Genomic DNA, 479,341 nt, shown 5'->3' on the forward strand with positions numbered 1-479,341 from the left:
ATTCTCTCTCCCTCTCTAAATAAATAAATAATTTTTAAAAGTTTAATTGTGCTTCTAATTATTGAGAGATCAAAGTAGAGGCACCTGGGTGGCTCATTCAGGTAAGCGTCTGCCTTCGGCTCAGGTTATGATCCCAGGGTCTGGGGATCAAGCCCTGTGTCAGGCTCCCTGCTCCGTGGGAGACTGCTTCTCCCTCTGCCTCTCACCCTGCTTGTGTACTCTCTCTCTCTCTGTCAAATAAATAAAGATTTTTTAAAAATTTAAAAAAGGAAGATAAGGGGCTGCTGGGTGGCTCAGTCAGTTAAGCATCTGCCTTTGGCTCAGGTCATGATCTCGGTCCTGGGATCGAGTTCTGCATCGGGCTCCCTGCTCTGCGGGGAGCCTGCTTCTCCCTCTGCCTCTCTATTCTCTCTGTCTCTCCTGAATAAATAAATAAAATCTTTTTAAAAAAATAAATAAAAAATAAAAAAGGAAGATAAAAGTAAAACAAAAGGCTATTACAAGAGAGGAATTTTTAGGGGCGCCTGTGTGGCTCAGTCATTAAGCATCTGCCTTCGGCTCAGGTCATGATCCCAGGGTCCTGGGATCGAGCCCCGCATCAGGCTCCCTGTTCAGCAGGAAACCTGCTTCTCCCTCTCCCACTCCCCCTGCTTGTGTTACCTCTCTGGCTGTCTCTCTCTCTCTCTCTCTGTCAAATAAATAAATAACATCTTAAAAAAAAAAAGGGGAAAGGAAGAGAGGGATTTTTATTAGTCAATTCATAAAGTAGGAGAGTTCTTAGACCCAAGATTTCAGAGCAGGAAAAAAATGATAGCACTAGACCTTCTGCTTTCAGCTGTGATAGAGTAACAGGAACCAGATTTACTCTCCCACCTAACTAATAGCTAAACAACTAAGCAGCTTAAAAAGCAGAGAAAATTATGAAGAGACAATTTTCAAGAAGTTGGATATCAGGCATAAAGGACAGTTATCTATGAGAAATGGCCAACGATGGATATGGATGACCTAGGATTGCTCCAGTTTACTGCCTTAGAGTTTCCAGGCCATGGCAAAGGAAAGGGGGAGTCATGGCAGAGCCAGATGGATACCCTAAGTTAAAGAGACAGAATAATCAGAGAGACCAATGCAGCTAGTGCTGGAGAGGAGAGAGTTGCATAGGAAAAAAAAAAAAAAGAAGAAAGAATTCTCTAGATCCACAGGGAGGTGCCCTACATGTAAGGAAACTACCTGAGGCCAGGCTAAGAACTACTGGAAGATAAGAAGGAATGGTTGTCACACAGAGCCAGGAATAGTGCCTTTTCCCTCCAGCCAGATTAGAAGATGGCCTAGTGGATAGGATACTGGGTAGTACTCAGAAATGTCTTGTCTCACTAGCGGGGAATAGTTATTAGCCCTAGACCGAACACTACTCTTAGTTTATTTAATAATTCTTAAAGCAACATGTAAAAGGATCAAATTATTTCCAAGTAACTTAACTGCCTCCTAAAACAAAGCTCAAGAATACTTATATCAATACCAAAATATACAGCACCATGAATTGGGGTTATTTTTTCCTAATTTTTCTCAGTTTCTGTTCTGAAAATATGGAGGTTGCACAGTATAATGAAAAAAATATTAGATTGAAAGTCAGGAGAGCTGAGTTCTTGTCTAGTTCTGCCACTAACTTGTCATGTGACCTTTGTCAAATCTCTTCCTTTTTCCTGGCAGTTACCTCAGGGGTAAACTGAGGGATTTGGATCAAACTCTAAAGTCCCTTAAATGCTTAAATTCTGTTGTCTTCAGGCCTTCTGTATTTGTTCAAAGGAATCAAGAACATTAAATGCAGAAAACATTGCTTTATTCTACTTAGTTTAACAGTTTGTTTTACTGTCTGTTCTTATCAGACATGAGGGATTTTCTAATTTTATTTATTATAAAAAATGTAAATAAAGTCAATTTGAAATTTTATATTTTAATTCAAATTTATGTTATTTAATGGACAAATCAAATTATGCATAAATGTTTTAACATCTTTATTGAGGCATATTTTATAGATCATATAATTTACCCGTTTCAAAGGTACAATTCAATGATTTTTGGTAAATTTACCAACTTGTGTGTCCATCACTATATATCAGCTTTCAACTACTTCATAATCCTAATAAAATCCTTCATATTTATTGTTAATCCCCATTCCCCCACCCCAGGCAGCCACTAATCTCCTCTTTATCTCTATATATTTACCTTTTCTGGACATTTAATATAAACAGAATCGTATATGTAGTCTCTTGTATTTGGCTTCTTCCATTTAGTATAATGTTTTTGAGGTTCGCCTGTGCCATAGCATATATCAATAGTTGGTTCTTTTTTATTGCTGGATAATATTCCATTGTGTGCATATATCATATTTTGTCCATTCATCAGTTAATGGACATTCAAGTTGTTTCCCGTTTTTGGCTGTTGTCAGTAGTGCTGCTAATAAGAACAGTCATGCGGGGGCGCCTGGGTGGCACAGCGGTTAAGCGTCTGCCTTCGGCTCAGGGCGTGATCCCGGCGATCTGGGATCGAGCCCCACATCGGGCTCCTCTGCTATGAGCCTGCTTCTTCCTCTCCCACTCCCCCTGCTTGTTCCCTCTCTCGCTGGCTGTCTCTATCTCTGTCAAATAAATAAAATCTTTAAAAAAAAAAAAAAAAAAAAAAAAAAAGAACAGTCATGCGAAGGTCTTTGTATGGATGCGTGTTTTCATTTCTCCTGGATAGATATCTAGGGATGGGATTGCTGGGCCATGTGGTAGACTTATGCTTAATTTTTTTCCAGCTTTACTGAGATACAATTGACATATAACATTGCATATTTAAGGTGTACCATGTGATAATTTGATACACATATATGTTGTGGAATAGCTACAATAAGGTTAGTTAACACCTCCATCACCTCACATAATTACCCGTTTTTTTTGTGTGTGGTGAGAACATTTAAGATCTACTTTCTTAGTTGGGGCGCCTGGGTGGCACAGTCATTAGGCGTCTGCCTTCGGTTCAGGGCGTGATCCTAGCGTTCTGGGATCGAGCCCCGCATCGGGCTCCTCGGCTGGGAGCCTGCTTCTTCCTCTCCCACTCCCCCTGCTTGTGTTCCCTCTCTCGCTGGCTGTCTCTCTCTCTGTCAAATAAATAAAAACAAAATCTTTAAAAAAAAAAAAAGATCTACTTTCTTAGCAACTTTCAAGTCTATAATGTAGGATTGTTAACTACAGTCACATTACTGAGCATTAGATCTCCAGAACTTCTTCATCTTATAACTGGAGTTTGTACCCTCTGACCCACATCTCCCCATCTACCCACTCCACTCCTCAGCTTCTGGCAATGACCATTATACTCTCTTTCTATGAATTAGGCTTTTTTAGATTCTATATATAAGTGAAATCATATACCATTTGTCTTTGTCTAACTTATTTCACTTAGTATAATGCCCTCAAGATCCATCTGTTTTGCCACAAATGACAGGACCATGCGTAACTTTTTAAGAAACTGCTCAACTGTTTTCCCAAATAAGGCTTCCTGTTACTCTACTTTCTTGCCAGTACTTATTGTCTATCTTTTTTATTTATTATTTTAGTGGGTGTGAAATGCTATTTCATTGTGGTTTTAATTTACATTTCCTTTTTTTTTTTTTTTTAATTTTTTAATTTATTTGACAGAGAGAGAAAGAGAGAGCACAAGCTGCGAGAGCAGGAGAGGGAGAAGCAGTCTCCCCGCTGAGCAGGGAGCCTGACACGGGGCTCGATCCCAGGACCTCAGTATCATGACCTGAGCCGAAGGCAGACACTTAACCCACTAAGCCACCCAGGCACCCCTAATTTACATTTCCCGATGGTTAATAGACGTAATACATTGTGTGTTCCTAAATCGAGAGTGGCTGTTTGTTTTACCTCATTCAGATTGCTTTCTTATGATAATTTTTATGATTATCGGCAATAGAGCCTAATTGTCAGTCTCATATATGACTTGCTATCCCCTTCTCTCTTTTTTTTTTTTAAAGATTTTATTTATTTATTCGACAGAGATAGAGACAGCCAGCAAGAGAGGGAACACAAGCAGGGGGAGTGGGAGAGGAAGAAGCAGGCTCCCAGCGGAGGAGCCTGATGTGGGGCTCGATCCCACAACGCCGGGATCACACCCTGAGCCGAAGGCAGACGCTTAACCGCTGTGCCACCCAAGCGCCCCTCCCCTTCTCTTTTTAATAGTCTGTACCTCATTCTTAGAAAAAAAGTTTCCTTTTTTTTTTTTTAACTTCCATCTCTACAGAATATGATTCTTCTAACTGTAGGATCTCATCATCACTGTCCCTGTCCCCTCATATCTTAAACCTGCCTTGCCACTTTTGCTTTCAAACATACTAGATTCAGTTCAGTCCCTATTAAAATTCCAATGGCATTTTCCACAGAAATAGAAAAAATAATCCTAAACTTTATATGGCACCATAAAAGACCTCAAATAATCAAAGCAGTCCTGAGAAAAAAAGAACAAAAGCAGAGTCCCTGCACCTCCTGATTTCAACTTGCGTTACAAAGCTACTGTAATTAAAGCAATGTAGTGCTGGCATAAAGGCAAACATATAGGCCAGTGGAATAGAATAGAGAGCGCAGAAACTCATGCATATACAGTCAGCTAATTTTTGACAAGAGTGTCAAGAATACACAATGAGGAAAGGATAGTCTCTAATAAACGGTGCTGGGAAAAATGGGTATCCACATGCAAGAGAATGAAAGTGGACCCCTGTCTTAAAGCACTCACAAAAATGAACTCAAAATAGATTGAAGACTTAAATATAAGTCCCTAAATCATAAAACTCCTAGAAGAAAACATAGGGGAAAAGCTTCTTGACATTGGTCTTGGCAGTGATTTCTTTGATAAGGCACTAAGAGCACAGGCAACAAAAGCAAAGCTTCTGCACAGTAAAGGAAATAACAGATTGAGAAGGCAATCTAAATAATAGAAAATATTTGCAAACTCAGTAGCCCCCCCCCCAAAAAAAATCTTTAATGGGCAAAGGACCTGAAAGGACATTTCTCTAAAGAAGACACACAAATGAGCCAGTAGGTATATGAAAAGATCCTTGATGTAAGTCATCAGAGAAATGCAAATTAAACCACAATTAGATATTACCTCATACCTGTTAATATGGCTATTATTAAAAAAAATAGTAACTCAGGATGTGGAGAAAAGGGGACCCTGGTACACTGTTGACTACCCATATGACCCAGCAATCCCACCTCAAGGAATTGAAAATCAGGAATTGGAAGAGGTACCTGCACTCCTCTGTTCACTGATACATTATTCCCAATAGCTCAGATATGGAAACAACCTCATCAGCAGATACAGGCAAAGAAAATGCAGTAAATACACACAATGGAATATTATTCAGCCTTAAAAAAAAGTCTGCCATTTGCGGTAATGTAGACGGACCTGGAGCAAATTATGTTTAGTGAAATAAGCCAGACACAAAAAGACAAATGCTGTGTGGTCTCACTTAGATGTGTAATCTAAAATAGACTCCATAGAAGCGGGGTGTAGAATGGTTACCAAGGACTGAGTGGGGGGCAGGGAAATAGGGAGTTGTCAGTCAAGGGGTACAAAGTTTCAGTTATGTAAGATGAGTAATTTCTAGAGATCTGTCATGGCATAGTGACTATAGATAACCATAATGTACTATATTACTTACTTGAAATTCTTTTTTTTTTTTTTAAGATTTTATTTATTTATTTGACAGAGATAGGGACAGCCAGCGAGAGAGGGAACACAAGCAGGGGGAGTGGGAGAGGAAGAAGCAGGCTCCCAGCGGAAGAGCCTGACGTGGGGCTCGATCCCAGAACTCCGGGATCACGCCCTGAGCCAAAGGCAGACGCTTAACGACTGAGCCACCCAGGCGCCCCACTTACTTGAAATTCTTAACACACATGCACACACACATATTATGTGAAGTGATGCATATGTAAATTGGCTTAATTATAACAATTATTTCACAGTGTATCTGTATATCAAATGAAATCATCAAATTGTATACCTTTATACAGAATTTTAAAAATACTTCTAGAAGTGTTCTATTGTTTTCTACATCTTCTACAAATTACCATTCCATTCTCTTGATCCATTATCCAATTTTTAAAAACACTTTTCAGGTGTGCCTGGGTAGCGCAGTCATTAAGCGTCTGCCTTCGGCTCAGGGCATGATCCCAGAGTTCCAGGATCGAGCCCCACATCAGGCTCCTCTGCTGGGAGCCTGCTTCTTCCTCTCCCACTCCCCCTGCTTGTGTTCCCTCTCTCACTGGCTGTCTCTCTCTGTCAAATAAATAAATAAAATCTTTAAAAAAAATAAAAAATAAATAAAAACACTTTTCACTGCCTTCTTGTTATTTCTTTACCTTCTTATTCTCTGCTTAAATGTGTTGCGTTTGTTTCTACCACTTAATTAAAATTTCCTTCTCAGAGATCAGCAACAGCCTAGCCACGTCCTACAGCTTTTCTTTGCACGGCATCATTAACCACTCTCTACATATACTTTAAATTTTTTATTTTGGACACAATACTATCCAAGTTTGCCCCTTAATATTCTCATAGCTCCATTCACCTTAGTTGTCTCCTCTTTTTCCTTCCTGTTGTAGATGTTTGATTAGACTGGCTTTTATTCCTGTACTCCATTTTCTTGTCACTTCAGCTTTTATTTTTACCATATGACCCACAAATCTTTCTCACACCTGAACTTCATACAAAGTCTCACACTTACGTAGGGAACATTTTCTTTTCAAATCATAGGTGTTTGGGAAAGTTTATATAATAGCTCATAAAAAGAATGACTGTTTTATATTTGTTTTTAAAAGACCACATTGTTTTATAGTGCACTAAAGCATTATCGTCTTTCAGAGTTTAAGGGGCTAAATAAAATTTAACCAAAAACTGAATTTGGCCTGTACACTAGGGATTTCCTTCTTAGTATTTATTCAAGTACTCTGGGAGGAAAATGTATTGGTTACTCATTTCTTATTTCTTATAGGAGCTGTTCAATTAAATTTTCTCTCTCATGTTTTTCTCTTCCGTTTGAAACCTTTTCCTTGTGCTTGTTTATAGCCTTTACCTGAGGAAATGTTATTCCCAATAGATAGCATATGTACCAGAACAACACTAGCATCCTTTTTACTAGAATTTAGAAAAATAATTTTTGAACTCAATATTAATATTAATATTCTCCTAAGGTAGTGATTGTATTCATAGACACTAAGATATAATCCTTCCTGCCTTCTCTGGCCTTTATCCCTGAGAAGATTGCCTTTATAGCATGTTCAGATGTTATTTTTCTACTTTTTGAAACTAAACATTGTAACAGTACAAAAATCTTTTTTTTTTTTTTTAAGATTTTATTTATTTATTTGACAGAGAGACAGCCAGCGAGAGAGGGAACACAGGCAGGGGGAGTGGGAGAGGAAGAAGCAGGCTCCCAGCGAGGAGCCTGATGTGGGGCTCGATTCCAGGACCCTGGGATCATGCCCTGAGCCGAAGGCAGACGCTTAACGACTGAGCCACCCAGGTGCCCCAACAGTACAAAAATCTTAAGTGTCTTTTAGCATAAATTCAGTGAGGCATTCCTAAAGAATATCTTCCATTTAATTTTATCTTCTCCAATAAAAGATACAGTATTCATTCAACATCTCTGATGTACTGCTCAGGAATTCTGTGAAGCATTTCTATATGCCAGGCATAGTGCTAAATAGCTATAGAGGCTAGGAAGAGCCCTTGTCCCCAAGGACACAGGTGAGTAAAACCAGCAGATATAACAAAGGATTAAGTGTTATGATACAGAACACACTACCTGTCCTTTTTCATTCCACAAGTATTTATGGAGTACCTACTGTGTCCTGGCACTCTGCTTGGCTCTGAGAATTCAGCAGTGAATAAGACAGACCATGTCCCTTTCCTCATGAAGCTTTTAAGTCTCTGTGCAGTTCTCACGAGGCCATATATGAGGGAATTTTGCACTGCTATTTTCTGTACTTGGAATGCTCTATCTTTGCATGACTGACTTCTTTGTTCAAATGTCACCACCTTGGAGAGTTAGCCTTCCTGTCTTATTTCATATTATCCCTCTCTCCCAGTCACTGTCTGGTATACTACCTTGGAGTTCCTGCAAAGCACTTACTATCAGAAACGATATCATTTATGTACTTGCTTATGATCTGTCTCTCCTTTGAGAGCAGGGACTTGCCTGATTTGATCATTACCATATCTCCATGTGTTTGAACAGTGCCTGGCACATTTGGGTACCTAACAAATATTTGCTGAATGGAAGAGTCAGTGACTGGATGCATGGTGCTGGAGAAAGGCATTAGCAAATAAGGTAATTTCAGATAGTGGAAGTCTAGGTAATCAGAGGAGGTATACGGAAGAGGAGAGTTAGGGAAGTCTGATGTCTAGTACTTTAGTACTCCTGACCTTATTCCCACTCCCACTTTATCTCTTCCATTAACCCTTCCTCACAGTGCCTATGCCTGAAGCCCTTAATTTTTGTGATCTCTTGGCCACAGGAGATACTGTTTACATCCTCAAAGTTGAAACTCCTAATATCCTAAAATCTTGCTCAACTGATGACCTCTACTCATGGTTCTTAAGCTTTATTCTTTTCACTAAGGCAAAATGGCAAAATATCCACAGATTTTTCCAAGATGCAAATGGTGTGCAGATATTTTTCTTCCTTATTTTGTGCTCAGCTTGTGTGTCTAAAAACATATGACCTTGTTTCTGATAGAATTTTAAATTTTTTTATTGATATTTTCCGTCTAGTAATCTTGGAATGGATGTCTGGGATTCTGATGAAGATGCAAATCCCCCATCTAATTCTATGGAAGAATCTGGAGATTGGTCACCAAATGAAGACTTTCATGGGTAAAAGTAACATAATTGTAGATGAATATTTTATGAAAGTTTAGATACATGTTAATAATGGTTGAGCAGGGAGAAAAATCCACAGGATTGGCAATCAGGAAGTCTGCATTCAAATCTTGATTCTGCCACTTATAAATTGTAGGTAACATAGAGCCAGTGACATAACCTTTTCAGGCCAGTGCTGTTTAATTTGTAACATAAATCAGTGGACAAGATCAGTTAGCTTTTCTTAAGTCGTATTCTAAGGACATATGAAACTAATATTTTATGAGGTATTAGTAGTTTTACAGGAATAAAAAGTGTTAAGTCAAATAAATTTTGGAAATGCAAGCTGTCGTCACCACGAACACCAGCTTATTAAAAGCCCTTAGAATTCCCGAAGTAAAGAAATTTATTAAATTTTATCAAACCCAGCATTTTCCTAACTTAGTCAAGCACAAAACTGCTTTTCCCCCCTGACAGAACAAGCATTAACATGGTATGGGAGACTAATGTTCTCCAAGCTGTTTGGCAAATATTGAACTAGGTAATCTCTATGATCCCTTCAAAATTTAAAATGCTATGATTCTAAGTAATAATTTGTATTTATTCTACCAATATGTCAGAAAGTGGATTAAGGTTATCAAATGGTACTAGAATATCTTCTGTGACTTACGAATCTACATATGTGTGTGTGTGGGGGGGTATAAATGGAATTAGCATACAACGCAGCATTTGCACTCTTGAGCATTTATCCCAGAGAACTGAAAACTTGTTCACACAGAAATGACATGAATGCTCATAGCAGCTTTATTTATAAAAGTAAAAAACTGGAAATAACCAAAATGTATTATTTATATTGTAAGCTCCATTAATAGTTCTTAGGACTAATTATACAAAAATCAATATATGTCTTTTACTTCTTCTGACATGAAGTCAGTACAATAATCCAGCATGTCATCAGCCATATTTGTAAGATTACTTCTTTAACCTGTCACATAGGTTATGATAAAAGTGATCTGGTTATGACATTCCTCCAAATGAAAAGATGCTGTGGAATGTGTTGTGCTCTAGTTTTTAGGGGAAAAAATTAAAATTTAACACCAACACTTTTGTATGGAAATTTACAAGTTAGTTGCAGGAGAGAGTTTGGGGCTCATCAGCACAAAGGAGAAAAATGAAAATTTGGCACAATTCAGTTCAGAGTACATCACAACGATTTATGTCCTGTTGAGATGAACAAAGGGAAATTTTGCTAATGGCATAGGATTTATCCTTTATTTTTCAAATACTTTGGATTTATAGTGTATTTTCCCCCCAGCAGGACTGGGAAAAGGGCAAGGTTTCTTAATGACCAGCACCCTCGAAATGATGTAGAGATAAAGGATTATGATTATGTCAGCAATGGACCTGCCCAGAGACATGGGGATTTTTATAAACACCAGTGCAACGACAGCATGACAGAAGAGAGACATCTGAGAAATTGGGATTTGGGTAACAAAGGACCAGGACCAAGATGTTCATTCTTTGCTAATCACCAGTGTTTTGATGTCTCCCAAGAGGAGACAGATTTCAATAACAAGATACATGGAACCAGACCGAGACCATTTCATGATCACCAGCCTCACAGTGACTGCCATGAACCAGATGCTGGAGATGATTCTGATTTTGTTAGCAAAGTTGCTAGACAAAGGAGACATTCCATTCAGAATCATCAGGCCTATAGTAACTGCTGGGAACAATTTCCAAAAAAAGATTTTGGTTTTATTAACAGAAGCTGGGGACAAAAACGACGACTTTTCTATAACCACCATGAGTACCCACTTCATGGTGATTTTCAGGACCGGTTACTTGTACAAAGTTCTCATTTTTTCAATAGAGGTGGTGGTTTTCAAAGGCAAAAACGTTTCCACCAGGACTGTTTTCATGACGAAATGAACTGTGAAGATGTAGAATACAGCGATGGAGTATCAGAGCACACGCAAGGGTCTCTACATGACCACTCCAACGGTGACTTCTCAGAGAAAATGTTATCTAAAAAATACGTTAAAAGAGGTCATGGACAAAGACTACCACCTTTCCCAAAGTTTCAAAAACAAATGCAGTTAAGAAATTTTGATTTCAACAGTGGAACAGGACCATGGCAAATACCTTCCTGTAACCACCCACCTAACGATCCACAAGAACAGATTCTATCGGAAGACTTGGATTTTGAACAGGAAACATCCTTACAAAGACCACGATCTTTTCGGGACTCCCCACTTCCTGATAACATAAATCCTGATTGGCATTTAGATAAGTGAGTCATTTTGTTTTGCACAGTAAGGAGTAGTACTTGACTCCAACAAAACACACAGACTTCTTTCAAATTAGGTATTTGTAAAAAAGTGGTATAAATTATCACCCAAAGCAAAAATTCAGATTTATTCTTGTATGGATTCAATTTATAATCAAGGTTTATTTCTCATGCTGTGAATTATAAATTTACCTTTATTTCCCAAGATTACAGTAAGTATACAAATTAGATTTAAATGGTTTAACCCTTCACTGTAAGCTAATAGTAAAAAAAAAAAAAAATCAGATACAGATTTTTCACGGAAATACCATGACTTTTAGATAAGGATTTTTAAAGATATAGTCGATCCTTGAACAACATGGATTTAAGCTGTGTGGGTTCACTTACGTGTGGATGTTTTACAATACGGTACTTTAAGTGTATTTTCTCTAATTTTTGAATAACATTTTCTTTTCTCCAGCTTATTGTAAGAATACAGTATATAACACATATAGCATAGGACCACATGTTAATCAACTGTTTATGTTACCAGTAAGGCTTCTGGTAAACAACAGGCTGTTAGTAGTTAAGTTTTGGGGGAATCAAAAGTTATACAGGCATTTTCAACTACCCAGGAATCGGCACCCCTAACCTCCAAATTGTTCATGGGTCAACTGTATTCCTTTTAGATGTGCTACAAATTTTTTCTTTAATTTTAATGCCAGTATGGTTAACATACAGTGTTAAATTAGTTTCAGGTGTACAACAAAGTGATTCAGCAATTCTATATATTACTCAGTGCTCATCAGGGTAAGTTTAGTACTTTTAATCCCCATCACCGATTTCACTCATCCCCCACCCACCTCCTCTCTGGTAACATCAGTTTGTTTTGTTTTTTTTTGCTTTGTCTTTTTTTTCTTTCTTCGCTACAAATTATTATTTTTTTTTTAAGATTTTATTTATTTATTTGACAGAGACAGCAAGAGAGGGAACACAAGCAAGGGGAGTGTGAGCACTCCCGCTGAGCAGGGAGCTCCATGCGGGGCTCAATCCCAGGACCCTGGGATTATGACCTGAGCCGAAGGCAGACGCTTAACAGCTAAGCCACCCAGGCGCCCCTACAAATTATTTTTTGATATACACACGCCAGTAGTCCTTTCTCTGCCATGCAGTAATTGTCTCTCGGTGCCGTCAGGAGAGCAGGGTCTACAGTGAAACTGAAGTGCAAGACAGGAAGGAGAGAGGGGAACCCTGACATCCGAAAGGGAAAGAACAAGATAAGAAAGGATAGAAAAAGGTATAGAAATAAAAAGCCAAGGGGCGCCTGGGTGGCGCAGTCGTTAAGCATCTGCCTCCGGCTTAGGGTGTGATCCCAGCATTCTGGGATCGAGTCCCACATCAGGCTTCTCTGCTAGGAGCCTGCTTCTTCCTCTCCCACTCCCCCTGCTTGTGTTCCCTCTCTCGCTGGCTGTCTCTCTCTGTCAAATAAATAAATAAAATCTTTAAAAAAATAAATAAATAAATAAAAAGCCAAGCCAGGAAAAGAGAGCAGTGTGCTGGGATAGAGAATAAGACCATAGAAGAGGGAAAATTTTGAGAAAGGAGATGGAGTAGAAAGTTATTATGTGCCTTCCTTTTTAATTCAGAATGTTTCCTCCAGTTGTACAACATTATTCTATACATACCTGGAGAGATGTGAATTTTTACCTGTGGGCTATGGGCTATCCTGGTTTTCTTTAGAAGCTTTCTTTTTTTCTCTTCTACCTTTTCTCCCAACATCTCACCTGCCTTTTTTTCTCACATCACAGGGCCTGTGGCACTGAGAGCTGCAGAGGCAGCAGTCAGAGGCAAATACTGATTTAGCCGCGAAACCATCCTTTTCAGTCCTATCCCTGATTGTTACCAGTGACATATCAACACGTTAGAAAACACGCATGTCATGAATCCACGTGTATGCAGGGTTTATATACCACCTCTGCAGATCCCGGCCACTGCCTCTGGAAATGACTGTCACTTCTCCCTTGTGGTTTGGGGATTGCAAGACCAATTAATTAGTTCATCTGCACCTGGGTTACGAGTGGCTACTAGTTGGTACCAGTTAAGCTAGAAATTTGTTTCATTTCCTTTATAATAACTTCACTCTATTCCATGGTTATAAGTCTACACCTAACCCCAGCCCACTGTTTTCCGTTGGACAAGATAAAAGACAAGATTGGTCAATAAAAATCTCTTATTCCCCTTAGGACAGCTTCTCTATTACTGATGATGCTCTGGGTTAGGAGAGTTATAGTATTCAAGAGAGGCCATGTAAAAGAAAAGGTCTTTGTTTGGCTTGCTTTTTCTCCTGTCTTGTCACTCAGGACCAAATTTGGGGTCAGGATTATAAGCATCTTAAGTGAAAGAACAGAAGCTTCAGTATAAAAGGATATTTCATACTGATTTATATTGAACTACTCAATAGAAATCAGATTGGAGTTTTTGTTTTAAATTACCTTGTTTTTCTTAATTTACTAACTTCTTCAGCTATTGACAGGATTAAATTGGCTCAAAGGTATTCTGATCTAATGGAGATACCTATAAGAAAAATTGAGATAGACCAAAAGTGGCCTTGGTTTGAGGGGAAAAAAGGGCAGATGACAGCCAAGACAGGATTCCTCCTGCCCTCTTCCTTTCAACTTACCCACTACTGACAGGCCCAAGTATAATACAGCATATTAGCAACTTGGAGAAGAAGGGACTGTAGTAGGAGAAAAAATAAAGGGTTCTTTACAGACACTATCAAATATTTACATGAAAAATCTGCAATTATCCCACAATTGTATATTTTAGTAGAGGTTAGTTGAAAGATTTTAGGTTTAAACATATATGAAAAGCAAAAATTACAATTTAAAACAGGTGAGTCATTAGCCTTCAGCTTCTCGGTGCCAAATACTCTTAACAGAGACCATCTATAAGTTACATAACCCACTGATTTGCTGCTATACCAAATGATTCTGCTAATCTAACGTCATAATATAAAAAGGAACAGACAAATATAGCTGCTGTGGCCCTAATTCTCTCTGCAGGGTGAAGAGGGGCCTACCTCCTTTCATGTGAGATGCATTCTTCCATGCAGTTAAGGACCCGAGCCCTCTGTTTACTTTTACTGCATTGCAGTAAAAAAAAGGGGATTCTGTCCCCCTTCACCATTTGACTGTTGGTAAAAGGGTACACTCACTTTTTTTTTTAGCACAGTGCCCCCCGTAAAGTTTGAATCCTGCTTTATGATTAGAATTAACACTTGTTTCTGCAACACTGGCAAAATGATGACAAGTGTCGAATGAAGTTCTATAATGGGCACATAGATGTGTATTATCCTACTGTTGTTTATGTTTGAAAACTATAATAATAAAAAATTAAAAATAACTGTTTCTGTTACATTATTAGACTGGTGTATGCAGAAGATAATCGAAGAATACATTCTTCACATGGATTTAACTTCAGGAGACAGAGCAGACTGGCAGCATATTCTTCACAAGAACTTCCATCTTCGTGTGTATTCCAACAAGATGGTTCAGTTGACTATTATGGAGGCAGAAATCCAAGAGATACGGAACAGCACAAAAGGTCATATTTTTGAGCTACTGATTATAATTATAGTATGCCTGTCAGTTGCAGAGCTAGAGAGAGACCATTACGACTTACACTAGAAAAAACTGCAATTACTGCTGAGTAGTTCACTTTAAAAACTGCCCACTACTTATCTATATTTGCCCCCTTTGCATTATTACTGGGCCAAAAATCATCTCAAAATAAAATAAGTTGTATGTCAAAAGGCAACCTATGTTATTATAAAATTAGCCATCTACAGCTTTCAATTTTTCATGAGTTTATAAATATAAGGAAACTATAATGTGGAATATATATAATTATTGCTTTTTCAGAATGGGAAGTTTGATTTATTGAGACTCTATTTTTAGTTATATATGCTAATGAATTGCATTTCTGGTAGCAAACTTTATAAAAAATAATTTCCTTATGGTTTTTTTATTCCTTTTACAAGTAATTATTGTGTGCATATAGCAAGAGATTATAGCTTCCACCTAGTTGGTTAAGCTACAAAATTATAGAGTTCAAAAACCCATCAGAACTAAATTTTTAAGTCAATAACTCTTTATCCCTGGTAGTGACAGGAAAAATCCATCATATATGGACTACAGGAAACAAACTGAGGGTTTCAGAGGGAAGGGGGGTTGGGGGATGGGCTAGCCGGGTAATAGGTATTAAGGAGGGCGTGTATTGCAATGAGCGCTGGGTGTTATATGCAAAAAATGAAGCATGGAACACTACATCAAAAACTAATGAAGTACCATATGGACTAACATAACATAATAAAAAATAAAAAAATAAAATTTGAATTCCCATGCCAAAAAAAAAGAAAAATTCATCATAGACAGGAATAAGAAAAGACCTGAACTTCATAGCATTTTTAAAGTTTCCACGTAGGCCTGCATTGTGGATCACCTACCAGCTCTTTCCCATGCGTTTCTGCCAGAAGCACAGGGGTAATACACTGGCAGAAGAGCTGGGAGAAATCCCTCTGAGGCACACTGGGTCTTCGCTGAGTGCTAGGCAGTGGCTCCCCAAAGGCAGAAGGGAAGGCAGACAGAAATCTGCCGAGGCACAGAAAACTGACAAGAACAGAAACCCTTGAAGAATGTTGTATAAGAGAAAGAGGAAGCTTTGTAAATTGCCCTTGAGCTGGCCACTGGAACAGGCTGCCAAATGACGGATGGCAGTCAGGCAGATGACCACTTACCTGAGGGCCCCCGAAAGGAAGTCCATGGGATGCGGAAGTAGTCTAGGTGTTTGATACTCAAAGTTTGGACAGCAGCACCGGCATTACCAGGCAGCCTGTTGGAAATGTAGAGCCTCAGCCTCACCCCAGACCTACTGAATCATCTTTTATTAATTAAAATTAATTTCTATTTCAACAAGATTCCTGGGTCAGTTATATACACATTAAATTTTGGTAAGCATGACCTTTTAAGAATATTTTATTTATTTGAGAGAGAGCACACGAGCGGGGTGGGGGGAGGAGCAGTGGGAGAGGGAGAAGCAGACTCCCCGCTGAGCAGGTGGCCCCAATGTGGGGCTCGATCCCAGGACCCTGAGATCATGGCCTGAGCCAAAGGCAGATGCTTAACCCACTGAGCCACCCAGGGGCTCCGATAAGCATGACCTTTCAAGGTATATTCTGATCCCTAAAATTCTCCTTAAATAATATGTGTAATCAAGTGCTATGTGGTGAGCCATACAGAAACTAAATGCGTGGTCCAAGAAGGAAACGTTCTATGTAGGTAATGCAAGGAGGTGTCATTGAAGAACCAGGAGTTGAGCTAGTCCTGAAAAGCTGGAGGAAGATACAGTCACGTCAAAAGATAATGAAAATAAGTATACGGAAGCAGAAATTATGGTATGGATGAGCCTTCCTGCAGTGGAGAGGGAGATTAAGTAGGACTATTACCTTGGTTCCTGCTAAAACACCCCTGAGGCCAATTTTTCAGAAAGAAATAAGTCACTTAGCTTTCTCTGAGGAGCTTAAGCCAGACACAGAATAGAGAGGTCTGAGGTCTAATGCAGGCCTAGGCAAAGGGCGGCAGTAGCACAGGGAAACAGCAGTTTATTCTGACTTGGAGATGTGAACAAGGCTTCACTGCAGGCATTTGAGCTGAGCTTTGAAGGTAGAGTGGGGCAAAGGTATTCTAAGTTGAGCAAATAACCTGAACAGTGTTGGGTGAAGCAGCAGTCTACCCTGTCTGGAGTGTGGGTGACATCAGAGGGGCGGAGTGGGATGTAAGCCTGGAGAGAGCTTATAGGCACGGTTCAAAAAACTTGAATGTCTGTTGGAGAGTTTGACCTTATTTTGTAGGCAATGGAAAGCCACTGGCAATTTTAGCTAGGGAGCAATGTGATAAAGCCTTTTTATTTTTTTAAGATTTTATTTATTTATCTATTTGAGAGAGAGAGAGAGAGAGGGAGGGAGGGAAAGAAAGGGAGCAGAGGAAGAGGGACAAGCAGACATTATAGTATCTATAGCTGTTTTTAAAAAAATTTCCCTGCTCAGCAGGGAGGCTGCTTCTCCCTCTCCCTCTGCTGCTTCCCCTGCTTGTGCTCTCTCTCTCCCTCTCTGTCAAAAAAATAAAATCTTAAAAAATAAATCAGAACAGCACGTCCTTGTGATTTTAGACAATTATATAGTTTCACTCATTTGTGGAACATAAGGAATAGCAGGGAGATCAGTAGGAGAAGGAAGGGAAGAATGAAGGGGGCGGTAAACAGAAGGGGGAATGAACCACGAGAGACTGTGGACTCTGGGAAACAAACGGAGGGTTTTAGAGGGGAGGGAGGTGGGGGAATGGGATAGGCCGGTGATGGGTAGTAAGGAGGGCACATATTGCATGGAGCACTGGGTGTTATATGCAAACAATGAATCATGGAACACTACATCAAAAACTAAGGATGTACTGTATGGTGACTAACATAGCATAATAAAAAAAATTAAAATTAAAAAAAAATTCCCCTCAATAGAAAGACAAAGTATTGCCTGTGTCTTTTTAGCTTTGAATGTATTTTTAGACATGTGCTGTCCGATGTAGCAGTGACTAGTCATACACAGCTCTCCATCACTTGAAATGTAGCTAGTCCTGATTAAGATGTGCTGCAACTGCAGTACATACAACAGGTTTCAAAACTGAATATGAGAAAATATTAATAGTTTTTATGTAAACGACATGTTAAAATGATAATACCTTGGATACAGTCCCTTTCTTAAACTCTTCTTAGCTCTCTGTTTTGATTGCACCCTCTCTTACTTGTTGACTGATACAACATTAGAATGAAGTATACTTTTTTTAAAAAAGATTTTATTTACTTGAGAGAGAGTAAGCGAGAGAAAGGGAGCATGAGCAGGGTGAGGAGGGGCAGAGGGAGAGGGAGAAGCAGACTCAGCCTGATGCAGAGCTTGATCGCAGGACCCTGAGATCATGACCTGAGCTGTAGGCAGATGCTTAACTGACTGAGCCACCCAGGCATCCCAGAATGAAGTATACTTTTAAAAACTTTTATTTATATTGCATTTCGTATTTCTTATTAATTTAGGAATTGAGTAAGGTGAAAATTTTATATCTGTCTCTCATACACACACACACACACACACACACACACACACACATACACACACACACAGCCTACTTAGGTAACTTCATTCTTTTGTCTATAGAAGTAACTATTTCTGATATTTTCCCCTTACAAGTTCATAGAAAAAAGTTTCCCACCTTCTAAAGGAATGGTGGAACCAAGTTTAGTTGGATGGCCAGGAAGGAATGGTAATCATTTATAACCAGTGGCCAATTCAATATTAAAGTCAGTTGACAGTGACCCATTTCATTTGGCCCTTCTCATCTAGAATGGCCCAAAGCAGGTTCCTGAATCTGCCACAAAACCATGTTTCCCTCCAGTGGAAATGAGATTGAGTTGTATCAGCTGATCATTTCCATGAGCCGAGACTTAAGTGACTCCCAAATACCTTAATGGATTTTTTTTTTTTTTGAACCCAGGCTGCAAGACAGAAATGGAATAAGAAAAGAGTTCAGTTTGTTGAAGGAAACTGGTGAATTCTAATTCCAGCTTGCTGAGGGGCAGTGTTCAGAAAAGACAAAACAATAAACTTGGGGCAGAAGACATGAATTTGCATATCCGCTCTCCCATCTACTAGTTTGTGTGACCCTTATTTATAAAATGGAAATAGTACTTACACCTCATGGGTTTTTTTTAGAATCAGAATAGAGAATGTCCATGACAGTGCTTCGTGTATGTAGACATAAGGAAGAAAGGAGCTGCTGCTGGCTCTCTTTTATGACCTTTTATTTTCATTTTTATTTGATGCAGAATTGCTGTGCAGGGAGCAAGCACTGTAATAAGGAAGCCAGGAATATGGGGAATCCTTGATTAGCATCATACGCCATGTATGTTACCATGCAAAGTACGTGAACAGAAGATCAGTGTTGCCATGACAGCCTTTGTGGACTTAGAGCAATACTAAATCACAAGTCCATCAGGGCACAGGTCATCTGTCTCCTTCCCTCTCTCCCATGCCCATCAGCCCTGTATTCATACAGAGTTAAGTGTGTGCTTAGAAGTTACAAGGAGACAGTCTAGTATATTTGGGAAAGAAAATTATGGCTAAGTGCATTGCAGGCTTTTAGGTCAGCCACTTGGGCAAGTGACTTAACCTCTCTGAGCCTCAGTTTCTGGTTCTGTGAAGTGGGAGTGGTGGTAGCTCCCTTCAGACTGTTGCAAGGATTAAGTGAGAAAATGAATGTAACGCACTTGAGCAGAGCATGGGACACAACAGATGCTCAATAAATACTAAGTGTAACAATATAACCACTAGCACTAGTAGAGTTTAAACATGTTCAAACTTGGCTTCTCATTCCTACTCGAAGTACAACAAGTTCAATTATGAGTAGCAGAAGAGAAGTTCCTGTCCACAGCTTTATAAGCTTGTATTCACCTGGATGTTGTAAAAAGAGATATAAAGACATTTGGCTTCCAGTTTGTGGGAGAGCTTTTCCTTCCTCACGCCAGCCCCACCCTGCATCAGTCAGCTCAGCAGTCAGTCCCCAGATCCAGAGGTGGGGAGCTCGGGACAACTTCAGAGTAACACACCACTGTACCTGCCCACAGCAGTCATTAAAGGAAGAACGTATGGGGTCTCTTCATGTTTCTGTGACAAGGTCCATAGCTGCTGCTTCTCCCACAAAATAGTCCATGGAATAAGTAAATAGAGCCCATACTTGTGTGACAGGGGTGGCAACCACACTTGCAGATCTGGTTCCTGGCACACTTTGATGAGCAAATACCATGACAGTGGAAAGGTGTGTTGCAGCTCTCTTACTGTATTAAACCCTGGGACAAAAAGGTACGGCATGGCTTTAAAACTCAATGGCATCTTTGTGGTACAACTGATTAGCATATTTGGCTGTTAACTGAAAGGTTGGTGGTTTGAACCTACCCAGGGATGGTCTTGTCTCCAGCTAATTTCTTGGTGGGGAAAATATTCTGGAATTAGTGGTGATGGTTGCACAACATTACGAATATGCGAAATGCCACCGAATTGTACACATTAAAATGGTGGACTTTATGTTATATGTATTACTACAATAAAAATAAAACCCCAGTAGATGCATTGAAGGATGCATTTTCCAAACTCTTCATTGTAATTGTATTTTTCTTCCTGACATGTATACCTACCATGTTGTATGTCCTAATAGCTGAATGCCTATATGTTATATCAGCTTTTTAAAAAATCTCTGTTCTGGGGGGGGGTCCCACTCTTTAGCATTTTGGCATCACTGAGGAATATTTTGGATTGGATTGAGTATTGTATTAACTATTCAAGCTCATAAATTCTCTTGCAAGACTCTTTGGCCCTAGCACATATTTGCCTAGTCTAGAAAATTCTCCTGTGCAAACGGCAGGATGGGAATGAGACGTGTGTCTGCCCTCTCCGAAGGCATTTTATGGCATTCTTAATAAATGGGCATCAGGAGAAAGAAAGGGTCTGTATGAGAACAACTGAACCAGTTCCTGAGATCTTCTTTTAGCCGGTGCAACTTGCCAGTGCAGGACTCAGGACTATGAGTTCTTTGGAACAAAGTCATGATTGTTTTTTTTGTAAAGCAGAGATTATGAAAGGTAAAAGGTCTTTAAGACCTACACAAGCACAGAGTACAAAAGAGAAAAGGGGAGTTGGGAAGGACTCACAAAACAGACGATGTCTGCCGAGTAGTCCTTGAGGCAGGAGGTGATGAATACCTTCCATGGAAAGGCTTCAGCAAAAGCCAAGGAAGCTTCGTGCTGGTCAAGACTGGCCTTGGTGAGCAAGGAAGGATGACCTTGTACACCACTGTGGAGGAAAGTGCTCCCTGGGCAAGCGTTTTTTCTCACTCCAGCCAGCAGATTTCAGCTGCTCCTGCTATACCACGTCTTTCCAGAAATACGAAGGCTTGTAAAAGAAACACAGGCCTACGATGACCCCTGCAACCAGGATCAGGGAGAAGAGGACCATGAGGAAGACATAGGTGGAATGGGAGAGAGGTGCGGACAGCGGCTCCTCAGCGGGGATCATGTTGGTCAGGTTCAGCATGTAGCCCAGAGTCCACCCGACATTGCTGCTCTGGATCTGCAAACAGTGGGGAAAGGCTGTTGTTTCTGGTTTGAAGATGAAAAGAGTTTCATGCAATCCTGTCCGTAACACGAGCGCCAGGAGATTCAGTTCTCTAACTGGATTACTTTTACATTCTAAACTGGGAATACGGTTGTGGGGAAAACGGAGCCCAAGCAAGTGATGAAGGAGAGTTTGGAGTCTCACTGCTCTGTTTCTGAAATTCAGAGGAATTTGGTGAATAACTGCCCAATTCTCCTGCCTCTGCCTAGAACTTACTTGAAACAGCCTTTGGAGATTTGCATTCCTCTGGTTGTTTGAGTGAATGTGGAGGGAAGGGTGTGGAAGGTGACAGAAAGCAGGCAAAGGATAAGAGAATAACGATTGATTGTCCCTGCTCTCTTACATCTACGTCAGGCCCAGCAGTCTCATCCTTATGTAACCAGGACGTCCTTACGATTCAATGAGGGAAGACTGGGAAATAACCCCAGCAAGTCAGTGTTACTTTAAGGAAGTTGGCAGACTGTACACATGTTGAGAAAGGATTCTTCCTAAATGATAAGACATGCGCTGGCCCTGCCATCTTCCTAGAAGTATTTTCCAGTCACCTCAAAACATACTGGAATGTAGATAGTCTGTGAATAATAAATAATTTTGAAAATGTTTTTATTACATGAGTTGTGCATAATCACGGTAGAAAAATTAGGAGATACAGATAATCCTAAAAAAGAAAATAAAAACCAGCTATATTTCACCACTTAGAAGTCACTGCTATTATCTTTTTGTGACACATCCTTCCAGTCTTCTCTGTGCATGTTTTTTCCCTTACAAAATATGGAATAAAGGTTTTTTTTTTTTTAAAGATTTTATTTATTTGACAGAGAGACACAGCGAGAGAGGGAACACAAGCAGGGGGAGTGGGAGAGGGAGAAGCAGGCTTCCAGCAGAGGAGCCTGATGTGGGGCTCGATCCCAGGACCCTGGGATCATGACCTGAGCCGAAGGCAGACGCTTAGTTTAACGGCTGAGCCACCCAGGCGCCCCGGAATAAAGTTATATGTAGAATTATTCACTTAACAATACCTTTCTTCTTTTTTTTTTTTTAACAATACCTTTCTAAACATCAACTCATGTCTCAAAGGATCATCACTGGCATGAACTGCCAATGTTTTTTTTTTACTCACTTTATCCAATTATTTATAAATCCTAGAAATGAAGTAGTTGGATAAAATGACATGCATATTTTAAGGCTTTTGACACATATTGCCAAAACAGTCTCCCCAAAGGTGCCAATTTACATTCCAACCAGTTTCCGTGTGGAAATGCTCTTCTCCCCTAAACCCTTACCAGTACTGGGAATTAATAATTTGGGAAAGGTCCAGAGTTAGAGAAGTTACCACCTATGGTTTAGAAATACTAGATCATTCCCTGAAGTCCAAAGACTATAAATTACTCTCAAATTTGACATAGACATATCCTTCAGACAAAAAGATGTGATGAAATGAAAGGAAGACTAGGAATTAAATCAAGGAAAAGATTTGCATTTGAATTAGCAAGGTCAATATGTGTAATGAAAGTGTAATGACAAGAGTGTAATGAAAATAGTATCCTGTAGGTACAGCCCTCTGCCTCAATGTATTGCTTTGCTTGATATTTATTCATATTTAATCAATGGAGTTAATTGTTTTTGCCGTTAGTGGGTATACGTTTAAAAGGCAGAGAAGCACCACTCTTGTTACTTTTCAAACAGCAGTTGCCCATCAGTCAATGTAAACGTTTCTCTATGCCTGGATACCTGCAGGTGGCGCTATGGTAAAGCACAGCACTGAGGTGGCCTGTGGAAGGCGCCCGCTATGCCTGACTTCTTAAGCAAAGACCCCCACTCACAGTCACTCATCTCCTTTATGCTAAGCTTTCAGATTAGTAAGCCTTGAAGCTACAACCAACAAGGCCCTCAGCCCTTATGAGAAGCCATAATAATCATTTCCAGATTCAAGGAAGGGGACTTCAGGATGGATGTTGAAGTCAGCAAACAGAATCACTGAGGCTACTGAAATACTGTTACATTTAATATCTCACTGTTTGTTTTATAAGGAATTAGTCACTGTGATATCAGCAGAAAGGAGAGGCTGAGAATGCAGATAGCTCTCCTTAGATAGGATATCCTCAGTCGGCTGGTTGGCATAGGAGGGCTTGACACAAAATGTCAGGTTGGGTAAGAGGTGAAATGGTAGAACTGGACATCAGGCTGACTCCTCCCTCTTTCAAGCCCAAAGCTGCCTCAGTCACCCAATCTCCCCACAACCCAAGAAGTACCCAAATTACCTTGCCCATGAAATGAATATTCTTCCAGGAATCAGCTGTGAAATGATAGCCACTCAGAAGGAGAGAGAGGATGTAGGCTCCAGAGAAGCAGTATTCACTCAGGTACTTCTCCTTCACGTCACCAAAATATGTCTTCAGCTGGAAGGGAAGGAAATAGCACATGTGTACAACAGGCACCTCCCCACGGCTCTCTTCACCCTTAGAGCTGATCAAGACAGGAGAAAGGCCCAGCTCAGCCAGGCCCGAGAGCCGGCTTCTCCAGAGAGCCCTGGGAGTGGTGCCGCACTCCTTCAGTGGGTGCAGGGCTATAGTTTAGGGTCTCAAGGAAATTTTTCCTCCCCTGGGTTCTGTGGGATAGTAACAAGTGCTCCAGGAAAACAGTGGTTTCCGTGATCTAGTAGGTTCCGAAACACAGACTTTCAGCATACTTCTTCACCCCTTCTGAAACTTGTTTCACAGTTACATCAGCATTTTAAACTGAAAAATCTTGCATGAAAGAAATCCATCAGTCTGTTTAATCAGACTTTTCTATGCTCTTGACCAGAGTCTGAGTTCAGAGTCTCTGAAGGAACTAGTGCATCAAATAAATAAAATCTTAAGCATGTTAAGGAAAGTGTGTCATAAAAAGCCTTGCCACTCGTGTGGGGCCTGGGTGGCTCAGTCGGTTAAGTGGCTGCCTTCAGCTCACGTCATGATCCCAGGGTCCTGGGATCAAGTGCTCAGGGGAGTCTGCTTCTCCCTCTCCCTCTGCTCCTCCTCCCACTCATGCTCTTTCTGTCTCTCTCAAATAAATAAATAAAATCTTAAAAGAAAAAAAAAAAAAAGCCTTGCCTCTCGGTTTAATACCTGGCCTAGCAGTGTCGGTGCCTCCCAGGGGCTTGTTAGTCCTCACTCCAGAACTACCAATGCAGGATGTGCTGTTTAATGTGATCCCCAGGTAATCACATGCACAGTAAAGTTGGAGAAACTCTACAACACAGTTTAGGATGAATTTTGCTCAGGGCTGCTAACAGTGCCAACATCTCACCTTCTGTCCTCAGCCCTTACCTGACCTCTTTTTTTGTTTATGAGTCATGCAAAGGGGTCTTCTTGAGTCCTTTGTGTGTTTGCTCACCCTACTCGCAATTGAAGGGCTGCCTGCTGACCCCCACCCTTACCTCCCCTCCTGTTGTAAACATATGCCCAGATGCCCACAGCTTGCTCTGCTCCTCTCTGGCCCTCAGTTAGAGAACAACAGGCCAGCTCAGCTCAGAGTTGTCTGCTGCCCTATTCCTCAGCCCTTGAAACAGCAATTCCCTTCTGGACACCCTCGGCAGACAGAGAACTAACATTTATTAAGCAGATATCAAATACTAGGAATCAAGCCAAATGTTTTATATGCAGGACCTTCTGGTTACCTGTCTACCCACCACCACCACCCCACTTTTGCCCAGATTTCTCTCTCTTCCCAAGCAACACCCCATCTCTAAACCCCCTAATTGCTAGCTGGGGTCTGTTTCTCACTTGGTTTCTGCCAGCCCCCAGTCTCTGGAAGGCTAAGTCCATACCTAGCCTGCCTTGGCCTGCTCTGATGGAATTCTCTGAATGACCCAACCTGGAACTTGTCTTTCTCTCACAGTCCTAGAAACTACTCTTTGATCAACTCCTCTGCATGGGACATCCTCCCAAGACCTTGGTGTAACATCAGTGCCTATCCGGATCCTACCCCCTTCTTACAGTAACTGCACTCTTTCTTTCCTTCGTAGAAAGACTTCTCCTCCCATTTAATGTAGTCTCAGCAGGCCCGTCAAACAAAAAACTGCTATGGAAATCCAAGAATCCACCTGGGCCAGACTTGAAACTGCTGCAACCCACAGGTCCTTATAAGCTGGCCTATCCCTTGTGGGAATGCCATTGTGGTTTAATTTTCCTGAATTCTACAAGTCCTAACCCCTCCTCTTCCTGGAAAAATGTACATTGCCATGCAGTCTAATCTGTTGAGGATTAATTATGATAGTAGCCAAAAAATATGGAAGCCAAAGGCATCCATCTGGTTCCTAAGTCCAGATCTGATTGTGTTAATGCTTGTGGACTCAACACTATGTTCTCTCCAAATGGGGGGATGGTTTGCATTTCTCATTCCTCTCTCTGCCTCTCTCTCCTTTCTCCCTTCTATTCCTAGGGCCTATTGCTCCTTACCACTCTACCCATATGAAGGGGCACAGCAAGTCTTCAAGAATGGGATGCATTTCTCTAGAAAGGATAAAAGTCCATGAGGTTGAATGTCAGGACCCAGAATATATGGAGAAATCCTAGTTAGTAGTATACACAGAATCTTACATTGTTGTTCTCGTGGGCTGTCCAGAGATCTTGAGTGAACATATTTTCTGAGTGGATAATTGATTATTCTGGTTGTCAAAATTAGAGGGTTACCAAGCCCTCTAATTAACCTATCAGAAGACAAGCATGAAATGTCCCTTTCACTCACTTTCCTAACCTCTCCTCCTCAGGGATCCAAGGATTGGGGGCACCTCCAAGAATTTGGAGGACATCAGTAAGTGTAGTTTGCATTTTTTTTCTCCTGCCAAAGCAGGGGCAGGCAGCATGATATAATATATATAAAGCATCTAGCTCACTTTTCAGCACATAATATATGTCTAACAATTGTCAGTTCTCTTTTGGCCAAAGGTATCTAAAAGGGACATTCTCAAACTCCAGTCACACAGGAGTAGCAGGAAAAGAGTTGCCCTATGAGAGCACACTTGATACCTAAGCATTCCATATGGACAGACAATGCAGTTGGGAAAAATCAACCCTGAGTCATAACACCTACCTCAACACCAAGGCCCTGGGTGAGGGTCTAGGTCTCACCCTGCAACTCCCCCCCACCCCCTGCCAAAGATTTCAGATTTAAGGTGCAGGCCTTAATGAATCTACTTCTAGGACCTCTGAGCAGCAACTCATGTGGCTTCTCCGAGCAGACCTACAGGTCTGCCCATAGGCATTGCCAACCTAATGTAACCTGATGAAATTAAAAAACAACAACAACAACAACACGAGGTTAAGAAGAAAAAATGTGATAGCTTTCACTCTGAACAAAAAGTAATTTTTTTTCCCCAGGGGCACCTGGGTGGCTCAGTCAGTGAAGTGTCCGACTCTTGATTTCAGTTCAGGTCTTGATCTCAGGGTCATGGGTTTGGACCCTGCATTGGGCTCCACACTGGGCATGAAGCCTACAAAAAAAAAAAAAAAAAAAAGAGAGAGAGAAAGAGAGAGTGACAGAGGAAGGGAGGGAGGGAAGGAGGAAGGAAGGAAGGAAGGGAGGAAGGAAGGAAGGCTTTTTTTCCAAAAAGCAGCTTAAATCTACCTCCTTCACAGGCACACACTGGGGTTGTTTCAAGTTGCCTCGGCTCCACGATGCTCACCTTGCTCAACAGATCACTACCAGCTGCAAAAAGCCTCCCCCACGTGTTTTGCAAACTGTCAAGTGCTGAGGCATTTCGAGGGGCTCTTCTGGAAAGCCCTGAATCCTCTTCCTTCCTGTTCTAACTCAGACAAATATGAATCCCTTCCTGTTCTAACTCAGACAAAATATGGAGGGAGAAGTCCAGGCCTCCAGTGCTTGCACAACCTTCCTTCCTCTGTCAGCGCCAAGGAGACGAGCATCCATTTCTAGTTAATTACACCTCCTCGGAATGAAAGTACCACTCACCTGTGCAACCCTGTCAACTTAAAACAGCTGCCGTTGGGAGCTACCCCTAGCTGATCCTTTTTGATTAGAGCAGACCCGTACCTCTCTCCTCCCTGGAAACTTGCATCAGGTAGTACTAGATCTTGAATGACTCAGTGCCTCAGACAAGAAAACATTTGTGCTTCAACTTTATGAATAAGTAGGAGGCACCTGGGACCCAGGCAGGGAGAAAGCGTCTTGCCACAATGGTGTTTATAGCAGATTGTGTGAGTTGCCTGTCTTCCTTGCTAATAAAACTCGAATTTGGGGCTTGGGGAGAGGAGCGTGCGACAACGTACCCAGCTCCAGAGAGTAGCCCAGGCCGGATCTAAGGCTCGAAGCCAGCCCTAAAATCCCGCACCCTGCTTTCCCAGCCAGTCCCATCTAATGAGACGTAAGAGAGAGACTGCTAAGGAGCTTCTGGGGCAGCTTATGCTTCCTTGTAAAATGGAACGGATGGATCTGGCTCTTCCCTTCTTCTGACCCTGAACATAAGTGATCTCTGAAGCCACATCTTGTGTCCATGAAGAAAATAGGCCTAACAACAGAATTGAAGAAGTAACGGCCGAGATAGAGTCAAATGCTGAGCTCCCAGCCGCAGCCGCAGACTGCCAGACTCGGTAGCAGGTGAGAAAAGTTAAGACCGTGTTTGCTTCAGCCATTGTATGCCCAGTTATCAAGAAATGCCGACGCGCTCACTCCAGACTGAGCGCGCCCTCTGGGCTCCTCTAACGTGTCTGCTGGATCTCAGTCTGGGTAGCAGGACTTGAAGAGCAGACTCACCTCCTCCATGCCGTCAGGGGCGCTGGACAATACCAAACAGCTGCTGTTTCTCATCACTTACCTCCTCCCAAGGCTGAGAGCAGAACTTTTCCATAGTGTCCGTCATCTCTTCCTGAGAGGGGGTTTCCTCTGAGGTAAAGTTTAAAAATTCCATCACATAGTAATAAGCCGAAAATGCCTGCAAGAGAAAATGCAGTTTTGCACTGTGTCCAACACAGATGGACGCTGACTCACTCTCCAGAAGGTTGAACCCCTGGTGGAGGTGCCTGGAAATCTCTGTCGAGTAAATTAATGAACCAAGTAATATTCCAGACCCAAAAGTTGTTTCTTTTCTGGAAGAGGTGTCACTTCGTTGCTCTCTTTACTGCTGACATGCACTTCTGAGCCACCTGGTAACTGTTTCTGTAATTTTAATGGAAGAGTTGAGGAGAAAGAAAAAGAGGGGGGAGAAAAAAGAGAGGGAAAGAGGTTGGGGCGCCTGGGTGGCACAGCGGTTAAGCGTCTGCCTTTGGCTCAGGGCGTGATCCCGGCGTTATGGGATCGAGTCCCACATCAGGCTCCTCCGCTATGAGCCTGCTTCTTCCTCTCCCATTCCCCCTGCTTGTGTTCCCTCTCTCGCTGGCTGTCTCTATCTCTGTCGAATAAATAAATAAAATCTTTAAAAAAAAAAAGAGAGAGAGGGAAAGAGGTTAAAAAAAATCCCGTCTTTTAAAAACTGTGTATTATATATGAGCTTTTAATAAATAAAAACTGGGAACTTTTATACCAAGATATTAAGAGTTATCTCTGAATGGCAATCGTAAGGCATTTTTTCCTTTTTATTTCTGCTTTTTGGGGTCTATTTCTAGAATGTCTATGTACAGCTTTCTTTAGTCAATCTTTAACAAATATTTATTGAAGTCTATCATGAACTAAGCACAACTGAAACGTTTTAAAAAATCATTATTATGATCATCGTGAGAACTACGGAAAAGGTTACAAATGAGTAAAAAGGAAAATATTCAACTAAGGAAAAGGAAAATATTCAACTAAAATTCACAGGATGGGTGCTTGGAAGCATTTTCTACAATACTGAGTTCCATGTCTTCACTTTCCACTGCTTTTTCTCACCCTTCAGTTGAACTTTTGTGCCCCTCCTCCACTAACCTACCCACTCCCATGGCCACTTAAAAACAAAATGGATCAGATTACTCCTCCACTTAAAGCCTTCAATGACTCCTAATTATACGTAGAATAAAATCCAAACTCTACCAGGTCTTTCAAAGCCAGGCATGCTCCAACCCTTCCCACCTTGCAAATACCACCTCCTACCCCCACCACCTGCACACGCCACCCCCCAGCATTCCTTGCCCAGCTTTGCCTCCCTGGGGTGGCACATCTGCTCTCCCCCTGTTGCGATTCCCTTCACCTTGACTCAGAGAGGATTTCTAATCTTCCCCCTGGACTAGGGCACTGTCTTTTTTTTTTTTTTAATAATTTTTTATTGTTATGTTAGTGACCATACAGTATATCCTTAGTTTTTGATGTAGTGTTCCATGATTCATTATTTGTGTATAACACCCAGTGCTCCATGCAATATGTGCCCTCCTTAATACCCATCTTATTCCGTTTCACGGGACTCTCTGCTGCTTTCTTCCCTCTGGTTGCCACCGTCTAATTTGCTTTTGTCTGTGTCTCCAGCCTTCCGTCTGCCTGCCCTCTAGAAGGCCAGCTCCCCGATGGCAGGGACCACAGCTGCCTTGTTCTCGGTGGAATCTGCCGCACGCATGGCACTTGGCACACAGGGGAGCGCTACAGACATGTAAGTGGCAGAAAACTGCTCTTTTTCGAATTCCTAGAGCACAGCCTTAAATGTGAGAGACACTGGGTGGATCTCTGTTGACTGAGAAACTGGATAAATCCAGAGACTGGAGAGCTCCGGTATGCATAGCTAATGCCCTGAAATATTCCCCCCTATTAATTAAAACTATTCAGAGTATTTTCCTCTAGTGAATGGACTGTGGGGCAGGAGGGAGGGGAGGATTTTTAGGATGTACTTTCAAATTTTTTATTTTTGTTGTGTAAGAGCATTTAACATGAGATCTACCCTCTTAACAAATTTTTATACGTACGATACAGTATGTTAACTCTAAGGACAGTGTGTACAGCAGCTCTCTAGAACTGAATCATCTTGAATAACTGACACTTCATACCTGTTAACTAGCAACTGCTCATTCCCCCTCTCCTTAGCCACCACTCTATTCACTGAGCACATGGGATGTCTTTGCATTTGTTCTTAATTACTTTCCTCGGTGTTTTGTAGTTTTCAGTGTACAAGTCTTACTTCTCCTTAGTTAAGGTTACTACTAAGTATTTTATTCCTTTTGAGGTTATTGTAAATGGGATTGTCTTCCTAGTTTCCTTTTCAGACAGCTCATTGTTAACGTATAGAAATGCAGCTGGGTTTTGGATGTTGATTTTGTACCCTGCAAGTTTACTAAATTCATGTATTAGTTCTAACAGGTTTCTTATCTGTCTTTTTTTTTAATTGAAGTATAGCTGACACACAATTTTACATCAGTTGCCGGCGTACGACACAGTCATTGAGCATGTCTGTACATTATGTCAGGCCCGCCACAAGGCTAGCTCCCACCCATCACCGTACAACACTGTCACAATACCTTTGACTATATTCCCTATGCTGTGCCTTTTGTCCCTGTGACTTACTCATTCCGTAATCGAAGCCTGTATCTCCCATTCTCCTTCATCCGTTCTGCCCATTCCCCACCTCCCTCCCCTCTGGCAACCACCAGTTTGTTTTCTCTATTTATGAGCCTAACAGGTTTCTTTGCTGTGTGTGTAGACTTTAGGGTTTTCTTTATGTACAATCTTGTCATCTGTAAACAGAGACAATTTTACTTCTTTCTTTCTGATGGGGATGCCTTTCATTTCTTCTTGCCTAATTGCTCTGGTGAGTTCTTTCAGTGCTATGCTGAACAGAAGTGGTGAGAGGGGGCATCCCTGCCTGGTTCTTGATCGCAGAGGAAAAGTTTACAGTTCTCACCCCTGAGTCTGATGTTAGCTCTGTGGTTTTTAGATATGGCTTTTATTGTGCTGGTGCAATTTCTTTCTATTTCTACTTTGTTGAAACTTTTTATCATAAATGAGTGTTCAATTTTATCAAATGCTTTTTCTTTTCTTTTTTTTTTTTTTTTAAAGATTTTATTTATTTATTTGACAGAGATAGAGACAGCCAGTGAGAGAGGGAACACAAGCAGGGGGAGTGGGAGAGGAAGAAGCAGGCTCATAGCGGAGGAGCCCGATGTGGGACTCGATCCCAGAACGCCGGGATCACGCCCTGAGCTGAAGGCAGACGCTTAACCGCTGTGCCACCCAGGCGCCCTATCAAATGCTTTTTCTGCATCTATTAAGATGTGTGGTTTTCATCCTTCATTCTGTTAATATGCTGTATCACACTAACTGATTTTTGCATAGGGAGTCATCATTGCACCCCAGGGATAAATCCTACTTAGGCATGCTATATTACTCTTTTAATAGACTGATGAATTCAGCTTGCCAGTGTTTTGTTGAAGATTTTGGTTGTTCCAAAGTGTGTTCTTTCATTTCCACATACAATTCCACTTGTGAATTTTCCAGTTTCCTTCTGCTATTGATTTCTAGTTTCATTCTACTGGTATAATTTCAGTCTTCTTAAATTTGTTGAGACTTGTTTTATGACCTAAGGTGTGATCTGTCTTAGAGATCCATGTGCACTTGAGCATATATTCTGCTGCTCTTGGGTGGAATGTTCTGTATGTGTCTGTTAGGTCTATTTGGCCCATAATGTGGTTCGAATCTGCAATTGTTCTAGCCAGTATTGACAGGCACTGAAGTCTCCTACCATTATGGCATTGCTGTCTCTTCCTCCCTTCAGTTCTGTCAATGTTTGCTTCAGAGATTCAGGTGCTCTGATTTGGGGTACATATATACTTATAATTAATGTATCTTCTTGGTGAATTAACCCTTTATCATTATGTAATGTCCTTCTTGGTCTCTTACGACAATTTATGACTTAAAGTATATTTTGTATGATATACATGTGACCACCCTTGTCTTCTTTTGGTTGGCGCTTGCATGGAATATCTTTTCCATCACTTCACTTTTGGCCTACGTGAGTTCCTTAGATCTAAAGTGAGTTTCTCTAGAACGTATGGTTGGATCTTTAAACTTTTTGTACAGTATGATTTTTTTTTTACAATGAGCATGTCTTAATTTTTATAATAAATATTTCCTTAAATTGTTACATTTCAAATTTTTTTCCGATATTACTTCTAGAGCTCATTCTACCAGCAAACGGCTTAATGAATTAAGAACCTAGAAATTCTCTTGTTTTTGCTAAAGTGTGACATGTGCTTTTTAAAGAAATAAAAATTATTTTTAAAAACATTAGCAAACAGGGGCACCTGGGTGACTCAGTCAGTTAAGCATCTGCCTTTAGCTCAGGTCATGATCTCAGGGTCCTGCAATCGAGCCTCACATCAGGCTCTCCGCTTAGCGGCAAATCTGCTTCTCCTTCTTTCTCTGTAATCTCTCTCTCTCAAATAAATAAATAAATAAATAAATAAATAAATAAAATATTTTGAAAAAATATTAACAAACAGAAAATTTGTGTAGGACGATATAGCAAAATATTGAGCCTTCAGTGGGATACATAGCTCGTCAGCAGGAACTCCTGGTCTATGCCACTGCCTACCCCCAAAGTTCTGCATGCCATGGACTCTTGAAAAATTTTCCCTGACTTACAGATGTTTCCCTTTAGCATCTCAGAATCCTGCTCTTATTTATTTTCCAACATATAAAAGTTGCCCTCTTCTTTTCCTTCAAAATACATATGTCTTAAAAATTCTGCCTTATTCAAAGGTAACACGCTTATTGTATAGAATTTAATTATTACAAATTAAAAATAAAGTTTCCTCCTCATCTTAACCATCCCCTAGAGAAAAATACTTTTAATAATTTATTGCTTAATCCCTGTAGCAACTATATATGTAAAATATTAAAATATATGTATATATTTTTATCTAAATGTGATCATACTAGACACATTGTTTTATAATCCTGCTTTATTTCACTTGATAATAATACATTATGGGAAAGTTTCCCTGTAGATTTTACCTTACCCATTAAAATGTCTATAAAAGGTTATTATGTATGGGGGCGCCTGGGTGGCACAGCGGTTAAGCGTCTGCCTTCAGCTCAGGGCGTGATCCTGGCGTTATGGGATCGAGCCCCACATCAGGCTCCTCCGCTATGAGACTGCTTCTTCCTCTCCCACTCCCCCTGCTTGTGTTCCCTCTCTTGCTGGCTGTCTCTATCTCTGTCGAATAAATAAATAAAATCTTTAAAAAAAAAAGGTTATTATGTATGGATATATCATAATTTACTTAATCTCCTATTCGTGAGTATTTAGGCTTTCTAATATTTCACTTTTATAAGTAATGCTACAAGGTACTTGCATCTTTGTACCTTTGCCTTGAGATGATTTCCTTGGGGTAAAATTTTGGTCAGAAGGTAAATATATTTTGCAAGTAGAAATATGCACTAAAAGACATGAACAAGAGTGTTCATAAAGGAGTACATAATATCCCCAAACTGCAAACAACTGAACTGTCCATTAACTAGAGAATGGATAGATAAATTTTAGTGTATTCATGCAAAGGAATACTCCATTGCAATGAAAGAAAGAGCTACTGTTACATACGACAACATAGATAAATCTCAGACAATACTGAGTGAAAGAAGGCAGACAAAAAATAATATACGCTATGAATCCAAAAACTGGCAACACTAATCTATCATGATAGAAGTCGGAGTAGTGGTTATCTTTGGAGGGGGCTTATCAACTGGGAGAGTGGATAAGGGAACCTTTTAGGATGTTGGGAATGTCCTGTATCTTCATCCAGATGATGGACTCACAGGCGTATTCCTTATAAACTATCACGCTGTGGCCTTAAAATGTACACATTTTACTATAAGTGTATGAGACCTAAATTTTAAAAATATCTATACATATCTCACGAGATTTTTTAAAGATGTATTTATTTTAGTGAGAGCAAGGGTAGGGGGAGGAGCAGAGGGACAGAATCCTCAAGCAGACTCCCCGCTGAGTGCGGAGCCCGAAGTGGGGTTCGATCTCATGAACCATGAGATAATGGCCTGAGCTGGAACTAAGAGTCAGACGCTTAACCAACTGAGCCACCCAGGTGCCCCCTCATGAGATCATCTTTCAGAAAGGTTGGATCACTTTATAACTGTAGGAGATAATTTCTCCCTAAAGCTTAAAATATGCTCTATTTTCTGTGAGTCCCACAAATGGTCCTTTATATGCTCCTCAAACTGTTATTCATTTCTTCCAAAACCTGGGATCATTTCTTTCTAAACCCCTGAACCATATCTTCATCTTCAATCTTCCTAATATTACCACCATTTTCCTGTACTATGGAAATCTCTAGACTTATAGATCATAACCCTCGAACAAAGGCATCTAATGACCACAAAGGTGATTTTTAAGCTTGGGAGGAAAAGCTTCTAAACTATCAGAAGCAAGTCACCGGCCTGCCCACATGGAAAAACCCACTGAACTACTTTCAGGTCTCTGAACGTGCTTCATGCTTTCCCGCCTCCAGGCTTCTGTGGATGCTGGACATCTCACTAGAATATTCCAAACACTGAAGTTCTCTTACTGAGAATATTCAATATTCCAGGCACTCCAGCAGTAATATATCTAGCAGGCCTAAAAATGAAAAGGTGATATGTACACCATCCTGCCTTCCAGGGCCTCAGGACACAGCTGGGAAGACAGACATAGCAACCTATAAAGACAATACCCATTCTTGCCAGCCAAATTTTGTGCGAAGTGTAACCTACACAGAATGCAATACATGCGTTCCTGTTCAATTTAACTGAGCTGATTTCAGTGCAGCATCTACCCTCTCTCAAAGTTTTTCTTGTTTTTGTGGTATCAATTACCCACTCTCCTCCCTGCTCCGCCAACTTTAGAGCATCTTCCAGGGAGCTGTTTACTTTGACCTGGCTTCTAAATCTATGCTCATTAAAATTACCAGTAACCTCCTAACTGGCAAAATCAATAGCCATTTTTTTCATTCTACCTCTTCCTTGACTTTTGGCTGCATATCATGCATGCGTTCATTCATTCAACAACTATTGACTGAATAACAACTATGTTCCAAGCAGTCACAGAAACAGATGAAAATCCCTGCCGTCTAGTGGAAGACCACGCAACTCAAACAAGTAACAGATGGTATGATGGTCAGGTAAACAAGTCCTATAAAAATAAAGCCTTTTGTTACATACTCTACACATATAGAGCCTTTATTCAGATTGGAGAAGCCCACAGAGCAGGCATAGTTCATTAATTTCTTCCAATCCAGATACAATTTATTTCAGGGGTCATTTTTTTTCATAAGAACCATTGCCTAGTAATACAACTGACACTCGCATCTTTATCACATTTCCAGGGAAACAAAACCAGAAAAGTAACCCAAAGCCAAAATTGTCTGTAAGGGAAGAAAGGGGGTTTGTCAAATCATTTTCCAAAGATCCAATCAAAAACACATTGCTAGCACTTTGGAATAAAGATTAAATGAAGCACTCATAGTCACAGAAGGGACAAGTATTACAGTCTAGTTGCAAGTTCTGTCCCAAACTGACCCCTTGACCTGTTCCCCTCGCCTCCCCCACCTAACTTCATTACTCATGCTAACTTGCTTCTCTAGCACAGGCTGCCTGCTTTTATTACTAGATATTAGGTTTGCCCTGCCCTGGCAGGAAGCAACTTAGAGGCAGGCGTAGCATCAGTTTCAGAGTCATCTGTCTCTGGCACATAGGTCTGCGTTTGCTTTCATACTTCTAAAGAAACCGACCTCTGACATTTGTGTGGCGTTCAGTCCCAGCCATTGCCCTGCTTGGGCTCATGCTTCTACTTTAATCTCTACTTTCTACATACCTTTTGTTCTAGATTAAGGGCTTTTAATATGGGGCTCACAGGTCCATCTCAAGGGATCATGATGTCTTTTAAATTGTATGCAAAAATTTCAGCACACCTTTACATGTCTATTTTTCTGTTTAGAGGATCCTTAGCTGTCAACACATTCTCCAAAGAGTCTTGTGATCCCTTGAAGAGCTAAGAAGGACTGGTCTATTGAAGACATTATGCTAAATGAAATAAACCAGTCATAAAAAGACAAATATATGATTCCACTTATATGAGATACTTGGAATAGTCAAATTCATAGCGACTGAAAGTAGAAGGTGATTGCCAGGGGCTGAGGGGAAAGAGGAGTGGAGAATTGGCGTTTTGTTTAATGGGTGGAGTTTCTGTTTGGGAAGACAAAAGAGTCTTGGAGGTAGATGGTGGTGATGGATGCACAACAGTGTAAATGTACGTAATGCCACAAAACTGTACTCTTAAAAGTAGGTAAATGGTTAATTTTCTATTATGTATATTTTAACACACACACACACACACACACACACACACACACACACATGAATGGCTGGTCCAGACAACCTTGATATTTTTCTAGCTGTTGTCTTGACTGTGCAGGGTATGGTTTAGAGTCCTCTCTCAAAGTAGAATCAAATAAGCAATATGGTACTGTAGAATAATGCCATTATACAAGGAATAGAAAACAAAATAAATACAAATAGCCCTTCTAACTATTACAAACACCTGAATCAAATTTGAAGTAATATTTTAAAACTCTCTCCTTTATAGATTTTTAAAAAATTTCTCAGATAATAATGTTACTTTTATATTCCATATATAAATAGACTCTAGAAATGACTATTTCTCCGTAGCCGCAGTAGAGATCAAGTCTTAGAATCAAGGGCCAATCCTGCTTGCTGTCTGAGCTGGGAGTGTGTCTATTCATCTTTCTTTCTTGGACAGCTGTGCTCCAGAATAAGGTCATCTGTGTCTCTCCCTTGCTCCAGAACCAGTCCATTCATACTCTATTGACATTTATTTTTTCATTTTATCTGTCAGTCTTTTCTGAAAGTCTTCCATGTGTTGAGGCCTGATAATTTTCCTGTCTATATATGCTCTTCAGAAACCCACTCAGTTGAGTTTAATATCTAATCTGGCCTCTTAAGTCCCTTGGAAAGGTCTCTTCTAGGGTGGAATATTGCTTATACTAACATGCATTAGAATTGAACCCAGAAAAATTAAGTGTTAATGGGATAGGATGATGAGGTTTAGGATGAATATTTTTTCCTTGATTTATTTATATTACGTAATGAAAAAGAAATCTTAACCCTATCAGAATGCTTCTATTTTTAATCCCAAGAATTATACTGAATGACAAAACCCACCTTCTTCTTTTAATACTCATGAGGATACACTGATCAAAGTCAGATGGTTCAAGGACACATCATCAAGTTTCTTCCTACGGCTGTGGTAGATGACTCTTTGAAAGTCTTGAAGGAAAAACGATCATCCTGATTCTGTTCTTGGGGTATGACTTGGGAGACTCAATACATCAGATAGATGTTCTGTTGCCAGAATGGACCCAAAGGTGATTCTTGAGGGAAATGCTGACTCAGCTCTAAGAATTCCTGACCTTGCCTTTAGGTACTGGAGAGATGCCCTATACTACTGAGTTCAAAATCTGATCAGCTTCTTAATTTCCATATTAGGGATTAACCTTACTATATAAATCTTTACTTGATTGGTGTCTATAACCTGTGGGCCAATATTTAAGCAGCAACTGAGAATAATAATACTCTAGGCCATCTTTAGAGAACATATAGCCTCAAAAGTTCAGCTCTTCATCTTCCAATTTCCAGCTTAAATAATTAACATTGATGGAAGATGACTTGAAAAATATATGTCTCCCCCTTTTCCAACCATTCTAAATCCTTTTTTTCTATCAAGTTGAGTATCTATCAAAGACCTACACTGCCTCAGTCCATCACAGAATTGCTATGACTGAGTTGGCTTTTTAATATCATGCCTCTACGTTACAGTTGCTATAAGAAATTGATTTTTAAGAAATATGGTCAAAGACATTGTCTAATAAAATCTCCTTTATAAAATATCCTTGAGAATCAATTTTGGAATAGCTCTGCTTTGCCCTGGGACCTGGTATGCTACACTTAATGAAAACTGTATCTGATTATGTCTTATTTTTTCCCCTTGGCTACTAGGAAGCTCAGAGCTAAATATATATACACACACAGACACACAAGTATATGTAGACATATGGAAACAAACAAGTTTTTAATGTTCTTTAATTCCAGTTCCCTCTTGTATTTGTTTTACATTCTTTCTTGTTTATATAAGTGATACGATGTGATCTTTTAAAAATTTCCTAAATTACCTCATAAATAATTCCCTGCAGATGTTCCCTCTTCCTTTTGGGTGTTTCTAATTTGCCTACAAATTGGATTCTGTCTAGCAACCAGTGTAGCCAAACTGAGAAAAAAAAATTGACAGCTTTTAATACTCTATTTACAGAGTAAGAATTAAATCACCAGTGCTGAATGCAATTGTGGTAAACATTCCCTCCCTGCAAATTCTCTGTGGCTTGAGAATACCCAGGCTAACTGGTCCTGGAAATAACTGGAATACAACTGGATTTTTGAGTTGCAAATAGTTTTGCTTCCAGATGTAGAACTGGGCAGTGGGAACTTCTGCAGGTATAACAGCCTAGAAAAAGGATTGTTAGGAGAAAGAACTAACCTTACTAAGGGCCCACCTGGTGCTAGGGTATGTTCGCTTTCTGCTACTGGCAGTGATATGCTGGAGGTGGATCTTACCCACTCATAAGAGCTAACTGTTAAAATTTCAAGAGTTGTGTGAGCCAGTCACAAACCAGCCCCTACGGCCCCAGAGAGCTGTTGGTAGACACTTACCAGGCCACCACCATTGTCTGGCTTATCACTCACAACTAGCAAGAAGATAGGCATTTCTGTCTTCATTTTATAAAAGGAAACAGACCCCCCAAAATCTTTAGGCTTTAGCGAAAAATTACAGAGGGAAAAACAAATTCTGTAACAGAAATGGCCAAAGCAGGAATAGGTACAGGTACAGTGCTGACCCTAAGGGCTATATTCAGAGGAAGAAGATCCTACTCGGAGGAAAGCAATGAGCTAACCGAAGGAGACTGCCAAGCTGAGGTTCAGAAGGCTGTGAGGAGAACAATTTCAGTGAGGAACTAAGAGACCAAACAAAAAGGCATCCAAGGGGAGCACAAGTCTCCTTCACCCCTTTCAATTCCACTTCTCCCTACCTAGGTTGGAGGAATCACTTTCAAAGACAAGAAATTCCACTACCACCACCCTCAAGTAGAAAGGGTTTGCTTAAGCCTGAAGACAAGAATTGGGCTATGTTTCCCAGGAGGTGAAGCTTTCAGCAAAGTTAAAAAGTCAATGCACAACAGTATATTTCTTTTCCTTTGGAGGAACTTCCTATCAGGGACTGGAATGAAAAGGGCCCTTGGCTGTTCCCAGCACCCCTAGCCACCTTCCTCCCTTTTGTGGCCCCCTCTTTTATCTTCCAGCAGTTAGATCCAAGGCAAGGGCGTTGGCCCAAAAAGTCCAATATGGGCTGCCAGTGCCAGCTCTGCTACAGGACATCCAGGTGAGGTTCTAGTTTGTTCTGAATTTAGCTTTGGAGCTAAATAATCACAAAGTATTACTCTGCCAGGCATTGTCCTGACATGTTATTTCCCTCAGGAATCTTAAGGGGAGGAGTAACTGTGGTCTGGGCCACAGTAAAGGTAAGCCTGGGTCCACAGTACCGCCCATTGTTTTCCTAGAGACGATAAGAATGAAGAGCTTATATAGTTCACAAGTGGCAAAGCCAGATTTTAAACCAGTTGCAATTACTACAGGGCCTGAGCTCTAACCAGGGAGCTCTTTCTGTGACATCGGGCTGAGCCAGGAGACTTGGGAGAAACTCTGCTGCTGGGGTCCCATACGAGAGTTGAACCTCTCTTCTCACATGCTGATTTGTTTTCTGAAAAAGGGAGAAAGAGTGTGAAGGCACACAAAAGCCCTTGTTTCTATGCATGATGTCTTAAGTAATTAATGACATCATGCATCTATGTTATTTAGTCAATAACTGGCTCTTTAGTGGTGGTAGCTAATTTTGCAATATACTACTAAACTATGATTACAATAATGCTTCATCTCCAGGACCAAAATACGAAGTTGGAATTATGAGTAGATCAAGGGGCACCTCTTCTACCTCTGCTCAAATATTTTATCTTACTCTACAGTAATTAAGAAGAAACTGGAGCTGGGATTTAAATAGTCCCCCAGCTGTTTAAAATGTAATGTAAATGATGCTATCTTCAATACTGCCTTGGGATTTCTTGAGTTTCTAACTTTAGTTTATAGAGGAAAGCCTTTAACAGAGACATCTAACTGCTGCCTCTCCTTCTTCTGACGTTAAGAAGCCAACTATGGCAGATCCTAATGGGTGTGCCTACCCAACAGTCAGCTCCTTCTTCTGGCTTACAGATTCCTGATTTCACCCATGCAGAGGAAAGCAATATGTGTAGGAAAGACTCCCCAGTTCCAGGGATGAACAGTTATTAGTCTAAACCAAACATAGTCACCCATTCCCTTTGATCACAGATTGGTTTAGAAGTGTGATTTCACCAATTCTGGCCAATGGCATCTGAAAAAGACATTTGTTGGCATTTCTGCAAAACTGGACAGAAATGTATGCAAGAGAAACTTCCTTCTTTCTTTTGTTGTGTGTGAAACAGTAGGTGCCATCGTAGCACCCCCAAAAAAGGCCAAGAAGATAATGGAAAAGCTGATCCCAAGTCTTGACATTGTTAAACCAAAGAACTAACCCTGAATTATCTACCTCAAGGCTTATTATCATATGAGAGAAAAATAAATCCTATTATTTAAACCCTTTGTAGTCACCTACTCTACAACTTGCAATCCAAATCATCCTAACCAACATACCTTATTATTTTGCACACTTACCCCAAAATCCCCATGAAGTGGTGGCAAGAAAACCCCATTGAAGGAACAGTGGGAGTAAGGGCAGGAACTGGTGTTGAAGAGTTGAAGGATGCTTTGCCGGCATTGTTGATAGTTTCCAGTGCCCTGGATTTGAAACTGATCGAATGGAAGAGTCCTCTCAAATTTCTTAGTGCAGGGGCTACTGTAGAGGTCACTTACGTTCATCACCGTCTCGTATCCAGGGTGAAAGCATGGGTCCCTGAGGATTCCGTTTGTACCCTGAATGGAGAAATCACTTGAAGACATCATGTGCAAACGTGCTGGGTACAAAAAGCACCACTCTGACATCCTTAATGTGTAGGAATTTTATAATATCTTAGCTTTGGCATCAATATACCCCTGCCATGCCTTTTTCACCCTTGGGAACAGTCAGATTTGTATAGTAGGCACCAGAAATGCTATCAGATGTGAATGAACTTTTGCTATTCATAGAAAGTTAATACAGAGCTGGCAGAAATGCCATTAGTTTGGAATGTCCACTAGTGCTTAATACAAATGAAATACATAGGTCAGAAGCAGATTCACAAGGAAAACTCTAAGGCTCTCAGAAGTCTGAGCCTGGGGTAGTTCTCCAGGAGGAGTCTGCACGTACCCCAACCCCACCTCCAAACAAAAAATCAGAAGCAACATGCCTGAAAAGTACCTTAGATCATTTAAGCAAGGAGTATCAAGGTGATTTTTGACCCACAACCCAATATGTTCAAGAGAAGAAAGGGGGCTGCTGTGGATAAAAGGCTTAGTGGAGACTTGGGGCTCAGTAGGCATGTCCCAGCATCCCCTACTCCAGTGGGAGTCACCTATTGCCAGTGCTTCTGAGAACCAGAGCAAGAGCTTTGGAGGAGAGCAGGGAACTTGTTGTCCTTTCGGTGGAGACAGGGAACAGCTGGATGTGACACCCTTGCTCTGTGTGTGTTTGTTAGGGTGTGCCTGGTACTCACATGATTTTGAGTATGTTTAACTTTTCTTGTCTTCAGAAGACAAAAAGCATCTCAGGACAAGATATGAAGTGTTGATGGATAAACTGTGTGTTTTCCCTGAGAGTTTTCCTCCTCCCCCCTCAGGTTGTTTCTAACAACCCTGTTTTCTGCAGTTGTAGGAAATGGAGACTAAAAAGTGCTAAAATCTTATAAATTACACACCCCTCCCAACAATATTCGAGCATGTAATTTTCACTGTCAAGCCCAAAGAGGTGAGTAGTTATTTGCAAGAAAGGATCTGAGTTGTGTCCTTGGAGACAGTGTAGTAAACAAACACAGGAGGTGATGTCTGGATGCGACGATTCACAGGGGTCGACCAGATGTACTTAGATATCCTGCTTGAAAAGGTTTGGAAAGTACAGTAACCAAGTTCAGACCAATTACTGAAGTAGAAAGAGACAACAACAGGATGTGGGGGCTGGTGGCCCAGATGTGGGGAGGGTGGGTCTGGATTCAGTTATACTTGCCTGAATGTCCTTGGCCAGTTTCTGCCTGAGTGCTTGATCCTTCCCATAGCACAAGAAGCTGTGCGTATACACGCTGTAGTCCCTGCCATAGAGGCGAAAGTGCAGAGCGTTGCTTGGAGACTCAATTTTCTTGTTTTGGGGCACAAAAGTGATTTGTGTAGAGGCTCCCCCAAGGTCTAAAGCCCCGTAGGTTTCAAGAGCACTGCCTTCATTTGGCTTCAGGTTGAGCCAGTTCAATTTCTGAAAAAGAGTACAGTCACCAGTGATAGCAGTCTCTGGACACCCGCTTCACACCGTATCTTGGACTCCGGGACTTGCTAAGGTAAAGGAAAGGGGCATAAGGTGACACAAAGCTTGCTGGACGCTCCTGAGTCTGCATCAGATCAACAAGAAACATCAGATCAGCAAGAAAAGAGGGGCTTCAAAGACAGAGCTCAGACTGCAGCAACACAGAAGTGGCATAGCCAGTGTTTACAAACAAGGGGTCTGGACCTAAAAGACTCAAGTTCAAATCTCCACTCATTTGCTCATTAGCCATGTGACCCCGAGCAGATAACTACCTTCTCTAGGCCTCCATTTGAGACTTGAAAATGAGAGAGTTCCTCATGTAGTTGTTCTGAAGATGAAATCAGACAGTACAGGAAAAGTGCTTATTAGCACAGCACAAGACACATAGCGCTAGGCAAATATTAGCTATTTTTATTTTTAATGATAGATTTCTAATTTCCTCTGTGTCTTCCTAAGGTGATGATATGATTTCCTTATTCTCTACTAGGAAAAGTTCTTGTAATAAAATTCCCCAGAATACCCCTGGTGACTCATGCAAATGTGGGGATAAATTAATTTGTCCATTCTTCCAGCATTCATTCTGGCTACAGATCCAAATACTGCCTGAGACAGCACTGGCCTTGACGCCCAGGGAGCCACCTCCCTGGGAACTGGGAGATAATCACCTGACTGAATTTGCCCAGCAGATAGTTGATAGTGATCCAGCCGTAGGCACCTTCCTCTTGGCCAGTGATGATTCTGGCGCCCTGGAAATCAAAGTGGTATTTGCTGAGGCTCCTCGCCACCGCAATCAGGACCGTGTTGGCCAACCGTTCATTTTCGATCCTGCACAAAGGAAGAGATGCATTTACCGGTTTCATTTGAATAACTACAAGTACTCGTTTCAGTCACGGCTTCCAGCAGTTCTCCTAGGAAGCGAATCACAACTCCCTGGAATAAACAGAGACACGGAGATCCCCACACATGACTGTCTGAGGAGCCCTCCTTTTGGGTGAGGCAGAACTAGTCTTTTGGCTCTCCTCTCCAAATCCAAATCCTTCCAGTCCCTACGTAGGCTGCTCTTCCTAAAATGCCATTTTTGTTGCTGCTCCCTGGCTCCAAAATATTATCAAAGCAATTTTGATTTTTGTGGTGGTCATGGTGCATGTTGTTTAATCACACACCTAGAGATGACGAAAGCTACATTAGCCATCACTGGTGGCTTGCAGCTGGTTCCAGAGTCAGGCTCTGCTGAGATTTTTAATTATGGCTATAGCAGATACAAGGTGGCAATGTCCTGGGGCAGATACCCAGTCGCCACTGGGGGGCCAGACCGGGAAAAAATCTTCCTCATATTGTACCTCAGTTCTTGGGTCTGTCTGAGATGTTGAGACCTAAAGAAGGAATCTTCCAGAGTTCTCCTAGTGAAAATGGGTTGCAATTATTTCCAACATTGAGAGCCTCTGGGTCAGAGGATGCTGTCTTCCAACCAGCGTTGAACCCTCTCACCACTCATCTGAATAGCTTCACACCCTACCTCTGGCTTCCCTATCCCTAGTCTTCTTCCCTTCCCCCACCCCCAATCCACCTCTCTCCCAGTGTGACCATTTATGTACCATCCTGTAACAGCTTCCCATTATCTCTCAGACGAACACCAAATTCCCAGCGTGGTCCACAAAGCACTTTGTGAGCTGGACCCTGCCTCTTTGGAATTCCACTCAGAATCCTGGCTCTACCACTTACCAGGCATGTGACTGACCTTGGGGTGATTTACTCAACATTTGTAAGCCACAGCTTCCTTAACTGGTTTAATAATAGTTAATAATACCTCTTCGTAGAGTTATGATGACTAAATTAAAGCACAGTGCTAACAACATAGTAAGGGCTCAACAAATACAAGCTGCCTTATTATTATTATCATCATCATTATTATTTTACTATATGTTGCCTATGTTCTATCTATGCAGAACTATTTATAGTCCTCTGAATATGCTCTGGTCTCTCACTCATCCCTACCTTTGCAAATTTATTAGAACACAAGCTTCAGGAAGGCAGGGACTTTGTCCTCTTCACTCCTGTATTCCCAGCACTTGGAACAGTGGCTGCCACATAATAGATGTGGAAGAAACATAGGTAAGGGAATGCATGACGTCTTCTCTGCCTCCAATATGCCCTTCCCCCACCATCCAACTCATCCTTTGTGATTCAGCTCATGTGTTCTCTCCTCCCATTCTGGGCAGGGCCAAGTATGCTCCCATAGCATCTCTAAGCACTCCTCTGTTAAAGAACTGATGACCTGTATCAAAACTCTGATCTCCTTAAGAGCCGAGTCGCCTACTTTCATGTCCTAGGACAGAGTAGGCAGTCAATAAAAGCTGAATGAATGAATGAATGAATGAATGAATGAACAAATAACGCACACAGGTAGTAACCAGTGACAATGAAGATGTGCTAGTTTTGATTATTTGTGTCTTGGGACATCTGTGGGTCTCCTCTGGTCTTTCTACTCCCAGATACTGGATGGCTAAATTGGTAGCCTCAAATCCCAGAGTACATAGACTCAACATTTCTCTTTGTGTCCCTGCCCCCTTGAATTCTCTGTGGAGAGATGGGCAAGAGGACTTTTTTTTTACATACTTTAACTCCCACCATTACACATTCTAAGAGTTTGGGAGTTTTACCCACTCACTGAGATTTTCTTTCTGAAGTGTGGACATTTAGGATGTTTAGAATGTGGGGTGTTAGGGACGCGTGGCGCTTCCCATAACTTCATAGGCTCTTGCATGACCCAACCTCACCCCCAGACACTCTGTCCCCACGTGCTGCTATACCTGAGCAAGCGCATGCCTGCCGTAGCTCCCAGGTAAACAGGGGTCTCTTGGTGCTGGGACTGCGGAACCACTTGTGTGGCTCTTACCATGCATGGAGTCAGATAAATGTCTATTTCGCTTAATTTTTGAGCATATCTTGAGATTCCAGGACCTAAGGAAAGATGTACAAGCAGATGACAATCTTTTTAAAAAATATAGGACACACCTGGACAATATTAGAGCAAAATACTGGTGTTTTCTGAGAAAAATCAAAGAAGATGATTTCTTGATGTGATATATATTGGGTTGCTGTACTTAGAGGGTAACTCTGAACCTGTTCTGGCCACTGTTCAATAATTTTGCCGCTGGATGGCGCAATTTTCACATTCAATGATATAACCTCCCGAACAGGTTCTCCCACATTTTAAGGGGGATAACTAGAATTTAAATAAAAAATTGAATTTAAAAAATGAAATGGGGATCTTATAATTACCCTATATATCTGCTTTTTGATGTTTCTTCTACAAAACTGTAACTAACACCACTAATTCCTAGAAGACCTAAAAGGAGAAATAAGAAATTTAGAACAAAAATTAAAATAAGCACCAGGCACACTGGCTTTTACTGAAAAGACAGTAACTGCTGCTAACTAGCTATGTGATCATGGCCAGTCCCCCGAAATTTCTGAAGTGGAGTTTCTTCCTTTGTTAGAATAAACAGGCATAGAATCTGTGTCTCCTTAGCAATTTTCCACTCTGAAAACCCGGTTTCCTAGTAAAACTGGGTTTCCAGTTCCAGAGCAAAACTAACTGTGGCTAAGAAGAGGATTAGAGCTAAGATTCCTTAACTTTTTTGAAGTTATGCTTAACAATGTCAGCTCACTTTAAAATAAATCCTCTACACTTCAGTGAAGATGTGCATTAAAGATAATTGCCCAGATATGTGATCCATATCTTTTACAGGTTTTTAAAAAGCCGTTTATTTAACAGTAACGAAAAGATCAGCTCTAAGTTATCAGGTAACTGTTTTGATTCAAAACTTCTGGCCTTCAAGAATTTGTGGCTTTCCACTCACCTTTCATCTAAATATTTGATTAGAGAACTCTCTCTCTTTTGAGAGGGGAAAAGTCCTGCGCTTCTTAGGCCAGACATACCTGGGATGAGTCTCAGAAAAAAAAGATAGCTGTTCAATTTTTAAAATACCAATACTTTCTTTAAAAAGGGAAGGTAATAAATTAAATAGAAGCCAATAAAATGAGGGATTTGGGCTTTAAGAAATGCTCAACATACTGTCTCAGAACAGACGGGGCCAATGTCTGAGGATATCAGGCTACTGGGTAAAATGACTTGCTCTCTTGGAAACATCTCCTCTCTACTGCTTTCTTGGCAAATTTTGAAAACTGGGGGAACTTACAGGCCATCAAAGTAAAAGTCAATCTTCTAGGAGCTAGGTTACCTGTCTGACTGAAAATAAATAGTGGGACCCTGCCTCAAAAGGCCCAGAGAGATAAAGGTCAGAGAGAGGATGGTGCAGTGTGGTAACATTCAGTGCATGCTGGGGTACTGAGTGGAGGGAGTGGAAAGGGCTGAACTGACAACTCTAACCCCTGTGTTCTGTGACCTTAGAAGAAAACTAGGGGGAAAAAATCAATCTGTAATGCGGTGATTCAGAGTAGAAGGAAGCCTGGAGTGCAGTGAAGAGACCTAGACTCTTGTCCTGGGTCTATTCCTACTTGTAGGGCACTAGTCTCCCAGGTTTTTGCTTCCTTCTCTGAAAACAAGATTTAAATGATCCACAAGGTCCTTTTCCCAGACCTAGGAATCATAGATTTGGCCTCCCCTGCCTATATGAAAGCTAAAGGCTTTTGAAAATTTCTTCCAAGCTGTAGCTTAAAGGACAAAGACTGAGAACAACAATTCTTTGGACCAACAGCATCAACATCACCTGGGAGCCTGTCACCTCTGGGGGTGGGGCCCAGCATCTGTGTTCTAACAAACCCTCCAGGTGGCTCTGCTGCAGATTCAAATTTGAGAATCACTGGAGAAGTCACGGGTTCAAAGTTGGGAAGATCTCTATTTGAACCTCCGTTCCATCACTTACTAGTTCAAGCAACCTTAACAAGCGGCATAACCTCTATGTCAGTGCCCTCATTAAAAAAAAAAAAAATGGGAATAGTAAGACATACCTCCCAGGGAGACTGTGAAGATGAAATCATGCATTTTCAGTGCTTGGTGCATGGCACACAGATCTGTCCTGTTGACAGGAGCCATTATGATTTGACGATTTTTTTTTCTTTTTTAAAAAGTTTAACTAACATAACATAACTCGATGATTTTTACATTTGTTTCTTCCTCAAGGGTTCCATCATTCAGGACTGATTTCAATACTCTTTGTATAATGACAATAAAATAACACCAGTAGCTGGTCCACTATGTTCTTCACTGAACTTCCTTTTTCTCACGGGTCCCCCCCACTTGCCATACATGTTCCTCTCAGCCCCACTGTCTCCTTCTCCTTTTCCTTCATCTTACCTTTCAGCTTGCACTCTGTTATCTGATGCACCACCCCTGTGTCATTCTCCTTTTCTGCTGGCCATTTATAGATGTACAAACTTGTGTGAGAAGAGCCTGCGTCCAGCACAATCCCATACTGAGGGTAAAACAAATCAAGAACTTATCAGGATTACATTATGCTTTTCCATACTCAGCTTGCAACAGAAAGGAAACAAAGACAAGAGTCTTCAAAAATGTGAGGAGACGTATTTTAATTCAAGAGGAACATGTGGAGGGGAGAGGGGTTGCCTGGTGTCACCCTGATCACAAGAACTACCAGGACACAAATCCCTCTAGAATAGTGGCTCTTAATGCTGGTGGCACTTCAGAAATATCCAGGCCTTACCCAGGATGGGGCCTGAGCCTCAGTACAGATTAGAAGCTTCTCACGTGATTCTGGTGGGCAGCTGGGAATCAGAACCAGATGCTGAAGCAGCTCAGACAACATGGAAGGACTAGAAAGCCTTGAATCCAGTAGTTCCCAAACTTGTGTGCACACTGGAATTGTCAGAATCACCTGGAGAGCCTCAAAAGCTAGTGATGCCCGTGTTCTGCCCCCAAATATGGGACTGGGCTTTAGAAGACGGACATGGAAAATATTAAGCATGCTTGCTTTTTCATTATGATTATAACTATACGTTGTATTCAATAAATTTTAAAAGATATATATTTTTCATGTTTTGGGCTCTTACGACTGAGGGGAGATGAAAGGAAGAATAAAGGAAAAAAGAAGGTGGGAAGAAAGAGGGGGAAAGACAGTATGAGAAAGAACTCACTGCTCAGAGAAGAAAGGGGAAAGAGCCAAGTTCCCACATCACATTTCACGAGAACATTAAATGTCCCGGGCAGGTGCTGCATGAAGCTTTTTATGAGAGTTATCTGATTTAGCTGTCAGAGCAGTGCTGTAGGGTAGGTACTCTATTTATCCCTGCTATATAGGTGAGAAATTAAAGTACAAAGAGGTTAAGTAGTTTACTCAAGATACCCAGCTAATAGGCGACAGAGCCTGGATTTGGATCAGAGTCAGACCAAAGACCGTATGCTCTGTATACAGAGAAACAGAGGAGAAAGGGCAGAACAACAGTTCTTAAAGACTTTTAATGAGGGGTAACTACAGCAAAGTGCATCCCAGTGGATTTCCCCATATGTGCACATCCATATACACCACACCACCAAGATCACGATTAAGATTCAGAATGTTTTCTACTCCCCGGAAGGCTTCCTGGTGCCCCTCTCGGTTAGTTCCTCCCGAGGGTAACCATTGTCTTGATTTCTATCACCACAGATGAGTTTTGCCCATCTTTGAGCTGCAGTAGAGGGACTCGCACAGTGTGCCTCCTTTATATCCAGCTTCTTTTGCTCTACACGATCTCTTACATGCGTCCACACTGTGTGCAGCCATGGTTCATCCCTTTTCGTTGCTGGAGAATAGTTCCTGTTTCTTTATATGCACTATATTTTTATCCATTCTCCTGTTGATGGACATTTGAGTTGTTTCCAGTTTGGGACTATTGGGAATATAGCTGCCAGGAACATCCTTGCATACGTCATTCCGTGGATATAAGCTCTCATTTATTTTCGGTATTTACCTAGGAGTAGACTGCTGAACGCCCTTTGTGATCATTTAATGCTCATCTTTGGTTACGTCTCTAAGTTTAATCAGGAAAAATGCCATGGTTGAGTACCAGTGTCTGCCATGGGCTTGTGGAGAGAGCGTGGCGGTATCTGTACTTTTATTTACCGTCCCTCTACTAGAGAGAAACATGGAGGGAAGTAAATGGGGAAGCAGAAGGAAGAGAAAAAGGAGGCATGTCTAAAATGTGAGCCAACCACTCTTACCCCACTTTGCTGCTGTGGACCTCAAAGTGCTATCTGCCTCTTGATAATGCTGAACTCGGCAGTTGTTTGATACATATCCTCCCATACTGTCTTATCACCTGGTAAGAACCTAAGAACTTCCAGGGAGGAAAGAAGACAAGAATGAGGATTCAGGAGACCTCCCTGGACCACTGGCAATAGCTAAAAGCTGAGTCTGCTAAGGTGTCAAGCTTTATTCTGTTTTGCCAGATTAGGGAGTATCAGTGTGCAGCAGAGGGCAGATCCTCGACCCTCCGAACCTCCAGTGTCCTTGGCCTAGTTACGCACAGCAGGACTCCCTACGGCAATGAGCATTATGCCCTTAAAGAGAAAAAGGCCTGTATACTTGGCGAGAAAGCAAGCGGGACAGACTTCTCTGGAAGCAGGCTTGCAGTGAGAGGAAGCCAAGAACTGACTTGTAGTGACTGTCGCAGGCCCATTGGGGAATGCCTGGGGCCTTTGGAACCAAGGGCAGCCTCCTGGGGTGGAGAGAGAGGCTCAGGGGTTACACAGCAGAAAATTCTGTTTTTCACTAGCAGGGTCCGTGAATTCTTCCTGCCAGAAAATGCTCCAACCACAGCGGCCTATGATAAAATCTGAGGAGGCAGCAGCAAGCAGCCTTTATCTGGAATCAGGACATTCTCTTCTGTCTTTGTTGACATGAAAGTCACTCTTCCAGTGGAGCGAAGGAATCAGCCTTGCTTCTATCAGCCTGTTTCTGGAAGGCCTTACACAGTGAGGTGGTGGAGAAATGAAAGTTTTTGCTACATTTGGTTTGTCAAGTGTTTGAGGGGGAGGTGATGTACACTGGAACACAGGGACTGAGGGCATTTCACCTTGTGTGTGCAGCACACTGGAATGCTAACCTGATGAATCGTGCCAGATCTTTTTTCTCTTCGGAAATGGTTTGCAGCTTGAGAGACAGATAAAAGCCTGATTGTGTGAAAACTCTGTTGAGCATTTTGGAAGTTTGCCTTTCTTTGTTACAAAATTGTCAGCATATTTACTCATTTTCATTGCTGGCCCATCTTAGAGCTATAAGTTCATTCCATGCAATCTTATTTGAGAGCTGAGAGACTGTGTCCAGTACAGTTCAAGGATCTACCCAACAAGTACAGACGGTGAAAGCCTTCAAAGACCCATCTAGAGCCCGGGTAGCCACCATCTTTTGTTCCTTTTCACCATACCAGCATTTTCCAGTACATGTTCCAAAGAACACAAAACCTGCAAGGATCTAGGCAAAGAAGACTTCCCAGGAGTTTGGGGAATGCTGAGTGCTCTCTCTCTCCTGGGCTCACAAACTCACTAGGTAGTGAGTGCTTCAGAGAGTCTGGCAGTGGAGAAACTTGCCTAACTTTGTTTGAGCCAGCATTCCCCAGACTCCATGATGACAGAATTCTGTTTGAAATAAAAATCTCTACCCAACAGAAATGCTTGACCAACACTGTGCCTTGCACCATGCTATCACTCCTAGGCAGTGTTTCTCTGTAGCTCATATTAAAAACACTTCTAAAAGCCCCTGTGAGTACGTTCTTCACATTAAAGAAAAATCAAAAATATGTGTGGTGATGAAGAGATCTGACATTCCTCTAATATTATTTCAATATTACATTCTAATTTAGGAATAATAAAAGCTTACTAAATAGCATCTATAAAATGAAGGGGAAAGGGGAAAAAAGACATTTAAGATCCTACCAACCAGACATCAGTTATTTTATCTCCTTCTAGTCTTTCCTAAATACATAAATTTTTATATGGCTGCAGCCTCACTGTGTATACAACTTTATCCTAAGCTAGTTTTTGATCATGCACATGATTTTAGCAATCCTAACTGATCTTCATAAACTCTGCTGAGTGAACAGAAGCAGTGTTCCAGGAAAAAGAACAATAAAAATGACCTTGCTTGGTTCACGGAGACACCAATGGAGGGCTTTTGGTGTAGACCTGGAGATGTGGGTGGCCACAGACCCTGAGCTCACAGAAACTGGAGGCCATGGGGTGGTGGGCCAAGACTCTCCTTAAGATGGAAGTAATTCTACGTGCACAAATGTCATAGGTCCAGGGATCTGAGTAAATCTCCCTAGATGTGGAAAGAAATAGAAAACGTGAGCATCAGATGATCTACTTCTATTCCTGGCTCTGCAGAAGTGGGATGTTCAACCCTCTGAGTCTTCTCATTCAGAAAATACCTGCCATGACATTGGCCAGCTCTCAGTTCCCTATAAGCCATGTAGCTTCTGTTCCAGAGCCTTAGTCCAGAATGCCCTTCACCTGAGACCCCAGCCTTCTCTGACCTTTTCAGATTTGATTCTACCTTTCTAATCCATGCTCAGAGTACCTGTATTTTTGCTCTAAAGACAGCACTTACCATGATGCATAAGTACCTGTCTATGTAGCTATTTGATTAAAGTATGTCTTCCTCATAAGGATGTGAGCTACATTATCAGGGCAGGTCTGTACACCCAGCATCCATCACGGTATATCCTACCACATGTTAGGCACAAAGAAGGAATTCAACAGACAATTGTTGAATCAAATGAATGAATGAGGGGGGTTAGAATTGTATGATTCCTGAACTCCTTCCAGTCCCCAAAGAATTTAATACTCACAGTCTAATATAAAGTAGTACCATCGGGGTCGAGTTCCACCATCACCACTACCACCACCCAAAAAAAACCCCATAAGCCAGGGAAGATGGGCAACAGTAAGATAATTAACTTCTTTCAGTCACTTCAGACATTTTTGTTCTTCAGAGTCTTTCTTAAAAGTCCCTGTAGCTTTAACTGTACTTTTAGCAACGTCATCAGTTTGTCTCAGTGAGTCCTTTTGAATAAACAAAGCTAATCCTTTCGAATTTGACTCTAGTACTCTATAAACAAATCAGGTCTCCATTAGTGACGGCAATGTTGGCAGGGCCTATAAACAATTGGAGACCATTTATTTTCTGCTTTTCTTTTTTCTTTAATTGCAATTACTAGACCTTCAGTACAAACCACAGTTTTATTGCTGTTTGTTAATTGTGGGAAAATACACTGAACATAAATTTACCATTTTAAGTATACAGTTAAGTGTGCGGTTCAGTAGCATTAAAAACATTCACACTTTGTGCAACCATCACCACCATCCAGCTCTAGGTATTGTTGTTGTTGGTGGTGGTTTTAAGATTTATTTATTTCAGAGAGAGAGAGAGAGAGAGAGAGAGCACAAGCAGGAAGAGCAGAGGGAGAGGGAGAGAGAATCTCAAGCAGGTTCTGCGCTGAGCACAGAGCCCCACTCAGGGCTCGATCCTACAAACATGAGATCATGACCTGAGCCGAAACCAAGAGTCGGCCACTTAACCAACTGTGCCACAAAGGCACCTCTCCAGGTATTGTTTTTTAAACAAGACAACATTAAAATCCAGTGAAATAAAAATAATATAGATATTTTCTAGGAGAATTTGAGGTTCAAAATTGGAGCAAATCCTTCCAAATTCTCCATAAAAAGATATAATCACAAATGCTTAATGAAGAATAGCACTTTAGTTCCTTGTGAAAAAGCAGATGTATGGAGACAGGTCACTACCCTTGAGCAGCAGCTGGAAATCCTGGGAGCACCAGCTCAGTGACATTAACACATTAGCAGCAAAGAGACTTCCCTAGAACTCATCTCCCTCAAAGCAGTGTGGACAGCTGGTTTCCACTGAGGGCTTCTGATGTGCTGGATACTCTGATAAGTGAGTCACTGGTATCATTCCACGTAATCCTCACAACCACCTCCATTTGACATATGAGGAAGCTGAGGAATAGAGAGACTTATTTGCTCAAGTCTCATAGCAGAAAGTAGCAGATCTAGGATTGAAATCAAAAGCATCTGGTCCCTGAGCCAAGAGGCATTCCACAGAAGTGGCAGCTGTTAATGAAGGTATGTGGTCTGGTATTGGGTCAGTCTGGTGCCTTCGAGAGAACTTTGTGGGGATCTGTGTGTGCCAGAATGTAGAATGTTTGTGCTAAGAGGAATATCTAAAAACTCGCTAAATGTCAGTGTTCACTAATGAGCAGAAAATTAAGGCAGTGATGAACTGAACAGATCTGAAAGCTACCTCCCCACCCAGGTCCACCAGGACAAAGGCACTTTCCCAGAGGATACCTAGGTACAGCTAAATGACTCTTCAGTTCATTAAGCCCCTCCCCCCTTTTTAAAGTGTTCATTGCATATCTGTAGGATAGTGGTTCCCAGACTTCAGTGGCACGAGAATGTCCCAGGATGCCTGTTCAATGTGTAGATTCTCAGACCCTGCAACTTGGAGGTTCAAACTAAGTAGGGTCTCACCAGGGTGAGAATAGGGAACCCTGGTCTCCAGGGGATTTAGAGGCAGGGGCCTTCTTCCCACACTGACAAATTTCTGCCATCAGGCTGGTCCTTCACATGCTCTTCACATCCAAGGAGGAAGCAGTTTTACCTGTTCAAGATATTACTCTATTCATTGAGTCAGCAAACTTCTATTTTGGCAACCAGTTGGACTCCTTGTTGCCCCATAGAAGCCAAGTCTGACTGCTGGTTGTAATTTAACATTTATTTTGTGATTATTTGATTAATGATTATCTCTTCCACTAGACCATAAGTTCCATGAAGGTAAGGACTTTGCCAGTTTTGCTCATTGCTATATACCTAGGGCCTAAAATAAGAGTAGATGATCATTGAGTATTTGTTAAGTGAGTAAGTTGAGTGAATGAATAATAAAATGCATACAAAGACCAATGAAACCCAGGCCCTATCCTTAATGCCCTTACCACCTCAGTAGCTGGGCAAGTAAACAACACAGCAGTGCAATAAGGAGTTCTTGTGTTTTGCTAGATTTGGTCTGGGCATGGGTCTACCACCGCCACAGCAAGGCTGAACCCAAACTGGATCATCAGGATGGGAGGGCTGACCCGGGCTGGGTTGGACAAGGGTGAGTTAGATGGGAAGAAGGGGGGATAAAATGGCAATTTGCAACCAGGCAGACAGGCTGCAAAGATGATAAAATATGAGCTATCAATCACTGAGTGTCCACAGTGGGCCAGAATGCCTGCTCATCACTCACATTTACATTTATTTATCTTACCTAATTCTTGCAGTAATCTATGAGATATTGAGCCTTGAGCAAGAGAACCTCAAAGGCCCTCATTTTGCTTATCTATAAGATGAGGATAATCTTTCATTCCTCACAGCATTTCTGGAAAGAAAAAATGTAAATGATTTATAAACTACGAGCACTATATTTGAATGTTAGAATTCCTCAGGACTTGATCCTTGCCTTCTTCTTGCCTTTTACCCCCTTCCTATAATCTCATCCACATCTAGGGCTTCAATACATCAAAGGCATCAGAGACATATCTTTAGTCTAGACCTTTACTGTCCAATAAGGCAGCCACTAGCTACATGTGGTTATTGAGCATTTGAAATGTTAATGGCAGCTGACCCTTGAACAACACAGGTTTGAACTGTGCAGGCCCATTTATATGTGGATTCTTTTTGATAAATGCAATAGAGTCCTATAAATGTATTTTCTTATGATTTTCTTCACATTTTCTTTTCTGCAGCTCATATTGTTGTAAGTATACAGTATATAATACATATAATACACAAAATATGTGTGAATCAACTGTTTGTGTTATTGGTAAGGCTTCTGGTCGATAGTAGACAATTAAGTTTTGAGGGAGTCAAAAGTTATACATGGATTTTTGACTGTGTGTGGCGGGGGGTGGCACTCCTAACCCCCACGTTGTTCAAGGGCCAACTGTAGTCTCCACTGAGATGTGATTTAAGTTAAAAATCACCCTGGAATTTGAAGATAGCATGAAAAATATAATGGAAAATATTTCATTAATAATTCTTTATTTTGATGAAATATTGAAATAATATTTTGGATGCAATGAATTACATTAATATTATTAAAATTAATTTCATCTCTTTCTACTTTTTAAAAATGTGGCTCCTAGAAAAATTAAAATGTGGCTTGCATTATATTTCTAACAAGCACTGTGGGTCTATACCTCTTCTGTGAGGTCCAGATCTGATTATCCAACTGCTGCTTTGACATTTCTCCTTGGATGTCCAATACTTCAAAAACAAAAAAAATTTCTTCAAAAATTTAACTATAAATCTCCTCCTTCCAAACTACTGTAATACCTAGTCTCCTATACCTGCTCTTATCACCCTACCCTCTACTTCACTGCAGCCAGACTGATATTTTCAAAACACAAATCTGATCAAGTTACTATCTTCTCATTGATTTTAGGATTGAAATTAAAATCCTCAGCCTGACTTGCTAGACTCTGACTGAACCACCTCCCTCACCATCTTTATCTGTGAGATTCTTGGACTTGCTTTCCTTTGGCCTGGAATACACTCTATCCTCTATCTCAGCTAATTTCTAATCATACTTCAAATTTTACTGTAAATGTCATTTCTTTCAGGGAAGACCGCCCTGGCTCCCAAAACTTTCACTTGGTGGCACTCATCACAACTATAATTAATAATTTGTATCATCTATTAAATGTGTTTCCTTCCCCAGATAGCTCAGTCATATCTATACTGGCCTCCCAATTCTGTAGCTAATATAGTACCTAATACAGATACTTAATACATAATTGCTGATACATGAATTTGTAAACAAATGAAGAGCTGCTGAATGGGGTATGGTCATGAGGAGATGATAGGTTTTTATTTAATTCCAGTACAGTTACATACAATGTTATCTTAGTTTCAGGTGTACAGCAGAGTGATTCCACAATTCTATATAATACTCAGTTCTCATCATGTAAGTATACGCCACCTATTTCACCCATCCCCCCCACCCACCTGCCCTCTGGTAACCATCAACTTGTTCTCTATAGTTGATTCTGTTTTTAGGTTTGTCTTTTTTACTTGTTTTGTTTCTTAAATTCCATATGTGAATGACAACATATGGTATTTGTCTTTCTCTGACTTATTTCACTTAGCATTATATTCTCTAGTTCTATCCATCTTGTTGCAAATGGCAAGGTTTCATTCTTTTTATAGCTGAATGATATTCCATTGTGTATATATACCACATCTTCTTTATCCATTCATCTATCAGTGGACTCTTGCACTGCATCCACAATTTGGTTATTGTAAATAATGCTGCAATAAACGGAGGGGTGCACATATCTTTTCAAATTAATGTTTTCATATTCTTTGGGTAAATATCCAGGAGTAGAATTACTGGATCATATGGTAGTTCTATTTTGAACTTTTTGAGGAAGCTCCATACTGTTTTCCACAGTGGCCGCATCAGTTTGCATTCCCACCAACAGTGCACAACAGTTCCCTTTTTTCCACATCCTCATCAACACTCATTGTTTCTTGTGGTTTTGATTTTAGCCATTCTGACAGGTGTGAGGTAATATCTCATTGTGGTTTTGATTTGTATTTCCCTGATGATGAGGGATGTTGAGCATCTTTTCACATGTCTGTTGGCCATCTGTATGTCTTCTTTAGAGAAACGTCCGTTCATGTCTTCTGTCCATTTTTTATTTGGATTATTTGTTTTTTTGTGTTGTGCTGCATAAGTTCTTTATATATTTTGAATACTAACCCTTTATTGGGTATGTCATTTGAAAATATCATCTTCCACTCAGTAGGTTGTCTTTTAGTTTTGTTGGTCATTTCCTCTGCTGTGCAGAAGCTAATGCATTATTTTTGCTTTTGTTTCCCTTGCCTCAGGGGACATATCTAGAAAAATGTTGCTACAGCTGACATCAAAGAAATTACTGCCTGTGCTCTTCTAGGATTTTTATGGTTTCAGGTCTCACATTTAGGTCCTTAATCCATTTTGAGTTTATTTTTGTGTATGGTGTAAAAAAGTAGTCAAGTTTCATTCTTCTGCATACAGCTCTCCAGTTTTCCCAACACCATTTGTTGAAGAGACTATCTTTTTCCCATTGCACATTCTTGCCACCTTTGTCAAAGATTAACTGACCGTATAATTGTGTTCTATTGATCTGTGCATTTATTTTTGTGCCAGTACCATACTGTTTATAGTACTACAGCTTTGTAGTATATCTTGAAATCTGGTATCTCCAGTTTTGTTCTTCTTTTTCAAGACTGCTCTGGCTATTCAGGGTCTTTTTGGATCCATATACATTTTAGGATGGTTTGTTCTAGTTCTGTGAAAAATACTCTTGGTATTTTGATAGGGATTGCATTAAATCCATAGATTGCTTTGGGTAGTATGGATATATTTTTTTAAAGATTTTATTTATTTATTTAACAGAGATAGAGACAGCCAGCGAGAGAGGGAACACAAGCAGGGGGAGTGGGAGAGGAAGAAGCAGGCTCACAGCAGAGGAGCCTGATGTGGGGCTCGACCCCACAACACCGGGATCACGCCCTGAGCTGAAGGCAGACGCTTAACCGCTGTGCCACCCAGGCGCCCCTGGGTAGTATGGATATTTTAACAATATTGGTTCTCCCAATCCATGAGCATGGAATATCTTTCATTTGTTTATGTCATCTTCAATTTCTTTCATCAGTGTTTTATAGTTTTCAGGGTACAAGGCTTTCACCTCCTTGGTTAAGTTTACTCCTAGGCATTTTATTCTTTTTGGTACAATTGTGAATGGAATTGTTTTCTTTCTTTTTTTTTAATTTAAGATTTTATTTATTTATTTGAAAGAGAGAGACCGAGAGAGAGAGAGAGAGAGAGAGAGAGAGATAAAGCACACACAGTGAGGGCAGGGTGTGGGGCAGAGAGAAAGAAGGAGAAGCAGACTCCCCGCTGAGCAGGAAGCCCGACACAGGGCTTGGTCCCAGGACACCAGTATCATGACCTGAGCTGAAGGCAGATGCTTAACTGACTGAGCCACCCTGGTACCCCACGGGATTGTTTCTTACATTCTTTTTCTGTTATTTCATTATAGATGTATAGTGTATAGATATGCAATGGATTTCTATATATTGTTTGTATCCTCTGACCTTACTAAATTCATTTATCAGTTTTGGCAGTTTTTTGGAGGAGTCTTTAGGGTTTTCTACATATAGTATGATGTCATCTGCAAATAGTGAAAGTTTTCCTTCTTCCTTACCAATTTGGATGCCTTTTATTTCTATTTCTTGTCTGATTGCTGTGGCCAGGACTTCCAGTACTATGTTGACTAAAAGTGGTAAGAGTGGGCATTTTTGTCTTGTTCCTGATCTTAGAGGAAAAGCTTTCAGTTTTTCACCATTATGACATTAGCTGTAGGTTTGTTTGTGTTTTTATATATGTCCTTTGTTATGCTGAGGTATATTTCCTCTAAACCTACTTTGTTGAGAGTCTTTATCATGAATAGATTTTGTACTTTGTCAAATGCTTTTTCTTCATCTATTGGGATGAACATATGATTTTTATCCTTTCTCTTGTTAATGTGATGTATCATGTTGATTGATTTGCAAATATTGAACCATCCTTGCATCTCAGGAATAAATCTTACTTGATCATGGTGAATGATTTTTTTTAATGTATTGTTGGATTTGGTTTGCTAATACGTTGTTGAGGATTTTTGCATCTATGTTCATCAGAGTTTTTGGCCTGTAGTTCTCTTTTTTTGTAGTGTCTTTATCTGGTTTTGGTATCAGGGTAATGCTGGCCTCATAGAATGAAATTGGAAGTTTTCCTTCCTCTTCTATTTTTTGGAATAGTTTAAGAAGACTAGGTATTAGTTCTTCTTTAAATGTTTGGTAGAATTCACCGAGGAAATAGTCTAGTCCTGGATTTCTGTTTTTTGGGAGTTTTTTGATTACTGATTCAATTTCATTGCTGATAATAGGTCTACTCAATGTTTCTATTTCTTCCTGATTCAGATTTGGGGGGTTATATATTTCTAGGAATTTATCCATGTCTTCTGGGTTGTCCAGTTTGTTGGCATATAATTTTTCAGAAAAATCTCTTATAATCCTTTGTATTTCTGTCATATTGGTTGTTTTTTCTCCTCTTTCATTTCTAATTTTGTTTATTTGAGTCACCTCTCTATCTCTCTCTCTTTTTTTTTTTTTTTTTGATGAGTCTGGCCAAAGATTTATCAATTTTGTTTATCTTTTCAAAGAACCAGCTCCTGGTTTCATTGATCTGTTCTACTGTCTATTTAGTTTCTACTTCATTTATTTTTATTTTTATTTTTTTAAGATTTTATTTATTTGACAGAGACAGCCAGCGAGAGAGGGAACACAAGCAGGGGGAGTGGGAGAGGAAGAAGCAGGCTCCCAACGGAGAAGCCCGATGTGGGGCTTGATCCCGGAATGCCGGGATCATGCCCTGAGCCAAAGGTAGACGCCCAACGACTGCGCCACCCAGGCGCCCCTCTACTTCATTTATTTCTGCTCTAATCTTTATGATTTCCTTCCTTCTAGTGGTTTTGGGTTTTGTTTATTCTTCTTCTAGCTCCTTTAGGTGTAAAGTTAGGTTGTTTAAGATTTTTCTTGCTTCTTGAGGTAGGCCGGCATTGCTATGAACTTCCCTCTTAAAACAGCTTTTCTTCATCCCAAAGATTTTGGACCATTATGTTTTCATTTGCATTTGTCTACATGTATTTTTTTTTATTTCTTCTTTGATTTCTTGGTTGACCTGTTCATTGTTTAGTAGCATGTTATTTAATCTCCATGCTCTTTCCAGATTTTTGCTTGTGGTTGATTTCTAGTTTCACAGTGTTGTAGTTGGAAAAGACGCATAGTATACTTCAATCTTTTTGAATTTGTTGAGACTTGTTTTGTGGCCAATATGCGATCTATTCTGGACAATGTTTCATTTGCACTTGAAAAGAATATGTATTCTGCTGTTTTAGGATAGAATGTTGTGAATATATCTGTTAGATTATTCTAGTCCAATACATCATTCAAAGTCACTGTTTCCTTGTTGATTTTCGGTTTGGATGATCTATCCATTGATGTAAGTGGAGTGTTAAAATCCCCTACTATTATTATGTCACTATTGATTACTTCCTTTATGTTTGTTATTAGCTGCTTTATGTATTTGGGTGCTGCCATGTTGGGTGCATATTTACAATTGTTATATCTTCTTGTTGGATTGTTCCCTTTATGATTATATAATGTCCTTCTTTGTCTCTTGTTATAGTCTTTTTTTAAAGTCCATTTTGTACAATATAAGTATTGCTACCCCAGCTTTCTTTTCACTTTGATTTACATGATAAATGCTTTTCCATCCCCTCACTTTCAATCTGCATATGTCTTTAGGTATGAAATGAGTTTCTTGTAGGCAGCATATAGATGGGTCTTGTTTTTTTATCCATTCTGTCACCGTATGTATTTGATTACAGCATTTAGTCCTTTACATTCAAACTAATTATTGATAGATATGTACTATTACCATTTTGGTACTTGCTTTATGGTTGTTTTTGTAGTTCTTCTCTGTTCTTTTCTTCTCTTGCTGTTTTCTCTCATGGTTTCCTGGCTTTCTTAAGTGATATACTTGGATTCTTTTCTCTTTATTTTCTGCGTATCTATTACTGGCTTTTGATTTGCGGTTACCATTACCTTTATATATAACATTTATGCATCTAGCAGTCTATGTTAAATTGATTGTTGCTTAAGTCTGAATCCATTCTTTATTCCTTTCTCCCCACGTTTTAAGTATATGGTGTAATACTTTACATCCTTTTATTTTGTGAATCCCTTGACTGATTTTTATAGATATACTTATTTACACTGCCTTTGTGCTTCCTATTTTTCTTACTCCTGTGCTTACGGTGTTTCCTTTCCTTTCAAGAGTCCCCTTTAACATTTCTGGTAGTGGTCATGAATTCCTTTAACTTATGTTTGTCTGGGAAACTATCTCTCCTTCTATTTTGAATGACAGCCTTGCTGGATAGAGTATTCTTGGCTGCAGTTTTTTTTTCTTTTAGCACTTTGAATGTATCATGTCATTCCCTTTTGGCCTGCAAAGTTTTTGCTAAAAAATTAGCTACAGCCTTTTGGGATTTCCCTTATAAGTACTTATTTTCTCTTGCTGCTTTTAAAATTCTCTTTATCCCTACTTTGTGCCATCACTATTAATTGCCGTTTTACATGTGTTGGTGTGGACCTCCTTGGGTTGATTTTGTTGGGGGGCTCTCTGTGCCTCCTAGATCTGGATTTCTGTTTCCCCTGATTCAGGAAGTTTTCAGCTATTATTTCTTCAAATAAATTTTCTGCCCCCCTTCTCTCTCTTCTCCTTCTGGGATCCCCATAATGCAAATATTTTTACACTTGATGGTGTCACTGAGTTCCCTGCTTTTATTTTTTTTATTATTTCTTTCTTTGCTCCTGTTCAGCTTGATTGCTTTCCATTACTCCATCCTCCAGTCACTGATCCATTCTTCTTCTTCCTCCAGTCTACTAGTTATTCCATCTAGTGTAGTTTTAATTTGAGCTATTGAGTATTTCATCTCTGATTGGTTCATTTTTGTTTTCCTTTTTTTCCCAAAGATTGTTTATTTATTGAAAGAAAGAGAGAGAGAAAGAAAAAGAGAGAGAGAAAGGGGGGAGGGGCAGAGGGAGAACACGAGAGAGAATCCCAAGCAGATTCTGAGCTGAATGCAGAGCCTGACACAGGGCTTGATCTCACAACCCTGACATCATAACTTGAGTCAAAACCAAGAGCTGGTTGCTCAAGCAATTGAGCTACCCAGGTGCCCCTCTTTTTTGTTTTCTATCTCTTTGGTAAGAGTGTCACTCTCTTCTCAAGTCCAGTGATTATCTTTGTGACCATTACTTCAAATTCTCTACAAGCATATTACTTATCTCCATTTGTTAGCTCTCTTGCTGTGATTTTGTCCTGTCCTTTCATTTGGGATATATTCCTCTGTCTCCTCATTTTGTCTATCTCTCTGAATCTGTTTCTGTGTGTTAAGAAAGACAGCTATGTCTCATGTACTTGACAGTAATAGGCCTTATAAAGAAGAGGTCCCCTAGTGCCCTGCCATGCAGTGTCCCCTCTTCACCAGAACCTGGCACTTCGGGGGTATCTCCTATGTGTGATGCATGTGTCCTGCTGTTGCAGCTGAGCTGCTTTTGCCTTCAGTCCAATTGTCTGTGATGGCTCTATTTGCCTGTTATGGGCAGAGTTTGGTCCCTGTGTTGTTAGTGGGCCAGTCTAGGGTCATTTTCAGCTTGAGTTGAGTCAGACCAGGAGTTTGCCCGAGATGCAGTAACACCAAACTGTAGGGCACTTTCCTTGTGTTGTCTTCTGAGAGGCTTTCATAGGTGCAGGATCTGCAGTCAGACCAGACATCTGCTGCCAGCCCACTGTTGGGGCTGCAAGCAGACTGGTATGTGTGATTATCTTCCGCTCTCCCCAGGGCAGGAGTCACTTTGGAATGGTGCTAGCCTATTAGGGCTGCTCATACACTGCCAGGCTTGTGGCATCACTTTGGATGGGCTTTGGCCAAGGGCATACTGGAGGGGGCAGGTACACAGGAGAATGCAGAGATGGGGGGTGGGGCACACAGTGTTAGCAAGGTTTGCTTAGGTCTGTTGTGAAAGGGGACCTGTAGCCACCAGAACCAAGGCTGGCTGGATTGGAGGAGGTGGATCCCAAGAAGCACTTGGGGGCAGGGTGGGTGGTATTAGTAAGGCCTGTTGTGATAGGAGACCTGGAATGAGGCCTGGCTGGAGCCAGCATGTCCACAGGAGAACACAAGGGCGGGGCAGGCTGTTAGCAATTTCGGTAGTGTTGGAGAAGTGCTGGTTCACAGGGTGGAGGGTGGGGGAAGGAAATGGCATCCACCAACTCCTTTGTTCCTGGAGAAGTCTCCCAATGATTCCTGCCCCTCCAAGCACATGCTCTGAGATTAGTAAACAAATCTCCCTCCCGCATGCCCCAGGTGCTTTTCAGACTGCTGCTTCTATGCTGTATCTCCACAGGGCTGCTTGTTTAAGGTGCTCTCTCTTTAATGGTGGGGACTCAGTTTCCTCTCACCCTCCTGGCTCTTCCAGAACTGAGCCCACTAATTTTCAAATTTCCAGGCATTAATCCCTGCTGATTATAAGAACCTCGGAAATTAGGCCCCTCTGGTTTCACGCAGGATCCCTGTGCACCTGGAGTGCTTGGTGTGACGGTCTGGTCCTCTCCCCTTTCCATGCCTGTATTGTTCCTCCCTCCTACAGACAGGTCTATTTAGCTTCCAAATGTGTCTCCACCCTTCCTACCCTCTTTGATATGGCCTCTTCTCTACATTTAGCTGTGAAAAGTCTGTCCTGTCAATCTTCAGATCATTTTCTAGGTTATTTACACTGATGTGGGTGTTATCTTGTTCCATGGGACCAGGTGAGCTTAGGTCCTCCTATTCCACCATCTTCCCTGGAAGTTTGATATTATATGTTTTTAAAACAAATGTACCAGGTAAAGATATTGAAATAATGTTTTCCTTTAAACCATCATTTTTGAAAGGAAATAAATTTATTCCAACAAACTACTCAAAGCACTTTAGCTCATGATATCTGGGATGATCCTGGTATTAGGTTACAAACCACAGAAGAAAAAGTTTCATTTCTTGTTCCTTATTTTAGATTTTATAATGGTTTATCATATACCTTATTCCTCAAACTTAGTTTTAAATGATTCCAGAGATATTATCAAAGAGTATGCTCTAAAGCAGCAATGTCCAATTGAACTTTCTGCAGTGGACATGTTCTATGTCTGCACTGTCCAATTTAGTATCCACCAGCCACATGAGGTTCTTGAGTGCTTGGAATATGGCTAGTGCAATTAAGGAACAAAATTATTTTATTTTACTTTATCTAAATTAACTTAAGTTGAAATAGCTACATATGGCTAGTGACTATCAAATTGGGCAGCATATATAGCTTAAAGCCATCACCAAAGACAAGTTCCTAAAATATTTTTTCCCTCAATATATGCCAGCAATTTTATTAAAATTAGCGTATGACCTTAATAAATGACTAGTTTGCATACATAAAATGATCTTTGTGTAAAATAAACCAGTGATATTGCTATAAAGATTCATTTCATATGCCACTGTCTACTATTCAAATACTCATACCTCTTATTTAAAGGCCTGTTCCATTTTGTGGGGCCAACACAACGCAGAACCACAACAGAGTCAATGATGACCACTGCGAATGCAGGAAGGTCATCCATGACCAGAAGTATACACTGGGAACACAGAGCTCAAGTCTGTCATGGATTTTGCCTCCTAGGCAGTCCCCCTCTCCAGTGATGCAATAATGAACATAGAACAAGGTCAAATCAGGAACGCAATCATGTACTTTTGGAGCTGGTAAACAAACCGCAGAACCAAGATGTCACGAGCTTTAACTGTGAGTGGAGTTTTGCCAAGAGAGCCAACATCACTCAACATTAAAAGGCAAGAGACCATTGAAAACGAGATAATATCAGCCTTCTGAACTGACAAAGGGGTTGCTGTGCACAGCAACACTGAGTTGAGCGCATGTCGCAAAGGAATGCCAATGTAACATCCAGGCCTCCACTATACAGCAACTGATTTGGGTGGGTGGCAAAAGTTTTAGAAGCCTGGCATATGCATCCATCTTTCCAGCTCACAGTTTAGTATCTTCAAATACAATAAAATAAACTCGTGCCCATGTATTCCAGAGCCTCCATGGTCAAGTTAACTTCTGGACATGTCATCGCCTATGTGTACATATGTGCCAATATGCACAACATTAGCATGTTGGTATATTCTGGGCCCTTTTAGATTTATTTACTTATACATTTATTTAACTTCAGTGAAAGTTTAAAATGGTTATTTACAACATAAATTTAAATTTTCCACATGCTTTTTAATTAACAGATTAAATAAAATGACATTACAAGCTACTTATATTTATGTCTCTGAAATTTTACTTTGATGAATTTGAAAGGAAACAGAAATAAATCACAGCAGAGTTAATGACCCTAATTATTTTTAATGATTTAACTACCTCTTCAAATGTGGAAATTTTCAAGAAATCTGTTCATCTATGAATTCATTTCAATTCACTATATTTGATACATGTATGTGTTCTCTGTGGTTTTTTTTTCATTGATTTTGCTTCTTTCTTTAATATTTTGAAGATGAGGAATAAGTCTTCTCCACAATCTTTGACTTTCAAAGTGCTTTATAGAATGCTCTCTAATAAATTTTATTATTTTGATGATAGCAATAATGATTGAGTAAGAAGATCAGAGAGTACATGCACAGTGAAACAATGAATAAGAAGTAGAGATAGTACTAGATCATAGAATGTCAGCACAAAATAGCACCACAAAATATCAGCACATATCTGGATATAGTGAATAAAGTATTTGTTTCTCTTAAAGTATTAACAATAATTATTGCTGAACAAGCATAAAGACAATTATCTTCCTACCACTAATTGATTCAAGACATTCCCTCTTCCAGAATGAGCATCATTCCATTTTACCTCACTAATCCAGTGGATATTGACTTGCTCATGGGCTGCCAGAACCTCCACCCCTCCCGTATGCTCTGTTTTACCATAACCTCCTTCCCCTCCCCCCACCGCACCCCAGCCAGACCCCTCAGATTTGTTACCTTAACATTTTCTGGCAATGGTTTGTTCTGGGTCAGCCCCACAGCAATCAAAGCAATCACAGCCACGATAGAGGAGAAGCCAAGGATGATCAGTATATTTCTGGAACAAAAATTCTTCAGTTCAGACTCTAAAACCAAAAGCAGAAAAGAAAATACCAGAAATCAACAAACATTGATTTTCCTCCACTTTTGGTAAGGTCTTCTGCTAGCTATCTGGAGACATCAAAGATAGATAAAAGTTTTTCTTTATCCCTACAACACTTGTGAAGTAATAGGGAAATAATTCAAGAACAAAAGGATTTGTCTGTCCCGTGATAAGGGCCAAGACTGAGTTAGTGGCTGTGGTAAGGAAAATGGACAGAATTAGGTCAATGACCAGATAAAGAATGAGGACAGGGAAGAGTCCCAAATTGTCAGTTTAATAGGTCATACTGGTCTATGAGAGTACAGGCAATAACAAAAAGGCAAGGATTGCCCTCATTTTTCAAATCTACCACAAAATGTTTAAGATGTTGATAAGTATTCAGAATATATCATCAAACATCAAAGTCCCAACACTCCATGCCATTTTTTGGCTTGACAAACCCCTTGCATTTCAACCACACTTATATGTTGTAATTGGTAATGGTGTAGCGTCTGCGGAGTTTTGAACATTTCATCATTCACATTATCTCATCTATTCTTAGTCTCAACCTGTTGCGGGACATAATAAAGCTCCAAGCAGAGTATTATATAAAAGGCACAAGTTACTTTGATCATTGCAAACAGAGCATATAGCAGAAGTGAACAAGAAATGGAAAGCTGCCCCACTCCCTCCATTCTGACAACTCACTCTCTTCCTCTCTCAACTTTCCAAACTATCCCTAAACTTTTTTCTTAGGCTTTGGGGAGGAAGGATAGGATAAAGCAATAAAGAAACACATGGAATGAGATAGGCTCTGCAGAATAGATTGCACTTCTCTAAAGACAGGGCATGGGATTAAAACAGCTAGAAGAGGAGCCTGACTGACTCTCCCCCTCTGGATCTCCCTCTTGAACAGCAGCAGCCACCGCATGCTGAAACAGGAGCTCCTCCCCAAGATCTTGAGCAGAAGCTTGGACTTAATCCAAAGGACTGTAACCATATGGGTGTCCAGTCTGCTCAGCAACCTCTAGAATCTTGAACCAGTCTTGACTCATTAGACCAAACAGTAAAAAACTTAGGAGAAAAGTTTTAGCAACCCCATTAGCTACTGCTTCCAAACATAGGAACAATAGATGAAATATACAGCACTTCCCCTCCTTCTCCCTTCCCAAAAGAACCTCAGTTTTGTTCAGATGACTGCCACTCCCCAAGCAGTCCACATAACTCATGGGAAAATGATACCCTCCACCACCACCACCACCGCAGCCTCTGGCTCAGAGTCAGGCCTTATTGTTGTGCACAATCTCATTCCCTCACCAATGATTAGTTCAACAATGGATCTGTACCCAAAAATGGCCCATGAGACCCTGGAGGAAGTCTGCTGGAGCGAGTTTAGGAAAAGAAAGGCAGAATTCTCGTCTTCCTCAGACATTGCCCTGCCTGGATAAGATGACTTTCCATGGTGTCAGAACAGAGAGATGGACAGAACTTGAGTCTTTGATAGCATTTTGAACTGTTAAAAGAATAATCCCTGCTCCAATCTTCCCATGAGACTTATGCTTTGATCCAGTTAGAGTCAGGATTTTAATACTTTGAAGCCAAAATATCCTGATGTAACTGGTGTGGCAGAAGTATCCTGTTTGACGCCAGGGCTCTGGAATCTGGACAAGAACCCCCCTAGGTACTACTCGCCTCAGTTCCCAAAGTGTTGATACTGACAAACACAGCTCAAAACAAGCAGCACTTTGGATGAACAATTATAAATCTAATACCCAAGGGCAGCACATTGCAGCAGTTTCTATTTTAATTGAATTTTGAATGCTTTACTCCCTCAAGCTGTTCAAAAAAAATCTATTTAGTTATTTTGTTTCCATAAATATGACAATTTTGCTATCTCATTTTCCTTCCACATCTATTTGGGCACTAATCTTAGTAGTGACAAAGACCAACAAGGTCCCTGCTCTTTGGAGTTCACAATCTGGCTGGGGAGATAAATAAGCCAGAACAGAAGTCATAAATCAGCGACTCCAGGTCACGATACATACTAAGAAGAAATTAAAACCAAGGGATGTTATACAGTTTAATGGAAATTAGAAGGAAGGATTGGGATATGCAGCGGAGTTGGGGTGGGAGGATTCAACTGAGGGTCAGGAAAGCCTCTCCGAGAAGGTGACATTTGACTGAGACCTGGGTGATGAAAAAACACCAGCTATGAAAAGGAGTAAGAACATTCCAGAAAGAGGGAACAGCAGTTGCAAAAGCCCTGAGGTGGGAAACAGTTTGACATGACTCTGTCTCTTCCATTTCCTAATGAGATTATTTACTAACATTATTATTCCTGAACAGCTGGAAATATACTTTTCCATATTTGCCCAGCTGTTGCAATGACATCTGTATTATCAGAATATATTGAAGACTTTCATCATATTCTTTTTACAGATACGATAAGAAAAAGAACTTAGGTCACAGAGAAACTTTAGGAATTTTTCATACACAATTTTTAAAAGCTTTATTACAAAAAAGTAAAATAATAATGGCTAAGTTTGTGTATTTATTTATTTATTTATTTATTTATTTATTTATTTATTTTATTATGTTCAATGAGCCATCATAAAGTAAGTACATCATTAGTTTTTGATGTATCAAAGATTCATTCGTTGCATATAACACCCAATGCTCATCACCACATGTGCCCTCCTTAATACCTATCACCCGATTGCTCCATCCCCTCACTCCCCTCCCTTCTGTAACCCTCAGTTTGGTTCCCGGAGTCCAGAGTCTCTCATGGTTTGTCTCCCTCTCTGATTTCTTCCCATTCAGTTTTCCCTCCCTTTCCCTGTGGTCCTCCATGTTCTTCTTTATATTCCACATATGAGTGAAACCATATGATAATTGTCTTTCTCTGCTTGACTTATTTCACTTAGCATAATCCCCTCCAGTTCCATCCATGTTGATGCAAATTGTTGGTATTCATCCTTTCTGATGGCTGAGTAATATTCCACTGTATATATGAACCACATTTTTATCCATTCATCTGTTGAAGGGAATCTTGGTTCCTTCCACAGTTTGGCTATTGTGGACATTGCTGCTATGAGCATTGGGGTGCATGTGCCCCTTCTTTTCACTACATCTGTATCTTGAGGGACACTGGGCCAGATGGACTTCGTAAGTTTGTTTTTCATGTAACTGTCTAGATTACCAGGGAGGAGTACTTAAAATACTACCATGTTTCCTATGGCTTATGGCAGGTAGTTTTCAAAAGCTCTTATCACATGCTGGAAGCCAGACTCTTCTTAGGATGTGGTACTAGCCATACCACTAGACCTGGGAGTCTGGGGGGGGACTTAGCTGGGATGTGCTCATAAAAAGGGAACCATTTAGGTTACAGCCCCCTCTTCTCTGGCCCCTAGAGCTCTTTCAGATGCCATGACTGCTACAGTCAAATTCTGTTATGGAAAATTCACAGTGACTGTCTCTCCCCCACTTCCCTGAAAGCTCTTCATTTACCTTGAAGATAACAGAAATTCAGTTTCTATCACACCATGTGAAATGGCATTTCAAAAAACAATTTCAAGAAATACTTTTTATCAAAATATCTAATGGCAAAGTGTTTTGTTTGTTTTCCTTTGAATTGTCTTACTATAGTGGAGAATTCAAGACTGCCACTTCCCTCCCATTTTTTCCCTCTCATATGACAGGTGAGAAAATGTTTCTATTTAAGGTGAGAGTCAGGTAGAAAGTTCAGCTCTTCACCTGAGAGACAAAACTGAAGGAAACTCAAGCTTTGAGAAAACAGATTGATTTCAAGCCAATTAGCTATGTCAGAGGAAAAGAACAAAAAAGAAAAAATGACCATTTGATTCTTACACAAACAGTTATCCTGACATCAAATGCTAGCATCCTCTTCAAGTGAAGATGAAAATTCTGTGAGAGAAATCTCAGCCATCTCTACTTCATGATACCAAAGATGTAATACCTTAAAAATTTACTTCATTAATAAAAAGATTTGGAGTGTTTGAAGATGGGTAGGTTTCAGGCAAAAAACAACCAAAGTTTTACTCTGCAGATCCTGTGTAACTCACTAGTTTCAGACCATTTCCAGTTTGATGGGTTACATTCAGATTAAGTTTGGCTTGTCATATAGAGGAGAGCAAACACAGACAAGCTTAGAGGGTAAACAGCAATAAAGTACTGTGGTCCTTCCTGTGGGCCTTCACAAAGCCAAGTGATGGGACAGTCACTGAAGTTAGGGACTGGTCCTAATCTGGCCTAATTTGGTCCCAAATCCCGGCATCAAAGTCCCTGCACCATCTCTACTATCTTCTTTCCTTTCCATCAAGTAGTTGTTCTCGGTGACACACATTTAGATTGGTCTCACACTCCGGGGCTTTAAGATCCTTTCTCAATTTCTCAGTTCATTCCCGGCACTTTCGACACACTCTCTTCTACGGTGATTATCTACCCTCCTCCAGCCACTTCCACCTCTGTACAACAGCCCTTTCTCATACCTCCCACCCTTTCTAATGCCCTTCCCTATGAGAATCCATCCTTCCTGTTGCTTCAGAAATCTCCCATGACAGACATTCCCAGGGCTCTTCCAGTTCAAGAATTTAAGGTAGCTTCCTACAGTCTGCCAGATCTAGACCTCTCAACCCTGTGGAAATGTAAGCCCTTCCTATCTCACCATTTCAGTAAGCAGATGTTTTTCTCCAAGATCATACTGCCTGACATTATGACCACTAGAATGTAAGTACCCTGAGTTCTTCTGACTTGTTCATTGCTGTATTTCCAGTTGAATGAATAAATGAATTTTAGATTCTCACTTTTCCTGAGAAATCTGAGATTTCCATCACTTAGAATTCTATTCCCCTCTTTCTCCACCACATCCTTTTCCTTGTCTCCATCAAAATCAAGCTCAATAAGAGGCTATGTTCCCTCCATATGCTTCAAAGCTCAGTTGTTCCAGTAGTTCTCTCTTCGTGTGCTACTTCCAGATACTTCATGAATTAACCCATTTCAGTTCGGGAGTTCCATAGCTATTGTTGGGGAGGGGCTATACTTCATTCATTCTTTCAGTTAGTCACTCAACAATTATTTACGGAATGCATTATACTGTGCACTAGCCCTGTCCTAGGCTCTGAGCTATAGCAGTCAACAACACAGATAAGCATCCCCATCCTCATGGTACTTTTATCATAGTTTGGAAGAAAAGACAATAAACAAGATAAGTAAAATTTATGGCATGTTACATAATTATAAGTGCTAAGGAGGGCGAAAAAGCAGAAAAGGTGAAGAGGAAGGATAAGTTGATTAAGAAAGGCCTAAGATGGTGATATTGATGATAGTCAAGGGAGTAAAAAAGAAAGCATGCATACCTGTTGAGCAAGAGCATTAAAGGCAACCAGACTGCATGTGCAAAGGCCCTGAGGTGGGACAGTACTGGGCCATGAGGTCAGTGTGGCTGGAGAGTGATGCAGGGGAGAATAATAAAAGATGGTCAGGTAGGTAACTGGGTTACTTGCATGTGGACCTTGCAAGCAAGGGCTTTGCCTTACTCTAAGTGATCTGACTTATTTCTAATCATTTGTATAATCTACACTCAGCAGCATAGGGGTAAATAAGAAATCATCAGAGGTCTTTGAAGTCTCTGGAGAGGGAGCGTGTGGCCTTTTAGGCAGCACACACCTGTCTCTTGTGATGAGGTGCTGAGGCTACCCCAGTGAGGTCAGGTCATAGGATAATCAAACAACTAAGTGTAGACAGAGCCTGGCTCGGTTGGAACAGAGCCTGTGCCAAGACCAGGGCTGGTAAAATAAATCCAGGAGGAATAAACACCATTACATGGGAGGTCTTCTCTATACCTTCTGGTCTTGGTGGATCAGTACCAGAGAATCTTTGCTGAGAAAGCATCATCATGAGGGGTCACCGAGCCAACCAGGATCCATGAGCGGAAAGTTCAACTCCACAGACTTCTGAAGGGTGGCTCAAGCTAGAGCAGAGTCCAGACAAGCTCACCTTTGCTCAGCCTCTCTAAGCCTCCATTTCTCCATGTGCAAAATGGGAGTCATAATAGTACCTACTTCATAGGGTTGCTAGGTAAGATCCAATGAGCTAACAATACATAGTAGCCTCTACTTCAAGAGCCCTCACTGTATTCCAGATTCTGCTCTTAGCACTTTATTTTTTTTTAAGATTTTATTTATTTATTTGAGACAGAGCACAAGCAGGGGGAGCAGCAGCCAGAGGGAAAGGGAAAAGCATGTGGGGCTTGATCCCAGGACCCTGGGCTCCAGACCCAAGCTGAAGGCAGAGGCTCAACTGGCTAAGCCACCCAGGCGCCCTGTACTCTTAGCACTTTAAATGTAACCACTCATTTAACCCTCCCAATAACCCTGTGAGGTAGATGTACTGTTATCATCTGCATCAGCTTCCTAGGGCTACCACAACAAACTACCGCAAACTTGGTGACTTAAAACAACAGAAATTTATTCTCTCACAATTCTGGAAGACAGAAGCCCAGAATCAAGGTGTCAACAGGGCCAGAGTCTCTGGAGATGATTCCTTTCTTGCCTCTTCCAGCTTCTGCTGGCTGCTGGCATTCTTTGGCTTATGGCTGCATCTCTCTAATCACTGTCTGCACAAGGCCTTTCTCCCTGTGTCTGTGTATGTCACATTTCCCTCTTTTCTCTTATCAGGACCTTAGTCACTGAATTTAGGGCCCACCCAAAATCCAGAATGATCTCATCTCAAGATCCTTAATTACATTGGCAAAGACCCTTTTTCTAAATAAGGTCAGAATTACAGGTGCTATTATCATCATCATTATTGTCATTTTACAGATGAGGAAACTGAGTCACAGAGAGGTTAAGTAAATTGCTCAGAGTTATGCTGATGTAGGGGTAAGCTCAGGTATTCTGGACCCAGAGGCTAGGCTTTTAACCACTGCCCTATCCCGGACCACATGACTGAGGCTTATTACAGTGCCTGGCACACAGTAATAGTGCTGTATGTGGGAGCCAATCCCATCATCCAGAAGTGAAAAGTGACTGACTTTGAGGATTTGGCTGGTGGGGTTGTCGGAATTGTTGTCACAGATAACACCAGGCAATGCTGTACCTTTTAAAACAGAGTCTTCAGTCCATGACAGTCAGAAGCTTAGAGCTAAGTAACAGAGGCTGAGATTGTAATTCCCAAAGAGGTTAAGGGACTTGCTCAAAGTCATATATCTTGCAAACAGCAAAGAGGTACTCAATCCGAGTTTCTCAGGCCCACTCCAATGCCTCAGCCATTGTTCTGCCTTAGGGATGTGTAGAAATTACTCAGCTTTGTTCCTGGACTCAGTGCAAAAGAATTCACCCCAAGTTTTGTTCAAATGGAAAGATCTTCTTCCATCTCACCACCTCCCCATATTTTTTCAATTAATAAATCCCGGGTCAAGTTTGAGGACAAAGCAGTTTAATTTGGTGGGGTTTTTTTCCTGCCTGTGTTCTTAAGTCAAGGAAGTCAGTACAACGTCAATAAATACACAAATGCTAAAAATAAACTGCAAGGCCTCAGCGATGACCAGTTAGTTAAAGGGCAAAAGGCAAATGAGAGGGCGGGAAAACATGATTGACTCAGACTTGGGAGACACGTGCAAGAAGACAAAATAAGAGGGGAAGATAGAATGGAAAGAGAGGTAGAGATGGATAATTGATTAGATAACCAATGTCCTATCCCACTGATCTCTTGAACCACAGATTTCGGAGGAAACAATTTGCTTTTATTCATGATCTTTTATTCCTAGTCTTTGAAATGTTAATTAGCTGGTTAATCTCAGTTTGCAGCTCTTTAGAAAAGGAGTGCATTTATCTTAACAAAGTAGCCTGGTTGATCCTGAGTGAACCCCTTCAGAGACTCAGCTTTGGGTGGGAGGAGCCTGTCTAGGGACACCAGGCAGTGGAAATGGGAGTAGGGGTGCAGAACAAGTTCTTCCTGCAAATCAGATTCTGCCAACCCCATACTCCCGGCCCCACAGTTCTTGTTGTGAGCTGTGCTCTTTTAAAGATTAGCAGCAAGTAACTGACTTTGCACTTGGTGTGCCTGACTCTAAAAATGTTAATGACTGCAAAAATCAAATGCGGACAGGGGCTCTGTGTGTGGGAAATAAGGAAGCCAAGGAGTCCCCTTCCTCACTCTCTTTCTCCTTACTTCTTCCCACCATACCATCTACCTCCTCACGCATACCCCTTCCAGCCTCTCCTGCATTATTTTGCCCATAGACTGCATGGAGCACAGTAAGTCTTTGTGGTCATCATGGAATTCCATATTCAAGTATAGGGCTGGCAAGGAGGAGGGTTGTTTCCAACAAAATGATATCACTGAGACTGCAGACAGGAATTCCCTGTGTCCCAGCCAACAAGCTTAACAATCTCATGTATTGATGGTCTCTGCAGTAAGTACATTGCTTCCACTAAATGAATCCTCTGCCACATCTGAATTGAAGAATTGCACCCTCAAAACTCTACCCTTTCTCAAAGCAGCTGCGTTTGTCAATAAGCTTTGGTTCTTTGTAGCCAGTGAGACAGACTAAGAAAATCTGTACTGAGCATATATCACTAGTATGGGGGTTGCAGCCAAGGTGGGATAAACTGACTCACCCAGGTTGCCTAGCCTTACAGTCCCCTGTGTTCTATACCTTCCATTCATAAATTCTCCCATTTCTACCTCCACATCTTTACACTCAGGAGATATATTTAATATAAAACATAAAAATATTTCTGCAGCAAAATATGCCATCAACAAAGTAAAAAATTACAAACTAAGGAAAATGTTTGCAACAACTATGAATGAACCAGTTGGTTTCCTTAATATACAGTCATTAAAAATCATTAAGAATATGATTAACCTACCTAATAAAAAAATAAGCAAAAAACATGAATAGGCAATTTGAAGAAAAATATTCTTAACTTATTAAGTGTATTCTAAATGCCCTTAATTAAAGAAATGTAAATGAAAAAATGAGATAGCTTTTATCACTTTCCAGAATAGCAAAGGTTTTTTTTAATTTGATAAATGTATAACATTACTACATACTTATTAGAATGGCCAAAATTAAAAAAAATACTGACAATACCAAATGTTGGCAAGGATATGGTGCAACTGGAACTCTCAGATGTTGCTACTGGGGATGCAAAATGGCATAGCCACTTTGGAAAGAGTTTGGCAGTCTCTCCTGAAGTTAAGCATATACCTGCCATATGACCAGGCCATCCCACTCTTAGGCATTTATCCAAAGAAAGTTAAGACATATGCCTACACAAAACTCAAAATAACCCAAATGCCCATCAACTAGTGAATGTATCCAAATCGTGACACAACCATACAGTCGAATTCTACTTAGCAAAAAAAAAAGGAATAAACTACTGATAAAGGCAAGAATATCGATGAATCTCAAAAGCATTATGCTAAGTGAAAGAAGCCAGATTCAAAAGGCTACATACTGTATGATTTCTTTTATATGATATTCTGAAAAAGGCAAAACTAAAGATGGAAATCAGATCAGTGGGTAGAGGTTCAGAGACAGAGGACTGACTACCAAAGATCACAAGGGAACTTTTAAAGAGATGATGGAAATACTCTATATTTTGATTGTGATGGTAGTTAGATAACTCTATACATTTATTAAAATACATAGAACTGTACGTCTATGAAGCACGAATTTTCAGTAAGGAAATTCAGTAAAGAAATTCTATTTATCAACAATGATGTGGGGAAACAGGCATTTCTTACATGTTGGTGGGAGTAAAAAACCATACAACCTCTTTGGTGGGTGGCAATTTTGTAATACCTATGAAAGAGTAAAGTACATATATCCTTTGACCCAAGAATTCTTTTTTTTTTTTTTTACTATTTTTTATTATGTTCAGTTAGCCACTGTATAGTACATCATTAGTTTTTGATGTAGTTTTCAATGATTCGTTAGTTACATACAACACCCAGTGCTCATCACAACATGTGCCCTAAGAATTCTACTTCTAAAGATTTAACATGCTGATTATACTTATGAACATACAAAAGGATGCATGTATAGTGATGTTTCGTGCAGCATTATTTGTAATAGTGAGACTAAAGATGACTAAAGGTCCATTAATTGGGGCCTGGATATATAAATTCTAATATACTATAGATAATATTATGCAGGCAAAAAGAAGACTTTGATCTATGAATGTTGATGCAGACTGTCTTTGAAATATTTTATATGTGAAAAGCAAAATGTGAAACAACATGTACAGTGTGTTCTCATTGGATAAAAGCACAGACATCTCTGGAAGAATATGGATTCGCTAGGACTCAAGACTCATTATATGTTCATACTCACAACTAAGATTATTACAGTGAAAGGATATGAAGCCTCAGCAAAGGGGAAAAAAAGCATGGAACTAAGTCTGGGGGAACCTGGGCACAAGATTCCAAGGGTCTTCTCCCAGTGGAGACCACAATACATACTAAATCCCCCAGAAGTGAGCTGGGACAGCACATGTGAAATATTGTCTATCAGGGAAGCTCATCAGAGACCCAGTGCCCAGGGCTTTCACTGGGGGCCGGCCATATAGGCACCTTCCATTCAGCGCTCACCAATATTCCAGATTCCCAGAAGGAAAGTAGCTACCCAGCACAAACCACACTACCTGCACAGTCCAAAGCACAGTGAGCCATCCCCACCAATCCTCAGAATGGTGAGATCCCTTCTGAAATCCAGACATCCAAGGGCTAACCCAGCAAGCAGGTCCCCTCAAGGATAGCAGTCCCAGGCTTGCATGTTGATTCCCTTCTGCACTGAGCAATTCTTAAAACATTTTACCATGTGACCTTCCCTACTACCTCCCTCTTTCCCCTCTCTTCTTTCTCCTCCTTCCTTTCTCCTTTCCCTCCTTCCTTCCTTCCTGATTCTCTGAGTAATTTAAAATTCTTAATAGAAATTCCTAAAAACCCAAAGGCTTTGAGCTGAAGAAGAAAAATTTACAGAGGGTTTCCAGTTTGGAGTAAAGGGGCAATGACACTAGGGACCCAGAAGGTAGGGAATGGGTAAATAGGAAGTTGTGCAATGGTAGTTTGATGCTGACTTTGCTGATTTTTCTGCCCAGTCTACCACCCTGCTACTCACTCACCAACCTGATGAGGCCGAGCAGCCATCTCTGGGTCTCCACTCATTCATTCTTCCTAGGTCAGTGTAATCTCTTTTGCATTCTTTGGGGCAGAATCGTCAGGTGTCACTTAGCTAGACTTTGGGTGGATTTGGAGCTTTATTTTGAGGGTAATTTGTCATCTTCTCTCAGGCACCTCTGTTGTTATGTAACAACACAAGAGAGAACAACTCTCTGGATAAGTTACAGTCAAATTTCTAAATGCCCATGGTAACTTTGTCATAGATCATCAGTATCTAAGCAGCTAGGGCTCTCCCTTTAACCATTAACACAGAGTATTTGCACTTTAGATACTTACGTGAGAACTCAGTCTTAAGTTGATCAGTATCTAGTTCCTGTCAAGGGTGTAACAGACAAAATTGATATTTGCGAGGGACAATCTAAGAGTCCCCTAGATTTTTTTTAGCTTATTTTCTGTACTCATTTAGTGAGATGGAAGGAAGGAGGGGTTAAAGAAAGGTCTCTGGACCTTGGAGAAAGGCGTATCCTCCTAGAGCAAAACTAGTAAGACCAACACAGAACAGATGAGAGCAGCTCCTACCAACATTGCCCACACTTTTTAAAAAATGTATGTTCAGTCCTTTTGATGTGGGAAAGGCAGAAGAAAAATTATTAAATTTCCTTATTACCTACAGCCCATTGACAAGTCCTTGAAACAGGCAGAGTGACATTCCTCTAGGAACTCAGCTGACTCAATGTTAATACTTTGCTAACGGGCAAAAGGCTATCTTAATCCCCAGGATCCTGTAAGTCTACTTTAACATATAAAAATTCCTTTAGAAACTTCATCTCTACCCCCCAAGATATATGTTGGCTATCATCTTCCAAGCATATGACCCACGATATACATCTGAAGAATCTCATGACTGAGTTTTTACTAAACAGTAATAAATGAGCTTTTCCTAACAATAGCTAGCCCCCTCAGGATCCTGGAAACCTTGTTTCCAAAATACCTGGGAGGCTTCTGCTATCCCTGACTCCCTCCCAACTTGAAAGTATATAATGGGCCACTCCCCGTAACCCCAGGGCAGCTCATTCTGCCCACAGGTCCTGTCCCGTGCTTTCATAAAACCACCTTTTTATACCAAAGACCAGCTTCGAACCCAAACATCTTTCCTATAATCACTGTGACTTGAGTATTTCCTCAAATCCAGAATACAACTAAGAACATGGTGTCCTACTCAGTTTTGCAACCTAAGTGAAGAGAGAATATGTAAATATGGTGAGGTGGGGTCATCTGCATGGAGTGAAAAGGCAACTAAAAGAATTGGACAGTGTGGTGTGTGTCTCTAGCACAGTCTAGGGAAAAAGTGCCCTGGCCCATGGAATCAAGTATACCATTTTCCTGAAACTTCTTTCTCCATAGTAATGAAGGATGTCCTCTCTAAGATAACAAGACTAACTCCCCCAACTGTGATTTCATGTCCACCGAGCTATCTTGCCATGATTTTTCTAACAGGGTAAAAATGAGCTGATCATTGTTAAACAGTAAGTGGGTATTATGCTTTATCTACTCATCATTTGCATGTTTGGTTTCATAGGATTCTCATTCTTTTTATTCCACAAGATGAAACAGATTGTATTTCCCTTAAAGACATAGGCCACCTGTAGAATACAGATGCAATGTGGAGACCACAAGAGCGATGTGTGCAGCATATTCCATGTACTTCTTGCTCACACCCAGTCTGCTATCTTACTTGCTCAGACTCACAGAGGTAGGAGGGGTGCAGCCAGACAAGGGCAACAGACTTGGGGTGGGGGGGCAAAGCAGACAAGAGTGATTCCATATGCTTTCTCTTCTTTGGAATTATAATATTGTTCTGAGTGGAAGGGAAAGTGTCCCCACCTCAGCAAAAGCTCAGAATACCACACAAAAGGAAGCACACATTAGGGTCCTTGGAAATGATGGCTAAATCAAATTCTTGACAGAAATTCCTACAAACCCAAAGGCTCTGGGGAACACAGGAGCTGACGAAGAAAATTTTACTCCACCTTTTGGGAAAGTCTTTGTTGCCTAGAACTGACCTCTGGGAATGACACATTGGTAGAGCCATCTTTAGGGATGGGATAGTTAAGCTAGATAACAACGACACTATTAGGCCCACCCTCCACCTATTCTCTCAGGACTGGGTGGGGAAAGGCCACTTCCTCTCTTCTTAGAGCTTTGTATGAAACTGGTATGTTCATTCCTCTTCTCTTGCCTCCAGCTCTCCCCCTCCGGCATCTCCAGTGAGCTGACCCATGCCACAGCAGTTCTTAAGATTTGACTTCCTCTAACTTGTTTTTTTCCCTCCTTGTACGCTGTGTATTTCTAAATTCCACCTCCTCTCAACTCATCCCTCCTTGATCTACCACACCTGGCTTCTGTCCCACCAGTCCACTAAAGTCACTCACAGAAATATCCAGTGGATGCTTTTCGGTATTTGCGTTTCCTGTAGAATTTGACAGTTAGTTACTACATACAGTCTCTCCTTTCTTGGCTTCCATAACACCAGGCTCCTGTAATAGTCCTCCTATTTCTCTCACCCCTGCTTTGCTGGCTCCTTTTTCTCACTATACCCTTTAAATAGGAATGTTCCACAGTGCTCCATCTTGGAACCCTGGTTCATCTCATTTTATATACATATTTCCAACTCAATGGTGATGACTCCCCAATCTGTATGAAAATGACTCCCTAATCTCTATGGTGATGATGCTCTCATCTATATTTCCAGTCCAGAACTTTCTCTTGAGCTCCAAATCCCAGTCACCTACGGAACATATTTGCTTTGATGTTTTACAGCCAAAATCACCATGTCTAAAACTTAACTTTCTCTTTCCCAGTCTAATTTTTCTGCATAATCTGCTCAGTGAAGGTCACCACCATGCCACCAGTCTCCTTAAACTCCTCCTTCTCCCTCCAATCAAACTCAAAAAAAAAAAAACAAAAAACCCAAAAAACAAAAAACTGTAAGTTTTATTGATTCTATCTACTAAATAGCTCTCAAATCCTTTCATTTATCTCCTTATTCCTTGACCAGACTCCTCCCACAGCTTTCATAAAGGCTCCCACATCTGGGCTCTTCCCCTTCCAATTCATTCTCTACTTAGAGCTAGCATGATTATCTTAAAAATGCAAACCTGGGGGCGCCTGGGTGGCACAGCGGTTAAGCGTCTCCCTTCGGCTCAGGGAGTGATCCCGGTGTTACGGGATCGAGCCCCACATCAGGCTCCTCCGCTAAGAGCCTGCTTCTTCCTCTCCCACTCCCCCTGCTTGTGTTCCCTCTCTCGCTGGCTGTCTCTATCTCTGTCGAATAAATAAATAAAATCTTTAAAAAAGAATGCAAACCTGATCCTACAACCCTACCAGTGTGAACTTCTGATTCTCTGAGTAATATGTCTCAAAATAAAAGTAAAACTCTTTAACAACAATTTTGAGTCCATATCCCCAGGTACAGTTCAAGGTGATAATCTCTACTTTGGCCCTTTTTTTCATATACTCATGCCTTGCGCAATGTTTCTGCTTCTTTTTTCTGCCTAAAACACTCTTCCTTTCTCCCTTCTTGTAACTCTACCTTATGAGGAAATTGAGGCTGAGAATAAGCAGTTTATATATCACTGTTTCCAGAAAGCCTTTCAGACCGTCTCCTGCCCCTCCTCTTATGATGGATTAAATATAAATACCCTCCTTTGCATCTGTCTCATGGCAGTACCCACAGTGTTGCAATGGCCTTTACCCTGTGTCAGTCTCATCTATGAGAACAAGCACCTTGAGAACACAGTTTATCTTTTAGATCTCCAGAAACCAGCAAAGGGTCTGGCCTATGTCAGTACTCCATATGTCAGCTGAATAAATGAATGGATAAGATTGATTTGAATTTTTAGAATACAATGTTTTCCATCAAGAAAAGGGGTAGGGGATTTGATTATTTCAAATGTGTTTTAACTTCTCAACTCCATGGTTGACTATTTTTAGTGAGCTGCCAGGAAACCTCAACTTCAGTCTGCAAGTACTGGAAGCAAGAGGACAAATGTTTGGGTAGTAAATCCCAAATCTGGATCTCAGGGCTTAGTCATAAACTCCATGGAATATTTTTTCACTGAATTACAAAGAATAATAGCCCTGAATGATAGGTTTATAATAGAAGGAACTCCACATTTAGCTAGTCCTTTCTAAGCAAGCACGGTTAATTCTACTTTGTCTCTGGGAATGAGTCATTCTGATTAAAGAGAGGTTACAGTATGATTAAGTAGCAATGCATCTTCTTATTTATGATATGTAATAATCTCATAGGATGTACTCTCAACCCTGCCTCTTACTAGCTGTTTGACTTGGGCAAGTTACTTAACTTTCTAAATCTTCATTTTCTAGACTAAAATTTTTAAAACATCTGTCACTTACTTTGGGAAGCGGATGTGAAGATGTAGTGAGCTCTGTATGAAAAGAGCGATTAGAGTAATCCCAGCTTGCCCTGTGGCCTGTTACTACTGTCCATATGTGGGAAACAGTCTAACTTCTATTTAATCCAGACACATGTATTGTTGACTTTACAGCTGCCTCCTTGCCCTTTCAGCTTGGATGACTCACAGACATCTCAAACCTATTCTACCCAAACAGAATGCATGCTTCCCCCTTCCCCATAAACCTGGTCCTCCTCCAGCTTCCCATAGTTCAGCATCCACAGCTCAGTGAATATCTCTACGACTCATCCAGTTGTGATATCAAGAACAACAGCATCATCCTCAATTTCTTCTTCACTCTCGCCCATCACATCCAAGCAACCCACTCATTCAGGAAATGTTTCTGACACCTTGTGTGTCGTCCTGGGTCCTGCTTCCCAAAGATTCTGATGCCTACCCATCCCCCTCCATCACACTGCCGCCTCCCTAGTCCAACCACCACAACCTCCCACAGCAGGCTCCTAACCGATCTCCCTGCATCCACTCTTGCCGCTCAACAATTTACTGTCCACACTAAAGCCAGAGTGATCTTTTCAAAATGCCTGTATGATCACATCACCCACTAGTTATTTCAAACATTTAAGAGCTTCCCATTACTTTTGAATAAAAGCTAAAGCCCTTCTTGTAAGCCATAGGTCCGGAAGGCTCTACCCTCCTGGGTTTCCAGCCTCTCCTTTCAGCACCATCCCCTCACTCTGCCTCCCTTCAGCCTCACTGCACCACTCTGCCCCTGCCGCAGCACCCCAGCACAATTTTTTTTACTCTGCCTGGAACATTCTGCCCCCACCCCCTTTGTTTGGCTATTTTTTATTAAGCCTTCAGGTCCCAACTGAAAGTCACTTCCTCAAGGATGCCTCAGAGACCCCTTCTATGAACTTGACACTAGCTGGCACTCCGCATGGCCCTCCAAACTTTTTCTATCACTTAAAGCTTCGTAATTAATTATCTCCATGTTTGGGTCTTCTGCCACACCAGCCTCAATTCTGGTGGTGTATTAGATTCACCGGAGAATTCTGTGAAAATACCAACTCCTGAGTTCCACCCCAGACTAATTAAATCAGAATTGCGGGAGCTGGGGCCTGGACATTGCTGTTTTTTAATGGCTTCCTGGTGCATTCAACATGCAGCCAAGGTTGGGAACCACCGGTTCAGAGGGCAAGGACCGAGTCTGCTTATCCAACAACTTCATCCCTAGTGCCAAGCACACAGCATGTGTGCACACAGTAGGCACTCAATAAATGGTAGTTATAATTGTTGTTGTTATGGCTGATATGGTTACAATTAAGATCATAATTTTTTCACATTTTTGGCATCTGTGATTCTTGACCACATAACTCCAAAAATAAACCTGTAGCACCCAAACTGTCTTCTTAAAATTCAGCGAGTTTCTATTTTCCTGTCAACATAGGGCTTTAATTAAGGAACCTACTAGAATCTACTAGACATAATGTTCTCAAGCCACATCTCCAAGGTGAAACAAAATACAGCATATTTAAAAACTCAATTCATATTATACAATTCTTTTTTATGTAGTATGTATTAGTAATTATAGTCACTTGAATAATGACTTTATAATTTTGTAATGACATGAATTAATTGGATTGGCCACTGCTTTGTCACTCTGATTCTAGTTGATTTTACTCTTCCCTGTTAGTTTTTCTCTTCTATCGCATGACCTATTATACCAAACGTCAACCCCACTCCTCACCCAGGCTTAGTGGTTAGAACTGAAGTTCCTTCGATTTGCAGTCTTCCTGTTCAGCCCTGTGTCAAAGAGCAGGCTCTGGACACGTCCTTTAGAGAACCTTTTAAAGACACAGTTTCTGCAGTACAGTTCTTAACCATAAACCTGCTCAGAATCACCTAGGTAGCTTGTTAAAACAAAACTTCTGGACCCCATCCTCAGACTTTCTGATTCAGTACATCTGGGTTGAGGCCAGAGAATTTGCATTTCTAACAAGTTGCCACGTAATACTGCTGCTGCTGACCAGGGACCACACTTGGAGAACTACTGTTTAATTCATAATGCACTGTAACTGCCTCCTAGTTAATGACTAATATTAAAAAAAAAAAAAAAAGCAGAGCACTTGTAAGGCCTTCTAGGGGTACAGTGAGTGAAGACCATACAATTTATATTTAAAGCATGACCATGGGCATGTCTCCTATGATTTCAGAGGGATTTTCTCTGTGCTAATTTTGCAAACAACTCAACATATCTCACCCATACTTCTCTTTTTAGGAGAAAGATATGTGAAAGTATGTGGAGGCAGCATGCCCCTAGCCTATTCCTAATAGGCCATCCCTCAGCCACCTCTAGCCTAGGTTTTGTTTTTTTTTTTTTAATTTAAATTCAACTAATTAACGTATAATGTATTATTGGTTTTAGAGGTACAGGTCTGATTCATCAGTCTTATATAATACCCAGTGCTCATTACATCACATGTCCTCATTAATGCCCATCACCCAGTTACCCCAACCCTCCACCCTTCTCCCCTCCAGTAATCCTCAGCTTGTTTCCTATGATTAAGAGTCTCTTATGATTTGTCTCCCTTTCTGGTTTTGTCTTGTTTTATTTTTTCCTCTCTTACTCTATGATCCTCTGTTTTGTTTCTTAAATTCCACATATCAGTGAGAGCATATGATAATTTTCTTTCTCTGGCTGACTTATTCCACTTAGCATAATATCCTCTAGTTCCATCCACGTCATTGCAAATGGCAAGATTTCATTGTGTGTGTGTGTGTGTGTGTGTATAGTATATATATAGACCACATCTCCTTAATCCATTCATCTGCTGATGGACATCTGGGCTCTTTCCATAGTTTGGCTAGTGTGGACATTGGAACATTTATAGTAGATAAACATTGGGGTGCAGGTGCCCCTTCGGATCACTACATTTGTATCTTTTGGGTAAATACCCAAGTGTGCAATTGCTAGATCCTAGGGTAGTCTATTTCCAACTTTTTGAGGAACCTCCATACTGTTTTCCAGAGTGGTTGCACCAGCTTGCATTCCCACTAACTGTGTAGGAGGGTGTGCCTTTCTCCACATCCTTGCCAACATCTGTGGTTTCCTGACTTGTTAATTTTAGCCATTCTGACTGGTGTGAGGTGGTATCTCATTGTGGTTTTGATACATATTTCCCTGATGCCCAGTGATGCTGAGCACTTTTTCATGTGTCTGTTGGCCATTTGGATGTCTTCTTTGCAGAAATGTCTGCTCATGTCTTCTGCCCATTTCTTGATTGGATTATTTGTTCTTTGGATGTTGAGTTTAATAAGTTCTTTATAGATTTTGGATACTAGCCCTTTATATGATATGTCATTTGCAAATATTTTCTCCCACTCTGTGGTTGTCTTTCGGTTTTGTTGACTGTGTCCTTTGCTGTGCAAAAGCTTTTTATCTTGATGAAGTCCCAATAGTTCATTTTTGCTGTTGTTTCCCTTGCCTTTAGAGACGTGTGTAGCAAGAAGTTGCTGCGGCCAAGGTTGAAGAGATTTCTGCCTGTGTTCTCCTCTAGGATTTTGATGGATTCCTGTCTCACATTTAGGTCTTTCATCCATTTTGAGTCTATTTTTGTGTATGGTGTAAGGGAATGGTTCAGTTTCATTCTTCTGCATGTGTCTAGCCTAGTTTTTAAAGGTAGACCTTGTTCACTCTCGCTGAAGCCAGCTAGCTTTGTGAAGTCACCTTCAAGACTTTTTAACACCATGGTGGGAAGGGGATTGAAATAACAGTGAGAGAACTACTAGGAAGCTCTTCAAAGAAACAAGCTTCAAAATCTCTAAGACGTTTCAGCAGGGACTTCAGGGAGAGGTAGGGTAAGGGATTCCCAGGCACCCCAAAGGAAGTGAGCCCAACACCAGTACCCTGACAAGATGCCCAGTGAGCAAGCAAGGACACATCACTGGAACCAACAAATAGAGCGGCATGAATTGTAACGTATGCTGTTGCTCACTATGCCAATGTGAGGCACTCAGGTGTACACACAACACAGCTTCACTCTGCAGGGGGAGGGAGTACGATAAAAAAAGGTTTCCTGTACTGTCCTCATTTAGGGACCTGTGGAGCATTCTTAGGGTGACCAACCATCCCAGTTTGCCTGGAACTGTCCTGGATTTAGCATCTTTTTCAGACCATGTACTTCCATGCTCTTTTCCCCTCTACCATTCCCACTCAGTCTCATTCTTACCTTCTTCCTGAAGACACAGGCAGCCTCTCTTCTAAGATGCACTCTCTCCTGGTAACCTCTGGCACTTTTAGTCTCACTTAAACAATTCTCTTTTCTTTCCTGAGCTCAGTTTTGAACTTGATCACTGTCATCTTGAGGCTTTCCACCATTTTGACTTTTTAATATGCCATGAATGTAGTACATCTTTCAGATCAAAAAAATTTAAGTGGAAAGAATCCTTAGAGTCCATGCACTCCAAGGTTCCCAGCCCCAACTGCACAGATGAATCACCTCGGACTTTTTTCAGTCCCATCCAGAGCAACTGAATCAGAATCCCTGGGGTCAGAGCTCAGGCACTGGTCATTTTTAAAGCCCTTCAGGTGATTCTAATGTGGAGCCAGGGTTTCGAACTTCTTCTAAGCACCAAACCTACTTCTATGGAATTCTTGAAAGCTGGGTATTTAACCTTTGCAGTATCCTTCTCCACTGAAATAAGTGCATGTCGATGTAGTTCAGGCCATTGCCAGACATTGTAATTGTTAGGAAGCTCTTATCTAGATCCAGGTTTTGTTTCATTCTCCCACCCAACTTTAAGCCACAACACAATGCTGTATGTTTACTTCTACATTAACAAATTTCCTTCCAAATCCTCAAAGATAGCCAGTATACAAATCCCATCCTCCAGCTTCCCATTCTTGAGGATAAATAGCCCCAGTTCCACTAACCATTCTTTACTTATCATGATAGGCAGATCTCATGTTGCCCTAACTACCCACCACTAGAAGCCCTCCAGTTTGTTAATATCGTTCTCAAAACACACTGCTCTGAACTGAGGATAATACTGCAGAGAGAGTGAAGTTATTACAGCCTTGATCTGGAAAGTTAACTTTAACTGATGCCATCTAAGATGACTAGTTATTTTAGATACTCATATTGAGAATTGTGGTCCAGTAAAATCTACAGATCTTTTTCAAATAATCTCCAAGTCAGGATTCTCTCTATGTGTGTATCATTTAAACGTCAGCCTTATGGCTCCAAACCATCTTTCCAGTCTGATAATACTTAAATCTTTCATGTAATATATTGCACTCTCACTAAAAGCTATGTAATTTTGGCAAATTTGCTAACCATGCTTCCAATGGTTTCATCCAAATCATTGATAAAATGTACCAACCAAATAAGACAAGGAAAGAACCTTCTGGTATATTCCCCTATAACCTTGCCTCAAGGTGGATTTCAAACCATTTGTTGACATGATTTGGCCATGATTCATGTTAATGCCAATCCTCTAACAAAACACTTTGTTATATATCTTTCTCATCTTGTATGTTATACATTTGTCTCATAATGAAGTACTTACAAATGATATAATACCTGGGATTTGCTTTAAAGTATTCCAATACCAACAGTAAAAAGACATAGTAGAGGGGACAGTAATAGGGAAAACAAAAATCTCAGAATATTAATAGTTGTTAAAGATGGGTAATGGGTATATAGAGATATATTATTATTATTGGTTTTGCTTGAACTTTTCTATAAAAAGCATTATGAACCTCTTGCTGAAATAAAATACACTATTTCTATGAATTTGAGAGACTCTAGCACCCTCCTACACATTTTCCAAATTGGGGTAATTTGATATAGCTTGACTTAATAAATCCGTGCCAGTTTCAAGTGATAGCGGCTTTCTTTTCTAAGTGCTAACATATATTCCATATTTATTTTAAGATTTTACCAAGAATCAACCTCATGTGGAGTTTCCTGAATCCATCCTCTCCCGTATTCTATGACTTAGATTAACTCTTAGAACTTAAAGACCATCATGTCTATAAAGTTCTTTAACCTCATTTAGAAGAGTCATGGACTCTCTTAACAACTTCCTATCTGTTTCAATGACTTCTTAATGATGCATGTTTTACTTTGAATTGATTGAATTACATTTTTCTAGATTGACGCAAAATAGAAGTTCAGAGGTTCCAATTCCTTTGCATAATCCATTACCATTGTGAATCCCTCTTCCTATTCATGTCTTGCACTGAACCATAATCAAAATAATTTTTTTTGTTATCTTTAGCATTTTTTCCTGCACGCCTCATCTCCAAGTAATACTTAGCCCAAGGGATGCTACTTTTAAAAGAATCTCCTAGCTTCTAAACATTCTTCTCAATTACTTGCCATCTTTTTTCTCTGTTGTACAAATCCTTGAGGGGAAATTTTATTTTATAAAAGCCATAGTCATCATAGAAATTTTTAGAAAATAGAGAAATATATAAAATAGAATTAAACTCACCCATAATTTCTAAGCTCCTTCTCAAAGTTCCCTCTGGTCAAATAAGTATTTTAAATGTCTTTCACTTTTCTTACCCATTAAGATTACTATGGTCACATAATCAGATTTCTCATGTAGTTGGTTATGTCACTTTTAGACTCTTCTCCTTTTTGAGCCATATTCTTTGGTAAATCTGACAATGAGATCTCACCTATCATCTGTCTGATTTTTCTTTAATCTACCTTCTTAAAAGTAGAGGCCATGTGTCTGGTTGCATTATGTTTTCCTCTTTCAGGATTATTAATGCCTAAATGAACCAGTCATTTCTCCTACTTCTAAACCATATTTTTCTTTTGAACCAGAGTTAAATCAAGGAGGAAGGACACTAAAATCTTCCTCTAGCTTGCAAAAAGTATCTGCGAGGAATATCAAGAATTTTCCACATGTTCTATTTTTGGAAAAATCAGATTTCCAGTAAATGTTTCAGAATTTCATAATTGAAAAGGGTTGGGTGGGGGTAATGGAGGACAGTGTTGCCAACATCTGTTGTGACCTTCTTCACTCCAGGCACTGTACTAAGCACGTCATATAATTTTTTTCTCATTGAATACTCTTTTTTAAAATGTTATTTTATTTTATTTAAATTAAATTAATTAATATATAGTATATTATTAGTTTCAGAGGTAGAGTTCAGTGATTCATCAGTTGTATATAACACCCAGTCCTCATTACATCACTTGCCCTCCTTAATGCTCATGACCCACTTACTGCCCCCCCCTCCCAGCAACCCTCTGTTTCCTACAGTTAAGAGTTCTTATGGTTTGTCTCCCTCTCTGATTTCATCATATTTTATTTTTCCCTCCCTTCCCATATGATCCTCTGTTTTGTTGCTTTAATTCCACAAATGAGTGAAATCATATGGTAATTGTCTTTCTCTGATTGACTTATTTCTCTTAGCATAATAAATACCCTCTAGTTCCATCCACATCACAAATGGTAAGATTTCATTTTTTTTTTTGATGGCTAGTAATATTCCATTGTGTGTGTATATATATATATGCCACATCTTCTTTATCCATTCATTTGCTGATGGACATCTGGGCTCTTTCCATAGTTTGGCTAGTGTGGACACTGCTGCTATAAACATTCGGGTGCAGGTGCCCCTTCGGATCACTACATTTATATCTTTTGGGTAAATACCCAGTAGTGCAATTGCTGAGTCATAGGGTAGCTCTATTTTCAACTTTTTGAGGAACCTCCATACTGTTTGCCAGACTGGCGGTACCAGCTTGCATTTCCACCAGCAGTGTAAGAGGGTTCCCCTTTCTCCGCATCCTTGCCAACATTTGTTGTTTCCTGACTTGCTAATTTTAGCCATTCTGACTGGTGCGAGGTGGTATCTCATTGTGGTTTTGATTTGTATTTCCCTGATGCTGAGCCACGTTGAGCATTTTTTCAAGTGTCTGTTGGCCATTTGGATGTCTTCTCTCATTTAATACTCTCAAAGGAACTATAAGTTAAGTACTGTTTTAGTTCCGTTTTACAGATAAGGAAAATGTAAATGAGATAGGTTAAGCAACTTCCCCAAGACCAGGTGGTACAGTATCTTTCAAATGTTAATTAGGATAGAAAAACTCCATTCATAATTTATTTTGCTTCTGTCCTTGCTTTGTAATTTGTATTAGAAACAGTTCATCCAAAGCCTCCACTTGCCTGTGATGGTTTATCTTACACTCACACCTATGTCCTTTTCACTCTCCCTCTTTTGTATCTTCACCCAAAGCCGTGCATAGAGCTGCCAATCTCATGCTTCTGTATTTCATACAGACAAACGATATCTTAACATTTCTTCCCTCTCCTAAAATGTTTAACGTTGAATAAGAAATAGAATTCATTGCCTCCAATCAATTAGGAGATTCATCCTTGTGACATGTGGAGCTTCATGTATATGTACAGTAGAAGAGGCAATAATTTCAATAGGTTAAACTTTGATTTGAAAAAAAAAAAAAGATGACCAAGATAAAGCCTGGAATTCTAGGATCAAATTTCCTTAAAAGTTGTATCAATGAATCATAGATTTATTCTCCTTTTTTCTCTCTCAGCTCTTTTCCTGAAACTTAATGCAGCTTATTTTGCTTCACATTAGAAGAGGCAAAACCCATAGCCCAAGACCTTTCCATGCATCATTCTAATAATGGTAGCTCATTACCTAAATGGAAAAGCAACAGCAAAACAACCCCTAGAAGTTACTAGATCTGGGATCTTGAGTAAGCCACATTCTCATCCTCTGTTTCCTCAACTATAAAAGGAGGATTAACAGTAATACCTACTGCTAAAAGGACTGAATAATGTATACGAAACTGTCATATGAACTATAAATCCAATAATTATGTATGATGATGATTATAGTTTGTAAGGTCAAAACTTCATTTTTAATCATTGTATAAAATCAAATATGCAAATGTGCAATACCCAAGTAATAAGAGGCATTTTTTCTTTTTTTCTTTCTTTCTTTTTTTTAAGATTTTATTTATTTATTTGAGAGAAAGAGAGAGCATGCAGGAGGGAGGTAGGAAGAGGGGCAGAGGGTGAGGGAGAAGCAGACTCCCCACTGAGCAGGGAACCCAGTTGTTGTCATGGGGTTCAATCCCAGGACCCAGGATCATGACCTGAGCAGAAGGCAGATGCTTAACAAACTGAGCCACCGAGGTGCCCCCAGAGGCTTTTTTTTTTTAATAGCTGTAAATGGTGTTGTAAATTTTTTTAATAACCCAAATTTCCAGAGTTCTTCTTTTTCTCATGATAGAAAAGTCTAGGATGAAAAGATTCCTGTTATTCAGTATTTGCTGATACTTTTCCCCACTAGATTTGGTTTTTTAGGAGCCAGGTTTTGCTGCTGACAGTGCATACTGGGAGCTAGAATCTAGGACTGAACCCTAGCTTGGTGGCTCTCATTCCTGAGTTGCCCTATTCCTTGGGGAGCAACATCACCTTCAGGTTCTAGAATCAGGGTTCACCTTCTCAGGCAAAGAAGAGGGATGGTGTAGGGAGGTTGGGGAAACCCACACCTTTTTTTCCCCCTGCTGATCTTTCCTTTCCTCCAGACTTGTCTTTCAGGCTCCTTTCAGGGCAATATGGAAGTCCTTGGGCTCAAAGTACCCTCTCTACTTCACTGCTTCTCCCTCATTTCCCATTCAGGGGAGTAAAGAAGAAATACTTCTGGTGGCCTCAAAAGTAGAAGGGAGTTGTGAGGTTCTTCATTGAAAGTGAAATGTTCCCAAAACCTGGCTGCAGCAAAGCTGTACAGAAAGAATTGGGTTTGGAGGCAGTACAGGAAGGGAGCAGGGGGCATACTGTCCCTTGGGATGGGTGGGAGCAAAGGGCCTTAGGCAACACCCAGGTACTGGGCAGCAGTGTGGAAGGACAGAAGGTTCAGGAGGTAGAAGAGAGGCCCATAAATGAAACCCTCAGATACCACATCTACTTTACCAGCACCCAGTTTTACCAAGTACCCACGCTGTCTCCTTCCTGCCTCCTTGGATGGAAAGAGCAGCACCACAAGACTCTAGACCAGAAAAACCGTCATCCTCACAGTCATCATTTGTTATGTGCTTGCTGGGTACCAGGCACTGTGCTAAACACTACATGAAATCCTCATAACATTGTAGATATCATTAGCCCAATTTGCACTTGAGGAACCTGGGAGTCAGAACATTTAGTAATGTGCTCATGGTCACACAGTAAGTGCAGAGCTGAAATGTGAACACAAGCGTGTCTGAAGCTGGGAACTCTATGCTCTTAGTTATTAGGAGGAACTGACACTCATTTAACTCTTCCCTTTTCTACTTTCCCCTACCCTCCCCCACCTACCCACCTACCACTTCCTTCTGTCAAGTGTGGTCAGTTTACATAGCCATCTTCTAAGAAGATCGCCACAGGTGGTTTCTGCCTCATAAGTTTCTAGGTTGGGTTTTATGGCTGTCTTTCGTGTTCTGTGACCTCATGATCTTGACCACAATAGATTGTTAGATTGTTCCAGCAACTGCTGTTTGAGCCAAAGCCAGGGTTGGGCTCACATTACCTCATTTAAGCCTCTTAACAAACCAATACCATATTAATTGCATTGTACAGGTGGGAACACTGACACAGAGAAGTTAACTGCCTGAGGTGATACAGCTAGTAAGAGCAGAGCTAGGATTGGAAGGTTGGTTCATCCAAATGCTTGAACATTCTGCTCTACATCTTTTTCTTGGGAAGTCAGTGGAGTTGGCCTGGAGTAAGAGACTCTCTTGAATGCAATTTGTGACAACAGAAGGGAGTTGTCCAGCCACTGCAGCAGGAGATATAGACCGAGTACAGAATCAAAGAAGAGATGAGTTCTGGCAATGGAACAGTGATCAAAGGGGATGACTTCCACAGTGGCTGTCTAGTGATACAAGCTAGTCATGCAATAACCTCATCAAAGGGGCCCCACCAGCTCATAGGCGGCAATAGAAACTGTTAACCTGTGTTGTCTGACTTCTCTGAATGGGCCTGTCAACCCCTATCACCTCAAATAACTTAACCCAGTCCTGTCATCTGTGTCTCACACACACACTTCCTTAGGCTTCAACTCCCAGAATACACCCCATCACTATCTTGGCCTGTTGTAATGGAGTGGTGAGAGCGCTGAAGCCTTGTAGGCCCTGATGCTTTTAATCCTACCCCCACTATGATCTCCAGCTTTACTTCTTTCCCCAACAAGTAATTCTTCCCCTCCTTCATTGTCTGCCAGCTTCAGGGGAAGGAGTATTAGGCCTAAGGGTGCTTTCTAACAGGCCCTGAGTGTTTGGGGTATACATCAAATGTTTTCTGGGGGAACAGCAAGTCAAATGCAGTGTGCAACTCAGAAGGCCATAAAAGTACAGAACTTCCATGTCCTGGGTCCACCAAGGCCTTGGAGTGACTAGGGAATGAAGCCAGAATCTTTTTCCAGGTCCTCACACTCTTCAGTTAGCCCCACTGTCTACAAGAGACATCAGAGCTCACAGAAATCCCCTTGTCTCGAGGGTGGCCAGAGCAACAAGCTGCTGGAAAGTGTCCGTATTGGAAATGCCGGCAAGGAGCCACACAGGACATTTTTAGTGCTCCCATAAAGCCTGTGTATTCTGAGGAACTTACACCCATGAGCAGCTGATGCTACATCTGTAAATGTCACACGTGTGAAGCTGTTCCAAGAAAGATCCAGGAATATAAAAAGCTGGATTTCCTGGCTTCGCTGTCTTCCCTTTGAAATCCTGTCTTATGAGGACAATTTGGCAGAAGGTCAAATTGTTACCCTGATCTTTATACACACACACACACACACACACACACACGCACACGCACACGCACGCACGCACGCACACACACACAAAGAGAACAAGAAAACCATTTGGTTATATTAAGCATCCCATCATATTCCTCCCTCAGGAAGGCAGAATATAGTAGTCAGAAACAGACAAAAAGAAAAAAAGTGATGAGGCAGCCATACACAGATCTACTTCTTTCCACCTCTCTTTCAGGGCCTCCAGCTGTTCTATTACTTGGTCACCAATTGCCCCAGCTCCAAATCTGTTCCTCCTTTCCACAGTCAGTAATATCTAGAAGCTAAGTTCCCAAGGCAACCACAAATATTTGTTATTCTTTCTGTCATGTGATTTCCCCTAAAAATAAACTCAGATATTTTTCCTACCATCAAAATGCCATGAAGAATGTAAATGGATATTTTTTTTAATGCATACCTGTGAAATAGAGGTGTAATGCTACTTAGGCAAAATGTCCAGGAATGCTGTGAAAGTCCTAAAGTAGAAGATTATATAAAAGCTGGGGTGTTAGATTATTCTACCTTTAAAATGAACAAGCAAAGGAAGGCATGGGGGAAAAGGATTCGAACAAGCTGGTACATCTATGCTCACATGCACCCAAAAAAGTACAATTTGTTTTCATTTTTAGAAAGGGAATAGCAGAGTGCCTATTTGCTCTGAGGTTTTGTCAGGATTTAGCCTCTTTCCTTCAAAATGCCCCCTTGATGTGCCAGCCAAGGACTCCCAGAGACCTCCATTTAAAGCTGACAGAACTTGAAACCAATTAACAAACAAGCTTTGCTTTCTGTTCTCGTGTGACTCTGGAGTGGGTGACCTTTCGGAATCATGGATAAAGTCTCCATTTAAGACTCCAACATAGTAATGACCCCACTACACAAATCACTGTGGCTTAGGGGGCTTCTAATTTAAAGGAGATCCTGCAAATGGTAGTGTCACAATAGCAACAGTGATAGAAAACTTTTACATTTCAATGGTCTCGACAACAGTTTGCAAACAGATTTATGTCCCCTCTTTTTTTGATCCTCAGAGAAACTCCCTAGGACACAGAGGATACACACACACACAACATACACAATCCCGTTTTACAGGTATGTGAAAGCTGAGGCTAAAGAGCAAGGGAACTTGCCTAACCTGTCTGCAGCTAGGTGTCCAATTAAACCAAGTCTTCTACTTCCAGTCCCATGTCTTTTTATCCTAGATATTCTTTATGCCTCCACCTCACTGTCCACACTATCATCCAAGAATTCTGAAACCAGTAGAATTTGTGATACAGAAGACCAGGAGTCAAGAAAACAGACTCAGAGCTTTAGAGCATCAGTTCATAAATAGATAAAATAATGGAACGACTGTGGGGGAACAAAAGAGAAAACAGGAAGAGCTGAGATGAATTAATGCAGGATGCAGTCACTAAGGCAACTGGGAAAGTTCTCACTCCCTCCTTCACATCCTCACTGCACATGACTGTCTGTCCTAAGACCTAGGACTTCTCCCAAATGGCCCTTTAATAACCCTTTCCTCCAATATTAGATAGTCTCTTAAAATACTTTGGCTAACCTTCCTGATTGACCAGGACCAAGTTTCCATTTTTTTTAAAAACTACCATATTAGTACCAGTCACATTCATGTCACTACTTCCTTATACGACATGGTCTCTGAGTCCTTCCAACTGGACATACCCACTCGCCCAGTTTGTCAACATTTTACTTCCAATGTGATGCAGAAAGGGAATGTACCACCCATAGTGATTTCCAGTTCTTCATTCAATGAATCAACAAAAAAGTAAACAAATAAGTATGAATCATGAGAGAACTTTTTTGGATGGCAGTAATGCTCTATAGCTTGATGAGGACAAAAGGTATTGTAGGGATAGTGAAAATCAAGCACTTAGCATAGGGCCTACCACAATGTAAGTCCCTTTATGGACCACTGCAAATCAATGCCTTCATGGCACTCTCTCTTCAGTATTATCTTCAGTTCAGAGCAGTGTATTTTGAGAGAGACATTAACAAACTGGAGGGCAGAAGGTTGAAAGGAGAGAAACTCCTACTCACAGAACTTCCATCAGTAGTTTGTCCCTCTCTGTGCCTGTTCAGCTTTGCCCTGCTCTGGTGAAGACAGAATAGATTTATCTCCTAAGGATCAACTCTACCTAATTCCTGCAGTATATTAGGAACTTCTTCACCTGAATGGGAGAGCATCTGAAAATCTATGATTGCTTCCATGCTTGGGTCAAGTGTCCTGGAGGGAATTTATCCCCCCCTTCAGGAGAATCTGAGCAAACCTCCTTAGCTAAATCCATCCCAGAGTACCTAAGAGTCTATCTGGCTACCCAGGTCCTGGTCCTTGTTTCATCTCCACTCTAGGACTAGAGTCAAACCACAAATGTTGACCAAATTGGTAGGGGGTTGACTTCCTCTACTGGTTTCAGTCCACTCTTCTCATGTAGGATCTGAATTCAGTTTCCAATGACTCTCAGACAGACCTCCTGCCTAATGACTTGACAACAGGCCAGGAATGTACTTCCCAGATGCCCCTGCAGCTGGACCCACACCTTGGATTAAAGCCTTTGAATATAGCCAAGGCATGGATCAAACATGAGTTTATTTGTCTCCCTTGGACACAATGATCTGGACTACCTAGGGCAACTTCCTTTTACTCTCTCCCATCTATAAAGAGCTTCAGGCACATCTCATATCTATGGATATAACATTTACTACACTGACAATGCAGAATAAAAAAAGATTATAAAGGAGCAAATATATGAGCTCATAAAGCAAAGCAGTCTGTTGAAGATTTAGCATAGGGGCAAATAGGTCTAAAAAGTTTAATAGGCCTAAAAACTTTAATAGTCACTGCTGTTTTAGAATTTCATTCATTTATTCATTATGTACTCATTCATATTTTCATCATTGCACTAATTTGAGTAACAATTATCTGGAATGTGCTTGATACTGGATATATAAATATGAATAATACCTAATCCCTGCTCTTAAAGAACCATAAGAATTAATGTTCAGAATGTCAATGTCATCACCTGGACCTATGAAATAAAACTTTTTTATTTTATTTATTTATTTTTAAAGATTTTATTTATTTCAGACATAGAAAGAGTGCAAGAGAGAGCATGAAATGGGCTGGGGGGGGTGCAGAGGGAGAAGTAGACTCCTTGCTGAGCAGGGAACCCACCGTGGCTCTCAATCCCAGGACCCTGGGGTGATGACTTGAGAAGAAGGTAGATGCTTAACTGACTGAGCCACCCTGGCGGCCCTGAAATAAAACTTTTTATGCTTGGTATGTTCTGCTAAAAGAAAGTGAAAGATGGAATATACCTCAGTAGGTTATATAAAATAATTCCATTCAATAATATTAGCTATAATTAGTATACGATGTAATGTGTGCACTTCAATTCTCTAGGTAACAGCACTGTCAGCCTTTAGTCTGGTGTTTCTAGGACTGCATCACACCATTGGTCCTCCTAGTTATATGGCATTGGCCTCACTTCCTCAGCTTGAAAATGGGAAAATCGGTATTTCTCATACCATAAGATTATCGTAAAGGTCAAATGAGGTAATGTGTACAGAGTGCTTAACATGGTGCCTAGAAAACTCCTGTTTACATAATATCTTCCTTTTCCAATATGCCTGTTAGTTTTATTTATGTACTTTACATTAACAAGATCTTTCCATTTTTCAATATCACCTTAGCACCTCCATTTGGAGTTAATATCAAAGGCCAAGAGCAACTGGCCTTGTAAACGAGATCCTAAGAAGTAAAAGCAGTAACCAAGAAGAACAACATACCCATAACCCTAATCAAAAAATAAGGAGGGGTGCCTGGGTGGCTCAAACGGCTAAGCGTCCGACTCTTGATTTCAGCTCAGGTCATGATCTCAGGATCGTGAGATCGAGCCCCTCACTGGGCCTCACGCTCAGCATGGAGTCTGCTTGAGATTCTCTCTCTCCCTCTGTGCCCTCCACACCACACTGCACACGTGCTCTCTCTCTCTTTTAAAAAAATGGCAGTAAGTAGAAGTAAGCAGCCTAGAGTCCTAGAAATGAAAATTCGTGTGAAACTTACCAAAACTATCACCTACTAGGAAAAGATGTTAGAGCACAGGGAACTTTGTTGGTTGAACCTAAGCTGCAAGACACATTAATAAAGTGACAGTACTCCTATTCAAGGCTCAGGCTTTCAAAGCACATCTGGACTCTGTGTTAAGTTATAGACAACACACTTGAAGTGAGGCCTTCACAGCCAGAAGCTGATGCGAAGCCTTTTAAAAATGTTAGCCAATGGGAGCTTGACAAGACAGTGAAATACAGTAGGAAAGCCAAGGCCTCTTCAGTTGGGGAATGTCAGACATGGAGGAGTCATGATAATATCCTTTCAAATATCTGAGGGACTATCCTATGGAAAGGGATTCAGATCTGGTCCATCTCTATGGCTGAGAGGGAAGAACTATTGTGCATGGCAGAAGGAAGATGCAGGGAGGAAGAAATATTTCCATTAAACTTTAAAAAGAGCAAATCTTTCAAATGGAGCTGTCTAATATAGTAAGACAACTGTCTCTGGGGGTTGGAGAAGGTAAGGGATAGGAGGGTAAGAAGAGACTTTAGGACTCAACAGAGAATGCAACTTGATCAAGAAGCTGGACCGTGGAGGCGCCTGGGTGGCTCACTGGGCGCCTGGGTGGCTCAGTCGTTAAGCATCTGCCTTCGGCTCAGGGCATGATCCCAAAGTCCAGGGATCGAGCCCCACATCAGGCTCCTCTGCTGGGAGCCTGCTTCTTCCTCTCCCACTCCCCCTGCCTGTGTTCCCTCTCTCGCTGGCTGTCTCTCTCTCCGTCAAATAAATAAATAAAATCTTAAAAAAAAAAAAAAAAGGTGGACTGTGGATTTGGCTGATTTGTGATAACTTTTTCACACATCCATTGTAAGAAAAATAAAACAACGATATGCTTTCTAAGACACGTTAACCATAAAATGAAGATAATAATAATATCAACTTGACAGAATAGTGTAAAGATAAAAATAATATGTGGGAAAAATCTTCTTTCAACAGGAAAGACTGAAATGAAAACAAACAAACCCAGAGGAAACAGAAGAAAGCTTCAATTACTGTCCTCATAGAGATGAGAAAATATGGCACCTATCAGATCAAAAGTGTGTACAGTTTTGTTTAAATTAAGCATCAGAAAATAAAAACAAGTTTTTAGATATTTAAACATTTATTATAACTAAAAAAAGAAATTAACAAATTTCTTTGAGATTTGAAAGATAAAGTTGAGAAAATATCCTAGAAGACAGAGCCAACTATCAAAGAGTATGGGGAAAAAAACATAAGAAGTTAAAAATTATTAATACAATAGAGATAGCATCTGACTAATATACCTCCCAGAAAGAAAGATCAGAGAAAACCATGGAAAGGAAATTATTCTAGAAACCATATGAGAAAATTTCCCAGAACTGAAGGATCTGAGTTGCCAGATGGGAGGGGCTGAGTGCCCAACACAATAGATGAAAATAAACACACACCAAAGTATATCACCATACATGTTTACTACCTAAGAGATAAAGAAAGAATCCTAAATGCTTCGTAGAAAACAGAGGGTGGGGTGGGAGTAACAAGTGACATAAAAATAATTGGGAATAGAATAGCATCAGACTTCAAAAATCCAAAAGACACAAAGGCCTCAACATTCTTACTCCAGTGCACCTTTTCTCAGGAAGTTACTGAAGGATGTGCTCTACCCAAATGAGGTAGTGAACCAAGGAAAAGGAAGAGATGTAGTACAAATGGAGAATCAACACAAAAGAAAGGTCAAGGGAAGCCCAGGAAGACAGCTATGCAGCAGTCCAGGAGAGCAACCAGCTTAGACGGGGATGGGACAGCAGGTTCAAAAAGGAGGTTTTAAAAAAAGAACAGACAAGAAAAGAAGGACAAAAAGAAAAATTATTGACTATGAAGGAAATTATATCAAAGGGTTTGCAAAAAAGAATTACTAATATAGAGACATAGAAAACTAAGCTGATAAAGAAATGAGGACTTATTAATGCCAGTAAAAATAAAAATCATATCGGAAAGAAAATCGAAGGCACAAACAATATTTACCTAGTCATGCTAAAGGAAACATTGGATATTAATTTAACCAAAACTTTTGATATCATTATACAGGGATGGTGCAGAGAGGGCACCCTGGCAGGAATGTAAGAAAACAAAGTACTCAGCTACCAAAATAAGTAACAGAGAACATTTAAATTAGCAGTGTAAGCACAAATACCAGAAAAAATTCTCACTCTCTTTTCTTAAATCCTTTCTCTTCCCATACCTTTGTTAATGTTGGTGTTTCTTAGGTCCCATTCTTAATCATCTTCTGTTTTTATTCTCAACATTTTCCTGGGAGATTTAGTCATGCCCATACTTTCAACCACTGATACCATGCTCCAACTCCAACTTTCATTATCTCTGGATTTTAGCCAGACCTCTCCAAGCTCTAGATCAAAGTTTCCAGCAACCAACAGAATATGTCTGCCATGATGTCTTATAAACAGCTCATGTTTAGCACATGCCAGGATGAACTTGTTATCTCTCTCTTCCCCTGCCAAATCTACGCTCCTTCCCCCCTTCCCAGCCTTACTTTATATACATTTATTAATCCAATCATTCAAATCTAAACTTTAGGGTAAGTCTTGATATCTCCCTCTCCTCTTCTGCCAACAAACCACCTAGCCCTCTACTTCAGATTCTACCTCAGAAATATTGTCTAAATCCAGTTCCTCCCATCCTTCCCCTGCCCCCACACCATGCACCATCAATGCCTTAGTGTAAATCCCCATCATCTCTCACCTACCAAACTACTGCAGAAACCCAATACTAGTCTCCCCCCATTGCTCACCAACTTCTTGGTTCATTCCCTAGATTACTCTCAGGGTAATCTCACAAAGCCAAGTCTTATGACCACTGAGCATGATGGTAGCATTAAGTGAAAATATTTTGCCACACTCTCCCACATTCTTGTGAAAATCTCTAACTATTCCCTAAAAGAAATGGGTTTTTCCCCTAAATGATATGCGAATGCACTAGAATTAAGACATGATACTAATGGGGGCACCTGGGTGGCTCAGTCAGTTAAGCATCTGCCTCCAACACAGGTCATGATCCCAGGGTCCTGGGATCGAGCCCCGCAATGGGCTCCTTGCTCAGCAGGGAGCCTACTTCTCCCTCTCCTGCTCCCCCTGCCTGTGCTTACTCTCTCTGTCAAATAAATAAATAAAATCTTTAAAAAAAAAAAAAAAGACATGACACTAATGGCCAAGGTCATCCTTTCTGAGACATGGCAGCATAACCAGGGGCAAGTAAGCAGAGACCTTATTGGCCCTCCCAACACCCATTAACTTGGAAACGACAAATGAACATTAGAGAAGAACAGCAGAGTGTGATGGGAGAGGCAGGGGGGAGTTCTTTGGGAAGGCCCAGATCTGTTGTTTTGTCTTGCTTTGTTTCGTTTGTTTGAGTTTGCTTTTGCATTTGTGAGTTGGCAGCCATGTATCTATCACAAGTCTAAAGTGACCTTAGAATTGATCTCCGTAAAAAGGCATTACTCAGCTCACTCTCCAGTTCAACATAAATTTGCTCTCAGTGGGGAAGGGACAAAAGCAAGAAAATGGGTCCTGAGACGGGTCCTTCCTGGATGTCTTTATAGCTCTGGACAACAATATTGAGAGAATTCTGACAACTGTAGACTATCCTCTCAAACATGACTGACTATATGGCAGCAGGACTTTTGCCTTCTTCCCTGGATCTGAGTGAGCTTATTTTGGCTAGAGGATTGAAATGTCTTCCCACACAAAGAAGGGGATCTAGGACTTGGTGACTGCATCCTTCCAAGATCCAAAGGGAATCTGAGAGAGCCAAGGGTAGACCATGCATTCCAATCGTCTCTAACATTGGACTAGGATGAATTTCCCCCAACACTTCCTTAAATTCTTTTTAGAATAAAGTGAAAAATACACACATTCATTTGTACACATACAAAAGGAATCTCCCTTTTTTTTTTAAAGGGTAAGGCCTTAGGTTAAATAAATTTTGTAGTAAAGTAGAAAGAATAATGAAGGAAAAGTTTGTCTCTAAAATAGATGCAGGAAAGAGAAAGAGATCTTTGTTTATTTTTTAGTTAGATACAAGAAGATGTTGCTATGAGAAGAGAACGGACTAAGATAAAAGATTTAATGGTAACCAAAAACATTGCAGCTGAATGAAAGTTTATATTGGAGATAATTAAGGAAAATTGAATCAGTGAAGTAGAACACAGTTTTAGGAAAATACTCTCAGAATACTAAGAAAAACAAATGAAGGGGGGGGAAGGTAGATGGTATTCAGAAATTAGACATACAAATAATAGGTCCCTGAAGGAAAAAAATGAACAAAGCAGGAATGCTGATCAGAGTTATGACAAGAGAAATCTTTCTTGCTCCTCAAGAAGTCCTGAATTTGGATATCAAGAGGGTTTACCATATGCCCAGGCAAAATCTATGAAAGGAAGCCTATACTCAGTTGTCTTACTGTAAGAAGTATAACTATCAGGAATAGAGAACAGAAAAAAGTTTGGGCTGAAAAATAGCTGTCCTCAAACTTCTTTTCAGCATTAGACATCTCAAGACAATGGAAGAATATCTCCAATTACTTAAGGGGGATAAGATTTCTATATTTAGATAAGTTGTCACTCTCCTATCACAAGGATGCCCTTTCTAAAAAATCATTTCGTATAACTTCTAGATTGTGAAGGGAAGCAAAATTAAGAACTCAAAGATGGGATTTAAAGGCATAGTGAGAGAAGAACTATACAAACCAATTAAATTCTTAGAGGGATGAGTATAATCATTAATATCTAAATAAAAAGGAAAAACCTATGAAATAAATGACGAATAGAGTTTTCAATATTGGAATTTATAATATTATCAGATTAAATAATTAAAATAAGAAAGGAGGACCCAGGGAAGCAAAAGCTCTTAAATTCTTATCTTTCATGACACAGTCAAAATTACTCTTGTTTTTACTTTGATATGAAGATAAACTTAAGCTCAGGAATGTTTTTCTGTTAAGATAGCCACAGATAAAAATAAGATGCCTGTTGTCCACAGCTTTGTAGAAGAATAGATAAAAACAAATAAGTGAAAGTGCAGAGTCTGTATAGCAAAAAGCATTATATGAGAAAACATTAAACACCAGGGAGAATAAAACAAGAATGGCAAGTAAAATAAATGTGAACTAATATATTTAAATTCCTGCATGAAAACAGACTCAACTTGGATTTTAAAAGAGGATACATGGAAAATAAAATGAAATTCCAGCCGGCTTCTTTGCAGAAATTGATGAGCTGATCCTAAAATTCATATGGAAATTCAAGGGACCCAAAATATTAAAAACAATCTTGAAAATGAAACAGAATTGAAAGACTCACACTTTCTGATTTCAAAACTTACTACAAAGTTATAGTAATCAAGACAGTGTGAAATTGACACAGAGATAAACATACGGATCAATAAAATAAAGCTGAGAGTCCACACATTTATAGTCAATTGATTTTCAACAAGGATACCAAGAAAATTCACTGGGGAAAAGAACAGACTTTCCAACAAAGGGTGTGGGGACAACTGGATATTCACATGAGTTGGGCCCCTACTTCATACCACATACAAAAATTACTCAAAATGGATCAAAGTCCTGATTGTGAGGGCTAAAACTGCAAAATTGTTTGAAAAAAAAGTTAAGGGCACCTGGGTGGCTCAGTCGTTAAGCGTCTGCCTTCAGCTCAAGGCATGATTGTGGCGTTCTGGCATCAAGCCCCACATTGGGTTCCTCCGCTGGGAGCCTGCTTCTTCCTCTCCTACTCCCCCTGCTTGTATTCCCTCTCCCGCTGGCTGTCTCTCTCTCTATCAAATAAATAAATAAATAAAATCTTAAAAAAGAAAGTTAAGTGCAAATCTTCATGACTTTGGATTAGGCAAAGATTTATTCTCCGAAGAAGATACATAAATATCCATTAAACACATGAATAGATGTTCAAAACCATTAGCCACCAAGGAAATGCAAATCTAAGCCATGAGATACCACTTCACACTCAATGGATAAATATAACTAAAGATCAATTAAAAAACGTTTAGGTAAGGATGGTTATACACTGCTGGTGGGAATGTAAAATGATGCAGCTACTTTGAGAAACAGTCTGGCAGTTCCTCAAATGGTTAAGCATAGACATATGACCCAGCAATTCCACTTTTGGGTATATATCCAAGAGAAATTAAGAACATAGGTCCACACAAAAACTTGTACATGAATGCTCAGAGCAGCATTATTCATAATGTCAAACAGTAGAAACACCCCAAATATCCATCAACTGATGAATGGATAAAATGTAGTTTATCCATACAGTGCAATATGTGATATGAAACGTTCAAAACAGGCAGAAATATAGCAGAAAGTAGATTGGTGTTTGCCAAGGGCTGTGGAGAAGAAAGGGTGCATAAGGAGGGAATAGAAGTGACTGCTACTGGATGTAGGGTTTCTTTTTGGGGTGATAAAATGTGCTAAAATTGACTGTGGTGATAACTGCACCATTCTGTGAGTATCCTAAAAAAAAACACTGAAAAGTAGATTTTAAGTGGGTGAATTATGTGGTATGTGAATTATATCTCAAAGTAATAATGTGATCAACAAATATGGGCTCAAATCTCAACTTCAACACCTACTAATGGAGAGACTTTAGATAAGTCACTTAACTTTACTTATTCTTCAGTTTCTCATTTGTAAGATAGGGATAGTAAACAGTACCAATTTCAAACACTTGTTTGAGACCTGAGTTAATAGCTGTAAGAGCAGGAGGTGGCCCAATACACACTAAACCTGTAGGTTAACTAACGTTGCCACCACTTCCATTTATTAAAAACTTAATGCGTTAGTTTCCTATGGCTGCCATAACAAATTACCACAAACCTGGTGGCTTAAAGCAAAATACACATTTACTCTCTTACAGTGCCACAGGTCCAAAGTCTGAAATCAGTTTCGTTGGGCTGAAATCAAGGTGTTGGCAGGGCCGCTCTTTCTTTTCCATCTTTTTCTAAACTACATTCCATGCATTCCTTGGCTTGTGGTCCCCTTTCCCATGTTCAAAGCCAAGAGCAGCATCTTGCTTCAGTGGTTACATTGCCTTCTATGTCAAATCTCCCACTCCCTCCCTCTTACAAGGACATTTATAATTGCATTTAGGGCCCATCTGGATAATCCAGGATAATCTCCACAGTTCAAGATCCTTAATGTAATCACATCTGCAAAGACTCTTTTTTCAATATAAGATAACATACATGAATTCTAGGGATTAGGAGCTGTAATCTTTGCAGTTTACCTTAGTTACTATATTGACCAAAAAAGAAGAAAAAGAAAGTAAATCTATGAGAAAGCTCTATTTCTATGAAAAAAATTCTAAGCTCACCAAGATAAAGCAATAAAAAGAAGATATTAAGCAAAAAGATGGTATCAACATCTTTACATAGTTTAAATTAGAAAATGTGAGCACTGCACTATTAATTTCTGTTAACTAACACTATTTACTGGAAACAAGGGTTGTTCGAGTCCTCCCTACCCTGCCTTTTCAGCACAAAGCCTAAAAAAATTATTTTGCTGATGATACATTGCTTCAGATGTCTTTTTGTGATTGGAACTGAGTTTTTATCCACTTAAGCAATACTGTTTCAATTTTATGGTTCAGCGATTCTGATCCCACCTCTTAAATCCTGCCAACCAGACCCAGGGCCCGGTGCCGGCCTCCTGAGGCCTGCCATGCTTAGTTGGAAGGGAAAGGCTTGGTAATTCTCACTCACACCCATTCCATACTTCCTAAAGTTAGGTAGCCATGCAAGGCTCAGCTGCCTCAGACGCCATCTGAGAACTTAACCACACTTTCTTTTCTCTTTCCCAACACTGGACTACTCCTTCTCTGTATCTACTTTACTTTCCTTCAATATTCCCAACTTTCCATCCTGCCCCCACTTTTCTAATAAGCCACAATAAAAATGACTCACATCGCATTTTTCCCCCTTGAAACTGCAAATAATGGATATAGACTATAATTTCACATAGCAGAAAATTATGGTTGGGAAGGGATTAGCATATGATTGAAATGGCTGGATAGATTTGTAAATATCCACTTTTATATGTTAAAAATAGAATATATCTTCTTTATAAGCATTCACAGATTTATAAAAATTCACTACATACTTAAGCACAGAGAAACCTCTGAGATTATTCTCTAACCATTGTGAAATAAAACAAAAGATTAATTAAAATTAATGGTTTAAACAAAAATAACAATCACTTGGAGCTGAAAAAATATATATTATTCTGTGTTAAAGAGACAATAAAAATGCAGTATCAAACTACTTTGAAAACCACAGATAAAAGTGTATTGGATTTATAGCTATAAGTCTTTATATAAAAAACCCTAAAGGAAGATTCAGAAAAACTGCTGTGGATATGGCAGAAAAACTTGAATATCTTTATTTGATGAAGAGCTCACATAAATTAATTTGAAAACATAAAATCTAAATAAGTAATAAATGGGCAAAGAGGATAGAAACAGTATACAAAAAAGCACATATTATGTGAGGAATATTGAATTTACTGGTAACTAAAGAAATACAAATTAAAACAACATAAAAGTAGATAAGATTATTAAAAAAAGAAACACACGGAAGCTGTCAGGGATGCTTAACAGGAACTGCTTGCAGGAGCATGAAGGGCCCACCCTTAGGGAAATTAAATTGGCAACATGGAAGCATGTTACACAAACGCTCTGCCTTCTTTTCTCCACCAGCTACCTTTTCCTTCATATTCCCTAAAATTTTCAAACTAGAGAAATCCATTGGTCCTCTCTGCACCCACTTCCCCCCTCTTTGTACCTGGAATCATTCCGACCTCACTTCTGTAGAGTGGAGACAATGCCCCAGGCACACTGTTCCCAGTCTCAGAGCCCTGAGTCCTACTCCAGGTCCCTGGCATTCCAAACACCCAGCAAAGGGGTCTAGAGACAGCCACATGTTCTGCTCCAACACTTCTCAGGTTGAAGGTAAGGAATGAAAGAAGCTTAGGAAAACTTGGATCCATGGAGAAAAGGTGGGGAGATGTTTAGGAACTCCAACACAGGGCCTGTTTGTGTAATAATGGTTTGTGTGCAATAAAGATTCAGACTTCTTTTTTGTATGGCAAATGGAGGCCTCAACTTCCTCTTGGAGTACATATATTGAATGGATGAACGAATGAATTCGATTTCCCATGATCCTGCAATGACATAGCTGATCAGGGACGCAAAGTGGCAGCTTGGTGGGAGTGGGGTGGCACTGGGGGAGGAAGGGGATGGTCATTGGTACCAAAGTAAGCCCTGAGGCTAAGTCATGCAGTGATCCTATAATATGGCTAGTTGAAGTATGGCCTATGGAGGGCACAATTACCATCACCTGGGAGCTTGTTAGAAATGCAGAATCTCAGGCCCCACCTCAGGGCTAGTGGATCAGAATGTGCATTTTAACAAGATCCCCAATGTAGCACATGTACATTAGAGTTTGAGAAATACTTCCTTAGACCACACATACACTTATTAAAACAACATAAAGAGAGCTAGTGCATCTGCTCTTCGTATTTCCATCAAACAATCAAGAAGTTTGATGATTCTTTACCACAAGGGCTGCCCTCAATTCCAGCCTCCCTCCGAAGACTCACAAACAACAGACCCTATGTGAATTTCCTCAGGCCTCACCTTCACTCTGCACAGGCTTGAGCCCAGCACTGCTCAACGCCATAGCAGGTGGAGTTAAACGCTAATGCCCCTAAGCACAATCACTGGTTTTAAAGTGCAAAGGCAACCAAAAAGACAGCACAAAGAAGAAAATACTCTAAAAATATGGTATGGCCAAGTAAAAGTAGGACCAATCACCATCATTTGTAAAACCTCTTTATCACATGTGCCTGATGACCATGGAAGACAATCATGATTAAGGAAATAATTTAATATGCAGCTGATTACTTTGCAAAGGTTTAATCAGTTACATGTCAGGTAATCCCAACATCACAGTCAAGACCACACTTTGGACTTCTACCTTCAAATCTCCAGGATGGACATGAAAAGAGGTTCCCTGCTTGGAACTTAAAAAAGGTAAAAGAGCTTTTCCTCTTAAATATGGGCTGTAGTTTTTGTAAAAGAGGGAGAATAGGTCTTTAAGCACTGCTGGGACTTGAAAGGAACTTGTTGTGCACACCAGACTACTCATCTTTCTAGTTCCAACTGAAGTTCCCATCCTTTGAGAAGTTTTCCCAGAAATCATCACTCCCTATTGTGTTTCTCATGGCATTTTCTTTAGACTTCTATTACAACTCTTAGGGAGGTAAGAGAATTTATCCATTAGGAACCCAGGCTTTGCAGCATAAATATGTGGGTCTAGATTCCCTCTCTGCTGAAGGAAAGATTCTAAATGCATTCTATGGGGCCAGTATTACCCTAATACCAAAACCAGAAAAAGACACTACAAAAAAAGAGAACTACAGCCCAATATCTCTGATGAACATAGATGCAAAAATCCTCAACAAATATTAGCAAACCAAATCCAACAACACATTAAAAAAACATTCACCACAATCAAGTGGAATTTATTCTAGGGATGCAAGAGTGGTTCAATATTTGCAAATCAATCAACATGATATATCACATTAACAGAAGAAAGGATAAAAATCATATGATCATCTCGATAGATGCAGAAAATGCATTTGACAAAGTACAAAATCCATTCATGATAAAAACTCAACAAAGTAGGTTTAGAGAAAGCATACCTCAACATAACAAAGGCCATATATAAAAGAAACCAAAGCTAACATCATAATGGTGAAAAACTGAAAGCTTTTCCTCTAAGATCAGGAACAAGACAAAAATGCCCACTCTTACCACTTTTAGTCAACATAGTACTGGAAGTCCTGGTCACAGCAATCAGATAAGAAATAGAAATAAAAGGCATCCAAATTGGTAAGGAAGAAGGAAAACTTTCACTATTTGCAGATGACATCATACTATACATAGAAAGCCCTAAAGACTCTATCAAAAAACTACTACAACTGATAAATGAATTCAGTTTAGTTGCAGGATACAAAATTAATATACAGATATCTGTTGCATTTTTATACACTAATAATGAAATAGCAGAAAGAGAAATTAAGAAAACAATCCCATTTACAATTACACCAAAAAGAATAAGATACCTAGGAATAAACTTAACCAACCAAGGAGGCAAAAAACATGTACTCTGAAAACTATAAAACACTGATGGAAGAAATTGAAGATGACACAAACAAATGGAAAGGTATCCCATACTCATGGACTGGGAGAACCAATATTGTTAAAACATCCATACTACCCATATTTACAGATTTAATGCAATCCCCAGAAGTATTTTTCAAAGAACTATAACAAATAATTCTAAAATCTGTATGAAACCACAAAAGACCCCAAATACCCAAAGCAGTCTTGAAAAAGAAAAATAAAACTAAGGTATTACAATCACAGATTTCAGGATATACTACAAAGCTGTGGTACTATAAACAGTATGTTTGGCACAAAAATAGACACACAGATCAATAGAATAGAATAGCGAGCCCAGAAACAAGCCCACACTTTTATGGTCAATTGATCAAAGGAGGCAAGGATATTCAATGGAAAAAAGACAGTCTCTTTGACAAATGATGTTGGGAAAACTAGACAGCAACACGCAAAAGAATGAAACTGGACTACTTTCTTACACCATACACAAAAATAAACCCCAAATACGTGAAGACTTACATGTGATACTTGAAACCATAAAATTCCTGGAAAAAACACAAGCAGTAATTTCTTTGACAATGGCCTTAGAAATAGTTCTCTAGATATGTCTCCTCTGGCAAAGGAAACAAAAGCAATATTAAACTACTGATACTATACCAAAATAAAAAGCTTTTGCAAGCAAGGGAAACCATCAAGAAAACAAAAAGACAACCTACTGAATGGGAGAAGATATTTACAAATGACACATGTGACAAGGGGTTAATATCCAAAATATATAAAGAATTTATACAACTCAATACCAAAAAAAACGAAATAATCCAATTAAAAAATGGACAGAGGACATGAATAGGCATTTTTTTAAAGAAGACATAAGATGGCCAACAGATAAATGAAAAGATGCTCAACATCACTCATCATCAGGAAAATGAAAATAATGAGATATCACCTCTCACCTGTCAGACTAGCTAAAATAAAAAACACAAGAAATAATAAATGTTGGGGATGATGTAGAGAAAAAAAAATCCTCATGCACTGTTGGTGGGAATGCAAGCTAGTACAGCCACTGTGGAAAACAGTATGAGGCTTCCTCAAAAAAATAAAAATAAAAATACCATATGACCTAATAATTCCACCACTGAGTATTTACCCAAAGAAAACAAACAAACCAAAAAAACTAATTTAAAAATATATGCCCCTTGTATTTATTGCAGCATTATTTACAATAGCCAAGATATGGAAGCAACCCAAGTGTCCATTGATAGATGAATGGATAAAGAAGAGGTGGTAGGGGCGCCTGGCTGGCTCAGTCGGTAAAGCATGCAACTCTTGATCTCAGGGTTGTGAGTTCAAGCCCTACGTTGGGTGTGGAGTTTACTTTAAAAAAGAAAAGAAAGAAAGAAGAGGTGGTATATATATATATATATATATATATATATCCAATGGAATAATACTACTCAGCCATAAAAAAAAGAATAAATAAGATCTTGCTGTTCATAACAACATAGATGGATCCAGAGGGTATAATGCTAAGTGAAATAAATCAGAGAAAGACAAATACCATATGATTTCACTCATGTAGAATTTAAGAAATAAAACAAATAAACAAAGGAAAAGAGACAAACGAAAATAGACTCTTAAATACAAAGAACAAACTGGTAGTTGCCAGAGGGGAGGTGGGTGGGAAGATGGGTGAAATAGGTGAAGAGGATTAAGAATATACTTATCGTGATGAGCACTAAGTAATGTACAGAATTGTTGAATTGTCGCGGCACCTGGGTGGCTCAGTCTGTTAAGCATCTGACTCTTGATTTTGGTTCAGGTCATAATCTCAGAGTCATGAGATCGAGCCCCACATCAGGCTCCACACTTAGCACAGGGTCTGCTTGTCCCTCTGCCTCCCTCTCCACCCCTCCCCCCAAAAAATGAATAAATAAAACCTCTAAAAAAATAGAATTGTTGAATCATTATATTGTACACCTGATACTAATATAACACTATATGTTAATTACACTTGAATAAAATAAATTCCCCCTTCTTCCTATACTAGCTCTGTGACCTTGGCCAAGTCATTCTCTCCACAGCTATAAGATGCAGAAACCTGTATCACAGATTTGTTGTGAAGATTACATGAGGCAGCACCTGGCACATAATAATCAATGTTAGCTATTATTATTAGCACTTCACAGAGTCTGGTTTCAATTAGAGTTGGTTGTATATGTATCTGTCTTCCTCACTAGACTGTGAGCAAACTGTTTATATCCCACACATCTGGCATAGGGACATAATGGTAGACACACAATAATATTTGTCAAATTGCTTTGAAGGTATGCCAGGAAGAGGAAAGGGAGGGTGCTGGAAACAAATTTAATGTACTTTATGATTTTACCCAGGGCCAACCTCTGCAGTGTATGTTTTTCTTCTATTACCAGAGTACATTGTCTCAGACTATAAGGTTGCTATTTAATGGGGTTGGGGAGGCACTATTTCTGGAACCAGATGTTCTGTTAAGAGACAGCAAGGTTGAACTATGAGGCATCTGAAATCTCCAGTTTGGCCCCTGGCTGAACGGGGAGTGGGGGCTGAAGTTCTGCCAGAGCTGGACCCCCGAAGTGGGTACCCTGGCATGGGGCCACAGCAGCTCTGAAGCTCACCTACCTAGAAGGGATACATCTCGTTTCTCCAGTGTATTCACTTAGAGGGATGTCTTAATAAAGCGCATAAAAGAATAGTATGTACCAGCAGGATCTCTATTGCAAATTCATAGGTCCCCTTTTCGTTCTCATTTGTTTGTTTGTTTTAGTAGCACTAGCGTTTATTAAACTGTGCCTTACAACAGATGCTGGGAATTGCCAATGGTGCTTTTGATGTATAAAGCCCAGATATTCTGCCAGTTCTTCCTGAGCAATGACACCAGGATATTGACAGCTACGTAGATGTTGTATACAAGCTCATCATCTGTTATCTTCATGGGGCCAATGGCCACTGCCAGACACAGCACCTTCTTCATCTGGAATTTGATTGTGGACTTCACTCGATCCACTTTGGCCACCATGTTCTCATTGTGGGTCAGCAAGGAAGGGAACGTGCCAGCCTTATTCAGGCCTGGGCCCAGGATTTGTGGGATCTGCTTGATAAGAGATTCTGAAGCCAAAAAGGCATAATACTTCTTGGCTGGCTTCTTTATTAATTTTTATTCATGTTGAGTTTCTTCAGCACCTTAACGCCCATGTGGGGAATATCCACAGCCTTGGCCTCATCATAGTGCTGCCGGTCCCCCAAAACTCATATGGAGAACTTGGGCGGGGAGGAGACTTAAGCCTGATGGTATCTGAGAAGTGTTTGTCCTTCCGAAAGTCATAGTTCTTCCAGCTGATCTACAGCTCCACTGTCTCCAGAATCTTCCAGCGCTTTGCACTGATTCCTGTGCAGGACTTCCAACACCACCTCATACAAGGTGTCATGGGAGACTTTGCTGCTCATGGTGCCATGCACCACAATAACCAGAAGAGTCACAGGCCCCCTTTTAAACCAGCCTCCTGATTCTTGGATAAACATTAACTAAAATAATAATACTTAGTTTATTAAATATTTGTTGAGTTCCCATTATGTGCTAAAGATTGCACTAGACAATGCCAATCCAAAGGTGGATAAAGAAATTATTGTCAGGGTAAGGGGGAAGCAATTCAGAGGGCAGGAATGTGGATGAGTGTGCTGAGCAACAGTTTAGGCGTAAGCAGTGAGGTGTTGTAGAAACATCCAAGACGGGCTAATCTAAGGCTCAAAGGTTGGAGAAAGCTTCACACAGGGATTAACAACCAGGATGAAGCTTGAAGGAATGACTGCAACAACAGCTAACATTTATTGAGCACATACACTATGCATCAGACCCTGTTCTGAGAATTTTTGCATGAATCTCTCATTTAGTCCTTATAATAACGCTATAAGGTATATATTATTATTCTCTTCATTTTACGGATGAAGAAACTGAGGCACACAGGTAGTAAATAGTCGAGCTGGAATTCAAACCTGGGCAGCTTGGCTCCAGACTGAAAGGGAAGGAGAAGGCCAGACAGGCCTTCAGGGCAGAGGCAAGTGTCATGCAACAGTCTGAGGGGGAGGAAAGGAGCAAGGTCACTTGGGGAACTGAAAGTGGCTGGGGGTGGGGACAGAAGTTCAGAGATGACTGGGCTCACTCTGCAGGTTAGAAGAGAAACCAGAGGCAGGGGATTTCTGGTCTGTGTGATTACTATTACCCAACTCCTCCTAGTCAAAATCTCTTCCTTTTGTAAAAGGGTAAAAATAACAATACCTGGGTTCTACCATAGAAAATGGTCATGATCACCAAATGAGAGAAATGAATGTGAACCGACAGCAAAGCACAAATTCCTTCTCAGACTTGAGATTTCAGTAAGTATCATTTCCCCAGTAGCTTCAAGGATTTGAAACCCAGAATCAACCACGTCAGGGCAGTAGCCAGAGCCTTCAGGTAGAGTAACAGTGTGGGAGTACAGAAAGAAAGGCCCACAGACCCTGTGTCCAACCAAATTCACCACTCACTAACTGTGTGATCCCAAGGCAAGCCACTCTCTCATTATATCAACTCCACCATCTGGAAAGTGGGAATGATAATGATAGCACTCACCTCCGAAGTTGATGAGAGGAATAAATAATACGGGTCTTGTGCTTAGAATAGCTCCCGGCACAGACTGGAGACTTAGTAACATTAACAGCTACAACTGCTATCATTATTAAGAATCTGTTGGCTACTCATCCCATTGCTCTGCACTTTATGTGACAAAAACATGTGGGGATATCAGAAATTAGAGATGATGAAGAAGTGCAACCCTACATAACTACACTGCTGCAGAGCCTCTTCCTGGCTCCCATGGGCTGGCAAGCAGCTGGCTCTCTGCTGTGGCAGAAAATGCCCAAAAGAGGTAAAAGACAGAGACTGCACACCATCTGTAAAAACCAGGCTGCTCTTTACAGTTTTTAGACAAAATCTAAATATAGTCACTCAGATATGCCTTGCTTTTTTAAGATAAAGCTATTCATCCCTCCAACCCTTCACTCCTCTCCCCCCTCCCATACACATTCACATAATCCAAGAAACATTCAGTCTTTTGCAAGACATACTCCGGGGTCCTGTTGTGACAGCCTCTTGCCACATTAACTTCTCTATCTAACTCCTGGCAGAGAAGCTTTGCTAATTTCACAACAGGAAAGCACGCAGGAAATTCAAGAACAAAACAAATCTCCTACACACAGAGACCAGCATCTTCAAGCAAACTCACTGAGGTACAGACCCGAAGCAAGATGACTCTGGACTATAAATGAGCCAGCTACTTCTTAAACTGCAAAGGGACGGAAGAAGTCATTTGCCGCTAAAATACCAGATCTGAATGCAAATTGATCATGAATATTCATGAGCCCTTCCAGCTTGCTCAAGAGCCACCCCTGACTAAAACCCCCAGGCTTTGCTTCCTAAAAAGTTTCCCAAAGTTCTTTCTCTGCCTCCTCTCAGAAGGAGAGGGTGGGAAAGTTCATTTGGGGATTTATGCCTCTTGCTCTTTCAAGTACTTGCTTTTGGTCTGGGCTTTTCGGGACTTTTTTTTTTCCTCTCTTTTTTTGTTGTTGTTGTTGTTCTTAAGGATTCAAATCAAATCGATTTGTTCTTACCCTTTCTATCTTCCATAATTGGCAGCTTTTGTTTTCTTCCTCTTTGCTCTTTATTTTTTCAGCCTCTGCTTGCTGTGGTCGGGTCTCTGTGAGAGAGGTACTCAAGGAACCGAGATATAACAGACCCTCGGGCTCATGGGAGGGGCTAAATTAGCCGGCCCCGTTTCGGAAGGAACCTCAAACCCTATGTCTCTTTCATTGACTCGATTCGAAAGAAGAGATTGGCTGAGTCCAGCTGCTCATTTCCCTAAAGACCACGAAGAGTTGTCCGGATTGTAATTTTTTGTATTCTTAAAGCAATGTATGTTCAAGTATCTCTCTTTCCCTCTCTCTTTGCTACAGAAATCCATTTTTCTCCTTGAGATATGTATCTTGGCTGCAAGCAAAAAAGCTATTTACTTATTGCAGCTTTGAAACCAGATAACAAGAAGCTTGTTTCCTGATACCCACTGGAAAAACTGTGGGACTCAAGAAGTCCTTCCTGTCCCTTAAAGGGACCCTTTCTGGTCCTCTGATGAGCAATCCCTTTTCTGAGGCTCATTAGACCAGAAGAGCAACAGGTCCTGTCACGAATGAACGGATGGACAGAAGGACGCTGTGCCAGGAGGAGCCTCGTTACTGGTGGAAGGACAGAGGAGGCTGCTCGCTGGGAACAGCTATCCAGCTGTACCGATGCAAGTCAACCACCTTTTCCAAACTTTAACCTCCTACCTCTGAATTCTATTGAGCATGAATTGCCACACCCAGCCTTTGTCAAGATGACCCAAATGCAGATGAGGAGCCAAACAAAACGTTTCACACTGTGTGTATTCGATGTTATTTGAAATTAGGACAAGACCTAATCCTCGCAGAGGAAGGTAAGTACTCAAGGCCCAAGGCCTCTTGGGCAGATTCTCCCTCCACAACGCAATAACAAACCTTAGCATTTTTGATTTGGAAGGATACCGCAGACATCTAGTCTAACCCAGGTTAGAGGCAGGGAAAAGTTAAGCCATCTGCTCATGTTCACAGAGAGAGAGAGAGAGAGAGGGCACGAGCGAGCAGGGAGCACCATCATCTCTCTTATTTGCTACCATGCTCCCCTGCACCTAATACAGTTGCTCCACAGTGTGGGCTCTCAATAAATGTTTCATAAATAGTGAATTAATGAATAAATAGCAGCAAAGCAGGGATGTAGATGTGGTTTTCTGATTCCTACTTCATGCTTTTTCTACATTGCCTCTTTAACATGAGAATTTGTGTTTAAAGCCAATTATACCATAAGACATTTTTCTTCATATAAACCATTAAATTAGTGACTATTACAAATTGTTTTTGACTCTTTATAGAAAATATATTCTCCATGATACTTTAATAAAGGCAGGGGCTGACTTTTCAGTTCGGGCATCTCTGTGAACTTGCACGGTGGCCGGCACAGAGTATGTGCTCAGTAAATGTTTGTTGTTTTAATAAATCTAAGTCTGTACAACAAAACTCCTCTTTTATCTTACTAAGTGGTTCATAGTTACAGAATTTTGCATTTATACTAACAATTAATTATGCTAAATGAAAAATCCAATGGATGCCTTCTCCAGAGCCAGTTTAGATTCCATCTCTAATAAGAATATTGGTTGGGTATTTGTCCTATTGTGGTAAAACTATTTTTAAGTAAGATAATAAGATATTTGTAAAAATCAAAATTTTTATAATGGATTTATGATTATCTTGGCATCACTGTTTGGAGAAAAATTTGAAAAACAGCATGTCCCCAAAATACCCTGTGAACTACAGAATAGAAAACAGACCATCAAAGCTAGAAGGAGAAAAGAATGATCAAGTGGACGATTATAGCAAATGAGGGTTTAGGTGGGAGAAACAAACAACAAGCACCGAACATGTGAAAGACACCCCCACACTGGGCACTGTGGCAACAGTTCTCTATTCCAAACAAAAATAAAATTCAAAATAATAAAATAAAATTCAAAGCAACTCCTACCATGTTCTACTTGGACATCATATTGTTGACTAAAGGTTACTTTGACAATTGACTCATTTCTCTTTCAATGTCATCACAGAGAGAGAAGCTATCAAGAGTAAAGTACCCAACTTCTGGTTCAACCAGAAGAGAGAAAATCTCATTATGCTAACTAGCACCTCATAAAAATTTGAAGTTCACCTGAGTTGAATATACAGTAATAGAAACATGGTTTTAGCCTCCAACTCATGCTATGAGAACCTTTTGACTAAATGTCAAATGCTTCTTATGTAACATGTTCTGTGCTACAGTTAAAACATACTGTCTGATCGGGGCGCCTGGGTGGCACAGCGGTTGAGCGTCTGCCTTCGGCTCAGGGCGTGATCCCGGCGTTCTGGGATCGAGCCCCACATCAGGCTCCTCCGCTAGGAGCCTGCTTCTTCCTCTCCCACTCCCCCTGCTTGTGTTCCCTCTCTCACTGGCTGTCTCTGTCCTGTCGAATAAATAAATAAAATCTTTAAAAAAAAAAAAACAAAACATACTGTCTGGTGTTCACACCCTCCTTGGCATATGAAAACACTATATAGTTAAGTAAATATTGCCTCTCATTTATCCAAGAATAATTACAAAACAGATGGGGTTTATGTGTGTCTTTTTAAAGGCCTGAAAATTTATCTTAAAAAATAAACCCTATTTCTGAACAAAAAATTATCATCATCATTACTCATGTTATTGTTATTTGTAATAGGAAGTAGAAAATAAAAACTGCACTCAGAAGGACAGAGGGAGTTCTTAGAAAGGGGTGAAGATATTTACCTTTCTTTTAATGATAAAAGGATCTTTGATAAATTTTTAGAATGATTGAGTTTCATTTTTTTATACCTCCAATCTCTCTCACTGAGCTGCCCAGATTATCTTTCTGAAGTGTATACCTGATAACGTCATTCCCAGGCTTAAGAAGTTCTAGTCTCCTTATCATCCAAAAAGCAAAATGCAAATTCTTATCATGGAATACATAAGGTCCCCCTCTGCCTCTCTAGACTCATTTCCTGACAGATCCCTGTACTCCAAAAACAAATCATAATTCCAAACCCACAGTCTTTTCCGAGCTCTAGACTTAATACAAGTTGTACTGACACAAGACACCCTATTCCAAACTAACTTCCTACTTCCTCTGTTGCTCCCTCTGCTCAGAATGCTCTTTCCCCTCATGTTCACCTGGTCCTCCTACATATCCTTTATGACTCTGCTTAAGTATGTAATCCTCTGTGGGGCTTTGCCTGACCCCTCTTTTCTCCTTCCCCCAAACAGCACTGAACCACAGAAGAGATGCCACTCATATTATCATGATGTTTTATGATTTCATTTATAGCTCAGGCCATAAACCTTGGAGTCACATTGAATTCTGTCTTCTCACAATCCAAGTCCAATCCTTTAGCAAATTCCGTGGGTTCCATTTTCAAAATATATCCTGAACCGACTCCTTCTCATCACCCCCACTACCACACTGGCCTGAACCACATCACTTCTCACCTAGGTTACTGTGATAGCCTTCTCACTGGTCCCCCAGATTCCGGTTTTAACCCTGTTTAGTCCATTCTCAACCTAGCACCCATAGTGATTCAGTTAAAACAAAAGGTTATGTCATTCCTCTGCTTAAAATCCTCCAATGGCTCCCATATACTCCAAGCAAATCTTGGACAGCCTATGAGGCCCTACCTGACCTTCTCCCCACCACCTCTCTGACTTTCTTTTCCACTACTTCCCTCTTCTTCCTCCCTCTGTTCTAGGCTCATAGTCTTTGCACCTGCTGTTCCTTCTGCCTGGAATGCTGTTCTCCCAAATATCCACTCAACTTATTCCCTCATTCTCTGTAGTCTTTACTAAATTATCATCTTCTACCTCAGCACAAGATTGTGATCCCTAAATACTATTTTCCACTAAAATGAACCAAAGCTCTTTGTGAAAAATGGCCGATTCCAAGTCTGAGGCAGGAAGTATATGAGACTGGAATATTTTGTCATATCAGAAAGCAAAGACACTATCTAAAACTATGAGGGTTGTGTCAAATGGACTCAGGAGCCGACTTCAAGGAGCTCCTGATAGCCAAAGGAGTAAAAATTTGAACAGCAATAAGAAATAATAACTGCCATGGATGAAAACACATCAGATATGTTGATACACATGTCCATAATGATAATCTAAAGAAATCATTGTTTGTCTTTGGAACCAATTCATTATTTGGAAAGCAAATAAAAGGGGGAAATAACACTCAGCATGCCTTTGCTACACAGATTGTACCACCGGATGACCAAATAGTTGATGGGGGAAGGTTTCTCCTTGAAGTATTCCAGATAATGAAAGCATAAAATTGATAGCATTAGAGTATCACTGTCGTACAAACACCAAATAAAGTGTTGAAGCTGAGTAATAATCGTCAATGGCTGCTGACGTCACAAAAGGAGGTACAAGCATTTACTGCAGGCCTTCTGATGGAAACACACACACATCGGGGCGCCTGGATGGCACAGTCCTTAAACGTCTGCCTTGGGCTCAGGGTGTGATCCTGGCGTCGAGCCCCACATCAGGCTCCTCCACTAGGAGCCTGCTTCTTCCTCTCCCACTCCCTCTGCTTGTGTTCCCTCTCTCGCTGGCTGTCTCTCTCTGTCTAATAAATAAATAAATAAATCTTACAAAAAAAAAAAAAAAGAAAGAAAGAAAGAAAGAAAGAAACACACCTTCTGAAGTAGTCTTGCCAAAAAACTGATGCCTCTAAATCTAACTACCGGTTTACATAAAATATAGGACACAGAAAACCATGTTAGAAGACACTTCAGGAATACAATAAGTAAAATTTAGTCTGGAGGAAATACTACAAAACAATTCCAGTTCTTTAACAAATAAATGTCAGGGAAGACAAAAGAGGTTGGGGTACCTATAGGATAAAAGAGATTTAAAAGATAGATCAACTTGGGGCACCTGGGTGGCTGAGTCGTTGAGCATCTGCCTTCTGCTCACGGCGTGATCCCAGAGTCCTGGGATCCAGCCCCACATCAGGCTCCTCTGCTGGGAGCCTGCTTCTTCCTCTCCCACTCCCCCTGCCTGTGTTCCCTCTCTCTCTGGCTGTCTCTCTCTCTGTCAAATAAATAAATAAATAAATAAATAAATAAATAAATAAATAAATAAAATCTTAAAAAAAAAAAAAAGATAGACCAACCAAATGTACTATCTGGACCTTGAAATTCTGATTCAAACCAATTTAAAAGAAACTCCAAGACAACTGAAGAAATTTGAACACTATTTGGATAGTATTTTATAATGCTAAAGAACTATTCATTTTTATAAAAGGTGTTTAATAGTATTGTGTCTATAATTTTTCAGAAACCTGTACCTTTGAAGATATATAGTGAAATATGTCCAAAAAAATCTGGGATGAGCATCAAAAAGAAGAGAAGGTGGTAAGGCACAGCTAAAACAAGAGTTTTAGAACAAGAAATTGTATGATGGGTACATGGGGATTTGATTTACTATTTTCTCTACTTTGTGTTTTAAATTTTCTGATAAAAAAGAATCCCAGGCAAAAAGTGGGAGATTATCTGATAATATGCAATAGTTAGATGAGGGAATTGCTCCAGGAACTTAAAGAACACAGATGAATATTCACTGAGGCAATAAGCCAAATGCAAAACTGACTTGGGGCTGAAAGATGACAATGGTCAGTGAAAAAAATTGCTACAATCTGGCAAGATGATGATCACAAAATAGGCTAAGCATTTCATTTAAGGAGCAAATAGTCAGATGAAAGAGATCATCTGCAAGACAAATAAAAGTAATTAAACAACAAACTGGTCAAAACTAAAAAGCTGTTACAGCAGTGTAAGCCAGAAAAAATATATTCACTGCGTGGTTTGCAGTGTAATAATCGGGCACTCTCTCCAATGTGCAATATCCACAGTGTGGTTTGACAGCTTGAGGGACTCTCTATATACGCAACAATGACCAAGAAAGCAGGAATTACATAACTCGGACAGAGTAGTGATGGTAGCATCTGCATCACTGGTGGGTCATGATAGGGAAGGTAGCTGGTAGGATGGGGTGGAGGATGGGCATTCTGGTCTCTACACTGTTTCTAATTCTTTATTAAAACAGAAGTCCATTGATAAAACTAATGAAAGGAGGTACTCTGGTTTTACGTATCTTAAAATAAATGCCATGGGTAACTATTATAAAAAATGACATTTTTCCAACTCCAAGAATGTCTGTATTTATCCATTTCGCTTTTATTATATTTGAATATACTAAAATGTTCTTCATAATATTTAACATGTTGTTTTGATGTAATGTCCTTTTGATATTTTTAAAACAGTCCTTACTTGTGGTTGCTTTCAAGGCTAAAAGGAGACTGTAAAAGAATGGGTTTTTATAATTGATAGGGAGGCCAGAGGCATGGTAAATCATAATACTTTAAGAATCATGGGGTAAAATGTTACATCTTATATGGCAATTGACAGATCTAATCTCAGGAATTCATACATTTCTTTTTCTACCGGCAATAGACCAAAGCTCCATCTTCTTTCACCCCATATAAACCAAGATATTAAATCAGTACTATTTGGTGTTGGTGTATGAATATTCAGCAAACAAAATTTGCTAGCACATTTTGAAAATCATATGAAATTTTCGTGACACTATTTGACATCATGCTTTGACGATCTATCAGCACTATACATACATGGGTTATCAAAAGAGAGACACATGGGATGCCTGGGTGGCTTATTTGGTTAAGCATCTGCCTTTGGCTCAGGTCATGATCCCAGAGCTGTGGGATCGAGTCCCACATCGGGCTCCCTGCTAAGCAGAGAGACTGCTTCTCCCTCTGCCTGGCTCCCCCTACTTATGCTCTGTCTCTCTCTCTCTCTTTGACAAATAAATAAAATCTTTACAGAGAGAGAGAGAGAGAGAGAGAGAGAGAGAAACACAGATTAATTTAACCGGATTGAATTTCTACTTTTCTTCCATCAATAATAACCTCTGCCCTGACTCTGCTTGCTTACAGTTACAAGAACCCCTGTGAGGAATAGGAAATAGGGAACAAGGGTGGATCAAAAAGAGCTCTGAGAGTAGTTAGAATGCACATTGGTTCAGAAAATGCCCCTTCCCTTCTTTTAGGAGAAAGTAAGAGAGACACTGTCTCTCCAAGCAGAGCCAGGATTCTCAACCTTGGCTTCCACATTATAATCACTTGGGGTACTTAAGAATTGTTAATGCCCAGCCCTACCCTCTGAGATTGGGATTTAATTTGGTCTGGGATAGGACTCAGGCAAGGTTTGTTGTTTGTTTGCGTGTTTTGTTTTGTAAGGGCCAAGATGACTTTTTTTTTTTTTTTTTTTTTTTTTTAAGTAGGTTCCACACCCAGCTTGGGGATTGAACTCAGGAACCTGAGGTCAATACTCACATGCTCTACCAACTAAGCCAGCCAGGCACCCCAAGGGCCTAGAAGATTTTAACATGCTGCCAGGGCTTCATAGTTAAGGAGATCTAGGTTCAAATTCTTAATGCTCATGATCTTAAACAAGTTAATGAGCCTCTCTGAACCGCAGTTTCTTTATCTGTAAAATAAAGATTTTGTTTTTAATCTATCTCACAGAGTCACTGTAAGGGGAAAAGGAGAAAAAATATGTGAGAATTCCCAACAGAGACTCTAGTACATGGCTGGTACTCAACAAGTACGAGTTCCTTTCCTATTCACTTATATGCTAGGTCTGTGTTCAGTTTAAACAAAACATTATCTTCTTTTCTCTGTCTCTTACTTTTTCCCCTCCAACATCTTCCATTTGTTTTTCCAGAAGTATAACCCCAGGGCCCCTGAGGAGAATGAGAGCAGAAGTCCCTTCCATCCTATAGCACAAAGAATCTCCCCATTCTCCCCTTCCCCAAATTTAAAGCAATCCTATATATTCTACAGCAACAGACTCCCCATGTTGAGAGAGGGGAATGGGTAGTGAAGTATGACCTGAGATCACCCCTGTCTTTCCAGAATAAACTTTAGTAGTCAGGGAAGAATGCCCTGAACCCTGAGCTAAACAGTTCTGCACGATGCAGAATGTCCATCTCTTCCAAAAGGGAAGTGTGTGGCCAAACAGTAGCACCAGAAGAAGGCAGGCCTGGAGCACACATCACAGCAACTGCAAGCAGAGAAGACACACAAGAAGGAGTTTGCAGAATTGAAAGGAAGGTTCTAAACTACAGGTCAGTGTATAATCTGATCCCAGTGCTTGATGGAGCCCGGGTGGCACAGGGATCATCACAGTTTACATTAAGTATCTCACAACCAATTCATAACCACTCTTATCTGAGCTACAAGAACTTCCCCTGCATGAATTGAAATTTCTTATATTTTCTGTTGAAATAACCTCTTTACCTCCTTCGTCCTGTCCCCCCAACCCCAAGTGCCCCGATTCCTCTAAACATCTCAGAGGTCTGCAGAAACAATGAGTGAACTGTCACTTTATTACAATGATGAGATTTTATGGCTACTTTAAGGGGCAGCCCCCCAAATCAGTATGATAACTAATAACAGCTATAACTTCTTTTAGGTCAAAGATGTTCATTAAAAAAAAAAAAATACTCCTGGGGCGCCTGGGTGGCACAGCGGTTAAGCGTCTGCCTTCGGCTCAGGGCGTGATCCCGGCGTTCTGGGATCGAGCCCCACATCAGGCTCCTCCGCTATGAGCCTGCTTCTTCCTCTCCCACTCCCCCTGCTTGTGTTCCCTCTCTCGCTGGCTGTCTCTATTTCTGTCGAATAAATAAATAAAAATCTTTAAACAAAACAAAACAAAAACAACAAAAAAAACTCCTTATCTATGAAAATCTAATCAGTTTATAAAAGTTTCAACTTAAAATTTTGGTTTAATTTAAATATTTTTTAAACATTACATTTAAATAGAAATGGTAAATAGATTAGTGGTTGCCAGAGGTTCACTGGGGGTGGAAAAAGGGCTGACTACATGGGGGAAACACAGGGGATTTTTGGGGGGATGAAACTACTCAGTATGATATGTAGTGGTAGATACATGACTATGCATTTATCAAAGCTGATAGAACTTTAGAGTACAAAGAATAACCCTTAATGCATACAAAGAAACAAAATCATTCAGGAGGTTAAGAATCCCAGAATGGAATGTAGATTGTGACAAAGTTTCTGTTCTAAAACGTTCTCCTATAAAAGGAACCAGAACTCCCTGGAGAAATGGCTGATTCTAGGACGGCGGGGGGGAGGGGGGCAGAAAACATACAAGGCAAGCCTGGAGTATCTCCTGGTGCCAGAATGTAAGGGAGTGATTGGAAAACCACACAGCGATGTAGTAGATCAGACTGACACAGGAGCCGACAGCCAAAGCTGGAAGACTGGGAGCAACAGAATAAAATAGCATTCAGTTATAACCCACAGTACAAAACAAATATCCATGAGTTTATACTGACATAAATTATTAAATAAATAAATGAGGGAGAATAGACAGATCTCCTGACAAGAAGAATTCCAAATACTTTATGTAGATACTCTGCCCTCTAGGAGGTAGAGCCTAACACTCCTTAAGCCTGGGCTACACATAGTTACTGCCTTCCAAAGAATGGACTATGGAAAGGAAAGAAGAAAGAGTGACTTCACAGAGGAGAAACCTGACAAACACTACCTCAGCCAGGTGACCAAGAGAACATCAACAGCAATAGGTCATGCTGATGATAGTGCATGCCCTTGGGTGATGTATTAAAATGGCACTTTACGTCTGTGGTAAAACTGTATAACCCCAGTATAGTTATGAGAAAGGCATCAGACAAATCCCAGTTGAGGAACGTTGTATAAAATATCTGATCACTACTTATCAAAACTGTCAAGGTCATCAAAAACAAGGAAAGTCTGAGAAAATATCACAACCAAGAGGAGCCTAAGAAGACATGAGGATTAAATGAAATATGGGATCCTGGAACAGAAAAGGGATGTTGTATAAAAACTAAGGAAATCTGAATAAAGTATGAACTTTAGTAATAATAATGTATCAATATTGGTTCATTGATTGTAATAAAGGTACCACACTAATTTAAGATGTTAATAACGGGGAACTGGGTATGAAGTGTATGGAACTTTCTATATTATCTTCACAACTTCACTGTAAATCAAAAACTACTCTAAAATAAAAAGTTCATTTATAAAAATGTTAAGTTAAACACTGTATAGGAATTTAAAAACCCAGCTGTTGTACAAAAACCCCTTGCTGAAGCACATATTTATTAAAGTAACTGCTAAATGGACATGGTTTTGCAAAAGCATTTGTTACACATGATTTCTCGTTCAAACAAAATTCATTGTATCTACATCCAGCAAAGCAAAGTTAACTCAGGCTGTGTGCCAAGACAAGGAAACAGCCTTGTTATATAGACTCAATATGATAATCGTAGTACCCAAATCTTTCTATCCATGACACACAATATTCCCATTGGTCTAAAAGTAAAAAAGCCTTTAAGTTGATTCTCTACTGGCTCAAAAAGTTTCCAAAGAAGTGTCTCAAGGGAGAAGTCAGAAACTCTGGAACCGGGGAGGGCAGGAAGGAGTAGCGACAGCTGATTCCAGATTTGAAAAAATAATAATAATAAAAGGAAGGAAAATGCCTACGTTTCTCCAGAGGGCCACCCTTAAATGGGATCACTGCCAAAGAACTGAAAGTAGTTCTGAGAAGGAGGAAAGTTGAAGTTAAGAAAAATTTACCACACTTTACCAACCCTAAGTACCCAGGATTGTACTTGCTGGGCACTCAAGACTCCAAAGGGCATAAGTCTCTGTCTTTGAATTCTGGACATTACTGTTCCTAGGGGGCAGGGGAAATTTTTAAAGAACACATGGCCTCTAGAATTTTATGCTCAAGACTTTCACAACATGGCTCACACACCCAGTTTTTGAAGACAATAATAGCCCACAATACCAGGCCAGTCCATAGCAGGAAGCTTGCATATTGCCTCCGCCTTTGCAGAGATCAGCCAGGGGTGACAAACCCTGGAGACAAAGCCAAATCAGGCATCCTGCTCTCCTTTATATTAGGCCCCTCATCTACTGGGGGCCAGCAGAACCTGAATAAAGAGGAGAACAGGAAAAGATAATAGTGACTTTCAAACTTCTGACAGTACTACTTAGCCTAGGTGGTTCTGCCAGCTCATCCTTCAAGGTCTAGTTTAAACCTTAAATCTTTGGTCTTCCAGCTAAGCCTCCCTCTTCCAAATTCTGAGAGCATAATTCTCTTCTCACATATGCCAAGTTACTTGACACTTGCTTAATGCCTTGCATTGCTGGCTTTTTTTCATGTGTAATACATTTTGTATATATAGCCTAGAATTGACTTTAAATTCTTGAATCTGACTACAAATTCTTTTTCTCTCCTCCCCATCCATATCCTTTCATATCCCATAGCACCTAGTCCAGTGTTTTGCATATATGCTTAATAAATAGCTGATGTTGGGTGGCTATTCTGATCTCCCTCAAATTACCATTAAAAATATTAAATATAAATCAGATCCCTTTTACATCTTACCCTTCTGGCTAGCCACTCAAAATAGCCAGGAGGTTGTCATGATTATGTCCAGCCTACTTATGGTGAGACTTGGTTTGAGGTGACAAGAAATAGGTCTTCCGGCAGTCACCAACAGGGTTATGCATTTCCCTGCCCAAACTGGTCTTTCACAGCTCTGGTCACACAATACTCCCTGGTTCCCAGACAACTGACTGCTGCATCCGGTTTTGGTGCAGGAAAATGATGATATCTTAGCCTCCAGACAGTGACCCTTGGTCTGATCCAGCAAAATGAACCCAACCCTGGATGCTCCTTTTCATTTTCTTCAGATAAATACCTAGAAGTAGAATTGCTGGATCATATGGTAGGTCTATTTTTTATTTTTTGAGTAATCTCCTTACTATTTTCCACGGTGGCTGCACCAATTTACATTCCTACCAACCGCGTGAACAAGGCTTCCCTTTTCTCCACACCTTTTCCGACACGGCCCTGCCGGGGCCCTGGGTTTGCCAACTCTCCCCTATCTCATTCATATCTGATGCCTCCCCCATTTTGAGAAAGGATGGTATGTATTCTTAGCTGAGCCGCTAGCATTTGGAAACCCAGGCAGGCACAGGAATTACCAGAAGAAATTCTAACCATTAGATCATCATGCTAGAGAGTCCAGGGCCTGATGCAAAACAGCACCTTTCCTTCTCCTGTGAGGTTGCTGGTCAGTTCATGCACCATCTGCCCCAGTGAGCATCATCTGTGCATTCATTTATTGACTTTTCTTTATACATTTTTATATTATTTCTACTAAATATTAAACATTTTCATAGAAACTTTAAGGGAAAAGGTTAGCTAGAACTCTCCAACAGATGTACCATTCCCAAGTAAAACTCCTTAGCACAGGAACTGGTCACACAAATCTCTCCCAACTCTGAAAGTTTTCTGATCCAATCCAAAGTATGTAACAATCCCCTTTTTAAAATTCTGGTTTGACATATAACAGGCAATAGTCCACATTTTTTTTAAAAAATGAGTTTAGCTTTGCCTAATAATAATCTTTAGGAGCCAACTAGCAGTCTAGAATTAAATGAAAATTCACCCGATATTGTTGGTAAAACTGGACAGCCACATGCAAAAGAATGAAATTCAACCATTATTTTACAACATACACAAAAATTAACTCAAAATGAATGAAAGACTTAAATGTAAGACCTGAAACCATAAAAATCCTAGAAGAAAACATGGGCAATAAGTTCCTTGACATTGGCCTTGGTGATGATTTTTTTAATGTGCCACCAAAAGCAAAGGCAACAAAACCAAAAATAAACAAGTGGGATAACAGCAAACTAAAAAGGTTCTGCACAGCAAAGGAAATCATCAATGAAATGAAAAGGCAACCTACCAAATGAGAGAAATATTTGCAAATCATATATCTGAAAGGGGGCTGATACCCAAAATATATAAAGAACTCATACAACTCAATAGCAAAAAACAATGTGATTTTAAAATGGCAGAAGATCTGAACAGACATTTTTTCCCAAGAAGATATACAAATGGACAACAGGTACATGAAAAGAGCATCTTTTAATCACCAGGGAAATGCAAATCAAAATCACAGGCAGACATCACCTCATGCCTGTTGGATTGGCTCTTATCAAAAATGTAAGAAATGACAAATGTTGGAAAAGGTGTGGAGAAAAGGGAACCCTTGTTCACGCCATTGGTAGGAATGTAAATTGGTGCAGCCACCATGGTAAACAGTAGGGAGATTACTCAAAAATTAAAAAATAGAATTACCATATAATCCAGCAATTCTACTTCTAGGTATTTATCTGAAGAAAATGAAAAGCATATCCTCAAAAGGATATCTGCAACCCCATGTTCATTGCACCACTATTTACAATAGCCAAGATATGAAAGCAACTTAAGTATCCATCGATGGATGAATGGATGAAGAAGATGATAGAATATTATTCAGCCATAAAAAAAGAATGAGATATTGCCATTTGTGACAACATGGAGGGACCTCGAGGGCATTATGCTAAATGAAAAAAAGTTAGACAGAGAAAGACAAATACTGTATGATCTCTCTTGTATGTGGAATCTAAAATAAAACAAAAAAACCAAACTCATAAATACAGATAAGAGATTGGTGGTTGCCAGAGGCTAGGGATGGGAAGTAGGAGATAAGTGAAAAGATAAAATGAAAAAAAAAATGTGACTACCTATGGTAAAAAATAAAAATTATTTAATCAGATAAAATAAAATGTAAAAATAAAATTCACCTGCGTTAAGTACCATTACAAACATCTCATCTGAGTTGGCAATCAGACGAAAAGATAGCTTCCACACAACACTAAGCATGCTCGTGCACAGTGACAAACACAGCATAACTCACAGCTCTGCTTGGAAACAGACAGATTGCTTTTGACATTGATTGCAAGACACATTCTGAATTTCAAAACATAAAAATCTGTTTTTGTCTTAGAATCAAGGATATACAGATCATATATAGAAAATGTCTCTAAGCCTACCCACTCGACTGTTCGCCATAATTTCTTGAGGAAAAACAGAAATTGCATAGAGGTCTCTGCTCTGAAGCCTCTGGAATGACAAAGAGAAAGCTGCCAGTTAAATAAGGTGTCTGTGGGAGGAAGGGATGGGGGAGCAAAGGGATCTGTACTCTGTGTGTGCCATAATGCCTCGCAAACTAGTTTTTTTCTGCCTCTATAATCCAGAGGATAAATAACATGGACTTCACAGAATATGCTCAAATGACATATGATTAGGGGAAAGTAGAAGGAATTACCAGAAAATACTTCATTAATACTTGACTAATACATAAATTTTTACTACATGTACAATTATTTGTTATTATGCTTTGTAGTATGAAATGGGAGCAAGCTAGAACAGAATCAATAAGGAAAATAATCATTTCCCCCTCCTCTATTTAACTACCCTAGCCTGGAAAAAAAACAGTGAAAAAGAGACAGCAATGCTCCCAAACAGCTAATACTATGCCATGATTCATTATAGCTATGTTACATTGCTTGGGCTCCTGCAGAAATCTTGACACATTCTTCTTTTTGTCGCATTTATGTGTGGAACAGATTCAATCTTAAGCCATGACACTTAGGTGTCCAAATGTTTTTCTTACCTTTATTTTTTTTATATCAGTTTAAGGCCAATACTAGCTCCCTCTGAGCTGGCAAGAAAGTCCATCACAATCATAATTGTGGTTTACACCAGAATTTGGGAGAAGCGCATGTATCAGAAAATGGGGGAAGGACTTACCTGCCTTAATCACTCGTGATATTTTCACTGCCCAATTTGAAATGTGACAGGCTTTCTGTTCCAATGCTAAGCCTGACTAGGATAGGGCTGAAAGGGGGCTTTGCCTCAGCTAGAAGCCCTGGTACCTAGAGTGGAGCCTCCCCAAGGCACCCAACGACCACCCTTTCTGAGGTCTTACCTACTAGGACACAACCACAGAACAAGCAAGGGTCCCTCCTACCCATGGCCACCTAACCTGCAACCCCTTCCCAGTGCTCCAGAATTTCTGCTCTTTCCTGGCCCTCAAGGGTACCCCTTTATTTCTTCCTTATTACCCTATGCTTCAGAGAACCTTGGGTAGTTTCAACAAGCCAAGGTAAGATTGGGAACCTGTTATAGTTAACATCTTAACAAAGTATCCTGCCACTTACACTGGTGATCATTTCTTCCCACCCCAAATTTCCCTTCAGTCTTCACCCCAACCTCCCTCACTATTAGAGTTGGAGTTCTGGAGGGAAGGGAATGTTTGTTGCTCACTTCATTCCTCTAAAATACATGGGGATTTTCACCTACTGTGTTCAAGAAATCAAAGCCCTCAAATTTTTTTTGATGTGTAAAAAAATTTATTTTTGCCACAATTGAGTATAAATACTGTCACAGCAATGCCTGACATATGAAACTAAGCACCTCAGGCAGCTGGGTGTGGGAACAGCTTTGCTGTAACTAAGAGTATTAGGTTAGCACATTATCAGGTCAGCACCATAGAGACATTGCAAGAACTCTGCCCCTAAGAGGAAGAGCACAGCCGAAGCAGAACCAGATCTTCTCAAACAGCCATCATCCTGAAGAGCAACCTGATATAACCGTGATGCTTTTATTGACATTATGGTGGCCATTGCATTGTAATCATTGCTGGCCTGATTAGTGTTGCTTTCAATCATTTAATTTTCTCACACAATAGGTCTCAAAAATTTTTAGAATTTGAAGAGTGCCTCTGTGGCAGACTGCTGGATGTTTACTCTTCTTATTTAATTTTCTTCTTAAAAGAATACCTATTGTTTAGCTGCCCATCATAAAGACTACAGTGCCCAGCCTGTCTTGCATCTGTGTGTACTGGGGATGGTGAATCACCTTGGGGCTAGCAACAATGGGTGTCCATGACTAAGTCTGGCCTGAAGGGGCAAGGAGAGGAAGGAAGAGGTCCTTGGAACCCACAAAGTAAGCTGTGGTTGTAGGAGACAGCTGCCTGACAGGAACTATGGCTTCTTTATTGAGTTGGGGTCACCCAGAAGCCAACCTCGAAGCTAAGATTCCACCACAAGTAGTTTATTTAGGAGGCAATCCCAGGAGGCACTGGAAGGAACTGGGTAAGTGAGACAGGGTAGGGAAGGAGGCCAATACCAGGTGCACTGATCAGTAGATCATCACTGAGTGCAGTTGGGGCTCAGTCTTGATAGGAACCCCTGGGAGATGGTAAAGAACATGGCTCAGAGTTGCCCCAGCCTCGGGGAGAGGAAGCTGCAGTGTTTATCCACCAATTTCCAAACATCATTGGTTAAGAGCTGCTGCTTGGGGATCAACTGTCTCACACCAGTGACCTGCCCTGTGCCTGGGCTGGGCATCCTCCCATGGCCATAAAAAGGCCTCAGGCAGGGAGTGGCAGATGTTTACACAGGAAAAGGGCCACCACCATGTATAAGGAGTGGTGAGGACTGAAGGTACATGGGTGGGGGCCCCACAGGGTCTGTTACACCTTCAGTTAAAGAGGATAGCTACTGGCAATCAGGCCCAGCTGGGAAAGAAGCTGAGGAATAAATATCCAACCTTGCTTTCCCCACTCTCCCATCTCCTACTGAACCTAACCAGAAGCCCACTGATGTAGGCCACTCTCAGGACACAGAACAGGTTAGAGAAAAATGAACAGCAGATCTGTGGGCCACGAGTGTTCAAGACATTTGCCTTCCACTGTTTCTAAATTTCTATATTTAAAAGCACAGTTTGACTATAAAATATTACACTATTTGACTATAAGAGCACTATAAAAATATAAAAATAGAAATATTGTGATACATTTCTATATTTGCTAAAACCAGAGAGAAGACCTTGTAACTGGAAAGGACCTTGGAAAACTTCTCTGTGAGTTCAAATCGCAGAAATGAGTTCCAGCACTACCTAAATGAGACTCTAATAATTAGGAATGATGCCACTTTGAACAAGTCACTTAGTTCGGAGTGTTCCTTATTAGGTCATTGATCTAACAAAGCTATTATAAAAGTCAAAAGAATGTGAATGCTCCGTAATTGCAAAGGTTATTGTAATTACAAACGTGAGGTGTTAGTATGCCCCTACTGCTCCAGACAGATGAGAAACGATGCCACTTCTAAACACATTCAGGAAGGAAAGGCCACTATTTTGTTTCAGTGTATTTTTTCAATTTAGGAACACATTTACACAAGTATCTGCTACCACAATTTTTTTTTAAATGAGAAAGGGCATAAATAAATAACATGTATTTATACACTAGTATTTTCTTACCACTAATCCCTCACCAAAAAACTATATTCAATTAATTACATACCAGTTTCTAACAAAGAGTCATTTCTTTCCTAGTTATTTCCTTTTATTTTTGACAGTGTGCTTCACTCTTTTAACCACTTCCTCTTTTATCCTTATATGATTCAACATTTCTGATGATCCAGTAATTATGCCCAAGATCACGATTCTTTGTCCTTTCTCTTTTCACTTCCCTTCTAATGTAGAAAATAAGCCTAATGGCAGGATACCACTAGGTTATAGTGAGGAATACTGGGCAGAACATCTTTTGTGTGAAATAACCAAATCCAAGGAATTAATAAAATTATAGTAATTGTTCCTAAATGGGGATTTCAGAGCTTCTGCCTTGTTACAAATCAGCAATTAGGATATCCCTAACCCTAACAAAAGACAGTATTTTCTTAAAGGCTATCACACTGTTACTGCCTTAAGATCCCAGACAGTATAGCAGTGTAGTCCCTCATTTGGCCCAGCCTAAAGTTTTTAACAAAAGGAACTTTGGGGGAAAGGAGATGATTTGTTTTTAAATGTACACTACTAAGAAAATGCATTAGTCAGTTCTTACTCAAGGGAGAAGGTAGAGGAAGATGAAGACAAATGTTTCATTAAGGAAACAAAAGAAGATATTTCATAAGAGTTAACATAAAGGTGTCATTCTTACTGTTGACTCTATTGTTTCAAGTCTTTGTGTGGGTGGGAGCCAGAAGATTTTAAAGTGTAGGGAAGGAAAAGGCTTTGCCCTTTTCCTTAAAGCAAATCTACTCTTTTTAATTAACATTCTGGCTGTTATCTCTTTGCTTCACACCAGGAACTTTGTAATACCCCATTATCACACCATCTTGAGGAAACAGATACTGCCCTCCTGAACTCTGGTGAGAAGCTTAACAGCTCAGGACTGACTACTCAAAGAAAGTTTTTGCATAGACCCTCCTCCCAGTAAGGCTAACGGAAAAGAATTTTTAAAACTCTCCAGGATATGACAAGCCATTTTCCATGTAGGTAATTTTCATTGTCCATATTTGTGTTTCTCTGAAATATAATTGGTAGGAACTCCATTTAAAATGCTAGAATATCCAATATGTGTTTAGAAAGAGAGAGAAAGTTGGGGGGAAGGAGAGAGAAATCCTGGAGAAGAACTGAGAATTCAATTAAAATTAAATATATTCAGTGATTAGATAGCCTTAGTAATCTACTATTTTTATATTCCTAAACCTGCTAAAGATTGCTCTGGTTTGAAATATCTAAACAATAAACTTGCATTAGGATTTTTTTTAAAAAATGGGTGGTTGTGGAACGAAAACACAAACAATTTAATTTACACATAATGTTTTTGTGAATTCTCTTATATTTATACAACTGTCACCCCAATATGGAAATTTTCAGTTTGTTTGGGTTTTGGCATCAGACTTCTAAGAGTAATCAAATAGATAGATGATGTTATTTTGGTGTTATTTTTAGGGTACTGCTGTCAACACAAAATGAACAAACCTTTTAGAATCTCTAAAAGAAAAAAAGAGAGTTTTATTTGAGTTAGGACAGATGCCCAGGGAACACACTCTTCACAGGGAAGAAAGTGCTCCAAAGAATGAATAGGTTTTGCAGGCTTAGGTCCTTTTTTACAACTTGGTTTTTAGTTTTTTTGTGGGTTTTTTATTTGTGTTTGGTTTGGTGTTTTTTTTTTTTTTTTGAATTTACAATTGGTTTTATTTCTTTTTTAAAAAATTGACATACAATGTATTGTTTCAGGGGTACAGGTCTGTGATTCATCAGTCTTACCAACACCCAGAGCTCACCACAACACATACCCTCCCCAATGTCTATCACCCAGCCACCCCATGTCCCCACCACCCTCCCCTCCAGCAACCCTCAGTTTGTTTCCTATGATTAAGAGTCTCTTATGGTTTGTCTCCCTCTCTGGTTTCATCTTCTTTCATTTTTTTCCTCTCTTCCCCTATGATCCTCTGCCTTGTTTCTTAAATTCTACGTATCAGTGAGATCATATTATAACTGTCTTTCTCTGATTGACTTATTTCGCTTAGCATAATAAATACCCTCTAGTTCCATCCACATCATTGCAAATGACAAGATTTCAATTTTTGATGGCTGCATAATATTCCATTGTATATATATATACCACATCTTCTTTATCCATTCATCTGTCGATGGACATTTGGGCTCTTTCCATAGTTTGGCTAGTGTGGACACTGCTGTTATAAACATTCGGGTGCAGGTGCCCCTTCGGACCACTACATTTATATCTTTTGGGTAAATACCCAGTAGTGCAATTGCTGGGTCATAGGGTAGCTATATTTTCAACTCTTTGAGGAACCTCCATACTGTTTTCCAGAGTGGCTGCACCAGCTTGCATTCCCACCAACTGTGTAGGAGGGTTCCCCTTTCTCTGCATCCTCGCCAACATCTGTGGTTTCCTGACTTGTTAATTTTAGCCATTCTGACTGGTGTGAGGTGGTATCTCATTGTGGTTTTGATTTGTATTTCCCTGATGCCCAGTGATTTTGAGCACTTTTTCATGTGTCTGTTGGCTATCTGGATGTCTTCTTTGCAGAAATGTCTGCTCATGTCTTCTGCCCATTTCTTGATTGGATTATTTGTTCTTTGGGTGTTGAGTTTAGTAAGTTCTTTATAGATTTTGGATACTAGCCCTTTATGTGATATGTCATTTGCAAATATTTTCTCCCATTCTGTCAGTTGTCTTTGGTTTTGTTGATTGTTTCCTTTGCTGTGCAAAAGCTTTTTATTTTGGTGAAGTCCCAATAGTTCATTTTTGCCTTTGTTTTCCTTGCCTTTGGAGACATGTCTAGCAAGAAGTTGCTGGGGCCAAGGTCGAAGAGGTTGTTGCCTCTGTTCTCCTCAAGGATTTTGATGGATTCCTGTTGCACAATGAGGTCTTTCATCCATTTTGAGTCTATTTCTGTGTATGCTGTAAGGAAATGGTCCAGTTTCATTCTTCTGCATGTGGCTGTCCAATTTTCCCAACACCATTTGTTGAAGAGACTGTCTTTTTTCCATTGGATATTTTTTCCTGCTTCATTGAAGATGTATTGACCATAGCATTGAGGGTCCATTTCTGAGTTCTCTATTCTGTTCCATTGATCTGTGTGTCTGTTTTTGTGCCAGTACCATACTGTCTTGATGATCACAGCTCTGTAATAGAGCTTGAAGTCTGGAATTGTGATGTCACCAGCTTTGCTTTTCTTTTTCAACATTCCTTTGGCTATTCAGGGTCTTTTCTGGTTCCATACAAATTTTAGGATTATTTGTTCCATTTCTGTGAAAAAAAGTTGATGGTATTTTGATAGGGATTGCATTGAATGTGTAGATTGCTCTAGGTAGCATAGACATTTTAACAATGTTTGTTCTTGTGATCCATGAGCGTGGAACATTTTTCCATTTCTTTGTGTCTTCCTCAATTTATTTCATGAGTATTCTATTGTTTTCTGAGTACAGATCCTTTGCCTCTTTGGTTAGATTTATTCCTAGGTATCTTATGGTTTTGGGTGCAACTGTAAATGGGCTCGACTCCTTAATTTCTCTTTCTTCTGTCTCGTTGTTGGTGTATAGAAAACAAGTCCCCTTTCCCCCCTTAAATAAATAAGAGAATTCAATGTACCAAAACTGCTACTCAAATTTAAAGGCCAGGAAACATTATGAGTCAAGTGTGATGACATCTCCAGATGTTGGAACTCAACGTTTTGCCCAAACAAATCCCACCATTTGACTGGATTTGTTGGACTAAGCACTATAGGAGACAAATTGGCAGCCCATCAACTTCTGAACCTGAAATGGGCCATAATTTACTGTGAAAATACTGTTGAAGGAATTTCACATTCTTAGAACCTTCCTGGATTATAAACTCTGAACTGGAGCTAGCAGTGAGAGTGACCAGACAGACAAAATCTAAAAGGTCATGCTCCCAAAGAAGTGGCACCACCTTCCAACCCAGGTAAGGGGCCCCTGCCCTATTCCTAATCTTACAGGGACCCATAAACCAGAAACCCAAAATGATGAATTTAGTGAAAATCACACAGACACCTTTGTCACTCAGGAGACCAGTGCTCAGTGATGGCACTGGGCAACTCACAATGTTACCCATCTGCTGCTGTGATTCACATGGTTCAGTCCCCAGAAAAAAGCTCTGCCATATCTCTTGCCCTGTGTCCATGAAGAGAAGATGACTGTATCCAAGTGAAAAATTGAAGACTGAGGCACTGCTGATATCAGAGATGGGCATTGTTTCAGAGTGTGGGGAGAATTTAAGTTGGAGAAATAACTGGGGAAAAAATTGACCATCATATCTTTCCTCTCAAATCAAATGACTGCAATAGAGTTTTGGTTTTTTTTTTTTTTTTTTTTTTTTGAGAGCAAGAGCGAGAGCACGAGCACATGTAGAGGGGAGGGGCAGAGGGAGAAACAGACTCCCCACTGAGCAAGGAGCCCAATGCGCGGCTCAATCCCAGGACCCTGAGATCATGACCCGAGCTGAGGGCAGACGCCTAACCGACTGAGCCACCCAGGCACCCCTGCAATAGAGTTTTTTAATAGTGAAATATTTGCCAATAGAGCAAAGTGTTCATTTTCTTGAACTCCTTATATCCACTATTCAAAATTTAGCACAGTTTTTACAACAGTTGCATGTGGCAGCTGAGAAACAATTTGTGATATTAAACAATTATGTCCTACATTTGTATACATGTAAGCCTAGATATAACATATATGAGACATAGCACCTATTCTTCTCATTGACAACTACAATTGTAAAGGTTTCAGGTTTATAAAAATACTTAACAAGACCTAATTAAGTTTTTAAAAACTGAGTTAAAATTTTCAACTACATTTAAATAAATTTAAATTTTGATATTCATTATTATTTATCTTTTGCCTTGCCTTTAAATTTGGCAGGTAATTTTTAATACATTAGAAGAAAAAATTCTTGAGGACACTGAATTTCAAAGAATTTTACACTTACTTAAATTGATATACTTTTTATAACAAGATATTCAAATTTTATATATTTTTTGTGGAAATTGTAAAAGTTGGCCTCGAATTTTTTGACATATCTCCCATAGAGAAGTAGGGGGTCCATGTACTCTCTGGATCGGCTTATAATTGCTTCAACCAACAGAGTACAGTGGAAGTGACACTATGTGGCTTTTTTTTTTTTTTTAAGATTTACTTATTTATTTTAGAAAGAGAGAGAGAGGGGGCGCCTGGGTGGCACAGCGGTTAAGCATCTGCCTTCGGCTCAGGGTGTGATCCCTGGCGTTATGGGATCGAGCCCCTTATCAGGCTCCTCCGCTATGAGCCTGCTTCTTCCTCTCCCACTCCCCCTGCTTGTGTTCCCTCTCTTGCTGGCTGTCTCTATCTCTGTCGAATAAATAAAATCTTAAAAAAAAAAAAGAAAGAAAGAGAGAGAGAGTATGGGGGCGGGGGGGAGAGTAAGAGAGAATCCTGAAACAGATTCCCTGCTGAGTGCAGAACCTGACATGGGGCTCGATCCCAGGACCCTGAGATCTTGACCTGAGCTGAAATTGAGAGTCAGCCACTTAACCGACTGAGCCACCCACACATTCTAACTATATTTAAAGTAATCATGTAAATTGGTCTTTAAGAGTTCTTTTTTTTTTTTTTTAAGATTTTATTTATTTATTTGACAGAGATAGAGACAGCCAGCAAGAGAGGGAACACAAGCAGGGGAAGGGGAAGAGGAAGAAGCAGGCTCATAGCAGAGGAGCCTGATGTGGGGCTTGATCCCATAAGGCTGGGATCACGCCCTGAGCCGAAGGCAGACGCTTAACTGCTGTGCCACGCAGGCGCCCCTAAGAGTTCTAATTAGTGGGGCGCTTGGGTGGCTCAGACGGTTAAGCATCTGCCTTTGGCTCAGATCATGATCCCAGAGTGCTGGGTTGGAGCCCTGCTTTGGGCTCCTTGCTCAGCAGGGAGCCTGCTTCTTCCTCTGCCTCTGGCTGCCTCTCCCCCTGCTTGTGCGCGCTCTCTCTCTCTAGCTCTCTCTCTGTGTCAAATAAATAAATAAAATCTTAAAAAAAAGAGTTCTAATTAGTATGTAAGTATAAGTAAGCCACTAAAATATGTTATGATTTAAAAGCTGGTGTCTTTTGGTGGGGGGGAGGCCACGCTAATTTTATTAATCTATATAGGGCATAAAGTGTAAGTCTAGAATGTAAAACACAAACTTTTCTACAAATCAGTAAGAAAATACAAATAACCTATATTAATCAGGACAGGAACCCAATTCAATTATCTTAAACAAGAAAGGGACTTTATTGGCTCACAAAACTTTAAAGTTCAGAAGCAGGGCAGGATCACAGAGTTAAGATGGCGGAGGAGTAGGGGACCCCTTTTTCAGCCGGTCCCCTAAGTCGAGCTGGATAGGTACCAGACCATCCTGAACATCCACGGAATCAGCCTGAGACACAGGAAGATACATCTGGATCTCTACAAATGAACATCTCCAGCGCTGAGTATTGAGGTACAAAGCAGGGAGCCGTGAAACCGGGCACAGATATCGGAAGATAAACGGAAGGGGGAGGGAGCCGCCGCCTTCGGGCGCCGGGAAGCGGCAGCCACCTGCACGGGGGAGCGGGCGGGCTCGCGGACCAGCGCCCGCGAGAGAGCAGACTGAGACCGTGAGCCGGGGAACGCGCGCCACCAGGCATCTCACAGAACTCTGGAATCTCGGTGTGCTCACCGGACATAGACTGAGACCCGGAGATCCGGGAGCGCACCGGGGTGGCTGGTGGCTGGCGGCATTAGAAACACAAAGGACAGAGATGCACCGGCCCTGGAAGTGAGGGCTGGGACGCCGGGTGTGGGACGCACATCCCGGGACGCTGCAGGGTTGAGCAGCACCAACAGTAACAGAGTTAAAGTGGCCAGAACATCAGTGGAGAACGGGCCGTGATCCCTCTGTTCTGAGACAGAGGCTGAGATTCGGCCACTGCTACTCTGATTCTCAGAAGAGGCACAGCAGACCACCAGGGAAAGCCGCCAGAGAACAAAAGCCTGGAAATACCAGCTCACAGTGTGCCCACCCCCATACCCCCTCCCAGGGGACACGGAGACTCTACCCAAACAGGGTTGCCTGAGTATCAGCGCGGCAGGCCCCTCCCCCAGAACACAGAAGGCAGGCTGAAAAATCAAGAAGCCCACAACCCGGGGCACCTGGGTGGCGCAGTCATTGAGTGCCTGTCTTCGGCTTAGGGCGTGATCCCGGCGTTCAGGAAAAGAGTCCCTCATCGGGCTCCTCCGCTGGGAGCCTGCTTCTTCCTCTCCCACTCCCTGCTTGTGTTCCCTCTCTCGCTGGTTGGCTCTCTGCCACATATATAAATAAATAAAATCTTTAAAGAAGAAGCCCACATCCCTAAGATACCTATAAAACAAGGGGCATGGCCTGGGACCCAGTCAATAATTTGGGCTCTGGACAACCCCACAACCTCTCCTCATCAGAATGACAAGAAGGAGAAGCCCCCCCTAGCAAAGAAAAGACAGTGAGTCTGTGGCCTCTGCCAGAGAAATAATGGATATGGATGTAACCAAAGTATCAGAAATGGAATTCAGAGTAACGATGGTCAAAATGATGAGAAGAATTGAAAAAACTATTAACGAAAAGGTTACTGAGAATATAGAATCCCTAAGGACAGAAATGAGAGCGAATCTGACAGAAATTAAAAATTCTATGAGCCAAATGCAGTCAAAACTAGAGGCTCTGAAGGCCAGGGTCACAGAAGCAGAGGAACGTATTAGTGAATTGGAGGATGGGTTAATAGAGGAAAAAACGAAAATAGAAGCTGGTCTTAAAAAAATCCACGCCCACGAATATAGGTGACAGGAGATTACTGACTCAATGAAACGATCCAATGTTAGAATCATCGGCATCCCCGAGGGGGTGGAGAAAAACAGAGGTCTAGAAGAGATATTTGAACAAATTGTAGCTGAAAACTTCCCTAATCTAGCAAGGAAAACAAACATTCGTGTCCAAGAGGCAGAGAGGACCCCTCCCAAGCTCAACCACAACAAACCTACGCCACGTCATGTCATAGTGCAATTCGCAAATATTAGTTCCAAGGATACAGTATTGAAAGCGGCCAGGGCAAAGAAATTTCTCACGTACCAAGGCAAAGGCATCAGAATTACGTCAGACCTGTCTACACAGACCTGGAATGAGAGAAAGGGTTGGGGGAGCATTTTTAAAGCTCTTTCAGAGAAAAACATGCAGCCAAGGATCATTTATCCAGCAAGGCTGTCATTCAGAATTGATGGAGAAATAAAGACATTCCAGAATCGCCAGTCATTAACCAATTTCGTAACCACAAAACCAGCCCTACAGGAGATATTAAGGGGGGCTCTATAAAGGTAAAAAGGCCCCAAGAGTGATACAGAACAGAAAGTCACAACCGAAACAAAGACTTTACTGGCAACATGGCATCATTAAAATCATATCTCTCAGTTCTTAGTGTCAATGTAAATGGTTTAAACGCTCCCATAATGCCACAGGGTTGCAGATTGGATAAAAAGACATGACCCATCCATTTGCTGTCTACAAGAGACTCATTTCAAACCCAAAGATGCATTCAGACTGAGAGTAAGGGGATGGAGTACCATCTTTCACGCCAATGGACCTCAAAAGAAAGCTGGGGTAGCAATTCTCATATCAGATAGATTGGATTTTAAACTACAGACTATAGTTAGAGACGCAGAAGGGCACTATATTATTCTTAAGGGAAGTATTCAACAAGTGGATATGACAATTATAAATATATATGCCCCCAACAGGGGAGCAGCAAGATACACAAGCCAACTCTTAACCAGAATAAAGAGACATATAAATAAAAATACATTAATAGTAGGGGACCTCAACACTACACTATCAGAAATAGACAGAACACCCTGGCAAAAACTAAGCAAAGAATCAAAGGCTTTGAATGCCATACTCGACGAGTTGGACCTCATAGATATATATAGAACACTACACCCCAGAACCAAAGAATACTCATTCTATTCTAATGCCCATGGAACATTCTCAAGAATAGACCATGTTCTGGGACACAAAACAGGTCTCAACCAATACCAAAAGATTGAAATTATCCCCTGCATATTCTCAGACCACAACGCTCTGAAATCGGAACTCAACCACAAGGAAAAATTTGGAAGAAACTCAAACACTTGGAGACTAAGAACCATCCTGCTCAGGAATGACTCGATAAACCAGGAAATCAAAAATCAATTTAAACAATTTATGGAGACCAACGAGAATGAAAACACAACGGTCCAAAACCTATGGGATACTGCAAAGGCAGTCCTAAGGGGGAAATACATAGCCATCCAAGCCTCACTCAAAAGAATAGAAAAATCTAAAATGCAGTTTTTATATTCTCACCTCAAGAAGCTGGAACAGCAACAGAGGGACAGGGCTAATCCACGCACGAGGAAGCAGTTGACCAAAATGAGAGCAGAAATCAATGAATTAGAAACCAGACGTATAGTAGAGCAAATCAACAGGACTAGAAGCTGGTTCTTTGAGGGAATCAATAAAATTGACAGACCACTGGCAAGACTTATCCAAGAGAAAAGAGAAAGTACCCAAATTATTAAAATTATGAATGAAAAAGGAGAGGTCACAACCAACACCAATGAAATTGGAAGGATTATTAGGAACTATTATCAACAGCTATATGCCAAAAAACTAAGCAATCTGGAAGAGATGGAGGCCTTCCTGGAAACCTATAAACTACCAAGACTGAAACAGGAAGAAATTGATTTCTTAAACAGGCCAATTAATTATGAAGAGATTGAGTCAGTGATAAACAACCTTCCAAATAACAAAACTCCAGGCCCGGATGGTTTTCCTGGGGAATTCTACCAAACATTCAAAGAAGAAATAATACCTGTTCTCCTAAAACTATTTAAAAAAATAGAAACAGAAGGAAAGCTACCAAACTCATTCTATGAGGCCAATATTACCTTGATCCCCAAACCAGGCAAAGACCCCATCAAAAAGGAGAATTACTGACCAATTTCCCTAATGAATATGGACGCCAAAATCCTCAACAAGATCCTGGCTAATAGAATCCAACAGTACATTAAAAGGATTATCCATCATGACCAAGTGGGATTCATCCCTGGGATGCAAGGGTGGTTCAACATTCGCAAATCGATCAGCGTGATACATCATATCAGCAAGAAAAGACTCAGGAACCATATGATCCTCTCAATTGATGCAGAAAAAGCATTTGACAAAATACAGCATCCTTTCCTGATTAAAACCCTTCAGAGTGTAGGGATAGAGGGTACATTTCTCAATCTCATAAAAGCCATCTATGAAAAGCCTACAGCAAATATCATTCTCAATGGGGAAAAGCTGGAAGCCTTTCCCTTAAGATCAGGAACACGACAAGGATGCCCACTCTCGCCACTATTATTCAACATAGTACTAGAAGTCCTTGCAACAGCGATCAGACAACAAAAAGGGATCAAAGGTATCCAAATCGGCAGAGAAGAAGTAAAAATGTCTCTCTTCGCAGATGACATGATACTCTATATGGAAAACCCAAAAGAATCCACTCCCAAACTATTAGAAGTTATAGAGCAATTCAGTAATGTGGCGGGATACAAAATCAATGCTCAGAAATCAGTTGCATTTCTGTACACGAACAATGAGACTGAAGAAAGAGAAATTAGGGAATCCATCCCATTTACAATAGCACCAAAAACCATATGTTACCTTGGAATTAACTTAACCAAAGACGTAAAGGACCTATATTCTAGAAACTATAAATCACTCTTGAAAGACATTGAGGAAGACATAAAAAGATGGAAAAATATTCCATGCTCATGGATCGGAAGAATTAACATAGTTAAAATGTCCATGCTACCCAGAGCAATCTACACTTTCAATGCTATCCCCATATAAATACCGAGGACATTTTTCAAAGAACTGGAACAAATAGTCCTTAAATTTGTATGGAAACAGAAAAGGCCCCGAATCTCCAAGGAACTGTTGAAAAGGAAAAACAAAGCTGGGGGCATCACAATGCCGGATTTCAAGCTGTACTACAAAGCTGTGATCACAAAGACAGCATGGTACTGGCACAAAAACAGACACATAGACCAATGGAACAGAATAGAGAACCCAGAAATGGACCCTCGGCTTTTTGGGCAACTAATCTTTGATAAAGCAGGAAAAAACATCCGGTGGAAAAAAGACAGTCTCTTCAATAAATGGTGCTGGGAAAATTGGACAGCTACATGCAAAAGAATGAAACTTGACCACTCTCTCACACCATACACAAAAATAAACTCCAAATGGATGAAAGACCTCGATGTGAGACAGGAATCCATCAAAATTCTAGAGGAGAACATAGGCAGCAACCTCTACGACATTGACCAAAGCAACCTTTTTCATGACACATCTCCAAAGGCAAGAGAAACAAAAGATAAAATGAACTTATGGGACTTCATCAAGATAAAAAGCTTCTGCACAGCCAAGGAAACAGTCAAAAAAACTAAGAGGCAGCCCACGGAATGGGAGAATATATTTGCAAATGACACTAGAGATAAAGGACTGGTATCCAAGATCTACAAAGAACTTCTCAAACTCAATACACGAGAAACAAATAAACAAATCAAAAAATGGGCAGAAGATATGAACAGACACTTTTCCAATGAAGACATACAAATGGCTAACAGACACATGAAAAAATGTTCAAAATCATTAGCCATCAGGGAAATTCAAATCAAAACCACACTGAGATACCACCTTATGCCAGTTAGAATGGCAAAAATAGACAAGGCAAGAAACAACAATTGTTGGAGAGGATGTGGAGAAAGGGGATCCCTCCTACATTGTTGGTGGGAATGCAAGTTGGTACAGCCACTCTGGAAAACAGTGTGGAGGTCCCTTAAAAAGTTAAAAATTGAGCCATTGCACTACTGGGTGTTTACCCCAAAGATACAGACGTAGTGAAGAGAAGGGCCATATGAACCCCAATGTTCATAGCAGCAATGTCCACAATAGCTAAATCGTGGAAGGAGCCGAGATGCCCTTCAACAGATGATTGGATTAAGAAGTTGTGGTCCATATATACAATGGAATATTACTCAGCTATCAGAAAGAACGAATTCTCAACATTTGCTGCAACATGGACGGCACTGGAGGAGATAATGCTAAGTGAAATAAGTCAAGCAGAGAAAGACAACCATCATATGATTTCTCTCATCTATGGGAACATAAGAACTAGGATGATCGGTAGGGGAAGAAAGGGATAAAGAAAGGGGGGGGTAATCAGAAGGGGGAATGAAACATGAGAGACTATGGACTATGAGAAACAAACTGAGGGCTTCAGAGGGGAGGGGGGTGGGGGAATGGGATAGACCAGTGATGGGTAGTAAGGAGGGCACGTATTACATGGTGCACTGGGTGTTATATGCAACTAATTAATCATCGAGCTTTACATCGGAAACCGGGGATGTACTGTATGGTGACTAACATAATATAATAAAAAATCATTTAAAAAAATGAAGCAGGGCAGGCTTTAGGCACAGCTAGATCTAGGGCCTCCAGAAAAATAACAGAACTGAGTTCTCATTGCTTTCTGCTAGCCTCTGAGTTTCTCCTCAGACTCTGCACGTGGTACAAATTCAGGCTTACATAGTCTTTAGTTCATAGGATCTCTGCAGAAGCTTCTTTCCAATAGTCCCCGCAGAAGTTCTGTTGAAAGCTCTTTTTAGTCTGCCTTGAATTACATGCCTGTTCTTTCACCACTGTGGCTAAGGAGCTGCAGGACTCAGGAAGGCCAGACCTGGTCATGTACTCATCATCTAAGCCACAGGGAATAGATTCCCCATGATAAATAAGAATTCTGTTACCAGGGGATGGGGAAAGAGATGCTGAACAAAAAACAACATATATCCAAACATAACCCAATAGAAAAGCTATTGTAGGTAAAGGAGATGAACAAACAATCCTAATAAAACCATACAAGGCCAATAAACATGAAAATAACTTCAACCTCACCATTAATCGGGGAAATGCAAAATGATTCTTTTTTCTTTTTTGCCCATCAGATAAAAATTATCAAATGTAGGTGAGACTTTGGGGAAATGAGCACTCTCCATACACTTCGTGAAAGTAAAAAGTTATGCAGACCTTCGGGAAAGCTAAGATGGGTCTATCAGAAAGTATATCCTTTAACCCAACAATCTACCCTATACAACTCCATCCAAAGAAATTCACACACATGTCCACAAATATATGGAAAAGATGTTTACTTTGGCAATGTAATAGCAAGAGAAGAAATACAGGAATAGTTAAATATTGGGTTTTTCGTACTACTGAATCCTATTTAAAAAAAAAAAGCAAGGTGTGGAACAGTACATATATATGATCCTGTGTATATAAAATAGCATTTATGTGTGTATGTATATTCATATGGAAATGTATGGAAAGGGACTAGATGGATGTACATAAAACTATGGGCAGTAGAATGTGATAGGAAGCACTGGAGAAAAGTGTCTATCTTTGCTCTTATAATTGTGTATCATTTAAGTTTTGTACAATGAAATGGTAGTCATTTATAATTTCATAATTAAAAAAGAAAAATAGGCAAATGCAATTCACAATAGGAAATGCAAATGGCCAATAAACATACAAAAAGATGTTCCTCTTTACCAGTAATCAAAGAAAAGAAAGATGAACTTTGTCTATCTGAGTGGCAAAATTATTTAAGGATTCAGGATTGGTGGGAGGGTAGGCAAACAGCACTCTATTGATGGGGCTGTAAGTTAGTATCATCTTTTTGGTGGTATTTCTCAAAATGTTACATGTGCACATTCTGTCACCCAATAAATCTATTTCTAGCTATTTATACTATAGAAATACCCACACAGGCAGCAAAATGTATCTATAAGGATTTTAACTATACCTTTATGTATAATAAAAAATTGGAAAGAACCTAATTATCCATCAATAAGGGGTTGGTTAAATAAATTAACAGTATATTCATGCAATGGAATAGTACATAGTCATAACCAGCAATGTCTATCTACATCAAAGTGGAATAGAGGGAAGGCAAGTTTCAGTAGAGTGAAAATAGGTGGTGTCTTTATAAAATTATTTCTCCTACATATGAAGGAAGTTCAGAGGTAGGAAGTCCTAGGCAGGCTTGAAGTTTCCATGGCTGTCAGAAATCCAAGTTTCTTCCATTTTGCTGCTTACCTTTGTTTAGCATGTCTTCTCATGTTCTAAAATGACAGCTCAAGCTTCAGCCATCTCACTCAAAATTTAAGCAGCAGGAGGGAGAAGGGAGGAAAAAGAGGAATAGCCTTCATTTCTCAAGAGATTCCCCCCAAAGTCCCATCTGTTCTTTATAGCTCATTGGTCAGAACTATATGTATATCCCCACCTAGCTGCAAAGGAGGCTGGGAAATATCATCTTTTGGCTACATTGTGCTCAGTAAAAAATGGGCTCTGTGTATCTGAGAGAGAAGGAAGAATGGATAGTGGTCAGCAATTAGCAGCCTCTGCCTAGAGTAAAACTTAAACAGAGTCAGACTGGAGAAAAGATGGGACTACAGACAGTCTCTAGAGGATGAAATGAGGTAGAAAAGGAAATAAAAAGGAAAGAAGTAGATACCCCTCTTATATTAAAGAAAAAGAGCATCACAAACGAGTTTCTATTTAGGAATGGTAATCAATGTCTAATTAGTACAGTGCTTGCAATTAATACAAACAGTTAAAGAAGGTTTTTTCTTAAAGATTTCAAAGTGAAAACATATTTCTTCCCCTGTATAGTGTGTGCATTGTTTATTAATCTCTTAGTAAGCAAGGAAATTAATTCCTCCAGAGTTACTAAACTTTTGTTTTCTGTTAGGCATGCAGACACTATTTGATTTACTTGGATAAATGCTGTGAACCACTGTTTGAATTACATAGTTATTTTAATCATGGTTATAATAAAAATTAGTAATGGTTAAAAAAATGGATCCTGGGGAGAGAAAGTGGGAGGGAGGAGGAAATTGTTGTGAAAGGAAAACAGGAGGGATCTTTGAGGTGATAGGACTGCTCTGTGGTGGACACATGAAACACACATATGATAAAACTGCATAGAACTAAATACAGGCACACACATGTATGCTTAGAAGTAAAACTGGGAAAATGTGAAGATGGATGGAGTGTATCACTGCTAATATTCTGATGGTATGTACTGCAGTTTTACCAAGTTTTACCCTTAGAAAGCATACAGGATCTCTCTATATTATGTCCTGCAACTTCATGTGAATCTATACTTATCCCAAAATTAAAAATTTTAAAAAGTATCAGTTGATGAAAATGATATAACACATGTTCATAACTACATATTCATAGCTAATTTTTTTAAAAGGAAAAAATTTTAGAAACTTGCCTTTTCACTCTCTTGATGTCTTTTTATTAAGAGAAGTTCTTGGGGTGCCTGGGTGGCTCAGTCAGTTAAGTGCCCAACTCTTGATCTCAGCTCAGGTCTTGATCTCTGGGTCATGAGTTCAAGCAAGCCCCATGTTGGGCTCCATGCTGGGTGTGGAGCCTACCTAAAAAAAAGTTCTCAATTTTAATGAGATACTATTTAATCAATCTTTTTCTTTATGATCAGTTATTTTTCTGCCCAGCTTTAAAAAAAAAGATTGATTGATTTGAGAGAGAGAGAGAGGAAGCGTACACGAGCAGTGGGAGAAGCAAAGGGAGGGAGAGAATCTCAAGCAGACTCCCTACTGAGCAGGGAGCCAGAGGTGGGGCTCAATCCCAGGACCCTGAGATCACCACCTGAGCCGAAATCCAGGGTTGGCTGCTTAACCAACTGTGCCACCCAGGCGCCCCTTTTTCTGTCCAGTTTAAGAAATATTTGCCTACCCCAAAATCATAAGAATATTCTCCGATGTTATCTTGTAGCAGGTTTATTGTTTTGCCTATCTACAGTCCATGTGAAATTAATGTTTGGGTATGTATAGCTAGGAGTCAAGATCCACTGTTGTCTGTATGAATATCTAGTTGACCCAGCACAACTTACTGACAAGATCATCCTTCCCTCATTTGAACTGTAGTATCATTTTTGTCATAGATCAAGTGACTACATATGTGTAGGTCTGTCTCTGGACTCCCATTCTTTCCATTGGTATCTGTCTATCCTACAGTCAAAGCCATACCATTTTGTTCTAATAATTATTTAATCTTAATAACAAGAGGTAATATATAGTAGGAACAGACCCTCCAACTTTGTTCTTCTCAAGATTCTCTTGGCTATTCTTGGTGTTTTGCAATTACATATGACATTTGAAATCAGTTGTCAATTTTTACTAAAAAATGCTGGGATTTTTACTAGGACTGCAATGAATCTATACATCAGTTTGGGAAGAACTAACATGTTTTCATTCATAAGTCTTCCTGGCCATTAATTTCGTGTAGCTCTCCATTTATTTAGGTTTTATTTAATTCCTCTCAGAAATCATATACAGTTTGATAAGCAGATATCTTGCACTATCATAGATTTATTCCTAGGTATTTAATTTTTTATTATAAATTTTACCATCTAAAATTTTAGATGATATTTATAATACCACTGAGTTTATATATTGACCTTGTGTTTATCTTTCTCATTGCTCATATTCCTGCATTTCTGTGTTTCTATGTGGGATCATTTTTCCTTTAGCCTGAATAACTCCCTTTAGCAATTCTTTGTGTGGGTTTGTTGGTGGTGATCTTCTTTCTCAATGCTTGTTTTCTAAACACATTTTTATTGTATCTTCATTTCTGAAGGATATTTTGCTAGGTATAGAATTACAACGTAGCTTCTTCTAAGACATTACTCAACTTTTTATGGTTTTCCTCATTTCTCTTAAAAAGTCAGGTTCAATAGGGACCTGGGTGGCTCAGTTAGTTAAATGCCTGTCTTTGGCTCAGGTCATGATCTTGGGGTCCTGGGATCAAACCCTGCGTCGGGATCCCTGCTCAGTGAAGAGTCTGCTTCTCTCTCTTCTTCACCCTCTGCCCCTTCCCCCACTCATCCTCGCTCTGTCTCTCTCTCAAATAAATAAATAAAATCTTTTTTTTAAAAAAAAGTCAGGTTCAAGTCTTATTATTCTCTGTTGAAGGTAATAATGTCTTTCTTTTATTTATTTTTTTTTTATTTTTAAATATTTTATTTATGTATTTGACAGAGAAAGAGACAGCCAGCGAGAGAGGGAACACAAGCAGGGGGAGTGGGAGAGGAAGAAGCAGGCTTCCCGCAGAACAGGGAGCCTGATGCAGGGCTTGATCCCAGGACTCTGGGATTACGCCCTGAGCCAAAGGCAGACACTTAACGACTGAGCCACCCAGGCGCCCCGTAATAATGTCTTTCTAACCTATATTTTTTGTAGATTTTCTCTTTTTCATTCTGCCTTGAGGGTTTGTGAAGGAGGAATGCTGCATGTGCAGCTTCAAAAGGTGAGCCAGTATCAGACTCCAAGATGTGAAATCTCTCTCTTCCTCCCAGATATCAAAAGCCATCACAGCTTTTCAGCAAAAGTACCTACAGGGAGTGCCCCTGCCCCCTTTAGGAGCAAGTTCTTTTGCTACCCACTGCATGTGCAAGTGGGAGTAAGGTTAAGAGGCTGACCGTCTCTTCCTATAGCAGCACCTCAATCAATAGCTCACATGTTGTCCAAGGGCTCTACTGATGCCAATAATTTTTTTCTGTGTACCTAGAACATTCCCAAGAGCCACCTGCATTTCTGCATTAAGCCTCTGTTATGCAACTTTTGTTTGTCTACCTTCAATCCAACCCCATCTGCTTCCTATTTTTCAAGGATTCTCGTAATGCCTGGTCCATTGAGGGCACACCTTCATGTTTTTCAATATTAAGGTACATGCATGGATGCATATGAGTTTGTGTACCCATGTAACTTTTTTTGGTAATTTTTAGATTTGGGAAAGAGGGGAGGAGTTGGGAGAGGCTAGACGCTAGAACTTGCTCTCAGTTGGCCATCCTGATTCAATCTTGGTTAAATTTCTAAGTACATATTGAACTGTTTTAATACCAAACACAGCTGCTAGTATCGTATGATCTGATTCGGAAATCTCTGCTTTCTGAAGTGATGTCGTATTAAGCTATTTCAGTTTAAGACTTGGTTTCCATGTTAAAACTGGCATCTGCAGGACATGTGTGAATAAATTTCATTCTCTCTCATCAAAATTACCTTTTAGATTTTAATATTAGACCCCAAAAGAATTGAGAGTTCTGTATCACAGATTCCTACAAACACACAACAGCAACAACAGAAATAGTATTTTTGCTCAACCCTCAAAAATGAGGGAAGAGGTAACTATTTTTAAAAATTTGTTAAGTGCTAAAATTAAAAATAAGAAAAAGCAATTCAGAAAGATCCTGAGATTAAATAAAGATCCTGAGACATTATTTTCCTGTACTCAACCCTAAAATTACTTCAATCAACAGACTCTTGCCAACACTAATAAATTCAGTAATAATTTATTGATTTACCATTGATTGTTAAAGTGTAAATTCCAAATTTTTAAATCTGGAGGTGGTTGTACAATAGAAATTTTATATAAATAAATGCAATCCTGAAATAACATAAACTCTAAATATTCTTGAGTTAAACGCAAAGAGTTCAACAAAACAATCTTTTGAAAAATATTTAATGCACATCTAACATGTCCTAGGTACTGTTCTAGGCATAGGACATATCAGTGAACAAAACAGACAAAATTCCCTGGTTTGTGGAGTTTATATTCTAGTAAATATATATATATAAATTATATATATAATATAAATATATATATAAATATATATATAATAGTTTATATTCTAGTAAATATATACATAATTTTATATATATATAATTATATATATATATATATATAATTGGAATAATCTGAATTTGGTCCTTTCCTACAGAAAAATATACATATCTCAGCAGTCCATTATACAATCATATGAAAATATGTTTGACTTCCAGCTATAAAATAAATCTCACAGAGATGAAAAGTATAGCATAGGGAATATAGTCAATAATATCATATAAATGTTGCTGGGTGACAGATGGTGATTACATTTACCATGGTGAGCATGGGGTAATATATACAATTGTTGAATCAGTATGTTGTACACCTGCAACATTTATGTTAATCATGCTTCAATAAAAATTAAATAAATGAATAAATAAAATATTTGAGAACATTTATAACACAGAGATATATTTAGCTACCGACTTTAAAACATTAGAAGTCAATACCTTGTCAGAGAATGTGAGGAAAGGTCAGGGGTCCTAAAATTTATCTGCCTAAGTGATTCACTTGGAGAAGGAGGTATTGGCTAGATTTTGGGTAAGTATACCAGATTTTAGACAACTCTTAACAGATCTCAATTTATATCTCTGAACTAAGCAACTGAAATAATCCAAATGTCAGACCTGTGCAGACGGAGGAAAACACTGGGTCTAGTGGGAGCAAGATTTTGATCATCCAGATTTGTACTGTCCAACATGGTAGCTGCTAGTCACATGTAGTTATTTAACTCTGAATTAAGCAAAATCTTATATTCAGCTCCTTCGTCACAGGAATCACATTTCCAGGGCGCAATAGCCACATACAGCCCGTGGCTGCCATACTGCACAGTGCAGACGGAGAACATTTCCAACACTGAAGAAAATTTTATTGGACAGTGGTGCTCTAGAAAATCAGAAGAAAACGCCGCCACTCCTGGGAAAGACTAAAACTTCCCGAAAAGGGTTAAAACAAGGGGCGATTATAATGGCAAAAAGGTAGGTTTTCTTCTCTATCCCTTGGCTATTTCCATTCCTGCATCTTATTTTCCCTTCAGCTCCTAGAAAATCTGCCTCTCCTTTCCTTACTCTTTCTCTCCCTAGCTTCTCACATTCTTTTCCTACCCCACCTCTCACCCTTCTCTATTTTCTCTAAAAACAACTATGCAGTCCACAGTTAATGATTGCAGCATTTATTGAGGTTTACATTTTTTTAAATAATTCTCATCGTTAAAATTTAAGAAGCCTAATCTTTGTTTCCAAAAAATACAATATTTAGAGGGAAGTTTTTTGGGGTTTTTTTTTTTTTAGGTGTATGAGACCTGTGTATTTTCCTCCCCGAGATCATTATCCTTCCTTAGTGTTTCTCACCTTTAGAATCCGGGTGGAAAAGATATGCAATTCTCGTTCCAGCCTCTGGGGTTTCCTTCTGTGGAGGAAGAGCTCGGTCCTGTGGGCCGCGACGCCGGCGCGGACTCCGCTGCACCTGCGGTTCCGCTAACCTTCTACTGTCACCTAGCGGAGAGGAGAGGCAAGGGCTCCTCTCTGAGTTTGGCCGTTACCAAGCGACGGAGGCGGTGCGCGGCCTGGCCTAAGGAGGAGGGCGCACACTAAAAGAAAGAGCTGTAACAACGCCGCTTTCTATTGGCTGAAAAGCTCTCGGCCATTGTCTTGAGCCAATGAGCAGATCCATGTGGATGACGTCAGACTAGATGCGCCTCCTACCTTCCACCCGCGACGCGCCGGGCGACGGTGTAAACCCACTTCGAGCTCGCGGGGGTCTTGACTTCCCCATGTGCATCTCGCCCCATGTGCACCTTGCAGCTCGCACTACTGCAGGTGTTCTTCCTGATGGTCCCCGAGGGCGTCTGGCCTCAGTCCTCTTCCTCCCCGTCAGGGGCTGTGCCCACCCCTTCGGACGTAGGGCCAGGGTCGTCGGGCGGGACCCTTCAGTCCTCCTTGGAGGGGTCTGAAACTCCCTGGCCTGTGCCTGGGATCTCTACGGTGGGCCCTACGGTCGTGACTCACTCTGCACCTGGGAATGGGACCATAGACCTCTTCCCAGGTGAGGAGAGGAGATGGGATGGAAGCCATTGACTTAGATCTAAAATTCTGTAAACAAAGTGAATTGCGACAAAGTGGAGTATCGGAAGAGGGGAATTCGCGCTTGGAAGTTTGGGAATATTCATCCCGTTCGCTCTGCTTTATCTTCAGTCTTACCGATCTGTGTCTGTGACTTGACTCCTGGTACCTGCGACGTAAATTGCTGCTGCGACAAGGACTGCTATCTTCTCCATCCGAGGACGGTTTTCTCCTTCTGCCTTCCAGGCAGCGTGAGGTAAGTTGCCGTGTGCTGGATGAATCCTAAAGGAAATTGGGACCCTAGAATAGGTCATATTTGGAAGTAGGAAGAATTCTCTTTCCTGCCTTCCGCTCCTACTTCCATTTCTATAAGTGGAATTACCTTGGTTTTTCCCAGGAGTGAAGTTCCTCCTCAAATTCTCCAGAGCAGGGTAGTCCAATAGAATAGGACCTTTGTGTTGTCTTATGCCTGCCCAAGGAGGCCTCTCTTAGGCATTGACTGACATCCATGCAGCACCTTTTTGGACCTAGCCCTCTGCTTCTAAATGTGTCTGTTCTTCATCCTGTTTCTTCTCAGGTCTTCAAGTTGGATGTGTGTGGACGACTCTCTTATCTTCAGGAGTAATTCCCCATTTCCTTCCGGAGTTTTCATGGATTCAAATGGAATTAGGCAGTTTTGTGTCCATGTGAACAACTGTGAGTAGAAATGTTTTGGCTATTCTTGTTACCTAACATTTGTTGAAAATTGGCTTTGTGTCTGGACTTTTGTTTTTAAACTTTTCTTTTGTCTGTTTAATTTCTACCATCTGCCCTCTTCTACTTCTCCACCTGCCCCTTCTCTCTTATTAGTGAACTAATATACCCTATTGAAAACCCATACAGAACTTTAATTTCAATCATCCCTGTTAGCCATAACGAGATGACTGCAGGAACTTGAATAGATTTCTGTGTTGTTTTAATATAAATTATAGAATCATTACAGAATATACCTCTTTGAAGTGTCTGAAATTTTAAATGTAGAAATTATGAAGTGAAAGGAGGGAAACATAACAAATTCATATACTTGAAAGATGGAAACATTATTATTAGGACTGGTCAGTTGAAGTTTAGAAGAAACATGAAGGAGAGGACAAATTGAATGTTATCTCCGACTTTGCCATGTTCCGACTGAAACAGTACCATTTTGTTGTACTAGAGGCTCGTCTGGTATGGGGCAAATGTGAACATTATTGAACCTCCTGTTTTCATCACAGATTGCTAATCACTCACATTCCTGGCATCAGGGACTTGGAACTGCCTGGCATTCATTGGCCGTCTGCTTACCTTAGATCTTAATGATAAAACAGTAATTCTTTTAACAGAATACACATACAGTAGAAGGTGATAAAAATCATAATTGTTATCTTTGAAAGTGGAGTATTATTGATTGGGAGTTTTCTGGAAAAATGTTCTATAACTTAATCTGAGTAGTAGGGATAAAAGTATAGCAATGTGTAAAAAATTCTTTTGAGTTTACACTCAAGATGAGTACATTTACAGACTTTGCTGTGTATGTATTATGCTTCAATAAGAATACTTTTTAAAAGCAGTTATTTGGCATGCCAGGTATTTTTAAATAAATATTTTTCTTTTATCTAAACCCCTTTTCTTTTAAAAAACATTTTAGCAAAATTAAACTATTTCCAGAAGCTCCAAAAGGTCAATGCAACCCACTTCGAGGCTCTGGCTACAGAGTTTGGAGGCGGATCATTCACTTCAACATTCCAAACCCAGTCACCACCACCTCATTACAGGGTGAGCCTGGGGATAGGGATGGGATTGTTTGGTGTGGTTTGCCTTCATGGCTGACAGCTGACCAGGTATCTTTGAGGTACTCCCCTACAACTGGGTCAACCATTGTTAGCTCTTTTAGAAGACAGTATTATCCACATTCACAAGCCCTTGAGTTAATTTTTGTTTTTACTTTTTCTTTTCTGGTGGAGTTCAGTCCAGTCTCACTGTGAATAAATTTCTACTCTACTTTGTTCAGGCTGGGGACCCCATTTTGACTTACTTCCCCAAGTGGTCTGTAATCAGCCTGCTGAGGCAGCCTGCGGGAATTGGAGCTGGAGGGCTCTGTGCCGAGAGCAATCCTGCAGGTGAGTCCAAAACAGAAATGCCAATCTTTTTGTTCCATTTAAAATAGGCTTTCTTAGAAATAGTTTAAAAACAAAAACCTAAAAAAAAAATTGTTTTTCATAAAAATAAAATAAGCTTTCTCTTTGATCACTCCCTTAATTCTTTGTGTTCTAAGGTTTCCTGGAGAGTAAAAGTACAACCTGTGCTCGTTTCTTCAAGAACCTGACAAGTAGTTGCACTTTGGATCCAGCCCTCAATGCTGCCTCTTACTATAACTTCACAGTCTTGAAGGTGGTATTGCTTCCCTCCCCACTGTCACTGTTGTGGATATAAAGTCAGCATGCTTCCTGCTCTTGGGTTGTGGATAAAGCAATGAATTGAAAGTCAGAATGCCTAAGAACTACGTAAAAAACAGAGGGCCCAGAAGCCCTACCCTCTGAAGAAAGATGAAAAAGCTGGGGGATATACATCCAGGATAAGAGATTCTACCCTCCTGGATAATGGCATTGGCTTGGGAGGGTGGCAGGGGATGACATTTCACTATTTGACCAAAACCTCTTGCTTTTGTCCTTCAGTAGAGCTCTGCTCAGGGTAGAAGTGTCATAGCCCAACCTCCCCATAGCTTTACTCATAGGATGTTAGTATAAAGAACAGTCAGGTAGAAGAGAAGAATCATTCTAATATGTTGATTTTTTTCCTCCCCACACGTGAAACTACAAGCTCCTGGAGATTTTCTCTGAGATGTATGCACACTCACGGTTCTTGCTATTCTCTTATTCTAGGTTCCAAAAGGTGTGACTGATCTGCAGAATATGAAGGTATGACACTATTTATCAGGGAAAAGGAAGGAGACTATTTGTTCCCTTTGTATCTGAGGCAATTTCAGTCTAGACTGTAATTGTGAAAGGAGATCTATGTGTGATGTATCAAACTCTTAAGTGTGAATCTAAAACATTGTTTTCCCATGTATGTTCTATATGATTAATAAGCATCACATGAAATAGGAGTTCATAAGGTGTTAGACAAATTTGGGAAACATTGGGTTAAGTAAAGTTAAATACTATATTTAGAGTGGACTTCTTGGAGTCTTTAATGTGCTAAGGGACTTGGTACTCTAAGAGGGGAATATCGAATATAATATTTCTAAAATTTATTTGGGGGCACCTAGCTGGTTCAGTAGAGCTTGCAGCTCTTGATCTTGGGGTTCTGAGTTCAAGCCCCACACTGGGTGTAGAGATTACTTAAAGGAAATAAAAACTTAAAAAAATAAGAACACAGAAATTTGTAAAATTTATTTGATCACAGAACCTTTATTTTATATCTAGTGGAATTAATGTTCTGAGAAATATGTTTTGAGAAGTGCTGATTTAAAATTATTTGTGATCTTAAGTTGTAGGCTGGCAATGGAAGTAGAGTGGAAGGTGGTCAAAAATGAAAAGTACTTATTTCAGCCTAATATGTTGCTAGAAGAGAAAATACTGCTTTTGATTTCAGTTGATTTGCTTTCCCTTGCAAGTTCCAGGTTCCTGTGACCCTTGTCTCACAAGCTGGTTCTCCTCTCTTGTCTGGAAACACTTGTCAGAATGTGGTTTCCCAGGTGAGGATGCTGACCTCGGATTCTGGACTGATGTTTGTTGATCAACATTACCAGAGGTGCCTCGTCTTCCATTAAGTACCAGACCAACCCCACGTGAATTTTTGTGCATGGAACTTAACATATCAAATTGAGCCCATCACCTTCCTCCCTACCATATTTCAGTTTCCATTGCTACCATCCTCTGGTATTTCATATACAAAAGATTATGATTGCTTCTGACTCTTCTTTCTTTACCCATTTGCAGTTTATTATAGTTCTTACCACATTTTCTTCTGTTGACAAAATTAGTATCACCTGAAAGTCTGAAATAAAAGAGTCAACTTCTTTTCCTCCATTCTCTCTTTTGATCACCCTACAGAAGGAAGAATTCTCTTAAGCATCATTGTAAAGACTGGTCAGAAATCTAAGGTTACCTTCAATTGCTTATGATTTCCATCTCTAGCTATTGTCTTCATTCATCCTCAGACATTGGGAGAGCCAAGTAAACCGGGTGTCCATTCCATGCTCCCTCTCTACTCCCCTCCTCTGCACACAATCAAAACTCATTTTTTTCCCCTTTCAATCCTTACCATAAACTTCTCCCATGAACCCTTTCAAAGAGCTCTTTTTGCATGTGTAGATATAAAATGAAGTCTGTCTTTTCATGGTATTTGTGTTTGGCATTTTTAAGATTACTTGTTTAGTCTCTCTCATTCAGTTATTTTTTTATTGAGATATAATTGACTATAATTGATATATTATTATATATAATTATATAATAATATAATTAGTCTTAGGTGTACAACGTGATAATTTTAGATACACATATATGTATACACACATGTATATAGTGAAATGATTACCACAGTAAGTTTAGTTGATATTCATCACCACACAGTTAAACATTTTTTCTTGCAATGAGAACTTTTAAGATCTACTCTCTTAACAACTTTCAAATATATAATAAACTCTTATTAACTCTAGTCACTATGCTGTACCCTCATTCAGTTATAATAAAACTCTAAAAGACAGAAAATCTTCTGAATAATTGGCCCATTAAATAATTTATATTAATTGATTCTACTTTTGTATTTCAGGTCATCTATGAGATAGAGACCAATGGGACTTTTGGAATCCAGAAAGTCTCTGTCAGTTTTGGACAAACCAACCTGACTGTCGAGCCAGGCACTTCCTTACAGCAACACTTCCTCATTCGCTTCACGGTTAGGGCCCTTCCAAAGGGGATTGAGAGGGGAAGAAATACTGGATCAAAAATAGTTCCTGTGCTTCTGTGATGCATGCAAAATAGATTAAGACTATGAAGGCCTAGGGTTCCACACCCAGCCTAAAAAAAAAAGAACATGAAGGCCTAGTTTAATCTGTCAATTGAAGCCTCAACATTTAGTATTTCATAATTTAACTATAAATAATAGAGATTCAACAATGTTTATTCAGTAACATTTTCTCAGATTATCTGGCCCCCCAATGAAGCAGGATTTTAGTCTCAAATCCAAACTCTCAGCCTACCTCCCACAGAAATTCTTTAACTAGCTTTTTTCATGTTTCTGGGCATTCAGCAGTTTTTTGTTTTTCACTTTTAGTCTTTATATTTCTGCATTATTTGAGTTTTAAATACTTGTAACGAATTTTTGCTTGTATATGTTTATGAACGTGTCAAAATATAATGTGACAACATTCAGCATCTTACTCATTTCCCACTTAATCTAACTTTACAGTCTTGATCACCATCTTTTGGCTTTCTTCTACTTCTTTCTTCTTTTCGAACCTAGCAGAATCTGATTTCTTCTCAACTCTGCCCTCAAGTGATCAAACAAGTCTCATGTCTCTCAGTTTATCTCTGGAACATCTGTAGTTATTTAAGAGAGATTTCTAAATTATGTTTAAATTCCTCTCATTTCAGCCAGGCTAAACATAGCCCTCAATTGATAGTAATTTTTGAGAAACAGGGTTGGTCGATCCTTGGTTGTAATCCTTGGTAGAAGTATCATGTAGGGAATTTCAATTTTCAGATCACTCAGGACCTATTTGAGTGAATAAAAAGTAAAACACGGAAGTTTTGCAAGAGACTTCTGCAAAATGCTCCATTGTGGAAGGGAGCCAGGTCGTTCAGTGCAGCTAACTTACTGCATTGCCATAAAGGAGGGTATGAAGCCAGGCCATGAAAAGTGTGAGAGCATGCTTTTCTCTGAGAGTGACTTTCCCTCTACTCTTTCTGCAGGCTTTTCAACAGAGCACAGCTGCTTCTCTTACTGGTCCTAGAAGTGGGAATCCTGGCTATGTTTTTGGGAAGCCACTTTTGGCCCTAACTGGTGATATAAGTGATTCTGTATCCTTTTTTGGAGCTGGGTAGCCTGTTGCAGCCTCAGGAGAAAAGCTGAGGCTGCTGATCTTTTGGGATTTCCAATTCTGAGGTCCCCTGATTTTTTAGGTATTCAGGACTTTCTTTACTGAACCATTAATACGTTATGTTCTCAAAGTTGTTGCTACCAAAAGCTTTAAAATGTGTTAAACTGGCTGAAGGTAAGGATCATGACTCATTTCTGTTTGTTTTAATGAAATATTTTTATACTGCTATGTGGTTAGCTATTTTGGGGGAAATAGTTATTGTCTCTGTGTGTTTTTTAATTGCTAGAGGAAAAAAAAAACAAATTTGTGACTTGAACAATGTCATGACATTGGTAAAATATAGTGTTAAGGAAAAATTAAGAGCATAAATTTTCCAGTCTGCCTTCTTTTTATTGTTATATTCTCCTTGACCATTGGTTTCTGCCTCAGATGACCCTCTTGCAGAGCCAAGGTGATGGAATTTGCTCTGTTAAGAGACATGAAGTACAATTTGGAATGAATGCAGTATCTGGATGCAAGCTCAGGTAACTTTGCTTCCACATCATTTCCCACAATTTTGTCTCTGTAGGGAATATGTCGATGTGACAACTTTTATATTTTGAATGACGATGCTAGTTAGGAGTAGTCTTATAATCTAAATGATGTTAATACTGCTAAAAGTTTTCTGACAGTCTTTTATATCTAATAATAAGGATTATTTCCTCTAATTTATTTTATAATATCATTTTTAATATTTGGATTAATATGTTAGCATTGGACTCCCACCTCCGTGGTGTTTCCTTTCAGGCTGGAAAAGGTGGACTGCAGCCACTTACGGCAGGAGATTTATGAGACTCTTCATGGAAAGACCAGCCCAGAATATGTTGCCATCTTTGGTAATGCTGACCCAGCCCAGAAGAGCGAGTGGACGAGGATTCTCAGCAGGAACTGCAGTGTTTCAGTAAGGAGAGAAATACACGTTCTCACAAAAACTCACTTTCCTGTTTGTGTGTAAATTACGAATATCAAATTAAAACCATCCCTGTTTCTATAGATGATGGGACTCTCATAGAAGGAAGATAATGTAGTTGTCATAAAAGGAAGAATACAAGAAATCACACGAATTTAAAGTCATTATTTCAAGTTAGGTTTATATCTAACTTATTATCCTTACTTGGAAAAAAATTTGAAGGTAGAAAAATATTTGAAGGTAGAGATCGTTCTGTGGTTCAAAATCAACCTACTCATAGTAAGGGAAAAATAAATCTATTTATTTCATATATTTCAAATATTCTCTTACATTCTTGAATGTTTGGTTAACACAGATTCTTTCAGGTTGAAATTGGGTTTTTCTGTTACAATAGTTTACATGTTTACATTTAATAAAAATACATTAACAGGTTAAAAATTCAAACCATGTATAATGGTATTAAATACAGAGTAAAAACTGCAACACACCCTGCCCTGGAAGGAACCGCATTTAGCTGTTTCTGTTTTTACTTTTCCTAGATCAGTGCCAACAGGTATATCTCTTGACTCCAGCCCAGGTGAAAAACGTAAATCTGCTGTGCTAGTCTGTCTTCTTCCTCTTTTGCCTACCCCCTGTCTCCTCACTGTAGTCAGCCATACCTTTAATTTTCTTTTCTAATTTTAAATTGTTTTTTTTCTGTATAAGTAATGCATACACTTGGCTAAAAATTGAAAAAGTACAAAATAAAAATTTCTCAGACAGCTCTTCCTTTCCACACAGGCAACCAAAATTACTAGTTTCTTTCCTTCCACAGATCCTGCATTCTCACACAAGTAATTACTCTTGTACTTTTTTTATCCAAATGATATAATATTGTAAACATTGCCGTGCACCTTGCTTTTTTCACTTGATCTTAGAGTTTGTTTTTTATCAGTACATAGTATGCTTCCTCATTCTCGGATAATATAGCTGTATAGTATTCCATTACTTGGATGAACCAGAATTTATTTAGCCAGAGTTTTTGGTGGACATTCAGGTTGTTTTCAGTCTTCTGCTATTATACACAGCGCAGCATTTTATAACCTGGTTCAGGCACCATTTTGTACATGAGAGCATAAACCTACATGATAATTTCTAGAAGTAGAATTGCTAGATCAAAGGTATATACATTTAAAATTTTAATTTCAGTTTTTTCCCCAGATGTGCAATTTCCAGTCCCATCATTCATCTGTGAGCCTGCTTCCCCCCCTTCATCAACACTATGTTATGAAACTTTTTGGTCTTTTTTCATAAGTGAAAAATAGTATCCCAGTATCCAGTATAGTTTTATTTTTCTCTCACTGTAAGGTTGAGTATTTTGATATATGGTTGAACAATTTGTATTTTATTCACTATTGTCTATTTATATTCCTTGCCCATTTTTATTGAATTACTGGTCTTATGACTTACAGGAAATTTTTGCAGATTTGAGAAATGGACCTTTTTCTGTGGTATAATTTGCAGGGTTTTTTTTCCCAGTTTGTCATTTGTCTTTTGACTTTGTTTCTGGTTTGTTTGGGGTTTTTTTTGCCATATAGATACTGATTTTTATATTGTGAAAGACATCAATTTATTTTTTTTAACCTTTGAGTTTTGGTTCAGACTTTGAAAGGCCTTTCTCCTTAGCCATGATTTTGGAAGTGCCATTATTCCCTTCCTCAGCACTATTACAACTTTATTCCTTATATACTTTTTTCCTTTTAAGAAGACCTGGGGGGGATAAGTAAACACATGTACTTGATCCAGCCTTTGGGCAACTGATGTCAAATTGAATTCTCTTAAACTTCCAGTATAGCTCTACAGAGAAATTGTGGTTTGGGGTGATTGTGACTGAGAATAGGAATAGGATGGTTAGTGACAAGGTTGAGATTATACTGGAACTACTCTTTATTCTTTTTTTTCTCTTAAACCTATTTATATTTTTAAATCACAGTTTCAAAAAACATTTGTCAACATAGAAAAGTATTCCTAATGTAGAATAAATAAAAAGAAAGATGTTTTAAAATATTTGGAACAAACACATGAAAAGCTGAACACTGTTAGCCATTAAGAAAATGCAAGACCACAATGAGATACCACTTCACACCCACTAGGATGGCTATACTTAAAAAGGTAGACACCAACAAGTGTTGTCAAGAATGTGGAAAAACTGGAACCCTCAGACGTTGTTCATGGGACTGCAGATGGTGTGGCCGCTTTGGAAAACAGTTTGATAGTTCCTGAATAAAGTAAACTTAAATAGGGTCTGTCTCCCCCATTCCTAGTTTATATATGTTATTGCTAGTGTCTGAGCCTTACTATAAAAGATATGAAGCGGGAAAAGCACAAGGCATATTTGAGGATAATTTGTATTTGCTGTTATAGTAATTCACTTCCATCAGTCCTTCTTACCTTTTGGAATTAATCCTTCTGGAGTCAGACTGCTTGGTTGGACTTCGTAATCTAACGCTGAAATGTCTTCCTTAACCTTTCACTGCTTCTGTGTCCAAATCCTTTGCTTTACTCAAGTGGTCTGCTCAAGGCCAGTGCCTCCATCACACCTGGCACATAGAAGAGACTCAGTAGCTATTATTCAGATTAATCAGTGAATGTCCCTCCATGGTATCATGTGCTATTCTAGTTGCACACCTTTTTATATGCCATCTCTCCACCTGAATTTCCTTTACCATCACCATTCCTTCCAGTCACATATTACTCATCCCAGTCCCATGAAGCCATCCTCAACCAGAAGTGGCTGTTTCTGGCATTCTACAACAGTGACTATGCACCAGTCTTGGAGCACTTCTTATAAGCATTATACGTGAGCTCACATTTTATTAATCTCTGTATTAGTCATTTCCATTTTAGAATTTTAACTTTTTAAGATCCAAGACAATAGTATGATCTATTGAGAACTTTTGTGTTCTTTCTCTAAGTCATATTAGCTTCTCTGTTATATATAATGTTTAAGAAACAGTGGCTACTTAATGCATGGTAACTGACTATAGGCAACCATCAGCAATTCAAGCAGATGTTTCTTTACCCTTTTACAGGCTATGTATTGTATTTCCTGCTGTGTCATACCAGTTTCCCTGGAGATCCAGGTATTATGGGCATATGTAGGCCTCCAGTCCAACCCACAAGCACACGTGTCAGGAGCCCGGTTCCTATACCAGTGCCAGTCCATAAAGGTAAGTCATGGCTCATAAAGGACCACTAAGCCTTGGAATGCCTAGATTGTCTTATCAGCTATATGATAAGCAGATCACTTTTTGGCAGTGAGAGCCAATTTATGCTACCAGCCAACATTTGGTTTGAGTGAGCCGACACAGCTTTTAAGTCAGTCCTCCTTGCCTGGTTATTGAAATTTGCATGTTGTCATGATAAATACAACCTATATCCTTTTCCCCGGTTTGTTTTCTCTTTTAATTTCCTGAACCCAGACTATAGTATAGGTTAACTTCTTTTCAATTATCGTATCAGTGTTACTATACCAGCTGATTTAACTTACAGAAGACATTTTCCATAACTCTGCATTCAGCGTGACAGTCACACACTTATCTCTGAGCCTGTTGATTGCTTAAAGTTACTGCTGGGGCTAGTTTGTAGTCATCAATTCTTAATTGATTGCACTCCATTAAAATAAATAATTTTACTATGTAGTTAACATATACCTGTTGTTTATCAAAGAGGTCTTTAACACATCTGCCTTGATTTTAGTATCTAATCCTTAGCTTTAGAATTGCAAAAACAGAAATGATTAAGTCCCAGTGAACTGATTCACATATAAATTGCATGCCAGTTAATTAACTTCTAATGAAAATTAAAACTAATTGAAATTATTACCTATATGTCATTGCATTTATATCCCAGAAAAGAAATAAAACTAGAGACTACATATAGGTCAGAAATAAAATATCTTTAGCTTTTTCTTACAAGGTTGAGTACCTTAGCTCTCTTTGCCTACAAATGGGGTTAAAAACTCAGGTTCCCAGAGACTGTTAGTGAGAGCACTCCATTTTTCCTCTGTATTGGTTTACTGAATAAAATAGCACTATTTCTACAAGACTCTTTTAATCTGTTACAGATCCCACACTGAATATATTATTTTGTTTTTCTAAACTATATCTTTATTTGCAAGTACTTATGTAGTTTGGGAAGATATGCACAGGACTATTCTTTTTTTTCTGAATCTCTGGTTTTCTTAGGCATGAAAGTGACCCAGTGCCTCTCTCTTATGTATATATTTTAGTCATTATTTTATTCTAGTACTTAGTAGAGGTTAGCTTCTTGGGTTAGTTTTCCCCCTCTACAATATCACACTTTACAGTCATTCACATCTAACTAGCCTAAGTGACTGACAGTTGAGTATTTCAGCTGTGCTTCATTCATGCATCACTGAAGGCAGTATCTATTCCAATCATGGAGCAAATATTAACTGTGTTGAACTTACTGAGAAGTGGTATGAAATATACAAAATCATGTACCCTTACTTATGATGATTTAAAGGATGTACAAAGGTAATTTTGACTATACAAAAATTTTCACTTTAAGGGCTGACTAGAGGGGTGCCTGGGTGGCTCAGTCGTTAAGCGTCTGCCTTCGGCTCAGGGTGTGATCCCAGAATCCTGGGATCGAGCCCTGCATTGGGCTCCTCTGCTAGGAGCCTGCTTTTTCCTTTTCCACTCCCCCTGCTTGTGTTCCCTTGCTCACTGGCTGTCTCTCTCTGTCAAATAAATAAAATCTTAAAAAAAATAAATAAATAAGGGCTGACTAGAGAAACTTGCCCTTATGAAAGTTGCCATGCCCCTATAAACAAAAGGAGCTGTGAAACAATAGTGTCATATCAGAAAAAACTAAGCAAATACAAATATTTCTTTCTATAATAAAGAGACATTAATATCATCTGTATTGAAAGATGTTTTTACTTCTTCAGTCATGAGTGGAAGTTTTCTCCTGAAGTCCTATAAACATACTCACTTTATCTTTATGTGTTTATATTTTGATTATTTGTCCTTAACTTTAAACCCTTATCCACACAGGCTTGTCTCTCAGGACTTCCTGTGAAATTTTTTTCTTAGAATAGCAAAAGACTATTCAGAGAAAGCTAGTGTACATGTTCCCAAAGCTGCTAATGTAAAAAGAAGAGTTAAACTTTCAGAAGATATGTGTTCTGTGATTTTCTGCCTACCTACTGGCCACATAATTGATAGCAGTGTCACGTGAGCTATGACAGTCAACTTCGTGTATCTGAGTGATGGCATAAAAGTAAAGCTGGGTGGCAAACTGTAGGCTGTGGGCTAGAGTTAGCCTGTACAATTGTTTTGTTTTGCCCAGTGTTTTGTTTTGTTTTGTTTAAATTTGTGCCACATTTAAAAATCAGAAAATTTCATGCTGACATTCAGATTTCTCTTGAAAATCTAGCAGTAGTGATCCTGCACTCTGGCGTGGCATAAAATCTCTTGTCACTGAATGGTGGTTTCTACTTTTAAATAGAGTGCCCCTTTCACACAACATACGCCTGCCCACCCTTAGCCATCCCACACTCTCATTCAGGTTATCTGCTTAGAGTGGTAAGCATTTGTGTTTATGACCCTTGGAATGAAGCTGCTAGATGGTCAGTTAAATTTTGAACTGAACTGTATGAATGACTTCATTGTACAGATGTTGCTTTAGAAACACTTTAAATTCTTCTCACTATAAAAAGTGAAGTAGCAAAATTTTTGGAAAGTCCCCAAAGACAAACTACAAAGCAAGGAAGAATTCAAGCAAAACACTGTGTAGACTTCCCTGTCTTTTTGTATGATAATAATAGCTAAACATTTATTGTCATTTACTTTGTGATAGTTACTGGTAGTGTCTTTTATAAATTTTTTTTTAATAAATATTGCATCCTTACAACAAATCCATGAAGTAAATAGGATTTACCTACATGGTACTTTGCTGCTTATAATTTTGTACTAATTGAGCCTTTAAAGGGATCTTTAAGTTTGGGAATTAATAAAATACAATATGTCTGGGGCGCCTGGGTGGCTCAGTCGTTAAGCGTCTGCCTTCGGCTCAGGGCGTGATCCTGGCGTTATGGGATCGAGCCCCACATCAGGCTCTTCCACTGGGAGCCTGCTTCTTCCTCTTCCACTCCCCCTGCTTGTGTTCCCTCTCTCTCTGGCTGTCTCTCTCTCTGTCAAATAAATAAATAAAATCTTAAAAAAAAAACAAAAACAATATGTCTGCTATCTGAATAGAAACTTTTTTTAATTTTAAAAAGAAAATTATGTCTAGAAAGAAACAACTACTTTTGCAGAATATTCTGGATCACTCAAAACCAAAACAATAAGTGAGTGACAAGAACAATGTAGCAGCACAGGATCAAGGCTCTGAATCTTTATAGAATTATAATACTCAATTCATCTTTATCTTTAAATGGATTATCAAGCTTTTTAGATTATCTAGGAGGCCTATTTTTTGCAGTTTAGGGAACATGGGTGTTGAGTCAGTCAGACATAGGTCTAAATCAAGTTATTTTATTTCTCTAAATCTAAGTTTTCTCATCTATAAAATGGAGATTAATAATAATACTTCATTGGATTGTGCAGATTAAATGAGATCATAAAAGTAAAACAGCACATTTCTTGGCACATAGTGAATACTCAGTAAATATTGCTCATCATATCATCATTATTATTTTTATCATCATAACTCTTTTGGTTCCTAAATTTCCATAGAAGTAACATATCAAGAAGGTTTAAAGCAAAAAACCAAAGAAATAAGCAGGCATTAGAGCAGTATTTTTCAATCTTTGTTGGCTATCACCCATGGTAAGAAATATATTTTACAACACAACCCACATTATAGCACACACATGTAAAACTGAAACAAAAGTTTTAGGAAACAATATTTTTTGCAATGTACTGTGTGATATTGTCTATTCTGTTCTTTGTTTAATGCTAGACACTAATGGGTCACAATTTGCAATTTGAAAAACACTTTTAAAAAATACATCTCTGACTACATTTTAAAGCTAATTATATTATTTAATAATTCCTTTTATTTATTATAATTGAAAGTTGGCAGTGTTTTATATATCAATCATAGCATATGCTAGAATAATTGCCAGTCTAACTCCCAGTCTGTCACGGTGGTTTTTTTTTTTTTTAAATATTTTATTTATTTATTTGACAGAGATAGAGACAGCCAGCGAGAGAGGGAACACAAGCAGGGAGAGTGGGAGAGGAAGAAGCAGGCTCATAGCAGAGGAGCCTGATGTGGGGCTCGATCCCATAATGCCAGGATCACGCCCTGAGCTGAAGGCAGACGCTTAACCGCTGTGCCACCCAGGCGCCCCTGTCACGGTGGTTTTTAATCTTATGGACCCCACTGAGAATTTGTAGAAGCTATTCACCTACTAGGAAAATGCACAGACACACAACATTCTTTATATAGTTTCAAGATATTTATTGATTTCTTAAAGCTAGGCTAAGAACTATACTAGGAAAGATAAAGAACACTAAACAAGAGTGAAACTTCCTGATTTTAGAAATAATTGCTATAAGGGAAAGGGCTAGGAAGTGGCTGGATTGGTAAGAAGGAGTTCTATTTCTCTTCTTACCTGTTGATGTCTCAGAGAATATCACTATCTTTGGATCACTGTGACAGTCTGTAAAGTTTGTCCCTAAAGTCTTCCTTTTTCAAGGATCAATCAACCACTATTTGCTTCTATCTCTTAATGAATGATAAGACTATAGAAGTACTTGACTCCCTTCTGTAGTTTTTTTTTTTTTTTTTAAGATTTTATTTATTTATTTGATGGAGAGAGAGACAGCCAGTGAGAGAGGGAACACAAGCAGGGGGAATGGGAGAGGAAGAAGCAGGCTCTCAGCAGAGGAGCCCAATGCGGGGCTGGATCCCAGGATTCTGGGATCACGCCCTGAGCGGAAGGCAGACGCTTAATGACTGAGCCACCCAGGTGCCCCTCCCTTCTGTAGTTCTTAATAGCCTTTATAGAAGAACTTTACTTGGTTCACTGGGTTGTTTTCTTTTACCTTTTTTTTTTTTTTTTTTAAGAATTGTGAAAGTTATGCTCATTGTTCTATATGTTAAAATGTATAACTGCTTGAGATATCTCCCTGATACATGATGTTTAACCACGTTTATTCTTTAACATATTTGTTCTCTTTGACTCATTTGAAAATCTTGATAATTTCATTGACATCTTTAAAATACTGAGGGAATTTATAATTTTTCATTGTCTTCTCCCTCAAATATATGTTTGGCCCTAAGAAAATATGGAGAAATAATGTGTACATTATCTAGCAGACCACTGTACATAAAGGGTTTTTTTTTTTCCAGAAATTATCGTTCTCCTTAATTTCACTTTATTTAAATCATTAGTTCTTCTAAAGTCGTAGTGTCAGTATCAGGTATCAGCTAACTTCCTAAAGATTATGTACTTACATGAGGAAAAATTACTTTTACATGGGCCTTTACAATATGTTTTATAGTTAAATAAGTTCTAATCATCATAATAGAAATCATCATACCTGATTTTGTTAAAGAGTCTCATGAATAAAACAATCAGATGCAGTTCATTTTTTTGCATAGGATTCTGATTTGGACAAACATAAATCACATTTTGGGATAGTTGGAAAACTTGAATATGGACTATATTTTAGAAAGAAATATTATTAACAGGAAAAGTAGAGGTTCTTTTTTGTTTTAAGTAGGTTAGTAAATAGCCTGCACAGTGAGTTCACATTGATGTCTGTGTATATAGGTCAAGATATAAATGTTAATAATGGTATTCTTACAGGTGGAAATATGTTGTTTTTATTTCTCAGTTTTACTTACCAATAGTCTTAACTTTTTACATTATAATTTACTGCTTTTGTAATAAACTTTCTTAAGGTCACTAGAAATAACTAGATGTTACTTTAAAGATGAATTTATTCAGTTTCATTTACAATAGCATGAAAAAACATAAAATAGTTAGGAACCAATTTAGCAAAAGAGCAAAAGGCCTGTTCACTATAAAACATTACGGAGAGAAATTCCAGGAGACCTAAAGAAATGAAGCGATATACCATGTTCATGGAGAAGACTCAACATTAAGATATCTGTTCCCAAATGGATCTATAGAATGAATGCAAACCCCAGAAAATCCTAGCAGGCATTTTTGTGGAAATTGACAGCCTGATTCTAAGATTTACATGAAAATGCAAAGGACTTAGACTAACCAAAATAATTTTGAAAAAGAAGAACAAAATTAGAGGACTTACTCTGTTGATTTCAGGATATACTCTAAATCTCAGACAGTGTGGTACTGGTATAAGGGTAGACAAATAGACCAATGAGACAAAATAGAGTCCAAAGATAGATCCACAAATCAATTCAAGGAGAAAAAGGACTTTTTAAAAAACAGTTGGTGCTAAAACAACTGGATAAAACTGGAACTACTGGGTAAATATTGGGGAAGAAAATGAATTGACTCCATACACAGAAAGTACTTATGTTTGCATCATAAACCTATATATGAAACCCAGAGTCACAAGGCTTTTAAAAGAAACATAGGAGAATATCTGCAAATTTGAAGTAGGTAAATATTTCTTAGATAAACAAAAAAAACTAAAAATATGATAAATTGGTCTTTATTGAAATTTAAAATACCTGCTAATCAAGACACCTCTATGAAAATGAAACTGCAGTATATAGTTTGTGAGAAAATACTTTTCAATGCATTATGTGACAAAATATTAATATCCAAAATATAAAAAGAATGCCTACAAATAAATAATGCAAGGACCCAAAAATAAACAAACAAACTGAAAATGGAAAGATTTGAGCAGATAACTATACAAAAGGAGATAAACAAATGGCCAATAAATGTGAAAAGGTGCTCAGGGTCTTTAGTCATCAGGGATATGCAAATCAAAGCCATGAGATACCACTCACTAGGAAATTCAATAGAATATTTACTAGAATAAAATAAAAAGACTGATAACATGAAATCTCAATTTTCATACATTGCTAATGGGGAAGAAAAATGGTATAACCATTTAGTCTTTTACAATATTCATCTTCCCTGTGACCCAGCAATTTTACTCCTGAGTATTTACCCAAAGGAAATTGAAACATATATCCAAAACAAGACCTATAAAGAGTGTTCATAGCAGCCTTATTCATAATAGCACAAAACTGGAAACAACCCAAACATCCATCATCAGGAGAATGGGTAAATTGTGGTATATTCACATAATGGAATTCTCACAATATAACACTGAATTACTGATACACAAAACAGTATCGATGAATCTCAAAAACATTTTTCTTGAATGAAAGAATCTAAACACACACACACACACAAACAATACTTTAAGATTCCATTTGTACAAAGTTTAAGAACAGGCAAAAATTAATCTTTAGTGATAAGAAAGTGGTTGCTTCTGGGAGAGAGGGAATAGAATGGAAAGAAGCACAAAGGACCCTCTGAAATGATGATATATTCCAGATCTTGTTTTGGGTGTTGTCTATATAGTATATGCAATTGTCAAAACTCATTGAACTGAGCACTAAAGATGTATACATGTTAATGTATATGAATTATACCTCAATAAAAAGTTAAAAATACAGAGGGAAAATGAAAATGAAGGCCACTGATTGGGGGAAATATTTGCAATACCTGTATCTAACAAAGTTCTTATATGTAGAATAGAGCTCTCAGTGCTCAGTTATGAGTTATATACTTGAGCAAAGATGAATTGTTTTAGTTCATAGTTCTAGTTCATGAAATGTGCAGCTACAGAAACATAAATCTAAGAGATGGTATCCATGGATCTTCCTCTAATAATGATAGTTTTTTTCTTTTCATTTGTAACGATTTGACGTAGAGAATTATATAATGTTTTAAAATTTGTGATTATAAAGATGTAATATAGTAATATAGTAGGTGTATTTCTTATAACCAAAGTCAAACAAAACCTAATCCAGACTTTTCATGTTGTTACAAAATAAATCATATTTGGGGACAAAGGATTTTGATGCATGTAAGCTGGATTGAAACAAACCTCATGAAGTGTTAAAACAGAATTATTGGTAGTAATTTCGGAAGTAAACATCATAAAATATTATAGTTTAAGGTAGAAATAAATTAAATCAACCATACATCACAGAACTGGATCCACAGTAAAAGAAATGTGCTGACTTGGCTGTGTGTCTTTTGTTTGTCTTGATACAAGAAATGAGATGCCAGACTTTGAGGGTTGGGTTTTTTTTTTTTTTTTCTCTAGCGTTCTTGCTACACATTCACTGAAGAGTGAATTCTTTAATTTTGCTTATACATAACTTTTAAAATGCAAATAGAAAAACTTGAGTCTTAAAGACAGGGATGAACTTAAACTTAACTGAACTTAAGCACACTGAACTTAAAAACCTTGTTCTTCATGTGGTACTAAAGTACAAATTCTACAATGGGTCAGTAACATTCAGTATTATCCAGTGACCTGGCAAGCGCATTCAAGTTCCTTTTAATTATGGACTGTCTGCTAGACTGTATTTGTTTCAAACCTCTACACAGTTATGGAGGCAATATTCTTAATATATGAAGAAAAAGCATTTCATTCGAAATACTAATTTATAAATAAATATATGAAGGAAGGAAGGAAGCACAATCTTTAGGGATCCTAATTACAATGTTATGGGGAGAATAAGGGGTCAAAGTGAGCTGTAATTGCTGACTATTAAATAGCTATGGCAGGGTGCCTGGGTGGCCCAGTGGGTTAAGCATCTGCCTTAGGCTCAGGTCATGATCCTAGGCTCCCGGGAACAAGTCCCACATTGGGCTCCCCGCTCAACGGGGAGTCTGCTTCTCCCTCTGCCCCTCCCCTCTGCTCTTTCTCTCTCTCAAATAAGTAAAATATTTTTAAAAAAATAGCTGTGGCATACTTTCTTCCTTGTGTTTTATTATCTCTTGCCACTTTGTATTAGTGCCCTATCTCCAAAAATACCTCTACTCATTTGTCCAAAAAAAAAAATCTTTATTGAGTGCCTATTTTGTGCCAAGTACTATCGTGGGTGCTGTAGATACGATGCATGGTAAACAGGATAGACGTCATCCCTGTCTTTATGGAAGGTGTAGGGCAATATTGAAGTAAAATTTAGGACACTGTTACAGAAATCATCAGGAGATACTGATAGCCTGGGCCCAAGTGGGGGCTGTGAGGGCTGCAGGAAGTAGACAGAGTTCAGGAGATTTAGGGGTGTCACAGATAGGACTTGACTGCTAGGATATGGAAGTTGAGAGAGAATGAGTCAAGGATAATAGATAAGTTTTTAGTTTGGGCATTTCATTCATTTATTTTATATCTTACACATGATAGATACCCTGTTGACTGCCAACTGTAATTTCGCTTTCTGCAGTTACCTTTCTGTTTTTCACCTCCTTTTTTTTAATTTGTTGGGTGTGCCTGAAGTTTTCGTCCCCTTACTGTTTTGTTATGTCTGTTGTGGAAGACTGCCTTCACCCTGCTAGAACCCACTTGGCCTCTAAAGTGCCTGGAAATATACCTCTTCCCAAATGGCCCTTAACCAATGCCTGAAGGATGTGGGAATAGAAAAGCCCAGCCCCCTTGCTTTGGGTTGGGACAAAACAACTTATTGGGACTGTGAAACCTACCTTATATTTCAGAGTTCCCCTGCAGATGTGACTAATGCTAGATAATGGTATAATTTATCAAATTAATAATTGTATAATTTATCAAAATAATACATACGTATGTTTTTTAAAGTAAAAAAATACCGGAAAAGAGGATCTCTTAACAAAAAATAAAATGCTATATCTCCTATTGCCTTCATTCTAAGCAATATTGAACAGTTATCTCTTGAATCATGAATTTATAGGTTATTTATTGACTTCCTATTTTAGATGAGTTTAGCTCTGTTTTTCTCCTCCTACCACTCTCCCAATGTAGTTACATCAAAATATTTTATTAAATCAATATTCAGTGTTTCATTATTATGATTATATAAATATGCTGAGCCAGGTCATTAAATGTGAATTTTTTTATTTCTGAAATTAATAATTACCTCATATTTCATTTCTTTAGTTTTCTTTGAGCTAAAGGCTAAGATTTCTCACACTCTCCAACATCTCTAAAATTTCTCTCAATTCAGTTTTCTAAACAGTTGAACTTGCCATATGTGATATTATCAGTTCTACTTTTTCCTATGTATTTTCTCCATTAGCTGGTGTAGTATAAACTACATATTGCCCACCAGTTGTTCTGGAACTTTCCTGTCATCCTAGGAATTCCTCTTGCTTCTCATGTTAGATTCACTGTTTACTAGACACTACTTTTTCCTTCTTGGTTGACTCTCCTGTTTTGATGGAGCTCAAAATCTAATAACCTCTTTCAAAAGAAGGGACATGTAAAGTACATTTTTACTTTAGTTCACATGTCTAAGGATAGCTTTATTCAACCATCATCATTGTCATTATCATATCAATTATGATTGATCATTTGACCAGACATTCTAGATTGAATTCTAGATTGGAAATGATTTTCACTCACCATTTGAAAGCATTCTTCCACTGTCTTCTAGTTTTCATTACTGTCCAGATGCTATTTTAAGATCTTTTGCTCCTAGTAATCTGAAGCTGCTACAGTATTATGCCTTGGGTAGGTTTATTCTTCTTTCCTTTTCTCATTATACCAAACAATTTTGGGGATCTTTTGCTCTGAAAACTCTGAGAATTTTCTGTTATTATTTGTTTAATAATCATATATACACACAATTTTCTCTGTTCTTTTTGTAACTCTTGTTAATCTGTTACAGGGCCACTGATTGGTTCTCTATTTTTTTTTTCTTTTCTCTCATATTGTCTATCTCTTTACCTTTGTTCTTTCTAGAAGAGTTCCTCACCTTTCTTTTTTAACCTTTTTATTGATTTTTTTTCTGACTATCCATTTTTAAAATCTAAGAGCTCTTATTTTCTATTTCATTTCATAATATCCTTTTTTATATATATTTAAAGATCTGGAGCACCTGACTGGCTCAGTCAGAAGAGCTCATGACTCTAGATCTCAGGGTCATAAGTTCAAGCCCCACCTTGGGCATAGAGATTACTTAAATAAATATAAGTTTTAAAAAATAAAATAAAAAATAAAGATCTTAACTTTTCATCTTTATCTTTCCTTGTCTGTTACTTCTGGGCTTATTTATTCTGCTCACTTGGTACAGTTTTTCTCTTTAAATTGAGAAGCTTCCCCCATATATCTGGCAGTCCCTAGCTGTCTGTCCAACATAAGAGTAAGCTGTTAGGCTAATTGAAAGCTCTGTGCTCATGAATGAGACTTGCTGACTGGTGACCTTCACAGTAGGGCAGTTAGGTGCAGTTGCTTTTGGGGTTATGGAAATGCCAAATGTCAGAATCTTTTTGTCTTGTTGCTGAAACTGGTCATTTTCTCCAGAAAAGACCCTCCTGATTCCTGACTGACAGGTGTGGATATAAGACCATCTGTCAGCATTTGGAGCTAAATGAGGGAAGGGATTTCTTTATATAGAATAATTTTCCTATTTTTAGTTCCATACATCACTCTGCCCTTCTTTATGCCCAATGTCCCTAAATCCAGAATTCCTCTTATTTAAATTGTCCAATCTCTTGTTGAGGTGGGGAAGGGGGGTAGTTGCCTGATCATACTGAAGGGGTTATCATTCAGTAACCACTTTCTGTCCATACCTATGCCTGCCACCATATTATATCCTGTCCCCCCCATGTTCTTTGTCTGCTTAGTCTCAGCCAGTCTTCCATGCCTGGTTGGAGTCAAGGTTTCCTTTTCAGCTTTAGCCTAAGCTGGCTGTCCTGGAATGCATGTGGTTCTTTCAGTGCCTCAGAAGTTACATTACTTCTGTGCCAAGTCCCTCAGGAACATCACTGTTTTAAAAAAAGATTCCAGAGAGTTAATATGACATGCAGTATTATCATAGCACTGGCCCCATACCCATTTTTTTAGGTACCTAGAAAGGTTATTCCAGGCAAAGTTGTGTTCCCAGAGCCTGGTATTTATTATTGCCAAAGACCACAGCATATAAAATGTAGCATCAGGGTAAACAAAGGTGAGTGGAGAAATACTCATTTCTGGTTCAACAAGATAGTTATTTACTGCCAAATTATAATCAGAAGTCTGATTGGTAAGCACAGAGTCGGAACAAAAGGAATTCATTTTACATAAACTTGTTTCAGTCATCAGGCTACAACTGTATCTACCAAAAGCTATGCATATTATTAGATCAGATACTTGAGTCAGCTTGATGAGGTCCCTTCTTCCCCAAGCATCTGTTTCATTTGATTTGGTGGGTGGTTGAAAGTATCTTTTCTAACCCCAAGATTCTGTGAATCTGATGGGCTTTTTATCTACATGATGGAGTTCTTTGCTTTTCTGTGAAGTTTCACATTTTCTGCAATTGAAGATGGAATAGAATTGCCACTACTACTTGCACATGTGTACTGCTTCAGAGCCTGGAGCCTTCTGGGACTTGATAAGGTAAAGCTGCTAAGCATGTTAACAGCAGCAGTTTTCCCATCTGCCCTCTCTGATACTGGCCAACTCCCCAGTTGGGGGAAGCTAGAGTCCATTTTTCAGTCTTTAGGTAGTTGTAAGTGTTCACAATTCTAGTGTCGTGGACTGCTGCTGAGAAATTCATTTCCAATGTATCACAGAATGAGAACTACATAGGACCAATTGAGAAAAAGGCATATCCTGCTTAGAGCAATTTGGTTTTGGTCTTTTTTCAGGAAAAGTAAGAGTAAGAGTCAAGTTAGAGAGTTATGTGAATGGGTACCAAGCACTGACCTGTCATGGACTTTCTTCCTGCAGGATTACCAACAAGTAACAGAAGTAACTTTGACAACTGTTGTGACCTTTGTGGACATTACCCAGAAGCCAGAACCTCCAAGGGGCCAACCTAGAATAGACTGGAAACTGCCATTCGACTTCTTTTTTCCCTTCAAAGTGGTATTCAGCAGAGGAGTAGACTCTCAAAAAGGCCCAGCCTCTCCCATCCTTATCCTGTGTCTGATAGTACTTGGAGTTCTCAAGCTAGAAACCAAGTGAAACAAGAAGAATCAGATTTTAATTTTCCCTATGGGAAGTTCTGAGACAGCCTACTTATCTTGGCTACATAGGTCCATACCTGCTTGTGACCAGAGGAGAGTATTTAAGATAACACAAGACCTAACTGAAGTAATGTTGTATGTGAAAGAAGGGATTTTTGAAAAACAATAAAAATACCTTCTTTGTCATGGCTCTCTGCTTAGGACTCTGTAGACCACCAAGTACACGTTAGGTTCTCTACTTCTCAAGCTAGGAAGAACACAAAGAGCCCTTCCTCCAGCTCTTTAGGTTGTGTTACGCCTGTCTGAAGTTGTGCAAGATCTTATCCATCTGCTCACAGGCACACTTAGGCCCAGCATAAAAAGGAACGTGCTCCTGCTGTCCCCCAGATGAACTTGGGAATAGATGCCCTCTGGACTTGAGAGGAGCTGACCTTTGGAAACAGAAAACTGCTGGCTATAGATTTCATCTTGCCCCTCCCTACTCCCTTGGGCCACACTCTGCTTGGGCATGAGTGAGGAGAGCAGTTCTTTCTAGTCAGTTTCCAGAATGAATGTGGAATCCCAGTCCCCCTTTTTTACTAGCAAATGATCCTACCACTCATTTCTGTATTTTTCCTTCCTTCTATTGTGGTGAGGAGAAATAAAAACTGATTGAGAGCTTTGTTGTACTAATTCTAGCAGCGCACAGAAGCTGACATGTGATCACCTCATGATTATCTATGTGCATTAGGTTTAAAAAGAGGGGGAAAAAAAACTTCCATACATAGCACAATAGCATTCAAATCAAAGTACTTGGGTTCTTTTCCTGGGATTGGAGCTAAACATAGCAGGATAAGTAAGATTAGGAGGGAGCGTGGAAGGGTGAAGGTGATACTAGGAGCCAGAAGGTTGGGAACCTAAAGTGACTGTAGTAGAAACACTGAATGGGCAAAATAGGCACTACCAGGGGTAGTTACATGGAAGCTCATTGTATGGGGACTTGAAAGGCAGAGAGAAACTGGGAGATAGTCTGTTTTTTTTCTGCAACATATTAATGATCTGAATCTAGAATTGCCTTTTAATAAGGCATTTACTTAGTTATAATAAATCCTACTTCATGAGCAGAAAATGCTGATTACAAAAGCCATCTCTGATGGGTTTATCATTTTGCCCCACTCGAAAGTACCCTGAAAGTAACCTGCCTCCCTGGAGGAAAGTGGCAAGGTTCTCATAGCAGTTATTACCAAACCAGGGGAAAGTGCTTCTGTACAAGGGAGATTCTGCACAGCCGGAGTTGGGACCTGAGAAGCTGATGGCATGGTTCCCACTAGAGTCTGTTATGTAGATATTTATGGTAATTCAGCAACCCTGCCTCCGAAGAAGCCTGTTCCAAAACAGACCACAAAGCTAATAGAGTATTTAGGGTCTCCAGACTGGGCTTCTTAAAGGGGAATAAAGTTATGTGACAATTCACCCTATATCATGAGGTAGGAGACATCTAATCTACTCCCAACAGCCTACAAGTCCTCAGAAACTGGTCCCCCTATATCTTTATTCATCTGCTTATTCCCATGCCCAGGTGCTATGAAACCATTCCATGCCTCTACCAAAAAAATTTAAATATAACTCACATACCATAAAAGCCACCCTTTCAAAGTATACAATTCAGTGGTTTTTAGTATATTCAGAGTTACATAACCACCACCACTAATTCCAGAATGTTTTCATCATGCTAAAAAGAAAGCCCATCCTGATCAGCTTTCACTTCCCATCTCCCCTTTTCCCTGGGTTCCTAGCAGTCACTAATTTTTTTTCTCTCTCTATATATAGATTTGCCTGTTCTGGACGTCTTCGTATAAATGAAATCATACAATATGTGACCTTTTGTGCCTGGCTTCTTTCACTTAGCATAATATTTTCAAGGTTCCTGTTGTAGCATGGATGAATAATATTCCAGTGTGTGAATAACCACATTTTATTTATTCATCAGTTGATGGACATTTGGGTTGTTCCTACCTTTTGGAAGTTGTGATTAATGCTGCTTTGAACATTCATGTACAATTTTTTGTGTGGACTTAAGATTTTATTTATTTTGAGTATATATCTAGGAGTAAATTTCTGGGTAATGTGATAACTCTGTGTTTAAGTTGTTGAAAAACTGCCGAAGTACTTTCCAAAGAGGAAATCCCACCAGCAGTGTGTGAGTATTCCAGTTTCTCCACATCTTTGCCAACACCTGTTATTGTCTTTCTTATTTTAGCCATCCTAGGGGGTGTGCAGTGGCATTTCATGCTCTCCCATGCCCTTGTAAACTGTAGTACTTAGAGATCTGACACCAGAAATCAGCATACCTGTTCTTCTAAGACAGGAATACCTCAAGTGTTCTCTTCCTCGCTGCTAATTTAATTAGCTTGTAAACCCAGTTTCCAATTACAAGAGTACTTAATATACCTTAAATAAGATTTTATGGTTATCTCTATTCACTCTCCTTGTAATAGACCTTCAAAACATTTTTTAAACCATCTATAGAACAATGCAGTCATCTTAGTTCCCTCCCTTTTATCTACATAGGTTATCAGCTATTTGTCTTACTGCACAAAAGGTCTGTATTGTAACCATGAATTCAATTTAAGGAACAAGTTTTATTGTAAAGGGGTATGTACAATTTGGATAGAATGAAATTGAAATCCCAGGCAGACATTATAGGTGTGGAGAAACAAGTACTCTCAAAAACTTTTGGGAGAATTATAAACTGGTAGAAACTTGGAGAGAAGGGCAGATAACTATTTGATAATATGTATCGAAAGCCTTAAAAATGTTAATAAACTTTGGCCCAATAATTCCGCCTATTGGACATAATCAAGGAGGAAAAAATATCCAACAGTGGAGAATTAAATATAATATATCCATAGACTGCAATGTTGTACAACCACTCAAAATTGAGTAGACTTACCTTAATTACAATATGATCTATTTTTAAGTGAACAAAACAGACTACAAAGGAAGGCATATATTCTTGATCTCATTTTTTTTTTTAAACAAAAGCTATACATGTATACTTAGGCAAACAAAGTCTGGAAAGCTAACATGTCAAAATGGGGATTTAAAAAAAAATAAGCATTTCTGATTTTTATAATCAGAGAAAATAAAACTATATTTTGAAGAAAATATATGCTCTCCAAAAGGAAACTCTCTGTCTAGTGTATGTAATAATGTTCTATATTTATGAGTAACTTCCCTTTTCTATTGATGTGTTTATTTGGCATTCTGGGCCTGTCTTTGAATCAGGGGTTCTGAAATGCCAGTCACATCATAATCTTCTGGGGTAGTTCATAAAAATACTGATTTCTGGGCCCTACCCCTAGAGATTCTGATTTACTGGTGGGAAAAGGAGGTTCTGAGAATATGTATGCTTAAAAGGCTTTTCTGGTACTTCTGATGTGCAGCCTGGTTTACAAAACTATGAAGTGATGTTGTATAGTACTGCTGAAACGGATTTCATTTAAGCATCTGTCCTATCATTGCCAACTCATGTGATATGTCTACGAGCCTAGCCTACCGCCTTTTCTCTGAGAATTCCCATCACTCAGAGTTCTGCCACAGGTGGGCCCAGCTTCCAGGCTCATGTTACCTGCATGATCCTCCCTCTCCTAGCCACAGCTCACCAGTCCAAAAGTGGAGTCCTGGACCAAGTTAGGCCAGTAAGATTTTCTCTCCTAGGACTTTGGAACTGGGACCAAGACAGGAAGTCAGTCAGGAGCCGGCACTAACTAAGGATATTTGAGGGCTGAGGAAGCCATTTTCCACCAAGTGTTCATTGATGAAGAGCCTACCTTGAAAGGGGGAAAAAAGAAACAGATGTGCAGAGAGAAGTGTAAACAAGACACCCAGAGAGGAAGGGTAGTTTTCGTTCCCAACTTCCAGTGCCTTGTACCCACCTCTCATGAGATTTGGTTTTACCTCTTGCTCTTAGAGACTGTAAGTTACTCCTCCTAGTAAATTGCCTTATTTGAATATTTATCAATAATCAAAGAACCCAAGACTAATATAACTTAAACCAATACTCCGTAGCATGTAAAGAAGTAGTCTTCAATCCCGTATTCCTATAGTCCAGTTCTTTTTTTTTTTTTTAAGATTTTATTTATTTATGTGACAGAGAGACAGCCAGCGAGAGAGGGAACACAGCAGGGGAGTGGGAGAGGAAGAAGCAGGCTCCCAGCAGAGGAGCCCGATGTGGGACTCGATCCTGGAACGCCAGGATCACGCCCTGAGCCGAAGGCAGACGCTTAACGACTGCGCTACCCAGGCGCCCCCCTATAGTCCAGTTCTAAATAGTCCACTTCCTATGTGACTTTCTAGTCATGGCCAACTCTATTTCCATTTGCTGAGACAAAAATTAGATCCTTCCCATAAAAAAAATCATTTAAAAAATCATATGCAGGAAGGATACCATGGCTGAGTTATTTCCTCTATTTCTGCAGAGGCGCAAACTAGCTTATATTTCTGGATTTGGTTTCTCCCAATCCATAGTCACATATCCCACTCCTTTCTCCTCACTGGTGGGGTAGAATATTAATAGTAAAATAGTAATAAAAATCAAATAACAGTTACAAATAAAGTAGAAAATGTACAGTGTAAAGGATTTCTATATTTGTTCCTCTTAACAACCCTATGGAATAGACAATATCAGTGTTATTAGTCCATTTCTTATTTGAGAAAACTAAACCCAAAGGAATTCATTCATTTATCAAATATTTACTGAGTGTCTATTATGTGCCAGGAACATACTTTTCTATGCTCAAGAGCTTATATTCTAGCAGGAAAGACAGACAAGCAATTACCTAAGGCGATGAGTGGTTTAAGAGAAGAACTAGGAAAGCATTTCCCAAGTGGAGAAGGCCTGTCTCTAATGGCTTTGACTATCCCCACAGTTACCTAATTTGTTCTAAGTTCATGGTGAGAATTTTAAAAGCTGAAGTACCAGATGAAACTTACTGGAAAGCACTTTTATTACTTTTGTATCCTCAAGCTGACTTCAAAGCCAAAGAGCTGACAACTTAACCCCTGTTCAGTGTTCTCATTGTTCACCTCAAAGAACTCCCTTCATCTGTTTCCTAACCTACTATAGTGCAGCATAACCAGATTTGCAAGAATCCCTCCTCTTCTCTCACCACCATCCCCCCAACTTTAAAGTAGTAAGTGATGTCAGATCTCCCCACTTTATGCTCCCCATGCCCACTGCTGGAGCCTCCCTTCCAGTCATCATTTCTTAATTGGGCCTTTGTACTAAGCTAACCAGCCTCCCAGCTTCTACCCTTCTTTACTAATTTCAGACACAAATCTCATCATTGTGCCATTCCAGTACCTTAAAAGTCATGGTTCTCTACCTTTGAGGATGATAAAATTGAAGCTCTTTGGTGTGACACAGAAATCCTCTTGCAAGGTGCCCCCCCCCCAAACACCTCTCCTGTCATGTCCCACATGCAGCCTCTTCTCATAGGACATCTTATGCCTTTGCTTATTGCATCTCCTCTTTCTCATATGATCCTGCTTCCCATTTCTAGGCGAATGACTTATTTTTCGTCCTTCAAACCACAACTCAAATGTCTACTCTTTTTAAAGCCCTGCCTGAATCCCTGGGCACCCCTTCCTCTAGGGTTAATTGGGTTGTGTTGTAATCATTTGCTCACATATCTGTCTCTCCCATAAGGCTGTGAATTCATTTAGGAAAGGGATGATGTCTTCCTCCACACCTAGGGAATGCCTGGCACATAAAGTAGGCAATGTTAATGAATGAGGAAATGAATAAGTAGACCCAGCAATGTTCTCAAGAAGAGGAAGACGCTTTCCTCGTCACTGACCTCCAGTCAAGTGCTGTGCAGTTCCCACCCCGACACCTGTCCAGCTCTGCCTGTGCCTATACAAAATATGCCCTCTGAGGAAAACACTAGTAGGAAAGAGGAAGACTCTGAGCTCTAATTTTAAGGGTGGATCTGCATTCACCTTTGGAATAGTTCTAATTGTCAGGGATTAAATACAACTTTTTTAAAAAAATACAACTATTTTTAAATGCAATACTCTCACCAATGCCCTTGCAGAGTAAGAGTTGGGCTGGGACCTTTCGGGAAACCTCCAGACGACAAGGGGGCGAATCATTTTATCGCAGTGACAAAATTTTCTCATTTAAACAGCAGAAGTTTGCCGAAAGTGTGGATTCTGTAAATACAAGTATGTGCAAAATTGCACCAACCTATTTCTGAGGCGCGCCTGGGATATAATGCCCAACACTGACAGACACACCTTATAGGATCTACCAGCACCTACGGAAGCCAGGCATATTTCTCTCCTCCCTGCGAAGCCTGGTGGGGCCCCTGTTCCCCTAGCGGGACGTGGACGTGCACCCCGAGATGTCGAGCCCCGCCTCCCGGCGTCTGCCCGGGCCTGGGCGGGCGGGGCCCGCCACGTGGAGCGCAGACCCGATTCTCCAAGGCGCCTACGCTGTTGCCGCCGCGTAGCTCCGGCTCAGCCCTTCGCCCCACGTCAGCAGCGGAGGCTCCGCGGCCTGTGTTTAGTCCAACGTCGCTGACGTAACGTCATCTTGCGGGACGTGGACGGAAGAAAAAAGAGAGTAAGCCGGCGCCAGAATCTGCCCGGCGTGGAGTGCGGGCCAGGCGGCGGGGTCGGACGGCGGCGTGAAGCAGGTACGGAGCGGGCATGGCGGCGGGGATGGCTCGGCGCCGGCGCTTCCGCGGGGGCTGATGGGGCGCGCGGGCCGCGGCGGAGGAAGGGGTGCACGTCGGCCCGCGGGCGACCCAGGGGGCTGTGGGGGCGCCGGCCGGCGGGAGGCCGGGCCAGCGACTGGGTGTGGGATCGCAGAGGCAGATGGCGGCTGCCTGGGCAGCCCAGGGAGCGCTGGCCGCCGTTGTGGTCCCATATGCCCGGGCGGGGAGGCTCCAGGGTACGAGGGGCTTGGGGCACCTGACCTGCGCGGCCGCCCTTGGTTACTCCCACGTGGAGGAACTGGTCCAGGTGGAGGCCTGAGGGCTCAGCGGACCCCTTTCCGGGAGTCCGGAGTCAGCTTCCAGTGCACCTGCCTGGCAGCTGGTGAGCTGGTGATGTTCCCTGGTTTGTAACTGGCCACAGCGGCCTGTGGGCTTTCGTGACCCTCTCTTTCAAAATCAGGCCCCCAGCAGCGGGGGAGTTCGCTCACGACCGCCCTTTGCAGTGTGGCACACGCTCTGTGAGTAGTACCTCCGGGGCACACCGGGGCGCACCCAGACTCCCCCGCCCCCCATCATTATCCCCTGCTCTCTGAGGCGGCGGGCTTATTACACCGTCTTTGTCTTTGAGTGGTGAACCGTATACCAAACCTGTCTTTCTGAGTGAAGTTTGTTGGGACTAAAGTTCAGTTCTTTGTCCAAATCAGTAGGATAAAGGCATTCTGTTTAAAACGAGTGGGGGCGCCAGGGTGGCTTAGTCGGTTAAGCGGCTGCCTTCGGCTCAGGTCATGATCCCAGGGTCCTGGGTTGGAGCCCCACATCGTGCTCCTTGCTCAGTGGGGAGTCTGCTTCTCCCTCTCCCTCTGCCTCTTCCTGCTGCTTCCCTTTCTTGTGCTCTTTCTCTCCCTCTTTCTCTCTGTGGAATAAATAAAATCTTTTTACTGAGTAAAAATGGGGCTTCAGAAATGACATGAGTGAAAACATGGAAACTTTTTTTTAACTGATGATATTGAGTCTAGACACACACATACCCTTTGCTCCCTGGAATCAGCTGTCTGCTTTTTGAGAGCATAATAAACTCAGACAGGAGAACCATTCATTGCAGTCAGTCAGAGGTGTGTGGTACAGGGGAGAGGCCAGGAAGGCTTGGTTTCTAGGTCAGTCTTGAACCTAACAAGTTAGAGACCTTGAACACTCAGAGCTTTCAGTTATTCTTAGATAAGAGAGAGGTATGCAATCAATAAGTATAATTCGTGATTATGTCCATCAGAGAATATTTATTGAATGCCTGTGGCACATCCTGAAGGAAATAAAGATAAAGGAAATAAAGACATGATTAGTGCCTAAAAGAAGGAGCACAGCTGACATTTGTTGAGCATCTGTTATACCCAAGATTCCATGCATTGTCACATTTAATTCTCACAATAATCCCAAGAGCTCCTTACTTTTATAGTCCCTGATTTACAAAAGAGGAAACTGAGGCTTGGAAAGATTCAGTAACCTTCCAAAAGGCACATAGCTAGCATAGCAAGCTCAGGGCTGAAACCCAAATCTGTCCAACTCTACAATCCATGTTCCCTGTCCAATTTACCATGCTGTCAGTGGGAAGTTTATAATCCAGGCGGGAAAAGCAACAGTAACACATAAACCAGTTAAAAGCTAACCTGTAGGATTATATCCAACTTTGAATGCTAGAGCTGCTGAGAAAGTTTTCATGAAGGAGACAGAACTAGAATTTTAGTGTCACAATTTGATTATTTTATCCTTTGGCATTACTGTTGAAGAATTCCTATGTAAATAATTGCTTAGCAACAACTACTGAAGAAGGCACACCTGGGTGGTTTAGTGTCAGCCTTCGGCTCAGGTCATGATCTCGGGGTCCTGGGATCGAGTCCTGCATCCAGCCCCTTGCTCAGCAAGGAGCCTGCTTCTCCCTCTGCCTGCTGCTCTCCCTGCTTGTGCGCGCTCTCGCGCTCTCTGACAAATAAATAAAATTTTAAAAGAACAAAAAAAATTACGGAAGGAATTTATATAAGCGGCACACAGAGACCATGGGCTTATGTCCTCCTTAAATGTTACGCGGATAATTTTCTCTTGGGATCTTCCAGACTGTCACAAACTAAGTCAACAAGGACAGCACTTAACACTTTCTGTTGCCTGTTGGATGACATCTCTTTTACAGCAGATGTATCCTGCCAATCTCTTCTCTCCTCTCTCTGTCTGTGCCTTTGTGCAGTATAAATTGAAGAGCAGTACATGCCACTGCTTGTTTCTCTTCACTGTGGGGCTAACTGCTAGTCTCTTGAGACACGTTTAAGAGGGTTGGAATATATTCACCAATCCACAGAGCAAAAGTTAAAAAGAAGCCTACAAGCAAAGAGGGTGCAGTGTTTTTCTTATCGTGAAAACAGCAATTGTCCCTGTAGCATGAGAGCTGCAATAATGAATGGTTTCTTCTCCTGTGCATATATAGGAGGGAGCCCCCTACATTTTTGTGAAATAAACTATTCTTTATCTAAAGCCTCAAGTTTGCCTTAGGGCAGGAAAATGCCCATAACCACCATATTCCTAGCTCGGGTTTCTAGCCATGTACTCATCCTCTATGGGATGTGCCCATACTCATTTAAAATGCCAACCATTTGCAGGCATTGCGCTCCCTCCAGGCATGCAAGAGTGAGCTTTAGATTCCTGAGGACAGCAGGAAGAAAGATGACAGTAGCCTCTGGCTTTCCATCCTCTTCTTGTGTCAGCAGGGGTCAAGCTGACATTTCAAATACCAGGGTTTTCAGAGTTCTTTTGGGAGGTGATAGCAGGAAGGTGGAGATGGCCGCTTACTGAATTTGGATCTGTTTTTGATTTGTTTGAGACTTCCTAATGGTGTAGGAACTGTAGTGAAGATTTAGTATCAATACAGAAACATTGTACTTTAACTTTTTTTGTCACTCAGAGTATTTATAATCCTTAATTGTCATTTGCTTACATAAAAACTAAGGAGGTCCTAGGAAAGGAAGGATGGAGGTGGGACCTGGGAAGGAGCCATTTCGTGTCTTTCTCTTTTCTATATACAGAACAGGTGGGGTTGTCCTTAATACAGAGGAGTTTGGAGCAGAAGAATCAAGTTTTCATTGAGAGTATGAGGAAGTGGAAGAAATTAAAGTTAATTGCCTATCATTTTCATTTTCATCTTTTAAAAATGCGTTCTACAGATACTTTGATCAGTGACCACATCGCAGCATGTTGAGTCAAGTCTACTGCTCCGGGTTCCAGCCCTTCCGCCAGCATCTCCTGCCCTGGGTCCAATCCACAGCCCTCTCCAGATCTCGTAGGTACCATAGGAAACTTAGAAGGATGTGGGGAGTTTGGAAGTGTGTTTCAAGCAAGATTTTAAAGGAGAAAAAAACGTAATTTGGGAGAATTGGACAAAGACAGTAAGCAAGGAAGCAGCCTACTGGTGAAATGTTCTGAGTGTTTGTATTTATCAATAAAATGAAACTTTTGGAGGTGATAGCTTTATGGCATCAACTGTGGTGATGGTTTCACAGTTGTATACTTATCTACGGAATCATCAAATTGTACACATTAATTTTGTACAGCATTTTGTATGCCTAATTAATTAATTTAAAATTTTCAAATAAAGTGTTACCTATATTCATTCTCCCAAAGTTTTTTTTATAGGCTGTTTTTGTTCATTACCTTTTTTTGTAGTTAAGTTGTAATTTTGAGACCATTGTAGATTCATGTGCTATTGTAAGAACTAATACAGAGAGATCCCTTATGCCCTTTACATGTTCTTCCAGTATCTCAGTCCAGATACTGACATTGATAGAGTCAAGAACGTTTCCACCGCTACAGGTGGAAACTTTTCTGTTTTATGGCTATCCCCCTCCTCCCCATCCCTAACCCCTGGCAACCACTAATCCGTTCTCCATTTCTATAATTTTGTCATTTCAAAAAATGTTATATAAATGAAGTCAGACAGTATGTGATCTTTGGGGATGGGTTTTTTTACTCAGCATAATTCTGTGGAGATTCATCCAAGTTGTTGTGTGTATTTTTTTAGTTCCTTCTTATTACTCAGTGTAGTATTTAATGGTATGGGTATATCACAGTTAGTGTAACCATTCACCCATTGAAAGGCATCTGGTTGTTTCCAATCTTTTACTGGTATAAATAAGGCTGCTGTGAGCATTTGTGTATAGGATTTTGTGTGGACATAGTTTGCATTTCTCTGGGATAAATGCCCAAGAGTTCAATTGCTGGATCATATAGCAGTTGCATGTTTAGTTATATAAGAAACTACCAAACTGTTTTTGGAGAATGGCTGTACCATTTTACATACACCCCAGCAGTGTATGAGCAATCCGCTTTCTCTTCATCCTCATCAATATTCTTTGTTGTCACTCTTTGATTTTAGCCACTGTGATAGTGTGTAATGACACCTCAGTATGGTTTTAACTTGCTTTTCCCTAAGGATTAATAATGTTGAACATCTTTTCATGTACTATTTGGCCATCTTTATATCCTCTTTAGTGAAATGTTTCTTTCTTATCTTTAATTGGACTGTTTTTTTACCTTTGAATTTTTAGAGTTCTTTCTCTTCTAGGTACTAGTCCTTTACGGATACGTGGTTTGAAAGTATTTTCTCCCAATTTATAGCTTGTCATTTCATTCCTTTAACAGGATCTTTCACAGAGTAAAGTTTTTTTATTTTGATGACGTTCCACTTATCAATATTTTCTTTCATTTATTGTACATTTGGGGTCAAGTCTAAGAGCTTTGTGTAGATTTCCTGAAGATTTCCTCCTATGTTTTTTCTAAAAGTTTTATAGCTTTACATTTTACGTTAAAGTGTATGATCCATTTTGAGTTAATTTTTGTATAAGGTGTAAGGTTTAGGTCAAGGTTCTTGGTTTTGCCTCTGGACACTTAGTTATTCTAGCAGCATTTGTTGAAAGGCTGTTTATCGTGTTTTGAGTGGCTGTCTCCTTAATATCAATTAAATCTTACCAATAGTCTCCAGACCTTATTGTAAGAGAACTTGCTTATCAACTAAAAAGCTTATCATCCAGGAAAAAAATCCCTAGCTCCAAAATCTCTATTTCTCATTCACATAAAGAAAAATATAAGGGAGAAAAGATCAAGGTCTGGAGCCAGGTGCCCTGGGTTTTAAAACTAGCTGTACTAGTTACTCACTAAGTAACTTTAGTGACTTAAAACAACTATAGATTTAGGTCACAATTCTGTGTTGGACCCGGCTCAGCTGCATGGTGGTTCTATATCTGTGTCAGAACTCTTTGGCTCGGGGCTGATTGCTGAGGGCTGGGCAGTCTTTGCTGGGATGATGGATTGTCTCTGTTCCATACGGTCTCTCATCCTCCAGCAGGCTAAACACGGCTTTTTTTTTTTTTTTTTTATGATTTTTTATTATATTATGTTAGTCACCATACAGTACATCCCCGGTTTCCGATGTAAGGCTCGATGATTCATTAGTTGTGTATAACACCCAGTGCACCATGCAATACGTGCCCTCCTTACTACCCATCACCGGTCTATCCCATTCCCCCACCCCCCTCCCCTCTGAGGTCCTCAGTTTGTTTCTCATAGTCCATAGTCTCTCATGTTTCATTCTTTTCATTCCCCCTTCTGATTACCCCCCCTTTCTTTATCCCTTTCTTCCCCTACTGATCATCCTAGTTCTTATGTTCCATAGATGAGAGAAATCATATGATAGTTGTCTTTCTCTGCTTGACTTATTTCACTTAGCATTATCTCCTCCAGTGCCGTCCATTAAACACGGCTTTTCATATGATGCCTTCACGGTTCCCAAGTAGAGCACGTGTGGAAGCCACAAGGCCTCTTGAAGCCTAAGCTCAGAATTTATGCAGTGTTACTTGTGCTACGTTTTATTAATCAAAATAAGTCACAGGGCTAGCTCAGATTCAAGGCGGGGAGAGCAGATTCTACCTGTCGATGGAAGAAGCTTCAAAGTGTTGTGGCCATTTTTGCAGTCTGGTAATGTTATTAGCAAGTTACTCAGCTTCTCTGGACCTCAGTTTCCTTATTTATAAAATGAGTCTAATAATAACACCAACTAACTCATAATAATACTTAACTCATGAGGCTTAACTCATGAGAATTCAGTATGATGATAGGAATAGCAGACACTTTTTTTTTATAACACCAGCTAATATTTATTGAGTGTTTATTTTGTGCCAATTTTGTTCATGCATCAATTCGTTTTATCCCCTACAGCAACCTTATGAGATAGGTAAGGTAACAGCAAATGAGCAGAAGGATTGAGATTCCAACCCAGACAGTCTAGCTCCAGAACCTGTCCTTTTATATATCTTCTGCCTCTGTAAAAGGTGTGTGAATACCTAACACAGCTCTTAGTATATAGTAAGTATTCAGTATTTTTATTGTTATTATTGTTTATTCTCATTAGTGTAATTCGCAGAAAGAGGTACTTTCTGATCTTTTCCCTAGATTTTTCCATTTTTGTATCCAGATTTCTCTGGATTCTGGAGCCCTGTGTTTACTGATCATGATAAGCAGAAGAACAGAAAAGAAATAAGAAAGGCAAAGTGAGAAAGCGTATACATATAAACACAGAAGGAAATGGAAGGCCAGGAAGGGAGATAGAAATCCTATCAGGGTCCTCTCTTGTTCAGGCCTGGGACACAGGCTCATTGATTGCTGAGCATAAGGACTCTGATGCTGGAAAGGTAACAGACTTCTCCCTTGGAGTATGGTGCATAGCATTTTTGAAGAATATGGACAACTCGCTTTTCACCCCCACCCCCAGCACGGTACACACACATATCTCTCAGTATCCCCTCATACTAACCAGGAGGAGATGGCTTTTCTGTGGGACTTAGAGCCTAAAGGTTCCCTAGAAGATGGGAAGATGCCCCTCCAGAAGCCTTGGATTTTTCTTAACTAATCAAGACCTTCTCAATCCTCAGGATGGACTCTAAAAAGTATGAAATACTGTAGAACATAAAAAATGCCCTCAAGAAAGGTAGGATCAATATAGGAGTAATACAGTCCTCAGCATTGTTGAACAGGAAGCCCAAAAAGCCCTGGATCCCATAGAACTCTCCCTGGTGCTAGAATCCACTGGATATAACTGAGTCTTTACTTGCTCGAAAGCTTATTCATAGTTGTTTTCCTCTTGAATCTAGTCAGCGCTTATCTGCGGCAACCCAGTTGTCTGCAGCCAGAATGACCCTTGACTGCCTAGCACGCCCTTGTGCTGGTATCTTTGCTGATAAAGACTGTGGGTCAGGAGCCTGTTTCATGCTAACCTGGCCTGCTAGATTCTGATTGGTTTCTGCCATTTGATCGCCTGGACTACCCTGTGTCCTTAAGAGTGCTCTTACATTGCTCCACCCATGCTTAGCACTCTCCAGGACAGGACCAGGCCTGCAGGGACAGGAAGGAAAAATGGCTATCAGGCCTAGTCCTGACAGCTATCAAAGGGATACAGGATACTTGGGTGTAGCTCTGAGCTTTGCAAATAGCCACTGAGATCCCAGGTCCAAACCCCAGGGGAGTAAGTCTCTCCTTCTACCAGCCCTCTCTCTCTCAGGTCAATGAGGCCAGAATTATTATGTATACAACTTTTAAGCTTAGACTTAGGTATATATATAATTGCTTATGATAATATCACTGAAGACTGCGCCACAGTACCTATATTGATGAACTTAATGAAGAAAGGGAACTCTTCACAGAACTTAGCCCCAACAACAAATCAGCCTGGTAGTCCCTGGGACTCCCCCACCAGGAAGAGACAACCCATCTGTGGGTCCAGGAGGGTGCCAGGTCCCAGTTCCATCCCAGATGATGGATGGACTTACTGAGCAGCTTTGTGCCCGGAACTGGACTTCAAGCCGGTTGTGAAAAAAGACCATATCATCTTTCTTGTATCTCCGCAAACTTGAAACATAATCACTTATTATAGTGGTCATTTAAGAGGGGGAAGAAAGGACTCTTGACTGCTTCATTAAAAATACTCATTCTAAGATTTGTGTGTGAAGGCGGCAGAGAGGAAGGAGAATACACAGTGATCTTCTGGTCCATGAGAATAAGATTCTGCTCACTTTACCCTCCATTGTTACAGCATAGAGAAAACAATAGAAGCTACACTGTAGTTAGAGGAGTTAGGGGTCAGGAGTTAGAGGTAGTGGCTCTAGAGAAATCTGGGTAATCTGTCTGTAACTATAAAGGGAGGTGATAATGGTTGATTTCAGTGGAGGAAGTTACTGTACAATATTGTAGAATAGTGGCTTAGAATGATTACTCTAGTAATTCATTCAAATACTTATTAATTGCCTGTAATGACACATAGAGAACTCTTTGAGGATGAAGTACCTAAAGTTTAGTCCTGCTGAGGACCTGCACTACTCATCTTGACTTCTTGCAATCAGGGAATCCCACCAAGAGAAGGTCCGTTTGCTGTGAGTGAGACCATCCATCAGCAAGGCCTCACCTGTGCCTCTGCCTGTGCACTCATTCTTCTGTGTCAGTTACAATTAGGTCAGGTGTGTGTAATAGAAACTCCAAAATAATAATGGCTCAAACAGGATAAAAGTCTGTTTCTCTCTCTCTCTTTTTTTTTTAAAGATTTTTATTTTTAAGTAATCTCTATACCCAACGAGGGGCTCGAACCCACAACCCCAAGATCCGAAGTTGCATGCTCTACCCATGGAGCTAGCCAGGCAACCCTCTCTCTTTTGAAAGGAACCTGGGGTTCTCTAAGAAGGGAGGCAGTCCAGGGCTTTCAGAATAGCTCTGTGAAATCATTGGGCATCCATACTACTTCTTCCTTGTTACTCCAAAGTTCTTGATGTTTTCCTTGTAGTCTAAAATTATGTTTGAGTTCCTGCCTAATACCCATTTTCTAAGCAGCAGGATGGGTGAAGGGAAGAAGGAAGCACTTCTCTTTTGAACGAAATTCCTAGAAGTCCCACATAACATTTTCATGTATCTCGCTAACCAGAACTTAGTCACATGGCCATGTTTGGTTGCACAAAAAGTCTGGGAAATGTAGTCTTTTGACTGGTGGCAGTGTGCCTTGCTCAAAGTAGAGAAGTCTTTTCATTCGTGAGAGGAAGGGCTAATGCGTAATTAGGAAGTAGCCAGCAGGAGGAGTTGGGCCCATGAGAAGTGGTGAAGGTATTCAGTTCCTGACATTCAGCTTCTACTGTTCTACTTTTGGCTTTATGTAGATAAATCTTTAGTTTTTTAATCAAGATTATCTATATCTATACATGAGAGATTGTGTGTGTGTGCGTTCGTGTGTGTATATGCATATATAACATTTGCTTCCTTAGAAATCCTGTATAGCATTGCAAGAAAGAAGGATCAGGAAAGGATTGCTTAGAGGCAGATTTCCAAAGGGATTGAGAGTATCTGACTCCAACATTCCTTGCCCTTCAGAAAGCTATCCAGTGTTTTTAATCATTGTTAACAGACATCTGAAATCATGCTACCATGTCAGAGAGAAAATTTGTAGGTGGCTTAGTTATGATTTTTTACTACTCATAACCAATTACTTTGTTCTTTATTGTCCTTGCTAGTCAGGCTCACTCTCTTTTTATAGTGGTTTGGTTTCTTTAAAAGCACACATTTTTTTGATGATAAAAGCCATGTATTTTTATTGCTTAAATTTGGAAGACATAGACAATAAGGAAGAAAATTGAAATCACTTGTAATTCCATCAAAAATAAAAACATTTTTGATTTATTTTCATCTTTTTTTCTGTGCATTTAGACACATAGGAAACTAACATGTCAGGAGCATTTTCCTATGTTATTAAAAATTATGAAAAAGTTAATTGACCCTTCTTCCTTTTTTGGATGTTTACTCTGTTTGTGATTTTTCCTATTATGAATAACACTATGAACAGCCTTCTGATAAATCTCTGTTTCCATCTCTAATTAGTTTCTTAGAATAAATTTCCAAACACAGAATTACTGGATCAAAAGACGGGAACATTTTTAAGACTTTTGATATATTTTGCCAACTTATCTTCAGGAAAGATTGTTTTGTTTAAACTCTTCACAGTGTTTGAGTGTATCTGGGATCTGTGTACTTGGTGTAAACTCCACACAGTGCTAGAATAAGAACATGCTGGATATACTGGCTTTTGATTTACTGGTTTTACTTAGTTAAGAATAATAAAGTTATTTTTTTTTTTTTTGGCTAAACTGGTTAATATTGTATGTGTATCTTTTTAATGAGAAATTTATATTATATATTTTTCTTTTATCTTGCATTTGACTTTATTTGGGAGCTGCAGATTGTATCCAGCCTTCAGCCATCAGACATGTTCGTTCTTGGAGCAATATCCCCTTTATCACTGTACCCCTCAGTCGTGCACACGGCAAGTCTTTCGCCCACCGCAGTGAGCTGAAGCATGCCAAGAGAATCGTGGTGAAGCTCGGAAGTGCTGTAGTAACGCGCGGGGATGAGTGTGGCCTTGCCCTGGGGCGCCTGGCATCTATTGTTGAGCAGGTAATTGCCAAGATGGAAAGATTCGGGTGGACAAAAATAATATGGAGTTTTTAAGCTGTCAGTTCGGGTTTGTTTGGTTTTTCTCAACCCTAATTTTATCCTTAACCCATCCTAACCACCAGTTCAGGTTTATCAGCTCGTAAAAATAATTTGAGTACAATAGATGAACCAATATGAAAACTCCCTTTCCAATAAAGGTACCAGTGGACTCAGCATCCCAGGGCAAGCAAAGGGGAGGTCAAGGAGTAAAGTTGATTTCATGTAGTTTATCCCTCGGGCTTCTTAGTGATAAGGAGCTGTAGATGTCAGTGATTCTTAATCCTGGCTGCACATTAAAATTGTCTGAGGGGCCTAGAGATTCCTAGGCTTCACACTCAGGTCTCTGGGGTGGGGCTCAAGCACCTGGATTTTTAAAGTTCCCCAGGTGACTGATGGGTCCTCAAGGTTGAGTACCCTAATGGACGTTTGTGAATACTGAGCTTTTTTTGTTCCTGTTTTGCTAGGCTTTTTCTTTTTTAATTAGGTCAATAGTATTGAAATAAATATGAGCTATCATTGCAAAGATTTTCCAAGTTCACATATTTGAAAGGATTCAGCAGACTTCACAGAGAATACCCATATAAGACTTTCATTTAAAGGCAAAGGATACTAGGTGGCAAGAGAGAGAGTGCAAGCAGTCATTGGGGTCTGAGAGACATCTCTGCACAAGCCCTCCAATGTCTTTATTTGCAGGGATTGAATTACCAAGAGATCTGTGCAGGGACTCTTATCTTTGGAAGGGCTCAAAGCAGAAGTTTCCAGTTGGGATTTTATGTTCTACTGGCTATGCAGGCAAGCCAGGCTGACTGTAGACTATCAGTAAAGAAAGTGACCTTAAGGGTTGACATGGGAGTTTTAGACTTTAAACGTCATATTACAGATCCCACTACCTATCTTTGCCAAGAGCAGGTATCAGTAAATTTTTTTTTTTAAACAAAAGGACAAATAGTAAATATTTTAAGCTTTGTAGGCCAGATGGTCTCTGTCTCCACTACTTGTCTCTACCATGGAGCACAAAAGCAGCCATAGACAATATATATATGAATGGGCATAGCTGTGTTCTAGTAAAACTTTATTTACAAAACCAGGTGCAGGTGAGATTTGACTCTGCTGGTATTTATAAAAGGGCCACATTGTGAGAGACTTCTCTGACATGTAACTGCCTAATGGAATGACCCACTTTATTTCCCATTCTCCCTGGTGAGACCACCACCACTGTTTTCAAGCTTACTTCCTCCCTGGCCCACCAACATGGCATACTCATTCCTGTCCTTGTCCACCACCTGAAATCCACTCTTAGAGCCTCCTCTTCCTCAGAACCTCTTGGTTACACAACTCCAGGGGCACCGTTCATACTGTGCACTTAGCAGCAAGTGCAAATCCTCCCAGTCCTGGAGGCCCAGGCTGAGTCCCAGCTCTCCTAAGAGGCCTCAAGAATAACTACACCCTGATTTGACTTTCCCGTCTTTGGACCCCTCAGTCACTGTCATTTGGCAAGCTAAAAAAGTTGGAGCAGTGTTTTAACTGATTGGATCTTTTATGTTAAGGAGTTATTGAAATGTTTTAGGTGACACTGGTTTTTGGATGTATGCATATATATTCTGTCTTTTAGCAATTACTGCTGAAATATTTATAGATGAAATAATATGTCCGGGACCTGGCATTCGTATTAAAATAATAGCAGGACTAGCTGTAAAGGCAGTACTAGAGACTGGGAAATTGGCATGAGAGATAGTTGTTGAAGCTGGGTGATGGTACATGGGGATTTATAAAACTATTCTTACCACTGTGGTTAAGTATGAAATTTTCTTCTTCCTTTTTTTTTTTTTTTTTTTTGGTGGTATATTAGTTACTATTTTTTTTAAAGTTATTTATTTATTTATTCATTTTAAGTAATCTCTGTACCCAATTTGGGACTCAAACTCACAACCCCAAGATCAAGAGTCGCATGCTCCTCTGACTGAGCTAGCCAGGTGCCCCAAGTATGAAATTTTCTATGACTAAAAATTTTTTTTCAAAATCATGATTCATTACAGGTGTTTGTGAGTTCTTGAGCCAGCTTATAGGGCTCAAACATCAGGGAGAATGGGCATATTAGGAATATGGACTGTATTTGCAGCCTGAATCTTTGATTCTTTTAATGCAGATCTGTCCAAAGTAGGAAACAAAGTGACCACAGCTGGATCTGGGCAGACAGAGCAGAATAGGGTTAGCATCTGTCCTTGGTCTAGCCTAAGGTGACCCATAGGGATCAATATAGCTCAGAAAGAGCCTCAATCTTCCACGTTATGCCTTAGAACCTAAGAAGCCATCTGCTAAGTTTACATTGGAGTTCCTAGCTCCAGATTTCTTTTGCTGGAACAACTAGACCTTGTGCATTATAGACTCCCACAGATACCATCAAGTACTGTGGATGTCAAAGCTGCCTACATACCAGAATCCCCTTATTTAGAATTTCTGATCTCTGTCTGCTATGTACTTATCAGATTTGAGGTAGCACGTAGGAATCTGTATTTTTACCAAACAACCTGGGTGATTCTTCCAGAGCCAGCCCAATGCTGGTCCATAAACCAACATTTGGGATCCATTCAATCATCTGCCCTACCTGAGCCCTTGTGAAGAGAGGAAAGAGATGATACAGTGACTCCTGCTTTTTCCTTCCTCAATGTCAGGTGTCAGTGCTACAGAATCAAGGCCGAGAGATGATGCTGGTGACCAGTGGAGCTGTAGCCTTTGGCAAGCAACGCTTGCGCCATGAGATCCTTTTGTCTCAGAGCGTCCGGCAGGCCCTGCACTCGGGTCAGAACCAGCTGAAAGAGATGGTGAGTGCTGCTTCCCCAGCCTCTGTAACGGGTCTGCAGGCCCCTTTTCCTCACTCCCAACCACATCATATCTATTTGTGTGTTACAGGCAATTCCAGTCTTAGAAGCACGAGCCTGCGCAGCCGCCGGACAGAGTGGACTGATGGCCTTGTATGAGGCCATGTTTACCCAGTACAGCATCTGTGCTGCCCAGGTGAGAGGCTCACCTTTGCAGAGAGGTGTGGGACCTGTGGTGATTCCCATGGAACAAAGAGGTAATAAGCAAGGCTGTAAAGCTAGACTGCCGGGATACAGTCTTAACTTCACCACTTGCTAGTTGGAAAATCTGGAGAAAGTCTTCAGGTGTAACCTTTTTGTGCCTCAGTCTCCTCATCTGAAAAAAGAAGATAATACCAGTGCCAACTTGAGAGGGTTTTTGAAAGAAATCAATAAGAAAATATATGAAAAGCCTTTAATGTAGTGTCATTCCCAGTAATAATTAGCACTTGGTATTGTGCTAGTAACTGTTATGGCTGCTACTATAGGTGTTTATACTTCTCCCGAAGACAGGAAAGTTAGACGTCTTTTTTTCATTGGCTTCTTCGACTTCAGGCAGCTTGCTTCTCTTTGTACCTGGTTGCCTTATATGATAAATTTATATCAAGCATTAAAAAGAAAGAGGAATGCTTATGGTTGGTTTTCATTCATTCAGCAAATATTTATTGAGCACTTGTGGTATACCAAGAAGTATGTTAGGCATTGGGGATACTGTGGTAAACAAATCAACCATGGTTCCAGTCCTTATGAAACTCGTACATTTTTAGTGATTTGCATTTGAATGTTTCCACATTGTTTTTTACCTAAATTTCCAGAATTATTTTTTCAATTGTATCTTTAACACCAATACACCTATGCACTAGAAACATGTAAGTATCACAAAACAACAGTCACTTCACAAAACAGTTGAAAAAAATTGAACTCCCCAGTTGTCTTCAACTCCTTTGCTGCCCCTGATGCTACCATTCACACAGATATTATTTTACATATTTGACGTTGTTATGTATACATCCTTTAAGGTTTTGGTCTTTCATTTCCTACTGCTTTTTCTCTTTCTCCATAATTCTTACAGTGTTATCCACAGTGACATTGTGCTATTGTTCCAAAGAGTCCTTGACTAAGTGAGCTGAAGCAGAAAGGCATGGACTTGTCTTCCTGTTGTCTGTAGCTTGGGACCCCACTCTCTTAGATTTTTTTTCCTGTTAGCATAAATACAATAGAAATCTCAATTTCTGTCAGCTACTATTACCAGCTCTCGTCTTCCCACAATCCAATGACAATTTCAGTCTCTAATTTTTTAAAAAAAGTGTCTGGAGCCAGGTGAGGAAACATAGGTCCAGTAACTATACTTTTGTTTTTTCCCAGGTATGATGCTTTTTGAGGGTTTGGTTTTTTTGGGTTTTTGGGGATTTGGGGGGGGGTTTTTTTTTTGGTTCGTTGGTTGGTTTTAATGAAAGTAGCATTAAAAGTCACTGCACAACAGCCATGGCTTCTATTAATGTTGATGTGAAAGAGCTCTGTCCCCTTCAGTTTCCAACAAACATCCATCCATGGGCCCTTCTCTCTCAGACGTTTGCCTTCCCTAGAATCTTATCTGCAAGAAATCTTTGCCCTTTGTACCTTCTCCCGTGGTTTCTTGTCCTTAGTAATCCTGTTTTAAAGACCATTATCAGGGGCGCCTGGGTGCTCTGTTCTTTGAGCATCCGACTCCTCATTTTGGCTCAGGTCCTGATCTCGGGGTCACTCAGCAGAGTCTGCTTGGGATTCTGTCCCTCTTCCCCCGCCCCCGCCCTGGCTTGCGCGCATTTGCATGCTCCCTCTCTTTCAATCTCTCTCTCTCAAAACAAATTAATAAAATCTTTAAAAAAATAAAGACAGTTATCAGTGGCTTTTAGAAATCCCCACCAAGTTGTTTGTCAGGCTAAAGATTTAAACAAGTAGAGCAGCTTATTTTTTCTTCATAAAAATGAAATTGATTTGCATCCTAACAGACTGCCCTTCTCCACACACATACTTTTCTCTCTTAGGGCTCTTGTCTTTTACTCCTTCTTTGTTAAACTGAGCAACAGGTATTTTCACTGAACCTTTATACCTCCTGCTTGCCTATCCTACACACATGTTTATCATTTGACTTTTCACCCCCATGGCTAGAGTCTATATGTTCACCTTTGACCTGGTCCTGTTTCCTACAGGACTGACTTTCCTGAAAAAGAGCTCATGATCTATCCTTAAAAACATATGCCCTGTTCTACCTTCCCCAAATCATCCAGTTTTATTCTGTATGTCAGCAGCTCTTAAAGGGCCTGACATTTCTGAAGTACTGAATAATTTTTTTACCAAATGAGTGAGTAGATTATTTCCCTTAGTTGTGTTACTATGTTGTCTTCCTTACCTACATTTTATAAATCATTAAGGCTACTGTAATTTTCTCAGTTACCATAACCAGACCCTAGCTCAGGGCTTAACTATGCCTACTTTTACTATTTGGGTACCTTCTTTCTTGACCATCTGCCTGCCGCCTTTCCTACTTCAGCCTGTCCCACATTGCAAGAACTTTCTTCCTTAAACATTAGAGGGTTTTTATGGAAACATTTATTTATGAGCTTCAGGGCTTATTACCATTAGTTTCTTGCTATCCTCAGTTACCTTCTCCTGTTAACCATTGCCTAATACTCTGATTTAAACAAGGAAGTGGGAGCTATCTGCCCACCCCCACACCCAGCTCTCCACTGTACCTTTGAGTAGCTTATGCTCATCTCCTCCCCGGAACTAAGATATGTCTAGCCCTTCTTTCAGTTTCTGACTGAAGATTTGCCTTCATAAACCTCTCAGGGCAATCCCACAGGCTCAGACACAGTCTCTGCTAACCACAGCCGTGGTCAGCTGCAGAGCAACGGTAGTAGCATAGCCCTCTTCCGTTTTGTCTCCTACACTTCTCCCAGCAGGGCAGACCATTCTTTTGCTCACTCACCTAATGTTTCATTGCCTACTGTGGCCAGCCCCTGAGTCCAATGCTAGGATACAGAGTTATTTTAGAAATTAACAGATGACCATCACTTTCCCCAAAGTGTATCTCTTTAAAGTTCGTACATAATTTTCTTACTTCTGTAAATAGAAGAGATTTCGTAGCTCTTTGAGAATTAAAGTACGTTTACAAGAAGTCTTGAGCACCCTTAAATATTCCAAGTGATTAATTTTTTCCCATCTCTAAAAGAATTAGGTAAGTATTCAGAGATGTGTGTTCCATTTCGATCTGTGTGGGATCCAGAAGCCTATAGTTTAACTCCTCTCCTCTTAGCATCTTTTGTATGTTGTTGCTGGGATGTTCATAATTTTCCTCCCTTCTGCATTTTCAATCCTTTTAATTACTTTTAGATCTTGGTGACCAACTTGGATTTCCACGATGAGCAGAAGCGCCGGAACCTTAATGGGACACTGCATGAACTCCTCCGAATGAACATCGTCCCCATTGTCAACACAAATGATGCTGTTGTACCCCCAGCTGAGCCCAATAGTGATCTCCAGGGGGTAAATGTGGGTAAAGTATTCCTAAGGGTTGAGCATGCTGGAGACTAATGCTACGCTATGCTGCATGTACTAACACCAGAAGTTTGGCATAAACAAGATGGAGAAATTGGGACAGAAGCTGGCCTCATGGAGCATTGGCTGCATAAGCTCTTCTGAAGTCGGGGGGGGGGGGTCTCATTCAACAGGGTGAGGTGCTATAGTGATTTCAGATGGTGCTATGAGCATGGCTTGTGTGTGTCAATGGAGAGAAGAGTGCATGTTTGGAAATGGGCTTGCCAGTAGGCACAGTGTTTTGCAGACAGAAGGGGCCTGTAAGAGCTGTCATCCGTGCACTCAGTCATTAATTTTGCCTGTCAGAACCTAGCAGAGTGCTTCTGTGAACATCTTGAACTGCATAGTTCACTCACTTTTGACTTTTTACCTGCATTCCAGGTTATTAGTGTTAAAGATAATGATAGCTTGGCTGCGCGTCTGGCCGTGGAAATGAAAACTGACCTCCTGATTGTTCTTTCAGATGTAGAAGGTACAAAGTAATGCCCTTTCCTTTTATCCAACCTCTGTTTTAAATACTAAATGGGTGAGTACATGAATTCCTCTCTTTGAGTACTTCTGATTTTTTTTTTTTTTTTTTTTTTTTTTTTTACCATGGACCATTATTTCTGAGCCATATGGTCTAACAAAAGGATTTTATGGCTCAAAAGAAGGTGAGGGAATCTGGGAGATGGAGTTTGAATGCTGAAATGTTTTCATTTCCAGGCATTTCAGGTTTGTTTTTTTTAGAACAGCTTTTTACAGATATAATTCACGTACCACATAGCCCATCTCTTTAAGGTTTACAATTCAGTTTATTGATTTTTAGTATATTCATATAGTTGCTCAAACCTGACAACAATTTTAGAACATTTTTATCACCCCAGTAAGAAACTGCATACCCATTAGCGATCACTCCTCACTTCTTCCCACTCTCCAGCCCTAGGCAGCCACTTATCTACTTTCTGTCTCTATGGGTTTGCCTGTTCTGGACGAAGTGGAATCACACGATACGTGATCCTTTGTGACTGGTTTCTTTCATTTAGTATCATGTTTTCAAGGTTCATCAATGGACATTACAGCATCTGTCAGTACTCCTTTCCTTTTTATTGCCAACTACTGCTCCACTGTGCACACGTACCAAATTGTGTTTACCTGTCCAACAGAAGATGGACTTATGCTATTGTGAACATTCATGTCCAGATTTTTGTGTGAATATGTTTTTTGTTTTACCTAGGTGTAGAATTGCTAGATCATTTGGTAATTTTCTGTGTGTTTAGTCTTTTGAAGAAGTGCCATATTGCTTTCCAAAGCAGCTGCATCATTTTACATCCCTGTCAGCTCTATATGAGGGTTCTGGTTTCTCCACATCCTTGCCAGCACTTACCTCTTATGATCTGCCTTTTCACTGATAGCCATCTGAGTGGGTGTGAAGTGCTGTTTCACTGTGGTTTTGATCACTTCCAGTTTTTAATGTAAATCATGAGACAGATGATATTAAATTGGAGCCACTTCAAAAGTCCAGGCTATGTGGACACCATGGCCTTACACATTCTACCCTGCTTTCCCCTTCCTCAGAGGGGTCCCTCTTGGTTCCAGTTTGACTCTCCATTCACTCTTTTCAATCTCTTAAGCTGTTCCCATTTTATATTTTGACCCATAAGGAATATGGTAACTGTGTTTAAAACAGGCCAAACCTACAGGATCCCAAAAGTCCCCCGTTACATTCCCAGGGGATCAGAAAAACCTATTTTGTTCCTAGCCCACATGCGAGGCAGGCTCCTTTAGAAGGACCTATTTTCCATTTACACTCCAGTAGTGTAAGATTAAGAACAGGGAGCTACCTAGTGGAGGCAAGGGGAGATACAGATGGATTGATCTGTCTTCTACCCATGTGGGAAATCTGATATATCATACGTATATGTCAATTTCTTTACCTATAAGAAGTCTTGGTACCATGTTTATCCACTATAAATTTGAAATCTCAGGACAGGAATAGCTAGGTTGGGATAAGAGTGAGCCACTCTAGAGAAGAAGGCTTTTCAGTTAATCAACGGATTTTTATTAAATCTCTACGATGCACAAATACTGTGCTGGGTGCTTTATAAATCTCAGTTTATTGAATCCTTATAGCAATCCTGCAAAGTAGATAGGTTAACTCTACTATTCAGATGAAGAAATTAAAAATTAAGTTCACACCAGTTAAATGGTATATCTAAAGTCACATAGTCAGTACTTAGCAGAGGCTAGTTTTAAAAGTAAGTCTGTTCAGTTTGAAAATCCACACTCTCCTCTCTCCTATACTGCCTGCAGAGTAAAGGACATGAGTTTGAAAGATCAATATGTAAAGCCCAATTCGAACTAGACTCTAGTAAACATTTTTAATGCAGCCTCAAACACCAAAATTGGTCGTCGATGTGATAGCATACATCAGTACTTTTCTTGTTATTGCCAAATAATATTCCACTCTATAGATACACCACATTTTATTTGCCCATTCATCAGTTGGTAGACATTTGAGCTGTTACAACCAACGCTGCTGTGAATATTTGTGTACAAATGTACGTGAATGTACAAAGAACAGGCTTGGGCTATTAACCCTGATTAGTTATCCACTGAATGTTGATTTTTAGCACAGTATTAAAATTTTAAATATGCTCTTGATGGGTTTGAGAAGCTGCTATAAGGGAAAAAGAAGGGTTGGCAGAATATCAGAATGCTAGGCACTCCTCAGCATCTATGGAGAAGGTTTGGCATAGAATCGTACAACCTTGCCCAGGCCGTTTTTGTATGAAACCAAAACAGCCTCAGAATCCAAGCCTGTGATCTGATAGTATAGTGCCTTCTGGAAGACTCTAGCCCCGAATCCAGGAGCCGTGGAGGGCTGCACCGTGGTGGACAGAGGTGGTAAGAGGTGGCTTTTCTGGCCCTGTAATTGCTGCCCATGGTTAGCACTGTTTCATTCCATACCTGACACCGATTTCCTCACTCCTTTGACTCCTTTCTCCTAGAGAGGGCATGTAGAGCAGGGTCGTGTTAGGGATTTGGAATGATGAAGCAGAGAGGGCTGTGTTTTCACACAGGAAAAGCAGTAACTTAAACCAAAAACATCACTGCCCAGATGTCCTTGAGTCAGTCCCCAACCCTGGGCACTTCCTCTCTATATGTGTCCCACTAAGGCCTTAACATGATTCCATTTTCACAGGCCCATGATTTTTCTTTCCAAGATTCCATCTCGCTCTTTTTACAAGTGATATTGTGAAGATTTTTAATCATGGCTTGTACGCATATAATGTTTCATGTAACTCGTGATTTATGTTATTCTGTTCAGTCGTAAAAGGGACATAGGCTTTGACTCTGAATGCTGAGAGTCGTGTGCTCTTCCTGCTGACTCAGCCTAACTTCACAACAGCTTACCCATAACATGGGGAGTATAGTCAGTGGTTGTTTCAAAGGGTGCTGTGAGAGTTCATGAAAACCTGTCTCCCAATTCATCCCACTTGGAGATAGTCACATTATTGTATATGGCTGCTGCGTATCTCCTGCAATAGCCACTCATCCTTTTCGGTTACTTACTTAATTTGGCATCGTAAGTAGCAGTGGCAGAGGTGAGGACAGCTGCCCAGTAGACAGTGGGCAGAGCTGATAAGGCTATGCTCATGTCATGATGCTGGCAAGCATTCATTCATTAAGCCAGGTTATATAAGTATGTAAGGAGAGTCCTCCTATTGCTGATTCTCAGCGGGGGTAGACTAGACAGATCCCTTGTTCCCTTTTCTGGTTACAGCTGGTAGAACACAGAATTCATCTGGATCAGTCACATGCAGAGTGGTTGGCCAGTGCCCAGGGGGTCTATCTGAGGGGACACTCATTTCCATTACAGCAATATTACTACTCTTGTCTGCTTTTTAGGTCTCTTTGACAGTCCCCCAGGGTCAGATGATGCAAAGCTTATTGATATATTTTATCCTGGAGATCAGCAGTCTGTGACTTTCGGAACCAAGTCAAGAGTGGGAATGGGTGGCATGGAAGCCAAGGTATGGGTTTGATACTCTTACTGCCTGTAACAGATATAAAACCAAACAGTATTTTATCCTTTTTACTTTTGTGAGTGCTTGGGAGCTAATGGTTATGATCCTAAGCACATATACACTTAAATGTGCACGTCTAAATACGGGTTTAATGCATGTTGTGTACCTATGTTTAGTTGTGTCTGTGTATGTATTCTCTTTACTAATATTACATAGTGCATTCATGCTGTAAACTTGTCAAGGGCAGAGTCTATATGTTTTTCATAATTCATAAATCCTCTTTTATCAGCTCAAAAAAAATTTTTTTAAGATTTTTAATTTATTTTAAAGTAATCTCTACACGCAGCGTGGGGCTTAAACTCACAACCCTGAGATCAAGAGTCCCACACTCCACTGACTGAGGCAGTCAGACAAATATTTCTTATGAAATCTTTCAGAAATTCTTCCCTCCCATTATTATTCTAAGAAGTAATACTCTTAAGATACAGCATTATATGTGGCAATGGCAGAAACATACAAAAGAGATACATAAAGGCTAAAAGAACTCAGGATCAGACTCTGGCCAAACACCAGACTGGACACTAAGTCGAGGCACAGTAGGTCAAGCGTAGAAGTTATTAGTCCCAGTACTAGAGAGTCTTAGAGCACTGAGCATAAAGGGTAGATTGGCTCATTGTTAGGCAGCACATGCTGAAGTTGGGCTAGAAAGAGGGCACAGGCTGAGTGTGTTTTCAGAGCTTCTGAGCTGTTGGAAACATTCCTGCATATACTTTGATTGCTCAATATCACATTGTATTCTCTGTTTTTGTAAGTTTAAAGTGTGGATGACTAGACCCTGCAAAGGTCTGAACCTCATGTTGGGATCTAACCTCTCTTATTAGGTGAAAGCAGCCCTCTGGGCTTTGCAAGGTGGCACTTCTGTGGTTATTGCCAACGGAACCCACCCAAAGGTGTCTGGGCATGTCATCACAGACATCGTGGAGGGAAAGAAAGTTGGCACCTTCTTTTCCGAAGTAAAGCCTGCAGGTAGGTAGTTCTTGATGGAGTCCCATGGTCTGTGGATGATAGGTAGCCACACCATGGCCTAGATGAGACTAAAGACTGAGTTCTCCTCTAGGAATAGAAATCACAAAATTGATGTGTTGATATCATGAATTCTGATATTGTTTCAGACACTCTTTGCAAAATTGGATTTTGCTTTGTTTCTGTAAAATTTAACAAAACTGGATTTTGCTTTGTTTCTGTAAAATTTAACAAAATTGGATTTTGCTTTGTTTCTGTAAAATTTAGCTAACCTGCTCAACTAGGCTTCTCTTAAAGCACTAGGTTAAAGAATATAAGCATTCTTTTTTTTTTTTTTTTAAAGATTTTATTTATTTATTTGACAGAGAGAGAAATAGCCAGCGAGAGAGGGAACACAAGCAGGGGGAGTGGGAGAGGAAGAAGCTGGGAGCCCAGTGTGGGTCTCAATCCCAGAACCCTGGGATCACGCCCTGAGCCGAAGGCAGACGCATAACGACTGAGCCACCCAGGCACCCCAAGCATTCTTTTTCTTAAGAAACATTTGCTAGGCCCATGTTGGATGCCTAGAAACGCAAAGATGCATAAGACATGATATGTACTCTCAATTGTTCACAAAAATAGAATTTCCATATAATCTACGTTCAAAAATGCAAACATGTTAGAGAATATAAGCCAAAGTGGAATTGAAAGAACTCTACAAGACATAAATTATGTTGTCTGCTTTAGAAATATAGACAAGTTTCTTGTATTTATGCCTGAATTAATCTAGTATATTCTTTTGCCATTTTATTGGTCTGAGTGACCTCCGGGAAACAAGCACACCTAGACACTGAGTGTTCGTTCTGTGCACATGCTGGGGTAGCTGTCCGTGATCTGATGTTTGCAAATATTCTTGCAGGTCCTACCGTTGAGCAGCAGGGAGAAATGGCTCGATCAGGAGGAAGGATGTTGGCCACTTTGGAACCTGAGCAGGTAATAACCCTAGCTAATAGTTCTGTTGGTTTTCAGGGTAAGTCATGCTGTGAGGTTTAGTGCACAGTCAAGCCTGTCTCCCCTTTCGTTCCTCATGACCCCACACAGTTATTCTAGTTATAGGTGTGATTCAGATTTGTTCCGCCTGTTTTCTTTCTCCAAATTTTATTTTCCCTTTTGTCTTTTAAGCCTGAAGCCTAAGGTAGCTTTTCATCTCTATGATGTTCTGAGCAAAAACATCATGAAAATGATGAAACCAAGGAGGCTCCCCAAGCCTGCCACATACCAGGCATGGAAGTGGAGGAAAACTGCTTATCCTAACTCATCCGAATCACCTAACTTACTTTTTAGATGCAAGCTCAAGAGCTTGCTCTCTAGTCAGGGTCCTGCCCACAGTGAAGTGGCAGACACGAGCAGTCTGGAAATGCAAGACAGTCAGATGGAAGCTGGGGATTGGCTTCTCAAGGCTTGTGTTGTTAAGGATGGATTTGAAAGTGGTGTATTTAGGTTTCTTCAAGGGAGCGCTTTGGCCTGAGAAAGAAGAGAATTTAAAATAACTGCAAGTAGAGAAAGGAAAGCAAAGGAAGAGCTTAGCTTGTCTCTTAAACCACCACCCTCTTCTTCAGTAATCACACTGATTTGCCACACTTCTTAATCTAGGTGGGTAAGGACTTAATCAGGCGTCCAGGACTGGGTTTTCTCCCTTTGGCTGAATTCATTAAATAAATAATTGTGTAAAAAAAAAAAACTTACCTGGGAAATAAACTATACAGCCAGTGATATTGAGTTTGCGGAGATGGGTATATCATGCCGATTCAAAATGCTGGCCCCCTTCTTGGGGACAGATTGTGTCTGTCATTCATCGGAGAGATTAGTAGTGAGAGAGGAAGGAAAAAATGAGGACAGCCAAGCTGGGGAATGAATGATTAGAGGTAAGGAGATTTCAGTCAGTGGTGACCTTGGATTTAGGAGCAAGGCCTGGCTCATTCAAAGGAGTAGGTTTAAAGGTATGCTGTGCAATAAAAAAATAAAAAAAAATAAAAAAAAATAAATAAAAGTATGCTGTGCATTCTTCTTGGATTAATGTGTTTGCTTTTTTTTTCTTTTTTTTTTTTAATGTTTTACCTTTCTTCCTAGAGAGCAGAGATTATCCATCATCTGGCTGATCTTTTGACGGACCAACGTGATGAGATCCTGTTAGCCAACAAAAAAGACTTGGAGGAGGCAGAGGGTAAAGACCAAGTGATTCAGAGTCAATGTTATGGAGGATTTCATTTTGGTTTTTGTTCTTTGTTTTACTAATAATTCTTATCTCATAGTCTGCCTAAAGACAAGATTGTTATAGAGAAATTACATATCATACATCATTTTTATTAAGAGATACTTTCTAGCATTCATTGGGCTTTTTCAAATTATACATACCATCTCAAGCTCCAAAGGGCTTTTTCTGTACCCACAGGTCATGAGCCATGGATGCTATGGCAGTTTCAGGACAAAAAAGAAAAAGATTGAGGACCCCATCATTTTAGACATTTCACTAATAGCAGCTAACACTTACTGAGGACTTTCCATGTTGCCAGGCATTGTGCTAAAGGCTTTACAGACAGGATATCATTTTATCTGTAAGCATGGTACCTTCGAGTTAGTTACTGTTTATTATCCCTATTTTATAGAGGAGGAAACTGAAGCACAAACAAGTTGTCATATGCCTAAAAACCATATGGCCAGTGATAGATCCAGGATTCAAACCCATATGGACTGTGCATATAAAATAGTTGTGGAAGTAGTTTGTGGGTTCTATGATGAAAGATAGTGTATCTCGTAGTTAATTAATCAGTTTGTAGTCTGCCCAGAGCTAGCAACAGATGCCATCCACAAATGCCCTGAGATGCAGATGGTAGAGTGAGTGATATGTCCGAACTCACATTGCAGACAGCTAAATATATAGAGAGTCAAGTCAGCCCTCAGTCTTTCTATCCTTCCTAATTCTCTATCTCCACCCTAAAAAATGGGGGGTGATTTTATGGGGTTTTAAATTTCCTTTTCTCTTGAATAAATGTGTCTTGAATTAAACATCCAGATTAGTGGTGTTCCCTTCAAAGAAACCTTGCAAGGCTCATCAACATTACTTTGATTTCTTAAAACATTTGGAGCTATTGTGTTAGAACTAACTTCCTTTAGAGGTTACATCTGGTCTTTTAAATTTTTGCAGTATTGGAAAGTCATAAAATAGATTTTTCAGAAATGGAAGAAATCTTGGATGATAATCTTATCCAGTTGTTTAAAAGTAAAAGAATTAAGATCCACTATGGTTAAAGCTTTTGCTCAAGGTCACACAGTTAGTTGGCAGACTTCTGACTTTTGGTCCCAGTTCTGTCTCTCTGGAAATTCATAAAGACACGCAGCAGCTTAAGAAGAAAGTCCTGGGTATACATGAGCATGGTGGTCCCCTTTGACTTGGTAAGCCCATTTCAGGAAATGTATCCTAAGAAACTATTTCAAGAAGAGAGAACCTCTCTGTACGCAAAGATTCTTGGAGCAGGGTTATTTATCACCTTGAAAACTGCAAACAACTTCAGTGTTTAATAACATAGGTCTGGTTAAGTGCATTAAGCTATGTTAACTCAGTGGAGTTTTTAGCAGTAATTACAACAATTTTGGCAACATGGAAAACATACATGCATTGTGAGGTGGAACACTGGAATGTAACATTTAACACACTATGTTTAAAACTTGATGTTAACACATAGGGAGGGATGCCTGGGTGGCTCAGTCAGTTAGGTGTCTGCCTTTGGCTCGGGTCATGATCCCAGGGTCCTGGGATTGAGTCCCACATCGGGCTCCCTGCTCAGCGGGGAGCCTGCTCCCCCCTCTGCCTGCGGCTCCCCCTGCTTGTGGGTGTACACAAGCTCTCTCTCTGATAGATAAATTAATTAATTAATTAATTAATTAAAATCTTTAAGAAAACACATAGGGAAAAGTGAAAAAATGGATTGATGTATCAGTAAAATGATGATTTACCTTTTTTCTTTTTTTTTTTTTTAAGATTTTATTTATTTATTTGACAGAGATAGAGACAGCCAGCGAGAGAGGGAACACAAGCAGGGGGAGTGGGAGAGGAAGAAGCAGGCTCACAGCGAGCCTGATGTGGGGCTCGATCCCACAACGCCGGGATCACGCCCTGAGCCAAAGGCAGACGCTTAACCGCTGTGCCACCAGGCACCCCCCGCTGTGCCACCCAGGCGCCCCTACCTTTTTTCTTAATAGTGTTGGTTCCTCCCCTCCTAAGTAGAAAACTTTTTATTATTTTACCTTGGTGGGTGTGACTATAAAAAAGAAAGGGAAATTTTTCATCATCTCATCTCAACATTAACCATAGTAATGATTTGTGATGTGTTTCCAGGTGATTTTCCTGGTGTGTATGCATGTGTGTTAGGAATATGTGTGTCTTTGTATGTAGAGAGAATCACAGCATGCAAATGGTTGTATTTAAATTTAAAGAAAATGTCATATGTGAAATTATCAGAATTCTATTTAAGTTTTTATTTCAAAAGAAAACATCTTTATTGCTTCTGATTATAAAAATAAGTCATTACAAAAAAATAATGCAGAAAGAGAGATCATCAGCAGACATCTCCATGTGCACATGCATATATGCAAAATTTGATGAATAGGATCTTATGCATGCTTTTTTGTGGTTTTGCCTTTTTCACAAACTATATCCTGGACAGCTTTCCCTATCAGTACATATAGATATATTATTTGTAATAACTGCATTGTAGCTCATCGTCTAAATTTTTAAGTTGAATTTGATTCTTTCTATTGTAAAAATGCTGTGACAAGTATCCTCATTACATGCAAGTTTGCTAGTGCAAATGACAGATTTCAGGAGCTGAAGTTGCTGGCACAATGGCTATTGGTGTACGTGCTTTTCCATGACAAACTATCCTGCCAAAAGCCCCCTAAAGAAGCTGTATAAGTGGCATGTCACTGTCTTCTCAAGACCCCCTAAGTTCGTGTCTGTTCCTAACACAGTGCAGTGTGTTCAGTAAAGCAGCTGCAGCCTGCCCAGAGCTGCTCCTTTATCTTGTGCTCTTCACACCTCTTAGGGAGACTCGCAGCTCCCCTGCTGAAACGCCTGAGCCTCTCCACATCCAAATTGAATAGCCTGGCCATTGGTCTGCGACAAATTGCAGCCTCCTCACAGGATAGCGTGGGGCGTGTTCTGCGCCGAACCCGAATTGCCAAAAATTTGGAACTAGAACAAGTGACTGTCCCAATTGGAGTCCTGCTGGTCATCTTTGAGTCCCGCCCTGACTGTCTGCCTCAGGTATGTGCCTGTCATTGGGGTAGGGGAAGAATGTATTTTCAGGACTGGAAATAAGTCTCCCATGGATAGTTTTCTTTTTTGTCTTTTTTTTGGTGAGAAAATCTTACCTTTTTTTCTCCCCCAAAGATAATTTTTGCGACTTTTCAGGTTTTAAAGTAATTTATGTTACTGATTCTTCCAGCCATTCTAAAGTAGGTATTCATATGTACATTTTACAGTTGAAGAAACTGAAGCTTATAGAAGTTACTATTCCTGTCACTTGTAAAGCGTGGAGCTGTAACCTGAGCCCAGATGAAACTTCATGGCACAATGCAGAAGCACATTTCTGTGTCTTAGCTCACTGGGGTACTTTGTTCCCTGACCACTTCTAGCTTCCTGCAAGATCATTCATCTACTACCTGGTTTTGCCCATGTGAAAAAGACCCCTTTATTGTTAGTGTCACAGATGGTCTCCTGTAGGTAAATCTCTCAGGAAAAAGAACTTTCAGTAGTTCATGGGAACTAAAATGCAACCCACTTTAAGGAAATGGACATATCACTGTCTAATGTTGAGAAACTATGTGTTAAAAGATTCTTCTAAGCAGCCATGCCTTGATTTATAAGGTGGCATTAGAGGGTTGCCCCACTGGTTACCCACTCTCCCAGAAATCTGGGACCATTTTCCCACCATTCTGACCAGTAGGATGATACCGGCTCTTTCTTTGCACTAGCCTCAAAGTCTCAAAGAGAAGTTCTACTTAAAAACAACAAACAAAAAACCAGCACCTCTTTACTATAGGGCATAGAGTGTACATGGGAGTCTGACATGCTTTGTGGTAAATACTTCCTGACATGACCTAAAACCAGCTTGTTCATCAAGGACTCCCATTCCATCAGGGTCTGTCCTCAGGCCCTGGCTGGTGCTGGCACACTGCCCCCTTTGGCCACACACCTGTTTGCAGAGATACTCCAGTGAAAACTGTAGAACCCTAATCTGCTAGTAGGAATGGGTCCATGACATTTCTCTGCTACTTTTCTCCTATACTTGCTGATACTTCACATGGAGAAAGATTTCTTCTTTAGCCAACTACCGCTGAGGTTCCTCCCCTGGCATCTTATCTCTGGATGGCATCACAGAATCCATGTAATCTAAAAGTTGTATGCAGTCCGGTGTACTAGTGCATTTATGTAGAGAAGGTTTACATTAATTTTATAAGGGGTCCATTAGCAACAAGAACAAAAAGGGATTAAGAACTACTAATCAAAATTAACATGTTCAGGCAAGGTTTTTAGTTACGTTTCTTTTATTACATTATAAAAATGGGAAGATTTTCATTCATCCCAAAAACATTCAAAAAGTTAAGCTTCAGGCCTTGGATGATCAGGTCCATGTCACTAGCTCTTTGCTCTAAGAGGATAACCCTTCTTCTGGGTGGCCTGCTTTTCACTGAGTATCTCTGCAAACAGGTGTGTGGCCAAAGGGAGCAGTGTGCCAGCACCAGCCAGGACCTGAGGACAGACCCCAATGGTATGGGAGTCCTTGATGAACAAACTGGTTTTAGGTCATGTCAGAAAGTATTCACCACAAAGCATGTCAGACTCCCATGCTCACCCTGTGCTCCCTGCTTGAGCTCCTTTGCCAACAGCCTCTGCCACAGCTTGTCCAGGGACTGGTAGGAGCTCTAGTCTTCTCCAGGTTCTCAGCACCAGGCATTTAGAACTCTCAGAACAGTTACAGGGCCAGAGTAGGAAGTGGCTGGAGATGCCCCCCAGCCTCAGCCAAAGGCAGCTGAGCTGGCTATCTTCCACCATGGCCAAAGTGGGGAGAGAGCCATGTGACGCTGGCCACTTAGGTTACTTTGCTAATGATGCTGAGCAAGCCATATAGTTTAGTTCCTGAGATCGGGTGCTTTGGCTCTGGAGTCAAGGCTGCTAGCCCTGTCAGTTATAAGCTACGTGTCTTTGGCAAGTCTCTGGGCTTCAGGGTCTTATTTGTAAAGCAGGGAATAAAACAAGTATTTAATCCACTGGGATGTTGTGAATATTAAACAGATGAGGCTTCATAAAGTGATTAGCACAGTGCTTGGCACAGGAGGAGTGCTCACTCAGTGAGTGCTAATTGTTCTAATTATTGCTTTTTCCCTTTGGCTCACTGTTCCCCTCTTTGATCTGCAGGTGGCAGCCTTGGCTATTGCGAGTGGCAATGGCTTGTTACTCAAAGGAGGGAAGGAGGCCACACACAGCAATCGGATTCTTCACCTTTTGGCCCAAGAGGCCCTCTCAATCCATGGAGTCAAAGAGGCCATACAGCTGGTAGGTCCTTGGGAATGAGCCACATCAGGGCCAGAATGCCAGGTCGGGTGTTTGGGTGTTTGAAGCAAAGCTTATGTCACCTAAGGCCAAGCCATTTGTACAGGCAAGCTTGACTGGAAGAATGGCAGGTCCTGTGCACCTGCTCACACTGGATGATGCCAGAGGCTTTCTTGGCCCATATGGGTCTTCAGTGGCTTGGGAAGGCCACACTCATATAGCTGTGTCCTGGCACTATGATTTATAAGAATGTCTGTTAGTCCTTCATTCTTGGGGCACACTCCCCTAGAGTATGAGGTCAGGGTTCTGCTCACTAGCAGAGTGATTTAGAGCAGGTCAGATGAAACACATTTTATGAAGCCATCATGCACCATATGAATATGAGGTCATGCTATTATCACTATTGTTGTTATGCTCATTATTTTAACCATCATTTCACTCTCCTCAACCAGCAAGCGGAGTCATTGAACTAGACTGTAATAGCCAGAGTTTACTGAGCACCTGCTGTAGGCAAGACAGCCTCCATCTGTTGCCTCATTCAGTCTTCACAACAACCATAATGGGAAGATACCATCAGTATTAGGGAAAAAACAGGCTCAGTGCTAAAAGTTACTCACCTAAAAACACACAGTCTGTGGTAGAGTTTAGATTTGAACCTCGGCTGACTCCAGATCCTTCTTTCTCCGTGGAAGCCCACTTAACTCCAACATTCCAGGATTCTGCTGGCTGCTGGGACAGTCTATAAATCTGCTGCATTACATGCTCACTGACAAGAATTGGGTTTTTTCTTATGGCAACAAAGAAAGTGGAAAGGGCACAGATTTTAGGGCCTCAAATCCCAGCTCTACCACATCCTAGCTTAACTAGACAGGTTTCCTCCCAGCCCTCTCCCTACTGCCTACAAGTCTCATGTGAACAACTCGATGACTTTCCATGTATCCACATACACACATACATAACCACCAGCCGTATCCAGCTGTAGAATGTTTGCAGCACCCCAGAAGGTTCTTGTGCCCTTCCTGATCACTATGCCCCCTCATAGCCACTTCTTTATTTCCTTCACATTCAATCTGTTTTGCTTATTCTTGAACTTCATTATAAATGGAATCATACAAAATACACTCTTATATTTTTTAAATTTTATTTATTTGACAGAAAGCGAGTGTGCAGGGGGGAGGGGCAGAGGAAAAGGGAGAAGTGGGCTCCCTGCTTGATCCCTAAGATTATGCAGGGGCTCGATCCCTGAGATTATGACCTGAGCTGAAGGCAGATGCTTAACCGACTGAGCCACCCATGCGCCCCCACTCTTTTGTGTTGTATTTCTTTCGTTCATCTTTATGTCTGTGAGGGTCATCCACAGTGTTACTTACCTCCAGCCATTGTCTTCTCTTTTTTATCACCATGTCATGTTCTGTTTACATGTATATGCTACAGTTTCTCCTTTCTTCCGTTGGCCACCTTTTGGTTTGTTTCCAGTTTTGGGCTTCACAGAATAAAGTTGCTATGAACATTCTCGTACATATGTATTTGTGTTTCTGTTAAATAACATGACCATATGGGTGAAATTAAAAAATCAAGAGGAGGGAAAAAGGCCATAACCTCAGTGTCCTGACACAAGTGCTTCATCCCAGGGTAGAGCTGCTCAGCAGCACTGGTGGGTGCTGCTACTTTGTATTTCATGAGGTCAGATGTCATTTTGTTTTTACTCTGTACCTCTTCAGGTGAATACCAGAGAAGAAGTGGAAGATCTTTGTCGCCTGGACAAAATGATAGATCTGATCATTCCACGGGGCTCTTCCCAGCTGGTCAGAGATATCCAGAAAGCTGCTAAGGGAATCCCGGTGATGGGGCACAGTGAGGGGATCTGCCACATGTATGTGGATTCAGAGGCCAGCGTCGATAAAGTCACCAGACTGGGTGAGCCAGATGGGGCCCCTGCTGTACGCAGGCAAGACACTTCTCAGATCCTCTGTGGCTCCACAGCGTGTTACTAGAAACAGTTCTTTGTCTTCCTTCTTTCAGTCCGAGACTCTAAATGTGAATACCCAGCTGCCTGTAATGCTTTGGAGACTCTGTTAATCCACAGAGATCTGCTGAGAACACCATTATTTGACCAGATCATTGACATGCTGAGAGTGGAACAGGTATGACAAGTCCCAGGACTCACTCGTCACTTCCTGTCTTCCATTTTGAGATTTAGAAGCCTGTGGGATTAGACCAGGAGCAGCTGCCATACCTTTTAAGGCAATTTAAGAAGCGGTATTTGTGAGCATCTGTTGTGTACAGAGTTCTGTGCTAAGTACACAGAGAGTAAGACACATCCCTGTCTTCTCACAGTCTGGTAAATGGAAGAAACCCATACTCAGATAGCTGTATTACAAAGTGGAATGTGGTAAGTGCTAAAAGAGGTCAAAGATAAGACAGATCACGTGGCAGTTCTGTTTCTGGAAACCTTTTATTCAGGCAGCAGAGTTCAAAGGTTGTTTCTGAACACACATTCCTGTTTGGATTTGATTTTTTTTTTTTTTAAGATTTTATTTATTTATTTGACAGAGAGACAGTGAGAGAGGGAACACAAGCAGGGAGAGTGGGAGAGGGAGAAGCAGGCTTCCCTCTGAGCAGGGAACCCGATGGAGGGCTTGATCCCAGGACCCTGGGATCATGACCTGAGCCGAAGGCAGACACGCTTAATGACTCAGCCATCCAGGCGCCCCTGGATTTGATTTGAAAAGATTGTGCAGAAATGTTTTCAAAGCAGAGATTTATATGTGTCCACCCCTCCACCAGTGTCTTCAATTACCAGTATTAATGTACTTCATACAGTGATATTTGGGAGTCAACAATTTGCATAATGTTCTCTTTGGATTATTTTATTACCATTTCATTGAGGTTGTAAAAACCAGTGCTGTTAAGTTTCAGACAAATGTATGTTCCATCTTAAATTACTAATTGCCAAAAAAAAAGATGCTCTCCAGGCAAAAATGGACAATCTTAAGTTTTCTGGCAGAACACATTGTAAGCTTTAATATCTGATGTCATGGCCCCCTTTCATAATTACATAAACAAGCACAGCATTTAGAGAAAGTGGCTGCTGGCATTGGTTGCTTTGACCCCAAGTGTGTGTCTTTTCCATTTCATCCTTTAGCTGTAAAGGAAGGCTCCAGTCAGCTTATAAATGGGTGGGTAGTGAGAACCTGAAAGCATTGTTTCAAAATGAAAAGGCACCCCACAAATTAAAATGGAGTTAGATCACATGATCACTCATGTTTGGGGCCTTCCTTGACATTATTGGCCTGTTTGATGGGCCACCTATGCATGCCAAACACCACACTGGACTGGACTAGACAGGAGGAAAATTTTCCTCTAGCCGGGAATAAACCTCCCAGTCCTGATTCAGACAAACCCATGATATCCTTGCTCATTTTTAAGATTGCCTTGAAATTCTCTAAATTAAAATCAATCAATATGTATACTTCATGTAATACCTTTGTGTTGCAGGAAGTAAACCAGCAGGGTGACTTGCCCAGAGCTAGGGCTCAGGGATGGGTTTCTTATCCCTGAGGAACATGGTTGGACCCCAGGCCTGGAGGAAGCGGGTCCCAGGTAAAAGGGCCTCGGGAACGACAAGAACAGGATAAACACCGCTTGTTGTAACTTGAGTGAAAGCAAGACCTTGGTCCCAAAGAATCAAGGCATGAACGCTGCCCTGGAGAGGTGTCAGAGAATGAAGCCTAGGTGGGATCAGACTTGTGAGGGGGGCCCTCAGTGACCAGCCCCCGATTCTTTAATTCCTCCAGCCAAGAGCACGATTAGCCCCAGAGTCTGTTGCTGAGCTGAACCTAGAGGTGGGGCCTGACTGACAAAAGTTGGAAGTCTGACAGGTAACAACAGTTTGAGGTGGCTACCAACTAAATACTCTTTTCCTCTGAAGCACACCTAGGACTTCTGTGGAGGGAAGGGAGTAGAAATGTATACGAGTCATCTCCCCCTTTCCATGTGAGTCCATGTCTGGGTCCCATATGCAGGGGACAGGATTTTTGTAGTCAAGTGTTTGTTTCAGTAAGATGCCAGCAGTCAAGGGCTTATGTCGATAGCCTGTTAAATGCCTTGCACATTCTTAACATTCAAAGGCTTCCTGCTTAAATCCCTGCTCCAGTTTTACTGAGGGCCCCTTGCTGGCAAGTGGCCAGTTGGCATTTTCAAAAGCAGAGCATCCTGGAGGGTGTTGGGCTGCTTCTAAAAGTGAGACAGGGTTGGTTTAACCGTCTGCCCCAGCAGCCACAGGCTCCGTGCCTTCAGGCTCATCCGGCTGTTTGGTCCTAGCGGAAGAAGTGCGAGCTGGCTTCCTGCTGCTGTGTTTATGTTTTCACCCCTCGACTTCCTCTGTTCCAGGTGAAAATTCACGCAGGCCCCAAGTTCGCCTCCTACCTGACCTTCAGCCCCTCTGAAGTAAAGTCCCTCCGAACGGAGTATGGGGACCTGGAATTGTGCATTGAAGTGGTGGACAGCATCCAGGAGGCCATCGACCACATCCACAAGTACGGCAGCTCGCATACAGATGTCATCGTCACGGAGAATGGTCAGTGCGCACATACACACATGCCTCAGGCGTACGGTGCCTGCTTTTTCCGCCTTGGTCTCCATGGGGTCCTGCTCCTCTCAGCCCCTCTGGCTGCAGGAAAACATAGTCCGAATAGACTAACGATAATGCATGGCATCGGTTGTATTTGTGGGTTTGATGAGTGCTCTCCCATCTGCTGCCTCGTATTGTTACAGCGGCCCCGGGGGAGGGGGCAGGGAAGAGATGGTTAGCTATACTCTGGAGATGACTCACTCTGTGTCACAGGGATTACCATATAATCCAGACAGCAGTCTCTCCAGGCTACTGGAATAAGCCCGTTTACAGCTGAGGAAACCCAGGCTCAGGAGGTTGAGGGCAGAAGCAGCTCTCCACACACATTCATTCGTTGCACAGATATGTACCAAGAGACTGCCGAGGTGTCAGGCACTGGAGGCCCAGCAGGAAAGGCAGCCAGTAGGTCCCCTCAAGGGATCTACAGTCGGTTTATTGGGGAGTCCCAACACCACTAATAATAATAGCTGATGTGTTTATGGAGAACTTACATGTGCTGGGCTCTGGGGTAAGTGCTCTATGGATGTCAAGTCCTTTTATCCTCCATACAACCCTGTGAGCTAGATAAAATTGTCAGTCCCCAATTCGCTCAGGTACAGAGAGGTTCAGAAACCTGCCCAAGTTCACCCAGCTAGTGGGCATGGAATTGGAATTCAGACTTGGGCATTCTGGTTCCGGAGCCTTATAAAGAGATAGTATAGTCAGGCCATTGCAGCATTAAGGGTATGTTTACAGGGGGAGATCTGGATTCCAACCCAGTCTTTCCCAGACAACTACTCTTTTCATAACAGGGACTGATGAAGCTAGTTAGCCTTCTTTCTCTTCAGATTTTCACAAGTCTGCATGTTTAATGTGGAGAAGCTCTTCAGGGGCCTGGGCCAAGGCCTGATCAGTCCCAAGTGTGTGACTAGAAGGAGGGATATTTTCCATGGGTCACCCTAACTCGGTGTCTTCTGTTTATGCTGCAGAGAAAACAGCAGAGTTCTTTCTCCAGCACGTAGATAGTGCCTGTGTGTTCTGGAATGCCAGCACTCGTTTCTCTGATGGCTACCGCTTTGGACTGGGTAAGAAAGATTCTGGTCAGGAGAAAAAGAGGTCCCTTTGTGAATCACTGTGTGGTCCAAGGAGCATGGTGAGGGTGGAGGAGACTCCTGTCCTTTAAAGTCACATGCTTGATTAAGATAAAAGAGAAGAATTGTGGGAGGGTGGTTGATGAGAGAATCCTCAGAGCAACCATGGGCCGGGAGAAGTCCTGTGCCCTAAGCATTTTGTGTATGAAGAAGGTAGGTACTTGCTTTTCTTTTTCATAGATCTTTGAGATTCAGAGAAGTGAAGTAATTTGCCCAGAGCACCCCCCAGCTGTCTCTCAGACCCACACTTGTACAAATCCAGAGGCTGGGTTGCTCCCACGGTATAGGCAGAGCACAGCATTCCTATGTGCACGGGTCGTGACAGGAGTGCCAAGGTCCCTCGGGAGCTGTTGTAGACTCCTTCAAAGAGACAAAGCCAGGTTGCCTGAAAGGAGGGATTCCCCATGAGGACAGGACAAAAGAAGGCTTTAATACGTATGCTGGGCTTAAATAGGCAGCATCAAAAACAAACAGGTAAGCCCAGAGGTGCAAGGTTTATTTCTAAAGCACACCTTTGAATAAAAAGCTTCAGGAAAGTGCCCTTAAAAAAAAGAAAGGAAGAAAGACCCTCCTTCTCCCCTTCCATCATTAGAAATAAAATCTCCAGGGGCACCTGGCTGGCTCAGGTAGAGCATACAGCTCTCAATCTCAGGGTTATGAGTTCAAGCTCCATGTTGGGTATAGAGATTACTTAAAAATAAAATCTTAAAAAAAAAGAAAGAAAGAAAAATCTCCATTCCCCAGTTTGGAGTTTTTTAAGACAGTCTTTGGTTTTCAGGGGTACCATTATAAAGAGCACCAATAGGCATTTATGACACATCTGAGAATTATTTCAACCACTTAAGACATTTTAATCCCTCTGAACTTTTGAGTAGATCTGCCTAGAAAATAGTTCTCAGTGAATTACTAAAGGTTGTTAAGGAGAATTTTACTCAGTTATTCTTGGTCATTAGACTCTTCACTGATAGTCTACCTGTTTCTGTTCTGTTGGGGTTTTGATTTAATTGTCACATCCCTTGCACTGATTTTTGTCTTCCATGTTGTTGAACAAGAAATAGCAGCGTACTTTTAAGGGCTGAGGTGTGCCTAGCTTTCAAGCAAAAGTCCAGGATGGGGGAAGAGCAAAAGACCACTCCGTTGTCTTTCCATCACGTGCTCAGAGCAAATGCTCTAACGCTGGTTGAGTCAATTCCTATGAAGTGTGTTAATAATAGTGAGAGATGGTGTTTATTGAGCATTTACATATTCCCAGCACTGTGCTGCGTGTATCACATGCATTGTGGGTTCTATTCTTTTCCTCGTTTTCCAGATGAACTGAAGCACGGGAGATGGTTCGGCCACGTGCCCAAAGTCATGTGGTCCCTATGCTGTTTAACCAGAATTAGAATCTGGTGGTCACACTCTCCTTGCCAACCACTACTCCCCAGCACGTCCCCACTCAGGCCTCTGCCCCTGCAGGTCTCTGCCTGCAGCGCTTCTCCGCCTGCCCCTCCGCTGGCTGGCTCCTTGTCATTGTTCAAGGTTCAGAGGAAAGGGCCTTCCTCAGGGAGGCTCTCCCTAACCACTCTACCGGTGTGGTGGCCCCCGGACCCACGCGGTCTGTCCCAGCACCCTTCCCTGCACTCCCATCACCACATGAAATTATTTGCTGAGCTGTTCTTTGACTGCCTTGCCCACAGAAGCATGAGCTCCAAGGAAACACGACCTTGCATCGGTTATTCACCACTGCCTCCCCAGGGCCCAGAGTGGTGCCTCTTACACAGTACATGCTCAGGAAAGTTGACGGACAAGGGAGCCCTGCCTTGTTGTATACCATGCAGAGCACCCAGCCAGATGCAGGAAAACCCCTAACGCCCCGAGTCTAAGCTTAGAGCAAGAGGGAAGGAAAATGAACATGTATTCAATATTTCATGTATTCAGTAACTGTCTAGTGAATGCCTATGTGCTAAGAATTCTGGGGGATACTGAGAACACATCCCATCCCTTCCATTCCGGGACTTAGAGAGTATTTGAGGAGATGAAACCTCAATACTGGACATTGTTGTATACCTCAAAAAAATGCCTGCATGTCAAATTATGATACAGTCTAGACACTAAGCAGGTATCAGAGCCAGCACTCCTAGTAATGTCAAAATGCATTTGGGATAAAAGTGCTGAGGAGAGCCCACACATTGTGTTTCATTAGAAGTAGGGGATTTGTTGTGATTCATAATGACTGGAGGACACTTTGAGGGGACCGTGGAACTCAAGCTGATCTGAGGAGGATGGAGCAGAGTGGGTAGGGTGAGAGGGTGCCACGTGGGGAGACGGAAGAGCTGTGGGTCTGATGGGTGGACAGGAAGCAGGGGCTGGGAAAAGCCACATCCTCATCCATGCTTTTTCTCAGGAGCTGAAGTGGGCATCAGCACATCGAGGATCCACGCGCGGGGACCGGTAGGACTTGAGGGACTGCTCACTACTAAATGGCTGCTGCGAGGGCAGGACCACGTGGTCTCAGATTTCTCAGAGCATGGAAGTTTAAAATACCTTCACGAGAACCTCCCTGTGCCTCAGAGAAACACCAACTGAAAGCATTCCAAGAAGAGCCAGGAAAGATTCAAGAGGTCTTCATAGCTAAGCGTGTCTTAAGAATCTCAGGGGATGAGCCAGGTCTCATCTCCCACTTCCTGGAAGGGTCTGCCTGTTGGAAAGTGCAGCTAGATGCTTCTGGGCTCCATTTGGCTATGGCAGTCTTGGCTAATGTGCATAGTCCATTTCACCCTTCTCTTTTTTAGTTAGAGAATAATCGCTATGAATGGGGACTTTGCTTAATTGCTGCAGTTAGGGACTTTGCTTCACATGGTCCAGTTCCCTTTTTCCCCACAAAAAAAGGCAACGGGAAAATCACAGCCACTTTTACCTTTTTATCGCCTCAATGAGGTAACGTCTCCCCTGATGCTTTAGAGCCCATCGCACTTATGTCTTTCCACATTTCATCTCTTTACACTTACGCTCATCTTCAAAAAGGAAAGGTTTGGAATTTAGAAGAGGGGCAGCTCTTTTTTTTAGCATTCTTATCAGAAACAGTAGCAAAAATGGACTGAATCTTTTCCACTGGGAAGATTGACCTTTTATATTTATTGTGGAGTAAAGATAAAGCAGCATCCCAGATGCTTGTGCCTCTGCGGACCCAGAAGATTCGGCATGATCAGGGATGCAGTTGGAACCTGGAGCTGCGAGTCCCAGGATGAAGTATCTACAGCAATTATGCTTGAAATTTTTATATAAATTATTTTGTCATCCTACCCTTTCTTTTCCTCTAAAACAAAAATTAGGTTATTTTAATACTTTAGATTCTTCCCCCTTTTTGAGAAATAAAGTTCTTATGAAAAGCCTGTGTGCGTGGTTAAAGTCCGCACTCTCACTTGTCCTGGTCCTCTTCATCCTCTGCCCTCCCTGTGGCCTGTACACCCACTTTGACACACTGGCTCCTCTTGGGAAGCTGGTTGGAGAGAGCGTCTGTCTGCTGCATGTGTCCGTGGAGGCCACACAGGCAGATCCCAGGGGATGGACCTGGACTGAGAGAAGAGAGGAAAACAGGAGATTGGGTCCCAGGAGCATACGGACTGAAAACATGGTGATGGAATGAGGTCGGCGGGTATGGACAGCACAAGCGTGCCTCCACTTGGACGGCTGTGCCCCAGCCCCAACATCCTTCGGAAGACCCTTCCTTCCTCCCTCCAGCTCCTGTTTTAGGGTCCCTGGTGCCCAGCAGTCTGCAGTTGAAAGCTTTCTTGTCTCGTGGGGACCCTTCCAAAGAGAGAAGCGCTCACTGACATACCGCTTCTTATCCTCTGAGGATGTTTTATGAGCACACAAATCACGGTGTCATGTGGAACATGTTCTCAGGCCAGCTCCCATCTCTCCCTCTCCAGAACCTTACATGGTCTGGCAAGCCGCCCTGCCGGCCCTTTCCTCGGAATGGGGAATTCTGGCATAGCTTGCCTGAAAAGGCAATGAAGTCCTTCCGGAAACTGTATGGCAAATACCACAATCAGCTCCCAGGCAGACAACAAATACCCCGGAGTCGAAAATAGAAAGTGACCCAAGAAGGCAGGGACCCTTGGGGAAGACTGCACTGAGGAGGCAGGCCTGGATCCAGGCCCTAAAAAAGATGAGTCAGGAGCAGGGAGTGGGCTGAGCATTCATGCAGGGGACTGGCCCAAGCAGAAGTCCAGAGCTGGGGGTGAAATGCAAGTCTGTGGAACAGTGAACACACCAATGCGGGGCAGAAGTTCGTGTGGGTATACAGGAAGGTGTTCCATCCCAGACAGCTGAGAGTGGTAGAATCCCACAGGAGCCACCCTTCTTGGGGCAGGAGATGGGAATGGGGTTTGGGCTGGAAAACACAGCTACAGCTCACTCATCCAACAAGGCCATTTCCCCTATAGCAACCTCAGGCTTAGTACTTTTCTACAGAGGCCATGGGCCAATGGCATTCTTTATTTTTGCACCAAAAGTGAAGAGATCCCCAAAGGAGGGTCAGAAGGCAGCCATTGCCTCATAAGTATCCCCACGCAGGCAGTCTTCAGTACTTACTGGTTTGTCCTGTAGGAAGGGGGCTTTTTATTCTGAAATCCCTCCTGTGGTCCTGCCCTTTTCGTAGCTACCAACTCTGGACAACAGGCTGTTGAACCAGCTAATCCAGAAGCTCCCACCTCCCCCAACAAGGGGGGAAAAGCCCTCTGGGATATGTAAGATAACAAACATTCTTCAAGCCAAGTTTATTTGAGTTTAGGTTTTCTGGTGCAGCCAAAATATGTCAGTGATACAGTACATACATACATTATGGGGCCATTATGAAAGTATTCATATGGGGGCACCTGGGTGGCTCAGTCGGTTAAGCCTCTGCCTTCAACTCAGGTCGTGGGATCGTGCCTCACATCCGGCTTCCTGCTCAGTCGGGAGCCTGCTTGTCCCTCTCCCTCTGCCTCTCCCCCTGCTTGTGCGCTGTGCTGTCTCTCAAAAAAACAAATTCCTAAAAAAAAGAAAAGTACCCATATGAAAAGAAAGGTGGGCAGCCAAGGACTAGATTATAAGAGGTGTTATTTGCTCTATATCCCTTATGCTATGGAACCATCTCTCCTGTGTTTTGCAGTAATCCCACTCAGTCTCTGTGATTCAGGGGAGGTTATGCTGATCACCCCCCTACCTCACTATTTTTAGTGGTAGTCACATGACTCGGCTCTGATAGGTCAGAGCGCTCTGTTTCCCTGCTTACAGTGACTGCTTCAGGGCTGGGCATGTGATGATTTAAACTTGGCCAAATGGCATGCTAGTAGAACTAAATTTTTACTGCAGTTATTAGGAAAAACGAACTGCCCTCCTCTTTCTAGGTAGAGAGAAGTATTCAACACAGAGGAAGGGGAGCCAGGGGAAATATAAAGACTTTACCCGCCTGGCTCCATCAGTGCCTGAGCTGGACTGGAAGGCTGCACGCCATTGTTTTCCTTTTTTCGCTTGAGCTAGTTTTAATTTGGTTGAGTTTGAGTTTGAGTTCTATCCCTTCCATCATTGAAGACCGGATAACATACCTGTGTTCAAGTGTCTGCTCTGCCACTTACTAAACAAGTGACTTTGAGCAAGTTACTTAGGTTCTGGGAGCCTCAGTTTTCTCCTGGGAACATTAACATCTCCTTTGTCCTAAGTGGTAACGTAAATGCTTGGCACAACACGGGCATGTGGCAAGCACTCAGTGGGGCGGGATGGCTACTTGGTGTGATTTTTCAGGTGCCCAACTGTGTGCTTGGCTCTGTACTCCACAAGAAACCAGAGTTTTCTCCTGTTACTCATGAGGCAGTTTTCAGAAGCCAGATTTTCCCATCCCAGCTTCATCTGGTCACCAGAAGCCCAGCTTTGCCCACCGGATGAGTAAAGGAGAAACAGAGCACTGAGCCTGAGATCAAACATTTCAGCACCTAGAGCAGGTGGGCAGCTGCCACTGAGAAGGCAGTAAGCAGTACAGACCTTACTTGGGGTCTGGGAAAGAGAAGGTGGACCCAGGTGAACGTCATGCTCTGCCTGAAAGAAGAGCTGGTCCTGGTTTGGCTGAGGGGAGCAGGCCTGCTCTGTGCAGGGGGTGGGAGCAAAGCAAGAGACTTCGGGTCTCTAGATACTTAACACGTGAACACTGGAGAACAGCGCAGAATACATACGGTGTGTGTGCGCTTTTGAACCGGAAATTCATATCGGAACCTCCAAGAAAACACAAAGATTTTGCATATTTAGATGAATCCTCTGGCAGTCTTGTCTGGCTAAGGCTTTAAATCTAATCAAGTCTCTTTTTTGACTCGGAGCAGTTGTGTTGATGTGATTACTGCTCACTTCTGCCCCTCAAATGTACATGCAACAGAATATTTCTGGGTAGCATTTTGTGTCCTGTAACGATAGCGACCATGAGGCTGCAACTGTGGGAGTGTTTTCAGGTACAAGTTAACAGAACCCTCAGCTCAAACTAGTTTAGCAAAAGGAAGGGTATTTATTGGGTTACATAACTGAGGAAATCCAGACGTGTAGTTCAGGCATGATTTGATCGGGGCTTGGCTCTCTTTCTCTGCAGTTCTCTATAAAACAGTGGTTTTCAAACTTGAGAATCTCAGAATCACCTGCAGGGTTATTAGAATAGATATCCTGCTGATTCAGTAGGTTGGGGATAGGGGCTGAGAATTTGCATTTCTAATAAATTCTAATAAATTTCCAGCTGCTGCTGCTGCCACCAATCCAAGAAGCACACTTTGAGAACTAGATGTCTGCCAGCAGCAAAGCTGTCCACATTGTGGTAGGATGATGGGAGGGCGTCAAATAAAACTACCATCAGACAGAAGTTGTAAGCTCCACTCTTACTAAACTGGCCTGAACCAATCACTGTAGTAAATGTAGAAATTGAGTTGCCTTGTCCCAGGAAATACAAACTTAACTAGGGCTTGAACATGATAGAAATTCATTTTTGTCTCAGGTAAGAAGAGGTCTGGAGGTAGGCATCCCAGGGCTGAGGCCAAGGCTCCATGATGTCATCAGGCACTCGGGCTCCTTTCAGTTTCTGCTATCGCATCCTAGGGTAAGTCCCTCATCCACGTGATAGTGATATCCCTACCATCAGAACCATGTTCCAGACAGCAGGAAGGAGGAGGAACTGCAGACAAAGGAGTACGTGACAGCTGCCTCACCCAAGTGACTTTCCAGGAAGGCCCATCCAACTGCTTGTCCAGATCTGGCTCGTGACACCTCTCCTCACGTCTACAAGAGATCTGGGGAGTGTGACTTTTTTAATCTGGGCACATTGTAGCTCTAAGAAAGAGTCTATCCGTAAGGGAGAAGAGAAATTGGATAGGGGAAGAAAGTTATTCTGATTCAGGGCGATGGGAGGGGGATCCATTCACCTAAACAACATACTGTTTCGTGCAGCCACGTGGACAACTCTAGCTATGAGGGAGGGAGGTTGAGAAATACAGCTTTACAGTTGGGCACACTCCTCCCTGAACAAAAATCAGGATCCTCTTCATAAAGAAAAAGAATGAACATTGGGTAAGCTGCTAGCACTGTTAGCCACCATTACCCTAAACCCCCTCTAAAGAGTAGCTTTTTCTAGAAGCCTCCTTTGTTCTCTTGAGCTCATTGATGAGTGTTGTAAATCAGGTTTTGTGGTAGGATGTGGGAAAGCCGAATTGCTCTGTAGGAGATGGAGAAAAAGTGAAATTCCTGGGCACTTTGGAGGGGAGGGTGGGAATTTAGAGTTGCCCTAGGCAAGAGGGTACAGACTGAGAATCTGCAGGAAATTAGGCTGGAGAAAGCTAGACCACCAAAGTGTAAAAAAAGCCATCTGTCTGTAAACTGGTAGCTCCATGGGGCTAATTCTCTTGGAGGTTCTTGAATTTTAGAAAAAGGCAACAGTCACAGTAACAGTTATTCCAAAGAATTAGCCAGTGACGTATTGGAAAGAGCCTGCGTTTGAGAGTCATACTGCCCTGCATTGCCAACTATAAATTGTGTGAACTTAACAGAGTTACTTTTACCAAAATGGGCCTCAATGTCCTTAGTTGGAAAAAATAGAAGACGAACACCTACCAGTCAGGAGAGATTCAGGTAATGGATTGAACACCCAGCTCAGGGAAGAAGCTCCATCAGCATTAGCCACAATTAGCAATAGGGCCCCTCCTGGTATGTCCGTCTTTATATTCCCCAGTGGCCCAGCTGGGAGCAATGCCTACAGGTGCTCACTGACCACCTGGTGAAACAGACCACTTTGGCAGAGTTATGGATGCGGCAGGGGGCAGGGAAGGGGGGGGGGGTTCCTTCTCTGAGACCCTTGGACCATTAGGGACTTGGTGTGAGGGTGGCAGCCTAAAATGATCACACATCTTTGCTGACCCCAACTCATTTCTAAACAACTGAGGAGTGTCGTCATTCTCACCTAGTCATGAATGTAGTCTATCGGAATGGATGGTGGGTTTCATGTTACAGTGTCTTTTCTGCTAGTGCTTCTGGCAAAAATCAATGAATAATTTCATAACTGCTCCTACTGGCAGAACTCCCTCTTTAGTGAGAATGAAATTTAAAACTTGGTTTAGTCCTCACTGAGCACCTATGATATGTCATGTGCTGAGAATAGGAGACACTCCCTCCACCCAGTGGTTTGAAGCTTAACCTGTCTGAGAATTGCTGCTCTACCCCAAGATAGTCCTTCTCCTTAACTCCCAGTCTTTACTGCCTTTTTGGCCCCCATTCCCAGGAGAACCCGTTGACCAACAGGAAGGCACTAAACTAGACAGATACACTCCAGGATGGAAGGGAGGAATGTTCACTGCCACCTCAAAAGAAAAGCAACCCGCTCTTTATTCCATGTGGTCCTAAGATTCCTCTAACACTAGAGGGCAGTCTGGCCCCATGGACCTAAGGAGGCCTGCCCTATAGCCCACCGTCATCGCCATCCTCGCGTTCACCTGGAGACAATCACTGGCACAGTAAAATGACTTTCAGAAACCAATTTACCTAGGAGATAAGAACGCAGGCTTTTTTTAGACGAGAGACAGAACAGGGTTTGAACCTAGATTCCACCATCTTCTAGCTGTTTGCCCTGGGGTAAGTGTCTTAACTTCTCAGAACTTTGGTAATGGGTTTTGTGAGACTATATGTAAAACACTCAGCACAAAGTCCAGCCTATGATAAACCTTCAATAACTGTTAACTGTTATGTTTATTTTGTTCTAAGGAATATCTTTCTCTTATTTCTGGACATTGCTCTTTTATTTAAAGTGCAAACTTCTCTTCCTAGGAAATGTGGTTGGGGACACTCTGAGGAGATATCTATTATGTATCAGGCACTATAGTAGGAACCTTGCATGTGATGTCACAGCAATCTCAATGAGGGACTTGTTATCCCTAGTTTACAGGGACAGAAACTGAGGATAAAAGAGGTTGAGTAAGTTGCCCAAGGTCACACAGTTAGGAAGTAGTAGAACCTAGATTAGAGCCTAGACACCTGGGCTTCAGAGCTCTTCCCCACCACAGCGGGCTGTACCAGTAGTATTTCCGGAGAAGCTTCTTGTACCTTAACCCAAGGTAAGTTGTAAGGCTGAAGAAGGAGATTGCCATAGCTACTAACTGGACCCCTTTTCGAGTAATCAGATCCTAGGTCTGCTCCAGTTTTGCAAGAGGAGATGCTTGTCTGGAAACTCTCCTCAGCACCTGCCCCTGGAGGGAGCTGGCTGCAGCTGAATTATTTAGAGAGTCTGTAGACACTTGATATAACGAGCAGGTGTGGATGCTTCTCTGACTTTCTCTGACATGCCTTTACTTACCCCTTTTCCCTCCCCCTAGTTGCCTGTGAGGAAAATGAGGCATCAGTCGGTCTCCACAGCGTGTACGTGTCTATCTCCTCCTGAAAATTATTGTAAGTGGACCATTTTCCTTGCAAATTTCAAGATCATGTTGATTTGAGTGGAAATTGGTGTAACTAAGACCCCAACTAGTAAATGGATAAATTGTCTTTTCCTATTGATACACAGTTCCTTTTCCTCTATCCTAAGTTTATACAAATCAAACTTGAAGACTGAGTTTGTATAAATGAAAAAACCAGGTAACAAAAATGTTCATATGTAGATTTCATCAATGTAAAAAAACAACACAAAGCAATTACACTTAGGAAAAAAGACTAGAAGGAAATGTGAATATAAAGGTGGCACTTGGACTGTAGTTTTTAGGCCATAACAGCATAGGGAATAGCATAATAGCAATTATTAATAACTCCAGTGATAAGGGTCATGGGTTTTCTAGGATCTGCTCGCCATTCACGCATCCACCCCTCACCTTGACTGTCCATCTACCACGTCCTTTCTCTCACTTCCTGTTCATGGGCCACTGCGCAGCCTCAGTTGTCCTGGTGGGAAAGAATCATTTCCACATCTGCTCCTGATCTCTGTCCAGTCTGTGACTCCATATTGTTATCAGCATCCTCCGAAGTACCCCAATTAGATTTCAATGTAAAATCAAACTGAATCCATTGAATCCTAGTTGATAATATTTTAATCATGATCTCTTTACAGAAAACTATTTGAAAACAATTAGCCCCTAAAAATCTTATTTTTAAAGAATATTTATTGACATGGGGGAGAGGCTTACTACAAAATGTTGAATAGAAAAAACTAGGCTAGGGGCACCTTTTTCCCAGCTACTAATATTTATTCCTATGGGAAATTATTGGTATGATGGTGAAAATAAAGTTTGTCATAACAATTTTTAAATCTAAAGAGAGGCTTATTTTTTTTATCCCATCCCCTTTGGCAGTCTGTCTTTTGCAGACAAGAAATCAAGGCTCGGAGCGTTTAAGTCCAGACTGGCACCCTGGGGTCATGGCCCCAGAGGAGAGACTGTACTAGTTAGCTCTAGGGCGGCTCCAGCCTGTGGCTCTGTCTGGCTGCTGGTGCTCTGCCTCCCCCCCCCCCCCCCCCGGCCCCGGCCCCGTGGTCACAGCCCTTCCAAAGCAAGGGGACTTCAGCAAGCCATGAAGCTCTCCTGCTCCAGGTACTTTTGGACTCTCGTTTTCCTTCTCTAACTCACAAGTAAGGCTACATCTCTGACTCCGTGTTTCCAGATTCTGTTTCAATGCAGACAATTAGATGGTAAATAATTCAAGAGAACGGAAACTGGCAAAGTGGTGTGTGATGTCCAAATAGCTATCTTGTTTACCCTCTGGTGTAAACTTCAGGCTCATCTGCAAGTCAGGAGCCCCAGGAGTAGGTAAAATGTGCAAACACAGGAACCTTCCTGTTTTCATTCCCTCCCGTCTTTGAGTATTGTTGAGGGTAGGAAGCAGTTTCCCAGTTTGGTTAACATAAAACAGCATGGTTTTGGCAGGCAGATTTGGATAACTTCTTAGGCAAGTCTGAAGTTCCTCCCACGGTGGGCTGGGTGTCCGGAATCCAGAAGCATCCATCTGTCCTTGGGGTGAGGATTCACGATCCAAAGCTAAGGTCTCAGCACTAGTCACCATCCATGCCCCATTTCTTTCTCTGTGCAGTGAGGGAGATAGCTTTCACTAGGCCCTATGCCTTCCCATCATTAAAGAAGCAGTCTTAGTTAAGACTGTTTGAGTTACAGGTAACACAAACCACCTTTACCTTGCTTAAGAAGAAAAGAATAATGTATTATATGGACCTAGGACGTCTCATAAAGTCAAGGGCAAAAAACATAGAGCTGACCCAGCCTCTCAAGAGACTGGAACTCACTCTGGCAAAAAAGAAATTCGTGGCTCAGATAAGCAAACCACAAGCATGAGTGACTGGAATCAGGGACTCCAATGTTGTCTGGATGCTTCTATGCTTCTCCTTTCTGTGAGGGCTTCGTTTCCTCCTGTTGGAGGTTGGCTTCTTCCATGAGCATGGGACTGAGCCAATGGAAACTTCCAGTGAATAAGTGAAACTTATTTTCACAGCTTTGTCCTACCTTCCACCCACCGCAAAAATAGAAAGGCTCTGGCTCCCTGTTCCAGTGCAGGGGAACTTTGGTTGGTCTACTTGGGCCACCTGTCCTTGCTGTAGTGGAGATGCAGAGGAGGGGCTGTGGCATGATCTGGGTTGATTCAGCCACACATACCTGTGGGACCACACATGGCTAAATCTTGAAATAATTTCATAGGACTTCCTCTCTGGATTGGATGTAGCGTAGGTAGCAACGATTCAATGTTCCTGCTAAAACAACTAGAAAAAACTGGGTAAGTTACAGAAATCATATTTTAAAAGACATAAGAGTGTTGTAGCAGCAAGAAGGACTGATGAATTAAAATTCTGGAGAGGAAACTGATGAATTGTTAAACACTGCATCTGAAACTAATGATGCACTATATGTTGGCTAATTGAATTTAAATTAAAAAAAATAAAATTCTGGAGAGAAAGGAGCATTTTCTGAATGAGCTGATAATCTGTAACCATTTTCTTCCCTGGGGGTATTTGCCAAAACTGGATGCAGGCCAAGGATAGAGATTGGCCGAGGAGTAAGGTCTTTACTGGGACAAAATGAAACTGGCAGAACTTTTGTTGGTTGATGTGCTCTGGAGCAGCCTAACACTGGAATCTAGAGTGGCTCTAAGCACATGGCCAGTTTTGCCCCTGGGGGACACTGGCTGAATTCGGAGATGAAGCGGGAGATGCTGGGCGAGAAATATCACCTAGCAGAGGGAAATTTCCCAGACTTGCTGTACGTAGGAAGCAAAGTCCTATTAGAAGGAGGTGGGCTGCATTCAGCATACGATGGGTGTCTCCCTCAAGATATTTGCTAAATTTTGAAACTGTGTGGGGCAAGAGACTAAAGAGCCTGAGCTCCTAAGAACAGAACTGAATCTTCCACAGGCTTTGAGGATTAGAGAGACAGAGACCTTCCAGGCTGTCCATCAAAAGCTTGTGTGGGCTTCTTCCAAGGAACAAGAAAACCCAGGGTTGAAATGGACTAATAAAGCTGTAGTCCAGCCCCCAGGCAGCTGAACCCCTGACTAGATTGGGGTGATCTGTCCCTCACCCCATCTGCTAACAGAAGAAAAAGAGAATCACCCCTGGAGGAAAGTAATATCATCTACAGCATTTATGGTTCTTTTATATAATCATGAGACATGTGAAAAGCAAGGAAATATGGCTAATAATGAAGAGAAAAATCAGACTATGAAAGCAGACCTACAAACAATTCTGATACTGAGTTAGCAGACAAGGATTTTATAACAAGTATTATAAACATGTTAAGAAAATAAAGGAAAAAGACACAATATATGTAATGATAAAGGATTTCAACAGAGAATTAGAATCTATTAAAAAAAATCAAGTAGACATTCTAGAACTGATAAATGTAGTATCTGAAATTAAGAACACGTTAAATGAAATATTTCCATACCTGTTAATTAATACCTACTGGCCCCAGTCTCTTGAGTTTCCTATCCTCCCTGTCCATGGCCATGTGGCCCTCCCTGGGACAACCAGGATTTCCTCATGATCCAGCAACTCCAAAGAGTTCAGTGCTGACCCATCCAGGGGCCTCCAGGACCTGCTTTAACGCTGTTGGCAAATGTCCCTTCTGATTGGTTGGGGTCATACTTTCCCATTGTCAACTATTTTGATGTCATTTCTCAGCACTGCCATTGAAAGTCCCCACCAGAACCAATGATTAAAGTTTGGGAGAAGGAATTCCCCGAAGGAGGCAATACCAGAATAAGAGGAAAAATGGAAGGACATGAAAAGGGATGTTTGTTCACTTATGATACTCACTCAGAAAGCCAGAAGTCTGGAACTGAAGCCTGCTGTCGTTCTGTGTTTCCTCTCCACCATGGCCGAAGAGAATTGGGCAAGCCATGGGAGAAGAGATTGAATGAGGTGTTGAACTAGCTGGAGAAGTTTGCTCTGTTGCTTGGACCCTTGAAGTTGACTGACTGGAAGTTCCCACACCAGTTCTTCTCATATAACAGCCAGGATAGCCATAGTGAGTTGAGTTCCTCAAAGGCAAAAGAATCTCGTGAGGGGGCGTCTGGGTGGTGCAGTCGTTAAGCATCTGCCTTCGGCTCAGGGCGTGATCCTGGCATTGTGGGATCGAGCCCTGCATCGGGCTCCCTGCTTCGCTGGGAGAATGCTTCTTCCTCTCCCACTCCCCCTGTTTGTGTTCCCTCTCTCGCTGGCTGTCTCTCTCTCTGTCAAATAAATAAATAAAATCTTAAAAAAAAAAAAAAAAAAAGAATCTCATGAGGCCTAAAAAAAAACAAAAAAACAAAAACAAAATAGAACCCACAAAATGAAAAGCGCAGAACCTAGTGAGGACTAACTGACTCCCAGAACATAGGTTAAGAGAATAGTTTTTAGAGACAGTTCTAGGTTCAGATCCCACATCTGCCATTAACTGGTTATTTGACCTTGGGCAAGCCACTTTACCTTTCCGGTACATCTCACAAAATTTGTAGCAGACACTGTTGGTTAACTAGCAGTTTCCTCCCTTCTTTGCTGCGAAAGGTCTCATTCTTTTTTTCCAAAGTGTTTCACCTCTTCCCCTCTCAACTTAGGGTGAATCACATTTGGTCTAGGCCCATTGCGGTGATCTTACTCCTGGTCAATGGTTGGATGGCATGTGTGTATGGCCCAGTTCTGGCCATTGAGGTGGGAGGGGTGATCCAGGGGAAGCTTCTTGGAAAGCTTTTCTTGTACTTAAAAAAGAGCTACAAGGAAGAGACCATCCCTCTGCTAAGCCTTGTCATGTTCCACGTGACTCCTAGAAATTCGGCAGCTATTTTGTAGTCACGAGTGGTGCTAGCCTGGAGACCAGAGCCAACAGAGCAAAGAGACAGAAAGAACCTGGGTCCCTGATAAAATCATTGGGCCTCTAAGTTAACCAAGCCTGAAGCTGCCCTTACTAAGGACTTCTTGTTACAAATAAAATAAATAATTTCCTTATATTTAAGCTATTTTGAGCTTGGGGTTTCTCTTATGCAGAGTCAAAAGCATCTTAATGAACCTGATATTGTTTTTGAGGATTAGATTCATAAAATAATTTATGTAAAGCACTTAACACAGTTCCTGATATAAAAAGTGCTAAAAAAAAAAAGGTATTATTATTGCTATCATCATTATTTTTTATCATTATTATTTCTATTTCACCTTATTGCTTCAGCTCTGGCTATAAGAGGATAATAAGTCTGGCATTTAAAGATGTGATGATAGGGATGGGGGTGTCAGAGGTAAAGGAATGAATCCGGGTGCTTTGGCCCCTCACCCAATGCTCCTTCTAACAATGGTTTTAATTAAGGGTTTTGTGCATGTGTGTGTGCACACATGTGTTTATGCAGGCAATAGAAACTGACTTGGGCTAGCTCATACTAATAAAAAAAATAATCTTTTCTAAGGCTGTTGAGTGTGTTACCTATTTGAAGAAAGAAATTAACAAAGAAAATCTAGGCAGGAAGGAATTAGGACAACTCCAGACAGCTCAGCATCTAACAGCCATGGACCTCATGCCATTGACGTGACTGCTTCAGAAATGTTTGGCCTCTGCATCTCTCTGTCTGAAGTTCTCAAATGAGAGAGTTTGTGCGAGGAGGTGTCTGCGCCAAGAGTAGTCAGCCGTGGCCTAGGGGCAGGGTCATGCAGATGTGACCATTGAGGAGGGTTACCCTTAGTTATGAGGACCCTCCTAAAACAAGGCAGAACTATGGTGAGCCCAAAATATGCTTCGGGCTGCCACTATCTCTGCAGGTTTCCACCAACTTTAAATGAAAAGCAGCAGCCCCAAGCCAAATTATAAGCATGCTCAGAATTCAGTAATGCCAAAGAGAGTCTGTTTGTCGTGATGCCTTGGAAAGGAAGAGGAAGAACTGGGGCAAGGGACTAGACTGGACCATAGAGTGTAGAGCATCTTGCTATAGGGCATCCAAACACTGACTTGGAATGTCCAAGCCAGAAGGACCAGTACTGCCCTAACATTTGCAAAAGTGCAAATACTGCCCCGTATACCATTACGTCTAAATGTTTAAAAGCTGTAAATCAACCTAAGCCCACTTCCATCCTGTGCTCCAGCCAAGCTTTTCTCTCCCCCCATAGCCCACTCCACTTCTTTGAGATGTGGACGCTAAAGGAACAAGGTTCTCCCTGGGTTGTTCCTGCCATCTGGATGCCTGATTGGTAGTTACCATGGACATGCTGGGGCAGGGCAGGGCAGAAGCTGACCCCAGGACCCTGGGTGATAGCTGGATGCATCCAATCCCAGGATACAGTTAGGGCAGGCAGATTACCCTCCCCCACACCTTACTTTTCCAATTCAAGAGTGCCAGGCAGTTCTAAATACCTCCCAAATCTATGGCAACCCAGCCAAGGAGCAGGGAGTGGGGAAGGGGGAATGCACGGGAGGGTAGTTCCAGAGGAATAAGTTCTGTCTAGACACCCATTTGGGTTGATTTGAGGGGCCAACTTTAAACTGAGGGAGGCAGTCTTTCCTTGATTTCCCAGGGCAGAAGCTGTGATTTTTGTCTCGCATCCCTCCCCTTTGCCCACCCACCAACCCATTGTCAGCCTCGGCCCTCATCCTCTAGCCTGAGGGGACCAGTTGGAGCCACACATGACCTCTCCCCTCCCTGACTCATCGGCCACCTACCTTTCAGAAAACTTCCCTATGCAACCTGAAAAGAGGAAAAAATATTTTGTGTCTCAATGTATGCAATACGTGTGGCAGGGGCTCCTATTTCCCTGGTCCCAGGGCAATGCTAAGGAGGACCTTAGAAATTATCTCCAAAGTTGAGTCTACAGAAACTAAGAACCTACCAAACACCACCAGAGCTGGTCCACAGGGCTCTGGAGCAGACTAGAGGCCCCCACAAAGTCACTGGCCAATGATGGGATAATCAACAAGGACGATAACTGCATCGAACTCAAACTCCTCAAATATATTTAAACCCATGAGTTCATAGTAGTGCTTTAAAAAACCCTCTCATTTGTCCTCTTTTGAAGGATGCTAGAAAATCAGCCTATTATTTTGAAACTTGTAAATAAAGGGAAAGAAGTAGCATTTATTCTGCTATTCTTTTTCCAGCTGTGTGCCAGGATAACAAAACAGTTGATTAGGAGAAGTTTTTCTGTATAGAAATATGCCAGATATAAATACAAAGTTTTTCTTTATGGAAGTAATTGAAGAAGTGAAGCTAAGACATGAAGTTAGCATATCAGCATTTTGCAACTCTTAATGAAATAATGGATCTGTCTATGCGATGATCATCAACACCTGCTAATGTCAGACAAAGAAAATAACAGAGCATGGTGGAAATACAAAAAGCTGCCTATGGAGCATTCTTGACAAAGAAGAAGAAGGAAGAGAGGAAGAAGAACCTGAACTAGATTAAGCCTTTTTTTAAAAACATTTTATTTATTTTATTTGAGAGGGAGAGAGAGAGAGCACAAGCCAGGGGGAGAGGCAGAGGTGGAGCAGGGAGCCCAACGCGGAGCTCGACCTCAGGACCCTGGGATCACAACCCAAGTCAAAGGCAGACGCTTAACCGACTGAGCCACCCCAGGCACCCTTAGATTAAATCTTTGGACCTAACTACCAGTGTATAGGAAATACAAGGTAAATGTTAAATGACACTTGGAGAGGCAACTAGCAATATCCAGACTTTGGGAAAGTCTGGGACAAGAGACCTGGTCCCCTCAACAAGTAAATCACAAGGAATGTGTGTGTGTGGGTGTGTGGGTGGGTGTGTGTTGGGGGGGTGCATGTGGGGTGACTCTAGATTAAACAAAACTTAATATACATTTCACCCCATTACAATCCTTAGAGCTTAAACAAACCTTAAAAAAATATTTAGGACACAATCAGGGAAATTTGAACACTGAATTGACGTTAGATGGTATTTATTTTAGGCATGATGATACCGTATTTACAAAATACTTACCTTTTAGAGTGACACATCGAAATGTTTATGGGTGAAATTATATGATACCTGGCACTTGCATCAAAATAATCTTGTGAGAAGGTTTAGAAGTCACTTGGGTAGGAGCACAGAAAAGCTAGACTGGCCCTGAGGGATGATTCTTGAAGCTGAGTGATGGGTACACGGGAGTTTATCGGGTGTCTCTCTGCATTTGCGTATAATGGAAACTTAATGAGCACTTGAGGTGCTGTGCTGGCAGCTAAGGTCTCTAAGGCAAAGCCATTAAGGTCTCTCCTCTATAGTGTCTTACAGCGTGGTTCCCAGACTCTTACCACCGAGCCCCTCTCTTACTACTCTTTTTCCTGGTGAGCTTCACGTTTGAATGCTTCTGATCACTAAGTAAATGCATTTACTATGCAATAATGTAAAAGTCCTGTATTCTTGGAGTGGTTTGAAATGTTCAAACATTTTTCTTTTAGAGAACCTTAAAGGAAGCCTTGGCTGGGAACCCCAAAGTGGTCTAAGTTTTCAATTTGACAGAGGTGGAACCTGAGGTAGACAGGGAAACCACCAAAGTCCCCATTTGGCAGAGGTGCCATCGGAGCCTCCTTCTTCTAAGCTAAGGCCGTTGCTTTTTCCAGGGCACCACTGTCCGCTGAGCACAGAAGGTGTTTTTGGAGTGTGTCGATGGTCTAGTTAACTGTACTAGAAACAGTCACTACATTAGCCTGTCACCTTGTCTTTTTGAGGCTGAGGTATGTCAGTTCCTTCAACTTTTCCTCATACGTTTTTTACTTGCCACCTTCTGAGACTATTCCAAAACTGACACATTACCAGTTGGTTTAAATTTTCCCTTTATGACAGGTTTCTTAGCACTTACTTTCCACACCCCTTGTCAATTAAGAGTGGAACTAATTAAAAAAGTCAAGCACAAGCATCTCTTGGTGACCCAGCAGCAGATTGGCGAATTTTCCGTCAATCGTGGTAGAAACGACACAAAAACCTGCAGAGCCACCATATATAATAGGAGTAGAATAACTATCAATAGATGCCACATGGTGTAATTTTGCTTAGAATGTCCCCTCCTTTCACCAGTTCCACAGTATGTGCAGGTTGGTTTATTGAGAAATATCGATCAAAGAGTGTTTAGTACTTTATTCTGGATGTTTGTCACAGACGCTTTTACCTCAGCTTCCCAGTGTTAAAGTGTACCTCAGCAATGTTTCGATTGCAACCTCTTCTCTATCAAAAAGGATTTTCCTGTCAAAATGGCAGAACCACATCTCTGTCAAGCTGACAACGTAGAGAGAGCAACCAACCTCGGCTGCCAATGTTCTCACATGCAAGATTGAAATCTTTAAAAGCCCTTTTGGATGGTACTGTGGTCAACTCTTTTCTCTGTTGGGAATTATTTGGTTTCCTTCCTGAATTTCCATCAGGGAGAAAAAGAGGCTTGATCTGCCCACAGCGAAAACAAGCAGTGGCTTTCACAGCAACTGATTGGAATGGAAAACCAGGATCAGATCCACCTCCAAAAAGCTTTCACGTGAAAAGGGATGAAGTTTCTGTTATCGGCTCCAATTCAAGAAGGTCCAAAGGCTTCTTGAAAATCCAGAATTGGTTATTTAAATTAATAAAAGAAGAAACGAGAACTATAACAAGAGCCAAGTTTTGTCATTGCTACCCTCGAGGGTCCAGTGGCGTCTTCAAATCGCAGTATCACCCTTAGTTTGAGAGCAGAGTGTGAAGAATACTATCAGTGCCTCAGGACAGGATGCTGCATCATCCCCCAGCCTACCCACTTGGCCTCAGTTCTTTCTTCTGGTATTCCTGGGCTACCTCCCAAGCCAACCTACTTACCACCCTACTTCCCTGGTTTTCAGTGCCCCACTTCCAACCTAGACACTCAAGCCTAGTAAACACAATGACATATCACGTAAGCCTAGCAAACTAGATGTAGAAGAGAGCTCTCCCCCCCATTGGATAAAGGCTATTTAGCACAAAGCCTGGTGAGGGGATCATAATTAATAGCAGAATATTAGAGGCATTTCCGTTAAAGTCACAAACAAGACAAAAAACTATCACCGTAGTGTACTAAAGCAGTGGTCAAGAAAAGGAACGGGAAGCATATGCACAGGGGAGGGGAAAGAGAGCTTCCTATTTCTCCTCTGCCCTCACTGCTGCTGGCTCCTCATTCGACCTTGATTTCTACCACTCAGTCTGTGGCAAGGAGCAAATGGAAAATGCCTGTAGCTTCAGATGACTATGTGGTGAGAGAGGTAGCATGTACTGATCTTATTGCCACCAGGTTGATCATTTCTTCTTGGTTCTCTGGAGTCCAGGGAGGAGGCAGAATAGAAAATGGGAAAAGAGAGAGAGAGAAATTTCTGGTTAGAGTTTCCATGACATAAAGAAAGATGGTGGGGGGGAACCAGAAACAGCAAGAAAGAATTAAGTGAGCGAGAAGGACAAGTAAGGAGGAAAAGGAGGATGGACATGGGGTGGATGGATATGCACAAGCAGCAAGGAGCAGGAGTAGAGTCCAGAGGTGGGGAGCGAGGAGGAGGAAATAAGAGAAATAATAACCAGAAAAGCATCCGGATGCAGCACCTAGAAGCCTCATCGTGACTGAAGGGGTGCAGAGGTGTCCGAAATGGAGCTGGGTTCAGAAGAGGATTTGACCGGGAAATAGGAGAGCTCTTGGATCAGAGGTAAAATCTGAGGAAGCTTCCAGGCCTGAAAGATGTTCCAGGTGTTCTGCTAAGTGGTTTATATCTGTTGTCTTATTTAATTTAACCCTCACACCAACCCTGTTATGTAGGTGCTCTTATTCTTCCCATTGTACAGATGAAGAAACTGAGGTTTAGAAAAACTAAGTATTTTGCCCAAGATCAGTCATTTAACAATAAGTGGATCTGGAATTCAAACCTAGGTCTGCTGATTCTGGAGCCTTGGCTAGGTAATCTCTAGTTTCAAATTCTTCTCTGGCTTGACCCAGTTTGCCTTCCAAGATTGGGTATACACCCATTCAGCATGGTATGGGACAGATGGCTATGCATTGTCTAGCTAGGTAAAAAGAATTTTCTGACTAGTGAAATTATGGATGCCAATACTCTAAAATCCATGTCATCTGAGGAACTTTTGGAGGATCTCTGTTAATTAGTCTAGAGGTGAGAAAGGTGGGACGTTGGACATTTGAGGGACCGTCATGGCAGAGGCAATGATTTCCCAAGTTGTTCCAGAGAGGGGACCAGTTGGTGTGACAAGGAAGCAGATTACAGTTCCGTCTTGGGACAGGCTTTCCATTAAGGTTTTGGGATGGAAGTGGGATGAGCTCCTTTATGCTGTAAAAGATCCCCATTCCCCAAGGTCCCATCATTCATTCATCCATTTATAAAAATTTTTGTAGGGATCCACAACGTGTCATCTCTGTTCTAGGGATTGGTGTATAAAAAGCAACAAAACAAACGTACTCACTACACTCCTAGAGATTTCATTTTAGTGGGGAAAACAGACAACAAACAAGTAGAGAGAGACAAATAGTTATATAAACTACTTATAAAGCATGATGTGTGTTCTGAAGGAAATGAACAAGGGCCTGAGAGAGGAACTAGGGAGGGAACTGGAATGGACCCAGTCGGTGCTGTCAAGGGTCCCTGTCAGGCTTCCTTTGTGCCAGTCTCCCAGCTTCTATGCACTTTTGCTAAAATGACCAGTTCTTGCAACTTAGTTCCAAAGATAGCCCGTGGGTCCCTGGAGCTCTTGGTCCACATGCACAGAGAGCTCCTCCTAACCTTCCCTGGCCCAGGACTCAGCTAGCAGAGTATGAAAGCCTAGTCCTCATCTGCAGCAGGAACAAAGTTCTGGATGCAGTGCAGGCTTCTAGGCATCTCCTTTGCTTGGTGTCTTGTGCTTCCCTGTTCAGCTCCCTCCACTCCCTTACTGGCTCCTCCCGGAGCATTTTTTAATGAGAACATTTGCTCATGAGCCCTTGTCTCAGGGACTGCTTCTGGGGAACTCGACCTAAGGTGGGGAGAGAGTCACAATCGGATTTACACTTTTAAAAGGTCCCCTGTTTCCCGGGGGAGAAGAGACTGGGGAGTTGGAAGTGTGGGCAGAAGGGGGCCAGTGGGGCTGGTAGTCTAGGCAAGGACTGGAGGAGGCTTGCTCGAGGAGCATGGCAATGGTAATAGGGAAGAGGACAGATCCAAGATCAGTTTTGAAGATGCAAGCGACAAGGTTTGCTTGGAAATGACTGAGAGAAAGGGGGGAATCCAAAGTGTCTCCTAGGGACATGTAGGGATATTATGGCTAGAAATTCCCTCATCGAGTGGGAAGTAGAATCAGGTGACTCCAAAGGCCATGTGTCCATTTGAAAATATATCTGTAAAGGCCAGATTTAGCATCGAAAGATAGCAGCTGAGGATGGCTGCACCTGAAAGTAAACATAAAAACACAGGGGACGCACATAACTGGCAGGTAGCTTGCAAAAATCATCAAAGCCCCCCAAATTCCTTTTGAGTCATCTAGTAGGAGGTTTCCACTTCCCTGCTCCTGTGGTCCCCTAGCACTTGAATCCAGACCATACCTGGCCCTTATGAAGTGTGCTAGGCCTTTGTCTAGGAGGAAAGTGTTTGAGGGCCTTCTGGCTTGGCTCTCTCATGCTCTTTCTGACTGATCACCTTGCTTTTTAAAGAACAGATGCTAAGCTGTTATTGTCATTCCTCTGATTTACTGAGCACTTGCTAAGCGCCAGGCAGTTTGCTTAGTCCTTTGCATGTATCACCTCATCTCCCAGCTTTTCCAGGCCGGGCTCCTGAAGCTCCTTTGGAGGCTGAAGCCATCATGACTTAGCCACTTGTCCAGAACAGAATAGTCTGAAAGCGGCTAAGTTGGGGTTGGAACCAGAAGTCCCATACCGGACTCCAAGTTCTCAACCCATATGAATGAACCAACAGAAGAAAAGTTGGAGCCTGAGCACTCCCTCTGCCTACAGAAAACTGCAGTCACTCCCTGCCGTTGAGCCCCAGAGCGGCAGGGCTGGTTCTCACCCCCACCCACCAGAGCCTCTCTGCAGACAGACACACCCACTGCCCTCTGTTCCCACCCAAGCCCAGCCACCCAGTTCCTCTGGGCACCCGTCTAGCTCTGCTCTACAAAACAGGGCTCCCTGATCCCATTCTTAGGTTCCTAGTAAACAATGCAAGCTCTTGAAGAAGTTTGCCCCCTCTGTGGTTTAGGAATTTCCTTAGAGATGACCCCAGAATAACTTGATTAGGGGCACTTCAGATCCATTCAACCCATGCTCCCCAAGTACTTGCTATGTGCTAGACTGTGCAGTGAGAGGAGAAAAACTGGTAAACATTGTTTTTGACTGCAGGGAACTCAAAGTTAATGTCAAGCACATTTCCAGGTGACACTTATCTAGAAGGCTGATTATTCCCAATTCTCTGGAGAGACTTTAAGGGACTTTTCCAGTTTGAGGGGCTCTCTAAGGCCAGAAATGCTTCCTGCCACAGTTAAGGATTGGTTAACTCAGTGCTGGCATACCAGGAAATATTCCTGAAGGCTTTAAAAATAATTCTGAATCAACATGGATTCCATAATATATTGTTTGGATACTATGATGCCATTTACATGAAAAAAAGATACATGGTGTTCCTGGCTAATAGTGATTATCACAAAATAGTGAAATTCCTGGTGGTTTTTGTTTTCTTCATTATGGTTGGTTTTAAATGTTTGATCTAAAAATAATTCATTCAGAACCCTATCTGTAAAGGCTATACATACTGTATGATTCCAAATCTGTGGCATTCTGGAAAAGACGGAACTATGGGGAAAAGATCAGCTGTTGCCAGGGCTTTGGGTGGGGAGAGGGAGGAGTGAGGAATGACTAGGTAGGTGGAACACAAGAATTTTAGGGCAGCGAAACTATACTGGATGATATAATGATAGATACGTGTCACTATACATTTGTTAAAACCTATAAAATACACAACACAACGAATGACCCCTTATACATAAGGGGACTGGAGTTAATAATGTACCAGTATTGGTTCAGCTGTAACAAAGGCACCACACTCAGACAAGATGTTCCTAATAGGAGGGGTCTGTGTGCGTTTTGGGAGAGGGGTGAGAATGTGTAGGAGAATATACTTTCTGCTTGACTTTCCTGTAAACCTAAACCTGCTCTAACAAAGTCTGTTAATTCAAAAAGTAATAACCTATTCTATACATGCAGAAAAATACAGGGACTATAATGAGCACACATTTATTCGCCACATAGATTTAATGTCTTAAGACTTTGCCATATTTGTTTTAGATCATTTTTCAAAGAAATAACAAATTATAGAATCAAAGCCTCTTTATATCTGTCCCTAATTTCAACCTCTAACCTCCCTCCCTAGAGAAAATTCCTTCCATTTATTTTTCTATACATTTATATGTCTGTCAACATTAACAATATATAATATTAACAATATATAATATTTTTTGAAAATTATACAATACATATAATTATATAACTAAATTTAATATATAATATTATTTTTGAAAATTACCTCTTTATTAATCTTCTATTAAGAATTATTTATATACAAAGCTCTAGGTTATCCATTTTAACTGCTGTATACCATTCCATCATATGAACCTATCACAGTAAAGTTTTAACATAATACTTGGGAACATATCTTAATGCTATAGGAGAGTACTCATGATATTAAGTGAGAAAAACAAGATTTAAAACATTTATAGTCTAACACAAAACACGTGCGTACAAAATAAAATGCTGCAATGACAAATACATTGTGGGATTATGGATAATTTTTCATTTTCCTAAACCTTATACAGTGAATAAACGTTGATTTCATAATTTTTTACGAAATAAGGCTAAGAACATGCTGTATTACTGAAACAGGAATGTGAGCTGTGTGTCCCGTGGAATCATTACCTCCCTCCCACCTCTGCTGGCCGAGCCCCTGGTCGTCCGTAAACATCTCTGCCCTGTTTTCATCCATTCATCTCACAGGGCAGCAGCTGGCCCAGCAGCCCCCATCCCAATAGCCCTATCTTCCTGGTCTCCGCAGCACATTTGGTGGGTTTTTGGTGCCTGATAACCGCAATGCAATTAGAGGATTGGCTATAATTATGCCTGCAGTGATATTATAGGATTGGATATAAATATACTTGCTACGTGTGAGGAGAGTTTATTTCTGTTCACAGTTTACCATCTGGCTGCAGCACACCCTTTCCTAGCCGGGAGGGGAAAGAGCACTATTCAAGCCAGAGGTGACACAGGAGTCCGACTGGAGGCTTTATGTAAGCAGATTCTGAGAACTCCTCTCCACGTGTGTGGTGGGAGTCGTAGTGTCAGGAATGATGGGAGGGAGGCAGCAGGTTTGTACCAGTCTATCTTGCGCTTTCTCTGCTCGGAACCTGGAATGGAGCTCAGGCAGACCAGTGCAGACCTTCCTAAATCACAGTACTCCCTGTGGGTTTGCAGCCCCTCTCCTCGAAGAGGTAGCCACGTGTCCGTCTTCTGTCTCCACTACCCTCTCCAGCTCAAGTCCCATGTTTCCACCTGCCTACTGGATAGTTCTATCTTCCTGTCCTACTGTATCATCAAACTACATTCAGAATTTATTTCATCGATGCCCAAGTTGGTGTTTCTTCTGATTTCTCCATTTCTCTTCATGGTCACACGATGACCCTCATCATCTAGGGGATCATCTTTGGTTGCTCTCTGCCTCTACCAGACAGGCACTTGTGTCCCAGCGGACAGCAAGTCTTGCCACATCTTCCTTTACGAGTTTGGTGCCTAGATCTAGCACAGTTTCTGGCTCTCGGTGATTAATATTTGTCGAATGAATGAATGAGTCAATGAAGTGTCTCTTTCTCTCCATGCCCGTGGTCACCTCCCTAGTTCTCATTCTTATCACTTCAGAGCTGGATTGTTACAGTCACTCCTCAACTGGGTGTCCTGCCTCTGGCCTTCCTTGGCGCTAACTCATCCCACCGCTGCCCCAGACAGGGTATTCATCATGCCACCTCTCACACCACTCCCTTGTTTAAGGACCTTCAGTGACTCCTCACTGGCTACCAGGTAAAATTGGAAATCACGAGCTTGGCTTTCAAGGCCACTGCGCTCTAGCCCTGATGCCTAAAACTGCCCACGTTCCTAGACCCTCAGTTCTCTTCTCACACATCTTGTACCTGACAATGTCTGGGGTGATCCTCAGGCCACTCCCTTGGCCTGGACGGACATTCCCATTTTTACCTGTTCTCCAGAGGAGGTAATATCTAAGCGAAGACCAGAAGCACGATTAGGAAGAAGTAGAACCATCATTCCCTTATTTAACAGAAACTGAATTTCCCCTCTGCTGGGCACCAGGGCTGGCATATATTGCTCCAGCCCTTGCTCTCAAGGAGAGAGTCAGCTACTTCAGATTATCCACAGATTCTCCGGGACCCTGGAATGGCCTCACCCTGAGACTCCTCGGTCAAACTGCGTTTGGGGTGTTAACCTGTGCCCTCGGTTTTCTGGCCACCTTTGGGTTTAACCTGCTGACCCTGCAGGGGAAATGGGCCATTGTTTTGTTGGCTTGAAGCTAGCTGACTGGTGAGGCCTATTGGACTCAGCTCCTTATCTGGACCCCCATTCCTGCAGGACACCCCTGCTCTGGGATCAGACTTTGTGTTACCTATTTCCTTCCCCACTTCCCTGACCCCAGCCATTCCAGTCAGTCCTCCCAAGGACTAAGTGGGCTTCCAAACAAATAGGGCAGCGGTGGGGGCCCCACCTTCCCAAGCAACATCATGACACTGTGGAGAAGGCCTTTATAGAATAAGCAATTCCAATATATTACAGTTTTTTTGAAGGATGTTCTAGAACCGATATGTGTTACATGGTTTTATTTTTTTAGTAATTCTGCATGGAGAGAAATTGGGCAAGTTATACATAAAATATAATAGAGACGATTTAAATTCTTTATTTTTGCTCATCAATAGTTTCTAAATTTTTCATAATGATCGTATCTCACCAGTAGAATATTTAAGGGAAAATAAACTGGGTGACACAAAAAAGGGGTAGGATCTTAAAAACATCACTCTATATTTTGTGTTGTATAAATGTGAATTACTAACACAATACTTTTGTGATTTGCTCTCTTGGAAAGTTTATAATTATGTTCCTTGCTAATTGCATCACCTGTTAGAGGGGTGGTTGAGAAACACAGAGGTGAGTGTTTGCTCACAAAACTGAAAGCCCCGACTTCTCATGTTGGCTGCCTAGGCCTCTCTGTCACAGCCACCAGATCTTGGCATTTATCAACCCCCTGGGCACATGAAACCCTGGGTGAGGGAGTTCTCCGGGCCTGGCCTACAGAAGCTTAGACAAGAATTGTCACAGAAGCATCAAAACAATAGAATGTGATGTCGTGGGCATCCCAGGGGGAAATAACACTAGGTTGAAATGCACTTTTGCATCATTGATTTTTCCCTGCTGATTGAGCCCTGTTGATCTCATTTGGCAGATCAGCCTCAAAGTGCATGAACTATTTGAGCCTCATTAGTTTCCAATAGATTGATTTTGCTAGGATTGCGAATTGGCCATCTTGAATTGCAGGCTGCAGAAGCCCGCTCTGGCTCAGCCTCGGGGGCAGAGGCACACGAAACAGCAGCAGTGGCTGTGGGCTCCACCACCAGAGAAAGAGACTAGAGAGCCAGTCTGAGGCCACAAAAGCAGTGATGCCTTAAATTTTTCTCTGCAACCAGGCAGGATAAAATATGAAGCTATAAGAAAGCCAACAAGGGTCATGTCTGCTCTTTTTTCTTTCTCGCTCGTGTATCCTCCTTGACATTTCCCTCCCCAAATGTCTCTCTCTCTCTCTGTGTCGCCTCAGCACCCCCTTCAAAGGTAAGAAGAATAAAGATAGCATTTTAAAAAGAAAAACATAAAATATATTTGAAGACTAGTTTATAAAACAATGAATGCTGAACTACTTACAATATGATGATCAGAGAGAAAAGCAGAATATAAAATACAAAATATTAAATATACTAAAACTGCACGTACAACATGACATTGCTTCATAAAAGGAATACAGAGAAGAAGAAGATTAAAAGGAAAAAGGCCATATGGGGTTAGTGGTAGCTTCAGGCAGTAGGGATATGGATGATTTTCATTTTTTTCCTTTAAGCTTTTCTGTATTTTCAACATTGTCTGAAATGATTAGTACTATATGTATCCATGGCAAAATCTTACAGAAATATGTAAAGTAGTGATACACACATCAATAGGGTGGCCCACGCCTTTCATTCAGCAAGGCGTATTGGCCTCTGCCAGTTAAAATAACAAACCTAACTCAAGTTAGTCCAGCCATTCCTCAAAAAGGTAAACATAGAGTTAACCTCATGGCCCAGCAATTCCACTTCTAGGTATATACCCAAGAGAACTGAAAACATATGCCCCCACAAAAAAGTGTTCATAATGGCGTTATTCATAATAAACAAAAAGTGGAAACAACCCAAATGTCTATCAACTGATGAAGGGATAAACAAATTGTGGTAATACGTACAGTGGAATGTTATTCAGTCATAAAAAGCAACAAAGTACTGATACACGCTATAGTAAGGGTGAACCTTGGAAACCTGATGCAAAGTGAAAAGAAACCAGATGCAAAAGGCCCTATATTCTATGATTCCCTTTATATGAGATGTCCAGAACAGGCAAATCTATAGAGATAGAAAGTAGATTAGTGGTTGCCAGGGACTGAGGGGCGAGGGGAAAGGGCACGGGGCAGGGGGGTGACTGCTAATAGGTATAGGGTTCTTCTCGTGGTGATGAAAATGTTCTGGAATTTGTGGTGTTGGTTGCACAACATTATGAATATGCTAAAAACCACTGGATCATATACTTTAACAGGAGAAATGTTCTGGTATATGGATTACATCTCAATTAAGAAAGAAAGTTTGTCTAGAACACTGTCTTGTAATTGCCTGTCTATTTACCGGTCTCTCCCAATAGATTGTGAGCGTCTTGAGGATCAGGTCCTGTCCTTGTTCTCTGGTTTTCCAGCACTGAGTAGAGGACCTGGACACAGTAGACACATGATGCTGGTAATTGAATGACATGAGAGTCCTCTTCCCGCAATCCCAGGGCTACCTGGTGGCTCTGCTCCCCACCTTCAGTGAACCATCTGGGAGTTAGAAGCTCTCATCCAAGTGTAGAATACTCTGGGACCAAAGAGTGGAGCAGCTTATATGAGCAGTCTGAATACGAACTTGTGGGATCACATTGTTTAACCCCATTGAGCCTTGTCCCGGGGTCACATTGAGTTCAGTAAAGGGGCTGCCACTGACCCCTGGGGGTCCTTACTATCCTTCTACTGGAGGGTTCACCAGGAATAACCATTCCTTCTTTGAAGGTGGCAGCTTGGGCTGCAACACATTTTGGGAACCTCATTTTAGCATGTGTTCTGGTTCTGCTCTACTTCTAATCAGGGTCAAATGAAGAAGTCCTCGGTTCTTTTGGCCTAAGGGAGGAGATAGTTACCTCTGTCCACTTCTCTCTTATATAAGTCCAGTTGCCTTCAATTCCTTGGTGGTAGAACATGATTTTTTCAGATTATCTCATTCTTACAGGGCCAGATAAATGGGTAGGCCATGCAAGCATTGCAGAGATTGCCGATCTGAAGAGGGTTCCAGACATCCCTGGAAATAGGTGACTTTCTGAGACTTCCCGTCACAGAGAACTGTATGCCTAGATGAATTGCTTGGTTCAGCCCGATGGAGAAGCAGAGGGTAAGTTCCCTAAGAGAATGGCACAATAACTAGAGGTGGTCACTAAGCTGCTGTTTATGAAAGTGGGTTGAGGTCACCCAGGTTTAGGAATCAGGGCAAGCAAGTTTGGGGACAGAACAGATTTGCTGAGGTCATGGAAAAGGGGCTGATACTTGATAGGCACGTCCACCATCTTCCTTTCTACCCTTTCCCCAGACAGCACTTGGCATCTCCCCTTGACAAATGCTGACAAAGAGTTATTAACCTTCCCAGGGCACCCATGTGACTCAGTTTGGCCGTGTGTAATGAGTTCCTTCAGTGAACTCTTCCAGTCACCTCTGACAAGCTTCCAACAGCTTCCAGAATGTCAGTTATTCCCTTAACACCATTGTTGTTGATTTTTTAACCTTGTTAAGGTTACAATAGTTTAGTGAGGCTAGTTGCCCTGTTTCTGAAATTGTATTTTTTTTTTCTGCCTCAGGACATTTAATGATCTTTCTCTTACTTGCAGTCTCTCTCACTTTCTTTTGCTCTCCCCAAGCCACCCTCTTTTCCCTCCTTCCTCTTTGTTCCTCCTTCCTGGCGTTCTACCTTTCTCTCTCCAGCCTCAGTTAGAATGCCTGTCTCAGAGTTGGCAGCTGGATCCACCAACCCTAAAAATGCTTCCCTCAAGTAAATACTTTATTAACTAAATTACTTCAGAGTAGTAAGACTTCTAAAGTAAACCCAACATATTCTAATCAATGAATCCCCGGCCCAGTCAGATGGTCCCCTCCTCTTGTCCTTCTCCAAAACTCCTGACCTAGTCAGACCCTCCCATTAATTCAGTGACAGTGGATGGAAGTGTGTTTCTGAACTTCTGATTTCTCTCAAAGGTCCACCCAGGTCAACATTTTAAGTGTCTTATTTTGACTAATAGCATAAAACAATCTCAAAACCAAACCTTATGCACTTGGTCAAATACAATTGTATAGGATTGTATTCTATTACATACTTGTGTTTTCATCCAAGCAACAACACAAGATATGCTGGAGCGAGTGTTTTTATTTTTTATATATTTTTAAAGATTTATTTATTTATTTATTGGGGGGGAGGGGCAGGGGGAGAGAATCTTCAAGCAAACTCCCTGCTGATCATGGAGCCTGCCACAGGGCTTGATCTCACAACCCATGAGATCGTGACCTGAGCTGAAACCAAGAGTCACCCAGGAGCCCCAGAGCAAGTGTTTTTAGATTGATAAACGGAAGCCTGTCACTAGATTCTTAGGATCACTGGTTCAAACTCATCTCGGCACTGCTTCCCAAGCACAGTGATCCCCATGGCTCCTCTCATTTCTACATGGTCCCATAGACTTCTGACCAGCGTCCACCCATCTCACCAAACTTCCCTAACGCAGTATCTGTCAGTCTAGACCTCCGAAGAATGTGGAATTCTTGGGTCTGACATTCCCTGATCTTCAAGTCAGTTCTGTGCCCTCAGGCAGGAGTGTAGATTCACTTTTCTCAGTAATTAATCAACAAGAAACAAGAAAATCTGTTCTTTAAGAAAATTTGGCTCTTTTCACTACTTGCTTCACTTTCTTCAAGATATTACAAAAGAAACTAGGTACAAATGGTCACCAGAGCTTTAGTAATATATCAGCTAAACTCTTTGATACATAATTCCCTTTCCCTCATCCTATTCTTTTCTCCCCTATCCTGGCGTTCTCTAGCTGATATGGCTGAAAATGATTATGGTCCATCTTTTTGGGTAACTGTGGAAACAAGTTAACAAAACCAACACATTTTAGGAAAGCCTCTTTCACGACTTGGCCTCCTAGTAATATTAGTAATAATACCCACTTACTGAGTGCTTATGCGTCAGGCAGTGTGTGAGTGCTTTCCGTGCATGCTTTCATCTACAGCTCACAAGTAAACCTCGGAGGGTTGTGTGTTCCTCACGTTGCAGATGAGGGACCCAAGAGCTTACACGAGAGTTCCATATTAGGTGTTGGAGCCAGGATTCTGTCCACAGGCTTAAGCACCATGCTCACGGCCGTCTCTAGATCGTCTTGTTTATTTCCCTCTCCTACAGTCTGTGTGACCCTAAAGATGGAGGAAAGGCTGACAACTCGGGGCTGTCCTCTGCAAAACCTTTCTCCCTCTTCCACTACTTCCTCACAGTTACAGCCTGCTTAGGGGCTGCTTCCTACAGCATGCTCGTGACCCTAGTTTGTGCGCTCAACTCTGCGGCCTGATCCCGTTATTTCTCTCCAGCAGTGGAAGGACTGCTGGGAATAATCTGATGCACATGAAGAGAAAACAAGGAGTTACAATAAGATTAAATTAAGTTTAAGCAGATTTTTAACAGTATGTAAAGCACAGCGCTAAGCGCTGTTGGAGGTGAGCAGACACAAGCCAGGGCCTCATGGAATTTACAATCTGGTGGGTAGAGAGGATGAGGAATAGGACTATACACATATGTACATGAGTTCATGCCAAATATGGTCAATTCCATGAGAAAGGAATAAGTGAAGTGCTATAGGACTGGAAGGCTGGAGTGCTCACTTTCCCTGGGAACCAGGAATGAGCGTGTGATCTGAGATGGGATGAGAATGGAAAGCCCTGAGCTTTATTTACTCCAGGCTTGGTTACTGACACACTGAAAAGGGCTTGGTGTTTCTCCTTCCTAGGACAGGCCCCAGAATTTACAAGGCCCAGTACAAAATGAAAATGTGAGGCCCCTTACTTAAAATGAAGAATGTAAAGATGGTAATAAACTGAGAGGGGGACCCTTTTCAGCACAAGCTGTGCACCCATGGAGTGGCCTTCCCTGGGCCTCTGGGGGTTACCTTTGGGAGGTAGGGAGTCAGGTCTAACCAGCCTGGCACAGGGCCTGTGACTTAGATGAATCAGTGAATGACTGGAGACAAAAATGAATTGACACAATAACACCTGCTGATTTCTTGGGTGGTTTTCAGTTTTAAGATGTTTTTAGACCATGACTCTGAACGCTTCTTGGAGGAGACATTTGAGATGAGTCTTGAAGGATAGTAGGATTTTTCTTTCTCTCTGTTTTCCCCTCTTCTCTTCTCTCCTGTCCTTCCAGTATTTTTCCATTTATCTCATAAACACACAGACTGGAACCAGCAGAGTTCAATATCTGAGGGATGACTCAAAGACTTAGACCTCACTTAAGATTCCTCAAGGCACTTTCCCACTTGCAGGGATGAACTTGTCTATATATAAAATTTCCAGAGGTAGAGTCTGGTTTTTCATTTTAAAATTAATTGGTTTTATTTTAATTAAACAATTTGATAGATGTTTTTAAAAAAATCAGAAAAATATAGATGAGAAAAAATAATTACTCGGAATCCCATAAAAAATAGTTCTTTTTTTTTTTTTTTAATGATTTTTTATTATATTATGTTAGTCACCATACAGTACATCCCTGGTTTCCGATGTAAGGCTCGATGATTCATTAGTTGTGTATAACACCCAGTGCACCATGCAATACGTGCCCTCCTTACTACCCATCACCGGTCTATCCCATTCCCCCACCCCCCTCCCCTCTGAAGTCCTCAGTTTGTTTCTCATAGTCCATAGTCTCTCATGTTTCATTCCCCCTTCTGATTACCCCCCCTTTCTTTATCCCTTTCTTCCCCTACTGATCATCCTAGTTCTTATGTTCCATAGATGAGAGAAATCATATGATAGTTGTCTTTCTCTGCTTGACTTATTTCACTTAGCATTATCTCCTCCAGTGCTGTCCATGTTGTAGCAAATGTTGAGAACTCGTTCTTTCTGATAGCTGAGTAATATTCCATTGTATATATGGACCACAACTTCTTAATCCAGTCATCTGTTGAAGGGCATCTCGGCTCCTTCCACGATTTAGCTATTGTGGACATTGCTGCTATGAACATTGGGGTGCATATGGCCCTTCTCTTCACTACGTCTGTATCTTTGGGGTAAATACCCAGTAGTGCAATGGCTGGATCATAGGGTAGCTCAATTTTTAACTTTTTAAGGGACCTCCACACTGTTTTCCAGAGTGGCTGTACCAACTTGCATTCCCACCAACAATGTAGGAGGGATCCCCTTTCTCCACATCCTCTCCAACAATTGTTGTTTCTTGCCTTGTCTATTTTTGCCATTCTAACTGGCGTAAGGTGGTATCTCAGTGTGGTTTTGATTTGAATTTCCTTGATGGCTAATGATTTTGAACATTTTTTCATGTGTCTGTTAGCCATTTGTATGTCTTCATTGGAAAAGTGTCTGTTCATATGTTCTGCCCATTTTTTGATTTGTTTATTTGTTTCTCGTGTATTGAGTTTGAGAAGTTCTTTGTAGATCTTGGATACCAGTCCTTTATCTGTAGTGTCATTTGCAAATATATTCTCCCATTCCGTGGGCTGCCTCTTAGTTTTTCTGACTGTTTCCTTGGCTGTGCAGAAACTTTTAATCTTGATGAAGTCCCATAAATTCATTTTATCTTTTGTTTCTCTTGCCCATAAAAAATAGTTCTAATGGGATTGCAGTATTAAACTAGTTTTCAATCTACTTTTTAAAAAAAGATATTTATTTATTTGAGAGAGAGAGAGAGAAAAGAGAGCATGAGCCGGGAAAGGGGCAGAGGGAGTAGTAGACTCCCTGCTGAGCAGGGAGCCGGATCCCAGGACCCTGGGATCATGAGCTGAGCCAAAGGCAGATGCTTAACTGACTGAGCCACCTAGGCACCCTTCAATCTACTTTTCTATTCAATAATATATTATGTACATCTTCGTTTGTCAGTATCACTGTACTTTTTCATTTTTTGTGACTGTATGGTATTCTGTCATATGGTTGTACTGGATAGGTTTTCTTATCCAATTAAAATTGGACATTTGAATTGTTTTAATTTTTTTTTTTTTAATTCTGGATGGTGTAGCCCTGAATTTGTGAGGTAGGCGACTTATCTGGTTTCTCTCCCTGTTATTTTCCTCCTCTGTGGACAACCTCAGGATAACAATAGGACTCACTCCTGGGGTGGTTGTGTGGTGTGAGTTAAAGCATGTGAAGCTCTCAGCACAAGTACAGAATAGTGCCTAGCAGACTAGATGTGCTTGATTAAAAGTCATTTTATTACTTTACAGGCCCAGAAGGAACTGTCTTGCCTAGATCATGGAGTAAGCTAATAGTAGAGCCTGGGAAGCCTGATTCCTAACCTAGTCTTCTTTGCAAAGCCACAGGATAAGGTGAAAGTGGAAGGAGACATGGGCTGGGAGCTCCCTAGGCTGAGTGGTTTCCTGGTGGCGTCTTGTCTCCTCAGTTGTACAGTAAGCTCCCAGGTGGCTATGAATGTTCTAAATTTTTTTTTCTTTACACGGAAGAGGACAGCCGACGCTCAGCAAAAACTCGTCACTGTTCCTTGACATCTAAGAACCTTAGCAGATGTGTTTCCCATCAGCCCGTGCAGTCATTAAGGCCTGTCTTTACCTCACCACACACAGCTTGTTAACTGGGAACGTGCTTTGGCTGAAGATCCTTGTCAGTGGCAGCTGACAAAAGTCAGTTTTGTTCAGCCCAAGGGATGACTGCTCTACTTTCAGGGATGTCCCGGGGATGTAGGAAGCAGGGCGTGGCTGCTTGCTGGCCCTGAGATCTTGGGCAAGCCGCTTCCCCTCTCTGATTCCTTTGCTGTAACACTGAGGGGGTACCGAGGAGGTGAGGATGGTATGCCCAGCGATGGTTAGCTCTGAACTCAACAAAGTACCCTTCTCTTCACTTGCATATTACCATGTTTTATTCTGTTCACTCTGTTTCACTTTGCAGATGATTTTATTTTTTCACTTGTTTGTCTGTCTCCCTGGAAGCCTCATGAGGGGAAGCTTTACTGCTTTTCGCTGCAACCCCAGAGGCCCTCACCATGGAGCCCCTGAATGTGTGTTGCATGAATGAAATCTCAGAGCCTGAGTTCAAATCCTGGTTGCATTGATTTCTGTGTGACCTTGAGCAAGCCACTTAAACCTCAACAGTTTTCCCACTTGAAAAATAGGGATTAGTGACAGTGCCTTTTTCATAAGGCTCTGAGGGTCAAATGAGAAAATACCCAGGAAGCATTAAGCACACTGGCTGGTACAGAGTATAATTATGATTGTAGCAAACATTTATGTAGCACAAAGGCCAGACACTGATCTAAATGCTTTACATAGGTTAACTATGTTAATCTTCACTACATCTTACTACTTCTAAAAAAAGATTTTATTTATTTGAGAGAGTGAGAGAGCAAAAGCAGGGGGAGAGGGAGAGGGAGAAGCAGACTCCCTGTAGGGCAGGGAAGCTGAGCAGGACTGGATCTCACCCAGGACATGACCTGACTCAAAGGCAGCTGCTTAACCGCCTGAACCACCCAGACGCCCCACTACAACCTACTATTATACCATTTTACAGATGAGCAAACTGGGCACAGGGTAAGTAACATATGCACTCAAGACACGTTAGCTGTTATTTTTATGCCTTAGGTTCCTTCCCAGCTCCCCGCGGGCGAGCCTTCTTAAGGACCAGAGGGCGAGCGGGGCCAGCCTCGGGCCCAGCCACTGGCCAGCCAGGACAGAAAGGGTTACTGAGACCGCGCGCGCCTTGTCGCGGAAGATCCGCGGGCCCGCGCTCTCTGCTCACAATGCCGCGGGGCGGGGCGGCGGGGCGCTTCTTCGCCTCCCATTGGCGCACACGCCCCTTCCTGTCACTGCCGGACCGAGCACCGCCCCCTGGCACCGCCCACCGCCTCGGCGCTGCCGGAGTGGACGGTTCCAGACGCATGCTAATGAGGGGGCGGCCGCCGCAGCCCATTGGCCGGCCGCGGAGTGTCGGTGAAGTCAGCGCCGAGTCCCAGAAAAACAGAGCGGGGCCGACTGCAGCGTGTAGTGCGAGTGGGGCAGGACGCGCGCTTCCCGCCCGCCCGGACACCCGCAAGGTAAGCCCGCGCCAGCCGCCCGCTCGCCCGCCCGCGCTCTCCGGATCCGCGGCCGCGGCGCCGGGGGCGTGCGGCGGCCCGGCCCCCGCGGGCGGCGCCTTTGTTCCGCGCTCGGAGGAGGCGCGTTTAAAGGGCCAGCTGTTGGAAGGACTTGGGGGACGCCCTCCCCCAGAGCATCCCCTGTGGTCACGGGGAAAACCGTGGTCCCCCTCAGCCGAACCTTCCTTCCTGCTGGGTGGATCCCCAGTCTCTCCAGGAAAGTTCCCCAGGGTGCGGGGGTCTCCGGGATTCAGGTTTTGTTTTATTTTTTGTGGGTGGGGGTACGTGCGATCATGGCCACTGCTAGGAGAGAACGTCTGCCTGCTTCATGCTGGCTGCAATATGGGTGGGTGGAGGAGACATCAAAGCCCGGGTGGGTTTACGCTGTAAAGTGAAACTACCGAGGAGGGGCTCCTCTGCAGCAGCCAGAGGAAGAAGGAGGGAGCGAGCGGCAGGATGGAGGCATCGCAGGTGTGTTCATTCATCAGCATCCCTCGGGAGGAGAGGGCGGCGGGAGGGGCGCTAGGACGATCCGTCTGGCCTAGGACCCGCCTGAATGAGCGGGTACCTGTGTAGGTCCGGGAACCCCGTGCGTGCCCATCCGCCCATGCTACCTCATCCCCCGGAGTGACTGGCAGCATCTTGCTAGGCAGCTCATACATGGACGGAAAGCAACTCCTTTCTCCGAATTCCCTCGGCATCACTAGCTCCCACCTGGCTGCTTAACGATGTGGCTTCCTTGATAAGCGGTAGCGCCATTCAAGATAGAGGGGGAGAGAGGCTTGAAGTCATTATGTACATTTAATGGGCGAATGTGCTGTCGAATTCTGCACTCCCCCCGCCCCGCATCCACTGTCGTAAGATGGCTTTGAAATTCACCAGTGCATGCTTTCTTCGGGCAGACAGAATTTATTACGCTATTACATTGCTACATAAAAGCAGAAGGGATCCCACTGAGCCTGGCTCCTTTTATCCAGACTCTGTGTTTTCCCAGCATGTTCTGGCTGAATCTTTGGATTTTTGTTTTAAACTGAGCGCTGGGATGCTCCTGTAGTCACAGGGCCAACCTGCTGAAATTGCCAGAATTGATTTCACTGTCAATAGGAGGGAGGTTCATTTAGAGACATCATGGAACCTATCTGGCAGTCAGGCCTCTGACATCACCCCCCACCTCGTGTCCCTTTTCCTCTCATAAGTGAAGGCCAGGCAGGGATGGCTTGTCTGTCTCCACTCTCCTTGGGTTTCGAGCTCCTCTATTTAGATTCAATATTGTGTTTTTGATGGGAAGGGAAGCTTGGTGGTGGTTGAAGAGAAGGGGGTGGATTAAAAGTGGGGTGGGCAGCAGATGGGGACAGCAGCCTCAATGACAGAAAGCACATGCTGGACATTTGGAGACTCCAGGTCTACAGCCCTTAGAGACACAGGTGAGATAGAGGACTGTCTACCCACTGAGAGAGGGTGTGTGTGTGTGTGTGTGTGTGTGTGTGTGTGTGTGTTGGCTTGAGGGAGGGGTGGAGGAAGAGGATGCTGCCAGCAATTTTCTGCCCCACCCTCTTGATGCTGCCTTAAATAGCTCCTTGCCAGCCAAGCTCTGCTGTCTCAGGCTCTTGGCCTGAGGGGATGGCAGGGAGGAGTGGGTCTGTTGGCATCTTTGCTCTGGGCACTTTAGAGTGGAAGGTTAGCAAAGGGGTGGTTCTCCTGGGGTTGCCGAGAGCTCATTTCTTAGCTGGAGGGCCCTGAGTTGAGCTGTCTCTGGTGACTTCCCCCGCAGGGAATTAGCAACTGAAAAGAAATGTTTTCTACCCTGTAGGGCAAAGAGCTGGGAGGGTATTGTCATCTTCCCTTCAAGCCCACCCCAGCTGGCCAGATCACCCTCTAACCTGCTCTCTTTCTGGCTATTTGGAGAGTTTCTGTGAACTTTTCTGAAGGGATTGAGAATAATGGGGAGTGAGGTTGGAGTTCTGGGAAGGGATGAGCAGATTGCTTCTTACTGGCAGAACAAAGAACTGTTCAGCACTCCCTTTTCCCCCTAAAATAGAGTTGTGTATAGACAGCAGAGTCTGGGGTTTTCTTTGCAGAGTATGAATGGGCAGGATTCAGGAAAGAAGGCTTTTATCAGGTAGCATTGGTTATCATCTGGTCATCCAAACTTAGTTCTGGACCCTTCCCTGGACGTGGACATAGATTTGCTGTAGAGGGCACTCACTGGTCATTTAGGATTTAATCTGTCTCTGTAAAAGGAAATGGATGGTCCCAAAAAACTTTGTTGAAGGAACTCTGGACCAGAGACAGGACAGCTGGCTTTGATCCTGACCATCAACCTGCTTTGGGCTTTGGGCTAGTGGCTTCCACACTCTGGGCCTGTGTCCTTGTTGGAAAAAAGAAGGCTTTGGAGCAGACTATTTTCCCAGGTTCCTGACAGCGTTACTGGTCTTAGATTCACAAGTCCAGTTTTTTTTTTTTTTTTTTTGGCATTTTAAGATTCTTTTTTGTTAGCTAAACGATGTTAAAGTCATAATGTTGCTCAATGGCATGAAAGAAGTATTCTAGGACTTGGGTTCCTGATGGCTTCAGACTCACCTTTTCCTCAATTAGTACGATTTATGAGGATTTACTGTATGTAAATACTTAAGACCTAGAGTGACCTGGAGTGAGAGGCACAGACTCTCTGAGCGGTGATTTGCTGGGGTGACTTGAATTGGCATAATGCTAAGGAAAAGGAGTTTCTAGAATTCATTCTCCCTTCCTGTATATGTTTAACTCACTGCTTTATTTATGGTTATACAGGCGAATGTTCAGGTATTTAGAGCATAAGTTGGAAGAAAACAATGATTGCCAGGTTTTGCCCCCCTCACTGAAGAATTTGAGGGATTGGGAAATTTGGTCATTTGTCCAAAGTCACACAGGTAGCAAGATGAGAAGCTGGGACAGGAACCCAGGTGGGTAGATTCTAGGTCCTGTATTCTAGATGTAACTCTTAACTCCTTCTCCCTCTGAGATTCTAAAATGATATAAAGTGAGGGGGGCGCCTGGGTAGCGCAGTCGTTAAGTGTCTGCCTTCGGCTCAGGGCGTGATCCTGCCGTTCTGGGATCGAGTCCCACATCAGGCTCCTCCGCTGGGAGCCTGCTTCTTCCTCTCCCACTCCCCTGCTGTGTTCCCTCTCTCGCTGGCTGTCTCTCTGTCACATAAACAAATAAAATCTTAAAAAAAAAAAAAGATTTAAAATGATATAAAGTGAGGAGAAGATAGGGCTGAAGAAGGGAGAGATTGGAGGCGGGGTCAGGTGGGGAAGGGGAAAACACAGCCTCCAAGCTTGGAGGAGGGAGGAATGGAGGGACAAATGAAGCTGAAGGGGAGGCTTTAGCCAGCTGTGAAATAGCAGATTTCTGCAGCCCTTGGAGTGAAGGAAGCAAGAACAGGCTTGGCTTAGACAGGGGTGGGAGTGGGCGGACCTGCCTGGGCTTGGGGCTGACATGGAGTCTCCTTGGGATCTCCTGTTGACCCTCGGACTGCGGAGTGTGGTAGAGGCTGCTCTGTTGTAGGGTCAGCTGAAGCCTTTGGAGCCGCTGGGTACATACAGCGTGAACATGTGGGAAGTCAGGTGTGCTGGTGGTGATGCCAGAGAATGCTGAGGTGGGACCCAGTTCTGCTGAAGTCCCGGGTTTTTTTAAATGCCAAATGAAAGAAAGTTTTCCGTGGAATTTCTTTTCAACTCAAGCAGCGTTTTCTCCTCTGACTTTCATCGGTGTTTTGCATGTTTTATGAGCTAGTGTTTCACGGACTGCCTTTTCAAAGGGCACGCTTGGAGCTGGTTGATTCCCTGAACTGTATGTAGCTCATGTGAGGGGAGCTTCTGCCCTGGGACTTGAACTAAGCCTCTGAATGTTTCAATGAGCAATTAAAGAGCTGTGAACAGTGGTTAACCGGATCAGTAGCCATTGAAAGGCAAGGATGAAAGGTGATTAGACTTTGAAGTCTGTAGCCCAAGCCAGCAGCTGGCTTGTGTGGTGTAGTTTACTTTGGCTTGTTGGTCAGGCCTCCGAAGTGTCTCTGTAGATTCCTTGAGTTGTTCCCTCTTTTTGTGCATGGATAGGCCTGTGTGTCTGTGTATCTCACTGTCTTCCCATTCTTGCTTTCGCAGTCTTCTTCCTTTATGCATTTCTTTCTCTCTCCTCCTGCTGTATCTTTGTCTTTCTTCTTAACCTCCTCCCCCATTCTCTCTTTACTGTCAATAATACAGCTTTGTAGTGTATTTTAATGTATTTACTGTTATTAAAATTTAATCTTCTCTGTTCTTAATTTATAGTCAGTTGAGTTTGCTCTCTTTCAATGTGTGGATATGTGTTTTATACACAAAACAAACAAACCAACCAAACCCAATTAAATTGCTTTTTACTTCTTTCTGTGTGGCCTTCCATTGATTTCCACCTCCCCTCTCCCCCCCTTTTCTTCTGTGGTCAGTAGTGGCTCTTTATAGAAAAAAAATTTCCCAGCTCACTGTCATGTGGATATTATTGTTTTTATAATAAAAACAGTTACAACAATAGAAAAAGTTTCCACCCCTGTATTGTGGACACAAGGGACACCCTCTCCCAAGAGATGTGCCCTATTTCTTGACTTCCTTCCATGGAAAGAGTGTCTGCAGTGTATTCTCCGACAGGGGCCTCTACTGTAAAGGTTGGGGGTGCTGATGGTAAGCTGGGGCTCTTGTCTGCAATTCTGGTAATGCTTAGAGTCGGGGAGTGAGGTGGGTGGGCTTATGGCCAAGAGAATACTTCTAAGAATTCGGTGTGATGGTTTTTCTTTGTTTGCCTAAGCTGGGCTAACCCGGCAGTCAGTGGCAAGACCCAGACCCCTTTGGAAAAGAATGAGATGTTTCTCAACTTTCTGATTCATCTCAGTTGGGAACCAAGGGAAGGTAGGTGCAAGGAGGGTAGGCACCTACTGATGGGTTGTAGGTGTGAAGTTCAGGTGCTTTGATGGATGCTTGCTGTAGTGCTTTAAAATTTTCTTCTGACTCAGATTAATTACAGAGAAGATTGAGTCTTGGTGCTCAGTGGTCAGCAGATAGTTTAGCGTCTAAAACTGGCCTTGCAAACAAGTAGTTGCCTTGAAATCTCTAGTTAATATGTTAAAAATTCACATGAGTTTTGTAGTCTACTCTATAATATGTATGTGCTGGTTTTAGTATAAAGGTATTTAAAATGCTTTCCTGTTGGGGCCCCTGGATGGCTCAGTCGGTTAAGCATCTGACTGGCTTAGGTTGTGATCTTGGGGTCCTGGGATCGAGCCCCACATCTAGCTACCCACTTAGTGGGGAGACTACTTCTCCCGCTCCCTCTGCCCCTCCCCCTGCTTGTGCTCTCTCTCAAATGAATAAATAAAATCTTTAAAAAATATATGCTTTGCTATTGAGTACAACTGATGGTCCAGGAAAATGCTGTGTTTATATTGGGCCTTCACTTGTCCATATCCACTTGAATTATGCACAGCAGGTCCCATAGCCCAGCTGGAGAAGCCAGCAGTGGGGCAGGCATCAAACCTGGTGGTGTGGAGAGCTGCCCACCTTCCTGCTGGCTCTGCCAGACCCACTGGGTGTCCCAATCACAAAGACCTCATCCATGTCCCCAAAGATCAGATTCTCCCTCCCACCGGGGCTTTTTCCTCACCAGAAGACCTTTTCTCCTTTGCCTGGCTGCTTCCATCTCCTTTCAGACTCTCCTCACATCTGAAAGAGGTGCTTTGTTTCCTGTGTTCAGCGGTAGCCGGTTGGTTCCCTGTCTGTCTTTTCTACCAGATTGTGAGATCTGGCAAGACAGAATCTGTGTTTCATCTCTTTTGAAATTCAATTTTAATTTACATCAAAGTCATATTTTATTTATATATATGTATATATGTGTATATGTGTGTGTATGTAGTGTGTATACATATGTATATAGTGTGTATATATATATATATATATACTTTTAAAAGTCAAGTAACACTGCAAGGCTTATAAAGAAACACTGTGTCACCCCTTCTTATTCCAGGGATTACTCCCCAGAGTCAGTCACTGAACGTGATTTTCTATTGCTGCAGTAACAAATTACCACCAACATAGTGGCTTGAAGCAAAATAAATTCATATTATGGTTATGTAGGTTAGAAGTCTGAAAAAGTTCTCACTGGGCTAAAATAAAGGTGGTAGCAGGGCTGTGTTCCGTTTTGGAAAGAATCTGCTTCCTTGCTTGCGTCTTCTAGCTTCTAGAGGCTGCCTGCATTCCCTGGCTCCTGGCCCCCTTCCCCTGCCAGAGCCGGCTGGTTGAGTCCCCTCCCACTGCATCGCTCTGACTTCTCACATAGTCCCGTCTTCCTCTGACTCCCTTCTTCCTCCCTCTTCCACTTTTAAGGACACTTGTGATTACTTTGGGCTTGCCTGCATAATCTAGGGTAATCTCCTTATTTTAAGGTCCCTTGATTAGCAACCTTTATTCCATTTGCAACCTTAATTCCCCTTTGCCAGGGAACATGTTTATAGGCTGGGGGGGTAGGATATGGACATCTTCCTGTTTGAGGGGCCATTATTCTGCCTACTACAGTCACTTCCAATTCTTTTAGCTATTTTTCCTGATATTGCTATTATATTTGTGAGTTCCCTGCTTACAGGGCTATTTCCTATTGTTCAATTGGATATTATTCATTGATGTCCTACCATGGATTAGAGGAGCCCTTATTCTCCTCTTCTCCCTGCATGTATCTGTTCACCCTGTCCTCCCAATATGGTTACATCAATGCTTACGTTATCTTGGCTGTGTAAATAGTGTTCATGGCTGAGTCATATAGTTGTGCTATAATGATATTTCCTTTCTTGTACATCTTTTTTTGTTGTTGATAATTGCCTTCTCTTTTCTATTTAGTTTTCTATGTACTTATTACTAATTCTCAAAGTTTCTGACAGAATTTTAAAACATCTGTGTTTTATAACATATGTTCCTTTTCATTTTATTATCATTTTTTCCCCTTGGAGACCTCCCTCCCAGAGGCCTCCAACTCTCTCCTCTTTTCTGGGTTAATTGACCTATAGGCCTGTGCTATTTCTCATTCTGGGTTCCTTTACTTTGTCCTGGGCTGGCTCCTCTGTTTCCTCTTTCTTGGTTTATTTCCCAAGAGGGTCTGTGGAAGTTGATCACTTCAAACTTGCTGAAATATCCTTATTCCATATTTATACGGTCATTTGATTTGCCTAGAATTTTAGGTTGGTCCCTTAGAATTTTGAAAGCATTGCTCCACTGTCGTCTAGGTTCCAATATTAATGGCAAAAATTCGGATGCCATTGTGATTCTCGATCACTTATGGGTAACCTGCTTTTTTCTCACTGAAAATTTTTTGGATCGTCTCTCTTTCTCTGTATTGGAAATTTTCTTGCATTTAAAATCATTGTGCTGGGTCCTTAGTGTGCTGCTTTGATCTGAAGACTCACATTCTTCAGTTTTGGGAAATTTTCTTATATTTTTCTTTTGATAAGTTCTTTTTTTTTTTTTTTAAGATTTTATTTATTTATTTGACAGAGAAAGAGATAGCCATCAAGAGAGGGAACACAGGGAGGGGGAGTGGGAGAGGAAGAAGTAGGCTCCCAGCGGAGGAGCCTGATGTGGGGCTCGATCCCAGGACTCTGGGATCACGCCCTGAGCCAAAGGCAGATGCTTGATGACTGAGCCACCCAGGCACCCCTTTTCTTTTGTCTTTGGAACTCCTCAATTAGTTGGGTGTTGGACTTCCTGGGTTGAGTTTACAATTTTTATTTTTATTTTATTTTTTTAAAACATTTTATTATTTTTTTTAAGTAATCTCTACACCCATTGTGGGTCTTGAACTTACAACCCTGGGATCAAGAGTCACATGCTATACCAACTGAGCCAGCCAGGTGCCCTGAGTTTATAATTTTAAAATCTTTTATTTCTTGTTTTACATTTTATTTTTGTTTTACTTTGTGAGAGACACCTTCAGCTTCATTCTTAACCCTCTTGAATTTTCAAATTTATGTTTTTGTGGTTTTGCATGAAATATGCGTGCATGTTTACTTTCTAGAACTCCTTTGTTCTCTGATGCTCACTTTTTTTTTTTTTTTTTAGTAGTATCTTGTTCTTGTTTCATAGGTTTTTGTTTTTGTTTTGTTTTTGTTTCTGGTGGGGTTTTTTTTGTTTTTTTTGCTCTTTTCTGCTTTGTCTTTGTTTCCTCCAAGCCCCTTTTTCTGCCTGTTTTGGTCACTGAATTTCTCATTGGAGCTGTTCTTCCACTGATCCTTGACTGTCCATTTATATTTTAAGATTGCTGATTGGGCATTTGTGTGACAAGGAAGGGGACTTATCTTCGTTGTAGGTTTCCAGAAGAGAGCTTGCTTTAAATGTCTGTGCCTATAGATCTTTTCTCAGGGGGATGCTGGGTTTTCCTGAAGACAAATGTTGCCTGGGGGTGTAATAGCCTGGATGTCCTGCATTGTGGGAGCCTTATGGGAAAGGAGGCTGGGTACCCTGTTTGGTATGCAGACTTTCACTCACTCTGTTCTTTTCTGAAGGTTGCCCCCTTCTCTCCCTTCTTCTCTCAGCTGTGTCTGAATCCAGAGTCTCTAGTGTAGTTTGCCTCAACAGTGAATCTCTGCCTTCTTCTGCCTGAGGGAGAGAAGTTACCAGGATGAGTAGGTTGTAGGAGAGGCAACCCTGGGCTGTAAGTGCTCCTTCACCAAACTTTTAGCAGACTCTCTTTTTCGCCCCTCTCCCCTCCCCTCTTAGTCCTTGGTGCCTTCAATTCCTGAGGCTTCTGTTTCTTTGGCATAAGTCCCCACTTGCTTAGTGTCTCCCTCTCCTGTTTGCACTTAGCAGAGCAGAAACCTGAATCAGCTACTGCAGGGCCGTCAGCTCTCTGTCTTCCAGAATTCTGTTGATAGATCTCATCTGCCATTGTCATCTTTCCATTAAAAATCAAAATTTTCTACTGTCCTTTTAGTGGGGTTCTAGGAGAAAGCAGGGGTAAATATGGGTGTTTAACCGTCCGATTTAACTAGAAGTTTCATCTCTTTCTCCAAGCCCTTAAACTGGTACCTGCTAGAGATAGCATATATTCTCAAGAAACGTTTATAAACTGATTGAATGCATGTTTCTAAGATGGTATGCGTACAGTTAGCTGAGAGATTTCAAGAGAGTCCCAAGCATACAATCTTATAAGAATAAATCCACTGTTTATTTTGAGATGGACCTAGTAACAGGCAGCAGATGAGCCCTTCTCCCTGCGCCGTGTAGGATAAGCAGCACCGTGAGGCGTCCTACACTTATTGGGCTGGAGAGACGAAGCTCGGGTGCTATCTCCAGCCCCATCACTAATGACCTGGGTCATCTTGAAAAGTCACTTAACCTGTCCAGGTCTTGGTTTCCCCAGCCTTGAAACGAGCTATTGGTCAAGATTTGATTCACTTTACTGCTGTAAGTACCTGCTGTGTCAAGGCATGGTGTTCGGATCCTTCTGGGTATCTCCTCTAAGGCTGCCAGGTCAGTTTTTTATATATACGTCTGTTAGGACTTTTGTCACACTGAACAACTGTGGCTTTTATGTCCTTCTCTTGATTGTAGTTCCGTGCCTGACAGTTGGTACTCTGCAGTTTTAATCTCTCCCTCTGGACGGCGGGCTCCTTGTGAGGGCCACATTGTAGTCATCTCTGTATCTTTGCGTCCGACATAGCCCTTGGTGCGTAGGCGTATGGTAAATGTTAGGCTTTTCCACCGTGATGAGTACATCACGGAGATATGGAAACAGGAGGTGCTCTGTCAGGATCCCCGGACCTGGCTCGGAGAATGAGGCCTTGCTCCTTGGGAGTTTAGCTGCATGCTCCTTGGCTCAGTTATGGACCTGGAGGCCCAAATCTCAAAGGCACTGATGGGAAAGTCAGCAGAGAGAGCCGTTCTGTACCACAGCCCCGACACTAGAGGATTGTTTCCCCCCCAGACAGGTCACCGTCATGTATTTGTTTAATCGACCTCATACTGTTACAAGTTAAGCTCAGATTCATCTTAACTAAGAAAGTGAATTATAGCTATAATCCTGTGTTTATAGTGTTTACAGATGTTTAAGTGCTTTTTCATAATTTATTTTCATTTTCCTAAATGTGAGCTAATGTGCTAGGACTAGTAAGTAGACCTTTCAGGGAGATAAATTTGGCTTCACAGAAGCACTTTTCATCCTGAGAGCCATTCCCTGCTGTATTGCATTTGGGAGGCCCTGAGCTCCTTGCCAAGCCAAGGTTAGATGTCCATTGGCCCGGGAGCCTGGGAAATCAATTCTGGGGTGGCAGAGGAAGTCTTATTAGAGCACCTGAAAAGTCCTTTGCATTTGATTTGTTCAACAAATAATTACAGAGCACCGACCATACACCAGGGTCTGGGCTGGGCTCTGAGAATAGAGCGGTGACCAAAGAGAAGTGGCCTCTGTTCTCCTAGAATCATAGACTAGAGCTGAGCTTTCCAGTGTGGTAGACACCAGCCATATTCATTTTAAATTAATTAAAATGAAATACAGTTTACAATTCAGTCGCTCGTTCACACCAGCCACATTTCCCGTGCTCATAGACACCAGTTCCCATCATCTCAGGAAGTTCTCTTGGGCAGCCTGCTCTGGGCTACAGAGCTAAGCTTCTGTGTTTCTAGACCAGGCATCTGTGATTAGCCTTGTTTCACAGCAGAGGCAGCTGATGCAGAGAAAAGCCATTTGTTTTAGGTCGTGTCGCTGGATGGGCCCGAGCTGGGAACAGAGCTGTTCTCATGGAGCTTGGCTCTTCTTGCTTGGAAGCGAGGTGGGGAGCAGAGTGACGAAGAGCGTGGCCTGTGTGCTCAGCTGCCTGTGTCCACAGCCTGCGCCTGCTGCTTCCTAGAGCCAGCTGCTCCTCTGTGGCTCAGGTGCGTCACCTGTCAAGTGGAGAAAGTAACGGTACCTCCTGACAGGACTGTGGGTGATTCAGTGACGCAAGCGTTTAGACTTCCTGACACGTGGTAGTGCTGGATGCTGTGTTGAGGAGAAGGACACAAGTTATTGGAGTCAAGGAGGCATTTTCAAGCAGGAGACTGTAGAGTGGAAAAAGAACATTGGCAGGTGAGGCTGTGTTTGCAGAGCTGACTGACCACCTGGAGAGGGGCACAGAACTGAATGTGTCTAAGCCAGGGGCTGCTTTGGGCATGAGAGCTGATGTAAAAATGCCAGTGAAGCTCTCCGAATCCCAGTCCTGGTCACTGACACTTGAACAAGGATCCCTTTGACGTCCCCTTCCTTCTGGTCTGCCACTACCCATGGACCTTTCTCCTGTCCCCAAACATTTCTTCTCCCCCTACTGTATTTCCACCTTGGAGGGGCGGGGTCTCAGATGTTTGCAAACAGCCCCCTGGAGTTGAGGGATGTGCAGAGGTGTGTGGAGGAGAGAAGGGATAGATCCTGGGTGATTTGGCAGTTGGATCCTAGGCTTCTCTTTGGGGTTTCTGTCGCTTGGTGATTTGCTCACTCTTGCAAGCAGGTCCACCTGGTGTGGCCTGATGTGCTCAGGGTGCCCCGTTTTGAGGAGAAAGGGAGCTCTGATGTTAGCCCCAGGGCTGGGAGGGCGCCCCATTCCAGCGAATCCCTGCTTGCATGTGGAACTTTAGTTTAAGAAGCGCTTTAATAGCCTCAGCCTCATTGCGTCCTTTGAACAAGTGTCGATGAACATGTAGACATGGCCCCCACCCTCCCCAGCTTTTTCCTTCTTCACTCTGACAGCAAGAGCACGGGGCTCTTGGCTTCCCCAGCAGGCATTCAGCAGTTTGCTTTAGGTTTTGAGGTGGGAAGGTTGTGGTATGACAGCGTGTGTGGGGGCGGGGGAGGTGACAGCGCTGTAGCTGTACCTGACCGATATGGCATCTCACGTCGGCCAGGTGAGGCACACAGGGCAGGTGGTTGAGAAGCCCAGTGACAGACCCCAAGTCAGGTGTCTGGCGGTGGTGGACCCAGGACTGACCTGGGTGGACACTGCTCTTGGCAACCTGGGTTCTCACTGTGCCATACACATGCTGCCTGAGGACCGTGATGAGGAGTATTACAGACTTGTATGTTATCCTCTACCTGGCTTTGCCAGTCTCGTTCTCATCTGGGTGGTGACTTTCCACCCTTCATGGATGATGTTCTAGCTCAGAGCAGCCGTGACAGGAATGGGTGCTTAGAAGATCCCGGAATTGCCCGCGTGTCAGTGCGCAAACTCATTACTCATTTATGTAATGCCTAGTGCATCGATTATTAACAGCAGCCTGGAGGCCAGCCTTTGAGTTTGGTTTCCCAGTATGAAGGGTCACTAGGACGTATCTGTTGAAATCCAAACAGTTTCTCTTGTTGCCTGCAGTTTGTGTGGAACCTGGCAGCTGTGCATCTGGGCGGTTTCCTAGTGTGACCTGTGAAGAACTCGTTCACGTGCAGATTGCTCTTCTCCTTTTGGAGTTTGCCTTTCCTACGTCCGGGCAGATCCAGGGTGGAGGGACTGTTTCCTGTGAGCACAGAATGATGGTCGGGGGTTGTGGCTATTGATGCTACATGGAGGGGGGACCATGTAAACACTTGCGTGTTATGCTGATGTTTGGGAGTCTTTCCCAGGCTGCTGTAACATATACACTGCTGACTCTTCTGTGCGGGCGCCTCGCCTTATAGACAGCGCACCCAGAAGGCTGGCGAGAGGAGAGGATCCCGCAGCTGGTGGGGAGGTGGGATAGGCCGGAGCTGGAACTGGGAGATCTGTCACTGCCCCAGTGGCCTGGACAGTGGGCTTGAGAGCAGGCCGGGGATCTGGATGGAGAAGCCAAGGCAAAAGGAGGAACTGGGCTGCTTTAAGCAGGACAAAATGAATGGAGTCTCCAGAGAAAGAAAAACCCCATCAGGGACGGAAGATAGAGTAGCTAGAGAAAGCTGGACTCGGGAGGCCCGAGGGCCTAAGCAGGGTCGGGTGCCGGCTGCTGACAGACGGGTTGCCAGGCCTGTGAGCCTGAGCCAAGACAGTCTCAGGCCTTTTAGGATGGTTTTGTGTTTGCTTTGTGGGGCCTTTATGTTGGGCATGGTGCGTGAGTGAGCCAGGACTGGCAGGTGTGAGGGGGCGAGGCCCCCCAGGAACTGGGAAATGTTAGTCATGCCTGAGCACGGAGAGGAGATAGGGCTCCTCTTCCAAACAGCTGCTGCAGGAGGAGGCCCCGCAGCCTGTCAGCCTATGGTACCGTCCACGGTCTTGGTTTGATCTTGAATGTGTAAGGTCGTGGCCATTTCAGCACTCACCTGAAGTATTGTTGTGAATCATTTTCCCTTCCTGGAGTCAGAGGGGCTCCAGTAAAGAAGAGGTTTTGTGGCCGTGGTTCTGGATTCCCCAGGTTGCTGCCTCAAGGAACATATACCTGGGCAACCAGGAAATCCAGAGGTTACCCTGGATAGCAGTGTGCGTACCTCCTTGGGCTATCTTGATGGGTATTTTCGTTGGGTGCTCCTTTTCATTGTAGCAAGGAAGAACAAGTGCTGTTAGAAGATGTAAAATATTTAATACTCTCTTTAAAAAATTAAACTGCACAGGGGCGCCTGGGTGGCGCAGTTGTTAAGCGTCTGCCTTTGGCTCAGGGTGTGATCCCAGCGTTCTGGGATCGAGCCCCACATCAGGCTCCTCCGCTAAGAGCCTGCTTCTTCCTCTCCCACTCCCCCTGCTTGTGTTCCCTCTCTTGCTGGCTGTCTCTCTCTGTCAAGTAAATAAATAAATAAAATCTTAAATAAATAAATAAATAAAAAATTAAACTGCCCAGAAGCCTTTGGTTGGTGGTGCCCATTGCAACAAGCATGGTTTCCAGGAGTGTCTTCCTAGGGCTTCTGAGCTTCCCAGAAGGGGTGTGGGACCCCACTCCCGGCAGGGCTGGCTGGGAGGTCTGGAGGAGGCCCACCTGCTTGCTTGGTCCAAAGGCAGTATTGGGACTGAGTGACCCCTTCAGAGGTTGGAAGCTAGGGTCTGTTTTGATAAGGAGGGGGGAGTAAAGGGGAGGAGAACTCACCATCCTTTTGGGGCTTGTTCATTCATTTTATGTTATTGGCCCGTTAGGCACTTAGCTTCTCCATCTAGCCTCCAGACTTTGCCTCTACCGTTTCCTTAGCCTGGAGTGTTCTTTCGTCCCTTTACCTAGCCAGGTCTGCCCATCCTTCAGATGTCATCTGCAGCAGCATGTTCCTGGGGAAGCCATCTCTGATCCCCTGGAGCAGTTTAAAACCTGCTGTTTGAGGCTTTCATGATTCAGTGGTTCTGGACAGAACATTCTTCACAGCATTTGTCTCAGCTGCTTTGTTACACTTGTTTGGGAAATCATTGTTTGTCTGCCCACCCCACCAGTCTATAGGATCCACAATGGCCGTGGCCAGGGCTGTTTCTCAGCCACATTCTGTCCCCGGTGCCCAGCATGTGCCTGGCCCACAGAAGGGGCTCACTGGCTGTGAGCAAATTACTTCATTTACTAAGTTTTGGGTTCTGTTGCAGATTCTGGGAATATAAAGAGAACAAAACACCCCTGCTGTCCTCACGCTGTTCCTAATCTAGAGCAGTGGGTGAGCTCTCAAGAGATCGATTGAGTGGCAGGAAGAAAACATAAGTTAAAGTTCTATTTATTCTTTAACTCAAACATAAGAAAGATGTAGCTTTCCTATTTATAGTTGTACAGATTTTATAATTAACTTATAAGTAAATATGCTGAAAGCTATTTTACTAACAGGAAGGTGTGATCAGAAAGTTTGGTGACCTGGTCTGAAGGGAGAGGTAGGCACATGAAAAGGTTTTTGTGCCCAGGTGTGATAAACACAAAGTTAGGGCAAGTAGCAGCTGCAGTGAGGGCCACCATGGAGGTGGGAGGGGGCTGGAAGAGTACCAGAGGAGGGCGTTCCTGATAAAAGACATGGGCACCAGCATGAACAAAGGCGGGGTGGCATGAGAAGGCTTAGTGCATTGGGAGAGGTCAGTACTTTACTAAGGCCGGGAGTATAAGGCTGGGGGAGGGCCTGCTAGAAGCCACTGCTGGTTTGGGGAGGGATTGAGAATTGGGAATGCCAAGATGGCTGAGACGGGCCCCTGCCTGCAGGTTGGACATAGTCTAGTTGGGGAGAGAATTGTGTACACGTGCCCTAAGGGGAAGACAGTGCAGTGAGTGCCTGGATTCAGAACAAGGTGGATATTTGGGTTGGGGGGGATCAGGCTGGTCATGCTTTCAAAATCTACCATGCCCAACCATGCAGCCCCCTCTTCATTGCAGGAGGGGAAGGGGGAAGGCTGGCCACTGACTTTAAGCCTCTTTTGAAACCCATCTCAGGGTTAGGCTTTCCATGAAGTTCTCCTTTATCTATTCTGACCCAATGAGATTTTTACCTTAATGTGATTTAGACCCCTCCATGGACTATATTTTCTGGGTTACAAAATGGCATATGAACAGAAAAATGGCATATGGCATATAGAAATATGTGTATTTGACGTGTTTACTTACCTGTGTAATCATACACACTCCTTCTTTCCTTCCTCCCTCCCTCCCTCCTTTTCTCTCTCTCTCCCTCCCTTTCTTTCTCTCCCTCCTTTCTCTCTCTCTCCCTCTTTTTCTTCTTTCTTTCTTTCTTTCTTTCTTTCTTTCTTTCTTTCTTTCTTTCTTTCTTTCCCCAAGGCTTGAAGTAATTATGTAATTAGAATCCACATAGAGTGTGGTTAGATAAGGTGTAATTAAAGAGGAAAGCCTAATTTTGGAAGAATGATAAGAGGTCATTTGATTCAGTCTGGGCCCAAATCCAATCTTGGAAGAACAGTAAGAGGTCACTTGGATGTAGGGAGCTTGGGCCCCCAGGAGCCCAGACTGGCCTGAGAGTTGGACATATTCTGTTTCTTTCAGTTCACTGTGAAAGCTATTCATTGAGCATCTTCTTGGTATAGGGTATTGTAGGAAGCCCAGCTGTAGGTGAGGAAAAGAAGGTCTGCGTTGAGGGAGGACATGGGGGTGGTGGGGAGATTGGCTGGAGAACAACCAGGACATCCTAAGGTAGAGAGACGAAGACTCCTTCATGGGGGTGTGGGGGGGTGGGGGACAGTGGGGAGCACTGGCATTTAAGATTGCTTGAAGGGTAAGAAGGGTTTCAAGAGCAAGGACAAGGACTCTCTGGGCCATCAGATTTGCTCAGATAATATTTGTGGAATGAATGCCAGGCTGAGGTTGGAGGTGGAAGGAACGTGGCCAAGTTGGTAGGTGGCCATTTGCAGTTTGGTGACGGTAAAGTTCATACAGCTCAGGCAGTACAGGGACAACATGAGGCCAGGAGAACACCAGGCTTACGCCCTTAACTGCGTAGTGCTGACTACGTGCAGAGGAGTCAGAGATTGCTGTGGGCTGTGGTGGTCAGGGAAGGTGTCCTCATGGAGGGGCCAACAGGATAGGAGGAAGGGGAGGAGGGAAGACTTGCCAAAGGAGCGGAGTGACATGGGCAAAGTTCTAGGGAGGGAGCCAGGAGATCATCCAGGAGAGAGGAGAGAGGGCATTTAGGGGACCAGGGTAAAACCAGGTGGGCTGGAGTAGGTGAACGAAGTTCCCGGGTGTGTTGGACAGGAGAGCGTTGATCCAGTGGGACAAGGAGCCATGGTAGGTTGCTGGACAAGAGAGTGGCATGGAAAAGGTATGTTTGAGGGAAGAGGAATCTGGGTCTGCTGTGTAGAATGGGCTTCTGGGGAGTTCAGCCTGGGCTCCTTGTCATGAGGTGATGGGAACCAGGCAGTGGGCTTGGGAGGCTGGGGCTGGCTGGTCTGCAGGCCCTTATCACAAAGGGCTACTGGTCTTGGTGATAAGAGGATGAGAGAAATAGGGCAGGGGAAGAAGCAGAGGTGATTGGAGGCTTCAGAGCCTGGGAGAATCGTGGTACCTGAGACAGGAGGGGGTACAGCTGGTGGGAGAGAGGGTGTGGGAAGAGGCATGGCGTGTCTAGAGCCCAGAGACCCACGTTCTTTTTTTTTTTTTAATTAATTAATTAATTTATTTATTCGACAGAGATAGAGACAGCCAGAGAGAGAGGGAACACAAGCAGGGGGAGTGGGAGAGGAAGAAGCAGGCTCATAGTGGAAGAGCCTGATGTGGGGCTCGATCCCAGAACTCCGGGATCACGCCCTGAGCCGAAGGCAGACGCCCAACCGCTGTGCCACCCAGGCGTCCCCAGAGACCCACGTTCTAACCCAGCCCTGCCTCCAAACTGGCTGAGACCTTGAGCCTATTCCTTCCTCTCCTGAGTTCTAGTTTTTGGTCAATAGGCGTTTCTACCTTAGGATTCAAGCTGACTGGAGACCATGGAGTCATTACAGTCCTAGAGTTGGGGCAAAAGGAAGGGTTTGGGCTGGAGATGTGTGAGGTCTCTCATGAAGGGGAGGGAAGAAACCACATGGTCTTCTTCCTTGTCTTCTTGGAGTGAGTGGGCAGTGAGCAACAGGTGAGATTCTGGGTGACTGAGTTGTGGGGGAGAGGATGCTGTCCCAACTGATCCTGCCCATCTCAGGGTGGTTATGGGACTCTGACATAATGAGTATGTAAACTCCAAGCCTATGCAGATGTTGCGGTCAGTGCTCCATTCTGGGGTGGAGCAGGGGAGGGGTTAATCTTCCTGAATTCACAGAAAGGAAATTCTCAGGCCAGGGAACTTCTTCCCTTCCTCTCCTTCCCTCCCCAAGCCAATCTTTGGGAAACTTATGGCTTTGGACCTTTAGAAACAGAGTCCGTGCAGAGAAGGCTTCCTGGCAGAGGAGGACTTGGACAGAGCCCTGGGAAAGGAGAGAAGGAAGGACTTTCCAGAGAAGGAGGATGACATGGAGTTATATTACACAATTGAAACTAGAGTCCAGAAAGGAAGGGATATGTGTTTTGGATACCTAGTGTGTGTACCAGCTCCGCACCAGGTGCTTTCATGATGTTTGTCTCATAATCTGTACTTCGTTTCTGCCTCTATTATTGTCCCGTTTTACAGATAGGGCAACAGTATTAATTTGCTCAAGGTCTCACTGGTCTGGCAGGATTTCATTTTATTCAGATCTGACTCCAGTGGCAACAACAAAAAATACCCACTTGTATATTCTGTAAATACTATATTCTGCTGGCTCTTGGGGGAACACAGGGAAAAAGAGGATGATTTGTCTTTGTGACCCTTATTCCCAGTTAAGCACTTACTTAAAATGTGGATCCAGCTACCATCCACACGCAGTATTCTGATGCCATGTGGCATCTTGGAGATGGTAATGGGGGGCATGTAGAGCTTCTCGGGGTCTAGAGCCCTTACTTCACAGGTTAGGAAACTGAGGCCCAGCAAGGAGAAGGGATACTGCCAGGGTCTGGGCAGAGTGGGGATATGAACCAGAAGAGTCTGGAGGCTTGGAGACTTGTGGCTCTTTAAGGCCTCCCTGTGGAAAAGTTTGTTTTTAGACAACAATGGAAACCTTTGTCTGGAGAGTTGGTCTGGGCAGGGTTGGATCTGAAAGGTTCTCTGTGTGTGTGTGCATGTGTGTGTATGTGTGTGTGTGTTTTCTTTCCTTCACCTTAACCTCAGATGCCTTTGAACCAGCGGGAAGGATTCCTTAAGACCAAAGGTGAAGACCAAAGGCATTTAACAGGTGGAAAGGGCATAGGAAGAAGGGGGAAGATCAGAAGCCACAGAAATAGAAGACTAAACTCTAGGCTTGACTAAAAGGAATTTTCCAGGCCCATAAATAATCACTAACAATTATTGAATGTTAAATTCACTTCCTGTGCCAGGCAATCTTTACGTGTCATTTTATGTAACTTCAGGGCCTCCCTAGGAGGTAGTGCTGTTTTATTGCTCCCATTTTTTTTGTTTTTTTATTATATTATGTTAGTCACCATACAGTACATCCCTGGTTTCTGATGCAAAGTTCGATGATTCATTAGTTGTGTATAACACCCAGTGCACCATGCAATACGTGCCCTCCTTACTACCCATCACCAGTCTATCCCATTCACCCACCCCCCTCCCCTCTGAAGCCCTCAGTTATTGCTCCCATTTTAAAGATGAAGGAACTGAGGCTCAACAAGATTAAGTGACCTACCTAAAGTCACAGAGTTGATAAGATGGGGAGAGGCAGGACTCCAACCCAGTCCACCCAGTCCAAAGCTCTGCCTTCAATGCCCAACCTATTTTGTAGGACTAGGAGTTCCTGAGTCTTTGGAGATGTGCGGAATAGCACATTTAGGGAGCTCACCCCTTGGCAGTGGTGCTTAGCCAAGGGCAGTTTTATCCCTACAGGGCATTTGGCAATGTCTGGAGGAGACATTTTCAGTTGTGGTGATGTTTGGGGGCGCTCTGGCCTCTGGTGGGTGGAGGCCAGTGTGTTCCTAAATGTCTGCAGTGCACAGAACGGCCCACACAAAGAGGTATCCCGTGCCAAATGTCGGTGTGCGGAGATTGAGGAACCTTGCCCTTTGGGGACCTGGTTCTGTTTTTACCTCAGAGCACAGGTCTAGTGGAAGGCCATTTGGAGAGCCCGCCTGATGAACTCAGGTTGTTCCCTTACCTCCAGGGACTTACGTTGTTGTACGTCAGGGGCTGTTTGCGATTTTGGCCCCCCACTGACTGAGCCCTGAGAGGCTGGCATGGTGGGGCGGAGGCCAGGAAGGCAAATTCCAGCAAGGCGTGACAGGCCAGGGTGTCTCAGGGCTGCAGATGAGCCGCCGCAGGTGAGAGGCGGATGGGGCCCAGTCCAGGCTGCTGAGAATGGGGTCGGCTGTTTCTCTGTGTGGAACTGAAATAACTCAGGCCCAGGGAGTTGTGCACTTCAGAATGCTTTTATTAAGTTAGTCCTATGACTACTCACCATCGGAAAGGTCTGAGAAAGGGGTATACGTGTTGCACATAGAACTTGGGTAGTACTCTGCTCCTTGCCAAACTGCTTTGTTACTGGTTACTGTTTAACTCTGGTCTGCCCCATGCTGCATAGGGCAGAACAGCAAACAAATTTGGGGAAGCACCAGGACCCTTGACCTTCACCTGAGCTGTTGCGAGCAGCTTCCGCTGAGCGTTGCTGGTGCCCGATAGGTCTGATAGAACAGCCCCCTCTCCTGAGAGGGCACCACTTAGGCAGTCCTGAGGAAAGCTCCCAGCTGCTCTTACTTCAGGTCCCTCTTCCAGGTCAGATGTGGAAAAGGTGGGTCTGTGCCCTCGTCTCAGATGGTGTACATCGCCAGGTAAGATTTTTGCCTCCCTTTGTGACCCTGGTTTCAAGCGAGCCCTCCCTGGCCAAGCTTTCTACTACATTGCCTTTCCTCCTGCTGGCCTCGCTGACAGGAATGATCCCCCACTAGTTTCCATCCCGTGGGTCCCACCCCAAAGCTCTTTGGCCACTCCAGCTAGCCAGGTCACCTCCCTCCTCCAGATGCCCTCTGCTCCAGTGGGTCCTCAGTCTTTATCCAGTGGTAAATTCTAGGCTTCCTATGTCACCTTTCAGTCACTAACTAGCTGTGTGACCTCAGATGAGTCATTTAACGTCTAGAGAAGCAGCATAGGATTGAACCAAGTCAGGTGACTTCAGTTCACTTCCAATATCAGTGTTGAATGAGAGTCACAGCCACAGGACCTGGGGTGTTTCTCTAAGGTCATTGGCAAGTCAGGTTCCCCTTTGATCCCATACAGAGTCATAGAGGACTCAGAACTGGTTGTTAAGGAACTGTCTTCAGACAAACTAAGCAAGCTTCTTTAATATTAATTCTTTACTCATCAAATGTTTGTTGAGTGCCAGCTATAATCAAGGGTGGTTGGTAGGTTCAGTAGGGCTATAAGATGGGGCCTCTTGGGCTTTGTTCTCAAGGAGCTCGTAACCTTGTAGGGGCTGGTATGTCTACACCATAACAGAGTAGATTCTCCAGCATATCACCCTGTGTCCGTCCTTAGTATCAGTTAACACAATTGTGATAACTTCCCCCTTGCCCATGAATTAAAGTTCTGTAGGAGGTTGAATTTTTTTCAGTCTTTTTCACTATGCACCTAACACAGAGCAAGCAGTCAGATTTTTGTTAAATGAGTGCAGTTAAAAATGGTACCAGTTGACTTGTGTTTTGAAGGAAGGGTAGGAGTTAGACCTACCTAGATGGGGGAGGGGGACATTATGGACTGACAGGGGATATGGGTGGGATGGAGGCAGGAGGAGGAAATGTGTGAGCAAATGTACAGATGTAGCAAGGCCCAAGGCATGCTGGGTAACTTGCAAGTCCACTGTGACTGGACCCTGTGATAGGATCAGTTCAAAAAGACTGGGAAGGTAAAGTGGGGCCAGATGTGGGGAGTCTTGAATTCAAGCTGTGTTAAAGGGATTGGATTTATCCTACAGTAGGATGACCTCACATTCCAGTTTCCCAGCGTGGCTTTGGCTGTTCTCCCCATTTGATTATTAATAGTGCCCCCCCAATTGGCTCACAGGTGTCCCTGTTTGGATGATAAATTGTATGACCCTGCAATCCTAAAGGCCACACAGAGCCCCTGAAGGGTTCATGGTGGGATGTGGTCCCGCTGGCGTGGGGAAGGTCAGTGCCTGGTGGCACCTGGCGGCTGGAGACAAGACCTTATCCGGTCCAGGTAGAGAAGGCCTGATCCCAAGAAGTAGTAGTGGCATCTGAAAGGAAGAGAGAGTCACAAAAGAGACTGGGGCCAAAGTGACACCACGCATAGTCTCTAAGATGGCCCCAAAGTGGCTCTTCCCACGATAGATGCATTCTAAAGTTCAGACCCACTGGGCAAGCAGTTCTCTAACTTGAAGTTATGACTGATAAGAAAAACATCTACATTGTGCCTGTTTCCTGAGCAATTAAAAGTCAGAGACGCTTCTCCCCAGCCTCCAAAACGTTCTGGTGAAACACACTGGTATTCACTTTCCTAAACCCCAGCATTGTTCCTTGGAATTTAAAATAGGTTATGAATGTGCTTGATGTCAGGAAAGATAAATCTGTGAGGAGGACTGTAGTCAATACATTTCCTTTTTAAGTAGAAACAATATAAAGAGCTTCATTCAGTCCCGAATCAATCTCACTTTGTTGCCATGATTGTGTAAAAACCTGAACTGCTTTATGTCCGTCTCACACTGTTTATATTTCCCTGATGTTCCCCATCTCAGCTGGCCCTGCACGGAGTCAAAGCCTTTTTAGGCCATGAACCGCTCCCTTCTCCCGGGCTGGTTTATTGCATGCTGCAAAAGGGCTATGCTCTGAGCAGTCAGTTCATTCTGTGTCTGGGTTGCTCTTCAGGGTGGCTATTCCGTGGTGTCCCCAAATGAGCCGCCTCTGTCTCGGAGTTGGAAGGCCAAATTCCTTGGCTTTTAAAATTCCCATTAAAATGATGATTACATTTTAAGATTTTATTTTTAAGTTATTTCTACGCCCTATGTGGGGCTTGAACTCACACCCTGCGATTAAGAGTCACATGCTCCACCAACTGAGCCAGCCAGGTGCCCCCCCAAAATAATTACATTTAAAAATAATTGATACATACACATGGTTCAGTAACCAAAACGCTAAATGTATGCATTGAGAATTTTCTTTTGTTTTTTTAGGATGTTATTTATTTATTAGAGCGTGCACAGGAGAGGGGCGTGGGGGGGCAGAGGGAGAGGGAGAAGCAGGCTCCCCGGTGAGCAGGGAGCCCGATGTGGGGCTCCATCCCAGGACCCTGGGATCATGACCTGAGCCGAAGGCAAATGCTTAACCGACTGAGCAACCCAGGTGCCCCTGCACTGAGAATTTTCATTCTTACCCCTGCAGTGTCCACATCACTCCCTCCTCCAACCTGGCTCCTATTAGGTGAGCTAAATGTAATATTCCAGTTTACCTATGACAGTCCTAGTTTGTGTTTTTCATCCCAGTAGAATGACCAGTAACACCCACTTTCATCCTCAAAAATGTCCCAGTTTGGGTACTAAATGATATATTCCCCTATAGACAGGTAATCATTTTTATTAGTTTTTTAGATTCCTTCCAGAATTTCTATATTCAGATTACATATGTAAGGGGGGGTGACATACACTGCCTTTGTCACTGAATTTACCTTGGAAAACTACCTATCAGTAGAACTGGGGCATCCCCATTCTGCTGAAGTATCTTTGTGTTTGTAGAGACTAGTAGGCAGTTAACTTTCCCTTGGTTTATCAGTTCAATTACTATGTAGGAGTTGCTTCTGTTTACCTAGAGAGAAACAAAAGACTGGGAAATGAAGCCAGCTTCCTTCCCTTAGGAAAGCCAGTTCAGTAGTAAACTCATCCAGGAAGCTTTAAGGCACCAGCTTTCTGCCAAAGTTGGTACTGGGCACTTCGGATGAAGTGGGTCCTGCCTTTATCTCCTACTTGTCTAAATGCTTCAAGATCTAGCTTGGATGCCTCAGCCCTGCAGGAAGCCTCCCCTGATTCCCTGCCAGAATTCTTTGGCATCCCCATCCATCCATCCACTCATCCATCCATCATCCATCCATCCATCCATCCATCCATCCATCATTTCAGCAACCAGCCTTCACTGAGCTCATCCTTGTGCCGGGATCTGTACTAGAGATGAACAGATGAGGGGCCCCTTTCTGTAGAAGACAGAGAGATGGGTGTGTGAGCAGACAGTTATAATGCGATGCTCAGGCTGTTGAGGAAGCACAGAGGGAAGGGTGCCCGAATGCCCTTGAGCTCGGGGAGGGCTAGGGAGGCTTTCTGAAGACACTCCCCCTAATGGGACTTGCTCTTTACTTTCTTCTCTAAGTATTTACCTTCACTGTTACACCGAGGTCCTTCATATTATCCTCAGTTCTGTCCCTTCCCCTGTCACTGCACACCTGGTGGTGTGCTCTGCATTTAATAGTCATTCAAATATTTTTTGAGTACAAAAGTCCAAATTAATTAAGTAGGATCAAGGATCTTAATATCAAAAAGAGCACATGAGATGTTCTTTGCTGCCTTTGGCCTTCATGGTTTATCTAGGCAACTGGTATCCTGCAAAAGCCCCTCTAAATTAGTGCCTGCCCCTCCATTCAGTCTCCTCTCCGTGTTAAGTGTTCCCCCTCTACCTGTTACCATTGCTGAGGTAAGGAACCCCCTGACTCTGATGCTGACAAGAAAGCTGCATGAATGGGAACCCTAAGTCCCACCCCTCATTGGTCCTGGTTTCCCCCTTGGAATGAGGAAGGTAGGGTGTGATCCCCAAGGACATTGTACCTCTGACATTTCAAAAACAATGATTTCAGGCGTCAGCTGTGGTGCAGCCAGCTCCTTCTTTTATCTCCTTCTAATAAATGCAGCTTCCCCTGCAGTTTCCTGGTGCCACAGGGGGTGATCAGTCCAGAATAAGAAATAGCCAGGCCAGGAAAATGACCTTTTAATAAAGTTGAAAGGGCCACTGGGAGAGCAGGGATGGCCAGCCGTGTGGCCGCCAGCCACCGTGCTGTGGTGTGCACTGAGAGAGGCCCAGGTGATGACTCCGGCTGCAGCTCCTGAGGAGGGGACGGAGTCAGGCTGTCCTGGAAGAGAGTTTTGGCCAAACGTTAGCAGATGTTTTTCTAAAAGTGTGCAGAGCAGCCTTTTGTGGGAAGAGGTGAGATTTGTTTGACAGCTTACACTCCCTTGCCCTCATCTCTTCTTTCTGCAGTAGCTTTACGCAGGATGTAGGACAGTGGGATGGCGTTTCTCAGGTAAATCCACTTTGGACCGATGCTTAGTGTTCACGGCGTGCCTGACACTGCACTGGGCGTCTTCACATTCCACTAACGCGGTGGTTCTTAGACTTTGGGGAGCATCAGAATTCACCTGGGGTACTTGCTGAAAATGCATAGCACTCCCTGGTAGAGCCCAAGGATTTGAATTTTCAGTGCGTTCCCTAGGTTAGGCAAGTTATATCCGGATATTGTCAGCTGCACATAACAAACGCCAGCTCAGAGAGGCTAATAGCAAAACTCGTTTCTCAGACAGGAGGGGTGCATTGTATAACTCCAAAACCCACCAGTCCTGTGGGCTGCAGTGTGAATGGTGCCCCCTGCAGATTCTGAATCTAGAGGTAGGGTGGGCTTTGGGGTTGATTGTTTCAGCGGCTCAGTGACGTCAGCAAGGCCCCAGGTTCTTCCCATCTCTGCCATCTTTGGTGTTGGCTTCATCTGCAGAGAATAAGACAGCTGCAGCGTTTCCAAACGTCTTAGTGAGACAGCCACAGTCAGAGGAAGAAGAGGGATCTAGATGGACTTCTGGCTCTCTCCAGAGCCAGGAAGCTTCCTGAGGCCCCTCCAACACTCTCCCGTGATGCCTCCTTGGGTGGAGCTTGGTCGCACGTCTGTCCCTGAGTCAATCACTGTTGCCCGGGAGGTGATGACACTTCTGGAGCCATCTGGAGGAGAGGCAGGTACAGACAAAATGGAGGCTCTGTTAGGAAGGAAGGAGCGGAACTAGTGGTTGGGAGGGCGTTTCCAGGGCCCAGCATGCAGGTGGTCCGAGCCACACTGCCCCGCGTCGTCCTAAGCAGCCGGGCTGTTGGTAAGGTTATCTCTGTCGTGCAGATGAGGAAATGAGACTCCCCGAGCTCCAGTGACTTGTAGATAACACATAGGTTGTGGGGGTTGGGAGTGGGGAAATCGAAGTGTTTGTGAGTCCTTTTTAGCCCTAGGAGAGTAATCATACTTTTGTTTTTTGTTTTTAGCCTTTCCGACGTGTCAGAGCAGCCCCTTTCGTTTCTGATTTCTCTTCCATGACTGCAATTATTCACAGCAGGAGGCCTTCCTCTGTTTTTCCTCTGGGAAAAATCTACCCTGTGCTTTTCCCACCTCCGCTTTGGTTGTACCTGAAAGCAGCTGAGATCACGATATCCACTCCAGTTTGGGGGGAAGGGGGCTGGCTAGCACGTCAGCCCCTGTGCTAGGTGTAGTGCTACTTGATCTTAAATCCTGGCAGCACCTATTGGGCTTTATTCTCCGTTTTTATGGATGGGGAATCTGAGTCGCAAGAAGGCCAAGCTGACGGTGGTGGGTTGCACAGCTTGGGGGTGGTGGAGCCAAGCCCACTGGCTCCAACTGAAGTGTCTTTTCCCTACTCCACACTGGGGCTTATCAGTGGCTGCCAGCCTTGTTTATGCCCGTGAAGGAAGGTTCTCAGGGAAAGGAGTTTTAGTGTCAGAAGAGTTCCTAAGGGGCCAAATGTTTCCTCTGGGAATAATTCTCAGGGCACCAGGAAAAATATCCTGAGCATAATATACACAAGAAAGAAACAGGAAATCTGGTTTGCTATATAGCAGCTAAAACGCCACCGGGAAAACCCTCAAAAAGGCCTAACAGTTTGTTGAATTTGAAAATGGCAGGCCCTGATTGAGAGGGAAGGAAACGCCCTGTGGATTTGGGAGACGACTGATGAAAGTGGACCGATTAGGAGCCAGAAGGAATGCGAAGGAGAGAGTGAACACCCCGCTTTCCCCCCAGCTCTGCTTAGACTGTGTGATCTCGGGCAAGTCACTGAGCCTTTCAGCACAGCGTCCACACGTGCAGCCTGTGGTCCTGGCCAGCAGCCGGGTGGGCAGATGGACCAGACACGTAAAGGCTGGAGCAGACCTTGGCAGCTGTGCAGGGCTTTGCAAGGGTGAGGGAGTGTCAGGGTGTACGCCACAGACGGCACCCCAGAGTTTTAAACTTGATGCAATTTTAAACCTGGTAGTGAGCTGTTAGTTGCCTAGTGGGGGCATGTCAGAGCTGGCGGAGGGCAGCCGTCTGGCTTTGGCCTCATCTCAAGGAGAAAGCCACTTTGCCTGTAAAAGCCCCTTTTTAGCTCTGGACACTTGGGTCCCTCCCTTGGCGCATTGCCTGGCCTACACCTTGCGGAGTATTGCCCACAGATGCCCAGGGGGAGAACAGTAGTACACAGTGGGTCGAGCTCAGTGCCCCAGGCTCAGTACAGAAGGTACAGACCATGGCTGCTATGGGGGGACCCAGGGGGCTTAGGAAGCACTAGACAAGCTGGGAGGAGGGAGCTAGCAGTGTGTGAAGGATGGGTCACAGATGTGTGTGTGTGTGTGTGTGTGTGTGTGTGTGTGTGTGTGTGTGGGAGAGAGAGAGAGAGAGAGAGACAGGTGAGGCCCCTTCCAAGTGCAGCCAACATACTTCTCTGATTATGGTGGTGCTGGAAACACAGTGACCTGACTTTTCAAATATGAACAGAGGAAATAATGGGGAATTTCCCTCCCCAGTGAAGCATATCTGCAGCTTTGTAGGGTTTTGAGTCTATAGTAAGATATTTATTTATTTATTTATGAAGATTTTATTTATTTGACAGAGAGACAGCCAGTGAGAGAGGGAACACAAGCAGGGGCAGTGGGAGAGGAAGAAGCAGGCTCCCAGCAGAGGAGCCCGATGTGGGACTGGATCCCAGAACGCCGGATCACGTCCTGAGCCAAAGGCAGGCGCTTAACGACTGAGCCACCCAGGCGCCCCTTATAGTAAGATATTTAAAATCAGTTTCTCCCTCCCAGCCTTCCTACCCTTCCCATTTGTATTGGGCAACTTCTTTATGGCAAGCTGAGCTCGGTGCTGAGGTTTCAAGACCAAAATCATTGCCCTTGAGGAGGAGTCTTGTCAATAAACGAGATCATTACCAAACTGTGTGATAAGTGTTGACAGGTAGGTACAGCGTCCTCTGGGAGAAGTAGGAGGGAACACCTGGTTGGGTCAGGTGGGGGGAGGGACAGTTATTTCTCCGAGGACGTGACACCTGAGCTGGGGCTTGAAGGCTGGGAGGGAAATGTGCCAGGGGGACTAGCCTCTTGGAAGGGAATCTCGGCAGAGGGTGGTAATAGCTTTCACCTGACAATGAAAACAGTTCCTGGAAGCCTGCTGTGTGACAGTGGTGAGGCAGAGGTGGCGGGGACTCAGTCAGGGCCCTGCAGGTGCTCGAAGTCAGAGGTGAATAGAAAATGACAGTGCAGGTGACAGTGTGATTGGCGTATGGACAGAGTCTGGAAACTGGGGCCCTGCGTGTAAGGCAGTTGTGCTATTGGCTTATCAGCCTTCATCCTACGGGGCCCCTTTGCAGGTCTTTCGTTTGGTGAGAGGAAGCTAGCTTGCTCTCTGCTGCCCTGGGGTGTACTGTGCCTTTCAACAGTTTGGATCATTCTGTGAGTTATCTATTTGTACGGATTTCTTCCTTGTGAAGTCTGCACTGGGTTTAGGAAGCTGGACGTAGGCAAAACACTTCACCAGTCTGGGCTCCCCCTCCCCCTCTTGTGGAAGAAAGGCTGTTGGATCAGGTCAGTGTTTCTCAAACAGCAGTCCAGGGACCAGCTCCTTTAGAATGGCTGGGGTGCTTGTGGAAGTGCAGAGTCCTCCATGTTTGGAAGTCCAGACGCTTGGGAGCAGGGCCTGGGATATTGCATTTAACAGGCACTGCAGGTGATTCCTAGACATCTTAGAATTTGGGGATGCCTGGGCCACATGATTGCAACGTCTAATCCTTTCAGCCCTGACCACCTCAGCCACATATACGTCCACAGGAACTGGGAAGATAAAATGTTATCCTTCCTTAATGTTTTATGCTTGCAGTGGATGCCTTCAGCAAACTGCTCCATAGTGAAGGTGTCCTGGCTGGACCTAATCCGCAGGCCGGGTTTGATCTCGCTTAAGGAAGAAAAGCCTTGTTAACACGCACCTGAATGTGACTGTCAGAATCTGTTTATGAATCATTACGATAAACACCTATCTTGGCTTTTCATTTGGCTCTGGATGTTTGACTCCCTTCCCTCTTCTGGGTCCTTCCCCCTCGGCCTCCTGCATCCTGACGAGGTCATCTCGGCTTTGATTCCCTTCCGATCATCTTTGTGAGGTTATTCACGGAGGTTCATAATATTTTAATAGCTGCCACGTGTGTTCTCATTTTTTGATACTGTGTCTGAAAACAGTTTTTAATGTTCAGAGTAAATAAGGGCTATATATAGCTGTCTGGGTATCTTCCCCAGTTTCTTACCCACCCCCCACCCTCCCGAAATCTAATAGACCCTAAGACACCACAGTGCTGGTGACTTTGAGAAGCTGTTGCCTAAGACCACTCTCAGCCTGACCCCCTCATTGTACTCAGGTGTGAATGAAGCCGTCTTTGGCAAGGACCAGGCACATCGCTGTAGTCTGGCCCATCGTAATGATGAAACCGTGGCAGCTGGTGTTCCAGACCTTGAACATTGAGAACTTTCCTCTGGATCTTGGTTCAGTTCTGGTTCTGTTATTCTGTGTTGTGGTTTTCCATGTTGAAATCAGTCTGTAAACACAATTCTATACCGGTAAGTTCTGATGAACGTTCCAACGTTACCCAGGTGGGAGGAATCCAAAGCCGGCTTTAAACGAAGAAAGTGGCAGATGTAGGAGTGCGCGTGAGCAGACCGGGCTGGCTTGACGCTTCTCTGCCTTCCCTAAGGGGCTTGCCCACTTCTCTGCCCACGGTGTCTGCCCAGTGTGGCTGCTGGAAGGATGGATTTTTAAAGAATGATAGACTGGTGATTAAACTGGTGAAGGTAGGGTATTCAGAGGGTGGACAGTATGATTTTGAGTTTGCCCTTGGTTCTTATGTTTTATTTTCACGGAAATATCATCAGATGCAGGATTAGTTGCACTGCGGAATGGCAGCAAAGAGAAAAGGTAGACGTGGTATGCATGTTAAGTACTTTGGTACATCTGTTAGTTTATTATTTGCCAGTCATTAGATAATCCCCAGAGACTGACTGACAAACTCTTTCATTTGGTGTCCTGGGAAACTGAGGCACAGGGATGAAGTAATTAGTGTAAGTGTCCATAGCGAAGCTGTTGGCAGGCTCGTCGAGCAATCGTTGAGGAGAATTTAGAGTACCTCCGCTCTACTGGAATACACAAGAATTAAAGTTTAGCTTTGCAAAGGCTGTTAGAGGTGCAGAAGTTCACCTTGGAGTAGGTAGTTGCTTCGTGACATTTCTGTCACTTAGCTGTTTGGCTTTTGCTGGTTTGTCTCCAAGGACAAGGAGCTCACTATTCACTGAGGCAGAGTTCCTTTTATTTTTTTAATGCTTCTAATTATTAGAATTGTTTAATATGAGCCATCATCAACTTGTCTGTTAATTTTCTACTTTAGGACACATTTCTCACCATATTTTCACGCCGTGATTCATTCATTCAAGTGTATGTGTTGAGCACCGGTTGGTTTTGGATTCATGAGGAATAAGAGTAAACAAGATAGAGTTTCTTGCCTCCTGGAACTTAGAGTCTCGTGTTAGTATAGTGGAAGGAGCATTGAACTAAATGTCAGAAAATGAAGAAATTTAAAAAGAAGAAAGAAGCAAAGCTTTTGTACTACTTGCAACCTGTATGAACTTGCCTAAGACACTTGAGTGTCACTTCATTTTACAGAGGACATTATCCGCTCGGACCTTCTAAAGCAGTGAAAGTTCATTGGGTTGATGTATCTTACAGAGTATTAATTGCTGATTATTACTAGGGGCAGTAGTAGCTGTTGCTTCTAGAGCAGTAGTTCTCAAAGCTGGGAGGGTGGGGTGGGTTGGTGCCCAGGCCAGCAGCATCAGCATCACCTGGAAGCCAGCTAGAAATGCAAATTCTGTAGCAGCACCCCAGACCTTGCTGGCTCAAACTCGGGAGTGGGGCTGGGGGGGGGGGGGCTGCAAATTGTTTTTCCAAGGACTCCAGGTGATTCCGATGCCTGCCTCATTGGAGAATGACTAGACTGAACTGCACCTTGGATTCACCTGAGAGCTGGGCTTTTCAGCCTCTGCCTGCTGTGCCCTGGGGAGTTAGAGCAGAATCTGAAGGCGGGCCGTGCGGAAACCACCCAGGCTCTTCTGCGCAGCCAGGGGTGAGGAGCACGGACGGTGGAGTTATTTTGCTTTGGTTTGAGTCCCGGTTCTGCCCATTATCGGCTCTGTGGCTTTTGGCAAGAACACTCTGGCCTCAGTTTCCTTATCTACATTACGAGGATAAAAAGGCCCATCCGTCAGGGTTGTCTTAAGTGGGATGATGTGTAGGAGTCTCCCAGGACGTGTCTGGCGTGCTGGTACGTGAACGAGGACTGACGCTATTGGTGGTGGCCGTGGGTCTTTGGAGTTCATGATGCTCCCCTTTTCTCCCAGCCCTCTTTTCTCCACACTAAGCCTCTGCTCTTCCTTCTGGGATGGAATTTCCTGCCCCTTCTTTTGGAAAACTCCATTTGTCCATGACTCTCTTTAAAGGGCAGTGTCCCATTTGACAGTATCTGTCACAATTACAAATGCACCTGCTTTTTATACTTGGAGTTCTAGTGCTCGGAATTGTCCTACCTGCAGAGGCGAGAAATGATGTAGATTTCTCACACTGGAGGAGCAAAGACTGGAATAACCGCAGTGTGCATCAGTCGAGTATCTCCATGCAGTTGAATCGTGTGCAGCCCCAGGAAGAATGAGGCTGCTCTTGAGGAACTGGTGGGGAACGCTGTAGGATCGATGTTTTAGGTGAAAGCAGCACTGCATATGTAGTGTGCTACCATTCGTGCAATAAAAGGGGAGGACAATGTACGTTTATTTGCTCGTATATGTGTATAGTACCAACGGAAGGGAACAAAAAACGGGTAACATTGTTTGCCTTCTGAGGAGGAGACTGGGTGGCCCCAGGATCAGGTAGAACGGGGACTTTTCACTATAAACTGTTGGGTACTTTTTAGATTGTGAGTGTAACCCATCGAAAAGATCATTTAAAAAAGTGTGCTGTCCTGAGCGGAACCCTCCACTTGTGGCCTGACCACTACGGGGTACAGTAGGAGTGTTACCATTTTCTCGTGAATTGGACAGTGTCCTACTTTCGATGCCATTTAAGATTGCGTTACTCTTGGCACCGCGGGCTCCGATGGACCTTGTGGTCAGCTGCAGCACCCAGCTCTGTTTCATGGGAGTGCTTGCCAGGGCAGGTCTCTCGGACTGGAGGAGGTTTGAAACTGTCCCCAGCCTGTACTGCACTCCCGGTTCTGTGTTTGGCCCAGGTTGCTAGGCTATAGGGATCATTTGAGTCTAGATTCGGTCACCTGTAGCATTAGCTCTTCTCAGCTTTGTGGGGGTTTGAGGAGCCTGCCTCCTGTGTTCATCTTCAGTCAAGTCATTGTCAAGAAGACATTGGACAGGGTGTGGCTGAGGATTGAATACTGTGTCATGCTGTCAGTAACCTTTCTCTGGCTTGTCATCAAGCCATTAAAGATGGCAGTGTACATATTTAAACACCAGATGTTAAATGCATACCTCTTATGTGCCGGGCACTGTGCTGGTGCTGAGGGTACACAGAGGAGTAAGACCACCTTCTTGCCTGAGAAGAGTCATTTGGTACAGAGGCTAGAGAACTTTTCTTCTAAAGGGCCAGATAGTAAATATTTTTGGCTTTGTGGGCCATACAATCTTTGTCACGAACACTTAACTGCCCCTGTAGCCCCGGCATGGCTATGGACAACGTGGGAACCAATAGCATGGTTGTTCCAGTAGAACGTTACAAAAACTGGTGGCTGGCTGGATTTGGCCTGCGGGCTATGGTGTACTGACCCCTGGTCTCGTAGGAAGACAGACTAATAGCTCACTCAAGTTTAATAGTGCTGTGAGAGGGGTATGGGCATGTACAAAGTACAGTGGGACCCAAAGCAGGAGGGAGTGGTGTATATTTTGTGGGGGTAGTTGTTCAGTAGGCTCCATAGTCCTACACTAATAACAAGCTGCTTGACTCTGTTTCCCTAACTTAAGTGAATCATGAGAGTTGAAGATGCTTTGCTGACATCATGTTACATTTTATCTCACATTTCACCTGCTCCACCAATTTGGTTATCACAACAAGAAAACACTGATTGCTTTTTGGCATGACTTGGTCATCATGTACTCATGTTCATATTCTTTTCTAAATGTCCTCAAACCATTTGTTGTATACTTTTGCCAGGAGTCATTGAGTTTGTAGTTATCAGGGCTTACTTCTTTGTAGGTGTCGAGCGATCGCCCACCTTCCTACCTTAAAATGGGGACATGTGCCCATCTCTCCTGCCATCAGACCCTTTTCTCTTTTGTGTGATTTTTGAAGTTGATCAATTGCAGTTCTAAGGAACTTTTGTAGTCAAATATGCATGAAAGAAATTATATATTGTGTCAAGAAAATTTGGAACCACATCAAAGAAGTGGAAGGAATGCTAAAATAAATCCGTCATGGCATACCACTCCAAGTTGGCCCCTGGTAACATTTTGGTTCATTTCTGCCAACTATTTGAAAAATAATCAAAGCTTACAATCAGAATGCTTTGGAAGGGCTTTGGTTTGTAGGGGGAGCCTGACGTATAAGCTAATTACCAAAATTGTAGAGGAGCATGATTCACGTGTGTTCAGAGGGAAGTGCAAGCACAGAGAAAAGGGTCCGTTTCACCTGGGTGGGAAGATGGCTGGGGAAGGCTCCACTGACCAGGTGACTCTTGATAAGCAGAAGCAGTAGTTGGAGGAACAGAAAACTGAATTGTATCCACGCTACAACCATGTGCTAGATGTATATGAAAAAAGAAAAAAAACCTGCAAGGAAATGTCCCCAAATAATACTGTGGTAGGAATGTTGGCGAATGTGGTTTTATTTTCTCTGGTTTTCCAAATGGCAGTCCATTGCCTCTTGTTAGTATTTGTCTTAACACCACACACATGTTCCCAGTCTTCAGTGAGTCAGAGTTGCAGAGCGCGGCTGCAGGCCTGCTGCCGGGTCGGGAGCTTGAGCCAGGCTGGCAGGGTTCACGTGGCCCTGTCATTTTCATCTGTGGCCCCTGAGGATGAAGTCGAGAAGCTGATGATGCTCCAGTAGCCCAGATTCCTAGGAGTAGTCTGGTATTAGCTTTGACATTTGAAGGTTCTAAGCAATTCTTGGCTGTAACTTGAGTAAAATGGTACAGATTGTTTCAGTGCAACCCAGCCTGATTAGGTCTGACCTTGCTTCTTTGTGCTGAAGCTGTTGACATACCAAGAGTTGCTTTCAAAATGTTCAAGTGCAAAAGCTTGAGATAATGGTTTGGGAGGTAAGTGACAGTATTGGGGACATAAAATGTTTACGTGCAGATTTTTCTCTCCCTTCTCCCCCCACACCTTACAAATTGTGAAAAACAACCAGGCATTTACTGCCACCATGCCCCGTGATACTTTTGGCACCTAGATTTCCGGTCTGTGGCATTCATTTCCACCAGCCATGTCCAAAAGGCACCCGGAACTGGGGAGGGCCTTGCCACGTGTGCTGCAGACATTGGGTCCTGTCTCATCCCTCTCCTCCACCGAGGAGAAAAAGAAGAGTTGTCGGATCATCCTGGGTGCAGATTTGGCTTTGCCTATTTCTTGCTGTGTGACTGTAGGCAAGGTGTTTGAGCTCAGCTTTTTCTCTCCATTAAATTGGGAAGATAAAATTGACCTCACAGTTATAAGTAATGTACGTAAGCACTGGCCTAATGCCCATCCTATGAGCAGGTGCTCAGTAGATCATGGCTGCTGTTACTCATTATTACTACTTGATTGTTCGAGCCAGCCTTGTAAATCGGCTCATGTGTGTCCTGGAGGCGGTTGTGCAGAAAGAACTCTGGCCCTGAGTTCATTATCAGCACTTTCCACAGTGATTCCGAATATTGACATGAAGATGGCTGGGTGTGGGGTACTGATGGGAGTTGTGGTCCACCTACCTAAAATAACATTTGGTGGAATTTCACTTGGAGAGATCATGTTTCACGGAAGACTTCCTTCCTACAAGATCCCTGAAGGGTGGACGTCAGAAAATGTCAGGTGCCTTGTACCGTTGCATCGTGTTGACGATAAAGTGGGAAACACATGAATGTGAAGGCCTCAGATACGTGTTGATTGACTGGAAAAACAAAAGCGGAATAATCAGCAAGAGGGGAGGAGGGAGAAAAGGAGGCCCTTCTGGGTTGGGTCTTGGGACCGTGTAAAAGCTTCCTCACCCTTCTTGACCTTCTGTAACCTGTAAGCCCACTGAGCTTTCTGAAGTCCTGGGAGATTTGTCTTCTTGAAGTTGGTGATGTGACTTCATATTCTTCCAGGAAAGCCCCAGTTTTTACCTTTTTTTTTGTTTTTGTTTTCTTGTTTTTTTAAATTGCTCTGAAATCCCACTGAATGCATGACCAGAAACAAGATAAAATTAGGAGAGAAAGTTCTCCCCTCGATTTGGAGGTCCTGAGGGTGGGAGGATTGACTCAGAAGCCACCAGAGAAAAGACGATGAAAGGGTTAATCTTTCTACGTTTGTCAGCCTCTTCAGGTGAAAAAGTCCCCAGTTATGTGGAGCACCGAGCTCTCTCTGTATGCCTCGCACCTCTGCTTGCTGTTAAATACCAGCTGTATCTGAAGGCATGGGGTGACCTTCGGTCCTTTTCCTCCATCCTTGGCACGGCCGTTTGGGGACCAGGAGGACAAGGAGTCAGGCAAAAGTGGGACCTTAGCTCTGAGGGCTGGCACACAATAGGTGTTTAGTAAAGACTCTTCTGTCTCGGCATCGGGGGCAGGACCCATGTGTGGTAATTATGTTGAATTCAGGGCACAAATAGAACTGGAACTGTCCTGTGTGTCTTTTTTAATATCTGAACAAGAGGATGGTATTCAGAGGACTTAGGTCCATATATAAAAACTGCTTTAAATATCTTTGTAGAAGTGTCCATGTTAACATGTTTTATAGAACGTGAAAATCTGTTGCTCTTAGTTTAGCCGCTCATTACCCTTCTCCCTGGTGTGTGGACCATCGCCTGGGACCTAGCTGCTGAGCTCCATCCTCGATCTTGCTGCAGGTCTCTGCCGCTGCCCAGAATTTAATGTGCAATCCTGGCAGTTGGTCTTTGTGCTCTTTCGAGTGTGCAAGCAATAACACTTTATTTTTATATACCTTAGCATTTTTACTTTATAAATGTATATTTTATCATTTCGAGGGTTTGCCTGAGTATATTTAGGTGTTAAGAGCTTATTTTAGGAGCTAGAAATGTCTTCAGATTCTGTGTCTGGTATCTGGGTGGTGGGTCCACTCAACATTTGTCCGTTTGCTTTTCGTCTTCTGCGGGAGATTGGGTGCTCATGTAGGACAATTGGTGTGTCAGGCCTGTTACGTCTTTGATGTTTGATGTTTGGGGGAGAATTGAAGACCTCCCTCTGGGAGGCAGCCTGGGTAAATAGGGCCAGGCAGCTTCGGGTGGGGAGGGGGCGCTGACTGGGCGCTGGGCTTACCCTCTTTAACCTCGTTCCCTGTTTTTCCTTTTTTTTCCTCCTCTTCTCGTTTGAGTTCCCTAGTTTCTCCTGACTCCCGTGCCACTGAATTATTTTGTATATGTTGCTGGATTTAGTACACTGAGGCTTGGGAAGAAGGGGGGTCCTGCCCCCACTCGGCCTTCTGCTGCTCCTCCTAGCTCAGGCTTTGCTTATTTCTTTTAAAGCATGTTTATTTTTTTAGTAATCTCTCCACTGAAGGTGGGGCTCGAACTTACGACCCCGAGGTCAAGAGTGGCATGCTCTTCCGACAGAGCCAGCTAGGAGGTGCCCCGCTCAGGCTTTATTTTGACGAACATTTTACAAAATGGCTTTGGTCCTTTCCCCGTGCCTTGCTGTACGTGTAAAAAAGTCTGTATGGGTTTTGCAAAGGATGTGATGGCTCAGGGGTCAGCAGCCTTTCCAAAAATGGATGTCAACTATTTGTGCCTCCTATTTTGGTGCTGGGGATGATGGTGCTCCCCCTTGGCAGGGACTGGAAGGGGGTGGTGGTGACTTTCACAGGGGGTGGTGGCCAGCGTCAGGCTCCTTGGCTCCTGCTGCGCCCGTTGCTGACTCTGCTCTTCGGCTATTGTGTTTTGGCTTCTGAAGTGTCGTTTGTATTGGCCTTCAAGTCTGTGCTGTTCCACAGCCTTTTCTTCCTAGGAATTACACAACTTGAGCATTTTTGACCTTGTAAGGCTTGGTAGAGAGACTGTAAATCCCAGACACTCTGTATAGCCGTGCCGGGGCTGACACTAGGGAGAGATCATTGCTTGAATGGATGGCCTTGGCCTCTGAAGGCTGATCTTTCAGTTTGCCTTGGCTTATATGTTGAACACGTCCCAGAGGGAGCTGGTGCAGCATAGACTGCTGGTGGGACACTTGGGGATAGACACCTGTTTCTTTCACAGCAAAGGATATCCTTTCATTTTCTTGCTGCAGAAGGGAGGTTTGTGTTTCACGAAACATATGGTAAATGGGCCTTTTCCCTTATTGGTATCCTTGGATCATTCCAAGCCAGTTTCAGAGGGCCTAGTAGAAAATTCAGTGGCGTCTGTCCTTCCTTCCCTACCAGAAAGTGCAGGGTCTTTGGCTCCGGCTAACCTCTACTTTGGGTGAGGGAGGGCTGAGCAGCTGCATGGTGGGGTCCTCGGTGAGAGCCTGGCAGATGGGATCGGTTTTGACGGGCAGACGTTTGTGTGTGCCCAGCAGCACTGGGTCTCCTCTAGAGATGGTCGTGTGGTCCTTTCTTCTGCACTACTGGGGAGGAAGTCTCCCTGGGAGCCAGGGAGGTAAAATGACTTACTCTGGGTCACATGATAACAGAAGAACCCAGACTAGAATTGCCTGCTTTCATCAGTGTGTTTACACCATTACATTGGCTCACCAAAGCCTGTATGTCCTTCACATTCTGGAAAAACTTGCATGGCATCAGCACGGGGATAGGTAGCAGAATATGGCTAAGAGCAGCCACTTTGCAGTCTAATTTGGGTTCCAGTTCTGGCTTTGCTGCTTATTAACTTTATGATTGTGAGTGTGCGCCTAACCTCCCTGATTCTGTTTCCTCATCTCTAGGATGGCAGCCATACCCTCACCTCATTAGGTTTTGTGGATCACCCTGGACTGTTCTCTGGTACATGTAGACAGTCATCACATTGTCGTTGGCAGTAGCATTTTCCATGCCTTGGTTCAGAGTTCAGGCTGGGGTGAGCGTGGAGTCTTCCCTCCTCTTTAATGGATATTGAGGCAGGGAGAACTGCAACAAATCCCAAACCTGCCTGGAGTCTTGTACCATCTTTGTGTGAGACTTGCCCTGTGGGCAGACGGAAGCCCTGGGGGACGTGCGCCCATTGGAAGGAGACACCTGTGGGTTTCCTAATCCTCCCTCTTCTGGCTGAGTGATATGTCAGAGGCTGATTGGTTTTATTGGGGCAGGAAGAAAAGAGTTGCCTGCTTCTCTAGGTAACCCTGGTCTCAGACCACCAGCTCTGAGTTATCTGCACATGTGTACGGCCAGCTGCACATAGCCTTCTGTTTCCTTTACCTGGCCCTGCCGCCCTGGTATGATTCATTCCCTGAATATCTGAGTACCTGCTGTGTTTGAGGAACAGGGCAAGACCCACTGGTGAGCATAGACAGACCTAGGCCTTGATTCCATGGAGCTTATGAGGTTGTGGGGAAGATAGGCATTAAGCAAATAAGAATAAAATTATAATTATAAAGTTGTGAAGAAGGCCTTTGGGCTTTTGGAACATCCACTAGAGACATTTGACCCAGTCTGAGAGGCCAAGGAAGGTTCCCAAAGAAGTCACAGTTGAGCTAAGAGCTGGAGGAAGACCAGAGGGGAGAGTTGGGGGTGACCAGCCACCCTCCTTCCTTTCCCTTGGTCTTTTAGGAGGCAGCCCATCCTCCTCCAGTCAATCCTTTTGTAATTTCAAATGTTTGCTCTGTGTGCGTGTGCATGTGTTTAAATTGCATAGTTTTCAAGGCAAAAACATAGTATGGCTGGTATTTTAGGAGTTCAACAAATGGTTATAGCTTATCTTTTGTAATGTCTACTGTGTGGCAAACACGGTACGTACAGTGTCATTTAATTTTCCCGGCAACCGTGCAAAGTGAGGATTCTGATTTCTAGGTAAAGAAACTGAGGCTCCAAAAGGCGAAGGGACTTGAGCTTTGTCTCATGTTGGTTAAAGATGGGAAAGTTGGGCTCTGATCCCTTTGGGCCACTCCCAGACCTACCTGTGCCTTCTGCCTCTCCGGCTTTCAGATGGATTTTGTGGCTTGACCTGGGGATCCAACCACTATGTCCATGTTGTGTCCGTGGGGAATATGCAATCTGAGCTCCAGCCCTCCAACTTAGAAACGAACTTTTGGAGCATGGCCCACTTGTCCATTGAGGATTGCTGTCTGTGTCAGGTCAGCATTCAGACTAAGTGAATCTGTCTCACAGTGGTTTTAAAATCACTTTTTCAGTTCAAATCCAGCATTAATGGAGGATGGTCTTAGAAATGGTCACTTGAGGTGAGTAACAGTGGGCCAGATAGAAGAGATGCCTATTTCATTCCTGCTGCCCGCAGTCTCCCTGTGGGCCATGGGGAAAGAACTTGATGTGGGCTGGTAATTTTTAATTACTTAGAGTTGGGTCTCTGCCACTCTTCTGTGGCTTGTCAGTGAGTGGGCTCTGGGTGGGGGTGACATGTGTCAGTCACTTCATCTCTCTGAGTCTCAATCTCTTTACCTATAAAATGGGATGGTAATGCTTCTTTATCTCCTCAGCATTGCTGTGGGATTCCAATGAAGAAGGTATCCGTAAGATGTTTAAAAATGTTTTGTAGGCCTGTGTGACTGGGTGCCACTCTTGTTGATTTACCATTATGGTTCACATTATTAATCACATAGCATGCCCCTTCTCAAACTTCAGCTATATCAGAATCACCTGGAGGGCTCATTAAGCCACACATTGCTGGGTGGCTCTGGAATTTCTGAGCTTGTAGCCCTAGAGTGGGGCCAGAGGATTTGTTTTGTTTTTGTTTTTTATTTCTAAGATTTATTTATTAGTGAGAGAGAGTACACGTGAGAGCAAGCATGAGCAGGGGGAGGGGAAGAGGGAGAGGGAGGGAATACTCAAGCTGACTCTCAACTGAGCACGGAGCCTGACACGGGGCTCGATCTCATGACCCTGAGATCATGACCTGAGCCGAAACCAACACTCGGAACCTTAACTGACTGTGCGACCCAGGCGCCCCAGGATTTGTATTTCTAACACGTTGCCATGTGATGCTGATACTGTTGGGCTGGTGTGGGCACACTTTGAGAACCACTTAAACACATCACTTAGATCTGGAGCCCCTTGGCCCTGCCATTGCCTCAGGCCTAGAGAGTGCCAGGTGAAACCCATTGACTGTTGGAGGATAGTGCATGTTGTAGCCACATAGAGCTGAATGGACCCTGGTGACCCTAGGTCAGTGACTATGATGTCTGGAGTTGGGTGGGAGCAGCTCACTGTTTCTTTGACTCCGTTAGGACTTAGGATGGCTTTTGGTAGTCCCTACTACTCAGGGGCAGAAGTTCTCTCTTACAGGTTGTTTTGGGCCAAACTTGGACAGTCCCATCTGCATTGGTGAACTCTTTCTTTCTTTAGACTGGCCCAGACCCACCCATACTGAAGCCCTCTTTGGTTCCATTAAAGAAATCACCTTTCTTAGAATCTTTCAAGGTTGTAGTGAAGGGAGAGTCTCCCTGTGGGGCTGGGTGGCTCATCTTTATATTCTCTTACCCTAAGAGATTCCTCACTAATTGCTCAATTACTTTCCTTCCTCTCTCCATGACATGTGTGGTTTCTGCTTAAATCTCCTTCCTAGTTGAGTTACCCAACCTTTCTCTTAATTATCCCCATTTCAGAAGAAAGGATGGAACAGGCTAGCAGCAATTCTCACACTTTGGGGATCATACTGAGTGGCTTGCTTAAAAACACAGATTCTCTGGCTACACCCTCAGTGACTTGGATTTCTCAGGTCTGGAGAGATTTTAGGGATCTGAGACCTAGACTTAAGGAAGACAGTTAAAGAGAATTTGACTTGCTTCTCAGTCTGCCAGCATGTGGCGGGCACTTTTACTCCAGTCACCCAGGAGACCCTGCTTGATGTCTGTCCTCCTCCGACGCTGTATTCCATACGTGAGAGAGACAAAGCTGTGGGGCTGGGAGGGGAGATGGTTGCTTAATGTTGGCTTTCTTGTTCAGCCCACAGATGACCTGGCCATTGGTTCTCTGAGGAGAAGAAAGCCTTAGGGTTTCTGTTTTGGCCTGTAAAGAGATCATTTACCTTCTGTCATATTCTACTTATACAAACTATGCCTACCCCAAGGCCCAGTGCAAAGTCTGGGTGACCCTTGTAGCCAACACTTGATCCATTCTCTCAACTTCTTGCGACTAATAATGGTTTTTTTAACTTCTTTTCCTTTGCTTTATATGGCTGTCTGACTAGCTTTCACTGGGCTGACTTCTGTCTCTTACTTTCTCTTGTAAGCATCATGGAATTTCTATTGTAAGCATCATGTCTACATGGTACTGGGCATATAGATATCTAATCAATGATGGGATAGGTAGCTTTACTGTGACCTTTCTGGGCTGGGATGACCACTACTTGATGCCTGCACAGATCTCAAAACCATGGCAATAAGGGGCTAGAACTGGCTTGATTTCCTGTGTCTTAGATGGAAAGTCGTGTGTGTGTGTGTGTGTGTGTGTGTGTGTGTGTGTGTGTGTGCTTTTTAGTACAGGCCCTTGAGGATTACTGTCAAACAGTACTTCCAAGGAGGGAGCTCCTGGCAAGTCGGGGCCCTAACTGAAGCTTGAGTTTTTAACCAAAAATAGACCAGCATCAGGAAGGGAGCTGGTCAGATAACTGTTCCACTGCATCAGTGTTGGCAGAGGCTGCTGGCTACGACGGAGTTAGCTGGGCATCATCTGTGGCAGCGGATTACTCATGAGGCTAGCAGAGTGTGTGTGTATGAGGAAGAAAGAGAAAGAAAAGATCCTTACTTCAAACAGCATTCTTCCTGTGTCTCCCAAGGATATATTTTGTCCCTTTAAATGTTTCTTTTTTCTTTTTTCTACATAATAGTCAATGTTCAAGATTGTGGGGGAAAAAATTCAGGAAACAACCCAAAAACCCAGTTTTCAAAAGAGCCTGGGCAAACCCTCAGCATTTTGTAAAGGGCCCTTTCTAGCCTAAATCCTTTCTGTGGTAGCGTGCCTGGTCCCTCCGGCAAGATTGCCGGCCACTTTGCCCATTCTTTGCTCTCAGTCTAAAGTAACTTCTTAGTTCATTCTAGTTCTTCTTTGTTTTCGTGGCTTCTTGCATTTGGGTAACGAAATTTAAAGGGAGAGCATGGAATCAGTATAGTACGACCACAGAGCCCAAAACTGTTCGAGTGGGAAGAGCTCTCCCCAGATGGGCCTGGCCTGCACACAGAGATCCTGCAGCTGCTTGGGGCCATGGTCCTCAGCCCAGGGGCCCCACGTCTGAATCAAATACTCTATTCCTGCCCATGCTACCATTGCAGACATCCTGGCTCCCTCTACTGTGCCTCGTGGCCTAACTCAGGTGTGGCCCGTAGAGAGCAGAGGGCTTCCAGGGCCAGTGGAACCTCTTAAGTTCAAGGAGACTAACGAGGAAAGGGTTGTTGTTCAGATTGCATTTTAACATGGGTTCGGAATAACACTGGCTGTAAAAACATGATCAGAAATCTGCAAAATCAACACTCTTTCTTCCTGGTAAACATGAAGGCCTGGCAGCTGCACCTCCCTCACACGTGTTTGGCCAACTGTCGTTCAGGACATCATGCCTCCCGCGGTGGCGTCTGGGAGCTGACTGAAGCCAGGATTGGCATTCCAGCTCTTTGCTGGGTGGAACAGGGCGTTTCAGGGCTCTCAAGAGCTGTACCCGTTCGGGTTGTCGTTGAACTTAAACTGGAGCATTGTACGCCCCATCTGGGGTTACGTGGACACTTGGACACGGCTCCACGTCCCTGGTCCTACTTTGCCGACTCAAGACCCAGTGCAGGTGGAGGAACGGGTCTCACTTAGAGGTGATTTGTGGATGATTCTTTTCCGTCAGAATCCTCACCCTCTTAGTCACCCCTAACCTCTGTTATACAAGAGAATTTTGTTTATTTCGGAGAATCAGCCCACACACAGGTTTGAAGCAAGTCCAAAAGGAACATGTGCCACTGTATGAAAACACGTCTCCTCTTGCTGCTCTTTGATGAGAGCTGCTCCATCCCTTCTATTCACCCCTCCGCACCCCTTCCCCCAGTGGCCTAAATCCTATGGAGAAAACTTACCGAATGGGAATTTACTGGTTTCTTTCTCGAAATGGAAGCTAATGCCTGACTTTCTTAAGGAAAGCAAAATTGCTTTATTTGCACTCTCATTTTTCTCCCCCCCCCCCCCCTTCCTAGGAGTTTTCGTGTATCTTCATAAGGAGATGGCTTAGGGACAGTTAGGGAGAAGAATGTAATTAAGGACCAGTATTAATTCCTGGAGTACAAGCCTGTCAAACAGATCCTATTCCTTCTTAGGCTCTGGGATGTGCAGGATATAGCACCGTGCATGCTGGTCTCCGGGAAGCAGCTAACAGGACAGAAGCCCATGAGGAGCCTATGGGGAAAATGGGAAGTGAGGGCTGGGTGATAAGGCTTCACTGCTGGCTGGATTACCAGAACAGCTCCATGTTCTCTGTGTGGGAGATTGCTGGTTGCAGACCTAGGATTGTGCCCAGTTTCTGTCCTGGTCACTATTTTTTCTCAGGCTGTAGAAGACAGCCATATGAAATGCACAGATTTCTTAGGGCCAGGAGAGAGAGCTTACATTTCAAAGAGTAATCAGAACCCCAAAAGCTCTTTTAAGATATGTCCAGCATCTGGGTTATAAAAAAATCTCGTATGTGTAGGATGGGGGTGACCTGATTTTGAAAGTAGCTCTTGTGGGGAAAAAAGATTCATTTTGGAAGATCAGAAAAAGAGGCAGGTCCCTCTTAGAAGGATGGAGAGAGGAGTAGGTGGTTCTTCAGCTAGATGCCCTAACAGTTTTAGGTTTCCTTCTGGAGCTACTACTCCTACCCCCCAAGGTAACGCTAGGCTGGGTACATGCCCCCCTTCTTCCTGCAGGCACCCCAGGTACAGTGTGAGTTGGCTTTGACCGTAGTCCTTCTCCCTGGCCTCTCTGAGACACCACCACCTTGCCCACACATAGCCTTTTTCAGGCCTGCACTGGCTTTTCCAGGCAGGGGTCTGAGCTCTTCTTATTTCTGAGGGTTTCCTCCACAGGTCCTTGGCCCTGGAACTAACAGCTGCCTTTGTTTAAAAAAAAAAAAAAAAAAAAAAAATCTGCAATAAGGTCTGTAGAAAATGGATAAATGGAACGCTTTGTATTCCTGTTTCAAACTTAAAGACAAATCTGTTCTGCCCATGCAAAAAGTAATTAGAATATGAGTTCAGTTCCATAGTGCATCAGGTTAAGTAAGGGTGGCAGGAAGAAGGTCCAGGTGTGAGAGAGGGGAATACAGCAGGAAGCTGGGGGGAGGGGGAGGGCAGCTAGTGACAGGTGGGCGGGGAGACAGAGGGAGGCAAAGACGCTTGCGCAGGAAGAAACAAGACACACACAGTCAGAAAACAACACGATTTCAGGTGAAACCAATTTGTAGTAGGCCTCCACCCCATTGCTGCAAGTTTATGTCTAGGAATTCAGGGGAAATCCCAACCACTATCAAAAAACGGATTTGTGTTTTCTTTGTCATTGTACCATGTAGTTAAAATAGGACAACCTGACCTGCCTGTCCTTACAGAAAGAAATCTTTATTGATGGCTTAAGAAGCTAAGGCCCAATTTAATACTTTGGAAAATATTCCTTTTCCCTCAGAATAAAAGCCTTATGATCATTGGATGAATCCAAAGACTTAATGAAAATTTGATATATGTATATACATATGCACTTATGTAAAAAGAAATTACCTCCAAACCATCCAGTGGTTCTCTTTGGATGGTGATAACTATTTTTCCTTTTTTTCTCCTTTTTTGGAGGGCTTGTTATTTTCTAACTTTTTTTTTCATTGAACAGTATTACTTTAATCAGGAAAAAGTTATTAAAACATAATACTCTGGAAAATATGGAGAAATAATATCATTGGCTTAAAATATTCTTATTTTTTCCCCGCCCCAACCCTAAAGTAATGTGTTTTTTTTAATAAAAACTTGAGAAATTGATGTATCCAAAGTACCCTAACCCCTTCCCCCACTTTTCTTCCTTTTAAATAGTTCTATAGGACCACACAGTTTTCTGTCTCCTCGCCTTACCCCCATTCTGCAGTGGCACTCACTTAAAAATCTTAACGGATTCTTCTAGTATTTACTTCCACATTTTTCAGTAACTTGCATGTGTTGCTGCTTTGGGGCGTTATCTCGACTCCTCACCACGTAAGATGAGCATTTAGCTCTCTTCCTCTTTCCCATTTACTACCCCCTTTTGACTCTGGAGGAAGAAAAATCCTGCCCTCTCTAAAAGCCCTGAGTATCATGCCTTATCCCAGAGGGACAAAGGTTCCTTACGTGGAGCGACATGCACGTCTTTTGGCTTTTTGTGATCTTGCCAACTTTTAAAGTCTGTCCAAGAGTCTAAACTCTCGGTTTGAATTGAGCCATGTGTTGTTACTAGCTCCATGGACCAACCAAAACCAAGAGTCTGTTGGAATCTGGATTGAAATAGGGTGTCTCCTGGATGTTGTTTTTTTGAACCAAGTATCAACTCACTTTGTTATCCTTTGCTTTTCCATAAAAGTAGAGTGTAGAGAAAATCTACCATCCTAATTAATGGTGGGCCATTGTTTGCCAGACTTGGGGTCTTGGACTCTCTCAAGGAGACGGCTTCTGTCTCCATTTGACTGGTGATATCCAGAGTTTGTGAGATGGGGGTAGAGATGCTTGTGTCCTGGGAACCGTGAGGAATTTATATGAAGTCCTAAAAGTGCCACCTTTTTCAGAAAAGCTGCTACATCCAGTCTCCAGGTAGAGCGTGTGGACTCTGCGTCTCAGGAGTTTCACTTTGTTCCCGGAGCCACCCACAGACACCTCTGAATTCTTTGTTCAATTGTAGAGGCCATTCCTCTGGCCTTACCTGTTTTCTCCAGGCTCGTGAGTGACTCCTACCTTCTGTCCTTTGCCTCCATTTATGGCCCTTCTGAGTTCTGGAGAAGACTTCGCTGGGCTTACAGCAGTGATCTTCCGGTCTTTCTCAGTCATGAGGAATGGGGGAAGGCAACAGGGTGGGACTTCTACTGTAAGAAATGAAGACTGAATCCTAAAGGTGTCAGGGACCTTGGAAACCATGTGATTGGTTCAGCTGTGCTTGTCTAGCTCCAGGGGTGAGGACCACTCCTTCAAGAGCCACCACTTTCAATGGTGGGTGGCTTGTCCCATCGGAAAGGTCTTTCCTACTGGACTGATGTCCTTGTCTGGGACTCCACTAAACAGGTGAGGGCAAACTTGAAGGTCCAGTTTGTTGAAACTAGTCAACAAATTATTCCCCCTATTACTCTTGCATAAACAGTATTAAAAATGGTTTTAAGAGGCAGCTATAAAAGATGGCTGGTAAAAATTAATGTTTTCTAAGCCCTGAGTGTGTTGCCAGGGAGGTTCAGTTTTGTTTTTCATTATGATTTTGATTTATTTGAGTCTGATAGAATGGTATCAGTGACAGGAATAATTACAGTATCTTTTGAAATTCTATCCTGGAGCCCCACCAGGAACCGACCCAGATTCATGCCAAGGAACACATCATAGGTTTGGGGTTTTAAAAAAATGTGTTTTTAAAAATGCTTGTTTGAGATGCTAGACTTTTTGATACTTAAAGAACATTGTTTTAGAGGGTGTAGTTCTTCTTTGATCCTCTGAGTTTAAACTTCTTAGTTCAGGGGTGGCCATAGTGATCAATCCCGTACTGTGAGTTGAAGAGGCCTCTGAGGAGCGAGATCTGCACGCGTGCGTGCGCGCACCTATCTCCCTTTCATCAACCAGGTCTTAATTTTCCTTGATTCTTACTGCTTTTATGTATTCTTCAGACATGCTTGCTGTGTTAGGAAAACTAGGTATAAGTATTCTTTAAATAAAAATGGCTCGCCATAGGGGCGCCTGGGTGGCACAGCGGTTAAGCGTTTGCTTTCGGCTCAGGGCGTGATCCCGGCGTTATGGGATCGAGCCCCACATCAGGCTCCTCCGCTATGAGCCTGCTTCTTCTCCCACTCCCCCTGCCTGTGTTCCCTCTCTCTCTGGCTGTCTCTATCTCTGTCGAATAAATAAATATAAAAAAATCTTTTAAAAAAAATGGCTCTTCATAAAGAGAGGCTGGCAGCGATAAATCAACATGTTAACATTGGTCGTTGGATTATTGTATTTCCTTTGAGATTTCCTGTTTTCCCAGCTTTCTATGATGAACATATATTAATCTATATTAGAGAAAATTATTCTGGGGGGGGGAAAGCATGGTTGCCTTCAAACTCCTTCCTAGTCTGCCAACGAGGTAACAAGGTAGAGAATGCAGGAGGGATGACAGATTGGAACCCAGGGACGTTGGGAGCCGGCACTGCCATGGGAACTGTTGTCCTGTCCTTTTATCATCAAGGATGCCTCTCTTTTATTTTTACTTTTATACTTATGTCTTCTAAATGACCCTGCTTTGAAAGATTTCATCTAACCCAGCATTGTGTTTATTAAGTAGCAATTCCCCCATAGTTGATCCCTCAAAGATAGAAGACTGACTGCCTATAAGAGTTGCCTGGGTTACTTTACGGAGTTGATGCTATTCCAGCTGTGGGTGAAGGTGTGATGTTTGGCCCCCCTGTTAGGTACTCACCTATGTTCTCCACTTTTCTTGCTGCCTGTGTGGGCGTTGCCAAGCTGAGGCCCCAAGGATGGGGTTCTGCAGTTAGAGCTCTTCTGTATTTTGGGCCCAAGACCCTGTAATCCCTCTAGTACTGGTATCTCTTCCCATAAAACCTGCCTTGATTTTATTTCTAATGCAACATCGAAACAGCCCCAAATCAATAATGCAGTAAGGCTTCGTGACTATGCTAACCTTTTCCTGCCTCTTCGTTATTGTCATCATGGTAATAACAGTTGGCATCACTTGAGTGAGCACATACTGAGTGCCGGATCCTGTGTTAGATGTCTACACAGATCTCATTTGATCTTTACAACTCCTCTGGGAAGCAAAGACTGCTCACTAGCCCCCATTTTATTGTTGGGGAAACAGGTTCCGAGAGGTTGAGTAATTTGTCCAAAGTCATGAGGCCAAAGAGCTGCAAAGCCAGAATTTAAATTGCTTACCTCTCACACCTTCCATACCCTTACTCTTTAACCCCCTTTCTCTTTGGTCTGCTCTTTCCAGACCAGGACCTCAGCTTCAGATCTTCCTCACATCCCAACACATCACTTATTCATGGATCTGGAGTTTGTGGGCTTGGTGTTCATGGGTCCTCAGCAGGAGGTGCGGGGAAGGTGGCCAGACCCCGACAGTGGAGGCTCGGGGCCTTGGCTGCTGCCCCTGCACCCTGATGGGCCACGCCAGAGGGGGCTTATCCCCGAGTCTGTGAAACTGGAGTTGGGACTTGGTCTCTCCTTCTAATTTCCCACTTTGAGAGTGGGGCTGTAAGGGGTGTGTGGAGGCATTCCCCAGCGACAGAAATGATGACTTCCTGCCTCCAGTGCTGCTCCTGAGAGGTCCTTGGTTTTTAATTCCCTCCAGGAGTAGGGGACAGGCAAAGCCTCAAACCCCTTTCTTCTGGAAAGGTGAGGAAGCTAGGCGAGGTAACTTCTCTGCTCACAGGATGATCTCAGTTCCATTCCAAGGAGAGCATGTGGAACAGGGATTCTTATTTTTGTTGGGTCATGGACCCCTTTGAGAATCTGATGAAAAGTTTGGACTCCTCCCTAGAAAAATTAGAGTAATAATAACATTGTGTTGTAAGCGCTTAAACATGTATTACCTCTTTTAATCTTGCTCCTAACCCGATGAGGTTTAGGTAGGTACTCTTGTTTTCCCTTTTCTACAGACAAGGAAACAGGCATTGAGATGTTAAACGGCTTGCTCATCGACACATGTTTAGAAAGTCATAGGGCCTTTGCATATGCTATCAGTTGGACCCCAAGAGCCAGAGTACCTCAGTTCTAGAGTACAAACCACCTCCTGCATTGTTTACGGATAGAAATATATAAGTGTAATAAGATAGCAGGTGGATACCCCCCCCCCCCAGCTGGTAATCAACCTGCTGTCAAGGTGGTGGAGGAAGGAAAGGCTGCTCTTGGCTCCCCTTTGCAGAATCTTCCCCCATCCTCTTGGACCAGTTAGGTGCATCTGCGTGGGGTTTCTAAGTGTCCCAGCTTTGTGGGGATCCCACACAGTTATCTAATTGGCATTTAATGGTGGGTGGGGAGTCAGACAATCTGGGCTTCTCTTCTGGTTTTGCCCCTCCAAGCTGTGTGGCTTGGGGAATCATTCAGACTCTCCTGAGCCTGTCTGCTCATCTGCAAACCAGAGCAGATGAACTCTGGCCATCATTTGGATAAGGAAGGTCTTACTACTGTTGAGAGGAAGGCAGTGCCCTTAAGCAAATGGCCTGTGCCAAGCAGTGTGCACATAGTTCTGTTAAGATTAGTGAACCCGCAGACTGATCTGTGGCTGCTGACCATGCTTGACGACTGCAGCTTTAGAAGATACAGAGAGTATTTCCATCAGTGGCAATTGGTGATACTAATGAGATTTTGGAATAGTTCGTACTCTGTACTCATCTACCTGTCTGCCTTTCTATTCCCCACCTGTTTGTTCATGACCCCTACAGCAGGTTTCCCTCAAATCCTGGATACCTGGGATGTTAGTGCTGGAAAGGAACTCCAATCACCTATGGCCAGCCTTCTCATTTTGCAGGAATGGAAATAGGCTCAGAGAGGTATAGGAACTTGCCCAAGACCACACAGCTAATCCATGGCAGAGCCAGAATTTAGGTTAGCAATCTTTCAGTTGTGCCATATGGCTGTCCCTGTGTCAACCCGACACAACTCTGCATCAGTTTTTACCTGTGTGGCCCTTATCCTCTCTACTTGCTTCTTTGAAAGTAGAGGCGGGGTCATTCTGTTCTATTTTATTTTATTTGAGATGGAGGGAGGGAGAAAGAGAGAGAGTGAGAGCACAAGAGCAGGGGGAGGGAGAAGCAGACTCCCCTGATGTGGGGCTTAATCCCAGGACCCTGATATCATGACCTGAGCCAGTCACATGCTTAGCCAGCTGAGCCACCCAGGCACCTTGAGGCTGGAACATTCTCATCATAGTTTCTCCCTCTTTCTCACTGCCTCAGTGCATGGCGAATGAAGGAACCACCCCATCTGTGTGAACAGAGCCATCTCAGGAGACCTTTATGGTGCTAGGCCCACAGGCTCCACACATTCAGATCCGTGTAACTTCTCCGTACACCGGGATGAATTTCCACTGTCGACAGAGATCTGGGACATCCCCCTCTCCATAGACTGCTTTATCCCCATTCATGTCACTGTGGCTATACCCAGCCGATGTGTTCCCAGAAGCTATGGGAAGCCAGGTTTGGTTTGCGAATGGCTGTGCTGGCGCTCTCTATCCAGCAGAGGTCTAAGCTGGATATAAAGAGCGTCTTTTCTGAACCTGGGCCGACTCATCTGAGTGGTGACAAAGCACTAGGGGGCATTCACACTGTTGAGCTCGCCCTGCTCCTTGCCACAGGCCACTGTAAATGTCCATGGGTTTTCTCTTCTCTTTGCTGAACAGCTTGCCCAGGTACCCTACCTTCTTAGGAGAATTTTATCTTGGTTACCTCAGTTCCTGGGCCGTTTTCATTTAGAGTCAGTGCAACAGATAGAAGCAGAGTTGGAGGACCAGGAGCTGGGGGTGGGGTGTGTGTGTGTGTAAGAGCTGTATTTGTATCTGAGAAGGCCCAACGCTTGTGTGACAGAAGAAGGCGTGTGGGAGAAGGGAAAGGAGAGGGAGAGAGAAGTGTTTATGGGGTTGGGAAGAGTGGGGAAGAGGAGAGGAGTCACCTTGGAAGGACAGTTGCTGTCAGTCCGAGGGATACAACGGTAGAGAAGGGGGAAGAGTGTTAAAGATTGTTCCTGGTGCGGTAAGATTTTCGCTCTCCTGTTGGTGTTCAATAAGAGAGGCAATAACATTTTGAATTTTTGTTTTGTTTAGACTGGATTATTTGCTTACATGGCCACCAAGTGGAGACTGGGCTACATGGAGACCAGGTTATACTGACGTTTCTGTGTGTTCTGTCCGGGAGACAGAGGCTGACTGTGGGGCAGAAGAGTGTGCGAAGCAGACTCTAGAGTGGGGGTGGTCTGGGGGAAATGCCCTATGGCGGCGTGTGGCATGCCAGAGTCAGCGTGCAGTTTGTGTTTCTCCCCTCTGAACAAACTCCAGATCCTTCTCCTGCACTAAAAATAAAGAAATAGGTCCGAGTTCTCAGATTCAGTGCTTCATCACTTTGTACACTGTTTGCAAAAGAATACAAGGCAGTTCGGACGTCGTGGGGAGGAATGCAGCGATTCATTCAGATTGTATTTTTTCCCTAGAGAGGAAATTTGCCCTAAGAGAAAGGACAAGGTTGAGTTTCTTGGCTATGTTTTACTGACAGAACTCTTATTGGAGAAGAATATTTAAGTTTTTGTTCTCCAAGAAATTGCTCTCTTGAAATGGTTTGACATGGAGATGGCTTAGCGCACAGGGTTTTAAAGCAAGGGAAGGAGCAGTGCCTAGTTTAGGTAAAGAGAGTTCTTTCTTCTGCTTGCGTGCCTCTAGGGGTCCAGTTAATGTGTGCGCTCTGCCCATCCCACGCATTCACATCCAGTAAGAGGACTTCTTGCAGTGCCCGAAGGCCCTGGAGGAAACAGGGTATTGGACCGTGCAGGTCTGTGCGTGAAGTGCTGGCCCCTTTCTGGGCTCCGAGGAGAGCAGGAGAAATGCTTCTGGAGAAGAGGCCCAGGTGTTGGCCTGACATTCAGAAAGTTCTGGCGGTCACTGGTGCTTTTGGGAACCAGGCAAGGGCAGAAAGAGGACCTGCCCTGGTTCCTCTCATGTTGCTGGTGGGAGTGCTCAGCGGCCCAGTTTTTGTTTTTGTTTTAGCCCAACTCCCAAGCTATTGGGCACCTTGAAATGATCTATCTATATGTTTTGATCCTCTTAAGGGGCATTATGTGAGGGCAGGTAGTGTCAGCTGCCTTCTGGTGTTCGCAGCAATGTCCTGGCAGATGGTCATTTCCTACATAGCTTTAAAAGATGTCAGGAGAGCAGCTCTCTGCAGGGGAAAGGCCCTTCTTGGTTCCTGGCCTGTCCGTGGGCCACACCTGCCGTGTTCAGGCTGGCCCAGCCCACTGTGGTCAGGGAAATCTCGATGTGGCTCTGATGATGTTGGTCACAATTCTTAGCCGTGTGTTTCTCAGAGGGACTCCTAGACCGTAGGCATCAGAATGCTCCATGGTTCTTGTAAGTAATGCATATACCAAGTGGACAGAGTTGGGGTCTCTGGGGGATGGGGCCTTCCAGGTGATTCCTTTGCATCCTCTGGGTGGAGAACCACTGTGCCATCTGCAGCCATTGTGTAGAAGTGGGCATTGTGGTTGATAAATTTGATGCCTGGGGATCCTGGGTTCAGATTTTAGGGCCTTAAGGAAGTTGGAGAAGGGAGGGAAGTATGTAGGTGTTGAGTACCAGCTGTTGGAAGACGGCATGCCTTTTTTATTTACACTCAGCCCAGTGTGCTGAATGTTATGGTGCCGGGTGCAGGGGAGGAGAGAGCGTCAGATTAGTAACTTGCTTAGGATGGTGCAGGTGAGTCCTCATTTTTTTCCATTATGGCTGGGATCCCCATGCGTCTCCTTGAGCATGGCTGTTAAATAGAAGAAGTACGATATGAGCCATGCTTGTTAAGATTTTCTAGTGGCCACATTGAAAATGTAAAAAGAAGCAAGTGAAATTAATTTTAACTACAGATTTTCTTTAACCTAATGTATCTAAAATATTTCAGTTTTTAATCAGTGTAAAAAATGTCAGTGAGCTATTTTACATTCCTTATTTTCATACCAAGTCTTCAAAATCCAATGTGTATGTCGCCTTCACAGAACATCGCAAGTCCCGCTAGCCACATTTCAAGGGCTCAGTGGCCATGTGTGGCAGGTGACTCCCTCAGGACAGCATGGCTCTAGCAGCTCTGCCCTGGAGAGGTGTGCCCTGCCCTGCTGCCTGGGATAGCCAGGGGTTTCTAAATCAGTGGTTTACAAAGGCCATAGGATGAATCAATGCTGGGTAGTCTACACAGTGTCACCTGAAGAGGGGGGTATTATAAATCCTCGGTCTAGGGTCCCAGGTGATACTTCTGTGTAATCTGATTGGAAACAACTGCACCGAGAGCAGTCACTGGGCCATTTCCCTGGGTTCTGTGGCTTTGCCCCCCCCCCCCTTCAGGGACACTTGCATTCCAAGCACGTTCTCTGGGGGTGGGGTGGTGGTGTGATGGGAAAGGTGGGGGAATGTATGCCCTGAGGGCCCTTTTCCTCCCTTACTAAATAGACTTCAGTTGCAATGGAAAAAAAGGACTGCTTATTTATCTGGATGTGATCATGCATAAGGGGTGGGACCTTCCCTCTGTGGCTGAGAGCAGGATTCTGTGTTCTCAGGAAAGGTAAGATGAAAAGAATAAAAATATTTAGGGGAGAATGGGATACTGTGTATACTTAAGCTGTGTTCTTTTCCAGTGGTTTGGTTTTAAAATTTATTTGCTGACTTAGTGGAAGAAATCTGGCCCTAAAGAGTTATAGACCTGGGGTCCAGACCTCAAATGCCTCTGAGGTCCGGCAGGTGACAGGCGATGAAGGGCGGGAGATTCCAACTCCAATCTTAGCATTGTTCTTCACTTCCACAATGATACTGTGGTCACCCTTTTTTCTGGAAATACAGGGCCCTCTTGGTCTGTCATTTTCTTATTGAGAGAGAAATATTTCTCTAAGGGAACAAGTAGTGCAAGCATCATGGTGAGTGGCCGGGACACTCACTCGGTGTTTAGGGAGACGGATCTGAGCGCCATGGTCGTCCAAGGGGGCATAGCTATGACCCAGCTCCATGCAACTGTTGTCCTTGAGGCCCCACATTACCATATCTTGTTATTTTAAGGAGAAGCCACACATCTAGAATATTTAAAAGGTAATAGCTTGGCTTTTTTTTTTTTTTCTTTTTTTTTAGAAATACAGTTGAGGGACGCCTGGGTGGCTCAGTTAAGTGTGTGCCTTCAGCTCAGTTCATGATCCCAGGATCCTGGGCACTAGCCCCGCACTGGGCTCCCTGCTCGGTGGAGAGCCTGCTTCTCCCTCTGCCTGCTGCTCCCCCTGCTTGTGCTCTCTTTCTCTGACAAATAAATAAATAAAATCTTAAAAAAAAAAAAAAAAAAAGAAATACAGTTGAATCTTGAACAACACAGATTTTAACTACATGGGTTCACTTAACCCAGATTATTTACAGTACTATAAATGTATTTTTAATTCCTTAATGATTTTCTTAACATTTTCTTTTCTCTAGGTTTATTGTAAGACTATAGTATATAATAGATATAACAAAATATGTCCTGATTGGTTATGTTATCAGTAAGGCTTCTGGTCAACAAGAGGCTATTAGTAGTTAAGTTTTGGGGGAGTCAAAAGTTATACATGGATTTTTAACTGAGCGGGAGGTTGGTGCCCCTAACTCCTGTGTTATTCCAGGGTCAACTGTAGTTACAGATTCACAGGAAGTTGTTAAAAAAAAAAAGTCCAGGGGTTCCTGTATGTCCTTCTTACATAGTTATAGTACAGTATCAAAACCAGGCAATGGATACTGTTGCAATCTGTAGCCCTTACATGGATTTCACTAGTTCAGTTTATGCACTCATCTCTGTGTGCACATGCATGTGTATGTTATGTGCAGTTTTGTCAAGCGCAGATTTGTGTAACCACCTCTACAGACAGTCTTTGGCTTTTCAGTTCTGCAGATATATCAGAAACTCTGTTTCTGAAGTACATGCCATAGGTCTGGTGTGGCCTTGCTGAGCCTCCAGTTTTCAACCTCTGTTCTAGTCTCACCCCCCTCTTTTTTTTTAATTTACGTAAAATTCGCGTAACAGAATTCACTACTTTAACCCTTTTAAAGTACTTAATTCAGTGTTTTTTAGTATATTCACAGTGTTGTACAGCTATTACCACTACCTAATCCAGAACATTTTCATCACTGCCAAGGAAACCTGTACCCATTAGCATGCGCTCCGCCCCTCCTTCCTCTTAGTCCCTGGCAACCACGCATCTACCTTCTGCCTCCATGGACTTGTCTCTTCTGGACATTTCATACAAGTGGAACCCTAGTACTCTCTGTCCTAGTTGTCTGTGTCTGACCAGCCCTCTCATTTTACAGAGAATGAGATGTGGAGCCAGAGGAGAGGGATGTACCCACTAGTATACTGCTAGTGAGTGGCCAAGACTGGACTTGAACCCAGAACCAATACTCTTAGTACTATACCTTTCTGCCTCTCACCGTGCAGCTGTTTGTTTTTATAATATGATAAAACTACTTGGTTTTAGTAAACGTGCTAACAAGAGAATGTCTTCTGTTACTTATGCTGAGTGTTAGGGGTCTTCAGGGAGTTACCGTGGAAATGAAAACTGTCAAAGAGAAAATTAGATAATTCAGTTGAGTATGGTTTTACTGGGTACCTATTGTCTACCAGGCTCAGGGCAATAGGGATGAATTAGATGGGACCCTAACCATCAAGGAACAGTCCACTGGGGGAAACAAATGAAGGAATTTCAGGATATTAGGGTAAATATCATGACTGTGTGGTAGAGGGGAAGGGCACCAGGCCCAAAGCTCTGGGGACTTTGAGAGATGAGAGGAAGCTAGCAGGTACTGAGGCAGCAGGAGAGGCCTGAGCAAAGGTTTCAACTTTAGGAATGGTAGGTGCACACACCTGAGCTGTGAGCTGATTAGCGGTGATGGGGGTGGAAATGGGTATTGGCGATACAGCTGGAAGAGTGAGCTTGGGTCAGAGTCCTGCAGGTCAGCTACCCCTGTGGATGTCTGAATTTTGCAAGCTCATAATGGCTGAATGGAAGCAGAGTAGGAGAAGCCAGACTTGGGAATTGAGTCTCCAGGGGGAACACCCAAGCCTGAGCAGTTGGGGCAGGGAGTGGCATATGCAGTGGTAGAACCAGTACCTAAGTATCAACAAGACTGAGAAGAATCAAGGCAAGGGAAACCAGACCATTCCAGAAAGCCATGCCATGATGAAGTTATGCCATAGGACATGTTTGGAGGGCTCTTAGCCCTGTTGCCAATGACCTGCCTCCACCTCCTCACTCACCCACTTAGCAGTTTATCGAGCACTTGCTTTGTGCTGGGAACTATTGTGGTGCTGGGTTTGCAGCAAGGAACAAGTCAGGCAAGGTTGCTGCTGCCTGGAGGGAAGCATGGATAAGTAAGGTAATTACAGACTGTGATAGTCCTGAGAAAGTAGCTTTTGCTGGTGGGACTAAGGTGAGGCAGTCAGGGCTGGCCTGATTCAAGAGGTGATACTGGATCTGAGTTCCCCATGAGAATACCGCAGCCATGGCAAGAGACAGGGGAAGAGCTTCATAGGCAGAGAGGACAGCAAATGCAAAGACTCTAGAGGGAAGGAGCCTCTGGCCATCTGCAGGGGAGTACTCTGGGCTGTGTCAGGACTTTCTTGGGAGGGTGTCCCCAAATCAGAACAGGTATTTTGTGGAGATATCCTGTCTCAGGAGTGGAGGGGGAGCTGGGAGGGAATCTTTGTGAGGAAGAAAACCATATCCCAGTGGAAGAAAGTATGAAGTCACTTATACTTAAATGATTCATTTAAAGTAGGCGTGCTTTTTTTTTTTAAGGGGAGCTAAAAATTATTTTGCTATTTTTCAACTAATTTTATTCTATTTTGTGAGCTTTGTGTCGTTCACAGAACTTGGAAACCTTCATTCTGCTTCCTACTGAATCTGAAGTAGGTGGAAGGGCTTTAAAAAGTTCCTCCAAACCCACTTTCCTCTGCCAATGGGTGTAGAGGGAGGACAGCTGGGCAAGGGAACCAGAGGCGAGACCTGGTCGAGCTACCTTGGTATTGAGCATCTGGGCATGGTCCCAGTGGGATTTGTTCTGGGAAATAGGGAAGTACTTTCTGGGCCAAAAAGTTCATTTTGCGTACATTAGAAAATCATGTTAAATAAAATGTACATACTGCACAAAAGAAACATAATTATTTTGATTTGATTCCTTCCCAAGTTGGTCAGCGTCAAGGCCAGTTGGGGATTTTCTCCAATTCTAGACTAGCTTTCTGAGTGGAGTTCTTCTGAGTCCCCTAAATTGGTGGGCTAGTTAGCGGGTGCCTAGATTTCAGAGGCTAGTGGCAGGCATAAGTAGTTGGGGGATGGGTTGGCTTGATCATCCTTCAGCTGGGAGATAAGAAATTTGAGGTATATCTTGAGGGAACCTGGAGGGTTTGAAGGCATTATATTGGCCTACAGTGATTAGCTAGGCAAACAAGCAAAAGACTCCTTAAAAGGTAAACAACAAAAGAGGTAAGCACGAGTCAGTACTTCGTGCTGTAAAGGAGAGGTACACAGTGCTCTGAGGACCTGTAACCCTAGAGGCTCCCATTGGACTGGACCTGTTCAGATGGTCTAGATTGGTAGAAATGAAGGTGGCTAATGTGACTTTCACAACATCTAGCATTGTTCCCTATTCTTGGGGTAGGGTAGAAAGGAGGACATAAATGAGAAAGGTAGTGTTTCCAGGTGTTTGGCCATTGATTTCTTTTGGAGGGATAGGTCAAAGAAATGTCTTGTTTTAGGCAAGGAAATAATGGTACTGCAGGAAAGAATGGATTGCCTAAAAACTGATGACCCCCAGAAGGGGCAGATTAGTATCTTGAGCTTTTCCTAGACTTCCTGTCCCACCTACACTCTTCCAGATTTGCATTGTGGCTCAAGTGGAGGACCCTTAGGACGGGGATGCGTAAGAGTGTCCTCCTTCTGGTGAAGGATACTATGGACTGCTGCTGGGCCTTGCAATCAGGAATGCTAACGTTGGTCAGCTTTGGGTTTCTCTGGTGCTGGGCTGTCTGAAGGTCACCTGGTAGCCTCTGGTGATGTCAGGAAAGAGATCTTTTTAGGTTGGCCTATTCATGTAACCAGCTTACTCCCGTCTATCATCTTTGTGGCACACAGCATTTACTTTGCCATGCTTGGCTTGAGATTGCTCAGGCCGTCAGTTAACCACAAAGTGGAAATCTGGAAAGAGAAGTGCTCAGCTGGTGCGGCAGGTTTCTCGGCATTGCACTGATCTTCAGTGTCTTGCGCTTTGGCAGGCAGTAAGAACTTGAGGCAGAGGACTTTGTGCCTTCGAGCTGTTCCTTGAAGGCCACCTTGGTGACTGGATGCTCCCAGTCCCTTTGCCCCACAGGGGGAGCCTGCATAGGTATGAGGCCTCTGACAAGTCCAGTCTTTTATCTGGATGCAGTGGTACTGAGTCACAGTATCCAGGGACTGAGGCAGAGGGGTCCGCCTTCACTGGCTGTTGGCATTCTAGGTTTATGTATTTAGAATAAAACGAGTTAAGTGATGGTTCTCATAATGTGATGTAGGGAGTGGGCAAACACACTAAGAATGTGCAACTCCCCCAAAGCCTGGACCCTTGCATCCCGCCTAGAGGATGCTGAATTGTTCTGCATCTTGAGAAGATTGTTCTGGAGCTCCTGAAGCCTCTGAGTGAAAGATACTTTTTTCCAAATGGGAGTCTGGATGTCAGGATCACCTGACCAATGCCTGGGCCTCCCAATCAGAGATTCTGATTTAATGAGTCAGGGGCCCAGGAATTTTTTTTTTTTTCTTGGTGATTCTGTCAGCCAGATTTGGGAACCTGCCTACCAGTGACAGATCCAGGGGAGCTCTTCCCACCCTTGAGGTGAATTTTGCCTCCATGTTTGCTCATCTTGGCCTTGAACCCTGAGCAACCCTAACTATGCCCATGTATTTGGTCTTCACTCCTCTTTGTGTCCCTTTCCAAAATGTGTCTTTTAGGGTGCTGTCCCCTGGCTTTGCTTCAGTCTAGATTGGGGCTGGTGGCTCATCCCGATCCCATCCATGAAGAACGGGAGAACTCCACCTGGGGATTTCAATGGGCAGGTACTCTGGGACATTTTCTCACAAAACTTCCAGCTTGAGGCTTGACTGCATAGTAGATTCTGGCCACAGAAATCCAGGCCCTGAGGTAGGTATAGGATGGGCTCGTGACTGGCACAGGACAGAAAAAACTATCAGCTGTCTTCTCAGAGACACGACGGAAGTACTAAAAATACTAGAAAGGTCAGTATTTCTACCACCATGTTCCTTGGGCCCGGCAGACTCTGGGATCCACACTCTTGAGAATGTCACATTAGGAAGTGAACCCTTAGGGAACCTGATGAAATTTACCTTCATTTGTTAAAGAATAGAAGAGTATGGCAAGCCTTTCAGTAGAGTGGTTTGGATACTTCAAATACTTCAACTCTATCTCTGTGACTTTAGTATTAGCTTTGAAAGACCCATACGTACACACGTGTGTATATAAAATATTTTTTGTTTTATGATATAAGACTTCCATGCAGTGGGGCATAGTGGAAGAGTCCTGGATTGGCAGTCAAGAAACCTAGGTTCTAGAATTAGCACTGCTTCTAACTGTGGGAGTAGGTAAGTCAGTTTCCCGCTTACACTTTTATAACATGGAAGTATTGTACTTGTTTAGGGATTTCACCTGCCTGCCAGGGGGGGGGTACTAAGTTTCTGATGTGCTAAACCATTTTTTGTTTTCTCTTGGAACTTTGCCCCTCTTTCTTTTATGTTCCCACTTTTGTTAAGTAGAGGGAATTATTTCTGTATCTCTCTCTCTCTCTCTCTCTCTCTCTCTCTCACACACACACACAACCAAAAAATCCAATAATACAAGGGCAATGGTAACCACAGCTCTCTCTGTGGTGAGACGTTAGGGCGTGGTAGGGACTGTGGCATTTTGGAGTAGCCAAGCTTGCTTATGAAGGGCAGCTGCTACTTAGCACAGCTGATCATTTTTAGACATATGTGTGGGCCATGTTGACTGATTTTTTTGTTGTTTTAAGAGAACTCAGAAGTCTGGGTTTTTATGTGACCTCTCTGATTTTTAGGTTTTGGCTCAAATTTTCTAAACCTGTCCTACAGATCGATTGTAATGCTGCTATAGGCTAGATGTAACCCACTGGGTTTTCAGTTTGTGATCCCTGTTATAGATGATCTCTAAAGCTTCTTTCTGCCCAAGGTCCGTTGATTCTAATAGGGACCATTTCAGCTGGTGAACTAAAGATTCTTGTTCTAGTTGGGGAAATCAGGGTGAGAAGGGAGTGGGGCTGGAAGAGGATGATGGGGGCTTAAGCCTAAATAGGATGCCTGCCGATTGGTGTTTTGGCTGGCCTCCTAGGGGAGAGGCCACAGAGTGCCTTATTCACACCACATGCTTTGTATCTTTGTCATTGCGGGAGCTGGCATTTGTTGGAAGAGTTTGTGAAACCTTTTCTCTGCCCAGAGCTCAGGACCAATGCATCCCACCACCTTAAACCACTGGTAAATATGTGCTTTGTTTTGTTTCTTTTTCTTCACCTTTTCTCTCTCTTTGCTTCCTTCCTTCTTTCTTCTTTCTTCTTCTTTCTTTTCTTTCTTTCTTTTGAGTGCAAGCATGGGCAGGAACAGGGGAGGGACAGAAGGAGAGAGAATCCTAAGCAGACTCCATGCCTTGTGTGGAGCCCAACATGGGGCTCGATCCCACCACCCTGAGATCATGACCCGAGCAGAAATCAAGAGTTGGATGTTTAACTGACTGAGCCTCTGTTTTGTTTCTTTTGCTGTAACAAAAGGAAATATTTTTGGTGGACTGTAGAATGTGATTTTCAGAGAACCACACTGTCCTTACTGTTACGGCAGGAAGAACACTGGGCTGGGACAAGGCATATCTGGGTTCTGATACCCCCTTGGTTCTGCCGCTTTTACTGCAGGATATCAGGTGAACTGTTTGACCTCTTTGGGCCCTGGACAGAGAAATGAATCCTGTCCAGCTAAAAGAGATTATATATCTGAGAACGCTTCATACAGAATGAAGTGCTGGACAAATATAAAGTAACCCTATTTAGCTTTGAGATGTAGAGCTGGGTAGTTCTAAGCTAGCAAATTAAAATGTGAATACATATATTGGAAACACAGATTTTAAATACCTATTTTCTGAGTCTTCCAGAATGGTCCTTCAAGACCTTTGCATTTGCTTTTTCTTCCCCTTCCTACCACTGCCCTTTTCTTGAAAGATCTAATTAACTACATTTCCTAATTACCTTCATTTTTATTTGAGATCAGATAATTTCAGTTAACAAATGTTCTTCTTTTTTCTAAAAGAAACTTAATTGATCATCACAGCAGGTAAGCGTCTTGCTTCTGTGGCAGTGGAAAGAGCCAAAGATCTGCCCTTTACACCAGCATTTTGGTGCTGAGCTGAGGATGCTCAGGGGTGCGCCGGCTAGTTGATGTTGAAGGCTTCACGTGAGCTATTTGAGGGGAAAACCGATCATGAGCCAAGGAGGCAGTAGGACCTGTGTGTCTGGATTCCCACCACGCTTTGTTGAGAAAAGCTGGTTTGTTTGCTGACTGGCTGGCCAGCTGCCACAATGTGGACCAGGTGCTTGTATGACCCAGTGAGACAAGTCCCCGTGGCATGGCCACGTGGGGAGTTGGTTGAGTGCTGGGGATTGGTGCAGGAAGGACAGGCAGTTAGGAGAGGCAGGCCCAGGGTTAGAGACCCAACTCAGGCATGGAAGGCTGACCAGATTGCTGTGTCTAAAGGGACACAGTGAGGGGCGCCTGGGTGGCACAGCGGTTGAGCGTCTGCCTTCGGCTCAGGGCGTGATCCCGGCGTTATGGGATAGAGCCCCACATCAGGCTCCTCCGCTATGAGCCTGCTTCTTCCTCTCCCACTCCCCCTGCTTGTGTTCCCTCTCTCGCTGGCTGTCTCTCTCTCTGTCAAATAAATAAAATCTTTAAAAAAAAAAAGATTAAAGGGACACAGTGGGTCCCACAACCAGAGTCCCATTTGGTGGGCAAGAAGAACTCCATGGTGGGGGTTCTCAGAGAAGCAGGTGGTCTCAGGTGGGTGGGACACTACCCATTCAACAAATGTGCGTTAATGCCTGCTGTGTGCCAAGGCGCTGCTCTGGGCACGGGAGATTCAGGGGTCTAAAGGAAGGCTGTGTCCATATTTCTAGAGCTTAGATTCAAGTAGGGTGGCAAACAATGGGAGCTCCGTGAGGGCAAAGATACTGCTTATCTTGTCACTGGATATCCCCAACCCCTAGAAGAGCACTTCGCATGCAAACATGATGGGTGCTCACTAACAATTATTTTTTTGAACAAAGTAAATTACTAAATAATAATTTCAGGTAGTAACAAGTGCCATGGGAGGGGAAAAAAACAAAATGAGGGGCTGGAGGGACTGTTTTTGAAAGAGTGGCCTGAGAAGACTTCTGTGCATGGGGGAGAGAGAGGGAGAAATTCTGTGCAGAGATCTGAATGGAGTGGAGGAATCTGGGGGGGAGTGTGTAGGCAGAGGGAGCAGCAAGCAGAAAGAAAAGCCTTTGACATCAGCTGAGCTTGGCGTGATAGAGGAACAGGAGGGCAGCCAGTTTGGCTGGCCTTGAGCTGGGAGGTAGGTATGGGGAGAGTGATATGAAATGAGATGAGTGGCAGGTGGGAGCCAGATCTCGTAGGCCCTGATAAGGAGAGTGTGATTGGACACCACTGGAGAGTTTGAGCGGAACAGTAATCATCTTTATGCTTTATGGTTATTTCTCTGGGTCCTGAGTGGAGAATAGACTTTGGGGGCAAGAGTAGAATCAGTGTAACCTGAAGGGGTCCAAGCAGGAGATACGGGTATGACTTGGATTAGGATGGGGATTATAGAATGATGTAAACTGGTCAAACTCAGGATGTATTTTGAAGGTCATGCCTACTGGATTAGGTGTGGGGTATGAGCAGAAAGAGTCAAGGATGAGCCTAGTGTTTTTGGCTGGGTGAGTGATGTTCCTGTTTACTGAGATGAGGAACAAAGAGGAGCGTGTGGTGGGGGACCCTGAGGGTTCAGTTTGGACATGTTAAATTTGAGGTGCCCGTTTGGTATTCTGGAGATCTAGAGTTGGCTGGGTTTGGAGATGGTATCTTTGAGAGTCATCAGCGTAGATGGTATTTAAAAGCTGTAAGACTGAGATTACTTAGGTAGAGAAAGGAGGGCTAGGTCGAATTTGGACAGAGAAAGAGGCAAAGGGTAGATTTTCTGTATAAAATCCCTAAGAAGTGAATGAAGACACACCATAATGAATACGGTTTGGTTTCATGTAATAAGAATATAAATTATTCAAATGAGATGATATAAAATAGTAAGGCCTCACCTTATATAAAAAACTCAAAATACCCAAATTAAGAGAATTAGTTTTAGAGTTGCATAATTTTAAATCAGGTCGGCTGAGTGAATTATAAACTGCATTTATGCAATTGGCACATGACTGTGCCTTTGGCTGGCAAGCAGAAGGTTCCAGCATCTTTTGCCATTAATAGCCTGTAAACTACACTGTTCTTTATCTGTACTAGAACTTCTGCAAGCCATCTCGATGACTAAGTTTAATTCACGGTTAATATATTTCGGGTTTTTCATCCTGTAATCATACCATCCAAAAGTTCATTATTTTATTTTATTTTTTTTTTTAGAGGAGGAGAGAGAGAGAGGGACAGAATCTTAAGCAGGTTCCACACTTAAGCAGGCTCCACACCCAGTGTGGAGCCTAAATGGGGCTAGATCTCAAAACCTTGAGATCATGACCTGAGCTGAAATCAAGAGTCACACACTTTACTGGCTGAGTCACCCAGGTGCCCCAAAAGTTCATTAAATGAAGGCTCACTAAAGTGAAAAACAGTGCATGAAAGTCTTTAGTTGTACAATCAAAGTTAGATGTGATCACATTCTATGAAAAGGCCAAATGCCTTTTTTTGGTTTGTAGAACCACAATGTAGGAAATATTTAGAACATCTCTGAAATATCAAGGATAAATGTTATAAGATAAAAAGCAGCAAAAATATACCATGATGGTTGTAGGAGAGAGATGTATTTCAGGTAGCACCCATATCCTTCAACTGCCATTGACTGATGGGAGGAAATCCATTCTGAATCCTACACAGTTTTATCTATTTGTGGGCTTTGGGCACAAAATCCAGCCACTCGATGTTGTTTTTGTCCGTTTTTAAGAGAAATTGCCCCATTGAGCTTCCTGCACATTCTCATTGGGTTCCTTAGTTTTTCCATTTTCACGCTTCCTGGTGAGTTTCTTTAGTCTTGTTATCTCTAGGCCCCGTAGACATTTTTGCTGCCTTCTTCAAGTTGCCACTCCAGGTTGGCCGGCCACTTCCCTGTCCCCCTGGACTTCATCTCTGACTGCCCTGGTGAGCCTCTCGGCTTAGCCCTCCCGAGAAACTTTTCAGATCTTTTAGGAAGCCCATCCTCGAGGACACTGACTTCTTCCCCAGGCCTGGTCTTTTCATGCTTTTTATGCACATGACAAAAGAATAGGAAACCCGTGCAGCTGTTGAGGGCAGTGTGATAAGCAACCTTCTAGAATGTGCTGTTTCAAATCGCTTCGGCAATGAGCAGCCCTAACTTGCATTTTCATGTATTTCCAAGCCCTTGTATTTTACTGAAAATATTCTTAATGGGACTTCTGGAGCATCTAATAAACATTGATCATGCAGCATTCTCTATCCATAACCAATGGCTTATGGCAAAATGAAGGTTTCAGTGGAATGGAATTTGTGATGATTGACGCCAACCCAGGTTTTAATTTTGTCTTTTGAAACTTAAATATGATTAAAAAGAACGAAATTTACTGACAATCATGGGAGGAGAACCTCCCTGATTCCTTCTTAGTAAGTGCTTTTAGAAATTAAAAAAAAAAAGAAAAAAAAAAGGCTGGTACCTTCTCATGTCCCCGGGGACTGAGTGGTCAGACATTAAAAAATGGTGGTATCCTCCTTGGGTTGAAAAGCAGAACAGCGCCTCAGTGCTTGTATGCATGCAGATTATGTCAGGAGGAGATTCTAGAGAGGAGTAGCCTTTTGGGGAGGGCAATAGTATAGGAAGGATGCTTACTTTTCATTCTGTACCGTTTTATTCTTAAAAAAAAAAAAAAAAAAGTGACTCCAAAGTGCAGTCGCTTGTGCTAAGGCCACTGTCTGCAAACCAAGACTTAATACCTAGCCTAACTATGTAACCTTTAACAGTTAATCTGGAATTACCTGGTCAGCACTAGTGAGGAGGGAATCTGCCTGATAGACCCCTGCTTTCCCCCAAAGGAAGGTGACCTTGCGTGAAACAATCCACTCTTTGCTAGAATAACTTCTTTGCCCCACCTCCTTCTGCCTATACAAATCTTCCATCTTGTATAGTTCCTCAGAGCTCCTTTCTGCTAGATGGGAGGCTGCCCGATTCATGACTCAATGGATAAAACCAATAAGATCTTTGAATGCACTCTGTTGTTTTGTTTTTTAACAACTTCTAAATTTTTTTGGTATCATGTTCATGATAAGTATCCCTTTTAGCCTTTAATACATGATCTAGAAATAGAAAGCTTGAAGTTCCTTCGTTGGTTTTCTAAGTGCTCTTGCTCGATGTGTATTTTGATCGAAGACATTGCCTGTCAAGTGCCCATTGCCTTTATTTGTTCTGAGGCTCTGTGTTCATCAGCAGGTTGGGACTAGGCTTTAACTTGAATTTCAAATTTTTGCACATATTTTGCGTATATCAGTCAGGCCATTGCTTTCTTTCGTCCTTCCTTCTGTTCTTTCAGAAAGGATTTAAGGCTGTTTCTGGCTGTTTTATTCCGCAGCTTTAGACAAAATGTGAATTTGAAATGAGGTGGGCTAGCCGTGAGTTGAACCACAAATTATTGCTGTTTTAGCCGGACATCTCTTTGCTGCCCTTTGAAGCAAAGTATTGTTGCATTGCGGAATAAGACATGGACTTTGGAACCCAATTGACAGTTTCTAACCCCAGAGCTCAGTCCAATTTAAAAGGAACCCAAACTCATTTTCCTTGAGAATCTCAGCTGCTGGAGGGAAATGCTCCATGTGGAATTTGCCTGAGTTGTCACCTTTCCTTAAGGCTGGAATTCAGGGTCTAACGCCGACGCTGCAGGGTCCTACGCTGCTGTTGGGTGTGTGTGCTGTTGGAGGCAGCCTCCGCGGGGGTCGCTGTCCAAAAGTGTCTCCCAGGGCTTGCTGTATTGGTTTGCGTCCCCACACCTTCCGGCCAAAGTTCTCCTGTTCTGCAAAGACATGCTATTCATTTCTGGCAGCAGCGACATTTTTGAGGTGTTGTTATTTCTCCAGGAGATTTACACATTTGATATTGTACTTTTCAAACAGGAAGTTTTATCACATTTGTCGGCCACGTGTAAAAACAAGATACTTTTCTCCTTTTCTATCCAGTGACTACAAATAGAGAGTGAGTAACCTCTTTTGCCTTTCTTTTTCCTCCCTGGTTTGGGGAAGTAAACATTAGATCGTACTTGTGGCCGTCACTAACACGGGGAGCTCATCATCATCTCCCGTGATTACTGAATGTCATGGGAAGAAATCATTCTGCTCGTTCCACTGACTAATTTGGACAAGGCACCATCTGATACCTACCTCTCAGCGTGGTGCCCTCATCCTGCAGTCTCCTTATCAACGTGGAGGTGACTCACTCTGTTTTCCTCACTCGGAGAGATTTTCTCTGGTTTGCTGATTATGGCAGTGATTAAATAAAAAATGGTTCCTGCAGAGGTAAGCTAGAAAAAAATAACTGCTTGTGCTTGAACTTGCACAATTGAACTCTCACTATCATAATCAGTTAGGTATTGTTTCTTAGGCTTTTTGGGGAGAGGGGTCGGGAATCCCTCTAAGGTACATAGGCACACGCCCAGTCTGCGTATATAATATGTTCTCATTTTTAGGAAGTGACACCCCTCCACCCAGCTGTCATGCCTTCTTGCTTAGTCACACAAACCATTAGCCTACCCTTATAAAAGTGGCTCTGACTGAGGTTACCTGCTCTACATGGCATCTGTTAGAGAAAGAGTAGGGAAGATAGCTCTGTTCAAAGCAGCCTCACCTCAGTGAAATTTGCAGCTGCCACAATTGTCCCAACATGGACTCAAAAGCTGTAAATACTCTCCTATTTTAATAAAAAAAAAAAAAAAGAAAGAGGAACCTTTATCTTTTTTGCTTTCCGGCAACTAATTTCTTATTTTTTTCAAGTTCATTTCTTCCCTCTTTCTGCCTCCCTGTTCAAGAGGAAAGTTATTACAGAGGAATACAGGTTTTAAAGTATAGATCAACCTTCATTTTCTAACCAAGTTTGTGTTTCTAGATGTTGCATTTATTCCCTGAGGTAATTACGTTTATGGCATCCTGTCTGTTGTGGCAGGTTGCAAACTAGCTGCCCACAAAACACCAGTTTTAAGTTTTTTGAGGGAAGTGGCCAGAATTTTAAAAGGAGATTCCACATAATTTGATTTCTAACTCCTCTTGATAATTAGAGTATGTTGCGGCATCAAGCCGTGTTCTTGCATGGGAGTGGCGTGGGCTAGAGTGAGGACCAGCAGTTGTCCTCTCAGGGGATGCGATTGGGGCATTCGGGTTCAAGTTTGCTGTAGTCCCCACACCACCCACTTGTCACTTGCTTGGCCCTCTGAGGCTTTTGGTTTTGTGACCCATGACTTAGAATGTCCCTTGAAAACCTTATCTTGAAAAATCAGGGGATCTTGAGGTTCAGCAAGACATCGTTTTGGTATCCTCCTTTATACATAATGTAAACTAAATTTAAAATGATAGGGAGAAAAATATTTGGAGCAGTGGAGTAGTGAAACAAATATTTTTTCCCTTAAAGAGATTTGTGCGTTTTTAAATGAGAGGAAGGAAAGAAAGCAATAATGTAATTTTTGGAGCATTCTTTACAAATACCAAGTCATTATATTAGTTTTGAAGCATATTATGTGCTCTGCATAATACGGTTTGCTCATAAAATTACCATGTTGGGAACATTTATACAAATCTAATTATATTTTCTCTTAAATATTTCCCTTTTTTTCTTCTTTCAGATAGAACTGAACTACTGAACTTGAAGGAGTGGAAACATTTTTTAGGGTTTTTTTTTTTTTTTCCTTTTTTACACTAAGACCAAAACCTAAAACTGGATGACAGAAATCACCATTTTCATGAAACACAGTTGTTAGTTTTTGAGCCCTGGTACCTTCCAAAGTAACCAGTAGGTCATAGGAAAGGAACTTCACACAAACACGACCAAGCCAACACACCAACCTAAAACTTTAATAAGCATGTGAATTTAATCTAAACCATTCCCATTTTATGAGCTTTGTGATAGGCAGTTTGTTTCTTCTAATAATGCCTTTTTTCCTCTTTAAATTATTCTTGTAACCTTCTTGTAGCATCTCTGTCCTTCAGATTTCTGGATTTGAAGTGTGGGCCCGTCACCGGGGAGCCCGGGCTCCCCACCTGGGCCGTCTGCAGGCCTGACTTACCACCTGCTTTAGCACAACCTCGCCGCCCTGGGCTTCATTTGTTTCTCGCATTAAATGAGATCGTATCTGCATTCCCCTCAAAGGCTAACTGTCTAGAATTCTCTGTCATATGTCATATGTCACTCTTAGTTCTGGGCATGAGTTTTGGGAAACTCTGGTGTACTGGTCACGTATTGAGTTCTGTGGGGTCAGAAGAGCAGAGTTTCAGTGGAGAAGGTTCCTCGTGTCATCAGGAATTCCTCACGCTTGCCTTGGAAGAGCTCACTGTCATGAGATTTGTACTCAGCAAGCTCATGGCGCAGTCCTGCCCTCACCACACTGGGAGAGAACTGGGTAGCTCTGCTTAGTGGATGGGGCAGAGGTGAAGTACGAAGAAAGATTTTCATCTTCTTGGCATTCTGTAGAATATTTCCAATGATTGGTGCTCCCAGGTCTGTAAGTGGACTTCTCTTCACTGGCCGGACTGTCTTAACACTTGAATTGTATAATCCGGGGTCACATGTCTTCGTGGCAGGTCCGATACCAGTTACATACCATCTCTTGGCCACTGTGTGGCAAAACTGTTGCTCAGAACAAAAAATAAATGGCAGACAGAGAGGCTTTCCGAGAGTAAACAATCCATGTTCTAGAACGTGATCAACACAGGATGGTGTCCTAGAGGCTGCTGTGGGTGTTTTTTGGTGGGCCCGTGTCTGCGGTTGGCTGAGGGTGTGATCCGCTTCTTTTCATTGGCTGATAGCTTATAATGGCACGTAGAGCATGGGAATAGAAATATATACACATCCATACACATACAGTATACCGTATCTAATATACGTTGAATGTATTATGTATGTATTTTATATTAAATATATTGGCATTCTTTATGAAATTTATTTCAGAAATAAACGGTGCTACAATGACTCTGTGCTGCTTGGGTCGGCTGTGTGTGTTGGAGCCCAGCAGGGACCAGAGTCTAGGCTTGCAAGGGCCTTGGGATTGTTTTAAAAGGCTCTTGGCAAAATCTAAGCTGCATTCTTGGTTCACATGCCTGAAGGTACTGTGGATTTTGCAACTCTTTAGATTGTCTCTTCAACAGCAGATTCATTGATTTGCTTACTCGTTTATTCAGATGACAGCTATGGGGTAGCTAATACTTACATAATGCCTTTTGGCCTGTGGAGTATATCCATGTACCGTATCCCACTGAGATGTGCGTGTTTCAGAGTCCGGTCAGGTGGGTGGGGAACAGCCTGCATTGGTCGATGACTGTGGGTTTTGTTTCTTAGTTGAGTCTTTTTACTTTCATTCATACTTGCGAGCAGATAGACCCACAGCTTGGCCTGGACTATTTAGGAAGGAACTTGGGACAGGTGGACAGAAGGGTTGCTATGGGAGCTGGGCCTGGACAGTCATGCCCAGGAACAGAGGAGGTGGGAGTCCTCTACTGAGCATGAGTGGGGTGGGTGGGATGCGCTTGGGGCTCTGAGGAAGATGGAAACTATTTGGAACAGCTGCCATGGGCTGGGCACTAAGTGCTGAGCAAGAGCTGAGAGCAAGGCCTGCCGAGAGCCTGGGAGGAAGCCCTAGCGGACAGCAGGTGTGGCCTGGCTGTGTGATGCGGGAACAAAGGGAGAGGCTGGGGGTGGGGGGTAGAGATTGGATGGTTGCTTGATGGTTGACCTAGTGTAGGCATACACCCACCCTGAGAGTGTGGCCATACAGGGAGCTATTGAGGTGGACCGCAAGGAAATTGAAGGGGTCTGGGGGTGCTGGACGGTAGCTCTTCTTAACATGGCTTATAAGGGCCTTTAACTCTGAACTCCTCCCACCGTGCATGCCCTGTTGGGCCATTCCTGTGTGCTCTTATACGTATTATTCCCTTGGCCAAATTCTTTCCTCCTCCAGGCGCTGGCCAGGGCATCACGGCTGGGAAGATGTTCCTGCTTGCCCTCTGTTCCATTCTCTGCTGGGTCAGCTGACCCTTCACCCTGTCCACACGTCTGTCCCGTGGCACCGTAGAGACTTGTTTACAGGCTACTGGCATCTGTGGATTGATTGGTTCATTGAGTACAGGACTGTCCTTGTACCTAGACATGCAGAATGTGTTCAGTAAATGTTTGCTGAATGGAGGCATAACTGCTGTGTTGCAATATTAGTTTATAGTGGAATATTAAATCTGGAAGAAAACTAGGAGATCAGCTGGTCCAACTTATTCTTTTCATAGTTCATGGAGAACTGAAACTCAGAGAGGTTGAGTGCCTGACTTGATGTCACACAGCTTGCGCAAGGCAGAGCTAGCACTCACATTCACCTCCTCAGACTCCAAAGGCCATGTTCTTTGCCCCAGATCACAACAGCCTCCAAATGTGTCTGTGCACGACTTCTAAGTGTGTGAAGAGGGTGAGCCTCTGCCGAGCGTGTGGTTGCAGCCTAATGTCACTGTTCTTCAGAGTATGTTATCTCATTTTTCTCAGCAGGGAGGAAAACTGTGTCCTGACAACCCGAGAACTTTTCCTCTGCATTGTGCCAGGTTTACAACAGCCCTTACCTCACTGCTTCCCCTTCCCTTTCCGGGTTTGTCCTAGTTTATCTTTGGTCAGGGCAAGCATCAGCAACTGTTTCTAAGTAAATAGAGGAATTGCAGATTCAGGGTTGGAGGTGTCCAACATTCGGTGCTTTGGGCTTCAGCCTGTCCCCTTCTGGCTGCTGTCATTGCTACTCACGTCTCCAAATTGCCCTGACTTAGCATGTGTTCAAGACTGGTAGTGCACCATGGAAGTTTCCTTTCTGGAGCAAGCTGAAGAGCTGTCAGAGCACTAAAGAAGGCAAGCCTTCAGAGAACGAGAGTGGGCATACGCCTGAAGCATTCTGTACCAGTAGGAAAAAAAGGGTATCTGTTGGTTTCCAGACCCATCCTTGGAGAATGAGATACATTTGGGGGTGTCTAGAAATGCTGGCTGTATATTTTCCATCTCCAAAACTTGCCTCTGAGCTTTTGGATAATATTGAATGTGTGGAATGTTCTCTCTAGTGTTAAAGTCTCGGTGTGACAGAGGGTGGGGTGTGGCGAGTTCCCTTGCCGCCTTTTCATGGATGACGCAGTTTCGGGAGGTTGCTTCCAGTTCACTGCTGATCATCTCAACTCCCTGCCCATCACCCTTGGTCTGAAGTACCGCGGGGTCTGTTCCAGGGCTGGAAGGTCCACTCATTGAGTGCTGGGAGTTGGGGTGACTGGTTTGAACCTTGGGGCTCCTCTGTTAATTGACCAAACAGTATATGGAAAAAAAAAATGCCCATTTTGGTAAAAATGCTTTAGAGACCAGGGTCTTCAGATTTTCTTTTTTACTTTAGGGAGCTCTGCAACATTGCTGTCCCTTAGCATTTCCATATTCTCCTCTTTTTCTTTTCTTTTTTTTTCCTTTCTTTTCTTTTTCCTTTCTTTTCTTTTGTTTTCTTTTCATTTTTTTTAAAGTAAGATGATGTCCAGTGCCCCGTTGGCTCAGACATCCTGTGGCTTGGAATAAGCCCAGTGTCTTTGGTTTTACGAGGCTTCTGAAGCCACTTTGGACCTTCTTGGCTCCCAGCCACTTGGGAGCTTGTTTCTGATTCTCCCTGGGCTGGTCTTGAGTTCCAGGTATTGAGCTGGAAGTACATCAGCCAAGGATTTGGATTGCATCAGGAAGTCTTTTGGTTTGCTATATTTTCTGCTTGGCATCTACTCATTTCCTTCAGGGACATCCCCTTCCTTGGGAAAAATAACTCCGAAGATGCCTGTCTGACCGATGAGCTAATAAGAAGGCACTCCAACCAGGCGCTTCCCTTTAGGGATCTTGGCTTGTCAGTCACAGGTCACTGGGTGAGAAGGGTATCACCGAATGTAAAATGTTCCCAGCATCCACTCCTCCTTGACCCACCCTGCCAGCAGTGGTCCTTAGGTTGGCTAGTTTTGAAAATGATGATCTTGGGACAGAACCAGCTTTGACTATAGCAGATGTTGACCAGAAACTTTCTAAGGTGTCAGCTATCACACTGCTGGTGTCTAAGAGGTCCCCTAAGTAGTGGCCTCTCTCAGCCCCCACCCTGAGCTCTCATCCAGGTGTATGTAATCTTTCTCTATGGTGCCGTAACTTCTCTGTAGCTATGAATGAGAATTAGAAGGGGCTCTGTTGGGTTCCCAGAGCTGTGTTGGGATCTCACCTGGAAACTCTCTGAGGGTCATCATAAGGGCCCTCATAACAGCTAAGCTTGACTGCTCTTCTCAGGAACCACTTCAGGATCTTGGTTTGTGTGAAGGAGGTGGTCAACCAGAGTACTGCGTCCTCCCCAGTCCCCCCCCGCCACCCGACATAGGTAGACTTCACTTGTATTCATCTTAAATTTCATCTTGTTAGATTTGATTCATTTTATAACCTACGAGGAACTTTTAATATCCAGCTGTTGTCGTCTCACAAGGTGATGAGCCCTCCCTCATGTGTGTCACCTCTAGATATAAGTCATTGACTCAGATGTACGGGACAGGGCTGGGTCCACATGTCTGCAGGCTGGCGCTGCTCCTTCTCTGTATAAATCTGCCTCACTGCTCCTGTTCATATTCACAAGAATATCATTGGTTTATTAAAGCCTGGCTAAAGGACAGTTACGCTCATCTGCACTACCCGTCTTATAAATCTAATAAAAAAGGGAATTGGTTGATCTGATACTTACTATAGTGAACCTCTGTCAGTTTTTGGCGATCGTCATTCTTTCTTGGGTATTTATCTATTTAATACTCCAGGCTAGGGGTGCCTGAGTCGCTCAGATGGTTAAGCGTCTGCCTTCGGCTCAGGTCCTGGGATCGAGTCCTACATCTGGCTCCCTGTTCAGTGGGGAGTCTGCTTCTCACTCTCCCTCTGCTCTTCCCCCCCTTCCCACTCATGCTCTTGTTCTCTCTCTCTCAAATAAATAAAATATTTTAAAAAAAAAATACTCCAGGCTAGAATTTTGCTGGACATGAATGCCAAGCCTCTTGGCATATACTTCTAGAATCTTCCTTTTGTGAATTATTTGGTTCCTTATCTTGGAACACCATTCCTTTCTTTGAGGTTTCTGAAGCGCTCCTGACAGTGATTCATCTGTGACACGTGTCCATACTTTGGCTGTCTGTGGACGTGATTCATCTGAGTCTAGAAACCTGACTTACAGTGGCTGTGTCTCTCTCAGCTCCACACCTGTCTTCTGCTTCGGTCGCTTCTTACCAGAGTTGGCTTTTCCAGTATGAAGAACATTCGCTCAGCACGGGAGAGGAGCTGTTTCTCTTTTCTGCTCTCTTTAACATGACGCTGGCTTCCCCAAGCAGGCCTATACTTTGCTTTTCTTGTCACTCTGATCATAGCTTTGCAAACAAACAAACAGAAACCTACCCCTGATGGTTATTCATATTTCTCCTGTGTTTTAACGCATCCCAGACATTAGCCTTTTGGACTTTCTTCTGACTGATAAATGCCTTAACTCTGTTCTGCCTTCCTGTGGCCCAGACATGAAAATAGAGCATTCCATGCTAGGAGTGCTTTGCAGCCATTTAAAGGACTCTCCAGGGCCTTCCTGGCTGTGGTCCTCCCTGGACTCTTTGGACCACAGGAGTTTTTCCTCCAAGCTCAGATAACCTCTGCCTCCCTGTTTGCCTTTCCAAGACTTAGCTTCTCACCATCGTGTTCTCTCTAATTTTAAGTTGTGACTGGCTCTCTAGCCTGCCTTGTATAACTGTGCAAAGCTGAGTTAGTGACTCAGGACAGGAGTCAGCCATGTTGACCGCCCAGAACTTTTATTCCCACCCTAAGTCCCCGAGAGACCAGCTCTTCAGAACTCCCACCCAGGGCAGGGCTGGGCTGGGTCCACTGATACCTCTGCCAGAGTTGAATTCTCAAGGAGCGTCTGGGCCTCTCCCTGAGCTGAGGCAGAAGACCAAGGCCGCCCAGCCCCTGGGTCAGAGAGCCAAAGGAAGGGAATAGACCAGGAATGGGCCAGCAGAGCGGACAGGCTGGCCGAGCTGGAAGCAGGACATCTGGGGCAGGCTGGAAAGTTCGCTTTCAGTAACTCTGAGGACTCTAATCCAGGGGGCCTGGCCACAGGGCGTTCCACTTTTTTGCAAGAGGAACTCGGTACTGGGAGAGTGGCCTCTGAGTCGCCATCCTATTTTGGGATGAGTAAGTCAAGGAGCAGCTCTATCCTGGTGCCTGGAAGTGCCTCACATACCCTCATTTTAGACTTGCCATTCCTATAAAGAAAAGCCTCTTAACTCCTTTCCAGATTCTGGATTGATAAGACTCAGGCTGGATGGAAATTTCTCTCTTTACTGCCTATGGACAGGATTTACTGAGAAAAATCTCAGTAAGGGATGTTGGTTTTCGGAAAGCTTTTTAGAGGACCCACTTTAGGAATGTGCATTTGCATACAAACAATGAAAGTGCTAATTAAAATGATTCTCACATAGTCATTTTAGCAGTGCAGGGACTGCTGCTTGGCAACACTTGTATAGTGGGAATGAGTGTACTTGGAAATAATAAAGTATGGCTCCTTTCATCCATCTAACCATATTGAGCGTCTTCTGTTTGCAGGGAACTGGGCTAGAACCAGGGGGTTGGGCATGAAAGGTCAAGAGTACAAAACCTGATGTTTACCCTCTAGGGTGACCAGCCAAGGAGTTTTCTGGAACATGAGACTACCTGGAAAGTCCAGGGAGAACCTGGTGATTGGTGATCCTACCTCAGGAGTTCAAAGATTAGTAGGAATACCTAAAATGTTCTCCCTGTTGATGAAGACCGCATGTGTTCACATTGTTTTAGAAATTGTCTGTATTCTGCCCTGAGGGTTTTTCCCCCTCCAAATGGAGTAGTCACGTTCCCTTTTGAAACTATATACTAACATTTAAAATATTTCTATCGTCATCATCCTTATTGGCATCAGCTCTCACAGGGCTCCTGCTGTGTGCAGGGCTCTGGTCTTTGTCCTGTTAGCTGGGGCTGATTTAGCATTGAGGTGCTAGGAAAGCCTTTCCAGCTCCTGACGGAACACCATCACCAACTCCTTGCCTTTTTAGAAAAATGTTTTAGGGCACAGAAGGCGCAGAATAAATATTTGTGGATCAAAGCTTATTAACTTGGTGGTTAAGTTTGCAGAGTTCGGAGTCACATGGACTCAGTTTCACATTCTCTCTGCCGTGGGCTCACTTTATGATCTTGGCTTGCTTATAACTTCACCTGCGAGCCTCGTGTTCCTCATTTGCAGAGTCGGGATTAATCCAAGGGGTTTATTACAATACATCATCATCATCCTAACAATTACGATAGGCTGCATAGTATAGTGTATGATAGAACAGACTCTGGACTCGGACGGCTGAGGCTCAGAGCCCACTCCCTGGTCATGTAACCACGGGCAAGGTATTGAGCCTCTCTGGACCTTCGTTTTCTTATCTATACAACAGGGATAATACTAGTAGAAGATGATTGTTAAGAGGAAGACTTGGACACGAGTCTCTGAGTCTTCCAATGTGATGAGGGTAAGTTAGTGTGACAGCATTCCAGGCAGCTCCTGCCTGTGGTTTTGGCCAAGTAAAGCCATTGTTTGGGTCTCAGCTTTCAGTTAAAATTCCGATGTAATCTCAAGCCTATGTTTAACCCTGCCCACCCTCATTTCCCCTTTTCTGGTCTATATTCATGTATATCTAAATGCTATATATACATGCTTATCTTAAAAAACATACGGCTCGTACAGCACCTTGTGCCTGGCCTGTCATGTTACATAAATGTTTGCTAAATTTTAAAAACTATAAAACTTACTTTATTTTGGTTATTGTAGAATTCCTGTGATATTAGTGCAGATGTTACTCCCTTGTCACCTGTCCCCTGCTCCTGTTATATCTGAGGGGCAAATATGAGAAGCTCATGGGTTAATATGGTTTGCTGAAGGGAACTTGGCTAGTAAATGTGGAGAGCGGGCCTAGAACCCATTTGCAATGAAAGATACAGGTGTACCTTTGTGCAGTTATCAAGGGCACATGGCTGTGCGCAAAAATATTAAGCATTTGCTATAGTGAATCTGGTGACAAGTGAACAGTGTATTTACCTCTGTACCTACTGCCCTCGTTCAAATGTGCCGTGATCCCCTGGCGTACTGCTAACTGATGTCCTCTGTGAATTCCAGCATTGAGCTTGTACCCCGCAGTTGGGTCTCTGAAGATTACTAAAGTTGCCAGTTTAAACCCCGTCCAGATCCTAGCTGCCTACTATCTGCCCGACTCCCTTTGGAGACCAAAATATTCTACTGTGTTTATGTGCCTCCTATCAGAGCCCCTTCGAGGAGCTGTTTCATTCAGGGGAAGCCCAGGCTAACAGGAACACTTTCCCTCCCCCGCCTTTATATTTGGTATTGAAGCACTTCATTTCTTGTAAGAACCTTAGTTATGGAAGGGGTGTATCAAGGAATGTGAATATTGGTTTAAAACACTTGTATTAGCCAGTCTCTCATCGCTTAAGCAGATACCCTTAGATTAAAATATGTTTGTGTTTGTTCATTAACATGGACACTTTTAAAAAATGCTGCAGCGTCAGGGGTTAAACTATAAAATTCTATATGAGCAACGAAAGGTGGTTTAGTACTTAAGTCCTATTTTGAGCTCTGGAATTCAATTCCTTCCTGTTACCAGCTGAACCTGGGACTGATGTATTAGATGAAAATATAGTCCTATCTTCAAATGTGGACAACAGGACATTCTGTCCTCCAAATTTCAGCATTTGAATCGGGTGTTGCAGGAAACTTGGCACCCTCTCTTTCTTTTCAAAATAATAAACAGAGATGATGTCGCCTCAGGTTTCATCTGATGGGGCTTAGATGCTGTTGCCTCATAAAGGCTGATTCATAGACAAATGGGAACTAATTATAGTAACTTAAAAATAATGTCCCCGTTTAAATTTGGCAAGCCAAGATGCCTTGCATGTTTTATAGGACATGAGAGACTCCGTTTCTTTAGTGGCACGGAGGTGACATGCCCATTGCTATTTTAGCCACACAGTGGCTGTGCTGGGTCACTACCTGCCGTCTTTATTTGATTTTGTTAGGGATTTCTCCTGCTTTCTCATGCACACCCTGTGCGCAAACATGAAACACCTCTTACTGCCATCACACAGGGAATTCTTTCCTGCCATTTATCCATTGCGTTTTTAAGAAGCAGGTGTCTGAGTGGAAGAAAGTGGATGGCATTCTTAATTTATTTTTTAGTTCTGAGTATTTCAGAATCTCTACTATGAAAAATTATTCAGTGAAATGAATAGAGAATTGTCACAGGGTGTCCTAGTCACTTCTCACCCTCCCTACTCAGAATTAGGTTGGAAGACCTTCCACCATGATTTCCTTCAAATAATTTTTGTCTTTGAATTTGCTTTAAATAAGTAGGTGATACGTGACCAGTTCAGAATTAGAAAAGTATTTGTGATGAAAAGTAAATCTTTCATCTCTCTCTCTCTCTCTCTCTCTGAATTCCTGTACCCAGCCCTCTCTTCAGAAGCAATGCTGGGCCCTGGTTTCTTGTAAACTCTGCTGGAGATTTCCTCAGCATCTGTAAATCTGTATGTCTGTCTATTTTCTTCACACAAATGACTTCATACTATCCACGGTGTTTTGAAGTTGGCTTTTCTATTTAACCATAATCTTAGAAATCGTTGCATCTCACATTTTGAGCTACCTCATGGTCTTTAATAGTTTTGTTGTTTTTGTTGAGTAGATGCTTCAGAGCACATAAACAATAGTCTGTGAGTGGTATTTAGGCTCTTTCCTCTTTTGCTGCTAAAATCATGGAATACTGGGGGCGCCTGGGTGGCTCAGTTGTTAAGCATCTGCCTTTGGCTCAGGGCTTGATCCCAGAGTCCTGGGATCGAGCTCCACATCAGGCTCCTCCACTAGGAGCCTGCTTCTTCCTCTCCCACTCCCCTTGCCTGTGTTCCCTCTCTCGCTGGCTGTCTCTCTCTCTGTCAAATAAATAAATAAAATCTTAAAAAAAAAAAAAAAAAAAAAAGAAGCTTAACTTGACTGAACCACCCAGGTGTCCCTACCAAAAAAAAAAAAAAAAATCATGGAATACTGATAATCCTATACATCTGCTATGGGGCAGGCACTCCCTCTCGGTGGTTGTCTGTGTGGGCTCTAGAGTCTAAGGGCCTGAGTTTAAGTCTTAGTTTCTCCATTTACTGTTGAACTCTATGGTCTTGGCCAATTCCTTTCTTTCTGGGCCTCAGTTCCATCATTTCTAAGATAGTCTTTGTCTTAGAGGCAGGATATGATGATTAAAAACCTTGGTCTGTAGAAAGCTTATAGACAGTGCCAGGCATGTTGACAGGTCTGTACCTATTTATTAGCGGTATCATTTTGCATATGATGTGGAAACATCTGAATTTGAAGATGTACTTACCTCTGTGTGTTTCTGAACCACTACTAGTAATACATTTTTTGAGAGTGTGGGTTCTGTCTCCTAAATTTACTGAAATGCTGTGTTCCTCCTCCCCTCCCCCAATTTTATGTTGCCTTTGTGTACATCCTGGAGGAGAAAAGGAAAGATATTTCTGGCCACTCTACTCATGTGTCCAGACTCCTTCAAAGGCATCAAATGCATTGCCCATGGTAATAATTTTTAACAAATGGTTCAAAAATTTCCCCCATCCATAACTAGCTTAGAACTTTATAAGACTTAAGTATGTTACATTTAGGCAAATTCGTTGTGTTTGTGTGCGTATGACTCAAATTTATTTAATGATTTCACCATATTTGAAATTATAAATCTTTGGGAAAGACTGGAGAGTGTATTTACCCTGATTTAGTTAACTTCAGTGGAAGGTACAGTGTCTTATGTCACGTGTAAATCTTACATCGTTGAAGATGTAAGTGACAACCACTGAGACATCAACTGCCCTCCCAGTTGAAGCAGACAACCACCTTTGGATTCAGACAAACCAAAGCTAAAGTCCCCGTGTTGGTGTTTGCCAGCTGTTTGACCTTACGCTTGCAGGGTGTTGTAAATGAAGACGTCCATCCACCTCATTGGTCTTTGAGGATGACAGGAGAGAATAGGTGAAGGACCCAACGGTGTCAGCAGGTGCTCACGAACACCATTCCTTTTACCTTCCTGTCCTGCCTCCCATTTCCTCCTGCCATCGGCACAACCCCTCGGAAGTAAGCTCTTCCACCTGAACCCCAGTGTTCATCTCCATTCTCCTCCTGACTTGCCCTGTGATTAACCAGTGTGCTTTCTGTGCTTCAACTGGGAGGGCAGTTGATGTCTCAGTGGTTGTCACTTGCATCTTACCCAGTGTTAACCGGTTTTCAATGAATGCTGGCGAGTGAGTGAGTGAGGGTCAGGCTTGCGGTTTCCCTACCCTAGTGAGGTCATTTTTTGAAATGAAAGCAGTAGCTAGCGATAGCATTTCAAGATTGCAATTGAGGGCCACAGTGAGTTACACGAGCTCCTGAAGTGATCACGGAGAATCGTGTTTTCATTCTTGGCTATTACTTTTGAGAAAATTTGCTGTTAACCAAATTATAAACATTATTTTCCCGGGTAATTCTTTTTTGGGAGGGAGGTGGGTGTGGGGGAGAGGTCCCGAAAATGTTGCACTTCATCAGAGTTCCATTAGGAGGCCCTTCCAGGAGGACTGCTTTGTCCGTTTTACTCCCACTTCCCAAGGAAGGCATGAGCCAACTGGCTTATCGACTCAGTGGCCAGCTTGGCTTGGCCCTTGGTTTAATGTCTTGGGGGGTGGGCTACTGGGAACCTGAGCAGGGGAAGTGAAGCTACAGCTGGAAAGGGAGCAGGAAGACCTTTGCTAGATCCTCCAAATCACTCCTTTGGAGAGGAGCTACTCTATTTTGCATCAAGTGTTTTGCTGCGAATTTTTGAAATAGCAGTCACACCCATATTCAAATTTAAGAACCAGGGTGCTCTCCAAAGACATGCACAGCCAGGTCCCTTCCATTCCGCAAACAAATATTTGGGTAATAGGAACCATTGTTGCCACTTGGAATGCTCTTCCCAATTATCCTTTCTTTTTCTTTTCTTTTCTTTTCTTTTTTTTTTTTTAACTCAGGCTTTCCTATCCTTTCACATCTAAGCGAATTCCCACTGTCTGGTTTTTGTAGTTTTTCGACTCTGGACTGGTTGGCTATTAGGTAAAGCCTTGTGTGTTGAACTGTTAGTCATTAACCCTGTTGTCATGTAGGCGTTTTCCTGTGTCACGCCTTAGCTTCCCCACCAGGTCTTCACTCCTTAGGGGCAGTCCCCGGCTCCCATGCCACTGTAGATGGTGTATGGCAGTGGTTCGCAAAGTGTGCTTCCTTCCCACAGCCCCCGAGGACTGTTGGAAATGCACAGCAGACCCGCTGAGTGAGACAGTCCGGGGGTGGGGCTCAGCAGTCTGCAGTTCACAAGCACTCCTGGCCGTGAGCTATATGATGAAGCTGGAGACCCTCCGGTATAGTGAGAAGAACCAGAGTCTGGGGGTCGGAGAGGACTAAGCCTGATACCACCTCTGCCATTTGTTAACTGACCTTAGGGAAGGGAGTTTTTCTGTTTCTTCTCTCCCCTTCCAGGGGTAGTTTGTAGAAATTTGTTCTGCAGAATGTTAATGGGTACCCTAGAGGCAGGGGTGCGGAAACTGTTCTGTGGGCAAATAAATGAACAGTTGCTGCCTTAGTGAATTTCAACAGGATTCCTTATGGCCAGACTTCTCAGACACCTAAATATGTCACTGAAGGTCATTGACCCTCACCGTGGAAAGATGTCGCAAATTTGTCAGATTCTAGAACATCTTTTCTGCTACATGCTGGCTTTTCTGGCATCAGTATTTTGTGAAGCACGTTTTGGGAGATGCTGGCCCAGGTGATGTGTGAGGGTCCTGTTAGCCTTGCAATTTTTTTTTAAAGATTTTATTTCTTTATTTGAGAGAGAGAGCAAGAGAGCACAAGCAGGGGGAGCAGCAGAGGGAGAGGGAGAAGCAGACTCTCCCCTCTGGGCAAGGAACCTCTTGCGGGACTTGATCCCAGGACCCTGGGATCATGACGTGAGCTGAAGGCAGACGCTTCACCGACTGAGCCATCCAGGCACCCCTAGCCTTGAGATTTCACGGCCCTATAAACGAGTGCAAAACTCTGAAACTTCAAATGCAGGGTGAATCAGACATGATGCCAGAATTTATAATTTGGGTAAATCAGACTTATACAACAACTTGAGCATTGGAACAAAATAGAAGCAACTAAATATTGAAGAATAAGAGGTTATATATTCTAAGAAGCAAGTTTTTCAAAGGTAGAAAACCATATAGTAGGGGAGAGCCAGGAAGGCAAGTTAAGGCAAATGTCACTTACTAAGTGTATTGGGAGTCCTGGCAGGAATCCTATGGCACATTCAAATCAGGTAATTTAAGGAGATTTAAATAAAGGAACTATTTATAAAAGGTGTAGGCAGATTTTGGGAAAAGCAACAATGGTTGACGCAAGACTTACTCCTCTGTATATGCAAGGTTTTTCCACGTATCCGGTTCAGTCCTCATAATCACCTCAAAGATGGGTTTTATTATTTCATGCTTTGCAGGAGGGAAAAGTGAAGTTCAAAGAGGTGAAGGAAGTTACCCTTCGATGCTAGCTGGGGAACGGAGGCACAGTTGTAATGGCTCCGTCAGACTCCCAACCTGGCGCTTACCCCACATGTTTCTTGAGGGGAACGTCCTCTTTCCCCTCCATCTTTCTCTTTGTGTTTTTTTTTTTTTTTTAAAGATTTTATTTATTTATGTGACAGAGAGACAGCCAGCGAGAGAGGGAACACAGCAGGGGGAGTGGGAGAGGAAGAAGCAGGCTCATAGCGGAAGAGCCTGATGTGGGACTCGATCCCGGATCGCCAGGATCACGCCCTGAGCTGAAGGCAGACGCTTTAACGACTGCGCTACCCAGGCGCCCCCATCTTTCTCTTTGTGATGAGGCTGAAAACACTGCTCTCCAGAAGCTCATGTTCTGAGCCAGATGTCTTGCTCTGAGCAATCTGTAGACAGGAGAAGATAGCGCGTTAGGCAAATACGTAAGTTAACAGAAGTGTGCAGCTTACATATATGGGGGAGAGAGAAAGGTGGTCAACAGGCAGTTCCAGGTGTGTTGGGTCTGCGGAAATCTGTCATCCATCCTTTTCTGGTTATCGGTCCCATTCTAGAAAATATTTTTGGAGGCTCTGGGAGCCATTTGAAGGTCGTGAATGAGGCAGCTTAGCTCGTTGGGGCTGGGATGAGGTAGAGGGAAACTTTTGAGACATATGGCGCAGCTTGGGAAGGCTTGCTGTGGGAGTAGCATGCAAGAGTGCTCTATTCCTAGGTGCTTCCACCAAATGGAGATGGTGCTGGTGGCGGGAGGTGGGCAAGCATGTGGGAGAAGGAAGAGGTCATGGTGGGACCCTCAGGTGCTTCTGATTCCAGTTTATATACTGCGGCCACACTGGTCCAGTGAAGTCTCCTTAGCCTAAGACCTTTGTTAGAGGATGGTAAAGGTTGAATTTTGTAAGAACTTCTCAATTTTTACCTTCATCAGGAAGTTTCAGATATGAATGCTTCATTCCTTTTATACCCTAAGAAAATTTAAAAGTCATGTTTCTGAGGAGGTTACTTTCCCTGTGTCATGTTGAATTTGGGTTGGCTTTTACTGCTCAATTAGAATATATCTTATGGTCAAGTCCTCTTTATTCCAGAAAAGAAAAACGCCTCTCAAATACTGTGCACAAGCCCTGCCTTTGAAAACATCTGGTAAAAATAACAAGTTGCTTGGAAAACTGTGATTCTCAGATGCGACCCCTGCCTCTTTATTAGCAGGGAGTCACTGGAATAAACCTTTATTTCCTGTTGCTTCCACACAGCGGTCCTCCACGGAAATATTTTGTATGTTTCCTTAGGCAGCAGGGAACCTTGAAGGGCAAACAGCGTGCGGAGAGGCCCCAGATAGGAACAGAGATGCCGTCTTTGCCCAGTCGCGCCTCAGAGGGTCTGGGAGAGCCCGCCTGGGCCTCGGAGCTTTGAAGCTGTGCCAGGCCTCTGCCCCTAACCGCTAAACACTTCAGCTCTCCCCCAGGCCCAGCAAGGCCTGACCTGCCACACCTCCAGCTCTTTTTACAAGAGAGGTGTTTTAAAATAGTCTTAAATGTCAGACGTATTTTTTTTTTTCCACAACATTCCTCAGACATCTCATAAATTATTCTGCAGTGAAACTTTTATAGGGATTCTTGGAAGATGAAGAGTTCTCGTCAATGGAGTTTTTGGTAACTTAGACAACTGTTAACCCCAAGCCCTCCTGCTTTCTCCACCCCAGAACTCATTGAAGACAATTATGAACTAGTGATAATTTCCCTGAAACCGTGCTTGAGGCTGTCTTTGAGTCATGTGATGTTCCAATATTTGACTCTTTTTGGCTCTCAGGGCATTCGATATGGTTCAACCTGATAATGGTAATGAAAGTTGAGGAGTTTGAGCTCGGTGTTTTCTGGCTTCACAATAATATGAGAAAAAGAGTTTGTTTTGTTTTTTAAAGAAGTCTGTGTTACCCACCTTCCTTGCCATTTGCTTCTTAGGGAAATAGGTAATGAGAGATTCTGGTTGTAGAATTTGCGTTACCGCTCCCTCTGTGTCTGCTGTCACATTGGCACTACACTGGGGGCTTCTGCAAATATGCATCCCACCAACAGCCACAGCCGCCTTCGGTTCAGGGTATGTGCTTCTGGGGGTGAGCGTGTGGGCCTTCCTTTTGCGGGTTTTTAGTCTGTTTTGTCTTACTGTTGTATTTACATAATGCTTACTGACTCGATTTATTTGGTTACTAGTTTCTGGAAAACTGGAATTTGGAGGAGAACTTAAATTATTTATTGGTACAAAGAGATAGAAAATTTGAATTTGGAGCTGTCCTAATAGTCTTCAGTGTGTGGTACAACGCAGAATCGTGGTCACCGATGCCCAGAGCGATGCTCTCTAGACACCTTTTGGTTCATAGAAAGAGGAACTGCACTAAGGATGCTAGTGTACTTCATTTCATGGTATTTCTCACTCTTCAACAACTGGACGTGGTAGTTAACCAGTGTCTTAGTCTTTTCAGGCCACTATAACAAAATACCACAGACTGGGTAGTTTAAAAACAACAAATTTTTTTCTCACGGTTTTGGGATGTTCCAGGTCAAGGTACCAGCACAATTGTGTTCTGGTGAGGGCCCTCTTCCATGTTGCGGACTTCTCGTCATGGCCTCAAATGGCAGAAGGGATGAGGCATCACTCTGGGACCTCTTTTATCAGGACACTAACCCCATTGATGAGGGCTCCACCCTCTTGACCTAATCACGTCCCAAAGACCCCACCTTCTAGCACCATCACCTTGGGTGTTAGGTTTTCAACATATGAATTTTGGGGGGACATAAGCCTTCAGACTATGGCAATAATTTTATCATCTAGAACATTCCATTATTTCCTTGTACATGGATATGGGAAGTTAGTAACTAGAAGAATTTTTCATAGGGTATATTTCTTAGCATCATTTGCCTTTTTATGTAAAAGCAAATCAAAATATTTATTGCCCCTTTACTATATTCAAGGCACTGTGTGAAAATTCAGAAAGAATATTTGTGGCAAATAAAGAATTTTGTTCCTCTTGAAATATGGTGTTAGCATGACATTCTCCTTACCATTTGGTCTACAGAAAAATAAGGCAACATCCTTTGGAGGAAACAATGCTGAATTGGGAGTTAAAGCCCTTGTTTTATTCCCGTCCAGGTCTCAAGCTCACTCCAGCCATGTGGGCAGGCCTCTCCTTTCCCACCTGGACTGCTTTCTCCTCTATACAGTAAAGGTGTCAAACTGGATTATTTTTAAGGTCCTTCATAACAAAATAAACCCAACACTGATTTTTGTTAAGTACTTTCCACTATATGTAAGTTACTGAGATAGTTCCAAATAAGTCTAAGAGAGTCTCTTACTTCTGTGAGTTTTTAAAGATTCCTTGGAGCTAGATAAACAGAAACAAAACCTCAAAACATTTATTGACCATCCTATAAGAGTCCGTCACCACCAAGAGTAGAGTGAACGTGTCGAATACTCAGCCACCTTTCAGAGAATTATCCCTGATTCACAGAAGAACAATAAGAGAGCCATCACAGAAGTGGGAAAAGGTGGACTGGGCCGCGGGTGCCCTGAGTCAAAACTGTCATTTGTCAAGCTCTGTGCCGTGCCCAGTGTTGCGCCAAGTGCTTCTGAGTCTTTGACCAGTGTTACCCAAACCAAACCTCCACATGGGAGAAATGCTGTGATTACTCCATTGGACAAGTGTGGAAACCCAGGTAGCTTGCCCAAGATCACACAGTCGCTGATGGAGCTGATAATTGATACTAAACCTACATTGTTAATCACCATGCCTCTGCGGGAAGGTGAGAGCATGGGTAGAGAGAGGCAACAGGCCTCTTACTGAAGGAAAGCATGGACTTGCCAAGGGTTGGTGATGGAAGGAGAAGGGGACATTCATGAGCATGGGCCACCTACACAGAACCATTTCCTTAGGTTCTCTCACCCAGATCACCTTTACTGCCTTGCCGGAGCCCCGGAATACTGCCTCTCTGTCAAGTCTGTGGCCCACGCTTGGCCAGAACCACGCCCTCCGGCCTCCCCCCAGCACTTGTGCCAGAGCTAAAAAGAGCTGTGTGTGTTTACTGGAACTTGGGATATCTTTGCCACTTGAGTTGACAAGAGTCAAATCAAGGGAGTAAACAACTGGACTCAAACAACTACGTGGAATTGGAGAGTGACCCCAATAGCGTAACTATAAAAAGGTTTTAAAGCATTGTTTCAGATTTTCCAAAACTCTGTTTTACCTCAAACTAACGTTTCCCTTTTAACATCTCTGTTTGTAGAACCAAAAAATTCTAGTTTTGGAATCTGCTGTGAAGGCTTGTAGTCCTTCACTGGTTCTCAGTTCATTCCCTGGACCGAAGAGGTCACTTGTATCTGCTCACGGGCCTCAGTCCAAGCTCCTGTTCCCTGTCACTCTCTCAGCAGCCAGCCACGGACTATGTCTAGGCATCACATGGCTTTAACAAAACAGAAAAACACCATTATCTCGCTTTTAAGCACCCTCCATGGCTTGGATTGTAGGCCTCTCGAGGGCGATGATGACGTTCATCTCTGTAGCCAGCCCTGAGCACCGTGTGTGGTGCTGAGCTGACACTTCATAAGGCTGGGTATGTCTGTGGAATGATTTATCGCACTCATTCTCTTAGTCGCCGAGAAAAATGAATGCCGTTCACAAAATGAGTGGGGGGAGTTGAAGGAAGGGCAATGCAATGCAAAACTAGTATGAGGTGGTCTTTACGAGCCTGGGATTTAAGGTCCCATCACGTTCTACATCAGTTACACAGCCTACTGGTCATGTGACGCCAGGGAAGACATTGAACCATTGCTTGCTTGCTTGCTTCCTTCCTTCCTTAGAAAGTGTGTGCGAGGATGGGGCTGGGGGAGGAAAACTCAAGCAGACTCGATGCTGAGTGTAGAGCCCGACGCGGGGCTCGATCTCAGAACGCTGAGATCATGACCTGAGCTGAAATCAAGAGCTGGATGCTCAACCAGCTGAGCCACTCAGGTGCCCCAACTGCCTCTTTCTAAATTGGTAGCAGCAGTACATACATCATAAGGTTATTAGTGTTAAATGAGATATTGTATGTAACTTGCTGAGCATAGTGCCTGTGCTTAAAAGGGGAGCTCTTGATGATAAAAATAATTGTATTTTATTTATTGCTAGGGGGACGAATCAGATTTCGCTAGCTTTGAAAAGGAACGGAAGCAGACCTGAGTATATATAGCTCCACAGCCTCCCAAGTTAAAAGAAGTTTACATGTTGCAGAATGGTATAATCCTGAATACTTTGCAGTTACCTGGATCAGAAACAAGTTCACCAGGGTATGAGTGATATTTGTCAAGGTTTGGTCCTACAGATGAAGAGGTTGTGTTAGGGTGGTGACAGTATGGATCTTTTTCTTTAATTTTCAGATGTTTAATTCTGTGCTATATTTCTTTTATACTTTAAAAAATAAAAAAAAAACTTGTTAAATCTAAAAAGAACTATGCTCTTGAGATGAAAAAGGCATTCTTCTCAAAAAGAGTTTAGGGGTGCCTGGGTGGCTCAGTTGTTAAGTGTCTGCCTTCAGCTCAGGGCGTGATTGGGATCAAGCCCCACACTGGGCTCCCTGCTCCGCTGGGAGCCTGCTTCTTCCTCTCCCACTCCCCCTGCTTGTGTTCCCCCCTCTCACTGGCTGTCTCTCTGTCAAATAAATAAATAAAATCTTAAAAAAAAAAAGAGTTTAATACTTAACCACTTTTGAATTTTTTCAGTTTTAACTGCTTTTCCAATGGCTATCTATAAGAAACTATTTGCTGTTGTTGAATAGTTAATGGAACTATCTAGTGGAAACCTGTTGAAGTTAGGAGTTTGAGTTGGGTAAACCATCGCCCTTATAATAATGTGATGGGATAAAGTATTTAATGGACTTGAAGAAATCAAAGTCTGTTTAATCAAAAAAGATGCTCTTTAGAAGGCATCAACAGGGGCGCCTGGGTGGCACAGCGGTTAAGCGTCTGCCTTCGGCTCAGGGTGTGATCCCGGCGCTATGGGATCAAGCCCCACATCAGGCTCCTCCGCTAAGAGCCTGCTTCTTCCTCTCCCACTCCCCCTGCTTGTGTTCCCTCTCTCGCTGGCTGTCTCTATCTCTGTCAAATAAATAAATAAAATCTTAAAAAAAAAAAAAAGGCATCAATAGATGTATAAAATATCTCTCTCTTTTTTTTTTTTTAAAGTATAGAGTTATTTTATGGGTTACGGTATGAGACAGTCCTGAATTTGGGATACATTTGATTGCTTGGCTTTCTCAATCATCCAGTTTAGGAATATTTAAGCTAATAGATGAGTGTGCTCCTCGTAAGTCTCTCATTTGGAAGCCCTGTGCCAGACAGTGTGCAGATGGGGCAGCAGTCATGCCTGGCAGGCCCTGAAAGTGGGATTGCATTTGCACATTGTCTTATGCGCTGCGAACATTTTGCAGGGAAAAAAGGAAAAACTGTCTCCCTGCTTAAATGAAATTCTGACACAATCGGTGCAAATTATAAATTATATTTAATTTGATGCAACAAATTCATCATCATTTCCAGCTTTGTGTCCAGTGTGGTGGTGGAGCTCTGGGCGTTTAATACTTGGTGCTGCAGTAACTTGGTCATATTGACTGGTGCTTCTCAAAGTATGGCCGTAAACCCTATCTGCCAGAAATGCTGATTCTAGGGTCCCCTTGGAACTTCTCCATCCACACATCCGGGGGCAGAACCTGTAAACTGCATTTTAAACAAGTGCTTCCTCCACGTGGCCAATGTCTAGCAGTTTTTGTGACCCTCTGATACAGAGGGAACATATTTGCAAAGGTTATTTCGGTTGTGATCTGAATTGACAATATTTCTGAAACCAGAGAATTCAAATCTATAATGAAAATTGAAGTACAAGTTAAAAATTTAGTTGAAGGGCACATGTACAAATGATTTTTAAAATGTTCCCTTTCTGAATTCTCTGATTTATCAGAGTTGCCTAAGAAGAGCATTGCAAGTAGTACTTTAAGATCACTTTTTTGGTATCCATAAGAAAACTCACATTTGGGGAAATCATTGATAATTAAGTCATTTGTGAATTTATAAAATAGGAGTTTACTAAGTTTGGAGGAAAAGGGATGAAGAGAAAGACCCGGTGTTGCCTCCTATCCAGTGTTAAGACCAATATTTAATTTAATAAGATTTATTTGGGGGCAGAAGTAAAGCCAGCAGCCAGTTCTCCACAGCAAGACAATGATGGTTTCATTAGGCTCTTCCAGCCACGTAGCAGCATTTTTGGCTTTTAGAGTAATGAAAGTAAAGCCAGTGAGAAGTCAGTCTGTGTCTTGCCATATCCCATATTACAGATAGAGCTTTTAAGGAAAAAATATCCCATATTACAGATACAGCTTTTAAGGAAAAAATAATCAGGACAATGAGAAAAAAAAAATCACTTCATCTTAAAATTTCTTTGACTAAATGATTTCATTTAACATATCTCTATTTAAATATTTCTTAATGTCATTTGTGTAGATTTCAGTGATAGAAGAATAAGATTTAAGTAAAATTTTTTCACCTCTTTAGTGAAGAATCGTATATGTATTTATCCATATAACTTTAATAGTTCTTTATATAAAGAATCGATGTTTTTTGTTGAAATGTTGTTTGAGTTGGTCTGCTATTCATCCCCACTATTTTACTGGTCTTTGGGGACTCCCTGTCCCTCTGCGTGTATCTCCCTCCATCTGTTCTCTCTCCCTGATGACAATGGACCCAGCACATTCTCAGAGAAACCACGCTTTATTTCCAGCAGGAGCAGAGCAATACTCTAAGGAAGATTTCCTTATCTTTCACAGAAGGTCTGAAATCTGCCTTCTAGCGCTGTGATCTGTGAGCTCCCACGACCCAGGCATTCAGTCTATTTTCTTTGCTAGGAATTTCCAGAGCCATGGCTGGGTCACCCTTTGCCTTTTTCTGGCAGCTGGTTTCACTCTGAATTTAATGAGGGAACTGCGCCAAATGGCCAAAGGAGGGTTTCCCCGTCTGGCCCCTTATTGGAAGGACTCGGCCACTTGTCCACGTTCAATGAGGAAATGCCCACTGCTGGGCAGTTCCAAGAACGGGCCCTTCTAGCTCGTTCTTATCTGCTCAGCGTCTGGGGCACCTTCCTGAGCCCTCCTTCTCCCCCCTCCCTTCTCTTTGGACTTCGGTGTAACCAGCAGTGAAGCAGGAGCAGTGCGTATTTTAAATCACACCTATATGTAAATTTTGGCGTCACTAAGATGTTCTGTCCTTATTCACGGGTTGGACATGACAGTCTAGCAAGGCCTGTTGGCAGACTTCGAGTAGTGCTCCTGGATTTCATGCTCCCCGAGCCCTCGCTGCACCTGATTCTCTGCATTTAAGTTTGCCAGTTCGTTTTTAGAGCTGTGATATTAGCAGGTGGGAATTTGAAATGCTTCATCACCGTGCTGAGAGTTCAAGTACTTTTCATGTCTGTTTTTAAGAATTTTAAGCTCATATTTTAGTTTTTCCCCACTTATAATCTAGTGTATTTACGTAGGCTTTACATTTTTGCATAAGAAAAAACTTATTTTTGTGCTTTTATTATTAAACAGATAGGAAAAAAAGTCTATAATTATGTGCTTCTTAAACTGGATTCCTCCAGACATGTAATATATTCACCCAACTGCAAATCCTGCAGCTCCTTGGAAGAAGATTGGGAACCAACCCAAGAGTTCTAAAGTTACATTTTTATGACAGATTTTTGTTGTAAGCTTAAAGGGCAGGGGAGATTTTTGTATGGGACCTTTAGTTTTCCCCCATCTCTGCAGTCTTCTTAAAATGCCCTCTGTTAGAATCCTGGTGGTTTGACTTCCAGATACGTAAACATACTATAAACCAAAATAGAAGAACCACTATTCATTCCTCGCATTTAGTGAACTTTTACTGAATGAATTAATGGGCTCAGCAGCACCAAAGGGCATTTGATTGTGGACTTGCCGTAAATTAATGATTTATTTTTTTAAAAGGAGAAAGCCATTTATTCCCCAACTGTGCACTTGTTATATAAGATTTTAGACTTCAGTTTTAAAGACATTTGGACTTACTATAAATGTTATGAAACCTTAGATTTTAATTTTCTTTTTTTTTTTTTTTTTTTTTTTTACAAAAGAGAATGCCATGATGAAATTTTCAAAAGCCATTTAGAATACGTTAGTGCCCTCATGACTTCCTCCTGTGATCACCATGCTTGTCTTCAGGGATCTTAGCTTCTAGAAAGCGCAGCAGGAACACAAGCATAGGAGCTGTAAGATCTCTTGCCGACTTGCTTGGCTTTCCCCCACTCCCCATCCTGTTGGAAGAGCTTGTCAGGGTGGAGGTTCTTTCTGTTTCAGGGAGGATATGTGTCTGGATTTGCTTTTTCATGTCAATGGATTGGTCAGGACTTCATAGCATTTGGAAATTGTGGTCCTTTCCGACCCTGACATATTATGATGCTCTGAGAGTCCTTTGGCCACATGAAACCTTATTAAATATCAACCACATTGCATTTATTTTCCTTTTTTTCCTTTAAATTGAACTCAATTACCGACATTTTTGCAGACAGCCAAGGGCACTGCGTTCTGGAACCTGCAAAGTTCTGTACAAATGTTGGGTGCTGGGTGGAGCTGCCGTCGGTTTGGTGTGTTCTCTGTCCACAACAGAAACCGTTCATTCCTGGCAGTGCCCCTGCCTCCTTCCAGCAGAATCCCAGTAAACTGTCGTTCTAGTAAAACAGGGACTAACCAGAGCCTTTTATTAAACAGCATTTCCACCCATCTACTACTCTCATTTTTGGAATTAGAACGAGACTAATGGGAAAGAAACCAGTTAATGTCAACACATGATTGTTTGAGTTCTGACTGTGCAAGCACCTTGCTCCATGGTAGCACTTGGCCCCATGAGTCCTTACAGCAGCAGGGAAGTTAGTGCTATTTTAATCCCTGTTTTACATGTGCGGGAAACTGAGCTTCATAGTGGTAGGATCGCTGCCTAAACACCTGGAACTATTCGCTGATAGAGTTCAGTGTGAGGCACTTAATATTCTCTTAATCAGGATCTCCGTGTCATGCCTCCCTCCTCTCCCCCAAATTCCACATTAACTGTAGTTGAATACATAGTTCTCTTTTTCCAACATCTTTTGTCATATTTACGTGAATTGTGAATACAAGGTCATTTTGTGTTGAGAACTGTTCTCTTTAACATTAGTTTGAAACCGATCCCTGACTCTGTCATCTTTTATTCTGTTTTAGTGGTGGTTAATAGTGGTGTGTCTAGTTAGTCAGCTTCTTTGAGTTATAAAGGATTTTTGACTCCTTTTATTTTCTGATAATTTTATGTCAGCCACCAAGGCAATTGGGCAAAAAAATAAGATTGGCTGTGGGCATAGTGGCAGAATGAGATTTAAGGAGTAAGCTCAAAAAATCAAATTCTCTCTGAGCAGCAGTTTTTGCTGCAAATAAGCAAGACAAGACAAATGTAGAAATCGTCAGCTGTGGTTGCTGTAATCAACGCCTCTGTGGAGCTTCTCGCAGCCAAATGGGCAAAACAAGTTTGCCAGGAGCTGCTTTCCTGGGCAGGGAGGGTATATGTGGTGGATGGAAGTTGGAGGGGGAGCTCTGATAAAAAAAAAGATGTGGGTGTCAATGCCCCGTCCTTTGGCCTGGCTTTAGCTCACATACTCTCCCTGCACCTGTGCCCTCACCTCTGTAGTTCCTGCATGCCTCAGTCACATTGATATTGAATTAGGACAGATCTACAGATCTCACCTTGGGTTCTAGGATCTGATAGAAGCAAGAACAGATGTGATTGCCTGGCATTCAAGGCCAGGTCATGGCCCGTGCACCCCGTCTACCGAGTGTTATTTCCATATGCTCTTCAGTAAAAATCCTTTCCATCAACCGGACTGGACTTGGGTCCATTCTGTGTATATTCCATGCTGTGAACCAAATACCACTGGCGTGGAACCCACCTTGGAGAGCCCAGCTCAGGCACTTCTGTGAGAGTGGCTTGTGACTGGCAAAGGATATGAAGACAATAAATTTTATATGGGAGTCAAGTGATAGCCAGTAACAACCAGGAGAATGAACTGTTCCATGAAAGAGTAGACCAGTCTCATGGTCTGTCTTTCCCCAGCCACACAATCCATTCCCTGTTGTTGAATATCTGCTCAGAGAAACCAGCGGAGGGGAAAGTGGTTTTGAGTCTCCCCATCAGATGCTACTGAGGACGATGACCATCAGGCCACAAGCAGCTAACATTTATTGAGCACTTTCTAGTCCTGTGATGGGCACTTGACGTGCTTGCTTTCATCGTTAATGCTCACCGTAGCATTCTGAGCCTCATGGCTGCTGTTATTCCCATTTTATAGATGAGGAAACAAGCTTTCATGGTTAACTGACGAACCTCAGATCAGGCCGCTAGGAAGTGGCAGAGCAGCAGCTGAAATCCAAGTTATTTTAGAGTTCCTCTACACATTTTTTTTAAGGCATGAGTGTGGGTAATGGGGTGTTGGTGGGTGTCGTCAATTCCTAAAGGCTGCTAGAAAATGCTGTGTGTAATCATCATATTCACTGTAGCCTTCCCCAGTGAACACTTTTCTCTAGAGAAGTTAATCTAAGAACTGCAGAGTTCTTTGACACATTCGGAAAAGGGTGCTTTGGTCAGCACGTCCTGGTCTTTCCCAGGTAAGTCTCGAAGCATTCTCCTAGCTGGCGTATTCCTACAGCAGAGGGCGGTCCCTAGGTGCTCTTCCATGCTGAATTTAGAGATTCATTGAGGTTTCAAGGCTCTTAGTCTTCTCTCTCCCTAGTAGAATATAAGGTCTCTGAGAGCAAGAACCATCTCTTGGTTTGGTTAATTGATTTGATCATTGCCACAGCTGGTTAAAAATGTTCCTAGCGAGTATCCTCTCTCTCTTTTAGGTCTGTATATTCTCTGAACAGCCTTCATGTAGGAGTTTTTTTCTTCAGGCACGGACCGTATGGTGCCTCTTTGAGGCCACATTGTGGAATGGAAAGAGCCTGGATTTGGGGGTCAGCGCCAGGAGCTGTATGCCACTTTCTTATTGGTTCTGTAAGACTCTTTAACTTTCGTTGAGGCTGAGTTTGTCCCTTCACCAACTGGGTATGGAAACCTTACAAGGTGTTCTCAAAATGAGAAATGGCATGTGTTAAAGTGGCTGGTTCATCTGTCTGCTCTGAAGCGTGAGCCCGGGGTCTTGCCTGGAACGCACGCACAAGGAACGGGTCTGGATAATAACGGCTTCGTTCCTTGAGACCTAACCTTTAAGAGAGAGCAACTGTGAAGTGTCTTAAAAAAAAAAAAAAATGATGCCTTTATTGAGACTGTCCTTCATTGCCTGACTTTGCATAGGGAGGCAGAGCCAGAGATGGATTTCTAGGTTCTTAGATGCTCCTTCAGTTTGTAAAGTTCATAATGTTTTGTCCAGGTAAGTGTCGTTAAAGCAATAAACAAAGGGTAACAGGACGAGACCAGCACCTTATTTGCTAGAACACTTTCCCTTTTATAATACAATTTACAACGTTTCATACGTATTTTTAGATTTAATCTTAGGAACACCTTATGAAATTAGGTATTATCCATTTCCTTTTATAGGTGAGTAAACTGAGGCTGCTAAACTAAGGGACTTCCCAATTTGCACAGCCCTGGCAGGGTTTGGATTCAAACCCCGTTCTCACCCTGGATTTTTGTTGTTTTCTTGCAGCCACCAACCACATGTAGCAACTGTTAGCAGGTGTATTTTTCTCCATGCATTTATTTTTTAATCTCTATGTGTCTTTGGAGTCAGAGTGGGTTTCTTAGAGACAACATGCTCTCGTTTTTTCATCCACTCTGACAATGCGTCGTTAATTGGTACGTTTAGACCATTTACATTCGAAGTGATGATTGATATAGTTGGATATACATAGATCAACTGAAGTCAGAAATGTGTGTGTCTATGCATATATATGCAATTTCTATTTATATAAAAGTATATAATAGATGCCCACCTATTCTCAAGTAGTCTGGTCTGAGACTTGTCATATTTAAAAAGTACATACGTTTATTGAATGTTTGCCATGTATGAGCTTGCTACTCTGTTTTAGTGATTTTAGCTTAGGGTGAAGAAAACCCATTTTGGAAATTTGGATTATATTCTCAAATGCTTAGATGCAGCTTTTACACCTGATGTATTGAAAAATTGCCTAAAATTAGTACAAAACAAAATGATGAGAATAGAAAAAAGTAGCTGAACAATAATTCCCTGATTATTCAGTGGTGAATGGAAGTCAGGGTCTCCCATTCATTACTGGTAGGGACCAATGATCATTGATTCTGGGCCTGTCTATATGTGTTCTACCTCAGTTATTCAACAGATGCCACGGAGAAGAGAGATTTTTCTCAGAAAAGATACTGTTTTCTGTGTTTCATGTTGGCTTTTTGCTAAGTTAATGTACTTTCAGTAAAATTTGAAAACTCCTTAAGGAAAACAAGCAATTCCTGAATAAGCCAGTATTATGAATTGAAGTATTTATGTCTTTGCAAGAGACCTACAGTCTTTTTACTGAATGGGACTTCTGTTCCCTCATTCCTGGACATGGTATGGGCCTATACCGCAGATGTCCGTGTGATATATGACGTGGTGCGTAGCCTCAGGAGTGTTGCGGTTCAGAAGCCAAGTTGAGAGGGCACCGTGGGTTGTCTGAAAACGTGGACACCTCTCCTAACATATCAAACCCGCCCTTCTTTCCCATTCTCAGGCTCTAACAGACCCCTTTTCAGCTTTTTAGGATTTTTTTCATCCACGCACAGTAACTTCTTAGTCTCCTTTTCCTGTATTGTAGACTCTGGCCCAACCTTGACTCTTCTGAGAATTCAGAATGCCTGTGGCTCTGCTCCCCTACAGGTAGGAGTCAGATCGTGATGGCTGCAGAAGAAAGGCCTCGTCTGGATCCCGGACTTTGAGGCTATGTGTTTACAGTTGAAACGAGCTAAGATGTTTTCCTTTTATCTCGTGAACTTGGGAATCTGCCCTTGTTTGAATTCTCTAGGTTGTCTCAGTGGAGAGTTCCAAATGTGCGGGATGCTGCAATTAGACATCTTTGTTTTGGTTCTGTAGACACAGCCATATTTGGGAAACACAAATGGGCCAGTTTTCATATTTAAGACTTGTCTTGGTTAACAATGCATGTTTAAGAAACTTTGTGTGCCCAGAGTTGTACATATAAAGAGTTTGAGAAGGAGCTCAGGGCTCTGGAATGCCATGAAGTCGGGTTAGGGGCAGGGAATTGGCAGCAAGCAGGCCCACGGAGCAATGGGGTTCCGTGTGCGTTGTCACCTGGCAGTCCCTGCAGACTATTTTAAGATGAAACGTTTTGGTGCAATTGCTTCTTAGGAAATCTGGCTGAACATTCTAGTCGTTTTATTGCCCCCCTTGTCCTCATAAGGAACTACACGGGAGTAGTTTGGCTTCATTAAACAAAAGCAGTCACTGGTGATTAATGTTGGAATCCCACATTTAGGGCATTTGCTATTAGTCCTGTGAAAGATTGCATCATGTAGGGCTATGTTCTAATGGACAAGATTGTTAGTGGTGTGTTTTTTAGCTTGTCACCTAAATTTTCTCCTGAAAGTTCTAAATACTACACAATTGCATTTCAAATGCTAGGTATGAGCTGAAAAAATGACTTTTCATTTAAAAAGGTTCACCCGGGTGGCTCAGTTGGTTGGGCGACTGCCTTCGGCTTGGGTCATGATCCTGGAGACCTGGGATCAAGTCCCAAGTTGGGCTCCCTGCTCAGCGGGGAGTCTGCTTCTCTCTCTGACCCTCCCCCCTCTCATGCTAGCTCTCTCTCATTCTCTCTCTCAAATAAATAAATAGAATCTTTAAAAAAAATTAAAAAATAAAAAGAAACATAAACCATCTGGAAAACAGAAATGAAATTTAAAAGTTGCCTATAAGTCCTTGCTACCAAATCATCACTAGAATTTGGGCATATTTCCTTTAAAATATATGGATATGTCTTTTTGTTTGTTTTAAAGATTTATTTATTTTAGAGAGAGCACAATCGAGCACGGGGGGAGAGGGAGAGGGAGAGAGAAACTCTAAGCAGACTCTGTGCTGAGCGTGGAGCCTGATGCGGGGCTCAATCTCACGACCCTGAGATCAAGACCTGAGCGGAAACCAAGAGTCAGACACTTAACTGACTGCACCACCCAAGCACCCCTGGCTGTGTTTTATTTTTTACATAACTATAATCACAAATGTCACACAGACCTACACCCTGCTTTCTTCACCTACTCTTGTAAGAAGTGTGGTCTACATAGCAATTATTTTCATAACTGTTCAATAGTCCACCCAGGGATGTGTGTAGCCATGTAATTGGTCCCCTGTGACTGAACACCAGAGAGTGTCCAGGTTTTCACTATTATTAGTAAAGCCGCGAGAAACATCCCTGTGTAGCTTTGTTGTCATTTGGGGTTCTTTCTTTGGCTAGATTGAAAGCACAAAGGGATTGAGGTGTATAGCTTTTGATGTGTTATGCTCAAAACAGGGGTAACAGTTTATAGTATCACTGGCCATGTCAGTGCCTTTGCTTTTGTCCACATCAAGTGTTAGTGTTTTTAAATTTGTGGACTAATTAAGAAGTGGGGGGGGGGGAGTCATTATTTGCATCTTTTCTTTCTTTCTTTCTTTCTTTCTTTCTTTCTTTCTTTCAACTAATCAGGTTAAGTGAACATTTTCTCATGGGTTTGTTTGTTTGCATTTTTCTTCTGGGAATTATTTCTTCATGCCTTTTTAATTTTTTTCCTGGGAGTAAGTATGAGCATACTGTAAGATCAGGATATTAATCCTCTCTATTATGTATGCTGCAAACCATGCATTTTAATACACAGATAATGTAACATATGATTACAAGTTATTATCCAAATTCTATTGTCTGAAGCTCAAATAATACTGTGTTTGTAAGACTTGAAACTATTTGGGGGCTGTATTTTGCTTATTGGCAATTGGCAGAATCAACTTTGTATGTTTATTTAAAGGCTTCATTTAAGTATAAAAGATAAAACATGATTGTAGGTGTATTGGTAATTAGCTTTCCAGCTCTAGATCTGACCCATCTCTGGCAAGGGTCTGAGATGAGAGTGTGATGATTTTAGTGGGAACTTGGGCATCGGATTTCTGAATTCTGTGATTGAAAATTGGTCTTATTAAAATGAGTTCCTTATCAGCATGACTTCTAGTAGGGATTAAAAACAAAACTAAATTTAAAAAGCCAAATAAAAACCTGTAATTTTTGTTGGGCCAGTGCATCTGGTGACTAGGGTTGGCAGTAAAGGTTGGGGAAGTGAGGAAAAGGGTATTAGTGGGAAGAAACCACGAGATGAAGGACTTGGAAAGGGGAACTGTTGTTCAGGGTGCAGCAGGAGTGACGGTCTGGTACCGTGGGGTTGAGGGCTTACTGAGTACATGGGGGAAGCAAGATGGAAGACTCACCGGGACCTTATCTTACACGGCATGGTGGTGTATTCAAGAATCTGGACCTCTGTTTTTAGACCAGTGTTTCCCAAATTGCGATAGCTGAAGTGAGCTGAGAAGTATGTCACTGAACATTTGAAAATATTAGCATTCATTCCTTGATTCTCTGTCCCATGCAGAACTTAACTCCTTTTCTTTCTGTGGTCCTGTACCACTTAGCTCAGATTGCAAGCAGAGGGCTTTCCATCATATTATATTTCAGTGGGACATGTTTGTCACCCTGCAGCTCTGCAGTGGCCTCAAAGACCATAGCCGTGTGAGTCACGCTGGTCTCCTCTGTACAAAGCACTGTCCTGGGCGCATGGTAGGCCATGGGGGGAGAAATACTGTTTGAATGGTGTTGCCAGGCCTGTGTCTTAGTTATCATTATTCTTTTCTAGGAGGTTTGGTGCCTTTTTTCCTTTTGCCCTGTACTGCCCAGCCAGCCCCTCTGAGCTCACAGGGGCTCTGTGGATTGTTTTCCCCATGGAAATGTGACCCTTAGGAAGTCTTCCACTGCTACAGTCACAAGGTGGCACTCCATGGCTGTATAGGGTGGTTCTGAGGCTTCTCAGGCCATTGTCACGGTCTAGGAATGAGGTGGTGGAATACAATGTGAGTGTGAGGTTGGAAACTCAGAGGTGGCTGGGGCGCATGACTCATGAAGAAGGAAGACTTGACTAGACCAGGCAGCTTGTCAGGTGTGGGGTGAGAGAGGAGTGACAAGGGGAAGAGGAGAAAGCAGTGCACGCTGACTGGCGTGTGTGAGGGGCAGTGATTCACTCCACCGTTAATTGGGCACTTGCCAGGCGCCATACCAGATGCTCGATGCAGAGATGAGCAAGACCCGGCCTTGCCAGGTAGTGCTCACGGTCTATCAGGCTCAGTGCATGAGGCCTGATTGGAGGGGCAGAGACAGACTGGAAGGCAGGGTGTGGGCGAGATGAGGATTGACACAGCCATCTTGTTGCTGGTTATCCGGACTCGGTGTTCAGTGAGTAACGGGGTGATATTGAAAGGTTCTAGAAGGGGAAGTGACGCAGGCCAGTCTGTGCGTTGGCTGTGGAGGACTGATTCTCCTTTGGAATTCTGTATCCATTGCCAAGAGGCCAGAGGCTGCAGGTGGCCTGAGGAGGAAGAAGAATGATAGGGGGCTTAGTAGAAGGAGTAAAAAGCAAGACAAAGGGAAACTTTTTCTGAATCTCAGTTTTTGCACCCCAGTGAGGGTGTGGGTTGGATTTCTGGTTTATGAGCCTTTTTTTTTTTTTTTTGGTAGTTGCAGAACCCAAGGAAAACTCGGGAAATATAAATGAATGAAAATCAATAAAAGCACAGGTGTCCTTGTTGAAGTGAAAGGTGGGGAATGGGTGGGTGGGTTACCAGCACTATGGCTTGAGGGGGCTCATGGAACCTCCTTCCAAAACAGGCAGAAAGCCAGGGAAATGGGCTAGGTAACCTGCATGGATCCTTCTGGCTCTCGTATTCCAGATAAAAGTCCAGATAAAATCTCCAGGGAAGTGAGCTTGAAGATAGAAAGAAATGAGGACCCAGTGTGGGGTCTTCTAGGTCTGTAAACTCCTAGAACTGTGGAAGCCCTGATCCAGAAAGAAGATCCTCCTGGCCTGATGTAAACCAACCCACGGTGACACTTAGAAACCAGGACCAAAAAGTGTTTGTGGGAAAAAGAAGGAGTTAAGTGTTTTAAATTCAGTGGAAAAGGTCAGCAAGGCCCCGACCAGTGCAGAAGCCAATGTTGGGCTTGGCCGTGTCTGCACTGGAAATCTTTCTGAAGGCCATTTCAGATCATTGGTTAGAGCGGAAACCAGTTGGAGAGAGTCCAGGAGGAAATGAGAGGATGTGGGGGATGGCCTTTCTGATGTGTTTTCCTATGGCTTCCTCTCCAGAAGCATTGGTCTTTTCACAAAAACCTTGTGCTTGTTGTGTTTTGAGCCCCAGCTATGTCATGGGATTCCAGACCTAAGTCAATGTCAGCATTGAGTTTCTATCTTCCTCCCTCTTGAAAGGCAGTGTCAGTGACTCTGTATATCCTTTCTGGTTTTCTGAAGGACCTTCTGCACCCTCTTCAACAAGGTAGAGAGTACATTTGGAGACAAATGAGCATTAATAGAGATTGAGAAGAGGATGAGCTGTCGAAAAATTGGAGAAATTTGACTTTGCTGTGTGGGTCAGCGAAGTATAAAAAACAAGAAGGCCAGGCATTTATTCTGGGGCTTTGTGAGCTGTCACTATTCTTTTCGAGCCATTGGAAGGAAGTAGCTGCAAATATATCAAATCAAGTCCCAGATTGGATTTCAAAACCAGAGTATAACCAGGGTTTGGTTGGAATGGGAAGCTAGCTTGTTTTTAGATAGCTATGTTGGAGTTCAGGAGGGTCCTGGTTATCTTGAAGTGAAGACTCCATAATTAAGTTCTAAAGGCTAAATAGAGACAAGGACAGAGTTCATGACTGAGCACCCACTGAGTGCTTGGTCCTGAGGATGACCCAATGTCTGTGCTATGGAAACACACACACACACACACACACACACACGTCCTTAGTACATATGTGGGGAGAAGCAATGGAAGCCAAACACTATAGGGCATAGGAGAAGCTGGAGCACCTTTTTTGAGAGGTCAATCCAAGACTCCTTCTTTTCCAAGAATCTTTGCTGGACCTTGAATTCATTTTTACAGACAAACTCAATTCTTCCCTGTCATACATCCCTGAACCATCCATATAAGGAAGGACCTTCTTTCCTTCCCCAATAAACAACCCATATTTAGTTATTGGATCCTATTTGAGCTGAAAGCATGAGTATAACTTTTGCTTTTTAGTAATTATTCACTCTGTGTCATCAGGACTTATCTCAGAATTATAGGGTCATGGAATTAGGGAGGGACCACGCAGAACCATTAATTATCCAGATGCATTCTTGTTGTCTGGCTACTTTACATTTTGTTCTTCTGGTGGAATGTCTGTGTTGATGCTGTGGCCCTTTACCGAAGTACGGTAGGTCCTGGCTGCCCAAGCTTGACCCTCGCTGGCCCACCCAAGCTGTTGACACCGAGGAGGTTCCCGTGATTTATGGGGGCGCAGAGGTGGGGATAGCTGTCCACTTGGAGCTGTATAGTTTTGCCACTAGATGGCACTGTTCATCTTCTTGGCTTTTACCCAAAGGTGCCTGCCTCCTTTGGAGGCAACTTGTGGGAGAAATTCCAAAGACCTACCATCATGTTCTCAACCAAATCAAACCCTTTACAGCTTAGTTTTTAAGTAAATATTAAGTGTCAGGAGGTTTTATGTAAAATAAACTCTCACATTCTACATATGATTTTAATAGCTTACATTATCTCTGAATAAACTGCAGGGACTAGATTATGACTTCCAAGGCTTGCAGCGTGCTGGTCAGACCAGTTTGTGCAGCTTCCTGGTCCCATCCTTGCTGCCCTGACTCTGAGTTCTTCAGGTTCTAGAGACAAAACCCTTTGCCGAGCCCCCCGGGATTCAGATCTGGATGGTCTCACTTGAGGAGAGAGAAATGAAGATACTGCTCTCGGAATGAAACCTTAGGGACTCCTTCTCCCACACTCACCTTGTGCTGGTCAAGATTCTTGGGTTGCAAATGACCAGAAACTGCCTCTAGTGAACTTAAACTGAAATGGGGTTTATTGGTAAAAGTTTGGGTAGTTCCGAATTTGTGCGAGGCTGGAGAACTGCCCTCCAGAGGCGGGAATTCAAGGAGGCTGAGTAGGATGGAATGCGAGCTGAAATCAGGCCCTGCAATAGTCTGGATAGGCTACAATCGTCTGTAGCCACCACTGGTGAGGACTGGACACCGGGCGCCATCCTTGGCACAGCTGCCACTGCCGCCCTTGCTGGAGATCTTATTTTAAACTGTCCCCTCCTTCTCTGTGTCACCCGCTGCTGATTCAGTCACTAAATGAGAACATGCCACAGAACCTAAGACCCAAAAAGTCTGTGTCCAGAGCCGGTGCTCACCTATGCGAGGTCATCGTCACCCACTACTGTCATGCTAATTCTTAAAATATTAAAACAGTGTCCTAGCACTCTGGGTTCGTTCTCCCTCCGTCTTACAATCCAGCCACTAACTGGTTAGCATCTGGCATGGGGGTGTCTCCGACAGAGTGCTACAGCTGAACTCCACCTCAGTTGCTGGGCACTTGTGGCCAGGCAATGGTGTGTTGGATGCTCTCCCTGACCAGATGTACATTAGATCAGTTTGTAAGCAAGAGTGGGGCTGACACTTAGAAATCACTACTGTCTATGTTGAAAAAACTACATGCACAAAGGGCTACCCACGTATGATGGTGCATCTTTTTTGTTTGGTTCATAGGACATTTCCATTCATCTCTTGTCCTAGCCTAAGAATGCGTTTGTGCTATGTACTTATTTTTAAAATGAAGATGAATTAAACGGAACTGTCCAGAGGGAAGTGGTAAATGAATTATGGAGGGATAATATAATAAAATATTACAGAGCCATTAAAATAATGGATATGAGGACTGTGTAAAAATCCAGAAAAATGTTCATGAAATCTTTGATTTAAAAAGTAAAACACAAAGCTGTCCAGACATTACGCTTACAACTATATGTAAATGCTACTTCTGCAGATAGAGGTTAGAAAGGACTGTAAAGAGAAAATACACATTCTAAGATAGCTTCATGCTTGAATCAAAAGCCCTTCTTTAATCATTTTAAAAATTGAAGAAAACCTTAATGAAATTATTATTTTAAAAATAAAAATGTTTGGATGCTATCATGACAGTCCTTTTGGTCCTGGGAGCCAAACTGGGGCACCCTAAAACCGGGATTGGAAGCCAGGAGGGCATACAGAACACAGCACGTTGTGTTCCTTCACCGAAAGAACAAATGTTCCCACAGGTTCGGGGCTGTTGAAGGTCACGGACAGTCTTCAGGTGTATTCGACAGAGATGAGCTACTGCTGATTTGGGCAGCAGAGGTCTTGGAATGATTTCCTTCTTGCCCCTAGCATTCTACGCTGTTCCAAGGACAGTGAGCAAGGCAGCCACCCAGAAAGGAAGCCAGTGCCTGGCTTCAATGTGTTAAAAAGGAAACTGACTCATGTCTCCTTGCACAGACCCTCAGACCATGCTTTGGCCTTCTTACTGCAGAATTAATGAACTAGGGAGTTGATTTCCTCTCCCTCATTGCCTCTCACATTTTAAAGTGCAGAGAGACCAGCTGGAGATCTTGTTAAAATGCAGGTTCGGATTCAGCCACTGTAGGGTCAAGTCTGAGTTTCTGCATTCTTAGTAAGCGCCTGGCTGATGCCAGTGCTGGTCTCTGGGCCACACTTTAAATAGCAAGGGTCTGCATATCCTGAAGTCTTGCTTTTCGGGTTGTCTTTCCAGTATGTTCACTTAAGCCTTTTTATTCAAAATATGTGCGAGACCCGTACTTTGGAAACGACAGAATATTGTGGAGAGGAATGAAAGACCTACATAAGGGGACAGAGGGTCTGCTCTCATGAATTAGAAAATTCTATATTGATAAAATCAGTGTTAATTTCCCTCCAGATTGACGTATAGAGTCAACACAATCCCAATCAAAAGTCCAGCACACATTCTGTTTCGTTTTTGGTAGAAGCTGGTAAGACTCTCAACTTTGTGAGAACACAAAGATCTAAGAGAGCCAAAAATGGTTTTTGAAAAAGAATGAAATTGGAAGACTCACACTACCTGATTTCAAGACTTACTCTAAAGCTGGAGTAATTAACACAGTGAGTTATGGGCTCCAGTCAGATCCATGGAACAGAATAAAGTCCAGAAATAGACCCACACACATATGGCCGATTGCTGAGTGGTGGTGTGCTAAGTGAGAGAAGTCAGGTCCAAGAAGTTAGATTCGCTGGGCTGCCAGGTGTAACATTCTAGGAGAAGGGTTAGACTCTCGGGATAGAAAGCAGATCAGCGGTTGCTGCAGACTTGGGAGGAGACCATACTAAAGGAGGGGTGGTCTTTGTGAATCAAGAGAATGCATTCCCCCTCAGCCCAGTGGAGTGCAGAACCTGACAGCCTGGGCCTTTGAGTCCGTCTGTCTGTGTCCCGGTACCAAGCTGTGCCCCCCTCCGTACCTCAGTCTCCTATCCATGTAAACTAATACAATGTCACTGCTTACTCTGTAGGGTCATTGGGAGGATCAAATGAATATATTTCAAGCATCTAGAACATTTCTGTGTGTGTATGTGTGTGTGTGTGTGTGTGTGTGTGTATAACTTACTATCCTTTGATAATCATTTTGTGTTGTGATTTTTACCTCTTTCTCCTAAATTTGGTTCATTCTTTCCTTTACCCTCTCCTTGAGCCACGTGCATTCATGGAACTTGAGGTTTTTAATAGAATCTTAGAACTGGAAGAGATCTTGCTTAGTATCTAAACCAAGTACAGGTGACAAAACTGAGGCCAAGGAGGTTGAGTGCTGTGCCCAAGGTCAAGGTCATGTTCGCAGGCAGCCAACCAAGAACTTAGAAGCCTGCCAGGCAACTCCTGGTTATATATGGTGTCCACATTTTTCATGCAAACCATGGGGACTTCCTGTGAACCTGCTATTCATCAGTTTTGTTGTGTTGTCTGTTTTCTTGCAGAGCAGTTCGGAGCCCCAGTAGCGGAAGACTTGTCCTGTTACCACCATGAGCTCTGGTAAGTCATTTTAAACCCCGTCTTTCTCTCTTGGACAAATCTACAGAACTGGGTAGTTTACCCAGATTTCCCACTTACTCTTAAGGCCCCAGCTGCATTTCATTTTTTATTTTTTGAGACCTGGGCAAGCGCCAAAGCTCTGTCATAAGTTGTCATTGCTACCATCACCTTCATCGTGAACGATTTAAGGAGTGCCTACTGTGTGTTAAGCACTAGGCTTAACATGCACCACGTCCTCACCTTTGTAATATCTCCCTTTCTCTCTTTTTAAACAACTTCATTGAGATAGAATTGGCATACAGCGAACTGCAGAAATTTTCAGTGTACACTTTGATAAGTGCTGACATATGTGTATACCTCAGTGGCATTGTTTAATCCTGGTGACTGCGCGAAAGGGAACAAACAGATCGACTGTAATTGCCCCAGGTGCGAGCTCATCCAGCACTTCCTTCATCGAGGCTAGAAGAGCAGTTTGCTCACATTCTTGCTGTGCCTTTGGGAGTAAAAATCAAGACTTAAAGAAATGACTAGTTTTGCATATTTTTAGTTTAGAACTGGGGTAGAAAGCACAGGCTAGGGAAGTCAGAGAAGGGAACAGGTCTCTGCTCATTGTGCAGCCAAGAGCTGTCAGCCTTCCAGCCCAGGATTCAAGACAGAGAAATTTCCATTTGGAGATTAAGGCCCACCTTGGCTGTGAGCGTGCCCTGGAGCCTCCCGAGGCCTGCAGGCCCTGGGGTGTTGGGGCAGACGACTAAGTAGCAGCTCATTCAGGGATCTCCTAATTCTGCGTTATGTCTGGAGTATTATCAGAGATCTCTGCCTTTCCATGTATTGACAGTGCCCTTTTAGCCAAATCCTAAATTGTGCACAACGGTGTGTGCTTAGGACCAAGGAGGCCTCCAGATGGAAAGCGCAGAGCTTCAACTTGGCTTTCTCCCAGACCAACTGTGTGGCCTCCGGCTTGTGGGGGACCCTCCTCTGCATTCTCCTCTGGGAAACAGACATCACGAAAGCACTGGCTCCTTGGGACTCTGTGAGGATTAAGTGACGTGGTTCCTGTGATGTACTATGCCCACCACGTGGCCAGTGTTCCATCCTAGGTTATCAGCTCAGATCTTCTCCTTGCAAGGACATGGCTTTTCTGATTCCTTGAGCCCTTTTGCTGCACACCTTCTTTCCCCTCCAAGTGGACTTGGGTACTGCCAGGAGCTCCTGCTTTGTAACTCATTTTTTCTTTTTGTTTGTTTGGCTTTTTTTTTTTTTTTTTTTAAACTTCTGTTCTGCAGCCTAAAATTTCTGGATCTTCTATCAGGATGAGCCTAAGCTGTCATTGTGGCTCCTGGCATGCCTAAGGGCAGGAGGAGGAAGAAGGGAGGGCGCGGCAGGAGGGTGAGGGTGTGGAGAGGCCTGTGGGACTTCTCCCAGGTTCGCTCTCAGGCGTGGTGCTAGGAGGCATTTCATAGAAAGAGTCCAAAAAATGCAGACCCTCTGACCTGATAATCCCACTCTTGGGAATTCCTGCCTTAATTCGAAGGAAACAAAAACATCACCCACATGAAGGACACCACGTGTTCGTAGACATGAAGGTGGGGAATGAGTAGGTTCATTATGTGAATTTACTTGGTGTGGAATATTATGCCACTGTTAAAAGTGATCATTAGGAAGAAAGCAGCTATGTAGAAAACATTTGTTTTAACCTTCGGTGGAAAGAGAAGCATGAAAATAAAGCATTCATTTTATTCCAAGTTTGGACTGGGCTGCCAGTCACCGGGGGAAGGGCTTAGCTTGTGTTCTCTCATTGCATTCTCCTGGCAAACCTGCAAAAGCCAGCATGGTGTACCCTGTCCCATTCTTCACACGGGGAACCTGAGGCCCTGCGAGGTGAAGGATTTGTCTGCATAACCAGCTCGTGTGTAGTGGAGCTGAGGCAAAGGAAGGCTGTGGGCACCCGCACACTGTGCCTCAGAGCTCTGAATCGGAGAATCTGGAACTATTTTGCAAATTTTCTTCAAGTTTCTCTGTGTTTCATGAAAAGAAAGAAAGGAAAGGAAATGCATGGGGCTGGGCCCGGTGGCAGCTCAGAGGCTGCCCCAGTGCTAGCTTGGGGGGGCCCAAAGCAAGGCCTACGGCCCCAGAGAGGAGATAGTGAGGAGGAACTAGGCCAGGTGCAGGGAGAGTTACAGAAAGAACAGATGGACTGGTGGAACCTGTGATACTTCTTTTACTTGGATTTCTGGCCTTCTTGCCAACACCCTCCTTCCATCCATCCCAGAGATGTAGGTACGAAGGAGATACTGACATCTGGGAGGATTAACCTTCATCTGTAGGTGGATGGGGGCAGCGAGCAGGGCAGAACCTATGGGGCCGGTGTCGGAAGGTCCAGGCTGCTGTGGGGAGGGCTGGTGGCCCTGCTCGTGTCTGGATCCAGGAGCATCCAGGCTGGCCCCTCAGTGTGGGCCGTGTCAGGGAAGCTGATTATTGAGAGCCTAGGTGGGTGACCTAGTCTCAGCCAGAGGAGACACTGGGATTTGGGACAGGGCTTCAGTCCCAGCATTTGGGGAGATAGTATATAATAGTATATAAGCTATTTCATATAGAATATATTTAGTTTGTATTTATTGACTATATAGGAGTCATTTTTTATTTTATTTTATTTTGTCTTTAAGATTTTATTTGACAGAGCACAAGCAGGGGGAGCAGTAGAAGGAGAGGGAGAAGCAGGGAGCCATGTAGTGCTCAATCCCATGACCAGAGCCGAAGGCAGATGCTTAACCATCTGAGCCACCCAGGTGCCCCGCCATTTTTTAATTTTAAAAATAAAAAATTATTCTCCCTGTTGGGGGCAAGAAAATGCTCTGTGGGATGGAGCAGACCAGAGTTCAGACCCCAGCTTAGTGATCTTGGACAGGCCTGGCATCCTGTCTGTGCTTCAAATTCTTATCTGTGAAGTCAGAGTTCCTGACTCCCAGCTCCAGGGTCTGGGTCTGAAGGATAAAAATGAGATGTACTTATTGAATGTTAGCATGGATCCTCAGATCCAGGCAAATAAATGTTTAAGAAACCATAGCCAATATGATTCTATTTGTGGCTTGGTTGGTTCTTGGCTGTTGGGGGCCGGGGGTGGGGTTACTCCCCAAGCCACACAGGTGGGACTTAGGCTGCCCTTAGGGCCTTTCACTGAGCAGTACTCGGAAAGGTCTCTGCTGACCTAGAGGAGGTGACATTCGCAGTAAGCAGGCGTCGAGGAGGCACAGGATTTCCAGAAGGTAAGGAAAGGGGAGGAGGCATTCCTGGTGTGGGTCTTGCAGGAACCAAGTCTAAAGGTCTGGAAGTCATCTGACAAGCTCAGGGGTTGTGAGGAGATGGGTGTGGCAGGCAGGGGAGGAGGGAAACGCAGAAGGAAAAGGCTATAGGACCAATGGTTATAAAAGCCCAGAATCCAGTGTGAAGTGCCCAGGCTTTGTCCCCTAGGTAACTGCTGGCCATTACAGCTTGTATGTTTGCTTGCTTTTAATTATCAGGAAGATCAGTTAATTTAAATATGATCATGTAGGCCAAGATATAAGTCATCCAACTTACTGAAAAATTGTATTCCAAACAATCATTTGTACATTTTGGGGAACTTGGAACGCATTTGTTTCCTCATGGAAATAATATGCATGATTGAATTTCCAACTAAACCCCGATATTTTTATTTTCAAAACAGAAGTGAAATACCATCTACTTAAAGTAGAGTTGATTTAGAAGATCCTATTGCATTGTCCTGTTTTGTTTTCATCTGTCCTGCACCCTAGGGCTTTTTAACCTGGGTAGGGCCATGGTTGGATCAGGAGCTAGAAAGTGCTCTCTGGATGCAGACTGACAGTGAGGGTGGAGAAGGGACAGAATGGAGGCAGGGGGAACAGTCGGGAAGCCAGGTCATCTCTGGGACAGTAACATAAGAGCCTCAGTGTGGGCAGTGGGGGGGGGGAAGGGGAGGAGGGGGACAAGGGGCAGTGTCCAGAGACATTCGAGGGGATGGATGGCATGCCTCTGATGACGAGGGATGTGGGGTGAAGGAAGGTGTTAAAGAGCCCGAGGTCTCTGTCCTCTGGCAGCTCTCACTCTGGATGCTCAGGGATGCCATTGAGCTGGCATTCCAAGTGAGGGAATGAAGCAGATTTTTAAAAATGTCAGAAATGAAACCATAGTGAGGAGGCCGGAGAATTTACATCACCTACCAAATACTTCCCATCCCCACACAGCTCTTGTGTTCTCTCCTGGTTCAAGCCATGTGGCATTCTCAGAATTTTCCCGTGGTGCCCGAGGGGGCCCTCCCCAAGCCTGAGAAAGCCAGCACGTCCCCAGCATGTCACACACGCAGGACTCAATAAATGTTAGGGACAGAAAATCACAAGCCTTGTGCTCTTTGTCTCTCTTTCAGAATGTGACGTTGGTGCTTCTAAAGCTGTGCTCAACGGGTTGGCGCCAGGCAGCAATGGGCAGGACAAAGGTAAGCTCTTGAGGGGAAGCCGTTCTAGACGTAACAGAGTATGTGTGGCCCGGGCCGCCGGCCTGATACGAGCAGTCACTGGTTGTATCGGGCTATGAACTGGAGACCTGTTTCTCATGGTGACTGTGAGACTGGGAACACGTTCTTGCATCTCCTGGGTCTGAGGCCACTCTTTCCCACTGCGAAATCACATGGTAAAACCTGTCCCTCACTCACGGGATGTGAATAACAACAGGTAAGGACACCGACCAAGGCCTTCGCCTGGTGCAAATAGCATTTATCAACCTGGAGTCTTCCTTACCTGGCATTTTACCTTCAGTGGCAGTAAATGGTGACATGTTCATGGTCCTGAGGCAAGAGGTCCGGGGGCAAGAATCTCTGATGGCTGAAATCAGTTATTTCCGTCGCATTCGTTTCATGTGCATTCTCGATTTTCAGTTTTTAAAAATTTTAGGACAAAAGATTTGAGTGGGAAGTGAGTGATGGGTAAGATGACTGTCGAGGTTCCGTTTGCCCTGTGGTCTCTCTTCCTCAGCCTCTCAACATGGCTGCCCGAGTAGCCAGGCGTCAGTGTCGCGTCTGCAGTGTGGTGTGGGCGGAGGAGCAATGAGGTACGGGCTCGAGTCCCGGTTCTGCTCACAGACGGACATCTGGGGAGGTCCATTATCTTTATGGGTGTGGGTCCCCTTATCTAGAAAATGAGGGAATTAGATGTTCTACAGTGTTTATTCCTGCTTTAAATTCTGGATTTTAGTGATTCCATCCATGCTTATCCTACTAAATTTTATGGTATCAAAGAGAGGAGGCAAAAGTCCTGTCATTGGGCATTCAAGTCAAAATGCACCATCTCTCATAGAATAATTTCGGAACGTGACATGTTTGGCCTTTGTTTGTAACTTTCATCTTGTCCAGCCAAGTATTCCTTTTGAGACAAGGCAAAGTGTAAAGTCAGGAGGAGCAGCTGGGACGGGAAGGTAGAGCACAGGAGGAGCTGGGGGATGGAGAGCCCCGTCAGTTTGGGGGTCGGTTCCTCTGTGGCAGGAGGTGTTCTGCGGCTTCTCTGTGCCCCTCGCCTCCTTGCTTCCCTCCCTGACCACCCTTCTCCACTCATGGCATGGGACTGTGCTCTCAGGGTCTCGGGAAATCTTGGCTAAGTTACACTTAGGGAGTGTTGAAGGGCAGTGCCTGAGGAGTGGCCCCAGGGGCGTGTTTCAGAATCCAGGGAGCACGGGGAGGGCTTGGGGCTCTCATGTTTTTAAAACCTGTGGGGTTGTCAGCCCCATCTCCATGAAATCATCTATGGAGCAGACTTCGGGGGTGTGGGAGAGTGTGGCAGGTGGGTGTGGATTCCACTCTCAACTTGGTAAGATTGAACCCTTGTTTGGAACTGAGGCAGCAGATGTAACCTGAAGGTCGTCATGGTGGCCTGGGGAGGTCACTGAGCCAGGCTGAGCTCCAGCTTCTTCTCCTCAGAGCTGGCTGACTCTGAGTAGCTCTGAGCCTCTTGCTTCTTGCTCTGAAAGTGGTAATAAGAATCTCCCACCAGCCAGTCTGCCACGTGGTCATAAGGAACAGGCAATGAGATCTTTGTGCAAGCACATTTGTATCTCAGTACACGCAGCTCTGTTATTATGGACTCAGTTATCGATGGCCGTGTGCTATGTGACTGCCTTATGAGGTGGCAGCGTGAGGACTGGAAGGTGAGCTCTCCGTGGCTGAGGGGCCTGCCTCCCTCCTGTCCCCTTGACAGGCTCGCCAGCATGAAACTGATGCACTAGTGAGGTCTTGCTTCCCAGACAGCCCTTATCCCCCAGTTATTTTGTAGATGTGGGTCCAGAAGGCTTCTGAGCGTTGCTCATTGGGGTGACCCTGGTGCCATAGCACCTGAGCTCCATCTCTGTTTGCTGCCGTTGGAGAGACAGGGTGGGGGGAGGCTTCCCCACAAACTCTGAGGAGGAGGGTTTGGGGATGTGCCACCATTGAGACTCTAGGGGGTGGCGGGGGCCCAGGGAAGCCTTCAGAGGGAGAAGTAGGGGCACCCAGCATATGAGGACAGCAGCCCGGTCCACCCCAGGCAGTACTGCTAGTTCTCTGACGGCCCGGCTGGGTGTCAGGATCCTGGGCTGGGTACTTGGGTGCTGCCCAGAATCTTGACTGTGCACTGGACACCTGGCAACCTCTTGTCCAGGAAAGGCTGGGTTTAAGCAAGACCATCTGCTGCCCGACAGATGGAGGTTCTGATTTGCTCGGGGACAGAGGACCATGGTGGTCAGAACAGGCACAGGAAGGACCCCAGAAGTTGTGATGGTGGGGAAAAAGCCATGATGTCTGAGAGGCCAAGGCTGTTCACCGGCTGGTTCCCTTCCCTCCTCTACTCATGGCCTGAGTCATAGCTCTGCTCCTCGCAGCCCTGCCCCCAGCACAGACACCCTGGCATTCTCCCAGGGGCCCCTCGGACCCTGGGTGCTCTCCCCTTCCTCTATGTGCCAGGCAATCTGCGTGTCTGGAAATCTCTTTGTCCAGAGCCTTGGCACATTCCTGGTGTGGCAGGAGGCACACAGATAAACACTGACCAACTGTGTATGGGTGACGGGGGGAGGGGGTTCTGCCATCTTGTCAGGGAACTCTAGAGAGAGAAAGCAGGTTATTTTAAATGACCACATCTACTGCTCTTCTCATTGTTCTTTTCGTGTGGGCGACTTCCTCCTATTGTCCCTGCCCAGTTCCTCAACTGCCTGAGTGTTTCCCAAATGTTCTTTCTGGATGCACCATTTACCTTTTTGTGTTTTCAGCAACTGCCAACCCTTTACGTGCACGCTCTATTTCTGCTGTTAAAATAATTCCCGTGAAGACAGTGAAAAGCTCTTCAGGCCTGGTACTCCCTCCAGGTATCTCTCCTTGGGTTGGTTTCTTTTTTTTCTTAATTATTAGCAGATCATGCATGGTTTTCCTTCCTTTCCTTCTAACAAAGACTTGGAGGCTTAATTCTTGCATGTTTAGGAGCTCTTCCTTCTCACATCCTTAGCTGGTTTCCCTTCTTCCTGTGCGTGTGTGTGTGTGTGTGTGTGTGTTCTGTGAGCCAGCAAATCTGGAGAAATACTGACAGATGCCTTGCCCCTCCTCTCTTTAGGAGAAGGGTCAGTCCAGAGGCTACATATTTACTCTGGCATGGGTCTCTGGTCCATGGGGTACATGATACATGGAGGTGCATGCGTTACATGGCTCTCCCTGGAGGCTTCCAGCTCCCAATACTTTATTTAAAACTTCAGTCTCCCTGAGAATCAATGTGTCTACACAGGGAGCCTCTGTGTTGGGCTGAACTTGAAGCAGCTGCTTTAGATGTCAATCCTAGATGTACCGCTGTGCTCCCCCAACCCCCGAGTTCACCTGCGCTCCCTTCCTGCTGCTCCTCTCCAAGGAGGGGGTGCCACTCAGTTGTCAGCTCTGACATACAGCTTCCTCCTGTGCGAAATGGTACATGAGGCCCAGGTGGCGCTCTAGCCCAGTGGTGCTGTCCGGAGTTGGGCAGGTCTGGCCGTGCATCCTGGAGCCTAGGATGGGCTGGATTTGTCATTGCGCTGCTCATCCTTTTTGTAAAGACCATGAATCAGTTTTCCCAGTACTTTTGTGACCTCAGTCACTCATCCTCTTGATAGGATTGGACAAGTCACGTGCCGGCCAAGGTCACTGCCTGCGCTGCCATGCATTGTCTTTTTGAGCTTCACTTTCAATGGGAAGAGGTGCTGATGGGGCAGATCTGTTCTCTTCTGTAACACCAGTGGTCGTTCCGTCTGAGTTGCTGGAGAGGCTGCTGGACTGGAAAGGAGGAGAGAGGAAGCTGTACTTCTCTCTGCCCTGGCACGGGAATGGGGAGGAGTGGACGTCTGAGCCTCCATCCTGCCCGTCGCCCGCCTGAAGCCTTACCCCGTAATCCCAGTCTTGACAATTTTAGGTCAGAGATCCAGGCTGTGCTGTGAGCAATTGGAAAAAATGAACTGTGGCGTTCAGTTCAGCTGTGTTGCGCGGAAGGCGACACATGCCTTCTAGACCTGTGTGGTCTACATCACACTCCTCAGCACTGGTTTTCCTGGAGGGTGGACATCCAGATCTTCTGAAGCCTATTTTGAAATGCTTCTCAGTGGAATTCTGAAAGACGACCTGAGGGTGCTCTTAGGCTATTGTGAACTGTAGGACAGGTCAGGGTCCAGGGAAGGCTCAGCGGGGGGGAGGCCACAGTGAACGCTGTTCACTGAAGGATCTGGTGTTTCTCATCGCTTTCTTTGGTGTGAATTTTCTTCATTAAGTTTGGAATGTGAGGCTCTCACCCATGATCTTTCTCCACAGGCAGCATATCCTGTCATCATTTTAAGGGTCTTGACTTGCTGATAGAAGATTTTCTTTTCCTTTTTCCACTGGAGAACTGCAGGGAGCAGTGATTTTTCCCCCAGAACAACTTGATTGCCATTGTTGCCAACTTGCTCTTTCGTAAGAAGGACAGTCTGGAAGCTTGAGAAATCTCTCATCAGCTCTTTCTTGAATTGTGCCTTACTAATTGGTCGGAAGTCTACTCACCAGCCTAAGCCTCATCTAATAAAAGGAATTAACCGGCTTTCGCACTGAAAGGTTTTCAGCTGACAGTTATAACTTACGCAGAACTCACTGTTGCCTCCATTTTCCCCGAACCTCGTGATGTGTGGTAAACCTCCAAAAATGGGATTCGTCTCTCTCCTCCACCCACAGATTAATTCTCATTGACCATCACATTGACCATAAGACTTTGCGTGGCTGTAAGCAGGTTCATCTCATTCCCCAGCTGTCGTGAGTTGCTAGCTGACCGTTGCTATAATCCTTCGAGAGCCTTGGATTTAGGCTTGTCTTTTGCATCTTTCCTTTTCAGACATGGATCCTACAAAAATCTGCACTGGGAAGGGAGCAGTGACTCTCCGGGCCTCATCTTCCTACAGGGAAATCCCAAGCAGCGGCCCCACAAGCCCTCAGGAAACCCCGAAACATGAAAGCAAACCAGGTGTGTGACCCCTGTGCCTGGGGGAGGGGTTCGACCCCCACCGGGAGGGAGGGAGTCCCTCATGCTTTGGCTCGAGGGTGTGCATTCACCAGCTGCCTCCGATTCTCCCAGGGGTCCCTTGTTCCATCTGGGGTAGGTGATCAGTGCCCTGAACTACCAGATGCCCCCTTGCTTCAGGCAGAGGCATGGCAGTGGCCATCACCTTGTTAGCTGGTAACCAGAGAGATGAGGAGAAACCTCATTACAGAGCCAGCGGCTCTGCAGACTGCATTCTCAAGGACAGAGGTGGCTTAGGCTGCATGGGAGGGGCGAGGTGAGATGGGCTAGAGGTTAGGTTTCTCTGAGGCCATCCCTGCTTTTGAGAGCTGGCTCTAAGTTGCCAAGCAGGGCTGGGGCGGTGGAGGGGGAGAAGCCAAGGGAGGTTGAGAAGTGCAGGTGCCTGGCTGACCCGGCTCCCAGGAAAAGAGGGGAGGGGCAGGACTCAGGCCTGGGGAGGCAGCCTGACAGCGGAAGCAGCAGGATCAGGAGAGCCATCCCAAGGCCACTGCACCCTAGGAGCTACAGGAGACAGAAGAAGCCCATCTGCAGCCCGCCTCCCATCCTGCTCTACTGTTCAGGGTGTCTAGAGACTGGTGTTGAGACCTGGGACTTCGGAACCCGATAGATCTGTGTTCACATCTGGGGCCGTGCAGCTGTGGACAGGACATTCCCTGTCTCAGCCCTAGTGGCGTCCTCTGTAGAAAGGGCTTGATACTTGCACCTGCCTCATAGCATTTCTGTGAGCGTGGAGTGTGTGGTTTTTGCACCTGCCTAGTGGCATGGAATGAGCTATAAGAGGTTAGCTGCTATTAGTAGGTTATGATTCTGATTGTGATGACCTCTCTAGAGAGGGTTTTCCAGAGCCCCCCCCCCCCGAAGTGTTCTGGGAGTTGAGAAACACTAAGGGACAGCTAGCTGAGGGTGGGGCAGCCCCCCCCCCAATCCACTCCATATGGTACTGGTTCTCACACCCGAGCTGCATCAGAATCACCTGGAGTAAAAGGCCAGGGTGCTGGGCCCCAGGCTGGGGCTTTAGAATTTATGGTTATTCCCATTTACAGGTCTGAGGTAGGGTCTGAGGGTTTCCATTTCTGACAAGTTCCTGGTCATGCTGGGATGCTGCTGGTCCAAGGATCACCTTTGAGAGCTACTGCTATAGGGAAGGGCAGTTTTCTTGAAGGAAATGAGGGAAGAAAAGGAGTGAGGGTAAAGACCACTTCCTTGGGACTGGAGACAAAAGGAGGTGGGCACGCAGACTGTGGCGTAGCGGGGAGCAGTGTGTTGTGATGAGATGGAAGTCTGAAGGAAGGGGCCCGTCAGTGGCCAGCATCCTGGAAACTGACTTCCTGTCCCAGCCACCTGGAACTAGCACCAAGGCAGGTGCCCAAGGATGAAGCCAGGCTAGGGTTTGAGCACAAGCCCCGTTCTGATAATGTCACGCCCTGAGGTGGGCTGCTTTTTCCCTGGTCTCAGGGAAGGCATAAGTGGCCTCCAGCACTATAGTTTGAAAGTAGCTTCTTGGCCCTATGTTCCTCAACCCACACCTGACTTTTGCCCCACTGCTGTCTGCCACTCTAGCCTTCTGGAAAGGTGGGGCCAAGGAGTGAAGGCAAAATCATTTCTTCCTAAGGCTAGTTTTATCCAGTCTCTCCTGGCCTACCTGGGAAGATCCAGCTCCCAAGGGTGTTTGGGGAAGAGAGAATCCTCAGGGATAACTGAAAGAAAAAGACCATCCTGCAGCCCGTGGCTCAATAAAATGACCTTATCAAGTGCGGGGCCTTTCCTCCAGGGGTGAAAAGGGAGTGCGAGTGGGAGAAGAGGGTCCTGGAGCTCCCCCTCCTGGTTATCAGGTGGCACTAGCAGAGCACTGAAGGGTAGCCTTCACCCAGCAATCGGTGGGCTTGGGTTTACAGGACTGTGCAGTGATTTGAGCATTTTTAGGAAGCTCTCTAGTCTCCGAATAATTCTATATCTTACGAAACCTGACAGCTAATTTGGGTGAAGAAGTATTTTGTTTTAAAATGTGAATACGCTGAAGAATTAGGGGAGAGCTATCAGTCATGCACACCTCTACAGTAAATCGATTTTAGTAGATTATTTTCCTCCTGGTAAGTGGAGATCATTGACTCCAAGTCGGCAAACATTCATTTAGCATCATCTGTGTGCCAGGTGCTAAGTAGTCCCTGGGAATTGTGGTGAGAAATAGGGAGAAGGGAGGGAAAAGGAGTGTAATTCTGGGTGCATCAGATGAGGACAGAAGTCCGCTTGCTGCAATAGAGTCAGGCATGGGTCATGAGTCCGCTACCGTGCTTTCCAATTGGGGGAAAGTCACACTTTTGAAGCCCAGGTAAAGTATGAAGGACCTGGGCAAGATGGTTTCCGAGCCTTTCTAGTTCCAACATGCTTTATGACCTTGGGCAGTTTGGGAATTAACCTGACACAAACAGAATCCCATTCACCGAGGACAAATTCGAGATTATGTACCAGGGCAGTTTGGGTGGAAGGGACAAGCTGGGTTTGAGTAGAGGGAAGAGTACCAAACAGGCTGGAATGAGTTAACGCTGAAAAAGGATGAGACTCTAGAGATGGGACCTTCCAGGTGGAGAGCTTGTCCTCTTACCGTACTGCTCATTGGCCAGCATCCTGCTGGCACCTGATTGGCTGTGTCCGTGTGGCTCTCCAGCTCTCCTCTTATCCCTCTCTGCTCCCTGCACCTGGGCCTCCGGATGACAACTTTCTTCCTCCCCACCCCCACCAGTCTCCAGTCCTGTCTCAGGGCCTGGGAGTCCATGGGCCTTGACAGCCCTCATGAAGACCGCTTTCTGCAGTATTTGCAGGCAGCCATGTCCAGCCCAGACCGGGAGCCCAAATATGACACAGCAAGTGTCTCCTCCATGCTTCCTGCTCCCAGTGCCTTCACAGATAGCTGATGTCAGGGAGTGTCCAGCTCCCTCCCTTATCACCCAGGCCAGCATCTGTCCCCTAGCTGCTCTGTCTGCCTCTTCTCTGCTCGCTCCCTGGCTTCACCGCCTTCCCTCCCTGTAGGCCTATGAGTTGCTGATCAGTTGCCTAGACAGAAGCTCCAGTCTTGTCCTGGAGCTGCCCAGCACCTTCTTTCCTTACATGACCCCTTGACACCCACATTTCAGGAGTGTCTCCTGTTTCCTGTCCTTGCTGCAACTCCTGCATCCTGTGAGACACAGTCTACCTCTGCAGTGACACAGCCCTCTGTCAAGGCTCAGCTCTGCCACTCACCATCTTTGTGATGTGGGCAACTCATTCAACCTTGGCGAGCTTCAGTTTCCTCATCTATAACATGGGAATGACCTCCAGAGAGTAGCTGGGATTCAGTGGGCTCTTTTACACCAAGATTTAGCACCTAGCGGGGCATACAGCAGGTGTTCTTTGATGGCAACCATTCTAGTTATGCACATCTGGAGGCCTGGGAAAGCCTTCCAGTAATGTCAGCTAGGCCATGAGGGCAGTGGGAATGAAGGACTGGGGGAGGGTGGACGTGTGTTTGGAAGAGGGAAGTGGCAGGGCTCAGTGCGTGTGTGTGAGGAGCACGGAGAGGTGGGACTCCCTGCTGAGTAGGCGCTACCTCCCCTGCTTGACCGGGAGAATGGACGTGGCGTTCGTGGAGACAGTGGCTTTATGAAGGGAGAGAAAGGAATGTTGAATTCCATTGTTTGCCGTATTGAGTTTGGGGGCAAGGGCAGGGCTTCTAGGAGGAAGTTTCCAATAGACATTTGGACATTTGGAGTTCGGAGTGTGGATTTGGGAACCATGTGCATCCAGACGAATGCGGAGGATGGAGGTGCTCTCTGAGGTGGAGTGAGATGGAGCCCTTGGAGTTGCCCAGTTTAAACCCACTCTCCAGACTCCAGCCCTCAAGTGGTAGCTTGACTCTGGATCCCCAACCACGGCTTCCCGACCAGCCTCCTAATCTCTGAATGTGGACCTTGGTGTTTGGATCCGAAGCATCTGGAAGGAACCGCAGTAATCTTAATGCTGATGCCCGGTCCCTGGGAGAGGTATTACCTTATCCCTGCTTCCTGATAGCATTTGCTTAACAACCTGAGCCACCCAGGTGCCCCCCTGCCTGGTTCTTGACCACCATATTAGCTTTGGAGCTAAATCACCTCATTTCCTCTGGTTTGACTCACAGGTTAGCACTCTAGAAATGGCAGTAGCAAAAAGATATCATGAGAAAATTGACATGGAAACAGTTAAAGACACTCTCTACTCAAAATAACTCAAGAGCCCTTTTCATGAACGCCTATACAAGAATGAGGGCCAAACTAAGAAGTTGGAAGGAAAAGTCTCCACAAGAGAACACCCTCGCTTCTTTTTTTTTTTAAAGATTTATTTATGGGGGAGGGAGAGGGAGAGAATCCTAAGCAGACTCCCTGCTGAGTGTAGAACTAGACATGGGGCTTGATCTCACAACCCTGAGATCATGACCTGAGCTGAAATCAAGAATCAGACGCTTAACCAACTGAGCCACCCAGGCATCCTGAGAACACCCTCACTTCTGACACCAAATGCTAGTTGAAGAGATTCCCAAAATTACCCTGTTTTCATAATTTGCTAGGACTCAACTCCTTGAAAGCTATTATACTCATGGTTATGGTTTATTACAGGGAGAGGATACAGATTAATATCAGCCAAGAGAAGAAGCTCAGAGTGGACTCTAGGGAAGAACCAAGCATGGGGACTTTTGTTGACCTCTCCTAGGGAGTCAGGATGCATCAATTCCCAGCATTGAGCTGTGACAGTATGTTCCAAGTGTTGTCAACCAGGAAGTTCTGAGCTGTTGTGTCAAGAGGTTTTATCCACTGCTCATGTAGCGGATCTCACTCTCCAGTCCATTAGGAGGTTGAGCTCTTGATAGCCAGAAGCCCCCACCATAAATCACGTTATCGATCTGGCACAAAGACCACTCCCCCTGGGATGACATTTCAAGGGTTTAGAGATTAATTGCCAGAAGGCAAAGGCCAGACTTCTTTTTGGGTAAGGTTAAATTCTTTACCACACAACTGTAATAAAAAAATAAACACAGGCACACCTGGGTGGCTCAGTCATTTAAGTGTCTGCCTTCGGCTCAGGGCGTGATCCCAGAGTCCTGGGATCAAGCCCCACATCGGGCTCTTCCGCTGAGCCTGCTTCTTCCTCTCCCACTCCCCCTGCTTGTGTTCCCTCTCTCGCTGGCTGTCTCTCTCTCTCTGTCAAATAAATAAATAAAATCTTTAAAAAAATAAATAAACACAAATAAGATTTGGAAGACTATTAGGCCCACTTTTAACACCTCATCTAATTCTTGGATACTCTACTGGAACACATGGAATCTGACTCAGTAAAAGTTGTCCTAAGATCCCAAGAAGAACTGATCAGCAGAACAACTTTAAAGCAGACCAAAATGAAATTAGCACAGAATGAGATAAAAGAAAATATCAGGAGGCTGTGGCCACAGGCCAGAAAAGATTATGTATAAAGAAGAGATAGAGGAAAAGATAAGATAAAACAAATTATACATGCCCGAGAAAGGCTGGTCTCTTCAGGGCTGCAAAACCTATCTAGAATCCAATTTTCCTAGGCCTTCCTCCCCCTTCAGGAGCTCTGAGGTAAGATTTATTGAAAGAAGCATTTTGACAGCCTCCTCAACCAAAAGTTAATCATTGATGATTATGTACGTGAAATCTCACCTGCCTTACTTGGGTGCGAGTGCTGTGGGCTGCTGCCGACCTTAAGGTCTCAGAAGACTAGGTAACAGGATGATGTATGTTGGGAATTCTGCTCTCCTTTAGTAGAGGAGGAGGAGAGGAATGCCTAGAGAGGTCCTGGGAACTGCCTTTCCTAGGGCAGGGTGAGGGGAACAGTTTTAATGACTTGGAATGGGAGAAAAAGAGGGTTGATCCCCAAGGATATTATGTTCTCAAAGCTATTTATCAAACAGCAGATGTCAACAACTCTTACTTATTTCTGTGTTTGGGGAACTTTTTTCTCTTATGCTTTGGAGTCAATTTTGCTAAGCACTTATTTCATGCCAGGTTTAGTGTTCATTACTCAAAAGAGGTAGATTTTCATTTCACAGGTGAGGCCGTTGTTTGCTCCAGGAATGCAGTTAGCAAGGACTCAAGCTAGGAGGTCTGATGCCAAGGTGGTGGTCCCTTCATGACTAGTGCTTTGGGGGGACAGACTCCTCTCAACTGTCCACAGCACATCTGTTTGTCAGCAGCACCTGAATAGAAGCAACCCAATCAAAAACCAAAGAACATGCAAGCAATGTGCCCCCATATCCATGTAGAAAGCTCGCATCCTTCACTGGATCGCCCCTCACTCAGAACCTGTTGAGATTCAGTGTGTGTGTAGATTGAATACATTTGATAGGATGACTGGACAGAGGTGCACAAAAAAGAACTTAGGAAGACGGAACACAAGTTGATGGATGCAAGGCAGGGGAGGTGCGGGGACCACTGTCACATTGTGTCACGTAGTGGTTGAGGGCCTGCCGTGTGTAAGGAAATCTCGGGGCCAGACAGCTGGATGGATGTTACAGTGAGTATTAAAAGTGGTTATTTTTGGATCCTTCCCATGCCTGATCTCTGGATCTTCAGCAACCCTGTGAGGGGTCCATGGAGTAAAGATCATATTTAATAGATGAGGAAAAGGAAGTACAGAGTGACTAGCAACCTGCCCTTGGTCACAGAAGCCAGCACGTTGCAGTAATGTGCATAAAACTCAAGTCCTGTACATTCCCCAGCTATGTGATTGGGAAGAGAAGACAAACAGCTATGGATTGTGCACAAGGAGGTGGCAGAAATGTAGCCAGCAGCCCACTAAAGGATATGCAACCGGAACATGCTGTAACAACTCTGTTGTAGAGGGGGAAAGAAAGCAAAAATGGATATGGAATAGTTAAAAGTTAATAGAAAACAGTTTTCCAGAAAAAGGATGTTTTTCGAGTATGCCTTTTTTTTTTTTTTTTAAAGATTTTTTATTTATTTATTCGACAGAGACAGAGACAGCCAGTGAGAGAGGGAACACAAGCAGGGGGAGTGGGAGAGGAAGAAGCAGGCTCCTAGCGGAGGAGCCTGATGTGGGGCTCGAACCCGGAACGCCGGGATCACGCCCTGAGCCGAAGGCAGACGCTTTAACCGCTGTGCCACCCAGGCGCCCCTCGAGTATGCCTTTTATCATGGTTTTCAAAGTGTGGACTATGGACCGGCGGCCTTCGCATCACCGGGGAAACATGTTAGAAATGTCAAGGCTCAGGCTTTATCTCCCGTCTACTGAGTCAGGAACGCTGCGGTGGGGTGGGGGGACCAATCTGTTCTAACAGGCGCTCCGCTGATTCTGATGCAGCCAAACTACTGTGCCTGGATGCAGATCACCCGAAACCTTTACCTCCGCCTTGCCTTCTGTCCCAACACCTGTTGGCTCCCACCACCTCCCTGGAAAGTAGATGGCGGATGGTGGGGTTGGTGGCTGATGGGTGGTGGGCGGAGTGCTGCTCTGGATTCTGGAGACCTAGGCTGACAGTGTTTCCTGGCTGTGTGATTTTGGGCAGGTCACTGGGCCTCTGTTTCCTCATCCATGAAGTAGAGCGATCACCTACCCCGCAGACCTGTTGTGTGACTAAATCAAATACAAAATAGGTACAAAAGTGGCTATCAGTGTCTGGCATTTGGATTGGTCGTCAGTGATGTTGGTCGGTCTCAACTTGACACCTGGAAAGCCCACCCCTCGTCCTTGAGGGACCCACATGGAGATGGGGCTGGGGCTGTGAGAGCTGCTGTGTTAATATCTCTCTCTGTCTCTCTCTCTCTCTCTGTCTCTCTCTCTCCCTCTTCCCCTCTCTCTCCCTCTCCCAGAAGGTAAGAGGGGGTACAGCATGAAGAAGAAAGTTAAGGGACTGGCTAGTTCCAAAGTTGGCAACTGGCCTGTGGGCCAGATCTAGCCCGTGGGCCAAATCTGGCCCATGCCTATTTTTGTACACCCCATGAACTAAGAATGGCTTTTAGGAAAAAATGGATAAAAGGAAAATCACAAGAGGAATGGTATTAGATGCATACGAAAATTATATGAAATTCAAATTTCAGTGTCCGTAAATAAAAGTTCTTTGGAACACAGCCACACTCATTCATTTCCATATTATCTGTGGCTGCTTTTGTGCTAGGACAGCAGATCGAGTAGTTGCTACTGAGACCATACGGCCCACGAGCCTTAAATACTTACTGTCTGGCCCTTTATAGAGTGAGTGTGCTGACCTCTGGACTAGGTGGAGGATAGTGCAGAGAGACGGAGATGATGCGGAAGATGAGAAATAGCAAACTTTTACTGAGTTCGGGCAGGCACTGTGCTAAGCATTTCTCATGCATTATGTCATTTAATCCTCCTAGCAACACTTAGGAAGCAGGTATATCATTATCCCCACTTTTCAGATGGGAAAACAGGCTTGGAACTTGCTCAGGGTCACAGCGCCCACTAGTGGTAGAGTGAGGATTTGAGGTGAGGTCCAGCTGCTTTCCCAGCCAAGCTGGTAACCCCTGTGCTCTGCTACCTCTTGGTGCAGGGGGCTCACGTTAGGAGAGGTTCAGGGCCTCTGAGATGTGCCAGGCATGGCTGGGAGGGCAGGGTGGTAGTTGGCTGAGGGGAGACAAGGGTGCCTTGTAGTGTGATGAAAACTCAAGGGTGATTAGATTTTGAATTGTTTATGTGGCTTATTTAAATGGAAAGAAGAAAAGCAGGCAGGGAGGGAAAAAAAAGTCCTTATCACAGCAGATACCTCTGGGCTTAAATCATGCTCTCCCCCTAGCCCAGCGCCAGTCGCCACAGAAAAAGTGCTTATCTGCTTCTTCCTCTCCCATGTCTGTTCATGAGCCCAGCGTGCTAATGAGGAGAGGTCATTCTGAGCCCACATCAGGGTTGGAAAAGGGGAATGGGAGTTACTAGGGACCGGGCAGGGGAGAGTTCTGTTGCCTTTTTGTCTGTAAAATAAGAATGTCAAGGAACAATTGTTTCTTCATTACTGTGAATGTGAGCCTTGTGTTTTCAAAGGTCAGCGCCTGTGAGCGCATCGGGTTTAGAGTGGGTTCCTATGGTAATTAGGCCATCGTGACTGAGGGCATTTTGTGTCCGGCAACGGGGTGCTGGATTTTCCTCTTTCTGTGCGGTACATGCTTTTTTCCTGCAAGTGTAACCATTTCTGTTTACCCCTTTTTCTTCTTGTTTTCATCCTTTCTGCCACACGTAGTTCTGGACTCAGAGACTCCCTTAGCAGGTAGGACTTCTCTTGCATTCTTCCTGCCCCCCCTCCCCCACACCGCCTTCCGCCAGGGACTTCGGTTAGAGGGGAACTAGGGAGTGTTCCCTCTGAGTGAGGGGTTTCTTTCTTTTTTCCCCCCATCTCTCAGATGAGTGGAGGCTTTCTTCCAATGCTGATGCCAATGGAAACGCCCAGCCCTCCTCACTTGCTGCCAAGGGCTACAGAAGTGTGCATCCCAACCTTCCTTCCGACAAGCCCCAGGTAGGCACGTGCCCAAGGGTGGGGTGGGGACTGGTGAGTGGTACCTGTTCTTGAGTCTTCGCTTGTGACTTCCTACTTACCCGGCTGAATAATGGACTAGGTTCTGAGGTGCGCTTTTGGCCATCTCTGGAAAAGCTCTGCAAGGACCAGAGTGAGTGAAAAGTTGGGGGTCAAGGGTCACAGAGGCATAGAATGAGGATGGTCTATACCAGGGGATAGGAAATGTAAGCCCAGTGTCTTCTAGGTCTGAAACGCATGTGGAAATGTTCTGAAGGAGGGACTTTGTTTAGTCCTGAGTCGGGGGGGGGAAGGTCTGAGCCCGTGTGTCTGTAATAAGATAGTAAAGAGAAGAGTACACTCTTGTGTTTAGCCCATTAATTTGCTTTAAGAGTTCCTGCAACTCTAGCCTTACAGATGATGGTCAGGTAGCTGTGGCCAGCCCCAAATCCAGCAGCCGAGAGCAGGCAAACAGAAGTCTGCCTCCACTGCCTCGCGCGAGCCTGCAGAAGAAAACCCCCTGAGGTTGGACAGCTTGGAGGACGGACGATCTTGCTCAAGTCTTTCCCCTAAGTCTTTTCCTTGATCTTTCTTCCTTCCCCTCCCTGTTGCTACTCTGTGATTTTGATGAAGGAATAGACCCTGTTTTAATTCAGGTGATACATGAAGAATGTTTTTTTACACAGAAGTAATATCCATGGAACAGAGCAGTACTTTCTTTTAAAGCAAGCTGAGCTGCTCTAAAAAATGTGGTGGGACCGTGTTCCTCGTGTGGTCCACTTCCCTGGGCCTGTCTTCTGCAAAGGTGCTCCCAGACCTCCCAAGGAGCCTGGGGATTCCGAATGCCACCCTGGTTCCCACCCCACTTCTCCAATGACCGTCTGGCTGTGGCTCCTGAGGGCACAGAATTGCATGGCCTCTGAAATGTAACTGAGTCAGAGATGACGCTTTCCTTCCTCTCAGCAGACCCTGTCTTTCCAGGCCTCGAGGTGTCTGTGAGCAGCTCCGCTGAGCCCTCCCACCCCTGCCATGCTTGTCTCCCCTAGGCATAGCCATGTGCATGCCAGGCCAGAGCTGCGGGTGTGCCTGGCCTCCTGAGGCCCTCATGGGACACAGCTGCCCAGTAAATGACTTGCCATAGTGGTTCCATTTCCGAGAGCTTTCCTGGTGTGTAAGTGTGCTGCCGGTGGCAGACAGGCTCCTGTCCCTGCAGTCTCAGGAGTGGATACAGTTGGCTCCTCTCCGGGTTCCTATGGTAATTATTAATTCAAGGCAAATTTGGAAGCACATCCTCCCCCCCATCAGTAACTTAGCCCAAAGGCTAATTCACTGGTTCCTTTTAGCTTCTTAGACAGCTCTTCTAAAGAGATAATTTTAAAAGCATGTGAAGTAAATAAAAATGCCTCTTATATACATTTATTTGCTACAGCTTTATTGAGCATTCATTGTGTTCAGATCATGATGTTAAACGTTGTCCTCAAGGAGTTTATAAGGGCGAGCCTTATCATAGGGTGACCGCCCTGTAATATCGCCTACAAATAGTGTATTTTCTTTTCTTTTTTTAAGATTTATTTGGGGGGGGAAGGGCAGAGGGAGAGGGAGAGAGAATCCCAAGCAGACTCCCCACTGAGCGCAGAGCCGGGTGCGGGGCTTGATCTCATGACTCTAAGATCATGACCTGAGCTGAAATCAAGAGTCGGACGCTCAACCAATTGAGCCACCCAGACGCCCCTACAAATAGTGTATTTTCTCGTCTGTCACTCTCCAAGAATTTTTTTTTTTTTACTGGGGTGTCTTAAAGGGAACTTGGCAAATTGCTGATACAGAGGTTTTATTCTGTATATTCAGTGTAAGATTGGCCACCCAACTTTCAAGAATTTTAGGTCATCCTTTATTTCTTGAATTTGTTTTCTGAATGCAAAAATGGCTTCTTGTCCCTAGAGCCATTGCCAGAGCTGTAAGCATACACTGGCTCAGACAGAACGAGTTGGGCTGGGCTGGTGACTGCCCTGGCTGGGTTTCAGATGAAGATAGCTCTTAGGAAGTCCCACAGGCCTCCTTGTAAGGCGTCTCCTTATAAGGAATGAGCAGGGGTCCAGGAGATGCAGGGGCCAGAGGGGAGTTCTGTCTCCTGGTGCTTCCATTTGCTACCTTTCCTCCTGCTGGCCTGGACCTGCTGCCCTGCTCCCCTCCCCTCCAGGAACGGGGAACCAGGGCTTCCTTCTCTCTGTCAGCATCATCGCGGTGGTCTCTGGTGGAGGCAGAGATTGGTATTTTCTGGAACTATATCAGCTAGGAACATATCCGATTCTTCAAGCAGCCCCATTTCTTCCCTGCCCCCACCTTCTACAAAGATAAATGGAATTTCATTAGTAGCCAGCGAGGCAGGAATGGAAATGGCCTATGTAGTTCCTACAATGTTTACAATAAATCAGAAAGTAGTTCCTTATAAAGTGACGATGCCTATGCCCCTCCTTCTGTAGGACAGAAAGGCCTTTGGCTCTGAGCGCATTGTCAACACTCTGGGGAAGCATCCTCTCTACAGGGTCAAAGCCCCGGGAAGGCTTGTGCCTGATGTAATGCAACCCAGGCACCTTATATGGCCATAACCAAATTAAGTTAAAAACTCATTGAAACCGATTTCTATCTTTGGACAAGAAGGAATCACATGTGGGACACTCAAGCTCAAAGTAAAAGTAAATCTGAGCCAAAGTCAAAATTGTCTTTTGCTTACCTCCCTGACAACCCTCACTCAGCTAGCCCGCGGTCCCTTTGCTGAGTGCTAGTTTGAGTGTTTTATTTCTAGAGAGCATTGTTCAGTCTGAAACATGTCCCACCCTCCAGTGTAAGTTCACGGAAACCAAGGAAGTCCCAGCTGGAGGATTTTACTCCTGCTGACTACTGAAGAGGGGACATTCGTTTTGTATTTTTGGCTGGCGCACATGGCCTCGTTCCACTGGCCCCATCATGGGTACCCTGTGGAAAGGGTAGGCATCAAGTCAACCTAGGATATCCAGATCATTTCTTCTCAATCCAGGTTATTTGTAGCTTGAAAACTGCGTTTGTTATGGGATAGGTTGCTTACTGTTTCTGGGGCTGATATTCTAATCGACACTCAAAAAACTTGATTTCTCACCTATGCACCCTTCCCCTTTCTACCTGCACACCACAAAAAATAAAATAAAAAACAATCCCCAGACAGACCCGCACCCTTGCACTCTCCCAGTGTTTGCTTATAACCCATTTACCAGGTAGTGACCAAACTCCTAATACACCTCACCAGTGCCATTTAGAGGACGTTCTGGTTTTCCTCTAGTACTGGGCTATCTTTAAAGATAGGAACCAGTGAGGAAAATCTAGGTGTCTTAGCTTAGGCTGCTACAACAAAATACCATAAACAGGTGTCTTAAGCAACAGACGTTTATTTCTTACAGTTCTGGAGGCTGGGAAGTCCAGAATCAAGGTGCCAGTTGATTTGGTTCCTAGTTGGGGCACTCTTCCAGTCACATAGACAGCTACCTTCTGTGTCCTCACCTGGTGGAAAGAGTGAGCTCTGGGCTCTCCTCTTATAAGGACGCTAATCCCATCATGGGGCCCCACCTTCATAACCCCATCTCACCGTGATTATCTTCTACAGGCTCCACCTCCGGACACCATCACTTGGAGCCAGGGGTTCAATATATGAACTGTAGGGAACATGCACACTTAATCCATAACACTAGGAAAAGAAACTTATTTTACGGTCTAATTTCCAATTGAGCCACTGATTGACAGATGGTTCTCATTGAAATGAGGAGCATTCTGGAGATTACCCCTTTTCCTCTGCCCCACTGAGACCCAAGGAGGAGCTGGGAGCTGTGTTGAGGAAGAGAGAATGAGATGTGACCCACAGCTTCCTCGCTCTCAGCCTAGAACTGGAGCTTTGGGCTTAAGCCAGGAGTGTGAGACTGGTCACCCCACTGTGGGATTGTCTGTGCCTGGAGGTGGTCTGGGTGAAAATGGGGAAGGGACTGGCATTGGATGAACCAGGCACAGTCCAATTCGGTAGGCAAATTAAGTGCTTCGTGGTCTGGCCCCTTTGTTCTGTGTGCATCAGAATGGGAGACTACGTGCTTTTAATCTCATGCCTGTCTTCCTCCTAATAATTAGTTCCATCAGATTGTTTCCTCTGAGGAAGGAGCACATGTGGATTCTAAATCCTTAGCATTTTCTTCTTGGTGAGCTTTAATTTGTTATGCTTATGGAATTGAGTGCTAAATCTCAGGGATTCAATTAAGACATCTGTCTCCTGCGAACACAAATAAGGATGATTCTTCCAATTCTCCATTTCCTAAGGGAAGAGAATGAAAGACATTCAAGCATTTCGGTGAACTTAAACTTTTAGCGCGAAGGGCATGGAGAGAGAAATCTTTGAGGAAAAGAGTGTGAGAAAACTGGGGGGTTCTGGGCCTCTTGCCCCAGCCTTGAGCCCTTGGGCACCTGTCAATCAGGAGGACTAACAAAGGGTGCAGGTCCGCCAAGGATCACTGTCATACTGTGGCCTCTCCAGGTGAGTATGATTCCGCCCTTGGCCTCACCCAGAGGAGAAATGTCGGGACCTCGAGGAGTCTTGAGCTCAGGGTTTGCTTAAAAACATGTCAAGAATTGTTTTTCTTCAGATCATGTTATGCTGTTATTTCTAATGGTCGTCCTTCTTTCCATTTCCCTCCTCTTTCTTTCTTTTTTCCCCATTTTGATACTGTCTCTTGAAAATAATGCTAAAGTTTCTTTCTCCCCCTCGGGCTCCTCTCCCTAAAGAAGACCGCTTTGCATGGCAGCGTCCCCCCATCCACAGTACCTCCAAGGACTCCCTCTACCTGAGCTCACCAAAGCCTTATATGCCCCCCAGCACCCCCTGCCAGCAGAGGCCCTCACGACCCCAGCCCGTCCCCGTCTCCCTGGCAGCCAGATCTGCTCCCAAAGGTGTGCCGCGTCCTGGGCCCTCGCTTCCAGGTTCCACGTTCCCCAGTGCTTCCTCCCAACCCCGGCACCACCGTGTGGCCACCAGGACAGTTTATAGTGAGAATGTGAGCTCTAACCCACGTCATGAGGCAGATGGGAATAAAAAGGTCAGCAGCTTATATGTACCTTGTTTAGCCAATACCATCTGCCGGGTGGCAGCGGAAGACGCCTCTCGCGTTGCACGTGACCCAGCCACAGGCACTCCCTTGGAAGCTGCAGGCGCTCGCGCACCAGCTCCCAGCATTGTCTCCCGCACAGCCGGCACCGGAACGCCACCCTCTGCTCCTCCTGGCCCTCCCCAGCTATTCTTTGACATCCGTAAAGATGCCGCTAACCGGGGCGCGAGTCCTTCCCTGTGCACTCGGCCTCCATTCCCAGACGCGGCGAGACCACCTGTGCTAGGCCCCCAGCTTTCCTCTGCTCCCGAAAACCGGAAGAGAAAAGAACCTTACCTTTTGCAGCCGTGTTATCCAGCCAAGGCAAGGAATTAGGAATGTGTGTGTGTCTTCTACACCATCTCTCTCGAAACTCATGCAGGCAGCTCACTTGTTTTCTGGGCTGCCTCCCCTCCCTCTCCTTGTCAACATTGCCGCAGCTTGAGTCCCGAATTCTGCTCTCTAAACACCTTGGCACAGCCCTCTCTGTCCCCCTCTCTCTTTCCTGGTAGTATGTAAGTATGCCGGAGTGTGGGATCCGTGGACTAATAATAGGGTGAGATACGGGGTGTCGATGTTTTATCACAAGGGGCCAAAGAAATTGTATTTGCTCCCAAGCTTTTGGGCTCTGCAAGCAGTTTGGGGGCTAAACACAGCCTGCCTGCCTGTTCTGTTGTTCTCTTTCTCTCTCTCTAAAGTGTTAAAAGGATTCAAAAATAGATGGATGGAAAGTAAACTTGGATGGGGTTCCCTCTGTGTCATGGAGTATCAGGAGGCCAGCTGGCTAGCACCGCCTGTCTCATGTACTCTGAGGAACGGGCACCGATTAAATAGTTCTCAGAGTACATCACTGCATGTCCAGTCTCAGCTGTTTAAATATGGAATTCCTTCTTCCCTGCCGTGCCCCTTTACGTAACGACCCCCTTATTTCCTACAGGATGCCACTTTCTCCAGTTCAGCCCAGCCTGAGATTATAGTTGTCCCTCTCTACCTGGTTAATACTGACAGAGGGCAAGAAGGCACAGCCAGACCTCCAGCATCTCTGGGGCCACTTGGCCCCCCAGGCCCGGCGACCGCCCCTGCCGGCTCACCTCTGACCTTCCCGACTCTAGATGATTTCATTCCCCCTCGTCTGCAGAGGCGGTCCCACCACAGCCAGCCAGCCAGCGCTCCTGGCCCCCACCCCCCCGTTAGCCAGACACCACCATCCTTCTCACCACCTCCTCCGCTGGTCCCTCCGGTACCGGAGGGCCTCCGCAGAGCCTCGGAGCCTGACCTCACGGGAGCTGTTTCAAGTACCGTAAGCTTGCTGGAATCCCCTCTTCACAGCTTTCCTGAATGTCTGCTCCTGGCAGTGAAAAACCCCTTTCTCACTGAAGTACTAAGTCGTGAGGGACGTGTCCGCTGCCACTGTGCTCGTGTGGTGACTGGACCCGTGTTTGCTTCCCCCAGAGTGCATGCCTCCCGTGCGTGTGTGTGGCCTCCTGCAGCTGCTCACGAGCCCCTCACGTCCCTCTTCCTGTCTGTCCTGTTCGGAATGCACATCTTCCTGAAAGAACTCCGTTTTCCCTCCGAGAACCTCCGTGGCCTTTCCTTTGGCTCGTGATGCTCTTGAGAGGCCAAGCAGATGTGGTGTTGAGAGCCGAGGAAAGCTGAAGAGCCCTGTGGGAAAGCCAATGGCAGTTTCTCCACCAGGGAGCAGCGAGCCTCTAGAGAAGGAAGAGAGCTCCTCTCTTGTTGATTTAGCAGGGAAACTCTTTTATGTACACCGATGGCAGAGCATAGTTTAAAAAAAAAGAGTTGAGTTTAATTGAGTAAATGGATCTAAAGGCCTTGCACAAATGTTAGGACTGTTTTCTCCAAGGGCAGAAAATTGCCAGGGCCCCTGAGGCTCGCAGGGGCCTTTGCAGCAAAACGTTGCTCTAGGGGTCGCATGAAGGTGAAGGGCCGTGACTCCTCAGGTCCCATCCCATTGTAGGTGGGAGAATCCAAGTGCTTTAGAGGAAAAGCGGAGTCAGGGTACCCAGTCTTTTTTCTCCTCAGGAGCCCTGGGAGTCGAGAGGATCTGAGAACCTCAGAGGGAATTGTAGAACGGGAATGTGTGGATCTACTCATAGGCCTGTGGGGTGCAGCGGGACGGAGTATGTTCAAGTTCCCAGGATAGCGCTTTCCATGAAGGGAGTACTCAATAACTTAGCTACGTTGTTGAGGACTTGCCCTCACAAGTCGGGGCCAGAGTCCCTCAAAAATAAGTTATTGGCTAATTAGCAATGAGTGAGCTCCTATCACGTTCCGGGCTTTCTGCTAGATTCTGTAGGTACAACTATGAACAAGGCACAGCCCTTGCTCTCAAAGGGGTTTTGGGGTAGCATATTGGCTCTCAAGCTTAGTGTACATGGGATTATCTGAGAGGCAAGAAACCTCGTTTAATTTGTCAACTCCAGGTTATACTCCTAGAGTCCCGACTGAGTGGCTCTGCAGAGGGCCTAGGGCTCTAACTTGGTAACACACATCCTGGGGATTCTGATGCTGAGGGGCCTCAGACCACATTTTGAGATACAGTGGGTCATGTGATTGGCTGATGCAGCTAAATGTTCAGTAACATCCCTTTGCGTAAAGGTGTGTGCCTACAAAACTGGCTCTAAGTGTTCGTTCAACTGAAGCCAGTCATGCAAAAAGCAGGGAAACTTCTTTTTGGCTTGTAGGAGAATACTTAGATGCCAGAGCTGGGGACGTATTCATTCTGGTCTGGATCCTCTTCTCAAAACTCTAGATGCAACACTTAGGTCAGGGCTCAGCCAAACATGGCCCAGAGGCTTTGGAGTTTTGCAACTCAACCCCGTTGGAGGAAAATGCCAGGTTGTTTCTGTCACCCAACTCAGCTTCTAGATGAATTGAGAAGCTGCTCTTGTTTTGGAGGGTATAGATACTCTTCCCTTTGGCACAGGCTATTTCTCTAGAGCAGTGTATAAAGCGAGAGATATTTTTAGTGCCCTAGTATACAGTTGTGCATAGTTTTGTTGTATACTGTGTAATTTATCATCTGTATAGATCTAGATTTTCATATTGAGTTTTGTTAACAGGTGTTCCAGGACAGGTTAGTTAGGACAGTGTCCTCAGTTTCTCAAACCTGACTGATCAGCTTGGTATAGACTTCTAGGGGAGTCCTCAGCCGGCCTGATAACTTCTGGTTTGGCCCCAGGTAACAGTAAGGTGACATAGGGAACTGCTTGGAATCCTCCAGTCAATGAGAACTGTCAAGAAGAGTAGGAGCCCCTGGGGATGGTGGCCAAGCCACAAGTTGAGATTTGCTCCAGCTGCAGCTATTTGAGAGTAAGAGGAAAAAAGAAAATTCGTGTGAATTGATCCAGGTTCTTTTACTCAAGAGCCATTTTTGTGATGTTCCAGAAATAAGACTTGTGCCACTGAATAAAATTTTATGGAATACTTCGTGTTCACATGATCCAGACACCACAGTAGGCATTTATACCTTAAGGAGCCACATGCCTGATTTTGTGTGTGTATGTGTTTCTTGGGTGCATTATGGCAGAGTTTTCACAGATGTATCATTTATCTTTATTAAATCACTTAGGAAGTATATTAAGACAAATGTAATTTTTTTCTACTTTACAAATGAAAAAATGGAGATGAAGCACTTTTGAACAAATCATGTTAGGCCTCTCGAGGCTCGGGAAAAGATTTTATTCACTAAATTGAGCTGTTGCTGGTAACTAGCAGCTGCAACATTAGGGCACTTTCAGAAGCCCCTACTGTGTGTCAGGAGCTGTCCCTGGTCCTGATACTCACATTCTCTCTTTTATGGGCATGTGTTTTCTTGCTGCGAAAGTTGTTCAGATACACCTTTGCAAATAGATGGCTACAGTCATTCAGGTGGTGTTTATTTATCAAGCACCTGCTGTCTGCAGGGTGTTGTGCTAGGTGCTGCAGTCAAAATGAGGAAGAGAGGCATGGCTTTTGTCCTACAGGTACTTAGAAGCTGATCTCTGGAGCATACTAATTGCTTTGAGCCATACTTTCATCTGGAGAGTAAGGATCAAAGTCTTGTCTTTCAGACTCCTTAAGAATGACATTCCGGCTGGAAGTCTGTAAATTCCAAAATAGAAACTTTGTAAGATTTACAGGTGTGATAGAGGAAAACTATATGTATATCCTACATATTGAGGTCTTATCTTCCTGTCTTTCAAAAGACTGCCATCATTCCCATCATAAATTATAATTTTAATAGTAGTGATTCTATTGGATTTTATAGCCGAAACCTCAGGCTTTTGAAGTCAGGATTTTCATAAGTCTTCACCACTTCAGAGATCCTTGTCACTCAATACTGGAGTGGGAAAAAAAATGTCAGGTAGAACTGGATAACATCCAAGTCTCAGAAGCAAGTGCTAGTAAGGTTATTGAGTGATGCAAATAACAAGAGTGGCTTTCCGGGAGGACCAATGCTTAACTTTTCCCTACTCTTTACATCGATGGCTTCTTGTCCTCACATTGTCTCATGTTTCTTTAGACAAGTGTACTAAACTTTCCTGATTTTTCCCTTAAACCAGCTCTCATTCTTGGATCACATTTGGAATTGCATGAGTCTTGCATGTTTTTCTACTTTGTTTTGAATTTCCTTTTTCAGTAACTGGATTGATCCACAGTTGTTACCAGGTGAAAATAATGATGTTGCTGAGACTTCCAGTAACACTCACCTTCCCTCTGGACCCTTACTAACACCAACAAAGAGACTAAGCATTCTAGATTAAACTTCTAACTGGAATTAGTGATGTCTCATTGATTACATTTCTTTTTATAATTAAGGTCCTTGTAAAGCTGTAAATTTCTTCTTTTTAAAAAGCATTAACATTAGGTTTCATGTACTTAGAGTTGGTTACAGCGTGTGTTCACTTTTCAGGATTCAGGTCCTCTACTAAATGAAGTTTCTTCATCCCACGTTGGAATTGATCCCCAGATCTCTGCACCAGTTAGCAAGCCATCATCTGCCTACCCTTCTACGACAATTGTCAATCCTACTATTGTACTCTTGCAACACAATCGAGGTAAGGGAACTTCACAGAGCACCCCCAGCTCACTGGCTTCGATGTAGCTGTTCTGCGACTTCCGGGGGGGCAAGGATTCTGCCATTCCACAGAAGTTTTCACAAACCCCGCCCTTCCCCGAGGCCTTCTGCCCCCTGTGTACTCACTCCCATGACCCACAGAATAGACCACAGCAGGGAGACAGGCCCCTGATTTGGGATGATGTCCGATATCTGCTTACGCTGGTATAGCGAGAGTTCCGTGCCTGGGGCGTTCACAGGTGTCTTCAGATGGTAGCACCAAAATGAAAGAAAAGACAGAAGGGAAAAGTCTGTGCACCTTAACTCCTTATCATGAGCATTCGAATCAGAGCTTTGCCTGGAAAATCTAGGTATAATAATACCTCTCTTAATAAGTCATGTAGTTCTATGACATGGTGAATTTTCTAGAAAGCAAAATTTTGAGTACCAAAATTAAAAAATAAAAGAAAGCATAATGGGTGGAAACCTTTATAAAATTTCAACTGTGTTTTTGTGCCTCTAAAGCAGGCACTGAGCTTTTTCTTGGTGACTCACTGGCCTTGACTCCTGCCAGCAGTTATCACACTGGGCTGTCATTCGGTGCACCCTCTGGGGATGTGAGGCTCACGTGGCTGTTTGTTCCTTATGCTACGTGGCCGCATACAGCTCTGCTGTTTGTTTTCTGTTGTTTCTCTTGCTGCTTCTGGTTGGTTCTTCCCCTTCTCTGAAGGGGCATCTTGGAGAGAACAGAAGCGCTCTGAGGTAATAGTTGTATCTGTTGACCCTTCTGCTTTAAAACTTCTGAAGATGATTCTAAGTCCCAAGTTTTTACTAGTTGGAATTCAACAAAGAGAGAAACTTTCCCTTCATAAAAATCCTTTTCAGTGTGAAGTGTAAAGTTGTCAAGCTGTTTCCTAGAGCAGAAAGGGCTTTTTAGTCTGAATTTCAAAAAAGCTGGGCACCAAACCTTTCCTTTTCTTGACTCGCTGCTCGCCTACTGCATATTTCCCCCAGCCCCCCCCCACTTTAACTTGGACGAGAATGGAACTGGAGTCTATTTTTAATTGTTTTCCATATTAAATGGAGTTTTCTGTTTCCTGCTTCTAACTTGTAAAACAGATGAATGAAACATTTCCTCTCACTTAAAATCTTCCCACTCGAATCTTAAATAGTTATTTTGGTAATTTTATTTTTTTTCATTATGGCCTCCATATAAACCGTCCTCCATGAATCTGTGTTCTTCCAAAGATGATAAGGGTCCCAACCCCCACCTATGTAAGACCCCATTCTCTGTAAGGGCCATACCCCTTACTGGCAATAGCTTTCTCTGCCCAGACAGTGTCCACAATGCAGGACAAAGTGAAATTTTGGTTCTCTATGAACTTCTTTATGACTCATTTAAAAAAATCCAAACAGAAGCAAGTTAGTTCCCAGAAGGAAAGGCGGTTTCTCTAAAAATGGGATTTATTCCCAAGGCAACTTGGTTTTTGGGAAATGCCAAGTGTAATGTCAGCTGCTTCCACCAAGTCCCTTTGATGACACCTAGTGAGACATCTTTGGGCACAGAAATGCCTGTAGTTCTTTTTCTTCTCTGGGCAAATGGATTCCTCTTATTTGCCCAAATGCCTTCGGTTCTTGCCTTCTCTTTTGTGCAGTCCTGCCCTTTGAGTTTAAAGATTAGAATCGTGCTGCCTGAATCACACATCCTTCAGTAAAGGATACAAGTACATTCATTTTTTGGAATTAAAATAGCTTCTCCTAAAGAGCAAACCATATGTTCCCTAAGGAGGCGGAGCAGGAAGAGTGGAGGAGAATGGAGGCGCCTGGCCACCTAGCCTTGGATTACTGATTGTCAGTGGGGTTTAGGTCATGTGTTTTTGGCTTTGTTTTGGAATTCACCCAGCCTGGCAGCAGTGCTCATAGAGTGTACCCGTAGAAACAATTTCTTAACTATTGCAAAGTCTCCTGAGGGAATGGTAACTTTACTCTACTTCTGGAATTCTAGGTTAGTCATCCTAAAAAAGGTTCCCTTTTTTTTCTTGCCTAGTGGGCCCCCGGGCATAGTGTGACAATAACCCTGTCTCTGCAAGCCAGGCCCCCCAACTGTAGACACACGAGGGGGCACTGCACATCTGCCCTAGCACTCACCACACAGCTCCTCGCCCCTCTCCACAACATTTATACCATATGTCTGAGGCCAGATCACTTACGATCAGTCTGGAAGGAGGATTGGAACCAGAAAACTCAGGACTGAAGAGGTGCCTGGGTCCCCTAGCTCCGAGCTTCTCTGTCTTTATTGTACACGGTCTTGGGAGTGCGTACTTGCAGGTTTGTATTCGGGAGGTTTGAGGCAGGGCTGAGATTCTGCATTTTTTTCAGCAGCTCGCAGGACACATCAGTGCTTCTGGTCCATAGACCACAGTGGAGACCAAGAGCTCCATGGCTCCCAGACTCTGGGTCTCATGGTCACAGGAAACAGCCAGGAGACTACCCCAAGGTTGCTTATTTCTAACTATAGTAAATAACACCCCTGAAAAACAACTGCTGTTGTCCATATCACATGTCATTCTATTAAAGAAAGGCCATTTCATATCCCAGAAGGAGGAACAACATAGTCTTTTAAGTTGAATAAATTTGCTGTTGCCTGGTGAGGAAGCCCTTGCCTCTGGCTGGCAGACTGGAGTTTGGGAACCATAGGTCTAGTGGACACTTTGATCAGACAGATGAAGAAACTAAGGGCAGAGTTTACGCGATTGGTCAATATCTCCTAGCACGCTGCTGGCAGAGCTGAGCCTAGAGCTCGGCTGGGCTCCTGTTGTCCAGCTGGTGGAACTTTGTCCGCATCCAGAGGTGGACAGGCTGTCCCACTGCTGTAAGCACCCCTGCTGCTCTGTTTACTTCTTGCCCACATGGATTCTGGAGGGAGGGTGGGGCCGCAGCCAAGGGGCATGATGACAGCACCCAGGGGCTGGCAAGTGCTCTATTTTTATCTATGTGGCTGCTTTATATTTAGCAGCCGTGGAAGGTAAAGGTCATTTTTGTGCTTATCCCAAAGCACGTACACACAGAATTCTCAGAAGTTAGATCTTGGCCTCCCCACCACGAGCGCCCAGGAGGCTGAGGAAGCGAAAGACCATCCATGTTGGGGAAAAGTGGTGGCCTGGCGATCGGGGTTGGAAGGCAGCCCGCACTAGGAGTCGGGGATCCAGGTTCTAGGCCCTCCTGTGATGTTCAGTGTCATCATGGGTAGTGTGTGCTGCTTATCTGAGGCGTCTCCACCCACCTGCCCTACCTGCTAGGGTCATGGCAAAGATTGAAAGTGTTAACGTGCGAAAGCTCTTAAAACAATGTCTGGTGTTTGACAGAGCTCTCGGGAGGTGGTAGCTGCCATGGTTATGATGACAGTTGTTTCTCTCAGAACTACTGAGACTCGGGTCGTGATAAGGTCCTGGTCCCTTGAAACTAGGGGAGTTGGGAGGGTCTCTTTCCATGACCAAATCACCTTGAAACCACAGGGAATCAACCAGCAAACAGTAACAGTTCCCTGAATCTTGGTGCAGATGTTGGGGGGGGCAGCTTGGAGACACCACAGCTGGATAACAGAAGCCACGTTAATGCCCGGGCATTTAGCTGGGTGTGGTGGCCATGCCACGTTCCGGGATCTAAGCCCAGGGGACAGTCAGGACGCCAGTTTGGGGATGCTCATGATTCTGGCAGGACTTCCTGGCCTTACCGTGTCTGTGTAAATCTCACGATGTATATCTTTTCTTTTATCACAGAACAGCAAAAACGACTCAGTAGCCTTTCAGGTAGGTGCCAAATATTTCTTTACACGCCAACACCTTTGATGTGTGAGGAGCATGGTCTGATGAGTTCCTCTGATGTGCTGGGGATTCTGTTTGTTGCTGGACCACAAGGATGGTGCAAGCAGGCACGGTCCCACTTCCTCCCTGCAGCCTGAGGGGCAGAGGAGGCATACCACGGCAGTGACCCCAGCTAGTACACGGGCTCTGGGCAGCTGCGATCAGTGCCTTGATGGGTAAGAACAGGGTATTCTGAATAAAAAAGAACAAAGAATTATGCCTTAGGTGGCGCGTTCGTGGCAGGCCGCGCTGAAGAAGTCCTCTTTCTGTTGCTTCTAATCCCTCTCCTAGGATGTGACAGGTGGGGGTTAGGAAATGTGGGCAGGCTCTTCTCTTGTTGGGTGGCAAGCCCAGATGCCGGTTAACGACCCTGTGTGACAGACCTGGGTGAACACCTCCAGACCCCAGTGCCTGGAAAGGGGTGTGAGCAGCCATCAGAGTCTCCTGGAAACCTGGTCCAAAACCCGGATTCCCAGGCCACAGCTCCAGAGATTCGGATTTAATGCGTATGGGTGAGAACTTGCACGTCTCACCAGGTCCCCAGGGATGCTGATGCTGCATGTGTACTGACCACATTTAAGGATCAAGTCTCACCAAGAATGGCAGTGGTGGGCCTGGATCTGCTAGAACATCAGGTGTCAGGGCTCAGTCCCTGATGAAGCGTGGCCGCACGTAGGCAGAACTGTGGGGAAGCCCAGGAATGGGAAGGTTTCGCCATGTCCTTAGGGCCTTCTGTAGCCATTCTGCTCTGAGTCCTGGTCCCACTGCTTCCCAGCGGTGCAGCTTAGGCAGGCTGCTAATGATCTCAACTGCAGGTCAGGTTTCTTACCTGCCAGATGGGGAGCGCAGTAGTGCCACATAGGTTCTGCGAGCGAGCAGCCCAGCACCGAGCGCTGGCACTCCCTGGGTGCTCGGTAGACATGAGTTTCCGTTGTCAGCAGGCACCCCCATTGATTCGTTCCTCATTTTATTGAGTGCCTACTTTGTAGCAGGCGCTGGGCCAGGCTCTGTGGCCCTATCTGGGAACTGTGCTACCCTCCAGCCGCCCACAGTGTGGTGTGATGGTTTGTAACAGTTCTTTGGTGATGGACTCGGTCGGAGAATCTAATGAAGGCAGTAGGTCGTCTCTAGAAGAAGCCACACATGTCACATGGGCACATGGTGGGGGTACAGACACGTGTGAATCGGGGGCAGGAGTCCCTGATCTGGTGAATACACAGAAGCCACCGTTTCCTGAGCAGCTGCTTCACGATTTCTGGGTTACTTCCTGCTCCTGCTGCCCTTGGGATTCGTGGAGAGCCCGGTGGGGAGAACATGGGGTTCTCACACCCTCTCAGCTTTATCAGGACTTGGCCCCAGAACAGGACAGGCTGTGGTTGAGCACAAGGTGCCCTTTGCTGCCCCCTCCTGACTCTGCCACACCAACCCACTTCATTCCCTGGCCCCAGTCCAGGGTGCTGAGAGCAGGCTGGCTCTGAGACGAAGGTAGCTCCTGTGAACGCCTTCCTGCCATTGGGATTTGGAAGGGAGCAGTGGAATGGATGAACAGGTGCCCAGACACAAGTTAGGAGGTTCACAGTTTGGTCCTGGCTCTTTCCTTTTATTGACATCGTTTGTCCCCGGGTAAGTGACTTCACCTCTCTGCAGCATAGTTTCCTGCTGTGGGAAGCAGGGATGATAATCCCCGTCCTTGCCTCTGAGAGGTGTGAGGATCGTGTGCGACAGGAGGGGGGGTATGCTTTGCACACTGGAAAGCACTACACAGTATTAAGGCTTCTCCACCAGGCTGGCAGGCTAGGGCCACTTCCTTGGCTCCAAAATAAGCCTAATGTTTCCATCTTCCTTGAGTTTGGGGTCAGAGCCACTAATGGTGTTTGATAGAGTGGGACATAAAGCAAGTGCTCACTAAATGTTAGTTTTTATTGAAGCAGCACCATTCTGTTCAGAAGCTCTTGAAGGAGAGAGAGCTGGCTGACCCTAGCATCAGTGGGTCTTTGCCCATCATACCTGGGGTGATGATACTGGGAAGATCACCCACCTCACCCCAACCCCCCAGTCCTTAACGGGTTTTTATTGAGCCTTTATGGGGCCTCTTGTTCAGTGAGAGTCATTAGGGATAGAGACCCACATGGTATTGGCCACCACGAGCTCATGGTTCCCTTGGGCCTTGGGGAGATGGGCAGGGAAACGGGTCAGGGCTGGGGTGGAGGGTCTGGCACATCTTGCTCAGGGAGGTGTTGGCATCACAGAGCTTTGGGTGTGAGGAAAAGGGAAGCTGCCCGCAGACACAGAGGCCCTGTCCCAGGTTGTCAGCATTGTCACTTATTTTGTGGCCCTTTGCACCTTCCTTTTGAAAGCTCAAAAAACTGGAAAGAAAACTGGAAAGAAATGCTGCAGGATGTCCTGTTGAGGGATCAGTATTTGCCTCGTGAGAAATAGCAGGCACCCCTTGTCCTGTGGCTGTCACAAGGTGGTCCTGTCACCTGCCTGATATGAGAAAGTGTCACGTTAGGTTTTCACTATGTAAAAAACCACATTTTTTTCTTTGAGGCTGCGGTTCATCTATCTGTGCACTGAAATCCACTCAGTCATGAATCACATGATCACAAGCTTCTAAACTAAAATAATTCAGGGCTAATTTTTGTGGAGCCAAGAATTCTGACAGCTTTGGAACAAGTCACTGGACTGTCAGCCTGAGTTTTGCAGTTAAGTGATTGGTGTTAGAGCCACCTCCCCTAACAATTAAAAAAAAAAGTCTCTGGGTCTGGGAACCCTGAGAATGCCAAGTCTGTGATCTGCTGCTACTTCTCAAGAGGGGACATTGGAGTGAGGAGAGTGAGCGCCTCCAAGCAGCAGGTGAGGCTGATTTCAAGCCTCACCTGCTGCTTCCTGGTGACACTCAGGAAGGTCTTTCCAGGCAGGAGGAAAATGCTCAGCAGAGCCATATTAAGGGTAAACATTGGTAACTTGAAATCTCCCTGCACTTCCAGGCTTCGTGCCAAATCCTTGGCCTCCTGTTGTAATTGCCTGGGAGCATGAGAACTCATCCCATGAGTCCAGTCTGGTCTTAACATCCTTTAAAGCTCATGGCTGTGATGCCAGGGATTGGGTCGTCTGAAGCATACACTGAGCTGGGTCTTGCACAAAAGATTTAGAAACCATTCTGCGGTCGCAGAATGAGTACTTGTTTCAGAAGTCAGTTTGAAAGCCCGGCCGGGTGACCCCACTGGGCAGGCAGGCTGTGAAGGTAGTAGCACCTGAGACTGCTGATGTGTGTGTCCCCACTTCCCCAGCCCCTCCTCCACTCGGGGACATCTCTGACTCGGGCCCAACCTCGAGTGCGCCCTTGGGCCCCTCCTTTCCGCTGGATCTTAGTCTCTAGCCAGCCGTCTGCACTCTTTCCTTTCCCAGAGATGAGAAGCTCTCCCTCGGTCAATGAACAGATCCTGACTGAGCACTGCCTGAGTGCCAGGTGCCCCTTGCTCCCCTTCAGTCCCACCGAGAGGTCATCGCTGCTAGGACTTACACTCCCCTGGCTTAAAACTTTTGGACCCCTAACCTCTTGACCTCCCTGGTTGCCATCTGCCGTAGTCTGTCTGCATGCTGACCCCCTCCCTGGTTCCTTCCCTACTTCTGCTCACATGTTCGTCTCTTTCTCTGCAGCCTGGCACCCACCCCATTGCCCTTGGAAACTTGCTCCCTCTGCCAGTGATCCCATGACTCTTCTTTTGCCTAATCGAATGCCCCCTTCTCTGCTTTGGATTCTTTTTCTTCTTTCCTTCCTTTCATGGGTTGAATCACCCACTTCTTGGAATTCTGTCTTCTCCGGCTTCAGTGACGCTGCACTGTTCCTCTCTGGTTCATCTCCTCTCCCTCTGATAACTCCTGCATCCTTTGGCGGAATCCCTTTTGCTCCTCAGCCTGTCCCTGTGACACCCTTCAGCATGTGATGTCAGCCCTTGACTCTACCCACACTTTTTCCTCCCTGACCTCTTCTGTTGCTTTAATGCTGATGGCTTGGGAATGACACTCCTGGGCTAGGGCCCCTCACCAGGGGCTCTGCTGCCTGATTTCTTCGAGGGTATTTCTGCTTGGATGTCTCACTGTCAGAGTTACCATGTCTGAATGGAAGCAGCCATCTCTCCCTGCCTTCCCCACCCCAGGCCCTTCACTAACTTCTGTTTGGATCAGGCCAGGCTTGAAGCCTTGGTGCCATCTTGGAGGGAAGTATGACAGGGTGTGGTTCAGAGAGAACCGCTGGAGTCAGGTGTCCCTAGTCTAAATCCCAGCGTGGCCACATGGCAGCTGTGTGACCTTAGGCAGGTCGCTTGAACTTCTCTGTGCCTTGGTGCCTTTAACTGTTTTTTTTTTTTTTTTAAATGGAGAGATACTAGTTTCTTCCTCCTAGGGTTACTGGGAGGATGAACTGAGATAACATATATGAAGAACTGAGCACGGCGCCTGGCCCTCGTGTGGCTCCGGGTCGTTCAGAAGCTCCTGGCATTTGCGGCTGCCGTTCCCTCCACGGGGGCACCCTTCACTTGCTGTTTGGGTGGCTCCCTCTGAGACATCAGCCCTGAACCTAAATCCCTCAGCTAAGTTGATGCGGACTCTATCCACCCTGGTCATCCTGCATTCTCATCTCTGGCTGTCTTGCGCTTTCTGCCTGCTGGCCATCAGCTCCTTGAAGGCCCGCATTCTGAGAGGTCCACCCCCACGGCCACGGGACCTGTCATGCACAGCCGCAGTGCCTTCCCTCAGGAAGTGACGTGGCCTGGAATAACAGAGTGTACGAAGTGATTTTACAATCTGTAGACCACACCCGGTCTGTTTATTCGCTCTCTGTAATCTCTGGTCCTGAATCACGTCAACTCTAATGTGCACTTAGCGATTTAAAGGGCTAGATGATAAATATTTCAGTCTTCACTGGCCGTAGTTTCTGTTACAGCTACTCCGCTCTGCCACTGTAACTTGAAAGCATCCATAAATAATACACAAACGAATGGGTGTGGCTATGTCCCACTAAAACTTTACAAAAACAGGTGGCCAGGCAGTAGTCTGCCAGCCCATGCTCTAAGTAAAACTCATTCTATTGGGAGTGAGCAAACACACTTCCCCCAGCTGGATTGTTTGGGGGCTGTTTGCTTCAGAGCCACCAGAAGCGCTGCTTGAGCTAATGACTGTTTCTCACTTCCAGATCCTGTCTCAGAAAGAAGAGTGGGAGAGCAGGACTTGGCACCCACCCAGGAGAAACCCACCTCGCCTGGAAGGGCTACTGAAAAAAAGGCAAAGGATGACAGGCGGGTGGCTAGGAGCGCTCAGGACCTGAGCAATGTTTCCATGGATGAAGTGGGCATCCCACTCCGGGTACGAATGCTGACCCATAAGTCCTACCTAGGCTTCCTCTTACACTGGTGACACGTGTACACCCGAGTGCATGCGACCCTACTTGCGGCTGACAAAGGCCTCATGAGGAAATCCTCGCCACTGCCCACTCTCCAAACCCGCTGAGGGCCGCAGAGCCTCCCAGAGCTGTGCTCTGGCCTCCTGTCCCACCTTGGTCCTGGGTTCAGAGTGCAGCAGCTTTCCCCAAAGCACGTGAGGTGTTAATAAGTCTCATGAGAAAAGGGTTTGGGGTTCAGGTGACTATGAGGGAAAAGCAGGGTGGAACACAGGCAGAGCGGTTTCTCTGCAGCAGAATTTCTGAGACGCTTGGGCTGGTGCGTGTTCAAGGGGAGAACGTTGTGGGCCGTGTCTCCCAGCTTCCCTTTTTTGTCTTGGGGAGCACGCTCGGAAGTTGTAGGTCTAGGATTACAGAGCCTTGGGGGGCTCAGGGTCCCTGTTGATGAGTTCAGGTAGAAGTTGTTTGGGGGATGGGAGATACTCCCGTCATCCGAGTGAGCAAGAAGCTCTAAAGGAGCCACAGAATGAATTCAGGCTGCCCCAGTTGTCCCCCTCTGCACAGGCGTGCCAGCCTTCTGCAGGCCCCACAGAATTCAAGGGAAGCCTGCCTTTGAAGCAGGAATAGGGTGAATCCCCTTTTTTCCATGAACCCCTCAGAACACTAGCTGCAGTATGTTTCTCCATGGTCTCCATGTAACGAATGGACGGTTTTGTGTCCCTTTGGGGGAGGAGAAACAGCAATGGGCTAAGCCTTGGAAGAACTGTTGTCTGGTCCTAAGTAACACTAAGTATGTAATAGTGATAAGTGGAAAGGGAGTTGTGACAGACAGTCATTGCCACCACCGCTTGCGGACTGCGCAGTCTCATCATTCACTCTGTCAACCATCATTCACTCCACAAGGTGAACACGGATAGAATTACCATTTCATAGACGAGGAAACAGAGACTCAGAGTGATTACGGTCCTTACCCGGGATTGTACAACCTGTGGGCGATGGAGCAGTCTCTCCGACTCCCAAACCCACACCCCTAACTGTCATGTGAGGCAGAGTCTGAATCTCTTGGTCTGGCTATTTTTTTTTCTTTAAGATTTTATTTATTTTATTTTAGAGAGAGTCAGCATACGTGAGTGGGGGGAGGGGCAGAGGGAGAAGAAGGAGGGAAGCAGAGTCCCTGCTGAGTGTGGAGCCCGATATGGGGCTCGATCTCACAACTGTGAGATCACGACCTGAGCCGAAATCAAGAGCCAAACGCTTAACCGGCTGAGCCACCCCGGGGCCCCTTGGTTTGGCTATTCTTTCTCAAAAGTTTTGCACTTTTAATGAAGATTTATATGTGGGATCACCAAGACGTATAGAGTTACGTGAGTTTTGATCTCAGATGTTGTCACTTTCCATTGTGATTTCATGATCATAGAAGTTCTGAAGTGTGTTGACATTTCCATTTTATTTTACTCTTTGCCTCTTTCTCTAGAACACCGAGAGATCAAAAGACTGGTACAAGACCATGTTTAAACAGATCCACAAACTAAACAGAGGTACTGATTTTCATTTGTAGAAGCTATGCTGTGTTCGTATGTTGACTGTGGTGGTGAGGACTTAAACTTGCTTTGCTAGGTTGTCCGAAGACTGAGCCTTACGCTCAACTCATTGGGCACCAGCCTGCCTGAGCCCAGCCATACACCTGCAGAGCAGAGCAGGGAGGGAACGCTTGCGCTCTGCCTCACATGTGGGACTTGAGGTCAGCTCTCAAGTCCTCCCTCCTAGGTATTGTGGGACGCAGCAGGTTGAGCCCAGCACTGTGCCTGTGCTCCAGCATCTGCCTGCCCGGGCTGTGAGCAGCTCTGACTCCCATCTGCTTCCAGCTTTAGGTGCAGCCCCCCGTGTCAGCCCATGACTGCCTTGTAGGCAGAGCAAGTTGAGAAAGCACTGAACCGGGAGTGGAGAAAACTGGTCTCACCTGAATTCAGTCCCCTAAGCACTCATGTGACCTTGGTCCAGTCACATACCTCCTCTCTGTGTTCAACCCTCTTCCCTTCCTCCAAGGGATGTTGCAGGGTCCAAATGAGAGCAGATTCTGCCTTATGAAGTAGAATGCATGGTTAAAATGAAAAATAATCTTCCCCAGCTGGGAGCCAGCACTTGGCAGGTAGCCCTGAGAGTCAGTCAGGAGCTGACACACCAAAGCCCGCTCAAGCTTGAAGAGAAGCGCTTCCGAATCAGGGGCCCGCTGGGCTATCAGCAGTGATCCAGCATGGTGGGAGAGCCCCAGGCCAGTGCTCAGGCAGCTCCTGAACCCACCAGCTCCCCTCCGCCTGTGCTGCCAGTCAGCTGATCGGCAGGGATGCAGCTACACCGCGGGAAGGGTACCACTCCTCCCATGGGCAGAGCATCCTGTCGCTCCCTGTGGCCAAATCCAGTCTGGCCGCCTGGCCCAGATGACACATGAAGGCAAAGGAAGAGCATTCTGGTCGGTGTCGGCCTAAGCCGCAAATAACCGGTCTCTCTGATTAGCTGCAGATGCCAGCTAACATCACTGTTAATTAGCTCCTACAATGTTCACAATGAACCTGGCTGTGCCTCTCTTCAAACTCTTTTGAAATCCTGAGATGTTCAGTGTTTAGTGTTTCTAAACTGAGAGTAGATCCACTGTGGTTGGGTGGAGGAGCTCAGTCATGGTGGTGACGCCAAAGGCTGGGTCTCTGATTGGGTGATGTCAGTTCTGTTGGTCACTTCCTCATCCGATGTCCATCTCCCCCAGCACTCTGTGTCTCTCCCAGAGACTTGGCTTTGGCAGCACAAATGCCAAGCCACAGGTGCGTATGTGAATAGTCTGTTATTCGGTCCCATGGGCAACATCACTTCTCTCCTGTTAGAGGGATTAACTCAACCCAAATTACAGGTTCTAAATGAAACCTGCTGCCCTAATGGTACACAGAGATGTGAAAAAAATTAAGAATCCACTGGTTTGTTTGGAAGCTTGAAGCTTTATGCTAAATCCCTCTCACTTACTAGACCTTGTGTATATGTAATTCTTTGTCCAAGAGGAAAAGTGATATTGTCTCTTTAGATGTGTCTCAGTAATTCAGGCAAAAGGACTGGATTTTTAAAAGCAATTTGAATTTCTTTCATATCACTTAGTGAAGCTTAGTATGTTCCAAAATTCAAGGAGCCTGAACTGTGTGTGGATCCCTATTCGTTCATTCTCTCCATTTGTATCTTCCTCTATTCTCTCTCCCAAACCTGTTCCTCTGCCTAGACACTCCTGAAGAAAACCCTTATTTCCCTACGTACCAATTCCCTGAACTTCCTGAAATCCAGCAAAATTCTGAAGGTACCATAAACTTAGACAGTGTATCTGTTGTCCTAGCCTTAAATTAATTCTTATAGTTCCATTATAGGAATAAGATTTGGCTTTTAGATTTTATTTTTATAGTCCTTTTTGGTTGGTGAAAGTTTTATTTCACTCGTTTGCATGATTTGCTGTATTAAAATAAGGCCTTTCTAATTCATTAATCTCGTATTAAGTGTGGTGCTGTGTGCTTTAATAACACTAAAATAGGTAATCGTTCAAAAGAGTCAATTGCGGGTTTGTCAGCTCCTCCACTTCGTGGTGGGTAGTTTCAAAATCCACTGCTTTTCTCTGCTACAGAGGACAGTCCTTACACTCCTACCTACCAGTTTCCAGCATCTACTCCTAGTCCTAAATCTGAAGGTAATTAAAGGAAAATCATGTGCCTCTCTTTGTACTGGTGCTGTTACTTTCTTCTTCACCTTGGGGTTTTTTCTGGGGGCTAACGGGCTGTCTCCCAATCATCTGCTTCTCCCCAACCTTGTGTTTTGTGGTGTAGTCTCGCTCCTCGATGACTGTATGACCCGAGTCTATCAGATGGATTTTAATACTGTTCCCTTGGAGTTTACACGACTAATGGGGTAACCAGTATAGCTTGGTTATAGTGCTTTGAACATGTGGGGCTCTGGGAACAGCTGCCAGTGTTTGGGGTGGTCACATGGTGCTGGTGGCTGGGCAGTGACTCAGGAGGCAGTCATGATGGCCGATGGGCAGTGGATAGACAGGTCCAATGTCAACAACAGAAGAATTACCTAGTTTCTATATGTGCTACAACCCATCACTGGGCCCCTCTTGTCATGGACCTTCAGGGTATATCTCCTTGGTAGGGAATTCCCAAAGAGATATCCAGGTAGGAGATTCATTCATGGTGGGAGATGATGTCTCTTGAAAATAAAGGTTTTGGTCAAGCTAGAAAATGTTTCATGAAATTGCTGGCTAGGAATTTGGACCTGCTGGGAAGGATGGTCACACTTGTATCTAAGAGCAAAAAGTCTAGGTGTCAAAGAAGGTTCTAAAAGGTAACTTAAAGGCGCTATCCTGAGAATTACCCTAGTCCCAGAGATTATCTGATCTTTGGATGAGTGACCCAGAAAGAGGGATGTGGAAGGGGGTATACAAGAGGAAATTTCATTAAATGCTCTTCTAGGATGAGATGTTGGGCTCTCTGAACCTCACTTATGTTGTTAGTACTGAGCACACCATGAATAAGATATGTCTTCTGTTCTCAAAAGTGCACATCCATCAGAGGGTTCGACAAGACCCCTTCCTTGCACTATGTCCTGAGTGGTGGCAGTTGCAAGAGTGTGTGTCTGCAAGGCCAGAGGAAAGCTCGCTGGTGCAAAGGAGGTCCTCAGTGTATATCTGGAGAATGCTGATGAGCAAGGCTTTGGACCATGGTACCACAGTTCTGTTTTAGGGATGCGGCCCTGTCCCGCCCCCTTGGTATTTCTCTGCTCTAATTAGTTCAGCAGATCGTCCTCCACAGCCCTTCTTGTCACTGGTAAAGTTGTACGTTCACTCATTCACCAAATTCTTACTGATTACTTCTCATATATGAAAGGACGCCCTGGGATGCATTAGATACAGTTTTAGTTAAAATGCCAGGTTCCATTTTGGTTCCCCCTTTGATGTGCTTGTCGGTGGTTTCCAACCATTTCATGTCTGGGTTTGGAAGCAAAGAAGTCTACCAAACAAACCCAGGCTTCCAACTCAATGCTAGTGATTTCATTATAATCAGCGACCGCCTCACTTCCAACACGAATCTGTCTGGTGTGCAGTAACCTGGTCTGTTTATCCCGGGGTGCTGATTCTAGCCAAAATCATTGCTTAAGAAACAACTGACTGAGCTGAGTGAGGGAGACAGGTATTTTTTTTTTAGGGTGGTTTTGACTAAATGCGATTTTCGATTGGTGCTTCCTTTGGCCTTGAGAACCCAGCACCAACCCAGCACCCCCCTTCTGGGCTCCCTTCTGGGGAAGATGACAAATGCATGGCAAGCCTGAAGGCATAGCAGAGAAAGGCCACCTGGAGAAGTCCTGTGGAGAAATACAGTGAGTCCGTCAGACTGGAAGAATGCCATAGGCCTGCTGCGAACAGTGCCCGCAGCTTCCATGGTCAGCCTGGCCGTTGGTCTGAAGACGGGGTTTCGTGGCCTCATACCCCCAGCTGCCACGTCATCAGCTGTCACACCTAGCAACCCCGGCTAACAATGATGCTGCTTTTTGGTACACTTCAAGTCAGGCACAAGAGGGAATTGGGGTTATTTGGCCTTGAGACATAAACAGTAAGGGATGATACGGTAACTTGTCGCCTATAACGTAGGAAGCAGACCTTAATATTTTTTTATTTTCAAAGACCAGAAAGGATGAAATTGTTGTAAAGGATAAAAAGGGGGGGAAATTAGGTTGAACATAAAAGATTCATAATAACCAAGATGATTAGGCTTTAACACAAGCGTCTAAGAAGTCTTCTTCCCTGGAGATCTTTTAAAAATAGGGTGGATTTCATCTCGCTCTGCTCCTGCTGAAGGTTGTATTCAATCATATGAAGGCTTTTTATAAATAAGGGAAATGTTTGAGCTAGATCACTTTAAAGAATTGTTATTTTTCATTTTTTTTAAGTAATCAGAGACTCTCTGGCTTGTGGTTTGATGTCTGTGAGCTTTCGTAGGTCCCCCTCAGCCCCATGCTTCTGACAGGTGGCCCTGGGCTCTGCACGCCCTTCTTAACGTGGGAAGTATTTATGCTTTTCAAGGAAAGGTGTTAAGGACAAATTAGCACCTAGCCAGGGCTCTCCCCATAGATTTTAATGAGCATTAAAAAATAGCCCGCTTTACTGAGCAATATGAGCTGTCATTCCAGAGTCTGTCCTTTGCGAGGACAGCAACTGCTGTTGCTGCTGGGGTTTTTTTGTTTTGTTTTGTTTTGTTTTGTTTTGTTTTGTTTTGTTTTGTTTTGTTTTGTTTTGTTTTGCTTGAACTCAGAATTTGAAACTAGAATTATTTGCAATAAACCTATCAAAACCTAGCCTAAGGGCCGCTGCCTCTGTCTAAATTCTAGTTGTTTATACAATATAAAAAGTATTTCTAAGTGTCTGAAAGCTGATTCTCCTGACTAGTAAAAGACTATGGGAAAGTTTATGCCGGCTTAGCAACCTTTTTTTTTTTTTTTAACCCCCAACTATAATGAAAAAGCAAACCTGACCAGACTTTCGGAAGATAAATAGAATTATCACATCTTAATCCATGAAGTTTAAAATATACTTGGAAAGAAACCTGTAAACTCCCAACAGGGAACAGTCCCTACTAATCCTTTTGCTATCTTTCAGACCACTCTGTGGGACAGGAGTGGATTGCTCTTTGTTTCATGAGGTAGTTGGGAGAGATTGGGACTAGGGAACTGAGGAGGAGCAGAATGAATTCAGGAGACTGACTTCTTGAAATTTCACTGTGTATCCTGGTCACTAGAAAGCTTATCAAAAATAACTTACCAGAAATCCTTTGGGAATAACTTTCAAGTAAGGCTAAGCAAATGAGTATTACTTTGTTTTTTTTCTAACTTTCATTTGACCCACCCGCTCCTCCCCATCATTCCTTCCTCTGTGACCCAAAGCTACTTGTCTATAAATTCCATTCTGTTCTCCTAAAGTCAGAGAGATGTCTTTCTGTAGCATCTGAGATGTCCGGTCAGAAAGACTGGGGGGTGGGGAGAGGGACTGTTGACAGCGACCGGAGCCAGCCCAACTCACTGCTGCACCCCGACATGGAGGGACTGCTAGGGTGGGTCTTCAGACACCCTGCCCGTGGCGTCTGCCTGGAGCGGGAGCGAGAGGAGCAAAGCTGGGGAGGAAAGGCCTCAGACACACTGCTGCGGCCTTGTCCCCCGCCTCCTGCTTTAGGAAACAGCAGTGTGGTGGCTTAGACCTCAGCAGCTCACAGGCATAATTCTATTAATAATAATAATAATAATAACAGCAACAGCAGCAGCAGCATAACCACCACAGCGCCTGCCATGACCACCATTTATTGAGCCCTTACTGAATACAAGGCCTCACATGCTGAGTGCATCACAACTGTTACCTTGTTTCATCCTCGCAGGGACGCCAGGAGGTAAGTCCTCATTTCTTCAATAAAGGGTGTAAGGCTCAGGAAAGCTAAGTAATTTGTGCAAGATCACATAGTAAACAGCAGAACCAGGTTTTAAACGCAGATCTATGGGGCCCCCAAGCATGGGTTCTTTCTTACTCTCTTCTGCACTTCTGATCCCTTTACTCCTCATGCTGCACTCTGTGTTTGTGGCTGATGCTCTCTGACCCCTAGCCCCAGGTGCCAGCTTCTCCCGGAACGGCATCTGGGGGTATGTAGTTAAGAAATATCCCCAGGTGATTTGACACATGGCCAGGACTGAGGACACTGGAATGGAGGGGACCACCCTTCCCACCCTCCAAGAAGAAGATACTCTCCAGTGCAGTCCGGGGGATTGGGATCTAGAATTCCAGGGAGGACTATAGATTCAAAAGAGCTAGCCTTCCCACTCTGAACATGGCCAAATGATGTTGGCTCTCTCAACACGCTTTGTGTCCACAAAATGGCAGAGCTTTTCAAATGATGCCTCCAGATCAGCACAAAACCAAGTATCTGGTGTGTTATTCCACTGTCTGTGGCCTGTGAGAATACATTTGGCCATTGCAGGGTAGGGGGCTGTCCTGTCAGCCAAGGGGGAAGTCCCAGAGTCAGCTTTTCCTCTTGCTTTCCGATGCTGCTTCCACGCGTCAGGCCGATGGTGACCACTGCCACCTCCTGGTGAAGTGTCTCAAGACACCACCTCAAGGTGTCCCCAAGTCGTGGTGACACATCATGCCACAGTGGTCTGTCCCATTGACCTTTCTCCTCATTCCTAGATGAGGATATGCCAGGACAAAGATTTAGGAGACTGATTTCTCCCAGGCACGTCAGTATTTGAGTTAAAGTAATCCTCTACTGGCCTTACAGGATTTCTAAGAATAGCCTTATTTTGCTCAAGTTCAAGCAAATAGTTGTATTGTGAAGATGCCTGGCCAGGCTCTGTGTGCCTCCTGCCCCCGGCTGCAGCCCGCACTGCCCAGAGGAGGCGGGGCCAGGCCGCCCGCGGCGGTCACCTTTGCTCTCCTGAGGCCGGCCAGGCAGGAGGGCTCCGCCCAGCAAGTGCAGTCTTAGACTGGCCTGCAGGGTAGTTGGGAGAGCGTGGCAGTCACTCCCTCTCCACCTCCACAGGCCAGGAATGCCGCTGGGGATGAGGACGGTGAGTCTCGTTCCAGCCCTCTGGTCCTCCCCACGTCTTTCTCCTTTTACTTCTTTCCTTCTCTGCCTCGTTCTCTTCTCCTTCAGATTCTTTTTTTTTTTTTCTGAATTTGTTTTCTATAGCTACTCTATACCCTTTGTGGATCTTTTTCCCCCCCTAATCCCTTAAAATTTGCCTTTAACCAGAACATAGCAGCTTTGGGAATGTCTCCCTGGGCTCCCTGGACGATTCCTGACCACCTTGCCCCGTTTCTCCTTTTGCTGATTCTTCCTCTCCGATCCCACCCAGACTTTGTCCCCACTTCGGCATACATCTTTTTCTTTGACTATTTTTGTTTGTGGGGTGAATGTGTGTGTCTGTCTTGACCCCTTTACCCTTTTCTTTTCCTAAGTGTGTGGAATAAAGTAGGAGAAGGAATTAATTTGAACAGTAGAAAAAGATTGTGTCAAAAATGAGCTCCTGATGTTAGAAAAATAATTTCAAGTTTAAATGCCTCAGAAATGCATAAATTAAAATTTAATTGATAAAGGCAAGTGATTATGTAAATACTGCTTTTTGTTCATCTCATTTTAGCCAGTTACATATTTTTTATAAAATAATCATTCTCAACCAGCACTTGTTCCAGTGTTTTTAAGATCGTTATAAATTCTCAAAAAAGAAACCCCTCAAAATCCAGAAAAAGTCTTTTTTAGAAGTTCATTTGAAGTCACTGTGGTTGAAAAAGCAATTGTGTGCTTCCCGGCAGCTTTAGGAGAGTAGCCGTCCCCAAATCGAGCTCCCGAGGATAGATTGCCAAAGCCTCGAGGGCAGTCACTGGTGTGTAAACATCGGAGCCCAGCAGGGGCCTTTGGGTTCCAGAAGTGGATTGTTCACCCTGAGTAAAACCCGCTGAGCCTTAGAGCTTCCTGGAAGTCGCTGGCACCGGAAGTTCTGGGTGTCTCTGCCAAGGCCCCAAGGGGCACCGACAGCATGTGGCTCCACTAGGAGCGGCAATCACAAGATCCCAACTCAGCCGAGCCCCCTAAGGCATAGTGTTAAAGAACCCTTGGAGGAATCATAACGGCCACATTTCAGACATAGACAATGTCAGTGTTCACCAACGTCTTGAAAAACGTTTCGTTTACTGTGTCTTAACCATGCTTAAAAACATGTACTCCATTTGGCTAACTCTAGTGTGCAGAAATGCAGAAGGGTGATCCTTGTACCCAGTTTTCCCATTCATTGGCATTTTTAACTTCATATACATCTACCCCAGTGTGTACTTACCCTCCCAGGAGAAGGGAGCAGGAGAAACAGCAAGTAGATGGTGTAGCGAGAGTGACTCAGTTTTACCCATTGTCCCTGGAAAGCAGCACAAAACTGGAAGTGGGTAACTCAGAAAACTTGCTTAAGGGGCACCTGGGTGGCTCAGTCAGTTAAGCATCTGCCTTTGGCTCAGGTCATGATCCCAGGGTCCTGGGATCGAGCCCCACATCAGGTTCCCTGCTTGGTGGGGAGTCTGCTTCTCCCTCTGCCTCTCCCCCTATTTGTGCTATCACTTGCTCTCTCTGTCTCTCTCAAATAAATAAATAAGTAAATAAAATCTTTACAAGAAAAAGAAAGAAAACTTGCTTGAGCATCACCAGGGAGGGGATGATGCAGAAAAATAGAGAAAGGCTTCAAGGGCTGGAAATCAGTATGGCCAACACTGTGGTGCACGACTTGAGTTTCAAAACAACACTCTCCCCTGCCTCTTCCACAATAAAAATTATGAGAAGAGCCACAGTTTTCCCCAGGATTGGGTAGATGAGGCTGGGGTGAAGAGTAGAACAAAGCCCCCCGTCCCTGTCACGGGGCTTCGAGGCCGCACAGGGAAGTGGAGTCGGAAGGACCTTGAGTCTGTTCCTGCTTGTCTTTTTCTCACTGTGTGACTAGGGGCAAATTCTCTTAACTTCCCTGGGCCTCCTTTCTGTGTCTGTGAGTTGAGAGATTTACGCACCTCAAGGAGTTTTCGAGAGGGTGAGTGAGATGATACTAGTCACCTACCAGCCAATGTTAGTCACTTAATGGAAACCGCTATTGTTTTTATTCATAAGCAGAGGTAAAATTGTCTTACATTAGATTTGTAAGGCAAACATCGACAATTAAATGTTACATCCCCCGAGACCTGCCCTGATTGTTAGTGTTCTGTTGAATCCATGGAACTTCAGTCTGCCGTCCTCAAAGGCGAACTGAAATCCACGTGTGCAACTCGGATCCCATGGATGCAGAGAAAGGAAGAGCTTGCTCCCCAGACGTGCTCCTGCCCCGAGCTGGCCTTAGCTGGGGCACTAATCTTTCACCTCCAGCAAGTAAGAAGTAGCTTTAAGAGCGTTCAGTCATTCCGACGTCTGTTGCCTTCACCCCTGTTTTTTTCTCCTACTTTTCAAAATATATAAATTATTTAACTCCTCAAGCTGTGCTATTTTTTTTTCATCTTTCAAGAACTATTTCTCATTTCCTTCTAACAAATCTTCCAGATTTCTACATAGGGAAGCTCTGGGGAGAAAAAATTATTTAAAGAGCTTAGGCTTCAAACATTTTTTTGAATATTTAAATGCCATGTTTCCCCCATGAAAATGTTGCTTCTTATGCCAAGAACCAGGTAATAGTTACAAACTAACCCTGACCTTACCGTCTACTGATAGGCTGTCATTCCATGATTCCGAGATAGAGGGTTTTGAGCTAAAATGCTAGGCTGGGTTTTAAGCAGTACATACATTGGTTGCTAAGTAAGCTAATTCCTCGTTTGGCAGCCACCGTTTTTCTAGTCAAATTTCTGCAGTCAGAGCTGATTTTTAGTTTTCTTTGACATCATGGTTTTCAGCAGGATAATCAAAAGTTCTATTAAAAAACAAAAACAGGCAAGACAAAATTCTTCAGAACAGTACTCCAAAAATACATTTCTAGATCTCATTTTACCTCTTCTCCCCTATTTTCAAAAGTTAAGATAAATCATTGCATGTATAGCATGGCAAGTCTTGTTCAACTTTGATATCGACTAGTTCTTATCCTTGAAGCGGAGGGAGGGAGGAAGGAAGGGTAGGAAAGATAACTGGTACCTGATACCTTTCCTTTATTTGGGCTGGGGGGAAGACCCTAGGCAGATAAAAATAGGGAGAGGAGAGGAGGGGATAAGAAGGGCTACCAGAGGTCGTCTGGGTGGCTCAGTCTGTTGAATGGCTGTCTTGGGCTAAGGTCATGATCCCAGGGTCCTGGGTTCGAGTTCCACATCAGGCTCCCTGCTCAGGGGGGAGTCTGCTTCTCCCTCTCCCACTCCTCCCCCTGCTTGTGTTCTCTCTGTCAAATAAATAAATACTTTTTTAAAAAGGGGGGGCAGGGGAGCCTGCCAGGAAGCCATCTTTGAATAATACTCAAAATAATAGCAGTGTTAGTTTTATTTAAACCTCACAAAATATCCCGGCCTTTCATGCTCTGAAACTTAGAATGATTTGCAGAGAGACAGGACTTGATTAACGCTTAGTCAACATGTGACATTGGATTCTTTGGCTTGTGTTTGCAGGTTACTTCATGTTCTTTGTTAAAGCTGGTACAGATTTTAAGGGAAGGAGTTGGGTCTTTGTTTCATCTTCAAGAATTCTGGATTCGGGTTGACAAGATACTAGAAAATGGGACAGGCTGACTGATGCAGCCTGACTCTTGTTGGAGAAGTGTGTTGGGGGGAATTATCATGGACCTAGTGACTAAATATCCTGTATGCTTAGGACAGTTCCAATTTAGAAATCCATTTCGGTAAATGTCCGTGTGCTCTCATTTTGAGTTGGGAGAGGCTACTTGCATGAGGGGCTCAGCTCTCATCTCGGTTCTGCAAGTGTCCGTGTCCCGGGGTTCTCTGTATTGAGGGACGTGTGCCTCGCCCTTGCAGAGCAATCCCACAAAACCGTGTGTGAGTTTGATTGGTTCCAGAGTCACCGCTTAGACACTGAGCCCAAGCAGTACCTTTGCAGAGCAGACCTGCCAGTGTGCACTGTGTCACCAGGAAGTAGGTTGAGGTCAAAGCAAGTGACTAGGAGGGTCTTCTCAGCCCGTTTCCTTAGCCAAAGCCCCTGCTGGATAAATGGTATTGTGTATGGAACCACAGCATATAAAACAGGTCACAGCCGAGGTGGGCAGCTGAAACCACATCCCTGGGCCTCCCCCAGCCCATCCAGTAGTGGGCCTGCTGGACCCTTGGGAACATAGCAGGCTAGACCAGAGACTCTCAGCGTGAGCATCTGGGGACCTCTCTCCGCACCCGTTTCCAACCAGGCTGGGGACCCTGTGCTCTCACTTTGCTTGTGGAAGTTGTCTTGAGGAGGACCTTTGGCTGTTTGTCCCCATGCTTCCTTGGTGTCAGTCAGCCCCCGGGTGTCATGAATGGACCTTCTGGACTGCAGGTCGGCAGACCCTGTTTGGTTGGGTGGGCTCTCAGATGGGGTCTGCTGTGGTGTCACTTCCGACCCCTCCTCTGTCTGTCGGGCTCCCAGAATGGCTGGACACCAGTGCAGGACGGTGCAAGTGGGGGGACATGTCACTTGGTTCTCTTACCTCAGCTGGATTCTCCTGATTACGTTTTGTTTTGTTCACTAGATGATGATTCAGATCTGTACTCACCTCGGTACTCCTTTTCTGAAGACAGTAAGTGATGTAGAATTTTCTGCTTGCGGGGGAGGAACAGAGGGTGGTGGGTAAGGAAACACATCTTCCAGTTTTTGGTTTTCCTCAGTTTTTGCAAGTCTTTTGTACCCACTCTTCTTCTCCAGCAAAATCTCCCCTTTCTGTGCCTCGCTCAAAAAGTGAGATGAGCTGCATCGACGGTGAGAAGGTGGTTAAGAGGTCGGCCACACTTCCCCTCCCAGCGCGCTCTTCCTCGCTGAAATCAAGCCCAGAAAGGTAAGTGCTCCCTCACCCACAGTCACCTCTGAGAGTTAGGGCTCTCATACCCAAGCCACCACTGAAGGGCACTCTCTCTGCTGGGTCAGGCAGCCTTCGAGGCGAGAGTCACACAGACCCGATTTTGAATCCCTGTGACTTATTCTGAGTCTCCGTGTCCTCATCTGTTAAGTGGGGATGCATTTTATGCTCCTAGGATGTTGAAGGATAAAACAAGATAATGCATATAACATTTCTAGTAGTGTCTGGCTCACAGTATGGGCTTATTGAACGTTGGCTGTAATTGTCATGACTTTACCCCTCTCACAAGAGAAATCTTAGCTATAAAATTTGGCATGTGTTTTCATACACTTTGTGCATACTGACAGGGTCCATACCAGAGAATATAATTTTAAAATGAAGCCACATTTTTTTTTTGAAGACTTTGTTTATTTGAGAGAGACAGCACACATGCATGCACGCGCGCATGAGCGAGCAGCGGAAGGGCCAGAGGGACAGGGAGAGAGAATCTCAAGCAGACTCTACGCTGAGCACAGAGCCCAATGCAGGGCTTGAGCTCAAAAACGATCCTGAGATCATGACCTGAGCCTAAATCAAGAGTCAGATGCTTAACTCACTGAGCCACCCAGATGCCCCAAAGCCACGCTTGTTAATAATTATGCAGTGGGTATCATTGAAAGATAAGGCTTGGAGTGCTTCTAATGATGGTGTTCGTCATCTCCTAATGGCTGTGCTGAATGACCCACTTTTCTCTGTTGAGTTCTTGTTCCTGATGGATCAGCCTTTTTATGCCATCCCGACTGGTATCCCATGCATCTTTGGGCTCCCTCTTCCACCATTTCCCAACAAGGCTCTGACCAAACTAAATATTTTTTCCCTCTAAATACACGCTCAGTTTCACACCTCACACCTTCTCCATCTTCATAGACAAATGAGTGGCTGAGTCCCATGCATACACAAGTGGCATCTGCCCGAGGGTTTTGATAATTAAAAGGCTGGGTATACCCTTGAGTCCTTGTGGGTGCACACTCAAGTACATTCATCAAGCATCTGCTGGGTACATTCTGTGCGCAGATTGAACCAGATGCTGTGGGGGAAAATAAGCATTTATAAATCACTGTCCCTGCCTTCGAGACATTTGTAGCTTTGCAGGAAAAAAGTAACTATACTCACAGTGCAAAATGCAATAATGTACATGCCTTAAAAATTTGCCAACAACTTCCAAGGGTTCCCGTATCCTCTGGAACCCATTGCTGGCTCAGGTTAAGTATCTGCCCCCAAGGCTGTGATTTGGGTGACTCCTGGAGCAGGGTGTGGAATAGGGAAGAATATGGTTATTAATCGCAATCACATTTATTCAGTGCTTACACCGTGGACCTGGTGCTCTGCTAAGTGATTTACATGCACTGTCTCATTTAGTCCCTCCGATATCTGCATTTTTCAGATGAGGAAACCAAAGTAGCCATGGGTGAGGTGTTTGGCTCAGCTCACCAGGCTAGCGAGTGCTGTAGCAGGGACTGGAACCGCGGCTGACGGGCTCCAGGACCTTCGTTCTCTCCCCCTGTGCCAGCGGGAGTGGGAAGCACAGGCATGTTCCGGGAATGATGAGCTCCTGAAAGGAGAGAAGCTTTGCTGATGCTGCTTCCCACCCTTCTCCTCATTCTCTGCACGTCTGGTGCCCGGTTTTGAGCACGGGACACCTCAAGCCTTTTGTGAAGCCAACACAGAGATGTAACTGGTGATTTTGAGAAGGAAACCAGCACAACTAAATGCTTTGCACAGAGTCCGATTTTATGCTTCCGATACAAAAATTCCTTGATTAGACAGCAGTCAGCTAAAGTCAGACCGTGTCGGATGCCATTTTCATGAAAATAGCTCTAACAGGATTTTCTTTCTCCAGAAACGACTGGGAGCCCCCAGATAAGAAAGTGGATACAAGGAAATACCGCGCAGAGCCCAAAAGCATTTACGACTATCAGCCGGGCAGGTCTTCTGTCCTGACCAACGAAAAGATGGTAATGTGTATATTAAAGTTCTTCTGTCTCCCCTGCCGTGTTCTTTAATCCGGATGCATTGTGCACTCGGATTACATTCCTTCTCCCCTGAGATAGACTCGTTGTGTTTCGAAGACAAATGAAAAAACGAAGTATTTCTACCCTTTTCATTTCTGCAGGTGTTTATAAAATGAGTCCTGAGAATCTGCTTTGAAAGAAGCCATATTGTGCTTTGTTGTTCTTTTTGTGCATGATTTGAACTAATTTAAAATGTTCTACTAACGTAAAGATTGATTTTGCTGCTGTCTTCTTAAAAATGTCTAACCGTTAATTTATGAGTCTTATTACTACTAACCGGACTAAAGTCAGGTTTTTTTTTAGGTGACTCTTATTTGAATGTGTATAAATTTTGTAGAAGTTACGAGCACATCATTAAAAGCTAAATAATTAATATGATGTTGTGACTTGGGAAGAAAAGACCGAGGCTGTTAGAATATGTCTTGTAGGTCTTCCTTTTCTGACAAGTGCACCATTGAGGACGAATTTCGTATTCAATCTGGTTTCTAATTCTCTACACACGTTCACATCGCCAAGCAATTGTAAGTGGGGGAAACGGCCTGTCTGGGCATAGACGACCACCCTGGAAAAGCAGCTGCTTCTGTGAAACGGGAAAGAATTTTTACAAACTGATTAGTTTCATATCTGCCACTCACGCTTCCTTTTGTCCACCCTTCGTTAGGAAAGCTGGCTCCGAATTCTGATCATGGTTAAAGGGATTCTCCAAAGCTCTATAAATATTGCAGCCCTCCAGCCGTGCCAGCAGGATGGAATTATCATGCTGGGGATTGGTTTTTATTAAAATGTGGTTACCACACTGAGAACAGATTAAGTAGGTCTCTGAAATGCAGGTTCAAATTATTTTCCCTCCACCTCTTCTGCTCTACATGTTTTAAGTAATAATTGATTTGACTTTTACTAAAATAAAAATGTGACATCTTTAAAAGCACAAAGGGAGAAAATAATTTTAATTAGGAAGAAAGGTCAACAGTTCACAGAAATGCTTTAGAGTTGTCATTCTTTAGCATTTGCTGTGCACCACAGTTATTTTAAGCAAAAAGTTCAGAAAGGAGCCGAGAACTATGCCTCTGGCCCCACCCTGCCCTGGGGATTCTCTCCTGTGAGAAGATCACAGGCACCGAAGTTAGCCTTCCACACGCAGGTGCTTTGGGAATATTCCTGATACTTGAATAACAAGGCAGGATGCACTGTTATGTGTCCACACACTTAATGACGTCAGAGACTCCACTGCCCTTTGGGTGCTTTTGTTTGGGCGATACTATTGTTCCTAGGTGTTCATTGCTTTAACGGAGGGCCTGCCCCTTTCTTCAATTTTTCCATTTCCCCCTCCTTTCCTTGGTTCCTAATAATTTGACCACTATCAGCATTAAGAAAAAAAACCAACATAGTTTTTTCTCGTTGATACCACAATGGTTAGAACCCCTGGGAAGTGAGAGTGGTGCCCGTCGGCAACCTCTGGACAGTTGCAGCGACCACGCCAGATTGCGAAGTGGTGTTCAGGCCCCTGGGCCAGCCCAGTGATGGGAGAGGAAGGCCCAGGGCGGGACACAGAGGAGCAACCATGGCCAGCCACTTAATTCAATGTTCTTCACTTTTGAGCACTGTTCTTCATAAGAGAAGTCTTTCATTTTAAAGAGAAATTTTAGCCAGATCTGCATTTCACTGTCTACTCTTCCCAGTGGTTGAATTAGTCCCTTCTTTTTTGAATTTTTTTCCTGCTCTTTTTGCCACGTGAACAGAAACGTTGGAATGTGTCCGTGTGGCTTGGCTTTTGGCATCCAGTATCTGGTTTGCCAGAATTTGAGGACACCTCCCAACCCCACCCCAACCACCGCATACACACACACACTTTTGTCTTGTTCACTCCGGATAAGTATGCTAACTAGTGACAGATACAGAATCTGAATTTGCTCTCAGAAATGCACAACTCCTTTTGAGGGGAAAAATGTTTTGTTTTTCCAATTTGAAGTGCTCCTGTCTGCTTCAGCCTGCCAAGTTCAATGGCAACCTCACAGGCACATCTACCTGTTGTTTGCAGGAAGGGTTGGTGGTAAAGGCTGCTGCAGAGCTTGTCTTGTCCCTGGAACAAACCCAAACCATCGCAGGCAGAGGAAGCCCTGTGCTACCTTCAGAATTCCCCACAGTAGATTTACAGCCTTACAACCTCTTCAGCCACGTGGCAAACTCCTGTGATGTTCTTCATAACTCCAGAGCCCCCCTTTCGTCATAGTCTGAGTCCATTGTCTTGTCTTCCGGCCTCCGGATTGGAGATCTAGCGGTCAGGCCCTGCTTTGTCAGAAATGGCCTCTTTCAGGCTTTGTCGCTTTTACTTTGCTCCACAGTCCGTTCCAGAACTTCTGCTCAATTCAACAGATATATATAGAATCACTTTTATGTGCCAAGCCCTGGGTTAGAGGTTGGGGTCCCTGCTGCTCCCACAGGGGTGTTTTGGGAAGGACAGATATTAAAATAGTAATTACAGACACCATATGGATTCGGATGTATAAAACAAGGGGGTTTCTTCCCGGTACATGGTCACTTTGAGTTCCTTCCTGGCTTTTCAAGTTTGTCAGTTACCCCTATTTTAGCTTCGGGTCTTCTGCCAACTCAGAGGGTCTGCCTCTTTCTCAGGATTATGAAAAGGAGAAGTTATATATTGTACAGAGCACTGGACTCGGAATTGGAAGACCTGAGTTCTAATTCTGACTCTGCCTTCAGATATCTTGGGGCAAGTCCTTTAACTCTTCAGAGCCTCAGTGTTTTCATCTGTACGATAGAAGTATTGTTTGGCCTGCCAACGTTACTGAAGTACTGAAGTGAGTACTGAGTAGGATTGCATACTCACGGAAGTATCGAATGAGAGGACCAAGTGTGGTAAAATGTATAAGAGGACTATATGAACGTTACAAAGTGCTGTGCACATGAACGTACCACATTCAGATTGTTTAATTAAAAATTGAAGCTAGTCTCTGGCTCCCATCCAAGAAGCAAAAGCATCCTCAAGGAGAATCAGGCATTTTTCTGGCAGGTCACCCGCCTTTTCCCAGGATTTTGCTGAGCTGGGGAACATAGCCCACAGCAGCAGAGAACTTAGCCTGGCATTGTGGAATCCGCCCTGCCTGCCGGTACGGAGCTCCTGCTCTGCATCTAGAAGCACGTTTCCTGTCTGTCCGTTCCATAATCAGATCTACGGCCGAGTTATAAATGACAAAATCAAACGCAGATGTTAGTGCTGCGTGGTATCACCTCTTTCACTTTCTCTCCGGGCAGCTGCTCTGGGCCCACGCAGTCGACACGCCTCCTGATTCAGTTCTCAGCACAGTGTTAGCCTTCGCAGTAAAAACAGTCTGCAAGCAACCTTCAGCAATAAAATGGGCTAATTCTTTCAGGACCGAGGACCAAGACATTCAGGCCATTTCCTGAAAGAGTCGGTACATTTTATTTAAAACAACAACAACAGAAACCTAACCTATTCCCAGGGAGCGGTTATAAATAGTGTTCAAAAATAGTAAACATGAAATAGGTTTCATGAAACTCCCATCATATGAGGACCTAACATGTCCCAGTGTCTGAGCTGTCCCTCCTGAATAGTTGTGTCCTTATAGCTATCGTGCCTCATTTCACCGAAAAAATTAAGAATCCATTTGGAATCTTTATTTTACATCATTTCAGAATCCCTGGATTCTTCGAGATTTCAGCCCCTAAGTCCCTAAAGACAGCCGGGGGAGATTTTAATCTGGATGCAAGAGGGCAGACTCTGCTTCAGTAGGCATTTCCCTCTGATTCCAGCTGACTTCTATTCAGTGCATTTCAGCTAAAGAAAAGTTCTCTGCCACGTCTTCCTCCTTTTAAAACAAAAATAGAAATAACAGTGAAGACCCTTCGAACGATTTTAGAAGAAGGGATTGGTCAGGGTCGCAAAGAAAGTTGACAGCCATTTCTACAAACGGCAGAAGGCCTGTGAACAGAACGTGAAGAGAAACGTGTCCCTGGGGACGTACTCCGTGAAGCAGTGGCTTGAAACATGTGGCCATTTCCTCCACGTGTCGTTACGCTGAGGGAGTGAAGTTTCTTAGATATTGTTTTCAATCTTGGTGCAGAATATACCTTTTCTATTTCATATTGTTGTCAGAAAAAAATCACCATATCTCTCTCATTTAGTGACACACCTTTGAAGTGTGTCTACACCGATGAATTTCATGACGCCATGAGCCCCTAATGCTTTTGTCTGCTGTGAACGTGTATCTCTAGTGTATGCGGGGGAAACATGATTTGCTTTCCAGGCAGTCATTCTCCAGCTAATTATTTCCAGAAACACAGGTTATTCCGCAGAGCGAGGTGTTAAACTTTATAAAGATCTGAGTTGGTATGAAATCCCATGAATCAAATGATCAGTCTGTGTGAGCTGCCTCTTAGAGTTGTATGAAGTTGAGATATCTGACTTATTTTTGCAACATAATCCAGAAGTTTTCTCCCCCTGTTCTGTTGTCTGTCTTGTTCAGCTTTTCCCTCTCTTTATTTTTCCCAGCTCTTTGACATTTATTTGTGAAAACACAAAGTATATTCTGTCTGTATTTCTCCCCCACGGATGCTCGTTTAAAATGTTTTTGCACTTGTGTCCTCTGTTTTTTACTTATACCATCTTTCCCTGTACTGTGTATGGGACGTGATTTCTCACCTACTCATGTGCCATTAAAGATGCAGTATTAACAAATTGGCTTTTATAAAGTGTTGGCATCTGCATTTATTTTGAAAACCCTCAAGGCGGCTTTGCAAATAAGTACTAAAACTGTACTAGCCAATAAAAATTATTTGCTCTACTCATCCGGCGTAGATTGCTAAATGTTTGGTGTGCTCACCAGGTTATTTGCTGCTCACTAACAGTTCTTCGTAAAGAGGAAATACGGGCTTTCTCGTGTCCCACGGTACAGTTATTGAGGACTGTGCCCATATTCCGGTCTGTCGTGGGAGGCAGCAGTGCGGTGCAGAATTCTCCATCCGTGGCCCGTGTGCCTTCTGCCTCAGGGCTGAGAATGAGTCACTCACTGCTCCTGCCCCCGGTTCTCTGTTTTTATAAACCCGTCCTCTCCCACCTGTTGTAGCTCCTGGTTTTGCTGATGTCCGTAAAATGGAGGATTGCTGCTATTGGATACGGTTGCTGTATAGCCCGGGAAACCACTGCATCTCTACTGGCCTGTTCCTATGTAATCTCTGCATAATGTTATCCTTCTCTCTCTTCCATTTCCCTGTCACCAACCCCTATAGAGTCGGGATATAAGCCCAGAAGAGATAGATTTAAAGAATGAACCTTGGTATAAATTCTTTTCGGAATTGGAGTTTGGGAAACCGGTAAGTTTAATAGCTTCAGTGGTTATAGACACCTTTTTAAATGATGCTGTTGATGCATTGTTGCTGCTAGAGAATCAGATCTGTTTGTAAGGAATGCAGGAAGTGGGGAGCAGCCATTTCAGGGGGCAGTCGTGAGATTGTCTCTTCTCACCACAACCTGTAAGCTTTCCCGCACTTCACTTCACCAAGAAAGGACAGTGAGCCCTGGAATTATTTCTTGCCAGAAAACCACAGAGAAACAGGACTAAGTCATTGCTTGTCTTAGGACCTCCCACCACTAGAAACAAATATCACACGCCTTGTAGACGGCATTAGTTTGGCCATTGGTTCAGTTACTTAACCGGAGTCTTTCTGGCAAACTGAAGACAGGCAGGAAAATGCATTACACACTGAGACGAGCAGCACTGTTACCGCTTTAAAAAGATTTAAGTACATATGCAAAGGAAGTGCCCCCAAGAGCCTCTGGATGTGGATGTGATCCACGAATGTACCCTCATTATAGGTGGGTTTGGAGAATGATTTCTATGAGTTAGGGTAATAGTTCCCAAAACTTGAAATGGGAGTTAGGCGGCATGCTATATTTGCTAGAATTTCCCTGTGATGTCGCTGAGTTGGCCTTGGCACAAACTGATTTTTGGCACTTACAGGAGGACTTTCTTAGGCCTGCACCCAAAGGTGTATCAAACAGAAGGGAGGATTGAGTTCATTTTTCCACTGGAGAGGACTAGAAACTGACTTTAAACCTCCTGTTACTTTAAAGTCTTATTACAGCTGCAAAAAAGATTTACAGGTGGAGGAAGTAAGTGTCTAAAAATAAGACATTTTGTTAGATGTTCGTGTGAAACTAGCCACTGAAGCCAGAATCGGAATCACTACGGTTTGGAATGATGGTTTTATTGGCAGACAGGAGTTTAGAGTTCAGTTAAATGTTAAATTCCACAGTGTATATTTTTCATTAAGATGCAGACAGACAAATGAAGCGGGTGCTGTGGAATTGCCAGTTTGATTCAGCGAGGCTGAGCTTTGTTAGAAAGTTGAGGTATCTTATGAGTTAGGAGCACCTGACTGCAACTTCCTGCCGGTAGGAACGTTTTCCTGCCGCCTTGGCCTCTGCTAGACTCGGGCTCCGCCTAGCCCCTGAGCTGTCCTGAGTGAGCAGCGCCACCTAGTGACCAGTGCCGAGGGAAGCATCTGACCTGAAGTCTGCACCATCTTCTCCCCAGAGCTGTGGTGCAAACCTCATTTCTCCTTTCTCTCGCTTTTTCCTATTCACCATTCAGACATCAAAGAAGTCTACCTCAGGCAACCTTCTCCACACTCAAATACTGAACAGTGTCTTAACCCTTTTCTTTTCCCTTAAAACTTGCTCAATTCTCTCACACAAAAAGCTACTTTTGAATCGTGTGGTCCCCCCACCCCGCCAAACAAGCAAAAAAAGACCATGACTAGTATATGTAATAATAACGCTATCCTTTCATCAGGGAAAGCAAAAGCAACTAGCTTTAAATTATGTATAATAAAGAGTCCGTACCATTGATTTTGCAAAGCCCTCTCAGAATCCACAAATTTCTAGCCACTTCTCACAACTAAATTAGTTTTATCTGAAATATTAACTTTTAGGGAAAGGTATAAAATCTTTATAATGTGATTCGTTTGTTTTACTGAATCTGTCATTGCAAATAACTCCATTTTTGTTAGCAAAGGCCAGTATTTCAGTCCCAGTGCACATTAAATCAGCTCTGTGAATAGCCTGGCAGATTAACACTGTTTCTGCTGGAAACCATGGTCTGAGCGCCACACAACCAATCCAAACAAATGTTGAGAACACAGTCCATTTGTGCAGTGGGGCCTTCCTAGAATTCGTGTCCCTACTCTTTTGTTCTAACTGCCTCTTAATTATTTAAAGACTTAATGATGCTTTTCCAAAATGCCATTTCCTCTGAAGCCATGATGTTCCTTGCAGGGACCTTAGAGTCCTTCTTAAATGGGACTATTTGAGTGGGTCTTTTCAAGTAATAAAAGGTAATACTGTGGAAGTCTTGCCAAAATAACGTAATCAGTGCCCTCTCCTGAGGAACAACGTCCTGATGAACAGTTCCTCATGGTCTGAGAGGGTAGGCTTATCATCGATTGAACCAACCTGATGACTGGCTCTTATCCCAGGGTTGGGGAAGAAGGTGTGATAGAGAGAAATTTTTTCTTCACTTCTGTCCTACCTTCCTCACTCTGGGCTGTAATAAAAGTAAGAGAGATCAATCAAAATGGTGTAAACCATGGAAGTTGTTTTGGAAGGTTTTTCAGTCATTCAGAACCAGAATGAAATTAAAACTCTTATTTTTTATTCCACACCAACTCAAGACCCACTTCTCTCAAGTGAAGCCTGTCAGAACTTGGACACTAGACATTTACCCTGAACTCCTTTCTTCCTCAACTCTTGCACTTAAAGCCCACCACCCAGAATGAGCTGAAATTTTAGCAAGATCCTGGCTGTGGTACCTTGTAACTCTGATACGTTGTTGTGGAATATCAAATAATTCATGACTCCCAGGATGAAGGATTTAAAACCAACTTAATTTATAAGCACTGCCTTATTTTTTTGCCGTAAAGAAAGAAATGAGTAGGTATCCTAAGTGACTTTAAAAAGTCTCCTTCTCCAGGTGAACAGTCCAAGTGTAGGAAGTGCTTAAAGATGAATGGTAAATGTTAGTAGCACTTACTTTACAAATTGCAGAGCACACATATACAGAGACAGCATTACTGACCCACTACTGTCAGTGATGAAAGTCCCTTGGATTCAGATTACTTTTCATTTGCAGATTCATTACTAAAAGTATGGATGTTAGGTTTTTACTTTTCCCCCCTCTAATTTCTGCAGAAATCCATGTGATTTCTAGAAGTAAGCTCAAGGCAAAATATCACAATGTCAACCAATCTGAATACTTGCATAGGGTAATGATAATTGCACAAAATTCCAGGAGCTACTAATGATCTCATCTTTTCAGGGGTCATTGTATAAGACATTTCAGGTCTAAATAGGCAGAACAAGAAGGTCTAGTTGGTGGGGGAGAGGTTCCAGAATTAGAGGAGGCTTGTAACTTCCAGATGTCCTACCCTCCGAACTGAACCCTTCCCTCATTAAACTCACAGTTCTCCTGGCCGTTTTGTTTTAGGAATGCAGCTCTCATTCTAACTTAAAGAGTTAAAGGAGAAAACAGACATAACCCTACAGTCCGCTGTTCAAATTCAAATTATAAACTTCTCTAAGGCAGACAGAAGGCATGGCTGTCCAGCAGCAGTGTTATCAAAGTCTGGTTAAGCTGTAAACGGAGATTGTTAAGTGTTATCTAGTGGAATTGTCTAGTTACACAGTGCATTTATTGGACACCCATTTTGTACCTGGATTTTATTGCCACAAACCACAGAAAGCACATTCAGTTCCATTTTACCCTCCCCTGGCCAAATCCAAAGTCACATTTAATGAATTTTGCCTTGGAGAAGACTGCTTCAAAAATGTAGAATGTCGGTGTCAGTCTTAGTTTGAAAACAACAGTGAGGATGTATGTCACCTATACTTCAATTAAAAAAAAAAAAAAAAGGAATTTTAAAGTCTTTATTTTTGTTCAAATTGGTGTTAATGCTTTTTTTCTTGTTTTTTTTCTTTTCTTTCTTTTCTTTCTTTTTTTTTTTTTTTTACGTTTTCAATGTTTAGAATCCAATAATAACTTACTCTTGAGACGTAGACGTAGAAACTTCCCAGTTAATGTTTCCACCTCCTAAATTCTGCCGAGTCCCTCCCTAGGCAGCCTCCTCAGGAGGCCGAGTGTCCACTCCCTGTGCTTTGAGTTCACTTCTCTGTGTTGATACGGTTCTCCTAGCGTGCCCCTCTTTGTTTGAGCCAGTCTCCATGTTTGTCTTTATGTCTTTATGCTCATTTCTTCATTTCCTCCTCTGCTTCCCGTCAGCCTCCCAAAAAGATATGGGATTATACTCCTGGAGACTGCTCTATCCTTCCTAGAGAGGATAGAAAGGTAATTCTGCTGTGCCTCCTCCGTGGGCTGTGTGTGTGTTCTCTAGCCTGGTTAGTGTGAGTGTGTTGTGGGTTTTTTTCTTTTTTTCTTTTATTTTCTTAAATCACTTTTTTTTTTTAAACTTGATAACTTTTTTTTTCTTTTGGCTTGGTGATAAAACTATTTAACAAAGTCTCTACTTCTACTAATGTTGAGAGGTTTTTAAGGCAATGCCTTATTCTCCTGACATGTCCTATTTGTCACAGTCACTATACTCTGAAAAGAGAAAAAATAGGTCTCTCACGAAAGGTAGGTTTCCGTGGTGTTTGTAGTTCTCTCTAGCAAGTAGAATAGACTTTTGAAGCTCTGATGACTTCAGGATTTATATTTTCTCTGCCTAATGTTGCATTCTCTGTTTTCACGTCTTCACCTGATTTCTAGTGAGCTCTTGTGTTCGGTCATGCCATCTTTGCCTTATTAAAGCATAGCACTAAACAAATTCATTTTTCAAACTTAACCTTCCATTCTTTCTGCCTGTCCTTTAAACTAAAACATTCTTTCCCGTCTTTTCTTTCTTGAACCAGACTAATCTAGAAAAAGATCTCAACCTCTGCCCAGCAGAGTTAGAGGCACACTTAGGAAACACGGAGATGCTTAATAAAGCACCCAGTGCAAACTTGTCCCAGGTATTTCCTACTTTTTCTCACGCTGTTGGTTCCTCTTCCAGCTCAGTTTTGTTTTCTTCTCTGTTCTCTGGTTTCGATGTAGTCAAGGCAATGAATGGTTATGCTGGGTTTTTATAAGCTGCATGGCTTTCTGACTCCTGTTTTCGATTCCTCTCCCCCCGCCCCCCAACCTAATTTTTGCTTGGATTTCTTTTGAGCTTGGCATCTTCCTTAAAGGGAGTTTTTCAAATATATGCAGGGTGCCTGGTGATTTAAACGACGCCACCCCCTTGTCATTCTCTTTCTCTGCTCTCTGGAGGTGGCCCTTATAACTTCCTGTCCTTTGGCTCCGTATATCTTCTCCAGATTTTCTGGGAGCCATTTTTGGGGGCAATTCCCTTGTCTTTTTTTGCAGCCCTGGGAGATACCAACCTCAGAGATCATTTTCAGAAACACAGTGGTGGTGATTTGAGTGCCTCTTACGTGCATGGCACTGGCAGAGTAGTTGTATTTGTCATTTGAAAGGTCAGAAAGTTCTCAATGAAAAAATGCACTCCAGAGACCAGACAGCCTGGCTACAAACAAGCATTTGAAACTCAACCTGTATTGACATTTTTAAAGGGGGTTATGTCAGAGAGAGAGTCCAAGGTAAACAGGTCCCCAAGGGGAAGAATAGTACCAAGTATTTGGAGACCCGTCCCCAGGACTTCCTGACAAAACAAAAGGGACTTTTACAAGGAAAGGGTATCTTCACAGAAAATAAAAAAGACAGGCAGACACTGCTGAAGAGGCTAGGAAGGTCCACAGACTGTGGCAGGAAAAGTGGAAAATGCCATGGAACGTGTTCTATTTAAGCAGAACTAAGACAAGGAGGGTCAGACTGCCAGCATGAGTGACTCAGGTTATGAAAAGTCTTGACTGCTGGACCCTCAAGCCAGGGAAGAAAGGAGCGAAGAACCCAGGGGGTTATGGCAGCAGCCAAGGCAGGCTGAGATAAGGTCAGACACTGAGGAACTGCAGGCAGATCAGGGAAGCTGGGGTTTGCGAATCCAGGCCCCTCTTCAGAACTTGAGGCAGGCACAAAGGTGAGCCACAGTGCGCACAGTCAAGGCAGGTAGGTCGTGGAGCAGGGAAAGGGGGTGCTCAGTTTCAGCCAGGGCAGAGACTAGAAGCAACTGTAGCCACTGTGGGATAGAAGGTCTGAGCTAGTTCAAGAGTGAGAACTAATGGCAGGTAAGTCCTAAAGTGCTCCGGGGCAGGACAGGAATGCTAAGACTACAGGTCATAAAATGAATCAGGGGTCACTTTTCAAAGTAGTCTAATAAGAACAGCTCTGTAACATATGCAAGGATGGAAGGCAGCTGGAGAATTACTGAAATCACTGAGGCCTCCCTGAGGTTAGAGACAGCTTCCGGTACCTGGGCTCCTACCCAGAGCAAGATGGGCACCAAGAAGGGTCTGATGCATGAATGAGTCGTCTTCACATTGGTTCAGTTACATGTTCCCCATTAGTCCCTAATAGGTATGGGGCATGCTGAGAGAGGCTTTACATCAGCCCGAAACAATGAACTTTGCCTTCAGAAACGTGACCGTTTAAGCACACTCATAAATAAAAGATCTCCAACAGTACACAGCAGTGCCTGCAAAGAGCTGAAAGAATGGTATGGGCTCTTAGTGCCTGGAGGAAGAGTGATCTCGTGGAGAAGTAGGGAAGACTTCTCAGGGGAGTTAGCCAGGACCTTAAAGGCTGGGTGCAGTGGAGGTACGTGGTAGAAATCGGAGGCATCCATGTGAGGCACGAAAAGAGCACAAAAAATGATCGTGTTTAGCATGTGTTTAAGGAATAAAGTAGAAGATTCAGCTATAATAGAAAATTGGATAGGTAGGTGTGGGAAAGAGGGTTGACACTGGATTGTAGAGGCTCAGAAAATACAGTTAGGAGATGGTTTTGTCCATAGCCCGATGATGTGGTTCAGGAGTTGTTTTAGGAAGGTCGGTGTCCCCACTCTAGAGAGGCTGGGTTGAAAGGAGAACTTCCAGTTGGAGGTGCAGAGGGCAAGGAGGCTATTGTGGTGGTCCAGGCATGGAGTGATGAGAGCCCACACTCCAGTAGCGTCAGCACGAAGCGGGGGAGGGGTGGCTGTGAGAACGCTCACAGAGGAAATTGCAATGGGACATTTTAATTGGTGTGAAGAACAAAGAATTGGGGGATGGAATGGGGACAGAAACAACTTGGGTTTTGGCCAGGAAGCTGGAAAGATGAGGACATCAGTATGTCATGTGAGAAAGATGGGGAGAAAATCCGTGCAATGGTAAGATGGAGTTAGTTTTAGGTGATTCATTCTTGAAGTGTTGGCTGTCTATCCAGTAGAAAGCTGGAAATCTAAGACTAGGTCTCCTAAGAGAGGAAGGGGCCTACATACAACGTCAGTTGGAGTCACCTGAAGAGAAGTGACGGCTGAAGCCCTGGGAGCAGATGGAAGATTGAAGGACAGGAAGGCCGGGAGCAACAACTACCCACTGGGATGCTGGATGACATGGAGCAGGAGAGGAAGGAGAGGAAGTAGGAGGCAGTGAGTGGTGGAACAAGAAGAGGAAGTATGACAACTAGCTGGTGTGCCAGAGAGGTCCCCAAAAGTAGACTCAGAGGGAAGGTCAGTGGATTTGATAACCAGGAGGTTTCTAAAAACCTTGGAGGTTGCTAGGAGCTAGAGTGGGGAAGCATCCGGGGATCCACCTGGGGTACAGCCCTGATTGAAAACATGTGATTGTGGAAGGAAGGAAAGAAAGAAGGCAGGGAGGGGGTTGTTCCCAGAGGACTCTGCAGGGTCACACAAAAGTTTTCCCAGATGGAGACCAGGACATCATCCTCAAAGTGGATGAAGACCCAGAATAAGACAGGTGCCAAGGTGGGAGATGGGCAGGTGACACCAGTGTGGGCAAGAGGGCTGGAAGGATGAACATGGGGGTAAGAGTGCTGCCTTCTCTGAGGAATAATGGCAGGCACCTGGGGGTGGGGAAGAGTAGAGTCCTCATCCTGGGACAGAGGCGCCCTCCAAAGTGAGAGGATCCAGCGGGGTGTTTGGCAGGTAGGGGACCAGGTGGGTGAGCCCCAATGAATGTTGCTTCTCCTCCCTCTTGGACAATCTGCCTTTTCTCCCGCTGTTTCTCTTCTTTCCCCCAATATCTCTTCTCAGGTAGCGTCTTTTCCTTGAAGTGATCGTTGTTAGAGATAGGAGTATCTTTAAAAGTTAACCTTATTACCACATTATTTTTAAAAAATATATTGAGCCTTTTGCCCTTTTTTTCTCCAAGACAACAACAGAAACCTTAAACTACTTAATTATGTTGCCTTTTCTCTGCATGTAGCTCTTGATGGTTTTCTTTCTTTTGCATAGTGGCCTGTGATTTTATAAAATGCTCCCCACTCCTAGGTTTTGTGAAACTGCTTTTCTCCCCATTTCCACATTCTAAGTCTGCAGGGGTAAACAAATGATCTAAATACAGTGTGGTCTTTTCAAGTGCATTTTTGTATTTTCTGTACCTAAGGTGTCGGGTGACCCTCTCTCTGGATGTGGCATCTGGGGTGCATGAAGGAGTCTCTGGTGGGCTTGGCCAGGGGCTCTGAGTAGTGGGGATAAGCTAATGAAGGCGGTGTTGTCTTGTTCACGTCACTAATGCATGTTGGCCAGATGGTGGGCTATCCACCTCGCGGGTCTATATTTATATGAAAGATAAGGCTAAGCTAGGGGGCTATCTTCCACCGCACCCAGAGAGCAAGAGTGCCCGCTGGCCCAGAAATCCTCCAGCACTGAGACCTTTCCAGCCAAGGGCCCCATCTCCCAAGGGTCCTTGGCTGTATCAGGAAAGGAAAGGGGCTGCTCTCTTTCCCCCTTGACTTGGAACATCTGATGCAAAATAAATGACCTACATTCTTTTCTTTCTTTCTTTTTTTTTTTTTTTTTTTGACACGTACAGAGCTCGGCAGTCAGCCCCAGCCCGGAAATTTCTTCAGAGCTTCCTGGATAGTAAGTTGCCACCGCATTCATGGCTTGATGTATTCATGTCAGAAATGGGAAGAGCCTTGTGTGTTGGATCCGAGTATGTTTTATTTGTATCAGTCTCGTAGGCTTTAGTGATAAGTAGCAATTTAATCATCGTCCTCAAATTACTTTTCTTCTGTTTTCTGCTCCTTCTCCTAATTAATTTTGCAACGATTCCTATTACCTTTGAGAAGCTTTTACCTGTGTTGGCATCTTTACCTTTAGAATGTGAGTATGTCTGAGTTTGGAATCCAGGCTCACCTCATTTGATGGTTCTTGGATGGGACGTGTGACTGAGACAGGCTGCGCTGGGTATAATGATGGGAGGATGGTGGGGTTGGGTCCTCAGGCGGCTCCTGTCACAGGGAAAGATGGGGCCAAGAGGGGGCTGACTCGACTGATGCTGAGAGATGTGGGTTTATTTCTCATACCAATCAAGATCCTGCCTGGGTGACACGTGATCACTCCACTCACTCCGTGGAGTCACCACCAGCCTCTTTTCCCCTCTCCAGACCATCCCACTCCCTGTGCCAGGTTGCTTTTCTCAGTACTTGGCCATGTGGCCATTATCCCCATTGAAATGTCTCAGTGCTGTCCCCTACCCCTGTCCTACATAGAGAGCACTGAGTTCATATAAATAGGTGCTGAGCTTCCTTGTACCCAATTTAATGTTAAAACCTCTTATGGCACTTCTGTGACTGGATACCTGACTCCTACTCATGTATTTTTATAACTGCTGATAAATTAGAAACTCCCTGAAGGCAAGGGCTGCCTCTCCATAGTACCTGGTGTACCCAGTGGAATTGGGAGCTTGTTCTGGTGGGAACGGCTTCTTGTCAGCATCATATCTAGATCTCAGTCTTGGAAGTATGATGAGGAGCAAAGGCACGACTGTTGCCTGTTCCGTTGGGGTTGGGGAAACCCACAATGAGCAAAATCCACCTCTTCAGATAGAAGCCTGGCTTGATTGGAATGCTGAGTTTATGGAATTTTTGGCAAATGTTGTGGTCACTTGGGAATGTCCTACCTACCTTGCCAAAGAATGCATTCAGCAAGAGGAGTTTCATTTGAAAGTCAGTCAGCTGGGATTTCGGTGGAAAATTGGAAACATCTTAATTCTTTGAGCATTGTGAACAAATCTCTAGCTAGATCCATTCTCTTCATTTTTCTTCTGTAAATATGTGTATTAATGATTGTGATCAATTTACCCCAGGATAAGAAGAAATTGAGAAGATATATTAGAACAGCAGCTAGAAGGGAAGTCACCTGCCTTAGGGGACAGTCCGTCTTGGGAAAAGTGCAGACATTAAGTCTTGTGCCTCCTGTGGGGTCGGTCATCAGGCCAGCAATGTGACAGACATCAAAGCTCAGATCTAGCATCTGGACCCCTTCCTGATCTCCCTCCACTCTGGGCTCTGAGGCTCATTCTCTTTAAGGAGCTAGTTGAACTGTGCCTTCAGCTGCAAGGATGACAAGTCACATCTCCTCTAGGTCCCCAGAGATGTGCTTTCAGAAGTGAAGTCCACCAGATGATCTTAGGCTGCCTGCAGATAAAGGCCAGAGCTCCCTGCAAACTCTCCTTGGTCCCTGAGGCCACCTGTTTGTCACTTGGACAGTCCTTACTGCCCACTGTTGCTCCAGATCTCTCCCTACCCGTACAATCCTGTTTTTAGGTTTGCCCAGTGTTAACCCTTCTGCCTGGTCTCCTCCCTCGGCCCCCTTTCCTTTCCCCATCCCCCCAGAGTGCACGGGACAGGAAAGGTTGCTTCTGGTGGCTGGCTGGGTGAATTCCTTAGTCAGTTCACTTAGTGAGTTCTTACTGGATCGAAGGCACTATGCTCAGTATTACCGGAGGAGCATAAGATAAAGTCCCTTGGTAGTTTTGGCAGCAAAACTCACAACCGCAAAAATGTTGGTAAATGAGGAGGCAAAGTGGCAAATGAATGAAGGAGACCAAAGATTAAAAGTATTCGGGTTTGGGTCCCCAGGGATGTAATCAATCAATATAATAAGTTAATAAAATAAATAAGAATTAGGGGTGCCTGGGTGGCTCAGTTGTTGAGCGTCTGCCTTCGGTTCACGGTGTGATCCCAGGGTCCTGGGATCGAGCCCCGCATCAGGCTCCTCTGCTGGGAACCTGCTTCTTCCTCTCCCACTCCCCCTGCTTGTGTTCCCTCTCTCACTGGCTGTCTCTCTCTCTCTGTCAAATAAATAAATAAAATCTTTAAAAAAAATAAAATAAGAATTAAAATAAATTATAAATGTATTCAAAAGAGAAAGCAGTGCCCCTGGGCTGTCGGAGTCAGGAGTGCAGGTCTTGAATGAAATAATGCTAATGACTTAATGGACTTTTACTATGCGCCAGGCCCTGCGCTTAGCGTCGTATGTACTCCCTCATGTCGTCCTTTCACCATTCCAGGATCGAGCGTTGTTTTTGATCCCCATTTTATAGGTGAGGAAACAGGTGCATTAAGGCAGTGTGATGCCCATGATTCCGCAGCTGTTACGGGGCAGAGCTATAGCTGGAGGAGGAACAATTGAGTTCTAGGCCAGGGGACGGTGTTAGTGGTTGGCTCTCGTCTGCACCGTCCTGATTCAGAATGGGGCAGGAAATTCACAGAAAACGTGCTGCAGTTCACTGGTTTTTGAGTACTTTAAAAAACAACCTAAGTAACTATGTGCAATACTGTGTTAGCAGGATCGGAGGGACCTAACAGACTGCTTAAAATAAGAGCAAATTGCTTTCAGACATTCTGAGTATTTGCGGACCCAAAGATATTTGCTGTGTTAATTTATCAAGCACTCTTACTTATGTCCTTGAAATGGGTCTCCAAAGACCTCTGTGTTTCAGCCGTAGCCTGACTCTCATGAACTATTTGGCAGGAATAGCTGCGTTTTATCCTCCTGCTATTCTACTGGTTGGGGATTTTTCAGTAAGGCAGGCGGGGTTTTCTTCCAGTTTGTTCAAACGAGGAAGTAAGGTTTTTCCATATTTGAAATTGGCGGGGAGCCTGACACCCAGGGAAGTGCACAGCAAACATTTGCTGACTAGATGAATGCGCCTGTGAGTCTGAAGTAACTAGCATCCAGCGCGCTCAGCACTGAGGTCGGCAACCTGCAGACTGAATCTGGCCCCTCTCACTGGGTGGTTGGGAAGGACGCGTTGAAAGAAACGTTGGCAAGACTGGACTTAACCCCAAGGATTGAAGGAGAAGACACAGGAACGACCCAGGTTCGAAAACATTGTGATTAAAAAAAAAAAAAAAAGTGGTCACTGGAGAAGTTGTGTTAAATCCACCTTCGTATCTTAGACGGACTTACAGTTTTAGAATTTTATTCATTACCATGATTACACATCGCAGTGTTAAAAGAATGGAGGTATAGAGAGGAGGAAATTTACCCATAATCTCAATATCCCAGTAGAACTACCAGTCCTTCTCTCAAAAAAATTTTTTTTATGCTTGCAATCACAGTGTCCAATTTTGTATTTTATTTCCCCAGAGTTATCTCAAATCGGCTCTGAAGATGACTCATTTTCATCGTTGGCATTTCAGCATGGGTTAGCGCTCATACTTTTTTTTTTTTTTTTTTTGCTGGACCGAAGAGTTTTCCTCTATTTGGCCAGCAAGTGGCGTTCAAGAGCAAGCTTTTTCCTTAAAAAAACAAAAAAACAAAACAAAAAAAACCTAAAAAAACCTTTTTTTTTCCAGAGAGAGCCAGAGAGCACAAGCAGGGGGAATGGCAGAGACAGAAGGAGAAACAGGCTCCCCCGCCGAGCAGGGAGGCCGATGCGGGGCTTGGTCCCTGGACCCTGGGATCATGACCCGAGCGGAAGGCAGACACTCAACCAACTGAGCCACCCAGGCACCTTTCTCTTAACCTAAGATCAAAACAAATCATTACCTGAAGAACTAAATGAAACTTTAGAGACTCCACTGGGCCTTGAACATGTAATTTTCATTTCTCAGAAATCTCCATGAGAGCATTTGATTTTATAGAATCCTTAATTCTAATATTTATTGAAAGGCAGTGCTAGGCACCAGGCATGCAAAAATTAATAAGATAAACCGCCTGCCCTCAAGAGGCTCAGAGTATTCTGGGGACACAGACTTGTAGATCACAGTTAGAATCCTGTGTGATGAACGCAGTGACGGGACCCAGGAGAGAAGGAATGACAGTCACATATTATAAATCTAAAAGATCATTTTCTTCTCACAGTGCAAAGGCTAAAGATGAAACCACCCTCCCCAGATTTCCTAGACTCCCTCCCCCAAAGCCACAGTTAAAAGCAGTTACTTTTTTTTTTTTTTCTCTTGCTGAAAACAACTTATGGTTGTGGACAGTGAATTCCACGACTCGAATTTTTTGTCTGTTTTGTTCCTTGTTGAAGCTCCACCTAGGAGAGTGATTCACACTTACTAGGACTCAATAAATATTTGAGCAAATAAAGTGAGCAGTAGAGTGACCTCATGAGATCTTTTCTAGAAATATCAGTAGCAGTGATTTGCAGAATGACTGGAGGGAGTCAGGGCTGCAGAGGCAGGAGTGAGGGTGTGCTTACTGCAGAGGCGTCGGTGAGCAGTGGTGAGGTGGTGGCCGGGGAGGTTGAGGGAAGGGACTGATGCGCACTGGGTCAGGACAGGGAGTAAGCAGTACGTGGTGACCGTTTAGGCTTGGGGAACAAGGAGAGGGAGAAAGGGGTTGATTTGCTGGGCCTTCTGGCTTGGGCGATGGGAGACAGAGGAACAGAGCTGGGTTTGGTTTGGGGCATGTGGGGTTTAAGATGCCTGCAGAATACCCAGGCGGAGGTGTCCAGAAGGTAGTCGAATGTGTGCATCTGGAGCTTAAAAGGAAGGTCTATGTGATAACAGATTTGAAGGTGGATTTCTTGGACAGTCTTACCGTACCGGTTGGTTTTACAGATAAAAGAACTTGAGAAACAGGTTGTTTCCAAGTTGTCAAACAGAGTGGGTTATCCTTAGCTGATGTGCATTGCTCATTGGAGTCCAGCTGGAGTCCTCCAGAGCCCACCTGGTGACACGGTTGCAAACGGCTGGCCCTAAGAGAATCACTCCATTCTCTCACTTTATTCTTCCAGCGAGTGTGTTTTTGTTGAATCCCTTTGAAACTCGGCCCCCTTTGCATCTTAGGCAGAGGGCGACTTGTCTGCTCTGTCTCCTCCTGGCCTGGTGTCTTTGAACTGGAAACTGGCTCAGCCTAGGCTGCCGAGAGCTGAGCACCAGTGCTGAACGTGGCCTGTTCTCTTACAGAATCAGTAGCTGCCAGTGCTGACTGGGCCTTTCTCATCAGTCCCGCCACTTTTCTCGTCCCGTCTGATCTATTTGAACACGGCAGAGACCCAACAACTTGTGACCTTAGGCAGTTGCCTTCAGCAACTGTCCTCAGTTTCCCCCAGGTACAGTGGGACAGATGGTCTCTGTCTTTCCAACATTAGGAGATGTGATGGCGAGGATACATTTGAAAACACTGTTCCAGAGCTTGGAGATGTGTTTTTAACCAAGGAGGGGCTCAGTTGGGAAGTGTTGCCCATCTGGAAAAAGCATGTTGGCTTAGGTATCAGAAAGAAAACAATTAGCTATAGCAAATCCATTCTGAGAGGTTTCCTGAGTGCTGGTTTGTCGTTCTGGTGGGGAAGCAGGACGAAATGGTGATAATGGATGGAAAGAAGCCAGAAAGTGGGGTGGCTGCAGGTGGGAGGGGATTTCTGACAAGTGCTGAGGTAGGGGAGGTGTGAAGTCAGGCAGCTGGGTGTGGCCAAGAGTCATGACCAAATGAAGAAAGAGACTGTCCCCTCACCACAGCAGTTGGTTGGCAAGGCTAAATGGCACCCATACATGGATTTTTTAGAAGTTGAGATTGTATAAAAAGGAGCAACGTGAACTGAAGGACAGAATCAGAAAATGCAACGAAAGCGAGGGCAGGCTCTGAAAGGGAAACTGAGATAAGGGGCAGATTTATCTTTAATTACAAACTTCAAAGATGAGCTTACGTTGATTGAAGTTAGCATATAGTGCCACAATGTTGCAAGTCACCTTTAAGGGTCCTCCTGCGCCCTGGCTGGAGCTGATGCTTTTATCAATCAGGAGGTTGGGGGGGGGGCATCTTCAAGCACCCCTACAGGTAGAAGCGGGAGAGCAAAAGTTGTGTGGGTGGCAGCCCTTGTCCCAGGCCTCTGAGCCCGGTGAAGCCACGCCTCCGTCTCCAGGGGTGGGAGTGGACACGTCTGATCAGGAGCCAGGGCTCCAGTAAGGCCAGCCAGCCTGGGCCTGGGCCGTGCTAATTCCCTGCAGTCTCCCTGTTTTCCACCGTTCTGAGGGCTCCATGGTCACTGACATCAGGAGCCTAAGTGAATGTGATGAAATTCTTGTGGAAGAATTTCTAAACATTTCATGAATCAAGCATTTCCTTCATCAGATCATTGTGCCAGTTTTACTTTCAGAAAATGTGACCTCGTATTCATGCAACAAATATTTATTGGGTGTATTCGTGGACCCTCTCGTGGGCCCCTGCCAATAAGGGTACGGCCTAGGGAAAGAGGCTTGCCCCGTCCGGCCCCTTCTGGAGGTTTCTCCTCTCTAAGACTCCGCTCACTTACATGCTTTTATGGTCTCAGCTTTATCAGTTGGTCTGCTTTCCCCTTAAATGTTCAGTAATGTTCTGTCTAGGCTGAGAAGAGGGGGAAAGTATTTGAACCCCTGACTTAGGCCAGAGAGAATGAGAAGGGACCAGGGGGATCCCTGACCCCCCAAGCAGTCCCCTGAGATGGAGGATGGAAAGCCCTGAAAGGCAGCGGCGGGCACATGGGAGAGCGGCTGGGAAGTGGTGGCTGCCTGGGGCTGGAAGCGGTGCTGTTGCTCAGGGGACTCACCCGCCCTGGGGTGGACACATTCCCGGTTCTCCCAGAGGCTCCTCCTCCTTTCCACTTCTGACTCCTGGGCTCTGGGGCCTCTTGTCCCCGGGGTACATTCACGGCAGGGGACGCCTGGCAGTGACGGAGCTGAGCATCCTTAGGCATCCTGCAGTGTGCAAGCCTGGGCTCTCGGAAGGCACTGCCTCCTCACTCGTGGGGAAATGCTCAGCTGGGGGTGCTGTGCGGTGCCCAGCAACACGGCTCAAGTTCCAGCCCTGCCGTCCATGGACAGTGCCTGCTTCGACAAGTGTCCGGATCTCTCGGTGCCTCCTTCCCTCGTCCAAAAATGGGGAACGTAGGATTGTTCGTGAGGATTGAAGAGAGAAAGGTGGTCAAGCCTCCCACATAGGACATCTCAGCATGTTGTGCAGAGTTGTTGCCATTATCTGTGACCGTGGGAACTGAGAGACCGTGTGAAATGTAGGAAAAATCCCATCATGGAGGGATGGGGAGAGGGAAGGAGATGGATAGATGTGTGATACAGCAAAGGCAGCCCAGTGTTCTGTGTCAAATCGGGGGTCCACAATATGTGGGGGTTCACTAGTATAATTACTTAGGTTTTTCTATACACTTGATATTATTCATCATAAAATATTGGGATAGAGAAATTCTGTCAAGCCGTTTACATCTCCAGAGCTGAAAGAATCCATACTGATACCAGTAAACTGAGTTCGGTAGGACTGAAAAGCAGCCGAGCAGAGGCCTGAGTACTTCTGTGGGAAGGGGGTCGTTCGCTTATCTGAGTGAGTGTGTGTCTGTGTGTCTCCGTGTGTCAGTGGGTGAAGGTGTAGAAAACCGGGATTAGGGGAAGGGAGGGGCTCAGTGAGTAAGTGCTCTTAATTTTTTCTGCGCCCCACCTCATTCCTAAAAGGATTTGTGGTAACTTGCAAAAATACCTAGAATTTCAACAAGATAAAAATAAATGAAAGACGTGAACGAGCCATAGTTATACTCCTATTGCATGTCATAAGGTTCTGACCATGAATTTCGAAGGAAGCTGGTGTGACATGTGGCTGGGATGATAATGGCATATAGGATCCCAGGTGCCACTTTCACTTGGTGGGTGATTTTCCTGGAGACCCAGGCAAATGGTTGACTTCAGTGCTTCATCAGCCAAAGTGCTTGTGAAGAATAACCCAGAAAAATAATCCAAGTGGTAGACTTGAAGTCACCAGCTCCGGCTGGCGACCTATCAGGCTCCACTCACATCCTGGGCTGCGCCGTCTTGGGTGCAGCCGCTGGGCCCCCAGCAGCCTCCCTGCCCTCCACACCCCTGCGTCCCAGCCCACCCTCCCCAGGCAGAGTTTCTCAGAGTTACTCTTTCATCTTTTTTTTTTTTAAGATTTTATTTATTTATTTGAGAAAGAGAGTGAGTGTACATGAATGGGGTGGGGGAGGGTCAGAGAGAGAGGGAGAAGCAGGCTCCCTGCTGAGCAGGGAACCTGACGCGGGGCTCGATCCCAGGAGCCCGATCCTAGGACCCTGAGATCATGACCTGAGCCAAAGGCAGGTGCTCAGCCGACTGAGCCGCCCAGGTCCCCCAAGGAGTTACTCTTTTAAAGCAAATGCAGTCATCTCAGCACTTTCGCTGAGCATTTGGGGCCACCCTCGGGCTTGTCTTGTCCGAGAACTCTAACTAAGAATGCCCTCTAGATGGGGCGCCTGGGTGGCACAGCGGTTAAGCGTCTGCCTTCGGCTCAGGGCGTGATCCCGGCGTTCCGGGATCGAGCCCCACATCAGGCTCCTCCGCTGGGAGCCTGCTTCTTCCTCTCCCACTCCCCCTGCTTGTGTTCCCTCTCTCGCTGGCTGTCTCTATCTCTGTCGAATAAATAAATAAAATCTTTAAAAAAAAAAAAAGAATGCCCTCTAGAAAAACCAGTGCTTGATTAGGATGCCAAAAAGTATGCTGCTTGTCCTCAGGTGGTAATGTGCTTTTGAGAAAAATGTCGAACATTCTAAGTCCCATTCTTTTTTCCCCCTCTCTTCTCTCTTTTAAAATTACGTTGTCTTTAGTATCTATTCTTCCAACTTCCACGCGGTGAAGAGGGAATCAGATGGGGCTCCTGGGGATCTCGCTAGCTTGGAGAACGAGAGGCAGATTTATAAAAGCGTCTTGGAAGGTGGAGACATCCCTCTCCAGGGCCTGAGTGGGCTTAAGCGACCCTCCAGCTCAGCTTCCACTAAAGGTAACTGGGGGAAGCCTGCAGGGCTCTGGCCCAGCCACACGGTTATCCAGATGCCTCTCGCCCGTGCAGGCCCAGTGTCGGGGTGTCGGCAGTGGGTGACTTCCAGCTACTGGGATATCCTTTGCCTTGTACAGGTCCATTTCCAGGCCTTTGAGCCCTCTGAGCCCCCTCCCCCAGTTTTTCACCGGCCATTTTTCTTTCTGGTATTAGTTTCCCTTCCTTTGAACCCCAACCTTGCTCTCCCTAAAGCATCTCTCTCTTTTTTGTTCTGATTCCCTTTTCTTAGAACATAACTGAGCCTTAGCCTTTCGTAACTCCAGCAGGGTAGCCATTTTTCGTTGCATCTTTGCACCTGCTTTGCAGCACAAATTATTTTGCTTCCGGACATCGACTGGAAATTAAAAAACAAAAACAAAAACAAAAAAAACCCCTTATGACAAATGAGCATGTGACCTCTCCTTTTATTTATTTATTTTTTAAGCAGCTTTCAGCTTTAACCTAATGGGTCTGTTTATTTTATTCTGCATGCTTTCCAGTGGATCGTAAAGGTGGGAATGCTCACATGATTTCTTCATCTTCAGTTCCTAGCCGAACGGTTAGCACTAGCAATGCATTAGGTCCCGTGTGTAAGCACAAGAAACCCCTGTCCGCTGCAAAAGCCTGCATTTCGGAAATCCTTCCCTCCAAATTCAAACCCAGGCTCTCTGCTCCCAGCGCTCTTTTGCAGGAACAGAAGAGTGTCTTATTGCCGGCAGAAAAGGCTCAGAGCTGTGAGAACCTTTGTGTTTCACTGTCTTTGAATGATCCCAAAAGAGGTCTCCCCCTCCGAGTTGGGGGGAGCATCGAGAACCTGCTCACGCGCTCCCGGCGGGATTGGGACAGCAAGTCGAGCAGCACCGTGAGCCTGCAAGAGTGCGGCACCAGTGCCAGGAGGCCCTGCCCTCTCTCCAGAAGGGCCGGCCTGCAGTTCACCATGTTCTACCGGGACATGCACCAGATCAACCGAGCTGGCCTCTTCCTGGGCTCCATCTCCTCAAGCGTGCGAGATCTCGCCTCCCACTTTGAAAAGAGCAGCCTGGCGTTGGCCAGGGGCGAGCTGGGCCCCAGCCAGGAGGGCTCGGAGCACATCCCTAAGCACACCGTCTCCTCTCGTGTCACAGCGTTCGAGCAGCTGATTCAGCGGTCCCGGTCCATGCCGTCGCTGGACCTGTCCGGGAGGCTGAGCAAGTCCCCCACGCCTGCACTGTCCCGGACTGGCCTGACCTCAGCCCGCTCTGCTGAGTCCCTCCTGGAGTCAACCAAGCTCCGGCCCCGGGAGATGGATGGGATGAACCCGGGGGGGCTCTACGCCGCCCCGACATGTAGCAACGTGGCTGAGCCCACCTTGGGCTTCAGGGGCCTCGTGCCTTCCGAGCCCCTCTCTGCCTGCTCTGACGAGCTAGACCACTGTTCAAACGTCTCCAGCGACAGCAGAGAGGGCAGCAGCAGCAGTGTCCATGGAGATTTTCCCAAGCACCGTCTCACCAAGTGCAAGGGCACCTGCCCGGCCTCGTACACCCGCTTCACCACCATCCGGAAGCACGAGCAGCAGCAGACGTCCAGACAGCCCGACTGGCGTCCAGATCTCAGGGGGGACAGGAGCACACTTCTCAGGAACATCTACCTAATGAGCCCCCTCCCTTTCCGGTTGAAAAAGCCCCTCCAGTACCACCCCAGGCAGCCTCCCCCTGGTGACTTCTCAGCCCCCCTGGCAGGCCAGAAGCCAGACCTCCCCAGCCAGCCCCATCAAGACGAGACCCCCTCTGGGGGGAAGCCCTCGGTTCCCAAACGCCTGTCTTCCCGACACACCATGGCAAGGCTGAGCCGGATCTCGGAGCCCCCTGAGGGGAGACCCGCAGTCCCAGAGGACTGCCTGAGGGCCTTTCATAATGGCAACTCGATGCCGTACTCAGACCCTGGCCTGGACAGGAACAACAACCCACAAAGTGAACTGGGAACATCCCTCGGAGGTGGCATTTGTGTATTTGCCCAGTCTCACCTCACCCGTCTCTCCACCTTGCTTGCTCTGTCCCCTCTTCCCGTGTGCCCTTGGTGCTCATTTTCTGGTCTGTCCTTTGTTTTCTGTTTGTTTTGCTTTGCAATTAATCATGGCTCGTAGTGGCTGCTCTTCTTTAAAAACAAAGCCCCCCATGTCATTTAGACTAACCACCAAACTGTTTCGAAAGAAAAATTGGCCGTTTAGCTCAGCTGAGAAATTCGTCCATTTGAACTCTTGAACCCCTTGGAGTTCACACCAATCCTCAGTCACCCCGCAGTTTTTTGAGAGGCAGCCTCTCCCAGTGGCCCTGTGTGTGTGAGTGTGCGGTGTGTCCCTGTAAGATCCTGCACGCCTCTTAGGAGGGACACTTTGCAAAGAGGGTCCTGTCTCTGCTCACCTTTTGCCTTCTGATTAGTTTTCTTTGTATTAAACTGGCTTACAAGTAAATCCAAAAAGTTGGCGGGGAGGGATTTGGTTCTTTAGGATTTGAGTATTGGTCAATAATCCACGACTGTGAAAACTTGATATTGATAATGGATGAAGGGTGAAATCTTATCCCAACCTGGTTTCCCACTAAATCTTTGCATGTGTTAATTCTACTTTGTTGTTTTGAAGATTCAGAATCACCAAGACATTTTATACCTGCTGATTATTTGGAATCCACAGAAGAATTTATTCGGAGGCGTCATGATGATAAAGAGGTAAATGCCATCTTTAAAATCTCTTAGCTCTTAGGCAGATAAAAATATGAAGGAAGCAAACATTCTAGACGTTGGTCAGAGAGGTGGCATGACCTAGCAATGGGAAGCAAAGATTGGCGTCTTCACAAATGGCTTTTTATGTGGCATAAGCTCAATTGTTCCACTTCTCCAAAAAGTAGGACTGATGTCCCCACAGACACTAGGTTCTAAATGCCAAGTCCCACTAGCATCACTGCAGGGAAGGTTCACCACTGCATTCAGTGCCATGCGAGGGGACCCAGAGTTGGCTCCACTTGCTCATCTCCTCCCCAACCGCCGCTGCCTTATTCTCTACATATTTCCGCAGTCCTGCCCACCCCTCTGTTGGCGCAAAGCACAACTCCCATTAGGGAGGGTGCAGCAGGAGAAAGGAAACTGAAAAATAATAAATAATGACCACCATGGTACATTCTATAAAACAATTTGAAGAAGTTGCCTTTAACTCAGAAGAAGAAGAGACCCCCCCCATAGATGCTGGGAAACCCCCACCAAGACCTTCAGGACACGCACCTCTTCTAGCAGCGGCTGAAATGTCTACACGGCAGTGGAATGCCTGACACGGCCGGGGAAGGAGCGTGCTCTCTTGGGATTTCGGAAGAGGCAGTTCTACATATCAGCTAAAGGGGCAAAATCACAAGCTTCTGTTGTGATAAAGTGGTGTTTGGAGGCATGCTCTCTGGACTTTGCATTCCCAGGAGAATGGGTCCTGTAGATAAAAGTAGCTCCGATGACCATTTCCCTGTATCAAGTTAGGAGGCGGAAGAATTCCTTTGACCCTGGTGACAGGAGGAGAGTGTGCCCATGTGTGCACAGCTCTGTCCCTTTTCCTGTAAAGCCTGAAGCCCCTTTCCTATGTTCCGTTCTGTTGGGTGGTTTCAGAGTTGAGGTGGATTTTCCTTAAGGATTTAGGGTAGGGCTGACCTTGAGTGGGGCTAGATGATAACAGTCTGCTGCTGCTGAGACAAAAAGACCGTAGCTCTCTCCCCACCCCCCCGGCAGGCATAATACAGACAGTATTCATTAAGACTGTATCTGTCTAGGGAAAGAAAGAAGGAAGCACGTGACATGCAACCTTATTTGTAAGAACAGGTGGAAAACTCACAGTGAGTGTCCATCAGGCCACAGACCGTTTCGTTTCTAGTTGCTGTCACCGAGGTTCCCAGCTATGTAAGGTGAAAGAAGATGACATTCCATCTCCTTAGTACAAATACTAGGGTCCAACGTGGAAGGCATTGTGATAGAATCATGCCTACCGCACAAGAGGCGTATTTTACTTAGTTGGTTTAGCAATTGCTATATTACGAGGTGCGTTCAGAAGAGGAACGGCTTCTTCCCTGAATAACACTGGCTCACAGATCCTAAAAAATGTTGTGTCTTTATTCATGGTATTTGGCTTCTGTGGTTAAACTGTGGGGACGATGGATTTGCTGAGGTCCGACCCAAGCACTGGGTTGGGAGCTTCGCTCCCTTTGCTGTCCACTTTCACTGATCTTTAACCGTGGCCCGAGCCCCAGGGGCGCAGCAGCCTCCTGCAGCACTCCCTCCCTACTGCTACAGGAAAAACTCACACTTCCAGCTCAGGCAGTGTCAGTCCTGACAGCTCTCTTTGCAGATGCTTTATTATGAATATTGATGATCATGGCCTTTCAGAAAATGAGAACATGTCAGTCCTGAAAGGGACATTAGTAGTCCTCTAGCCAAGCCCCCTTGTTTTGGCCAGGGAAGGACTCCAGGGCGGAAGTGACTTGTCTGAGGTCACACGGCAGGTTAACGGACACCAGAGACAGAGCTAGAAACCAGGGCTCCGGATCCCCGGGCCGGTGCTCTTCCAGCGGCACTGGGCTTTGCAAAGTGCGTTCTCATGTCTTTTCTCATGTAACCTTGACGACAACTTACCTGAGCACTGGACATCCCACAGCCATCTGAGAGGTGGTTTCTTGATTATTTGTAGTCCCTGGAGAAAAATGGGAAATTCAGGCCCACCATCCTTTGGGGCTGGGTGTCACTTGAGGCATTTAACTGCTTGCTGGAAGAAGACTGATGCCTTATTGAAAATGCTAAGAATTACCAGTCCTCATTAATGCTTTTCTACAAGGAATGGCAACCCCGGGAATGTACGATCGGTATGGAATCAGAAAACACATTAAAATTCTATTCCATAAGGTCACTTCAATAGGATATGAGGACATTTGGTAAAATGCAACATTGTTTAATTATCTGAAAAATCCTTTAAAAATAGAAGGAAAAAAAAGAAGCCTTTAAAAACAGAAGTAGATGGCTGTTTCCTTAATTTAGGAGAGCATAATTCTTCTAAACTGAGGTGTTTTTATTCCTAGTTCATCTTTTATATTTCTATCGTACTTCATAAACTCAGCCTCATTTCATCTAATGAAATAGTTACATAAAAAGTACAGTAAGGAAGTAATTGATGTTGTCTGTCAGTCACTCAGATAGCCTTTGGTGCGTGTGCCTCCCAGACATCGTGCTCAGGGGAGGGGTTGGCCAGCCTAGGAAAGGGGGTGTCGTAGTTTCTGAAACGGGCATCTCTGCTCTGGAGCATATTAGCATTAACAGACCTAGGAAGCACAAAAATGACCTCGTTGCCATAGAGCCTACATAGTAAGAGCCCAGATTCAGGTAGGAGGAATCAGCCAGCCCTGGCCCCACCATGGGAAGACCCTGGGAACTCCTCACTGCCTAAGCGAGGTGAGGGGAGCACTCCCAGCCTCCCACCTCCAGCCCAGCATGCTCGTGGATGCTCTAGATACTCCCCCGCCCCCGGAGGGCCTGGACTTTGTGGCCATGTATTGGGGGCAGGAGTCTTTTGGCTGAGCCAGGAGGTAGTTTCTTAGACAGTGTAACTGCCTGGAATTCCTCCTTCCCCCGTGTCCCAGGGTTCCCCAGGTGTCTCCCGTGCCGTTCGGTCTCCCTCTTCCCAGAGTACATGGGGTGTGGCTACAGGGGGACGTGGTAGTTGTGGTCATTAAGCGCCTCTGACACCTGACCCTCAGTGTTTTCCCCCATTCACCCAGCACCTTTTCCCTTAGCTGTTTTGTTGGCAGTTTTCCAACACCCTGGACCAGATGATTCACTGCCCATTTTATGCAATTTCATGGCAGAAACTTTTAGCGGACCAGAGACGGCTTAAGCGTGAGCAAGAAGAGGCCGATATTGCAGCTCGTCGCCACACAGGCGTCATTCCGACACACCATCAGTTTATCACTAATGAGCGCTTTGGGGACCTCCTCAATATAGACGATACGGCCAAAAGGAAATCTGGGTCAGAGGTCTGTTTTGGTTGCCTCGGTCTGCTGCTTGACCCAAAGCAATATTTGCCTCCCCTCAGCATTGCGTTCTGTAGGCCAAATTAGCTCTCCAAATGGCATCTGTCATCCTGGCTTCCCGTAGGCTTGCTTGGCTCTTCTGTGGCTGGTCATGGCCATGAGTCCCATTATGTCCTGTGCTCTGTATGTTCAAGCATGCCTGGCTGTGGGACCGGGATCTGCTGGCGCCCCCCCCATGCATGCCTTAGAACGTCGGCTGCCTTCATGAATCCAGTCCTCTACAATCCTGCATTTTATCATGACCCTGCGTTGCCTGTGCATTCTGCCTAGAAACCTTATACCTTAGTCCGTGTGCGTTAGTAGCTGTCCTGTGGGCAGTTAGAAGATTCTTCTTTGAAGAAATGGTTTCGTGAAACTTATTATAAAAGTTAGCAAGCAATGCGTTGTTTACGCCATTTACCCAGGTCTCGAAAGAGCAGAGAATGATATTGCCGCTTGGTATCGTGTGATGAATTAGTTGAATAAGGTGTTTAGTAGTGCCGAAGCCTCACTGAACAATTTTGAAACCCAAGGAGTTTTGCAGTTAGGATAAGCCTATGGAGGGTAAGAGAGCTGTCTGGGAGACATTTCATTTGTTTCCTTAATTTTGACATTTCTCAGCTGAGATTACAAAACTTAATATTATAAAAGGCATGAAGAAAGTACAAACCTTTGAAGCGGTTTTATCCAGGCCTTGGGCTCCCGCGCTCAGGCCAGCATGTTGAAATTCTTAGGCCGGCCAAATGCTGCTGCTGGCATCCGTGTGTGTTTTGCCATGTGACCCTAAGTGGTCCCCTAGGGATTAGCTCCTTTTGGGGAAGTGCATGTCTGGGGTTTGGGAGTAGGGAACTGGGGGAGTGACACCAAAGCATATACAGGTTTATAAATCTTTTAATGTAATAGATTAATATTCATGTTTCTACCTTTTATGAGTGACAGAGGCACTGGCTATTCTCATCAAATGGTTTGTTTTTTGTTTTGTTTTTAAAGAAATGGAAGCTTTCTGTGACAGAAAAGAGAATCAGAATGAAAGAAAACCAGGGGAGGGGAAGGACACTCTAAGGTGATGGAGAGAAAGAAAACGTAATAAGGAAGAGGCAGGAGTTAGCAGGTGTTAACTCAGATGCAAGGGAAAGGCAGCCCCCAAGCCTCAGCATTCCAGCTCCTCAGAACCACCCTATCCCGAAGGCTCTGGTGATGCATTAGCCTCATTCCCAAGGGGTGGGTCAGAGGGGAGCACGCAAGACACCATAGGGCTGCATAGGTGCATGTGCAGGCATTACATACACACAGAAATGTAGCTGGGGCGGAACAGCCTTGGAGAGAGGCAGGCACACTGCCTAACCCACCCTGTCTCCCTTCCAGAACACTGATTCTCAAGCTTGAGTGCTCCTCAGAATCTCCCGGGGGCTTGTGCAAATGCAGATTGCTGGGCCCCATCCACAAGTGTTTTAATTCTGGGGAGGGGCCCAAGGATTGTCTTTCTAACCAGTTCCCAGGTGGTGGTGATGATGCCAGTTTAGAGACCCCACTTTGAGAATCACTGCCCTGGATGTTCACTGACAGCCTTGGGAAAACAAAGACCAACAAGTCCCAGGTGCTGAGGGCTGTGTAGACGTACGTGAGCCCCACTGAGTAGAATGTGGGTGACCACTAATTCTGCGCCAGACCCCGTGCGGAGGTGAAAATAGGACCCAGACTGTGCCCTTGGGAAGCTGGGAGTCTAGTGGGGGGGACACCCTCATGACCGTCGTCTCTGCTGTGGCAAGTAGCACAGTGCTGGGAGAGCCAGGCGAGGGGTGGGTGGATTAGGCCTCAGGGAGACAGGCAGATGAAGAGGGAGACACTACTTTGCAGAGGCAGCAATGATTCATAATATGTCTTCACAGGTCCATGGAATCAGTGTTTTTCTCAGCTTTGAGTAGTGTATGCATTGTGTTTAATGGAAAAAAATTTGTTTTCACCAATCCGCAGTATTGGCCTAAGCCAATTTACTAATTAAGTAGTTAATTACACACCTGTAAAACTTAATTAATTTAACCGATAGGTGATATCCCTTCGCCTGAACTCACTTGCCACTCAGCGCAAATATGGTGCTGTTTGGTATACATTTTTTAAATTTTCCACAGCTCTACAACTGGCTGTCCTTGTGTAATGACCATCTTTTTCTTTTTTTAAATTGGAATCACCGTGAAATTTTTGTCCTTACAACGTTGATTATCTGACCTTCTCTTGTGAACTTGTCATTTATCATTAACTCCACATCTGTTCTTTTCTTACTTGCTTACAACTACTAAATTGTGCTCTTTGGTCACAGACAGACACAAATGCAGGCATTGAAATTGTGTGGCATTGATTGTAAAGTAGTTATCCAGTTGACGTCTAATAGACATGTGAACAGATAGATAGAGGTGAAACATCAACATGAAAATGCAAGAATAAATTCCTGTGGAGAATTCACCACCCTTAAAAAAATCCCTACAAGATCCCAGCTTGAGGAGCCTGCAAATAAGGGACATATGTCTGAGGGGTTTAGGACCTAAAACTAAGTTTGATGGAGCTTTTAAATACCATTTTTTTCTCATCACATCTCCCATTTTTTCCCCTCCGCTTTGTCCTCTAATATTGAAGAGGAAGTTTGTGAAATTGGAGAGAAATTACCCAAAGACCTTAACCCACGTCAGGAACTGAGATTTGATCTGAGGGATACTTGAGAGCCTCAGCCAACTTCAAAGCAAGGAAGTGATGGACGGAAGTATTTGAGGCATGTTATTTGTGCTCCTGACTGACAGTAAATGAAAGTGAAGAGAACACCAAGTCAAAGGAACCTTTGTGTGTGGGGGAGCTAGAGGTCAGACCTGAGCACTCTTGTGGAGGGTTCTGGAGGGAGAGTTGGTGTGACTGAGTGGCAGACTTGAGGAACTGGATTCTGAGGAGGACTTCCAGGCCTGGGGGTCCAGAAAGAGAGGGCTACCCAAGAGGAAGGGAAGCTTTGGAGAAAGAGCATGAACTCAGGGCTCGCATTGTCTGGCTTTTGGGATGATCTCACAGGCCATGAGGAATCTATGGAGTCAAGGATGACGTGAGGTGAATCAGGGTTTCGTCCACTTGCAGATCATAATTTAAGTCAGGCGAATAGAAGATGTCCCCCAGAGAGTAGGAATATTTGAGGACTTCTAACTGACTGGTTGTGTGTGTGTTGTTTTTAATAGCCATGGTCAGCTTTGGGGAATCAGGGCTTCAGCTTTGGGACTTTTCGAAGCATCTCTTCCCCACATCTAGCCCTCCTTAGGGAGATTCTCATGCATGACGTAGTTGATCAAACATTCATCTAGTGTTCTGCTGAGGTCAGATAAGTGGAATTTTGCCCAGATTTCTATACCAGAATGAACTAGTTAGAGCGAATTTTTCTGCTTTGCTTTCTGGAAACTTCTGAAAGTGTGTCCTTTTCATTGTACATAAATTGTGTTTTTAAATTCTCACTGTTTCTTGTGTTTAGATGAGACCTGCCAGAGCCAAATTTGACTTTAAAGCTCAGACCCTGAAGTAAGTACTACCAGTTTGTTTTTATAACTGCCTCTTTGAAACGCAGCTCACTTGTAAAGAAATGGGGGAAAATAACGATGATTAAAAACAGTAATTTATAGAGTTTACTACATGCCAAGCACCATTCAAGTTACTTACATATGGTAACTGATTCAGCCGTCACCAGAACCCTCTGGGGTTGATGCTCTTATTATCCCCATTACACTAATGGGGAAACTGAGAGGCTGTGAGGTTAAGGAGCTTGCCCAAGCTGGTCAGTGATAGAGGCCGGGCAGCCGGGTGTCAGAGCCTGGGCTCCTACCACTGTGCCACCTGCCACCTCCTATCCAGGGACTCAGTTTGCTTGATGGTGGTCAGTAAAGGACAGATCCTCTCCCTCTGCCCCTCCCCACCCCACACACTGGTGGCTCGATGCGACCCACTCTTTCTGTGGAAGGAACCAGAACCAGTATCTAGGATGATAACTTTATTAGTTGTGCTACAACATCTTATGACATTCAAAGGTTGTGGGAACCCACAGGAAAGCAGTATGTTCCTCAAAGGGCTAGCTCTATCAAATATTTCTCAAAAAGAGTCTTCCCTCCTAGAAATGAGTCTAGAACTCATACTATGTCTATACTTCCCATGCCCCCTTCTTTCCAGAGAGACTTTGTTGTTGGCGTAGTAATGGCTCTAGAAGGCTCTCAATGAAGAAACCTGATTGGCTTATTTAACTCGGTGTTATCTAAATTTAGATGACCAGGAAACCTTTCTATTCCATGGAATGAAATTTGGAAAATGCTACCAAAGACTGGGTTCTACAAGGAGCCTGCTCACTTCCTATCTAATTGTGGATTAAAATGGGCCACGAGTTTCTGTTGGCAGCAATAACCAGCAGCCATCCCATGGTCCTGCTAATGGGAGGCCCCACACCTCCATTCTTGGTGATGAGAGGGAAAGCTCTCCATTAGTGGACACTGAGTAATGCCATGGAGAAGGCTACTCAGCCATGATTCTGAACTCCTCCAACACAAAATGAGTGACCAGGCCACAGTCTCCAGACCCAGGCACAAATGTGGTATGTTGGGTTTGTTTGTAATCAGCTAACAAGAGGTGGCAGTGTAGTGTGCTGGAAGATGGGCTCTAGAGTCAGGAATTCCTGTGAGTTGTGACTGTGCCCCTTACTGTCTCTGTGACTGTGAACAAGTCACCAGCCTCCACCTCAAATTTCCTTATTTAAAAATGCCATATAAAAATGCCACTCTTGCAGGTCAGCTGAGGTAATATTTATAAAGCATTTTGCATAATGTAGCAGAAGTTGGCATCTCCCCCCGCCCCTTCTTTTTAACCAGAGAGAAGATAACAGAATTATATAAATTAATTTTTAGTTTAATCAAACTGTACCTTTTCCCCTTTCTTCCTTTGAGTTGAGAGAGGTTCATGTAATCACTGAATGGTATTGTGATGTTAATCTTACATTGATGTAGGTTTCATTAAAAAGAACAATTTTTTCCTTAGATCAACTTTGTACAATAGAAGAGGAGAGAAGCCTGATTGAAACGGAATTGTCACCATTTATCAATAGTGCTAATGCTGGGGGCACTTGGGTGGCTCAGTCTTTTAAGCGTCCGACTCTTGATTTCGGCTCCGGTCATGATCTCAGGGTCGTCAGATCGAGCCCCTTGGCAGGCTCTGCACTGCTTAAGATTCTCTTTCTCCCTCTCCCTCTGCCCCTCACCACCCCACACACTCTCTCTCTAAATAAAAAAAGAATTAAAATGGTGCTAATGTTGGAGAGACGAGTCCTTCCTCCTGGCTCAGGACTGTTATGACCCCTTGCTCCCTTCCAGAAAAGTTAATAAAACTTTTTTTAAAAGAGTAAAGGACAGATCCATTGACTTGGGTCTTTTAAAGATCTTTAATCACTGGGTTCTATTTTTCTCCATAGTATGTTACTCAAAAAAGTATTCTGTGGGAGCACTCGAATCAACAAGGTTAAACAGGTTTCTTACCTGCAGGACTTCTCTGAGCCTCTACTGTGCTAATAATATACATGGTGACACTCCAGAAAAAATCTGAAGTATATCATATTATTGTTTCTGGAACCTCCTTACCACCAGACCTTGCGGTGTGGCTTTTTGGAGATGGGCATGTGGTCCACAGTGAAGGAAGGATGACTGCAGACCTCTCAGCCCCCCACAAGCTGTCCTCCTCCTTGCTTACCAGGGGGGCCATGACACTCCCACCTGCCCCTACAGCTGTGAATCACTTAGGATGGGAGAGCAGGGAGCGTAGAGATCTCCAGCAGGGGTGGATAGGCTGAGGGTCCTGCACATCCGCATGTCCATGGTTGGGGGGTAAAAAGAGGGAATTCAGACACCCCCAAAGAGAGCTATAGCAAAAAACTGGCCAAAAACATTCTCTCTTACAGAGACAAATGCCCCAGATCGCCTTCACAGGCCTCCTCAGGATTAGAATCTTGTCTACCAGTGCGAGACCCACAAAGGCAGCCTTGTTCTTACCCTCAGCACAGTGCTGACTTTGTGTAAAGTCTTCCAGATGTGCCCCTATTGTTTAGCCAGTGTCCCTCACATAACCGTGGGACTTCCTGGCACACTGCAGCATAGGCAGGCCCACCCCCTCCAAATTGCAGTCAGAGCTTTTCTTTCCATTGCTGTTGGTCTGATGCAAATGGAAAAGATCTAGGTCATTTTTTTTTTAATTCAAAAAACTTTTCAAGCTACAGTTGTTATCCTCCTTTTAAGTTTTTATTTTGCTTATAATTTATCTTTTTCATCTTTTTTTTAAAAAGGAGCCTTGGTTAGCGGTTAACAGCGTCATTATTAAGGCCAGCAAAGGGATGGATGGAGATGGAAAAGTTGCAAAAATACATGAGGAACGTTTTAAGGAAAATCCGCTTTTCTTTCCAAGGTTCCTTTCTCATGTTGAAAAGGAGGGGGTGAATTCCCATTCCCTGAGCGCTAACTCTCTAACAGGCCCCGCGCTGGGTGTTCTACTTGCGGTTTGTTGCTGCATTTTCCCAACAACTCTGAGTTAGCTCCTGTTTTCAGATAAAGTATCTCAGAGAGATTAGGTATCTCGCCCCAGGTCTCAGAGCTAGTGAATGGTATAACTGGGTTTTAAACCCAGATCTGCCTAACTGCAGAGCCTTTCCACTGTGTGATGAGAGACGGATGGGTGGAGGGTGATGTGGTGGGTGGGTGGGTGGCTGACTGGATGGAATGACACAAGGATGTCAGTAATTTGGGGGTCATTTCAAGCAATGAAAGCATGCCTTGCTAGGGCATAGAAGGAGGGGAGTGAAGACAGTGAAAGCATCTACAAGGAAACGTTTGTCCTCATTTACTCGACATCAGTTGAGACTACTGGGTGCATTGTTACGTGTTGCATAAATATCTGAGCATAAGACAGCATTCACAAAAAATACATTGAGAAAAACCACAACGAACTCATCAGGCCTGTGAGCACTTTGGAGTGGGGATTCCCTTTGAAAGTTAACATCCATCCCACAGAAGACTGGAAAGATGCCAAAAGAGATGTAACTTCCTCACAAGTGGGGTTCTCCCTTCTGAATATGGAGCCCCCTCTCTAATTTGTCCCCTTTGACCTCACTCAGAGTGTCCTTTTGCTAAAAACCGGAGTCTTCATCTTACCCATTTTGAAACATCTGCTAACATGCTCCAACCCTGTGTTGACAGGGAGCTCCCCCTGCAGAAGGGGGACATTGTGTACATCTACAAGCAGATCGACCAGAACTGGTATGAAGGAGAGCACCATGGCCGGGTGGGGATCTTCCCGCGCACCTACATCGAGGTACAATTGCTCCCTCTCTTTCCACAGAAGAGCCTGTCTTGCCCAAAGCACCACTCATTTACCAAGAACCTGTGTTTTATTTCCTCCCTTCCTCTCGTTCTTTTCCTTCTCCTCTGCCGCTTTCCCTTTCCCAGCTTCTTCCTCCTGCTGAGAAGGCTCAGCCCAAGAAGTTGGCCCCGGTGCAGGTTTTGGAATACGGAGAAGCTATTGCTAAGTTCAACTTTAATGGTGATACACAAGTAGAAATGTCCTTCAGAAAGGTAAGCGCCCTCTCCTCTCAGCTGTGGGGCTCTGTTTGGATGGCCCTGTTCTCACGGGGTAGGGGCGTCACGGCCACGTACTAGTCTCGTGGTGCCGTCGCTGTGCCAGATTGGTGTGCCCCATCAAGGATTGCATGAAGGGCAGGTGGAGAATTTTCTGAGGTGAAGTATTTAAAAAATAAACCCGAGGCTTTGACAGGGTTTAATGACATGAAGTTCACTGACTAAAGGCAGTATTTCTGGAGTCTTCGACCTCCTCGGCCAACATTTATTGAACACCAAGTGATGTGAAAAGTGGTCGTGGCTGGGTTTTCCGACATATTCCTATGGCCCAGTGGAGAAGAGCAAGTCCTTTAAGGCCAAAAGTCAGCTGTTGGGGAGTTAAAGAATTTTTTCCAGGCCGCCCTTTGCTCGTATGTAAAATGAAGATAAACGGCCCTCTCTTAGAGCTGTTTTAAGAGAATTCAATGAAACCAGCTCTTTGAGGCCCGCAGTATGACGCATGGCATCTAGTTGGTACCCTCAAGGGGCTCAGCGTGCACACTTTGCGCACGAGTGAGCTGTGCAGGGATGCCGTTCTTCCCTGCGAACAGGCGCTCTCTTCCCGTGACAAAACTCTCTGGCTTGCTGAAGTTACTAGTTGCTAATTTTAGTGAGGATTAGGAAAAGATGAACTCTCTTACGGAAAAGAGAAGCACCCTAAATGCCCAATATCAGGAGACCAGTAATTAAGTCATTATACGTGTGTACAATAGAGCAGCCTGCGATGGGCCATTACACTGTCGCTGCAAGAACATTAAGACTGTAGAATTCTATTTGTTGATAAAGAAGGAGGTTCGCTCTATGTCATGAAGGATGAAAAAGAAGGTTGGAAAAGGAAATACAGCGCATACTCAATTTTCATAAGAAAAATGTGAAAGTCTAATTCACATGCACAGAATTAAATCTGGGAAATATATATATCAAAATATTAACCGTGGCTACCCCGAGTGATAATATTCCGGGTAATACTAGCTTTCCACTTAGTGTTTGTGTTTTTGCTTCTCCGTAGTGGTATAGGGAAGGACGAGTTCTAAAAAGGAAGGAAAAAAAGATAACCCTCCCAGACCTTTGCTTTAGAGAAAATCGGCTATCAATTTTGTGATAAATGAGGCAAAACCCCTCCATTTGGCTGTTAGCTAAGGGGGATGACTCTGACCTTCTCCTTTACTGCAATATTTAAAAACTAAGCTTGACTTCCCAGCCTCCAGGTAGCTCTCCTGCCGTCAGCGCCTCCGTCTCCGTGATGCTCATTTTATCCGGGTCTAGCAAGGAAGGTTTTTCTGAACAAAGGACGTGATAAATAGTGAAGGATGGCACAGGGTGCAGGCAGGGGCCGCAGCCCTGCCGAGGCATGGTGGCACAAGGACCCTTCCTTGCCGTGTCTTGCAGGGTGAGAGGATCGCGCTGCTCCGACAGGTGGACGAGAACTGGTATGAAGGGAGGATCCCAGGGACGTCCCGGCAAGGCATCTTCCCCATCACCTACGTGGACGTGATCAAGAGGCCCCTGGTGAAAAACCCCGTGGATTACATCGACCTGCCTTTCTCCTCCTCCCCGAGTCGTAGCGGCACCGCGAGCCCACAGGTACCTAAGCTTCTCGTCCCTGGTCTTCACGCTCCTCATGACCAATCCACAGTGCTGATGGCACGCAGCCCCTCCGGGGTGGCTCTGCAGCCCTGTGATTAGGAACCAACTGCAGGGATGCAGGGCAGACACACCGGGGTTTGTTTTCATGCGTACAATTGATGTGTTTCGAGAGAAAGAGCTTAAGGTGATGGCTCTGGGGATAAGATGATTAAGGCAAGAGAAATGAGAGACTTCAACAGCTGCTCCAAAACTCTGTATGGGAGCAGCCTACCCTGGGTGAAGCTGACTGTCTGGGGACCGCCGGTGTCCCATACATACCATGACCCAGGATGGCTCTCTTCATCACCTTATTGCTCCAGGCTGGCCTACGGAAGGCAAAGATCAAAAGAGAGAATTTCACATTCCCATCCCCAGACATACAGCCCAGATCCAGAGTGTTCTTTGCAAGCAAGAACCAGGCTGGGAAAGGAGCGGATAGCATCTCTGTCTACACTGGCTCGAAAGGAAATAGGTTTACAGGCATAGTAAGATGTTTGCATCCCTAAACGTTAACTATGAACGGACTTGTTTTAAAAAATATAAATTATTCCAAACCCATCCCCACTTCCCAAAGCCAAGAAAGAATTAGGACCTTGGGTTCAGAAGAGGCATGGTGACTTCCTGTGAAGGCCACTGACCATACCACGTGGTAAGTTGTAGGGAGAATGGCCAGAGGCGTGAGAGCAGGACCCGGACCTGGACCCTGGATGACACATGAATGGCGCCTCTTTTCTGTCATCCTCTCGTTATTTCCTCCTCTTCCACCTGCCCCCCCTCCCCCGACTCCAGGCTGGTTCTTGGCAGAAAGCATTAGATGGGCTGAGCCAGGGCTCCCGCACAGCGAGATCCCTCTCCTGTGGTCTCACGGGGAGAGGGTGTGGGGTCAGCACAGGCCATTCTTCTTCGTAGTAATAAGAGGAGCTCAGTGAGATTTTTCACTTGACTGTAGCCAAGCACGACTATAAAACAAGACAACTCCACTGCTCATACCCCTCTCTGGATGGCTCTTTGCTGAGAACTCTAGAGAGAATAAAGGCCCAAAGAAGGGGCAGGGCAGTGGCAGAGCGCCTTTTTCCCTCCATGGTGGTGGGTCAGGGCCTCTTCTGTGGCAGTGATGGAGGGGTGGGGTGGGGTGGGAGTCTTCCAGTGTGTCCCTCTGAAAGTCTCATTCTGCAAACTGGGCCCGTGCCATCTGTAGCCGTCCCGATGGGCCCCTTTCTCCCATCTCCGTACCACTCGCTTCGCCCCCCTCCGCCCCCTGCACACACTGTGCACACACACGCATGCACCCACATCCCACTTTCTCCCCACCCTAACCAAACGATTTCATTTTTTGGACACCGGAGTGTCCTCGTCCTCTGCATTTCATTCCTCTTTGTACACCCCTTGTAATTATTTCCCTCCTTTCTTCTTTATGCTGACATTTGTACCTTTTGCTTCTTTCCTTTGTTTTCCTCTCTCTCCTTTTCTTTTTAAGTTTGCCAGTCACAGCAAGCTCATCATGCCAGCCCCCTCATCCCTGCCCCACCCCCACCGAGCCCTGTCCCCTGAGATGCACGCTGTCACCTCCGAGTGGATCTCCCTGACTGTTGGGGTCCCAGGCAGGCGACCTCTGGCCCTGACTCCACCCCTACCTCCTCTGCCAGAGACTTCTATCTATAACACCGACCACCTCGCCTCGTGGGTGAGGCCCGGTTCCTCTCTCTCTCTCAGCCTTCCCCATTCGAGCTGGTCTGATCGTTCCACCCCACGCTCAATGGCTTCCCCGCTGGCCCTGCCTCCCCCCCACAAAGCCTCCTTGGCACCTAGTGCCCCCACCTCCCTTCACGTCAACGGGGACAGTGGTGTCCACGTGCCACCCCCAGGTGTCCGCCAGGATAGCTTCTCACAGCTGCTGCCGGGGAGCTCTGATAGGGTCATCTCGGAGCTCAGCAACGCCTTTAGCAGCCAGGGTAAGCGGCAGCCGAGGCGAGAAGAGCGCGGACAGTGTGAGAGGAGAGCAGAGCGGGAGGCAGGTGAGAGATACCCCGGAGCACCCAAGATCTCTAAGAAGAGCTGCTTGAGACCTTCAGACGTGGTCAGGTGCCTGAGCGTGGAACAGAGACTCTCAGATCTCCACGGCCCCGAGGAGAGCCGGCCCGGCAAGCCCCCGGGTAGCCCTTTTCCGGGAAGGGAGGCTGAGCAGACAGAGCTGCATAGAGGTGGCGAGCAGGCTGAGAGGAGGGCCGCTCGGAGTGCTGTGAGCCAGGTAGGCCTGCAGCATGACCGCGTGTGCCTTGGCGTCTCAGTTGGCAGGGTGGGCTGGACATCTCACCCGTGGCCCGTCTGCCGCGGCCCCGTGGATGCCGGTGAGAACCCTTCGCTTGCCTTGGGGCCAGACATAGTACTCAGGAGGGAATGGAGGGGCCATTGATTAAGGTGCCAGGCTGGGGATAGTTGGAGGCAAAGGACAGTCTGCACTCTGGCCTCTTGAGGCGATTCAGAAGTTACTCCCACTTTGGGTGCCTCTGGGCCTGGTGCAAAAGCCCCATGAGAAGGAAGGCCTTCCCCACATGCATTCATGCCTTGGAGACTTTCCTCGGTTTGCTCTAACACAGCTGAGAACACCAGGCTTCAGTTTGGCTCCGTGTGGTTTGGTTTTGTGTGAGCTGCACTTTGTTTCTGTAACCCATGGCGCTCTGCCAGCGCTCAGCCCTGTCAGGTCTTCGTCCTGTCTTGTGTTCGTGTGGGAGCACAGGGCTTTTGTTCACTGATGAACAAATGCATTTTGGTCCTAAGGAGGTGCAGGCAGGCCCAGCGCTGGGGCCCCGGCAGATACAGGGTCTTTGAATGCACACACTAGGTTTTTAGGTGACTGTCCCATTTTCTCTCTGGGTCAGCTACAAAGATTTCAAGGACCAAAGTGGCCTTAAGGTGTTTTGAGGGCTGAAAAATTGGGGATGGGGATGAGGACCAACTTGGCAATTCGGTCATGATTCTGATTTTGGCAATGCTATTTAGTACCCTAAAAGTCAAAGACTTTGGGCAGTTTCTCCGAAGTAGCTGGGGTTGAATTTACCTCTTACCCTCTGTGACTGGGAGTCACTTCCCCTCTGAGCCTCACCTGTAAAACGGAGATGATAACCTACCTCACGGTGTGGTTGAGAGGATTCTACGAAGTGATGCGTAGGAAGTGGGACTGGGAACAGAACGTGGTCAGCACTTTGGAATCTCTCCACGTGGGGCGATCTAGGGCTGCTTCTGAAACTGAGAACATTCTAGAATGCCTATCAGATGGAATTCTTGAAGAAATCCCATTTATTATTTACTGTGTACAGTGCCCACAGTAGACTATGCTTGATCCTCAGACCTGAAACTATAAACTTTCATTTAGTCACTCAACAAATATTTATTTGAGGCCTGTAGACACCACTCTGTAGCAGGGTAGGGGACCAGGGTCAGTGACTCCCTGCTCTGGAGGAGCCTGTGTTCCAGCGAGAACACAGACACAGCAGCATCATGACTGTGGTGACAGGGAAATGCTCGAAGGCCACAGGAGCACAGAGGCCTGAGACAGACAAGGCCAGACCTCCGGCTCCAGCCTAATGGTCGGGAGCAGAAGATTGCTTTCCATGGGAAGAGCAGTGTGGCGTACTGATAAATCATCAGGCCAGTGAGCCACAGTTTTCTGTGTGCAAAGTAGGAGTAAAAATTGTCTCCTTCGTAGGGTAGTTGTAAGGATTAAATGATCTAGGAGTGGTGCCGGGCCTGTGGGAAGGTTCCATAAAGTGGACTGTTTCTCCAGCCCTGAGCGTGGGGCCCAACGAAAATAGCAGAAACTGGAGAAGGCCTTGTCTGGTCCCAGAGCAGGTACTGCTAGAATATGTCTTCCGGGAGGAAGAGAAGGGCGTGTCCCGCTAAGCAAGGAATAGTTGGTTTGGGAGAGATGGTGTAGGGGCTAGCTGAGAAGAATTCAGTGTCTCTGATGTGGGAACAGTTCCGTAAACGTCCTAAGTCAGCCCACGGTGCCTGGAGGCCTCTTAATGTCGGCCGTGAGTCATCAGCACAGCCCGATTCCAGGACCCAGTGTGTACAGGAAGTGCGCATAGTGCGGGAACTCCGGCCAAATTGAGGGGTATATACTTCCTGCTTCCTAATGGAGGATGGGGGGGTAGGGGGGCAGGTAGCTGGCAACATGGAAAGATAGGCCTGTTGAAAATTGGTTTTCCTTTCTTGGTGGGCCTCCAGAACCCGAGTGTACCACTTCCTGTCCCCGCCCTTCCTCCTGCTCTTCCAGCGCCAGCCCCTTCTCCGTGGGTGTGCCCAGCCCTGGCCCCAGCCTAGCTCCCTGGTGAGAGCTGGAAGGTCGTGTGAAAGGGGCCCCCAGCCCCCACACCTCCTGGCCAACCAGTCTACTTTCCCCTCCTGTGACTGGGAGCAGGAGTCACCACTCACGAAAGGGGGACCTGCGGAAGCGCCCTGCCCCTTGAGGCCCTCTTGGGATGACAGAGCTAAAGATGGAAAGGACTTCAGGGACAGCTGTTCTTTGGTGGCCTGTCAGCTTTGGATAAATGCATTCCAGACCAGTGTGTGTGATCAGGAAAATCGCCAGTCTCTGTTCTCCTCGCTGTGGGGAACTGAACGAAAGTTCAATTTTAGTATAGTTGTTAGGAAGCTAGGTTGAATATCTGACCAGCAAGTAGAGGGAATTTAGCAGAGTACCTTAAATGAAACGACATTCTGAAATGTTATGACCTTTCTTCTTTCATTGCTAATATACTGAAGGCCTCATGTGATCTGGCCATTTTAGACAGCAAGCCGGCTTCACCTTCCACAGCCTCCCTGCTGGTTTGCCTGGATAATTCCCCCCCGTCCTTCACTTCCCCACTTAGATGTTACTTCTTCCAGAAGCCTTTCCTGGCAGCTTCCCCCGCCCCTGCAAGACTGGGTTAAGTGCTCTGACTTTGTGCCTCCACAGCCCCAGCCCCTGATTTGGGGGATCTCAGCTCTATCGTCTTCTTATCTTCACTTGTCTGTGTCGCCATTAGTGTTAGCGCCCTAAGGTCAGGGGCCATGACACCTGATATATGGAAGGTATTCAATAGATACTTGTTGAGTGAAAGAAAAGATAAAAAAGTGACCCCAATTAAAGTTATGCATGGGGGGGAAGGGGAGGGAGGGATATGTTCACAAATAATTATAATGCAGACAGGGAAGAAGAGTCAGATAGTTCACACTGAACGTTCAAGATGAGAAATAATAAGCAACAGGAGGGAGAAGTGGCAGTCTGGTAGACTTTGTAAAGAAAAGTGACATTCGATGTGCGGCTTCAAGCACAGGGAGATTTATAATAGGTGAACAGCAGGAGGGTGTCATTTAAGGGAAGCAAATAACCCAGCCAAGACCCACAGGTGGGAGCATGAATGGGGGTATGGGGGATTCTGAGCTTTGGGTGAGGCTTAGGGTTTCCGCAGGTGGATGGAAGAGGGGAGTGCGGGGAAGGGGCTGGGAGCAGAGCTGGGAAGCACGTAGACACCCACCAGCAGCGTCCAGTCACCTTCCTCACAGTCACGTGCCCCTTGTGAATCAGTTGTCAGACTTCCCTATTTGGTGCCAAGTCCCTGCGCCCAGCTGCTTCCTTCCCCCTTCGTCACCTGTCCAGACCCCCCCCCGCCGCCCCCACCTCTCTGTGGGTGGATGAACCCTTCTGAGAGGCTTTGGCTTTTTGCTCCTTTGTAGACTCCCAAACTGAAATCGTATTGGGTCAGTTGCTCATATTTTTAGGTGTGTGTTCTTTAGACAGTGGAAGGCGTGAATGAAGGGCAGGGGTGTTTAGGGAACCACGATGTAGTGGGGAGAGCACTGTGTTGGAAGTCAGGATCCCCGGGCTCTGGCCCAGTGCTGCTGTTGGCCTGCTGTGTGTCTTTGGATGAATCACTTCCCTTCTCTGGGAGCTTCCTCATCCATAAACAAAAGATTTAGACAAGAGAACTGAAGGGCTTTTTAGCATTGATGTTCTATGATTCAGTAAAAATCCTGTGTGAATAAAAGGGGGGGGAAGGAACAAATTCAAAATTTTAAGTAGGGGGTTTATTATTTTATTATATATTATATATATTATTATTATATATATACTTATTCAGACCTTCACGATTGAAAAATGAGAAGTTTTCCCACTTGGTTTGGGGGGTGTACTAGGACAAAAACATGCATACAAATAAAATACCCAAGAGTTCAGAATTATGAACCAAATTCTTGGATTCAGGCATCGTTTTGGCCAAGAAGGTTTAGGGTGATCAAGACCGTGAAGGGGAAGATCATCTTACAAATCTCTGTCATTAGCATCATCAGCTGTTTACTGAACTTTCCCGAGAGGCACTGTTTGCTGACCGGCATCCAGCCTTGGTTTTTAAGAGTTCCTACAATCGGCATGATAGGTCCTCATAGGATTTCTGAATTAAAAAGGGTCTTTACAGAGCATCTACTCCAGTGACTCACAACCTTTTCTGGATCACAGAACCCTTGAGAATCTGAGGTCAGCTGAGGACTCTGGGCCAGGAGTCTGGGGACGACGACGAGAGTAGCACACACAATTTTGCGTCACGTTTCAGGAGATCCACACCTGAGTCCATCCGAGAGCTTCCTGGGAGTCTGTGCCCCCCAGGTCAAGAGCCCCTAGTCTATTCTACTTTTATGATGAGATGAGGAAAGCGCCAAAACTTTTGTGATACTTGTTTGGGTCCCAAAAGGAGGGAAGCCAGTCAACAATAAAATCAGTATTCAGGAAAGCCGTGTGTCCTCAGAGCGTCTGAGAAGCAGCAAACTACCGCACAGCCTCAGAGAAAGGAGAGGGGAGAACACGGCTCAGGTGACGACAGAAACAGGCGCTTGCAGATTCAGAGGGAATGCCCCTTGCTCTGTGGAAGCTAGCTTTGTTTCCAGAAAGATAAGAACAAAGACCTAGACCTGCTTTGAGCATAGAAATTAGGGAAATCAAAAGTGGTAAGATACCCAACTGAAAATGGGAAACGTTTTCCTTTGACTCACTCAGAAGGGAAATCTCTAAATAGGTACTGAGGGTGTTTAACAGTTTAGAGGCTGGGGAGAGGCCTTGGCTGCAGTTCCAAAAATAACCAGCAGGTGTTCTCTCAACACCTGAGGTAGGGAACTAAGACCTAACGTTGAAGTGTCCATCCCTCAAAAGGTATTAGGAGCAATGGCAGGTAGCCATAGCAGCCCTCAGGCCAGCTGAAGAGTACCTCCTGAGGTGACCTCCTGACCAGTGACCTCTCCAGCTACTCTGGTGTGACCCTCAGGCAGAACACAAGCACAGAGAATCAGGGGTAGTGCGATGCACAGGACTCAGGGTCTGAGAGACCAGGGTTCACATCCTGGCTCTTCAGTTCCCAACTCAGACATGTTGGGTTCTAGTTTTGTAGGCTGGGGTAAATGTGGACCACCTTGTTGAGTTATGAGGATGAAATGAGAGACCATGGAGATGAACACAGCTAGAGCAGAGCCTGTCACTGGGACTCAGTAAATACTTGTTATGTGATACCGAAGTGATAGGGAAAAGAAACAGAAGCAGTTTGCTTTATCGTCCTTACCCCATTCCACGTAAGAGAAGATGTGGGGGGGGGGGCAGGGAGGAGAAGAAAGTAGAAGATGGAAGAATCCTTCCACTTTGTGTTCCACAAATCCAGAATTTAGAAAACTGAGAATTTGCATTCTGTAACGTGCTTCTCCCTGTTCTCTCTCACCTTGAGTATGAAGGCATCCTCTTAGAAAGCTTTGCTTTCTTCATCTTTGAATACACATTTGTCATTTCTCCTCTGATTACTTTAGGAAGAGAAGAGACCACACACTACAGACCGTGATGAGAAGGCTGAATATTTGAGTTTAGCGTTGTAATCAGATTCGAGTTATAGCAAAGTAATGTGTGCCCTGTGGAGTAGTCTGCAAGGGGATTGTGTTTAGGTGGGAAGCAGTTGAACCGATTGGTTGTAGTTTGTTTTCTGTGTAAACTGGGATCTTTTTCTTAATAAGCTCAAGGAGAACTTGGTCCTATTGTGAGGGTCCTGTGGAGGTGTTCTAGAGCCGAAAGCCAGGAGCCGGACTCATTCAGGCCTCCAGCTCCTCTGGCCGAGTTTGCCTGTGGTATTCCCGGAGCTGCAAATCTGCCACCACGCGGGGCAGCCCCTCACCTCCCACACTGCCAGAGGATGCCCTCCGTCCACATCTGGAGGCTGCAGTCAAACGCCCTCTACCCAGTCCTCAGGGGGCCGTGAGCGGGGTGCCTCTATTCTTAAGCCAGGTCAGCCCCCATCCTCCCCCCCAGACCCTAGTGCTCAATTCATAGGATACATGCACTCGGACCCTTATGTTAGAACCTCGGAGCCAAAAAGGATGTTTATGTAAATCGTGTCCAATCCTCTTATTTTACTAAGAATTTGAAATCCAGAGAAATTAAATGTTTTGCTCAAAAGACAATGAGTTAGTGTCGTAGCCTGGCCTGGAACCCAGATTTCCTTGCACCCAGTCTGGTCTCCCCCTGGGAGGCCAGTGTGGGTCACCAGAAAGAGGTGTGGTGGGGTCTGAGCAGATGACAAAGTAGGTGTGTGCAGTGGGTTGAGGATCTGGGGCTGGGGGTGGGGTGGAGGGGGTAAGAGCACAGAAGGGGCCTGTGATGCTTCCGGGGGCTTGGGCCACTCTGAGGTTGAGGTCCTTAATCTTGTTCACATCTCCAGGACTTCCTGCTTTTCTTTACCCTGTGGAGAGTTTATTTGGGGGTTCAAGGCTTTGGCACACACCCAAAGCTGGAAGGGAACACTTACTAACTCCTTGGTAACACCAGGTGTTTTGTGGATCCAGAGGGATTAATAGCCCTAGGGAGGCCGGGGTCAGATTCCTGGGGGTCTTCTGTGAACTGCAGATAGAAAGGCAACAGAGCAAGGATTCATGCAGGATTGCTCACTTGGGGAGAATAAAGCCAGCACTCCAGGCCAAGGGGGCAGTTTGTGAGTGCGTGTGCAAATACAGACGCAAAGCAGTTTCTGGATCAGCAGCTAACCCCTGCTTACTGTCGGGTGGCGGGGCGGGGGAGTGCAGCCTGTGTGTGTGTGTGTGTGTGTGTGTGTGTGTGTGTGTGTGTGTGTGTTGGGCTGATGGCTGTTTTTCTAAACATGTGGGAGGGGAAAAAAAACAACTGGAGTGTATCTCCAAGAGTTTGAAATGTACTTGGCAGCAGATAATACTCTTTATTTTTAACCCTGGATGAGGTCGTAGTTAGAACTTTGTCTACTTTTAGGCTTAAGTACGGACAGGGGAGGGTTCAGTGCAGCCCTGTCCAGTAGGAATATAATATAACGTGAGTCATATATGTAATTTAAACTTTTCTGGTAGTAAAATGGAATAAGTAAAATTAATTTTAACAATATATTTTATTTTGGGGCACCTGGGTGGCTTGGTCGTTAAGCGTCTGCCTTCGGCTCAGGTCATGATCCCAGGGTCCTGGGATCGAACCCTGCATCAGGCTCCCTGCAGAGAGCCTCTTCTTACTCTCCCTCTGCCTGTCCCATTTCCCCCTGCTCGTGCTCACTCTCTCTATAAAATAAAATAAAATAAAATAAAATAAAATAAAATAAAATAAAATAAAATAAAAAATAAAATAAAATAAAATAAAATAAAATAAGAAAATAGGGCCAGGGAAAGAAAAATATATGCCTAAAGGGAAAAAAATCTGAAGGTAAATAGCCTTCAAAGTGAAGGGCAGATCCGTGCCTCGGATATCAATGGTCTCCATCTCCCCTGAGGGTCCACATGCCGCACATACACCCCCCAAAACTGGTTTCTATCCCAATTATATAAAATGTTTGATTAAATGTAAGGAATGCATTTCAAACAGGGAGAAATTGAATCTTAGCTAATAGGATAAATGTTTATCTTGCCTTTGTCCTTCATTCCACAAACTGTGAGGAGTCCAATCATTCTTACCTCTCGGGGATGACTCACGTTTGTACTAGATGTCAACTTGGTCTAGGTGTGAAGGCTATGATGATGATTGTCCTCTGATCTGGATATGACCTGAAACCAAGAAAGGTATTATTAGCTGGGTCAGTATCCCTTCCAGTACTGTGCATCCTTGAGTTAAGGATTGGATCCTATCCATTACCACACACTGTACCTTTTACATAAAGAAAAAGTATTCAGGAAGAGAAGTGACCATGCCTGTTGTCACAAAGGGCAGAAGCTGGGTGTTGCTATGGCCGTAGATGTCCCAAGGGGACTCGAGAGGAAGGTGGTGAATGTCGGTTAGTCACCGAGGACCCAGTGCTCGGTGGCTTTGTCACCTTGTGCAAATCTTCACACTTCCTTGAGCCTTAAAAGTCCTTGTCCACCCTCTCTAAGTCAAAGCGTTAGTGTAAAAGTCAGATGAAGTAACAGACCTCTATGTGCTTTGAAAACTGCTGTTGTTTGTTTTTAAGTGCTTTGCAAAAAAGGGCTGGTTAAATATTCAGGTCCTTTTTTACTATATCTGATGTACCAAACCTCTCTTAAGCACCAAATATTTGCTTGATGATCGATTCTAGTCACTCCTTTGGGATTAAGTTCATTGAAAGATGCTACAGGGCCTCTCTAAGCCGTGGACATCACGTGGAGAGATGGTCCACATCCTGTCTTTGTTCTGCACTTGACCTGAGGTCATTAGGCTGCCAGTTGGAGTTTGGAAATATTTTGGTTATTATGAAAAGTTTCGTTTTCATGAGGCGTGACCCACACTGATCAGTCTTGGCACACTCTAGCCAGAGAATCTGAGTGAAGGACGATGAAGGTTCTCTACCATCTTCCTCTCCCAGATTGTGGACCAGCATCAGACCCATCACCCACAGAAATGTAGCATCTCGAGGGCACGTGAGGGACTGAGCACTGGGTGTTGTATGCAACCGATGAATCACTGGAGCTAATAATACACTGTATGTTAATTAATTGAATTAAATAAAATTAAAAAATAAAAATAGGGTAGAGTCTCAGGCTGCACCCCAGTGTGTCCCGTCAGAGTCTGCATGTTAACCGGGTCCCTAGGTGATAGCAGCACACGCGAAAGTTGAGAAGCAGTGCCCACGGCATCCCATCGAGTGACCACACGGCCTCGGCTTCAGTGGCTGCTGGGATTGGCAGCTCCCTTCCTCCCCGGGCAGCCCTTCTACTGGGCAGCTTGCCCTCATAGAGTTTCCCCTCCTGTCAAAATTGGCCTGTTAGGTATCACCAGAATACATTTCCTTCTTCTGCCACGTTAAAGCCCACATAGCAAGTGCTTGGAAATATCATCACTTTCCTTTGTTATACAGAAGCCTTGATCCGGAGGCTGGATGGGTGGTGAGTGGGGTCACACAAGGTCACCTGGCAAAGACCAGCAGGTCCTGAGACATTGGTGGAGGACCATGAAAAGGCCTTGCCGTTCTGGCTCTTCCTTTATTCCTGCCAGAGTCCAGGGTTTAAAGTAGTGCCATTTTGAAGAAGTTTAGAGAACTTCTAGTGGGGAAGTTCTGGGGATGGTGTGGTGGCAGGTGAGGGGCAGCCCAGCAGCTTGACTTCTTGCTAGCTGTGGGACATTGGGGCATGAGCATCAGCTTCCTGGGTTTTAAAAGCAAACAAGATGAGAAACCCTGTTCTGCCTATCACCAGGGTTTCTGTGGGACTCCCGAAAAATAATACCAGTGAGCAGTCTTAATGACGTGGGAAATGGTCCAAGGATGAAAGAGAAGATTAGTGGGACAGTAGATGAATCCAGAAGACGAATCTACCACTGGCTTGCTGTGTGACCTCAGAGGAGGCCCTGGACCTCTCTGTGAATCCAGTGGGTCATATATAAAAGATCTCTGAGTGCCCTTCTAGAAGGCCCTGGAGTTACCATGGCTTGTTGCTATTGGTCCACATTACCTAGAGGGTTTCTCTAAGAAGGATGGCTCTTCATATATTTAGGGAGATTTCTTAGAGCTTGGAATTGAATCCTTTCTCCGGGAAATGATTCCAGACACTCTTCCTGGCCTATCCTATGGAAGACCCACTTTAAAAATGGGTCTGCTTGGCCATAATCGCACCTGTGTTTCCATGTCAGCGTGTGGTACCTGAGCTGGTGAGTGAAGAGTGATGGTTTCATTGCTATAGCTGTGTCAGGACACCGAGTCCTATTTCTGGAAGCAAGCTTTGCCCTCTGAGAAATCTGAACTCATACCTGGCTAGAGGGTGTCATGTGCAGACTTTTCCAGGGGAACAGTCTTGTTTGATACTTCAGATATCACCAAGGAGATTTTCAGAAGCCTGTTTGTTTTCATAAGTGTGCAGATGTGGTGTACCTGATATTTTATGAGCCTGCTTTGCCAGAGCGGCTTCCAGTCAAAAAGATAACTCAAACTGGCCCTTCCACAGATGCTTGCCAGCTGAGAGCAAAAGGACCAACGTGTGTGTTTAGGGAGGGTCATAACTGTTCCTTAAGACAGCCCTTCTCTGTCTCTTTTCTGCCAAACTGGGGACCCTGTGTTCATGCTCAACTCACTGTGCTCATATTCTCAACCTCCCATTTCATTGCCTGGATGCTTGCTTCTAACTCTGTACATTGCATTTTCTCCTGTGCACCCACCGTGTTGTCATGGAAACTCGATGGCCGTAGGCCATGAGTGTCCGGCGTCATCGAGTGTGATGGTGTGGTACGTGTATTTGCTCACACTTTTATTTTGAATCCGTTCCAATGTGACATCTGCTAAAATGTCTCCCTTATAATTTGCTTGGTGATCACAGCCTTCTCATCATTCATTGAGAGCAGGACCTGATCTCACAGAATCTGAAAAGAGCTATGTGGTAAGATGCCTGTTGAATAAGACTGTAGCTTTTCTAAAGAGAATCCTTACTGACTTCTAGAGTCTCGACTGGAGTAATGCCTGGCTAACTCACAGAGCCATTATTTACAAGAATTATATGGCTGTTGTCCCAGAGGGACATGTTAGGCCACCCCCTTCCCTCTCAGAAAGCAGAGGAACTTAGAGACAATATTTGTACTCTGCCTACATGTGGGATTAAATTAATGGTTAGTGCATGATTGGGGATCCATACTTGCATTTCTATCCTGAAGTTATTCCATTTGTGACAGTTACTCACTAATTACAGGCTTTTATGCTGCTGTCTTTTTTTTTTTTAATATTCATACTAAATTCCAAATTCTTTTGTATCTTACCTGTTTTTTCCATGCTTACGCCTGGATCTCTCCTGCACTCCACTACTGGAATATCTATTTTTTTTAACCTGGATCTTCAACTCTGTTGTTTCCCTGGACTTATGTGCTTCGTCTGGAATGTTACATCTCTTCCTCTCTTTCTTTTTTTGTTTTTTTTTTGTTTTTTTGTCCCCATGTTGACTGTTTTATGGGGGTTTCTGGATATCTTGGGGCCACTCACAGGAAGCAGTTTGCAATGAGATCATAAACATTGCCGAAAAATCTGTTCATTACTGCAGCACTGTTTCTCATCCCCTTGACTTTCATCACAAGGTATCCCCTTCTGACAATAAATCATCTTTAATCATTTCTCAGCAACCTCAAGCCCAGCAGCGAAGAGTCACCCCAGACAGGAGTCAAACCTCACAAGATTTGTAAGTACACTTGGTGAACTTCCTTTCTCACATTCTTAACAGACTATTGGCTTTAGAGAATGGGTCTTTGACCAAGTATGGGGGCAGCTATTTGGGGAAATGGACGAGTCACCCTCAGCTTCTCTGAGGATTTCTAGTTGAGGCCATGTTTCCCATCAGCCAACATGAAACAGGTGGTGGGCGGGTGAATAAAGGAGGTCACCGACTATTGAGAGACAGAGACAGGAAAGAATGAACTGCCATCCAGGGGCAAATGAGGGCAGTGCTGACTGGCTTCAGTTCTGGTGTTGTGAGATATAGAGGAAGGAGTCATTGGTTCTGCCTACAGGAATAGAGTTGATCCACTCATTAAAAAAAAAAAAAAATCATTGTTTATCTCCCATGTTTTAAGCATATAGGGACAAACTCCATTCCCAGAAGAAGGGAGATTTGGAATGAACATTGAAAGACACATTGAAGGGGCCCCTGGTTGGCTCAGTCAGTAGAGCATGCGACTTGATCTCAGGGTCATGAATTGAAGCCCCACATGGTTGTAGAGCTTGCAGAAAGAAAGAGAAAGAGGAAGAAAGAAGGAGGGAGGGAAGGAAGGAAGAAATGGAGAGAAGGAAGGAAGAAATGGAGGGAGGGAGGGAGGAAAGAAAGAAAAAGAGAGAGAAAGAAAGAAAAACTGGGTTTGAGAGATAGGACAGGGAGGTAAAAGGTCTTCCCAGCTGAGGAAACCACATATGCAAAGACCCAGGGTAGATGGTGTGTTTGGGGGACTCAGAGAAGGCCCACATGGCCAAAGGACTCAGTGGAACAGTGCCCTGAGCTGCATGAGGCCCATCCAAAATTAGAGCTGATTGGGGGACCCAAGTAGCGAGGATATGGGACCTTGGCCCACCAGTCTCCACTGTCGGAGTGAGGAGAGAAGCAGGTATCCGGAGTTATTTCCCAGAGCTAAGGCTAGCAAGGCAGCCATAGTGGAAGTAAAGAGGAAGATAAGGCATTCTAAGGAGTCCCAAGTTGGATGGAGACAGCAGGCAAATATGGGAACATCAAAAATGTACTCGCTTACCAACTGGAAATTTATCTGCATCTCTTAATTCCTCATTGGAGACCTTCCTTCTGGCAGACAGATCCATCTACTGAATTATCAATACATTTGGATAAATGTATAAAATTAAATGGTCTCTTTGTTTTAGCAGAGGACAGTGAACCTCTCATTCCAGGAGATTGGCTCCTCTTACTTGTTTCTAGTCTCACTTGCCCACTCACTGAAATTCACTGGCATCTACTGGAAATGGTAGATGGTTGGCTCATTTGCAAAGTTTTGCCAGCCACTCTTGCATTTCAGAATAGTAAGTACGCAGAATTGTGAACTGGTGCATAGTAGGTGCTTCTTAAGGAATAAACGAAAACAAACTTTTCCTTGTCGGATTTCACCACAAGTAGGCCAGACTTCTCCAGTGAGCTGTTGTCGGGACAGACAGAACAGCCCAGACCAGATTGCCTTAGGCCCACTAACAAGTAAATAAAAATCTTACTTCCAGACATCACTGGGATAGAAAGAAAGCAAAAGCCTTTCAAGAATTTTGGAAAAATGGCATCACATTTAAAAACAATTAACTAGGGGCACGTGGCTGGCTCAGAAGAGCGTGCACCTCTTGATCTCAGGGTCATAAGTTTGAGCTTCACTTTGGGTGTGGAGATTACTTAAATGAATAAACAAAAACTTAAAAAAAATCAAAACAATGAAATATGTGTCAGCATATTAAGAAACTCAAGGTAAGCAATTAGAATGTACTTTTTATATCTTTTTATCAGTACAATTTTATGTATGTATGTATATGTGTGTGTGTGTATAACAATTGCTTTATGCTTTCCAATGTATATGACCAGAATATAGTGTCTATCTCTAGACTTAAGTAGCTTCTTTTTTTTTTTTTTTGGACCTAAGTAACTTCTGATTATCCTTGATAATCTATATACATTCTCCTATGTTAAGAAAAAGCCTTGGTTAACTTTAAAGAGGGGGCATCTAGACAAAACGCTTAGCTATGGTAACCAAATGAAACTAAATAAAAGGACTGATCATAACCGTGCCTGTCAGAGGCTCCCCATCCCTATCGGTCTTTATTTCCTTAGTATATGCTGAATGGATCTCCCCAAAGGCTACAGTATCAAGGAAATAGCCAATAAAATACTTTCATCACCACTGATGCATAGAAACACTACCTAAGTGTCGATTTAACTGAATTGGGCTTCAAAAACTCATTATTTGATCCTATCAGTATTTGAATCAATGTCTCTCATTTTTAGATTTAGCTACCAAGCATTATATAGCTATATACCACAGAATGATGATGAATTGGAACTCCGAGATGGAGATATTGTCGATGTCATGGAAAAATGTGATGACGGATGGTTCGTTGGTAAGTGATCTCCTCATGCTTTTCTTACTAGTTGTGTATTGAAGGAGTAACTAGGAGCGATGAGCCACGCAAAAGGCAATATTCTCTGCAAAGAAAAAGAGCCTTCTCCGATCCGGTGCTGCTGTCGGGAATGCTGGGCCACCCACTTTATGCTTGCTGTGAAGACAGTGTGATGAAGCTAATGATACCGGACCCAAAAACCAAATACGCCAGTGCCACTGCACCGAAGGGCCATTGTCAGATTCATTACTTGAGCTCTGTTTGCATTTCTATTGTGCGTATATCTGTTCTGCATTTGAAAATTTTATTTTTTTAAGCTCTTATGAAACAACACAAGAAGATTTGATCCTAGGTCTCAACCGTGAAACTCAAACGTATGTGTAGACATTCCAAAGACCTAAAAAAGCAACCTGCTTAATTAAAACAAAAGATTCACTGTTATGGAACAGGAGAAAGATCAACGTTTTTTGAGTTTTTGTTACAAAGCAGATACTTGCTTAATATACCTTGTTATTGAAGTTCTCAACAAATAGCCTGTGAGACAAGAATTATCCTCAGTTCACAGATTCAGGAACTGCAGCCCGGAGAGATTATGTAACTAGCCCCGGTCACCCAGGTAGCCAGTCGTGGAGCCAGTCCTTGACCTCACGCGTCTGCTCTTTCTCCTCAGGCACAAACAGGCTTTGCCTCTGTTTTCCCCTTGTACAAATGGCTTTACCTTTATCTTCTTTCTGAAACCAGCTCTTTCCTGATCTCTCTGGAAAATCTTTGCTAACTGAAGTTCCCAGGGCTGGGGTGGTAAGAATCGCAAGGCTAACTGAAGTTCCCAGGGCTGGGGTGGTAAGAATCGCAAGGCTAACTGAAGTTCCCAGGGCTGGGGTGGTAAGAATCGCAAGGCTAACTGAAGTTACCAGGGCTGGGGTGGTAAGAATCGCAAGGCCTCAGCAGAAATGCGAAGCCAGAAAGATTTGCCTGGGCCTCTTGCGGCCTCTTAGAAAGCCGCCCCATCCTCCCCAGGCCCTCAGAAGCCTGTGGCCCCTCGCTACCCTGAACTGCTCCGATCAGAAGGAAGCCAGGTCTGAGGAGTCAGCCACATACTCCAGTGGAGTGCAGTCCAGTGGAAACAACACAAGCCGCATATGGAATTTAAACTTTTCGGGAAGCCACCTTGAAAGAAGTAAAATGAAACCAATGAAACTAATAGTGGTATATTTATCAAAACCAGTGCATTCAGAATATTGTCATTTGAACATGTAATCGGTATAAAACATTGTTAGTACGAGAAGAAGACCGTAAACTCTCTCGCCAAGCCTTAGGATTCTGGCGTGTGTTTTACAGGTACGGCGTAGCTCAGTTCAGACGAGCCGCGTTTCAAGGGCTGGGCAGCCACCCGTGGCTGTCATGCTGGGGAGTGCAGCCCTGGTGTAGATTAGCTGTTAAACTCCTCCAGGACTGTACATTTTTTTAATGAGAACAGGGGGTAGAGTGAGGGGCACCAGTTCTCTAAGGGGGGCATGCCTGGCAGCTAGGTAAAGGAAATACTCCTCTATCCCTCAAATGCTTCGAAAGTGCTCCGTAGAACAAAGTAACCCAGTGGACCTCATTTTTCTCGTCCATAAGGAAAGGTGCAAACCCGCTGTAGGAGCACATCTCTGGCCCTTATCATCTCAGTTGTCTGCAGCTCCTCGGGTCCTCCCTAGGGGTTCAACTAGCTGTTTTAGATGTCTTTAGCTTTGACGCTTTCTTGTAGCTTCGGGCACCGACTCCAACCTGCGGCTAGTGGCTGCTCGAAATGCTCTGTTCCCCGGGGTTCTGAAGCCATATCCAAGCCAACCGGGAAAAGGGTGCAGTTGCCAAATTGTGCTATCTGCCATCGAGTGGGGAATCAGGACATGGCATGGATCTGCCACCACCCCCACCCCAACCCCCACCCCCAGCTTTAGAGTCAGTCCCAAGGGAGGGAGCTGGGTTAGGGATCCGGCAGTTCGGGAAGTGGAGCCGCACAGGAAGGGCCGTGTGCCCAGGTAGCTCAGTGTTCCTGCCTAGCGGGAACCCTGTCGAGGTTGGCAGCAAAGACGGAGTCGATCCGGGGCTTAGGCACAGGCTTCTGAGAGGAATTTCCTTTTGATGTGTGGTCATATCCAGTGGACTTTTAGAAATCCTACAGTTTAGAAATCCCAAATCCCTGGTATCTTGTGTTGAATAAATGGGCTCGTTTTTTCCAAAAAGGAGATGTATTGGAAAGAGCAGTGGGCTGGGAGTCAGAAGTCCTGGGTTCTGAGCCTGCTTCTGATGCTTGCTAAACTGTGGGACATAAGCTCTCTGAGCTTGCATTCCTCGTCCGAAAAGGGGGGAGTATTGAGAATGCCTGCCTGGCTTACCACCCAGCATTATTTTGCAGCCTAAATGAGATAAGACGGGGAAAAGTGCTTTGGAAACCATATGCTGTCCTTCATGCTGCAGGGTTGTTATCGAAGGGCTGTCTCCAGGGGCGCCTGGGTGGCTCAGTTGGTCGAGCTTCTGACTCTTGGTTTCGGCTCAGGTCATGGTCTCAGGGTTGTGGGATCCAGCCCCAAGTTGGGCTCTGTGCTCCGTGGGGAGTCCGCTTGGAATTCTGTCTCCCTCTGCCCCTCCCCCCAATTGCGCGTGCACTCTCTCTCAAATTAATTAAAAAACAAAACAAAAAAAACAAAGAGCTCTCTCTGAACTCACATGGGTGTGTCTTCTGATTTTGCTTTTGTTTTTGTTTTTTTATAGGTACTTCAAGAAGGACAAGGCAATTTGGTACTTTTCCAGGCAACTATGTAAAGCCTTTGTATCTATAAGAAGATTGAAAACCAGAGATTATTTTTATTGGAGGATGAAGCATAATTCATGAACTGGTCTCTTTATTTAAACATTGAGTCAGTAGGAAAACTAATGCAGTGGATAAAGTAAGAAGCAAAAGAGAGGGACAGAGAAGTGTTGTGTCTAAAGCCTGAGCCTGTCTATGCTTACAGTGTCTTAGGCAAGCCGAACTGAGGAAAAAGGAGTGAGACAAATCTGTATTTACTTAGCTGCTTCTGGGAGCCACTCCAAGCCTTCCCTGCCTCTTCCCTTCTTGGGTAATCTGACCTGTACCACAGTCCAGGATCAGTGAGGTCAGAAATGCCTCTTGCTGCCCCGGCCTTGATCAGCCGTGGCTCAAAGCGGTCATGTAGCCAGAAGCAGCCCTCGGAGCACCAGGCAGATCCCCAACCTCCACAGGCTCCGCACCCCAGCCACCCCAGAGCCCACCGGTTTCCCAACATGGCTGGAGATATGCCCGGGCTGCCAAGGCCATCCCTGGACAGTGGCGGGGGCCCCCAGGCTATCCAAGACCATGTGCCTCAGTCCTGGGGTACGTGGGGAAATGGAAGCAGAGAGGAGGTGCCCTGCACATGTAGCCTGCATGCAGCATTGCCCTCGACGCCCCTACTGTTCAGGCAGAAAAGCACATGAGGTTTGCCCATGGGACTGGGGTGCCCGGGTCAGGTAGTTAAATTTGTGTTTCCAAGTGATGAAGTTAAGTTCTGTAGCTGTCAAGGTCACTTGCAACGTGGTTCCTTTCCCATATCACCGACTTTTATAAGTGGTCACTTTCAGCACAATTTCATTTACCAGAATGCCAGTGCTCACCTTTCTTTTCTGGATTGTTTTTGGCCAGGGCAGTTTGAGGTCGCTGGGCCTGTTCTCACAGAGAACCAAGGATGGCGCTCAGTGAATCATTTAATAGACACTGATGCACACTGGATGCTGGGGCCGCCAATGAGCAGGACGTACTCCACGCTTAGACTCACTGCGTCCTCATGTTTACTCCCTGCGGCAGTTCAGGAAGCACCCAAAGGTAGTCACCCGGGGTCCTGAATCCCGACGCACCCTGGTGAGGCCTCTCTTCAGAGCAGAAGGCACACAGGCAGTGGCCCTCCGTGCAAGGCAGCGATTCTGCCACTCCCCGGGGGATGGGGGGCTCTGTCCTCTGTGGGGCCACATCTGAGGAGGGAGGCCCCTGTGACACCCTGGGTGCTCAGTCACAACTCCATTCAATTCAAGGATGCTTATTAGCCTCTCTGTTAGACCCCTTGAAGAAATAGGCAATGGCCCACCCGCCTGCCGGGATCTCAGAGGTGACTGGAGAGGCAGATGTAGAAAAACATTGGGTCAAGAGAGACTGTGATATGTGCTAAGAAGGGTAAGAGGAGGAGGTTATCTTTCCCTGGAGAGACTCTAGAAAGGCGTGTCGTATTTCTCTCTCCATTAGCTCACTCTTGAACAGCGAGGCTGCTAGAAGAGCCTTTGTCCAAGGGTAGTTCATGGTGGAAATTCTTGGAACTGTTTCCAGAGTCTTCAACCTGTTGTACACATCCAAGGTCACAAATAGGAGCAGCAGTTCTAGGTAGGTGGGGTGTGTGCAGGAACCCTGGCTCTCTGAATATAGCTCGGAATTGCCCCCGGACCTTTGTCCCAAAGTCTGGAGTCTTTACAAGTAGGCGGAGTTTGTCTTCAGTGCCTCGGCCTCACCTTCTGTCTCTGCCATTCCCCTGCCACCCATCAGCTGCTCACGCCCCTACTCCCATCAGACAGCCTCATTCTCTCCCTGTCCTTTCAAGTCCCGGTCTCAGGAAAGAAACCGCCCGCTGACTCCTTCACACTAGAGTGTAAATGACTGATAAGAGGAATGTGTTACTTCTTCCCAGAGACATTTGTTTTTAACTAGGACAGAGGAGAGCCTTAACCCCAAGGGATGAGGCTGTGGAACTAATGGTGGGGATAGGGGGTGCCAGTGGCGGCTGAGGAGCTTCCTGGGTAGAAGGAGCCTTTCTGAGAGTCTTGGAATCATTCTCCTTGCTTTGGACGGTCCACTTCACCATCCCAGGGTGCCGTTTGGCTCTCTCTGAGGGAATATAGTACAAGTGCACGTGCGTTTTGCACGACAGCATTTCACTCATTTTTGGAATGTAACCCTGTATTGGCTAACGTGTTTCTTGGTTGTCTTAGATGCAAACCATTAATAACGATCTTATTCTAATAGTTTTTTTTGAGGGGTGCTTCTTAAGTAGGTAATTTTGAACACCTCTTTAAATACAGCTAGAAAATAAAACCAATTTGTAAAGCCACATTTGCTTATGATGCCAGCCTCACGCATTTGTAGATCTCCAGAAACCCAGGTATGTCTCACCAATTTGCCCGTCTTTAACAAAATCATGTTAAAATTTGCATCAAACTTCAGCTTCCTGTGTATGACAAAACAAGGAACAAAGGTTTCCAATTGCTCTTTTGTCCTCAGACATTTAGTAATATAAAATACCTATTTTTATGCTGAAATATTTATACAAGTTTATTAATAGCGAGTGCAACTAACTGGCACCATGCCTTGCAACACATTTTGATATATTCGCCATGCTTCTCGGTAAAGGCAAGCCCCCAACTACTTTTGCAGTCTCTCTCGGATCAGTAAAAAAAGAAAAAAAAATCATATGCGTAAGAAGTAGGACTGTAAATATGTATATTTAACTTTGTATAGCCCATGTACCTACTTTGTATAGAAAAATAATTTTAAAAATTTGAACTGAAAGGGGGTAAAATAAGGAAGTCATGAAGTTTTTTGCATTTTTATTTAAATGAAGGAATTCCAAATAACTCACCTGCAGATTTTTAGCACAAAAATAGCCATTGTAAAGTGTTAAAATTTCAAATAATCATTCTTTCTGGGAGAGAAGGTAATTGTTATCTCAGTTATAGGGGTTTTTTTTAATTTTATTTTTGATTTTCTTTTTTTGCAGTCCTATTTATCTACAGTAGGTATTAAGTTCTTTTGCTAGAATAGGTTACTACAGAGATTATATTCTGAAAGAAAAATAACTGACATATATAACCAATTAATTTAAAGTGTTGCCATTTTAATTACACACGGAGAGCATGTACTATGCCGACATAGATTGTTCCGTTCATTTCTTTTTCTTTATTGCCGTGGATTGATTTGATAAATGGATGTGTTGAGTTACTATATTTGCTGTACATATTATTTAATAAACTTTATTCAGAATTGTGTGGCATTTGTTTGTTCTTACCATTCATTGTTTCTTTCCTTCCTTCGCCAGGTTTCTCAAGGGAGGCTTACATTCACTGCTTCAATATCGCATCCTCTCCTTTTCCCTTCTTAATCACATACCATCTGGCTTTGCTCCTGGAAGACCCCACTTCTACCTCATACCTTTCTCCATAAGCTAACTCTGACCTTCTCTGAATGGACTACTGGTGACCTCCTCACCATGCTTTCCATTCTGATGACAAAAATAATGCGTATGTCTTTAAAAGCAAAGCATAAAATATGTGCAACGGGTCCTGATTTGCTCCACAAGACATGGGTGCAGGAAACGATACAGCATTTGGTTTTTCTAAATCGCCTTAAGTCGGCTATGAGCCTTCTCTTGCTATGGTGGGTGAAAATGGAGCCCGTCCCCTCCCAAACCAAATGTGTCAAGACGGTCGCCTAGGCATCCAGCCTCCCCTGGCATCCCATGGTCAGGACCACACCCATCTCCGTGTGGAGTGGGGCCTGCTATGCACAAACCAAACTTCCACCGTCCCCTGGTTCTGTCCTTCTCCACCTCTGTCAACTCAGAGCACTGCCACCTCTTGGGGGTGACTCAGTGGCACCCGGCTCAGTAGGCCTAGTCCTCAAACAGTCATGGGAGAAGGGTTGTCTTCCAGGGGTCTGACAGCCTCAGGACTGAGCCCGGGCTCACGGGCACTACTTTCAGGCCGTTCATCCCTTCCAGCAAATCCATCAGCTGTACTTTCAGAGTACATTTGGAACCCAGCCTTGCCAAGCCTTTGGCTCTGGAGTCCAAGCCATTTTCTCTCTGGATCCTTGTGCTCGCTTTCTAACTCACCTTCCTGCTTCCGCCCTTGCTGCATCTACTCTGGTCTTAACAGAGCAACCACAGTGATCATTTTCAAGTCTATCCAGAATCCTCTAGTGGCTTCTCACATCACTGAGTGGTACCATAGCCTCAGGTCCATTGGTACACTGGCCCACCTCCTTCCCTTACCTCTGGCTTTGTTTCTCCTTGCTCCTTCCATCTTCGTTTCTCTTTGTTCTTATGGCCTCAGACCGTCCAGCACACTTCAAGTTCAGGGTCTCCTGTTCCGTCTTCTGTGCCCGGGAGACCCTTTCTGCTGGAGCTGCATGGTTTTCTTCCTCCCTCTCTTGAGATCTTTATGTTGCCTTCTCAACGAGGCTTTCTCTGACTATTTGATATATGACAGGACCCTACTGTTTCCACCCAGTATCCTCTCCCCCTTCTCTTCCTGTGCTTTATAACTCAGCAGCATCTGATATTTGTTTCGCAATCCTGTGAAATCCATGAGGATAATGATTCTATTTAGCGTTGATACACCCAGCACCAAGAAGAGTGCCTAACGTAGTTGGCACTCAGTCACCTGATCAAGTAAATGGGTAAATAAATGAACCACTGGCGTCAGAGATCTTAGAACTCACAATACTAATAAGGAAGGGATGCGTTATCAGTCCTTTTTCTTATAGCAGCAGAAATAGAACAGCGATTAATCTCAAATTATTCTGGGCTAGTACAAACAGCAGGTGAGAATTTTCTGTAATTACAGCCACCTTCCCCACAGAGATTACTGCTGCTGACGCCCTGCTATATGGTCCTCTAAGCTTTCTTTGCACAGTACACACATCTTTAAACAAAGGCTTTGCATAGTCTTACACACTCTTTTCCCTCTTAACAATAGAGCTTGGACATGTTTCCATAAGTTACTTAACCAATCCCCTATTGATGATGCAAATATTGCCAGCTTTCCCCCACACACAACAAACAATGCGGCATTGAATACAATTATTGGCTTAAAGAGTAAGAACATTTCAAATCTTGAGATACTGCCAAATTGCCTTCCAAAATATATCACACCAGTTTATACTCCCGCCAAGTCCATGGGAGTGTCTGTTTTCCCACCACCCAATTATCTGCTTCCATGGAACGCTGTTCCTTCGTTCGCCTGCCTTTTCACTGGCCAGCCCTCTTTCTAGATCTTTACTTGCACTCCCAGCCATCTGTTATTTTCTCTTAACACACGCTCTTTCGGGGAGTAGATCCCTCACAATGTAATTTGGCGTAAAGAGTCAGTTGCGTGAGGGCTCCTGTCAGTGATAAGTGGTAGAAACCTAACACTGCTGGCCATTCTTGGGTCAAATCACTGCAAAGAAGGGAGTTGGAACCAACCTTGGGCAGGAGGGAATCCAGATTCTCAAACTCTTGTATTTGTCTTATTTTTGGCACTGTTGGTCTCGTTTGGCTACATTTTCACCTACTGAACAGCAATAGGAAACATGAGCTGGAGGCAGCTCTGGGCTCGTTCTTACAGGTCTCTGACTCCCTTTTCTAGGGAAAAGGGCTTTCCCGTTGTGCTTCCCTGAAAACAATTCCAGACCCTGCCAGGTCCAACTTGGATAATTATCCTTCCTTTGACTAATCGTTGGCCAAAGTGGGTGTAGTATGAATGACAGCTGTGGGCGGGGGGAGAGGAGGAGACAAAGGGACGGGTGCTGCTATAAGAAGGAAGAAGGAGCTGGATCGATAACTCAACGCTCTACTGTGCAAGCCAGACTCAGCATTACTGTGACCAGCTTTGGGAAATGGAAAACATTGCCCTATCAATACAGACGGCAGTGAGCGGAATGTAGGCTATGTGCTGAAGCTCTGTGGGCCAAAGTCTTGAGAAGAACATGGTGGAGAGCACAGGATGGCCACCCAGACAAGAGGTTTGATGTGACCATGAGGGCACAGCACAACCGTATCACATGCTAAAAATACTAGGACTCTCCTGAAGGAAAAAGAATTAGCGTGTCACAAGTCATGAAGGATGTTTGCACGAGGTGTCTATAAGTGTGTTTGCCAAGTCTTGGCATGTTGAGATCAAACGTGTCTCAGGAAACGCTTAGCTGAGGCTCTTAAGACAAATGAAAGTTACTTGATACAAATCATCTTGATACAAATCATCTGTAGAATGGATTAGCCAGGCAGGCGGTCAGATTGAACATGTTCAAGAAAATTTAAAATGAACCCATAGATGGAAAAGCCCGTGATGAGCTATCTGAATGACCACATGACACTGGTTTATGCTGTCTGTCCTGGGGGACTACTCTGCTCCTCCAGCACTCTCACCCCGGCGTCAGCAGAGGCAAAATACTGGGTAGATTAAAAGTCTCTGGCTCCTCTGGCTTACTGGTTATTAAAGTGAAACTGACAGGGGCGCTTGGCTGGCTCAGTTGGTGGAACATGCGACTCTTGATCTCGGGGTCATAAGTTCAAGCCCCGTGTTGGGCATAGAGATTGCTTTTCTAAAAAGTGATACTGACAAACTTAAATGAATCTGCAAAAGAGGGGTAGAGCTGAGAATCATCTTCTAAATAGCATAAATCACATAGATTGACATGAGCTTGTGTCACCAAGGTCACTGGATCTCCAAGTATGGCCCATGGACCTGTAGAGTCCCAAGGGCCTTTCAGCAGATTTATGAAGCCAAAACTGTCTTCATAATAATGTTGAATGCTTATGGTAGCCAGCTTCCAAGAATGCCTTTGGTGATCCCTACCTCCCAGTATTCACGCCCTTCTGCACTGTCAGGGCTGGTCTGTGGAACCAGTAGAATACAGCACAAGAAATGGTATGTCGCTTCCAAGACCGGGTCATAA

The 479,341-nt window shown here is 43.6% G+C and overlaps 5 protein-coding genes, 1 long non-coding RNA gene and 1 pseudogene across 58 annotated transcripts; 5 read left to right on the plus strand and 2 right to left on the minus strand.

The window, feature by feature from the left end:
* The first annotated feature begins 8,819 nt into the window (after window positions 1–8,819).
* Window positions 8,820–14,786, plus strand: LOC130543068 (uncharacterized). Its single transcript, XM_057308820.1, has 3 exons — window positions 8,820–8,913; window positions 10,217–11,191; window positions 14,594–14,786. Exons 1-3 carry the CDS (start codon window positions 8,822–8,824, stop codon window positions 14,784–14,786), a joined length of 1,260 nt encoding a protein of 419 aa, XP_057164803.1. The 5' UTR covers window positions 8,820–8,821.
* A 4,269-nt stretch (window positions 14,787–19,055) lies between these two features.
* On the minus strand, window positions 19,056–115,421 carry ENTPD1 (ectonucleoside triphosphate diphosphohydrolase 1). The gene is made up of 10 exons (XM_026493742.4): window positions 115,267–115,421; window positions 66,700–66,827; window positions 48,287–48,404; window positions 45,777–45,927; window positions 43,632–43,791; window positions 42,679–42,918; window positions 41,196–41,453; window positions 28,252–28,368; window positions 23,699–23,836; window positions 19,056–21,392 (listed from the first exon to the last, which is right to left on the minus strand). Exons 1-10 carry the CDS (start codon window positions 115,280–115,282, stop codon window positions 21,186–21,188), a joined length of 1,533 nt encoding a protein of 510 aa, XP_026349527.1. The 5' UTR covers window positions 115,283–115,421; the 3' UTR covers window positions 19,056–21,185.
* On the minus strand, window positions 111,759–115,250 carry LOC123000742 (60S ribosomal protein L10a-like; annotated as a pseudogene).
* Window positions 115,422–153,127: 37,706 nt separating the features above from the next.
* On the plus strand, window positions 153,128–177,298 carry TCTN3 (tectonic family member 3). 3 transcript variants are annotated; one of them, XM_026493740.4, is made up of 14 exons: window positions 153,128–153,490; window positions 153,640–153,763; window positions 154,085–154,203; window positions 155,174–155,301; window positions 155,537–155,645; window positions 155,801–155,916; window positions 156,408–156,443; window positions 157,142–157,222; window positions 158,299–158,424; window positions 159,441–159,548; window positions 159,998–160,092; window positions 160,355–160,508; window positions 163,589–163,726; window positions 176,405–177,298. In XM_026493740.4, exons 1-14 carry the CDS (start codon window positions 153,235–153,237, stop codon window positions 176,639–176,641), a joined length of 1,827 nt encoding a protein of 608 aa, XP_026349525.1. In that variant the 5' UTR covers window positions 153,128–153,234; the 3' UTR covers window positions 176,642–177,298. The 3 variants fall into 3 exon arrangements, with proteins under 3 accessions (XP_026349525.1, XP_026349526.1, XP_048074638.2); XM_026493741.4 differs by having other exon boundaries at window positions 153,146–153,490; window positions 157,148–157,222; XM_048218681.2 differs by lacking the exons at window positions 163,589–163,726; window positions 176,405–177,298 and adding an exon at window positions 163,241–163,392 and having other exon boundaries at window positions 153,146–153,490.
* A 5,733-nt stretch (window positions 177,299–183,031) lies between these two features.
* On the plus strand, window positions 183,032–222,096 carry ALDH18A1 (aldehyde dehydrogenase 18 family member A1). Of its 2 annotated transcripts, none has more exons than XM_026493736.4 (18): window positions 183,032–183,323; window positions 186,548–186,663; window positions 193,645–193,859; window positions 196,571–196,720; window positions 196,809–196,913; window positions 200,132–200,290; window positions 200,717–200,807; window positions 204,227–204,351; window positions 205,227–205,371; window positions 206,267–206,340; window positions 207,478–207,571; window positions 210,450–210,670; window positions 212,825–212,962; window positions 214,681–214,876; window positions 214,982–215,103; window positions 217,352–217,538; window positions 218,561–218,656; window positions 221,109–222,096. In XM_026493736.4, the coding sequence occupies exons 2-18, from the start codon at window positions 186,576–186,578 to the stop codon at window positions 221,288–221,290; spliced, it is 2,388 nt and encodes a 795-aa protein (XP_026349521.1). In that variant the 5' UTR covers window positions 183,032–183,323; window positions 186,548–186,575; the 3' UTR covers window positions 221,291–222,096. The 2 variants fall into 2 exon arrangements, with proteins under 2 accessions (XP_026349521.1, XP_026349522.1); XM_026493737.4 differs by having other exon boundaries at window positions 183,093–183,323; window positions 200,132–200,284.
* A 3,277-nt stretch (window positions 222,097–225,373) lies between these two features.
* LOC130543085 (uncharacterized) lies at window positions 225,374–231,135 on the plus strand. The gene is made up of 2 exons (XR_008958117.1): window positions 225,374–225,818; window positions 228,577–231,135. It is a non-coding gene; the product is annotated as an uncharacterized LOC130543085 (long non-coding RNA).
* Window positions 231,136–255,213: 24,078 nt separating this feature from the next.
* SORBS1 (sorbin and SH3 domain containing 1) lies at window positions 255,214–475,676 on the plus strand. 50 transcript variants are annotated; one of them, XM_048218695.2, is made up of 33 exons: window positions 255,214–255,349; window positions 360,766–360,820; window positions 365,244–365,312; window positions 368,105–368,200; window positions 370,210–370,338; window positions 379,634–379,660; window positions 379,794–379,906; window positions 385,997–386,359; window positions 389,975–390,119; window positions 393,898–393,927; window positions 399,179–399,348; window positions 400,857–400,920; window positions 402,642–402,716; window positions 403,035–403,097; window positions 412,622–412,669; window positions 412,795–412,924; window positions 414,825–414,939; window positions 420,262–420,345; window positions 424,308–424,373; window positions 424,937–425,038; window positions 428,996–429,045; window positions 438,005–438,177; window positions 440,831–440,916; window positions 444,075–444,242; window positions 447,778–447,824; window positions 451,523–451,637; window positions 451,772–451,897; window positions 453,329–453,523; window positions 455,043–455,813; window positions 466,343–466,402; window positions 467,130–467,188; window positions 469,490–469,602; window positions 472,360–475,676. In XM_048218695.2, exons 2-33 carry the CDS (start codon window positions 360,811–360,813, stop codon window positions 472,425–472,427), a joined length of 3,930 nt encoding a protein of 1,309 aa, XP_048074652.1. In that variant the 5' UTR covers window positions 255,214–255,349; window positions 360,766–360,810; the 3' UTR covers window positions 472,428–475,676. The 50 variants fall into 50 exon arrangements, with proteins under 50 accessions (XP_048074652.1, XP_048074659.1, XP_048074644.1 ...); XM_048218694.2 differs by lacking the exon at window positions 255,214–255,349 and adding an exon at window positions 272,410–275,643; XM_057308862.1 differs by lacking the exon at window positions 255,214–255,349 and adding an exon at window positions 272,410–275,643 and having other exon boundaries at window positions 386,198–386,359; window positions 466,998–467,188.
* The last annotated feature ends 3,665 nt before the right edge of the window (window positions 475,677–479,341 follow it).

Source organism: Ursus arctos, unplaced genomic scaffold (genome assembly GCF_023065955.2).
Source record: "Ursus arctos isolate Adak ecotype North America unplaced genomic scaffold, UrsArc2.0 scaffold_7, whole genome shotgun sequence".
Lineage (NCBI taxonomy): Eukaryota > Metazoa > Chordata > Mammalia > Carnivora > Ursidae > Ursus > Ursus arctos.

What these genes read in the sequence shown, in the direction of transcription:
- LOC130543068 (XM_057308820.1), top strand. Translation starts at nt 8,822, where the DNA reads ATGGATGTCTGGGATTCTGATGAAGATGCAAATCCCCCATCTAATTCT. An exon ending in CCAAATGAAGACTTTCATGG is followed by an intron (nt 8,914 to 10,216) that starts GTAAAAGTAACA and finishes TCCCCCCAGCAG; the next exon opens with GACTGGGAAAAGGGCAAGGT. An exon ending in CCTGATTGGCATTTAGATAA is followed by an intron (nt 11,192 to 14,593) that starts GTGAGTCATTTT and finishes TTACATTATTAG; the next exon opens with ACTGGTGTATGCAGAAGATA.
- ENTPD1 (XM_026493742.4), bottom strand. An exon ending in TGCTGGGCAAATTCAGTCAG is followed by an intron (nt 42,919 to 43,631) that starts GTGATTATCTCC and finishes ACTCTTTTTCAG; the next exon opens with AAATTGAACTGGCTCAACCT. An exon ending in CACTTCATGGGGATTTTGGG is followed by an intron (nt 28,369 to 41,195) that starts GTAAGTGTGCAA and finishes TTTCTCTTGCAG; the next exon opens with GCATTTTCGGCTTATTACTA.
- TCTN3 (XM_026493740.4), top strand. Translation starts at nt 153,235, where the DNA reads ATGTGCACCTTGCAGCTCGCACTACTGCAGGTGTTCTTCCTGATGGTC. An exon ending in GACCATAGACCTCTTCCCAG is followed by an intron (nt 153,491 to 153,639) that starts GTGAGGAGAGGA and finishes CTTTATCTTCAG; the next exon opens with TCTTACCGATCTGTGTCTGT. An exon ending in ACCAGTGCCAGTCCATAAAG is followed by an intron (nt 163,727 to 176,404) that starts GTAAGTCATGGC and finishes TTCTTCCTGCAG; the next exon opens with GATTACCAACAAGTAACAGA.
- ALDH18A1 (XM_026493736.4), top strand. Translation starts at nt 186,576, where the DNA reads ATGTTGAGTCAAGTCTACTGCTCCGGGTTCCAGCCCTTCCGCCAGCAT. An exon ending in GCCCTGACTGTCTGCCTCAG is followed by an intron (nt 210,671 to 212,824) that starts GTATGTGCCTGT and finishes TTTGATCTGCAG; the next exon opens with GTGGCAGCCTTGGCTATTGC. An exon ending in TGTCATCGTCACGGAGAATG is followed by an intron (nt 217,539 to 218,560) that starts GTCAGTGCGCAC and finishes TTTATGCTGCAG; the next exon opens with AGAAAACAGCAGAGTTCTTT.
- SORBS1 (XM_044381996.3), top strand. An exon ending in GCGGCACCGCGAGCCCACAG is followed by an intron (nt 453,524 to 455,042) that starts GTACCTAAGCTT and finishes TTTCTTTTTAAG; the next exon opens with TTTGCCAGTCACAGCAAGCT. An exon ending in AGTCAAACCTCACAAGATTT is followed by an intron (nt 467,189 to 469,489) that starts GTAAGTACACTT and finishes TCTCATTTTTAG; the next exon opens with ATTTAGCTACCAAGCATTAT.